The sequence below is a fragment of the Equus quagga genome, chromosome 1 (genome assembly GCF_021613505.1).
Source record: "Equus quagga isolate Etosha38 chromosome 1, UCLA_HA_Equagga_1.0, whole genome shotgun sequence".
NCBI classification, from domain to species: domain Eukaryota; kingdom Metazoa; phylum Chordata; class Mammalia; order Perissodactyla; family Equidae; genus Equus; species Equus quagga.
The window spans coordinates 51956862-52533577 of record NC_060267.1 but is presented as its reverse complement, the minus strand read 5'-3'; the positions used below and the strand labels follow the sequence as shown (position 1 = coordinate 52533577).

General features: G+C 45.8%; 3 protein-coding genes across 6 annotated transcripts in view; 1 reads left to right on the top strand and 2 right to left on the bottom strand.

Annotated features, from left to right (window-relative positions):
• The first annotated feature begins 58920 nt into the window (after positions 1 to 58920).
• Positions 58921 to 124065, top strand: NTF3 (neurotrophin 3). 4 transcript variants are annotated; one of them, XM_046679387.1, is made up of 2 exons: positions 58921 to 59127; positions 122995 to 124065. In XM_046679387.1, the coding sequence occupies exons 1-2, from the start codon at positions 59110 to 59112 to the stop codon at positions 123787 to 123789; spliced, it is 813 nt and encodes a 270-aa protein (XP_046535343.1). In that variant the 5' UTR covers positions 58921 to 59109; the 3' UTR covers positions 123790 to 124065. The 4 variants fall into 4 exon arrangements, with proteins under 4 accessions (XP_046535343.1, XP_046535370.1, XP_046535352.1 ...); XM_046679414.1 differs by lacking the exon at positions 58921 to 59127 and adding an exon at positions 100373 to 100437; XM_046679396.1 differs by lacking the exon at positions 58921 to 59127 and adding an exon at positions 103908 to 104376.
• A 62564-nt stretch (positions 124066 to 186629) lies between these two features.
• Positions 186630 to 511653, bottom strand: ANO2 (anoctamin 2). Its single transcript, XM_046676889.1, has 25 exons — positions 511568 to 511653; positions 501048 to 501232; positions 499461 to 499787; positions 443454 to 443552; positions 422376 to 422527; positions 419017 to 419071; positions 416417 to 416468; positions 405146 to 405201; positions 403954 to 403995; positions 394102 to 394166; positions 355913 to 356047; positions 350253 to 350413; positions 345514 to 345596; positions 339201 to 339311; positions 271560 to 271634; positions 261103 to 261298; positions 237419 to 237530; positions 234843 to 234900; positions 234577 to 234677; positions 220634 to 220779; positions 202851 to 203003; positions 202471 to 202523; positions 200332 to 200513; positions 189900 to 190005; positions 186630 to 187550 (listed from the first exon to the last, which is right to left on the bottom strand). Exons 1-25 carry the CDS (start codon positions 511644 to 511646, stop codon positions 187278 to 187280), a joined length of 3057 nt encoding a protein of 1018 aa, XP_046532845.1. The 5' UTR covers positions 511647 to 511653; the 3' UTR covers positions 186630 to 187277.
• Positions 511654 to 523749: 12096 nt separating this feature from the next.
• Positions 523750 to 576716, bottom strand: part of VWF (von Willebrand factor) — a 159186-nt gene continuing 106219 nt past the window's right edge. Inside the window, exons 35-52 of the mRNA XM_046661799.1 lie at positions 560550 to 560770; positions 559184 to 559376; positions 558647 to 558988; positions 556692 to 556891; positions 551392 to 551494; positions 550902 to 550976; positions 549560 to 549664; positions 548228 to 548433; positions 544795 to 544944; positions 540419 to 540529; positions 537919 to 538099; positions 537141 to 537181; positions 536464 to 536580; positions 527989 to 528087; positions 527186 to 527314; positions 526626 to 526665; positions 524587 to 524684; positions 523750 to 524077 (exon numbers count right to left, since the gene is read on the bottom strand). Of these exons, the coding sequence (XP_046517755.1) occupies positions 523889 to 524077; positions 524587 to 524684; positions 526626 to 526665; positions 527186 to 527314; positions 527989 to 528087; positions 536464 to 536580; positions 537141 to 537181; positions 537919 to 538099; positions 540419 to 540529; positions 544795 to 544944; positions 548228 to 548433; positions 549560 to 549664; positions 550902 to 550976; positions 551392 to 551494; positions 556692 to 556891; positions 558647 to 558988; positions 559184 to 559376; positions 560550 to 560770 (2600 nt within the window). The 3' untranslated portion in view covers positions 523750 to 523888. The remainder of the gene's footprint in view (positions 524078 to 524586; positions 524685 to 526625; positions 526666 to 527185; positions 527315 to 527988; positions 528088 to 536463; positions 536581 to 537140; positions 537182 to 537918; positions 538100 to 540418; positions 540530 to 544794; positions 544945 to 548227; positions 548434 to 549559; positions 549665 to 550901; positions 550977 to 551391; positions 551495 to 556691; positions 556892 to 558646; positions 558989 to 559183; positions 559377 to 560549; positions 560771 to 576716) is intronic.

Below are 576716 nucleotides of genomic sequence, written 5' to 3'. Positions count from 1 at the left end.
CCATCAAGGTCCAAATTGTGAGTGGATTTGACAATAATATCTCTTCCCAAGGTGGAGACAGAACTGGAACCCAGACCACCCAATTTTCCTTTTGCTCCTTCTCCTTTTGAGCATGAAGAGATTTTTAGGCATAATGCCGTGCGGTTGGTTGGGAAAACAAACTGGATCATTTGAGTGAAGATACTAGAAGAAGTTGGAAAGGACTACCTGAGGTGGGTTTTCTACCTGTCAAACTGACACTGAAGGGGCATTGCCATACAGCGGATAAAGTCTTTCCTACCATTTGTCCCTTGCAGGTAATCCTGAGACATGTAGCCCCATAACTTTAGGTGAGTTTTCTCAAATGTTTCCACAGATTTCCTCTTTCCGATTCCCCCCATAGTTCACCGTGGAGACAAGAATCCTTTCCCATAGGATTCTTTAGTCTTTTCTGCTAGGAAAGTGAGATGCTCACCTGCCATTTAGTCTGTTTTGTCTTCTCACTCCTTATTGACTTGTCACATTGTCACCAAGGAGACTGTCCTCTATAAGCTCCCACAAACACACCTCCATCCCATTTTGGAAGAGAAAGCAATTTTATCTACTTTTCTGCTTGGCTTAAAAAAAATCTTAAGAATCAGATATTGTGTCAAGTGACAGGCAACAACTTGAAATTTGAAACCCAGTAAAAGGTCCTTTGGATGAAAATTCTCTTCCACATGTTTGGAAAGCAAGCTCTCACATTAATTGAATATACTGAATACACATAAAGCAAAACAATTTTTTAAGATCTTCCTATTACAGATCTGGGTTCAAAAGTTTTGGTTTCCAAAATGTTTCTAACAAGGTTTTGATGGTTTTTCAGATATTTTGTGCTCCTCCTGCTCAAGCTGGCTCAACTTTTTAGTCAACCAATCCAATTCTCTGATTCCTGTAATGTCCTTTCACATTTCAAATGATTTCCACATCAGTCTGTCACAGAAAACTACAGAGTCACCCAGGAGGATGAATGACGTGCGGCTAAAATGTGAAATTAAGGTGGAATCACAGATTTGGTGGGCAGATGCCTGCACAGAAAGGCAGAAAACTGGGTCTTTCAACCAGCATGGCTACTGGGCTTCAATTTTGTGACTCTGGAAGATATAAAGTACGTGATTTTCAGGATTACTCTAAAGTTTTGCCACTCTGGGCCTTCTCTGTCAGTCTGCCTAAATAATGGGAAGCAAACGACCTGCATCCCATTTTCTGAAACAAAATAGATCAAAGGAGTTGAAGCATTCAAGAAGAAAAAAGTGTTCCACAAAGGTCTCACGTGCCAATAATCCGAGAAGTTCTAGAAGGTCAGGATGCTCTTCTTCCTCTGGCTCTCTCCACAGCCAGAAGGACAGATAAATAAGGCGGTACTACACAGGTGAAACTTAAGATTTACCTCCATAAGAAGCAAACATTTTGAAAATATGCACCCAGGAAAACCTAGGGAGCAATTAAACAATGAAGTGAGTGGTAATGAATACGAGTGCTTCTCAACCATCTTCCAGCCTTCCTAAATACTTTCCTCTCCAGCCATTCCCCACCGAAGAGCCCCATCTCCAGCCATGCCAAATTACTTGTTGTTGCAAGAACATGAGTCTTTGCACGCATGCTTCCCTTTCCTTGCTTGGAATGTGCACCTCTGTCTACTCCACCTGACATATTCCTCATTGTCTTTCTGGAGTCTATTTAAAATCATCTCCTCTGTGTGGCCTGCCTGATTACAACCATGAGTTAATGGCCTCATCTCCCTGGGCTCCCAGAATCCTTAGTACTCTAGTCATGCCTCCGTTACAGAACATATCTGTTGTCATTATCTGTTAACATATCTGTCGTCCCCATTGGATTGTGAGGTCCTTGAGGGCAAGGAGCGTTATGCATCTCTTCATCCCCAATGCTTCACATGGTGCCTAGAACTTAGTAGTTTTCTAAATATTAGAGTCAGATAATGGTGATAGAATCAACTTGTACTGAGAACTCAAACTGTCTTGCAAGACCTGATTGTTAAATTTTCAGGAATTTTGCCAGCCAATATTAAAAATTATATTATATAAACAAATAAACTTTATTCAAAACAACAGTTATAGATACTCAAAATTCATCACTTCCTGATATGTTGCAACTTTGTCCTGTTATCTATGCACTTGAGGTTATTCGTGTCTATTGCACCCGCATATGTACCTGTACCCTAGGCTGCGGTTGCACATCTCCCCACTTCAGTAGTGTTGCACTGGGAGCTTGAAATTGGCTACGGCAGGATTACTTACGCCACAGAAACTGGCAAACGCCAGAAATCAGTGGTCATTTTGTTAATTGTGTAGACTTAAGAAAGTGACAGAGAAAATGTTAATAACGCAAACTAAATTGGGAGTGTCTGTGTCGTTACATTGTGAATGACACACACACGCGCAAACCCTAAGTATTTGGAAACTATTACCCAGTTCAACAAAGAAGCCTCTGGTGTCAATGACAGGCAATGAAATTTTGACATATGTCTTTGTTGTTTCACTTTCATTTTATTCATTAAAGTGTCAACCAGCATGCGTGTCAGAACAACACTTGTTAGTTGCAATCATAGGTTGACTGCAGAGACAAGAGTGTGACAAACATCAACGAAAGCATTTTCTGAAAATCAATTTGCTACACAGGATTTACAGTAGAGTATTGTATATTTTCCTTGTAAACTGTGTATTACACATTCTTTACATCACTAAAGTGTATAATAAACACACGTACGTACATGAGCGCACTTATTCCCTCACCTCCACCCCCGGAAAGCCTGCTGTTAAATACCTGCCAGCACATCAGTTGATTCAGAGAAGACATATGACAGAGAGGAGTGGAGGGATCAGAGAGGCCTGCATTTACGGAGGAGATGGGACTTGACACAGGCCTAAGGATCAGAGGGAGACTGGATAGCAGGAAGTGGCACAATTTTCCAGTGGGAAAGTACAGCAGGAGCAAAAGCACAGAGTAGAAATGGCTCGATCTGTGCAGGAAGCAGTGAGGAGTCTGGTCTGGAACAGAGGTGGCGACTGGGAGCTGTGGGAGATCAAGCTGGACGGGCTGGGAGGGCTGAGCTCCGGAAGCCAGTGCAAGTGAGGCAGAGAAGCCTGGATTTGATTTAGCGGGCAATAGGGAGCCACCCCTGGCTCTTTAGAAGGGGAGTGATGAGAAGTGAGCAGTGATTTAGGGGGATTAATAGGGCCGCAGTGCTCAGAATAGATTGGAAGAGGGAGAGAAGGGCCTAGTCCCTCTGGAAAGCAGAACAGAGACTGCGAAGGAATTCAGGACTGAAGGGATGAGGTAACCAGTCCTTGGCCTCTGTTCTCCATCCACTTTCTCTCTTCCTTTCCCTCAGCCAGGCTCAGCCACATCCCCCTCCCTCTAGCTTCCTCCAGCAGCCCTTTCCTCTGGGGTCTATGATTAATCCTCCCTTAAAAGTATCTGGTGATAGATCCAAGGGGCATTTCATAAATTCTGCCTCATTATGTGAAGCCCAGTTTAAAAACTTCCTTTTGTCTCGATCAATTATGAAATAGTAAAATCTGACGTGAACCTAAGCCTGCATCTTTTCTTTCTCTGAAAAAAGGATTCAGCGATGATCAAAAAATCCTAATGAGAGAATTTGATTCTGTAGTTACGGGAGTCCAAGAACTAAGTAGCTAAATCAGCATGATTAAACGCTCTTGAAAATCAATTGTATAGATTTATTCTCTATTTATGCTCTGTATTTGTGTGCCCCCCCACATACATACACACACTCACACAGGCACACAGACTCCCAGGATTTAGCAATATGTCCCCTGGCTGTCTATTGCATTGCCATTCTTATTAGCCTGGACTACTGAGAGAGAGCTATGCTTGAAAAGGGATGATAAAACAAAAGAATCAAATGTCTGCCATTTACAATCTTTTCAAAGATGCTGGTTGCTTTTAGGGCACAATGTGGTCCCTAAATCCTAGCCCTCTTCAGAAATCATATTTGCTCTGCTTATTTAAATGGTCCAATTTAATCCATCATGCCATCTGAGATAAGAACAATGTCTGGCTAATAATTCCATGGCTCCCACATGGTGCCATATTGGGCCAAGCATTGATTTAATGGTCTTTTGATCGTGGGGTTGGAGTGGTGGTGGTAGTGTAGGTGAGGCATGCATGGCTCCTTCGACTTATTGGTCTCCTCTTTCAAAGTTGATCTGCCCCTGTTTGCACAGGGACATGGTTGGGCAAGTGCAGAAAAGACACTCTAACTGCTAAAAAAGAAAAAAATATGCAAAGTGAATAATATCCTCATATTGTTTCCTTTAAAAATATGATCTATTGCAAAAAATTATATGCCCCAGGTTGTTTTTTCTTCCCACATTTTCTTATCTTTCCAGAAGCTACCAGCACAAGCCCTTGAACACATTCTTATGAGCACACCTGTGCACATGTGCACACATGCAGTGTTTCTATCCTGCCTTCAAAATGCCAACTCTTCAAACTATCTACCCAAATTCCTCAGGCACTTGGAACTTTTCTGCCCCACTCCTCCTAATTCCCTGTTAACAACCCAATGGGCTTGGCTCCCTAATTTTTCTGCCTACCAAAGACAAAAATAAAAAATTATAAGTGCCAAAACTTTCTAGGGGTTAAGTCAGCTCCTTGTCATGGGCGCTTTTTATGCTAGACCCTGTCTGGCATCTGATACTAAGGCGCAGGCTAGGCCTAAGGCATGCTGTGCCCAAACCTAGTAAAGAAAATCTGTCAATCCATGGCAATGAAGAAGCCCTTCCTTTTTGCACTGAGCTGGGCACTTGAGAGATTCAAAGAGTATAAGCTGTGTTTCTTGCTTTTAAAGAAAAAGAAATTAATGTGCAAAAACATTACAGAATAATTCAGTGCTAAATTGGGTGACACTGGCTAGAGGAGACAGTGCAGTATTGTCAGCAAGGGCTAGATTCAGAGTCTCAAATGTAGGCTCTTTCCACCCACTTCCTGTGGCCTGAAACACACAGCCCCCCAGACACTCTTTCTCCCACAACACTAATCCAGTTCACTCCTTCGCCCATGGTAAGATTTCCCGAAATGGGTGTTCATTAAGGTTCAACGTTAGTGTGGGAGCAAAGGTACTAGAGTTGTATTTCACAAATAACAGAATACAAGCTGTTCTGGGCTTGCATATTCACAACTCCACCCATTAGGGTTGCACCTCTACTTGACCAGATGAACGAGCTGAGTATAGGATCCTGACAGACAACAGGAGCCTAAAACTGGAACATGGGATTTTGATTGGGTTGTCTTGCTTTGGGTTGAGTTGTTGGGTTGTTTTAATTTATTCTCAAAATGTCCTATCCCTGTTTCAATTTGTGACACAAATAGCTTTTGAAAGCACCCATCTGTAGTTCTTCAATATCAAAGATTTGCATCAATGAATTTTTAGAGTCCGAGGACTGCATGAGGTGTAAAGTTAGTTTATTTCTTCCCCTCACCTCGAGATCCATCCTATATTTTTAAGAAAAAGAGCTTATAGTCTCTAATTATCTGATAAACTGTCATTGCTCAGTGTTGTGAAGTCATCTCTTGTGGTTTGCCTATATTTTGTTTATACAGATCAAGTTCATTTTCTTTTAAGATATTTTTAAAAGGAGATTTGTTCATTCATTTGAATTCAATCAATAAATATTTAGTGAATGCCAACTCTGTGTCAGCACTGTTCTGCACACCTCTCCAGGTACCATACTGTAGATAATTCAACAAAATAGATTAAGTCCCTCCCGGTGCCCAGGCACCAGAGACAAAATCAAGAGGAGATACAGTCCCTAGTTTTCCCCTGCATAAACATCATGATCTCAAATTGAAAAGGATGATTACACAGCTTCTTAGTGTGTGTACATGCATCACATGAGCTCTGACTATTAACGAGTAAATGAACACAACTAGAAGAAAATGACATTAACGGATTTCCTTTACCAAGTGCCTACTTTTTACTGGGCAATATAGCAGGCACTCTACAAACCTTACTCCTAACAATAAAACTAATCTATGAGTACTGTCATTATCCCACCGCACAGACAAGGAAATGAGTCTTAGCGAGGTTGCAGAGATAGATGTTGATACCAGCCCTGATATCAGTTTCCCTACATTAAACCCAGCATATTTGGGGTTTAAACCAAAGCACTCTTTCCCTGCTTATTCCCTGGCTTCCTGGCTCCAGAATCCACTGTCTTCCATGGAGACAGATATAGCCAAGGACAACCACCTAGACTCGTTATCTCTTCCTCCTCCTCCTTCCCGCCAAGGAGCTACAGGCTGGTGGGAAAGCTGCTGACCAGCAAGGTCATGGGCTCCCTTCTCTCTGCAAGTAGTCTCGAGGCCAAACACAGGCTGGTGGGAAAGCTCTGACTGGCAAAGTCCATATGCTCCCCCTCCCCTATCTAAAACCCCAAATAAAAACCCTTACTTTTAGCTTTTTGGGGAGTTTGGGATTTCAGCATTAGCTGCCCTTTCTCCTTGCTTAGCACTGTGCAATAATAAAATTCTTACTTTCTTCCACTACAGCCCGTGTCAGAGATTAGCTGGCTGTGCAGTGGGTGAGAAAACTTACTTCAGGATCGACGCCAATGTGTGTCCATGTAAATTCTCTGCTTTCTTGCATTCTGTTCTGCTACCTCTGCTCTTAATTCTGTATTTTGCTGCAGTGGCTGTGGCAGGCCTGACACATGGCTGCCTCAGGAGTCTGAAAGATGTGATTTTTTTGTATCTAATATTTAAGAGATCATCCATGTTCCTCATGGAGGCCTTTGATCCACACACCACCTAGAGGCCACTGACTGTGCCAGAAGGGCCACCATGCTTCAGCCATGCTACAAACACTGCTCATTAATTGAGAGGAGCACCTGAGGAGAGCTGGCAGATTATCACAACTCCAAGTGCAGGCCCCTCCCTCAGCCAGGCTTGGTTTCAGCATTCGGGAGAGCCCAGTACTTGGAAAGTCCTACTGTCGACCACAAACTGGTCATGAGAAATGTGGGCAGTAAAACCAGTGGGCTCCTTATCTCCTAGCACTTTCATCATAGCTATCCAGAAACGGTAATATACTGTCCCTCTGCCACAGGTCACAGTTCTGCGTATAGTCATGGGTGAAGTTCACAAAAGGTTTAGTAGAAAAAAAGGTAAAGAAAACGTGGTGAACCAAGATAACTCCCTGATAAAGCCATCTGGTCCCTATGAAGACAGAGAGGACAAGTAGGTCAAGGGCCAGGTTGGTGCAAAGGCAAAGATGACATCCTGTCCCCAAATAGATACCAGCTCCACATCTTGCCAAGAGGTTTATAGACAGCCCAGGAAAGTGCACATAGTAACCCCCACTCCTCACCCCTCACACTCTGCACTGCTTCAGGAGGACCGCCCATCCTGCGTGACCTGGCACCAACCTTACACAGTAACATCACTGTACTGAACATGTATCGTGTGCCAAGCATTCTGCCTACAGCATCCCTAAGCCACATCCCCGTTCTGCAAGTTAAGTGTGACTGTTCTCACGACCAGAGAATAGATGGAATCTCAGAGAGACTCAGGGTCCCGTGGCTGGTCTGGCCGGCTGCAGAACCTTTGTTCTTTTGACGACGCCATGCTGCCTCTGCTGATGTCTCCCTCACTTAGATCCAGGGAGCAAATATATTAAGATTCAGCAAAAATATTAAATAACATAAAAATATTAAAAGTCAGCAAATCTTACTATCAACAGCTAAACAAGGAAAGAGACACAACCTCAAACTAAAAAATTCAAAACGTGGAACCCAAGGAAAGAAATGGAATTCTTGACATCCCCTCACCCCTGAAACAGAACTAGTGTGCTGAGAAATACTGAGGGATCTTGTTAACACTCTTGAATTTAGGAGAGGCAGAGGAAGTGGGTGTTTTTATCTTCCTCCACCTCTGGCTGGGTGGGAGTAGATGGGGATAAGAGACAAGGGTGAAACGGGAAATGAATACAGGTTGGCCCTCTCTGTTGGAAGCTGAGCTCCGTGGACCGGCTCTGAATGTGGGCATTTCCCCAGGACGGAAGGATCCACACCCACCAGGGGAGTCAATTCTGGTATAGGACGTTAACCAAAACGGCATAGCCCTGGCTGACGCTTCCTTTAAGATATCAGGGCCTCATACAAAGACGTGGATGAAATGCAGTTCTCATCCTCCCAGACTTAGGTGGTTGGAGAAGACACACAGCTCTCACATACAGGAGGGAAAGGAGCAGAGGCAAAATCACCTACAGGTATCGGAGCAGCTGGAAGCTGGACAAAACACTCACATCAGGCATGAGCGTAACGAAAAGAAACGACAATCATGTGCAATCTACAACAGCAAGAACAACCCAAACTCAGGGCCAAAACCTCAGCATGGAAGAAACATAATCCAGGGAAGAGAATCAAAGTGCGTATGCTTCATACTCTAAAACGATTTAATAAGAACTTGACTAAATTTTTCAAAATAGCTTAAAGGCCAGATGGTAAAACAATGAGATAAGATGTTTTAGATCTAAGGGAAAATTCTGAGTTAAAAACAATGCTATTACAGAACAAAAAAATTAATAAATAAGAAACAGTGAGCAAAAGGACAGTTTTAGTGGAAAATCAAAGTATTAACATAGAGGAAAGGCTCAAGATAATCCTAGCAAATGCAGAAGAAAAAGATAATGTGAGAAAATCGATTGGAATATAATGGACATGGAGGAGAAGAAAGACAATTCAACATATGGATAATTTATGTAACTGATTTCCTTGAAGCAGAGAACTCAACAAAGAGGCAGAAAAAGATGACATGGGTAACAGGGGAAAGTTCCCTTAAAATGAAAAAATTTAATATCTTCTTCATTTGAACATTCTGTGGAAGCTGGCACAGTACTGTAAGTATGAAAACAACCATAAAACCGGGTGAAGACGATGAGAAGCAGTGGTAGTAGCAGATAATTGCAGGCCAGGCTCCAGGGGTACCCCCAAACCCTCTAACCCGTCCTCACCTGAGGTTTTGTGCAAGGCTGTGCTTGAACACAGGTCAGATAAGAGGACAAAACCAGGGCTCAGCATTCATCCAACTTGAACTCGACCCTGAGAGGAGATGCCGAGGAAAGAGAGAAAACACAAGCTCTGACTATCCAGAGCTTCACAGTTTAATGGAATTTTATCACTCTTTCAGTTGCAAGTGATGCTAAACCAACCCAAAGTGGCTTAACTAAAAGTATGAATTTATTGGCTCACACAACTAAAACCCTGGGGGAGGTTTGGCTTCAGGCCCAGTTGACTCCAGGTGCTCAGACAAAGTCTTTATCTCTCAGCTCTGCTTTCTTCTGTGCAGTCTTCATTCTCAGGCAAATTTTCCCCTCATAGTGGAGGTAAGAATACTGTCTTCTGGTAGTACAGGCTTACATCTCACGGTTCTAAATCCAGAAGAAAGATAAAAACCTTTAGTCCCAGTGGGTCCCTCCAAAGTCCTAGAGACGAGGCTCTTTAGATCTGATCTGATCACATGCCCATCATGGGACAAAGCCCTGTGGCCAGGAGGGTTCAATGCTCTAATTATCTAGGGCTGAAGCAGGTCCAGCTCTACTCATGATAAATAACAGGGGAGGGGGGGCGAAATCTAAAGAAAATTGAGGTGTTAGAGGACGAAAGGAAACAGATATTAGGAATGTAAAGATAATAGAGGTTCACTACATTGAAGACTAGGACACACACACGCTCTTATGCATACATGCTTTCTCATGCCCTTAAAACAGTAATATATAAAGAAGTGCACATTAATGTGATACAAATGACCCAAGGCTTAAGAGAAAGGGTGAAAAAGGACCATCATTCAAGTGGAAAGAATTATAACACCTGAAGTTTCCACCTGCTCACCACCACCGCTGTCGCTGTCACTGTTAACAGAACAAGTCAAGCCTCTTGTTACAAGAGTGTTGCAGTGGTCACCACACTAATAGAATGGGCTAGAAATAGTTTTTCTCTTTTAAAAGCTCACCCTATAAAATAGGGAGAGTAAGGAAGATCACTTATAAACAAATGGAGAGCAGATTTAAAGATGTGGAGCTAATATGAGAATGGACATGCCCAGAATCATAGAGCATGGATTCGCTCATTCTATAGGCGTTCATGTTTCTCCCAGTGAGAGCCTGGCAGCACTCAGGGATACAGTCCCTGCCCTCAGGGCACTAGAGGTCAGCTTTTCCAAAACTGTATCTTACAGTGGAGGAAACTGAAGCCCAGAGAGGTTAAGTAACATGACCAAGATCATGAAATGAATTAGTGGCACAGTTAGAACCAGAATGACCACCACTTGAGTGTCTACACTCTGGGGCTGTGGAAAGAACAGGAACCTAGGGTTCACTAGACCTGAGTTCCAATCCTGGCTCTGTCACCATCTGGCTGTAGGAAGCCCACCCATCACCACCTTCTAGATCACATGCTTGAGGACTGCCTCAAGAAGCGAATCAGGGCAGCCGTGATGCCTCTGTGGACATCTGCTTTGCAAGCCCGGGAATATTTCACAGAGATGTTTCCCCCGACAGGTTTACGGCTGGTTTGGCTCAGTGCCTTGAAAACGCTCATCATGTGATGAAACAAAAATGTCATCCTGCCAACTATCAATAAACCACGTCGACATTCCCACCCCTTCCCCAACACCACCCTCCCCGCACAGTCCCCTCCCCTCCAGCCCTCTCTCTCCCCACATCCCAAAGAGACTCGAATCATCTCATCCAGAAGTGACATCCGACAGGATTCATTGCTCCTGATCAGAAGAGCAGCCAGAGCTTGCCTTACAGACAGTTTCACATTTTGTGTTAAAAGCTGGAGTTTGGAAATGAGCAAGAGCCGTGCCTAGAGGGAAAACAGGGAGCATGCTTGAGTTCAGGCTAGCAAACCCACCAAGTGGCCATCAGAGGATCATAACAGATCCTAGAACCACAAGGTCTCAGGTCTTGCCTGAAAAAGCATCAAACAGACTTTAAAGAGACCTGCCCTCCAGATTCCAACCCGGGTGATTCATCCTGCGCTTTCTCTACCTGGGAGAAGAGTGAGTTTCCCTAAAGAAACTGCATGTGGCCCTGAGTTCCTAGAACGGAAGGTGACATGGGTGCCACTATGCTGAATTCTAACCAAAACCCTGAGAGATACCGGGCAGGAACAAAAAGATTCCGTGAAGGCTTCGAGGACTGTATCATAGTACTCTCGTAGCAGCTCCATAAAAATCACATCAGCCTTTTCCCACCAACTTGTCCCTTCCCCTTGTCTAGGACACAGGCTCTTCCACAGATGCAGAGAAATATGATTCCTGAAGAAGCAGGGCAAGATATAAAGAGGGTAAAGCACATTCATGTCTGGAAGGAAAAAAATCCAACAGTATCTTGGGGGAGACAATGAATGTTAAGTTCAGCGGCTGAGAGAAGGATGAAGCCAGGAGATGCCAAGATCATTACATTACCAATACTATGCTGAACCAAGACTCTGAAGCAACACTCTCTCTCAGTCAAGCAAATGGGTATCACGTCCTCGACGACCCACCCTAAGAACAAGTTGACACAATGGCAGAGTCGTATGAAAAAGATTCTGAATTGGGAATCGAAGGAGGAAGTCTCAACGCCTGACTCCCACAGTCTGTTTCCTCTGAGACACTGGGCAACTTAGTCTACTTCTCAGTGTGTTGGTCTGTAACTTGGAGATAATAATACAACTTCACATGATTATGGTTTGAACCAAATAAAGTGATCCATTTGAGAGAATGCCGTATTCATTGTAAAACACTGTCCAAGTTTCAGCCATTGTTATTTCCTGTCTATTTCCCATCTATTTGCATTCTATTGATATAACTATGTAGTTACGGTCTATCTTCCATGTAGATTGCATGTTCTTTGAGGGAGGGACTTGTCACATTCATTTTTGTATAACTGGTGCTCAATAAATGTTTCCAAATGAGTGAGTGGAGAAGGAACCATGGGCAGTCACAGATTCCTGTCCTCTTTCTTCCATTCCCAGGACCTAGGAGCACTGTTCCAGGCACATGTCTGTGTCAGCTCAGACCTGGCTGCTGTCGATCAGCTCTAAGGCTGACCAATTGGACAGGGCCATGCCGGGCTAGAGTCCAGCAGAATGTCTTTGCTATGACTGCCCATCTGTTCTGCCACTGAAGCCAGCACTAAACTTAGCTGTGGTGACTCATGAACACAGGGCTGCCCCAGGCCTCCCAAGTCATCCCAAGAAGCCACCTGGCCACAGTCAATACCACCCTCCCTCTCTAGCCCCATCCTCACTTCACCAAGCTTGCTGGTCCGGTCCCTGGGATTCAGGGCTGGGAGGCAGAGCTGACAGGGGCAGAAGCCCCACGTGACACTCTCCTCTCCCAATTCATGGTGCCAAAAGCACATGCTCAGTGGCCCCCTCGGGGCATCATTCCTCACGGGAATGGCAGTGCTGATTCTGTCACAGTGAGATGAGGGGTGGCGACAGTGTCTGGAGCAGGACAGAAATACTTAATAAGCGCTTCCCACTTGTCTGTTCAGTGCTTCAGTCTTGCATTCAGTACATCTTCTCAGTGCTCCTCAGCCTCTGCAGGGTTCTAGGGGGAAATTTCAAATAAAGAGAGGCCACAATGACTTAAGTCGTCAACCAGAGACGTCTGGGCACTTTTACTCTGGTTTGACCCATTGTGCAGCGAATTGGAGCTTCACGACTTCATGCATCTGCATGGGGAGCACAAAGAGGGGCCGAGGGATGTTCTGCCCTGGGTGCAAGCAGTAAGGGGGTGCATTGTGGGCAGAGGATTTAAAAACAATAACAAAATGGATTAAAAGCTAGTCTGCATTTTATTATCACCATGGCATCACAAATCGAAGAATGCCAGTGACGGACTAGTCCGTCCTGCTGGGTAGACGACCTCCTGCGCTCCCTGCCTCATCGTGATGCACCACGGAACCACACTTTCATTCGTTCATTCTTTCATCAGTACATTCAGCCCGTCAGTTATTAATTCAAGAAGCATTTTTGGAGCATCCACCGTGAGAAAGACATTGTGCTTGCTGCTGGGGAAATAGAAATGGCTAAGACACAGCCCTGGGTCTCAACAGGCTCACATATGGAGGAGAAAGACAAGGCCACCAATGATCACTATAGGAAACAAGAATGTCCCTGAGCCTGCCAACCTCGGGAGGGGGGAGTCACTCTTCAATTAAATATTTAACTACTGCATTTCATCAATTCTGAGAGACACATTTATTCACACTTTAACATGTCTGAAACCAGGATTCATCTTACAACGGATGGTGTCTCACAACTATAACTGGCAGCGTTTCTTCTTTTTTAGTGGTGCATAAAGCTATGATGCATCTTATAGTCATCTGACATTTTAGATTCAATGTAGGAGGCAACACAGCCAAGCCCCCAGTCTGTGTGTCTGCAGGATCCAATCTTTGTCAGGTCTTCTTACTGAAGGCTTCTAGACCGCCTCAGGAATCGCAAGGCCAGCATGTATGTCCTGACTGTCACCTCTGTCTGGGTTCTCTCTGGCCATCCATTGACACTCAGTATTGCTTCACCAGGCTGCCACTACCCCTTCCTCTCACTGCTTTGCCCTCAATTCCTCAAGTGACAACTGACTGGGCTGTAACGTATTTGTCTGGAAGGTGGAGGAGAGCATAAGAGAATTAAAGCACAGAAATGGAAAACCCAGGACTGGTCACAACGAACACAACTGCTCAAGCACATCAGCCATGCCCCTTCCAGGGAGTCCCTTACCACTGTGACTTCCCACATGGCGCACCCTCTTTCCTGCCCTCACTCCCTGGGCCCTGGACCCAAACCCCCAAAGGGAGCAACACCATTGATAATTTCTGCTTCTCTGGGCAACCAGGTCCTCACTGTCATCCCTTTTCCATTTCAGAATAGGATTTGAGCTTTATCTTTTTTATAACCAAAGATGTATTAAAGAGTTTTTCTCAGTAGAACCAGTGTTCCCAGGACTTTACCAGACCCTTGCTCTGGGAGCTCTGCCGTGGTCCAGAGAGTAGGGGTTCCTAAAACTTGTTCGTGCCAGGGACCCCTTTAGCAGTCTGACGAAGTCTAAGAACTCAGAAAAAAAAAATTTTAAGTGCATAAAATAAAATACATGAGATTAAAAGCGATATCAGTTTTATTGAGATACAGTTGTCAAAATAATAAAAAACAAATTTGTGATACAATGATAGATATGCTTTTTTAATAACACATTAAATAACATGATCTACAGTTAGGTCCAATAATTACCGTGATTTTGAAATAGGAAAGAATGTAAAGCATATTTCCAGATATCTGCAAAAGCTGTAATATACATAAAAATATGTTATTGATGACAATGTCACCATTACTGCTAATTCTACCTTGGCTTTTTGCCTATTTCATAATTGAAGGAAATGCTAAGTTTCAGTTAGAGTTTAGTGAAAACAAAGATGTCATTTTTACCAATCCAAGTGCACTGATCCCCTGAATTATGTCAGAGAGGGTTATGAACTTATACCCTAGAGCAGCAGGCACTAAATCTTGGCCACTTTTAGGGTGCCACTGTTTAGTGAAAACTGGGTCAAGTATGAGTGCAGTGACGGAGGTAAGCGTGAGACGCCAGGCATGCTGGTCAGCCTCTATCTGCCTCTCCAGGTCCACAGTGCCCTTCTCTGCAGCACCACGCAGACTCTCTTGCCGCCCAGCTCCCAACTGGGTTCTGGCAATGGGGGTCCTTGGCTGGAGCCTGGAGTTCAGGACGACAGAGGTGGAGTATTCCTTCTCCAATAGCCAAGTCTCTTCAAAGTCGGGTGGACTCCCCTGGCTCGGATGAGACCATCCGCCAGAATCAATCAATGGATTTGGAGGCAGCAGACTCAAGTGGAGTTATAGCTCGAAATTTAGTAGCTCTGTGGACTGGGTAGGTCACCCCAAAACAAAGTTGCAGGTTCCTTATATGTAAAGTGGATGTAACAACTTCTGTCCCACCTACTTGCAGGGTTGTAGCGGGGACCAGTTTAAACAGCCAAGTTCTGCACCAACACAAATGTTGTTATAAGGATGTTTGGCAAATACAGGTGGCAGAAGCAGGGGTCAGCGCTGGTCCTTGTGCTGCAGAAGAACCAGGAAGCCCTGATAGAGGGGAGAGCTGTAACAGCAACAGACTAGCCATCCCACCTCCTCGCCCCTCATAGGGCTGCATGTGCAACTGAAAAATTGAGTTCACTGACAATCTGTGGTCCATCCTCCGTGCTGATGTGATTGGCCTGCTTCTGCAGATCACTTCGGCTGTTTGAGAACCAGAGGGCAAGACAGCAGGCCTCACTACCCCTGAGACCCCGTCCCGCAGCCATCCAGAAGAAGTTACGCTAAACTCTTTGGGGGACCAAGGAAAGCTACACCAGAAAGTCAGCCTTACCATTGATTTGGAATTCTGAGCAGTGGTGGGAGAGCACCACAGTGATAGATATATATATATATTTGGTCATTCAGATGAGTGAAATACATCTCTCAGATATATTTGGTCTTCATCCACAGTCCTGGCTCACAGCTCCCCAAACCTTTGGAGTTTCCTGAGTGGTAAGAGCAATGGAAGCATCTTTTGTAATATTATTTGGTCTCTTGTCCACAGTTCCTGAAAACGCTTCAGGGCCATAGAGGTGAAATGATGTCTTGCTTATGTTAATGAAGGTGACGTTTAGACCCCACCCAAGGATAGGGGCTGGTTGTCAGGAGAATCAACCATGTGATAGAGGATTGGAACTTTCAGCCCCACTCCTGATTTCCTGGGATGGGAGCGGGGCTTGAGGTTGAATCAATTATCAGCGGCCAATGATTAGTCAATCACAGCTATGTAATGAAGCCTCCATAAAAACGCAAAAGGACAGCTCACAGCCCTTTTCATTTCAGACTCTTTTTTTTCAGAGAGTTTCCACATTCGGGAACCAGGGCACCTCCACATGCCACTGTGCCAGGCCCCACACTCCACAAGAAGAGAAATCCCTTTGTTCAGGACCTTGCCCCATGTATCTCTTCACCTGGCTGTTGACTTGGATTCTTTGATATTCTTTGTAATAAATCAGTAATCTAGTGAGGAAAGGCATTTTCCTGAGTTCCGTGAGCTATTCTAGCAAATTCGTCGAAGCTGAGGAGGGCATGCGGGGACCTCAAGTTTGTAGCCTGTTGGTCAAAAGCAGAGGGAACAACCTGGGCTTGCACCTTGAACCTGAAGTAGAGGGCAGTCTTGTGGGGCTGAGCCCTATACCTGTGGAATCTGATTCTATCTCTGGGTGGACAGCATCAGGATTGAGTTGAATTCTCAGACCCCTAAAGGGGTCAAGAACTGCTTGTTGGTGTGTGGAGGCTTCACACACACACATACACACACACACACACACACACACACACGTCAGAACTGGGTCCAGGAACTGTTTGCAACTCTGTATTCCAGTTAGGCCATGCTCTTTATTGTCTCATGCACAACACAATGTCGTCCTGTATGTCTTCTATTTTTCATTCCCCTATAGCATGGCGAGTTGGATCAAAGTGCAGGCCCCTGGGTAGATATTTTTATGACGGGAATGGGGGAATCAGTGGCACTTGCCACCCCTGGAAATAGTTTGCCCAGCCTCTCCGTGTCATGGGAATGTCTCACCATGTTTTGTGTAAGAACACTGTCTGGGAGGAATTCACAATGATCTTAGGGAAGAAAATGTCAAAACAAGAGAGAAAAAAGTGCATCTGACCGAAGACCATAGGAAGTCACTTGGTAACAGCCAACAACAGGTGTGAGAACAAATATTTCCTTTCTGAGTCAAAGAGAACGTTTATGGGGTACCCGGGTTTAATAACAATGGTGTGTTTCAGCACGATGAGGTTGGGTTTCTTTACTTTCTTAATGTTCTCCAGATGTTATACACACACACAACACACACAGCTAACTGAAGCTATAGTTATGGTTCAGGGCTGACCCTTGGATATTAACGTGGGTCTGCAAATCTAGAGTAAGCACGCAACAAAAGGAGGTTCTGAAGATTCAAGACATTGCTCTCTGGGAGTTCACTGGCTGCAGCAGCAACAGAACTATCAACTTTCAAGCTTTATAGGGCCGATTGACAATAGGAGAGAGAACGAGTTTCTGTAATACTGTGACGCATTTACTGCTACCCTTGAAAAGCTTCCAATCTAGAACAGAAGCCAATTGAAAGAGTGAAATCCTGGATCCTATCTCTCCCAGGAAGAATTGGCCTTTGTGGCCTATGGAAGCTTGTATCCATGTCTACCATGCAGCCCTCAATTGCACGTATTTCTCCTACTCATCTCCCCTCTTTGCAGAGTGCCCCTGTCCTCCTTAAGAGCAGACGTGGGTCTTACTTGCCTTTGTATCCCATGCTTAGCACCATGCCCGATGTAGTAGGAACTTTAAAAATGCTGCTTAAATGAATGAATGAATGAATGAATGAGAATAAACCTCGGTAATTCTCTGGCTGATTATCCAAAACTATGGTCTTTCCTACCTCAGTTTTCTAACGATCTTAGTTACTATTTCTTTTCTTACTTGTCTCTTTGTAGGGGAAATAGGAACTAAGAAAGACTGTAACCAGTCTACTTCCGTCTGTTCACAGCTCTTATTAAAACTTATAAGAGGAAGTAAGTGCCCATGGTTCTATGGCCTCACGGTTATGAGATTATTGGTGAGTTCTAGGTTTACAATGTGTCTCTTCCTCAACTAGTAACAGACAATTGTGCATTGCCCATTGGGACAACACCTCACACTGCACATGTGCCAGATATTCCACTAGGTTGGGAACTCTTTCTGGTCAAAACTCTCTTTACCTAAAACTCCAGATTAAATAGAATGATCACATGACCAGATTTTTGCTTAGTCCTGTAAAATAAGAAGCGATATTCAGAAGAATGTCATTGAGTTATAATAGACCTTTTTAAATCATCAAAGAAACATTTAACCATTTTACTATAATTTTAAGTGTGATTTGCTCTCATGGCCCCTTAAGTAAACCATCTGTTAAATGATATAGATAGAGGGACCTGACACATGATATTTGAAGCAAACCATTTGAGATAGATGGTGGCATTTAAACCTATTGGTTAGTGGTTCTCAAATTTTAGGGAGCATGAGAATCACTGGAAGGACGTGTCAAAACAGCGACTACTGGGTCCTGCCCCCCAGTTTCTGATTCAGTAGGTCAAAGGTGGGGGGCCAAGATCTTGCATTTCTAACAAGTTCACAGGGGATGCTGGGGATGCTGGAGCTGCTGGTTTGGTGACCACACTTTTAACCCCACTGCTGTTGACTCTTCTTTCCTACATGAAACACTCTCCACCTTTGGCTTGGATGGTACAGCCTCCTGCTGACGGCTTATCCAATATTCGTTTCCCCTTTTACTTACTAATAAACTCTGATTTTATTCTGTGCAGCAATGCAAATATTACATTTCCCAGTCTCACTGATGCTAAATGCAACCATAATATGGGTGTAGAAGTTCTCTGACAGAACTTATGAGAAAGTTTCTTAAAGGTAGTGCAAAAAGGTGACACAAGCACTTTGGCTCTTCCCCTCTTCTTCCATTTATTGTAATGTGGACATGATGGTTGGAGCTCCAACAGCCATCTTGGACCATGAGGCAAACTTCAACAAGGAAGACATATATGAAACATCATTGAACAGAAGCATAGAATGAACCAGAGTCCTTGATGACAACATGGAGCAGCCATGACACTCTATCTATTATCTCAGATTGCTTCTGCATGAGACAAAAACAAATCTCTAAAATTTTAAACCATTGTTGTTTTAGTTTTCCATTTTATACAACAAATGTAATCATCTCTGATTCAACTTCTAATACACTGTAATGCTATTTTTGTCTTCCAGCTTCTCAAATTAACTCCTCTTGGTCACTCATTCTCCTTTTCTCCTCTTCCTCTTCCTCCTCTTCCTTTTTCTTATCTCGTTCAATTTCTTTTCTTTTTAACTTTTCTTCTTTTTTCTGCCTTTTAAACCACAGCTTATTCAAAGATCTGATCTCACCTCTCCTTTCTTCTGTATTCCATCCTTCTCTTCTTCTTTATCTGGTCTTGTTTTTGACAATCTCAGCCAGCTCCATTGCTCTAATTATAACCTCTATTCTGAAGACTCCTAATGAAACCAAAACCCTGCATTTGCAGAAAAAGAGCAGCTACACATCTCCATCTAGATATCCCGGCGGACTGACACATTCAATATTTCTAAAACTGAATTTCCGATCTTCCTTCAAAAATCAGTTACTTTTCATTTTGTTTCCCATTTCTCTTAATAGATCACCCTGATTTCTACTTCACAGTCTGGAAACCTCGAAGTCATCCTGAAATTCCCCTTCTCCCTTGGCTTGATAAATGATCAATTATAAACCCTATCAGTTCAACATCTGTAATTTAACATCCAGCCACACTCTCCTTTCTATCCCTGTTCGTGGTTACGGCTTGGGTCTTCATCATTTTTCTTCTAGGCCTCTGCAGTAGCCTTATAACTGTTCTTTCTGACTCACTTCCACTCAGCTGTCTGCGAGTGTGGGTGAAGAACCACTCATCATATTCCACTCCTAAGCTGCCATGGTAATCCACCAAATATGGTCCACCATCTGATACCAACATATCTTTCCAAACATAATTGCCACTACTTCCTATCATGCACTTTATCTAAACTTCATGCAATCTATATGATTGACCATCTTCAGTATGTAACCGATAATTCTCTGTTGTTACCACGTTGTTTATGCAGGTTCATTTGCCAGTAACCCCTACTATTTCCCACTCTCTCATGCCTGAATCCTACATACTCTTTAGGCCCAACAAAAATGCCATCTTAGGACTTAACCAAGCCTTCCATGATCTTTTGAGCTGGAAGTTCTCTCTCAAATTCTGTATTATTTTATATATATATATATATATCTTAAGGCATTGACTTTGCTCTTCATATTGTAGTAATCAGGATACATACTTTCCTTTGTTAACTAGATTTTTCTTATTCATCTTGCATATTCTTCAGAGTACCAACATAATAGTTGCTCAGTAAATATATGTTGAGTGAATAAACGATATTTTTAGTTGTTGAATGCATGAAGAAATACATGTGTTAAACAGTTGACTAGTACTTCTAGTCAATCCTTTCATCAAGATAATCACTGCCTCCTCCACATCCACCTTCCAGCCTCCTTTGAACAAAATTGGCAAAGAAAAGTGAGGAAAAGAAGAAGAAAAGGAAGGCCTATGCCAACATGTTCCCTTCTTGAAAATTCAAGAAAACAGAAAGAAAGAGGTTAAGTTTTCATTGAGCTGTGATAGATAAGGAGAGGATTGTGAACGTGTTTTTGCTGCAGAAAAGATATTTGTGCTCCTTTACAAATACGAAGGATTTCTCTGAAAGAAGTCCAGTGTGCATGTTCCACTGTCTATCGGACAATGGGGACTTTCTATCCACAGCACACGACACACTTGACACTGCTCTGTTGCCACCAACTGTCCTTCAGGGAGATAACCCACCCTGCTGAAATTACCAATGCCTTTCAAAGGCTCTCCTGAGGCTTTTTTGAGAGCAAAGCCTCTCTCAGTTTCACTGCAACACTGAGGGGAGAAATTAAGTGCTATGGGTCATGCATTGGGATTCATTAACCTTACGTGGTACACAGAGTGGGACATCACACCCACTCCCTTGGCTGTGTGGATGGCCATGTCCCCTGCTTGGCACCACCAGCCCCCAGAGACCATACAGGCGGTTCCCGCCTCTCCTCACAGGGGCACAGAGACAGTCAGGTATGGGGAAGAGCAGAGTTCTTGATGCCCTGGACTCACAACATGCTATTTTACCAGGACACTATTAACAGAGTCCTTTGGTTCTCTGTTTTATTTGAATATAACCCACACAAATGACCCTTGTTTACTGTCCCACAGACAGTGAAGCTAATTAAGGGGAATTTTATTTACCTTTTTCCAGCTCACTCACAGTCTGAGGGAAAATACTTCCTGTTACCCAATCATCCATAAAGTGGGTGTAGTTTATACCTGCTAGATGACCATAGGGATGAAATGTGGGTTTTCCTTCTTTTTCTGTCTCTTGCCTTTCTCCAACCGAACACACTCTGGGTCCCAATGAAGCAGCTTCCTACTGGAGCTCCCTATCTGATCACGCTCCTCCAGCATCAAGAGAAACAGTGGGAAGTGGGAATCAGATGTTAGCCCCTGGCTTCACTCCCCAGTCCTCGCACCTCATGAAGAGGAGAAGCTCACGTGCCCGTCTGTCTCCTCTTTCACTCTTCCACTTGCTGTGGCTCTCTTCCTTTAACACCTTCTCCCTTTGGTGTCTCCTCTCCCTCCCTTGCCCAGGATGCGCCATCCTCCTCATAGAGTAATGAAATCCCCATTTGTTCAGCTTTCTTATGCCCGAAACATCCACTTAATCCCAATGAGTTTTTCTAATCCCTCATCCCTATTGCTTTGATAAAAAGGGGACCATGTTCTATTCTCCAAGGAGCAAGAAGGGGTGGCATGGGGAGGGGTTTCTGGACAACACTCGGGGGCAGAGGAAGAGAAATGAGGGCAAAACGGCCTTACTCTGGACTAGCACATTATATCACCATAATTACGTCATTCTTAAGACTCTTGTCTGGTCTTCATGAGAAATTTGTATTCCTTTTACTTTAATTTTATTTCTTGCAAGATAATAATCCTCACCTTATTATGCTAAAGGAGTATTTGCCCCTTTCCTGCCCTATGCTTTATTGCACAGTTTCATCACATTCGCTGACAAGGAATAGTGCCTCGCCCAAATCAATCCCCTTCAGCACCACTAACTCCTTCCATGATCAAGTGGGGGAGGGGAGCCTCTCTTCGACCCCACATGTAAACATGACTCTGGGCTTCAGGAAGATGATGGATTTTAAACCTATAAAGTAGCCATCTGCGTTGTTAGCAAGCTCCCCAGATGACGCACAGGTGGCCCACATCTGGACTGCACTCTGAGAGTAATGACGGCAGGGCTCCTCCACCATCTGATGGGGAGCAGCCCCTGAGCCTCAGGAGATGCAAGAGAGGGTGGAGGTTCAGCCACCATTCCAAATTTCAAGAACAATGTATTTTCCTACAGTTCCGGACCAGTAATTCACACCCAGCATAATTCGCAGAAAACCATGTATTAAACTGATAATCATTCAGACATTTTCCAAGCATCGATTAAGGGCCTACCAGAACATATTTAATGAGCAGCGCAGGCAAGGAGCAGCATTTATGATGTGGACTGGAGTGTTTGGGGAAGTCTTCCTAACATAATTAGAGGAAGAGCAAGCTGCGTTTCCCCAATGTCATCAAGACCTTCGGCACCGAAGGCCCAGGCATATTTCTCTTTCATTGGCTCTTGGTGCTGAGACACCTCATTCGCTACTTTTCTGGATTTAGACTCTGGAGAAGAGGCAAGTGGGCAGGCATAATGACGGCACTGGACTACAAAGCTGTCCCAAAGCTGTGGCCCTGGCTCTGCCATAGCCAGCCATGTGACTCTTGGGCCAGGTCTCTACTCTCGGAACCTCAGCTATAACCAAGGTGCTTATACTTCTCCATCAGGTATCAGGAGTCAAACCCAAGGACCTACTGATTCCACTCCCAAGGTTTTTTTCCTATGGCTCAGATTCTCACTCTCACCACTATTGACATTTTGGACTGGATAGTTATTTGTGTGGAAAGATGTCCTGTGCATTGTAGGCGGCTTAGCAGCATCCCTGCCTCTACCCACTAGATGCCAGCAGCAACCCTCCCCAACAACTTGCCACAATCAAAGTCTCCGGACTTTGCCAAATGTCTCCAGGAGGACAAGAGCCACCCTGCTTGAGACCCACTGTCCCAGGATATCACAAGAAACATGGCTGCACGAGTAATGAGAACTGTAACAGCATTACACATTATAATAACAAATATGAAAGCAATTTGCATCAACAGTAAGAGCGGAGTTAGGGAATTATGATACGTTCTTTTTATGGCATGTTATGTAGCCATTAAAGATAAAAATATGAAATTGTATATAAACAAAATTCATATAAAATTATACTAAATATAAAAGCAGAACCTGAAATTATAAGTTCACAATGCAGTTGCTTAAAAATGCTTGGAATTATAAAACCTAAGGATTAGAAAGAACCTGCAAAGTCACCTGGCCACATGCCCTGTTTTCTGAGCCTCAGATTCCTTTGGAGGAGACGTCTTTACCAGGGGGGCGTGTATCCCCTGCTTGAACCCCTCCTTATCAGTTTCCTGTGGCTGCTGCAAGAAATCGCTGCTAACATGGGAGCTTACAACAAGATGAATTTCCTCTCTCCCAGCTCTGGAGGCCAGCCGTCTGAGCTCCATGTGTCTGCAGGCGGGCCCTCTCTCTCCCTCTGAGGACTCCAGAGAGAACTCCCCCTTGACTCTTCCAGCTTCGGGTGGCTCCTGGTATTCCCTGGCTTGTGGCAACATGAGTCCAGTCCCCGCTTTCTTTCTTGTGTCTGTGTCTCAAACCTCTCTCTCCTTTCTCTTATAAGGACACCAGTTACTGGATTTGGGGCCTTCCCTAAACCCGGGATGCTCTCATCTCAAGATCCTTAACTTGATTATATCTGCAAAGACCCTATTTCCAAGTGAGGCACATTCACAGGTACTAAAGGTTGGGATGTGGACTTATCTGTAGGTGACGGGGTGGGGATGCAATTGAAACCACAATACCCTTTATTGACAAGCTACTCACTTCTTCCTGAAGCTGGTTCTTCCATTCTTGGATGGCTTAGATTTGTAATACTCTTCTTCAGGTTGCGTAAACATCTTCACATGTGCTTAATTATTAGACATTCTGGAGAAATGTAAGTAGTTGGATGGTGAGACTGAATGATTTGGTTTTCTTTAGCTATATGTTTTCCAATTAAAAATAAAAACCTGCTGTATCTTTCTTCATAGGATCCGGTCATATAGTCTATGTGGAAAAGCTTTGTAAATTTTGAACTACCAAACAAATACAATGACTCTCACCAATAACGTCACCTTCACTTTGCAGATGTTTATCTGTTTGGTGTGCGTCACCTGGTAAGCCTAGCCTTAGGCCTATGCTTGGAGCATAAGCAAAGGAAGTCATCAAAAACAGTTTGGGGAAGAAATTAATATTTGACATTTTAAAATATCATTAAATTTTTATTTGCTATTATTAAAAAGTCCATGAAAAAATCAGAACTTCTATGAATTTGCTCATTATTATTATTAGATGACATGGCTAGGAGCATCCTACATTTTTCAGTGCTCAAGGCTTCAAAGAGCATCCTGTCAGTGGATGTGATGATCAAAGGCTGTCTGTTCTGATGAACAAATCAGTCAAGAGTCCCTTCAGTCTCCCACCACACAAGAACCAATAACTTTTTTCTCTCCTTTAATTTTTCTTTCCCTTGCTTTTATTCATCCTTCTCTGCCTTTCTGCAGTCCTTACTCCCCTACCAATCTCTCTTTCATCCTCTTCCTTTCCCTCCTCCTCCCTCTCCCCTCTTTCCCTTCTCTGCTCTACTTTCCCTCCTCCTGCCCTGACTTCCCAGCAAACACGTGTCAGACATATGAGTCCCAGTACAGAAAAGCAGCTCCCCCAAGTTATGAGGGGCAGGGCTGGCTTGACACCTCACTTGGATACTAGGGGGCATCTGAAACACTCCCCGAATCCCTCTCTTGACACATAAAACATATGCTAAAATATGTCTGCTTGTCCACTTCCCCAGGCCCACTCAGTGACCGCCGGCCAGGGCTTTCAGAACAGCTGCCCTGTGGCCATGTGGATGGAGGGAAGCACTGGAGGCTGGGGTTCAGGGCCTGCACAGTCATTCACAAATGTAAGACATTGTCACCCTTATGGATTGTTGGTAAGCCCTGAAGGTGGCCAGCAATGGGGAGCCCCATGCTTCAGCAGCTCAGCATCCACAGCCATTGCACCAGCCCGCCAGGAACACTTGAGATGAGAAAGAGCTTCCCCTGAGCTCTCTGAAAGCCAGGAACCCAAGTTTTCTTATTGGCCAAGGTTATTAAAAGTTTTCGTTCACTTGCAGACATATGATGGTGGCCATCTGCTAAGAGTCTTCTTAGCTAAGGGTCGCTTAGCACAGGGCACGGGGTCAAATTGTGGTGACAAGAAATGAGTCTTGACACACGGAGAGGGGATGCTGCTACTATTTCATGGAGTCTAGAACAAAGAGCTATTTCAGCTGGTAAGAAACAGGCACCCCCTCGCTCACCTTGCCACCAACTGGAAGTCTGCTTCTAGCCTGACTGGACCCACAGGGCAACTGTTCAGATTTTGGGCTTCATTTCCCCATCTATATAGAGGACAAACACCATCCCTTCCTTCTCTTCTCCTTGTGAGAAGAAAATAAGAACATGGACAGTAAAGCACTAGAGGATGCCACAGCCACGCAGCTACTGACTCTGTAAGTGAAAGGGGAGAGAGTGGATCTCAGAACCTCTGGTCTCTATTCTCTTTGCACCAAGCTCACTGGAGTGGGTTGAGTAGTGGCCTCCAGAAGATATGTCCACCCAGAACCTGTGAACATGACCTTATTGGGGGCAAGGGGTCTTTAGAGTTGTAATAAGGTTGAAGAGCTGAGGGCGAGATCATACTGGACTAGGATGGGCCCTAATTCCAATGACAAGAGTCCATATAGGAGAGGAAGGGGCAGAGACACAAAGATATGACCGTATGAAGATGGAGGCAGAAACTGGAGTGATGCCACCACAAGCGAAGGAATTCTGGGAGCCGCTAGACGCTAGAAGAGGCAATGAGAGACTCTCCCCGAAGCCTTCAGAGGAAACCTTGATTTCAGGCTTCTGGCCTCCAGAACTCTAAGAGAATAAACTTCTATTATTTAAAGCCCCTGAGCCTATGGTCATTCAGTATGGCAGCCCTAGAAAACTAATAACTCATTAAGGAAACATGGCGTATTGGTGGAAAACTTCCTTCTCACTAAAACACCTCAACATATTGTCACAAGATGGCACAGATTTGGGAGTCAGACAGACCTGGACTGAATCTCAGCTCTACTGCTTTTCAGTTGAACGTTCTCAGGCAAGTTGCAGAGCCTCTGAGGTCACAGGCTCCTCATCTGCAGAAGGCTGAGGATGGGACCTGCCTCCCCACGGTGTCGTGAAGAGCAAACAAGGTAAGGTCTGGGTGCTAGTTTTCTTCACTCTCCCTCTCAACCTCCTCTTCTCCCTGCTCAGAAAACTCTGGTGGTTCTTTCTGGTGATCTACAAAATTGGGTCCAAGCTCCACAGTGTATGTTTAAGATCCTTCACATTTTGCCTGCCACCCACTCACCTTCCTTCTGGAACCTCATTTCTATCAACTTCTCCCTAAGAACCTCTGCTTTTGGCACATACTAGTCCCCGAATCAGGTTTCCATCATCTCTTCCCAAATGTTTACACATGCTCTCCACCCATGCCCTCTACTCCCCGCCAGCTCGCCCCCATCCTCCACCTCCCTCGAGCATCCTTCCTGTATCACTTCCTCAGTGTTTCTGCATCAGGGCATTGAAGCATCCAGATTCAGCCATGGAGCACTAGGATCAGGGTGATAGGGAAGAAAAAATGATCTGTTTCTGGGATCCTGATCCCATTCACTCTCTTCATGCCTCCTCTCATACCTCCTAACTTGCTTTTTCCTGGTACTAATTTGCTCCTAACAACCTCCCCTCTGACCACCACCACCACACAGCTCGTTCACACCGTGGTGCAAAGTAATGGCAACAGCTTAAAATATTGCCTCTCGCAGGGACTCAAAATCCTAAACCCAAATACTGAATTTCATGCACCATCAAACAGAGAGATGAGAGGTGCAAAGGGGAGACAAGAAGGCCTTTTTTAAATCACACCCAGACCGCTGTGTCCGGGGGTGTGCCTGCTGTTAGGAACATGATGCAGTTTCCACCACCCTTCCCATCCATCTCCACCTTCATGGCCTGGTTTATCTGCCTTATTCTGATATTTGGACCCATTGGGTCTTGTCTCTGTGACTCCTTTTCTCTTTGCCTACTCAGGCTTTTCCCTCCTCTTCCTGCTACTTCATGTTCTAATTGCTCCTTAGGGGGGAATCATCCATCTTGTTCACTCGGTATTCAATTAGAGCGGACCACAGCCGCCCATCTCCTTCCTTCTCCCTCCCGCCTGCCCACCCCCAGATGTCACCCTTCAGGAAGCAATATATAACACCCTCCATCCATGGCAGTCTACTGGCCACCCGCCATTCCCAAGCTGAGTCCCCATTAACTACGCCAAGGCAAATGAATAAATAAATCTCTGAGAGGAGAAAGAAAGAGGAGGAAGTGCCGGTTCAGAGCTAATGAAGGTTACCTCCCAGCCAGGCCTCCCACTCCCACTTCTATGAAATGAGCCCAGGACTGGGGAGATAGCTTCCTCCTCAGACAAGAATCCTGTGTGTGTGTGTGTGTGTGTGTGTGTGTGTTGTGTGCCCTGGGTCAGTTTCACAGTGTATTACCGTAGTTTGCTGTTACTGCTTAGTTTGGTCTTCACATACTATGATGGCATAGGAGCAGAAAGGCACTAGAGATAGACAATCCCTGCTCAGGCGATCAGTAAAACGACCTGCCAAGTGCATGTGGCACTGTGAAGGCAATCGGTCACTGTAGGCTGAGGAGATAGACAGTATTTCATCACTTCAGGGATGGGAAAACCGTCTCGTCCAAGACTGAAGAGGATAGTGAAGCCAGACCTACTCATTCCTATTCCGATATTTATTCATTAACAACAATATTTCTCAGAAAGGGGCACATGTACCGCTAGGAATGTCTGGCTTATGCCGGGAGGTACATGAAACCACCGTGTAATAGGTACTTCTTCCTGAATGGTCAGTTTTACTTGATCATAAGTAATTTGAGACACAATTTAATGTTAATAATATTAATCTTACTACATTATATTTGTATATTGTAATATAAATATATATTATATATACATACACATTTATTCTGAAATAGAAGAAAGTTTTCCCATTAGCTTTTACAATAAAACAAAAGACAGAGTAATTTCAAGTTTGTTTTCTCAATGGCACTGTTTCCCCGGGGGTACACTATCGCTCTCCCCTGATTTAGGGATGGCCCTTGACAGGCACAATTTGAAAAGCTCTGCCCGCACCTCTGGATTGATCTGGTGAACTGATTCTAATCCCCAAAGAGCCCCTCATTTAGGAGTTATCAATGTGCATGTGTAACACGCATGTAGAATGTTCACCCAGAGCAGGCCTAACCTAATTTTGTTGTCCCTTAGTCGTTATACTCGTTTTAAAATCTTCACTAAGCCCGCCTTGCTTGTCACCTTAGTTCATCACCTTAAACTGTTCCTTCTATCTTTGCCATCTCAGTAGCAGGTACTGCCACCCACCAAGCCCCTCAACAAGAAACCTGGGAGAGTCAATCTTTCTTAACTCGGCTCAGGACCACATCACCTCCACCATATCCAGTACAATTCATCACTTGACCCAAAATAGATCCCAAATCCACGCCATTCTCTCCATCTCCACTATCCTCCCCTTAGTCCAAGCCACCACCATTTCTTACCTGAACTACTGCAATATCCCCTAACCTTTCTTCCTTTTCCACTCTTGCTTCTCCCCTATCCATTTTCCATACGTCAACAAGAGGGATCTTAGTAAAATATAAACCAATGCTTTTACCACTGAAAACATCTCATCAATGTGAGATAAAAATATAAACTCTTTAGCACAGCCTCCAAGGCCCTACATGGCCTGACCTGGGTCTTCTAGAATATCCTCATTTTCTACTGGCTCTTCCCCCACTCACCCAGCTCCAGCTATGCTGATCTCCTTCCCATGCCTTGACTATGCCATGTTCCCTCCTGCCTCATGGCCTTTGCACAGTCTGTTCCCTCTTTCTGGAGACCTCCTTTCACACTCTTGTTATGCCTCCTTTGCACGTTTCATAGCACTGCTAGGATGCTCTTTCTCCTGAGAGGTCTTCCCAGATCACTCAATCTAAAGGAAGTGCCTCCTCCCATTGTCTTCTCTCATGGCTTTTTCTTTATAGTACTTAGTACAATCTGTAGTTGTGGAATTACTAGTTGTTGTTGTTGTTTTATTGTTGCTGTCCCAGTTAATGTCCACATCCTTCTCTAGTTTGTAAGCTCCTTGAGGACAGACGCCATGTCTGTTTTGTTCAGCACTGAATAAGCAATGATGAGACCTGCTACCTAGAAGGTGCTCAGTATTGTTTCTCCTTCATGAATGAATGAACTGTTTGTGAATGCCCCCATGGATTGCCTTGCTTTAGTTGGTGGAACAGCAGTTCCAATACTTCTTTTACGTTAAGTATAATCAGCTGTTGAAGAAGAGTGGCGAGTGGATATTTTCTTTGTTTGACTGAATGTTTTAGATTGCCTAGGCCATCCTGCCAAACAGGAGTTCCCAGTTTTGAATTCAGACTATAAGGAGTAAGGAATTGTAGCATAAAAATTAAGATCATGGTCCTTTGAGGCAGCTAGATTTGAGTGTCAGTCTCGGGTCTGTCACTTACTAGCTGTGTGATCCCAGACTCAGTTTCCCTATGCAGAACATAGGACTAATAATAGTCCCTACGTTACATGGTTATTTTGAGTATTAAATAAGATAATATACATAAACTACTTAGCCCGGTCTTTGGCCTTCAGTACGTAGTCAGTACAGGTTCACTATTCTTATTTTCCCTATTATTAGTAAGGCTCAGAGAGGTACTTGGTTTCAGCCACTGTGCTAGAGACTGCTAACTGTCCCTGGTACCTCTTTTCTCTTCTTTCTTCTAATAACAGGACCACCACCACCACCACCACCACTCCTGACACACACACAAGTTAGCTAGACACACACCCACTCAGTTATAAACTACGTTTCTCAGGATTTTGCAGATAGAAGTAGAAGTTCTTACCAATAAGAAAAACTGACTTGCAAATTCCATGTCACTTGCTTAAAGGCTATTTCTTACCCTCACTTCCTTCCTTTCCCCTTCCCATAGTCTGGAAGAGACTTGGGCAAGACCGAGTTTCTATCACGCAGAAGACAACATCAAGGGAAGAGTAGAGCCACAATTTGAAGGGAACCTAGGTCCCTGTATGGCCTCAAGGAGAAGCTGCTCACCTCTGGACAGTTATGAAGTAGAGAAAAAAAACTTCTATCTTATTTAAGAGACTTAATATCTATCTTATTTCCGGGTTACCTTGTTATAGCAGATGCCCGAACTAATACAGCTTCTTATTAGGAGTCTTAGGAAGAAAACTAAAAACATCGGTATGGAGACTACAATTCTCTCAACCTAATTCTCTCTGTCAACCGGTGCCAAGGAATGTGATGTTGAAGGTAGTGGTTGTTTTCGTTGAGGTCAGCCTTGGAGACTAAAGAATATCCATCCACTTTAATAATTCATCCTAACTCCTTCAACCAGGCACCTGAGTCCTCACTCTGTCATAGCAACTGCAAGCCTTGGCCAAGTCATTCTAATTTCTGAGCCTCTATTTCCACATCTCTAAGAATAGTCATTATATTACCCCTACCAACCTCACAGATTTCTGGGAACCATATGAGAGAGCAATAAACTGGAGTGTGCCCTACAGGAGGAATGACGATGATGCTTGTCACCCCACTCCTTGGCCCCAATACTCAGACACTCTTGGGGAATGCCACTTTCCCAAGGGTGTCTCAGCTGGGCTGGGCAGATCCTTCAGGTCAGGTGGAAAAGCAGATGCTTATCTCTCAATACAGAGATTAGCCTGCTTTGCATGGTTGTCTTTATTCCAGCTATTTGGGCGTTTTTTTTTAATGAGGATACCATCCTGGAGGACACCTGTCATGAGCTCATAAAGAAGCTCCTGGACACGTTTTCTACTTGAGAGTCAAGATCTGAGACGTTCCTGCAGAGGACACCAGAACAGAAGGAATAGTGTGACAGGAAAATCTTAGCCTCTGGGCCAGGAATCACAAAGCTGGAATCCAATCCAGCCCTGGCATGAGTCACTCTGCGCCCCTTGACCAGACACTTGCTCTCTCTAAACCCCATTCTGGAAAGTGACTGGATCAGATCTGGAAATCTACAAGTTTCTTTTCTAGTTCTAAAAATCTGTGATTCTAGGCAGTGTGGAAAAAAGGACAAGAACACCAGGGAGTTAGGTAAAGAGAACGCAGTGGAAGTCCAACAGACGGGAATCAGGTCATTCATTTGCTTATTTATTCATTCCGTCTTTCTTTTAGCAAGATGTCACTGAGACCCCACTATATGGGAGACATTGTGAGGACAAGAAAGAAGGGACTGTCTGCTTTCCTAAGTTTTGGAGGGGAAGGGCCACTATCTGTCTGGCACCAAATGAAGCCAATAACTGCCCACTGTGCAGTGAATTTAGGCCAGTGCACGCTGGGAGTTGGATTCACTGACTCCATTCACTCATCCCTATTTTTCAATGTGACCTTCAAGCAATGGTAGCTGAAATACAAGTAGTGAGGAGAATCACCAATGTTTAAAAATAAACGATGAATACAAGCCTCAGCAAACTGGCTTCCAAAGGCCACAGAATTGCTATGCCAGAACCAAAAAGATAAGGCAGCAACATGAACTAGAAATCTGGGTTGTTGCCCGAAATCTGGGTTGTTGCCCGAGATCTGTCACCAACTGTAGCATCTGTGTCACTTTGAACAAGGCACTCTCCCTCTCTGGGCCTTAGCTTTCTGTTCCTTAAAGTCTAGGGCTGAACTGGATTGTCTCCAAGGACTCTTCTAGGTCTGATGTTACGCGAATCCGTCCCTGATATTCTTCCACGAGGTAGAACTCCCTTCTAACAACACAGCACAGTGAAAATTCCCCAAAGCCAAATGCAACCCCTCTGTTCCCTTTGCGTGGCTGATTAAATTAGTGGGAACCAAGCAGGCCTCGCTAGAGAGCCTGGGGAATGGCTGGATAGTGGGGGAGATTTCTGAGCTTAGTGCACAGTTGCCCTAGGCTGGATTAAGCAGGCCTCTGGAGTTTTCTGTGAGCTGTGATGAAGCATGAAGTAGAGAAGTTCAGCTACGTAGAGAACAGGCCTGACCTTTTCCTTAAGAAAATGCTTCTCACCTAAAGGATCTTTTACCACTGGATGCAACGGAGGTGTGTTTATTCTTTGACTCTTTTTTCATATCTCACAACCATTTTTTAATTACATAAGGCTATGGAAGCAAATTGGAGAAACATCTTGAGGGTCAGCTGACATTGCTCTGCTATTCACAGTGTATTAGAGCCTACCTAGGAGCATTTAGCAATTGCAGGTAAAGAGAGTGTGTGGGGAGGATGTGGGGGGGGGGTGTGCATGTGTGTGTGTGTGCAGTGCGTGTGTAGAGAGAAGGCATTGAGGTGGGAATTTCCTTCTATGAAGTCCTCTGAGGTGACAAGGGTGTCAAGTGGGCCATAGGATAGGCTCCGAGGACCCCCATAATTCTGCCTTAACTGCCCCTCAGGTCCATGTGGAGGAAAGAAGAAACTTCAGAGCTGAAGGGTCAGGCATGCTGTAAAGAAGGAGAGGTGAGTGTGGCCTCCTTCAATTCTCAGGACTGAAGCTCTGAAGACATGGGAGTTAAGAGCTATGAAAACCCACCATGTTCCACAACCTGTGAGAAACACCTCATAGGTATTTTCTCTTTTTGATCCAAAACACACATACATGCCCAGGACTCTTAGAGGTAGGTGTAATGATCCCTTTTTAATAGATGAAGGAAACAGAGCTTAGAGAGCTGAGCTAAGTTGCTCAAACTAGAAAACTGAAACCCAGGTCTTACCAATTCTGCAGCCTGAGCTTTTTCACAAAACCAATTGTTCCCGACTTGCCTGAGTGGGAGAGAGTCCTTTGATGATATCAAATCCTTTTCTTGGCATTTCTCTATGATGCTAGATTTTAAAAAATCATCCTACAACTTGTGCTTGGGACCCATATGAATTTGAAGGAAATGGAGGAATCGTCACATGAGCCATGCGGGAGAACAACAGGACTTCCTGGGCCCGTGTAAGACTGACGAGAAGTGGAAGTGGAGCCTAATACATATGCTATGTCACATGTAGCGTGCTCTGACCTCAGAAACTTCAAATTGGGAACCTAAATTTTGTTCTTGTTTCTCCAGCCCCTTATTTCTGGTAATAACAGATTTTGACTTCCTTATACTTTCAACGAGATGTTGGAGTCTCCTTGAGAAAATCAAAACAAAGCTGCTTTGTGAGCAAATATATGCTGAATGAATGAATTACCGTAAGCCATTCATTCTAGGTTCATTAACTAATGCTGCCTCATTCATCAGCTGCATTGTCCAATTTACTTTAGAGGACCAGCTGTCTTCACCTCTGGAGGGCTTACCCGGGTTGGGATCATTAGTCTCCACACCCAGAGAGAGAAGTGGAGACACAATCTTGCTCTCTTGTAGTACTGCACACCCAGAAACTGGGAACCAAAATCGAAATGAGTTATTGACTGAATATGAAATGATCACATTCATCTATATTTAAATGTTAGAATTGCATAGAGAATATGTTTTCTAAAGTAGATGAGATACTCCCTTTACGAGATTGATGACCTAAGTCTAACCAGGCTTCTCTCCAAGCTCTTATCAAGGTGGAAATTCCGCAACAGCCTGTCTATAGTCCCAACATGTCAAGTAAAGCCAGCTTAAAATACAGGAAACACTTGTGGTGTAATCTAAGGAAGCTCCTTCCCCTTAAAATAACCTCTTCCTCTGTGGCCTCCTGGCGATACTTGGCGTACCACCATTCACTTCTTTGTGCTGATAAATTTTTTTCTTGAATAGGTGCAATGGACATTACGAGAGCTGAAACTGGCAATTCTGATAGTAAGGATGAAGAACGAGCAGTCCAGAGGATGGTACCCTGCTTAAAGGCAAACTTGAATGAAGACACCCTGCCAAGCAGGTGAAAGTTCATCAGCACATTGAGGCTGGTGGGCTATCAAGGAAAGGCTGTAGAATGGAGAAGTATTTGCATGCAAGTGTGTATGTGTGCATGTGTGTGTGTGTGTTTACGTGTGTGCAGGGAAGAGAGTGTCTAAAAGAAGTTCCCCAACAGAGCTGGTAGGAGGGCCGGTCATTGTTGATATCTTCCCCCGGTCTACTCCATCTCTATATTCCCTCTTTCCCCAACTGTATGTAGAATTTCTTGAAAGCATATTAGATAGCTTTCAGAATCACTGGGCAAGCTGGTGAACTGGTGTCCCAAAACAGGCAGCTACAAGTGATAGCTGGGCAGCCACAGCCCAGAACAGATTTGGAAGTCTGGAGGACTTGTTTCCATTCTGGCTCTGCCAGTACTAGGTGAATGACCTTAGTGTCTCTGTGGCTCTATCATTCAGGATTTGCTTGATTCTCTAATTTACCTGGGAGCATCTCAGTTCACTGTTTTCCCCTGTGTCTTGGAGTTACACATTCAACCAGATCAGGGCTCTTCAGCAGCAGGCAACAGCCAGTCAACCAACACAATCTGTGTGTGTATGTGAGTGTGTGTGCACGTGTGTGTGTTTATGCATTGGGCAGGGCTGGGGAAGACAAGCTGATTAAGATTTCATCCACTCATTCCCATAGTAAACAAACATTTGTGGAGCACCCACTAGGTGTCGGACACAAAGCCAAGTAGTCACACCTTGAAACAAAAGCTTTGTGAACTTACTTTAGAAAAATATACTAGCAAGTATAAATTGGAGATGCTCACAAAACTATGCAAGTGAATGTGGTATGAGGATATGGGTAAAGGAACATTACAAGAGGTAGGGTGAAATGGGAAAGTTAATCCCAGAAGACAGTCTGGAAATGTTGTCATTTGAGGAGGAAGAGAGGGAAAAGGTCACTCTGGGTGTAACTTGGCTCCAACATTAATTTTCCCTCAAGTAGAAGTTGGCTCAGTAAAAAGCAGAGTCCTTACTATTCCCCTATAAATGGGCTGAGATCTTTCCCCAAAGCGCTATTATGCATTTGGACATTCTCTTACTATATTTATATGGGAAAGAAAGAAAGCAATTCACAGCCTCCCCAGTTCTTTTTCTTGCTGCTCTCCATTTGTCTTTATCGCTGGCATGTTATTTCACTAAAGAGGAATGTCCTATTTTTAAGGTAGAAGGCAGTATGTGGGGTGGAGGTTATGCTAATAAAGGATGACGTGGAAAAAGGAGACCTTCTCTTCATAGCACTTTGGGATGACAGTGAGTTTCAAGATTCGTGGCTTGGCTTTCCTTACATCCTACTCTCCTTGGATGATGTCAATCCCAGAGTCTTCTTGTCTTTTGCTTTACGTTTATTGATGGCCTTCTATATTCCAAGAGGCTCTAAGTACTAAGAATTTAAAGAATTCAAAAATGAATAAGAAAATTTTGCCTGTTACAAGTATAATAGTCTATCAGGGCTGCCATGACAAAATACCATAGATTGGTGGCTTAAACAATGGAAATTTATTTTCCCACAATTCTGGAGGCTGGAAATCCAAGATGAAGGTGTTGGCAGGGTTGCTTTCTCCTGAGGCCTCTCTCCTGGGCTTGCAGATGACCTCCTCCTTGCCGCGTCCTCAAATGGCCTTTCCTCTGTGTGCATCACCCCAGGTGTCTCTGTGTCCAAATTGCTGCTTCTTCTAAGGACACCAATCAGATTGGATTAGGGCCCAACAGCCTCGTTTTACCTTAATCACCTCTTTAAGGGCCTGTCTCCAAATACAGTCACATTCTGAGGTGTGAGAGTTGGGGATTCAACACATGAATTTGAGGGGGACACAATTCAGTCCTCAACAACAAGGCAGCTGCCTATACTCACGATAAAACAGATACGTTAAGGCAACACACATAAAAAAAAAAAAAAAAAAAGCTTCCATTTTTGTAAAGTACCAAAAGACTGAATGAATCTTATGGCCAGAGTGGGTCCTTCACACAAGTTTGCCAAATTGAGCTCCCCTGAGGTGTCTGGGTAAATCCCCACAACTGTTTCTTACTCTAATAGAGATTGAATACGCCAAGGGAATGGCGGGCAGAGGGGACAGGTGATGCAAAACCACCATCACGGCAAGGTCCTAGTGGAAAAGCTGAGAGTATAGGTGGCGTCTTATGCGGGACGGTTAGGAGATAAGACTGAAAAGGTCGATGGGGCCTAGAGGGTAAAGGGCTGGGCTTGTGCGCTGAGAATCCTGATCTCATCCTGTAGGCACAAGAGTAGGGTTGGGGCTTGGAAAAGGGAGAACATTTTGACTTGATGACCTGAGTTTTTTAGGCATGTTACTGAAGTGGCAGATGGAGAATGGACTAGAGTGATGAGAGACGCAGACAGGGATCCCACTTAGACAGTGATTGCTGTGCCCCGGGCCATTTTCAAATAGTGAGGAAGCCACACCGGTGGAGGTTGAGGGTGCCCTAAATGCAAAGATATGGGATCTGGGCAATGCTCTCTTAGTCTCAGAACAAATGCCAAAGAGGTCAGATTTGAGGGAAGGTCATTGGCCAAAGAAGGTAAGCACCTTCTTTGTAAAGGCCTACAGGCACAATGCCATTGGTTCCCCCTTGTATTTGAACCTAAGCCATGCTAAGGGAAGAAATGAATGAAATCAGAGGCTCCCAAATGCTACGTGGGGAGTCTCTATGGTCACGTTAGCTGTTGAATAATTGAATTCCTTCTTGGAAAAGTGAAATATAGTTCCTCTTTCCCGTTATAGTATTCTTGGAAGAGAAATGTGTGCCTTCTGTTGGCTGCCTGGCGTGTCCAATTCTGAATGTCAAGGCCAAATCTTGAAAATAGTGCTGGAGGCTTTTCGTCTGAGAGGCGAGTCAAGGTGGGTCTCACTTGCTGGACCAGATGAGGCTTCTCCACCACTGCAAACAAAAACCTGCCTTCTGCAGATGCAAGAGCAGAGCGTTTTCCTGTTTCAGGAGGGCCATATGATTTGATTTTCTTCTTATGGCTTTCATTCCTTCACTCAGCATCTGTCAAGCACCTGTGTTACGCTAATGATAGACTTCAGTGGTACAAAGATGCATACGACCCGGTCCAGAGAAATCTCCTGCTGTCTGATAGGAACAAGATAGAAATGTATGAATTAAAGCACCATATAATCATACGTTATTGGAAGTATGAACCAGGGGGATCACAGAGGAAGAGCCACACCTGAGTGATTGGCATCCTCAGGCAGAGCATATCACAATGTACGTGATGTAACAATTTACCGAGCTGCTGGGGCCAGATATATGGTTCATTGGCCTGTCGGGACACCTGGAATTCCTACATTAATTATTCCTTGGCTTAAGGTCTATTTAAATTTGAGAATGTTTTATTCTAATCATATTCTAATACTTCAGCTCAATCACTCAAAATAAACATTCACTCAAACAATACGAAAAGACATAGAACTGACAGACAACCCATTAATCACTCAAACATTCATTAAGCATCTCTTATCTAAAATGTCCTGGATTTGGGCACTGTAGGGGGATAGAAAGGCACATAAAGAGGAGAGAGGGAAAAGGAGTAAGGAAGTTAGCATCTGTTGACTGTCAGATATTCTGTTGGGTGTCTGATATACATGACATTCTTTCTTTCTAACAGGAAGATTTTGCTATTATCTCTGTTGCATAGGTCAAGAAACAGGTGACATAAGTTGCCCAAGTTCACACAGACAGCAAGGGGAAGGTCACTGCCATTCCAAAGTCCATGTCCAATTTATCACTCTCTAGTATTCTGGCAAAAGTGCTGGGGGTGTGTTTTGTAAGGAAAGGAAGGGGCGAGAGAAAAGCCCTGATATAAAGTGAAGCAATAGCCTGAGTAGCCGAGTGGGAGGGGAGACCCATTGCAGAGGCCACCACGTCCTCATTTTTCCAGAGGTTCAGGGGAGAGCACACCCCTGTGGCACCAAGCACACAGGGAAGCATGCCCACACACTGCAGCTTTTGTGGTCTTACTGCCGCAGCCTGAAGGGCTGTTGTAGACAGGTGTTTTGTACATGTAGGTGCTACTATTTTTGAGGTGGACGTACATGTTAGGATTATCAAATAAACATCCATTTAAAAGAATTGTTAAACTTTTATCTTTTGTCTTCATGAATATTCTCATTGAATGGATATTAGAAGGGCAGTCATTAGTCTGTTTAAGATATGATGGCATTCCTGTTTCTTGGCATCAAACCAGGGTCGTCATTTTGGAATAGATTTTGTGTCAAAGGACTAGAGATTGTATGCTTCCCTCTGGTTAATATCCATCAAGCTCCTAAAGGTGCCAGACACTGTGATAAGAACTTTGTACACTGTCTTACTTGAGCGTCACAGCAGCTCTGTAAGAGGTCAATATTATCGTCCTCATTTACAGATGAGAAAAGTAATGCTTAGAAACATCCAGTGACTGCCCAAGGTCGCCCAGCTGTTTCTAAGCTCATTTAGCTCATTTAACACTCATTACACCCCTATGAGGTATGTGCTGTTATGGACATCCTTCTCTCCATTTTATAGGCAAGAAAACAGAGGCATGGAAAAGCTCAGTGACTTGCCCAAGGCCTTGTAGCTGGTAAGGTCTTGAGTTGGGGTTTGGCCCCATCCCTGGATTTGACCTGCAGACCCCAGTTCTTAACCACTAGCCTCCCTTCTCTACTGATAGGCTGAGCTTCTGCCTGCCTTCTCACTGCTCCCTCAGACTCCAGACTATGACTTCCTGCCAGAATCCAGCTTCATCCTGTGGGTGTGAAAAAGGCCCTCAAGCATATTCTCTGGGTGATAAAGCACTTTGCCTCCAAAAGCTCTTTTGAGCTGCTGCTAGAATGCTTTTAAAAGGAACTCTTCAATATATCGGGGGGAAACTTCAGAGGAGTTTATCTGTCATCCTAATGGGCTGGTGCTCTGGACATAATCATGTAAAGATAAACTATCCAGTGGAGAGAAAAGGAAATTTCTTGTACTCAGAGCCAGAAGACTCCATGATGAAACTCTGCCCTGGGACTCACAGGGACACTTCTACTAATCAATCATGAGGGACTTTGGGCCCTGAGGACCTCTGCCAACCTGACCACCCCCGCACCGCTTACCTCCAGGATGTCTAACCAGTTTTCCTGGGATTAACTCCCTTAAAATGGAATCTAAAGTTCATTTGATGCAGCCTAAGGTTGAACCACCATCTCAGTTCTGTCTGTGGTCTCTGGAACCTCCTCTCTACTCACAGTCAAGTCGGATCTCTGAACCCCTACCCTGGCAGAATTGCCTTTGCATCCACATGCAGGACTTGGATTTTTTGTCCTTTTCTTTCATTTTTAATTTGACATTGCTAGTTTTCACCTGGCATTACAAATCTGAAAATTCTTTTGACTGTTATTTCAGTCATTTGTCAAATATTTCCAAGATTGGAAAAATCCACAAATTTGGAAAGCTTGAACACTTATCTTCTTCCAAGTCATTGATGAAAAATATTGAACATGGACACAGCTCTCCATTTACGTCTCTGAGACCCGACTACAGGTTGACCTCAACTCCCTCACACAGCCTAATTCCCTGGTGAGCAGTCCAGCTTCCGCAACACATTTTCAGTGAAACTTCCTCCATGCCAGAGACCACCAGCTTCCAGTCTAAGAACTCAAAGCCATCTATTTAATAATCAATTCTAGAATGCTCAGTTTAATCTATAGTGTCCTACAGTCATCTTTCTCTCCTGTTTGAAAATAAAAATCACTTGCCCGTTTCTAGTATCTAGTCCATTTTTCATGATATCTCAAAGATTATGAACTATCGTCTAAGATCATAAATTGTGATTCAGTTGGTATGTTGATATGTAGTTTAGTGGAGCCAGAAGATTTGCATTTCAAAAGCGACTGGGCATCCTCTTGTTGTCTCTTTGCCTATTCTCCTGTGGAGGCTGCAAATAGATTTGGAATCTATTTACTGCCTCATACACACACACATGAACACCTTCCCCGTTATGACTTTACTGAGGGCAACAGAAAGCTCTGGTCATCCACCCAAGACCAGAGGATGAGGAGTGGAAAGATGTCTCATGAGGTCAGCTGGCAACATCATCTAGTCGTGGTATGTCCCAAACACATTCATCATCTCAGAACCTAAAACTGATTGGCAAAGTAAAAAGGATTGTAAAATTTTAGAACTGGGGGGAATTTAGAGATTTTCTAAAGCCCCTCATTTTGCAGACAAGAAGTGAAACTCACAGGAGAAAAGTGGCTTAACGAGTATTAAGTGGTGTGTCCATGATGTAGACAAACTTAAAACCTCTATCTTCTGACTCCTAATCCAGTGCTCTTTCCATCATATTGGATAACTTTTCCAAACCCTAATTGGCATGTCAGAAGAACCAGTTATCAATGATGGAACCGATTTGGGCGAAACAGTGAAACCTGTAAGTAATTTTGTGAAAGGGCACTATAAATAAGGAAATTGAAATAGAAGCAATCACAGCTCTTGTAGAAATTCCTCGGAATGGTCCTCATCTCTTACTCCCTGTCATTCCCTGCACCCACCCATCGTCTCCATTTTATAGATGTGGAAAGTGAGGCACAAGAAATTTAGTAATTTTTCTAAACTTAAAGAGTTACTAAGGGATTTTAATCCAAACAATATGGCTCCAGAATTTGTGTTCTTAACCATCAGGCAAAACTCTATCTCCTGTTCACATATGGCTCCCAGGGGTACATCGACTAGGCTGGCCCCTAACAGGGGTAACTGGTTCTTTCCAACAAAACATGCCTTCCATATCTGACCCAGCTGATCTGATAAACTGGTATGTGCTAATGAGCACAAAAGAGCTCTACTTCTCAACTTATACTTTTCAACAAGGCTTTCTGGAGACAGTGTCTTTGCATGAACTGAAGTCAACAAACGTTTTTCGAGTATAGGCCCCATGAACAATCTATTAAAATTTTTTTCAAGAGAGTTAACCTTGCCTTTCCCCTTATATGACAAAGCCATCTGCCTGGTAAGGTAAATAATAACACCCTATGCCCGGGACGCAAATACCTTGAGATCACTTCTTCCTTCTTAATCCCTCGACGGAAGCAATTGAATGCTGAGGCAATGCGGAACCCATAATTTTGTGGTGCCTCTCTTCTAGGCACTGTACCAAAGACCTCACATATGTTATCCCATTCAATCATCACAACAATTTATTTTACAGATGAGGGACATTGGCTCAGAGGAACAATTACATGTTAATGATCTTGTCCAATTCTTCAGCTAGAAAGTGGCTAGGAAAGTTGGGATTCAAAAAAGTTTGTTGGTTCTAAAGCTCTTGTTTGCCTTCTTTTTCTTTCTTTCTTTTAAATTACCCTACGCTCTCTCACATATATTAGCCCATTTTAGGAAAGAGGTCATCCAAGAGGGACTGCTGAAAGTATTTCACAGAAGCTTGATGGAGGTGTATGTTAAATTCACCAAATTTTGTTGGACTATGAATGGAATGAAGGCTGGGCTTAGAGACCAGAGACATGTCACATCCTTTGAAACTTCCCCTGTTGCATAGTACCTTTGTTCATAAAATCAGAGGGTTTAGACAAGATGCTGTCTCAAGTGTAATAAGGTCCCACAGGCAGCAGAAGAGTGAGGGGTAGGAAATTCCTAAAGAGTCAGGGCAGACTGCCTCTGTCCTTAGCCTAATAAGACACAAAAAGATACAGGAAAAAGATGAGAAACGCAGAACATGAGCTCAATATTTCCCAAACTCTGTCTTTTGCAAACCACATAATGATTTTCCCATATATGCATATTAGCAAAGCTATTATAAACTTAATATTTTCTTTAAATTGATTAATTAATTGATCTGTTTTACTTAATTAAAGGGGTACTTTCTTGCTTTACAAAGAATTATTGAAGTATAATATTCATCCAGAGAAGCACCCCTATTGTAAATACATAACTTGATAAATTTTTGAAACATAAATACTCCTGCATGACTATCATCCAAATCAGGAAATGATCACCAATTCGCCAGAAGCCCTGCTTCTGCCTCTCTCTAAACACTACGCTTTTCTTCTCAATGGCAATCACTATCCTAACTTCAAAAACCACAAATTAGCTTGTCTTCTTTTAGAAACATTAAAAATGAAATTATGATATTATATAACCTTTTGTCTGCTTTTTTTGTTCAACATGTTGATAGACTGATTTATCTATGCTTGTTGAATGCAGCAATAATTGATTAATTTTTTTTGGCTGTAGAGTATTCCATTGTATGAATGCACTGCAATGTAGTTATTCATTCTACAGTTGAGGGGCATTTAGATTGTTCCTCAAATATTGCTGCTACCAACATTTTTGCACATGGTTTTTGGTGCAGAAGTGTAACAAGCTTCTGTTGAGTATATATTTTGGAGTGAAATTGCTGGGCCAAAGATAAGTGTAGGTTCACCTTTAAGAAATACTGATAAAAGTTTTCTAAAATGATTGTACCATTTCATATGCACACCAGCAACACATGACAGTTCCTCTTGCCCCACATCTTTACCAGTCCTTGCTAGGGACAGTCTTTCTACTCTCAGCCATTCTGGTTTGGATGCAGTGGCACTGCATCGTGGTTCTAAGATGAAGGTACCACGTCTTTTTTCTGATACTTTCATTTCTTTCTTTTTGTCTTGTTTTCAGCAGATTTATCACCATTTTGACTGATGAGGTTGAACACCTTTGCATTTAGATATTCTATTTAATGAAGTGCTTTCAAGTTCAAGCTTTTCACCTATTTTCCTGGTGGTAGAAATTGTCTTACTTTTCAAAATTTACTTGTAGTTGTTATTTACATGCTCTGGACACAAGTCCTTTGCTGATAATATGTATTGCAAATATCTTCTCTCACTCTATGACTTACCCTTTCACTTTTTAATAGTACCTTCAGGTAAACATTCTTAAGTTTAATATAGTCTAATTTGTCAATCTTTTCCTTTATGATTAGTGCTTTCTTTATGTCTTAAGAAATCTTCTCCTATCTTAGGCTCATGAATAAATTCTCATGCTATATTCTATATGCTTTATTATTTTACCTTTCTCATTTAGATTTAAAATTCACCTGTAGTTGATTTTTGTATATAGTGTGAAGTGGAGGCAAGATTCATATTTTTCCATATGAATATCTAATTGACCCAATACAATTTATTTTTTTAAAATTATCCTTTCCCCATGCTTTTCAGTGCGATGAGTGCCCATATAGTATGGGTCTGCTTCTGGACTCCTTGTACTGGTCCATTAACGTATTAGTCTGTTATTGGGCAAATACCACACAGGTAGTATAAGTGATGTAACTTTGCTGTTCTTCAAGACTGGCCTGGCTCAACTTGGTGGTTTTCAGAATAAATTTGAGAATATAAATTTGAGAATCAGCTCATCAATTTCCATACACACACACACACACACACACACACATATACACAAACTTTCCTGTGATTTTGTTTGGCATTATATTAAACAAATATATCAGTTTGTGAAGAACCAACATCTTTACAATATGGAGTCTTCTAGTCCTTGAACATGGCATATACCTCTTTATGTAAATATTTTTAATTTCTCTCAATAATATTTTGTACTTTTCTATGTAAAGGTGTTGTACATCTTTTGCCAGACTTATCCTTATATACAAATGTTTTTATTCAATTGAAATGGTATTTTCTGGATTTCATTTTCTAATTATTTGCTGCTAATAAATAAAACTGATTTTTGTTCAAATACCTGATATAGCCGGGTTCACTTCCCTACGATTTGACTATTAGTTCTGTCTCACCTGCACCATGTTCCTCTTTTTCTCTTTTCTGGTCTTTTTTGGAGTTAATATTTTTCCCAACCCCACATTAGCATCTTAAATAAACCTTCTTTTATTATTCATTCTGTGGTTATCATAGAGACCATAACATGTAACTTTGAAGCATTAAAGTCTAATATACATCAGTAGTCATATCACTTCCCAAAGAATGCACAGACCTTAGAACCCACTACCCATTTACAATTACTGCCTTTCGTGTTTTTGTTGTCAGGAATTTAATTCTATAAAATAGTTTGTGGTTCCATACAGTTAGTATCCATTCACACTTACCACATATTTAACCTTTCTGTGACTTTCCATTATTTTCTTTTCCATATTTCCTTACTTTTATATGAAAACATCTGTGCCCATCTTCCTCTACTTTATATGTGGGACGCCTACCACAGCACAGCTTGCTAAGCGGTGCCATGTACATACTTGGGATCTGAACTGATGAACCCCGGGCCACCAAAGCAGAATGTGCAAACTTAACCATTGAGCCACTGGGCTGGCCCCTCAAATTTTAATTTTCTGAAAATAACTATTTTACATATTTTTGAAGGATATTTTTACTGGAAAAGCAATTCAAGATTGACTGTTATTTTCTTCTATACTTTGATATAGTCTTCTGGCTCCCATAGTTTCTATTGAAAAGTCATCAAGATGCCTTATTGCAACTGAAGGTACCACATCTTTTTTCTGATACTTTCACTTTTTTCTTTTTGTCTTGTTTTCAGCAGATTTATTGTGAAGCACCAACTGCAATTTTCTCTCTATTTATCTTGTTCCAGGTATGTTGAACTTCTTGAACATGTAGGTTGGTGTCTTTCATGAATTTTTGAAAATTCTTGACTATTGTGTCTTCAGATATTGCTACTGCACCATTCTCTATTTCTTCTCCTTACTGGGACACCAGTTATATGTGTGTTAGATCTTTTCTCTCTATATTATATGTTCTTACATGCTTTTGTGTATTTTTCATTATCTTTTCACTCCATGCTTCTGCCTGAATAATTTCCACTGACCTCTCTTTTGGTTCACTAATTCTCTCTTCAGTTGTATCTAACCTGCATTCTTAATTTTTTGTTGTAATATTTCAGTTCCAGCTTTATGTTTGATTCTTTTAAACAGATTCATGAAATTTTCCAACTTACTATAAATTTTTTGAACATAATAATCACAGTTATTTTAAAGTCTGTGTCTAATAACTTCAATATATGGATATCTTTGGGTTTTCTTTCTATTTCTTTTTCTTTCTATTATCTATCTATTATCAGATTTTTTTCTGTTTCTTAATCGTTTGTTTTCTGGTATGTGTAAGGAAAGCCATACAAATAATTGAAGCATGGCATATTCTTTCTCCAGTAGGCTAAGGAAAGACCATCTTAATCCTATTTTGGATTAAGCTGATGGAAACTTGGGCTTCAGTCATTGCAAAAGTCCTTCAATTTTTGATTCCCTCTTACTCCTAAGAAGCAGCCTTTCAAGAACCAAAATCGAGAGCACTTCTTCCATGATCAATCTTAAACTCCAACTTTTGTCTCTGAAGTCTGGCGAAATTACTGAAATTTGACTTCAGTTTTTAATTCTCTCAGTTGCTACTTACAAATCAGCATATGCCTCAAGAGGAAAAGGAGCTGAAGATAAGTTTCACTTCTCTGTGCTTCCCTTTTCTCTGAGCTCTTGTCCCTTCACGTCCATGCTCCCACAGTAGCTCTCCAATTACTTCGAACACGTTTTTTTCTCAACATTTTATTATTGACATTTTTAGACATAAAGAAAAGTATTTTACAGTGAACAGCTAAATGCCTACAGAACAAATTCTGTAACTTACTCTTTTTTGTAATTGGCTTGTTCTCTGTCTCTCCATCCATTTATCCCTCTGTCCATCCCTCAATCCATCTTATCTCCCCCTTTAAATATGTCAGCATGCATTTCATTAACTGCAGTTCAATATTGTTTTACAGATATTTTTCTTTAGACACAAAATTTACATAAAATGAATTGCATAAATTTTAAGTGATCATGGACTGAGTTTTGACAAATGTATACAGGATACAATCCAAGCCTCTATAATTCCAGAAACCTCTATCACTCCATGTATCACGGTATAACCCAAGCCTCTATCCCCCTATCTTGTGTTCAGTGACAGGGTATCACTATATAACCCAAACCTCCATCATTCATGCCTCTTTCTAGTCATTTCCCACTCTCACTACTCCAGAGGCAATGGCTATTATAATTTTTTTGCACAATAGATCATTTTTGCCTGTTGTAAAACTTCGTAAGTTTGGAATCACATAAAACACATGATTTTGTGTAAGTCTTCTTTAATTCATACAATATTTTTGAAGTTCATCTATGTTGTTGTGTGTATTCATAATTTGCTCTTATTTATTGTGGAATAGTAGTCTATTATATGAATATACAACAGCTTGTTTATCCATTCTCCCATTGAGAGATACCTGAGATATTTGTATCTTTAGCTGTGTTCCTGATCTTAGGAAAATGCATTCAAAAGTTCAGCAGTAAGGGGCCGGCCCGGTGGCATAGTGATTAAGTTCGCACATTCCGCTTCTCAGCAGCCCCGGGTTTGCCAGTTCAGATCCCAGGTGCAGACATGGGACCACTTGGCAAAAGCCATGCTGTGGTAGGCGTCCCACATATAAAGTAGAGGATGATGGGCACAGATGTTAGCTCAGGGCCAGTCTTCCTCAGCAAAAAGAGGAGGATTGACAGTAGTTAGCTCAGGGCTAATCTTCCTGGAAAAAAAAAAGTTCACCAGTAAGTATTATGTCAGTTGTAGGTATTTTGTAGATTCACTTTATCAGATTGAGAAAGTTCCCTTTTACTCTTAGTTTTCTCTATGTGTGTTGTGTTGTGTTGTGTGTGTTGCTCTATTCAGTATCATGAATAGATATTGAATTTAATATTGTCAAATGCTTTTCCTGAATCTATTGAAAATATCCTATAATTTTTCTTCTTTATTCCATCAGTAGGGTGAATTATATTGACTGGTATAAAATTTAACTGCCCTTGCATTAGTGGGATAAAACCTGCTTGATGATAATATATACTGCTGGATTCTGTTTGTCAACATTTTGTTAAGAATTTTTGCATTTATGTTTATAAGAGATATTGGTCTGTAATTTTCATTATTTCTTTAATTTTTTTCTTTTGTTTTTCTTTTCTTCCTTCTTTTAAAATAATGTCTTTGTCAGACTTTGGTATTAGCATTATACTGGCCACACATAATAATTTGTGAATAATTTGTGAAGTGTTTTAAGTCTGATGCTATTTCTCCCTTAAATTTTCATAGAATTTATCAGTAAAAGCATCTTTTACTATTGTTTTAATGCTAGGAAGGTTTATGATAACAAATTCAATTTTTCTAATAGATAAAAGATTATTCAGATATTCTATTTGACCATTTCATCTAAGTTATCAAACTCATTGCATGAAATTGTTCATGATAGTCCTCTGTTTTCCTTTTAAAATTGGAAGATCTAAGTGATAATCCTGCTTTCATTCCTGATCTTGGTAATTTTTTCCTCTTTCATTTTTCTAGGAAAGTCTAGCTAGAAGGTAACCAATTTTGTTGATCTTTTCAAAGAACAAATTTCAGCACTATTAATTTCTATTTCATTGATTTCTTCTCTTTATTATTTCCTTCTTCCTACTTGCTTTTGGTTTGCTTTGCTCTTTGCAGATTTCTAAGGTGGACCCTTATATCATTGATTTTTAGACCATTCTTCTTTTCAATATATGCATTTAAAGTTATGATATTCCCTCTAAGTGCTGTTTTATCTGCATCCCACAGCTTTTGATATGTTGTATTTTTATGATCATAGAGGTCAGAATATTTTCTAATTTCCCAGGTGATTTCTTCTTTGACCTTTGGAATAGCTAAAAGTGTGCCGTGTAATTTCTAATTACTTAAGGGTTTCTAGACCTCTTATTGTTTTTGACTTCTGGTTTTACTCCATTGTAGTCAGAGAATACACTATCTACGATTTCATTCTTTAAATTTAATGGGCTTGTTTTCTGATCCAGCAAATGATCCACCTTTGTAAGCATACCACGTGCACTTGTTAAGAAGGTATATCCTGCATTTATCAGGTGTAGTGCTCCACAAATAGTAATTAAGTCAAAGAGACTGACAGTGTAATCTGTGTCTTTACTGGTATTTTGATTATTTATTCTACTAATTGCTTAGACAGGGGTATTAAAATCTCAAGTTATCACCAGGAATTGTCTATTTCTCCCTCTATATCTGTAAGTTTTTGCTACCTAATGTGGTCCCAACTGTGGCCTGCCCTCAAGCTAAAAGCTGTAAAAAACAGCAAAGTCATCCCACCTTGTTTTCTTCTTTGAAATTTCAACTTTCCTCCAGAATCTTTCTGCTTTTGTTCATTCTCAGGTCCCTGGTATATAGTTGTTACCTGTGGGAGGGTTGGTCTGGAAGGGCTTATGCAGTCTCACCGTAAGTGGAATCTTCAGATAGCTTTAAAAATATCATTTCCAGCTTTTCTAGGTAAATTTGGTGGAAAGACTGTCATGTTACAATTTGTTCTGCCATAATCAGAAGAGAAAGTCCCCAATAAATATGTTTTTAAAGGAAGTTTTGTATCACCATAAATAGAATTGATACACTAAAACAAATTAAATATAACTATTAAAATTTAAAATGTTTACCCATGTACCAGCAAAAGAATCTTAATATATTGGTGGTACAAACATTATGCTTTGGGAAAGTACGTACTTGCTCAAGTTTGGAAGGGATCTTAACTGTTCAACCACCCATCTAAATCTGAAACCCCTCCACAACATTCTTTTTTTTTTTTTTAAAGATTGGCACCTGAGCTAACAACTGTTGCCAATCTTCTTCTTCTTTTTTTTTTTTTTTCTGCTTTATCTTCCCAAACTCCCCTGTACACAGTTGTATATCTTAGTTGCAGGTCCTTCTAGTTGTGGGATGCGGGACGCCGCCTCAACGTAGCCTGACGAGCGGTGCCATGTCCGAGCCCAGGATCCGAACCCTGGGCCGCCGCAGCGGAGCACGTGAACTCAACCACTCGACCACGGAGCGGGCCCCTCACAACATTCTTTCAAGGTGATCCTATGCCTGAGCTCATCCACTGACAGAGAGCAACTCATTAGTTATGGAGGCAATTGATTCTATTTTTGAAAATTCTCTATGTCAGAACCATCACCCTTGCCTTGACTTGAAATTTGCACCCCTGCAAATTCTACTCATTAATCGTAGTTCTACCCCTTGGAACAATCACGTTTCATTTCCATCATGACCCACTACATATGCAGGTCTTTTCAACCCCTATTTATCAGATGCTCTTAGGCTCCTGAGATCCACAGTGCCAAGGACAGGTATTGGTGTCAATTCTTTCACAAGGAAGAAATTAGGAGGTAAATAGGAGAGTAAAGAATTTGACCTTGGGTTTTATTGATAGCTTTATTACAAGAAAAATAGAATAAAAAATTCTACAAAAGAAACATTAGCAAAATAGTTCCTTTTGCCATCTTTAACGTAATGGAAAAAAAGATGAAAAGGCAAGAAGAATGATACGGGGGAAAAGATTCATTCAGGTGAGAATCTTAAAGGTTTATTTATTTATACCATTATTGAAAAACAGATAGAGTTCATCTTATTAATACTGTCTCCTCAGAAAGGACCAACTCTTTGTCATCAAAAATAGGAAAGTATCCATTTTACTTTTAAAATTGTCCTTTAATCTCTCCTGTGATTAAAACTCTTTTTCCAGTTCCTACTGAAACCTTGCCTCCTGCATGTTAAGTTAATTTTCTCATGTTTTGCCAGTAGTGCACAATGGGAACAAAATAAAGGAAATGAAAGTAACAAAATAGAGGAAAGAAGAAAAGATAGAGAAGGAATTAGAGGGAAATGGAACAACATTTCCAGAAGGAAAGCAGAAGATGTGTCTATGTCCTGGGGGTTGTATAGGCAAAGTGGACAAAGAACAGCATCTTGGGAGTTGGGAGTTTGGGTTCCACATTCTCACTGATGAGTCTCATGATCTGTGTCATCTCTGGCTGGTCCCTTCATTTTCCTGGGTCTTAATAACATCCTCTGTAAAATAAGGGATTTCACTGGGGGAATCTTCCAACTCTGAAAGAACACAAGTCATTCATTCACTCGTTCTACACTGCAAACAGTCTGTTTTCCAATTTGAGATATGGAGTGTGGACCAGTCATTCATACTGTGAATCTCCTGCCAATTACAATTCCATTCTCATCTTAACCATGAACTCCCTGCGAACTCTGTGATAAATGCATAGTTTGGGGCATATTAGTTTCTATGTATAGAAAGCTATTCCCAACTTTGTGATGCACTTCTTTTATTTACTTTATTTTTGAGATGTCTATAAGGTCAGTTGGGGGAGCTTGATACAGGTGGAAAGATAATCACTGTCATCATTTGCAAAGTTATTCTTTCTATTCACTCTAAAGGAGCTAATTTCCAACTTTTGGACTCGTTGAAAACTTTTGGCAAAAGACATTTGAAGCAATGGAATTCTCTTCTCCTTGTTTGGAGGCAGAGAGCCTGGACATGGTAAGAGCAGTGAAACACAAGTCTGATGCCTCATGATTACTATCTCGGCAGCAGCTCCAGATTTTAAAGCTCATTCACAGGCAGGTTTTGAACACTGACTTGCCTGCTGAGTCTGAGCTCTAAGTGGCATGTAAGTCTATGCCAGTGTTAGAGGAAGAGACATTTGCATGAACATACATTTGTGACTGGACGGGATTCAAATGAAACATATGAAACAAAACATCAATTGCCCATAATGTTCTAATCAAGTGTTCTATAGTTTCTGAGCGGGCATTCACAGACTTACGACATACTTGAGATTCAAGACTCAGCTTTTTGCCTGTATATCTTGATGCTGCAAACACTAGTAGTTTTGACTAGAGGCCTTTTAATCTTTGGAGCCAAGCCAATGGCCTGCCCCCTTGGAAGAAATTCCTAGGAACCTGGCACCGAGTGGCTTTGTCTGCCGCTTGTGGGAGCTCCCTTACCCAAGGCTGTCATGTGTCAGGACAAAGGAAGTTGCTGAGGAGAGGAGTAGGTGCTGAAATCAGTCCTTCTTCCATGTACCAAGTCACTGCCTGGTGCAAGTCACATTCACCTAGAAAGGCAGACAAATGGCCCACAGATGGACCTGACCCTACTCTGCCGCATCCTCCATTTCCTTCCTTCTTTCACCACCCTAGGACAACCCTGAGTCCAGGAGAATTGACTCTATGGATATTCAATCAGTCACTGCTGGATTAGCAGTGGCCTAGAGAGGAGACTTGGCTCACATCTGAGCTCCTCTGAGTGATCTTAGGCAGGTTACTTGCCCCCTCCAAGGCGTCAGTTTCCTCACTTGCAAACATGTCACCACCCCATTGTGGATGGTGTAGAGGTAACAGGCAGTTGGAATTCAAACCTCTGTTTTGCTGCTCATTCACCACCTATGCATACTTGGGCAAGTTATATATAAACTCTTTATGCCTCAATTTTTAAGCCTGCAAGGTGGAGTACTTGCCTATATATCATTTAATCCTTAGAAAAACCCCCTCAAAGTATGTATTATTATTATCTACACTTTATAGACTTAAAAAATTGAAGTCTAGGAGGGGACAGGTAACTTGCCTAAGATAACACAGCAGCTCAGATAGGAACTCTGTCTCCTAGTCCAGTGCTAAGACCAGCATATATATACATGGTGGTATACACACACACACACACCCCCTGTGTCTGCATACATATATACATACACACAGTGCTTAAAACAGTGCCTGGCATATGATGCTAATATTGTTAACAGTACTGGCACTCAGTAAGCACTCAATAAATGTAACCTATTGTTGTGATGATGAGATGATAATCTATAAAGAAAGTTCCCCCTGCTAACATTCCTTCCAGCACTGGATGTCTATGGTGCTATGAGATCCCAGCTTGGGTACCTTTTTTGCTTGAGCATTATTTGCATTCTGAACAGGGCCTGAGGACAGCCTGCTCTCTGGGTGGCAACGGCCAGAACTGTCAGTGAATTGACCGGTAAATATAGCACACCATCAGATGGATTGGCTGCGTGGGTGTGTCTGTTCATGTTTGTGTGTGTTGGGGATAGTAGGAGTATGTCAGCTTATTTTAACTTGAACTCAGCTTTCCCTGGCCCGTAAGAGCTGTTAACATCTCTTATTAGTGTTTTTTGGGAATTCTGGGTGTGAGGTCTTCAAGGTAAAAGTCTCAGTGATTAATCCGCTTTCCTTAGTTTTCCTAGACCACTGAGGTGGAAAGAAGAGTGTTTTCAAGGAGATATGGATAATAGAATGAACCTTCCTTGCACCTGACTCCACCCCACACACTTCATACCTATCTGCTTAGTGGTAAGTGAGAATTGATCTTGGCGGCAAGATGACGGATGAAATGACCTTTGCCAGGTCAGCCAGCCTTGAATTCTGAGGAGAGACGTGTAGGAGGAACGTACTCATAGGACACATTGTTATATGTCGTGGTCATGCCCATGGCTAGATGGGACTGGGCTCCGAGTTAGGGGTAAGAAGACCTGGGTTCCTGTCCTGTTCAGCCTTCAATCTTGCGAAAAACTGCACCTTTGGATCGCTGTATATTTACTTCCCAGACTTTCCCCACCCCTTTCTACCAGTAAAGATAGTAAATGGAGGGTGGTGCGGCCAGAAAACTTTCCTAATCTTTAATCCCACCCCAAGTCCCCAACCAGAGGTAAATCCCAAAATGACTTCAATACCCAATGGAAGGAAGTGTGTGATGGAAACAGCACTGGTTTTCCAGCCAGGAGCCTGCCTCTTGCGCCCTTTCTTCAGGAGGCCTTGGAAAGTGAGAAAGGCAGGCTTCCTTCAACACTGACTGCCCAGTAGTGGTGCGTAGGAACCATTCAGGCATGGGAATGAGCAGGAAAACTCGCGATGCTTTGCTGAAGGACGTCACCCAGTGTGGAGCTGTGGCTGGTAATCAGTCGGAATTTTCACTCAGAGACGTCGCTCTGGGACTACTGAAGGCAGAGAAGAACAGATAACACAAAACTCCCAACTGTCTTCAGATCAGTATGCTTCTTTGTTTTCTTTTGTATATTCCCTGTTAACACAAGAAAATGAGGTGAAGTCCCCTTTACACATGGTAAAACCAACGAACTGAAGAGTTCTGGGATTTCCCCCAGCTCACAAGGCAGTGCAGCGTTCGCGCTCCGTGTTCTCCCAGTCTCCAGCTCGCTGATGATTCTCTGGATCCCATTGCCTTTGGGGATTACTCAGTGTTCTCACAGCATAAACTGAAGCTTCAGCCCCACACACAATCTTCCATTTCCTCCTAAGCATAAGAGTGTTCTTCAGCAGCCAGACCCTTCCCCAGATGAAGGAAGCCACGGTGAAAAGACCACCAGGCTGGGGGTTTGGAAATCGCACCTGGACTCTATCAGTTCAACCCTGGGGCCCCAGCCCTCCCCTGGGGCTAACAGACCTGCTCCAAGGTTCTCAGAATTTATAAAATCAAAAACATTTGCATATTTTGAAACCTTCACTGGACCCTGTTTTTCACGTTCATCTCAACATTTGTTTACGTCTAAATACGTGGAGGGCTTGAGAAACAGCTGGCTCGTGAGTGGACACAGCTCAGAGGACAAATGGAAGGGACTGCTGATTACTCCATTTGTAAATCTGAACCTGAAATATGAAATGCTGGCATACATGCTGAGAGGGACGGCCTATCGAGTGTTTTCTTGTCCGAAGACGGAATTAATGGCAGTGCCATATCTACGTCTAACCCAGGTAATAAAACTTTATGAGTCTTTCCCCATGAAATACTTTGTTTATGTCACATAGGTCTAATCTAATGTTTTTTTTTCTCTTTTTCTTGACTTCCCAACCCCCACCCTTTCCCCTGCCCTCTTTGTCTCTTGGGGCCTATTCCCTTTGGAAATGCATTAGTTACCTAGGAAACCTTAATGCCATTTTTTTATGAGTGGAGTTTGGTGCGGCATAAAGTTAATTTATAGGGTGGTTAAGAATTCATGTCATGACTGGAGAAATAGGAGACTTTATTATGATTTCCATATCCACCTGTGTGGTAGAAATACATACCTTCCCTCTATCATTATGGGTAATTTCTTAAAACACAATTATGAATATTTATGTTATTTCACAAAATAAGTTGATCCATTGTTGCTCAATGTAATTCATTATATTGTTCGATGTAAGCCCTAAAACATAATTAGCAACAACAACAAACCAATCATATAGTAGGCAATCTGTTAAGAGTTGAAGGACATGGTGGAATTTCCTTTTCAATGATGAGGTGGTTCTGCCTTAGAGGCAAAGAATGAATAAGATGAGATTTTGAAATCCTTCAACTAAATCTTTCATGTTCTTTGAGGCCCTTGTTAAAAAGCTATATGAATTCTAAATATGTCTACTACTTCATTCTGCTAATTTCTTTCTGTCTTTGTCCAAAAGGGAAAATATACACCCATGAAGTTACGTTAATGAAATGTTTAAAGAGGGCTTACAAATAACAAACAGGACATTCCAGAGTCAAGCTTCTTTCCAGAAGCTGACATGCCCCACCAGTGGGGTGGCAGTGTTTCAGTGCAAGGACTATTAGATTGGGAGTTGGTGCGTACATTGTACCAGGGCCTGTGCTGTGCATTTTAAATAAATTGGTTCATTCGGTCCTCATAATACTCCTGTGAGTTTGGCGCTGTTTCTGTCAATTACAGATGGCTTCTGAGAAGTTCAGGAACCTGTCCAAGGACACACAGCCGTCAGGTGAAGAAGGCAGCGTGGAGCTCAGGTTTATACGACTCCAAAATCCACTCTTTCAAAGAGTTCGAGTTTCTGATCTGTGGCTGCCCTTTTTCTGTTTCCCTGGGAAAAGTCATTGAGAGGCTGGTGCCTCCCTTTCTTCATGAAATGCAAGGTGGGGCCTCAGAAGCTGATGGAATTTGATCTCTAATAGTCCTGCTCTTTTTAACTATCAATGCTGGTAACAGCAGAGCTGTGCTTTCTCAAGACAACAGAAACTTTAGGGACGACCCGGGCTTGCTGAATGCACACAGACAAGCACTCAACTTCTGTGGACAACTGCACCCACTTTGAAAAAAGAAGAACGTCTCACACGATGCCTCTTGGGGCACTGGGGTGGAGTTGCCAATTGGCGTGATAGCTCGTGTGACTCGGTTAATGATGCTGTCGTTAGTATGTGTGTGTGGTAATGGGCGGGCAGGTAGGTATCTCTGGAGTGCCAGGGGCCAAGGCAGCACACAGCCTGTCCGGACCCTTGGACCCTCGGGTTCCCAGTTCCTATGCAAACACCTTTTGCACTCACTTTAATTGTTTCAGAAACATAGACTTTCCAGTTCCAGCAGCGCAAGCAGCCTTCAGGGTGAGGGGGGCGGGGTGGATGGGGTATTCTGCCAAACTTCTCCACAGTGCCCTCCAGCAGCAGAAGATGCAACTTGCAAAAATTTTAGGATCAGCTAAGGTGTGGAGCACAGTTGAGCAACCTCGAAGGCAGAAAAACAACGAGAAAGGACATTCAAGGCTAGTTATATGATCAGGAGGAAAATAACCAGGCTTCTCTTTGCCACGTATGGTCACAGAGGAAAGTGTCCTTAGAGGCCATTCGGCCCAATTCTCTCATTTCCTGGCTCAACATGTCACAATGAATTAAGCACATGCAGCTTCTACACAAGACCTCCCCGCTGGCCACATGCTGAGTGCCCCCCACTCAGCACACAATCCACTTAACTGAAGCCCTGAAATGCTGCTTTTCACAAGGTAAAGGCGCAATTCATTCCAACGTTTCCATTTTGTTTCTGTTCAATGTTTCAACCACAGAGTGGTGCTATTGCAAAAGGTAAGGGTGGGCAGAAGGCAAGCTCTAGAAATTTGCTTTAGGAGAGAGATTTAAAGGGGGCTTTCAAACACTAGATCTGGTTCCTGCTCTCACAAACACTTTAGGAGTAAAGGCCTTACCCTCAGATGCAGCAGGGAGAAAAAGAAAGTTCAGCAACCTAAAAATACAGTCAACAGATGGACGGCCAACTCCGTGACCACGAAGTCAACCTGGAGAGAGGTGATAACCTAGCTAGTCAAAAGAGACCTGCTTCTGGGTGGATTTCCACACTCAGCACTCTCGATTACAAACTCACCAGCTTACTTCCCAGTTCTGTTCTTTCCTTTAGCTATCTATCCACTAAGATCTTTCTCTATTTAGAGAAACAGATTTTCTTAGAAGTCACAATGTTCTGCAGTTCCAAAATGACTCTCAGTTATATACAATAATCTTTCACTATATTAAAACAAAATGCACCTTTCGACTCCTTTTTCTGGCCACCCTCTTCTTTGATCACCTTGCCACTCTCTTGGAAGCCAAAAGGAAGACCTGGTGTCAGTCCCTTGACTTAAGAGAGGAGCAGACAACTTTAGCTCTGGACTAGAAAGGAAGACAGTAAAGGGAAAGGCAGCTTGCCTGCTCCAGGGAGATTGTCTGAAAAGGTCTTCCGCACAGGAAAGGGCCGGTGGCTCTGCGTTTGGGAAAAGCAGGAAAAGTGCATCTCTCACCCTCTGCTTCAGTCTGGTTCGCTCCCTGTTCCTCTCTCCTCCCCCCAGCCCCTCCCGCCTTCCCCTCCCCCCTGCAAAGGCGCACCACACATATTTGGCAAGATTAAGGTGTCACCTCTCATATTACAAGGAGTGTTGATTGCAGGCAAAGACAGACCCACCAGCTCAGGACAAAGCCCCCTGAGTTGAGAAACAACACAAACTCTTCCTGCCATCGCCTAGGTCGTGGCAGAGTGAGGTGGCCGGTCAGTGCACGGCATCGACACAACAAATCCGGGTCTTAAAGTCACTGCTGCCTTTTTTTCTTCTTTTTTTCTTCTGATTTTTCAAATAAGATCCCCCCCCCCCTTCCCCTCCTGCCTCCAGACTGCCAGTGACCGAGGAGCTGCAGGCAGATCAGCCGACACATGTTTTTAACCCATTCCTCGCTGCAGCAAGAGCCAACCGTCTCTCTCCCGGCAACCTTCAGGGTCCCGGAGGAGCTGGAGCTCCAGAAAAGAGCCCCTAGAACTCGGCCAGTGGAGCTGAAACTGAGGCCTGAGTCCCTCCTTTGACAGGGGAAGGGGGGCAAGTGCGGGAAGTGGGGGAGGGCAGGGAGGCGGGCCAGAGCAGAGGGAGAAAACCAGAACCCAACAGATCACGCCCCATCCAGACCTTCATGGTGCTGTGTGCCGGGTGGAAGGAACGACTCGGCAGCTTAATCTGGCCAGGAGGAGGACTTGGACATTTTGGCGCTAGGGAGGCACTGAAGGAGTTCCCTATTCTTCCCAGGAATCGCGGGAGGTGCTGCCCCTGGGCCTCCGTGGGCGCTGCCAGCCGTTTTCGATGTGGCAGCCTCCATCAGCCACGATAATGATGAGGCAGGTACAATCTACCTAGTAAGCAGCCCCCAGCCTCCCCATCCCTTCCTACCTCCCCTCGGACCCGCAGCCTCTTTCTGCCTCGGGTTCGGCCCGATCTCAGGGGCCGGTGTTCTCGGTTTTTAACCAAATTCTCAAACCAGTCTAAGGAATTTGGATTTTCTGAACCTGGGCCTTAGCTGAAACACAGAGAGGGTTGCTTATTAGACACCTGGGATGGCAGGCCAGGGAGGAGATGGGATACTTACTCCCCTCCCCCAATCGCGCTAGAGTCAGAAGGTCCGGGCCAGAGACGGAGAGAGGAGTGGCTGAGACCGCAAGGAGGAAGCGGTGGCGGGCTCGGAGATAAGGTCTGCGACGCCACCACCTGGGCAACCGGGTAGGAGGAGGGCAAGAGCGCAAACCTCCGCTGCTCCGAGGTTCTGGATTTCTCCTTGACCCCTAAGCGACAGCCGCCCTCCCCCACCCCCGCCCCCTGCTTCTCTCGAGGGCAAATGGGCGAAAGCAAGATGACTGCACTCAGTAAATTTAGAGACAACGATCTCAGAACAAGTGGGGTCTAATGGGCTGCTAAAATTATCTCCAAATATGAGATTTTGCTCCCCGTTCCTTCCCCCCAGCCTTTCCTCGAGTAAGCTACCGGTGGGGAAGGGAGCGTCACTATTTTCGGAGCGCTCCGAAGAGGTTTGCGTGCGGCTTGCCTTTTCTGCTTCGCGCGCTGTCCCCGCTTGCAGACTGTGGGCGCTGGGCGGGTGCTGAGCTGCAGGGCCCATCCTGGTTTGGAAGGAAGGGGATTAGGGGAAGTTGGAGGCTGGGTGAAATAGGAGGCTCTGATCCAACCCCTTCTCCCTTCACGCTTGCGCTCGCGGAAACACACACACACACACACACACACACCGGCCCCTCCCTTGGTCCCCAGACCCCCGCCCGGCTATACCTCTCTACCTTGAACTCCCTTGACCGCCTGCACAGCGCCCCGGTACTGGTCCCTGGGAGCAGCGAGCTCACTAGGGAGCGATTGTCCCTGGGCGTGTTCGTGTTGCCGTGGGGGAAGGAAGGACGGGTGGGCTTCAGAGAGGGTGGGGAGAGATCTGGAGCTGGAAGAATGAGGTTTGGAGGAGGAGTTTGCACTTTAGACCCAAGACGCCTGAGGGAAGGGGCAAGGAAGGCCCTTCTGTCTCGTAAAGAAAATCTTAAATAATAAAAAAATACAAGGAGATCAAAAAGAAATTTTTCAAGAAAAAGAACAAATAAGACAGGCTGAAGACATTAACATGTAAAACGTCGTGAAAAGTTGTCTATTTCGTTTTTTCCTGGATCTCTAAAAGAGAAATCAGGGGGGATACTGAAACATACTATTAATTTGGAAGTTTTGGTGTTTTTCTTCGAGAGAGGCTAGGAGAAATGATTCCGTGCCCCCGTGGCCCCCAGACCGAAGCCGGAGGGCCGCCGGGCCGCAGGCCTGCAAGGCGCGGCGGGCCGGCGCGGGGGCGGGCCCGCGGCGCGCAAGGGGTTAAGGCGCTGAGCGCCGAGCCATCTGGCCGGGTTGGCTGGTTATAACCGCGCAGATTATGTTCACGGGACTCAGAGTTGAAGGCTCCTCTCCCTACCGAACAGCTCCGCGCGCGGTCCCGCGAGAGAGCCCGGCGCAACTACTTTCTTCCCTTTTCTTTCTTTCTTTCTTCTTCTCTTTTTATCCCCTGCTGGGTTGTGGCGGCGGCGGGGTGGGGGAGACTTTGAATGACCGAGCTCGCGTCCACCTTTCTCTTCATGTCGACGTCCCTGGAAACAGTCACACGGATGCCATGGTTACTTCTGCCACGGTAAGGGGAGGCGGGCACGTCGGGTTGGCAGGTTCTGGGGTGGGGGGATTTTCCCGCGGACTAGCGCGCTGGCCCCCAACGCCGCCCCCGCCCCCACTCCCATCGCGCCGCACTCGCTCACTTTCCCCGGCTTGTGCCTTCCCCGAAGTTTGCGCTGGGATTTGCCCAGGCCGAGGCGCAACCACAACCACCCCTTACACACACACATACACACACACACTCACGGACACTCCTCTCTCTCGTCCCTCGGCTACCCGAGAAACCGCCCAATATCTGGGAAAATGATCAGGTTTAAGGGACCTGGATTGGAAATGGGGGGCGGAGGCGAGGGGAAATGGGGACCACGGAAGGGCAGGAAAGGGAGTCAGCAGAACCGCCATCCCCCCACCAACACACCCGTCCGCTCCTGCAGAGTAGGGTCCCCGCGCATCCTGTAACAAAAGCGGGTGGCAGAGAGATCCCGGGCAGGAAAGGGGCGAGGGTGCCGCCGCCGCTCCCCGGCAGGCGCCCCGCGCCCCGCCGCGCCGGGTTCTCCGCACGCCTCCCCTTCCCAGAGCCCGGGCGTAGGCTGGGGGAGTCGATTCCGAGCTCTAGACCTGGAGGGTCGCTTCCCACTTTGGGGAGTTGAGACTCCTCGCCCGGCGTGGCGTACCTGCTCTCGAGTCCCCTTGCCTCCGCCGAAAGCTTTTCTAAGAAACGACCTCGTACCCCGGGCTGGTCTCGGCCAGCGCCCACCCCGCGGCTACTCCACCCTGGGTCTCTGTGCAGATGCTGGAGCTCCCCGCGTGGCCCGTGCACCTGGGACCCTGCGGGGGAGCGGCGGGCACGGGGGCCAGGCCATCCCTGGGGACTTCCTCGCGGTTTCTCGTAGCCGGCTCTAGGAACAAGGCGGAGGGGTAGGAAGGCTAGGAGACCTGGGGACCGGCGGAGCTAGGTCGGAGTTAAAAGGACCCACAACGGACCACATTGCTCCTCTGCCCCAGAGCTTTACTCATACTCCTAATGAAATTTGGGACGCTTAAGTGTTGAAGGTAGGGGAAAGGAGGGGCTGGGTGGGGGAGGGGACTCTGCTTGTTGCTTTGGGGCGCTAGCGGGTACGCGGCGAGGAGGCGCTCCTTCTTTGGGGGAGTTAGATTGCTGCGTCCCTCATCTGCGCTTCCAATGCGCGGAACTGAGACCCCTGCGCCGAACTAGGTGGGGGCTGCTGACTAGTAAGGATCCCTCTCATTGGATCCGTGGCTGGGGGGGCATTTCACGTGGAGAAAACACCGAACCAGACGGCCTCGTCTCGACCTCTGGCGGCGGGCGGCAGGTTCCCAGTCTGCGTGCAGGCAGCTGCCCGGACGCGGCGGGAGCGCTGGGCTCAGAGCTGGAGAGCTCGGAGGCTGCGCGCGGGTGGACTTGTTTATGTGTGTGAAGAGCAGGGGGCGGGAACTGGGGGGGGGGGGGGGGGGGGGGAAGGGGGGGGGGGGGACACTAAAGGGGTGGGTGTCACTCCTGGAATCTGACGTTTGTAACTCAGCCGCTTACAAAATATGGTGGGCCGCCTGCTTTTTCATAAAGAGATGCCCTCTCCCACCCTCCAGAACAGCTAACGAGAAAACCGTCGAAGCCCTTGGCTCTAGACGTCAGGATGGGAGAGAGTTGTAACAGAGGGAACTTTGCAATAGGTTCTGTTTTCACAACGCTCAGAAATTCTCCAGCATACTCAGCCTGCCCTCTCCCGCTCCCAATTCCTTCCTGACATGTTGCACAAAGAACGTTGAGAGGTAGGATTCAGGGGATAAAATCTAACCGCCTCCGCCTTAGGCTCCAACAGTTAGACCTGGGTCTGGCTTTGGGAGTGAGGGGGAGATGAAGGGAAACCAGGCTCCGTGAACAGCGTCCGAGGAAAGTAGAAAGTCTGCGGGGGTCTGCAGGAGGGAGAGTGTGCAGGGTTTTGTGTTGGTGAGGACAGTATCACTGTATCGTAGCTGGAAGTGAAAGATTGGGTTGTGTGTGAATGAGCTGTGTTTTCCTTTGGAGGGAGATCGGGACCCTTGGGTGCTCTCTTTGGTCCCGGAAGGAGGTTTTTGGACAGTCTCTGCATAAGGGCATGTATGGGGGTGGCCAGAGGGCGGGAGCTTCACCCTGCTCTGTGCGCGGTGGAGGTGTGTGTTTCTGAGCAGACTGTTGAATGGGCATACGCGTGACTAGCAGGAGATGAGAGCATGTGGGAACATAGGTGTAACTAATGAGAAATCTGTGCCTGTGAAGGGTGTCAGAGCAGGAGGAGAGGTACAGTGTGTTGAAGACAGATGGCTTGTGCATGCCTGCACAGACAAATGGAGTGGGTGTGGTGTGGGAGGGCGGCTCTGTGTGGGAGGGAAAGGTGGAGTGTGTGGAAGGTGGGGCCCTGAGGATTACCCAAGGGATGTGTGTAGGGGGCGGGAAAGATTATCTGCGAGAGCAGAGTGTGAACTTCATGGGCTGGGATGGCGTTGGGATATCTGGAGGATAGAAGAGTGTGGGCTTAGAAGCTCATTGCGGAGAGACAGGATGTTTGCGGGGAAGGGTACTGGGTTGGTCTTTGCCTTCTGCCCTCCTAGCCCCCCAGGGAGCAGGGAATTGGAGAAGGCTTAGAATGAAGGACTGTACTTGTAAGGGAAGAGTCCTGTGTGTCAGCACTGGGTGGGGACCAGGGAGGATGCCTGCCTGAGACTGAAGCAAGTGGAGGAATCTATTTTGCATGTCTAGTGGCAGAGATGCATGTTGTATTATGTTATATAATGGGTTTCTTATTTAATAGAGGAATTCACTCACTAATTAATATTGATTATCAATTAAAATTTATGGAATGCCTACTGGATACTCAGCCCGTTGCTGGCTACTGGGGCATGGCACAGTGCCCTGGAAAAATTCCTTCTCGGGCCTCAGCTGACTGCCGCAATTTTTCCAGGAGGAATGAAGAGAGGTTGATGCTTGTTGAGGTTTCTTCAAGAACTATAATTCAGTTTCTAGAGCTGCTTATGGATCTTGGGGGCCAATGGGAAGCTGACTTGAAATGTATCTGTGGTTTTTGTGGAAAGGGAGGGTAAAGATAGGGATGATGCATGGTTTTGTGTGTGGGGAGGGAGCTGAGGGGTGTCCCTATTTTTTGTAGGGGGTGTGTGCTGGGAACTGGGGGGGTCTGCAATCCAGATCAGAATGCGGGTCCCAATACATTGAGGACTGAGTTTCTGAGAGTGTGTAGTGCCTACTTACCAGCAGGCATAAGACATGCTGTGTGGAGCTGGAGGAGGGGGATGCAGTGACCAGGAGGACGCGTTTGTTAATCTTTGATGTATTCTGGGCTATGAGTATAAAGCTAACCTGGGGTGTGGGAGTGTGGGCGTGTGTGCACACACACTGCGGGGCAGGAGTTCAGTAACTGGGAGAAAGCTAGCCTGGAGGATAGGAGGGGTGTATATTCTGGCTCTTGTGAGGGGGTGGGGTGTATTTCTTTGCAGGAATTGTGTGTGTCTGAGGGAGGATGAAAATGGTCCTGGATGCTCAGATGTGTATCTTAAGCAAAAAAGGTGTAGATGAAAGAGGGCTGTAGGCTTCCGGCAGCATTTGGGGAATGAGGGAAATGGAAAGTCGGTTGAGTTCATTCCCTGTGAGAGCCGGTGAGGTAACGGATCAGAGCAGGGAGCCCATGTGCTTTCGGCTGCACATACCTGCTTGCCTGGATCAGGTGCTGGGGAACGTCATTCATTAGGTTCTAATTGTGTAAGCCCATATGTTTGGGGGTACTTTATTTGATTCACGACTTTTTTGAACTCAGGAAATTGTAGCAGTGCCGTTTGGAGGTTCTACCTTATTTTTCAGGGAAATTCATCTGTGTAAGATAGAGTTGATATAGGGTTTGACCATTGGTCAGAAGATCTGGGCAGATATTTCTGAGCGTCGTGCGGTGGGAGTGGAAGACTCTCCATTGAGAATGCCTCGATTTTAGTCCAGTTCTGCCACTCTGGAGCAGTGTGACTTTGGGAACGTTTTCTAATCTCTCTGATCCTTTATGTAAAATGGCAGTGTCTATAATGACATGATGAGGAGGAAAGTTCACTCTGCTTTTCCCCCAATCAAAGCTTGGTGTGTTTAGGAGTACAAAGCTTTACTCAGGTGAAGTCTGATCAAATCCAGGCACTAGCATGTGTGTGAGCCATTGTAAAAATGGGATTTGTACCTCTTCCCCTTTACAGTGCAAGCTGGTAAAATAGTCTTAATGCCCACTGCATGTCTACTGCTCACCCAATGTGTAAAGAGAACTTTCTAGAACTGCCTCAGTTTACTCATCCATAAAACAGAGGCAGTCAAACCTAGGTTATAGTTGATGAAAATGTGTATTCATAAAAGATCTTTGAACTATTCAGAAGAATGGTGGTCCAAAAATCAACGTTATTAATTATCAGACAGACATTTTTCTATTCTTTAACACGAGCTATGCAGACCATGATGCCAAAACAAATATGACTTTGAGAACAGAGAAAATAGTAATTGTCCTTGGCATATCTGAATAAAAGAGGAACAAAGTTCAGCCACCCTGGGTTACTGTGAAAGTCTGTTTTCCTCCAGACTGTGGGTCCTTAGCAGGCGAGAGCCTGCCTGTTAGAAGGGCATGGGCTTTGGCTTGTGAAATGGCGTGCGCCCAATGCAGCAAGTGGGTACAGCCACTTTCCCCAGAGACAAAAATGGAGGCACAGGGGGGCAAGGAAACCCACTGAACCTCCGAGTCTGCCCAGAAGTCAGCACATGCTGTCAACTCCTGGCTCAGAGTCAGGCTCCCATCCTTGAGTTCAGTGGCCATAAATAGGCAGGAGCTAAGCTGTTTCCATGAGGCACTAAACCAATTCTGTTGCTTTTCTTGGCGAGATTGGGCCAATTAAGTTGATTGGAAGAGGTCACTGCTGATGGGTCTCACATTCCCCAGGCGGGACAGGCCAGCAGAGTTTAATTACATAACATTTCCCATCTCCACAGTTCCACTCCCAGATGTGTCAGATGTCCAGGGCTCTCCTCTTCCCTCCATTCAGGATGACTAATTGAGCAGGCGGCTTCTGCTCCAGGCTCCTCCAGACCTTTTCCTGAGCCTTTCCAGCTCTCCCATCCCAATTGGAGGGAATGTAAATCCACGTGTTGGCTGCAGTGAGAGAGGGGAGTCAGGCCGACACAGAAGACCTTTAAAACCCACCTCCCTGCTTTAAGACCTCCCCAGCTGCTGTTTTACTCTTTAATGAGGCAGGCAGTTTCTGGTGGTGGCGATGTTGAACTAATGACCGTTGCTAGGGTTTTAGATTTTGTTTTGCTTAAAATTGAGTTTTTTGGAGAAGGACCAAATCTTCTACTGGAGACAAGCTTAAGCCCCGCGTGGTGCTGCTGATAAGGTCTGTGGATGCGCTTTGTGTGTGGACAGGCGTGTGCAGAGTGAGAGGAGAGCACGGGATGGGTGTGTGTGCTGGGGGACATGTGAGCACAGAAGTGGCTCTGAGGGGACAAGAGGCATCATTCATAGAGCTTATGTGATGGGTGGCAGGTACTTGGGCGTCTGGCTCAGACTGGACTGTCATCCTGTTGTTTCTTGCAGAAGGGTCAGCTTGTGGGAAATGTTGGGAGCAGCTTCTTTCAGACCATCTGTACATGAAGATAGAGGATGTGTGAGCTTTTAAGAAGTATGAGGCCGGTGTAGATAGTACCTTACTCTTGTCTGGACAGATTTCCCTTAAGATCAAGGCTGGACAAAGGAAGCCTTTCAGAGGACTCGCTTCATAACCTGTGACAGCACATATAGATGGCGCAAGATCTTTAAAGTATTTTTTGTTGTTGATAGTTTGCCATGACTCAGCCTTTCTTCTACTTAAAAATACCAAGGGGATAGAGACTACACACACCCCTGGGTGGTCAGATGGATTGGCTGTTCTGTATCCTCATCTGCGCGTGGTCCTTTCAAAGCAATCTTAACTAGGAACCACTAGAGGCTGTCTGTGGCTCTGGGCATCCTTACAGGACAAACCTCTGACTATCACTGTGGTTTAGCTGGAGAGGAACAGATTTTGAAGTGAAATTTGCTGTGGTCTGTTGTGATTGCTCACTTTTAGCAGCATCTCCAGAGAAATTTATTGAGCCCCAAATCTTTTATGAATTTGTTCCATCAGGGATTTTTGAAAGGATTAAGGTTCTTGTTCATTCAAAGCCAGAGCTGTAGGAGTGGACAGCAGCTTACTGATCTGAAAAGATCCCCAGCCAAGGTGATCTCCAGCAGCATGGAGCAGCAGAAAGCCTGCTGACTTGGAGGTGGGGAGCCAAGCTCTGTCATTATTCAGCTGCTGTTGTGTGACCCTGGACATTGTCTCCAGGCCTTGATTTACCCATCTGTAAACAAACAGCTTGAATCAGAAGATCGCCAAGTCCCACTGCAGCTCCACCATCCTAGGATTCTACAGTAGCCCCATCCTCCTACTCGATCAGTGCTTGCATGTCTTGCTTAGAGTGCGTCTTGGCATACCCTAAATGAGCTCCCATTTTTGTCTTTGGGGAATGCCGGAGTCAAAGGCAGAAAGGCATGCAAAGAATTTACCATAGTGTTTTGTTTTGGCCAAGAATGCTCACAGAGTTGGCTCAGCCAGCGCAGTGTGTGCAGAGCTGGACGGGGTTGGTTTTGGCTTTCTGGTAGGCCTGATGCTAATCATCCAGCTTCTACATGAATGCCTTTCAGTGTCAGTGTTTCTGAGTAAGATAAGTACCCCCCTTTAAGGTGATCGATGATGATGATAGTTAATAGTTGAGTACTTACTTGGTGCCAGGCATTATTACAAATATTGTGTGGTATTGTCTCAATGCCCCAAATAATCTCATTTACAGATAGAGAGGCTAAGGTTACCTGAGGTTAAGGGATATGCTTATGGTTGCACAGCTAGATGTCAATGTGCTGGCTTTCTATCCTGAAGCCACGGCTGTCCCAAGTCGGTCACCTGCTAGTCAGAGTCTGTATTCTGCGTTCTGTGATGTCATCCAGATGGGAGACTGTTGGACAGCCCTTTGATAGCAAAGTCTGTCACCCCACAGGGTAACCTGCTCCACTGGAAGGTTCATTTTCATGTGCAAGACAAATGTTGAAGCTTTCTAGCCACCTGCTGGCAAGCATGTGTCAGATCTGTCTTAGCTCCCACCAGCCCACCCCCTTTACTTCCCGTTCTGTTGACAAGGGAATCTGCCCTTCCAGAGTGGGGGTATTGATTTAAGCCACAATTGCCTCCTTGTAAACTCTTCAAGATCGGAGCTGGACATCTGGTTTTGATCCACACGCCCACGAGAGGTGGTAGGTCCCAGCATTCTTGAGTCCTGCGATGAGGGTTTCACAGAATCAGAGTAAAAGAGAATCTGAATGGAGAACATGAGAGCTCTTCAGATTTGGAAAACACCTTTCCTTGATAGGCTAGGGAACTCCCTCGATCTAGACTGGGGCCAAAGTGAAGATGGATTTCTCGCTGAGAGGTTGGAGGCAGGCGTTGCTGCTCAGGACGGGTCCCAGGCTCTGTCGGACGCGGAGCAGAGCTGCTCTAGGCGCCTGCTTTGCCTGCCTCCTGCTGTTCTCTGGGCAGCAGCAGAAGCAGGGGGGCCAGAGGGGTGCTTGGGGTACATGTTGCCCTCTGAAGGGTGAAGCAAGGGCTCTTGTTCTTCCCTCTTCTTCCACTGACTTCCCCACCACCGCTACCACACACACATCTTCAAAGCGATTAATGAGAGTAACCTTGTTCTGTTGCTTAAAGGTATTTTCAATGTGCAAATAAATGTAGATCACTAACTTAGTGCCTATGAGATTGCGGGTGCTCAGAAAATATGTACTTTACATAAAACAACTTTGCACATGTTGGGTGATGCTTTATCCTGTTTATAGGAGGATATAGCCGTGTTATTGTTATTATGATTATTATTTATGATAGCCAGGTCCTTGCAATTTACTGCTCCCCCCCTCCCCCGTTTCTATGTCTAAGCCCCTAGCATTTAAAACTATCTTCCCCACCTGGCTTCAAATTATCCCTTCGGGAATATGCTTCAGATTCTTAGTCTGGGATAATTTCCATCCTGTGTCAGCAGACCTACAGCTAATTGTTCCTAGGGCATATTCCCGGCTTCCACTGGGTTCAGGGGGAAAATGCAGCTCTGGAAATCATCTGATGCCCAATAAGTGTGTCCCCTGATTGGGAAGGAGCCTGGCTCTCCTGACACCCAGCTTGCTACCTTGAACAGCTTGCCACATTTCTCCCTGCAAAGAATTCAAACTAGCTGTGTGACTTTGAGAGTCACTCTCCCTCCATAGGCCTTGTGTCCTCTTCTGGAAAAAGAGAATCAGAGTCACTAGAAGGTCAAAAGGACCCTGCCAGTTGTGACATTTCACATACTCTGTGATTCTGCCGCTCCCGAGGCCTCCCTGTGGCCCAGGCCTGGGATTTCCAGGTATTCCTGCTGGAGGACTTATGTGCAGAAATGTGAAGGGGGTGGAGGAGGAAATTAAGTTATGTGATGCCAGATAAGTTATTGAACATATGGATGAGTGCATGTTTATAAAGTGCTGAAGAAGCAAGCTTGCCAGATTTGTGGCAGATCTTGGATTGGAAGTTGGGAACATAGGGGGAGGTTTATGTGGGATCAAATTGTCTGTGGGTAGCTGCATTTGGTAAGCTAAATCAAAAAGATCCCGAACTACGAGCTGGGAGACCAGACTCCACCCGTAACTCTACCAGAGATGAACCGTGCAATTTTGGGGAACCCCTGAATCACACCAGGTTTCACTTTCCTCTTGTGTTAAAAAATGAGAGAGTTAAGGGCTCCTGGCTCTGGTGAGCCCTAAGTCTCTCCTGCTCATCATTTATGTGGGAGTTGGGGATTAGTAGAAAAAGCTGGATGGATGGATCGGTAAGGGGCCTAAACATAGAGGGAAATGTCCTCTGATTGCAAAACAATACGAGTGGCAGGAATATATGTCTGCTCTTGAATTCGAGATGGCCTTGGAGGATCTATTCTGTGTATATATTGTTTTTAGGACACTCTCCCTTTCATCTTCACTGAGGATACTGGAATCATCCTTCACGTCTTTGCCTCACCATTACCTTCTCTGGGAGGCCTCCCTGCAGCCCCCGAGAGCCTGGGGCTCCCTCCCCAGCCTCCCTGTGTTATACCACTTAGCAGCCTTAGTTTTATTTGCATTCCTATCTTCTCACTAGAATATGAGGCCTGCGAAGAAAGGGGTCTGGTCTTTTCATCTTTGTGTCCCCCAGCACCTCGCACTGTGTCTGCCACAGGGCTGTGTTGGGCGGACGAACGCATGACAGGTCATCAGGGAGTCCAGACTGGACAGCAGTAAGAGGCCAGGCTCGGAGAGGTGATGTGCCTTGCCAAGGGTCCAGAGCCGTGTTCTCTGTGTCTCCCTTTGGTTTGTCCCAGGGCTGAGGTCATGAAGCTCACTGCCTGCTCACTCGGAAAAGCTGTTCTTGCTCCCTTTAGAAACCCCTCTCCCCTAGGTCCCAGCCTGCCTAGCTCTTCTGTGAATGTGGGCTCTTGGTCACAGGGAAATTGTGTGTCCTTGCACATGAATCAGGGCAGTCCCTCTCTAGATGCTCAGAAAGCACATGGTTAGAGATTTTTCATTAGGCATCCTGTTGGTGGCTGCTAAGTATCAGGCCCTGTGCTCGCTGTTGGAGAAGATGCGGAGATGAATGCTGTGGCTCTGACCTCGAGGGTCTAGGAGCTGGTAAGGGAGATGGACAGGTTACATCATTGTGCTCCATGGAGGGGCAGTGTGGGCACAGAAGGGTTCCGGATTGGAGTGTTGTTTTTTTAGGGTGAATGATAGTGGAGAAGCTTCTTGGTCAGGAGCAGGCTGAAGGGTCCATGAACAGTCTTCACTTCTGCAGAACATTGGTTTCCTCGTCCCCGAGGTTCCCAATACCAGACTGAGGCTCTGGCTGGGGATGCTCAGAGCCCTTTGTGAGGCGAGCCCTTGGTTCTTCATGGGGAGAGTTCGGGGAAGGTGCGTGTTGTCCAGGTGTCGGGGCTTGGTGGATGTGTAGGATGTGTGTGCTGACGGGTGTGCTTCTCAGAAGCCTCCCTGCTCACGACTGCGGTTGGCACAGACCGGGGAGTTGCGCCCGTCTGCCTGAGGAGCTTAAGCACAGCTTCTCCCCATGCCTCCCTGCACGGTGCATTGTCTCTGTGACCACTTCTGACACAGGGACAGACTGCCATCTGCTGTCCATTTCTGTCCTCTGAGTCCCTCCTGTTCACTGAGTGCCTCGGCATTTTTTTTTCCACATCCTGTTTTTAATTGGTCCAGATACCAGAAGAAATAGAATAGACATCAGGTCCTTATTTAGTAACTTTTTTGGAACTCAGAAGGGGACCTTTAGTAAATATATCGCGTCTATTAGATGCTTTTCTTATCTTCTTAAAAGAAGTGTTATTTTAAGGGGGCCTCCTGCCTTTCCTGATTCTTCTTGACCACCTTGCCGGGCACCGTGTGGAACACCAGGAGGTGAAAGGCGAGGCCCCACCTTCAAGAGCCTTGCAGTCTCATTGAGGGCCCAGGACAGACGTGCAGAGAAATGACAATAGGGTGGGGCAGGACGTGTTTGGTAAGTGGCACATGAGTGGCAGGGACCACAGAGGCTTTGGGAGTTTGGAGGAAGGAAGAGTCTTGGAGGCTGGGGTGACTGGGAGAGACGAGTGAGGGCACCTTGACCCAGGTCTGCTCTTAGCAAGCCCGGGTTTGGGGAGAGCCTCCTGGGGGAGCGGCAGGAGCTGTGGAGCAGGCTCTGAACTGGCAGTGGGAGTCCGGGGAGCTGGAAGGCCTGAGGTCTGCTCCCTCCCTGTGACCCAGGGCTCTTGGTCCTGTTGACTGAGGGCTCTCCCTTCCCTGTACCACCCTTGCATGCAGTGGGGGAAGGCTCCTGGGGTCCAGCTTGTCAAGGAGCATTGGAGCCAGAGTCCAAAGTATCCCACTTGAATCCTTTGCAGGGAGGGGCACCTGCAGGTGTGGTCTGTCCTGACAACCCCCTACACAGCGGGAGAGAGACTTTCCCCGGAGAAATGTTGGGCGCTGCGCAAATATGAGGCGGTGAACGGCTGCATGAGGCCTCTGCTGGGCCACCTCTCTCCGTGTCTCTCTTAGACTTTCCTTCCAAAGATGTATCTCATAGCGCTTGCGTCAAAGGTAGCTTCCCAAGAGAAACCGTGCTGCTGCCCAGTATTGGTCGCAGCTCAGGCCTAAGATCCCTTCATGTTGGAATTCATCCTACTGTTGCTTTTACGGAAGATTTTTAAGTATCTGAGACTTTTTGGTGACTGTGGATTAAAATGGGAAAAAACGTTGTTTTTCATCAGTCACTCTCCTTCCCTCCTTTTCTCTCTTTCTTAGAACTTAAATGATCATCAAGGACATCTTCAGTGTGCTTCTGTCATGTTCTTGTCTTTTGGTGTGTTTGCGTGTGTGTGAGAGAGAGGGAGAGCGGCGGGGAGAGAAGGAACAAGAGAGAAGGTATTTTAGATTGTGGCCTATTAGCAAGTCTAGGAAATCAAGTTGAATTTGGGTTGAGTTACGGGTGGAGAGCTTGTCACCGTAATCCTCTGCCATTTCCCTTTACTTTTTGGCTCTCGCGTGAATCGGGAACGCCTCTGCCCAGGCCCGCTCGGAGTCCACGTCTCCTTTTGGGGCTGCCGTGTAGAGTTACCGTCTGTCTGCTGCAGGTCTCCTGAGCTCTTGGGGGCTCACTCGACAGAGGCACAGTCAAGGATAGAGCCTTTAGAGAAGAGCCAATTTTTGACTAAGAGGGAAAAAAATGTTAGGGGGTTAGAGAAGGATTCCGGTTGCTTCTCATGTGTCTTCTTGAGGTACAGTGATGTCTGTGACTCATCCAGAGAGACGGTGAGCAGGTGCTAGGCTAGAGACAGACAGGGAAAGTCTTCCGAGAGCAGCCAGCGTCGGGGGGGAGTCATCAGTTCCCAGCCATGTTTGAGGAGCCACACAACCCCAGGAACCACATGGGAAATTTTCTGACCGACTGCGACGTGACTTGTAATCCTGAGTGAAAGGAGGAGGAGGCGGGGAAGAAGAGATCCAGGTGAGGAAGCAGGTGGAAAGAGGCCCCGAGATGAGAAAAACGGGCTGAACGCACTGCAAGAAGTTCAGGTAGATGGTGCGCAGAGAGCTGCGTGGGAGGATGTGCCTGGTGAGGGGGGGCAGGCAGGAGCCAGCAGCGCGCTCCCTCTTTGCCCCAAGGGCGGCAAGGAGCTTTGGAGTCCCACGGAGGAGGGCACAATCAGGCTTTTGTTTTAAAAAAGATCACTCTGGCTGCAGTGTGGAAGATGGCTCTAAATAAATAGTTGAAATAATAAATAAATGAAAGGAGGACAGTTGGTTGAATTGGTGGAAGAATGAATGAGTGGACAAACGAATGCAATGCAGAGGGGAGCATCGAGCCTGAGTGGATCTCTGGGTACCCCAACCAGTGCTGCGTACCCCAGCTTGGGCGGGTAGAACGCAGTGCTCTGCGCAGAGTGGGTCTGGCTGTGGAGAAACAGGGACTGACATAGTAACTTAGGGGCTGGCCCTGTAGCCTAGTGGTTAAGTCCAGTGCACTCAGCTTCGGACGCCAGGGTTTGTGGGTTTGGATCCTGGGAGTGGACCTACACCACTCATCAGTCATGCTGTGGCAGCGACCCACATATAAAGTGGAGGAAGATTGGCACGGATGTTAGCTCAGGGCTAATCTTCCTCAACAAAAATAATAATAATAATAATAATGATAAAATAAAATAGCAACTTTAACGCTGAGAGTGTAGGGTGGTTGGGTGGGGGGGATCTCCCAATCTTTTTCCTTCTTCTATGCATTCTGATCCTAATTCAGTTTCATTCAGGGTCAAAAAAGGGTGGAGCTGTGTCCCAGAAAATCTGAAACCATGGCAGTGCCTTGCTCCAGAGGCGCTGCTTGCCTTGTAGACCTTTTCATAGGCTCAACATTGAATGTAGACAGATGCTAAGGTTTTGGGAGTGTCCGAGGGGTCCCATATAGCCAGACATCAGAGTCACCTATAGATGATTCCTATGGATTAGTGTGTGGGTGTGGGTGTGTTTCAAAGTCTCCTGAAAATTAGCAGACTCCACAGAGCGTCTTCTGCCAGCAGTGGATCTGTCTAGGTCCAAGGTCACATTGTTTAGCATATGTAAGGAGAGTGAGTGTGACAGTGATCCTGACAGACATCTAGCATGCCATCCAGCAAGTTGGAATGCGGGAACACCACAATTCTCTTTGGTAAAGACGCAGGGAGCCAGAGTCGTCTGAAAGGTCGTTGCTCCACAAAGACTCGCCTGTGTTGCTCCTGCTCTGATCTCACCTTGCCCTCTGAGATCTTTTGACTTTGGCTGACGGTGGTGGCTCAGGATATTATTCAAGTCAACTAAAGTTGAGTGTCTAGGGTTGAGGCAGAAGCATCTGTTTCTTTAATGCTTATCATGTGATTCCAATGAGCAGCCAAGGTTGAGGACCGCTAGCTTACAGTGTGACTCTCTCCACCCCGTCCCTGCCCTCTGCAGCTCTGCCATGGCATTTGTCCCATTCTCACCCTGGGAGAGCTTGTGAGAACTCCTCATCAGTTTCAGATGTCCAGCTGATTTGGGCTGAGCTCGCCCATTGCCTACCCATCCTGCATTTGCCTCAGAAGCTAGAGACCAGAGGGCAGATCACAGGTGCTCAGCAGCTTCTCAAGTGCCTCACCACCCCCTCTACCCCTCGAGGAGGTATTGAGGGGGAGGGTGGGGAGCAGGGGAGAGAGAGGAACACAGACCAGCGTTCCCAGCACGTTAACACTGTGCAGGTACCTTTATATAAGTCATCTCATTAGTACCCCCAACAGCCCTCAGAGGCAGATATTATACCACGGTGGAGGGCACAGTTTCCACAGTGAATTCCAAATGCAAAATGGTCCGTGGTCTCTGAATGATCAGATTTCCTGCACTGGTTCTCCTGGGAATTTGCACACCAGTCAGAGTTCCTCCTCTAGGCATAGCAATGGATCAGGGCTGCTGAGGTTAGCACTGATGCCCAGTAGGAAAGAGAGCATCTCTCCTCCTTCTTGAGTCTGTGGTCCAAGCCAAGCGCTAGTCTCGGGATGGTGCTTCCAAGAGGCCGTGCCTGAGGACGTGCTTTAACTGATGGGCCTCTGCATCAAGACAGGAGTTGTTCTCCTCCTTGTCATTTTCCTGTTAGGAAGCCAGGGCTTGCAGGAGGGCCGGGAAGAGGAGGGCCAGGAAGTGGAGGGTCAGAGAAGGAAGCAAAAAATCAAGATCTGAAAAAATTAAGAAGACCTGAAAAAGGTCTGTTTCCAACAATATATTCATGAATTGTAAAGTGGACCGTATGGCATCGTTGCAATCCCTGGGTGCTCATTTATACAAAGATATTACTGTGTAAGCCATCAGGCATGCTGGGGCCGGATGTCTAGCACCCATTGCTAATGCGTGCTTCTATAAGCATTTTGGATGTGGGATTCTCCGGACTGCCGAGTGGCCTAAGTGTAGTTTAAGGACTATAATGTGGTGGAGAGAGCCACGCTGACCACACGTGGGGCCTGGGATGGTGGTTCAAGGGAGGAGGCCGGACGGTGGTGCTCCCGTGATCTGCAGTGGTGGATGATGGGGTGGGGACAGTCTGTTTCTGCAGAAGGGACCATGAGAGGATTGCACACCACGGACAGAGACGAGCCCTGCAAAGAGCAGTGGAAGCAGAAAACTACACAGCCCTCTCTGTGTATATCATGTGGATGGAGCTCAAGTCATTCGTGGCAATGTGGAGCTGCCAGCATCCCCCTGCTCTAAATACACACAGCAATCACCTTCTGCAATGACCTTTTTTCGTTTTAATCAGGAGACGGTAATGTTTCGAGGAAGGAGAGAGATGAGCCAAAGCATTTCTATCTGGAATCTAGGCAATTTATTTTGTCTTACAAAGTCTAATCTAGAACATGGTTATAAGGGACCACAAACTGAGTAGAAAGTTGACTGTGGTATTTAGGAACATTTGATACATTGACTGTAAGGGGAGTTAAGAGTGGCCCTCCGATAATTCTCCTATAGGATTACGCACAGGAGTTTAAGGAGAAAGTTCTCCTCAGGCTATTTCTGCTTAAAAGCTAACAGTGAAGGAATATAAACCTCATTACAGTGACCTATACAGAGAACTGACATTTAAGGGAAGAGGACTCAGCTTCTGTTTCCACTCCGTCAATCACTGATAGTCACAACTTCTTGGAGCCTTAGTTTCCTGTTTTGTAAATGGGGATAACAAACCCTACCTACTTAACATAATTGATGTGGAGTTTCAGATGAGATAAGGCATAGGAAAGTGTTTTGCAAGCTATAAATTACATTACAAATATGTTTGATGGTTTGGACTGGTATATTCTTATGCTAACAGCACAGTGTTCTGTTTGGAAGGCGGCCCTCCAAGTCGGGCTGGGAAAATGCTCCTTAACAAGACCCTGCAGCAACTGGGTGCTCCTGCAACATTGAGAGTTTGGAGGTAGCCTTCCGGTGGCAGCATAAGAAATGGGGAGAAGTGTGACAGCTGCGGCTTGTCAGAATCGATGTATTCCCTTACCTCTTTCTGATGATGTCGTCTGGGGTGTAGGCTCAGGGTACTGCCATTTGTGAGGGGCTGCTCGCGGGCAGAGTGGACATGTTGAGAGTGGGCCAGTAAAAATGTGCAGGAAATTTGAGTTTTTTTAAGTATGTGTTGCCCACCCCTCTGCGAGGCCAGTCACCCAGTGTGCCTCCAGCTGCTTTTTCTTGTTGTACTCTCTCTGCACAGTTGTATCTGTGTCTGGGAAACAGAACTTGCCTTCCAGCAGCATCTGGGATCCGGCTGCGGATGTCATAGATGACCTCCCCTACTGCAATAGCCCCACCTTTTTTGTTTCTTTTCTTATCATTATGAAAATCCCCTTGAAACCTCCCTGTTCTCGTTTTGTGGATGTAGCGCCTTATATATTTGAGATCATGAAAGGTTCAAAGTCCTCTTCTGATTGCTATTTTAACTGCTTCCCTGAGTTTGAGTTTTTCTGGTAGTAGAGTTTGCTGTTTCTTTTCGTGACGCTGGCCTTCCTCAGATGGGTGGGGGGCTATTCTTATTGCCAGGTTATCTTCTGTGGCAGGTGCTCCTGCAGACTTGCATGTGGCTTCTGTGCTTGGCTTCAGCTTCTTAAACTGTCTGTGGCTTCCTGAATGTTCACCTGCTTTTAGGGACTCCTTATAGTTCTGGCCAGTGAAAGTCTCCCGTCTGATTTGCAAGCCGAGGCAGTTATAAATTTGTTTTTAGCGTATTTTCTGTTCTATATGTATGGGTTGGATACAGGAGGAAGAGCTTGCAGTTGGTACTCAGTCTGCATCTTGAAATGGGAATCCCTTCAAAGTTCTTCAGAACGCCCTGGCGAGGGAAACGTTGAAGCAGACTGCCACAGTGGAGACGATGGTCATAAAAGCTGGACCATTTAGCCTGCCCCACAGCAGGGGCTTGTTGTAGATAGACAAAACGGTTTTGGTAGCTGTATATTACTGTAATTAAAAATAGAGTATTAGGGGCTGGCCCCGTGGCCGAGTGGTTAAGTTCGCGCGCTCCGCTGCAGGCGGCCCAGTGTTTCGTTGGTTCGAGTCCTGGGCGTGGACATGGCAGTGCTCATCAGACCACGCTGAGGCAGCGTCCCACATGCCACAACTAGAAGGACCCACAACAAAGAATATACAACTATGCACCGGGGGGCTTTGGGGAGAAAAAGGAAAAAAAATAAAATCTTTAAAAAAAAAAAATAGAGTATTAGCCTAATTTGAAATCCCATCTCCACCTCTTTTTCTCTAAGATTCAGTCCGTTTCCTTAAATCTAAAAGGATAACATCACATTGTCGGAAGGAGTGAATAAGACATAGTCTGTAACTCTCTGAGTCTGGGACGTAGTCAAGATTCAGTAAATGTTAGCCGTTATTATTACGATATCATTATTTTTAATATTATTAATTAACCCAAGAGAAAAAATAAAAACAGATACAGTGCCATCATAGGGAGTCCAAGGAAGGTGAAGGCATGTGGCTCGGCTCTCTCTGTATCTGTACCCCTCTCACTCCCTCTCTCTCCCTCATTCTAGGCCTACCAACTGACTGTCCCAGGGCCCCACTTCCAAATTCCTTAAAGAGAGATTCTGATTGGCCCAACTTGAGTCGGAGGTCCGTGCTAGTTCATCAGCTGCGGACCAGGGAGGGGGGTCAGGCCATGGCATACATAAATAACTTCCGAGGCCCAACCTTGCAACAAAGGTGCGGCTGTTCTCAGAGGACAGGCCTGTGGACTGAGCATTTACCCCCAAATTATCCCATAAGATGATCAATGAATCACTTCAGAACTGATAACAGCTGTGGGGCATGTGGATTTTCTCAGGTGAGTTTACACAGGGCAGTTTGAAGAGGCCAGTCTCTTCTGGGCTGCACCCGGCCCCTGTGCTGAATTGCAGAGCAGAACCTCCTGAGGAGCTTCTGCACCAGGGAGGAGAGAAGCAGTCAACAAAATGTGGACTAATAGGAGTGACAAATAAGCAGACCACACGGAGCATCCAATTAGGAAAAGGACACGTTCCCGTGTCCCTGAAAGACTATTCTTTGGAGCCACAGGCACGCTCAGGACCAGCCCTCGTCTTTATCTTTGGGCAACAATTCAGTCAGAGCCTTTGCTGGAGAGGATAGCATAAAAGGAGTTGTGCAGAATGGTTTAGGGAGGCTAGGCGAGGTTTTCTAGGATGGGTCCTCTCATCTCCCTCCCTCGCGCTGTGATGGCACTTGGAGCCCGGAACTCACCTTCTCCGTGAAAGGCTGGAGGCCATGGCTCAGCTTCCTGTCGCAAGTGCAGATCTTAGGCTCTTCTCTACAAAGCTCCCCTGGGCTCTACTTCTTTAAATTCAAAAGGTGTAGATCCTCACTGTATACGTGCAGTTCCCAATTCGTGTGAGCTTTTTTCCTTCTTATTCCCTGCTTTTTTCAAGCTGAACACAGGATTATACAATGAAGGCTTTAAGAATATCCAAAATGGCAAAGATTCAGATACTTAAATCCTAGGAAATTAGGTAACCAGTTTCTGATCCAGGAGGAAGGTTTTTAATGCAATAATCGGTTTGTTTCTTTTTGTTTTTGAGGAAGATCAGCCCTGAGCTAACTGCTACCAATTCTCCTCTTTTTGCTGAGGAAGACTGGCCCTGAGCTAACATCCATGGCCATTTTCCTTTACTTTATATGTGGGACGCCTGCCACAGCATGGTGTGCCAAGCGATGCCATGTCTGCACCCGGGATCCGAACCAGCAAACCCCGGGCTGCCGAAGCGGAACGTGCACACTTAACCGCTGCACCACTGGGCCGACCCCTAATGCAATAATTTTTTTAGATTTGTTGGCTTATATATTTGCTTCCGGGTCATGACATCAGGCCTCACCCTGTGCTTGGTGCTTTGTGTGCACAATCCCCATCTCCACAGCAACTCGACATGGCAGATATAATTCCCCCATTTTGCAGATGAGGAGGCTGAGGCTCAGAGAAGGTCAGCAGCTTGCCCAGCAGGGCCTTGATCGGAAGCTAGGTCTCTCTGGCTCCAAAACTCACGTGACAGTGCGTCTCCTCCGCTCAGGATTAGATTTGTTGTCTGCCAGCTTCCATTCATCCATTTTTTAAATAAAGCTACATACCTTTCTGTAAGAAATACACCATTTCATTAGTTAAATTCTTCTCTTATCATAGGCTTTTATCTAATTGTTGGGTTAAGTTTTGAGCTAACTTCCAGTGGTCTCAAGCTATCGTCTTGCCTTTCACTCCTCTCTTTGTTTCCTTCATTAGCTGGGATTTTTGTGGATGACACTTTTGTTGCTTTTGGAAGAGTGAATACACCCAATACTACCTGACACTTGCGTGTTTGAACAGACGAGGTGAGGTAGAAGACTCTCCCCGTCACGCGCCAAGTACAGTCCAAGCTCCTCGAACGTGTGCCGCTTGTCCCTCCATGACACACTGGGCCGGCCTCATAGTTTCTGCTGGAGTTTCCTTCCTCCGTGGGCTTTCTCGCAGACATACGTTTGTTCCTGTTGTTCCCAAAGCTTAAGATCTCTTTCCCCACGTTGTTTGCCCGGCTGACTGCCACAGGTGCTCGTGCAGGAAGCCTCCCTAAAGCACAAATATGTCTCTGGTTTACCATTTACTAATTACAGATGCTGTATGCTCGTGTGTCTCTCTCCCCCGTGAGTCTGTCCACTCCGCGCAGGAAAGGGCCCTGTTCTCATGATCTTTATATCTACCAGGACCTAATGCAGTGCTCAAGAAATCTTGGTTACACTGATCTGAACTCCAGGCAAACCGACAGCAGCACGAGGGGTCCCAAAATTTGGCAAGACTTCTCAGCACTGATGGATCTATCTTTGTCGAGTTCTCTTCGTGGTTATCTTTCAAAGCCTTGCTTTTTTTCTCCATGGGAATTTTCTGCTAGGTAACTTTAAAAAGCAGATGATTGATTGCTGGCTGGGGCTATAATGTCTTGGCTTTCAGTTTCTGATCTCTAAGAATTTCTCTTGGCATTAATATTGACATTAGGGAGAACTCTGCTGGCAGGTAATTCTTACGGCAGTATCCGGAAAGATTCTTCTGTCCAGAAATATTTAGTAAGCTCCTGCTGTGTGCTACGCACTGTTCCCAGTGCAGTAGATAAGGCACCGAATGAGGAAGATTAACTCTGTCCTCGTGGAGACATTCCAGTGGAGACAATCCATAAACTCAGAAACGAGCGAGGTATGTAAATAGATAAATAAATGAAATTTTCCTATGCGGATTAATGCCATGATAGCAAAGAGAGTGATGCGATAGACAGTGGGATTGTCGACTGGTATGTTCAGGACACCGGAGGAAGGCTTGTGTGGCTGGGATGGAGAATGAGAGAGGCTACCTAGATGGTGTAAGGCCTCATAGCCAGTTTACGTGGTTTATTTGTGTGATGAGGCTGTGATGAGAAGCCAGTACTTCCCCGTAGCCCCTCCAAATATGTTGGGAAGCCAGAATTTTTTTCCCTCAAGAGTGATGGGAAGCCATTGGAGGGTTTGGAGCAGGGAATAATGCCATCCAGTTAACAGTTTTTAAAGGGCGCTCTGCCTACTTTGTGGGGGACAGGCTGTGGAGGCAGATGAAACAGATGCTGTACAGTCCTCAAGAGAGAAGGAATGGTGACCTGGACTTGGGTGGTCATGAGGGAGGTGTTAAGAAGCCAGAAGATTTGGAACCCGTTTTGGGAGTACGGGTGGAAGGACTTGCTCATGGACCAGCGGTGGAGTGAGAGAGAAAGACAGCTGTGACCCCAGAAGAAAGACACACCACTGTTCTTGATGAGTTCCAAAGGCCCACCAAAAAGAGCTTAGTTTCCATGCCTGAGCACTGTGTGTGTCATTGCCAAGAGCACAAGAGAAAGAAAAATAGTCAGAATGTTCAGTATGTTTCAGTTATCTAATCTGAAAAATGAACTCTGCTCAGTGAGTTTATGCTCGGGCATAAACTCTGGTTCCAAAAAGCCATTCATTCAGCAGCTAGCGACTGAGTCCTGATAAGGTGAGATATGGTGTCCTGTGCTCGTGGGGAATACAGAAATGCAGGGTTCCTCACCTCCTGGGACTTACAGCACACCCAGGAAGTAAGATGTTCCCAACTACATAAAACTCAGGATAGAAAGGATTAGGGCCTTGGGAATGCTACACAGAGGGCAGCTGGATTTCCAAAGACTTCTGGTGGGTGACTGAGGAGATCCCTGGGTCAGGCAAGAGCATTTTAGGGATAGATCTGACAGCACGGACAGAGGCCCAGGGGAGGGAAGACGCATGGAGTGTTTGGGGCTTGACCAACCTGCCTGAAAGGGAGAGTTCATGCAGAGCAGTCGCAGAGGCTGTGTCTCAGAGTGGGTACCCCTACTCCCAGGGCATTGCGGTTCGGGGGAAAGGACCTATTGCATTCCCTCATGGCTTCTCTTCTCTTTTCCTGTTTTTGGTTTGCATTATTTCCCACTAAGAGCGTTCTTTGAACTTTCTGGAAGCTCCTCTTGGGGTCTTCTCATCTGTTCCTAGTTTAACACTATGCTCCACCTCACGAGGTTCTGCTTTGTGGGTTGCAGCGTTTGGGATTCTGCCCTCCTGAAGCATTTCGGAATTGGCACTGGGTGCGTGTTTTGCTGCCTTGTGGCCGTCCCGTTGCCCAGGAGGGGAAGGCCTCCCCTTGAGTGCAGCAGCAGGACCTCAGAGAAAACCTAACGCTTCGCACACCCGAGTTTACAGAGTTGGGCCAAACCTGGCTTTACAGAGAAAAGGAAAAGCACTAGCAAGTTATCCTCTTTGGTGTCAAGTGCAAACAAATCATTTAGCCCCTCTGAGGCCCGCCAAAAATAAGCTACTGGTTTGTGAAACCCCAGGATAATCCATCTGATTTAAGCCCAGCATTTAGTTACTTAAAACATTCTTGCACATGCATTTGCTGGCGCACGCATATACACATACACACATCTACCTCTTTGTGGCCTTCCCTAGCCCCTGATGGTTTCTCTCCTCTCCAGGAGGCTGGAAGCCAAGGCTTGTAAGATGTGACTTCTGGAAAGCTTTTTCTTCTGCTGAGCCAGGGTGTCATTTCTTTCCTTCTTCACCTGGAGAATCATTGGCCATTGCCCCATTGATCAGAAACACCCTTGTATTCTGGGGGTCCGTCCCTGAAGCCCAGGTGGGAGTCCACATTGTGGTCTGTAATCTGGCTCCAGCAGACTTTGGGAGAACCCCGTTTGAGTCTTTAACCAATCTCGCGACTCCCAAATGGACCCAGAAATGTGCGGCCTCAGAGGAGCAACAGATGGCTTTTCCTCTCGGCCTTTGCAAGAGCAGTTTGATATCCAACCATCCGCAGACAAGGAGGGCAAGAAACTATGGTAGAGCAGCGTGGAAGCAGGTGAAACTCCCCAGATCTTGTGCCTTTTGTTAAACTCCATTCCAGAGTGGCAGAAACCAAAGGAGCAGATACTACCATTATTAAATGATGGTAGAAGTGATCAGGGAATCCTCTGAGTGTTTATGGGGTTGGATAAACCCCAGAGTGAGGGAAATGTTGCTCTTTGTTTTAGCCATTAGGAAACTCAATACCCTATGACAGTGTTGTTGGTTTAAATTTTCCTCTTCGCTTGGGGTTGAATCCCCTCTGCCTCTGTAATTTCTGAATGGCTGTGGCCATTTCTTATAATTTCCCAGTGTCATCACTCAGACAAGAAGAGTAGATTTGGCTCTTTCAATCTCAAAGGAATGCTGATAGTTAATGCTTATTGAACTGGGAACCATGCACAGTGCTTTATATGTGATCTCGTGAGTCCTCACAGCTCCTCGTTGAAATAACTGTTTTATTACCTCTGTTCCATTTTGCAGACAAGGGAACTGAGGCTTCAGCAGATTTTTCTACATTGCTCCTATGATCATTGGAGAAACTACATATTTCACTTGTCTGTTTCTCCCTATTATAAGTAAATTCCATGGGAGGGGGTGCTGTCTTTGTCTCTGCGTCAGTGGTGTATCTCTAGCACCTGGACTACCACATGGCACATGATAGTTTCTCAATGAGTGTCTGTGGGATGACCACGTAACTTGCCCAAGGTTCAGTGTCTAGGAAGTGGTGGCACCAACCTTGGACTCATTCTTTTCTGATTCCTGAGTCTGTGTGCCTAACCATGACCTCACACCGCCTTCCTGTTTGTTTATAAATAATTTCCCTCCTTTCTCCCCCTCCTCCTCTCCCTCCAGTGCCCTTCCCCCTTCTTGCTGTAATTGAATAGCACAGCTGTCATTTCCTAGACGCAGCAAGTGACAGTACCCCCCCACATGGTATCCTCATTCCACTCTGTCTCCTGAACAAGAGTTTTTGTTGATTCTCTATTTAATCAGCAGGTATAGTTAACATTTTTAGTTGTTTTATCTAATCAGAAACACAAAACATTAGCCTCCTTAATTCAAGAGTCTTGGCTTTTCCTAAATTAACAGTAGGACCACAGAAATACCATAAAGCTGATTGGGGCTGCTCAAAATTCCTCTTTCTTGCACCTGGTCAGTGGAAAGTGGAAAAGATGACAGCTAAAACTTTAGAGGTCCTTTGAGAAGTAGTTATAACATATAACATTGTTTTCTAATTATGAAATAAATGTTTTTGCGCATGTTCATTATAGAGAATTAGGCAAATGTTAGAAAGAATAAAGAAGAATACAGCCCCCAGAAATCCCATCTACGTTTCAGTATGTATGCCTTGAAGTTCTTTTTCTGTGTGTGTTTGTGTCTATGCATGTGGATGTGTCTCTGTATGTGTGTTTCCTTTTTTAAATAAAGGGGTTCGTCATACTTTATAAACAATTTTTAACTGACATTTTCCACTTAATGTTACATTGCGTGCATTTCCCCATGTCTGTAACTATTCTTGTATAAGATGGTTCTCACTGTGTAATACTCCATCGTGTACCGCACTTCAACCCCTTCATTACTGTGGCACATTTTCCTTTTGGCCACTGTTTTTATACTACAGTTAACTGACCTTTTACATAATTTTTTATACACATATCTGGTTATTTTCTTAGAGTAGACTTCCAGAAGTCACCTTTCTGGAAACGTTCTAAGGAGAAGCGGTGATTTTTGAAAGCCTTGAGAGCTCTGATGGGGAACTTGAGCTGACAGTTATCACAGAACAGCAGAACAGCTCGCTGGCCAGCTCCAGTGTCCCTACCTCCCCCCGCCCCAGGGCGCAGGCCCAGTGAAGAACACTGGGGTAGGAGAAAGACTGTCGCCGCCTCTTTGCGTAATTGGTGTATCTTCCAGGTGTAAGTGCCTTCATGATGTAATTTCTGGATTGTTCTTTTGTCTTCTCTACTCCCCTGCCTTTCAGCTCAGTGCACATCTTTCATAGTGTGGTGGAAAAGAGCTGGGGTGAAGGACCCGGGCTGGCTCGGCTTTGAATCCCAGCTCCGTCACTTGCTAGTGGGGTAACCTTGAGTGAGTTGCCGTACACACCTGTCATCCTCAATTTCCTTGTCTGTAAAATGGGGCTAATAACCTAACTACCCCATGGGTTCGTGTGAGGATTAAATGATTGAATCCGTGGAGAAAGCTTAAAATAGTGCCTGGTGTGTGTGAAACATCGAATAAATAGCAGTTTAGTACATAAATGTAAAAATGGATAAATCACCAGATTATTATTAATATCTATATTTACATTATTTGGCCTTCCAAAGTCTGCTCCAAAAGTAGTTAACACTCCAATGTGTATGTGACTTACTGACAAGACCTTTTCTCCAGTCCGCACTACCAGCTCTCTCCTCCCTTTCCGTGTCTTCCTATCCTTCTCTCTCTCCTCCCCTGACACACTGGCTGTTTTACAGAGTGTGGGCTCCTCTCTGGCTTCCCAGTCTGCCCACATGTGCACGCTTCTCTTCCCCATCCTTCTTGGGCGCTCCCTCCTCATCAGTTTATGGATTCCTTTTCGGAAGAACTGGAGCCTGGCCGGCAGCTTTTCCACTTGGCTTTATCTGCGTGCTGCGTTGTAAAACCATTCTCTCTGTTACTCAGAAATCTCTTTGATCCGTGTTGAGCTGTATTTGTTTTCCCAACAGATGTGTTGGGTAGTTGGAGGATTTCCTCCTCCCGTTTGCCATCCTCATGCCCCCTCAAGCTCCTGCACTTGTCTGGGATCTTTTCCCAGCTGACCACAGACTGGAGACATCTGTCCTGAAGGTCTCTCTGCCCAGCAGCACCAAGAGTGGCAAGCGACCAAGACTTTCCCGAGAGCCTGCTTAGGGGGAGGAGGGCGGGGTCGTTGGGGACCGTGCAGGGTACAGTTTGAGGTTTCTAGACACGTTCTAGGAGTTCTCTTGAAGCACAACATACATGATGCAGCTTGTTCTCTGTGGCACGTTAACAGAAAGTCAACCTTATATCGTTGGCTGTGGACAACAGAGGGAGGCCCTGGGTACGGCCGGTGCCTAGGAAGACCATGGAGGGTGGGCAAGCGTCTGAGTCTCCGAGGGCTGCCGGAACAAAGCATCACCACCTGAGTGGCTGAAAACGACAGGAATTTATTGTCTCACGTTCAGGAGGCCAGAAGTCTGAAATCAAGGTGTTGGCAGGGCCGTGCTCCATCTGAAGGTGCCCGGGAAGGAACTGATGTGTGCCTTTCTCCTGGCTTCTGGTAGCTTGAGGTGTTCCTTAGTGTGCAGAGGCATCACGCAAATCCCCCACCTTCACGTGGCATTCTCCCACGTGTCTTCACACTGTCTTCCCTCTGGGCACCTCTGTCTTTGCCCAAATTTCCCCTTTTTGTAAGGACACCAGTCATACTGGATTAGAGCCAACTGTAATGACCTCATTCTAACTTGATCACCTCTGTAAAGACCCTATTTCCAAATAAGGTCACGTTCTGAGGTACGAGGGGGTTAGGACTTAAACTTGTCTTTTGGGGGACACAGTTCAGCCCATAATAGGAAGGAAGGAAGTAAGACTTTGTGGATCTGTGTCTTCTCCACACACTCGCCACGTGCAGGGCAGGCTGTGTGCAAATATGTAGTCACTTCTTTTCAGGATTAAAATGAGTAGGGGCCAGAGCTTTGAGTGGGGTCTGTCTGTCTCAGCAATGGGGATGGCCAAGGAGGAAGCTGCCTCGCCTGCCTCGTCTCCCTCCAATCATTTTTTATTTTCAACACAACTTCTGCCTTTCTCTTCAACAATTTGGGAATTTCTGGGAGCCTCTGGAGAAACCAGCACAGCAGGAGGCCAGCTGGTAGGGAGCAGAGGGAAACACTGGAGAGTCTGGGAAAGCAGAGGGTGGGAGACCAGGAAGGTGCAGGGAGCAGAGCAGCAGGTTGGTGGGGAGGCTCAGAAGGCTGTTCCACAGCCAGGAGTTCTTGTCCCAGCCCTGCTGCTAGGCTGTGTGCCTTTGGCCTAGGCGTTTGACTTCTCTGCGCCTCAGTTTCTCCGTGGGTGAGACTGGGAAGCAGATGGTGCTCTCTGAGACCCCTTCCTGGCCAGAACAGAATTCTCCCTTAGAGCCTAATGTGTGGAGCAAATGGGAGCTCTTGGGCGCGCCCCCTGCGGAGAGCGCAGCCCTTCTTCCTGTGGAAACATCTTCGGAGCAGGGCTGGCCTGCCCACAGGCTCGCCCAGCGCGCATCTGGTACCCCGCCTGCACCTCTTTAAACTGCTCCCGCTTCTCCCCCTCCTGACTCCTGTCTCTTTCCACATGTAAGCTTGCTACTCCTTTTCATGATTCCCATTATTCTCTGACTGCACGCATCTGTCTTCAATCCACGGCGGTGCTGGGAGGCTGTGCTGAACTTCTTGAACACAGCGCCCGGCTGCCTGGGCTGTGTGCTGTGAGTTAGCTGGGAGGTGAGAGGAAGAGGCCTGCAGATCTGGGCGGGGCAGAAGCTCTGGGGCCTGGCCTCCAGCTCTGACTCCAGAAGTGCCGCCCTAACTGATTACACCAACCTTTGGGCTGTGGTCACCCATCCATCTCACCTCAGTACCACGCACACAAACATGCAAAACGCACATACACACTGCCGCCATATTCACAGGAGCCCAAGCCTGCCTCACGCCATCCTGTTCAGGCTGCCTGCACCCTGGGTAATGCAAGGCCAAGGTCGCACCCTGTTTTTATGGATGATGGGGAAGGGGAGGGTAGGTGTGGCTCTGAGAGGTGAATTCTTGCTTAGGGCCACTCAGCGGCTCAACTGAGAACACGCTGCTGTCTCAAAGATGCTCACGTGCAAGAAGCTGATTCTGTCCATCCTTTTACCGAAGCTCTTTTCATGACTGACAGGGACAGTGAAGGATAAGCAGGGAGGAGGGTCAGGAATGAAGGTGAGTGGTTAGAATCAGATAGTTCAGAGTCTAGGAAAACAGGACCAACTCTGGCGCGCTGTGGGGAACAATGCCCCCCGCCCCAGACGGGGTAAGTCTCGGTGCTGCGGGGCCAGGAGAGAAAAGGAGGGGCGTGAGCCCGTTGTAGGGCAGGCAAGCTATTTGCCTGTGGACGCTTTCTCCTTCACACATCCTAGCAGTTCCACAGTCCACAGTGGGCCCTCAGTCTTCAGGGACAGTGACATGTCCCCAGCAGCGATACACAGTCAGTTTGCATGTGACGGTTCTTGGTGCAGGATGCGCTGCAAGCATTAAATGCCAGTAGCATCTTCCCTTTCCAGTCACCATGACAACCAGGAACACCTCCACACATGTCCAAATGCCCCTTAGTAGGAGCAGTACCAGCCCTTTTTGGGAATCACGTTGATCAATATGAACTAGATAAGTGAAAAACCAGTGAATGAGATCCTACTTTTGTGATTTTGCAACATACTTGAACTTCCTTTTCTCAACTCTAAAAATGTCCTGAGCGCTGGGAGCACTGGCCTCTCAGCCCCAGGTGGAACCCTGCCAACATTGTTTAATTCTTCCCCCTGCTGCTGGGGCTGATTGCACCTAACTGCCTCAGGCAGTCCTGACACTTGCTCTTCAGAAAGCGCTCTAGGTCCAGGTGGTCCTCATTCTGTTTCTGTCCAGCTGTGAGCTCTGGGAGCCCACCTCCACTCCACCTCTCCCCGCTTGGAGCGGTGACTCGGGGTCGGAGCTCTGGCATTAGTCTGTTAAGTGTCTGACTGTTGGAGGGGAGGTTTGTGTAAGGTTACCTCTCAGCAGCTCAGCACAGATGGGATGACGAGGACCAGATTCCGTTTCTGAGCTCTGAAATTTGCCAAGATTGTTACCAGGCTTCCTGGAATAGACAGAGAAACAGAGCAAGCTCCCTTAGGTCAAGTGATTTGGGCCCCAGTTCATCAGAGTCCCTGAATTACTGCTCTGTTGGTAGCGCAAGTGTGCCGAGCATCCCGCAGCTGCTGGTCCAGGAGAGATGAGGAAGGGAGGACGAGGGGGACCGCCGAGCTGCCTTCCCATCTCCACCACCCACCCCAGGGTCACAGGGCCGAGGCCGTCTCTGCCTGGGTTTGCAAAACGGGGAAAATGATCATCTCACTACTTTTGCTACACAGGTATGGAATCAGAACAAAGAGGAAATATTTATGAAGTGCTTTGAATTCCAGAGAGAACAGGAACTATATAAATTCACGGCGTATTAGGACTTGAGTTATGCATGGTCAGAAGTTAGAAATTAATATAATCCAGCCATGAATGTCATTGCCAGGAAGTTCTGGGGGTCTGTGAACCTAGAGGCCACGGGTGTCCCTCTCACCATCCTGGTCCACTTCCATTCCGGTTCCTACCTTGACTCTCTCCTGCTCTTCACAGCCAGGCTTCTTTAATGGAGATTCCATTTCTGCGACTTTTGTTCAGTGCTCAAACCCACTGCAGTCTGGCTTCTGCCATGGAGAAGCTGCAGGGCCCTCTCTGGCCCATGGCCTCTGTGTTGCTAAACCCCCTGAAGAGGGCCAACCTCGTCTTGCTTGGCCTTTGAACACCCTTCTCATGTTATCTTCTTTCCTGACGTTGTCTCTTCCCTTGATCTAGCACACGGTCCTGGCTTTTCATCCTATGTCTGTGGCAGTTTCTCAGCAGACTTTTGCTCCTCTGCCTGACCTGGGCTCTTCTCTCGCCACACACTCTCCATAGCCAATTTCAAGCTCCCCAGTGGTCTCTTATATCGGTATGAGGCTGACTCCAGAACATGCAGGTATGTTCTCTTAAGCCACAGACCCGTATGTCCAGCTGCCCAATAGATACTCCACCCAAATGTCTCATGGGAACCTAAAACTCAGTGCGTCCCAAACTCAGCAGGAGCTCCCTCTGTGCCGCAAACCTGCCCCACCTCCAGTGAACATTCTCTGTTGTTACCTGGCTTAGTAAATGGAACCACCTGCCACTGCTTTTGGTCAAGTCAGAAGCTGGGAGTCATCCTTGGCTGGTCCACTCTTGTTTCCCATGATGCCTGATTTGTCCAGATCTCCTCCTCTCCACTGCCACTACCCTAAGCAAAACCGCCTTCCTCTCTGGCCGTTCTCCACACCTTGCAAAGCCAGCTGGGTCGTTTTACTACTTGAAATCTTATCATGGTTCCGCAGAGCTTCTGAGTCCTTAACACGACTTTCAAGGCTGTTCACGATCTCCCTCCTCTTTATACTTTCTTCTCTCTCTCTCTCCTCTCCGCCCCCTTCCCTGCCTCTCTTTCAGCCATATTGGGCTTTGTTGTTGTTTCTCAGAATACACAATGCACTTCTTTGTCTCTGAGCCTCAGTACCCGGGTGTTTGTTCCTACTACCTGAAACAATCTCTGCCCCCATGCCCCATGCCTGACTCTCGTCACCTTTCAGGTGTCAGCTTGAGCATCACTTCCATTGGGAGATTGTCCATAATCCCCTGTCTTACGCCAGGGCTTCCTGGCACCCTACACTTTCCCTAACACCCAACATTTCTTATCCTAACTGCCGGTCCAACACCTCTCTTACTAGACTATAGGCTTCTTGAGGGCAGGAACTATTCCTGCTTGTTCAGAGCATCATTTCCAACCACACCTAACACAGTGCCTGGCTTATCATAAACAGCCGATAAATAGTTGTCGAATGAATGGATGAGTGAATGAAAGGTGTTTGCCCAGCAGAAACCTGGAGTAAGATCAAGGATTGGGTCTGGGATTAAGGAACAAACTTCCTCAGGGTGGCATTATGAGTTCCCACAGAGTGTCTAACCCTCGTTCACTTTGGCAAACATTTACTCCCCGCCACACAGCAGGCAAGAAGTCAGACGGGGTTTAATCCCTTCCCACAAGGAGCTTATTCCTTCTTTGAAAGTCTCTTAAAACAACTCTGAAATGATTTTGGCAGGTAGATGAAATGGTCCTTCTTTCCCTGTGAGCAGTGATGTAGAGAAGGGGGCATGCATGCACATGCATGCGTACACACAACACACACACACATGCATACACACTCAGACTCACAGACAGCATGCTCACACACGTGGACATGCCCAAACTCTTCTTCTCTTTGACAGACTGGTAACTCTTTTCAGTTTGCGCTCTGGGCATGCGAGGGAAAATCCCATCAGCTTTAGGCCTGAGGAAGCAGGTGTGACCGTAACAGTGACGTTCCTGGTCATCTTTGCTCCATCTTTCCCATATGTCCCCATTTCTCATTTGGTGAGCACTGCTGTCGCACTCTCCTTCCTCCCAAAGCTGACACCTGATTTGGCTCCCCCGAAACTGGCTTTTTCCCTTCTGTGCTTAGAGTTCATCGTCTCTTCCTCTTATGGATTCTCAGATGGGATGAAGTCAGAGGACGGAGACTGACCACACCCTTCCTCCTTGACCCCCATAAAGTTTCTTGGAAGCTCCCCGGAGGCAGCGGGTTCTTGCCGGTGGAGACGCATCTGAGCAGAGGCCTTGGGAACCTCGAGGCTCCATGCCTGTCCCCAGGCCATTCAGTTAAGGAGTCTGACCTTTGCTCTCAAAGATGTGGCTGTTATTCCCCTGCTAGAGTGACATACGGTGCTGGCTGCTGCCCTTCACACCCCAGCAAGATGCTCTTTTCCGGCGGTCTTAGAAGTGACTCCATCCTCTTTGGGGCTGTTTTCATTTTCAATTATCTTCAAGGAGGAACGTGCGTATTGGATCTTTGCCTGGCTGTGAAATTTCATTTCCATCTCTTTACACCTATGGTTGCAACATGAGAAAGGAAAGACCGTAGCCCAGCTGACGTCCCAGACCCAGGTTATCAAGGTGCTTCGGCTGATGTTTCCCAGAGGGGCTGTGGTCGTACAGCAGACTTCAGCAGCCGGCCTTCGAGGGGCCGTGTTGCATCAGCTGCCTTCTCTTTCGGGTCTCTGGCCTCTAGTTCTTCCCAGGCGTGTGAGCTCCGTCTGTGCACTCGGTTCACGTCTTGAAGTCTGACGCTGAAAAGATATTTGGTTAGCCATTCCAGATGCTCATTCCAATTTGCAGTTTGTCCTAAGGGGCCAGCATATCCTCTCGCTTTTTCCTTTTTCCTGATCCCACCTGTCAGCTCCCCGTTGGGACCTCTCGGAAGCAGAACTGGTCTCCGTTTTGTTCTTTTGTCACCACAAGGCCAGTCATCCGAGGTGTTTCTTCATCTTTACGTGTTTCTTTCTACCTCTCCATAGGCCAGTGCTTGGCATGTAATGGATGCACATTTAGTGATCATTCTGTCCCAAGACCCGGGACACCTTCCCAGGGACAACAGAAGAGGGCAAGGTCAATTCCACTGCCCCCACCCCAGGTTTAACCTCATTCTCCCTCCTTTCGACAGTAAACTGGATCAGAACCAGCAGCCCTGTAGGAGTACATTTCTTTGCCTCAAAACCAAGCCCTGGAGAGCATTTGATTCCTTGGCAGAGATGTGTAGGCTTAATTAATTTTTCTCTTTTCTCCTTTGAACCTCTTGGAATACACACGCGTACTTACATTCGTGCACATTGGGGTGTATAAGAATTTTAATGGCAGGTGGTGTTAGCAGTTCTTTCCCTCCTGATACAGACCAGGGTTTTTCCATCTGGACTTTTCGCAGGACCTAAGAATATTGACTTTCTAACCGCTTGGATTTGGGTGGAGTGAGCAGAATGGGAATGGGGGAGAGGGTTCAAGGGGGAAATATGCTCATATATAAATCACATGCGAAGGGAGTTTTGAAGTCATTATTGCTTCAGGATGTGTGAACTGTAATTATTTTTTAAGGTCTTGATTTGCCCAATGAGCATTTCCCAGCGTTGCTGCTCCAAGCATGACGTCTTTGCTGTCAGGGGGTCCAGCCTGGTCTGATAGGAGTTTAATCACTTTAAAGGGGACCCAGGGTAGGATCCGGTTTCTCCAGATTCTCAGCTGCGGTCAGTCCTGCCTGCAGAACAACGTCCCGATGACTTGGATGATTAAGACAATGGGTTACCATGAGGAAGAGATGTTTTCCTCCACTCTTTTCCTTTTTATTCTTTTTTAATGGTTGGCTGCACAAGGCAGTTAATCACTTTTAGGCTGAATGGCGATTGGTCATTAAACTTGTGCTGTGCTCTGCTCAGCTCCCTGCTCAAAGCAGGCGGTGCTGTTTTGCCTGAACTCTGAAACTGACTTCTCAGCTACCCACGTTCTGCCTTTGACTGCCAAGCCTGGTCCTGCCTTCTCGCGACCCTCCTTCCATGTCCTCTACACGCTACTCTCCTTGACGCCGTTCCTCATGCTCCATCAGCTGCAGCTCTGGGTCAGTAAAGTTTGTTCCAGAGGGCAATTGTCAAGGGTTATGTACAACATGCCCCGTCTGTGTTTTGAGAATGTTTTCCATCCCCAAAGGGCCTTTCTGGATAATGAAGAAGGTCAAACTGGGGTGGCCTACAAGAAGAAGCCCTTAGAAGGGAAATCAGTGTCCATAAGCCACGCTGATCCAAGACTTATTTTTGGGCTAGCTGCTTAGAGAGAAATGTGGAGAACTTGGAAAATTTGGGAAAAGAAAATGGAGAGAATGTTGCAAAGGTTTGAGAGGTATGTGTATGGGTAAATTCTAAAAGGACATAGTAGAGAATTGGATCTGCGGTAAAACTTTGTAATGGGGTAACCTGTTCTTTCACTGAAGTGTGCTTCCCTGCAGGGATGACAAATAAATTCAGCACATGTGCTATCCTTCTCCACTTTTGCTCATAGCAGACATCACTAATCAATCATAGCACTCTTTCCCACTGAGCTTCACAAGGTCTTTTAGTCCTTAACACTGGTCTCCAGGTAGCCACATATCAATGAACTGAATTTAGAACTTAGATTGAAACCCATTGGCTGCCTGTAGTTTAATAGAAAGAACTGAGTGCAGCTTAGAGTCAGAGTACCTGAATTCTAATCCCCAGCCTACTACTTATTAATAATTAATTCTTAATAATGATTATCTAACCTCAGTTTCTTCCTCTATATTAAGAAAATAATGCTGATCACAGAGGTCCGAGGGAAGGATTAAGTAAGATAACGTATAACCTGTACGATAACGTATGTGGTGGTGCCTAGAACAGCGCCGGGCACATGGGAAGCCCTCAGCCAATGATGGCCAAGTGAGAGTCTGAAAGTGGTGCCGGCAAGTCATGCTGCCCGCAACGTGTAGAACAGTAGGTGGTCCATCTTTTGCCCTCACTGCTTCTTTTAATGTCCTCAGTGAAGGCAGGTGAAGAACAGCTGGGCCCTCTAAATCTCCCTCACTTTAACTTTCCTGGGAGGACAGAGTCAGCACCTGTGTGTTAGGACCTGAAGTGTGTGTGCAGCCATGTGCCAACGCCGGGCCTGCTCGAGTACTTGGCTCTGCAGAGCATCTTCACTGTGGCTGAGGAAAAACCTGAAAGAGATCCCAGCAGTGATCTGCGTCTAACTCATTTTCGTAGTGTTCCCACGGGTGGTGATGACAGAACTGGGGTGACATGGAGGATTTTTTGGAAGAGGTTTCACTATAGTTCACCTCATTCGAACGTCAAAAGACTGGAGAGTGGTGCGTAGGGCATCCCTCGGGATGCCTTCTCCAAGACGGTATCAGACCAGCCTTGGATGCTGCCTCCAGACTGGGAAGGTGTTGTTTTCAGAGCAGCAACCTCAGGGAACATTCTTTGAGCAAATCAAACCCTTAACATCATAAATTCACGTATCCTGAGATAGCAATAACTTCAAAATGCCTTTCTCAAGTTACATATGTAAAATATATATATATTACTTCCTGTCCTGCTGATACGCAGTGAAAAGAGCAGCTGAGTAGATCTCTTCCAGGTGGCTTCAAATTCTCTTTGGACTTTGCTTTGTTTATCCAAATGTGGGTACTTCATACCCAAGGTTACTCAAGGATCTTGTGTCCTTTCTTCTGGAGTGAAAGGGACAGGATCTGGAACATTGCATCAGGTCAAGATTCAGTTTAATTGAATAAATACATATTGATCACCTAAGTGTGTGCTAGGCAATATGGGGATAGTGAAAGGTGTGAAATGTGGTCCCTGCCCTTATACAGCTTAACAACTGTCATGAGGGATAAAGAAATACACAAAGGACAGGCAAAACAGAAGATCATCCAAATGCCCTGGGAGTTGGAAGGAGGCAGGTCCCAAAAGGCTTCGTGGAGGCGGCAGGAAAGGCAGCATTCGAGGTCTGTCTTGCCCCAGGACTCGAGAGGGCCAGGCAGGGATGGTTTTGGGTGAAGCAGCAGGACTGACAGGTGGAAGGAACCGCCAGAGTGAGGCTGTGGAGATAAAGAGCCCTGAAGGGTATGAGTTGTTATGAGGATAGATTTCTATAAGGGACATCTCCTAAGAGACAGGACTCTTTCTTTTGCTGAGGTTAGGTTTTAGAAGCAGAAGTCTGGTGCATATAGGTTCTAGAATGAATCCAGTGTGGGATCTTACAGGTCTGTGGAACGCCTGGATAGCTGCATGCTGACTCAGTTCTCTTTCCATTATGCAACGCCTCTTGGGTACCAACTTGCTGTGAAAACTTGGTCAAGCTACTGCCTCTCTCTGGACCTCAGTTTTCACACTTGTAAAATGAATAGGTTGAATTAGCCCATGCTAAGTCTGACACCTATGATTTTGTGATGATAATGAAAGATGATAGAAGCACATTATTTGTTTATTTATTTGTCTGTCATGTCTCTTTGTCATGGGAATGGGAACAACGCGGTGTCCATTTCCGCATGAAAGTAGAAGTCAGGGGTCCAGTTCTGGGCTTGGCCTGAGCTGTCCTTGTCTGTTTTTTGCACAGGCACAGGTGGACAGCACAGCTACTCCTCCTCATCTGGGAGGCCCCAACGGATTCTGTATTTCAGGGCCACCAACTTGGAACTTCAGCTCAATTCAGCAAATGCATGTTGACCAGCTCCTGTGCTGGGGTCGTGTGGGGTAGAGATTCCTGGCCATCTCCAGGCAGACAGACATAGAGGAAGCAGTGCTTCCCAGACCTGGGGCTTATTAGACTCCTCGTGGAGGATTTTTTTTTATATCAATTCCTGGGCCCCATCCCTTGATGATGTTGATTCAGTGAGGCTGGGATAGAGCCTGAGAATCTGTACCATTAACTGCTCCCAGATGATTGCGATGCTGGGCCAAGTTTAGCGAGCTCTGATCTAAGGATGGTTTTCAACCATCGCTACTCAGAAAGACCACATTCTACCGTATTTGTGTTTATTTGAATTTATTGAATATTTTTGGTTTTTGTCCTATGTGCTGGATATAGACATCTGTGTCCCAGGGTAGGGGTTGGAGATGGAGAATATACGCTAGAATATGGCAAGACCTCCACTTCCGTCTGCCTGCACAGCTTACAGCCTCCTTAGGAAGGCAGGTCATTCCCATGTGAAATGATGTCATCGTTATTATCGTCACCATTCTCTTTAGTATTCATTTAAGGCTCACGTTCTATCACTTGAAATTGAAAAGAGCCCCCTAAGGTGGACAGGTCAGGTGTTATTATCTCTTTTCTCCAGATGTGAAGACTGAGGCTCAGAGAGATGAAGCCATATGTCCAAGTCCATAGAAGTAGCAAGTGTAAGAGCCGGGGCTCCAAACTAGACTCTTGCCCTCAGTTCGGTGTGCCCCCTGCTCCATGCTAAATGAGAAGAGTCCCTTCCCCCCAGGCGGTGAATTCTGGAGCTGGGAGAGGCCTGTGTGGGCGGGGGTCCCTGGGGACAGCTTAATGGAGAGCTGGATTCAAGGTGGCGGAGAACGCTGGCTGGAGCCTGTTCCCGGGAGCAGGACAGCTGACACATCGTTGATCTGGAATGAGCCTGCTGCCGAGAATGACAGCTTTTCATGTCTGCACGCTCAGGTAGTAACGCCATGACAACGTGTGTTTATGTTATTTCATCTGCACAGAATTCACGTGAGGCAGAAAGAAGACAGTTTATTACCCAGAGTTTACCACGTAGGAAAATTAGGGTCGAAGGTAGGACTATTCCAACATGAATGGAACTAGTGCTTATTGAATGCCTTCTGTGTGCCAGGCAGTACGCACAGTGGGCATATATCATGAAGTGCCTCGTTCATTCCCCATAACTGCTCTGTGAGGTAGGCATCACTAGCCTGATCTTACAGTTGGGAAAACTGTGGCTTACAGAAATTACGATTTACTTACAGTCAGACCGCTCGGAGATGGCAGAGCAAGGCTTCGAGTGCAGATCTGTCTGACTTCCCAGTCCAGCCCCTTTCTTCAAAGCCCTTACTACACAGCTCCCCTAGAGGAACTGGATCTCCTGTGTCCCAGGCCAGTGACCCTACAAACTGCTCCATCAAAGGAAGCACGCAGTGGCAGCCCTGGCAAAGGCTTGGCATTTATCTGACACCAGCTTCCGTGTTTAACTAATAGGAACCACGCACCAGGAGTGGCTACTCAAGAAACATTTCCACAAGAAACTTCTCTTCTTAACCCCCTCTGGAGTCTCAGAGAGGTGACAGGAGTTGCTCAAGACCATCCAACTTGTAAGTGGTAGAGCCAGGACTAAAAGGCCACTCTCGTGACTCAGCTGTCCTTGTACCATACATGGCTCAATGTCTCTGAAGAACGGTGAGCATTCAGATGCGTCCCGAGGCCAAGCTAGACAGAAGCGGGGCTGGAGGAGATGTGTGCGCATCATCGGGCTGTGCCGCTGTCTGCAGGCCGAGCTGCCTCCAGCCTATCCCAGGGCCGTTGATACTGGAGCTTTGCACATGGATTGTGTCTCAGTATCACACGCAGTGTGCTCTTCCCAAAAGGCTGGCCCGGCTCTGTTCAGCTGTGGCCCAGGGTGACATGCGCCATGGTGAGGGCAGCTCTTGGCGTTCTACTTCAGTGCTGCCCCCGGTGTCTCCACGGAACGAGGGCCTGTCCCATTTTGTGCAGTGGAGCTCTAAAGCCAGCCTGCAAGGATAATGCCAGAAGAATGTACTGCCAGCCCCAAGGGTGTCTTTTATGACAACTTCTTTTTCCCTCATAATTCTTCTGACAAACTCTCCTTTTGATCCAGACTTTCCTAGGCATGGATTCATTCCAGAAGTGACGTGTGTGTGCACACAGACATGCTTGAGGGGGATCCAGGGAACGGGATAAGAGGGGAAATGGGAACTATGAATCTGCTCAAATGTGGTAGAGAAATCGATCCAGAAAGCAGTGACTACTCACCTAAATGCTTTCTTTTTTTTTCCTTGGGTAGAGTCTCCTGTTCAAACTTGAACATGAAAATTCCTCCACTTCAGAATGAACAGGCGAGAAAAGCCGCAGGTTGGGATTTCCCAGGAGGACTGGCAGCCGTCGGCCCTGGGACCAACTCGGGGACCTGAACTCTCTGTACTTGTGATTTTTGTTCATGGGAAGAGTGGGAGAAGGGAGAGAGCACCAGGAATCTACACTTCTAGAAGTCGTCCCCGTGACTGTGTAGGGTGGAGACTTACCGAGCCCCTTTGGGAGCATTGGGGAGAAAATTAGGAAGAGCTGGTCCTGACATTTGGGTTCTTTGGTCTTCATCAGACCTTTCGCTCTATCCTTCATAACTTCAGGATGAGCGTGACAGCATTGCTTTCAAAGAGAAGAGTTTGCTCTCCCAGATGTAGACATCCTAGCGCCTGGGAGAAAGAGGTCTTCCATGTGGGGTGGGCCTTCCTCCATCTGTAACTGACCTATTCTTATGCCATATTCCCTTGAGCGTCTTCTATGATTTAGTTGACCTATTGAGGGCTACAAAGTTGTCACAGAAGCAGCACAAAATTTATATGTAACTGGGTGCATAAAAGCCAGTTTCTGCTCAACCATTAACTGGCTGTATGACATTGGGTAGCTCACCTTAGCTCCCTGGGCCTTCGTTTCTTCATCTGCAAAATGACAGTTGAGGGGTTAGAGGATTTCCAAGGCCCTCAGAATGCTCAAATCCTGCTCTTCTCTGATTGCTGTTTTTGAAATGTGCCATCATGTTAAAGCATGTACTCGCAGAGGTCCCCCAGGTGAGCATTGGCCTTGTGTTTATCTGAGAGGTCTGGTCATTTGGTCAGGCCCTGGTCACCTGCAGCTGCTAGTGGCTTTGACTCACTCAGAAGGGCGGAATTCTGAATTGGCCATTTTCTTCTCCAAGGGATTCTGGCCAAATGCCAGATTCTTCCCTCTCTGGCCTCCCACCCCTCCTCAAATGGTTGCATCTAAAAAGATTCTTTTGATGCATCCTGCTAGACCTGTCCATTAATCTTGCTTCTTTCAAACCTGCACATGATGAACGTCCATCCCTGAATTCAGACAGTTAGAGATGAGGTATGTTTCACTGTTCAATTACCAAATCGGAGAGAATTTATTTCCCAGCACGCGGGAGCAGAGGGATAAACAGGCTGGTCCTTATTCCCAGCCTCTCCTGTTCTCTTCTCTCCCTGCCTAGAATTCCCTTTGTCCCACCATCCTCTCCGCTGGATTTATCGTGCTGTATACCTCCTACACTCTTGAAGGTGGAGAGATGAATCATTTCCATTCCACTTTCCCAAGCTCCGCCGTAAAGCCACTGCGCCTGCTCCACTCCCCACCTCCCCGCGCCTGCCCCTCCACCCCCATGGTTTTCCCTCTGATGAGATTTCCTCTCTAAGGGAATATTTTGGTCCTGTTCTCTGTTCCCAAACGAATTCCCCTGGTCCTTTCAATCTGGTTTCAATCAACATAATCACAGTCTGTTCAGTGATATCAACTTTGCCTTGATTTGTTCCTGTAACTCGCGCTGTGTCCTCCACCTCTCAGGCTGTTTTACATATACACTCAAATACATATATGTGTGCGTATACTACATGTAATGCATGTATGTCCTATATTGAAACAGAGATACATTTTCCATCACGCCTGTAATTCTTTTCCTCTTTCTCCAAATCAGTATCTTAATGCATATCACCTAAACTGGATTCATTTTGAGAACCCTAAGAGTTCTTTTTACCTTTTAAGAACAGCTATCTAAATCTGCGTTTAAAACTAGTGATAAACTGAGAGCAGACTTCTTGTATCCCGTCATAAATCTCGTCCACGTGATGGAGGAGTGAAGAGTGAGATGAGCAGTTTGCTTCTCCACACCTCGCCAATGCCACAAAGTGTGTTCACATCCTGTTACAAGTCCTTTCCTTTATCTGGAAGAGAAGATAGGAGGGAAGCTCTGACACATGGAGGCCACAGAAGACAAATGAATATGAGTTCAGAAATGGCAACTGAGTGGTAGAATCTCCATATACTCACCACGTGCTGAATTCCACTAGCCCAGTAAACACGCTGCCCTGGTTGTGCCAGGATATAGGGAAGCAGGACACTATTCTGAGTGGTAGTGAAGGCCCCCACAGCCTGTTGGGTCATTAAAATGCATCCCCTCAGTGCAAAGTTGGATACCACCTAGAACACAGAAGTCAATTGAATTGCTGAATGGATTTGTATCATTACATACAAATCTGTAACAGACAAGTCACGGCTTTTAATTAATCGCCAGAATCAGACACTTAAGAGAGAAGAGTTTTTTGTGAATTCTGAAAATTTAGCTTTACATATTCAGAGCCACAGTCTGGAGGAATCAGAGCCACTTTCCCAAAACAGCAGGCTAGGAAGGGAGGGTTTGGAGGGAAAGCAACAGAGCTCAGACCTGCTCCATGGATGGGGACCGGATGTGTGGAGTCCTAGAGAAAGAGAGGACTGCCTTGGAGGGATCACTGTGGGGGGTCGTGACTGTCAGGTAGCGTGCAGCGTGTGGGGAAACCGCACATCTTCACTCAGCTCCAGGCTGTGGGTGAGCACAGCATTGGGTGAGATTTTATGAGTCTAGAACTAACCCTGACCAGTAAGGCAAAATGTGGAAACATCGGCCGCGCCTTCCTTGAAGATCACAAATCTTGTTGAATATAATGTCTCTTCCACATTTAAAAATATAGAAAAATACTTTTTGAACCATGCATTTTTCAACACTTCATTTTTTTTTTAATTTGAGATAATTTTTGACTCATGGTATCCATGTTTTTTTAGTCAGCCATGTCTTTGGTTTAGTGAGAGTCCCTCTGTTTAAAAATATAACAGCAGAACGAGAGGGACCCCATTTCCTTTTCATACTCTTACTGTTTCACCAGTTCATGCTAAGAGAGACTTTTGGCGTAGAGGTTTTCACCCATACGGTTGGGATTCCTCCCCTTTTCTGCCGTGGGGACAAGATCCCTTTCTTACCTCCCCTGAGAGCAGGAAGCTGGGTTCAGCCACAGGCTCCAGGTGGGAGCGGCTAGTACCTCCCAGCATTGCAGCAGGCAAATGCCCCACCCTGAAGAACGCCTGAGTCCTGTGTCAGGGTCCAGTCCGGGCACCGAGGCGGAAGCGGTGGCCATGTTCCTGGGGCATTCCACCTGGAGCCCCACTGACCTGAGCGAACCGTCTGTGCGGTTCCTGTTGATAAATCTCTCTGCCTCCTCAGCTTCCTTTGGCTGCAGGACAGGGGCCATGCCCTCCTCGTTACTTCTTGACCCCGGACGACAGGGGTGTCCTGCCTTCTCCAGGTCCCGGGTGCAGCGGCTGGAGAAGGGGTACCGGGGGTCCATAAATGGCTTTCGACACTGTCCTTCCTTCCCCTGCCGCTGCCTCCCTGTACCTGCCCAGCAGTGCTGAGACCAGAGGACCTAGGATTTTATTCCCTCAGCTACAAAGTCCGAATGCACTCTCTGGGCCACCACCCAGCCTGCAGCTTTCTCCACAATAAAATACTGATCGTCGGAGGAGTATGCAGCCCAGATGACTTCTGATAAAGTCTATTATTTTGAAACACAAAACGTGTGTCTCTCAAATGCTGGTGTTCACAGAAGCTGGACATGCTGTCAGCACCTGCTCTGAGTGCCTTCCTTTCCCCACCCTTTCTTCTGGCAATACAAGTTGCCTTTCGCTTCCTCCATTACTGGTCTGCTCTTGTTTCCCCTAATACTAGATCTTGCAATTGACGTTTTACGTAGTTTATTCATCCACAGTATGGTTGTTTTGAGAAACATGGACTCGCTTACCTTAAGGTCTTTTTTGGCACTAAAAATTCCTCTGGCTTTTATAGACTGTTTCACGGGCTATTAACGTGGAGCAGACTGCCTTTGGAAACAGCAATCCACAAGAGTTCGGGACACCTGGATCCATACTCCGCCTTGTGTTGTCGACCAGAGAGTCACCTTAGATACATCACTTTCCTTGTTGGGCCTCAGTTTCCTCACGTCACACGGAAGCACTGTGTGAGTTCGGCAAACTCTAATATAATAATCTATTGAAATGGATAAAGTAATACTAAAACACAGACACATGATCAGGGAAGTCTCTGCTTCCTGGAGGAAGGTAGAAAGTGGGCTTTAGGCATCCTTGGTCAGTGATAGGAGGCCTGGGAGAGACAGGGAAATCGACTCGCCAGCGCACTGCAGAGTCCCAGCATTCTGATGTTCCCACCAAGAACATACCAGAGGAAAAGGGACTGATGCAGCAGGAAGAAGGTTGGGTGGCCAGCAGGAGGCACACCAGTGCAGAGGGCGTGGACTGCTGGGGGCACCGGGCCCTTCCCAGAGGCCGTTCAGGAGGCAGCTTCAGCGTCGGCTGTTCGTGTGTGCATCTTCTTCTGTGGCCATGCTTTCAGGGCACTCTTCTGTGGGGACAAGGAAAGGGGTCTGGGTGGGGGCGGTGAATACAGTCAGAACTCTCCATGAAGAGGCAGTGAGGAGAGGGGAGGCCTCAGCACGGAGACTGGAATTTGTTCCCTGGGGATATATTTCTGAATCTCTGTAGAATGCAAGGATTGCTCTCTTGGCAGGGAAGTCTCTGCTTCCTGGAGGAACGTAGAAAGTGGGCTTTAGGGATCCTTGGTCAGTGATAGGAGACCTGGGAGAGACAGGGAAATCGACTCGCCGGGGCACTGCAGAATCCCAGCATTCTGATGCGGAAACGTCTGCTGTCCCAGACAGAAGACAGGCCTGGGGCCCTGGGAACATTGTCTGCATGCTGTCAATTTTTACCTGCTTTCATTTTGGTAATGTGCTGTCTGGGATCCTGTCGAGGAAGCATATTTGATAAGAGGTATATTATTTGGCTAATGGTAAGTTTGCCCTCTATACATAATCAGGCCCTAAAGAAGATTTGGGTTTTTTTTTTTTTATTTATTAATGGGAATAATTTGAAATTTCTGCACACAGACTTTCCCTACATGGAATGAGTAAGAATCCCAGGACAGTGTTGGTGAAGAGGGAGTTGGGAGTCAGTGTGGTGGGAAGGGAACGCACGATGGGGCCTGTGTGTACATCAGTACTCAGGAGAAAGAACAGGAGTCAGGATGGGGACCCTGCGCCATCTCTGCTGCTCACTGGTGTTTGCCACTGGCCACATCATTTAACCTTCCTAAGGTTCAGTTTTCTTCAATTTAAAATGAAGAATAGGTTGGTCCTTATATCTCATTGTGCTGCTGTAATGATCAATTCAAAAATATACAGAACAGTGTAAACATTAGCGTGTCAAACCTTCACCCCCTGGATGAAGGGGGTCAAAAGTGAAAAGAAAAGAAAAGAATAAAGGAAAAATAAAGTGAGGAAAGTTTACACAGGTAGAATCAGTTAAAAAAATGCTAGGAATAATTATGCTGAGATATGGGACCCACCACTGCCGCCATCCTCCCTTTTCCCCTCCAGTGTTACTTACTCTCTGTCTCTCTTTCTGGATCGGTTCTTCTGTCACTGCCTTTTGAACCTGCCTGGGGTCGGGGGGAGGGAAGCACTGATGTCCCATGATGCCGAGGGACTGGGCAGTTTTCAAGGCTGGCTTGACCACCATGGCTGGCCTCTTTTCCCATTTGCTCCTGCCTTTTCCTCCCTGGGCCCAGGGTTCCTCAGAGGCTGATGCTAAGGGAGAAAGCCACGGCGGTGGGAAGTGGCAGGATTGGGGGCCGTAGACTGCCAGGAATTGGTCTCAGAGTTTGCCTGTTGCTTTCTGTTCTGGAGAATCAGGGCCCTCAGATTTCTATGTTGATGCTTGTTTTAATTTACCCCCAGAGCTGTTATTCAATGACCTTCTTAAGGGCAAAAAATAATTTCTCAAGTCTTAGTTTTCTTTGGGCCAGGAGAGCACCCTCCCTGAGGTTTACTTGCAAGATATATATATTCTTAGGAGGTTCCAGCAGAATTCCTATTATTTAGTTCAAAAACAGCCCCCTCTCCCCTAAGTGGTCTTGTTAAAGACATGAGCCTAAACTTAAGCCTCAGACTCACATGCTTCTTTTTGTCACTGTGAGGGAGTTAAGCCTTCTTTCTCATACCTTTTGGCTGCCCAACTCTTCCCATATCCTTGTACATCTCCTGGGAGTAAATTCTTTTTGATCCATGCACATAACTCTGCAACTCACATGCTAGGCACTGGGCTACAGAGATGGATGAGATGTGGGTCTGCCCTCAGGAACAGTGAGATCCGGCAGTCACCTGGAGCTGCACAAGCCCCTGAGCTAGTTGGAGGCCCTCCCTGGGCCTTACCAGCCTGGACGTGGCCTTCACAGCAACGGCTCAGGGGCATTCGGCCCAGCCCTAGTCTCACCTTCACACGTCCTGTCGGGTGCTGGCTCCCGCTGGCTTTTATTTGCAGGTTCTCTAGTCTTGCGCATTCTCTCCTATCCTAAGAATTCCTAGTCTAATCCTGATTCCACCAGAGCCGTAGGGCCAGGAGGCCTTGTTGGGGGCTTGATGGTCTACTATGGGTGGAGTGTGAAAGAGAGGAGGCTCAGGTCGTGAGGAGCCTCTGACTTCTGCGCAAGTCCCTTCCCATCGTAGTGCAGGTGTCCTTCTCTACGCACCAGAGAGCTGCCTTCCTCTCCCAGCTCCTTCCAGGGAGACAACTGTGCCACTTCTGGGCAGCGGACTGGCGCTGCTGGCATGAAATTTTTTTATTTTCCTCTTCGGTGTCTGAATCCTTTCTTTGCAGTTGCTAACACTGTTCTGTTTGAGAGATCACCCATGTCTTCCCTCATCTCCCAGGACATCCAGAAACTTCTTCCCTCCACCCTCACATAAGCATCCTCAACTAGTTCACCAGAGTCACTTCAGCCACTGTATTGCTTTTGACTCTGAGTGAGTATCTTTAAAGGGCGCAGGTCCAGCAGGGGCCTGTGGAGAAGAGTGAGCAGGAAAGGGAAAACTAACAATAAGGCCACCAGGACACAGTCCTAAGTGGTCATGCTTCTTAAGACATTCATCCCTTTGACCCAGCGGCTTTGTTTATTGAGTACCTACTAGGAGCCAGGCACCATTGCAAGTGCTAGGGACCCCAAAACATAGAAAGCACTTACAGTCTGGGGAGGGGGACAGACAAGTAAAAGGATGGTTATGAAAGAATCAGGATCGCGACAAAGAGAAGTCAGCCAGGTGGGAGCAGAGGTGGGGTGTTGCTGGCCAAAGGGGTAGCTGGGAATCGTCTCAGAGGCGAGAGAGCACACAGTGTGTCTGCAGAACTGCAGCCCCTCCCTGTGCTGGCGAGCATGATGTGAGAGGAGAAGTGGTGAGAGATGAGGCTGGCAAGAGAGACGCCCAAGAGTCAGACGGTGAAGGGCCTCGTGCCAGGCTGAGGAATGTTGCCTTTATCTTGAAGGTTAAAGAAAAGAACAGAAAGTTCTCCAGCTGGGGAGTGACCCAGCTAGGCTTAACTTTAGAAAGATCATTTTATGCCAGCCTGGAGGAGAAACGGTAGGGAGGCTGGGAGAGAGAAAGAGCAGGATTTCAGAAGGCATCTAAGAGTCTGTTGAAGTGATCCAGGAAGAGAGGCAGCCTGGGCCATAGGAGAAGGGGTGGACGGTGAGAGGTCTGAGGAGGCAGAATCTTGGTGGAATTAAAGATGACTCTAATACAGGACAGGGAAGCATGGGGGCACACTCTGTGAACCCTGGTGCCCTTTCCTGGAAGCAGGCATGGGAGGCAGAGGAGGAGCAGGGTTTGGGGGAATTGGTGATTCAGTTTTGGATATTTTGGCCTTAAGGTGGCCTTAAAATAGTGAAGGGGAGATGTCCAGTCGGCAGTGGGATCTCCATTCAGGACTGAGGTCTGTGTGGAGACGTGGATGTGGAAGTTATCCACATAGACCTGGTGCATGAGATCGCACCATCATCAGCACAGATGGGAAGAGAAAAACAGGATTTTCACTGAAAGAGTGAAAAGGTAAGTCCTGGTGGTGCTTAGACGAAACTGGGAGAGAGGACTGTCACAGAGGCTGGAGGAGGGAGACCCGGGAGGGGAAGGAAGGAAGGGCTGCCATGCACCTGTCTGATTTTAAAATGAGGAACTCAGGGTAGTCCTAGGGGGGCTGCTTCATGAGGGACCTGGTGCTGGTGCTGAGGAGGGGAGGAGAGAATTCTGTCTGTTGTGAGCGATTCAGGAAATGGAGGTAATGCATGCGGATGCCCTTCTCCGAAGCTGGTCTGGGACCAGGTAGTCATCCTCTGAGGAGGACAACTATTTTCTTTTCTGTTTTTAAGGTTGGCAACACCTGAGCACTATATACCGAGGGGAGGAAACCTATCAAGAGGGGCGGGTTGGAGATAGGGCTGGGATGGGGCCCTTAGGAAACAGGAGGGAGGGAGTGGGACCAGTGTGTCAGTGTAGGGCCTGTTAGAGAGGGGTGTGACAAGGATGACCCACCCACTGGGAGGAAACCACAGCTGTTCTCAGGGTGAGCACTCGTCCTGGTTGCCCCAGGGCAGTGTGCTGTGCCACCGTCATCCCCAACAGATGGTAAATGGTGCTCCCTTCACTTTCTGAAGTGTACTGGTTTGAGTGATAAAGGCTCTGGTCACTTCGGTTTATGCATTTAAGTAGATTTATGGGGGGTAGAGAGGTGAGGAGTTCCTACCTGAGGGACTCTTGTGTTGCTTTTTTTCTGTGAATTAGGAGGCAAGATTTTCTGTGTTCTAAGAGACTTCAGGAGATAAGTGCACTTTTGAAAGAGCTGTTGTGAGGAATGTAAGAAAGACCTGACATGGGAATAAAAGCAACAAATTGTTGATCTACAGCAAGGGCTGGGCTGAACCTGGGAACATAAATTCGCTTGGCACCAAAGAGCGTGTATGCGTGTTTCCTCCTTCTCAGCAGTCTGAGTGTCAGCCAGGAGAAATGGATGCTTGAATGGATCTGAGGTTGGGGACGTGCAGGGCAGATGTGACCAGAGGGTAGGAGAGTGGCTGCAGTGAGGGACCATGGGAATAACTCACACCAATTGTCAGCTTTGTGCAGGAAGACATTTATTGCAGCATTATTTATGAGAGTGGAGAATTGGAAATAATAAATTTCCTACAGATGGGGTATAACCCAGTAAATTATAGCACATTCCTATGATGGAATATTATGTAGCCATCAAAATTTTGTTTATGTAGAATTTTAATATGATGGGAGAAGGCTTAGGTTATAAGATTAAGTAAGAAAGTCACAGAATGATGTATATTAAACAACCTCAGCTATGTAATGCATAGAAAAACTTTGCATGTGTTTAAAAAAAGGCTGGACATAAATATTCCATAATGATACTTGTGGGAGCTGGTAGATTTCTTTATATATTTTTGTATTTTTAGATGTTCTTCAGTGTGCTCTTCTTACTTTGATGATAAGGAAAAGAACCTCTCTACAGAGATTTATTTAAGGAAAATGTTCTTTAAATGTAAAAAAAAGGGTGCATGCGACCACGGTTTAATTTGGTCTCCTCAGAAAGCCATTGTAAATGAAAACCAGTGGTCTCCTTCTCCCGTGCACAGGACTCCACCAGCATGGCCTGGGGTTTGAGAACAGGGCTTCTGGTGTCAGACATGCCTGGGTTTGAATCCCAGCTCTGCCACTAATCTTAGCTGTACTGTGCAATGTGGCCATTGTGTGGTCCAGGGTGCTACTTGCTCTTGGGCTTGGCCTCTTTGTTTACGAAATAGAGAGAATAATACACACCCTCAGGCTCTTTAAATCCCCAAACCCAAAAAGCTCTGAAAACCCAGAGTCATTTCTTAAGGTTACAGCTGATTCATTTGGCTGCAAAATATGGCCTGAATTGACATAATCTTTGTCTCACTTAAGTGAGTATTGATAATTTTGCAGCAGAAATATTAACTCGTTTAATGACAGGGTGCTGCCCCAGGCCCTTTGAGAGTATTCGTTAATGTTCAGTAGTACACAGGACTCAGATGAGAGACTGAACTGCGGGACCTGCCTCGGAGGCTATTGCAGTGTTCAATCAGATGGTGATTGCAGAGTTCTCAGGGACGTTAGCGATCCTCGTTATTGATACTGTAATTGTTCTTGAGCCTTCTTTAAGTACAGAGTGCATGATTTCTGTGCGTCCTCTCTTTCTTCCAATCCCTTCCTTATTGGGATCTTTGAGAAGAAGACTCAAGTGTCATTCCCTGTGGGAACCTGGGTTGACATTATCTAGGACGCGGGAATGGAAAAATGGGAACTTCCAGCCTCTTTGCTTCTTCCACATTTCTAGCTTCCTGAAGAATAAGCCACAGCGAATAATGTACGTTAACACGGGTACCCAGACAGTTGAAGAGCTAATTGAAGAATAAGTCTTACTCCCTTGGTGAAGAATTTAACCTCAAAGCACATGTGTTCATTGTGGAATTGTAATATATTTACAGCACAGTTGCTCTGCATTAAAGATGTACTTTGCTTTAAGCTAAACTAGTCCACAAAATAAATGTTTTAAATTGAAGAGTGATTATTTACTGCTTTTCATAGGAATTCACCATAAGATATTTTATTGCAAATCCTCCTAGTATCTTTAAAATATAATTCAATTCACAAAAATTTGATTTGCACTCAACCTTTTCAGAAGCCTAAGTAGAGTACAAACTGAGGTCATTACTTCTTTTTCTTGGATGAGTAGGCACTTTATAAATTCTGTTAGTGTGGCATTAGCCAACTACATTATTAATACCATCAAGGGGAATTAAAATGCATCATGTTATAGGATCAAAAGTTCCACATTCTGAATCAAAGCCAGTATATTTCCAGACCCTTCAGTCTGACCACAGTCGGCAGCAGTCCCCGCCCCTCAGCCATGGGACTCACCCACCTTGGGGTGGGAGTCACTCTCTGCTCCCACGGATCTCTGCAGTCCCATCACTCTGCGGGAGTGGTTTTCCTTCAGGACATCAACGTAGAATCACAGAGCCCCAGGTCTGGAAGAAAGCTTTTTGCAATCCTCTCTATTAGATCCAGTTAATCTGGTCATTTAGACTGCATGCCTGGAAACTTACTACAGCGTTCTTTCTAGTAAGCCGAAATAGATCTCCCTTTAAATAGACGGCTCTAATGCTTTGCAGATTGGTCCAGGGGCAGAAGAGCTAATGTGTTGGCCAGAAATGACTGCCTATTATAAAGTCTCCAACCTTTTCCACTTCAGTTCATCAGGCCCTTCTTGGCCCCCCTGCTGCACGCCCAGCACAGTGTTAGGACACATTCCTGCACATTCTTGGGTTCCGACTTATCCTCCGTATTAATCCATTCATTAGTACCAAATTGCAGGGTTCCTTGCCAAGCCCATCAAGCATAATTGGAGCTTCTGAAGTCCTCAGTCGCATTAGTTCAGTGGTCTCATTAGTCCCCACGCATCATCCAAACCCATCATCAAACGTGTTTCCTTCATTATTGTTCTCATTTTCTTAATACGGGTATTGTTGAGAAAGATTGCTTTTAACACTCACTTTTGCTTAACCTGTTGTTTGATCTCCAGGAAACAATAAATCTTCAGACTAAATAGAACCAAAATCGGGGGAGGGGAGGAAAAGAAGGGCTTAGAAAACAGTAGGTACATAACTTGGGCCAATGACAGGTCCCATCTCATCTCCAAGAGAACGCTCTTGCAACCAGAGGTGGCCCAGCTTTGGAAGCGATCCCCTTTCTATGGTGCATCACAGATACGGTGAGCCTAGGGGGAAGCGCAGGCTGCAGGGGGCAGCCATTGAGGCTCTCCCAAAGTTCACAGATGGATGAAAGATCCCCACTTCCTGGGCGATCGCAGCATGTGGTCCTTCCCCTGGACGCGGTAAGACTTTGGTAACAGAGTGGGTAATCTTTGAGAAAGAGTGTAGGGTCAGCAGTCGGGGAGCAGGGGTTCTGGTTCTCGTTTGACCTCTAGTTGTGACAGCGTTGAGCCCATCACTCACCTACTCTATGCCCTAAATTTCTCAGCTTGGATAGCAATGCTCTCTCCTTATAATTTTCCTAACTCCCTCTCCACCAGAAAATCTAGAGCCAGTGGGATGTAAGTTTTAAATGGCAGACTTTGGCATATTGTAGGTGCTCAATGTATCACCCCTCCTTCCTTTGAGAGAATTCATGGTTCTGCCACGTCCCCGGATGTGTTTCTCTGCCTGAGACCCTCGTGTCTGTTTTGGAAAGCCTTGAGCCCTTGATCTGGCCCCAGGGTCTCCTGTTTTCCCCACTTGGTCCTGCTGGCACTTGTTAAATTAAGGGGTTGCCTTGCTGCCTGTTTTGGGGGGCCTCGGCTTGCTCTCCAGACCGCCCACAGGGGCGTGAAGCCTTTAATTACGGTTATGCTTTTGAGGAAGGGGAGCTACACGCGGTTTTCAGGCTCCCTTGACCAATTTGAAGTCATCTTCAGCCCTTTCAGCTCAACTTCTCCAAGCTGCAGAAACTCACCTTTTCTCTGTCTTTTTGGAACCCACAAAAACTAGAGTGAAGCTGCACAATGCGTTTTTTAAGAGTCAAGCTCAATCATCCGAAGATGCATCAGAGGGGGCTGGATGCAGGGGGGTGCGTGGGGTGGAGAGCAGGCAGGGAGCGATGGAAGGTCTGTTTGCATCTGCAGAAGGAGCATTGGAAGTTATGTTGGAATAATCTCTTCCGCCTTTATTTACCACGGTGGGTAGCCACGGGAGGAGGGGGTGGGAAAGGAAGACAATAGAAGCTGTGTTGCCTTGCCGTGGAAGCATGCTCCAAGCAAATAATGTGGCAAGCTCAGTGAGAGCACTGCTCAGTTAGGCCCAGCTCATAAGGAGGGTCTCCCTGCAGCTGTCCGCGACGGCGGGCGGCCGGCTGGAGCGAAGGCAAGCCCACTCTGGGGCACCCAGGAGGCAAATCTGCAGGAATCCTAAGTGGGAATTGACCTGGGAGGGAAAGCACAGCGTGTGCCAGCCTGATCCAAAGCCACGCTTCTGGACTCGAGGGCTCAGGAGGGGCTTGGTGGGCCGCTCTGGGGAGAAGCAGTGTGCAGAGACCACGGAGGAGGTGACCAGAAAAGGGAGTGCAGACATTTCGTGCAGAGTGACCGACATATGGAACGTGTTAGCCGGCAGGGTTACAGGCTGGAGGAGCTCCTAGACTTTTTCAGGGTGGGATGGGGGAGGGGGAAGCCTTCAGAAATGCAAGGAGGTTTCTAAACAAAAGGAATTTGAGAAGGGTTGGAAAAATAATGAGAAATGCAAACTTGACCCAGAGTTTCTCCTTCTATTTCCCAGGCCTCTCCCTGGCTTGTCCTTACATGTTTCCAATTCATAGGGACCCATGAAGGCCACTGGAGCCGTGTGCCTGACTTCAAATGAGCAGAGCTGGTGGGGCGTGTGTGTGAGGGGGTGGTACGTAGGACCCCCAGAGCCATCTGTCTGTCACTCCTCCGTGTCCAAGAGGACCAGAGAGAGAGCATCAAGCCAGAGCCTCGTTTTAGACGCCCTGTGGGCAGGCAGACTGCTAGCACTGGAGTGATGCGGGATGATTCACTCTGATTCCCTCACTTTATAGAAGAGCAAACTGATGCCCGGGAGGACGGAAGAAAAGCTTGTCCAAGGTCTCCCTGTGACTAACGGGGACAGCTGGCAGGAGCAGCCAGCCTCTGGACCCTGCTGAACCTTGGGTTTTCTCCCCTTCTCAGCATCCCTCTCCTGACATACCACACAGATGTGCACATACACGCACACACAGACACACTCACACACAATCACACACATACAGACACACTCACACACAGTCTGGCGCACACACTACCTGGCCTACTTCCCCATGGCACTTGTGTTGGTTGGAATTGCTCCTTTTCCCGGCCTCTCATGGCAGAGTGCTGCTGGCCATTGCCCCCGACCACTCCTGGGACAAGGTACAAATGGCCTGTGCATCATGGCCTGTTTCGTGGACCTCTGCGTCGCTGCCAGGAATCACTTTCTGAAACCGAATGCTCATGCCTCATGCTTTCCCACGGTGCCTGGCCCGTGGCTGTCCACGCTGTCTGCAGAGCCAGCACATCCATCTCCCTGGCCGGCAGGAAGGAAATGGAAGCTGGCAGCGGGATTTCGCTAGCTCCGGGGAGAGTGGTAGAGGGGAGTGGGTTCTAACATGGGTCTAAGTGCAGACCCTTCTGGGGCTACAGTAGTGGTGGCTTTGGGGGAGGGCATTCTCCCCCACTCCCTCTGTTTTTCCCCAGAAGGTCAAAAAGCCACCTGTCCAGGGGCCTTTAACTCAGCTGAAACCCTCTGTTCAAGAAAGACGTGCCTGCCTCTCCTCCTCCGTCCCTCCCTGTCTCTCTCTCTCTCTCTCTCTCTCTCTCTCTCTCTCTCACACACACACACACACACACACACACACACACACACAGTCACTCACCATGAAGTCTTAAAGAGTAGAGAGTGGCTTCATGCCTCTGCTTTGCCCCTTGGCAGCCGGCCCGCTGGCACCGCAGCTCCTTACCAAGAGCACCTTCAGGTGGTTGACGCCTCCAGGGGACTTTCCCACTCCTTGTGCTCCAGCCTCAAGAAGTTAGTACACCTCAGCAATTATCCTGGAGCTTCATCTTAGATCCACCCTCCAGGAATTTACCCAGACTCTTCTGAGCAAATTTAATGCCCTGTCATCATTGACACTTAAAGATGACACCCCTAACCCGAACTCTCTGTAGGGTTTCCAGCCCTAGGTGTTTGCTTAGCTTTTGCTGTGTAACAAATCTCCCCAAACTTGGTGGCATAAAACTATAGCTATTTTTTCATTTCTTTATGATTTTGTGGGTCAGGAATTTGGGTGGAGCTGTGTTGGGTGATTCTTTGGTGCCGTGCGGCTTAACAGAGGTCACTTGGTGGTATTTAATTGACTGATGGGCTTGCATGGATTAACCAGGCCAGCTTCACTTGCCAGCCTTGGCAGGGCTGACGGGAAGACCTGGGGAGCCCCTCCAGCGTGGTGGCCTCGGGACTGTCAGACAACTCGCACGGCCGCTCGGGGCTCCAATAGGCGGAAACTGCATGGCCTCTTATAGCCTAGCCTTGGAGGTCACAGTATTGCTTCCACTATACTGGATGGGTCAAAATAACCACAAACTCCCCAAAACAAGGGGAGGGCACGTAGACACCACCTCCAGATGGGAGGAGCATCAAAAATCGGCAGCCCTGTTCTAAACTAGCAACGTGCTTGTGCGCAAAATCTTGCCCCAGTGTATTTTCTGGATAGACCCTCTTGTAGAGTAATGAATTTATCCACCTGTGCTGTCTGAGATATCGAGAGAGACTCGATTTCTCTTAAATGTCCTCTCTCAGGCGTCCAGGGGAGTCTCCCTAGGACAGTGGCCTGTGACTGCCCTGCAGTCCTGCCACCTCCAGCTTTTCCTCCTGAGAGAATGTGCAGCCACACTCAGTGCTCAGCATCCTTAGAGTCACAATGGCAGTTGGCTGGAATGGAGAGAAGCTCTTCTGAAACAGATGAGTGTTCAAACATAATGGAAAGCACTGGTCTTGAGGGCACTGAGGAACAGGGAGCAAAGGAATGAGAAAGCCATCAGGTTGGAGGCAAAGTCATCCAGAGTGGTGGCAGGATGAAAGATAGAAAGGAAAATGTATGAAATTCCAAAGCCCTTGAGGGATGTGGATGTTACAGATGACGGTGCTGATGCTACACAGATATTTGTAAAAGGAAGAAGAGAAGGATTCTGCCTCCATGGGCTACCTCTTAGGCTAGCTCAGGCTGCAAGCGCCCCAGCTGTCTCATAGTGTATTGGTAAACATGCCATGTTGGTCAGGCTCACGTGGGATCCCTATGTCTTCTAGAGAAGCCCTGCAGGCAGATGAGCTCTGTGGGCAGGTTCCCCTCCTGTTCTTAAATGTACTGCTCTGTAGCTGAGGGCTGGTCCTCTGGGGAGCTGGGTTCTAGTTCTGGCTCTTCCACTAATTTCTTGCTTCATTCCAGGCAGGTCACATTCCCACCATAGCCTTCCCATTACAGGAGAATCCTAGTATGTTAGGATGTCGGTGCCCGCCTCTGCGTAGCTTCAAAGGGACACAGAGAAACAGGGAGGCCCATAAAATGAGACTGGTAATGAGAATGATTTGGTCTAGTGAAGAAATAACTCAAGGATGGCAGAGAGTAATAGAAGCATAGAGTATTCTAGCTAGAAAGCACCTTTGGGATTCTTTAGTTCAAGAATTCTTCTCCTAGAATCACTGGGCTTTAGGGAGTCTGTGAACTGCCTTGAGATTTTTTTGCAAAAGTTTTCTCTTATGTGAGTATGTGTGTTTTTTAGGGGAAAGGTTCTTCAGCTTTTATCACATGTTAAAAAGGGTCGAAGATCCAAAAATGGTTCAGAACCACTGCCTTAGTCCATGAGCATTATGAGCATTATGTGATTCTTAACCAGGAGGGATCAGGTCCCCCAGATGGTATGTGGAAAAGTGTGAGTGCCTTTTTTCGGTTGTCACAATGACTGGGGGACACGATTGATATTTAGTAGATGGGAGCCAGAGCTTCATGTGTGCGGGACAAAACTGAACAATGAGGGGCAGTCCTGTCCCGAGTCGCAGTAGCACGGAGAAACAGCGTTAGGGGTGGAGACCCCTAGAGCAGCAGCGATCCTCCCGTGGCCACAAAGCTGGCTGGTGGCAGAGTTGGTTTTTATTCACAAATTGGAGCAGGAGGTGTTCTGAGAGTCCACGTCATTTTGTCTCTCCTTACCAACCGCGAATCAACTCAAATCTATGAAAACCACGTAATCAGAAATCTGTCTCACCTCCGAAAATCTCTCCGTTTTCAAAAAGGATCCCAGCATTCTTGGTCTTCTTTGCCATCCAATAAGGAAAGAGGAGAGGAATGGTTTACATTTGGAGGAACTAAAGCGTAGATAAATGAGCCCATTAGCCCCATGTTACGTAGACATGCTTTCTAGCCACTTGAATTGGTGACGCCAGCTGTACACTGTGAAATGTCCTCTTTCCACTTCAGAGCACCAGTCTTGGTTGTCTCTTTCCGTCAAAAAGGAAAGCAGCATTAACACATCAGCATGGTGCTTGCTGCTAGTTCACTGCAGGCAGGTGGCAGGTGCCTTAGACTCTCTGGAGTGTAATGGGAGGTATTACTGGTAAGACCTGTGGGACCACACAGACAGGGGTTTGAATCGTGGCTCTGCCTCTCAGTTGATGTATGATCTCAGACAAAATGACTTAATCCCTCTGAGCCTCAGTTTCCTCAGCTGAAAAGTGGGGAGAATATCGTCTCTGTGAGGATTCACTGAGGTAATCCACGTGAAGTGTCCCACAAAATCTCTAGCATATGGCACAGCTCAGTAAGTGCTAGCTGTTATTAGAAACGATGATTATTACTGTGTCTGTGATTAAACATAGTTTTGGGCTCAGAGTGTTGGTGCCAAAATTTCTTCCAGAGGACAAGCTTCTGGTTGCTTTTTCGTCTCTCTCAGCTGCCCAGAACGAGAGTCAGTAGACTGTTTGGGACTGGAATCATGACGTTTATGAAGTGCCTACCACATACTCCAGTTTGGGTGGAAGATTGATTTTCTTTTTGTGTGCACATCCCAGCATCCCTTCACGTGTTGGGGAGAGGAGGCTCAGAAAAGCACACATAGACGTCTCTCCTGCCTCAGTTTCCTGGTCTGTGAGAGTGTTCAGGTGAATGATGGTGGCCAGGGTGAGCAGAAGGGAGAGACGCCCAGCAGCGTGGCAGGAAGCCTTGGCCCTTGGAGTCTTCAGACATCGTGGTTTCCTGGAAAGGAGATCCAGACCAAATACAGCCATGGCCCGTTTGCCAATCCCTTGTCCTCATGAAAGAAGGTTGGCTGTATCTGACTCAGGCCTGATCGCCAAGCCTGGAGGAGGAAGGCTGCCATCTGACCACACTTACCGCAGCCATGTCTCTGAGGGCCAAACCATTATGGTTTGAGCTGATCCCGGCCTTGCTGCTGCTGCTCTGGTTGATGCACAGTCAAGGTTTGGGCGTTGCCAAGCCAGCTGTGGTCTTGGTTTGGAAGAGGCATGAAAGTGGATGGAAGTCATGCTTTGGGATTCCCCTTAGCCTCCAGTTCTCAAGATAAAACCAACTGCTTTATTCTGCCACTTTGAGACCCATTCTTAGCTGGGTAAACAAGATACATATCATCATCACCATTACTTATTATAGTTATTAAACATCAATTACTCAGCAGTCCCTACTTTGTAATAATATTAACTTACAGCTATATAGCACTTCGCAGGTAATGTGTATGCTTGACACATAAACCCAATGCAAACATGAGGCATAAATCCAAAACAGAAAAGTTGACTTGGGGCAGTTATTCCGATGCTGAGAGTTTAACACCAGCTGTACCCCCAACCCTCTGTGTAACTGTAGCAGCCCTCCCTTGTGTGATTTCACATTTGGAAAGTGGAGTTAACCTAGCTGCAGAAAATAAACCGAAATCACGTCTTAGAATATTAAATGATACAATAATTTGGAAGTGAGCTGACTGCCACCCGTCCTCGTCTTGGGGGCTATAGGGTGTGTGCATGTGTGTGCACCCGAGCACAAGTCCATGCCTGCACACCTTCATGCACAGTGGTGGATGAGCATTAGAGCCCCGAACAAAGAAATCTAAATTTACTAGATAAATACCATAATGGCCAGTAGCTGTATTGACAAATTTTCTCCGCAGGTGCTTCCTTGTCTACCCTCTGGCCATGAAATGAGAGTTTGCAGTATGCAAAGGATGAAGTAAATCTGAGTTTCCTGGGGCTTGTGTCAGCATACCAAGCTCCTTTCAGATCTCTTTGCCAAGACGGGGCCAAGACAGAGGGTTCCTTGGCCTGGGGCATCGCTGTACCACCTTCCTCCTGGAGCTGCTGGTTCACGTTGTTTTGACATGCGCCATACCTTCGTCTTTCACTGCCTCGGGCCACGGGAGGGTGTGCTTTGAACAATGTAAAGTTGCTGTCCCAACAGCTATGCAAAGCCAACTCACAGCTTTCGACTTCCCTCTCAGCGCACTGAGCTTGTTTCTGGACAGAGACTCCTTGTCGGTTCAGAGGTCTCTATTTCTCATTGTCTGGCCTCTAAAAGAGACCCATTTCAGAAATGCCTTTCTGAAGGAGGCGAGTCAACCTTCTGAGTTTCTCTATTTCATTTTGTTTCATCCTGGAATACACCTCCCCTGTTGACGGTGTGCCTTGTTTCTGCTGGGAGGCCGGCATCTCCTGAAAATTGAGGACCTGGTCCTTCTCCAGATCTGGGGCCAAGGGTTGTCCATGTCAGTCAGTCTCAGAACCCTGAGTTACTTAAGCTCTAAAGAGGAACTATGCAGAATGAGGAATTTTTAAAGAAGATAGGAATCATCTGCCTGCCTCTGCTCTTGCCGGTTTGGACTGCGTAGATGCAGACCTGCCCAGGGGCTAGGGGTCCTCCAAGGAGGTGCCACCAAATCTGGCACAGAGAGGGCGGCCCTCCCTGCTCGAGATCACTCCTCACTTTTGGTTTGGAGGAATTTCAAGCATGCTCATCAGCATCTTTTGGTGACTCGCTCCCTGCCCCCAGATCTATTGCTTGCCCTCTCTAAAGCTCAATTTATGTATTTGTGTGCTTCCTAAGACAGGGACTGTGATAGTTGCCACCACTCCAGAGGTGTGCTAAGAGTGAACGAGGCGGGTTTTAGAAAAGCGCATAGGGGAGACGGTGCCGTGGAAACGCGCACAGCCCTGTTCATGTGAGTTCATTTCTCATTTACTCCTTGTAGCCATTCCAAGTCACTCCTTCCCTTCATCCTTTTACAAGCATTTCCCTCCCGTGTTGGTTTTGGATTCATCTTGCCCCCAGTGAGTTAACCTACATGTTTCCAGTTTGAATCTCACATGCTGTTTCCAGGTTGCCCCCCCGCCCCGGGCGCTGGGGAATAATTGGTCTGTCCTCAGCGCCGTTTGCAGCACCTTCCCTTTGAACGTCATCTGTGCCTTTTAATTAATCTGCCGCTTTTTCCTCTCTCCTGCTTCCGGATCATTAATAAAGAGATTAACCAAAACCAGACCAATCCCCAGTGCAGGCTCCGCCAGGATCTCTCTCTCCCAGCTCCCAGCCGTGTTATGGGTCAGAACATCTTCATGTGGCCCCACAGACTAATTTTAAGGCCTCAGGACCTGTGTTCAGAACAAAGCCAGTTTGCATTAATTTTGCAATTAAGATACGGGGAACAAGTTTCGCCAGTCTTTATGGCCTTCCTTTAATATTTCCACCACGTTCCTTCCCCTTGTGTCATTCTACTTTACATCTGTTGCTTTCCCAACTCTCTCCCTTTCCATTCCCTGAACAAGATATTAGCGTTATCTGGCAGGATGTGGTCTTCTGAGCCCTTAGCACTAGTCAGAGACCATGTCATAGCTGCAGAAATTCTCCAAAGAATTAGGCCCGTCTGGATACAGCTGGACTGTGTCCTCGTTAACCCCAGCCAGAGAATGCATTTGCCTCCAGAGGATGTGGCTGGACCAGAAATAACAAAATCTCTTGAATTTGCATATTTAAAACTTGGCAAATTAAAAAATGGCTCCACATTGGATCTGATGCCTTCTCCCTGAGGAAAGCTAGAACAGAGGCTTTATGCCTCCTCTGTAAGTCCCCCTGGTTTCCAGGGCTGGTGCCAAACCCAGGGCTTGAGGAGGTATGTCCGGTGCTGTGTCCACTACAACACATGGCCTCTGCAGGGACGGCTGACCTGCAGAGGGCCTGACCTCGGAGAACAGCAGGCCCAGGAGGGACAGGAGTCAGCTGAATTTTGTTTCTTTTCATGGGGACAGTTCCCGAGGGCATATGGGGAGGAGGGGACAGGAGTGGTGGCTGCAAGTCCCTGGAGATGCTGCCTGGATCTGAGGCTTCGTGGAGGGGGTGGTGCTTAACCTGCAGGGTGGCAGCTGTTCTGGCTCCAGGCTTGGAACTGGAGCTTCCTCTGGGCTCTTTGAGAGCAGGGACAGACAGAGAGACAGCACAGTATAATTGTTAAGAGCATCAACTCTGGAGCCAGACTGGTCAAACCCTGGCTCTGCTTCTTGTTAGCCAGTTCCTAAACCATGTGGTGCCTCGTCTGAAATGGGAAATGGAAGCAGCTACCTCAGAGGAGTCGTCATCAAGATTAAAGATTTAATGTATGTCAGTCCCTGGCACATAGCGTTTTTGTTCTTGGTGCTCCCCCTCTCACCAGCCTAAAAATTTACCCCGCACATGTGCAGTAAGTGATGGTACATGGTCTGGAGGAGGTGCTCCTGTGTCAGGGAGCCAGGCCTGGAGAGCTCAGTTGGAACTCGGGGTACAGCCCCCATCTCTTTATGTGACAGGACAGGCACGGGTGCCTGCTAGGGGCTCAGGTCCTGTGCCACTCTCCAGCCCAGCTTCCTTTTCCATTTCAGCTGCTTCCCGAATACCCGAAAACGCTATGTGTGTATTGTAAACTGAGCCAAAAAGGAGGAATCAGAAATTGCTCTCTTTTGAGTATTTTGAGGGATGGTGAAACCTTGTAGGAATGTTGCTCCAGGGACTGAGAAAACACCATATGTGGGAAAGCATTTCTAAGTGAGGGAAATAGCATATGCAAGTTGATCAGGATCTGGAAAACTCTGAGCAGGGGAAACGGGCACTGGGGAGAGGGTAGGAAGGGGTTTTACTGAGGTCTTTAACAGGTCTTTTTCCAATTATAGCCAAGAAGAGCCTGGGGACCATGGCCTACTTCAGAGCCAGGGCCTGTATTTTCTTTGGGAAAAGAAGGCAGAGTTGATTGGCTTCCAAACCAGGCTTGGCAGGAGGCCATACAGGACCTCAGGCCAGTGTCTTGGGTGGGTCTTGATCGTAGTAGGCACTCATTCAACAAATAGACATTGAGACTCTGCAACAGTCCGGCCTTGTGCTAGGCATCAGGCACGTGTGGATGAAAAAGACATGGCCCCATCATCAAAGAGGGGACATAGTGACAATGAGAACACAATAGGTCAGTTGCTTAAATGAGAGTCTTTATAAACTACAGTGACCACCAGAGAAGGAGCATGAAAGTCTCTCTCAACTGGAGAATTCACTGGTGTGCCTTGCCTGGGTCGAGCTGGCACTGCCTATCCTTTTTCACCACCGCACTCCAGGAAACCAGTTCTCTGGTACCTTCCATGTGTTCACAGAGGGCAGGCGTGCAGCATCTCTGCTGTCACAGATAATTCAGGTTCACGTTCACTGAACATTTCCAGTGTATCACTATGTGCCAAATACTGTGCTAAGTGCTTTCGTATAGATTTCATTATTTACACCCACAATAATCATGATTACGCACAAGCCACATGGTTTTTGTTGCACTTAAGAACTGAGCGTCCTCCATCACCCTCAGCCGAGATTTAGCAGTCTGACCTTACACAACTCACCTTGCCACCACTCCAGGCCTCGGTTTCCTTATTTCTAAAAAGGAAGAGGTCTTGTAGAGTCTTTTGCAGCTTTAAACGTCTGTGTTTTGGCAAGTTCTACTAGCAACATTCTTGGGCTCGCTCTCTATGAAAAAGCTAAAACAGACTATCAAAGTGGAGTTCACAGGAAGCCTGCTGGGTTTTAATGCAGCCTTCAAATAGTTTGGAAACCAACCTGCAGATGATTTACTCACATTACTTATTCCAAAGTATCGTGGCAGGTTTTTGGATTTGTTGATAAGAAACAGTACAGATCCAGAAATGGGTAGGACCTACGCTAAGGGGCATTTTGGGAACTTTTTATATTATCGATTTTTTTCCATTTGTGCCACACCACCTGCAGCAGTGGTGGCCTGATTTCTTTGTGCTGAGTTTGCGTGCTTGGGACCCGGGGGGGGGGGGGGGGGGGGGGGGGGGGTTTTTTCAAAGAATCAGGAGATCCGCATTATAATCAACCAAATGCGCACACCCGGGTGGGGTGGTAGGAACAGTCCACCCACGTACAAGCAGTCGTATTGTCTGTAGAGAATTTAAAAACAATAATAAAATCAAGTGAAAGTCAGTCTACTTTTTAGGATCAGTGCTTGGCAGTTCTTAGCAACATCAGTGATAAAATATTCCTCCCTATTGATCCTGACCCCTCCCATGGCCCCGGTTTAATTCACCGCTCCTTGGTCGCAGCTTCCCGGAAGGGGAGAGCAGGCAGTCTCAAGGGCTCTTTCATGTTCCATAACCCCAGGCTCTCCCCGCCAGATTGTCGCTGACGTCACAGCTCCTGTCCACAGCTCTCAACAGGACCCCCTGCCACACAGTGCTCTCTGGGCTTTGCGCATCCCTCCTGACCAAAAATGGATTTCTACTCTTACCTTCAAACCGTTTCACTGAGATGGAATGTCTTAATCCCTGCATCCAGGGCTGGCTCCATGAACTTGCAATTGCTGCCTTTGCACAGGGTCCTGCACTCAGAAAGGGACCCCCACACTTAGGGTTTAATGCTATCTGGTCACCCTCCTGAAATTCTTAAGAATTTTATCTTTGAATATGTGTTCTGTAAGTGAGGTCCAATGGGACAATGGAGCATGTGCCTGGGGGCTCAAAGCATTGGCTGAAACACGTTCACGCTTCCTGCCACTATCCCGCCTCTGAATAATTTTTGCACTGTGCCCTGCAAATTTTGTGGCTGGTTCTGCCTTCAGCCACCCTTACTTCTCTCTCTGACTCACTGCACCCAGACCTCACCTCCACCTGTGTGCACTGCGGCGTGGACACAAGGGAGAGGCACAGACACACACAGGAAGGAAGGGGTTTGTGGCCTCCGAGAAGAGAGAATCTAGTGAAGAAGCCATGTAATGCCATAAGGGATGTGATACCTACCACCCCAGCCATTCTGGAAACATGGTGCAGGAATGCAGAGGAAGCAGTGGTCGCTGCTCTCGGAGAGCATCGTGGAAAAGTTAGCGTTTGAAGCAGCACTGAAGACTGGGCCAGTGTCAGCAGGAGAGGTGTTGAAAGGGTGAAGGTGCATGCGCGGGGGTCGTAAAGCTTATTCAAGCAGCTTTTGAATGGTGAACGGGGCTGAACATGGGGCGTGTGAGCCTGATCTTAATAAGCTGAAAGGAGAGGTTGGGCCTGGAGTGCAAAGGACCCCTCCCTACCCAGGTGTGTCTCTCCTCTTCTTTAAACTGCGGATGAGGTTTTCATCATCTAGAAAATGAAGGAGTTGGATTGAACGCTCTCCTCCTTCTAATACCTTTTGGTTCCATATGCAGGCCACCGCCCGTAAAGTGATTTCCTTTTGCATCCCCAGTCCATCAGCATCATCCATCATCCTTCCTATCAACTCACCCTTGTCGGTACCTTACGCATCTATACATCGACTCTGCTTCTACCTGGGACCTCTCCGCTGACCACACCTGATCTGTTTCCCTGGGAGCAGACAGCCTGTATATTCTTAGCTTACGAAGGCTGGACTTTGGGGTGATTTAATAAATTGTTTTTTGATAGACTCTCAGTCCCAAATTATTTTATTGCAGCTCTATTCTATTTTGATGGGGAGAGGGAGGTATAATTCTAGTTGCGTGTATGCCGTACTTCTGGGGTTGTTCAAGTTTTGTTTTGTTGGTCCCGCAGGATGAAGGAAATGTCACTCATATCCAGAATGGGAGGGAGATGAGTTAGCCTGTGGGAACCATCTTCCTAGGATCATACAGTTCCTAGGGCAATCTCTAGGGCTGGTCAGCAAAGCTAGGCTCCCCTCATCTTTGACTTTAAAGGACTCAGTGGTCCAGAGAGGGGTTCCCATGGAAGGAAGATGATCCCTTGTCAGAGAGACAAGCCAGGAGGTGGGAGGAGGAAGTTGGAGCAAAGTGCCTGCGCCACTGTTGGCCCCTGGGGACAGGAGAGCAGTTCTTCAGACAAGATAGGAAGCGGCCACAGCTGTGACTCCTGGGAGCAGGTTGGCAGGGCAGGCTCGGACGTGGGTACTTGGTAAGCTGGACTGCTTTTCTATCTCTTGTGTCACCTTTGTTTATTTCCCTTCTTTTTTCCCCCTAGGTTTAGCAAAGTCTGGAAATACCAAAGGTGAACCGAGGGAAGGGTTTTTATTTTCCATTTTAGACAGAGCTTTAAAGAGGAAACGATGTTCCCCTGCCGGCCAGTGAGGTGGTAGCAATGGTCATTAAAGAGTGAATTCCTCCAGGCAGGTGACGTGAATCACAGGGGACAGGTCATGTCGCTAGCGTAGCCACCACTCCGCACCCCCCCCACCCCCCGGAGAGGTTGGAGAGCGCCAAGCTTTGGAAAATCTGGGCTTTGCTCTAGTGAGGGAGAGACCAGCAAGGAAGCTGTCTCAAGATCAGCCGTGTAATTCCACCAGGACTCAACAGAAACCCTGTGCTGAGGTTCCACTATGGCAACGGGATGAGAGCGTTGATCAGTTAAAATGCCACTTACGCTAGATAAGAGAATTAGAAATAGAACCACTAAAAGAAACAGTTTGTAATGGAAACTTTAAAAAACCAAGCAAGAAAAAAATAATCAATGAGGAATCTTGCTATTCAGGGCAAGTCCAGCCCATTAATCTGAGCTGATTGTTGCTGCATCTCCATCTTCGCAAGTAGAGCTTTGGCAGGGCTGCTGCCTTGTGAGGGAGGTGTCCAGGAAGCAGCTGGGTGCCCTGGGGAAGCATGTCCATTGGGGAGCTTGGCAGAGCACCCCGAAACTCAGGCCCCTTGCACAGAGTGGGCTGTGGCCCCATATGTTCATTTACAGGGGTAGGAGAATGATTCCACCGGGCCTGGCCCGGCCAGGGATGCGCCACAGTATAGAGGCAGCTGACCCAGCCCCCAGCCTCAGGGTGTTCATTCCTTTGAGAGACCCCAGGGGCTGCATTGGCCGGGGGCGGGAGATAGTAGAGCTATACTTCTTGAGACAATTGCAAGGCTACTGCTGATGATAAAAGACTGTAAAGACGTGTTTATAATTTTCAGGTTCAATTTCTTCATAATTTGCCAAGGTGAAGTGGGCGATGGTCTTTCCAGGCTCAAGTGATATTTAAAGAAGCAGAAGGACATCGTCCACACACAACAGAAGGCTGCAGATATAGTTGACTTCAGATGCAGATGCAGTAGGTGCTGTCTGTCCAGGAGAGAAAGCAGAGACCAGACCGGAGCGGCCTCCTCATCCTGCCTCAGCCTCTCATGCTCCTTGTGGCCTGGTCCTAGAAAGAGATTTAAACGCCCTATACCATATTCTCTCCATTAACGTTTTTGGTACTTTGTTAAACAATGATTTTGTCCTCTCTCTCTCACTTACACAACACACATGCAGACACAGAGAACATCTCTTGCCCTGTCACACAACCACAATGCAAGAAGAAAGATTGTTGAGTGAAGGCATGTGGAAGTCGAGGAGAGAAGGTGCCTTAGAGATTCAGAGGGCTTGTATTAAAGCAGTGTTTCCCAGGGTCGGGGAAGAAACAGACAACCTTGTCTGGACATCCAGAGTTCGGGTGCTCGCCGAGGGTGGTGATGCCTGGCTCTCCCGCCCTCACAGGTGGCTGGTCCCCGAATGATGTGGACTCAGCTGCCACAGCCTGCTAGTAACACCTGTGTTTCCTTTTCAGCTCTTACAGGTGAACAAGGTGATGTCCATCTTGTTTTATGTGATATTTCTCGCTTATCTCCGTGGCATCCAAGGGAACAACATGGATCAGAGGAGTTTGCCAGAAGACTCACTCAATTCCCTGATTATTAAGCTGATCCAGGCAGATATTTTGAAAAACAAGCTCTCCAAGCAGATGGTGGACGTTAAGGAAAACTACCAGAGCACCCTGCCCAAAGCAGACGCCCCCCGGGAGCCGGCGCGGGGAGAGCCCGCCAGGGCGGAATTCCAGCCAATGATTGCCATGGACACCGAGCTGCTGCGGCAACAGAGACGCTACAACTCACCCCGGGTCCTGCTGAGTGACAGCACGCCCTTGGAGCCCCCGCCCTTGTATCTCATGGAGGATTACGTGGGCAACCCCGTGGCGGCCAACAGAACATCGCGGCGGAAGAGGTACGCGGAGCACAAGAGCCACCGAGGGGAGTACTCCGTGTGTGACAGCGAGAGTCTGTGGGTGACCGACAAGTCATCGGCCATCGACATTCGGGGACACCAGGTCACGGTGCTGGGGGAGATTAAAACCGGCAACTCTCCTGTCAAACAATATTTTTATGAGACGAGATGTAAAGAAGCCAGGCCTGTCAAGAACGGTTGCAGGGGGATCGACGACAAACACTGGAACTCTCAGTGCAAAACGTCCCAAACGTACGTCCGAGCACTGACGTCAGAAAACAATAAACTCGTAGGCTGGCGATGGATACGGATAGACACTTCCTGTGTGTGTGCCTTGTCGAGAAAAATCGGAAGAACATGAATTGGCATCTCTCCCCATATATAAATTATTACTTTAAATTATATGATATGCATGTAGCATATAAATGTTTATATTGTTTTTATATATTATAAGTTGACCTTTATTTATTAAACTTCAGCAACCCTACAGTATATAAGCTTTTTTCTCAATAAAATCAGTGTGCTTGCCTTCCCTCAGGCCTCTCCCATCTGTTAAACCTTCTTCTGTGACCCGGCTCTCAGGAGCCGTCTGTAAAATCTGTGTACACCAGTATTTTGCATTCAGTATTGTCAAGGCCATGACTGTCGTTTTAGTAAACTTGTTAAAATCAGATGATGTCAGAGTTGTGTGTAGACGCAGTGATACCCCCGCTTCTGGTATACTTCACGTTTGATGAGTTAATTAAAAGAACTGTTACCACCTGCATTGAAAATGATAGCCGGCAGCTTCGAGCTCCCTCTTAATCCCGGCCAGCGAGCTCGAGGTCCAGAACTTGTGCCCCTCTCTCTGCCGTCAGTTTTGCCAATTAGAACGATGACTTGCTCCAGTGTCGTGGTCCTGGAACAATAACAAGGAACCTACAATTTGAGTGTTGGAAGTTTCTTTTCAGCACATTTGTTGTTTTGGGGTTTGGTGGTGTTTAAGGATTGGAATTTTTTTTTTGGCTTTAGTTTTTGTTTTGCTTTTTGCAAGCGGTTTTTATCCTTTTTAGGCACATAGGAAAAAATTTTTAACTATTTGTGACAGAGTAATTGTATGGTTACCCAGAAGTAAACTGAAATAGGTCGTGAATAATCTACACACACAAGAGCGTTTACTGATAGGAGATCCTCATGGTATGGCCTGTGCCCTCCCCTGGCAGCCCCTCCTACAGCTGCATGAGGAATTGGAAAATGCTCATGTTTCGGAGTCAGTTCTAGGTTCAAATTCCAGTTTCTTCCCTGTGACTTGGGGCAAGATTTTGAAGGCTCTCTGAGCCTAGGTTTACTCAGGTCAGAAAGTCAGATGGGGATTGTTCCCTACCTCACAGGGCTGTCCTGAGGATTCAGCGGAAGATGCACCGTCCACTTCCCAGCCTAGGGCAGGCATGCGAGAATGATAGCTCCTTGTCTGTTCCCTCCCGCTCCTTTCTTAGGTATTGTGTTCCTCTGCATTGTTGTGGGTTGATTCATCCCCTTGGATGTAAAAAGCCCAAATGGAAGGAAGCTTCCCGGTGCCTACTGAGTTCCAGAAGGGGTCTGCAACAGCCGAGGCAGCACTGTGGCGATGGCCACCCCTGTCCTGCCTTGAGGAGGACACTAGTTGTGTGCCCCAAGGGGTTCGTTGATTCCTTTTTCCACTGAAAATTAGTTCATCCTCTTGGGGCTGGAGCCTAAGGACTTTCATCTCCCATCTTGTCAGAGGCACAATGTGCCCACTGTCCCACTATGGAAGCTGCCCTTCTGCCCTGAAACCCTGTCCTGTGCCTTCTCTGCATCCCCTGCCTTCAAGGCCTGCGTGTGCTCTCTCCATGTAGGGCCGGCCACGCCCCAAGATCTCTCTAACACACGCCTAATAGCACATGTCCTTTATGTGACATGAACCTCTTGAAACGGGCTCAGCAAATAGCAGTGGCTTCAGTTAAGAGCATCATTACACTGCACCCGATTCTGGATGCCCAAAATACGAGGGCAGGAAATGAGGAGTTTGCCGTGTGCCCACTATGTGCTGGGCACTTTCAGACACTGCCACCATTAGTTGTCACAAATCTTCGAGGTAGCCATGATCATCTCCATTTACAAGTGAGGAAACAGGCTCGAGAATTTAACATGCCTGTGATCACTGAGGAGGAAAGTGGCAGAGTGAAGACTTAATCGCTGGTTAAGTGATGGCGCAGGCCCGTTTCCTCCCGCTCGTCCCTCCCCACCCCTTCTGCATGGCAGCACTGCACTTCAGAATGAACATTACCATCCTAGAGAAATGAAAAGCAGAGTTCTCTGCGTGGAAACGTTTTGTAGCTCTTGCTTCATGAGCTACGTCAGGAGCACAATAAAGCCACTGCTAGGATAACAGGAGTCTTATGTCTTCAGTTCTCAGGCTGGAGTTGAGGAGGCCTTATGCTCCTCTTCTGGAACTTCTATTCCGAGTGGGCACAGAGCCTGTCTAGAGGGTCCGGCTGCCTGGGAAGATGCGCTTGGATGATGGAGGTCCCAGACCGCAGCCTGGGAAGGCACAGCCCCTAAACAGCAGGGCGAGTCCTGGGCTTTGCCTTGAACGGAAGGAGTTTGCCTGCACGTCAAGGGCGAGTCTGGAGCAGCAGGCATCTCCGGTACGTGCAACTTTGTGGAGGAAATGAACCTGGGGATGAGACAAAAACTATCCTTGAAGGAACTCTGGGCTTCAGGCCATGTGACAGCTCTGCACCTCCCATGCTGGGGAGCAGGGCAATGAAGTGTTACCCAGTTCTGTTTTAGTAACTTTATTGGCATAAGAGGGCATTCGAGCTCTGCCAAGGTCAACATGTTGGCTTACGGGCCCCGGGCAGAGCCTTCCTCAAGGTTCATAGGAGGCCTGTTTCTGGCCAATGTGCACATTGGCCACTGCGATAGGTTGGAAGTAAACTCATCTCTGAGACAGCAGGGCCTTGGAGGGCTGGTATCTAGGTCCTGGACAACTCCACCCTCGCCTTCATCTTCCCGTGTTGCTTGGTTTCTTGTCGGAGCTTCATTGAACAGAGAGCCCGGCTGTAGCGTGAAGAACTTGACCAGATGGAGAAGACCCGTTCTGGCCCAGCTTTGTTGCCAGTAGCTGCATGACCTTGGGTAACTCGCCTGTCTTAATGCGGACTTTCAGCATCATGAGACTCTCCTGCAGAGAGGGCCAGTATCCAGACTGGACAGTCCTCGCTTCCTTAATGAATGCGACAATGAGAAGCTCTGTGGGCCATTGGTGGGGGCTTCTCTCTGCCCTCTCATAAGTCTCCAAGGTTCCCCCATTTACAGGCTGTGTGAACCTAAGTTGCTTAACCTCTCTGAGCCTTTGTTTTCTCATCTGTAAAACAAGGATAGTGCCTACTTCATAGGATTATTTTGTAATGTAGGGAAAAAAATCCAGTTCCTGGCACATGAGAAGCCCCCTTGAGTGTTAGTGATGATGAGGATGATGATTAGCTTTGGGGGATTTGCAGGCGTCCTCATTCTGGAATTCTGGTAGGAAGGGTGAAGGATTAGTCCTAATTACAGTGTATCAATCAGCTATCCCACGGAAGGCAGACCCCAGGGTAGCATTTACCCAGTGCTCTTCTACAGGTTTCTCCATCAAACCGCTGGTCCAGTGTCACCAACAGGGTTTTCGTCCTCCTCAGCTGACACTGCAGGGCAGGTATTTCTAATGTTTCTCTGCAGCACTGCTAGCACCCTGCATGATTTTCTGAAGAGTGTGTCTGTGTGTGTGTGCGTGCCTTCTTGCAAAGCTCCCAGACAGCTTTGTTCTTGTACTCTCTCTCTTTCACTCTGCCACTTGTGTCCAACCATGCCTTCTCCCGGCTGGTGTATTAGGATTTGGCATTTTTGAGCATTCCTTTGTGGTTCCCTTTCCTGTGTATGTGTGTTTATGTGTGCTTTTTAGTTCATTTAGTCCAGTAGAAACCCTCCGCTGAGGCTTGGAGAAACTGTCTGCATTTACTTGATCACCTTTGAACACGTGTTCAGGAAAGAGTCTGTGTAGTCAGTTTACGGCCACCTAGAGAGCTGACTTCCCCAGGAAGACGCAGCTCCCAGGCTTCAAGCTCCGACGGCCCTGGGTGTGCAGAGGCAGCACTGGGTCCTCGGTTAGGCCCGGCGTTGCCTCACCAAGCTCCAGCTCTGCTCGGCCTCGGCCAGGGCACTCTGCAGCCCAGAGAACAGCCACCTGTCTACACCACCACCTACCCCACCCCCTGGCCCAAGGGCCTCGCGTGAGCTCTGATCCACAAACCCAGGAAGAGCCGCGGCCACCGAAGGCTGCTTGTGTCCCTTGGAGCCTTCTTCAGGCTAATGCTCTTCCTCAGCAATGTCCCCACACCCAAATCAAAGGAGACTCAAACTCTTCACATATGCCTTCTCCAGTTTCGGTGGCCGGGGGGTCTTCTCACAAGGCACATGTGTTTCACAAGAAGCTGAAATGCAGGCGCCTCTGAGTTGACTGGAGCCCCTGGGTTCTTGTTTGGTTCCAGCTGAAGGTTGGCTCAGCTTGGAAGAGCAGAACCACAGAGCAGGTCGGAAGCATTTGGGAGGACCGTGGGTTTGTGTCCTTCAGTCCTTGGCCTGTATACCGTCATAGTACATGGAAGGCCAATGATACAAGCACAGCTGTACCTGGGGTTGGGGCCTGGGGTGGGGAGGAGCAAGGGGGTGGGGAAGGCAAAGGCCCAGAGATATCAAAAGCCTTTTCTAGAAACTGGCTACTGCTGATGAGTTTGGCTGAGTTGAACTGTTAGAGAGTTCAGTAATGACATTGCCAATTCAATTACAGAAGCCTCTGTGGCAAGAAAATATAAAAGTTTACTGGGAAATTATGAAACACAGCTTAATGAGTTAGACGGCTTTTCACACAGAGACGTATGGAGGTGGGTGGGCGCTCATGCATGCGATTGCATGTGTGTGTATGTGTGTGTGTGTGTAGCTCCTTTGATATCCTAACCGTTGATGTATTGCATTTTTTTAAAGAAAGGTAATGCTTGAAAGGAATGTTCTGGAACACGAGTTTAACCTTTAGGAGACTGAGCTGGTAGCCAGCTGGGGAGCATATGGAAAATGAACATTCCTAGGGCCAGAAAACAGGCTGATCAGGGTTGAGGATTTAAGACAGAAGAGGCATCAGGCAGACTCCACCAGGCAAAACGGAAGGCGATGGAGCTGCGGGCCTTATGATTTGGTACGAAAGCATCAGAAGCTGGCGCTGGGGTTAGGGAGTGGAAGATAAGGTCACATGGAAGAATAAATAATAATAATAATAATGGTCATCATTTCCTGGCTACCTCCTCCATGTAAGGCACTGTGTACACCCTGGTAGTTTTAACCCTTTTGTGCAGTTGAGGACACTGGGTAAGAAAAGTTAACTTGCCTGAGGTCGTACAGCTGGTTAGGGGGAGTGCCCAGATAGGAACCCAGGGGGTCTGTGTGGTTAGGAAGCACGTGCTCTTAACTGCATGAGTAAGACTGTGATGGAGAAGATGCCGAGTGTTTCAGAGGACCCTGACTGCTGAATTTCAGCGGGATGGGGGGTGAGGAGGGTGGCATGCACCTGGCACACAGGGAGAGAGTCAAGGGTCGACACCTCAGGGCTTCCCACAATTGTTCTCCCTGCGTGGACGCCGGAGTCATCCTTGCTCACTGCAGCCGGGGTTTCCAGTAGGTGGGGGAGGGGAGTGCAGCCCCCGCCCGCACCCTCCATCCCTCGCCTGCAGTTTAACAATCACGCACTGAGGCGCAGGGGGCTGTGGCTGCTCCCTGAAGGATAAAGATCAGCAGGGCTATAATAAATATCTCTTTGGGGCTTTAGTGGAGGTAAAAGACAGGAATTTCAAATTTGGACAGAAACTTTCATTCTCCCTTCAAGGCTCTATCATTTCTTCATTCAGTACTTTTTTTTAAAATTTGTTGAGTGCCTACTAGATGTCAGACACCCTGCTCTACTGTATGGACTCAGCAGAAAAGATGTCATCTCTCCTGGCAGAGCAGAGGGTCGAAAGGATGGGACCTTAAGGGATCGCAGCTTAGAGTAGCCTGGATGGCTTCCACATCTGCTCTGTAAGCACCTCCTCACAAGGAGCTGTCTTTACTTTAAAACAGCTCTAATTATCTGATAGAAAGTACTTCTCTATGTTGACGCCAAATCCACAGATAAAACAGTTAGAACTAGATGGTCAACAAAAGGGGCTGCGGGAACCCAGAAAACGATCTCCTAAATGCTGTTTGGGACAGTCAAGCAAGGCTTCGCTGAGGAGGTGACCTCTGAGCTGACTCTTAAGGATGAGTAGGAGCTTGACAGGGAAGAACGAGGAGAAGGATGTTCCAGATGGAGAAACAACGTACAAAAGTGCATAATGATGAAAGGGTCTGACATCCGTAGAAAAGAATAAAAGGTTTGGGGTAACTAGAAGTTCTTAACTGTGGGAAGCTAGAGAGAGAAGTTGGATCGTGTGTGAAAGGTTATGAATTTTGGATTTGATTTCTGGGCACCCCCGACTTAAGCATCAGAATCACCCAGAAGGCTTGTTAACACTGACGTCTGGGCCCCATACACCTGAGTTTCTGGTTCCTTAGTTCTGGGGTGGAGCTTGAGAATTTGCATTTCTAACAAGTTCCCAGGTGATGCTGCTGCACACTTTGAGAATCACTGGTTTACTAAGCAATGAGGAATCAACGAGGGTTTTTTCAGCAGATGATTTTGGTGGCGGTATCACTGACAGATGGACTGGAGAGATACTGATGGAGTGACAGCTGGAAGAGCAGTAGTCAACATGACAAGGGAGGGTCAAGGCTGAGGAGAAGGCAGTGGGAGCAGGCAGAAACATCAGATCAGGGAAACATTTTTGAGATGTAATCAGTAAGATGTGGTAACCAATTGGATGTGAGAGAGTAAGGCATTAAGGCAGATGACCACAACATTCTCAAGGCATCATGGTTCTAGATCAAATTCCGCAAGACAGCAAGATAACTAGGTCTGAAGGCAGGGATGGTAATGAGTTTGAGGTGCCCATGGGACATCAAGGTAGAGATATCCAATAGACAATTAATTATCAAGATAGAAGTATGCTTGAAATTATGAAAGCACAGCTCTTACTTATTTAGAAATAATGCAGCATAGATAAGACTCTCCATTTACAAATGGATCAGTGGAAGCCAAAATGGGTGGAAGCTCATCAGCAAATCAGGGTGTGGGATCAGGACTCCCTCTAGGGCCTACAGTCAGGCCTCCGTGGCTGACGGCCTGTCCTGTCCACCTGCGTCATCGCTTTGCAAGCTGCACAAACTGCTTGGGGATGACAGAGGAGAAGGAATGAATACGCTGAGGCCCAGAGCATCTGTGTCTTCCGCCAGTGTCCCTCCACAGAGGTGTGCCTCAGGGCAGCTTAAGGAGTCTATTCTCAGAGACAATTCAGGTTACATTTTAAAGGAAAAAGTCAGATGTTGGGAAGCCAAAATCTAAAGATTCTGGTCAAAAAAAGGACTTGTTGTGGTTCTATTTTCTGGGCTAGGACCTTTCCCAGCTGTTACAGTGGTTCCTTGAAAGCCTCTTGGTCAACCAGGAAAATGAAAGATTCGTCTCTCTTAGGAAGTCCTGGACGGAGCCAGTCACCCTTCTGCTCGGAGGTGCAGACAGACGGGCCATTCCCTCTGCCTTGAATGTTCTTCCTTTGTCCTTGGCTCCCTTGTCCGACTCACTCCTGCTCAGTCTTCAGTTCTCAGTGTGTAGATTCCGTTTCCTTGTGGCGGTGGGGGGGGGGGGGGGCCTTTCCTGACACCTCCTCCTGAGTTCGTTGTCATCTAGCCTTCCCCACCATTTTATATTCTCATAGCACCCAGCATTTTATTTCATATCATATAATACCTCTGAAATGATGGCTGGATGCTTCTTTGTGTAATGACTTGTTGGAGTTGTTGCCCCATTTGCTGTAATTTCTGTAAGTAGCTATCATGCAGATTTTAGTCAGGACTGTAACCCAAAGGCTGGGTGCTAAGTTCTCACTCAATCAATATTTGTTGTGCAAATGGTGACTGAATCCCCCGAATAAACTTGGACTACAACAGGAAGAAGTGTTCGGGTCAAACCCAAGGGAGAACGAGTGAGTTAGTATGGAAGTCCGTATTGCTCTTTGGTTATTTAAATGTCCCTGATGAGTCAGGGGAATATATCTCAGAGGCAAGAAGCTCAATAATATAGAATCATAATGTCCTTTTTGGTCCAAAGATTTGAGACTCCTTTATTACATGGGTGAAATGTTGAGAAGAGCACTCAAATTGAAAGAAAACAACTTTTAAATATAAGTAAAGAAAAACAAAATGCAAGGTCATGAACCAGGGCCATGTTCATGTTTCTGAGATAAAGAACATCCTGTATTGGTTGAGCAGTCATTCGGTCATTCAATCCATCCATTCAATTCATTCAGTGAATTTTGGTGGTGTTGTTTTTGTTGTTGCTGAGGAAGATTCACCCTGAGCTAACATCTGCTGCCAATCTTCCTTTTTTTCTGTGTGAGCCACTGCCACAGCATGGTCACTGACAGACGAGTGGTGTAGGTCTGTGCCTGGGAATCGAACCCAGGCCACCAAAGTGGAGCATGCTGAGCTTAACAACTAGGCCACTGGGGCTGGCCCTCAACAAATTTTTATAGACTTACTGTGTGCCAACTCTCCTCCTAGGCATTGATTAGTATAGTAACAAACAGGCAGATGACACTCACACCTTATGGAACATCCCATCTAGAGAGAGTGGCAGGAAAAACAAATAAAGAAATAAGCAAATATGCATGTAAAATAATTTCAGGTGGTGGTAAACAATAAGAGGAAATATATAACCATAAAAGGATAGAGAATGCACATAGTGTAGACAAGCGGTTTGGGGCAGGGTGATGGTGGTATTATATACTATATATTTTCATGATTAAAATGCTTGCTGCAGGCTGGCGCAGTGGCATAGTGATTAAGCTCATGCCGTCTGCTTCAGCAGTCCAGGGTTCACCGGTTCAGATCCCTGGTATGGACATACACACAGCTCATCCAGCCGTTCTGTGGTGACATCCCACATGAAAAATAGAGGAAGATGGGCATGGATGTTAGCTCAGGGCCAGTCTTCTTCACCAAAAAGAAGAGAAAAAGCTTGCTGCTATGAAATTCGAAACATGAAATGTTAGTCTGCCTAAAGGAAGCCAAACAGATTTTCATGTACTCTGAGTAATTAATGACCCTAATTAAGCATACAATCTTTTAACCAAAAAGCAAAATCAAGCTTGGGCAATGGAAGTGTAAACGGGGCCCAATTTATGAACCATCTCTGGGTGAAGGTTTTTATCAGAGACCTTAGGCACCCAGTCCCCTCCCCGCCCCCTGCCACCCCGGTAACAGCCTTATGCACAGTGTTGATTTCCCCAGAGGGTCTTCAGCCTTCCCCCACTCTGAGGGCCTTTCTACCCTGTCAAACCTGTTCCATTCCAGAGAAACAAGACTCAGTCACCCCCTCCTGCTGTTGGGCGGGCTCAGGTCCCCTGAAAGGCTTGGGGGCAGGCGGAGGGCAGGCCACTCCCTCTGAATTCCTGTGCCTCCAGCTCCTGCTGGCAGTTCCTCCACCAGGGGAGGTGGGGAGCTTTGCCCAACCCAAGGCTGGGCTTCTGGCTTTGGTCCCCAAGGGAAGTTTCTTCTAATCTAAGACATGCTTCAAGAAAACTGTTCTTGGGGTCACATCACACTGACTTTTCTTGGGACTGTAGTTGAGTCATTTGTACTCCTCACCCCTCAGTTTTCCTTCCTGAGGAGTGAGTATAAAAACATTCCTAATTTGATAACAAAGTGTCCTGAGAGCTAGCCCAGCCTACTTAAGAATGAGTGGCAGGGGCGACAGCTTTGAGATGGTACAGAGAAGCCAGCGGAGTGGTCTCTGAGAAGCTCCAGAAAAACTGTTAGAAGCGCTTCCCACCCCAACCTACTAAGCCAGCTAGTCCCCAGAGAAGTTAGGCAACTCAGGCAAAGTCACACAGCTAATATATAGGACAGGGCAGGGATAAAAATGAGATCCTCTGTTATCCAGTCCAGAATACCCTCCATTACTCCACACTGCCTTAAGAGGCACCTTCTTGACCCAACTACAGGAGTGAGCCACATGAGGGGTGTAAACGCTTCTACTGGGCCAGCAGAAGAGGTTTTGCAAAGGCCTTGCAGATGCCACCCCAGCATCTGCCCTGCCTTCAAGGGCTTCTGCTGTTCCCAGGGACTTCTCAGAGACCCGGCCTTTCTGCATGAAGTCCGCACGTCTGTGGCTATCAGACCCTCCAGAGGTTGCCCCTCTGGTTTGTGTTGTGGTGGGGTGACCCATGTCCAGGAGGCCTAGACTGGACCCCTGATCCCACCATTCATGTTCATGTGACCTTGGGCATTTCCCCAATTTCCTTCGGTCTCAAGTTTCCTATAAAACAGAGATGATGATAGGACCTACCTCTCAAGGTGATAATGAAAATGTCTGTAGCTGGAACAGGCAGCGTGGACCAGTGGACAGCTGTCAGCTGGAGCAGGGTCCTGGGGTCTCCCCAGGCCTTCGTTAAGTGATAGAGAACAGGGAATTCCTGTCTGCGGACCCCAAGGGAAGGGAATGGTAAGGAGAGATCCTTTGGGGAGCTTGAGACAGCAGTTATTACTGTTATTACTAATGGGCATTTTAACAACTGGCCAGCTGTACCAGCATCTTCCAGCCTGACATCCACTCTGCCTACCTCACAGGAATGTTGTCCGGATGGAAGGCAAGCACGTAAGTCTTTGCAAGTTTGGCAGCTTGCTTGGCATCCAGGAAGCCCTCAGTAACATCAGCTCTCTCTCCCTGAGAGCTGGGACCTGCGCCTGCTGCCTCCAGACGAGGAAATCCAGCTGGCCAGTGGCCCCACCGCACAGACCCACACATTATCTTGCTGTTCACTGCCACCCTCGTTCTAGGGAGGGGTCTCTCTTTCTTGCTCAAATCCCTCACGCTGTAGCCAAGTCAGTTCTTTTCATGCTTTTGATTTTTAATTCCAGACCAACTCTTTCTAAAGAAAGGGCTTTCGAAAGCCCTTGTAAAAATACCCTAGGCTCCAAAAGCAGAGTACCAGTTGGATGGGAAAGGGGATCACAAAACAGAAGATGCCCGATCTCTACGGGTTTCTTTTGCAGCATCTGCCTTTCCTCCTCCTCGTGTTCCAGCAGACAGTAGCTCTGCCAGAGTTCAGGCCTGTCTCTGCTGCTGGATGGGGCACTGCCCCTCCTGATTTTAACAGCTTAGCTCCATTTTAGCAAGATGTGGTAGAGATATAGTGTAGACCACTGAGAGCCCAGTGTGCCCATCAAGAGCTGCACATGTGAACCTGGAATCCTGGTCCCCCTGAACGACCTCAGATGAGTAAGAGGTCCCTACACCACAGCCGTTCCCTCCTCCCTCAACACTGGCTCTGTGTCAGAGCCCTGCTTGGGGATACAGAGTGCATGGAGAGGGAGACACAGACAGCTGTGATGCAATGCGATCAGTGTTTCATGAAGTAGCTTCATGACAGCTTGTTAGGGCACAGATAAGGGGCTCTTTGCCTCAGGCAAACTAAGAGGTTTGTGTTGTTGGAACATAAAGAGTGAGGACAGCAAGGGCCAGACAGTGGAGGCCCACTGTGCCATGCTAAGGAGCGTGGACCTCATCTTACAGGAAAGTGGGAGCCTGTGTCCTGTGGAATTAAACAGGAGAATGGCCTTCACAGCTAGGTCACCATGGGCCTATGTATCTCATTGGTCAAGAAGGGCTCTGAACTTCATCGCTGCAGCCCCTGGACCACCAACATTGGCTGCTCCGTTGTATCTGTGCAGACCTAGGCCTACCTGGAGGCAGAGGAGCGGATGTGGCCAGTCATATGGTGGCCCCACTATAGACCTCAAGGTGCACTGTAGACATTCTTTCTGGAGGATGGACGTACTCAAGGTCATGTTGAAGGAAGCGACTTGGAGGGGCGTTCTGGCAGATGGAAAGCCATGTTTGGAAAAGGCAGAGGCAAGACTCAGGAGGTAGTAGGACCGCTTCATCACTCATCCCCTCATCCAGGCTTGATGCTTCACTCGGCACCATTCTGCACATTCCCGGGTCCCCCCGAGGGCCAGCTCCCATCACTGCCTTTTCTGGCCTCCTGCACCTGGAAGTCCAGATGTTGGGGCTCGGTCCCGGAATAATTGCACTGTCCACATTGCTTCCTCTCCCTCTAACCTCGTCATGCTTCCTCTTGAACTTTGGGCACAAACCATGTTTCATGTCAGCGTGACTGTCAGCCCATTGGAGTCAGCCTCCTCGGGGTGAGTCTTGCAGCCTCGCTCAGCCTCTGGAACCTACAAGCCCTGTCCAGGCTGGCAACCCACACTTCCCTTCTCACCACAGGGGCCACGAGGCTGCAATTCCAGAGGAGGGTCTGAAGATAGAGAGCACAGTCCCAGTGGCCTTAGGGGCGCTAGGCTCTTTGCCGGCCCGTGGATTCCTCTGCATTGCTGACCAAAGGAGACGAGATCTCTCCCCAATCTGCAGGAGCCCTCAGCAGAGCTGGCTTACCTTTCTCTGGGCCAGGCTTTAAAGGGGCTGAATGAGAATATTCCTAGACATGAATTTTCATCAAACGCTGCTTTCATCAGGTCCCACCCAAATGCTTTCAGTAGTCTCCCATTGTCTGGAGTCCAAGCTCTTGGTTGGGCACTTGAGGTAATTGTCAGTGTAGCCCCAACCTCTTTTCCGGCTATTTCTCTCTCTCACGAACACTGAGAATGGCCCGACAGATTGAATCCCTGTTTCCCAGCCCTGCCTTGAACATGTCCCCCTCCAAGCCTTTGCGGAGGCGGTTCGTGACCGCCAGCCCTCCCCAGGGTCCTTTCCCTGCCGCAACTTCCATCACACACAAAGCTCTCCCCCTGCTCTGACTCGAGAGTGAGGCCAGAAGAGAAGAGGGAGCGCATGTACGAAGTCCTGACTCCTGAATTCATTCCCCCTTTGACAGATGAGGATGCTGAACCGCAGGCAAGTCAGGACCTCGCCCACAGTCGTGGCCGTAAACGAGAGCGCTGGCCCTCGAGCCCGTGTCCTCCAGCTCCAGAGCTCAAGCCTCAAAATGCTCTCCAGACGGAACTCGTGTCCTCTGATTCAAGAGGAGGGGGAGTTCTAGATTACAGCCTCAGTGATTCCCGACCCTGTGCCCATATGTCTTGGCATACGACGCACCTTCCTTCTTCCTGGAGGGCTCATCCTCCACTTTTCCTGAAGGGAAAACCTAGCCAGCCTTTAGAGCAAACTGAGCCGTCACCAGAAGCTGCGTAAATTCCCCTCCTCAGGACTGGCTCCAGAATCTGGGGGGCCTGTGTAGAAGGGAAACACGGGTCTCTTGGTCAGAAATGGTTAAGAATTTCGAAATGGGGACAGTACAACATTAAACCCCAAGCGCAGAGCCCTTCTCCATCAGGGGCCCTGTGTGACTGCCTAGGTTGCACGCCCTTGAAGCCGGCCTGCTCCCAGTCTGGTCTCCAGAGCACCTGGTGCCGCTCCTGCAGCACTCACTGCCCCTGGGCACTGGGGAAGCAAGACCCATGGCCGTCTTGCTGAAGCCCCACTGTGAGCAGAGTCTGGCACACAGTAGGGCCTCAAGAATATTTGTTGAATTGGAAAGACTTCTTATATGCAAGAGGTTACAACCCTCAGAAGAGGGGATTCTAAGAGCAGAAGAAACACCCACATGTCTAGGTCCAGATTTTCTGGTGCTTGAAACTTAAAAAAAAATATGGATCTGTCTTAAAAAACAATACAAGACTGGGTACTATTATGGGCTTAATTGTGTCTTCCCAAAATCCAAGTGTTGAAGTCTAACTGCCAGGACCTCAGAATGTGACTGTATTTGGAGACAGAGTCTTTAAAGTGGTAACAAGTTAAAATGAGGTTATTAGTGTGGGCCCTAAGCCAATCTGACTGGTGTATTTATAAGAAGAGGAGATGAGGACACAGACACACGGGTGGAAGAGGACCCTGTGAAGACACAGGGAGAGGGCAGCCACGTGTGTGCCCAGGAACGAGGCACGGAGCAGATCCCTCCCTCACGGCCCTTGGAGGAAACCAACCTGGCCAGCGCCTTGGTCTCCGACCGACAGCCTCCAGAGCTGGGAGACATACATTCCTGCTGCGGAAGCCACCCAGTCGGTCGTCCTTTGATGTGGCTGCTGTAGCTAAGACAGGTGCTTACAGAAGAAAAATCACAGCAAGTGACAAATACTAAGGCTGACAGTTACTGCAAAAAAATCAGAAAATATAGAAAACCTAATCCTAATAGCTTCATTAACCACCTGGCATACCTTGATGATAGTTTATTGCTCATATTTCTTGTCTATATTCTTTATCTCTAACAATAATTTTATAATATTATTTTCTATAAAGAGAATAGAAAGATAATTTAGCTTCTCTTGTAATATGGTTGATCAAATTTTGTTTTTGAATATTGATATTTCAGAAAAGTTTCTTTTGGGCTCACAACTTATTCTTGGGAATGTCATGTGCATTTTCAGAATTGTTACCAAATTTAGGAAAACCTCTGTTAAGGTTCTTTCACATGTCAGCCGAAATATGTCAAGGCATTTCCATTTTTTTAAATGCAGTGGTTAATCTTAAATGCTCTTTGAATTGCCGACACTCATCAACCATCTGTCATCATGGGTCCCACTGTGGGGTCACGTTATCTTTGTCAGTGTTAGCAGTTTATGTTGAATCAGCAAAAGAAGGAAAATCTTATTTCCACTGTGAACACATGATTTATCCCTTTTCTTTAATTAGATTGTATAGCCATCCAAAGTCTACTCATTACTTCTATTGGAAATGTATCATTTGTACTGGAAATTTATCTCTTCCTCTTAATGAATTATTACTTGAGTGTGATCTGAGATTTTTTTGTTATAGTTTGTTTCTTGATATCAGAATAATTTTAATCTTACTTTCACAAGATTTTTAAAACCATAGAACGTGTGAATACATTGCTAGGGCACCTCCCAGCCTTTGGCAGGACCTGGAGCTAGTGTGGGAACCTGACGCTCAAGCTTCAGCAGCTTCCTGCTTGGAGCCGAGACAGAGGACCCGACGCGGCACACACTTGCGGCTCCCCCTCCAGCACCACTGCTTGCCCCGGCCGGCTGCACCCATCCTCAGACCCGTGGTCCCAGGCTGCAGCAAATTGCTGTGAAGTTAGGATGAAATTATGCATATTTTTTGTGTTTGTGTGTAGAAAAAGAGAAACGATTTCCTGAACCCAAAATAAATTTGGCTCTGGGGGCACCGCCTACTCTATTCATCTGGTCTACCGAAATAAGATTTTCTCTGGTTTCATGTATGAGCTTTTTCTGTTTGTCTTTTCCAGCAGTCTTAAAGGGTTTCTTTTTTGCTATCCCTTCCACATAGAGCCTCTGTCCTCTCTCGGGATGTGAGAGTTGTTACAGATGGGTGAGGGGAGTCCCGTTGGGTCCCCCAGCGTGGCCCGTGGCCTCTGTGGCCTTCTTGGTGGTTGTCAGGGTGGGCTCTGGAGCCAGACAGCTGGGACTCTGACGTGAACTCCATCCTATACCAGCCATGCAACTAGCGCAAACTGACCCCTCCGATCCTGCCTTTCCTCGTCTGTAAGGTGGAGGGAAGAGCGCCTGATAACACAGCATGGTTGTCAAGGTGAGAAGTGAGCTATTGTTGCCTGCCAGTAAAGCACTTAGTACCGGATGGAGCACCTCCCAAGTGCTCACAATGGGAAACTTAGTGTTTTATGGACGGTGTGATGCAGAGAATCCTGGGAAACTGTCCTTGCTCCAGGGCTCCGGCCACCCCATCCCCTCAAGGCTTCCTTGCGAGCTGCACCCACTGCTCCTCCAGCCCGGGGAGCAGCCGCACGTCCTGTCTCCAGTCCGCTTCCCGTCAGACAGGGGTTCCTCCCAGGGAGACTCAGGTCTTCAGCTCCCCCTGGCTGAGTGCACTAGGTGGCTGCTCCCACCTCAAAGGCCCGCCAGCAAACACCTGGGAGTGTTCCAGACAGACCCAGGCTGCAGTGCCCAGCCACCCCTGTTTGGCAAAGACCTGCTGCAAAACCTGACCCAGGGTGTGCCAGGCATCAACCACTAGAAGAGCAGTTCACACCACTTCTTTCCAGAAGCCTGTCTGGATTTCACTCTCCTGCCTCGGACTCTGCCCATGACCTGTATCCGCTATAACTCTGGGCTGAGCTGGTTCAAGAGCCATCCCCTACTGTCATGTATAGTGTGTTTCTAAAATTGTGCACTAAAATAAGACATTCAAAAGCATAATCTTAGACTGACATGGCACAGGGGTGTATTTTCCCAAGGATCTAAAAGAAACTATGACATCAAAATTACACTTTATCTTTTTTTGCACAATTTTTACAATATCCTACCCATATTTGGTACATATTTGTTCATTTATTTCCTTTACAATTCAACATTCATCGATATTAATGAAATGTCACTATTATAAAACAAAAGGATGTCCTAGGTACCAGACACTAGTCAAGGTGTTTGGGATGGATCTTTCATGGTCGAACAATGGAAGGAGATGGACAATAAAAATGACACATAGTAAGCAAGTCAGGCTGTTAGATGGTGATTAAGTGCTGGGAGCTAGGGGGAGAGAGAAAGCAGAACAGAGTAAACAGGACCCAGGATGGAGATGGAGGGCCGGAGAGCAGGCTGCAACTGAAAATAGGAGGGTCGGGGAAGCCCCATTGATACGCTGTGCCTTGAGCATGGCTTGGAAAGGAGGCAGGAGGTGAGGGAGTAAGCCACATGGAAAAGAGCGTTCTGCGCAGAGAGCCTACAGCAGACATGTCTGCATCCATTGGAACACTGTCAGTCAGCTTAATTCCAGTGGGCATCTGTTGGTGGCTTCTTTGCTCTTCCTTGGGCATGCCTACAGATGCTCATCTTCGTCTCATTTATGTTACCTTGATAAGACCTATGCTTTCTACCCCTGCTTTCCACTGCTTTAAAGCAGTGGGGCAAAATTAAGTTAAATGTGCAAAATAACTGAGCGAACTGCCTGAACAGAGGGTGACAGCTGATGTGACTTGTTGGCTGGCACACTGCGCCCCCACGTGGGAGCTTGCAAGGTTTGGCCCCCAGGTATGGAAGTTCCAGTCTGGCACTTGGAAGGAAGTCCGAGGTATCAGTGTGCAACGTCCAAAGGCGCGTGCTGAGAGCAAGGGAAATTCATGAAAGTCAAGGACTTCTTGCTCTGTTAAAGAAGAGCCTGGGGCCAAGGCAGGCAGTGGGGCAGGGGGGCGGTGCTGGTGGAATGTGGCCACACCCGCTTTCCTCAGAGCCAGGGAGGGCTTTCCTGTCCTTGAACCAGAGAGCAGACAGTCTCTTGGAGGCAGCTGTGTGTGTGGGGCTGGGTGGTGGGGCTTCTGGGGGAGGTGCGCTGCCAGGGAGGGTGCCCTGCTCCATGGTCTGGGACACAAAAGTGCACTTCTTCCTTGGCAAGGGCCCTTCTGTTTGCTGGACATGCAGGCCTTTTCTCTCCACCAGCCTGCTCTGGGCCAGGACCTTCTGAAGCACCCAAGCCGCAGTTCCCAAAGGCTGAAGGACAGGCTGTGGGACATGTGGGCGTCTGGGCTGGTGAGCCTGGGAATCAGGGAGGGGGTGTCTGTGCAGGGAAGCTGGCCCACCCCAGTCATAAATGCCATCCTCTTAGGGACACGCAGGAGTATTTTATTGTTTCATTGAAAACTGAGCCCCCAGCGCAGCTGTTCTGCCCAAGAATTCTGGGGGGCAGGGACGGTGCGGGCAGCGGGGAGAGGGCCCGGTTGTCGAGTATCTGAGATCTTGTTACTGCGGTTGGGGGGAAATTGGATGCGGTTCCAGGGCTCCAGCCTTTCTTGCCGCACACACCAGGGCACTGGCTGCGCTCAAGTCCATCAAGACACAAGGGCCGTGTGTTCATTCCTCCACCAGCCCAGCAAATGGTCTCTGAGCCAACTCGGACAGAGTCTGTTTTCAAATAGGAACGAGTTTTTTAAAAAAAAAAAACTCTTTGTTTGGAGAGCAAAATCTGCAACATGTTAGAGGTGACAGGTTAGGCCGTGCTGCAGACAGGACCTTCCTTGCTCGACTTGCTTACAGAGCCTCTTGCTCTAGCTGGTCTGTCTGCCTGGAATTTCCACTTGGCCGTCTCCTTCTTGTCTGTCAGAATGCAACTTTGAAGGCCACCTCCCTGCGGATGCTTCCAGGACCGCAGTGTAAAGCGGGCACTCTGTCGCGGTCCTGCTTTGTCCTCTCCTGGCAGTCCTCTCCGCCTGACATTTCTGTGCTCGCGAGAATGCAAACACCTTGAGAGCAGGGACCGGTCCGTTCTTGGTGCTGCATTATTCCCAGCACCTGTAACAGGACCCAGCATAGAGCAGTTCAATAAATACTTTTTATTATGCTGAATAAATGAATGATATGCAAGATCTAGCTTGTGCATTTTCTTTGATGAAGGAATGGAGAAATAGAACATGGTGGAGTGATTAAGGAGAGGGATCTCAATCAGGAAAGAAAAACAATGCCAATTTTTTTTTTCTTCAAGGATAATCTGCTTTAACAAACAAGCTCCTTGAGCTCAGATCCCATTGTGGTTCCTGCCAGGCAGCTTGGACACCCAGGGTTGGCCTCCCAACACCCTTGACCTCAGTTTTCTCTCCCTTGTAAATCACGTCTGTACCATTTCTGGTCCTGAAATCCCTCTCTATTTCTAAAATGGTTTCCTACAACCTCATGAGTCTGGCTTCCTCCCCCAGTTTGGAACAGGTTGTCATTTCACCATTTAAAAGTCAAAAAGAAAACACTTCCTATCCCTTCAGATATCTCTAGCTTCTCCTGCCGTCAACAGGAGCTGTGTGAACTTGATCAAGGCACTTCGTTCTCTGGAACTCAGTTTTTTATAAAGGGAGGAGATGCAGCTGGCTGAGGTCTATCCAGGGTCCATCTGGAAAGCTGTGAGCTTCTGATGCCCACGCCCAGGTAACATCCACAAAGAGGGCTGCTCCCCCAAAGAGAAGCCTCATGCCCTAGCATCCCTGGGAATTACAGGAAGCAGAAGGCCTCCTTCCTGGGGCCCTCTGGTACACCCATGGGCGCCTGCTTGCACCCTTGGAATATGCCACTACAATGCATCTCGAGGACCCTATTTGACAAGAGGAGAAAAGCAGAGTTGCTCCCCAGGCTGGATTGACTGCAAAAATGGCCCCAGTTCTTCACCCCATCCTGTATCTGAGACCCCTGCAGTGTGAGTTCACACTCCTCCCATCAAGAAGTAGAGCCCATCCTTAAAATTGGCCAAAAGAATGTACTAGAAGTATCAATGGGTAAATTTGGAGCCCAGGTTTCAGGAGGGCTTGCACAAGTCCTTGCTCCTCCTTGGACACCTGTGACTGCCACGAAGGCAGGCCTCGGCTAGCCTGTTGGAGGATGGCACACGTGGAGCAGTGCCAGCCGGCCCAGCCAAGGCCACTCTAGATTAGCGGATAGTCAACTGACACCAGACACATGAATGAGCCCCAGCCAAGACCAGAAGTGCCAGCCAAACCTGGTCAAGATCAGCCAAGCCTGGCTCGGATCAGCACAACCGAGCAGCTGACTGGCGGCCTTGTGAGTGATGATAAATGGCTGTTTCAGGCTGGTTTGTTATGCAGCAACAACTGATTGATGAAACGAAACTCCCCAGATCTTCCCGCATGGTGTCCCAGCCCTCCCTTATTCTGTGCCCTGGAGCATCCTTGCCCGTGGCCTGTCCTTTCTGCCTCTGCACTGCCTAATTTATTTCCTACAAGTGCAATTTCCCTCCTGTAAATTCAACTTTACATATAAAGGCATACAGACGACTGTCTATACGATATAATTTTATTTTTCAAGGTCTCTGAAAAATTGGATGGCACAAAGTATCAGTGACTTGGGCCAGCCATGGTATCTGAAGTTGTAGCCCAAAAAATTAGTCTTTTGAATTATGAGACAGACCGTACACATCATGTGGATGAACACACCCCCTACCTCAGTCTCAGCGGCATGAGCCATCAGGTGAAGTGGAAATCGATGCAGGAACCATCACTGTAATGGTTGGGAAGGGACCCCTGTGGGATGCAGATCTGGCAGAGGACTCCACAGAGGCCTCAGTGAGGTCACTGCAATAAGCAGGCCCAGGACATAGGGTCCCTCTCACACGTTTATACCCACAGTGTTGCTAAGAATCAACCCTGTTCTCTGGTGCAAGCATTCATTTCCCTCATGTATTCAATTAGCGTCTGTTAGAAGTCTATTGTAAAGCAGGCAGGCACTGGGCTAAGCCCTAAAGATGACAAAGAAGAGGAAGACAGAGCCCATGCCCTCAAGGAATTTACTAGTTTATAACCCCAAGGGTGCTGAAAACCACTGGCAGCATTCGCTAACAAATCTAACAAATCATTAGGTTCAAGTTTAGTTATTTCTTCTAAAAGTCTAGAGATAAAGCCGGATTAATCAATGATCAGCAATTAGAAAGATCAATTAGAAAGATACTTATATTATTTATGAAGGTATAGTTCTTCAAATTTTACTCAAACCTCATTTCTCTTTGCAAAGATGATTCGTATTCAAAGGTGGACCCTTGCTTTCCAGCTCTCTCCCGGAACGCGTCTCCCACAGTCTTACCCACCTCTGTAAACGATCCCTCTGTCCACTTCATTGCTCAGGCCAGAAATAGAGAGGCATCACAGAAAAAGAAAGCAAAACTATACATATTTATATAACACCTATTTTTCTTTTATGCTATAGCTTATCCATTATAAATGTTGTAACTCTACCCTCACAGTATATACAGAATTCACCCAATTCTTACCACCTCCACTACCACCATCCTCATACAAGTCATCCACACCTCTCACCTGGATTTTTGCAAAAATCTCATAAGCTGATCTTCCTGCTTCCATCCTTCTCCCCTGCATACCTCTCTAACCGGCAGACAGAAAGATCCTGTTTAAACATAAATCTGATTATGTTAATCCTCAGCTCAAAACCTGCTAATAGCTTCCCAACCTGCTTACAATAAACTCCAAACTTCTCATCAGAGCCTCCCAGGCCCCAGGTGACCCGGCCCTGACCACCTCTCCACCTTGCCAATCCTGCTTTAGCCACATGGGTGGTATTGCTTTTCCTAAGATCTGCTAAACATTCTCAGCTCAGGGCCTTTGCACTTGCTGTTCCCTCTGCCTGTGACCCTCCCAATCCAGATCTTCTCATGGATCACTTTTCATGACATTTTGGTCTCTACTCAAATTCTACATCTTGAAAGAACTTCCTTGACCACCAGAGCTAACATAACTACCGTCACCTCTACTCCACTCCTCTTCCACAATGTCTTCTACTCTCTATCCCTTTACCCTGCTCACCACTACCGTACGTTATGTTTTTATTTACTGACTTGCTGCATATGAGCTGCCTGCGTGCAGAGGTCCCAGCTATCTGTGTGCCACCATGTATCTAGCACCTTGAACAGTACCATGCTCTTCCCAACCGCATAATAGATGTTTGTGGAATAAATGCCTAAATGTTCACATTAGTTCTCCTAATGTTTCTAAATTTCTTTGTAGAATGATCATTAAGAGAATGAGGAAGTCTATAGTATAGCTCAAACGTGACTCTTGGAATTCAGGTGTGAATTCAGTCCCATTGCTTCTCTAGATTAAAAAAAAGCATTTGCTTGTCCTTCTTTAGGTCACACCTTCCCCCCTCCCAACCTATGAGGTAGTATAGTTACTCCCATTTTACCAATGAGGAAACGGAAGCCCAGACACAGTGAGGCAGCCTCAGTCTGTGCTGTCTCAACAAGAGGGTCAACCTTTAGGAGGCAAATGCTATCCAGCAATTGGGGTCTGAGAAAGGCATTCTGTGGACCACTTTGGAGGCAAAACCGCTGCACCTCATGGTCTCAGCTCCTGCAACCAGGAGAGCACGCCCCTTCCTGGGCGCCTCCTCTGTCCCGCTGTCCCTTCGCCTAGGCAGGCAGGCTGGACTGCTTCTGTCTGTGCACAGGCACTGTGCATGTGGGCTGCTAGGAGCACTGCCAGCCTTCAGGAACCCCAAGGCTGCACTCCCTAGTGCCTTCTTGTCAGGCGCAAATGAACAGTTGTTAATGTCTTCCTGGGCGTGCGTGCCTGATGTCATCAAAACGAGGATCTCTGAAATTGGCACAGGCTGGGGTGCAGACACCCGAGGCCTCCAGGCTGACAGCTGCATGGGGTCATTTTCAATTACAGGATGATTTGGAAAACAAAAAGAAAAATCCAGCCTCACAGCCTCTCCTGAAGCCTGCCTGCCTGTGGCGTGGGGACTCCCAGGTGGGGCTGGGCCCTGCCACCCTTCTGCTTGCAGGGGGGACCAGCCAGCAGTGTCCCCAGCCAGGTGGCAGCTGGTAAAGCCCTGCCCTTCCAGAAGGGAGGAGAAAGCACAGGCCCTCAGGAGGCTAGCTGGCTCCTGGAAGTCTCAAGTTTTCAAGGCCTTGTTCTCATGAGGGCGGCCACACAGCACAGAGCGTGGGCAAGAACTCTGGAGGCAGAGAGAATCGGATGTGAACCCGGGTTTGCTACCTGCTAACTGTGTGGCCTTGAGCAAGTTCCTTGACCTTGTTGCATTAGTCAGGTCTCCAGTACCAAGCAGAGATACAGTCACGTTGGGTAATTGGAAGATAAGTGTATTAGGACACCATCTAAAGGCACAAGGGCAGTGCAGCACCCGGGACTAGAACACAGGCCAGGACTTGGGCGCGAAATTAAAGGGGATCCCAAAAACTCAGTAATCAAGATAAAGATATTTTAAAGCAATATTTTTCAATTTAAAATTAATATAAAAAAATCCATGGTAGGGACTAGTCCGGTGGTATAATGGTTAAGTTCGCACACTCCGCTTCGACTGCCCAGGGTTCACAGGTTCGGATCCTGGGCATGGACATACAGTGTCCCACACAAAATAGAAGATTGGCATGCATGTTAGCTCAGGGCCAATCCTCCTCACACAAAAACAAAATCCGTGGGGAACAAAATATCAAAATCTTAAATAAAAATAGGCTCCAGCAATGCCACGCTGAGGCATGTTGGAGCCTGAGGCAAAGGGGGAAAACGCGCTTCATCACATCTCTATATATATATGTTCCTGTGCATTTTTTTTTATTTTATTTTTTTCCTTTTTCTCCCCAAAGCCCCCCAGTACATAGTTGTGTATTCTTCGTTGTGGGTCCTTCTAGTTGTGGCATGTGGGACGCTGCCTCAGCGTGGTTTGATGAGCAGTGCCATGTCCTCACCCAGGATTTGAACCAATGAAACACTGGGCCACCTGCAGCAGAGCGCGCGAACTTAACCACTCGGCCACGGGGCCAGCCCTGTTCCTGTGCATTTTTAATGGTTAACTTTTTCCCAGAACATGCAAGGAGTTTTTAATAATTTGAAAATTTTAAAAGTGTATAAAACACAGCATTATTTTAAGTTTGAATATTTTATTTACATCAAAACATCAAAACAGCAGATTGTATTATAATTTTACTTTCCTGACTTAAAATGAAGGCAACTCATCAGTACCATTTTCAGAATCCACGTGGTTTACGTCGTTTTCGATTGAGACAATTGCCGCGTTCAACGATGTCTCTTGACCGAGTGACTGTCTTAAATAATTTTGAATCAAATCCAGCTTACCAAAACTTCCTTCTCAGGGCAATGCTAACTAGCATTGTTAAAAAAAATTCTTGGGCCGTTTCCAAATTTGGAAAAGATTGTACTAAGCCAAATGTATGACTCAGTTTTAGAGGGTCCAAATACAATACTGATTTTACAGCATAAGCGATTGTTATTGCACGTTAGTTAAAACTATTTTCGAGGAAATCTCTACAGTGCTTATACCATCAGTAAATTTAAGAACTAAATCCATGACTTCTTTTTGTAAACCAGATCTATTCGTGGAAAATAACTTTTACAGTTAAAAACTCAAAATCCAAAGATAGTTTTCTTAGTTTTCCTATCTCCACTTCGAATGTGAAATAAGACATCTAAAATCTTAATTTCTATCTATCTGATATGTGCTGGTCTCATCCGAACTGATACTCTTATCCATGATTCATACATTTCCAGTTCCCTTACTTTTTCCTTCATTTCTTTCTAAATTCAGAAAATTTATTCATATCTCTTGATCAAGTGTTACACTCATTAAACATATTTTGAAAGTTATTTCCTCTTATTTGTTGTAAATCACAACTCTCAGTTGAAAAGAAGATAAGCCAAGAAGTAGATTTTGGAAGTATTAATGATGAGTTTGTTTCCTTTAAAGCCAGGAAAATAAAATTATGATACATTCAGTTTGGAGTATAAATAAAATATTTAAACTTAAAATAAGGTGATTTTTGATACACCTACTTTTCAATTTTTCAATATGTTTTCAGCTGATGTTCTAGAGAAAATAACATTAAAAATAATTTAAAAGCATACATATAGGGGCAGTCAGTTTTCCTCTTGCCTCAGGCTCCAATATGGCCCTGCAGAACACGGCCTTGACCACCCCTAGGCGGAAGGGGATGGTTAGAGTGCTTGCTGGAGCCCGCAGACAGAGAGTGTAGTGTGGAGAGGGCTGACTGACAGCAACTGGGACCTACGCATCCTCACCTCACTCTCCTCCCTCTCTCATATCTCCCACAGGGATGTTGCATGGGCTGGACCAAAGTACATGCCAGTGGGCAAAGGAGTCCATTGGTGTGGTCCATGTGAGTTCATGCAGGTCAGCCCTGTAGCATGGAGCGGGATGGAGAAGGGTAGAGAGAGGATCTGGAGGAGCAAATGGAAACTCTACAGGACATTCTCTCAGTCTCAGTGCATTTACTCAAAACTGCAAGGTTTTCATATGGAGAAATAGGGCAAGGTATGTAAACCGCCCAATATATAGCAGGCATGCCCAAAACTGGAGCCAACATTAGAGCTACAATGGAAGTAACCACTGCTGGCAGCAGAGCAAGGGACTTACAGATCAGGGAGGAGCCTCAGGGTCCTGAGACCACAGGGGACCTCCATTGCAGGACTAATGCCAGAAGGGCCGGATCTGGCCTCGGAGAAGCACAGTGGTGGGATGGAAGGAAATTTAACTCCCCGGCCTCAGTTTCCTTGTCTGCACAGAGAGCCTGAAGGTGACAGAACACTGCCTATTTTGCTGAGAGAGCTAATGCATGAGGAAGCGTTTTGTAAACTATGAAACATGTTCATTTTTCACTCGGGGTAGGAGGGCTGGTGCTTGTTTCATCTTCAAAACAGAAAACCACATAAAAGCTATGGGGACACATTATCTTCTTTACTAAGCAATCAGATGCGAAAAATATTTTCCTTGCTTTAGGATGCCATGTGAATTGTCCTTGTTTGACAGGATATTACCATACAGAACTAAGGAACTGAGAAATTCTAATACCAACTTTCTCCTGTTTTGTTGAGATATTTTAAATTGATGTCCTCCCGTTGTCTCTCAACCTCCCTGCATACAAAGCATGGACTGTGATACTCAATAAAGGCCTTTATGCTTTGGAGAAAAGAAAGGAGAGTCCCCCTGACAATTCAAGGCTTTATCTGCCTGCGTGACTGGTCCCAAGAGGACTATGTGTTCTATGGTGGAGTTCAGAAACATAGAAGAACGTAGACACATCTAAAATGTTTGAAAAATTAGAATGGCACAGAGGATGGTTTTCAATAACATGCTCTCCTGGAGGCAAAATCAGTTGGAAAGATCCCATAACTGGATCCCATGGGCAGAGCACATACCCAGGTCCTCTGCGGAGGATCAGAGAAAAGCAGAAACCTCATGGTGGCTCCAGTTTACAGATGAAAGATGGGATTTAGAGCTACGGTGTGACCTCAGAGCCCCAGCACTGGTTGTCCCAATCCCAACGCAGGGCAACAGAGATGGGATCTTGTGGCAGCCAGGGTACCCCTCTGGGGGTCCATCCAGTCCTGCTGTGCTTGGCTCTGCCCTGACCCTGAGCCAGCCACCTCGCCCCTCGGCCTCCGTGCCTCATCTGGGTGATGAGGGGATTAGGCTAGGCCAGAAGTTCCACTGTCTGGGTGTTCGGGAGAAAAACCTGGGAGTTTTAAAAAATCCAGTTTCCTGGGCTTTTCCCCCCACAGAGTCTGAGTCAGTGGACTTGGAGCACAGCCCAGGAGTCTGTGTTTTTCACAGGCCCCTGCAGTGATTTTGAGGAGCAGCCACACCTGGGAACCATGAGTCTGGGCAGTCTCTTGATCCTACCAGCCCTGGCTCTGGCACCCTCTTAGGCTGTGGGTAGAGGCTCCAGAGATAGCAGGTTTGGAGCAGGATTCTACGGAAGGACAAGGAGGGATGGAGCTCTGCGGGCACAGGGACCGTGCGGGAACTGTGGCGGTAGGGGCGAAAGCCTGGACTTTTTTTAGCTTATTCTGAGTCCTGGTTGGTTTTTATTGTTATCATCATATGAAATTATTACAATGTCTTGACTTTTCCAGGCTTCAGATACCATAATTTCCTCATCTAACCCCAGTAAAATCCAATGGTAATTGATCTAAAAATGTTGTAATAATATCAACACCGAAATATTGTGTGTACACAATCACTCGATCTGCTGACAGTTCCTCTGCAGCCTTAAAACAACTTGTCAGGTGCTTGTGTCCAGCTCTAGGTTCTTCCTCAGATCAGCAGCTTTCTAGACAAGCAAGTGTCCCCATGGGCTGCATCTTTACAGGAGGATGGTCAACCGGCCGAGGCGGGTCTGTAAAAGCTGGGCGTGGGAGGAACCACAGGAGATGGGGAGAGTGACAAGCATGAAGTGGGAGGCCGAGCCCAGGGAGTGGATCTGGACGTTGGCGGCATGGCGCAGCCCTACCGCGCAGGGCAGATCCCAGGCCTGAAGCCGGATGGAACTGGATGCTGCAGAGCTGGCCCTGCGGAGGCATTAGGACAACTCAAATACGAGGCCCGAGGCACACGTTAGCCAGACTCCATCCTGGAGGAGTCGGGGACAGGGCCTTCAGGCAGCAGGCGGTACTAGGGGCTCAGCGGTCCCAGGAGTCCTACTCAGAGCCTCAGGCAAAGGCTGGAGACCAGGGTGCAGCCCCAGGCACAAGGACCAGGGCTCCTCAGGCGTCAGTCTGGGGCGGGAAGATGGGGCGGCCAGTGAGAGGAGCTGTCCCTGACCAGTCCTCCCTTATGCCGGCTACTATGCTGTGCTCCTTTATTTCTCACCACACCCTGAATTCATATGATCCCCATCTTACAGGGGAGGAAACTGAGGCTTCGCGAGGTTCAAGGACATGACTCCTGGGTAGCAGAGCTGGTTTAAACCCCAGTCTGTGTGACTACCAAGCCTGTGCTCTTTGCCAGGGGACAAATCAGAAATGAGTCCATGGAATGTGCCCCAAGACTGGAGTTGGTGTGGGAGGCGAGGACCACACGGGTACTTATTGGATGTCCCCAGCCTTCCAGACCCTGGGCGGTGCTGGTTACACAGAAGGCTGGGAAGCTGGGGCGAGGGGCAGAGGCTGACGCTGGCTCTCTCTTCTCTCTCCAGCAGGCTTGGTGGGTAAGTCTGGGAGGGCTGGAAGGGGTCAGCAGTGCTGAGGACAGCAGGACAATAGTGAGGTTGGTGGGGTCCAACCCCACCAGCCTGCAAGTGAGAAAAATAAAGTCCAAGACCTGCCCAGGACTCCACCTGGCATCAGTCAGCATGAACCCGGTGTCCACAGGGAATTTTACACTAAAGATACGTGCAGTCTGGAACGAACCTAGGTATAAGGAGGCTGTTGGAAAAGAGAGATCATGATTATGTTGGTGATAGGTGATCAAGGCTCGAAAGTGGAGAAGGACATCCCTGGCAAGGAGACCGAGGGGAGACACTTCGGGTTGGGGCAAGAATGGTGTGTGGGATGGCTCAGAGACGGAGGCAGTGAGGGCTCCGTGCTGGAGTCAGGCCAAAGTAGGTTCAAATCCCAGGCTGCCACTTGATGAGCTGGGTGACCATGGGCCAATCCATGACTTAGCTGAGTCTCTGTTTCTTAGCACCTGGTTTTGAGGAGTAAGCTACATCTCATGTGCAGAGCATTTGCCTTAGTACTTGGCATGTGCTAGGGCTTCAGAAAGAGAGCTCTGATTGGATGGCTGCTGATGGTGCCAAGATTCCTGGGAGCCACGCTGGGAGGAGAGAAGAGACACAGGATGCTGAAGGGGCGCTGACGCAAGGTCACCTCGCAGCGCGGAGCCCGAGGACGACATCAGAGATGAGGTGCTTGGGGGCTGCCTGGCAGGAGCGCAGAGGGAACAGAGCCCAGGGCTTGCAGCCAGCTTGGCAGAGGTTTTGAGAATCAGAGAGGACAGGGCTGACAGCGCTGCCCGGGGTTGCTGCTGCTCCATGCTGCGGGCCTTGGGACACCCACCTGCCTAGGCTCCTTGGACGGTCTCCAGAATGCCAGGCAGCCAGACATGAGGTCATGTTTTTACTACAGGCAGCCTTGCAGCTGGAGGGGAGGGGAGTGGGTAGGGACAGGGGCAGGGGCTGTGCCCACCCCCCAGTGTCCTGTGGAGACCCAGGCTGCTCAGAGGGGCTCATCAAAGCCCTTAAGTGAAGCTGGTGCTAGGTGCAGGGGTGGGAGGAAAGGGTCCTGCCTCTCGGCCTCCCCAGCTCTGCCCTTGTTTCCTTCTCACTGTCCTGGGCCCAGTGGCCCCTCTTAGGCGAAGCTCCTGAGCTTGGTGGCAGGTGTTGGCGCAGATGCAGGTGACAGGTTTGACAGGCACCAGGTCTAACAGGCACCAGGTCTGACAGGCACCAGGTGAGACCACAGGCTGCTCACGTCGCCTTTCAGTCACTGCCCCAACACCTCAGGCAATTGAAACTCCCCAGGAAATGGGCCTGCTGGGGAGCAGACGGTGCCCCCCATCCTTACCCGTGGACACAGCCTCCAGGGCTGAGAGGAGAGGCAGGCTCTCCTGACATGGGAAGGGGCCCAGGGAAAGGCTACCCCAGTGGATAGGGTTATGGGGGAAGGGTGAAGGAAGTCATGACATTGGGAATGGCTCAGAGGCCATCTCAGCTAGGTCTGCTATTCACAAATGGGAAAACTGAGGCCCAGAGAGGAAAAGTAAACTTCTCAAGAAACTTGAGGAGTTAGTGGTTGTAGAAGGCTGAAAAGTGGCCCCCCAAAGGTAACCCATCCTAATAGCTGGAATGTGTGAATGTTACCTTAAGGTGCGGGGGGGGCCGGGGGGTGCTGTCTTTGTAGATCTGATCAAATTAAGGATTTTGAGATGGAGAGATTATTCTGGATTTTCTGGATGGGCCCTAAGTACAATCACGTGTATCCTTATAAGAAGGAGGCAGAGAGAGACTTGATGACATGCAGAGAAGGCGATGTGAAGATAAGCAGATGCTGACCTCGAAGCAGCCACAAATCACTGGGTCCTGGAAGAGGCAAGAACAGACTCTCCCTCAGGGCCCCGGAGGAAGTGTGGCTCTGCTGACACCTTGACTGTGGCCCTGGGAGACTGATTTCAGACTCCTGGCCACGGAACTGGGAGAGGATACCTTTCTGTTGTGATAAGCTGCCCAGGTTGTGGTGGTAAGCTACAGCAGCCACAGGAGATGAATACGACTGTGTACAAGGACCTGGCCCTACCCGGAGCTGTGCTGCTCCCACCACCGCCCCTGGGTGATGAGAGGGCGGGCTGGAGGCTGAGAAGGCACAGACCTGGGTTTTCATCACATGCTCTCCCCAGCAGCCCTGCCGTGTCCCGAGGGATGAGGAGAGAGGTGCCCTCTGCGGGGGAAATGGAGCAGGCCTGCGAGGGAGGCGAGGGAGAAACCACAGGCAATGGAGGGCATGGACTCTGTCCTGTGTGGATGAGGACATGGCCAGCACACCAGGGTGGAGGCAGGGCCCTACCCCACGTCCTGCTACCCACCAACCCCTAACGCTACCTAGACACCGGTGGGGTATTTGTGGTTGAAGCTGCTGCGGCACACGGAGCATTTGGAGGATCTCAGTCCGCATCTCCCTGCAGCCCACAGCGGAGCCCCTGGGATTGATGAGGAGAAAAGCCATTTGGGAAAAGAATTGTTAGAGCTGTTTAGCATTTCCTCCCTCCTGGCTGAGGTGGCCCCGAAAGAGTCCTGCTTCTGCCAGTCCAGAGGCCTGGGCCCAGACTCCAGGGCACAGGCACGTGAGTTCCACTCACGAGAGCAAGGCCTCAGTTGCTCAGCCTCAGCTTATCTGAAAGAATCCTGAAGGTGGATGCAGACTGGGACTCCCAACCTGCCCCGGCAGCCGACAGCCATGTGGCTCCGGGTAGGGTACTGACCCATGGCCGTGTGGCTCCGGGTGAGGCGCTGGGCCTCCTGGAGGTTGTACCAGTTAAATGTCAAAGTGTGTGCAAAAGGGCTTTTGTAAGCTGCGGGGGACCAGCCTCACAGGGGTTACTGTTTCCACCCCCATTAGCTTCGTCGGTTTTCTTAATCAGGTCCTACTGCCGCCTCGTCAAGTAGGTTTGATGGGAGGGGGCAGCTGTGACGCCAAGGTATGCCTAACTCAGAGCCAGTCCATCCCACCACTGAAAAATAGCAGGTCGAACATCCTAGGGCACACACATACACGTTTCCAAGGAATTAGGGGGTGGGACAGCCTTGTCCCTTGAGAGCCATCAGTCTAGCAGCGGACACTAAATGCATACATGGGAAATGAACTTATTAGAAGGCAAAACATCTACAAGTGCCAAGTGACACAAGCCATACAGACATGGAAATGCTGAAAGCCCACACAGCTGGAGCTCAAGGGCAAACCTAGACGAAGGTCCGCTTGGCACTCTCCTGAAGTCTGACCCTGAGAACGACCAGGTCCAAGGCCAGGCCTGTGTGTACACCAAGGGATGGGAGCAGGGTGGGGCTGTCTGGGAGAAGTGTCACTTGGGGCAAGGAGCAGGAAGGTCGCTTCCCTTTGTGTTATTGGGGTGGCAGATGAGAAGGGAGGTTCTGAGTCAGGGACACTGGGGTCCCTTGAGCCTGGCAGAGGCCAGCAGGAGCAGAGGTAGGCATCCTGCTAGGAGGACCTCCTGCACTTAGCACTAGGTGGGTGGGTTGGAGGAGAGGTGGCCTTGACGAGGAGGAGCCGTGCTCCCCTGAAGCGCCACCCTGGCTGGGACAGAGTTCCAGTCAGTGCTGACCACTGAGCGTCAGACGCCCAGCCTCAGGCACGAGGCCTTGAACGTGACCAAAATTCCGTGTTCTAGGAATTACACAGCAGAGGGAAGCCGTGGTCTCACAGAGGCAAGTCTGAGTTCCGGCCACAGCAGCCAGGCAGAGCCACAGGGCTGGCTCTTCAGGGGCTCAGGCGGGGGGCGGTACAACCTTCAGTGGGGAAGAGAGTTAATCCCCTCCTCAGACTGGCAGGCTGTGCCCATGGGGAACTCTGACTGGTCTTTTTCCTCTTCATCCTTGATCCCCAGTCCTCTCACCCACCCCTAATTGTTTGGTGTAAATCCTTGAATAGGAATACATTTTCTAAAATACGTTTTAAATAAAATGTGTATGTGTGTGTGTTCCATCTACATAAATGACATTGTGCTATGCACTTTCTGGGGTTCCTTCTTCTTCTTTTTAACTTAAAACTATGTTTCTAAGATCTGCCTGTGGTGCTGGCTGTCCCTCTCAGCCTTGGCTTTGACAGCCACTGTCTGGTGTCCATGGTGTCCCCACCCCCTTCTAACCTACCCAGGCCCTGGGGCTGTGGACCGAGTCTCCATCAAGCTCTGTTCCTGTCCTCTCGGGACCAGGGCCTGAGCCGTCAGGTAAAGGCATACGGAACTGTACTCGCTGATCCCAGATGTCTCTCCTGAACCTCTGCACCACTCTCTCTTCCTGCCAGCGGCGCGCGAAGCTCTCTGCTTCCCTTGTCCCCACCAACATCCTTGATAATCTGATGAAAACTAAATTTTGGGTTTTGTGCTAGTTAAGAGGGTAGGTTCAAATCTTCACTGCATCACTTACTAGCTATATGACCGTGGGTAAGCCACTTCTCTGTGCCTCAGTCTTCACATCTATAAAATGGGGATAGCAATAGAATGACCTCATGGAGTTGTCATGAGGAGTAAATGAGTTAATGAGAAGCGTGCTGCATATTTGAGTGTTCAGTAATTACTACTACTTCTCGTATTACTTGCTGCTGCCACTAGTACTACCACTTCTAGTGAGGTTTAGCATCTCTTCGTATACTTGTTGGCCATTTGGGTTTCCCCCACTGTGGATTGCTTACTCATGTCTTCTCCCCATTATTCCATTAAGTACCCATGGTTTTGTTGCTGATTTGTGTTTGTTGAACATCCTACATGTTAATCCCATGCTTATTTTTTATCGTTGTAAATATTTTCTCTCAATCTGTTACTGGTTGATGGTCTTTGACAGCGATGTTTTTTGTTAAACAAAAATTCTGGTAAAGTCAAATCTATCTTCTTTTATTTCCTGGTGGTTTGTGCTCTTGGAGTGTTATTTAATAAATCCTTCCCCACGCCAAAATTACAAGTATATTATCAGTTTATTTTATGACGTTATAATTTTACTTTTCCTATATAGATCATTAGTCTTTCAAAAGTTCACACTTACTTTTGGTGAGGTAGGTATGCAATTTTTTTTCCTCCAATATAATAATTCTTTTCTCTATGATTTTGTAGTGATTCATACATATGTATTTAGGAAAGAAATATATAACATGAATATAATCAGGTTTTTTTAGCACTGAATTCTATTGCATTCCTCTCTTTGCCTATCCTTGCACCAAAATCGCATTGCTTTTATTACTATGTTACTATGGGTTTGTAGCATTTTCCTATTGAGTAAGATGACTATCCTGAGTTATTTTTCCTTTACAAAATTTAATGAGCTATTTATGGATCTATATTCTTTGATACACATTTGAAACAAGTTGATGATCCTCAAAAAATCCTTGTGAAATTTAAATTGGAATTGCAATGAATTTATAGATTACTTAGGAGAGAATTGACATGTTTACAAAGTTAAGTTGATCATTCATGAATAAGACACATTGCTTCATTTATCTCAATATTCTCTTATTTACTTTGAGTTTTTATCTTATCTACATAAAGATCTTATACATCTTTTTAAAACTAATTCTAGTTTTTTGCTATTCTGATAAGGCCTTATTTATTTTTACATATTTCTAATATGTAAAAATATATATAATATAAAAAAAAATTTTCCAGGAATAGTGTAATGGTACTGATTTTTACAAATTGATCTTACATCTGTCATGTTGGCGAATTCATGTTAGTTCTGATAGATTGGCTGATGGTTCTACTGGTTTCTCTATATGGATAATTCTATCATCTGCCAACGATATAGTTCATCTCTTCCTTTTCTGTCATTCTTTCTTTTTTTGTTTTTTAAAGATTGGCCCTGAACTAACATCTGTTGCCAATCTTTATTTTTTCCTCTTTGCCCCAAAGCCCCCCAGTACACAGTTGTATGCTCTAGTTGTCCTTCTGGTTCTGCTATGTGGGACGCTGCCTCAGCATGGCTTGATGAGCAGTGCTGGGTCATGCCTGGGATCCGAACCGATGAAACCCTGGGCCAGCAAAATCCTGGGCCACTGATGTGGAGCACGTGAACCCAAATGTTTGGCCACAGGGTCAGCCCCTCTACCATTCTTTCTAATGTTTACTTGTCTTGCCTTATTGCATTGGCCAGTACTGCATTAAAGAGTAATGGCTATAGTGAGCATTCCTTGTACTGAGCCCCAGCTTAAAGAGAATATATCTAAAATTTCTTTCTTGAGAGTAGTGTTCACTATGGGATTTTGGTGTATATTCTTGATCAAGTAAACAGAGTTCTATTCCTGGTTTTGTGAGAATGATTACTATTTTTACCATTATTCTAAAAAGATGCTTAGATTTTTTTAATGCCTTTTCTGCATCTATCAAGATAATCATATAATTTTATTCTCCTTTACTCAATTATGTTAGTGAATTCCTTTGAAAGAATTTTCATTTGTTACTCCTTCCTGAAAAATTCACTTTGATCATGACGTATTATTTTAAATACATAGTTGGATTCAGTTAACAAATACTCTTTTTTTGTTTGAATAGTCATGTACATGTTCAGAAATGAAGTGAGTCTTTTGAATTGTCATTTGCCAGCTTTGGAATCAAGGCTATATTAGTCTCATGAAAAGTTGGGCAGCCTTCTCTCTCTCTCTCTCTCTCTTTCTTTTCACTGGAAAAATTTGCACAACACAGATTATTTATATATAGCTTGAAAGCTTAATAGTGTTCTCCTATTAAACTTTTTGGGTTCTGAACTTTGTTGGCACAAGTATGAATTTTGGGAAGACATTTAATTTTTTAAAAAACTATTTTATTGAGGTCATATTGGCTTATAACTGTGTAAATTTCAAGTGTACATGATCATATATCAGTTTCTGTATAGACTGCATCATGTTCACCACCTGTTGTCTAGTTTTTATCCATCACCGTACATATGCACCCCTTTACCCACTTCATCCTACCCCCACCCACTTCCCCTCTGGTAACCACTAATCTGTTCTCCTCATCCATGTGTTAGTTTATCTTCCACATATGAGTGAAATCATATGGTGTTTGTCTTTCTCTGTCTGGCTTATTTTGCCCTCAAGGTCCATCTATGTTGCACACAAATGGCACAATTTTGTCTTTTTTATGGCTGAATAGTATTCCATTCTATATATATACCACAACTTCTTTACCTCTTCATCTGTTGGCAGGCACTTGGGTTGCTTCCACATCTGGGCTATTGTGAATAACGTTGCGATAAATGTAGGGATGTTCAAATCTCTTTGAATTATTGATTTCATGTTCTTTGGATAAATACCCTGTAGTGGGATAGCTGGATCATATGATATTTCTATTTTTAATTTTTTTGAGAAAACTCCATGCTGTTTTCCATAGTGGCTGCACCAATTTGCATTCCCACCAGCAGCGAGCGTATGAGGGTTCCCTTTTTTCCACATCCTCTCCAACATTTGTTATTTCTTGTCTTGTTAATTATACCCATTCTTACCAGTGTAAGGTGATATCTCATTGTAGTTTTTATTTGCGTTTCCCTAGTGATTGGTGATGGTGAACATCTTTTCATGTGCCTGTTGGCCATCTGTATATCTTCTTTGTAAAAATATCTGTTTGTATCCTCTGCCCATCTTTTGATCAAGCTGTTTGTTTTCTTATTGTTGAGTTGTATGAGTTCTTTATAATTTTGGAAATTAACCCCTTGTCAGATATACGATTTGCAAATATTTTCTCCCAGTTGGTGGGTTGTCTTTTCATTTTGTTCACGGTTTCTTTTGCCTTGCAGAAGCTTTTAGTCTGGTGTAGTTCCATTTGTTATCTTTTTTTGTGTTTCCCTTGCCAGAGTAGATATGGTATTTGAAGAGAGACGTCTAAGACTGATGTCAAAGAGTGTGCTGCCTATATTTTCTTCCAGGCGTTTTATGGTTTCAGGTCTTACATTCAAGTCTGTAATGCATTTTGAATTAATTTTTGTGTATGGTGTAAGATAATGGTCTACTTTCATTCTTTTGCACATGCAACACTATTTATTGAAGAAACTTCCCTTTCTCTGATGTAAGGGGAAAGCATTTAATATTTAGATTTTTAAAAGAATGATTGATTTATTCAACTTTTCTGATTTTTTTCTTCTACTAGTTTGCTTTGTTCAGAATTTTATTCATTATACCTAAGTTTTCAAATATTTTTCTAAAATAATCCATGGTATTTCTTTTATTGTTTTAAATTTTCTGTCGTGTCTATAGTTATTTTGTCATTTATTCTGTAGTTTTTAATTTCTATCTTGTCTTTTTTCTTAAAATTTTAATGTCTTGTCAAAGACCTATCAAAAGTATAAACTTTTACACAAAACTAGCCTTAAGTTTTTTAATTTTTCTACTTTTTTTAGTTCATCATTTTGATTTCTATCTTCATTTTTATTTTCTATTTCCTTCTTAGTTCTTTGTGTTTACTCAACTGTTCTTTTCCTAACTTCTTGAGTTGAAAGCTTAGCTCATTTGTTTTTGTTCTTTCTTGCTTTGTGATAAATGTTTTTAAGCTGTAAATTTCTCTCAGAGAAGTGATTTAGTTGTGTCCCATGTATTTTCACAAATGGTGGTTTCATTTTATTCAGTTTTAAGTACTTCATACTTGTCCCTGGGATCTCTTTAACCAAAGAGTTATTCGATAGTATGCTTTTTAGTTTCAAAGCATATGGGATTTTTAAAAACTATCCTTTGCTATCAAGTCCTAATTGTATAGCATTATGGTCAGAATGTAGTTGTGCAATGTTGGTTCTTCGGAATTTATTGAGGCTTCCTTTGTCACCCAGGTTTAATGTTGACTTTTGTGAATGTTCCATGTGCTCTTGAAAAGAATATGCATTCCATACTTATTAGGTGTGAAATATATATGTATTTGTTCAGGCTTATTAGTTGCATAGTTGTATAATTCAAATCTACTATGTTTTTTCTTTCTTTCTTTCTTTTTGTCAGCTTGATTCATTTCATTGAGGAATGTGTTAAAATCACCAGCTACCATAAATGACTTATCTATTTATTTCAATAGTTATATCTCAGTTTTTTAATTTGTGTACTTCAAGGCTTTATTATTAGGTACCTATGTGTTAGTGATCATTGTATTATCTTTGTCTGTTTATTTTACTGATGTATATAGTATTTCTCTTTGTTCCTTTGGATGAAGTTTAACTCAAAATCCATTTTGCCCGAAAAAAATTGACACCCCGGCTATGTTTTAGGTCCTTTTTTCTTGATATCTATCTTTCCATACCTTTATTTTTATATATTGAGTATATACAAAGGACCTTTCTAACACAAAGAGAAGAGTGTCAAAATCAATAAATATGCTCATGAAGCCACTACTCAGCTCAAGCAGTAGGAACATTAGCCCCCGTGTGCTTCTCCCTGATCCCATCATGCTCCCTCACACTCAAAGGTAACCTGAATTTTTGTTTATTATTTCTTCAGTTTTCTTTATATTTTCACATATTTGTATATCCCTACACGGTAAATCATTTAATTCTTCATGCTTTCAAACTTTGTATAAATGAAATAATATTGTGTATATCTTTCTATGACTTTTTTTATTCAACATTATTTATTTTCATGACTCATCTATGACGATGTGCACAATGATAGTTCATTAATTTCCACTTTTGGATAATATTCCGCAATCACAATATGACTTACATACAATAATATATGCATAAACAATATACATCACAATTTATCTATTTTCTTATTGCTTTCTAGTTTTTGGTTTTTGCTTGCTATATCAAACATTGCTGCCATGAATAATCTTATCTGTGTCTTTCCTGATACACAAATGCAAGAGTTCTTCTGTCTTGGTTGGGAATTGTTGGGCTGGTTAAGATTTGGACTGGAATTGCTGGGTATGCAATTCCTCAAAGGTATGAATAGCCTCAAAATAATATAAATATTAGAATTTCTCACTCTAATATCCACACATTTAGACATATCTTTCCCAAATCTTTTTTGTCTCTCTATGCTTTATTTTGGAAAATTTCTTTGAATATATCTTCTGAGCCATTAGATCTCTCCTCTGCTGTTTAATTTGCTGTTTAATCCATCCATTGAGTTTTATTTTAATTATTATATTTTTAAGTTTCTAGAAGTTCTATTTGATTTATTTTTAAATCTAATTGGCTTTTTTGATAGTCCTGGGTCCTTAGTAATTTTTTAAAGCCCCAATTTTATCTCTTTAAGTATAGCAAATATATTTATTTTTTAATCTGTATCTGATGATGCCAATATCTAAAGCATCTGCAGCTATGGCTTTGATGTCTTTTCTCTGAGCCTAGAGATTAATAAAGGGAGAGGTAGCAGGTTGATGTGTGAGGTTACGTCAGAGGAATAGGCTCACTGCTAGAATAGGGTTCTAGCTGCGGAGCTGGAAGGGCTAATCCCAGGAGGCAAGCTTGAACAGAACCTCCAAGGCCCCAAGTCAGAGCTTCCTCCTTCTCTGCTCCTATCTACTCCCCCTCCATGATCTACTTTGAAAAGCACAAAATAGGCAGGTCGCTGGCCTTGGCTCGCTGATCCTCTGAAGGATAACCCAGGAAGAAATGAGATTAATACGGTGTAGGATTAATATCTTTTTGTATCTGTAGAGTCACACGTGGAAGAAGTTTGTCACCTTCATACTGACTGTATTCTACCAGTGTCCTTGGAGTTATATAGAGAAATACCACATTCCTTGCCTATACTAGGTAGGTGGCAGAAAGAATCAGGACTGGGAAAAAAGGGAATTCTCGAGGGGAGCCAATTCTAAATGGGAATTGTAAGCAAACCTTGTTTATTCCCTATCCAACAGTTACTTCTTTGTCCTTTCTGAAAGAACTCTGACATTTCTCAGTTATCCACCTCCAGAAGGCCTGTTTTTCAGGGGAGACTGAGTTGGTTTCTTTATTCTTAATGAGAGATAGAAGAAAGAGCTGGCCAGTGTTCTCCATTGGACATTGTCATGTCTGGAGGAGATGCCTGGAACTGCTGTGGCTAATTTGTGACCATGAGGGGAATCGGCCTGAATTGAAGCCAGCCTGCTCAAGTTAAAGTAGCCCACCAAGCACTGTATCTCATCATACTGCTTTATTATCTTCATGATTTTTATCAAGATCATCTTTTTGCTTGTTTCCATGAAAGCAGGGACCTTGTTTGTATTGTTCACTGCTGTACCTCCAGTGCCTAGAAAAGTGGCTGGCACAAAATAGATGCTCAATAAACGTTAATTGTGATAGATGGCAGTATTCTCCAAAATATTTGCTGCCCTTCAGTCCTGGGCCCTTTCCTACAGGTCGCTCCAGAAGCTCTTTCCTGTAGGAGGAGTACATGTCCCATCACCCCTGATAACAGATTTGACCTTGTGACTATTTTGGCCAATAGAAACCATTGTGGGTATTTGACCAATGCAAGCTGAAATGATATATGCTGCTACTGAGCAGAAACTTGAAGAACTAGTGCATGGTTTCACTACTGCTTTTTTCTTCTTTCACAAGACTGACCAAGAAGGAGGCTACTCTCTCTACCTAGTCCTGGAATGAAGTCTGGGTCCCTCTTACCCTACAAAAGACATACACAGGTAAGAAATAAATCTTTGTAAATGTAGGACACAGATTTGGGGAGTGGTTGTTACTGCAGCAAACTCTAGAGAAAGCTGACTAATTCATTAGCTAAGTTAATTAATAAGTCAATAAATTATTTTTTCCTTGAACTAGTTTGAACTGGGTTCCTGTCGTTTGAAACTAAAGAGGTTATCAGGAATATACCCTCTTATGTTGTTCTCTTTTCATTTGTTTGTGTCATCTTCTCCAGAGTGTAAGGAGAGACATCATCTTATTCCCCACTGCATCTTCAGGGCCAAGAATAGTATCTGCTCATTACATGTCTGTGTGTTTATTATTTGGTCCCTGCCTCTACAGTCAAGCCACTTAAGACAGAGACAAGGGAGGGAACTTTCTGACCTTTAGTAGCTCCAAATTAGGGGTATTCTTGGTCAGTTCTGAATATTTCACTCTGCCATCTTTCTCTTTTATCTCCACTGACCTAACCTATCTCATTAAAACAAAGAAACAGCAAAGGTAGCTGCTCAGGTGGTTTCAGGCCAAGGAGTCTTGCCAAAAAAAGACATAGGAGTCTTGGCTAGAGAAGTAGGTGTGAAGAGAGATAACCTGGTCACTGACATCAGTGAGGTTTCCTGGGCTCTTCTGAAGCTCCTATCTCTTTAGATGGGGACCTGACAATTTACTAATTTGCAGCTGAAGATACTGTATTATGTTTTTCTTAGTAAAGTGAAGGTTTTGGATCTAAAAAGAAGCTCAAACCTTCTGTGACTAACAGATGGGGAGAGATGAGAAAGCTCAGGAAGATGATCAGTGACAGTGTGGTCCTGGGTGGATAGATGACGACAGGGCTGGGAATTAGGCCCAGGAATAAGGAGACCATTGACCCAGCCAGTCGCCTGTGAGAGGAGATGGCCCCAGGTGACCTGATTGTGGTGTGGGGAAGACTAGTACGTGACTGGTAGCTATTCTCCAGGCCTGCTGACATCAGGCAACCTGGTTTATGAAGGGAAGAAAGGATCAAGGAAGACTAAAGGAGAGTGTCCCTGAAATTAGACGGATGATTTATTTCTGAGTCAGGAATACAAACGCATCTATATGTGCATGTGGTGTGTGCGTGCACACACATACACACAAGACACAGCACAACATACATCTGTTTCTTCCTAATAGTTTAGAGAAGGGTTTGAGCCATAGGTCACTCTGGAAGTCTGATGAAGCCCATAGACACTTCTCAGAATAATCTTTCTGGAAAACATAGAATATAAGGAAGCACATAGGTTTACAAATGAAACCAATGATATTGAAACACAGTTATCAAAATGTGATGGAAAAATATGATAAAAATGTCTTTAGTAATGCATTAAATAACAAGATATTGCAGGAATTCTGAAAAGTACCATTATTTCAAAGTAGTGATGAGTATGGCATTTTGTGACATCTGCAACAACTAGAACGTGATATGAAATTATCTGTGAATTCTGCTGGCGACAAAGTCACTGGTACCACTAATAGTTTTGTGATTTGTTGCCTATACTCAAAATAGAAGGATGTACTAGAATTCAGTTGGAGGTTAGTAAAATAAGGATGTATTTTTTCTCCTCCAGGTTCTTGGGTGAATTCTCTCCAAACATGCCTTGGGAGTCATGGAATCTTGGATAAGAACCCTTCGTTTAGAGATAGTCCATCTGAATTCAAAGAAAAGTATGTAGTATTTTCTTGGGATCCCATCTTGCCCTATCAATTCAGACCTAAACAACCCAGTTACTCAGTGTTTGACTCAAGGAGGCAAGCTGTTACCTGCTTTGTTGTTCTGGCCCATTGTGCCAGGGAACCAGACTGGGCCTTGAATATGCATGATCTGGGTTAGTGCTTGTCACTTCTCCCAGATCATCACAGAAGGCCTGGTGGCACAGATGGGACCTGCTCTGTGCCCTCCAACTCAGCAGGTCTGGGAGCCATCCCAGCAGCAGCAATGGCACCAATATCCCTGTATCGACCCCCATCTCCAGCCCCTGCCTGAACTGTTGTCCCTTATCTCTGCTTGCATCCTTGAAGCTATATGCCCATCCAAGGACCACCACGCCCCTGCAGGGATAAGAGAAGGAAGGGAGGGGGAACCAATCCTATATACTCAATATGTGTGGGGCATTATGATAAGCACTTTGCCTACCCTGTCACCACAACCCTGTCACACGGACTATATTACCCCATTTGCATCTGAGGACACAGAGGCCCTGAGATGTTAAGTAAGCTGGATCAGTTGAAGCGAAGGCTGGTGGAGCCCAGATTTCCCAACATAATGTCCCAAAATTGAGAGCACACCATCTCTTTGAAACAGCTCATTCCTCCTGTGGGTAACTCTGCCTCTCAGAAAGTTCTTCCTTATTCTGAGCTTTAGCCCAGCAAGAGGGATGGTTGGTACAATTATCAGTTTTATTTAATAACAGAGTGTTCATTTATTCACTCAGTCAGCAATTTCATTGAGCGCCTACTGGCAGAGGAGCTGCCACAGAGAGAGAAACAAAGCCCCTTCCCTCTTGAAATTGACATTCCAATGGAGAAGACAGACAATAAACAATAATCAAAGAAATACAGGGTACATCACATTGTTGAGGAAACTCTGGAGAGCGATACCGGACAAGGGAGATACAGTGTCGGGTGCTCTGGTAGTCATGATGGGCTTCTAGGAGAAGGTGGCGTTTGAGCAGAGGCCTGCAAGAGCGGGGGGGTGAACCAGCGGAGAAGAGCATCCCACACAGGGGTGCTTGGCACGTGGCAGTAAAGAGGGCAGCGTGGCTGAAGCAGAGTGAACGGGAGGAAAATGGTAGGAGCAACGCTGATGCTCAGCCAATATGCATCTAGATGGGAGTACAGATCATTAACATATTGAAAACCTTCCACACTGGTTGGTAAATAGCCACTCTTCCAAACTCTCAAGTGCCACCCCACCTCTACCCTGGCCACATAGCCCTCCTCCTCCCACTTGGAACTCCTCATATCCAGCAACTATGGGGTCATGCCTGGCAAAGCAGGACGCCTTCGGGCCCTTCCTCCAGCCCTGTGGTGGGTACCCGTTCAGATTGGTCACTGCCCATGTGGTACCTTTTTGTGCCATTTCACATTTCGGATATCACCCTGTATAGCAGATGAAGTCAGAGAAGGAGCAGGATCCAGCTCAGGTGGTAATAACTTTGTCTCTTACTTTGAACGAGAAGAGAGGCCCCTTGGTAGTTCTGAGCAGAGGAAAGTCATGGACAGTCTACAGATCAAAACGCCTAACCTGGCTGCGAGGTGGAGAATGCAGAAAACAGACTGTCCGAAAGCAAAGTCTGGAGCAGGGAGCCCAGGAGGCTGCTGCCATAATCCTGCAGAGGTGGCAGTGCTTTGGGAGTGGTAGAGCTGGCAAGAAGTGGCCAGATTCTGGATATATTTTGAAAGGAGAGCTGACAGTATTTGCTGATGCCACAAATGTGGGTCAAGAAAGAAAGAGACAAAGTAAAGAGGAGGCCAGAGTTTTTGATCTGAGCAACTGGAAGGATGGAGTTTCCATCAACAGAAGTGAGGAAGACTGTGGGTGGCCTGTCGTCTTTGCCTGGCGTTTGGATGAAAGACTGACTCTCTGGACTGAGTAAGGCCCTAGAGGTTTGGGACGATGGAAGGATTTTAATCTAAGCAATTGGGAAGCAGAGGTGCTATACGCTGTGATGGGAAGCCCAGAAGAGGAATTTGGTTTGGGTGATATTAATTTTGAGATAAAATTAGATATTCATATAATGTCCAATAGGCAGTTAGAGACAAATGTTTGGAGTTTGTATTTAAAATCCTGATACTGGATGAGAAATAATGGATTAAGGGGAGGGGGAGAAAAGAAAAGATGCAAGGAATAAGCCCTGGGGTAGATGTGGGAAAAAAAAAAAAAAAAAAAAAAAAACAAGGAAAGGAGATAGAGTAGAGCGAGAGCCATGGATGAAGAAGGAGTAAAATCAAGATGCCCCGCAGTCAGAGGAAGAATGTGAGTCCAGGAGGTCGAGGGTGCAACAACTGTAGCAAATGCTGCTGGTATCCAACCGAGATGAAGACCGAGAGAGCCACCACCGAACGAGCAACACGGAGGTCTTTGGTGACCTTGGCAGGCAGTGTGGACAAAAGCCAGGCAAAGAGTTTTCCAGGGAGAACAGGAGAACATTCTTCTCAGTCGAGACAATTAAGATTTAAAACTCTTTTGAGGAATTTTGTTCCAAAGGGGAGCAGATAAAGGAGACAATGACTGGAGGGAGAAGTTCTATTTTTATTTTAAGATAGGAGATCTCACAGCTTGTTTTCATGCTGATAGGGATGATCCAAAAGAGGAAAATTTGTGATGCAGGAGGGGCTGGCTGCCTACCTGAGAAGACGGGAGGGCAGGGTCTACAATGGAGGCAGCGGCCCAGACATGAGAGCGCTGGGCTCAGGGGCCACGGGCCGGAGGATGTGGGGGCAGGAGCAAGGAAAGTTGTCCCCTATTGGCTCCTGCCTTCTCAGTGAAAGAGAGTGCGGATGAAGGAGGAGCCACTGAAGTTTTGCAGGGAGACAAGAGACAATAGTTACCCAGCAACGTGGGAGAGTGAATGGACCAGGCAAACAGCACAGTCACTCTCACAGGGGCGGGTGGTCCACGCTCTTTACATTTCTGGTTCCTTTGGAGACACCCTCCAGTTCTCACACGGAAGGGACAGAGGGGAAAGCAAAGAGCTTTTCACGTGGTGTCTAAAGCTCCTTGAAGACAGGGATGGATCCAACGTTACCATCTCCACAGGCCCAGAGCACAATGAGCACCAGTGCTCGCTGCTCCATTGATGACACCCAACACTAAGTACCTCAGCTACCAGTTGTCACAACGTCTGCAATCCTACTCTTAAATCTTCCTTTCTATCTTAACATTTTAAAATTATAGGGGCCAACCCCAGGGCTGAGTGGTTAAGTTCACGCGCTCCACTTCAGTGGCCCAGGGTTTCAGTGGTTCGGATCCTGGGTGTGGACCTAGCACTGCTCGTCAGGCCATGCTGAAGTGGCGTCCCATATACCACAACCAGAGGCACCTACAACTAGAATATACAACTATGCACTGGGGGGCTTTGGGGAGAAGAAGAAAAAAAAATGGAAGATTGGCAACAGATGTTAGCTCAGGTACCATTCTTTAAAAAAAATAAAATAAAATTATGGTATGACATACATCCAATAAGGTACATAAATCTGAAACACATGAAACCACCACCCAAGTCAAGGCTATGGAACATTCTGGGCACCAAGAAGACTCTTTCATACCCTCAGAAGATTCCCTCCTGCCCTCCCAGCCAGAGACCTCCAAAAGTAACCAATACTCTTTTTTATAAAACAAAAAACGATTGCCTGTTTTTGAAGTTTACATTAATGGAATTATTCTGTAAATATCTTTTGTCTGCTTGTTTTGCTGAATATCATGTCTGAGAGATTCATTCACGTTGTTGCAGGTAGCAGAGCTTGCATTTTTCTTTGCTGTATAGTATTCCATTGTATAAATTTACCACAATTTATTTATCCATGTATTGTTGATGGACATGAAGTTTGTTTCCAGTTTGGGGATATTACAAATAATGCTGGTCTGAACATTCTTTTATGTCTTTTTTGCACAAATGTATGCATATCTGTTGGGTATATAGTATTCTTAGGAGTGGACTCTGATGGCTCCTAGGGAATAAGCATGTTAGCTGTTGGACAGACAGCACACAATTTTCTAAAGTGGTTACACCTGTTTGTGTTTACAGCTATAAGAATTCCTTCTTTTGAGCCTTAAATATTTTTCAGTCTTTGGAAGGCCCTTCTTAGACTACTTTTTTCTTTTTGAGAATAGAAATAATCTAAGCCTGGAGCAGTTAACATTGTGACCCTGCTTACCTGGGACCAGGACTAGAATATTAGGGGCTCCAGGTGACAGTGGAGCAAAGCTGGATGAGGATGTCAGGAGGGGCCTGGTTGGGATGGAGAAGAAGGAGGCACCAGAGACCAGCTGCTCTGTTTCACCAAGGCTGGCCCAGCACAGAGGAAGCAGACCCTCTTCTGGTCTGGAGGGCCTTCAACATCAGAGGACACCAAACCCGAGCACACGCATCCCCTCGTTCTCTCACTCGCTCACTCGCTTTCTTTATTTCCCTTCTCCTTAGGATCCACTTCTCATTCATAGACAATGTTAAGCCTTTTTTGGGAAATGGCTCAAAGGGTTTTTGGAGGGCTGCATGATGCAAACAATGTCTTAAATTATGAAACTGTTAAGTTTATACGTAATCAAGGATCTTCTAATAGTGACCTGGCAGAAAAACAAAAGATTATAGAATCTCCTTCAGCGGTGGGCCAGGATCCCCTAGGACAGGTCTGGGGGAAGCGGGAGAATGAACACATGCTCTCTCTAGGTTATTCTGAGTTCTAAGGGAAAAGAGAGTGGGCAGGAAGTGCGGCTATTTCCCTCCCGGGCACATGGAAGGAAGCAGGAAAGAGTCAGAACACTCAGAAAACAATCCAGCCACTTGAAGCTAAGCTCCAGCTCTCTCTCTCCAGAGCCCTCGCATAAGTCCAGCGGTGTGTCCTCAGCTCTAGGATGGAGGCCCAGGAATGCGACTAAGGGCATCTGACTGACCCCCTTACAGGGAACACTTAAGGAAGTGAGCTGAGAAAGCACTCGCTGCTGCGATAAACAAACCCTGATGCTCGAGGATCTTGACACAACAGAGCACCTTTCTGACCCTCTTCATAGCCCAGTGTATGGGCTCTTGGGGGGCAAGCTTCCAACACAGGGACTCGGGCTCCTTCTGTTTGTGGCTCTGTATTCAGCTTATAGGTGGGGAGAGCAGTGGAGAAAGCACGCTCTCCTTTGAAGGAGAATGTGAGTGACCAGGAAGACACTGGTATTAATCCATTGATGAGAATGGGTTACCTAGCCTCACCTAAGCGCAAGGAGGGACCCGGGGCCTGGTCTACCGCAGCCGTCTCCGCAACAAGACCCATAGCTTCCTGTTGGATTCAGGGGGTTCACCTTATGCTGAAGGTCTTCTTCTCTGGCTACACTGTTGTAGGGTCAGGGCCCAGACAATGTCTTACACACCTGAACCACCAGACCCCGCACATCGTGGGAATTCCGTAAACGCTGATTGGCTGATTGACTCATAGCCTTTTCTCAGAGATTTCTTTCCTAGAGTTTTACAAAGGACCAAGGCCCAATTCATATTGTATTCAGCGTCTGCCTACACCTCTCTCTCTACTCCTGCAATCACAGCCCCATCTAGCCCAGCCGTCAACTGCCAGAGCAACTGTAACCTCCCCGTTCATTTTTCCATCTGTAGAAAACCCAATCATCCTCCTTGGCTCAGTTCAAATGGCACCTTGACAGCAAACCCTCCCCTGGCCACCAAAAAAGTTTTTGTTCACAAACTTGACACTTGGTTGCTTCATGAGAAGGTTGTCTTCTCGAGGGCGTCTATCTAATTGCCCTTCTAAATCCCAAGACCTCTGTGCCTTTGCACCTCTCTTAACACTTTGTTCTGAACCAGGCAAAGAGGAAATGCTCAGGAGAGGCTTGTCAGCTAATGGATTAGCAAGATGAGATTCTAACACTCACAAAAAAATATCCCCTGGACCAACTGTCTTCTACTCCGTGCATCAGCATGTAACTAAATAAAAGTCAAACTCTTCTGACACTTTTAGGCAGGAGGACAACAAGATTAGAGAGAAGTTTTACCTCCACCCTACTCCCCTTGTCTCCTCTGTCATCGCATGTAAAGCTCACAAAAGAATATCTGAGCAGAGAGAAAATTTGGAAGAAGTGAATCTATAATCCCCGTGTCATGAGCTCCAGTGTTTGTGTATGTGTATGTTTGTGCATGTGTGTGTGTGTGTGGTGGGGAAAAGGGGAGAGGCCTGAGGAAAGAGCATTTCACACCCAATCTGCTGAGTGTCAGAGAGAATCAGCTGGCTCCAGGCTCAGCGGTCTCTGAGACTGAGGAGAGGGCAAAGAGCACACATCAGACCTGAACCCCCTCTCCAGGGATCTCTAGGCAGCAGGAACCCTTTGCTGGGTGCTACAGTCTCCTGATGAAGACCAGGAGCCAATGCGCTGTAAGGGAGGGAACACCGGGTGTGGTGGTCTAGGAGGCCAGCTCCCCACTTACGATAATGAGGAAGTCCTGCACCTTGTCTGTGAAATGGAGATGACACCTCCCTGCTACCAGCAGATCCACGGAAGCACGCGGGGCAGCCTCCATGATCCAGGGCTCATGTGTGCCAACAAGGGACTTTATATTAAGTATATTCCAACGAAATACCTGAGAGTATTGTAGTCAGCTCTCCCGAGACTTCAGCGTTCTGAAGCCACAGATTATGAACACTGGAAGGGACATGAAAAGTCAGTCTGTGACCAACTTCTCATTTTTTAGATGAGACGTGTTTCATTTCTGAGCACTCAGTCATGTCTCAGGGCACCAGAGGGCCACTCTGCCTCTCCGCCTGTGGAACCCTGGGCTATCAGGAAAGGCCTCAAGGAGACAAGCTTACATCAGGACACCCAGACCACCTGGGAGAAATGGCAAAGCCTGAGGACCATATGCCAGCTTCCTGAGGGCCAGGTTGAACCCTTCTGTGACCAGACCTGACTAACATAGCAAATCATGCCCATGGCCACCAGCAGTGGCCCAGGGTAGACTCGCAACCCAATCAGAGCTTTTCCCTGGTCTTTTATGTATAGATGCCAGGGGAGTGGACTCTTCCTTCTGCAGTCACAAAATAGGGATGATTAAACCTTGAGCTATCTTCAGCCATACCCTCCTGACCTCATCCCACAGAAGTGGAGATAATGGAGGAGAGGTGAGAGAACGGGAAGCAGGGAGGGAGGGAGGCTGGCTGAGCGTCCATGGTTCCTAAGGGCAACTTTATCCCCGAACTCCCCGGGTACACGAGGAAGTTTTCTGTCACTTGCAACGTTGAGTAAAGTATTCTGTGTAAGACTTTATACTTAGTAAAGCCCTGATAAACTTGACTCTTGACTTTCTGGTCTTAGAGCCTTACGGGACGAATCTCTGTCTGTGCAGGAGCAGTGATGGCTGCAGCTCAGGGGAAGGTAGACCAGTGATGGTGAGAGGCAACCTGCCAAGGAGTAGATGACATTCGGAGCCGAGCCGCTGGCTAAGGGGCATGCAGCAGTTGAGACACACAGATGCACAAGCAAGGATGCCCTGGGGGATCACCAGAAATTCCTGGGGAAGAACCTGGTGAGGTGGAGCTGGAGGCTGACTTAAGCATTAAAGTGACGTGTGACCTGCAGGCTGCAGAAGTCTGAGTCAAGCTCACTCTTTCTCTCCCTCCCTCCTTTCCTTCTTTCTTCCCTTCCTCCCTTTCTCTCCTACAGAAGCAGCCTTCTCCCATGGGGTGAGATCAGGAGGGGTATGGCTGAAGATTTTGTGACTACAGAGGGAAGGCAGAGTCAGTCTTCTGGTATCTATACTTATTTACTAAGTCCTTATCACTTTAGACATTTCCTTTCTTGCTGGGTCTTAGAAACACCCACCAAATGAAGGATTTTGCTGGAAGTTTGCAATGTAACTTCATCCCATCAGGTCCTTGGAAGCACTCATGTGACCAGTTGGCCCCAGCTACACTCATGGCAGGAAGCTAAGCCTTGCTGTCCTCTCCCTCTCGTTGACATTTGGGGTCCCCAGCATGCTTCCTGGCAGGACTATGCCATCTGACTGGGCCGGAGAATGGAGACAGCCTCCAACCTGACTTCTAGGCTCCAGGGTCTGCTGCTGATAGAAGGAGCAGGAGGGCTTCTGTAAGGAACCCGGGAAAGGAAAAGGCTGCTGGGGAAGGAACGGGAGGGCAGTGATGGAGGAGGTGCCAGACCAGGGTGGGGACTGAAGGATCTAGGGAACTGGCTGTGGAGCCCATCCACTGGACACTGAGCCAGAGGCTATTGCGTGGTGGATAAGAGCCTAAGCTTTAGAATCAGACAAGATAGGAAGGAAGCCAGGCTTCACTACTTATAACTTTGACCAGACACCTGACAGCCTCCAGTTCTTCATCTGTAAGAGGGAATCCATAAAATCCACCTCATGGCCTTGATATTAGGATCCAATGAAACCATGCATATAAAAGCACCTGACTTTGTGCCTGGCACAAAGCAAGCCCACAACAAAGGAAACCATCCCACCTGAGGCTCAGGAACCTTGGCCAGAGTCTCCCCATCGCTCTTCCTCTGGCATTCAAGGCCAGTGATGTTCTGGCCCCTTTCTGTACAAGGAGCCTCACCTACCCCTAGTGCTTCTGTTTCACGCACCTTCAACTTCAAGCTAGACCTTGTCTCTCCTTATTTAAAAGTCCAGGAGAAGTAAGTGGAGGGATAGGGGCAGAGAGGACTAATCGCCTCTGCAAAATCTAGTTTCCTCTGTTCCCTCAACAATAGAACCTTGACTTTGTTGGGACATGGGGCAATGTGGCCAGCAAAGAAAACTGCATTTCCCAGGCTCCCTTTCAAATAGGGTGGCCATGTGACTAAGTCCTGGAAAATAATGCATAAACAGAAGTGACAGGGTGGGGCTTCCAGAAAGCTCTAAATAAAAGGAGGCTGACTTAGCTGGCTGTCTTTTTTTACCTCCCTCGTTTCTCCTTTTTCCCTCGAATAAAGTGATGGCTGGAGCAGAGGCCGTCTTGCACCTCTGAGGTGGCCTTGAGGAGAGAAGCCTGCCTTGAGCCTCTGGATCCTGCGAGGGAGCCTTGCGTTTGTTCTGGCTGTCTGCCAGCCACACCCATCCCCACGCAGCGAGGAGTACCCCTTCTAGACCACTATTCTCACCCTTACCATGGCTATGATCTGGCCCTGGGACTGGCCACCCCTGGCCGTGGACAATATGGTGTCAGAAGGCTAGTGTGCATTTTCTGTTCCAGTTGCCATTCTCTCATTCTTGGAACATGGTTTCCTTTCACTGGACTGATTTATTCTCAGATCCAGGCTCGTTTGCCGGGTTGATCTTTGGCGTACTCGTCTGCGATGAGTTTGATATGGTTCTTAGCCTGAGGGCGGGGGATGAATGAGGTGACCTCCAGAGGAATCTACAAGCCCCAGGAATTATCAGTGTGTCTCTGACTCATGCCACCACCAACCAGGCCTGAGTTTGGCATGTTTTAGCATCTTGGAGTCCTTTCTCAGCAGGAGGGAGAAAGGGGATGGAAACGAATTAAGTATAGGCAAGGAAAACAGTGTGAGCACTGTCTTCTCTCTCCTGGAGAAGATTTATTGCACAGAGAAGATAGCAGGTGTTCATTAAAATGGGCTTCTTGGTATTTAAATACATTGTACAGTGTTGAGAAAACATCAGTTGCCATGAGTGCAGATGCATCTTAGCCACTTAATCGCCTTTGGAAGGACCCCGAGGGGCTCAGAGGATAGTCACCAGGACATAAGAAAGCCAGGGGATCTCCAGGGCTTTGGGGGTGTGGTGAAGGGCCAGCTGTGATTAATACATTTCCTCGGGACTAGATTAGGAATGATAATCACCTCTTCCTTTAGGAAGACACTAGGATTTGGGGAGACAGGGGAGGCAGAGAAGGGGGGCCTTGAGGAAATGGAGACACACAAACCATTGCCTTTGCTACACTCTCATCAGGAAATCTGGAAGACTTTTTGATAAGATTTCCACAGAGAAGCCAACTTGACAGACGCCCAAGCCTTTCCCATCTTGGATCTCACTTGTGTTCTGGAATCAGGCAAAGGTGGGCAGCACCCGCTTGTTTCCTTTGGAATGAACTCAGGCAAAGTCCTCCCGGGTTTGTTTACATTGGCCACCTGCAGTGACAAGAGCCTTGAGGCAAATGGGAGCAGCCTCCATTCAGAGGTTCTGAGTAAATTCCAAGGATTTTGAGCCACAGAAGGGGAGTTTCTGGGCAGGGTGGGATGGAGGGCAAGTGGGAACTGAAGAGATTGCCAGAATTAGGCATCCAGGAGCTGGTCCTTTTATGCAGAGATATTTAAATATTTTCACTTTGTGTAGCCTGGACAGATACCAATTATAGTGTCTTGAGGTTTCCTGCTGTGACAAGGATCACACTTTTCTTTAGCTCCAGGATCATAGGGAGGACCAGGGGGCCTCAAGGGAGTAGCTGGGGTGGCCTAGGAATACACTTGGGGAATTTGGAGGGGCAGTGGTTATTTATAATTTAACACAAAATTATTTCAATGTTTTAGTCCTCCCTGCAGCGCTGCTGGTGTGTCAGTGAAAAGTCAGCTCTGATTCTCTATGATGTAACTGTGGAGAGAGAGGCAATGAAGTATGGGAAGGGAAAGGCAGTGGCTGGTCTTTGGTCTTTTCCAATGAAAGCCTCCTCCTGAATACAGCAGCGGTGCTCCAGCCCCACGATGCTGCTTACTTCCCTCCCTCCGTTCCTGCCTGCCTTCCTTGCAGCAACCAACCTTTATCGAGTGCAGACCATGTTCCAGGAACTGTGCTAGGCTTTCGATCCTCAAAATAATTAACATGTGCCCATTTTCCTTTAGGGAAGTCAAGCCCGTGTGTAAGGCATACATGCATTTCCAGACGGTGATGCTCTAACACTGAGCCTGCAGGTGCACAAGCAAAGTTGCAGCAGTTTGAGGATAGAAGAGCAAGGAGCTGGGGGTGGGAGAGAGAAGAGTGTCTATGAAATACAGTATAAAGAAAAGGCTGGCTATTCAGTGTGTGTAGCCTTGAGTAGGAATCAAAGGTCAGGAGTAAGACCATGGATTTTCTGGCAGTAAACCAGAAATGAGCATTCCAGATGTAGCAAAAGCCCGGGAAAGGAACACGGGAACATATAAGAGATGATAACAGATGGGTCTGGCCAAAGTTGAGAGTTTATATAATTAAATAATGGGAAAAAAGGCTGGGGAAAAAATTGATGGCAGTCTGGCATAGAGGAAAAGGCATGGCCTTCAAGACAGATCTAGGTTTGACTTCTGGCTCATGAACGTATTATCTAGGTGTCCTTGAGTGAATTAGAGAATGTCTTAGAGCACCAGGTTTTTATCCATAAAATGGTGTTATTGTTATGGGTCGTTGTAAGGATTACATATAATGACTATGAAGTGCTTGGTCCAAAACAGATCCCAGTGAGTGGCTGTCACATATGTACATATCCATGCCCCTCACTTTCCCTATACCCCTTCAAATCACAGATCTACAATTTGTAAGTAATTCTCCTTGAGGAAGGAAAGAGGTAACTAGGAAGGTGTTTATGGAGGGAGTTAGTGGAACTCTAGGCCGACTGCCAAGTGGGCATGACCACAGTGGACCAGGAGTCTCGCCACATGTCTTAAGAAGCACCATGGAAGAGCATGCCCAGGAACAACGGATGAGGCTGACGCAAGCTTATAGAAGGAGCCCTGGGCATGAGAATGGAGGGAAGGGCGTAGATCTCAGCTGACCAAGGTTGTGCAGGTGAGGAGACAAGTCAGGCCAGGGCTGGGCACCACATGAGACATGAGTGTGGAAGTCAGGCAGCTGGGAGCCACAGCGAGTGTGGAGCAGCGCTCCTACTCAAAGAGGACGGCTCATGTAACTCAAGGGGTCCAGTTAGATGTTAAGTGAAACTCTGCAGCTTCTGTTGTTTTACTAATTTAATGAGCTGATAATTCTTTTCTTGTCCGTTACCTGACACATTCTGCATATAGTTTCTGATCTCTCTCTCCCTCTCTAGTTTAACTATCTTGTATATTATAATAGCAACTTCGAATCTCTTTTGAAAGTGGGTGATAGATAAAGAAACAGAAATATCTTCTGTTCTTAAAAATTTCTTTACCAGGGCTTTTCTCTGAGCCCTTGCTTTCCAAACCACATTCCACTGCCTACATCCCCACCAATGAGGGGCAGAGAAGAGCCTACATAATATTCTTCCAATATACATTCTCATCTGCGTTGGTGCTTTTCAACGCGCCTCTTATTCTTCATTTCTACCCTTCCAAAATAGATTTGGACTTCCACCGATAGATGAAGACACTTTTCAGAAAGTCTATGCTTGGTTGCCAGCTCCCTAAATGTCCTTTGGCATTTTCTGACTTAGTGATCTTAGAATATAATTGTTTCCATGTGGCATTCGGAACAGGCAGTAGTACAACCAGAGCTGCCATCTTGGATTCTAGATGTGCTGCGAGGCCATGAAGAAACCATCCAAAGATCAATAGAGAAGCCAACTTTCTTCTGAGAGGATTTCAGTCTTGACATTGAAGCATTTCAATCCAGAAGTCTACCCTGCTCCCACAATAAACTCTCCTTTCTTTGGTAGACATTTATAAGGAATCCTTCAAGGAAACCACAAAAACCATGAAAAATTAGTTGAGATTAATGCATTTTCTGAAAATCATGGTCTGGCGACTGAAACTTATACTTGGGCATCACTTGATATGTTTTTAATGGAATTGGTACAATGTTTTTTTAAAAACCACTACATACTTATTCGATGTCAAAGCAAGGCATTTGTTTTAAAAGCCAAGGCACGTTAACAGAAGTGGGGGAAAAGACAATCATTCTTTAGTGAATCCTGGGCAGTGACACAGCGTTTGAGGTCTTCCACAATAGTTTACTCATCTGGAAACCCAGCCCGAGACAGAGTTTAGCAAACATGCTGATGTCAAGAATACTAACCAGGCAGTGCTGGGTAATCTGCAGAGATTGTTCTGGCACATAAACCTCCATTTCCTGGCATCTGTGCCAGCTTCTTAGAATAGCCCCACCTGGACTTCAGGTTTACTGTTGGCTACAACAGTATCTACCAATGGATCTCATACTAGACATCCACTTCTTTCAGGCACAGATGATAATGTTTGTCTTCTTAAAAATGTATGCGTTATTTGTAATACTGCTCCCTGATATTGATCTCATGCTCTGTGGCTTACTGAGGACAACTGTGAGAAGGAGGCAGGGCAGGTAGCATTTCCACGCTCGGATGGACAAAGCAGCTCAGAGAAGTTATGAAGCTGGCCCCACGGGGAGAGTGGGCACTAGAGCCTAAGTCTGGCTCCAAAATGGAGTGCATTTCCCATTAGAGTACCCTCCCTCAGCATCACACGAAAGACGTTCTCCCCACGAAGTCTTCACCCAAACGCAGACAGCTGAGAACGTGCCTTCTCCCTTTTCTCCACTGAGTGGTTAAGAGCACAGGCTCTGGGGTGAGGCAGCTCGACTCCAGCTTGGCCACCAGATTGCTTTGGACCCTTGAGCAGAGGCAAAGCTTCGCTGAGCCTCCAGTTCGATCTCTGTGTGACACAGGGTTAGCATCCTCTGCCATCACCCCACACACCATCTCTACCAGGTCAGATTAGAGGCCCTGGATTCAGTGAAGGCTGACACAGAGGCTGCCTTTTACGTAACAGAGAACCGCCCTGAGCAGAGGGAGAATGGAAGCTTCTCATGCTGAGGGAGGCCCTCTTCCATTCAGCTTGGTTTGGAGGGAAGAAAACGGGCTGATGCCTTTGGACACTCTGAGGCCCCCAGTCATCATCCAGAATCGGCATTTAACAGAGTGGATCAATGTGGCTGGAAAGACCATCAGGGCCTCCGGGACGATGTCCCTGCATGGAAGGGAAGGCCAGGCTGGTGAGCCTGGCTTAGACAAAGCAATGGGAGTTCCTCGGGAGGGGCTTAATTGGGCACAGACGCAGCGAGGCTGAAAGCCCTTGGGGACGCAGCCCCTGTGGCGCAGTGGGGTGATCATCTTGGAGCCCAAGAGTGGGACACGACTTTGTTGGGATCTGAAGCTTGGTCAGCAAGGTGTCGATGTGGAGTGGCAAATATCTCCAGTAGCATCAAGGTCTCTATGGGACTGGACAGGGGCCCTCCTGTTGGTCACCTGGGGTCTCCACTCCCGTTTCGATTCAGCAGCTTTGTTTTGACCTGTTTGAGTTTCAACTGGGCATAGAGTTCTGTTGCTATCAAGCAAACACTTGAAAATCTCCAATTTGGCTGAACCCAGTAGCTGACGTTTAAGGAAACCTTAGCCAAGGAGGACTGAACACTCCCAGGCTGTTTCTTCAGGGGGTCTCTGAAAGCCCCTTTGGGTAAAGCAAGCCCTGGAGAACTTGGAGGAATCAAAGATGGAAGGCGTCCAGAAGGAGATAGCGATTACTATAGATTCTGTGGGCGCTCCAGGGGTTAACAGGGAAAAGAGGGACCTGCAGTCCAAGTCGGTGGGGTGGCTCACACTGGTTACGTGTAAAAGGAAGAGTGAAAACACCTCACAGGAGGTTGTGAGGACTAAGCAAGGTGATGAGCATACAGGTCTTAGCACAGAATCCTGCTCCTCGCGAGTGCTCCGTGGGTGTGATTACCATTACTGTTGTTGCTATTATTGGCCTCTGTCGCTCGCGTTACCCCATGGGCCTCAGGCAGAGCGCCCAGGACAGTGGGCTTCTGAGGGAGGTGTCATGATTTCAAAGAAACACAGGCTGGAGTCTGCACCCCAGTGTTGCAGTCCTGGTAGTTGTGTGAACTCCAGGCCTCAGTTTTGGCGACTATTAAAGCTGGGCTAATGCAGAGAGGTCCCTGGACAGGGAAGCTGATGCAGTTTAAGCTTCAAGGCCCCTTCCAAGGGGCCCAGGACCATCAGGATACACGGAGAGTGGATTGAATGTATGGAAAGTTCTTTCAAATCTTAGAGCTTACATATGAGAGAAATTTGATAGCAGCTTTCTCAAATTTGATAATAATCTTAAAACTCACATGAAATCATCAAGAATAAGTTGTGGAGCTGAAAGAAACTTCTAAGTCTCTATTTCCTATCAGAAATAAAAAGCAAATGTTGACCACACTCTTCTCTTCTCTTTATTGAAAACATTGTTATGAAAAGGCAGTCAGAGAGCATGCAGCCAAAGACATGGAGGGAATGGTATTATAATATGATAAAAGTGAGTGAGTCAGTTCATTACTCCAAAATGAAGCTATTTCTTATGGATTTCATGATGTTTCTGATGTTAGGCCAAAAGATGTATTTTGTTGTGATTTCTCTTTTCACGCTAAATAAATATTCACATTTGTACCTAATTTTATTTCACAATTTGGGGTACTTTTTCTTAAAGAGAGTCCCTAAAATTGTAGAAGCTTCTGGCCCACCAAACCAGGGTCTGCTTGTTCATGATACTACTTTTGCTAGAATGCTGCTGGAGAGTGCCCCACATATGCTGCCCACCGACATGGAGAGGAGCTTCAGAGGGGCTTCTGGAAGGAGACGGGGGCCACTGAGAAGACAGATAAAGAGTAAAAAGCCAGCCTTACGAAAACACAGCGGGCGATAAATTGAGGCAAAGGAAAAAGAATCAAAAGAGACAGGTGAAGAGCAGCAAAGTCGAGGGTTGGCAGGTAAGAAATCCATGTTTGAAGTTGATGAGGCAGACACCAAGAAAAGTTTCTGAGAGTGTAGCGGGAGTGAGGCCCACGGAAAAGGGTTGAAGAGGCCTATTTTAGGGGCCTCATCTGTTTCTCAACTAGCAGCTTCACTCAGACCAAGTAGATGTGGTTCTTGATAGAAGTTGACACAGACTCTCTGAAGAATTAGATGCAGGCCAAGCAGAGTCCACCGCGCCGGGAGAAAACTAGGAGCAGGTTATGATGTGGGATCCACGTCAAAAGACTGCCTCTTTCCCTTAGGGCCTATGGCTTCATTTCCCTAATTGAGGAAGACATCCTGGCTTGGAAGCCTCAGTCCTCTGCTCCTTGCTCTGTTAGGCAGACAGGAAGTGAGAGAAAAGTGAGGCAATAAAACATGAAGGTTCCTGAACTCATATGTAGAGCTGTCTTTTTGAATTCCCATCTGGCTTTTGCCTTGCACTTCCTCTCTGCAGAGAAAGCGGCGGGAGCCGTGGGAAGGTCGGAAGAATAAATGGGTTCCCCTGCGTCTGGGTGAGAGTCCTGGGGAGCGCGTCTTCTAGCCTGGTTCCAAAGGGATGTGGTTCTGGGGGCACTGCCATTCACTGCTGTGCAGGAGAACAGAGAAGAAGAGGAAGGGGTGCAGGAGGCTAGCCCGCTGCGCAAAGAGGGCTGCACTCTGAACAAACGTCTGCTGTGTTTTCCAGGATGTGCGGCTAAGCCTTGAAGGGTGGGTTCTGCCCTCTGGCGCCCTCTACTGTGGCAGAGCAGATCAGATCCTACTGCGGGCCCAGACAATAGTGGAAATTCGGGCTACACTTACCTGGGCTGAATTGGGTTAGGATATCTGGGAAACAGCTGCCCAGGGCCTGGGTTGCGAAAAATGAGTAGAATGGTACCGTGGAAGATAAGACTGAGTCATCCAACACTGATCCATACTCTTCATTTCTGCCATGCTGTGGTGTACGCGTCAGGATGGGAATGGATGTGAGCGCTTGACCAGTCCAACCTCTTCATTTACTAGCAGGGAATGTATCATGGAAAATACACACTACGAGTCAAGGTGAGGCCATCAGAGGCACAGGAAGTTCAGAAGAGTAGGATTACAAGGAGTTAGAAAGAATCTTCACCTCTCTTCCAGATTATCCATGAAGGATTCATATAAGTGAGAGCTTAGAAGCTGCAGGAATAATCTGTTGGAGAGTACAGATGGATTGATTCTAGGGGGAAGGGGCAGAGAAAAGAGGAACATGGTCTTCTGGGAAGGGCATGCTCCTGAAGTGACAGGATCAGGACAAGGACTTAAAATGTTGAGAAAAAAGATGATGGACATGAAGATAAGAAACCGGAAAACCACGCTAAAACTCAAGTGTTTTTCTAAAGTCACCAAAACAGCTAGAATGGATATGTTGGAATCCATTCCTGTGCTGAGAGAACACCTTTCAGAACTGAGAAAGAAGTGAATGCGCAGACTGAATGTGACCATCTTATTTCAGGCACGTTGAATAAAAGACACTCATATCAAGACTAAATTATGGTAAAATTTCTTAATTGCAAGAACAAATTTTAAAATCTTATTGGCACCAAGGCAGGAGGGGAAAAAAAAACTTACAGAAGAATATCAATCAGGCTTATTGCAAAGGTTTTTCCCCTGAAACCAGGAAGAACACGGATTAATTGCCATAGCCACAGTGTTTTGAGAGAAAGGATGGCGACCTGAGAATGGCAAATCCAGCCAAGTCATTATTCCAACACAACAGAAATGCCCTGCGTCTGAGGTCAGGTTCTCCAGGAAGCAGACTCTGAGACCGGGACCTGCATACTTGGCACGCAGGAGGTTTACTGGGAAGCGTGCTCCAGAACAATGCTGGAGGGGACTGAGGAAGGCAGAATCGGGCAAAGGGAGGAGGTGAGCTGCAGTGAGTTGCAGGGGAGACCTCAGCCATCCCATATGACAAATAGAAACGGTCAGCAATAGGATATATTGGAGAATATGAGGAAGCCATTTGGTGTAAACCTAATCCAGCCTAGCTTTGTTTTTTCCCAAAGAGCCTGACATGGCCATCGAGCATGCGTTGTATGTCTGCTTTAAACATTTCCTATGGCAAGAACAAATGCCCTTAAGACAAAGGTGCAACTTCCCACCACATTGGCATTTCCTTAGGGATAAGCATCTTCCTTAGGCTAGGAACTGATTGCTGTGCTCACCTTTGACCATCCAGCTCACCTGTGACCACCCAGCTTGAGACAGCAGACCTGCCACCCTGCTGTGCCCACCAAGACCGCAGACCTACCTGCTGTGTCCATCAATCGCTGTGCCGACAGAGCAGTCTCGGGACTATTGTAAAAGGGACATTTCAATCATATGTGAAACATCCTCTTTGAGGGTATATAACCACTCTGTGTGCCCCACTTCTTTGGTGCCCTTTCTTCCTTCAGGAAGAAAGCCCCAAGGCCACGGTCCTCACATTTTAGCTCAGGATAAACTCACCCAAATTTTCATTTATAGAATGGTTATGGATTAATTTCATCGACACATAGGAAGCTCCAGAACTGAGGTAGCCCTTTAGTGTTGTCCCAAATTGGGGCAAGGTGGGCCTCTTCCCCCCGCAGAGAGGAGCTGCTGGATGGGGGCTGCCCCAGAGTAGAGGAGTGGCCATGGCCCAGGCAGCTCCCTTATGCTTAAGGCAATTCCAAGAGGGACTCAACTCTGAGAGGCAGCAGCTGGGGAATGAGCACCTCAGTCCTGAAGGGACCTGGGTGGCACCTGTAACACCACCTTGTTAAAAACGTTTCACCTGAAGGAGCACTCTGGCCAACTAAGGGAAGACTATGGCAATATGAAAAGACAGAGCGTTTTTCCTAGTTCATTTTTAACACCAAGCCCTGTTGGCCTGTATATTTCAAGCAGCCATGGAGCAAAGATTGGTCCCTGGGTTTCCCCGTCTCATTCTTGTCCTTGCTTCTAGAAATGCCTTCCACAGCCTGGTGGAATCTCCTGGTACAACTTATGGCCACTTGGAAGAGCACCTGGTAAGTTTCCCTCCCATTTTTTCTTAACAACAGCTAATCTATTTACACGGTTAGGATACTGCGCTGGGAGGATTAGCAAACCAAAAGACTTGTGTTTCTCTCACAGAAAAGCAAAGTTAGGTATGGCAAAGTGATGGCCATTTTATTGAGGAGAAGTCTAGTGATGATTTTCTGCATCTTTAAAACCCTTGCTGAGGATAGCATAATTCCATTTCACAAGGGGGATCTTACTAGACCATGCTGCAGGAGGAGGGAGTGAAGGAAAGGCTTGCCTTTTATTTCATATTCTTCCTTTTACAAAGAGCACACGCCACGCAAAAAATAACCATCAAGATTATTTATTTACATCAACCATCAAGTTGATTCCATTTCTTTTTGTTCTTTTTAATTTTTTTGCTGAGGAAGATTCGCCCTGAGCTAACATCTGTGCCAATTTTCTCTACTTTGTATGTGGGTCACCGCCACAGCATGGCTGCCAAGAAGTCCATGGCCAGGAACCAAACCTGGGCCACTGAAGTGGAGCATGCCGAACTTAACCACTAGGACACGGGGCTGGCCCCTCTTTTTGTTCAGAGAGATTGATGGACTGAGTGGCAGACACTTCACCAAGCCCTTCATGATGCCCTCCAGCAAGGGCTGGGGCTGAATCTCTATTAACTAAGTGTGAAGATTAGTGCACGCAGCGTGACCTGAGCTGTGCATGAAAATCAGTGAACAGAAAAAAAGACTGATTGCAAAGCATCTCTTGGAGGTGAAAATTTAAGTGATTTAAACTTTTTCACTTACGTTTTACTTTTTTGGCATTCTCTAAATCTTCAATGAGTAGGTGTTACTTTTAGAATTAAACAAAACAGACACTATTACAAATCAATGTAAGTGACTGCATATATACCATAGGAATGCAAATAAACTTAAAATAAACCAAAATATTAACTTTTATTATTTGTGGAGAACAGAAATAACTTTTATTATTTGTGGGTAGTGTTTTTTTTCTTTTCAGTGTTTCAGACATTTGGTTGCAATTTTTGTTGTATTTCATAATAAAAGTTATTATTTTCTTAAAGAGCTCAGAGGAGGAGGCTTTGTTTTTAAATTAGGACTGCATTTTCCATTCCTCTTCCCAGCTTAACCAAGGTGTTGGAAAGTTCTCCTTCTTACTCGGCCTGAATCCCTATTGCTGCTGTGTATAGCAGGCAAGTGTGGAGGTCATGCTAGTCACATGGATGCTACTGAGATGATTCGGGCCTGGGGCTGGGGGCAAATCACAAAATTCCTGGTTCACCTGGAGTGGGAGAGAGGGAGAGATCTGGGTCCTTTCAGAGCGGAAACCTGTAGATGGTCAGATTAAACCTCCCTTCCTCATGCCGTCTAGACCTCCCCAGGCGGCTCTGTCTGACCTGGTCCCTAGGACGTGAGCTGTGGCCACCACGGTCTTCCACACCCACTCTGCACTCCGTAGCATGGTGTGCGGCAAGATGGAAACAAAGCGAAGACCCATCTCTACAAGGGAAATAAGTGGCGGTCTACCCCACTCCTAATCCCCATCACCTCGCTTTACTCTTTCTGTTCTCCAAAGCACTTATCGCCTTCTAACACACTAACAGCTTATTGGCGGGTTCCGTGTTCGCAGATTCAAGCAACTGCGGATTTAAAAGCCTGCGATGGTTGTGTCTGTGCTGAACATGTACAGACTTCTTTTTCTTGTCATTATTCCCTCAACAATACAGTATAATGGGTATTTATGCGGTATTTACATTATATTAGGTATTATAAGTAATCTAAAGATGATTTAAAGTACATGGGAGGATGTGCACAGGTTATATGCAGTACGACTCCACTTTATACATGGGACTTGAGCATCCCCAGATTTGGTATCTGTGGGGGTCCTGGAACCAATCCCCCCTGGATATCGAGGGATGACTGTATATAGTTTACTTGTGTTGTTTATCACCTGTCTCTCTGCCCACCCACCAGAATGTAAGTTCCATGAGGGCAGGAGTCTTTGTTGTGTTGAGTGATGTATACCAAGTGCCCACTACAGAGCCTGACACACAGTAGGTGTTTAGTATGTACTTTTGACCGAATGAACCTATGTTTATGAGATAAAAGGATTGATCAGATACATGAAGTGAAAAAAGGTAAGAAGACAGCATAAATAGCATAGTTGTAATAAAACATATGGATATGCTTGAGAGGGAATGAGGGTCTTGAAGAAAACACAGCCATTGTCGATTTTGATTGTAGATTTGGGGATTGTGGGTGATTTTACTTTCTTCTTCATTGTTCTGAATCTTTCTTGGTGTGCAAGTTTCACCTCTGGATCATATAAAAATGTTTAATTTAAAAAAGAAAAAGGAAAAAAGGTGGGGTCTTGAACCAGCCATGGGCAGCCCTGGACTTGGGTGTGGCTCGGTCAGTGCAAAGTGGGTGTCTTGGTGATGGAGACAACCTCTGGCTGTGGACCATACTACTTCCTGGAAATATCAATGCCACCCACACGGGAGGAGTCACTGAGGATATTCTCCTTTTTATGGGCCTGGAATCTCCATGTCATTAATGCCCCTTGAAGTGAAATTTTCCTCCCATTGGCCACTTCGGCCAAATTAGCTGAAGCCCATCATAAGATGATGAAATGTTTTTGTACCACTATCGTTTGAATCTAGGCTCAAATGGTAAGTTTGAATATTAAGATGTATGTAATTAAAATTAATTGTAGGGTTGCATGAGTGGCCTGGGACATGGCTGCCTGCTGCTCTTCCTAAAAGCTGAATCCATGTCCCGGTATTCCCTTAAAAGAAGGGGATCACCTTCCAGAGCAAGGGCTGATAGGCAGTGCAATCCTGCATGTGCCCAGGAGGAAACAAGAAGCCATGGCGAACAGCACCAGTGACCAGCCCAGAACCTATGGGCCCTGGCATTACCACGTGTGCTGAAACATCAGAACGATAACTCTCATTTCTCCCCTGGAGTATGGCCCTCCTTGCAGCTTCCATTCAGGCAGGGAACAGGGGACAAGTCCAGATCAAGGGGATTGTGCAACTGGTTTCTGGGAAGCAGCGGCAGTTGAGGGATGTGAAAGACAATGATAAATGATGTTTGACCCTTCCTTCCAACTATACTTGAAGATTTCACTGTAGGGCTCTGGGAGGCTGCTACCAATTGATGATGTTAGCATCGCAAGACATAACTTCTGAGCCATGTTCAGTTTGTCATTAGCTTGTGTATAATATGGTAAACCCCTCACTTCCTGTGCCCTCACACTTCCTGTCTCCTTTATCCTACTATACATTTCTCCATAGTACTATCACTATCTGATATACATATCAGCTTATTGTCTGTCTCTCCCAGATTGTAAGGGATTTTGTCTCTTGCACTCTGCTCCATCTCTAGTCTGAGAACAATGCCTGGCACTTAGAAGGCATTCAATAAATGTCAGTAGGAAGAGAAAGAGAACAAAAGACGAGGAGAAGCGTTTTTATAAAGAATGTTTCAATTTATTTTATTATTTTAAATCTGAACCTGCATAAAATGATGGTTAGTTCCCTTTAGCTCAAAGCATCCTGGTGACATGAACTGGAGACCAGGCCAGGTTTAGACATTTGTTACTCACCATCAGGTCCAGTGGCCACAGCAATCAGCCCTGTGACTTAAGGTGCATCCACTGAGGCTGTGACAGCCCCAGCAGCAGGTGACACAGAGGGTTTTCTTGGGGTGATGGTGGGAAGCGGGCGGTGATCACTTACAATGGGTGCTAGAACAGGGCCCTCTCATAGCCTGTGGCCATCTGATGAGAGGGTACCTGAAGGGACACAGGGAAGGGTCCTGGCGCCTGGGAACTCTGGGCTAGAGAGACCCAGTTCTTTCACTGATGGACTCAAAAAAGGGTACCAAACTCCCAAAAGGATACAGCTCAAAAGAGGACCTACAAGAAACTTAAGCTTCGAGTTTCTGAGAAGCAGCATCATTTCTCTTCCTTCCTGTGCTCATTCTCTCGCTTGCTCTCTCTAATTCCTCTGTCTCTCTCTTCACACACACCCGCTTCAAGACCCCCTCAGGTCAGATCCAAGCAGACTGGCGGATGGACACCACACCAGTGTGGGTGCACTGACGTGCTTGTGCATGGTCTCTCACTGCTGCAGCGCCCCCTCGGCAGCGAGGCAGGCTCGCTCACACGTTGGTGTGCTGAGAACCAGACGACGCGAGGCTGCCCGGCTGGCTCCAGCCTGAGGGTGCCGAGCTGGCGGCCCGGCTCCTCCTGCTGTGCTGCCCCCCTCCCTGGCTCCTCTGGGCCAGCTCATCCATCACCTTGAGCTTCTCATGCTCCTCTTTCAGGAAGAAGTCCACCAACAAGCTCTTCTCTTTCTTGATCTGGTCGCTGATGTCCGTGGGGATATCCGGGATCATCCAGTCCACGAGGACGCTCAGGAACATCACAAGGTTCTGCCGAAAGCAAGGGAGGGGAGTTGAGAGGAGAGGCCTGGCCCAGTGGGACACTAGCGCGCCACTGTCCACCCTTGTCCCATCAGAGTGACCGCCTCAACAGTGGAGCTGGTGGTATGGCACAGGGGTGAAGAGCACAGACCCAGGAGTGGAACGCCTCCCTGCTCTTCTGGCTCCACTACTTACCAGCAGGTGATCTCAGCCAATGAGCACAATTATATCGTACACGGGTGTCCCTTGTGGTAAGTGGAATAGTTACAGTACCTACCTCCTGGCGTGGTGAGGATTAAATGAGTCAATGTCTCCCACATAGTGGAGCTTGGTCAGTGTTAGCTATTTCTTCTTCCCTTCTTCAAGTCCATCTCACATGTCCTCTTTTTGCTTCCTGGCCTCTAAGCCTCCAGACATGCCCTTCAGAGATCCAAGGGAAGAGGCACCGAGGCCCGGTGGCCTCTCCAGGGCTTGCTCTGGGCCATCTGCTCCTCTCTTCCTTCCAGCTGACCCTCTGTCCTCTATATCACAAATGGACCTTTGATTTCTGCCCTGACTTCTGGCCTCAGCCAACCTCACAGCCCCCTTACCCTTCCGTTCCACCACTCTAGTCACATCGGCTTGTCTGGGACCCCAGCCTCCAGCCTTCCTTCAGCAGTTTTAAGCTTTTGTGCACACTTAAAATTGGCTTTCTTCTCCCATCTGCTGAGCCCCATCCCCTCCCTTGTAAACACAGGACACCTTGTGTCATTGCGCTTCATTTTATTGTGCTTCACAGATACAGCATTTTTTGCAAGACCCTCCACCAGCAAAAAGATTACGACTTGCTGAAGGCTCAGATGATGGTTAGCATTTTTTAGCAATAAAATATTTTTAATTAAGGTACATTGTTTTTTTAGACATAATGCTATTGCACATTTAAGAGGCTACACTATAGTGTAAATATAACTTTTATAAGCACTGGGAAACCAAAAAATTCTTGTGACTTGCTTTATAGCGATATTCGCTTTATTGTGGTGGTCTGCAATGGGACCTGCACTATCTCCGAGTTATGGTGGCACAGGCAAGGTGAGGCCACCTTTCCCAGGGAGCATTTTCTGTCTGAGTGAGGGAATATATCACAACAGTGCCAGCACGACCCAGTAAATGCTAGCTACTTTTATAGTCTGATTCCCATTCCCTTCCCCTTCCCCCACGCTCTACCCAGCATTCCCCTGGGTGTGGCATTCTTCTCTACCTGCCGACTATATGCTCACTGTCTTCTCCCCTTTGAGATCCAGAGGACAGTGACTGAGCCCAGAGGGGATAGTCAGAGCACTGCTGTCTTCCATGCTGTAAACCTATTCCCAACTTGCCCTTGAACAGTCCATGCTCCTAGGGGACCCAGGGAAGACCTTGGGAACACCCTGCTGCTTCCAGAGGCTCCCAGGTGCCCTAGAGCGGCTTCATCAAGCCATGCACTCTTCTTTTAAAGCAACTCCTTCCTGTGTGCATGAATGTTACACGCGATGTACGGTAAAGTGAGGAGACTCCTCTGGGCGGGGCAGCAGGGGGATGTCTGAGCGATTTTTCAGATTTATCGTCCCATCTCTCCAGAGGAAGAATGGCTGTCTCCTTTAGGTGAAAGACTAGCCGATGGGCTTCTCCACTTCCTGGGCTGGGGTCCGGGGGCTGGATATTTTAGAGCCCTCCAGAGATTTGCCTTCGGGGAATACAAAAGCCTGAGGGAGACGGAGAGAAAAGGATCTGGGCTCATGCTGCAGCCCCACTGGAAGGCCGGCAGGACCCCGAGTGGGAGCAGGGCCTCGCGCAGAGAATCTCGGCAATGCAACTGGAGCTGCAGTGATTGTGGGAGATAGGAATCGCTGAGCTCAAGTTTGCTATTCATCCAGGGATGGAGGGATGGCTCTGGGGGCCCTTCCCACCAGATGTCTCAGGGGGTCAAACAGCACTAACAAAGGAAGGAGCCAGGCGGAGCGCTAGAAGAAAGGTTCAGAACTCAGCTGGGGTTATTTGTCTGCTCAGGGTCGAGACTCTGGTTTCCACAGCTCTTCCCACTTTGTTCTCTTGTCTTAGGTTTAAATGGGAGTCTATCTTCCAGCCTGCAACTTACTCCACATCTGTCCTGTAACCTTACTCTGTGCTTTATTCTACTTCTTGCAAATCCATCCGTTAATGGAAGCCCTCTCAAGACGGCTTCCCGCCTCAGCCAGGGAAGGGAGCACTCACTTCTGCCTGCCCCATGCGAACGCCCCTCATGTCACGGAGTGCCATGGAAACTGGAGATGCGGGGCCGGCAACAAGATGTCCCACACCCACATCCTGGCTTCTGGTTGACTCTTCCTTATCTGAACTCACCTGGAAGATTATGACAAATGCCAAACGGGCAGACAGAACGGACCAGTACTGTTTGGAAAACTCATATGGGTTCGGGGCCCATGGCGGCTCTCGGTAATCCTTAAACCTGCCCAAAGAGAAATGTGGTGTTAAACTTGGGCGGAGATGGAGGGAAGGGGGCTCCTCTGGGCGAGCTCTCAGGGGCAAAGCAGCAGCAAGCCCTTGGCTCTCAGACTTGGGAAATAGGGGAGGAGGGGAGGAATCCACGGCCCAACCAACATGTGTCCGTGGAATAAAAGGACCAACGTCCGAAAAAGCCACTGTCAGCCTAGAAATGTCTTTTTCTTACTCTCTCTCCAACATCCCCCAAAGCTAGCTCTGGTGTCTGGATTCTCCTTCCAGAGAAGCCCAGGACCCATGAGAGGAACCTAGGACAGTGGCTCCCTCCTGGCTCCCCCTAGCCTGTGGGCTGTGGAGGGGAGAGGGATCCAGACCTCATAAAGTGCTCTGCAGTCTGTGGGCTCAGTGAAGACGCAGGTACTAGCAGACAATCCTGGGCGTCGTCCCTGGTCAGCTGCTTTGGGATTACAGCCACAAGAGGGGCCAGCCTTGCTCGAATGCTGCATTCTTACACCGAAAGGAGGGCTAGTTCAGACCCAGCTGAAGGCTGAGTGAATTTGGAGGAGGGGGTCGGTAGAGGCAATAGTCACGGTTGGGCAGAATCCTCCTTTACTAACCATCTTTATAATCTGTCCATGTGGTTTAAGAAACAAAATGTCAGTGCCTGACGTGAGCTCATGCCTCCCTCTCAGACCCACGGAGAGGTCTAGGACTTTTCCTCATAGCTGGCTTTTCACTCCCATCGTGGGATGACTCATGTTAAAAATGGCTCTTTTTCTCAGACTCACTTTTTTCTAAGCCTCGAAAAATGACAAGAGTTGGTACCAGAATAATCATGACCCCACGTGGAACTGTTTCCTCCGTGGAAGTCAACGAATCTTTGATGCTCAGTAAAAGCAAAACAAGCCCTGGGCTGGGGGGGGAGGTGGTGGGGTGGCATCAGGCCACCCAGCAGGGTACATGGCTGTCAAGGAGGGCAGGGTGGGGACTCTGTCCGAAAACCGGCCAAGGAAGAAAATGAATGCATACTGAACACACAGTAGGCGTTAATCCCTGAGCAAGAAGCTTTTCTGGAGGCTTTCTCATTTTATCTTCACAACAACATCATCAGGCAGGCATTGATATCCCCATATAACACAGGGGGAAACTGAGGCTCAGAGAAGTTCAATTATCTGGCCAAGTCCTCATGGCCAGCAAGAGGTGGGGTCAAGGTGAGAATCCAAGTCTGGCTGAATTCAGGCTTTTCAGTCCTAGAGCACCTCACCAATAGCTGCAGTTTGGGGTGGGGGACTCAGAAATGGATGCTCTCTGCCCTGAAGGGACCAGCTGCTCTAAAAGACCCATGTTAAAGTCCAGTGGTTCCCAATTTCCCAAGGAGAGACAAGAGAAGAAGAGAAAAAAAAAAACGAGGAAGCTGAAAAGAGATGCACACAAACAGATAGAAAAAGACATCGCTACAGAGTCAGCAGCAGAAAGAGACAAACTGAGAACTGGATGCTAAGCATTTGACTAAGGCTGGGCAAGAGGCCAGGAGCTGCCCCCTCCCCACCCAACTCCCCCTGTTCCAACAGCTGATCACAGCTGTTGCAAGCTTGGTTTGACATCCGGATGAAAAGCAAAGCTAACTGCAGCCCAGCAAAATACCACGGGATTCATCAGATCCATCCGTGGCTGAGGACAGAAACATGGCCAGCTCCAGATTACGCTTGCTAATGGGAGAGAGGGAGAGCGTGGCTAAAGGAATAAGGACATCTTGGGGTGGGAAAAACTCAGACTCACCCACCCTCCTGCTGCCCCACAAAGGACCCCATGGCAGAAGGGAATTCATCCTAATCCTCTCAGGACCCTGGGAGGAGGGGCGCGACACACACGCCCACTCCTTCCATGGGGAAATCCTTGCCCGGTGTAGCCCAACGGCTCCTGCCGAAGCAGAGTGCGTCTCTCTTGTCCTCGAGCTTCATCTTTGAAGGAACAGCTGCTCACTGACCTCGGTATGACAGCCATCGCTCACCCCTCTTTTCCAGTCAGAAAAGAATCCATAAATAATCTAGTTCTGCCCACCTCTGCAACGAACTCGCCACAGTTTTTGGAAATGTCACTTTTCACCTTTCCCTTCCTGAGTGTCCAAAACATGTTTTGAATCTAACAGGCACATCCGTCTAATCAAGGATGTGGGGAGAGATTAACACAGAGATACGTCCAGAAAGCTCTATTTGAAAACACCTCTGTGCGACAGACTTCGGGTGGTGCTATTAGGAACTACGTGGCTCTGTTTGGAACTGGAGGGCAAGCTGTCCACAGAAAAAAGCAATGAGCAATTTAACGAATGATGCATCTGTTCATGATTCTCTTTCCAAAGCGCACATTTTAAAAACTGTGACCTACGGTAGTAAGAAATACATTTTGCATTAATGCACACATAATCTATATCACTAAGACAAAAATTATACTTGTTTTAAAAAAAAAAACCCTTATCCTTGCTGTGTGCAATGCACTGATGCTCTCCTGTTCTGGTCTATCCTGTCTTATCCTATTCTACTCCTTAAAATGCTGATCGTGACCCGCCAAAGGGATTTCATAGCCCACTGACGAACACTGACTCACAGTTGGAAAAACATTAAGTCCATAAGCCCCCGCCACCAGGTCAATAGTTGGTTGTTTACATTCCAATGTAAGTTAACTTTCATAATTTTTAAAAAATTTCCTCCTAAGAAGTCAAGCCTATCAAATGTCTTCACTGAGTACCTAGAAGATACTAATTTAGACAAAGAGAGAATTAGCTTTAAGACTAGAGATGTCTGCAGAAGAAAGAGTAGTTAATAGATTTAATTGCGTCCCCCAGGGTGACAGTTGTCTGTTTCGCACCTGAGCCCAGTGCATGGCATTGGTGACAGCCCAGGCTTTGGAGTCAGCAGGTGACGGTTTGATGCCACCTCTATCTCTTTGGTTCTATGTTCTCCAGCAAGTTTCCTAACTTGCTAGGTTCTGATGGCCAAGGTCCTCGTCTCCGGAATGGGCCTTAACTTCCCATCTCACGGAGTTGTAACGGAGATGAAATGCCAGTGAAGGGTGCTTCAGATACATACCCAGTAAACGCTAGGTGTTCTTTCTCCTCTGACTGAAGGTGAACTATGAAATACAGCTCTGCTCTTAAAGAGGACAGACCACATGTGCCCCTGCTCCCAGTTCCTCCTGGCTTTCCAGGAAGACTTCTGAGCACTCAAGCACAGACGCCCCAAGTTTCCCATGATGCTGATACGAAACGAAAAGAGTCAGCCAATGCCCCAACCGTAAGGGGCTTCTCTCAGGATCTAAGCCCAGGCAAACAGCACAAATTAGGCAAGTATCAGGGGAGCGGCAAGTAGAACTTCTGCTCCATTACCCTCAGCTCAAATGCTTTCCAGAACCAGACCGCTTCCCCTGGTGAGGGGGCTGGCACCTCCCAAAGTCCTCCTGAGTGGCCAAGCACCAGGTGAACCCCCACATCTGGTCACCTTCTGCAGCTGCTGGCTGGGACTTAAGCTTGGGGATGTAATTGCAGGAACCATTCCTGGTTCTCCCCCTCACCCCTCCAAGTCCTCCTTTATCTTCTTTGAGCCATAACATTAATTTTGAGAGTTTCCTTGACCTTCTAATAAGGAGAGTCTTTCAATAATAAAACAACTGGAGGGTCTGAAAAGCAAGTGCACACTTGAGCAGCTGTGTCACTTACCAACCATAAGACCCTGGGGAACCTCAACATTCTCATCTATAAAGTAGAAATAATAGAACGTGTATCTCAGTGCTGAGTACACAGAAGGTGCGCACTCCGGCTCTCTATCCCAACCATGAGTGAGACAATATGCACGTGCATGCGTGTGTGTGTGTGTGTGTACATCGAATGTTAAAGGAAAAGACAGTGATAATTAAATAAGACAACACACGTGAATGTGATTTCTGGAAGCTTCCACAGAAAATGGACATAACGGTTTCTTCTAAGAGAGAACGACTGGGGTGTGGGCTGAGAAAAGAGTCTTTTCTTTTCCTTTTATATACATATCTAGATATACAGAATTACTTTTATAATAATAAAGGTTAATAATTTCTAAAGAAGAGTGTAATTAGTAGCAATATTCAGTTGACTCAAATATTTTGTTTTTGCTGAGGAAGATTCACCCTGAGTCAACATATGTTGCCAATCTTCTTCTTTTTGCCTCAGGAACATTAGCCCTGAGCTAACATCTGTGCCAATCTTCCTCTATTTTTTGTGTGTAGGACGCCACCACAGTGTGGCTTGATGAGCAGTGTAGGTCCACGCCCAGGATCCGAACCTGCAAACCTGGGCCGCCAAAGCAGAGTGCACCAAACTTAACCATTACACCACCAGGCCAGCCTCCAAATACATTTTTATACTAGGCTTTCAGGAAAAAAATTATGGTGTTAACTGAGACAGACTCACATTGAATAAGTGAAACTGGTACAAAAGTCAATGTTACATTGTAGCTTTAAAATCACATTAACATTTTATCTAGACTTCTCTGACACCAAAAAATCACTCTGATTGAGTTGAATTTACACATGATCTAAAGAAATAAGGTTCCCACTAACTCAAAATATATTTCGTTGTTATAAAACACACCAGGAAACAGTGCCTTAAAGAGTCTACAAGTTCATTTTACGTTAATGCACGAAATACTGCATTTTCTTAGGAAAAACATCTAAGAAAGAGTCACATAAACATATCATTGTGGTTATTGTTGGGAAGATGCTCAGGACTGTGCAGCTGGAGGCGGGGCAGAGCTGGAGAGTCTGCCTGTAATATTTATAATTTTTATAGGAATAGATTAATATATTATGTGTCATTAAATATTAATTTTTTAAAAAAATCTTTGGAGATGATTTATTCCAAGTTCTAATTTTTCCAGATGGGGAAACTGAGGTGCGGAGACAGAAGAGAGACTCCTGGCTCAGATGTTTTCCTCCCAACCTCACTTGCAGGGGTGACCAGTGACAGCGACATTTGCCACAATTCACCACAATACAAAATCATGGTGGGCACGCGGGTGCCAAAATAACAAACTGAGGAGCTGATCAGCAATAGTCAGTAAAGGTTTTGTTAAAAAATGAGATTTTAGTTACATTTAGTTACAGTTAGTAAATGAATTTCTCAGCTTCAAAAAGGGCTATGAAAATAATTTTTTTTGTAATAATCCCAATGGAAATTAATGTCATATTAAGGCTGAACACAATTACATACAATATTTTCATACTGTCTGAGCTACTTAAAACTGCCTTCTGAAATTGGCCTTTAACAAGGGAAAACAGTACAACAATGAGGAACTAATGAGAACCATGTTAGTTCAGTGCTTGATAAAAATCAGGAAAGGCAACAGCCAGAAAACCCGACTCTCCCTTGGGTTTCAGCTCGGAGCAGATGAGAAGCAGCCATGGACTGGAAGGAAACTCACCTCTTCAAAGACCTTTCACAGGACCTTGGGATGGGAAAGAACTTAGGCTTTGCAGAAAGACCCAACAGGAGCTCCCCAAGGACGCTTTCTGGATGCTCAACACCTCCAAACAGACCCAGTGGGTTGACCATGCCCAGTAGGCTCTTCCAGCTCTGGGACCCAGATCCCCGGCCAGGCCCTGCCCTGCTGATGCCTCTGGTCCCATCCAGCTGAGCCAAGAGCCTGAGCCGCCATCCATCCTCCAGGATGCAGTGGCCCTTCAACCCCGGCAAACAGTCACTAATCGTGCCTACAGACTGACGTCACGGGACTGTTTATGGAGCGGCCCTGCCGGAGCAGTGAGATGGCTGAGGCGAACGCTGCTCCAAAAATGCTTGGAATGCATCTCGAACAGGCAGCCAGAGGCCTGGCCTAACTTTTATGGCTATTTTTAAGATACCTCTATCCCTGGCAAGGCTGGGTCGGAGCCTGAGACCTCAGTTTTATTTGACCACATTTATCTCCGGAGGTCACTGAAAGCTAAGAATAAGAAGGGTCATCGAATTCCCAACACTATTTGCCAGCAAATCAGGGTAAACTGCTCATTTCCCACCACAGAAGTGGTTTTAAAAGCTGGCTTTGGGGCTAGCTACAGAGCTGTGTCTGTTTCTCACAATCCCTCTCCTTCATAGTCCCTTCCCCATTCCCGATTTCTCTCTCTCTCCTTCATTTCTATTTCTCACACTCACTGATAGTTCCTGGCTTAGAAAGACATAAGTGGATCATAGTTCCATTTCCTAAATCTCCAGAGAATTTCGTGATGCCGACATGCCTGCACAGCATGCAGTGAGTAGGACCCACCTGAGCTAGGGACTCCCGTCGACAACTCTTCTCTTCTAGGAAAGGTCACCCCGAAGTACACTTCTTTTATTGTTACATCTAGGTGATATGCTGGCCCTGTTCTCTAGACACCTGCTTACACTGCAGAGTAAGGCATCTCACAATTTAAAATGTAACCCACTGGTCTTCACACTGCAGTCAGTGATACCACCAATGAAAACTTCAACTTCATCCCTGCTCCCTTACACCCCTTTGGGGGCTCCCCACTTCCCTAAGAGGGAGCCCGCACTCCTCCCTATGACCAACATGCTCTTCTTGGTCTGGCTCCTGTTTTTTCTCGCAGCCTCATCTCTCATAGCTTCCCCTCTCACTGCAGCTCTAAGCACTGAGCATGAACTAGCTCCTCTACCTGGAAAACACTGCTCTCCCTGGACCTCCTTCATGCCTTGACGCCCCCCTTACCCTCCACCACCGTTCCTTCCAGCCCGCTCACCACCCAGGCTGGCTTGGTCATGTGAATGAGGAATATCATCAAGATTATCTCTCTGGCCACCCTGCTGATTCTTCAGGTTTCTCGTCCCTTGAAGCTTCCCCTGAACACTGAAGTCTGGTTTTGGTGCATGGCCTCCTTCCTCAGGGCTCCCAGAGCTCCCTGCCTTTACCCTATTGTAAATTATTAAAGCTATTTTTAGTTGCTTGTTTACTTACTCATCTCCTCCATCTGGACTCCTTGAAGGAGGCGCTGGGTCTTGTTCCCTTATATAACCAATGCCAAGCCTATAGTAAGGTCTCAAAAATAGTTGCATAACGAACCCATAATTCTCACTGGTACTAAGGAAAAAAAAGTTTGATGTTCCAAGAGTCATTTTTTTTTTTTTGATCCTGGAATGATCTATTTTCTGCAGATAACTTTTCTTGGCAGAAATATAGAATGTACTTCCTATGCAGGCACCCAGTGATAATTCAATTCTGCCACTCAGTGGCAGAATTTTTTTTTAATGGGCCAAACATAAGCCATGATCCCATCTACTTAAATGGAAACAATGAAGAGAAGAGTTACTGAGCTTTGTATCTGGCTGGAAGATCCACTGACTTTGAAGGCAGGTACGAGAAAGCCTGATCTGAGCCATGTGTGCTAACAGTACCTGGGCATGAGTTGTTTCAGCTGAGTTGTACGCATTCATCTTGACTTCTCACGAGGGAACTATCTCTTACTCCAAGATCACATGCTTCAGATAGAGGTGATTTCACTCCAACCCCCAACCCCAAGGGCCCCAACGGCCATTAAAAGCACCACATTCCTCCGGCTACAATGATTGGTTCTGGGTAGGTCGTGCATACTGATCCTAATCAGTGATCTTCAGTAAGACTTTTGCTGGCGTCATTGGTAAAGAGGTATGGGTCTTTCCTCACTGGACTTGGATCCAGTGTGATACTGGCCTGTAACTGCTGGTCTCCATATGGAGCTTGAAACTATAGTCAACATTGACTGGAGTAGAGTTGGGAGAGGGAAAAAGATTTGAGAAGACCTTGACTGAATCAAGTGAGGCCTAAAATTAGGATTATCCTCAACTTTCAATATGGAAGCCATTAAAGTCCGTTTGTGGTTAGGGCCGTTTAAGCCACTGATATATCTGGAAAGCATATTCATTGTGTTACTGGAAGATCTGATGGTCAAGCGCAAGGTCAGAGAACCTCGGTGCTCTGGATAGACATGTGCTTCTAGACCAACTAAAGAAACAGTGTGAGCCTTGTTTCATCACAAGACAAGTCACACTGGTGTTGCTCCCCACTGCACATGGGGTAGAGCCTTGTGTTCTTGGATAGATGTGAGTTTCACTTCAGAATCTGTCACTAGAAATCTCTATAATCTTGGAGAACTCTTCAACTTTCCAAACCTCGGTTTCTTTCATGTAGAATGAGGAGTTTCAACATGATGATTTCTATGCTTTCCAGTTATAAAAATGATTGTAAAATTCTCATATTTCAGTGTCTGCTTGTTTAATGTAGACCTGTTGCCTAATTTCATGGGCCCTGCTGGAGCAGATCTAGATGCTACAAGGAAAGGCTTCAAGCTGGTACAGACCCTCTGTACAATGGAACTATATCTTTTGGATCTAGCAGACCCAAATCCAGAATCATGGACAGACAGTCTGGCATGCCAGCCACACAGAGAAGTGACCCCCGGGCAGTGCATAATCCAGCAGCAAGTCTGCCTGGAGATGACAAGTCCAAGAGCCAGACTCTTTATAGCCCCCAGATACGAAAATACTTGAAACATACAAGCTGATATCAATTGACATCTATGAATAAATTTACTCATTTATTCTTGAGTCTGGCCCCTGATTTTGAGTCTTTTCTCAGTTGGTTAGAGTTGAACCCCAAAGTTATTGATCTTGGGGCCAGAATACCCTTCTATTTAAATCACAAATTGGCAAAGTTGTTTAACTCAGTAATCTGGGTTGGGAAGACCAATTAGGTTTCTCTCTTTTGTGGTCTCAGCCTGTGAATCTGAACCTAAGCAACTGTCTCACAAATGGCTGACCTTGGGTACCAAGGTCTCCCAGGTGGGCAAGCATGACAGACAAGCCCAAGGTCATCAGTGCTGCGAACACAACTGAAACATTGCTTCTTCAATGGAGGCATCGACAGCGTTGACATCTGACACTATCGGGGATAGTCTAAGGAAGCCCTACATTTTCCTAGCAGTACCTTTTCCTAGGTTTTTGTTATTGTTGTAGTTATTGTTCTGTTTTTAAAATATATAAGGTGTGAACTTTGATCAAGTCCTTCATGGGGATTATCATTTAACCAGGGTACAAAAGGGTTAAAGAATTGATTTCCCTCTGCTTGTCTTCTCTTTATTTGCTCTTATTGGGTACATAGTGAAGTTTTATGTTTCTTGGCTTCAATGATCCCTGTGCTGATGTCTTTCAATCATGACTGTAGTCTGGATCTCTCTAGAATTCCAGCTTAGTGTGACTAGGAGTTAGGTGAAAATTACTCCTTAGATTTCCTACTGTCATTTTAAATACAATATGATTGAAATCAAATTCATCATATGTACTATAAAATTAGATTCTCTTAGCATCTTCTCAATCCCTGTCAATGGACCCACAATTTCCCAGTCCTCTGACTTCAGCCCTAACTTTGGAGATCCTTGACTCAGACTCTCTCCAATGTCTGTTGTCACGAACTTTGCAATATATTATATGATATAGCTCATCTTCTCCCTTTCTCTTAATTCCTTCCACCACCCCTGTCTATGCCCACCATGGCTCATGTCTGAACACTGCAGCACCTCAGTTCCCCTCCCTGAGTTCCCCTAATTCTAGTCCATCTTTCTCTCTGAGACCAGATTAATTTTCCTAAGCCAACGTTTCCCTGGCACTAAAAATGTCAGTAACTTCCTATTGCATCACTTTAAAATTGCTGTAAGATTTCCCATTATCTACTTCATCCTACCTATTCAAATTCAGCAATGTGTTGTCTTATATGATCCTAGGAATTTCTACATATATTGTATCTCTGATATTATTCCCTATTAGTACCTCTCGAGCACTCTCCTTGCTAACTACCAAGCCCCTAAGTGTTATCTAACATCCCAAGTTCATGCTCACCCCCATGACTTTGCCTATGCTGACTCCCCATTTAGGATACTCTCTCTTTCTGTCGTACAACTCCTCGTGGCCCCTCCAGGAAGCCTATCCTTTCTATTCTAGCCCCCACCAACCTCCCTCTCCTCTGAACACCCACAATATTCATGGTCCATACTAGATATAATCACTGAATAACCTGCTATGCCTATCTGTTCTGCTTCTTTTCTTCCCAACCAGACCATAAACCCCTTAATAGCAAGGACGAAGCTATATACTTCTTTGTTCCATAGTGTCTAGCAAAAGGCACTCAATAAATATTTGCTGATTCATCAAGATTGATTTATAGCAATGAGGAGGGGAATAGGAGACAGAGGGAAAGGAGAATGACATCATTCTAGGTCATCCAGATAATTCCTTGGATCCACTGCTTCTGGTCCTCCGCTGCCCACCCCCTCCTGATTACTTTACCTGCAGAACTGAACTTCCCGGTCAAACTGTGAGTTTTCTGGCTGCGTTCCCTCCTTCAGCTGGCTGACATTGAAGAAGGAGAGGGTGTGGTTGACGAAGCCATGCAGAGTCCCGTTGTGACTGTAGGTGTACTGGTACACAAGGCGGGGGATAAAGTCGGAGGTGACGGCAATGACAAAAGCCTGAAGGACAGAACCACAAGCCCTTGAGTAGTGGTCAGGAGGGATGCTATCCAGGTGGCACAGAGTCCATCTGGCTGAGACTGTCCCCTTTTGGGCTCCCCATCCAGTGGTGCTACTCTGACTGACATGGATGTTTTTATCCCTGAGCTCATGCAGCTGACTTGCATGGCTCTTCCATCCTTGATACGTGTAAATAAATCTACCAGACAGTAGCTGTCATGAGAGTGAATTACAACCACTGCGGCAAAGGACGCTACGTCAGTGTGAACCGTTCCGTGCTCCGGGGATTAAATCACCTCTGAGATATGTGAATTGACACCGGCGTTGGCCAAGCCAAAACGGAGTGGAAGATTTTCTGAGAAAATTACTGACAGGATGAGAATGCCACTTCAGTGCAATGGGAAAGGACACTGAATGACCATGTACAGCTGCCCTGAGTGACACCAGAAAGCCGGGAAGACCAAAGACATGGTTCCACAGTTCCCTCAACTTGACCATCGTATCTCAGCACTTTTTAGCACATCGTGTAACGAAAGTTGTTCTTTCATCCATTTTACTGAGGAAAAGGGAGACACGGGGGGAAGGAGTGGATCCTGCTGGATGGAACCACACATACCCAACATTGCGTCTGGCATATCTAAGCACTCTATAAATGTCTGTGGAGCAAACCAAATGACAAATGTATGATTGCATGTTTGAATGTGGAGGTACTTTCTGGAAAGAGAATCTTAAATCTTTTTGGCAGGTGTTTATACTGTATTCTGCACCAACAATTAAAGCCCTTTAAAAAACGTAGTTTAGGTAGTGTTTTCTAAATGTATATACGAGTGTGGATGGCCCTAACCATATTTGAGAATGAGTAACAACCTTATAATAATCATAGCTACCACTTACAAAGCACTTACTATATGTCCTTTCATCATCCCATTTAATTTCCAGCATGATCCTATCTGGTGGATACTCTTATTCTCTCCCACTTTTACAGATAAGTAAAGAGGTCTCAGAGAGGCCAGGGAAGTCAGCCTTCATGTCTTTCTGCCATGTAGATGGAAGTGCTTGGTGCTCAGGGCCTCTCTTCCAGTAGACATAACTCCAAAGTAGCTACGGATCTATTTTCCAAATTGCACCTTATTTCTCAGCCTCAAGATGTGTGCTTCCTACATCAAACATCCAAAATGCGATGGGCTGATTCTCTCTGCCTCTCCTCACCCCTCTCCAGCCATTTGATGTGTTTAGGGAACCAGGTCACAGCCAGAACCAGGGTTCTCTCCCAAAGGAGAATGGGCTGTGGCTTTCTTTGCGTGCACTGAGCTGGCTGATATTTTCTTAGGAGGTGGAAGAAGAGCCTCTGCTTGGCCACCACGCACACAGAATGCAGAAGCAAAAGGAGATATTGGCTTGGGCCCAGCAGGATTTCCTCTGAAATGTGGACATGTCTGGCAAGGCAGTTAAGGAAGTCACAACAGGTAGGACCGCTCTTCTTCCATGTCCTATCTTAACCTACGCAGTGCCAGAGTCCATGGGGATAATGAAGACTTTGCATTGACAACTTGGAGGAACCGTAATTAGGAATTGCAGCCTGGGCAACACTCCAGGTATTGTTTAGCTTAGGACTAGAAAAAGAAAGGAAAGAGATGGGTAGATATGTGGAATTCTTTCCTCATTATTCTTGGCTCTGAGGAAAGATGTGATTTTGACTTTTAAGGCCAAGGTATGCATTCTAGTAGATAATTACCTTTCTCTCTCTCAGTGAAATTAACGATAAAGTTGCACAGCCCTGGTGACAAGGTGATGAGTTAGAAGGCATGTATGAGCTATTAACCAGGCGACTGTCTTAAATAGAGCTCCAAATGGAAAAGGCCAGGAGGTAACAGGGGCTGTTTCCTGCTTTGAAGCCCTCAGCTCCGTTGGAAAGCCCTTCCCACAGAGCTAGGGTGTCGTGAACGTGAGCACTTACATTGATGATAACAGAGAACTTGCCAATTCCGGAGAGAATGTCAAACCAGATCCCTGGAAGACAGAAAGGAGAGCATCTGGCTCACTCCGCCCTCCGCGCAGTGATGACAACACTGCAGCTCAGGGTGAAGCTGTGCAGGCAAGTTACCAGTGGAAGTTTGCCGGGCCCCCCAGGAATGGGCTTGTCTGGAAAGGCTTAGGTGCCCCTCTGTCTGGAAACCAGGGGGACTAGGAGGGGTGGATAATGTGGCCTCATAGGCCTCCCAGCACCTGAAGATATGAGGGTGAGGGGCTCAAAGGGCTGGGGGCGGGGAGAGACAGAGGGAGGGCGGGGGGAGGGCGGGGTCTGGGCCTGTCACAGTCCTTCAGCAGGGAACATACCAATGTCTTTGGTTCTCACAGCATCTGGCCGTCTCAGCTCGGTAACAAACTTCTTTGCGTCAAGTCTCACTTCAATGACGTTGTTGAGTAGGGCAAAGACAGGTGCCAGAGGAAAGGAGGCCACAAAGAGGGTGACGAAACCAAACTGGATGACTAGGAGAGAGAACAGCAGAAGCTTCACCAGGAAGCAGCAGGATTTAGATGAATTTTGCCTGGCAGCTATGGCGCCTTGTCTCTTCTTTTCTTTTTAGATTTTTTTATTTATATTTTTTTAAAAATCCCAGTACCTGAGCTAACATCTGTTGCCATTTTTTTTTTTCTTCTTCCCCCAAAGGCCCTAGAACATAGCTGTATATTCTAGCTGTGAGTGCCTCTAGTTGTGGCATGTGGGACACCGCCCCAGCACGGCCTGATGAGCTGTGCCCATGTCCGCATCCAGGATACCAGCGAAACCTGGGCCGCTGAAGTAGAGCCTGTGAACTTAACCACTCAGCCATGGGGCTGGCCCCCTTTGTCTCTTCGAACCAGGGTCTCTTTTCCACCTTGGCCTCTTAGCTCCTTTTTCCTCCTGCCCCACCATCATGGGTCTTTCTTTCTCAATCCTTGCAGGCCTAGTGCTCAATGCCAATACTGGGGAGCAAAGCTCTATATTAGGCACAGTGAGGAGATACGAGAAAAGGAAGTCTTGACTTTCCTTCCTATCACCCTGTAGCTCCAGTCACCACTCCTGGTCATCTAACTCAGAGGGTGACAAACGTTTTCAGTAAAGGGCAGATGGTAAATATTTTTTATGTGCAGGCCATATGATCTTGTCACAGTGACTTAACTCTGCCATCATAGAATGAAAGCAGCTATAGACAAAACGTAGACAACTGGGCTCGGTTGTGTTGCAGTAAAACTTTATTTACAAAAGTGGTAAAGAAAGTGGGCTGGGTTGGGCCTGTGGGCCGTAGTTGGTCAACCCCTGATGTAGCTTTAAAAAGATCTCCCAAATTTGGCCTCTTCTTTCCATATCCATAGTCACTGCCTTTATTTAGAAAGTTTATTCATTCATCACACATTTATTGAATGTCAGGCACTGTGCCAGGTGTTTCAGGAGGCAAAGGTCTGTTCCTGCCTTCAAGGAGCTGGGTGTAAAGTAGGAGACAGAAATATACACAAAGAAGCACAGCAAGGTTTGATGTGTGCCAAGAGAGAAAGAAGAATGCACCGGAGATAGCAGAGACCGAAAGGAGGGAGAGCTCAAGCCTGTCCAGGGTGGAGACTAAGAAAAGTCTCCATTTCAAACACCTAAGCTTAGTCTTGAAAGATGGGCCTGTCATTCCAGGAAGACTGGATTAAAGAGAGCCTTCCAAGCCACAGAGGCAGTGTGAGCAAAGGAGCGTTGGCAGCCTGTGCCCAACGGAGGGCTGTAAGGAGTCCAGGCCCTCATCATTTCTACCTGAACAATCACAGCAACCTCCTGACAGGCTTCCTTGTCACCAGAATCCTATGCTTCCAGAGTCCATTCACCCCAAAGCCCCCAGTAACCTGATCCTGTCACTTACCCACTCATGCAAATTTCTGTGGGCTCCCCTCTGTTTACTGGATATAATCCAAATCCTTACCTTGGGATGCAAGTACTTTACAATCGGCTCCCAACCTGCCTCTCTAGCCCCGTCTCCCAACATCTCCCCCTCAACCATCACGCTTCTGCCCCCAGCACTCCGAACTTCTCACCCTCTTGATTTTCCCTGAACACGTCAGATCCTTCCATTCATTTGTGCACAAGCACTCATTCTCCAGCTAGCAAACGTCTATGCATCCCCCACACCATCCAGAAGCCATCTCGCTGGGAAAGCCCGTTCCCCCTCCTGGGCCTCCCCCAACTTTGTGCACGCCTCTGTTACACCCATCACCACGTGCTGCTGTGACTGATCTGCTCACCTGTCTTTCTTTCCCACTAGAAAGGCAGGGGGTCCATTCTTTCTAGGGGTTCAGTCCATATTTCCTGATGCCAACACAGTCCTTGAGTCCCAGGAAAGTCACAGTTGAATAGGACTAAGGGCAAGTTATTTAACTGCTCTATGTCTCAGCTACTTCAACTATAAACTGAAGATAATAATACCCACCTCATAGGGTTGTTATAAGGGTAAATGATATTGCATATATAAAGTGCTTAAAACAATGTCTGCCTCTTAATAACTGTTCAATAATATTACCTGTTACATGTAAGTTTAATTTTTTTGGAATAAATATAAACATGTGGTGACGGCTGCAATATATACCAAATACTTTTATGCTAAACAGACACAAATTTAAGGTGTAAGCACTGAACGAGGATCAGCCAGCCTGACTGCTAGCCTGGGTGTTTCTCACTAGCCGCATGTCCTTGGGCAATTCTCTCTGTTCCAGTGGGTTTCAGCATCCTCATTGATAAACTGAAGAAACCAGTTTAAACTCCCTTCAGGTCTGATTTGCTGTGATCCTATGATTCTCTTGGACAAGCTTCAAGATTCTAGGATATTCAAATAAAGAATGAAAAACCAGGATCCAAACTAAAAAAGAAAAATTAAAAAAATATATTCACAGAGGGATAAGCCTAACCACAGTAGAAGTTTCAAGAAACAGAACACTCATGGAACTTTACCCAGCACAACTGCTTTTGACGTGGCAGTTTGCTGGGGCCCACAGTTGTGGATTATGCTCTTGCTGATACAACTCTGTCATGGCTGTGGTTCTGGATGCCCGATGGATGCTCAGCAGGCCCTACGAGACTAGCAGGTGACAGTTGGTGGCACAACATACCAGAAGGCACAGATTTGCCAAGGCTGGGCCCTTGGAATGGCCGCCTTGCTAGCTGGCTGGCCAAAAAAGATTGGGGTGAGAGGTGGGGAGGAGAAATCTTCAAATACAAGCTCTGGGAGCCAGGTAAAAATGCAGGGTCTGTCGCATCTTTTAAATGAGGCATTGCAAATGAGGAATTCTCATTGGAGTTGGGGGAGGGGGGGCGTTGGGAGGGCAGAGGGGGTGGAGGGGAATGGAATTAACAAGGAAAGCAAAACAGATGTTAGACTAGTTTTCTAAAACCTGTAAAAGGCATGTCTCTATTTAAGTATATATATATATATATATATGACCGTGTCGTTATTTACGGAGTTCTAAGTTGGTCTTCTCGATTCTAACGAGCTCAGTTCTACAGGGCAAATGTTCTTCTCATAAGTGACTTCCTCCAGCAAGGCTGTGCAAACTCTGCAAAGCCTCAGCAAGAGCATGGCAAGGAGACTGACGGGGGTGCGAAGGGGCAGGTTCCTTCTGAGTGACTATAAACATGTACAGCAGGCCCTCACCACGCTCTTGCAAGTGGCGCTCAGAAATCCCATGTCCTTCCAGGATTATAAGAAAAATGGGACTCTCCACTTGCTCTCCTTTTTTCACAGGAACTCCAGAGGCAGCCATGAACCTCTCCTCTGGGGCTGCCCTGACGGTTTGCTTTTTTACCTTCACAAACTCTCCAGACACAGGCTTTCCTATATCCCTCTTCTCTTGACACAAAAAATTTCCAGTAGTGGCTCTCGAATAGTGCTCTCTACCAGTGTTCATAAATTATGCCGACTCCATAACACAAGTTCTCTTTCTCCTTGCCATGTAAGTCTATGTGTTCAGCACTGGACAACCTCAAGGGAGCGGGCTCAGCCAAGGTCAGTGGTGCTGGGCCTGGAGTGAGAGGACACTCCTGTCCCCTCCTCTGATGTCCCTCCAGGGTTTCCTGGGCCAAGAAAAGCCACTCTCTGCAGATGTCCCATCACTGCAGGTGCTGCCTGCTTGGCCTGGGTACCCTGTGCATTTCCAGGAATCAACCCAGAGGCAGAAACAAATAGGAAGCTTTTTTTTTATCTTGGGGAAAAAGTATAAAACCATAACCCTCTAGCATACAGATGCCAAACCCAAGACTTGCTCTTTTTAGTCAAGGGTTTGAATGCTGTATCAGATGGGCGTCCTTCTGGGTTCACTTCAGAGGACAGAATGATACTGGCCTTCCCCAACACCAAGATTTGCTTCTAAAACCAGCCAGCAATGCCAGAAATCCTCAGGGCACTGCATAATAGAAGCCAGCTTGCCTTGACCAATAACAGGTTAGACCTGCCCAAGCCAATTAGGGAGGAATCTATAAGTTGATTTTCAACTAAATCTTTACAAAGCCTGCTGTAAATTGCTCCAGAAAGGCTGAGCTGGAAGCACAAAGACTGGAAATACTCCTAGGCACAAACCCCATTAGTTTCCTCTTCTCACCACCGGCTCTGTACTGCCCGATGCTGGAGACAATTAAAATCTGGGCCTTGATTACCTGGGCTTAGGTTAAAATAACAAGAAGGAGTAGATTAAACTAAATAGGATGGCATCCAGCAAGGACATTCCAGGACAATCTGCTCAAAGAAGAAAAATAGTGTATTAGGTAGAATAGAGTGGATCAGCCAGGACTGGCGGAAAAGCTCTTGATGGAACACAACTCTGATTATTTATTTAAAATTCTTCAGTGAAAACATCTACCCTCCTAACACACACACACACACACACAGCCTGGCATTCAAGACCCTTTGTGATATGACCCTAATTTACTTTTCCCCACCGTTGCTCTGTGCTTGGGGCTGACATTGAGCTGGTATGCTCAGAGATCAACTCTGCCTGCTTTCTAACCATGTCAAAACCATTTGTACTTCCCCAAGCTCACCATGTTTTCCACATTTCTGAGCCTTTCTACAAAGCACTGCTGTCTGTAACTTCCCTTCTCTTCTTGTCTGCTGGATGAATTACTACTTGTCTTTCAGGGTTACCTCAAACTTAACCTTCTCTACAAAGACTCTCCTCCACCCCATTCCCCACTGGGTCACCCAGGCAGAACTGGGCACTGTGGGTATCTCGCCTCCTCACACCCATAATGCCTTGCACATGTTGCTCTATTTGTTTGTTTGACTTGCTCCCTGGAGGGGAAGCCCCGTAAGACCACAGACATATTTGATTCTCTTCTGAGTCCTCACAATTTTGTGTGTGCCTATTCCATAGCAGATGGTCAGATCTGTTTCATAAATACAAACTTATTTTCACCAGCTGTAAACACAAAACAGAAAAAGAGGCAGAAAACTAAAATGCGTGAACTGAAAGCATTGTACTTAGTGATGGTGAGGCGAGGCGGAGGCGTGAAGTACTCACACCTACCCATCACAGTTCTCCGTGCACAGAAGATTTTAAGAAAGTTGGAGCAAAAACAGTCAGTTAGGAGAGTCCAATTCTAATGAAAATAATTATAGCTTCTTTTTAAACTTTCTATAGTGTAGTAAAAGCAACACAGTTAGCTTAAGAAGAATTGAAAACTGGGGGCTTAACAATCCCCCGCTTCATGAGCCGCTAATAAGCAACGCAAGGAAACAACTGAGGGACACGCTGGTGTGAGTTTGTCTCCTCACTGAGGAGGCAGTTACTGAAAAGACTGAGTTAGAAACAGCCCATTAATGTAAACCCTTATGTAAAACACAGCAAAGAACGGTCATCCCTGTTCATTTCATCAGTTCGTATTTCAAGGCTGTGCCCAGTGATCTCCTCCTGCTAAGGGCAGGGGAGGCCAACTGTGCTCAACACGGAGAGTGTCCGATGGAAGAAAGAATTGCAAGTGTTGATTGACCCTATAAAGAGGAAGAGATAATGAGAAGAAAGGGCATGAGCTGGTTCCTCAGCCTGAGCCTCTATTGCTTAGGAAAACTGTAGAAGTCTTGAAAGAAATGTAAGAAGATTCTCAATGCCCATCACTCACCATTCATTCATTCATTCATTTATTCACCCAACAAGCATTTATTGAACATAGGTTATATATTGGGCACCATGCTTGTTGCTGGAAACAGAGATGAATGGATAACTGTGTCATCCTTCCAAAAGCTCAGAGTATGCCCTGGGGAAGGTGGACATGTAAATGGGCGTTATGGAGTTAGAACTCCAATGGCAGCACTGACAGAATACAGTGCAGCACCAGGTAGGAGTAACTCACTCTCACCAGCAGATCTGTGGAGGCTTCACAAATTCACAACCCCTGGGTTTGACATGAAGGACAAGTAGAAGTGGCATCTGAAGGTTGGCTATATGGTTGGGGGTTAAGATCTTTCTTGCAAATCCACTGATCCAAATTCAGAAACAAACCACTTAGGAAATAAAGACAATAAGTGGAATTCCCTTTCAATCTGCATGGAGTCACCTGGGGTTTATACAATGGATGAGGCTCAAATTCAGAAACCCTGGAAGTCATAACAGGAAGAAACAGGCTTGAAGTTAACAGCTAAGTATTAAGAGTTTACTGCACACGTATCAGCACAACTTTGAGACAGATCAGCAAGGCACATTTGGCTCTGGCTTTTCTTCATTTCTTTATGATTAAGGGGACTCAGTCTCCACCTTTTCCTCACCCCACATGAATGGTGAAATATTAGCTTCTTCAGATGTAGAGAGACGGACCAATGACTTCTTGAGAGTCCTGCTACGCAAGAATTCAAAGTCTACTTATAACAGTGGATCTCAGGTCGATCCTGTGATATAGCCAGTCCAAAAGCAGCCCTCTTCTCTGTCTTGGGAACAGAGGCCAGGGTCATGGTTGCCTTCAGAGGTGGACCCTGCCAATGGTCACAGAAAAGGACAGGAGGATGTGGCTCTCAGCCGCAGGAGGCTTTAAAGGCCTGGACACTATGGATTTCTGGAAAAATCTGCCCATTGCTCCCTTTCCATAGCCTCTGCTCAAAACTCCAACCCCTCAGAGGTCATGGTGCTTCAACCAACATTTCCTAAACATCTCCCATGTGCAGGCAGCATGTTCTCTGGTTCATAAAATCATCTCAGTGTCAAGTATTATTATCTCCATTTTACAAGCGAGAAAACTGAGTCTCAGAGAGGTGAAATAATTTTTCCAGGGCCACACACCTAGCAACTGAAGATGGTTTCTGATGCCAGTCAAATTCAATGTCCTCTCACCACACAAAAATGTAAATACTCAACCCAGGGCAACATGGTCCCTCCCCCCACCCCAGTTACTCTCACGCATCTTAGGTTTCCTTTATTTGATCCTCCAATCTTATTTCTAATCTTCTTGTCAAAGAATGAACTTTTACTGATACCAACATCACCATCAATATGAACAGATATTTTCACTCTTCAAAGTACCTTCATTCACCTATACCTATGTTCTACAGCTGGCACATTGCAGCTGTCCCTGCTGTTTTCTGTGTTATTGCTCCTGTCTGGCCTGCATTTGAGCCACCTCAAACATCTTACATCAATGGACCTATTTTAGCTTTTTAAAACTAGAAAGAATCAAGTTGGTGAGATGTACTGATTCATTTCCAATTTTCAGAGGACAGCTTGGTGAATTTCCAGTAAATGTTTATTGAGTGAACAAATGGATGACCTGGCTTACTCACTCTTGCTTACTTTATCCACCTGCAAAATGGGAATGTGAAGGCCAGTTATTCATTCATCCTTCTTCCCATCCATCCATCATCCCATCCACCCATTTGAGCTGTGGTAATGCAGGCAGTGAGGTGGAAGGGCAATGACACTAGTCATGATTGTAAAGAAGTTCCCAAGAAACAAAGCATCACTGAGGACCTTTGCTTTATTCCTTTGCCCTTACATCTTCCCAAAAGGCTGTGAAAAAGTCAAACAAAGAACACACAATTAGGTTTATGGAGTTTTAGAAAAAAGGTAATAAAGAACAGAGAAAGGAAGGAGAAAGGAATATGCAAACTTAAGGACCCATAATGGGTCTATGGTTGAGCGATGGAGTTCACTCTGAGCTTCCTGGTCGTTAGAGCAAGAAGAGAAATGGGAAAGTGATAGAGTTCTCGGTAAGTTTTAACCTAAAAGATGGCCTTCAATTCATTCATTCGCTCATTCATTTCTCAAGCACTGACTGGACATATGCTGTACGCTGTATGTCAGGAGACTCTGTAGTACACTGAGGGGTGTAGTATCCAGACATTCCATTGCCTTTTTTCTTAATTACTTATGGGGGGTGGGAGTCCGAGCACAGATGATGCAAACAGCGTATGCTTCAGAAGCAAAAGGAGAGGAATGACCTGTGACTCACCCTACTTCCCAGAAATACTGGGATGAGACCCTGGATGCTGCCTAAACTGTGTTTAAATGCCATTTGGCAAAGATGGCAGGTGCGTGATTATCCAGTGGGATGACTCAGTTTGTATAAACAGGATGGCTCAGGGAAAGTCATTTCCTGGTCCTTTGAGCCATTGACTTATAGCATAGACACTTGGAGTTCTGTGACAGAATATGCAGGCTTCAGTGCTGATGGCTGTGTGGCTATTCTGGAACATTTCATCACTTACAGCTAAGACACCCTTGGGACTAGTTGTATACATCCAGTCTCTGTTGAAAACTTGGAATTACCCAGTGTGGGCTCTACCATCCATGACCAAAGAACATCACAGTTGGAAGGAATCTTGGGTGTCACAAAGGCATCACTTATCTGAAGCCTCAGTCCCTTTACTCTTTCTTTAATACGTGGCTGCTTTTACTTGCTCATTTCCAGGGTGGAATATCCAGTGATGTCTGGGGCCAGCTGTTTCCATTGCTCTTTTTTCTCTGTCTCAGTTGTAAGTCACTGAGACATTGAGGTGCTTGTTATAAAGCATTCTCATAGCAGTAGTTGACTAATACGTGGGGTATTTTGCCTGAACTGCATAGATAATTTTATAAGTCCATCAATTTGTGTTGCTGTAGGAGACCTGCCCTTAGGAGGAGAGCATTGCCTGATTATGAGCACTTCAAAATAAGGGATCTTGCCCCCCCCCAAAGGAGGGGGTCAGAGGTGGACTGTCCCAGTTAAATCAATACAGCCAGGGTGTCTGGAGAGCTTTGATAGTGATGATGTCTGTAGAGTCCAATTGTCACTTTGTCTTTAAGGTCCTCACTATAGGATCATCCCTTTCATTCTTTACTCTTCTTCCTTCTTTATCAAACATTTATTGAGCACTTACTATACGTCAGACCTTGTGGTTAGATGCTCTGAATGAATAAGACACAAATCTTGACCTCCAGAAGCTCCTATCATGAATAACATGAACCTAGGCCATCGGTCTTCAATCGAATCACTTATTTACCTGATAAAATGGTGATAAAACTTTATGAAGTGATTTTTTGGGAACTTGCACTAAACTCCTCTTATAGGATTAAATTCAGGCCTACGTTTTAATGGCAAATTCCAATCTGTAAAGGTCAAATGGCTGCAAGTGTCCAGAGAACTTAGCTTGCAGCTCTTAAAGCAACTGAAGAACTTCCTTTCCTCAGGCCCTGAGGAAAACTCCACAACTGGGCTGGGAGGGGCCTGCGGCAAAGCAGCCTTGAAGCCCAATTTTGAGGTTCGAGACAATGATGATTAATGTCATGGTCTGCTCCTGGGCCAGCATTCTTTCCTCCCCTCAGAGATGGGGGTGGCGGACTCCCCTTGAAGTCCTTCCTAGTAAGCTCCTCGGGAGAAGGGTTTGATATTGGAGATTCCCTCGAAAGCTTGCTGCTCCCCTCACAGGTTTTTCCAACTTAATCCCTCACTCTCAGGTTTCTCTTTGTCTGGAGCCAGCCCATCCCCACCACCAATCCTGCCCAGAGGTAGCTCCCTACCCCCAACACCCCTTCCTCAGGCTGACTTCCAGCCTTCCCCCCGACCCCCAGCTTCCCCTTCACTTCACGGCCCCTCCCCCGTGCCGGCTGGGCCCTGGGCCCTGCTTCCAGCTCAATTTAGAAAAATGTAAATATAATACATCTCTCCCCGCTGCCTCCCTCAAGTGATGACCCGCCTCGCCATTACAACTGACAGGCTGGGAGTGGGCTCAGTGCACTTCCTGTCTGCATGGGTGGTCCCGGGGATCACAGGGAAGGAAGCTGACAGCTGAGTGCAGGGCCAGGGGTCACCATGTCAGGCACACCAGAGGGAGCGGGCAGCTTTGGTTTCACTGCTCTCATTTTTGTTCAAAGCCCAAGACAGGGGCCTTTCTGGAATTGGGGAAGTCTAGCCTATTGGGAAGGAAAGAGGAAACCCCACTCCACCCCATCCCTCCACCAAAGTCCAAGTTCCTATAGGTCCTGACGAAATTCTCTCGTGGAATGCTCTGGAAAGGGGCTCTAGCCTCAGCTCCACTAAGAGGTCTCTGGAGTGACCTTGGTTTCAAGGTGCATTGCTCAAGCTGGTAGGTATGAACTGGGAAGCCAGAATGGGAAGGAAGCTTGGAGGTTACCTGGTCCACTGGTTTGAAACTCTTTATTCTTGTCAAGACACTCAACAAAAAATGATTGTGTACACCACTCACTTCTGTTGGTGTAGCCAGTTCTGTGCATATTGAAACCTCCCTTGCTCTTTCATTCAAAAAAAATCTAGGAATACAAGAAAGTGAGGGTGCCATTGACTCTGTTTTACCTTACATTTTTAATATATATTAGTAGTAGTAATGCATTATCTGTGACCCATTACAGTTGATTATGACCACAGATCAGTGGGTTGTAACTCTGCAAAGAAAAACTCATCATCTGGTCTAATTCTCTATAATGATCAAGGAAGAAAGTGAAGCCCAGAGAGATGCTATGACATGCCCAAGGTCACACTGCTAGATAAAGGCAGAGCTGGATTCGTACCCGAGTCTCACCTGAGACCCTGGGAAGATGGGAAGGAGAGAGATTGCTTGCTCTGCCCTACAGTGAACATCTGAAGATAAAACAGCCTTTCACTTTGAAGACAGGGGTGCAAAGAAATCAGTGGTATGTAGTAAGTAGTGGTATGATTACTATCTCCAAGTCTTCGCTATCCATGGGGATGGCAGAAACTATGGCTTCCAGCAAGGTTTTGACATTGGTGGACTTCAGTCTTCTCTCCCACCAAGCTGTTTCCCAGAGCTGCTACCTATGAGCAGCACGGACCGCTTCATATTACGCCTTCTCTCATTTCACTGGCTTACTCACTGGAAAGGAGTACATAATAGGCCTGGGATGGGGGAGGGGAGAAGGCAGAAGGGGAGGAGGGAGAAGGAGAGATATGAGAGGAGGAGGTGGCAGAGAAAGAGAAACAGGGATAACCACTATTCTTGATAATCCGCTCCCCGGATTATCAGCCCATTAATAAATGAGAATTGACGGCAGCATTACTAGAGTGAGATTGTTTCAGCCGAGATAAGACAAAAGTGAAGCCAGAGAAATGACACCCTCACTTACTCAGTCACTCCTTTCCAGGTTTATCCAGTATGTCTTCAGTGCCATGTGTGTCAGGCACTGCACGAGGCCCTGCAGTTGGGGAAACTGCCCTTGAGGTTTCTCAGCTAGGCGCCTGGAGGGTGATGGGGCCACAAATGCAGCATAGAACTCAGAAAATAGTCATGGGAATTAAGTCGCCAGGCAGAAGAGCTGAGAAATGGCTCTCCTGAGATGGATTCTCCACCCAGCCTTGTCCGAAGTCTCAAAACAAGGCTGAGGTGGCGGCTGGGAGACCGGCCTCTTGTTTCCAGTCCAGACTTGGTTCTGCCTCAGTAGGTGGGTACTCAAACCCAAAGAAGTTGGGAAGAGCGGGTAAGTAGAGGCCAAAACAAACAAGAGGAGGGACAGTTCTCTATAACACACCTGTGCTTGGTCCACGGGAAGCTGCGGAGACCTGACTGCTCTGAAGCAAACACAGCTGTATTTTTTCCAGGACAATGAGGCCTTTTCTTGTAACCGTTTGCACACCTTTCTCTGGCCATAGACCCTAAGGTCCTGGAGGGCCCAGGCCCCATTTTTTCCCTCTGTGCCCCCAAGGCCTGGCTCAGGTCCTACACAGCACTGCCCCCAAGGACGGCCAGGAAGCGGGCGCTGCAGAGGGAAAGACGTGAAATTGGAGTTGAGCTTAAACCCCAGGCTGAGGGAGCGCATTCCATTCTGTCCACTTCCACGACAACTCCATCTCTGAAGGCAGAGAAGCAACGGAAACCAGAAGTGACTTTTTCTTTGACTTTTTTTCATAACAAACATGGTTCACTTTTGTTTTGGGAATGAAAATTGTTGCATATAAAAAAATTCTATGAACATGTCCATGGTGAAAAGGGAGGCCGGCCCAAATAAAAAGGGATAAAGGGAAGTGAGGCGTCTAGTTCTCTGTCACTCAAGAAATACTTTACTGAGCAGTTACTATGTTCTGGGAACTGTGCTGAGTGCTATGACTGGAGAGTGATAAGACTCCGTCTCTGCCCCCACAGTGCCCCCGTTTTCTTCTACACCAAAGCAGGTACAGAAGAGGGGAGAGGACCTGAGGATGGGAGAGCTAACACGGGCTTCCAAGAGATGTATGTGATCCTGAACCTCTCAGCGGGAACTGGCTGCAGGCAGAGAGGCCGGCACAGGCAGGTGCAGACTGGTAGTTGGAGACAAGCAGGTGCACAGGAGCAGAACTGTGAAGGGAGGGCGGAGCAGGAGCAGCTCATGATACCCTGGGATGCTACGCTAGGGATTTGGAGGATTTTAAATAGAAAAGCGAATGTGCTCTGGTTTGCCTTTTTAAAAAGCCATTCTAAAAAGTGAGAAGGAAAAAGAGGGAGTGAAAAAGGACGCAGGAAGTATTTGCAATAATTCAAAGGAGGAATGGTAAGGGCTTAATGGGAATCCGAAATTCTTAGTAGAGGCAAACTCATAAGGAGCCACGAATAAAAACGACTCAGAATCATCTTGAGCAGAGCTCTCCCCAGCTAGAGTTGACTCAAAGTCAGGGAGGCATCATGGAGAAGACAGGGTCTATGCCAATTCGTGGATGCTCCCCCTGAGCACAGGAGTTCAAATTCGCAATTTCATGGGACAACTTGGATGCAGCTGCAAGGGTGCTGATGCCCTGGTCTCTGAGGGGGCCGCGTCACAAGCATTTCCATCAGCTGAGTGATTCTTACGGGTCTTAGTGGACATAGCCAGAGATTAGCGGAGACTGACGGCCCTTGGCTCTTCAAAATAACTATCCAGCTTTCACTCCAAATAAATGAATAAGTAACTATAATCACCAATGCACCTCCCTTTCTATGAGAGTTTGGCAAGATGCAAGCTCATTACTAAGAAAAATGAGATTTCCTCTAATGACTATGTGAAGGACAGAGGAAATTCATCTCATCCCCCACGTTAATGGCCCCAGGACCTCAACGCTGGGGAAGCATTTAAGAAGCTGGAAGAAGGTTCTACAGCGATAATTGAATTCCCAAGTCAGGAAGATAATAGTGCTTATTTTCTGGATGACTAAAGGAACAAAAGTTTGTGGGTTTTAGATGAACAGATGACAAGAAGAGCCCATTTGAGATGCCAGACTTGCCAAGGAGAGCCCCAGGGCGTAGATGTCTCCGAAAGGGCAAACATCTTGGAGTGTTTATGTCTCAGGCTTCTGAGTGTGATTCTTAGATTTGCCTTGGAGTCTGGTGCCCTCAGTTTTTAAACATTACTGCCCAACCCTGCACTAATGGGGCGAGAAGATCCTCCAGGGCTCACTACATTCAAGGGCTTCAAGCTGTTTTTAGTCACTGCCCAGATTAAAGAGAAAGAAATTGGAGTCTTGACAATAACGATGGTGGCCATTATTCACAGAAAGCCTATGCACACTGAGCACCATTACGTGACTACTCTATATTCATCGCTTATTGCTTCTCAGAACCATCCTATAAGGCCGGTGCTATGATCACCAAACCCACTTTTTAGAGGAGGAAGCTGGGCCTGGCTGACTTTAAGTGTCAAGCCCAGAATCACGTAACTAGCTGCAGCAGGCTTAGGACTGGAAGCCCGGGGGTTTGACTCGAAGGCCCAACTCTAACCACACTTAGCCTGCACTGCTGGATGAAGAAATCATTCGGTAAAGTTTATTCTGCCGCCCAGTCTTTGATTGTACACAGGAGCAAATACTCCCTTAAAGAGTGAAGAGGATAATCTAGCGATAAAAGGAATGAAAGGAACCTGATTCAGAAACATCATGCTTGCATGTATGCAAAATATGAGATAAAACAGTCATGTCTCTGAAATGATTGACAGCTTGGCAAAATGGCCTAAAGAATTCTGTGAGTGAGTTTCTGTGGAACCCAGCTTAGAAAACCCATGTATGAGCCAGGCTTCCTCCTTCAGACAAGACTGAATCAATATCAATTGAATTGTTGACTGAATTAATATCAACCTGAAATGTTGAAGAGATGGTCCTGGTCTCTAAACTTGTTCTTCCCTCTAGTGCTTAATAAATGTTTGGTGAACGAAAGAATGAATGAATAAATGAATGAGTCCACCTGTGTTTCCCTTAGTCTCACTATCCCCCTTCTGCACTTTCTCCCGATTTCCTCAAGGAAAACAGAGTTCACACGTGGTCACAGTATTGGCCAAGATTTTAAAACTGCTCCCTACGACCTGGTGTGAAATGCAAACTTGTCTGATCTTCAGGGTTCTCCATTAATCCCAGATCTTTATAAGACCCCCCCCCACCCAAAAACCACCATTTGCTTTGTCAACAGTTACTCATGGCCATGACACTCTTTGCATTTGTCAGTCCTTTTCCTTGGAACACTCTCCCTTACTCTCATTTTAATCTGTAGACACCCAGAACCGGAAGGGACTTTGGGGATCAAGTCCAGCCTCTTACCTAGAGCTGGAAACCTCTTCAGAACATCCTTGACCCACCATAAACCAAATCCTGCTTTGAAATGATCCTTCATTTGCCGCTTAAAATTATTAAAAACATCTCTATTAAGAAACCTTCCCTCATTAGTTAGTAAACTCATTCATTCACTCATTTTTGTTTATCAGACACGTTGAGTGCCTGTTACATGCCAGGAAATGTGCTGGGCTCTGAAGGATATGAAGATGAATAAGCCATGGTCCCTACTCATTGATCTTTAGCATCTAATAGACTGGGTCTGCAGAAGAACAGATATGTCAGCCATATTACCATAATTCTGTAAAATACACCAGCAGTGTGTGTAGCAAATGCAACGCTGGACCAGAAAAGCAAATAATGATTCCTCTCAGGAGGAATGGGGCTTGGTCTAGGAAGACTGCACAGAGGAAGCACGGAAAAGCCAGGTCTTAAAGGATCAGCTGGAATATTCATGTCAACAAGGTAGAATGAGGCTGGCGTAGGCGGCTGGGAATCTCAAGCTTATGGTACACGGATAATTCTTCATATCATGTAACTTCAGGATACTGAGTCATTTGTACTCACTAGAAGAGTATTTCATATATTGCCTGTGGCCAGGTGAATTGATCTAATCCTCTCAGAAAGCAATTTGGTAAAATAAATCAAGAACCATACAATAGCCATACCTCAGATCTAGTAATCACATCTTTGGGAATCTATCTGGAAATAATTACTAAATATGGAAAAGATTATATACATGAAGATAATATATATTCATTCACTAAAATAGGGGAGATTTTGGAAAATGGGCCTCCAATACGCTTCATTGGAAGTCAGGCAGATAAAAGGTACATTTATTAGAGGGATTATTTATTATGCAGCTGTTTTGAATACTATAAGACAACTTGGAAATAATTATTCACATAACACTGATAACAGAGAAACAAATGTGTGCATATGATCACAACTTCATTTTAAAGATCATATACATAACAAAAAGGGTGCAAGAAATGGCACCAAAATGCTAATAAAAGTTGGGCTTGAATGAAGGAAGTTTTGGGAGACTTGTTCCCTTCTTTTCTCTATTTTCAAACTTTCTTTTATATGGTTGTTTTGCTCCCTTATAATCTGTGAGTAGTTTTTGTTTGTTTTTCTGACCTACAGTATGAATTTCACTCTCCACAATCTTGTTGGATGAACTTCTTCCAGAAGTCACCAAGTCTTCTGGCTCTTGTTTTTTTCCTCTTTTCATTACTTTGTAGGTGCCCACATTTGAACACATAGCGGGTGTCTATTCAGTGACACGGTGGCAGACAAACTGCATGTTCCCTGCACTCTGCTTTCCTCAGGCCTCAAGACTGTTGAGAGAAACAACACTTGACACTTAACACAGATTTTATATGTGCTAGACACTCTTCTAAGCACTTCATAGGTATTAATTTATTAAATACAACAATCCCTTGAGGCAGATATTATTTTTATTGTACAGCTAAAGCAGATTGAGACACACAAGGTTAGCCACTCACCCAAAGCTGTACAGCTAGATGGTAATAGAGCCTGAATTTGAACCCAGGCAGGGAGCATGGCTCAAGGGTCACTGCTCTTAATCACTCAGAAGAGGAAGCTTGGAAATAGCCAACTATCTGGACAGACAGGCAGACAGGTGTGTAACACCTACACAGATAATTGAGAGGTGGGTGGGGGACTGGAGTTGGAGGGCCGAGGATGAGAGACAGAGCTTAAGGATTTCTAGTGTAAGCTGCTTCCCAATGGAGCCTCAGTCTCTGGCAGCAATTTCTTTGTAAGAGGATGGCAGACATAGAATGGCATCTGAAATATGAGCAATCATCTCTGTGTAAATGTCTGGTTCAGTGTTGGAGAGGGACTGGAGGCAGCACTTAGCTAAAGACGAGAAGCACGAAGGAGCTATGGGTTTACATAAGCTGGGCTTTGATATTTTCTTTGCCTATTGTTCCAGAAGCAGACATAATGATGGTTTCTTCTCTGGTGAGTTTATTTAGACTACAGAGCTCAGGCTTTGCCTGGAATTTTAGACACTCCAGGGCTAGAAGAGACATTTTGTGGCCATCTAACCTAGACCCTGTCCATCCCTCTACTCAACGTACATGCACACATTCTCAGAAGCAGAAGAGATATAATATCCATTAGAAATAATGAGTGAGGTACCTGGTGTACAGGTGGCCCCCTACTGAAAGTGACTAACCCAAGGAGGCAGGAGCCATTATGCAAACACAATGACAAGTCCAATGATATTAAGTATTGAGTGATTCTTTTGTTGGATTTGATTGATGTTTCTCCAAACACTCTAGATTGAGTAGATGTTTAAATGATATGTCTGACTTCTTGGTCCTACGTTTTTAATTCATTAGTTCCAAGCCTTGGAGAGAGGCTTCTCAAATATCCACTCCAGCAAAAAATCAGGATTATTCACAAATACCCAAGAGTTTGAAGGCAGCTGTTCTAACTTAGGACACTTCTCATAATGGAGAACTCATGGCTTCCAAATCACAGCTGAAATGATTGTGTTCTATCAGCCTGTACTGCACGCACTCCTGCTCTCAAGCCTTATCCAAGAACAACCAGAGGCTCTGTACCTAGAAATCTACCCCCGACACAGAACATCCTCAACTATTTTAAAGAAAACCTGCCATTTTACCCAGACCCACCTAATCAGAGTGGGGGACTCTCCTGTATTCTCCATATCAAAGATGTACATATCCTTCTCCCAAGTGTCATAAATCTACTTTACTCTTCCTTAATGGAAACTATATTCTTCAATTGCAGGCTTTATTATTTCCACTTCAGCTTTATTAATGATGGAAACCATGCGAAGGGACTCGAGAGAACAAACTTTTCATTTCCCCACAGATGAGGTTAGGAGGCCCAAGGAGAAGAGGGCATCATCCTCGTAACAAGTTGGTGATAGAGTTGCTCCTGGTTCTCATTCCAGGGTTCTTTCTGCCTCACCCTTCTCAACTTTCATGTGGCACTGAAGGTGCATTGTGTAGCCATGAAGTCCGAGAAGGAGCTGAGGCTCCCCCGGTCATTTCCCTAACCCCCTCCCCTTGCCCTTCTCCCAGACCCCTTGTCTGATCCTGCCCCAGTGGAAGGAAAGGTCATGGGATCTTACTCATTTCCATGTACTCTGGAGTCAGTCCAGTGTATGGTTCTAAGCTGTAGTCTAGGTCCCACTGCTCTGGATGCTTTGAATGGGCAGAATCAGTTTCTCCAGGTTCTGTCTCATCTTTCAGCTTCCGAAATAGTTTCTTTAGCTTCCTGGAATAGAAAGGGACCAGTCACCAAAAACCTGGGGAGGATAGAGTTAGTTCTATAGACAGAAAGAAATAAAACACTAAATTTTGACATTGAAGCCATTTCTGATCCAAACACAGATAGAAGAACACTAGGAGACTACGTTTCTCTTAAAGACACCTGAGGGTTCTTTATCAGGATAATGAAAGGCTCCCCTGACAAAGGATCAGGTTTCTTCAAACCCAAAGAAACTGAATTCTTCCTGCTGTTGGATAAGCAACAAGAGAGTTGGCCTTTCCTGTCAAATACTGAGACCACCCTATCATCTAACAGATGATTTATTCACTCTCTGCATGAGAAATAAGGGATGTCCAGAAAGTAGTAGAAAGATGCTCTACTCCCAGCTCAAACATTTTCAGGTCTTAATAACATAAACAGCATCATATTTCCATGAAAGCCAAGCTAAACGCTGTCCACTACTGCTGTGGATTTAATTGTACCCCCTCAAAATTCATATGTTGAAGCTCCAACCCCCAACGTGACTGTATTTGGAGATAGGACTTTTAAGAGGTAATATAGGTTAAATCATAAAGGTGAGGTACTAATCCAGTAGGATTGGTAGGCTTAGAAGAAAAGTAAGAGACAGTGATCGATCTCTCTCTCTACCATGTGAAGACACAGTGAGGAGGTGGTCATCTGCAAGCCAGGAAGAGGACCCTCACTAGGAATGAAACTCTTCCGGTTCTTGATCTTGGACTTTCCAGCCTCCCAAACTGTGAGAAAATAAATTGCTACTGTTTAAGCCACCCAGTCTATGGCATTTTGTAATAAAAGCCCAAGTAGACTAAGTTAACCATATTCAGGATTTATTTTGGTCTAGAATGATAACAAGATAATAGTGGCCCAGCCTCTCAGGGTGAGGATGAGGATTAAGTGAAACAATGTTTATACAATCCTTAGCACAATATCTGGACATAGTAAGCATTCAATAGGTGATAGCTATTATTATTTTTAATATTTAATGCTAAAATATGCTTGGGGATATAGTCTTTTCATACTTCTCATTGATACACAATACATAGAGAATGAAACTAGGTGAAGGAGCAAGGTGCCAATTCTGCTGATCAATCTAAGAGAAAGCTTCTAGGAGATAGGAAGAGAACTAATAGAAGAAGAGTCAGAATCATAGACTTAAAGATGTTAAAGGAATTCTGAAATCCTTGCTCCATCCACGTGTAGGAATCCACACACACGGTTCTCACATGAGATCATCCAACCCCTGTTAGCTATTTCCAAAGGAGCACTCTTGATATCATTAAACATCTCAATCTATTCTTAGACAGTGTTTCTGACGGTTAGTGGAAATCTAAGGGTTCAAAATAATGTTTTGATCAGTGTCTTCTCTAATATCATTTGCCATCAAAAAAGATGTAGTATAGTGTAGGGGGTAAAATTCTGATTTTTTATGCCATAAAATAGTTGTTTAAAACCCAGTTTGACAACTCACCAGGTATATTTTCTTGGGAAAGTTATTGAAACTCCATAAGCTTTAATTTTCTTATCTATAAGGTGATAAAATAAATATTAACTAGCTCATAGAGTCAGTTAAAGGAGACAATCTATGTAACATGCTCAATTTTGGACTTGTTACATGCTAAGAGCTCAATAAATGTATCTACCAATATCCTTATCATCATAAATAAATATATCTATCATTATGCCTATCATTATCATCATCATCATCATCAACATCATAGAGGATTTAAAGAATGAGTTGAGATCCATAGAAGCAGCAGTAAAATAAAATATTTCATAATAAAATAGCAAGCAATAATTCTGTGATAAGAAACTGAGAAAAACCTAGATGGAGACTAAAGATTCTGAAGCCAAATAGTGTGGACTGGCTGAGACCTTGTCTGTAAGTGAGGACAGAAGGAGAGGATGAAGAACAAAACTAAAGAAGAGAGAGAGAAGAAAAGAAGGAAAGAAAAGAAGGAGAAGAAGGGCGGGAAAAAGGAAGGAGAGGTCTAGAACCAGAAGTAAAATTGAGACTTTTCCTCAAGTACCAATAATTGTAAAACTTGGCCAAATCTTTAGTGAAGAATAATGAGTAGTTTTAAGTAAACATGGAAAATTGAACACATGTGTCTATCCCTATCCACTTCTGAAATGCTACTAAAATGACAGTGAATGAATTAAAAAATGTATAAAACCACAAGGTTAAAGAAAATAGTCATGAATACAGTAGTGTATGAGAGATGTTAATAAATATCTTGGAAGATGGACAGTGGATGAAGGAGTTAGTAAAGCTGTGTAGCTGAAAGCAAGCCAAATCATGCTGTGAAATTTCAAAAAGGCTCAGGACTTGCAGGTGCCAAGTGTCATCAAAGGCAGGGGAGAGTGACTGATCAATGCACTGTTTAAGGAACAGTAGACCCTACTGTCTCTGTCCACCTATATTGCCCAGGTGGCTATCACTTCCCAACATGAGCAGGAGCAAAAAGTTTATTCAAAGGAGAAAACGAACTGGGGAAATTCTAGATCTGAAATAAATCCAATAAAATGACAGGAAGTTAAAAATTCATAAACTCTCAGGAAAAAAAATAGAACAAAAGACAAATAAATGGAAAATAGGAAAGAAAAGATAAGAAAACCAATCTAGGAACTCCAACATTTAATCAGAAAGAAAAGAAACAGAAAACGGTGGAGAAGAAAATACAAAAAAATATATAGTAAAATGTCCCAGAGGTGAAGGACATGCATTTTCTGATTAGAAGAACGTAGTGAGCATAATGATGAAAAAAAAGAACCTCCACCAAAGCACATCACCATGAGATTTCAGAACTCCAGGAAGAAGGAAAAGGATTCTGGTCCACGGAGACAAACATAGATTCCTTAAAATTTATTTGGAATCAAAAAGATATTAGAATTCTCAACACCAGCCCTTGACACTAGAAAACTCTGGGGAAATGTGTTAACCTTGAGAAGCCAAATGATTCTTAGCATAGAATTCTATACCCAGCCAAAGTATACATTAAGGGCAAAGGCAAAATAAACACATTTTCAAACAAACAAAGTTTCAAAAAAGATATCCTTCCATGCATCCATTCTCATGAAGTTCCTGAAGGATGAATTTCACCAACCAAAGATATACAGCAAGAAAGAAAACAATATGGAATGCAGCAAACAAAGAATCCATCAGAAAAACGCGTTGTTGGATTTAACTGGGATTGGTAGTTGTCTAGAAGGTTTAGTGAAGACACAGTTCTGCTTTGAACAGGAGAATGGAGGGCTCCTAGAGGAAGGTCTCCAGGAAAAAATAAGACACCTGATGTCTTATCTAATGACCAAGAAGGCACCTGATGTGTTTAATGAGGTGATCTAGCTGGAACAATGGACACTTAAACAAGTGTTACTGACAATGTGTAATGAGTATTATGAGGGGAGAATTTAGGCTAATTATGAAAATATAAAACAAAGAAACCTAACCCGGCCTAGGGCAGAAGTTTTCCCCAAGGAAGAGATGTGTAAACCAATCGAATGATGTAAGATGATAGAATAAGCCTGAGAAAGAGAGAGAGTGAACTGATGGGTAAAGGTATGTTCTAGGCAGAGGGAATTATTTATGCAACAGCCAAAGGCAAATATGAGAATGGCTCACAGAAGAGACTGAAAAGAGTTCAAAATGCTTGGAGCACAGAGTAAGAGAGAAGAAGTGACGAAAGATAAGACTTAAAAGGCAGTGCAAGTTCCTGGCATCGAAGGCCTTGTAAGCCATTTCATGCAGTGGTTCAGGTGACAGAATATGGCAGCAGAGTCTAGGGGGATTGCAATGGACATCAAGAGAAGTAGACAGATTGAGACAGGCTTAGGAGGTTGAGTTGAGAAGCTGGTGGTGCATTGTACGTGGGGAGAGGAGAATGAGGAACCAAGGATGATCCCCAGGGTCTTTGGGCGTGTGTGTCCATGGTGGTACAGCTTGCTAAAATAGGGAACACTACAGAAGATGAGAGAGAGGAGGAGTTGTTGAGGTGGAAGATCCCATGGGACAACTAAGTAGGGATGTATAGTAAGCAATTTTATATATGGGTCTAGAGCTTTGAAAACAGGTCTGGGTTGGAGTCAGAGATCTGAGAATCATCATGGAAAGAGCAAGTGAAACCCTAACAATGACTTTACCTGTGGCTGGAGCAGAAGGGAAGGCCTATCAGGCTGGGAAGAGGGAAAGGGGACTTCAAAGGGCCGGGAAGGAGCAGTCAGAGGAACAGAAGGCCACTATGAGGCCACGTGGCAAAGAAGGCAAAGGCAGAAGGGCAGCTTCAGGGAGGACTCTGCGGTCAGCATGCAATCCACTGTGGGGAGGTCAAAAATGATGAGGGGAAAAAAAGCCACAAATAATTCTTATGAACTCCTCCTTCCCAGAAGTTTCCCTCCTGGAGACCTCAGTGACCATTAAAAAAAATTAATAAAGAAAGTCCCTCGAGAGCAGGATTTAACAGGAATCCTCCAAGTTGTATAACATACAGATGGGCCGTTTGGAAAACTTCAGATTATGATTCCGACCGTATGATGCACTCGCTCGTTAAAATAACTCCTTTGATGTTACTCCCTTATCCTTTTCGTCTGCTATTTTTCCATCCTTTTTTAATGACAAGTCTGAGAAACTCTGTCTGGAAGGCCCAGGTCCTTTCCTCTGCTTGCATCCCATGGGGTCACCACAAGCCCGTGGTGACTGTCACACTGTGGGCCTCCCTGCTGAGGGAATCTGGGCCCCAGGCAGCTCTTCACAGATGCTGGCTCTACTTGCCTTGAGCCCCATCAAAGAAGGCAGAGCCAAGCCCTAAATGGGCCAAAGAAGAGAAACACATCAAGCTCTGAGCTGTGTATTCCCTTTCTTGACACCTGACAAGGTTCAAATTTGTTCCTTAAACCATTGATTCATGGCCGGATTCCACTGTATTTGAGAATACAGACTTCTGCCCAAGATGGCTTTAAAGAGAGACTGTTTTATGTCTTGAAATGTAATATTTATCACATTTACCAAAAAAAGAAGAAAGTTTATAAAATCTTACTGGCTGAGTCCAGGGGTATCTCACAGCTATTTTGGGATGTGATTTGGTGCATTTAGCAAGAATAGCGATGGGGGAACATTTTGTCAGTGGAAATATTCATCCGTCTATCTGCTCTGTCCATTTCAGACTTTGCCCAGGAGAGAATCTGGCACTTGAAAAAGATAGCATTTACCTTTTTATACACACGAAAATCCATCTCTGAATAATAGAAGGCCCATTTCCAATTTTGCTTCAAGGAATACTGAAGCTAGTTTGAGATAAATGACGGCGAGGATTTGGGTTGTGGTGAGGCATGTTTAAGGGGCACCATGCAGTTTGGATCCAAAGTCTACAGGGAAAGGCAGTGGCGGCGGGCAGGGGAGACGAGGGCAACCCCACTAGCGGACTCGGGTAATAAATAGCACGAGATCAGATTCCATCATGCTGCTCGCCATGTCCGAAGTCATCTCAGAAGAAGCTTTCGATGAGCATTATTCTGGGGCCTGCAATGTTTAAAACATCCTCTCCAGAAAGCATCTGCCACCACTGTGTCAGCCCCAGGAGCCTGGGGTTGCGTGAGTGGGGACAGTTCAAGGCCAGACCACACAACACAGATTTATCTATTATCCTGTTCTCATTAGTCTCAGAGCTGCCTTTAAAGTGCCCAGTGCCCCAGTTTTACTGCCTCCCTTGGAAGCATTTTGTTTTTCCAACTCCAGGGCCTCTGAACCAGGCCTAGCAAAGGTGGGACATGTGGCTGCCTGGTAGAAGGTGCCTGGACAGAGTTGGGCTTCTGCAGTGGCCCTGTCTGGAGCACCTGCCAGATTTAGGGGTAGGAAAGGGACAGGTCTGAGAGAGCTGGTGAAGCTTATTCAAGGTCCCAAAGGGCAGCTGTACAGAATTCCTGGACATGTCTGCCATCTGTGTCAGCTTCGTGGAGACCTGTGGGATTAAGAGGTGATAACAATGCTCTAAACCAATGTTTCCCAAGCAAAGTACACAGTCCACTGGCAGTCCATGTGAGCCCTTTGGAAGGCCTCTGCGCTTGGCCTTACATCTCATTTGAGCACCTGGGAGAGTTATTTCCTTTCCTGTTCTCATTTCGTCCCTCTGATGGCAGTCAGGAAGAAAATCCCAGTCTGCTGCTGGGATGCCGTTGACAACTCCCCAGAGCTTGTATGTCTTCCTTTTTAATAAAGAGAACGCAGATTTAGGCTAATGTCATTGGGTAATAATGTTTTGTTTTCATTTTATTTCTTTCTACTGTTATTTGCTATTCATGGTAACTGATAGTGTTAGTTTTCCATTTTCAGAAATGTTGTGGATTTAAATAAGAAGTGAATTGGTTTAAAGGAAATTAGTATGTAAATAGCTCTTTAGGTAGATGTGGGGAAAGAATTTAAATATGGGCTCACAAATGACTGAAGACGGGGAAACAATCTGATTCAAGAAGCCTCCTGGACTGTAAGATTCTCAAAGCCATCAGAATTGTAGTTGTGGTACTTTCTGCAACACACACACACACACACACACATACATGCACACAGAATCTAATGAGAATGTTGCACTGGCAGGGAGCTAGATAAATTATAGCTGACTACCTGACGTACTGAAAAGGTCAACTCAATGGTCTCTAACATTTTAAACTTTTCTTTGGAAGAATCTTAGAAAATTGCTGTCAGAAGTAGATGATAACTCTAAAGATGGTCAATCTTATAACCGTATTACATTATCCTATTTTTTTTACCCCAAATATTCTTATCTAGTATGATCACCTACATAACTCCTCAGTCTTGCTTCAATTTTTAAAAATCAAGTCTTGCCTTTAAGGTTAATATTTATCTCCTTGAGGAAAAACTTTAATGCAGGCTCTGAAGGACATAAGAGCTACACTGTGAACCGAAAGCCATTAGGCCCAGAACAGAAGAGAAAGCAGTGTTCTTGAGGTGGTCTTTACTGTCTCAGTCCTTGGACTTGAAACACTTGGAAAGCCCCATTTGTAAACACAAAAGCCAATGACACTCAGTAACACCTTGGCTACCTGTAGCGCCCAAGAATGGCTCTTCTTTTCTCAGATGTCCATATTTTCTATTTTCTAGATGGCTGGGCATAGACCCAAACTGCACTTTTACATAACCATGTTGGATGAAAATCCTTCTAGAACAACTTTCCCAAGGTCACACAGTAAGTATATCATAATGCCTGGATTGAAACCCAGATGTGTTGACAATCTCTGCCGTACACAGATGTGCTACCCCCACCACTCCAGTGAGTCTAATTTTTATAATTTATACTACTCTTTCCTCACTGTCAGGCTCAACTGTCATTTCTTATTTGACTATGAAAGACTTCTTTTTTTTCTTGCTTCTTTTATGTTTCTCAGCTGTGTCCTACACAAGGATATTACCAGGTGGTTGAACTCTGGATTGGACTGGTCTAATCTATTGAGAGTGGGCTCTGAGTAGGGAGTGAAAGATCCAATAATCATAATCATAGTAATTTCATGTGACCAAACTCCAAACCCAACCTGTAGAATGACAGAGAACGTTGGGGATGAAAGGCCTTGGTCTTGAAGGTGGATGAACTTTAGCTCTACATCCCTGAATTTAACTACACAACTATGTGTCCTTGAGCAGACTAGAAACTAAAATGAGAAAAAAGTCTTTTGAAATAGAAATGACCTGTATTTGACATCAGCAGTGACTAGTTTAATTGAATAGAAGAGAGATTCATAGAACACTAGCACTAAAACGAGAGCACCATAGAGATGATGACAATGCCATCGTGTTCATCAAGAGATGAGGACAGTGAGCCTTAAAAAAGTGACGGGCTCACAGATTTATGAGTTAACATGTAATTGCCATCAGTTAAAATGTGGCATATTAAACACACATCAGGCATAAGCAAGAAAATTCAGCCTTCAAGGCAAACAGCCATGTGAATCTGTTATGGAAGCGATGGAGTTGATGGGTGAGGAACATGCCAACACACTGTCCAAACATATGCCTGAGTTCTTGCCTCTCTCACACTCCATAAAAGGCTTCTGGGTCCAGAGTAGATGGGCTAAGTGGTAGAGCAGATGTCCACGAATGAAAAAAGGGCATCTCACGCCCACAAGCCGTATACAATTCCGTCCAGAGCAGAACAGCAATGTACTGGAAGGACAAGTGTCTTCTCCAGATGTTTGAAAGGGAATGGAGACTTTCCTTTGTAGCAGCAGTGGAAGGGCTGGTGTCACAGCTTCAAAGGGGCCAGATGTGGCTTTGGTGCATCTTTTTTGGTCTGTATATTTCCTGGATGTTTGTCCATAACAAATGTGATCTCTCTGAGATGGTAAGCTCCTAGAGAAGAGCGACCATGTGCTTCACCAGCTTTGTTTGGTGACTATCACTGAGCGACTTTCAGTCATAAAGTTGGGAACAGGGCACAGTTTCAGAGGGTTGAGTTTCTCAAGATTGGTGATTTGCTGAGTGATGACTAGAGGCTAACTTACATAGAGTGGTGGAATGAGTCGCCCAGACACCAATGTCCTCACCAATCCTCTTCCAAGAAAAGCGTATGCCCAAGTGTCACCTGAGATTGTCCCAGTGTGGGGGCAGAAAAACACCCTAAGCATTCAGTCTAATTAACATTTGGTATTGATGAGACCCATTCTGAGGATGGGGATGGCAAAGTGTTATGAGCGAATACTAAGGATTCTCCTTCCTTGAAGTAGGGCTCTCATTAAAAAGGGTTTTTCCTTCTAGGTAAACTAAATTTTCTCCACTATAACTTTAGCTCTGTAAGTGTGTTTCTGAGGAAGACCAAACAATAGCTTTTTCTGGGGACCTTTCAGACAGTTACAGCCCCCCATGGAAGCAGTGAGTCTGGTATAGATTTCCATGGAGAAAGGAGTTGGATCATATATCCTCCAATGGTTCCATTCAACCCAAGGAGCTTAGGACTCAGCAACCTTTAAATAGATTGAGAGAGATTGTGGGCTCTTGCCTTTGCCATGACCCTGGAATGCCCTAAGATTTTGGGCAGGGAGCCGCCATCTCTCTGGGCCTTGCTTTCTCCATCTGTAGCCCACTTGGGTCAGGAAGTGTTTTGATAAGCTCGACTCAGTCTGTTGTTTGTTTAGAAAATATATCCACACCCAAGGGAAATTGCTTCTTTAAACAAAATAATGGTAGATCAACTTGTTACATATGATGGTGGCAGTCTTCTTTCAAGACACAGACAGAGCCTGGAGGAAACCCTTCTGCTTACAAAACCTTCTTTAACTGCTCGTGGCCTGACCTTTGCTTACTCTGAATTCTGAGTTTGTACCACATAGAGAGAATGCAGTCACATGTAGTCTATTTTGTCTCCCAAACTAAAAAACTAAGCTCTGAGAAGATAAGGGCTGCTTCTTATATATAATTCTTTATTTAATTGAATATAAATCTTACATATAAGTTAAAGAAAACAGAGAGGCTGGTGGTATGGACTGGACATTTGTGTTCCCTCCAGAATTCATACGTCAAGCCCTAACTCCTAAAGTTAGGAGTTGGGGCCTTTGGTAGGTAATGGGGTTTAGAAGAGCTCAGGAGGATGGGACCCCCCATGATGAGATTAGTGTCTTTAAAGGAGAGGAAGAGATGCCAGAGCTCGCTCTCTCCATGCACACACAAAGAGGCCACATGAGCACACAGTGAGACGGCGGCCCTTAACAAGAACCAAATCTGCTGGCACCTTGATCTTGGACTTCATAGCTTCCAGAATTATGAAAAGTAAATGTCTGCTGCTTAAGCCACCTCATCTGTGTTATTTTGTTATAGCAGCCCAAGCTGATGCAGACAGCTGGTTAGGCTCAGACTGCAGTTTTTGTGGATGTGGCTCTTTGGTATGCAATTCTCATCTTTGAATATATGAGCCATATGAGCCAAGATATGGAGGCAGTGGTATTCCCTGCAAGCCCTCCTGCAGTGTGGATCGTATTATTCCTGATTATTGTAGCTCAGAGTCTGGCCTTCTGGCCCTTAAAGAATATTCTGTTAGCCACTTATTATTCTTAAATCCCTTTGCTGCTTAAACTAGCCAGCGTGAATTCCGATGTCTGCAGCTAAGAACCGTGGCCAATAGCATGAACAAATACAATTGGAAAGAAAGAAATTATATAAATGTCTTTATTGCAGAACTTCTCAGAACCATTAATATAATGTGAATAATAAATCTCCAAGAGGGATATAGAGTGTGTAGCAGTATCTTCACCTACTCCTATGGGGACTGTCTGATGATTGCATCCGAGAAGAATTAGCCTTGCAAGGGATTTGCAAACAACCCTGGGCCTGGTATACATTGTCCATCCTACCCTCCTAAACAGAAGTGGCCCAGCCTATAAGAGTTACCCCCAATCATCTGTGTTCTTCCCTGGCTCGCTAATGCCAGGCTGGCTGAAAATATCCCCTGAAACAGACTCTTTTTAACACCAAAAAGCAATATAAATGAAAGGCAGCGGGGGTTACATTTTCCTTTGACCTGAGGGTAGATTTTCATTTGTTGTATCCTCTTTTCTTTTAGGTTCAATGCCTGTGAGTCAGTGTTCATTTTCATGACTATCTCAATGCGAAACTTAATTGAAAGAAGTTCTTCTATAAAATTTGTAAAACTACATGGGAGGGAAGGAAGAGAGAATCCACATGAAAATCCATTCTGTTTTATCAACTAGGTATCCTTCCCCTCCTAAGATCATATATTCCACAATTTCTTAGAGATTTTTCTAAATGATTACATTATGTTTCGAGCTTTCATATTCATCTGTCTACCACACTGAAAGATTCCTTTACTTATTCACTGAGAGGACAGACAGCACATAAAATTTTATGGATGGATAGTAAGAGACTACTATGAACAATCATGCATGACAAATTGAACAACCTAGAAGAAATGGATAAATTCCTAAAAACATACAATCTTCTAAGACTGAATCAGGAAGAAATAAAAATCTGAACAGACTATTACTAGTAATGAAATTGAATCAATGATCATAACTCTTTCAACAAATGAAAGTCCCAGACCAGACAGCTTCACAGGTGAATCCTAACAAACATTTAAATAAGAGTTAATACCTATCCTTCTCAAACTATTCTAAAAAATTATAGAGGGAGTAATACTTCCAAATTCATTTTATTAGACCAGCATTACCTTGATACCAAAACCAGACAAAGATACTATAAAAAAAGAAAATTATAGGCCAATATCTTTGATGAATACAAATGCAAAAATCCTCAATAAATATTAGCAAATTGAATTCAACATTACACATTAAAAGGATCATAGGCCATGATCAAGTGGGATTTATTCCAGGGATGTAAGTATGATTCAACACTCACAAATCAATCAACATGATATACCACATTAATAAAACATTGTATAAAAATCATAGGATCATCTCAATAGATGCAGGAAAAGCATTTGACAAAATTTGACACCCATTTATGATAAAAAAAAAAAAGGCTCTCAACAAAGTGGGTATGGAGGGAAAATACCTCAACATAATAAAGGCCATATATGACAAACCTGTAGCTAACATCATAGTCAACTAAGAATAGCTGAAAGCTTTTCCTCTAGGATCACAAACAAGACAAGAATGCCCACTTTTATTCAACATAGTATTGGAAGTCCTAGCCACAGAAATCAGACAAGAAAAAGAAATAAAATGCATCCAAATTAGAAAGGAAAAAGTAAAACTGTTACTATTTGCAGATGACATGATACTATAAATAGAAAGCCCTAAAGACATCACAAAAAAACTATTAGAACTAATAAATGAATTCAGTAAAGTCGCAAGATATAAAATTAATATACAAAAATCTGTTGTGTTTCTATATGCTAATAATGAAATATCAGAAAGAGAAATTAAGAAAACAATCCCAGGGCTGGCCCAGTGGTGTAGTGATTAAGTTCCAGTTCTCCACTTCTGCAGCCCAGGTTTCACAGGTTCAGATCCAGGGCGTGGACTTCCACACCATTCATCAAGCCATGCTGTGGCAATGTCCCACAGACAAAACAGAGGAGGACTGGCATGCATGCTAGCTCAGCAACAATCTTCCTCAAGCAAAAAGAGGAAGATTGGCAACAGATGTTAACTCAGGGCCAATCTTCCTCACCAAAAAAGAAGGGGGGGAGGAAGAGGAAGGAAGGAAGGAAAGAGGGAAAGAAGGAAAGGAGGGAAGGAAGGAAGGAAGGAAGGAACGAAGGAACGAAGGAACGAAGGAAGGAAGAAAGAAAAAGAAAAAAAACAATCTCATTTACAATTACATCAAAAAGAATAAAATATCTAGGAATAATTTAACCAAAGAGGTGAAAGACCTGTATTCTGAAAGCTATAAGACATTGATGAAAGAAATTGAAGATGACACAAATGAAAGGTATACCATGCTCATGGATTGGAAGAATTAATATTGTTAAAATGTCCATAACTCTCCAAAGCAATCTACAGATTCAAGCCAATCCTTATTAAAATACCAATGGTATTTCTCACAGAACTAGAATACATAATCCTAAAATTTGTGTGGAACTACAAAAGACTTTGAATAGCCAAAGCAATCTTGTGAAAGAAGAACAAAGCTGAAAATAATAATGTTCCTGATTTCAAACTGTAGTACAAAGCTGTAGTAATCAAAACAGTATGGTACTGGCACAAAAATATTCACATAGATCAATGGAACAGAATAGAGAGTGCAGAAATAAACTCACACTTATATGGTCAATTAATCTATGACAAAGGAAAGAATATATAACAAGGAAAAGACAGTCTCTTCAATAAATGGTGCTGGGAAAACTTGACAGTTAAGTGAGAAAATTAAAAATAGAACTACCATACAATCCAGGATTCCACTTCTGTATATTTATCTGAAGAAAATGAAAACACTAATTTGAAAAGATATGCACCCCTATGTTCACTGCAGCATTATTTACAATAGCCAAGATACGGAAGCAACCTAAGTGCCCACTGATAGATGAATGGATAAAGAAGTTGTGGCATATACATACAATGGAATACTACTCAGTCATAAAAGTGAATAAAGTCTTGCCATTTTGGACAACATGAATGGACCTACAGGGTCTTATTCTAAGTGAAATAAGTCAGACAGAGAAAGACAAATACCTTATGATTTCACTTATGTGTGGAATCTAAAAAAACAAAATAAACAAACAAAACAAGACAGAAACAGACTCATAGAGAACAAACTGGTGGTTGCCAGAGGGGAGTGAGTGGGGAGGCAGGCAAAACAAGTGAAGGGGACTAAGACGTACAAACTTCCAGTTGTAAAATAAATAAATCATAGGGATGTAATGTACAGCATGGGGTATATAGTCAATAACATTGTATTAATTTTGTATGGTGACAGATGGTAACTAGACTTATTGTGGTGATCATTTCATAATGTATGTAAATGTTGAATCTCTATATTGTACACCTGAAACTAATATAATATCGTATGTCAACTATACTTACAACAATGCTATGCACCTTGAGGTCAGAGATACATGATTCTTTGCTCTGCCACTTACTTGCTATGTGTAATTAAGCAAGTAAGCCTGAAACAGCCCAAACCAGATTGGCAAACAAGGCTTGTGGGAGGAGCCCTGCATCATGGGAAAGTTACTGGCAAGTGGACAGAGGAGTAAATAGCCAAGCTATCTTAGAAGAGGAGAAGCCATAAAAATCCTGCTGAAAGTCTGGCACTGCTGGGCTAGGCCCTGACAGCAAGGAGGAGAATGAGAAGTGTTCATTACATACGGGACTCCGATCTCGAAGATGTTGTTCTGGATCAATTGCTTTCCCAACATGATGATGCTGAGCTGAATGCAGAGCTCCATGAGGCAGCCCCCTGGAGCACACTGCAGGGAGGAGAAGATAAAGGAATAAGCAGTTAGATCAAGTGGAGCTCAGAGAAGCAAGGATGTGAACTAAACCATGCTGCAGTGGGGATAAGGATGGGACTGGGGGAGCAGGCGCACCTACAAACCACTAGCCATGCATGAAACACCAGTGGCTGTACTTGCCTCTTCCATGCGGTAACCATCAAACACATAAACATAGCTTCCAGGTCTGCCCACAAACCTGAAATCGAGAAGTGGGGGAAGAGTTAGGGAAAGAGAAAGTCAGGACTGCTTGAGGGTATGTATATCTTCTGAGTGGAATAGCCATCGCCCAACGTCCTCTAGGAAAGTACTGCCAGGGCGGGTGCTAAATCACCCAGGGACAGGAATTCATACCCTGTCATCAGCTAACAATCACCTATAACATCTAGGGCTCACCTCTTAACCAAGTCAAATTCCAAGGGATAGGGGCTGAGGATGGGGCTACTGTGGGGCTGGAAAGGTCACAAATGTCTGTGTGTGCGTGCATGTGTGTGAGTGTGTGTGTGATAACTTCTGAGCCTAAAGACAATGGAGTTTGGATTATCTCTAAGTATACTGTCTGTGTACCTTTTTCCCTTAACTGGTGTCAAGAATTGAGTCCTGATTGCAACGCCTCGGTGAGGGCATCTGATTTCCCAGGAAATGAAGGATAAGATGGTCTAAAGTTGCAATTGGAGATTCCTGGGGTCAGAAAAGAAAAATCTAGACTTCTTACTGAAAATACTCAAAGGAATGGAAGAAGCCTACCTCGTTCCTCTTCTAAGACCTAAGTGTCTATTTTATTGGGGGATAAGAAGACTGGGCAGGAGGGGGAAGGAGAAAGGTAAGAGACAGGTAATCAGATGAATCCTACTGAATTCAAATGTCATCCCTTGTCCACCTGTTGAAATACTGCTCATCTATTTGAGGCTCAGCTTAAATCTTTCCTTCTCTGCAAAGTCTTCTTGTCTTTGTTCATAATTAAGTGTCCCCCTAACACTTTTTCCACGCGTCTTATTACAACAGTTACTGCAGACTGCAGTGTGCTGTTGATAAGACTTTCAACATATGACAAGTTTATCTAAGGGTCAGGACTCTATTTTTTTTTTTTGGCCTGGAATATCATACCTATGCAGTTTGCTACTGATGTTAAATCCTGGAAAACAACAAAGAAGTATATAATCATTAATACGGACAGTTTCTCTGCTACTATAATTTCATGAGCGTCAAGGGCAGAGGTCCTAGGAAGGGGACTATGTTTTGGGTCACAAACACATTGATGAGAAATTATCAAATGTAGATGATGACAGTTCTTGCTATCAGTGCCTGGTTGATGAGCTTTTAGTTCTGGCGAAGCTTTCCTAACATAGTTGATGCCTATGGGGAAATCTCCTTATAGGTAGCCAACTGACCTGACCATGAAAAATATTTATCAGAAGGGATTTTACTTCCAGATCTATTGTAGAATAAAGAATTTGAATGGCCCTTGTCCCTGGTTCCTGGAGGAGCCTCTAAATCGTTAGAGTTTCCCAAGAGGAGTGTCTTTGTTATTCATGGTTGGTCCCTGGAACTATACCTAAGTTTATGCTAATGAGATCATTCAAGATGGGGGACGCCATGCCGGAAAAACCAACCATGTGATTAGAGAGTTGGGGCTTTGAGTTAAGCAAAAGCAGCCTGACCTCAAGGGAGGGGTGGAGGACTGGAGATGGAGTTCAATCACATGACCAATGATTCAATCAATCATGCCTACATAACGGAACCCAATAAAAACTCCAGACACTGAAGCTTGGATGAGCTTCCTGCTTGGTGGTATACATTGATCATTGATGAGCCAGGAAGCTGACACACCCTGAGGACATGGAAGCCTCTTTTTAAGACCCTACCAGACCTTGCCCTATGTGCCTCTCCTATTTGCTGGTTTGGATTTGTATCCCTTTGCTATAGCAAAACTATAATTTTTTTTTGAGGAAGATTAGTCCTGAGCTAACACCTACAGCCAATCCTCCTCTTTTTGCTAAGGAAGACTGGCCCTGAGCTAACATCTATGCCCATCTTCCTCTACTTTATATGTGTGACACTTGCTACAGCACGGCTTGACAAGCAGTGCGTAGGTTTGCACCTGGGATCCGAACTGGTGAACCCCGGGCCACCAGAGTGGAACATGTGAACTTAACCACTGGGCCGGCCCCAAAACTGTAATTTTAAGCATAGCACATTCCTGAGTTCTGTAAGTTGTTCTAGTGAATTATCAAACCTAAAGGGTTACTGGTTGTAGCCAGTTGGTCAGAATCATTAGTGGCCTGGGAACCCCAGAGCTTGCAGCCAATGTCTGAAGTGAGGGCAGCCTTATGGAAGACTGTGCCCTTAATCGGTGAAGCCTGCACTAACTCTAGGCAGTTAGCATCAGAATTGCATTGCAAGACCTAAGAGTCACTGGCTATACGTGAAATTCCCTCTCCCCTCATCCTCAAAGATGGGAGACACAAATTATTCTAAGACTAGCCCTGCAGAGCCCAAAACCAAATCCCTTTAAAGGCTCCATGTTTATCAGAATCTGAAGCCACTAATCCAAAACGATTTAGTGCTAATGCCACTGCTTCATGAACAGCCAGGTGGGGATGGGAGTGGGGAATGGGGCTGCGGATGTGAATTAACAATGGGGACAGGCTGACTGTAATGGAGGACTCAGTATTAGTGACCAATTGCTCTTCCATGTATGACACTAATATACTCACCTCCCCTTGAAAAAGGCCACGTAGAAGATGGGCGAGTAGGCATTGACAAACTTTAGCAAGAAAGCTTTGAGTATCAGACGCTCTTCAAAAGTCTGTTCTGTTTTTGGAACCTCTGAAAGAGAAGAGCAAAGTTGATAACACTGAAAGACAAATTTCTTACTTCTCCAGAGTTTTGACCCCGTGACATGAGCCATTGTCTCTCAGCTTACTCCTTCAGAGTAGAAACCAAGAGATCCATCTTCCTGGCACATTACAATTGAACTCATCTAGAAGGTCCCAAATGGCTTACCAGGCTACAGAAGGCCAACGGTACATATGATCATCACCTTTCTCCTTTCACTTCCTTTCTCTTATCCACTCAAGCCATGGTTTCACACTGTGCGCCTCAAAGAGGAGTCTGAGCAAGCAGAACTTCCTCCCACCCCGGCTGCTTCATCAAGGGGAATTCACTTTTACTGTATAATTGCCAGTTCTATAAGATTTTACTTGAACAAAGGTCCCTGATTGAAAAGGCTTGTTCACCACTGAACTAGAGTCAAGAAGCAGTAAAGACTTGTCTTGGGCACCATGGCATTGTTCCTCATTCTCTTCTCCTTCATTTTTAGCTGGCAAGTACTCATCTGCATGTGCTCTGGATAGTTCATTGACTCAAATGATGAAGGATCATCAGATGAGTGAAATAAATGCAGCCTGAGCCTAATGTCTCAAACTGGGGCTCATAGAGCTGGTGTGTTCCATCAGGTCCAAGCAGAGGAGTCAGTCAATGCTCTCTAAAAGGACTCTGAGAAACAATGAGCAGAAACTTCAGCAGTGCCTTCAGAAGACTCGAGATCCAGGGCATGCTCCAGTGGACAGATGTGCAGAGTGCTTAGTGGTGTCTCCATGGACCATAAAAAATAGCTTGGCAAAGATAAGACATTACTGGGCCACACTCTTCAGTGGTAGAAGGAAAATACTGATCTTGCATCACGTGCACTGATAAATATAGCTTGAAAGCGTGCTGAGCACAGGGCCAAAGAGCTGGGCTCATACCAGCCAGCGAGTTGTGTGTCCAGATGAGACCAGTGTGTAGACCCGCCTGACTTGTGTGCCCACCTGAATCACAGACAGTTTTGTAGGAATTATTAGAAAAGTGGCCATAAGGCCCTGTGGCCTCCTCTTGAATGCCCTTCCTTGACCCATCTCTTCATACACAAATCCTTCACATCCTTTAACATCCAGATCAAATGTTACCCATAATCTCCTTCCTGAAGCCTCCCCAGATGCCTTCAGCTGGTAATCTCTCTGTGTTTTCTTCTACAGTATTTTATATTTCTGTACATTAATTACCTATATCCATGCCCTTTAAAAATCACAATAGAGATCTCATCAAGATGGCAGCATAAGCAGCCTCTAAACTCATCTCCTCCCAAGAACACAACCAGGTTACAACTATTTTTGGAAAAATTACCCTGGATAGAAAACTGAAAACTGGATAAACAGAACCCCCACAACAAGGGACAGTCCTGACTAAGGTGGAAGAGGCAGAAATTCCTGCTGGAGAGAAAAAAGTCACCTTCAGGAGCAGCAGAGTTTCTCAGCGGGCCAAGCAGGAGCCACCCTAAGGCACGAAGCCCTCCCTGGAGGACTGAGGTCTGGAGCAGGGGCCAATATGGCTATAAGCATCCTTCAGACTCAGCACAACTGAGACGAAGGTCTTACTATCTGGCTTCATTGGCTATTAACTGCAGCAGGGATACCCCTAGAAAAGCTATTGGATGAAAGACGAAAAGACCCAGGTCTTAAAGGGCTCACACACAAACTCACCATCTCAGCAACCTAAAATCACTGGAGAGAAGGCTGACAGTCCTTTGGTGAAAAGACACTCACCTGGTGGGCTCTGGGTGCATCTCAGTGAGAGGAGAGACTGGGAGGTGGCCATTGTTGTGACCTGGTCCAGGCGTGCTGACACAAACCCCGGCAGACACCATTGAAATTCTCCCCCTGGCCTTTTAGCCCAGGGGGTCTACTAGAGCATAGATTTAATCCAGTTCAGCCAGGGCAAGCAGCCAGCCCTAGGGACCAGTGCTACCCAACAGCAAGCCCTCAGGCTACTTGTTGGCCTGCATTGACTGGGTATCTTGATCCTCTACAGGCAGGCAAGTGTGTCCGCCTCTGTGGCCTGTGTGAGGACCAGGTGAACTGTGGGGGACATTGGTGGAGAGGTGGGGGCTTCTGCAAAGGGGTGTCAGGGTATGCTCCAGGGGGTTTGGAAGTGTGCACAGACCAGGACTGTGTTGACAGTGTGTGTGGTCCTGTGAGGAGTGAGGCTTATCAGTGGCAGAACAGCTGTGCTTCACAAATAGCTATAAAAAGGATGAGCCCCACCTTCCAAAACCTGAAACAATTGAGTGCTCCCATGCCTAGGGCCAGCCCCACTCGGCTGCACTCCTAAGAGAACTGACAATAGCCTTGTAGGCTTGAGACCTATAGCAACTGTAAGCCCCTGAGCCTAGCAACAAGCTACACTGGGTACCTACCCAATTAGAAGGAAAACTGCAACAGAAGTGTGCTGTTAGACCTTGTAGCCAATGGTGCTGAGGCTCCCCAAACTGGATTTACAAACAGCTGGCCAGGGAAGGAAAGACTAGACTCCCTGGGTATCCACATTAAGAGCAACCCTGCCACAGCAGAAGGACACAAGCAGCCCACAAAGGGGTCACTTCTGGATCATTTAGACTGGTGATGAGAGGGAAGCACACTGCTGGGCCTCAAAAGGCATCTCTTACATAAGGCCACTTCCCCAAGATCAGGAGACATAGCCGACTCACCTAATACATAGATATAAGCACAGAGAAAGAGGCATAATGAAGAGACAAAGGAATACATTCCAACCAAGGGAACAGGACAAAACCTCAGAAAAAGGACTAAATGAAACAGAAATAAGCAACCTATCCAACAAAGAGTTCAAACAGAAACTCATTAGGATGCTCACAGATATTGGGAGAAGACTGGATGAACACAGGGAGCTCATCAACAAAGAACTGGAAAACATAAAAAAGAACCAATCAGAAATGAAGAATACAATACTGGAAATGAAAAATTCACTAGAAGAACTCAATAGCAGAGTAGAAGATACAGAAGAATGGATCAGCGAGCTAGATGAAAGACTGGAGGAAATCACCCAAGCTGAACAGAAAAAAGAAAAAAGGATTAGACAGAATGAGAACAGTCTAAGGGAACTCTGGAACAATATAAAGTGCACTAATATTCGTATTATAGGTATCCCAGAAGGAGAAGAGAGAGATAAAGGGGCAGAAAATTTATTTGAAGAAATAATAGCTGAAAATTTTCCTAACCTAAGGAAGGAAACAAACATCCAAGTACAGGAAGCACAGAGAGCTCCAAACAAGATAAGCCCAAAGAGGCCCACACCAAGACACATGAATTAAAATGTCCAAAATTAAAGATAAAGAGAGAATCCTGAAAATGGCAAGAGAAAGGCAACAAGTGACATACAAAGGAAAGCCTATAAGGCTATCAGCAAATTTCTCAGCTGAAACCCTACAGGCAGGAAGAGAATGGCATGACATATTTAAAGTGCTAAAAAGAAAAAACTTACAGCCAAGAATACTCTATCCCTCAAGGTTGTCATTGGGAATGGAAAGAGAAATAAAGAGCTTCAAAGACAAGCAAAAATTAAAGGAGTTTATCATCAAGAAACCAGTTCTACAAGAAATGCTGAAGGGATTTATTTAAGCAGGAAAGCAATGACCACAAATAGGGATAAAAAAGTTATCAAGAAAATCTCCCAAAAAACCAGGCAATAAAATCACTGATATATGTAAAAATATAGTAAAGGTAACAGATCAACCACCTGTGAAGATAATATGAAGGTTAAAAGACAAAAGTACTAAAATTACCTATTTCAATGATAAGAGGGTAATGGATAGACACACAAAACAAGAGATTAGATATGATTTCAAAAACATAAAATGTGGGAGGAGGGGAGTGAAAAAGTAAAGCTTTTAGAAAGAGGTCAAGCTAAAGAGTCTATCAACTCAATATAGACTGTTATATACATAGAATATTATATAGGATCCTCATGGTAATCACAAATCAGAAACCTATAATAAATAAGTAAGATAAAAGAAATAAAACATTACTAAAGAAAGTCATGAAACCACAAGGAAGAGAGCAAGAGAAAAAGAAAGGAACAGAGAAGAACTACTAAAACATCCAGGAAAAAAAAAGTAACAAAATGGCAATAAATACACATTTATCAATAGCTACTTTAAATGTCAGTGGACTAAATGCTCCAATCAAAAGGGATAGGGTGGCAAATTAGAGAAAGAAACAAGACCCATATATATGCTGCATACAAGAGACACACTTCAGACCTAAAGACACTCACAAACTGAAAGTGAAAGGATGGAAAAAGATATCCCATGCAAATGGCAAAGAAAAGAAAGCAGGGGTAGCAATACTTATATCAGACAAAATAGACTTTAAAACAAAAACTGTAACAAGAGACAAAGATGGGCACTGCATAATGATAAAGGGAACAATCCAATAAGAGAATATTACACTTGCAAATATCTATGCACCCAACATAGGAGCACCTAAATATATAAAGCAATTACTAACAGACATAAAAGGAGAAATAGACAGTAACACAATAATAGTAGGAGACTTTAACACTCCACTTACACCAATGGATAGATCATCCAAACAGAAGATCAATAAGGAAACACTGGCCTTAAATGACACATTTGACCAGATGGACTTAGTGGATATATATAGAACATTCCATCCAAAAAACCCAGAATACACATTCTTTTCAAATGCACATGGAACAGTCTCCAGGACTGACCACATATTAGGCCACAAAACAAATCTCAATAAATTTAAGAAAATCAAAATAATACCATGCATCTTTTCTGACCACAAAGGTATGAAACTAGAAATAAACTACAGGAAGAAAATCAGAAAAGCCAAAAAAATGTGGAGATTAAACAAAGTGCTACTGAACAATGATTGGGTCAATGAAGAAATCAAGGGAGAAATAAAAAAATTCCTAGAGACAAATGAAAATGAAAACGTGACATGCCAAAATCTATGGGATACACCACAAGCTGTTCTACGGGGGAAGTTTATAGCAATTCAGGCCAACCTCAACAAAGACGAAAAAATCCCCAATAAACAATCTAACAGCACATCTAAAGGTACTGGAAAAAGAAGAACAAACAAAGCCCAAAATCAGGAGAAGAAAGGAAATAAAAAAATCAGAGCAGAAATAAATGAAATAGAGACTAAAAAACAATAGAAAAAATTAATGAAACCAAGAGCTGGTTCTTTGAAAAGATAAAGAAAATTGACAAACCCTTAGCTAGACTCACCAAGAAAAAAAGAGAGAAGGCTCAAATAAACAAAATCAGAAATGAAAGAGGAGAAATTACAATGTAAACCTCAGAAATACAAAAGATAATAAGAGATACTATGAAAAGCTATATACCAGCAAATTGGATAATCTAGAAGAAACGGCTAAATTCTTAGAAACATACAACCTTCCAAAACTGGACCACGAAGAAGTAGAGAATTTGAATAGACCAATGACCAGTAAGGAGATCAAAACAGTAGTCAAAAACCTCCCAAAAAATAAAAGTCCAGGACCAGATAGCTTTCCTGGTGAATTCTATCAAACATTCAAAGAAGACTTAATACCTATCCTTCTCAAACTCTTCCAAAATATTGAAGAGGAGGAGAGGTTTCCTTACTCATTCTATGAAGCCAACATTATCCTGATACCAAAAACCAGACAAGGACAACACAAAAAAAGAAAATTACAGGCCAATATCACTGATGAACATCGATGCAAAAATCCTCAACAAAACACTAGAAAATTGAATACAACAATACATTAAAAAGATCATACATCAGGGGCTGGCCCCGTGGCTGAGTGGTTAAGTTCGTGCGCTCCGCTGCAGGCAGCCCAGTGTTTCGTTGGTTCAAATCCTGGGCGCGGACATGGCATTGCTCATCAAACCACGCTGAGGCAGCGTCCCACATGGCACAACTAGAAGGACCCACAACGAAGAATATACAACTATGTACTGGGGGGCTTTGGGGAGAAAAAGGAAAAAATAAAATCTTAAAAAAAAATCATACATCATGATCAAGTGGGTTTCATTCCAGGGATGTAAGGATAGTTCAACATCCACAAACCTATCAACATGATACATCACATTAACAAAATGAAGAATAAAAACCACATGATCATCTCAATAGATGCAGAGAAAGCATTTGACAAGATACAACATCCATTTATGATAAAAACTCTAAATAAAATGGGTATAGAAGGAAAATATCTCAACATAATAAAGGCCATATATGACACACCCACAGCAAATATCATTCTCAACGGAGAAAAACTGAAAACCATCCCTCTAAGAACAGGAACCAGATAAAGATGCCCACTTTCACCACTCTTATTTAACACAGTAGTGGAAGTCTGAGCCAGAACAATCAGGCTATCCCTCTAAGAACAGGAACCAGACAAGGATGCCCACTGTCACCACTCTTATTTAACATAGTAGTGGAAGTCCTAGCCAGAGCAATCAGGCAAGAAAAAGAAATAAAAGGAATCCATATTGGAAAAGAAGAAGTGAAACTGTCACTCTTTGCAGATGACATGATTTTATATATTGAAAACCGTAAAGAATCCACTAAAAAACTTTTAGAAATAATAAATGAATACAGTCAAGTTGCAGGATACAAAATCAACATACAAAATCACTTGTGTTTCTAAACACTAACAACAAAGTAGCAGAAAGAGAAATTAAGAATGCAATCCCATCTACAGTTGCAACAAAAAGAATAACATACTTAGGAATAAACTTAACCAAAGAGGTGAAAGATCTGTACACTGAAAACTATAAAACATTATTGAAAAAAATCAAAGAAGACACAAAGAAATGGAAAGATATTCTGTGCTCCTGGATTGGAAGAATTAACATAGTTAAAGTGTCCATACTTCCTAAAGCAAAAACAAATCTTCAACCCATAAAATTGTGAAGCAGGGGGGCCGGCCCCGTGAGGTGAGAGGTGAAGTTCATGTGCTCCACTTTGGCGGCCAAGGGTTTCGCAGGTTCAAATCCTGGGTGTGGACATTGCACCGCTCATCAGGCCATGCTGAGGCGGCGTCCCACATACCACAACCAGAGGCACTCACAACCAGAATATACAACTATGTACTGTGGGGCTTTGGGGAGAAAAAGAAGAAGAAGAAAAAGAAGATTGGCAAGATATATTAGCTCAGGGGTCAGTCTTTAAAAAAAAATTGTGAAGAAGGAAAAAGAAATTTGTTTTAGTTTTGCTGTCACACCTTAAACAAGTTTGTATAGGGAAAAAACATAGCATATATAGGGTTTGGTACTGTCCACAGTTTCAGGCACCCACTGGAAGTTTTGGAATGTATGGCCCCTGGATAAGGGGAAATACTGTATTATGTCTCACTTTCACTGATAAAGGGAACTAAGGCCCAGAGATGTTAGAGGCTTGCTCAAGATCACACAGTCAGTAAGTGACAGAGGTAAGATCTGAACCCAGATCTGTGGGTCTCCAAAAACAGTTTCCACTACACCACACTGTGAAATCAGGATCTTTGATGGATTAATGTTTACACCGCACATCCTCTTTCACCTCCCCACCCTCCACCCCCCGCCTAACATGATGCACCTAAGAAAGATCTGTCACTGTTCTATTCATTGAGCACCAGCTGTGTGCCAGGTGCCATGACTGGATGAATGAAGAATTCACCACTTCCTTCAAGGAGCTGCGTTTAGCAAGTCTCTGTGAAAGTCTTTTTCAAACATCCAAGTCTCTTCCAGATTTACGCTGAGCAGCAAGGTGTCATCTCCCTCTCATGGCCGAAGAAGCTCCCGGGGAGAAGAATACTGCATTTCTATGGTCTGCTTCCCCACCCAGCACGGTGAGCTCCTCACTCATTTGCTTGAGTATTAGGAGATGATGCCCAACAGCATCAGCGGTGGCCCAAGCAGGAGCAGAGGGCTACTAAGGCCACTGCAAGAGGAAGACGTGAGCCCCTGGTGCCCCATGGCCCTGGGAGGGGACATGAGAATGGGAACACTTAGAGACCCTATAGGGCTACTATCACAATGGTGATCCTGGCCTTGATTTCTCCCTGAGGCTGGAAGGACCTGGGGAAATGAGAGGTACTCACTTGTCCTGGTCCCCATGAGCCCTGAGAAACATGGCAACACTCCTACAGAGCCAGTAACACTGAATACTGGCTCACTCTCCATGCGCCCCTTCATCCTGAAACCCACGTTAGGGCACATATGTAGGTAAACAGCCCTGGAGGCCATGGCAGGCCATGCTGAACAGACAGAGCACCCCGTCACCCTATTTGTGGCTCAGCAGTGTGTTGAGGGGAGGCATTACTTGCTTGCTTTGTTTTGCTACAGAGATGGTTGTAAGGTGTAGATTTTAACATCAGACATATTTGAGCTCAAATGCAGAAAGTAATTAGAGGAGAGAAGTTATATAAAAATGAAAATGACACTGGCCTCATAGGGTTGCCCTGAAGACACAATGGTAGTGCTTTTAAAGCACTCAGCCTAGAGCGTGGTACACGGTGGCCCTCAGAAAACAATAGCTCCTCCTGTCCCGAACATCATCATCCTCACCATCATACAGGTCCAGCACCCTTGCTTTCAACAACACAGTTGGGTCGTCCATGCCCAGATGTCTGTTCCCATGTCTAGCCCCCTGAGGCTCTGGGCATCATTTCCATGTCGATTACTGATCACTTTCTACCTATCAATGGAGGGCATGGCTGGTGGTTGACACTGCTAGCACAGAGCTGGGAAAGTTTAATCAACAGGGCCCCTGTCCCCATCCGCACAGAACCACAGCCCAAGCTTCCTGAGGTCCTCCAGGCAACTCTAGCAAATCATTGCCTGCTAAGGAATCTGGAGACAACCTCATAATTCTATAGGAGACAAAGCTGGAAAAGTCTACCACAGTATCTCTCAGTTGGTAGACAGCCTTGTGGTTTTCTCCTTGCTGCCACGCCTGGGTGGACACACACACAGCCCATGAGCCCATGCACAGTCCTGGGCAATCCCACACTGCCTCGCCCAATAAGCACTGGATAAGGATTTGTGCTTACTATTTACAGTTAACACTGCCCCTTGTTAGTTCTTCCTTCATCTACATATGTTAGCAACACCCCTCAGAACTTCACCTTGAAGGCCTTTCCATCCCCTCTACAAATCCTGCCCCTACAAAGAGGGCAGCGTCTCCCTGTTGATTTGTGCTTATCAGGTCCTCCCTGAGCTCAAGATCCACATCCCTTCTTCAGTCTGATTCTTATTCCCCCCGACTAAAGGAAACAGTTCCGCGGCCCAGGTGGAGATGCCTGCCATTGATTTCTAAGGTCACCTTCAGTTTTAAGATCTCATAACTCCGAACCCCCATGTGGCTGCTAACCCTATTACCTCCCTGACCCGCATCCCACCCCGGCCCCACCACGTGCAGTTTGGATGGCTTTTTATACAGTGAGCAAGGTCAGAGAGAGACATCTTCTGGGAGGACCACAGCTGTCGTCAGATATACTCTACTATGCGCACTTATCGAAGGAATGAATGACGTGAAAAAAACACTGTTTGAAATACTGACAAAATATTTGTCATCTACTAAAAATTCCCTGTCACATTCCAAGGAGGGCAAATCCTAAGGAGGAAACTTTGCCTGTTGAGCAGAATAATGGGTATGAAGATACTAGAGGGGAGATCCCAAAGCAGAGTTAAATTTCCCTTCTTAAGACAAGAGATGCGGGTGTTCGAGTTAGATGCAGGACCCAGAAAAGGCTAGAGCCAGTGCGATGGGAGGGGAAGGGCAGAGAGGGAGACGAGGTGGCTGCCGCCAAAGAAGAAGAAACATAAGTAAGCGGGTGACAGCCCCAAAATGCCCCGTGGAAATTTTCATTAACTTCGGCTGTGTAATTTGTGGTGTGACTCCCTCATTTGCCTCTCCACAGAATCTTCAGTAAAGAGTCGTTCAAACCCGCTTTCCTTACGAGTGCGCAGGGAATCCTGGATTTGTTCTTGGGGAGGCATGTGCTGAAGGACCGAGTCCTGCTTCAAGATGGGCACAGGGGCATGGACAGAGACTGCCCATGGTGTCCTGTCGTATCTGGGTTACAAAGGACAGAGACTGAGGGGAGAGAGAGAGAGAGAAGGAGGAGGGAGGGGGAAGAGGAGGGGAAGAAAGGAAGGAAAGAAAGGAGGGAGGGAGGGAAATTTTTCAATAGGAATTTGAGCTCTGCTCAGTATGCCTGAGGCAGCCGATTCAATCGTAACTTAACTGCATCTTGCCTCTCACTTTTAAATATTTTGGGGATAAGGAAATTAAAACTGATGTCATCTGAAAAATAAGTAATCAGGTCTGAGGATCTGAAAATTTGGAAAACTTAGCTTGTAAATGTGGCCGGAAGGGGATTAAGGATAAGGCACGGAGAGGCACGTGTCTTTGATTTTCTTTTATAATCTCCTTTGAACTCTTTGTACACAGATCCCCCAATCCCTACAGGAACTTCCTCCAACTTCTCTGGAAAGAGAATCCAGTCCCTTCAGAGCTCTTTGCTTCAACTGGAAGTGAGTGGCTCCCTTCCTCCATACTGATAAATCATGGGCCAGATTATTATTTATTAGTCTTATTCCTAAAAACAGCCTGTGCCAATGCTTTTAGGGCCATGAGCCACCATAAATAATGGGTATTTCCAATAAACAATCCAAATCCACTCGATAGGCCACTAAATCATCTAGGGGGTCCCACCTCAGAGAAGCTCCGTGGCAATGTTCTGGGCTTTGCTGAGCTTTCTGGGGAAGGAGGGCCTCAAGAACACCTCACGGGCTGTGAGAGAACAGGAGGCGGTGGGGGGTGTGGCGGGGAAGGGCAGAATGTCAAAGCCCTGGAGATCCAGTTGGACTTTTGGATCCCTTTCAACAGCCAGCACAAGGAGTCTCACCCGCCTACGACAGAGACTATGTGACTGAGAAATGGAAGAAGTTTTCGCAGCATCCACTTGGTATGTGATGATGCCTATAGGATGGGTGGGGCAATTTGCACTTCAAGCCACCTGGCAAGATCCCCTCACAAGACATAGACCTCTCAAGTGGTCTGGATCTGAGCCCCATGGGAAAATGGCCTAGCCTGTGCTCCGTGAAACTCCAAACAAAGTGCCTTTGGTATCAATCGCTACAGGGATATAAAGGAGGAGAGTCAACATGGAGAGAGAGTGAGCACGTAGAAGCAGCCATCACTCACATGCTCCTAAGACCCCGCCTCCCCCAGAAAGCCACCCCAGGGCCATTAGAGGCCATCTGAGGTTTCACCTGCTCCCGACCCACTGGAGCAGATTTCCAACAGAGGGCAGCCTCCAGGACCAGGGAGGACAACCAGATAGGATTCCTGTGCAGAGCCATTCCCCACCCCCTTTTCCTTTAAGTGTTAACCCTCTGGTGCATTGTGTCATGAAAAAATATGTGTACAAATGACCCAGCTGTAAACTGCCTTGGAAAATAATTAGTATGAAAGCCCAAGGTGGTCCCAGGCGGCAGCTCAGAGCTCAAAGTCCCCAGAGCTCCATCCTAATCATATGGAAACAGCATGGCCAGCAAGAGGATGCCAGCAGCAGAATCTGAATTTTGGAAAAGCAGCTCCTCCTACCTGATGTCCCCGACAATCCAGCCATCAGATACATAATGATGGTGACAAGACAAAATGAGAAGATGTCCAAGTATATATTTCAACCTGTACCAGTCTTGGCCCCGCTCTGGGCAGAGGGATGGAGGGCCTGAACCTGTGCGGCCAAGTCAGAAAGCAAAGGTGCATGCTCCTCTCCCTGCCTCTCCCCCAGGGCAGATCAAGCTTTTGCAAATAGCAGTGTTTTCTGACAGCCCAACCATCTGGCATTCCTTCCATTTGTGTATGTGCGTGTGTGTGCGCGCACAGGGCCGGGGGGTGGGGGGTGCGGTGTGGTCACAGCCTCCTGTGCGATGTTGTGGCCTTGTTTGCACCATGAGGAGGGAATCACCCTAGGAGAAGCCAGCCAGCTGGGTAATTAGGCAGCCAGTGCATTGCCTAGGGGAGCTGAGAACCCAGAACTGGAGATTAAGGATGGGTGTTCCTGAGATACTCCTGTAGCCCTAGAGAGTTTCTTAGCACAAGGGACCCCTCCCACAGAGTCAGGAAGGTGACTCTTTCTCCCAGACAAGGGACATGAGACCTACTGTGCTGTCTAGCAGCCTAGCCCAAGGTGACAGCACCCTAGGGCATCTCATTTTAAGGGAAAAGGAGGCTACGTAGGAAGGGAGTCCCGGAAGAGAGAGAGAGGAGCTAGCAGCGGTGCGAGCGGTGTTCTGTTACGGGTCAGTCATGAGAACTCCATGCCCCGTGCCCACTGTGTGCCAGGCACTGGCATCGAATGGGATTCCTCATTTGATTCTTACAACTGCCCTGGGGATTTTCTCCCCAAGGCAATGACAAGAGCAGGGAGAGAGCAAGTAGGCACTCCCAGCTTCAACTGCAGACACAAGACCAGTGAGTCATCTTGCAAATGTGCACGTGGGTCTGGAAACCAAGCCCCCAGTGAGTAGGAATGGAGTAATTCCATCCTCTGTCCATCCCCTCATGTCTTCCCAGGGGAAGGCCACTCAAAGAGAATGTTTTTACCTTTTCCATCATTATCTTTTTTCACTCAACAATTATCTATCAAGTACTATTATGTGCCAAGCTTTGGGCACTGGAAATACAGTGATGGGCCAAACCAGTAAGCTCCCTGCCACGTGGAGTTTACAGTCTAGAAGAGAGAGGTAGACAAATAGGACCATTTCAGAGAGCACTGAGTATTGAAGGAACAGGCAAGGACATGAGAAGGAGAAGGAAAAGGTGACAGGAAGACTGCGTTAGTCAGAATGGTCAGGAAAGGCTCTGAGGAGGTCACCTCTCAGCTGTGACCTGAAGGATAAGGAAGAACCAGCATGAAGGAGATGGGGAGGGTTCTAGGAGGTGGCAACAGCAAGGGAAAGGCCTGGGGACAGAAGAGACCTAAGGATGTACAAGGAAGAGATAGGGCCAAGTGACTGGAGCATTCGGAGCAAGGAGGAAGTGTCAGGCAGTGGAGCTGGAGGGAGGGCAGGGGCTCGTGAACAGGGCTCTGCGGGCCACGGGACGGACTTCAGATTCACTGGAAGCACAATGAGAAGTCACCTTAAGGCTTTGCATAGGGGAGACGTATAGTGACAGTAAATTTTAAAAAGATCACAGAAAATGAACTGTGTATGTGTGGTGAGGGTTGCAGGGGCGGGCAGAAGTGGAAGCAGAGAGAAAAAAACCAAGTGTAGAATTGTCCAGGCAAAAGATGACCAATATGAGGATGGAACCTGGGAAAAGTGATCCGATCTGGGATATGTTGGAAGGTGGAGTAGACAATATTTAACAGACTGGATTCTAGGGGTGAAAAAGAGAGAGAGAGCTCCAGGATGACGCTTGGATTTTGATGAGCGCATTTGAGTGGCTGGCAGTGCCATCGCCTGAGATGGGAAGAATGATGCAAAATAAGAACAGAAGAATGATGAACAGCAACAGGCTTAGAGGAAAAATTAAGAGCTCAGAGTTAGACACACTGAGTCCTTGGACCTCTGTGCTTTGGTCCCCCCTCCCCCACTGAGTCACGCCACAGGGCTGGTGGAGCATTGTATAAATTGAGAACTATCCTTCAAAGCACCTGGCCAGCTTTAAGGACTCAGAACCTCGAGCAAGTCTGGGCCTTGATGTGGAGGTTGGACTGGGTGATTTCCCAAGTCCCTCCTGCTTCTGCTCTTCTATGTTCTACGATACAATTCACAAGGCTATTATAGAAGAATACAGGAAGACTAGGCTGGAACTCAGAAGCCCTTTCTGTCCCAGTGTCCCCAGGTAAGTGACTTACCTTTCTGAGCCCTGTCATTCTAATTACTAAAATGGCACCTTCTTTAAATATTTATTGTGAAGACCAAGTGAAAGAAAGTATGGGAAGCACCGAGCATAGTATAAGGTCTCAAACATTTGCTTTCGTTATTATAGTTTAGCAAGGCACTCTATCAGACATTTCATCTGAACAGCTGTTTCCTCTTCTTTAGTGAGACAAATGGCACAAGGTACCTAAAAATCTCTGACAGAGCCCTCTGAGAAGGTCAGGGTGGGCACTTTGGCATCACTTGGGGTGCTGAGGGCCCCTGGAGTCACTGGGAACCACCTCCCTCAGAGAGAGGTGAAATGGGGTATCATCAGATCTATTGTCTTTTGAAAGTTTAAGAAGACAAGCTGTGGCTGGCACGGTGGTGCAGCGGTTAAGTTCGCACGTTCCACTTCTCAGTTGCCCAAGGTTCGCTGGTTTGGATCCCGGGTGGGGACATGGCATTGCTTGGCACACCATGCTGTGGTAGGCGTCCCACATAGAAAGTAGAGGAAGATGGGCACTGATGTTAGCTCAGGGCCAGGCTTCCTCAGCAAAAAAGAGGAGGACTGGAGTAGCTAGGTCAGGGCTAATCTTCCTCAAAAAAAAAAAAAAGAAGAAGACAAGCTGTATGCAGTTAGGGTGGATTTCCAAGGAGAGAAGGGTGTCCTTGGTTCTGGGTCTCTGTGGAGGATGATATCCTGGAAATGAGGGTGGAGGTGTTTATGTGTCCTGAGAGCTGCAGTCCCTAGACTGAGCTTACCCTGAAGGAGAGGACCAGGACCATCCTCCCTTGAAGAGCCTGGTGGCCTCTCCGGGACCTGCGGTATGCAGGGACTATCTCAGCAGCCTCCTCTGTCTGATGGGACAGGGCCAGCACCCAATAGCAATGTCGTGTAGCAATGAGATCTGAAGGAGTGAGGGCTGGTCATACTTCAGGCATTTGCTTGTTTAAGTGTGGATGTTGGCCTGACCTCCTCTATTAGTCAGGGTGCCAGCAGGAAATAGAATTCACCTCAGATGGTTCAAAGGAAACAATTCTAATGAAGGCACTACTTATAGCAATGACGGGACAAGGAGAAGAAATGGTGTTACTGGAGCCCAAGAAGGACCATGAGGGAGGCCGCATCCTGTAGAAGCTGTAGTTGAGAAAGGATGGAGTTTTGCCAGAGGTGAAGGAGAATCAGGAAAGAAATAGCCCCAATTCCTTCTCCTGTCCCCTAAGCTCCTTCCATTACTTCCTGCGGGCTGAACCCAACCAGAAGTCAGAGTCGGGGAGCTCAGGTGGCACGATCTGCTGGGGTTCGGGGGCAGAGAACCTGGTGAAGAAGAGATCTGGAGAGAATGTGGCAAACACAGAACGAGCACCACAACTCCTTTCCTTTGTCCTGGTTTGCGTCCCTGGGTTCTCAGAAAACTCAAAGAAAGGGAGAGGAACATATTGGACTTCTTGCTAATAGGAGAGAGAAGTGCTTTCATGACTAACTGGAAAAATGAAAGAGAGTTGTTCATAGTTACAGCTCAAATTTGGAAAGGAATTCTTGCCAGTTATATTCAACTATTATAAGTAGCACTCTTACTAATATTAGCTTCATATAACTGGAATGAATTGTTCCACAAACTTGGGCTACAACCATGAGTACATCTTTTTCATTATTAGTAGCAGCCTCCCACCTCCTCTCTCCTTCCCAGACAGCATTTACAGTACTTTATCCAGCATCACTGAGGCGCCCTCAGACAGTGGTAGAACGCTCTTGCCCCACCCTCCCCTGGCCCCCAGATGGGCAGGCAGGCGACGCTTCCTCCCCAGCTGCCCAAGGCCACCCAGGGAGTAGGAGCTGGTGGCAGAGCAGGAACACAACCCGGCGACCTGACTCTCAGGCCAGATTTCAAATTACCACCACTATGGTCTCCCCCCCAGGAAGGCATAGGTCCCAGCCTGGCCCACACGCACTCACACACACCCACACGCATCCACACGTATCCTTGCTCTGGATGTAGGTTCCTGAGCAGCCTCAGGCTGCAGTGAAGCCGATGGCTCATCCCCATATTCTGAGCTAGTACAGCCGGCACTTCGCCCTGCGCTCTAAAAACACACCGCCCACATCTGATGGAAATTAGATCCATCCATATATACCCAAAGTGTTCTTCTTTAAGGAATTTTTGACGTTCCGGCAGCCTTTGGTGCAGAGTTTTCCCCTCCTTTTCCCTTTCTTCCTTCTCTTCTCTCCTTAGTGGTAAGGTATTGACTTTTGCTGAGGATAGCTTAGAACTAGACACAAAGTTTTAGACTCAGGACTTCCTGGTGGCATTTCAGTTCTTTTAAAAATTTTTATTTTTTTTTAATTTAATAAAGCAGTGGGACCCCAAAGTCTGTGAAGCTATGGAGGCCTCCTCATGTACACGGGCCTGGGAGGCAGGTGACAGTGCACTCAGAGCTTGCTCCCGCTGAGTGTCCCTGACTGTCCCCGGAGACCCCTACCACCTGACATTCATAGGGTGGGTGTACTGCATATGCAATCTTCTGGCTCCTCTGGAGTGTCTTATTTCGCTTTCCCAACACATTGAAAATTTTCTCAGGAACAAGGACAGCTACATATTACCAGGCAGTAGAGAGCCACGGTCTTAGCAAGAATGCTGAGGATAGACTCACTTACTAGCCACGTGACCTTGAGCCTATTATTACCTCTTGCATCTCAGTCTTCTCATCTCTAAAATGGAGGTGTTAAGACTACCTGCGCCATTGGGGCCGTTTTAAGGATTAAATATACTGATATACATACATAAAGTGCTTAAAGCAGTGCTTGGCACAGAGTGTGTGTGTGTGTGTGTGCGTGCACGCACGTGCATGCTTACACTACCTCTATTAACCATGTGCCTTGGTCAAGTTTCTAAACCCTTTCAGCTTCTCATAAGTAAAATGAAAGAAATGACCAACTGCCAGCACCTATGGTGAAAATCACGTGGGACACTGTATGTACAAGGCCTACCAGTGTCTCATACATGGCGGGTGCTCAGGAAAAATCAGGCTCTTTCCCCCATCTCTCCTTTTATTCACTTCCCTGCCCCCACTTCAGTAGCATCTGGGGCAGCCACACTCAAGAGCAGGATATCAACAATATTCAAACGACTCACAAATACAGCCATTTCCATAAGAATCAGAGACTTTGATTAGCTACAATAATCATTTTTTGAGTACCTACAGTAAGCCCAACCCTGTAAGTAGGAAAGGCTCTATGGAGAGCAAAGGATGAGGTGTACAGCTTCACACACAGCCCAGTTGTTTGCACGCAGTTTTGAACAGAAGAAGAGAGGGCTGTGGCTGCAGAGCTGGAGTTAGGGAATGATACTGATAAAGACAAGCTGATGGCATCTTGATTATTTGGCTTAGAAGCCTAATGTCAGCCCTCGTTCCTCCACTCTGCCTCTAGCTAGAATTCCCGGAAGCTAGTGTGCACACAAGCCCCTTTCCAGGCCAAGCCTGACCTAGGCCTGTGTCACTGTGTTAAGAACCTACAGTTTTCAGGAGCACTAGAGAAGCTGCTTTCCAGCGTGTGGGCTCAGAAGCTCACTGCCTCAAAGGCACAGTATATCTCTGTGCCCAACTCAAGGAAGAAGCTGCTATGGTCTGAATGTTTGTGTCCTCCCAAAATTCACATGTTGAAAACCTAATGCCCAGTGTATTCGGAGGCGGGGCCTTTGGGAGGTGCTGAGGTCATGTGGGTGAGCCCTCATGAATGGATTAGTGTCCTTGTAAAAGAGGCTCGAGAGCTCCCTCGCCCCTGCTACCAAATGAGGACACAGTGAGAAGTCTGTGACCCGGAAGAGGGCCTTCACCCAACCCCGCTGGCGCCCTGATCTCGGACTTCCAGCCTCCAGAGCTATGAGAAATAAATTTCTGTCATTTATAAGCCACCCAGTCTGTGGTATTTTGGTATAGCAGCCCTAACCAACTAGGACAGAAGCATGCCTTGCATTGGTCTGCCCGGTGGCCACTGTTGACTTGCCTCATACCCTGGCCTCCGGCATATCTGAGCCCTCTCCTTTTCCCTGAGTATCTGGGGTCCTGACGTCTGCCCAGCTCTTGCTTCCTACCCCAGGAACTGGATCCTTCCCCTATAACCACCACCAGTGACCCCTTCAGGAATGAACAGGTCATGGGGTTGAAGACAGTCCTTGCCCTACCCATTCACTGGGATCCTCACTAACTTCAATTACTGATGTTTGCTGAACTGGGCTACACATGGGGTCCAGTGTGCCCTGGCCGAGAAGGCTCCAAAGCTTCCTTCACTTCCCTTCCCTAGCACCCCCAACCCACCAGCGCAGGTTTCAGCCCAGCCCCTGCTCCACCAGTGCTGCGTAGCCTCCAGATTATGTCGTCTTGCGCTCAAGCCCATGACTATTGTTATGATGGCAGCCAGGGAGACAATTACTGTCTTTATCTACCGCTGCTCAGCCCAACACTCTCGAGGCATTTAACCAATTCTGCCTTTGGTCCTAAATATTTGTGGCAAGAATGAACCTCAGCTAGGCCTGACACCCAGGCTTCTGGAGGGATGCTCCGAGGAAATCGGTCTCCCATCACCCAGCCTTGCGGGAAACACTTGGGAACTTGTTGGGCTGTTTACACCAGCTGTTTGCACCTGGTGAGCCAAGCATGCAGTCCCAGCCTCTTCATCAATCAGGAGATCTGGGGCAGGAAGCCAGACGGGCATTAAAACCCAGTGTGAGAATGGTGAAGGAAGGGCCCTGAGCCTGGCAGAATCCTCATTCCATTAGGTGGCATTACCACAGCTTTATGTCTCTGTGGAGGCCTGGGGGACTCTGAAATCACACCTCTGCCTGCAGGTACGCTGGCCACCCCCTGCTGTGTATGACCAACTCTGCTCATGTGTGTACTCTTTGCCATGAAGGAAAATTCAAGTCTTCTCTTATCTTTGTTGTGTCTTTCAGTCACTGTCCCATTGTGACAAGTCTGCATTTGCGTTATTCATCTCAGTATTTCCTCAAATCCTTTTGCAAGCAGGCAGAGTTGAAATAATGAATACATATATACTCACTGTAGCCTCTGCCGTGGCTAACAGGATGCCTAGTCTATGAACACTCTGAAAAAAAATTTTTGAAAGCATGAATGACAAGAGAGATGTATTTCACCAATAATGGCATCTTGCAATTGCAAACTTGTGCTAAGATCCGTCATGGGGCAGGCACTGTGTAGGAGATAAAAAGACACATGAGACAGAGGAGCTGTTCTCCAGGGCTTTGCAGCCTGGTCGGAGCAAGTGGCAGAGACCTTTCCTGCTCAGGGAACGTCTGTGCACTTCCACATATTTTCCAACCTCTTCATGATTAGGCTGGTTCTAGCCAGCACGCTTTGACAGAAGTGATGGATGACACTTCCAGACGGAAGCATTTCAGAGCCTCTATGTGACCCTCCAGCTCTCTCTTCCCTTGACATGGCATCCATGTGGCCTCCATCAGTCTGGGTCCTTGAACAACTGCATGAAGCAAGGACCCCTGCTCCATCACATTAGACATGTAACGTGAGCAAGAACAAGGAAACAACTTCACGTTATGCAATTGAGATTTTAAGATCACTCTAGTACCTTAGCATAGCCCCGTCTATTCTGATGCTGGGAAACACGCACACAAATACAGGAACGATATAAGACAGGACATGATAAACTTCCAGTGGGCTGAGTAGATAATCCTCCCCAACCTTACTCCCCCTTGCTGCTTTATAAGCCACCCTGCCTGTGGTATTGGGTCCTCTCTGCTTTTCCCTTGCTGTTGCCTCTTCCTGGAGTCCTCCATCCCGATCTCGGTGGGGCTGGTGCCCTCCTATCATTCAGGTTTCACTGTAGTGTTACCACCTCCATGGGCTTTTCCTGACCACCTGATCCAAAGTGGGCTCCCCATAGCCACTATCACACCACCCTGTTTTGCTTTCTCACCCTCTGTGGAATGCTGTTATTTACGCTCCATCTTGCCCTTACTACAGCGTAAATACAAGGAGAGCAGGGACCGTGTCTTTCCTATTTACGGCTATGTTCCCTGAACTGTGTCTGGTGCAAAGCAGGCGCTCAACCCACATCTGAGGGATGAGCAAATGAATGACCTGTGCCCAAGGAGTTCAGAAGTGGTGGGAGGAAACCCACTGAGGGCTGAGCGTCCCGAAAAGGATTCATGGAGGAGGCAGGCCTCCAGAGGCCCTTTAAAGGGAGGGTCCCTGGGGGTGGTTCCAGCAGTCACGCAGCCTGAGTGAGGTACAGGGGTGGGGACACACAGGATGATGTGGGGTGACCATGAGTTGGGTGAGTCAGCTGGGATGCAGGACAGTGAAAAGATGGTTGAGAGCCTCAAGAGCTAATTTATATCTGATCTCAGGGCAAAAGGAAGCTTTCTGCAGGGGCTGAATGGGCGTGATGCCTCCCCCCTAATCCAGCCTTGAGAAAGGCTTCCCGGGTGGGGATTTCCAAGATAGAGGCCCATTGAAAGAGGCTGAAGACAAGAGCATAGTCTTTAGGCTGTGACAATAGTCCAGATAGGAGTGATGATCCATGGACAGGAAGCAGGAAATAGTGAAGGAAAAATTAATAAAACTTGGTTCAGAGAAGTTCCATTTGTCCAATGCCACACAGCTGGGGGCAGGAGGGAGAAAGGAGCCAAGTCTAGAATTCAAAGTTTCTTTCCACTGAAAATTGAATTCAGTGTCCTACTCTACAAAGGCAACTCTCCGAGCCCTGTGGGAACACCTAGTCTAAAGATAGACACGAGCAACAACCCAGGACAATTCCCACAGGGGTTCCTGTGTGGGTTCCCGAATGGAGACCCAATACACCACTTCAGTCCAGACAGTAAGAAACTTTCAGCAAAACAGCGTGGAAGATATTTGCACCATAGAGGTAGAATTTAAGTTTGAACCTTAGTAAAATGAGAATATAATGCTTCCCCTGCTGACCACACATTAGTTTTTGTGAAGACAAAATGAGACAGAATTTGTTTTCAATTTAAAAATGCTCTATGAGCATCGCTACCACAAAGAACAAAATGTGCTTGTTAGAATTTCGCCTCCTCTCCAGTGCGCAATTTCTTCTAGTGTCTTGGTTTAACAGCACGAAGGGGCCTGAACTTTTTGGGTGAGGGAGGGTGTGCCATCAGGAAGAGTGGATGAAGCCTCAAAGTGTAGAAACTGCTTTATGGCCCAATGCAAGGAAACCTTGCCCAGCCTTGTACTTGAGACGTGTCCACTAACTAACCTACGTGTTAATGAGTTTTGGACTGTTGACCACTGTATTTATCTTCCATCTTTACCACTATGGAGCTGTGCAAGAAAAGTGAAATCAAGTAGTACAAACAAACAAGAGGACATTTCCACAGCATCGCTGATTCCCCGTGCCTCTTCCCCACCTCCTGCCCACACCCTCACTAATCTGCTTTATGTTGGGGACCCCTGCCTCTCTCTGCTCTGTGGCTTCCTATATCCCTACCAGAACAGTTGCGCAAACATGCAGCTCCCATCACGTCACACTCTTCAAAAAACCCCCAGTGGTGTCGCGTCCGGAGCCGTTGGGGAGATGGGGGACATTCCACCCTTGATGTTTCCCCATGTGGACCAAGTGAGATTAGCTGTAACGCCCTGCCTTGTTTCCCCACCTCACTCATTGCTCCTCTTGGGTGAGAGAAGGGACCATAGCTTATCCCACTGGTGGATCTGGAAGGTGACACTGGCATCCTTGTCTACCTACTTCCTCTGCCCTTCCTTTGTGGCACAAAGGGCCTGCAGCAAGCATGTGTTCTTCTGTGCCCCTTCCCCGTGTCCTCAACTTGCAGGGCTGTCCTATCCCCTGTTGTCTGCCACTGGGAGGGTAAGTCTGTATGGAAGCCCGTATGAGGAAGCCGATTTGGCTTTCTTGCAAAGCTGCTTCCTCCATTGAAGCCTTTTTCAGCTATAAAAATGAAATCTTGGTTTTTATCTATGTCTGCCTCTGCCTTATTTCTCAGCTGGTTCAAGAATCAGGCCAGGAAGGTGGGTACCTTTTGTTTGATGCCCCTTTGAACTCTGGTCAACAATTTTCCATTGTCTATGAAAATAAGCAGAGTCCTCAGCCTGGCATTCAAGGTCTTCCACCAAAAAAAGAGGTATTGTCAACTCTCTGGGCCTAGTCTCCCACTGCACTGTGGCCTGCCTGTGTTGTGGACCCTCGAGCAACCACGGCACTGAGCTCTCTTGTGTCCTGGACACGCTTCGTGGTTTCTTTCTTCCGTATGCTGGGCTCTGTTCCTTCGACTCCCCTGGCATTTAGACCCACCGAATCCCACCATTGTACAAACCCAGCCCACATGCCATTTCTCTGTCTGCCTTTCCTGCCCCGGACGGAGCAAATTCCTCCCTTCATTGCCTTATTTCTCATTCCATTTCCTCTGCCAGGAAGCTGCTTCTCGTCCTGCCCACTCCCTCCTCCCTCCACACAGGTCTGTCTGGCTACCACTTACCTCTGAGCTCTCCAACTGGACGCCTTCACCTCAGAAGCCTGCCCTGGGCCCCTGGACTGTTGGCTGCCCCTCCTAAGTGCATCCAGAGAATCCTGTACACCACTGAATGCACTGATGTGAAAGTCTCTGCTTACTTTTCTTAAGAAACTTACGAAGGAACATAGACAACACTTATAAATATGTACACGCCTAAAGAGAGCAGAACTGCCACTCTCCATGGTCAATTGCCTACATCCACATAGAAACCCAAAGTAGACACCCACTGTGAGCAGAGGCCACGCCAGGAGAGGCACTGAAGGAGCAACTGGAACCAGTGAAACCCTTCTGGAATTCTCTGATCCTTCAGGGAAAGCTCTCTTGAAGAGGGGGTTATCCTATCAACCGTCTAGCTTCTAACTGGTCAGTGGATTAAAGACATCATATCACAAATTCAGCTTCCCTGAGGTCAGAGAGGCTGAGACTCCTAGTGCCCAGACCCACGAGGGAAAGGGGTGCCTCGGCCACCCAGCACAAGCACAAAGAGGAGAGGGTCTTGGCTCTCAGCCTCCCCCCAGCTAATAAGCACAAATGCGGAAAAGTGCTGCTCAGGGAACAGCAGGTTGCGGCTCAAATGACGGGTCTGAATGGGTCTGAATATGAGGCCACTGCATTTTTCTCACTGGCTTGAAGCTTAGGAAGTCTGATACGCCTCTTTGAAGTCTGCTCAGTGCATGGGGAGTGTGTGGATTTTCTGGGCCTCTGACAATATGGGCATAGATAAGACCCTCAGGCTCAAGTGTCGAGAGGCTTTCCCAACTTGATAAACACTGCTGGGAAAATGAGGGGAGCTAACACTCTGCAGTTTTTAACAGGAAATGCTGAACCTGTCTTGCTTCTAGGTTTGGCTACAAAGAATAGACCCTGTGGATTATCCTCAAGGGAAAGTGAGGCAAAGGACCTGGGCCGGAGGACTATTGACAGAGAATGTCACAGGAAGGATTTCTGCCTTGAGGGGAGGCCCTTGGTAGGCCCTACAAGCAGAGAACTACTGTACTTACTCATTTATCCAACTAAAACGCACTGCACGAAACGTCTCCTTCCTGTCCTTTTATTCACTTTGGGTCTTTACCACCCAAACCCTTGCACACAGTGAATTGACCACATTCACAGGAGCCTAGGGCAAACGTGGGGTTTGGTGACACAGTACCGATTTTGGTGAGCCACTTGGCCACGGCACCATAGATCTCGTCCAGGATGAGGATGACCACGAGGTTGATGATAACCGCCGTTGCTGTCACTGTCACCCGGACATTGGAGCGAGTGGCCTTGTTGAGAGACAGAGCAGCTGCAGTGGTGATCCGATACACAATGACCCCAAAGACAATCGAGAACGTCAGGGCAATCTGTTCAGGACAAATAGGGAGAGTCACACCTCAGCGGACAATTATTGAGCACCTGTTATTTGCTCAGCCAACAGTACTATCTGCTGTGTCAAGTGTATTAATCTGGAGGCCATGGGTGCGCAACAAAGGAACTGCAGACTCTCTGAACTCCCACGCAAATTCTCAGTGTGGGTGCGTTTTCCAGGAGAGAGCGGCTGCCATTTTCTATCAGATTCTAAATGGCCGATGACACACCACGAAAACTAAGGATGGAAACGCTGGAGACTGTGGCATGTACAACACACACATGATTTCTTTAATTAGGGAGCTTTCAGTCTACTACGAAGATAAAGTGAACTCCTATTAAACCACAGTAAATAATAACCGAGAATGAATTAAGTGGTAAATGAAGACTGTAGCCGTTAAAGGAAGTGAGAGTACAGTGGGGCAAGTAGATGCGGGTGGTCAGGGAACAGCTGAACTGGCAAAGAGTTAGCCATTGATGATTAAGTAGCTAGGAACTAAAGGTTTGTTTCCTTTTTGCAATTACTGATTGTAGCTTTTAGCTGTTTAACCCGCCCACTGTTAACTGTGCTGCTTAGGCACTATGCTGTCTGCCTCCCACTAGGCTCCTATAGACAACATCTCCCTGGAGCCTGGGTCACCATGGTAATGGGTGTCTGAGCTGTTTTTCAGGAATTAGAACTCCTTGTCCACCCCAGGCCGGTCGAGACCACCAACCCATCAACTAGGCTCACGCAGATGTCCAATAGGCGACCTTTTGACGTCAAGAGGCTAAAAACTCCACCCTCAGATCATGCTCACGCCGCCATTTTGCGAACATGGGTCCCATGAAGAGACATGAAGTCTGACTATGCTTGCGTAGATCATCAATTCCCTCACCTGTCCTCACCTCCAACCACCTCTCTCCACACTTCAGACCACCTTGCCCCCCATCCCATAAATATCCCTGAGTCCCTATTTTTGGGGAAGTAGATTTGAGACTCGTGCTCTGGCTTCCTCACATGGCTGCCTTGTGAGTAAACCCTCTCGCTGCTTCAATCTCATCGTCTCAGTGTCTGGCCTTCTGGGCAGCAGGCAAAAGTGAACCCGGTTCTGTAACACGTGTGGAGCAAGTGGAATTTAAAGCGAGCCTTCAAAGAAAGGAAATAGGGAGCCATTGAAGGGGTATGAGCTGAGAAAGGGTGAGTTCGAGCTTAATGGGGTGGGTGTGGGAAGACTGCCCAGAGGAGAAAACGGGGAGAAATCAGAAATAAGAGATTTAGACTCTTAGTCCTCAGGGCGAATAAAATATCACTCTAAATTTCTCTACCAAGCAATTTGAAATGGAGGACTCACATTTCTCATTTGGTGCAGAAATCTCTGGCTGCTGTGTTTAAAAGGAAAGTTTACCAGGCACTTGACCTCAAAGGGACCCCCCATTTCCTCTTTCTAGAACCTAAGAGTAATGAGGCGCTCTCCCAGGCAGCTCCCTCTCCTCTCCCATCACAGCCAAGGAAGGGCCATCTGCACAAAGCACAAGGATGTCAGGAGAAGAAAGTGCCCTGAGTGAGCCTTCGAGAGGGCAGAGGGAGGAGAAGGAACTGCGAGGGGTGGAATCTACTCAGAGCAAAATTCGAATTTGTCTCCATCAAGTGAAGTCTCTTTCTTAGAATTCTTTCTGCAAAGGACACTGTTCAGGTCCTGTTGCTTCTGGGGTCTGGGAATGGGGGCAGCACTGGCTGTGAAGGGCTAAGTGGAGAACATGGGGAGAAAATAGGGCAGGCAAAAGGTTCCCTCTGATGAAACAAACTGCCCCTGACCCCACATCCCCTCCCTAGACAGCAGGGGAGGGGAGAGGAGGAGAGGAGAGAGGAGGGGAGGGGAGGGAAAGGGAGGGGAGGGAACTCTGTCTTGGGCAGTGCTTTGCAAGCAGTGTGAGTGACACTGTGGGCTGCAAATGGTGCATGGGTTGCAGACATGTCAAGGTATGGACGTCTTCAGGGTGCCCGGGGGTGCTGATGCCTGGGGAGTACTGGTGGCAGCCTCAGCTGTTCCTCCCGTGTGCTTTACGAATAGTAGTGTTTGCCCTGTGGGCCATGGGGTGAAAAAAGAAGCCCTTGGTAAGAAGGCAGGAAGGCAGTTCTCTGGGTGGCAGGAGGGTGTGTGTGTGTGTGTGCACACATGTGTGTGCATGTATACGTGCATGCATGCATGTATGTCAGGGTGGAGGAGAGGTTAGATGGGAAAAACACCCTGTGGGAGGCCCCTCTTCTGGTGCAGTGTCAGGCCGGAGCAGCAGAAGGCCCAGCCTCCAGGCCGAGGGAGGAATGACTCCCATGTAAGTGGGAAAACCTGGACATGACATCACCCTCTCCAACAATGTAGACATTTTCACTTCCTGGTCCTCTGGGATTGTCACTGCCAGACACTAAGGGCCTGGAAAATGTGGTGTGAGATTCTTTTCCCCCAAAATCACTTTTGCAGTGAAGGCCAGCGATGGAAGTATCGATGAGGCGGGGGACGCCAGGGCACCGAAGAGTGAGCGAGCGTATGTGTGCCTTTGGGATTGTGATGGGGGAATGACTTGGGAAAAGCAACAATGGCAAAAACATCCTTTGCTTTAGGGTCCCGGGGGTGGGGCATGGAGGGATGAGTAGGGAGGAGATCAGCTCTATTCTCTTTCTCTGAGAGGCCCAGCTGCTCAAATGGGGAAGAAACACTCTTCTTGCCACTCAGAGTATGATCCGGAGACCTGCCGCGTCAGCTGGGAGCTTGATCAGAGTCTCAAGCACAACTCCAGACCTACTGACTCACAACCAGCCTTTTAACGAGATGCCTATTCAAGCTGCAGAGGCACTGCTCCACTCACTTAAGAAAGCCCTTTGCCCATCCTGCCTTCCGCCTGGCCCCGCCTCCAACATGCTCCTCCCCAGCCCTCCAGAGCCATTCTGTGCCATCTGAACTTCTCTGGTCTTGATTTTCTATCCTGCTATATAGAAATCAGGATTTGAACCTCTCCCTCAGTGTTTCTCACAAGCACCTCAAGATTCACAATTTTAAAACTGGAAAAGCATGGAGAGTACCAACCCAGTCCCATGATCATTTTGCAGATGAAGGAAGAGGTGTGGAAAATGAAGTGATTTGTTCAAGGTCACAAAGCCACGACTACAACCCTAGTCTCCTGAGTCACGGTAGGAATTAAGGAATTTTAGCATTTAGGGATCGTCCATGTCTAGCCTTTGCTCTCATATAGCATAAGGAAACGGAGACCCAAGAAGCAGCAAGTGGACTGGTCCAAGGTCTGGAGGGCACACGGCAAAGCTGAGATGCTAATGGTGGTAACAACATCATCAACAACAGGTAACCTATTTGTGCCGTCTCAATGTCATTGTTCAATGCACATCTTAGCTAGCACTAATCCTTGCAACAATCATGCAAGCTATGCCTTTTGTAGATGCGATTTAGTGACACCCAGGAATTGAACGATGCTGCATGGCTCCACTCTATAACCTCATCTGAGTCATTAGAACTCAGTCTTTTGGCATTAAGTCCTGTACTATTTTCACCACTTGCGGCTGCATTATTGAAATTTTTAATTAAATTCAACAAATATTTTCCAATCACTTACTGTGCAAACCACGCGCTGGGTATATTTCATGTTTGTGATCAGTCTCCCCCAATTAGGCCAAAAGCAGGGATTAGTCTTGTGCTGCATTCTGTGTCTCACGCCATTTTAAAGAGGTGCCTCACATGTGGAACCAGTTTGGTAAAGATTTGCTGATCCGTGTACATGGTCACAGTTTCATTGTCTCTGTTACTTATGGTGTTTTAATCCCATAGCTTTACTTTTGGGTGTAGCCAAATTGCAATGGAAGCAAGTCCAGACTCCTATTTCACACTACGAGACAGACAGGAAGGAGAGCTGGCCAGGTCCCTACCCTCCAGGATGTGCATTCTGAAGCAGAGTTGAGAAAACCATTGCATGCACACAAGGATGAGGCTGGTAGAAGCTGCACAGAGTCACAGGCCTCAGCTGACCAGCTGCTGCTATGCTCTGAGCAGAGGGCACGGGGATTAGACAGAGAAACTCCACAGAAGCAGCTTTTTGACAGTTTCCTTTGGAAAAGGCTTGGAGGAAAGAATAAGGAGGAGAAAGTAGAAATGCACAAGGCAGAAGCCACCTCTACTGAACCAGGGGACAGTGCCCAGTCTAGGCCGTGGCACATGACAGCAGCTCCAGTCAAAAAAATGCACACACTAATGATTTTATCATTGGCATATTAAGCTGTCTCTGGCATCTCTTTAATTAATTTATTTTCTCATTCAGTCATTCAGAAAATATGTCTTGAGTGCCTTCTAGGTGCTAGTCACGGTTCTAGGTGTCAAGGATATAAAAGTGAACAAAACAGATGGAAATTTCTGCCCTCATGAAGTTGATCTTCTAGCAGAGAAAGATAGACAGTAAACTATGTAGTATATCTGGTGTGATAAATGCTATAGAAACAAATGAAGCACAACACAGGGGCACAGGGACAGGCTGCAATTTAACACAGGCTCGTCAGGAAAGGCCTGGGTGAGAAGGCGACATTTCAGCAAGGACCTAAAGGAGGAAACAGGAGAGAAAGCTTCAGGCAGAGGGAGCTGAAGTAGACGGAGCAAGGGGCAGAGATGCAGCTGGAGCAGGAGATGGGGGCGGGGTGGACAAGGAGGAAGGTCAGCCCTGTAGCACAAGGATGACGGTTTCTACACCTCAGGAGATGGGAAGCCTCTAGAGAGTTTTGAGCAGAGGGGTGACATGATTTGACCTAGACTGTGAAAAGGTCAGTAGCCTGCTGAGCTGTAGGGCACAGTGTAAAAGCAGGGAGAGCGGTTAGCAGGCTAGGAGGCTAATAACCCAAGTGACAGAGGAGGGTTTCTGATGGCTGGTTCCCAAGAAGTAAGCACAAGTAAATGACTGTCATGGGCATAGGAAGAAAGCTCAGGCACCTAGCTCTAGAGAAAGGACATTGCCTCTGAGAATCCTTTCCCGCATAAAAAGAAAACAAAAAGAGGGTTAATTCAAAAAGGAAAGAAACTTTAGCTCAATACACTGAGTTGGAGAAGAAAGAGTAAATTCACCTTTGTCCATGCTGGTCTGTACCACAGGTGGGAAGATGAACACAGCCCCAGGGCATTTCTTTGCCCTCATCAGCCCATGAAAAATACCCGCAACTGATCTGCCAGACTGGCATCTGAAGAACCTTCCTCATGGCCATGGTCTCGGCATCTTCTGCCAAGGTTGAGTCACAGGGCGTGGAGGAGGGACAATATTCGACAGTAGATGCCTTTGGCTTACTCTGATTCCATAACAAAAACAATCTTTTATAAACACCATCCTGACCTCTTTATCTCACACCCCACACCTTATTCTAGGGAAACGCCAAGTCCTTTTCTTTAGACGGTTGCGGTTTTTGAAAAAAATGAGAATAGTGCAAAACAAGGACTTTTTAAAATTAATAGGTGCAGACTATATAATTTGTTGTCTGAACTGGAATATTTTTGAAAGTAAAAATGAGCGCTGTTAGTGATTCTCTCAGTCAATGAGCCTAACCCAGGACTAGCCGAGAGCACCTGATGGACAGCTGTGAACTTTGAACGGGGCTCTGCCCTATTCCCACCGTTCTACTCCCAGCTCCTGCTCCCACATGCCAGTTCTCACCACTTGCTGGTTACAGCTGGAGGACCCCAGGCATAGTGCGATTTTCAATTAGTTCTTGGTTCTGATACAGAATCTTATTTGCATCAAGACTTGGAGTTGGGTGGGGTTGGGAAAGGGGAGATAAAATAAGAGATAATTATATATTATTTCTAAACAACACAGAAAGTTTTCCCACCTTCCAATCTAGGTTTAGGAAGTCTCCATGGAATTAAAAACAAAACTAGACTCTGGGGGAGATGACTCATCACTGACCCAGTTGTCAGTATTTGTCAATGGGGATGCAGTCATCTATCTGCTGTTGACAGTGCTAACGATGACGATACAAGTTCTTCCCTCATACAGCAGAGAAGCTTCTCTTTTCAGTCCTCTCATCCCCTGACCTAGCAGTAGCATCTGACACAATAGATAGCCCTCCCCTCTTGCCATCCTTCCTTGGCTTCCAGGAATCCCCACTCTTCCCTGGCTTTCCTTTTCAATCTTCTTTTTGGCTCCTCCTCATGCTCCCAAACTTTAACATTGCAGTGTCTTGGGGGCTCAGTCCTTGGGCCTTTTCTCTCTCTGCTCTCATTTCCCTGGTGATCTCATACAAACTCATGGCCTTAAACACCATCTCTACCATCTGATTACACGATTAGGTCCCCAGCTTGGATGTCTCCTCTGAACTCCAGATTTATATCTATCAAGAAAGCAACTCCAGAATTCTTCCCTCTCTAAGTCAAGAATAACTCCAGCTTTTTCATGGCTCAGGATAAAAACCTTAGAGTCATTCTTGGCTTCTCTCTGTTTTACACCCCATGATGAAATTCTTTCAGGTCTCCTTTCTCTCCACTCATATGCAGTGCCACTTGCATGGATCTAACTCTTGATCTTCTGTTTTGTTGCCTTAATCGAATTATCTCTTCCCACAATAACACCACATTGTCATACTTACCGTTGTTTTCTAATGTTTCTATTTGATAGAGCAGCACATCCCTCCTTATTCCTCTTCAAGAGTGTCTTGACTACGCTTAGTCTTTGCACTTCCATATAAATAGTCAAGGAGATGATATAAGAAACTTAGAATGTTATTGTTCCATTTATTGCCCACCCAAATTATATATTATTGTTGTGTATATTTTAATTCTACTCTATTTTTAACCTCATGAGACGTCATCATTGTCCTCACAGTCAAGGTTCATATTGGTTTTCCCACATATTGACCACTTTGATTACTCCTCATTCTTCTTAAAACTATGGTTTTCCATATGGGATCACATCTGAAATACATTCTTAGAATTTCCTTTCATGAAAGATGCAGTTGGTGGAAAACTTTCAGTTTTTGTTTGTCTATAAATATCTTCATTTTATCCTCATGATATTTCTACATGATATTTCTCCTGGGGACACAATTCTGGGTTAGCAATTTTTTCTTTTCAGCACATCTAGAGAGTGTGTCACTGCATTCTGGCTTCCAATTGCTCTGAGAAATCAACAGTCAGTCTAATAGTCTCTTCATTGAAGGTAGTTTGTCTTTTGATTTCTGACCTTGTTTGAGCTTTTTCTAGTGTCTTATATATTCTATGTTTTCACTGTGATGAATCTAGATGTAGATTTCCTTTTTTCTGCTTGAGTTTCATTGGTCTTCTTTGACCTGTGGGTTGGAATTCTGTAGAAGATTGGGAAACCATCAGTCATTATATCTCATTCACTAACTATTCTCTTTCCTCTTTTTCTAGTAGTGCAATTAAATATATGTTAAATCTTCTCACTCTATTTTGATTTCTCTTCTGTATTTCCATCTTTTGCCTTTCTATACTGCATTATGGATAATGTCTTCTAACCTGTGTTGCAGTTTACAAATTATCTCTTCAGCTGTGTCTAATTTGCTATTAAGCCTATCCATGGTCATATATATATTTATCATAATATATGTTAGATATATTCATTATTATATGTATTATAATATTCACTTCTAGCAGATTTAGTGGTGTTTTCAAATCTTTCAAATAGTTTCTTATTCTTTGCAGATATTTTCAAGATTAATGTTTTAACCTGTGACTAATATTTCAATATCTTTAGTCTTTGCTGTCTATTTCCACTGGTTCTTTCTTATGGTGCTTTAGCTTCTTGTGTAATTGGTTATTGCTGACTCTATTCTCTTCATTGCCCTTGAAAAATTCTTCTGGAGGACTTTTTGAAGCCTAGCATAAATATGGCTCCCCACAGGGAGAACTCGTATTTGCTTCTGCTGGGCACGTGGAAGCACTCCTAGTCCTGGACCAGGTTCACACCCTGAGGCTCCCTGGCCCTCTCATGTGATGAGCCAGGCTGCAAATCCACAATGGGCATTTCCCATGCCCACTTCTCAGGGACAGGGTTTTGTTTCCTTTTTCCTCCCTGTTCTACTTAGAACATAATTTTCTCTGCAGTCCCATAAGTAGGGAGGAGGTGGGTTTAGTTCTATTTCATCTTTATTCTGAGAGCACAGCCCTTTAAATTTCCAATTAAATTTGGTGAGGACTTCCTCTTAGAATCTCTACTTTGAGCCAGCCATACCTCATGACTTCTATCCTCGTTGCCCCATAAAACCACCAAAACCAAAGCTCAAGCTCGCCTAGATGGGAAGACGTCCTCGAGGTAGAAGCAGCATTAGTGCCCGGGTCTGTGGTTCCTCGGTTCCCATTTCCCTTAGCGTTTAGCCTAGTTCCCTACTATCCTGTCGGCCCTCGGAGGCTTTCAGAAGATTGAAAAATATATTATCCAAATTGTTTTGTTATTTTCAGCAAGATGAGATGTTACAAATATCCTACCCTACCACTACTGGAGATAGACGTCTATGTTACTATCTACTTTCTTATTTAAGGGCATATTTGTTATCTATAAACTCCTTAAGGGAGGGATTATTTTATTTTCTGCTCTATCCCCAATGCCTAAGAATAGTGACAAGTACATAGTTGGCACCCATTAAATATTTCTTTTTTGTTTTTTTTAAGAGAATCATTCCACTTACAAACTTTTTTTTAAAAAAGATTGGTCCTGACCTAACATCTGTTGCCAATCCTTTTTTTTTTTTTCTTCTCCCCATAGCCCACCATTACATACTTGTATATTCTAGTTGTAGGTCCTTCTGGCTCTGCTATGTGGGATGCCGCCTCAGCATGGCTTGATGAGCGGTGCTAGGTCCACACCCAGGGCCCGAACAGGGGAAACCCTGGGCCACTGAAGCACAGCGTGAGAACTTAACCACTCAGCCACAGGGCTGGCCCCTAAATATTTCTTGAATAAATGAATAAACTCTTTGACATCAATATGTACATTGTGGGAGGCTTCAAAGTGCTAAATTAAAGTTTATATCATTCCAGGTTAACACATTGCAATTACCCACGTATTCTTGAATAAACTCTACATGCCTTGCTTTTGTTAAGCAGTGAGAAGATAACAAACATAGCCTTCTAAGTTTTGGCAGGGCACCCATCACCTCTGCACTTCGTCTGCAAAATGAGGAGTTGAATTAGGTGCTTCCCTCACTTTTAAATTTCTGAGACTAGGACACAGTTCTTGTCCTCAATGAAGGACAATAATAACGGCAATAATAACCTCGGGCTGGGGTCAGAGTTACCTCTGGCCAGTAAGTCCAGAAAATTATTATGCTTTCAGCCTCAATTTTTGGAGTAAGCAATCCCTCCCCCAGCCACAACTAACGTGTGGTCCTGTTTAAAGATGCTGTAAGGACACAAGTCTCCTTTGTAAGACAGAAGCTCCAGTCTTGAACACCAGAAGGAGTCTACCCGTAAAAGGGGGCAGATGACTTAGTGACCCAAGGTGAGCCCTCCGAGAGGACTGCATCTTCAGTTACAGTCAGGACCTCCGTCTTCAGTAACTGTTAGCTCACGCATCCTGGGTCCCAAGAACAATCTGCTACCAGTTTACGGATCTGACTTAAAAACGAATCACAGACTCCGTCCTCACCTTCCCTGACACGGCTGAGACCAGCTGGGTCTTTCCAAAAGGCCTTCCCCAACTCTAAGGAAAATAAACACAGTAGCTACAGGGAAGCTGAATAACCAGGCCTACAGAGCCCAGGCTGGCTGTCTCCTATGGCTTCCAGACTCTGTTCTATTCCACAAACCATTAGAGAGAGCCAGCTCGCACCCCGGACAGGCTTCACAATTCTGCAGCCATCTTACCTGGTTACTTCTTCCAAGGTTATGGTCTGTCTCAGTGTGGAAGGCACCATCTCACAACCCACCCCCTGGAAGTTCCAACTTCAAACATCTGTGGTCAAGGCTGGGAGGATAGAACCCCCTTCTACCCTCTTTTTTCTGGAAATCTAGAAGCCCCTCCTATAACCAGTGAAGACCACTAACCCCTCCCAGTTCTGGTTTTCTGTCTGGGGGAATCACCTTCCCCTCTTCAGGTAACTGATACCAGCCGTGGACTCACTATCAGATAAGATCCTACCCCTGTATGTAGGACTGCGGCTTCCTCTTTACTAACCCCTCACTATGCCCATAGTGTAATACAATGACACACCACAGCGTTCACAGAACAGGATCTAACATGCGTAAGTCATAGGCAGGCATAGTTCCTCAAGGAAATTACCATGAACAAGATGGAGGCAAAGTTCATCAAGTAACCTGGGAAACGATCTTTCCAGGTCAGCTTATCTTCATCATCCTGGGGAGAAACAGGAGGGTAGAGATAATCAGAAGGTACAAATAAGAGATATTAATTTTCTCTCAATTTTGCATAAATTTGCATATTATTTATCATTCGAAATATTATTATATTTAATTTGCATATTATTTATCTATCTCTAAATGGGCATTTTTCTAGTCTCTGATGCCTTACTGTCCATATCAATAATACCCTTCCTAATTTTGTGATTTCTAGACGAGCTGGTATAGCCTGGAAAAACTATGGTGAAAAGAGGACAAATTTGATTTCAGCTTCCTTTTGGGCTGAAGTTTTAATTCGAGATCAGCTGTGTGATCTTGGACATGTCTCTTAACATTTCTGATCCTCTGTTTCTTCATCAGTAAAATGGGCACAGTCATGACACCTATCCTGCCTACTGCACAGGATGGTTTTCTTTGTTTTGTTGTAATGAGCAACATGTGAACTTGATAAAGCAACGGCCAAATGACAGATACAACCCAACTACAGGGAAGCATCTTATAAATAGATTATCCTTTAAATAAAACATCAACCACTGATCTTAGATCCTAATAATTGTGCAAACGACCCACAATTTTTATTCTTCAAAGAACCTTTATGTGGTATTACTTATTTCCTCTACAATGGCTGTGTTCTTCTGTGGTCACAGATGCAGACACTGCAAGGTACAGCTCAATCTGATGCTTTGCAGTCAGTCTGGCTGCGAATCTGAACTTTCCCCCCTCAGACTGGATCTGGTTCACCCAGGCCGCTAACCCGGGACAGTCATATCACTGACCACACTCCTTCTTCTCTGCAGACCCTCATTTGGTGGGGTGACGCCCACAAGGTATGAATGCTGAAAATTTTTGCCAATTAATTGCCGTATAACTTTAGTCTAGGTGCTCGATCTCTCTGGGTTGCGGTTCTACAAACTTACAATTGATACAGTATTCTGCCTACTGCCAAGGTTGTTGTGAAGCCCATCTGAAGCCATGTTTGTGAAGATGCCGTGAAGATGGCCAAGCCCTCTGCTGGTAAGGTGGGAGTCCCTCTGCATTTCTGCAGTGAGTCTGAACCAAACTCAGCAAGTGAATGTGCAGGCCCGGCTCTATTTTCGCTTCCCTCCTCACCACTATTTCAGAACATCCCTGATTTGGCGCTAGCAACAGTGCCATCTAGCCTTGAAAGCTTGTACTGTAGACTAAGGGCCTTCTTGGCCTAAAAGACTTCTTTCCAAAAACCTCTGTGTGCCCACTGTGTGCAGACTTTGGTACTAGGCTCGGTGGGGAGACAGAAGAAAGTGTATATAATCACTGCCCCTGGGGGCTCACAGTTTAATGAAACACAGGGAGCACCCACACACTCCAAGGATTCGAGAATCACTAGCTGGTTTGGGAGTGAGGGTTACCTTGGGAGTGAGCCTGTGGGGACCTTGAGGAAAGGAATGATGCATCTATCTCATTGCATGTCTGGAACTGAGCACAGGGCTGAGCTGGCTTAATAAATGGGGGTGGAAATGAGTGTTAAGGCTGAAGTCATTTAGTTATCAGCGCCTTCATTTACAGATGATGTAAACAGGGATACTTACTTTTTCATAGACTTAGTGATAGAATCAGGTCTCTAGACTGCTAGCCCAGCAGACTTTCCATTGCACAATGAGAATAATACATGTTGTGACCGTTCTGACTGGCAGGAGCACATAAACTTATTTCTATTGGGACTAGAACAAGACTCATTCATATTCTTCTAAATTAGGCCAAACATTAAGAGAGAGCAGCATTTCTTTCTTTTTTCTTTCATATTAATTCTTAGTTTCATTCACACTAGTGGTATTTTCCTCTACGATTTTGATGCAGAAAACTGAAGATGGGCAGGTGGGTAATAACACTCAATAGAGACTCTGAAAAGAAATATGGAGATGCATGGTGGGGCTCTTCCCGAGGCCTCCCTAATTACAGTGAAGGATTTGAGGATTCTCTGACTCTTTTTCTGCCCTCTGGTCTAGAGATAAGAAGTTCTGCCTTAAACTCCAGCAAACCAGGTACATTCTGAAATATCAGCGGTGAGTAGGGAAGAGAATAGTCCGGTTAATAGGTTCCATGTTACCCGTTTCTCCCCAGTGGGGCTCCCTGGTAAAAGAGCAGAGCAAAGAGAGGGAGAAAAAACTTATGCTTGGTCCATGAGATGAGGGCGAGAAACACCAGTGAATAAGGTGAGACTGGGTTCAGAGTGGCCCTAAGAGTAGAGTTATACAGTCCTGGGAGAAATGGGGTAAAGAGAAGTAAGTACAAGCAGAGAAGCAGGAAATATGGCCCCAAATGAAGTGGGCGCAAAGGAAAAAGGACAATTGTGTGAGATGCCTAACAAACCCCTGGGGGTAGTATGGCTCTGCGATGGTTTTGGCTAAGGTTTCTTGCCAGGTAGTTGTCAACCTCTTTCAGGCCAAGGGCCAAGGACGATGAGATGTTTTTAGACCAGCCTCTACCCTGAAGTGACAACTCTGTCCTGGAGAATGAGTTTTGGTTTGGTTCCCCTCAACAAACACAGTCTGGAGCACCTTGGATGGACTGGGCTTTGTGTCTGGATCCTGGGGACACAGTGAGGAGCAGGCCCAGCCCTGCCCAGAGGGAGCTCAGAGACCACTAAGGAAACAGGGAAGGGATTTCAGACCCAACTTTGGTAAGGATGGTGGTATTACTATTTTACACAAAAACGAGACATAACTAAAAAGCAATTGAATTGGATGTCTCTTAAAGCAGCTATCTTACAGAAAAATACTCATTTTGATATAGATGTTTTGGCGTTTGTTGAAAAATCTCCCCCTCTCATGTTTATACCGATGAGCCCTTTTTTCTGGAAGTCATAGCTTCCAACACACACACACTTCTCATCCATCCAGACACTATCCAAACACAAGAGGCCTGGAGAAACACAAAGATCACAGCCTGCCTTCCAAGCTCCCAAAGTCACTAATAAAGATGACAGGGAGCAAAGAAGCCTACGGATAATCACTGGCTCTGATGATGGAGGCTAATTAAGACTCTCCACTCACTGGCACGTCAAAGATGTGAAGATTCATGGCAAAACACCATTAATAACCACATCTGCATAAAAGCCATGGAAGAATAGCAAGAGGAGTAGACCTGGAACCAGAACATCTGAGCTGAATTCTTGGCTCTAATACTTACTGGCCAAGCAACCTTGCGAAATTCCCAGAACCTCAGTTTCCTTATCTATAAAGTAATTATATTCCTGATCTGTAAAATGGTAACATCTATCACGCCAAATTACCATGCATTTTGTATTAATTAGGCAACCTGTGGAGAGGGCCCAGCCAGTACACCTGCACAGAGAGGTGAGAAGTCTTGGCGCCTCCCTCTCCTTTTAAACAGAGATGACAACACTTGTCCCACCTAAGTGGCAGAGGGATTGTGCGGACCACAGGAGTTCCTGCTGCGAGAGAGCTCCGTCAACTATAAGATGTCATACAAAGTAAGGTCTAACCAGCTCGTGATTATATCAAAGCACACAGCTGACGTCACCATTGTCAGGACACGGCCCCAGCTGTGGTCTGTGCCTGTTTCTTTGTCTCTACTGTCTGGAGTCTGTCCCTGGACTACGGCCACCACTTCCAAGTCTTCAAACAGCAAGTCACCCAGTGACGTTCACGTAAAACCACAGGTGGCAAACTGAACGCTTCGCAATGAGATCACTGAAAATTCAATAGGTGAGAATACTATTCAACAAATCCCTTGGAGAGCAATTCTAAAAGTGGGCAGTCACCCTCGAGTTGGGGTCTTTTTTTCATTTTTAAATTAAGATATAATTTACATATAGTAACATTCACCTTTATTAACGCGCAGTTCTGCGCATTTTGCTAAACATGTACGTTGTGCAACCACAACCACAATCAGGAGGTAGAACAATTCCATCACATTCAGTTTCCCCCCATGTCCCTTTGTAGTCCGTCTCCTCCCCCAATCCCCAGCTCCCGGCAAGATCTGCTGTCTGCCCCTTTAGTTTTGCCTTTTCCAAAATGTCATAGAAGTAAATTCGCACAGTGTGAAGCCTTTTGAGCTGACTGCTCTCACTTAGCGCAACGCATTTGAGACTCATCCATGCTGCATCCCCAGGGGTTTGCTCCCTTCCGTTGCTCGTAGTGTCTCACTGGATGGATGCACCACAGTTCACGCACCGGTCACGAGCTGAGAGACGTTTGCATTGTTTCCGGTGTTTGGAGATTCTGAATAAAGCTGTTATAAGTATTTGTGTACAGGTTTGGTGTGAGCATAGGTTTTCATTTCACTTAGGTAAACACGAATCGCTGAGTCATAGGGTAAGTGTATGTTTGATTTTATAAGCAGCTGAGGGACTGTTTCCCAAAATGGCTGAGCCACTTTGCATTTTCACCAGTAACATGCGAATTCCTTCCTCTACTTCCTTTCTTCTCTTTAAATAAACTTTTTATTTTAGGATAGTTTTAGATTTACAGAAAAGCTTCCAAGATGGTAGAGAGAATATACATATATATCTCATTTATATATGTGTATATATACTCTGCATCCAGTTTTCCCTATTAGATTAGCATGGGTACATTTTGCACAACCAATGAATCAATATTGTACATTATTATTAACTAAATAGTTTACTTTATTTGGATTTTCTTAGTTTTCACCTAATATTCTTTTTCTGTTCCAGGGCCCCATCCGAAATCCCACAGTATATTTCGTCATCATGTTTCCTTAGCTCCTCTAGACTGACAGTTTCTCAGACTTGCCTTGTTGTTGATGACCTTGCCAGCTTTAAGGAGTACTTGTCAAGTAATTTTAGAATGTTCCTCAATATGGGCTAGTCTGAAGTTTTTTCAAAGTTAGACTGAAGTTATGGGGTTTTGGGGAGGAAGACCACAGAGGTAAAGTGCCATTGTCATCACATCTTATCAAGGGTACAGTCTGTAATATGACCTGTCACGGATGATGTCAACCTGGATGGCTTGGTGGAGGTAGTGTTCGTCAGGTTGCCTTACTGTAAAGTCACTCTTTTTCCCCTTATGTGCTTTACTCTTTAGACAGAAGTCACTATGTGCAGCCCACATTTAAGGGGTGGGGAGTTACACTCCACCTCCTGAGAAGGTAGTTATCTACAGATTCCCCCTTGGATTTAATCCAGATTGTTATATTCTGGATATACTTAAAGCAAGGCTCTGGAGAAGAGATGCTCAGTCATACCAATGTTAAACAATGCAGATTAATCTGAACCAAAAAAAGAAGAACAAAGATGAAAAATGCCTGGTGATCAGTAAGCATCATGCTTGGGGAACAACTGGATTGGGCCTCCGTGGGAGCAGGCTGTGGTCCTCTTTCTTTAGAGAGGCCTACAGGGGCAGGAAACTAAACAGCAGCAGCAGCAGCAGCTTCATCATCATCATCTGCCCCACCACCTCCAGCTGATAACAAGTGATTAGGAATACACAAGGTCAGACCTGTTTCTATTAGACTGTTCATACAACGAGCCTATGTTCCTGCAAATATTTCAGGGGCAGTGTCAAGGAGAGGAAAAAACAGTGGATTTGGAAATGCAAGACCTGGGCTTCATTCCCCGTCTCTACCTCTTTATTAGCTAAGCAAGCTTGGGCATATTATCTAATTTCTCTGTGCCCCCATCCTCATCTCTTATGGGAAGACTGGTAAACTTGCCCTACTGAGCATTCAATGAGTATACCACATATGTGATAGTTCTTGGAAAATTTTAAGTTCTGTATAATTGTGAGTTGTTAGTACTCCTGTTTCTATACAGGAAGCATTCACTGAACATCAGCTGTGTGCTCAGCATTGTTCTTGCACTAGGCACTAGTGATATGCACAAAAATAGCTCATATTCTTTGCCTTTAAGGAATTCCCTATCTAGTGGAAGAAACTGAGAAAGATGAACATAAATTGCAACATGATATGACACATGTCAGGGAACACGGAGGAGGGAGTGACTACCTGCCTAGGGGAATAAGGAAAGACTTCAAAGATGAGCAGACATTTTACTTGTGATTAAAGGATGATAAGAGTTTTCCAGGATGAAAAGAGAGATGAAGGTATTCCAGAGAAAGAGCCATGTGCAAAAGCACTGAGCTGTCACAACATAGCCCTAACAAGTGGTTCAGTGTAACAAGAGAGGAGTGTGGACAGAGCAGGGTTTTAGGCAGGGAGAAGATTGACTCATCTGAGCTTCCTGTCTGTTCGGAGAGATGTCTTCCCCCTCCTGTTGACTGCCTGTCTCGACCTTTGCGAATCTCACCGTCTCCTCAAGGAGTTTGCTCTTCTTTATTTTAAACCAGTGTTCTCAGACTTTAGCATGCATTTTCAAACTCACCTATAGGACTTGTTAGAATAGATTCTGGGTGCCACCAAAGATATGGATTCAGCAGGTTTGGAGTCGGCCTGAGAATTTGCATTTCTAACATGTTTCCAGGTAATACTGGTGCTGATGGTGCTGATACTGTTGGTTAAGGGACCACATTTAGGTAACCATAATTAAACAATTTCCTTTCCGCTGGTTTTTGCCATCTAGCCTACAAACACACCAAACAACAAACACCACTTTTAAATTGCTTACAATGTGACTGACAATCAGCTAAGTGCCTGAGACATCTCCCATTCAATTCTTCTTGCAATAACCCTTGAAGTCATGATTATTGTCTCCATTTTATAGCTGGGGGAAGCGAGCTCAGAAGGCTGAGGAACTTGGTCCGTTGTTGCAGCCTGGAATCCCCTTGTCTGAGTCCAGCACCCTGCACTTTAAATAATGCTGCCTCTGCAGGGCTCCGTCATCTAAAAAATAAGTAGACCAAAAAGTAGCCACAGCATAGGAAGGAAACTAGAAGAGAGTAGTGCCACCAAAGCCCAGGGAGGGAAGTTTCAAGAAGAGAATGCAGGTCTTCTTGACAGAAATCAAGTAAGCCAAGAGCAGCAAAGCATCCATTTGAAATCGCCATTAAGATCATCTGCGACCTGTCAAAATTTTCAGGTGAATGGTGGAGAAAAACCAGGACTGCAGACCATGAGAAAGTGGATGGGAGGTAAGAGGAGTGAGAGCTGCTACAGTCTGCTTGCTCAAGAAGTTGGAGGCAACACTGGGTTGAAGCAGAGTTTAATACTAGCCTCCTTCATGAAATTATCCCTTCGCGGGTAAAATCATGGCTTTACTGACCACCCACCTGTTGAGGACTCTCAAATCTTTATCACCAGCTCAGATTTCTCAGCTGAGCTCCAAACACATTTGTCCAGCTGTCTAGTGGACATCTTTAGTGGAATGTCCCAAGCTCAAAATGCCCCAGAAGAATGGATCATCTTGCCCCTTAAACCTTTCTCCTCTTCTTTTATATCCCCTAACTCAGTGAACTGAACCATGACCCTTTGAGCAGGGAAAGCCTGCAACTGAAGTATTTACTTAGGCTATTTCCTCCCACATACTCACCTCAATCAGTCCCAAGTCTGACAGAGTCCACTTCCTTAAACATTCTACTGAATTGCCCCTCCTCTCTTTTCGACAGCCAATGCCATAGTTCAGGCCCTACGCATCTCCAGTCTCATACCTTCTGCTATAACTATTGACTTTTTTGTCTTTCCTCCTCATGGACTGCCACCTCCAGAGAGCAGAGGCCATGCTTTATTCATCTTCATGTACCTGGTGTTTAAGCACAGTGTCAGGTACCAGTGTAAGCTCGAAAAATGTTTGCGCAATCAACGTTCACGGACGTCAACTCTGAAAACAAATCTTGGTGACCTTTAACCAGCCTCATCAAGTCCCTCTCTGGGCAAAGAGGCAAGCAGGGCATGACCTACATATTATTAGAACTCCTGAGGGCAATGCTAGGTCAGAATAAGATTGACAGTTCCTCATCTCTGTCTTAAGGGACACTTGGTCTGCCTTGATTTTCTGAGACAAGGAATCCAACTATTACAGCATATGGAGGTCTTCTCTCGGCCTGGAGTTAACTGAAACCAAACCCCTTTCTGTCACAGGCAACACCATGGAGGACTGAAAATGGGGAGGGTCTGCAGTGCCTAGGTGGGGTTTCTTAAGGAAATCATTTGGAGAAACTACCTGTTTCCCATAATGACTTGGGTAAACCAGGGCTAGTTAAATTGTGTGACGCATGGGAGCTGGTCCCAGACAGGGGCCTCGTGGAGGAGGAGGACTGAGAGACTGACTTAAACCAGGGATTAGGCAGAAGATTAAAGTCTTGCTCCAGGTTCAACTGTGTCTGAATAAGGGTCAAATGGCAGTAGTTTGTTCCAGTATCGTCACCAAGAATACAAGCTCTCAAAGTTGAGCAAGCGCCGCTCCTGAGGTTCCTGTGCTGGATGCCTCCATGATGTATCATTATCTGACATGGCTGGCTGGAGGAGACACGAATACACAGAAAACCTGGAGCATGGTGGGTTGAGGGGGCGGAAAACTGGGGATAGAGGGACAATGAGAAGAAGGGCAAGGTACTTTTCCATTGGAGGGTCCTTGGGACACTGTCAAAGACAAGAGTCCAGGAAAACCCAGGGACTCCTCGGCTCTGGGAGAAGGAGAGGGGACACAGCCTGATCGCGTGTAGCTGCAGATCTCAGGGTGAAGGAGTTTTATGCGTTTTCCTGAGCTGGCCCATTGTGTGTATCAATTGCCCTGGGTGTGGGGAACACCTCAGTGCAGTTTCATGTGGAAATTAGTAACTGAGGCAGCCAATGTCATACATTCAGCCACTCACAGGACAGCATGTGTTAGAGGGCAGAGATGGAATTTGGGTAACTTTCACTAAATGAATGAAAGCCATAAACTGATAGGAGTTATGTTGTGAATTTCCAGAGTCCTCCGGATATATGTTGAAGAAAACAAAGAAAAAGATAGTGAGGCTCAGGGTTGGGGCCAGCAATCTGTGAAACGGGGCCATGAAATTGCATTGGAGAAAAAACATTCTTTGCTCATTTATCTTCTTTCTCTCCCTCTCTCATCTCCTTTTTCTTTTTCCCTGCTAGAGCTGAGCATCCCGGCATCCTGGCTGGGGGAGCCAGTGGTACCCCAGGAAATTTGCAGTGTAGTCTAGCCTGGAGGTAGCTGCCTGGGTTGGACTCTCAGCTTGAATACTTATTGACCACATGTTACCAACTTCTCTATACTTCAATTTTCTCATCCTTAAAAATGAGATTGAAAATAGTGCCAACTATTAAACAATAATAAACAACTATTTAAACAATAAACCAACTATTAATAGTTAAGATTGCTGCTGTGAAGGTGAACTGAGTTAACACATAGGAACATGCACAGAGCCATGTCTGGCATATAGTTAGAACCCAGTGCTTGTTACCTAATATTATTATCATCATCATTATTATTGTCTCATCCGCCAGAGACCCTGGCCCTAAGTGGGACACATCGGGTGAAGTTTCCTTGTCAAAGTGACAAGGAAACCCCCACTTCAAGTTGGGCAATGCTACCCACAGAACAGATCCAGGAGCCACTGTTCCTGTTCCAAAGCCACACAGCCATCCTGTATGACCTCATTCTGCCATTCTGGTCCCACTCTGCCCTCAGACACAGCTGCTCAATGCTCTGTCTCCAGAGGGAGCCTTCAAGACCTCTCACAAACAACACCTACTCCAGGAACAGAGATCCCCACCAACTTCACCATCTTCTCTCTCTCTTTAGTTCTCTCTTCTAAAGTAGCTCCTCTTCCAGGAAGCCTTCATGGCCTGACCAGAGGAGTGAGGCCAGCTTGTGACCACATACCCCTCCCTTCACTGAGCTTGAGTCCCCCATAGCTCCTGTCACCTTGATGTCAGCCCCCAGAATGGTCCTGGTCCCCACAGCCCAAGCACAAACGGCCTCTCAGGCTGAGCCTCCAAGTCTTGCCCCTCAGACCTGTAGGCTTGCCCAGGACTGACTCCCAGAGCCATGTAGAGAGTCTAGAGACAGATAAATACATTTAGGGACAGGGCCTCAATCTAGGAGGGGAATCTTGGCAAAGGGGCATGAGGCAGTCATATGGCACAGCACCTAAGTCTACAGGCATGCCTGAAGCCCAGGACAGAATGCAGTGTAATTTGTGGCTAAAATGGAAAATATTCTTTATTCCTCCCACTGCTTGGTTTTCCCAGAAGACACAGAAAAACAGATTCCATCTCCCACTCTCCCCCACTGAGGTCCAGGCTTCTTACTCTTCTCCACCTGGCAACCCAGACAGCTTGCTGCTTCCCTTCTGTTTGCCGGCTAGCTGCCTTGGCCTTCCTGGGTCCCAGTTCTGGACTGAGCATCTCTGCTTCCTTTACCCCAATCCCAAACATTCTAATGCGTGCCCTGCCTGGATTCAGATTTCAGACAATCCCTCCTCACCCTCCCAAAGTGAGACCCTTCTATATTGTGGTAGTGGTAAAATGAGTCTTAGATGGGCTACTCCCAAGAATGTATAAGAGCCTGGGGCAGGTAAGTCACTGTCCCTCTCCAGGCCTCCTTGCCTGTAAAGGAGGAGGCTGGCTAAACCCGTCAGTGCCCTCCACCAGTACTAAATGCATGGATCCTTAAGATATAACCTTAGTGAGAACATCACACAAAGACCTAAGCTGAATGACCATGGACATGGAATACATCTAAACTCGGTGTCATGGCCTCCAAAACTTGACAAGCCTTGGACTCTGGCTTCTCTCAAACCTCATTTCCTACCATTCAATCCCTTGCTTATTTCATTTCAGCCACACTGGCTTCCTTCCTCTTCACCAAACACTCCACACTGGTTTCTACCCCAAGACCTTTGTAAGACCCATCTCCTACCTCTTTACCCAGCTAGATCCTCTCTCACCTTCTGTTCCTCAATCTAGCATCACCTCCAGTAAAGTCCTTCCCAACACCCCAGTCCACCTCCCAGCCCTTATTATTCTCTATCACAACATCCGTCACTCTCTGAAATTATCTCACTTATTTATTTATCTCCTCTCTGTCTCCTTTAGGAAAACATAAGCTCCACGGGCGCAGGCAGCCTCTGAGTCTAGCTTACCATCAGCCCTCGCGTGCTGTAATCAGCCAGGTCTGAGGAATTCACTTGCATGTATGACTCAGTGGGTGACTATCAATTTGGAAACAATAGATGAGCTCATTTTGGTAGCACTCAGTGCTCATAAGGTTGAGAGTGAGTATTTACTCTCTGGGTGGGTCAAATCTAGTTTCATACAGGAAGAACCCACCAAACAACTCTGTGCCATTGCCTCAGGTTACACACCAGTGCCAAAACCTAAAGGGAAAAGGCATACATTTCAAGGTAACCTTTCAACACTTTATGAGAACTAGTCAAGTGTGTGTCCCACAGGCATGTGCCAATAATAGCTTTTCAAATGGAAAACAATACAAGGAAGACTTTTAGCCTGTGAGTGATACCCAGCTGTGTTCTGATCTACCCTCCTGCCTCTGGGCAAGGAGGCCATAAGCCACCCTGTGCTAAGCATGAAAACCTCTGTGACAGAGGACACTCAGTCATCACCTCCTAGTGTGTCTTGTCCCTTTAGGTCACATATGATTTCTTAGTCTAACCTACAAGCCTCTAGCTTCAATTTGGGGCCTTTTCCTTATGTTCTAGCTCACAAAATGGAGAATTGACGTGTAGAACATTGTTTATAAACTTGAAGTTTCATGAAATCCTCCCTTATTCTTGCTTTCTTCAGGCTCAGTACTCATAATTCCTTTTTTTTCCTACGAAACAAATACAGAAGGAAATCAGTGGCTCTACGCTTCTCTCTGTGTCTACTCTCTCTGTGCCAGGCTTACACTCTAAGGAGAATCCACACCTAACTGTGCTGGGGCAAGTGGGGGGACCAGAAAGCAGGTCCTCAGCCCTGGAGAACGGAAAGAAGTGAGTTGGTGGCTCAGCCCCTCATCGATGCTTGGGACAGAGGAGACAGGTTGCCACAGTGCAAAGGTGATGTTGAAATGGGGCACTGAGGGCAACGTCACTGGCTCCCACATTAGCTAAGTGTCAGAATCACTTAGGGGACTTGTCAAAATATGCCGATTCCCAGCTCTGCCCCAAATCTACTAAATCAGAATCTTGGGGGTAAAAGAATCTGGTTTTGAAAATGCTTCATGGGTGATGCTGTAGATCAGCCTAATTTGGGATACCGTTCTTCAAGGCTCCTCCCTCCCTTGCTGCTTTTGCTCCAGGGTCTATATTTTTGTGGCTTGTCCCTTTGTGAACAGATTCTCTGAGAGGAGCTCACAGAGTGGAAACAAGCTTGGAGACAATTCCCTCATGCACAGTGTCCACACAGAATTCATCACGTCAGCTGCACTGCTGGTCCCGCCAACTTTCCAACTGGCTCCCATCCATGCCTCCTCTCCCGCCACCCGCAAGCTGATTGTAGGGCCAGAGCAGGCACTGATCAGACTTGAGTCCAGGAATAAATTTCAGGTCCACTGTGCTGTCTCAGTAGCTCATGGATAAGAAGGGCAAGAACTGAAGGGGAGACGGCTGCCGGGTCCTCGCCGTGCGGCGAGACCAGCACCGAGGCATGGTTTGACTTTCAAACATTTGTTTGACATGTCATAGAAGGCCTGACAGCATCTGATTATCTAACTTAACTTATGTAGTTACCTTGCTTTTCATGAACTTACTGGGCTTTAAAATCCCCCACTTTGCACAGAGCACTGTAACAAGCACTATATTAAGACACAGTCACTGCCCTCCATTCAAAAGCAGAGGTGGCAGGCTTCTCAGTGTGAAAAAAATGACATTTGGAAACATGTTGGTAACTTTTATTTAAAGACTGTGCCCTTTGAAAGATTTCACATGCAAATGAATAAATAATAAATCTTTCCAGTACCCATGTGTTCTGGTCAGAAGAGGAAAGGCACTGTGTTCATTGTTTTGTTGACATCAGTCACTCTGGCTTCAACCTGCTGACGGAGCCGTCCCTGTCATATCATGGTTAGACAACCTACATCTAAAATAGTGTTTGTTTTCAACTAGGACTGCATGAGAAACAATTTTCAGCAACTTGCAGCGACACTCTACTGGCAAAAAGACTATGCAATTAACTCTCATCATGGTATTTGGTGACACTGGCTCCTTTAGCAGGCAATGTTTGCTGGTTGGTTTGATTTCAGATTTTGTTAACTAATAGAGAATAGTGGTTAGTTGCTCCTCCTCTTCACTAAAAACAAGGGCCAGAACAAATGGGAAGAGACGCCAGTAAGAAAAATAAGGTAAGACATGCAGAAGCACTTCCTAGATCTTCCTCAAACCTGGGGCCACTGGTGACAGAGGCATCCTCCACTTCGCTTCAGGAGAATGGAGTGTTCTCCACAGCTGGGCCCTGGCACTTCCTGTAGACACGCCCAGGCCACTATGACACATAATGTCCAGTAACCTGATCTGAAATTAGTAAGTGACATCATCCATAAAAGGGATTGCTCCTTCCATTCAGACTGTAGGGGAGCTGAGATCCTGCCCCCGACACTCATGCCTTGTCTTTGGGTTCAGTGCTCTCCATCACCAGGAGTCGGCTCTGTCTTTCTAGATTGAGTTCATCCTGGACAGAGCCACAGCCACAGTGACAGAAGTCAGTGTCTTCTGCATGCTCAGGTTTAGCTGGGCATGGGCCTCAACTCACTAGACTCTGGGACAGAGAGAGACGTGGAGCCAACAAGAGGAGGAAACATCCAGAAAGTGGTGGAAATAGAGGAGGAAGGGAGGGGATGGTTGCTCTGTGGTTGAATGTATAGGTGGTCTCTGCCCAGCTTCCTCCTTTCTTGCTATCACCCCACAGAGCCCAGGAAGAGGCTCTGCACACAGAGGGCTACTGAGTAGACTCAGCGTGTGCAGGCCCCAGCATGGGAGGGTGGACTGGGCCGACTCCACAATCCAGCTCAGACCCATAGCAACTGCTGCATGTGACTAACCACCTCGCCAGGCAGGGAAGGGAAGGGCCTGGGCCCAGCCAGGAGTCCAAACTCCTGCCCTGTGGTGCTGATGGCAGAACCCACTGCCCTGTGCAGCGCATCCCACACTACATACACAGACCTTGTCATCAGCCCCTCCAGCTGCCTAGTCATCCCTGAGCTCAAAGGATTTATTGTTGATGCTCAAAGAGCGGTAAAGATACATTAATAGGCTGGTGGGGTCAGGCCTTTCAGATGCCCCTGGTGTGGTAGCCCTACCTGCCCAGACAATTGAGAAGGGGCGCTGACAAGTTCTTTTACAATGATTTTATAAGCAGCGACTGTGTTCCAGGGACTGTGCTGTGGCCTTTGTGCTTCAAGACTCAGTGCTGTGACAGAGACAGATGGGTAAATAGTTACAGTGCAGTGAAGAAGCTCCTAACTTTTATATCTTTGGAAAAGATTCAGAAAAATTCATGTATGAGTGCTCACACACACATGAGCACGTATGAAGGTGTATAAGCAGGCACATTCACACACACACGAACTCACGCTTGGTGGTCTAGGTGTGTCCCAGAACAATGACTCTGCATAGCTAAAGTCTGGTTGTTCTATCTATCCACTCATCTATCCATCCCTCCACACATCCATCCATCATTTTCTGTGTGCTCACTATGTTACAGACTTTCTTTTCAGGATTCTTTACATATATCATCACATTTATTCCTCACAATAATTTATAAGACAGGAATTATTAGTCTTATTTTATTCACAAGGAAATTAAGACCCAAGAAGGTTAGTTACTTGAGCAGAGTTACACTAGGACACTAGTAAGTGGCTGAGTTGGGATTTTATCCAGATCTGAATAATTCCAAACCTATGTTCTTTTTATCTCTTCCACATTCCCCTCACTGTGTTCTTCAGAAAGCTGGATTTTCTAGGTACTGACAGATGCTCCACACGCACAATCTCTTCTCTTTTAGGAAATTAAATATGCCAGTGCACATCAGAGGTTCCGAGAAGACCTGCAGTGTCTCGGTTTAATCCAGCATTCACTGACTCAATCATGGAACCTCTTTGATGACAAACTACCCAGTTCCATGGAAGTTTGAGAAAAGTTGCTTTATTCCCTTACCTGATCTAGGATCACAACCCACGACTTCTGCCCCCCCCACCAGGGTATTTTCTTTCTTCAGCCAGGAAATAATGATTTGACCTTGAGCCAATCAATAATCCATCCTGTTGCATCTCAATGATGTCCTCCTTCCACAGATTCTTCACCTATATTCTTTCCCCAAGCTTCAGCATAGCTCCACAAAACACAGAGGGTAAAGAGGCATTAGATCCAACAGAAGTGATAGGTTTGGTCTGCAAGTTAGTGCTGAGCATACACTGGAAACTTATCATCCTGCTTCCCAGCTCTGAGTCTTAAACTGCTACTGGCCCACGGCAAGGACCCATCTTCATGGTTATTCTAGCTTCTTACCATCCACCTCAGACTCTACCATTGGGCTGTTAAGACAACAGCCTTGCTTTCTACAATTGGTCTCCCAATCCCCAGCTTCTGCGTTAAGGAGAATGTACTTATTTCTCAACATTCTCTTTCTATCCCTTTCACAGTTCTATTCCTGAAAAATGAGACAGACTGGCAGGATCAACCCAGACACGAGCAACCCATGTCCAGAAGGGATTTTACCCACTGCCCCAGAAAGAGAGACCGGGCCCGATCTCTTCCCACCTGGAGCCAGGAACCAGGAACCAAGGGTAGCACAGTGGTACATCCTCCTGGGGGAACCGCCTCCATTCTGCAGCCTGCCCCACATCCCTGTTCTCCCCGCCCCCACCCACAGAGCAAACACACATCATCTCCTTGCACTCAAGGCCCTGACTCACTGCATTGTTGAGAAGTGACTGCCAGGAAATCTGCAGCCTCAGCTGCTCCAGTCAGGCTCACTGCTCTGAACCATAGGGTACAGCCACTTCCCTGTGTCGCCGGCTGGGGGATTTTTTTTCCAATGAGCTCAAGTCATCCCAAATGCTTAACCTCCAGGAGTGGCTGGAGTTGGCCCCCAGAACATGCACAAGACATCTTTTACTTACTGAACAAAATGCACAGCTTAACATTAGAGCTTGCCTTCTCCTTGGTCTCACCGCCATTTATTATCTCCAGGCCAAGAGGCTAAGCACCCAGGGTTCTCTGGGATCCCACACAAGCCAGATCAGAATTTCTGAATGACGCATTACATTTTGATTGTTTCTGCTGCTGAAACAGAATAGTGAATATTGAGGCTGAGAAGGAGAAGGGAAATCTACCTCCCAGAAAATAGTAGGCAGCCTGGAAGAAAGCTCCCGGGACAACAAATGCCTGAGAGAAACAAGGAGACTCTCCTCCTTCCTCTCTCTCTCCCTTCTTTCCATTCTTATTCACCATGTAGTCAATAAATACTGATGGGAGAGAAGGAGGGAAGATGAGAGGGAAGGAAAGAGAGTTTCAAAATCTCCTGTTTGGCAGCATCCCCGCTGTTCTCTTCTCTCACTCCTTCTTGAGTCTGGGGAGAAAAACATCAGGCGGTTACGCTGGGGGTGCCCAGGAGTCGAGGGAGTTGAGGGCTCGTCGCCATCAATGATTTGTGTTGATGACGACTCTTAAAGTGGGGTTCTAGCCTCAGTTCTGCAATGTGTTTGCTGTGTGGCTATTCATGAGCCAGAAAGAAAAAAATTGTTTAAATTCCTCACTACCACATTTTACCTTGAAAAAGTAAAATGATTTTCAGAACTATGATCAGTATTATGTCCACCTCCTTCCCTCCTCAAAAGGTCCAGCTCCCCCCGAATCTGGCCATTGATATGCTCTCAAATGGGGACTCTTTGGTGGTTGTGTAGCAAGGAATTAACCTTAACCAAAGAGACCTCTGGCCTTTCCCTCGGCTGCTTAGAATGCCATGCCTGATGGGAAGGTCTTTGTTTGCCTGGGGGATTTGGCCACCAGGGAGTCTAATCACGTGATTCAGGGTGGGGTCTTTAGGCCATACGGTATCAGTTTTACCCCCAGAAGGGCTGGAGACTAAAGGGCAGCCATGCAGGTGGTATGCGATCAAGCCCCAATACAAACTCTAGACACTAAATTTCAGGGGAGTTTTCCTGGTTGGCGATACATTGTGAGCATTTTCACACATTGATGCTGAGAAAGTGACACTGTCCTGACTCCACGAGGAGAGGACACCAGAAGCTCTGTGTTTCGTCCTTTCTTGGACTCCACACTATACACTTCTTCCTTTGGCTGATTTCAACCTGTATCCTTTGGCTGTAATAAACTGTGACGTAAGTATAACAGCTTTCAGTGAGATCTGTGAGTCCTTCCAGCAAGCTACTAAATCTAAGGGTGCCCTTGGAGACCCCCAGACTTGCAATTGGTGTCAGAAGTGAGAGTGGTCTTGTGCAGACTGGTCCTTCTAGCTTTTCAGTTGGCTAACTCTTCAGCGTTGGCCTAAATTTTCATGGTAAATAATATTGATTAATAGATTAGTAGATGGTAGTTCCACTGGTGGAGCTAATCTTAATCTAGTGGTCTATTAAACTGATCTAATGAGGACTCTTAGTTCATGAAAAGATTACACGAATATCCTTAAATCTAGCAGTCAACTTTTACAATCGTGTAAGTGAAAGCACAGATTGCCACAGTGCCAGGGTTGCAATTTTTGGAAGTATTGATAATCCTTAGTGGAGACAACAGCCAGGCATTCCACACCCTTCGTCCACGCACCCTCAGCGCTTGGCTCATCCTGTCGACATGCACCCATCATTTTCTGCTCTGTTTGGTTAGCTATGTGGTTTGGTGCGTATGAGACTGTGAGCTTCCTGAGAGCAGCAATTATATCTTACTTATCCTCTGCTTTCTGGAGATCAAGGCCAAAAGGAACGCACTAAGTGTTTGATAAATTGAGCTGGATTTGCTGATCCTTCAAAGACAGTAAGCAGTTTTGTCCATGGATATGTAGCTATTATAGTCCCATAAACAGGTTCTCTTTAAACTGTGACCCACATAAAATTTTACAAGTCTCCTGCTCCTCCCTAAGAAGGTAGCCAAAAGGAAAAATCAACACAGAGGCAGCAGAGCCTGGAGCCAAGAGTGCATGTGTGGAATTTAAGAGACCCAGGTCCTGATCATAGCCTCATATTCCTTGGTGGCTGCATGACCTTAGAGAAGTCACTTGACCTAAGAAGACTAGGTCTTCTCATCTATAAGACACAAAGTAATATTGTGTCCTCTGGCCACCACAGATGCGCCAAGAGGTAATAATTATAAAGCTCGTTCTATTACAAGCTCAGATTCCAAAGACATTTTCTAAGTACCTGCTACCTGTTAGGCACTCTAGAAGGCAACTCCCTGCCATTGGTTCATTCCATTAAGTCCTCATATTCTGGCACTGGGGGGTAATAACGGGCAGGGAGTCATGGGTGGGGGTATCGATGACACAAGATTTGTCATGAGTTGATAATTACTGAAACTGGCTGAGGAAATATGAAGGTTCACTCTACTATTTCCTCCATTCTTTGCATGTTTAAATGTTCCAATAAGATATGTATTTAAAACGATCCTCTTGGCAACAATGTGAGGCGGGTCTTACTAGACCCACTTTACCCATGGGGAACCGAGGCTCAGAGCTAAGGACATGTGAGGGTTCCACGGGATGCTGGTGGCAGAGTGGAGTCTAGGAACTGGCTTCCTATCTCCATGGAATTTCCCACACCTCCAGCTCCCCACCACTGAGGAGATAACCGTCCCGTGTGGCTGCAACCCACTCACGCAGAACCACACTTGCCCTCAGAAAGGGGCTCTCTGAAGGCCTAGGTTTGCTTCCAGGGAGGTGAAGCGATGAGGGAAAACAACTTCCACCTTCCTTTCCTGTGCCAGGGACCCCTTGAGAAATTCAAGGAATGTAGGGACTCCCCAAAGTCACAGTCATCATCTGCAAACTTGTGCTGAGTCCCCAAGGGCACTGGGCATGTGTCACTGGAGGCTCCAAAAGTGTCTAACACACAGGCCTGCCCCTCGGTGACTTGCTGCAATCCGCTCACAATGACATTTTAAAATTTACTAGCAAACGGCACAAAGAGACTAAAAATATCATCACAATAATCTTCAGCTTCCCAAGGATTTGCTCTAGCATGAGGAGAGAGAGGCTGCCCATCTCTTCTGCAAAGGAAGAAACAATGCATGTATGTGTGTGTTTGTGCATGTGCACGTGTGTGTGCGTGTGTGTGTCAGGGCAGAGGAGGCAGATGAAGCTGAACAAAAAGAAACATGTATCTGCAAGGTCATCCTAAGGACATGCCAATCAAAGCTGCTGGGCCGGCTGCAGCTCAATTTGTTTGGAAGTTCAAGCCTGGGATGTATGCAATTCTCCCCAAATAACCCCCTGAAGGGAAAAATGACAGAGTGCAAGTGACACCAACAATATTCAAAAGCATGGAGACATACTCAACCATTTTCTTTACTATGACCCTATTTTGCCAAAGCTCATGCCTAGAAATCTTTCCCCCTCTATTAAAGGAAAGTCACAAATAACCATGTTTTCTCATCCTATGTTTTAACTTTTTCTCAAATTCTTGCAGCAACACACGGGTTGGCCAAACCAGAGTACACCAGGGAGCTTGGAAAACATTGCCCAGTCACCTCTCCAACCTCAGAAGCTCCCACTGATGCCTGTGGTGTCACATGCCACTTCCACACACATCACTGTGCATGGCACTCCCAAGTGTCTCATCCTGGCTGGGGGCTGGAAGCGACAGCCCCTAAACGTTTCCTCCACGCGTCCACTATAAGCTCTATCTTGTTCTCTAAGTCAATTAACTCTTCAAGCCTAGCCTGGATTCCCCATGCACCAGATTCTCCATGGCGTCTCCAGGGCTGTCACGGAACCGAGAGATAACCAGCGAAGCGACAGCTAATCCCATGACCCCGCCCTCTGCCCCCGTGCCAATCCAAGGGCTTGTAAAAATGTATCAACTGTAAAACACTGGGGAAAAAAATCAAACCCGAGCTCTAGAATTGTGGTCCATTTACTAGGCATGTTGTGTTGTCAGTGCATTCTCGGAGAGGCTGTTCATGCCTCACAAAAGCAGAGACTGTGGACCATAACAGAGACCTTGTAATGGTCTGCAATCTGTGCCCTTCTGAACACTCTTGATTTGAAAAGCAGAGTCCTTGGGGTGAAGAATCAAGCTCTTTGAATAAATGCTGCCTTAGGCTCATTTTCCTTCAGGTTAAGTTCAGGCCCAGTGTGGAGGACCCCTGGATGCCATTTAAGGGAGTTTTGGTTTAAGGGACTCACCTTTCATACGTGGTGGGGAAGGGGGCGGAGGTGACGACATGCACAAGTGTGCGTGTGTGTGTGTGCACACGCGTGTACGTGTGTGTGTGGGCACACCCACACATCAACACACACGTTTGTAGGAATAAGGAAGTAGAGAAAGCAGCAGAAACCCAATACATCAAAAATCTCCGCCAAGGAAGCTGGCCTTGAGGAATAACACCCACCTTGGGCGAGAGTCTAGAAATGAACCAGTTAAAACATAGTGTGAGAGCATTTCAGAAAGAGAAACAATGATCAGAAACAGCCAACGTCACCATCTTAGAGCCAAGGCAACTTCTTTTTGGTTTGAAAGTTCTACATAATGTTATATCTGGATTTCAGGAAGGCTTTTTTCTTGACTCTAATTTTTAAATCGGTAATGGATTTCCGCGGTTCCTGGTGAAGATGTCTCCACGGTGAAGCTCTTCCTCCCGCCCAGGTCCACCTCCGTCCCGTTCTCCCTCTCTCTCTCTGTCCCTCAGAGGCAGCCACCATTGTTCACTTCTTGACTAATCTGACAGAATGTCTTATGACTAGAGAAGCGAGTACAAATGAGCGTGTGCATCTGTTCATAGTTTCTCCCTTTTCCACACAAATGGAGGCCCACTACACACCTCGTTTAGTGCCTCGGCTTTGGGGAGGGCTGTGCTATCTCCACGGACAAGTTGGAGAAACGGGGACTGGATGGCGCCGTGCAGTGGCCGGGATGTGGCACAGAACCAGCACTGGAGTCTAGTTCTGTTGCCTTTCTGTCCCGGGTCCTTCCCACTGCATGGCCCTGTCTCCTGGATCTGCTGTCTGTGCACGTAAGCAAGCGCTTCTGAAGCACTGGCAGGCGTCTGTCCTCTTCAGCAGGTTAAATCAGCCCTGGCAGTCTTGCGCACACCACTCATCTGCTTAGTAAACCTTTTTCTCATAGATCATGCAAGGGTAAACTTTGAGCCCTGTGTTTTTAAATGACTACATGACCTAACTCTGTGAAAGCCCCAACTTAGTACTTGGCACAGAGAAGCCACTTCATAAAATAAATATTAGGGGACTCTGAATAATCACTAAATTCCAGTTTAATGGAACGTGGGTTAGGGAGATGAATCATGAAGAAGGAACTGACAGAAGCCAGTTGAGGCCCACGCAGCGATGGCTGACTTTGAGCCTTTCCTGAGCCAGTGGTCCCTTCCTAGTCTCCTGCTGGAGAAGCAGAAATAACAGTTTTCTTTGAATTCAATGTTCATTTGGGGACCCCATGGATCCTAATGGTTACCTGCTGGCAGTCCTCAGGCCACCCACTGATAGAGCTGACTGAAGAGTAAGTGGGTAAGTAAGGGTCAGGGACAGAGCGAGGTTTGGGGAAGGAATGGGAAGTGCTCTCCCAGGGCCGCCTCTCCTCCCCTCCACGTGGTCCAGGGATGACCAGCCTCTCCTCTCTGCCTGTGAGGGACCCTCCCGAGGTCCTCATTCTCTGATCAGATTGATCTGGGCACGTGACCCTTCTTTAGGGCTTGCTTCAGCCACGTGCAACAGAGGCTGGAGAAAAAAATATTCACGCCCAGATCCCAAAAGTGAAAGAGAGTTCCCTGGGCAGTAGTGGTTGCTTCAGTTGTAGAGCGTGACCTCTCCCCACTCACCGCTGCAGACGATGGCAAATCTGCCGAAGAAGCTCGGGCAGAGGAAAGGAGAGGAGGCAGGACTGCCGTGGGCCGGGGACTTCTTTAACTAGCCCGCAAGGTACCATCTTTTCCAGGCCCCAGAGAACCTCAACTCAAGTGCCCAGACAGTGAACTGGGCTCTCACCCTCGCCTTTCCTTAGGGACCCAACACAGTCCCCAGGCACAGTCAGCCCTCCCCACACAGCCCTGGGGAGTCTCCCCCAGCCGGAAGGAGGCACTCACAGCTCTGGCAAGCACTGTCTCCAGAACAGAAAAGGGCTGGCACGAGGCTCCCTCCAGGGTCCCAGCTTCTGTCAGCCGTGGCGGCTGCCTCTTCCTAGAAGCCCTCCCTGGCAAGAGTGCGGAGCTCTGCTCAGACACGGCATCCCCTCAGCTGCCGGCTGCCAGCCACTCCAGCACACCCCGGGTGGACCACCTTGCATGTAGAGGTCATGAGTGCTGGGTTTGAATCCTGGCTTTACTGCTTGATTCTGGGTCATCGTTTAGTTGCCTGAGCCTCAGTTCCCTCATCTGTAACCCTCTGCCTCCCAGGGGAGATGGAGAAATCAATGAAATTATCCTTGCAGACTGTTTAGCAGAGGACCCAGGAGGGTGCTGGTGCTGGATAAAATCACTTATTTTATCGTCATTATGGCTCTTAGGAACCCATAGCCTTTGTCCAGAACAGGACACCACTACCACCCCTCCACCACCCACCCCACTGCCTACTGCACCAGCTTGGACCCCGCTCACTGGCTTTAATTCTCTCCCCACAGGCCTTTCTCCAGATACCAGGGGAGTGCCTACCTTCCAGCTCTGGTTCTCTAATAATAATAATAATAACATCATCACAAAAATGACAGTAATAGTGACAGCCTGTGGGTGACATTCACATGTGCTGGGTGCCGTGAAGGGCTTTACACACGCCTTCTCACTAATCTTCATCACACTTATCTGGCTCACTCAGAACGACCCTGTGAGGTGGGACTCAGCACTCCCGTTTTGAAACTGAGGGAAGAAAGGTTGAGCTGCCCAAGGTCACTCTGCCACTTCACTGGAATGTAAGCTCCATGAGAACAGGGGCCGCTGTCATATCCCCAAACCTAGAACAGTTCCGTAAGTATTAGTTGAGTGAGTGAAAGAATGAATGGATGGATGAATGAAACTGAGAAGCTGGAATTTGAGCGGCGGTCCGTGTGACTCCGTGGGCTGGTGCAACACTCCTCCTGCTACTATGTGTATGTAAATCCTATTCATCCTTGTAAGACCAGCTCCTTCCGAAAGCTTTCCACCAGCTGCAGCTCAGTAGCACCCGTCTTTTTCTGCTGTGCTTCCATAGCATGCAAAACCTCCACCACACAACGTAGCACGTCATTAAACTCTCTGAAGGCAGGGACCACTTCTTAGTCACTGGGCTTCTTAATCTCAGTCTCAGTTTAAATCACTTCCTGGTTGACCGGTTTGTTTTAGGGGAAGGGATGCCAATCATCACTTTCTCTGGGCCCCCACATCCCCAAACCCTACTCTTACAGAAAACAGGAAGTGAACTGAGCCTTATTCTTGCTGTTTTTCAAGGAGGGGCCACACTTGCCCTTGGTCACCTGTCCCAGTGCCCCACCAGCAGTCAGGACAGTTCTTAGATCTGCTCTGACACTGGGCTGCAGCAATAACTCTGTGCTGGGAGCCAGGAGTCTGTTCCCAAGCCCGAGCTCCACTGTTACTTGCTATAAGAACTTTGCCATTCTGGGACTCAGTTTCCTGTCTGTAAAATAAAGGTTCCATGAGCTCTGCCTTCTCATCTGCCTCAGCCATTCGTGCAGCGTCTGTACTCACCCATCCTCAGGGCCATGGAGAGCAGGACACATCTCCCTCTGGCTGAACAGCCCTTCGAAGGCTGGGAGGTCTGTCTTGTCCCACCCCAGGCTCTTTCGTTTCTGTAGCTGCCACAGAGATTTCTCTCCAGACTTCTCCTGGACCTGGAGCCATATCACTCCTCCCAGCATGGTGCTTCTGTGACCCATCCCTCTCCCCCTCCTCATCCGGGCCTCTGCCTCCTCACCAGGGAGCAGACGGGCTGCTTTTCCCGGTCACAGGGGCGACAGGGGGCGCAAGGACAGCAGGGCCCTTAGCAAGAGCCACCAATGACCTCTCCAGAAGGGCAAGAAGCTCTCTGAGCACCAAGATACAATGATGAGAAATACATCTTGGAAAGGAATCAGCCACTGAAAGATCTTACAGATATAAAGAGAGAAAGGAAAAAAACACTCAGTCACGGCTTGGCCAAGAGACAAACACACCAGGCCGTCATCTTGTACAGATGGGGGATGAACGACAAGCGCGGCCACTCTGTTTGGTTTTAGAAGCCCCATACCAAAAAGCAAGAGACAGAACGGCTCCCTGTCCACAATAATTATCGGGTGAAAACTCAGGTCACAAAGTGTACAGTACAGCCCATTTGATTTGCATTCACAGACACACACATGCACACAAAGAGTAAAAGGAAATATACCAAAATGCTAACAGTGGTCACATTAAGAGTGATCATTCTTTGCTTTTTTAAAAAACTTATCTGTAGTTTCAAATTTTCCTGCAGTAAACAAGCATTGTTTTATAAAGAGAAAAGATACAATAAGTTATTTTTAAATGCCCCTCATCCTAAGATTTTGAAAATAAAGATGCTAAAAATAAAAGATTTATCCCTTTACAAATGTACTGCAGGGGCCGTCCCGGTGGCATAGTGGGTAAGTTCACTTGCTCCGCTTCAGCAGCCTGGGGTTCGCAGATTCAGATCCCAGGAGTGGACCTGGCGCCAATCATCAAGCCAGGCTGAGGCAGCATCCCACATAAAATAGAGGAAGATTGGCACAGATGTTAGCTCAGGGACAGTCTTCCTCACAAAAAAAAAGAAGAAAATGTACTGCAAAGTTGACACCATATTGGAAAGATGCAAACATAATCTGCTGGCATGAGAGAAGAGATAGCTTCTCAGGACTGAGGGGGGACACGACGCAGGAAAAGGAAGGAGCTCCAGGAGACATTTAGAGAAAGTGAGGTGGTTCTGGGAAGGCCCCTGCCACCAAGTGCAAAGGAGAATAAGGTGTGGAGAGCCAATTCTGTTCATACAGAAATCAGATCCACAGGAGACAAATGGGAAACGCAAACCAACACCCCCTGGAAGGCAACAGGGTCAAGCCACTCACCGCTTCAGAATATAAGCAAAGAGAACATGATTCCACCCGTTAAAGTCTGGAGGTGCAAGAAGGTATTATCCTTTTATTATTTATTTACTATCCTGTCAGTATTCATGGGGATCTGAGGTCCTCCTCTGAGGAAGGAGAAAGCTCACAGCATCCATTATCCCCCTCCACCCCTCCTCTTCTCCCCTTAGCAACGGGCGACTTTGCAGAAAGGAGAACAATAGATATTCTAGTTCTGCCAAGGTCCCTGGTGAAGTGTCCCAGTGCTGCTGTGCCCTCCTCTGAAGTGCAGAGGTCACGGGAGTCCCACCCAGCTGCACCCCTTGCCTCACCACTGCACTACCCACATGATCTACCCAGGGTCCTCTCCAAGCACTGGGAGCAGCGGAAGGCTGGGCCACCCTAACCAATGGCAATGACCACCCGTGAGGACTCACATCTTTCTAGAGGCACTTTGTTCCTAGGAAAGAAAGAAGGAACACTTGTCTCATCTTTTCTTCAATGGAAAATATGGTGCTCTTGCCTGGGGCAGCAACATCCCTAGATGGCCTCTCCTCCACAGTCCACACTCTCTTGGAACGTTGTGGAGGAAGCACAATGTACAGAAAGCAGAGTCACGTTTCAGAATGAAAGACTGTGAAAACAAATGAGCAGCGTTTGCATCAGATAAGCAGGAGGGAAGATCAGATAGAGGTAGGGGAGAAACCCACCCCAGGGAAAGAGTGAGAATGCAGACCCATTGCTTTCCTTCCCAAAGCCGTCAAACCCCTGGGCCCTGACTGAACCCGGCTCCTTGCTGAGAAGCTCCACTTTTCAGTCTCAGTTCAGAGGTAGTGGTCCCTGGATAATGGAAGCTGGCAGATTTCGACATGTATTTCCTAGGGGTGGCCTTGAGGATGTTCTGATGCTAATTGAGAAAGACTCTCAGTTGGAACACTAGCTGCATAGCTTGATCCCTATACCTCCACCGTCCACCAGATTTGACAGGATCATTTATGTTAGGAATTCTGAAGGGCTGTCCAACCAGACCCCTGGACTGGTGCCTAGAGGCTGGCTCCAAGCCCGCTCACACTTGAGCCAAAATCCTCAGGGCACCAACTAGGCATCTCTGGGCTCTGGATTAGGAAGCCGAATCATCAGCAGCCCCCCGCCACAGGAAAGGCTGGCATGTCTGGAACCACAGTCTCCACGTAACCAGATGTATCAAGGCAAGCACTGAGGACTGAGGCTAAAATTTTCCAAAGCATTTACTGGAACACATGGCTGAGGTGGGCGGAACACCATCTTCTATGTAGGAATCTTCTGTACTACGAGGAATCAGATGAATTTGTAATTGGTTGAGTAAAAATACCCAAGGAGTATTGATTAGTGAAATAATGAAGGAGGGTCCTTGATTGTGTGCCACAGTCCTTTGCTTTTTCTTGGTCAATATTTTTATCAATGATTTGGATAAAGACAGAAACAGCAAGCTTAAAATGTGCAAATATCACTAGGTTGGGAAGAGTAGATAACACACTGCTTGGCAGGAGGAGTGTCCGTAAAGACATCAGCTGCCTAGTAAGATTGGCTGAAGTCAACAAGTTGCATTTGAATCAGACAGCTGACTCATTTACTGCCTCCAAAAAGCACGTGGGTTTGTACAGGCCATGCCAATGACAGCTCACATGAACAAGACTTAGAAGGTCTGTTGAATCTGAGCTCAATATAAGCCGAAAGCGTAATGTGGCCTCTAAAACTTACATTATGCTGACAGATGTGTCATATTTGGAACTAATCGGAATCTAATTGTACACACTTTTGGAGTTTTCTCTGGCACCCTCTTATTAAAAGGGACATTGACAAATAGGAAAGAGTGACCAGAATAGGAAAGGATCTGGAAACACTGTCAAGTAAAGAATGGGTGAAATAAATAGAGATGCTTTGCTGGGAATGGAACACTCAAGGGAGGCGGGACAGCCGCCTTCCAACATCTGAAGAACTGCCTTGTGAAGACAGCTTTGCCTCTGCTGTGCGGGCTCAGAGAACAGCACACAAGAGCACTGTGTACAAATCGTGTGATTCCTGGTCAAAAGGGGGAGCAGGATGCATTATAAAGTAGTAAATTCTCCATCTCTAAATGAGCACCTGTCAGAGATATGGTAGAAATCCTACTGGAACCCCTAAGTTGTCACTTTCAGCTCTGGGGCTCTATCAACTCAGGGCCATGTAATGATGAAAGGAAAGATCCCAGGGAACAATAAAGCAGAGAGGGGATAGTGGTGGCTAGCCACCTGCTGGAATTCTGATCAGGTGGGTTAATGGGAGGTGGTCTCAGGGTAAAGGAGAGAGACAAGGTTAATCTTCTAGAAGCACTAGCCTCTGGGTGACAGACATGCTCTTCAGTGAAGAGTGGAAAAGCTTTTCACTCCAGGCTCAAGCTGACACACCCAGCATGGAGGGGACATGTGTTACTTGTCTAAGGACCTGGTGCCACTGGCACCTGTCACAGAACCTGTGCAAAGGGCTTTGCACAAGGGCACTACTTGTGCTCCGTCTGGAAAGGTGATCCCTCAACAGGAAAGAGACCTCAGATAAATCAGAGCAACAGGCAGCATTCCCATCAACAGACCTGGGATGGAGTCAGCTCGGCAGCCACGTGACATCAAGGAAGTGACTTCCCCCTTCTGCCCTTGGCGTTCTCTTCTGCAAAGGGAATGGGGGCTGGTGATGTCTAAGGCTGCTCCCTTCCCCCTCTCACACTTGCTATGAATTTTATGGATTTTGTGACTTTTGTTTCAGTGACATCAAGGACAGAAGAATCAGGGTGAGGTATAGTGTCCAAGGTGTAATCAATTTCCCACAAGCACAAAGCCAAAGCAGTGTGTCCCTGGAGAACCGCTCCTTGAGGACAGCTTTCGGAGTTGGGGCCAGGCACAGAGGAGACTCAGTGGCTGAGAGACTCGACCCTGTTCATCTTCCCAATCACAAGCCTGGGAATAACGCTAAAAGTGCAAATCCCACTGCAAGTTCATGAACAAATTCCCTACTCCTCTTGGGGTCACTTCCACCCAGGAGGAAATTTACTCTCCTCCTCTAACCTTTTCCTTCCTTATTCAGTCTCATATCCTCTTCTTACTCCCTGGAGCCCATTACTACGTATAGGCCCCTGTGGCTATTTTTCGCATTGACAGGCTATTTATTAAGCTCTTACATCTCTTCCTTGACAGTTCTCCTTTTCCATCATTTCTCTGTTCAACCCACAAACCTACACTTCCTTTGACCAACCCCCAGGAAAGCAGAACAGTCAGTCTTGCAAAGTTTCCTTCATGGGTCTGGAAGATAAGAATAGACTGTGTTGGAAAACAGCAGGGTGGGAAACATAATTAGAGAAAATTATGGAAGAAGGGGCCCATTGCTTTACTTTGTAGATTATTTTAAAATGGTATCAGTTCCTTGTCTTTAATGGAGTTTCCTTTTTCCAAGGAAGAAGGGAGGAAACAGATGGGTAGAGCTAAATTTAGATCAATGGTTCTTGATTTCTTTATACTAAGACCTGGGCCTCTCTTTCTAGGCTTCCTAGTCCACCATTTTAGATTCTTAAATTTTCCCAATTCTTGTATTTATCAAAACGAAAAGATAGGCTGGGGATTCTGGTCTTTTGAGATTTTAAGAGATAACCCAGTATTTCTACTAGAGAAATATTTAGGCTCTTGACTGAATTATAGGCTGTATTCTCTCTTCCCTCCCCTCGCCCCCTCTCCTCTCCCCTCCCCTCCTCTTCCCTCCCCTCTTCTTCCCTGCCCCTCCTCCCCTCTTATCTCTTCCTTTCCTCTTTCCTCCTCTCCTCTCCTCTCTGCTCTCCCTCTCTCTCTCTGTCTCTGTCTCTGCAGGGCTAGGCAAAGGGGAGGAATGTGGAAGGTCCACGATGACAATGGAAGATGGAGGCCTGGGCAGTGGTAGGTCTGGGGTGAAGAGAACATGCTCACAGCAGCCACAGGCAGCGGCTGGAGGCTAGGCTAAGAGGTCTTGCAGCCCAAGCTGTTCAGTTCCAATCTCCCGGGAACTTTCTGTCCCCAGCTCAGGTCACGTCTTGCAGGCCAAGAAATACTGTGTTAGGCACTAGAAGAGTCCTGTTTTTGTAAAGGTAGCTAAGCACAGGAGCAGATGACAGAGAAAGACTGGCCATCTCTTTCCCTGTGTATTAAGGATTTATTGAATTGCTGCCACATATCTACTGCCGTGACAGGGATGGTGAGAAATGAACTGATAAACTATTGTTCTCCATCTTCAAGGAGCTAACCGTCTGGTTGATACCATCTCTGGGCACTCAAGAAAGATACTCACTTGAGTAGAATGGGTGGAGTTTGCTCTTATTTGGAGGCAGATGGAGGGAGAAGAAGACACTGAGTTTTTCTTTTCCACACCGAGATGTCTATACTTACCAGAAGAAGCAGAGAGGAATGGTGACCTATAGGACCCTGTGAGCATCGGAGCTGTGATGATGTCACCAGTATCCCCCAGGGCTGTCTCCTCTCCGCTGAGCTCTTGGACCCGTCTCTACCCTGTGTGTTCTAACACATGTCCGATCCTGGACCGTGAGACACACTATCTCCAGCTCTCACCCTATGATCATTGTGAGCCTTCTCGTGCCCTCTCTCTTCATAACCCCACAATTAAAGACGGAAAACACAGCTCAGGCAAGATCTTGAATTATCTTACTTAGGGGGAAAAAAAACAAGAAACAGAGGAAAGACTCAGATGTCTCTCTCCCACTCTCAAAAGCGTGGATGAACCGGCAGAGATCTGCAAGAGATTCAAACCATAAAGGGAGTGCAATGACACCCTCTTCCCTGCAAGATTCTAACCCAGTGCAGCAGACAAGGCTCAGACAAGTGAGGACTTTGAAAACAAACAGACATCAACAGATTTAAATGGGTAAATCAGCATCGGAGGGGGGCCGTAGAGTCATCTCTGTTTGACCACATCTAGAGCATTTTTCTGGACCACCTCAATTTTAACTTTCAGTTTCATCATTCAATCACATGTCCTGATTTTCGGGTCATCAAATGACCACCATAATTGTATGCCAAAGAGTCAAACAGATGAGATGTGTAAGAGAACTTCAGAGGAGGGAGGAAGGAGCACCCAGCGTGGCCAGGGGAGGTCAGAGAGGGCTTCATGAGGAGGCCACGACAGGACCTTGTAGGATGGTGCCCGTCCTTCAGTGAATACACTGGCTAGTCTCACTCTTCAAGGCTCGGTCTCCCATCTGTCTTGCCTCCACTCCTACTTTCATCTCTCTTGAGTACACTCCACTTGGGTCCTCCCTCTGCCCCTTGTGGCATAGTGTCCCCACATGTATAATTCACTGTGGCAGACATGTGCAGGCACAGGAGGAAGTAGAGAGAGGAGACTGTAAACAACCCTCCCCATCCCCACCCCAGTACACTCAAAGCATGGGCAGGCGCAGCATGAGCCCTGGGGCCCTTCATGCCAGGTGTCCCTCCTACACCCCCGCCAGACCCTGGGGCTCCTCGGCTTACAATGTGGTACCAAGATCTAGCAGCAAGCAGCCCCGCCAGAAATGCCAGCTGATCTCGGGTTTTCAGCATCTGGGTCATTGCCAACAGTGGGACCACTGTTCCTCTGAGGGATCAGAGCACTAATTCACAAACATTCCCCGGGTTCCCACCATGGGCTAGTCACAGACAATATAGTACTGAGCCGGAGAAGGGATCTGCCATTGAGGATTGATAATCCAGTGGGGGAACAGTTGAATAACAAGAAATTGGTGTATAGAGCCTGGGCACTGTGCACGGAGCTGTCCCTCTCTGCAGGCCGTGGGAGGGCTGGGGGTCTTGGCTGACAGCTAGCCAGCTCCCTCCTGGGAATATCACTCATCGTTGGAGCACAACTTCTTCCCAACAACTCTAATTGCCTTTGAGCTAGCCTTCAGTCTTGCTCAAAAACATGACTTCTTTTAGGAAACCTATCCTACTAACCACATTCCATGCTAAACCTCTATGCCCCTCTGAGCATGCAGAACATGGCATGCCACACCCATCTGCAGATATTTCTGGTGCCTCCTTCCCATGTGATTACACTGGCTCCCATCCCAACCATTAATCACTTGAGAATAAAGTCCATATTCTTCACTCATTTTCATCCTCCCTCTGGAGGTCCTAGAGAGGCTGCTGCTGAAACAATGGTTCGAAGCACAGGCTTTGGAGTCATGGGCCCTTGGTAGAAATTCTGGCCCCACTACTTATTAGCCTAGGAGATGTTGGCACATTACTTATTCTGGTGAGCCCCCATTTTCTCCTCCATACAACGTATATAGTTAATCTACCCTGGAGATGATGTAAGAGGGATTAAGTGAGAAATATAGGGAAAAGCTGTAGTTCTGCGTCAGGCACACAGTAGGTTATCAAGAAGCCAGGGTTCTTTTGGGACCAGATCTGTATACAGTAGAGACTCAGTGCGGCCTGGAGACCGTGGTGCTCACCTTGGCTTGGTTATGAGGAACAAGCCTTCTCTACTCCTGGGATGGCTAGTGGGAGGAAAGGCAAAGAAGGCTCCAAAGATTTGCTAAGCCGCCCTGGAAAAGGGCCTGGATTTCAGAGTAGTGAGGCACAGGGGCTGTCTCTGAACTTAGCCACTTAGCAAAAGACTGGGGAAGAGCCATAGGAAAGCTGGGGGCTTACAGGGGACCAACAAGATTCTTAGCATGTCCCCAAGAGTCTCCGTGAAAATGAGAAAATATGGGAGGAGTAAAGTCAAGTGACAGCCCACCCGTCCTGGTCAGATCAAGTTCTTTCCTTCTCCATCATTCCCTTCCTCACCATTCCAGCTCCACCTATACCGAATAGAGGAGGGAACCCCAAGGGAGAGCCAAGGGCTGGACAGGACAACTGCCTGCGGCAACCGTCTAAAGCCAGCCTGGCTTCTGGAAATAGCTGCTCTGCCCACAGAGAAGCTGGCCATTTCTCTGAAGCTTCAGCTAGTGCAGCACTCCCCTCAAGTGGCAGAAGAGATAATTCTACTCAAACTGGCTTCTTCTCTTCTGGAAAACGGACAGTTTTGATATTAGGCATAGAGACAGGCAACGCCCCCAGACGAGGTGGGACAACCTCTACAAAGCCAGCAGGTGGGCAGATTTCCCCTCTCCTTACAGAGCCCTTCACACCTGCCCACTGCACCCCCAAGAAATGAAAAGCATACTTGAGTTTTCATAGACCATCAGCCAAATTTGTCAACCCCTGCAGAACTACTATCTACATCATCTGCTTAAAAAATGCTTCTTGGGGGCTGGCCCCATGGCCTAGTGGTTAAGCTCAGCACGCTCTGCTTTGGCCCATGTTCAATTTCTGGGTGCAGACCTACACCACTTATCGGTGGCTGTGTTGTGGCCACGACCCACATACAAAACAGAGGAAGATTGGCACAGATGTTAGCTCAGGGACAATCTCCTTCAAGCAAAAAGAGGAAGACTGGCAACAGATGTTAGTTCAGGGTGAAACTTCCTCAGCAAAAAAAATCTTTCTTAAACACTCATCCCCTTGTGATGCTAACTAGGTACCATGGACAGGAATTTCCAGAGCTCCTCTTATGGGCTTCGATATATAAAATTTCTATATTTCTTCTTTCCTTCCCAAATATTCATTCAGCATTTACTATGTGCTGGATTAAGGAGAGACAAAGACAAATTAGATGTGGTTCCACCCTCAAGGAGCATGTGTTCTAGAAGGAGAAATAGACTTATCCTAATAAACAGTGCCACAAATGCAGTCAATTGTTACTAGCAATAAAACAGAAGTACATTTAAGTACTGCGGAAGCACAAAGTGAGAGCATTTAACTCTACTGAAGGCCTAGGGACATCTGAAAGGAAGGCTGGGGCCTTCCTCCCTTGGGCCCTCTGCGAAGCCAGCATGCGGCACTGACTTCCAGTAGGCTTGGTCCCCATCAGTGGTGGGAACACTGTTTTCCTGAGGGTTTGTAATACCATTCAATGAATATCCTTTAGTCCCTTCCTTGTGCATACGATGGAAATACAGTGATTCTACCCTGCTTCCTTGGCCTCATTTGCATCCACCAAGTCCCACTTAATGTTTACGGAAATCTGGGTGTTTTGCAAGACAGTCTTGACAGCAAGGGTGAAAGAACCAAATTCAAGTGGAGGAGGCTCAGGAATGTGCGCGTGCGTGTGCGTTCACTCTAACAGAGATGGAGGGAAAGGGGATGGATATAAACACCGTATGGAGGAGAAAGTGAAGAAAAATAAGGAGGCCATCTAAAAAAGTTTAAAAACATTTTAACCAATGGAGTTAAGCCCTTGGCATGTCTTTGACTGAGAATAGTTAAGAAACATTGTTTTACCGACTGAGTTAAGCTGGGTTATAAATGATTGGACAGGGCACGGTCTCCGCCTATTGGAATTATGCACAGTTCGTGTTATGCACTCTTTAATTATTTGCCTTTTCCACTCTTCCTCAGCTCAGAGGGTGTGTCCTGTTCACCACCTAATCCTTCGCCTGGTTAAGAATAGCTGCTAAACAAATATGAATGAATGACCTTCAGCTATGTCCCATTGACGATGGAACGAAAGGAAGTGAGAGTTCGTGTAGCCCCACACTGGGAAGATTGCCCTAAGCAAGGACTTCTGGAACCCTGGGATAGGCTTCCAATGAAACGCGTGCGATTTCCTTGCTTAAGAAACGCTGTGGATGGGATTGGCACTCATCAGTCTGGGCCGGTCAGCCGGGGCCCAGCATGGAGGCTGGGGGACACCCAGTTCCCCTTGAATGTTATGGATGCTCTGGCTTGATGCCGAATGTCAGCAGCACGCAAGGTGTCCTCTGCACGAGGCTGTGCTTCCAAGAACTTGGAGTCCTGCGCAAATACCCAACATCTGTGAATTTCCTCAGTACCTTTCTCCAAGGAATTCCACACACTTACAGACATGATCTCATTCATCCTCTCATTCCCTCTGAGGCAGGGAGGGGACCAGCGTGATTACCTCTATTAAACATGTGGGGGACAGGCACAGAGTAGGAGAGAAACTTTCCCAAGGTTACACAGCAAATACAGGACTGCTGAAAAGGAAACTAGGAGGTCTGGCCCAATGCCCACACTGGTTCCCTCTTACGTCTTTACCTTGACGTTGTGCTGAGAGGTAAAAACATTGAGGAAATGTCCATATTATGAGGATTGTTGTATTATCATCATGAATGTCCGGTAAAATCTGACAAGACTGATGCGGGGTTGGTGAGCCGAGGAGTCGAAAGAAAGATTTCTTAGACTCTTAAGATCTGGCAGTAGTGCTCTTTTATTTAGAGAATAGAATAGCATGGGGACAGGACCCATGGGCAGTCAGAGCTTCTGCTGCTGCCGCTTCTGCTGCCCCCGCTGGCATGGGGACAGGACCCATGGGCAGGCAGAGCCGCTGCTGCTGCCCCAAGTTGAGGGTTAGGGCTAATTTTATAAGGCCTGGGTATGTGAGTCATCTCTTCACAAGACAAAGGAAAGAACAGGAAAAAATAGTTAAAATGGTATCAGTGCAGGTGGGGTCTGGTCATTGGGTGATCCCATGACTTTTAGACAAGAATCAAATCGGATTAAGTAAAGGTCAGAAGCCACCACCCTAAATCAGTTACAGGAGATTGCCAGACAGCAACCAACTTAAGTTCTTGCCTTCCCCATTAAGAGTTTCTCGGGACAAGGTCATCTCTCTTCTTATTCCTGGTACAGAGAGGGAGGCACCTTTTACAGATAGAGATTTACCTTACAAATGTAAATGTGACCTAACAAAGGGCAAGTTCCATTCCTCAGAGCCTCCTTCCCTGTCCCAGTTTATCGAAAGCAATCAGCCCAAAACAATCCCGATGCCAAAGAGACATATCCTGGGGTGGCCAATTTCAGGTACCTACAAGGTTCATCCCCCCTTCCTTCACAAATGCAAATATTTCTCAAAGAGCAAGCAAATTCCAGTCCTCAGAGCCTGCTTCTCATCTGCAGTTTTTTAAAATTAACCAGCCTAAAATCCTCATCAAAGACCACTAAAAAGTAGCATTAATCATTGCTCCTAGCTCTCTTCTTCTTCCAGTTTCCTACTTCAATGATTAGGACTTTGTGGGGGAACAGAAATGAAGAGTAAAATGCAACTCAGGAACAAGAACTGTGGTGGGGAAGATGCCAAAACTCTACCCCTGAATCGGGGCCTGAGCAGTGGGGCTGAACCCATTATTTCCCTGGGGAGCGGGGATGGCTTTGGAACATGCAAAGCTCTGGGAAATTAGCAAAGGGAAGGAAGTCTGGCCAAGAGGAAAGACCAGCTGAGCGCTACAAGAGGCGTGGGGAAGGACAATCCTTCACAAGGAGGACCAGTCACCCCTCTCTGCTTTAATCAGAAGACTCTCTTAATTAACCCAAAGCCCGGGCTTTCACTATCAGCACGGATTTTCTTCCAGTCAATCCTTAAAGCCCCAGCTGCCTCCAGACAAAGGCTCGACTCCCACACTCCCTTTGGAGGCAGGTTTAAAGTATCGACTAATCTAATCCTGTCCGTATCTACTCAAATCCTTGGGAACCTGGATAAAAAGGGCTGAGACCCAAAAGGCGAGAATCTCAATTAGGCATGCTGCTTCATCCAAACCCAAGGGACAAGGACACATAGTTTAATCCAGATTTGCCTACTACTCTGCAAACAGGTCAAAGTATAACAGAGCCTGGGTGGCGCCCGGCTTATCCGAGTCTGGCATTCTTCTACTCAGTCCTTCTCATTAAAGAGAAAACTCTGACCCGTGCCAGCGCCCCTCCCTTGTCAGAGCTGTTCATGTGCCAGGAAGACTCCTGCCTAACATATTTTTGGGTGACCGGCACACCAGTCTCCGAAGTCCTTATCCTGCCATCCCACACAAAAAGTGCAAGTCTTCAGGGGCCAAGGCCACAAATCCATGATTCGATCTCTCAAAACCTGAAAGGGAGAGGCAGCGAGGAACAAGGAGGAAAGAGAAAGTGGAGGCCACAGGGCGTATTGATTAGGAAGGTGACCAATGATCGCTAGAGAGCCAGTTTCAGAAGACTTTGGGAGGGAAACAAATTGTAAAGCTATTAAAGGGCAGACGGGATGGAAGGAAGCAAAGGTGGGAACGTGGAGAAGAACAGCAGAAGGAAAAAGGGAGAGAGCGGTACTGAGGGCAAGGTAGCCTGAGGGAGGTAGATATTTGAGGGAGAGTTTGATTAGGAGAGAAGACGCTTTGACCTGATTCTGGGGATAGGACAGGAGATATTGAGAAGTTAGAGATCATAAATGTGAAAGAAAAGGGATCGTTTTTGAGCAAAAGTCCAGGAGCAGACAGGGAGAGAGGGGGTCATGAGCACAGAGACAGGCCTTCAGCAGGAGGTGGGGGTTGAATCATTTCAGTACCTTCTTGGTGGAACCTGGGCTCTGCTGTTCTAATGTGGGCCTGGCCCCTCGGCTCCTCACCAGGTACGACCTCCAGGGCCAGGCTCCTCAGCTTGCCGATGGCGACCGAGATTCTGCTGCTATGATTCTGGCCCCCTCCCATGACTGGCTCTTACTTTCCTCAAACCCACCTGGCATTTCTGAGTTTGGCTGTCCCACACCTCTGCGACCTGTTCCCCTTCAATCCCAGTGCAACACACGAGCAGGCGAACGTAGACTCCTGCAGGGGTCCCGTGGTGATAAGCAGGTCTAAGAGATGCTTGCCCTGCCGTGGACATGGTCTTCCCTGTGACCTACCTGGGATATGACCTTGTCCAGTCACCAGCCCAGTGCCTGGCACATAGTAAACAGTCAAGAAGTAATTGTTGAACTTAAGCCTATAAGCATTCTTCCTCCCTTCTTCGAGTCTTTTAATGGGAAGTGATGCTTCCCAAGCAGGGCCACTAAAATGTCGGTTGCTAAGATGCTGACATAAGACAGACTCCCAGTGCGGGCAGTGCGTGAGTCTAGTTGTGACATGTTTACGTCTCAGACCACTTGCAGAAACCAGCTCTCCACAGGCCCTGCCCAACCAGACACGACAGGGCAAAGCCAATTCTAAAACTACTCAAGCGGATTTTCTCTCTGACAATCAATTGACCAGTTGGACCCAATGATGAAGTCACTCCTTAACACAGGCACTCATAACAGAACTAACTTACGGGACTGACAGAGACACCGAGGGGAAGGTGACAAGGGTCTCCAACCACTCTGAATCTAGTCCAAAGTCAGGATCCAAACCTGTGGCTTTGGAACTGTCCACCTCTAAGCCTCACTATATCCTCACTCAAGATTCCCCTGAAACAATAAACTCTTAAAAAAAAAAAAAAGAAAAGAAAAGAAAGCCAAAATAAGAGTAGCGAGTGCTCTGAAATTAGGGAATCCACAGTTGCTACTGACTTTGGATCTCCAGGAGGAAAATGAGGCAGCCAAGGCTCTTGGCCAGCTTTGTGCTAACATAACTTGGCCAGCTGTGTGGATTCCTGAAAGTCTGCATCCTGCACAGGGTGAAACTCTCCTTTGCTCTGTGCCTGGCCTCTTCTAGCTCAAGCTGGGGCATCAGCCAATTCATCCTGGGGCAGGAGTTCCAAAGAGTGGCTGCCCGAGGTTTCGTCCTCTTTCAGGAACACTTTAAGCACCCCAGGTATCACCTCACCTTGTGGCATTGCTTGGTGGGAACCCATGGGCTGGGAGGTGAAGTGAGTGTACCCCACGACTCCTACCTTGGGAAAGAATGTCCCTCACACTAGGCCTCAACTGGCTCAAATGTTCAGGCAGAATCACCAACTTTTATTATACTTGGAACAAGTTACCCCATCCTGAGCACAAAAATAAAGCTGGAAACCTAATGAAAATCAGAAATCAGACCTAAAACTAATTTTGTCAGTTCAGATTGTCAATCAGTCAGCAGTCATTTTTTGAACACCTACTTAATGCTCTGCACTGCTCCAGACATGGAGCATATGGCAGCGACAAGTCTGACAGACTCCCCTCTTCAAGGAGCTTACATATAGAGGCGACAGGCAGTCAGCACAGAAGGAGGCAATTAATGAGATCATCTCGGGTCCTGATAGGTGCTATGAGGGAAATCACAAAGGCTAAGGCAGGAGGGCCACTATAGCTAGGGATGGGAAGATCTCTTTGGGAGAGTAATGAGCTGGCAGCAGAATGAAGACAGCAGGCAGCCAAAGCGAACACTTAGAAAGAACTTTCCAGAAGAAGGAACAGCAAGTCAAAGACCCTGGGATGGATATGAACCGTTGTACTCAAGGGACAGATAAAAGAGCGAATGCAGCTCAAGAGTGATGAATACGGCAAAGCACCGTGGGAGAGGCAGAGATGGGGGTCAGACCTCGTAGAGTCTGATAGGCCATGACGGGGGAAGCCTCTGACGGGTTTTATGTGGGTGAGTGACTTGATCTGATCTATCCATCAGAAAGCTCACACCAGCTAATGTGTGGTGACTGGACTACAAAGGAATGAGGCCCCAGACAGAGCAGGCAGGTGGTTCTTGTAATAACCCGGGCAAGATGTGAGGAGGGTCCGGGCTGGGTTTGCACAAGTGAGGAGGGTACTTATCTTCCTTAAACCACTAACTTGTTAGTTGGTTGACATCAGTTTAATAGGGAACATTAAACTCAAGAATATTTATAGACTCCTGAATTTATGTTGCCACTATGGGTTCACTGAAGCCCCTCCTCAATGACATGGGTTCAAGATCCTAGGTCCAGGCCTGGGTCAATTATTTGAGCCAGGCCAAATCAGGCTCAAATAATCACAGTAATGTAAGTTCAGGTACTGGCAGCGATTCACAGTGCTTCCGTGTAGGGTGCCATGTTCCTGTTGTGCAATCTTAGTGTGAAACCAAAGCATCCAGAGCTGGCCTGGTGTTGTAGTAAGATGTCAATAGCCTTGGTGGTCTGCGAGTGATGACAAGAGGTCATTCCCTGTGCCCAGTCCCAGACCAGAAGGTCGTGAGGCAAACAGTGCAAGGGAACAGCTCCACCAGGGAAAGGAGAAGACAGACTGAGAAAGGAGGAGAATGACAACTGACATTTTTGAGCACCAATCACACTGTAAAGTCCTGTCTAACAGCAACAATGGATGCAGTCAATGGCCCCTTCCTTCCTGAGACATCTTCACCTGACCCTCCAGGACTCCACTCTTTCTTGGTTCTCTTCCCACTTCACTTGCCACTTCTCACTTAACTTTGATTGTCCTTCATCCTCTCGGTCTCTAAACGTTAGACAGATCCAGGCTTCGTTCTTGGGCATCTCTCTTCTCTAGCTTTATTTACCCATTTGGTGAGCTCAGAGAATCTCATGGCTGAAAAATCATCTAAATGCTGACGACTCGCCAGGCAGAACATTGCCCTGAACACATCCAAGTGCCTCTCTTCATCTCTGCATGGATGGCAGCAGCTGTCACAATGCAGCATGTTCACACTAGGATTTCCTCCCTAACCAATAGTCTTCCAATTGTCCAGGCCCAAACCGTGGCATCGTCCTTGATTTCTTTCATTCTCTTACACCTCACACTCGCTCTGTCAACAAATATTGAGGGATTTGCCTTGTAAATATAGCCAGAATATGGCCACTTGTTGCCATCTCCATAGCTCGTCCTCTAGTTCAGGCCACTATCTTCTCCTCTTGGACCACTGCAGTAGCTTCCTATCAGTTTCTTCACCCGCCCCTTGCCCCCCATAGTCTAGTCTCCACAAAACAACCAGGGCGAACATTAAAAAATGCTAGTCTGATCAAGGGGGCCAGTCCCATGGCCGAGTGGTTAAGGTTCTGCCCATTTCGCTTTGGTGGCCCAGGTTCACAGGTTTGGTTCCTGGGTGTAGACCTACTCCACTCATCAGGCATGCTGTGGAGGCATCCCACATCCAAAGTAGAGGATGACTGGCACAGGTGTTAGCTCAGGGCTAATCTTCCTCAAGCAAAAAAAGAGGAGGATTAGCAATGGATGTTAGCTCGAGGTCAATCTTCCTCACATACAAAAAAAAACAAGAAAATGTTAGTCTGTTCATACCAGTCCTTGCTCAGAGTCCCAGTGACTTCTCACCTAATTTAGAGTAAATCCAGTGTTCTCAAAAGGTCTAGAGGCCCCCCATGATCTGACCCCAGCTACCTCCCTGCCTTCACCTCCAGCCACTTCCTCTCTCAAGGACTCTCTGGTCCGGCCACACTGGCCTCCTTGCTGTTCCTTGAGCACAGCAAGCTTGCCCCACACCAGGGCCTTTGCACTTGCTGCTCCCTCTGCTTGGAATCTCTCCACCCACTGCCACCGGGTTTGTTCCTTCACTTGCATTGTTTCTGCTCAACTGTCAGTGTGCCAGAGAGGTCACTCCTGACCACTCCATCTGCGTCTTCACTGTCCACACCTTACTCTGCTTTGTTTTTCTTCATAGTACATATTTCCACCGAACATATGATATGTTTGTTTGTTTACCCATTTATTGTCTGTCTCTCACTATTAGACTGCAAACCCCTTGAAGGCAGGGATTTTGTCTCTTTTTGTCACTGCTGTATTCCTAGAGCCTGGATCTGTGCCTGGCATAAGCGGGGCCTCCATCAACATGTGTCATTGTTGTCGTCGTTGTTGCCATGAATCAGCAGGCACTTTACAAGTGTGCTTTCATTTAGTCCTTGCAAGATTCTACAAGGTCGGTATGATTGTGCCCCCCTTTACAGATGAGACAAATGAGAGGATAATCAGTCACACAGTCCAATATGAGAAAACCAGAGCGTGGCAGCTCTGGGGCTTGGACCAGACCCATTTAATTCTAAGACTCTCTCCACTACAAAAGAATGTGCCCCATAGCCCACACCAACCCCCAAAGTTTCCAGGATCTCTGCTTCAACTCCTTAATGTTAGACTTTACTTAGGAGACAGAGAGACAGACGAACAGAGAGAGACAGAGATAAAGGGACAGAAGGATAGAAAGTCAATAGAGGCAGTCTCCGTGGATTCTGTTTGGGGAAGGACGAGCTGTTCAGAGCCACACACAGAGGGGTGGGCCAGCTTCCTATGGCGACGCCAGGACTGCGGAACTCTACCGCACCCTCACACAGAGCGACAGCGGGGCAGGGCTCAGGGAACCAGAGTTTTTCTTTATATGCCATTAACTAGTGAACAAATCTCTTACCCTCTCTGGCCTCAGTTCCTCCATCTGTAAAATGAAAGGAATGGCCTCACACTGGTTCCAAAACTCGGCTACACACCAGAATCAACCTGGAGACATGCGACCACTATGGTTTTCAATGTTCTGTCGCTGGAGGGATTTTGAAACTGGAATTCTGTGGTGGGGCGAAGGAATAATTATTTTTAGCAAGAGTTTAACGTCAGATCTGTGTGGCAGGCAGCATCGTGGAACCACTGAGAGTGTGGTCCCTGGGATCAGAGGCTGCCTAGAGTCAATCCTGACTCTGCCACTGTTTCTGAAACCTTAGGATTTCATCTCTCCGTGGTCCAGTTTCCTCATCGGAGAAATGGGGACAATAATGATAATTCTGTCAAGGGCTGGTGTGAAGATCAAGTGCATTGGTATTTTTAAAACACTCAGAATGGTGCCTGGTACATACTTAAGTGCTACATAAGTGTCTGTTGAAGAATTACCCAAGCAGCTAGGTTGCTTCCGGCTGTGGACAACCTCTAACGGATTCTTCTGGTTTTGATATTCCAGAATTGTCTGCCACTACTCTCTAGAAGAAAAAGGGGACTGGCACTCATTAAACCTGTCTTACAGTGGAGAGCTCCTAAGAACCACTTCACTCACCACTGAATCAGCCACAATGTGAATTAAGCCCTTTTAACTGCGACTTCGAACAACATGTCAGATCAGGCAGGGTTATTGACATGGACATGGAACCACTGAATCGCCAAGTTGAAAAGGGTCCTAAGATCATTGGTCAGGATTCTTTTCAAGCACACATGGAACTTCTACAAAAAAAAATAAAAAACACATTCCAGATCACAAAGCAAATCTCAAAAGTACCCCAAAAATCAATATCATACACACCACATTTTCTGAACAAAAGGCAAGTAAATTAGAAATAGCCAAGATATCAACCTCCCCATCCTACATCAATGGAAATAGAAAGCATACTTCTACCAAATTCATGGAAGAAAGAATTGAAATAGAATTTTAAAATGTGAGGGCCAGGCTATTTGGTTGTATTGTCCACTGATGAATTCATAGAACCTAGAACAGTGCCTGGCATGTAAATATTTGTTGAATTAAGGAATGAATGAATAAATGAACAAGTTAAATGTTGAGAAATTTATATGCTTTTATTAGAAAAGAAATAAGATCAGACATTAGTGAGTTAAACATCCAGAGATAAAGAACAACAGAGTAAGCCCAAAGAAAGAAGGAGGAAGGAAGCAATAAATAGTAGAAGAGCAGGAATAAATGAAATAGAAGACAAACACTAGAAAGGACAAATTAAACCAAAATCTGGTTTTTTTAAAGATTAATTAAACTGATCAGATTTTAAAAAAAGAAAGATGACACAAACCATGTTTGGAACCACAATGGCAATGCAACTGCAAACACAGCAGAGAGAAGTAACTTCAGAAGGCAAATCCATGAAGAATGTCGTACCCCTAAATTTGAAAAGACATAAGAAATGGACAATTTCCTAGGAAAATATAATTTAACAACATGGAATCAAGAAGAAAATAAAAACCTGAATAGAACAAAACCACTAAAAAAAAGAGTCCAAAATTAAAAATCTACCCATAAAAACCCAGCAAATGGCCCAGACATTTTTTAAATGAGTTTTATCAGACTTTGGAGAAACAAATAATCCTGCCGTTCTATAATGAATTGCAGAGAATGAAAAAGAAGGAACAACCGACACCCATGACATGCAGGTTTTACAGTCTTGGTACCAACACCAGAAACACAGTACAAGAAAGGAAAACTCTAGTCCAGCCTCACTAGTAAACATAGATGCAAAAATCCTAAATAAAGTATAAGCAAACCAAATTCAGCAACATACTAAAATAAGTACCAAATAATGACCAAGTTAGTTTTTGTTGGGAATACATGTATAGTTTAACTTAAGAGCTATATTAATGAAGTTCAGTAAACTCAAAGGTTAGAGAAGAAAAGTCACACGATTATTTGAAATTATATAGACAATGCATTTGGTCATTTAAATTATTCCAGCAAAACAGGAACAGAAGGAAACTTCCTTTAATCTAATAAATGGTAACAAAAAAACATAGCAAATATCCTGTTTATGGGTAAAATATTAAAAGTATTCCATTTAAAATCGGGAATAAAATAATAAAATGAAAAATCATATGTTTATTCAACACTGTGCGAAAGACACTGGTCATACAGTAGGACAAGAAAACAGAAATAAACTGTAAGAAGTAGAAAGGAAAAAAACAAAATTGTCATTATTTGCAGAAAACGTGACTGTCTACAGAGAAATGGTAAGAGGCCCTTCCATTTCTGGCAGTGCGGCAAACTCCATGTGAAGGAGACCCTTCCGAGTGCAGAGAACATACTAATGCTGCTTAGAATACATTGAACAGCATTTTCTTCAAGCATGCCCGAACAGTGCTACAATAAGGAAAGAACCAGCTGTAAACGAACGTGCCAGTCTACCAGTTCTAAATGACTAGGCAACTAACAACAATCAAAAATTGGTAGAACGACATGAAAAATTGACAAATTCAATATTTGACTATTACTGTTTTTTTTTTTTTTTTTGAGGAAGATTATCCCTGAGCTAACATCTGCCGCCAATCCTCCTGCTTTTGCTGAGGAAGACTGGCCCTGAGCTAACATCCGTGGCCATCTTCCTCCACTTTATATGTGGGACGCCTACCATAGCATGGCTTGACAAGCAGTGCTGTGTCCGCACCCGGGATCCGAACCAGTGAACCCCGGGCCACCGAAGCGGAACACGCAACTTAACTGCTACGCCACTTAACCACTGCGCCACCGGGCCAGCCCTGACTGTTACTGTTTAACTCCAATTGCTTTCTCATTTTCTTTTTTGACCCATGAGTTTTTTGGAAGAAATTTTTTTAGTTTCAAACATAAGGGGGTAATTTTGGCAATATTTAAAAATGTATTTCTAAATTAATTGCATTGTGGCCAGAGAATGTGATTTTCGTAATACAAATTTTGTAAAACATATTCAGATCTGCTTCCTTCTTGGTATGGTCAATTTTGGTAAATTTCCACCATAGAGGAGGTTTCAACATAACACGCTCAGTAATTGATAATGCAAACAGGCAAAAATTCAGCAGGTTATAGAAACTTTGAAAAACACAATTAGCAAACTGGATCTAATCAATCAATAAAGAACACTGCACCACTGCTACGGAATGCATACCCGACCCATGTTTTACAAGGAAAGTCTATCAAACAATCAACACAATGCCAATATTCATCATACGATGTCATAATCCTAGTAAAAACAAGCCCCAGACTGGAGAAGATATTTGCAATGCATATGACTAACAAGGATAGTATCCATAATACATAAAGATCCTTATAAATCAATACACAAACAATTCACCAACAAAATGAGCAACCTAGAAACATGGCCAATAAACATAAGATGTTCATTCTTACCAGGAACCCAGAAAATGTAAAATAAAACCATCATATAGAAAATCATGAAAATTGGTCCCTACTGCACTCTATACACAAAAATAAATTCCAGGTAGTTTCAAGATTCATGTGGAAAAGCAATCTCTTAAAACTTTTAGGAATAGGGGCTGGCCCCACGGCCAAGTGGTTAAGTTTTCGCGTTCCACTTCGGTGGCACAGGATTTGCTGGTTCAGATCCTGGGCATGGACCTACACACTGCTCATCAGGCCATGCTGTGGTGGCATCCCACATAGAAGAACTAGAAGGACTTACAACCAGGATATACAACTACGTACTGGGGCTTTGGGGAGGAAAAAAAAGAGGAAGATTGGCAACAGATGTTAGCTCAGGGCCAATCTTCCTCACCAAACAAGTATACTTTAAAAAAAAATTAGCAATAAAATAGAATATTTTTATGATCTTGTCGGGTAGAGAAGGATTTCTTAAACAAAACACAAAGGGGGCACAAATCAAAAGAAGATACTTTTGATTAAACTTCAATTTAAAACTACGAGGAAACGCCATTTCACAATCATCAATTGACAAAAGTTAAAATCTGCTATCAGCAGGAGCTGGTGGGGATATAAAAATTAGCGGAAGTATAAATTAGTTCAGCTATTTTGGAGAACACTTTGACTATATCCTGTAAAGATGTGTATCCTTTAAGAGCAAGCAATTCCATTCCTAGAGAAATTGTCACACAAACGCTCCCAAACACACATGTAAGAGGATTCCTAACCGCATCATTGGTGGCAGAAAATAAGGAGCCAACAGCGCCATTAAGCAGAAAAATGGACACACAGTGATGGAGCCTCATCTAAGGAATATGGTAATTCCATTCAAATGAATGCACTAGAGCTACACATCTCAAAATAATCTATCTAAAAAACAATGCTGAGCAAAAAAGCAAGCCACAAAATTATATGTATACCACGACACCATTTAGATAAAGTTCACAAACATGCAAAAATACCGTATAGTATTTATGTGCCTGTATGTTCAGTAAAAGCACAAAAATATCCTTGGAAATGGTAAACACAAAGTTCAGAATATTGGGAACCTCTAGAAGGGAAAGCGCAGGGTGTGGAGGGAAGGGTACACAGACGCTTCAGTTATATTTGTAATGACATTTAAAAAAAAAAGATCTGAAGCAAATATGACAAAACGTTCTTTATGACAAAACTGTGTCACAGTTACATGGGTATTCATTAGCTTATTCTTTAGACTTTTCTGTGTGCTCAAAATATTTCACAACTTTAAAAGCCTATTACCAGTTTCCTCTATCCACTCGAAACAGAAATCCCTCATTTAATGTTTCTGGCATATCTGTTTGCCTTCTATTTGATCCCTTACAGAAGCGGGGAGCTCACTGCAATAGATCACCTGTTCAGAACGCCCAGGCCTGACCTGACAAGGATGAATGCTGTTTTTAGAATTTTTCAGCCTTAGATCTAAAAGACCAAAAAGGTTTTTTTTTTTTTTTTAAAAAAAAAAAAAGAGGGATTCATTGCATACAACACATTTGCAGAATTGCAATTAAATATTTCAAAGTATTAGTTACTTGCCAGAATATATAGACATCTGAAACCCCTGGTGGCCCCTGCATTATCAAGATTGCTGTCATCATCGATCACAATCTGCAGCCACCCCAGCAATGTGGCTCCTGCGACATCACCACCAGTCACTCCCAGCTCAGCAGGTCACGCTTGCCATGTGCCATGACAGCAGCTCCTTCTTTCCTTTTTTTTAATAGTTTTTAAATGGGCAGGCATGAAATAATGCTCTTTTTATAACAATCCTGTCATTGGAAGCTTCTGGTATTTACAAAGTCCTCAAAAAAAACAGCCTTTTACTGAACTTTGTGATGCAGCCAATTCTGTTGGTGGACAGATTTGACTGTTAAAAAAGCTCTTCCCTAAGGAATCTGAAATCTGTCTGCCCGGAAACTTCCACCACTTGGGCCTGATTCTGCCCTTGGAATCCCCAGAGTGAGCTGCTCTAGCAAGAATAAGTGTGTGTGTGCGCGTGCGTGTGCGTGTTTTATATACACTCTATATGGATTTCCTACATATTTTCAATTGTACCCCTTGTTTTCTGTGCTTTTAGAGGAGATCTTCTCATTTCTGAGTCTGCCAAGATTCAGATATGAGCGAACTGCTGGCAAAGAAACCTTGGAGGAGAACAAGAATTATTTGAAAAATACGTAAGCCTTAAGGTGGTTATGTTTTCAAAACCTACCTACTTAAAGTAATTGAAATTGGAATATCAATTGCCTGTCACTTCTGGGAAAATCGTACCTGTGATTAAGAAACATGATTTCACTAGCAGATTGTACATCATTATAGTTTTTATACAGTTGGAATCCAACAAAGTTTCATTAAAAAAAACTATGACACTTTATTTTCTTAAGAGCTGGTGATTTACAAGGACCGCTTAGTAGGTATATAGGGTGTATTTTATGGGGAATGGAGATTCTGTGATGATATTTTCACTTAGGGCATAGACTCTGGGGGTGTGAAATGTAGGTAGTTATCTTATGAACAATTATAATTTTAATAGAGGGTAAATCAAACGTTGGTTACGGTCCTCTGCTCATGGCAAGAGAGAACAAGGGAGGGAAAAAAGAACAGAGAAAGAAGAAAAGAGGAGGGCAGAGAGAAGAGAAAGGAAAAGAGGAACCTCAACCCATCGTAGACAAACAGTGAAGATCCTGGCTCCACAGCCAAGAACTAGAGCGTGCTCCCCTCCTCATCCTACAGGATCACACGAGCCGGTCCACATGGAGGAGAGCCAGGCAGAGCCCTCGGCCAGATGGAATCATCTACAGGACCAGCTGGTCCTCCGGAAGGGTATGCAACGCAAGGTCACATCTGGGTACCCCAATTCACGCACAGTTATAGGCTTAATCCATGCCTAATACTACACAAACAACCAGGAATTCTTACAAATTCTGCCTCTATTGCTTTTGGCCACTCTGTGGCTCCTTAAACAGATATTAAAGGAATTCTACAAAACCTATCATAACTCTTGGTTTTTCCTCTGAAGTCCTGATGTTTTAGCTTCTCTAGTCCAGCCCCGAGCAGAGATCTGTGTTTAATTTAAGACAATGTCTGCTGCCCAGGCTCAAACTGCTTTGGATGTTTGCAGTTCCCTTCTTTCTACCCGTTTGAGATGGCAAGCCCTCGGAGCTCCTACCAAAGTCAAACGCTGGCAGGTCAGTGAGGTCCACAAAGCTCTTCGGCTTGAGAAGGAGAGAGTGTCCTTGACCTCGCTCAAGGGTCCAACCTGGTCCTAGATTGACACTGCGCCCCGTGCTTTCTGAGGGAGAGTCAGGATGCCGTGGAAAGATGGCGGCCTGGGGACACTGTGTTCTATTCTGGCTCTGCGGCTGCCCAGTCAGTTATACGACATGGAAATATTCTTGACCCTAACTTTCCGGTTCATAAAGCAATTTCGTGTGTATTACCTCATTTGCTTCTCACAGAAACTCTACCAATAGGACAAAGATTGTCACTTATGTCCCTGTTTAAAACCCTGCAGTGGCTGCTCACCCCACTCAAAACAAACGCCACAGTCCTTGCCGTGGCTAACGAGGTTCTACGTCACCTCTCAGACCTCATCTCTTCCCACTCTCCCTTTTGTCTTTTCTATTCCTGTCACACTGGCCTTAGCCTCCTGACTTCCTCAAACACATCAAGAAGGTTCCTGCCCCAGGGCCTTTGCACTTACTTTTCTCTGCCTATATGCTCTTTCCACAGATATCCATACTGTTTGCATTCTTACTTCGTGATGATGTCTGCTCAAATGTTACCTTACCAGAGAGATCTTCTGTGGCCACCCTATTAAGACATGGTACCTTTCCCTCCACCCGCTGTGCCATTTCTCTCTGTTCCCTTACTCTGCTTCATTCTTCTTCATGACACTTATCACTCTCTGATACATTATGCATTTACTTCTTTATCTCTGCCATCCCCTGTCCTCCTTAAGAACAGGCCCTTCGCTCTGCTTACCACTGTAACTCCGTGGTCTAGAGCAGTGTCTAGCACACAGCAAACATTCAAGGAATAGTTCATACTGGAGTTAATGGTGTTACCTCCTAACTTCTGTGTGGGGAAAGGGAGAGTCAGAGAGGTCAAACACCTTGCCCAAGGACATGCAGCCGATGGCCGCAGCAATGCACATCCATCTCACTGAAAGTTGTAAGACCAGGGTCTTCCCAACTCCTGCACCCACCAGCCGGGCGACCTGGGAAAAATGACTTATCCATTCAGGATCTTGAATTTTATTTAACAATATAGCTGTTTAAATTTGCATAGCTTTGCAATTTCCATAATTCGTTTAGGTCTATGTCTTGTTTGTTCTTTGCAGTCACACCCCCTGCGAGTTAAATGGGACAGCTGTCCATCCTAGTCTTTCAGAGATGTCAAATGCCCTTCCAAGGTGACTCAGTTAGGAAGTGGCAGATCAGTGTGATCTGACTGTGAGGAACTCTGGGGGTGCCCAAACCTCAAGAGAAAGATGGCGGTGCAGCTCCAATGCCTTTGGCTGGTAGACAGAACTCATGCCCCTGCCCAAATGTTGTGTAAGGCAGAAAGCATCTTGGACCAGAGGGGATGAGCCATGTATGAAACTGCAGAAGAAAAGGCATGGGGTGGGTGAGGGTCCGGGGGCCTGGGACAGTGGTGGGAATTGGAAAAATTACAAAATGAGAGTGAGAATGAAGCCAGAGGGCAGGGCCTTGAACACCTGTTATGCTGAGTGAGCTGAGTGGGGTAGCTGGGGGTGAGGATTCAGTAGTGGAGGACAAATAATGACCAGGAGGCTGATGGCAAGGGAGAAAACAGAGAAAGGTGTTAAGAAGAAGAAGTTGAAAGAGAGATTAGTGTGATCACAAGTTTTCCATGTGAAGCCCAAGATCCTAAGGCTTTGATTCCAGAATGCTGGCCAGTTGGTAACAGCTGATTGCCCTGGAAAGCGAGGACAGGTTGTGTCTGCTGCAAGAGCTCCTCAGAGATACCAATGATTCAGTCAGCTCTACAAAGAGAAAGAGGCCTGGCACTCAGGACCCTTCTCTGTCGGTGACATAGGGCAGACGTGAGTTGGAACACTTAAGCCTTTGTAAATAGTTCACCCAGCATTAAGAATTAGTTGCATCTTCCCTTTTCTAAAACAGCTTGATTCTATAGGTTATCTCATATAAACGGTCTTGTTAATGTGGGTCGGGACAGGAGGTCTCAAAGAGGGAAGGCAATGGTTAAACAGGAGCTAGAAGTCACCTGCCAAATTCTTTTCACATTCGCCTTCTGTAAGCAAAGATGAAAACCCTCTGGATGATGTAAGCTTCATATTTCCAAAGGGTTATGAGATATTCACACGACTGCTTTATTTATCCAGGCCTGTGGATAAGTATGTGGCACATAGTAAGGCCACGTTAATTATTTGTAGACTGATTGGTAGATGGGATTTTGGACTCCTAGGGCAAATTCTAACCACAAGAAAATCAGGAAGTCAGAAGTTATGTTCTTATCAATTCAAGAAAAGAATCAACAGAAGCCCAGAGAATAAAAGTTGCAGGTCTCATGAATGCAGAACACATTAATTTACTGACCAATTCCTCAAGGCCTGCTCCGCCCTTGAAAGCCAAGCCCTCATCTGAAATATGGGGAATGCGGGCAATGTCTGAATGTGCTCAAAAGTGTGAAACTGCTCCCTTTCAACCATTTGGTAACTTTACAAACATGTGCATGTAATCATCATACGCTAGACCGTGCACATTAGAATGTAGATGAACTAGTTTGGGTTCCTCCCTATGATTTGTAATATCCAAGGTCTTCCTTTGAATATTCTTTGAAATCAGTTAGTCTAAAAATGTGCTTCTGACCCAAACAAAACTGCAGGAACAGGTTTCTGGAGCTAGATAGGCTTCCCAGAGTGATGTCGTCCAAGTTCCTGCCTCCAAGCCTGCCTATATGGGCCCAAGCTAATGAGAAGAACGTCCTGATAGCCCATAGCTAGTTATTTTTTAAATGTAATGAAAATGTCATGCTGAGATGCAGCCAGATCCTGTGCTAGAAGCCAAAGATACAAAGTCAGAGAGCTGCCCTCCAAGAGATTTCATCCTGGAAGAGAGACAGGCATTTCAATTAATGCTTGAAAACGTCCACAGAAAACGCCCTCTTAAAAGGAATACACAGCGTGCTACAGGGCTACACCAGCTTGAATTGTGGCTCCCAAAATGATATGTCCAAATCCTAACCCCTGGAACCTGTGAAGGTGACTTTATTTGGAAAAAAGGTCTTGGCAGATATAAAGAAGTTAAGGATCTCGAGACGAGATCGTCCTGGATTTAGCATAGGGGCCTAAATCCAATAACCAGTGTCCTTATTAGAGACGGGGGAGGAGAAGACGCAGACACAGGAGAGGAAGTCACGTGAAGACAGAGGCAGAGATTGGAGTGATGCTGCCACAAGCAGGAAATGCCTGGAACCACCAGAAGCTGGAAGAGACAACGAAGGATTCTCCCTTAGAGCCTTCAGCGGGAGTATGGCCCTGCTGACACCTTGCTTTTGGATTGCTGGCCAATGAGAGAAGAGATTTCTGTTGTTTTACGCCACTCAGTTTGTGGTTATGTATTACAACAGCCCTAGGATACAAATGCAAGGGCCAACAGCTGAGTGTGATAGATGACCTCCCAGCAGAGATGACATTAGCCCTAAGTTTTCTAGGACAAGAAGGAGTACCCTGAATAAAAAGAGGCAAAACATATTCCCAGGAAGAGACTTGCATGTACAAAAGCCACTGAGGCATGATTCAGCAAGATGTGCTCAGAGAATTGCAAGTAGTTTGGAAACGTCTGGCAGAGAGGTTCATGGGGGACAGTGGGAAGTGAAGTTGGAGAGCCGGGTCATGCAAGGCCTTGTGGGTAAGGCCAAGAAGCTTGAAAATAATCCTGAATGCTCTGGAAAGCATTAGAGGATCTTAAGCAAAGGAGTGTCATAATCAGATTTGTATTCTGGATGGATCCCTCCAACACAGTTGGAAGGGGAGCTGACAAGGAGTGGGAGACTAGTTAGAGGGTCACTGAAGTTGTCCAGGCAAGATGTGATGAGGGCCTGAACTCAGGGGATGCAGAGGAAGGGGTAAATACAGGAGGCATTGAGCAGGTAGACCCTGCGGACACTGGGTTCACTAGATAAGGGAGGTGATGAGCAGGGAGCAACTGAGGCCGGCTCCAAAGTTTCTAGATTAGACAACTGAGTCTTTCAAGATTTGTGTCACTTAACAAGAATAAAACACATACATTTATTCTTGTTTTACCTTTTTACTTATTTTTTAACCCAACAATATATATATTAGATAAACATTTGTGTTTTAAGGTCTCTTTGTGTCTCAAAGTTTTCTAAACATTTCCTTCCAGAAAGCAGACGGTCAAGTCATGGTTCCCATTTGGGGAAACCTTGGCAGGTAGCAAAGGGGAACACTAAATCCCCTTGACCCCAGGTGCCAACATTGTAATCAGCATTGCGACAACACATGAATTAAATAGCCAGCAGGGGTCAGCGCAAAGAGGGAAGTTCATGGAGCTTCCTGGAAGAAAGATGGAAGATGACACATGGTGGGCTCCAAGGAATTGGGAACGCCTGGCTTGTGTATAGAGCTGTTGTTACCAGGTCCCCTGTGGCGTGACTCACACTGGCAGCCACTATCTTCCAGATTTCAAGTGGTCAAACTCCTCTGCCAGCCCTCAAACAAGGAAAACTCAGACTGAATGCTTCTTCGACCACCTAGCATCCAAAATATAGGCTAAGAAAGCCTGGGGCCGGGGGCATCCCCAGCTCTACACTTCCTCCCGGGGCTCAGCTGACCCAGAGACACTAATCTCATTTTCTTGGGGACCCACCTCAGGCACACCTTCTGACTGCCAGCTCCTCACCTCTGCCAGAGAAAGGAGACAGAGGGAGAGATGCTAAAGCGGAAGAAACAAGATCCAATATCAGGACCTGGCTCAGAGCCTGCTGACTTTGAGTAACCTCCCTGCTTCTCTTAGGCCTGCCAAAGTTCTAGCCCGTTCTTTCCACTTTCCCACGTGTGGATTATCTGCCACTCTACCAGATCACTGTAGAATGACCTCTGTTCGGCAAAGGTTCAAAGGACACAGAATCATTTTAGCCAAATTCACACTCGTCCTCAATCTCTGCTTATGTGTCCAAGTCACTGAGTCCAAAGGAAGGTCAAGAAGGAACTTCAGATAAAGACTCACTCCACTTTCTGCCAACCACACACGGATTAAACAAGAACAGAGAAGGCAGGGAGACTGGCTCTCAGACCTCCAGCTGGGTTTGAGGCCATGGCTGGCTGTACACCACACCCAAGAAACATCAGCCAACCATTAGGCCTGACGAGCTTGGTGTTACTGCCAGCCTTTTGTCCTGCCTGGGCCTCCAGAGAGCTTGAAATAGCCCCAAACAGTCCATTTATGGGATAAAGGCTCAAAACCATGGAGAATGATGTTATATTATGGTGCTCATTGTCATCCCTGAGTAGTAACAGCCATTGTCCTTCCTACTGCTCCCCTCTTCCTCTTCTTTCTCTTTATTCTTCTCCTCGTCCTTCCTCCCGCCTCTCCTTACTCATATTCTTCTTTTCTGATGAGGTCTACTTGTTTTAACACTGATTAACCATTTACATTTTTTAGAATTTCAAAGGTTCCCAGTTTAGAATAGCAGCATGAACTAGTTAGAAGCCACTATCTTAAATTACATATGATTGGAAAAGCACAAAATGCATTCCAAATTCAAAGAGACCTAGTAGATCAGTTTGGGGGCTAATATTGCATTTTCATGATTCATCAAAAGGGTGTGAAGGTGCACCATTGGTACCACAGGGAGATAAAGTAAGTATCAGTGGAAAGTTCACAGTCAAATGAAAAAGGTACTAAAGCAAAGAACATCATATTAAAGTATTTATCAAGTACTCTTCTGTGGATTAATAATATTTTCCATAGGTCAACATTGTTTGTGTGTACATGTTGCAAAGCTGAAAAAAAAAAGCATCTCAACAATGAGAAAAACTTTCCCTTTCTTGGAAGTTGGAGTGACCCTACTTGCCCTCTAAATTGTTTCCAGAAGTTTAAGTTATCAAAGGAAGTTTCATACTTTCTTGGTTGATCATTCACCAACCAGAACACATTTCCTCTCGGAGCTAAAACCATAGCTCACAATTTGTCCCACTGATTCCCCTGCCAAAACCTGGCTTTAGTTCAACAGATGAAATATCTTCATTGGAGAAGCAGTCATGATCCATCCATTGTCCCAGAATCATTTTTCCACATTAGTAACAGGGTTGAAAGATGGGGACAATTCCAGGATTTTATACAAGTAACCCACCCATTCCCAAGAGGTGACAAACAGATCCCTGGCCAGAACTGGACCCCAGAGTGCAAGATAATGACCCATCTATGCTCCAGAACATCTGCACTCCGATCTCACACACTAGACGAACAAAGGCCTTCTGCTCTCCCAGAAGGGGCACCCAAGTCAATGGGAGAATTCCAGGACATGGATTAAGTGACCTGACTGAGCCACACTCATAGTGAATGACTGAGCAGCAGCAAGAGAGGCAATTACTCTGCCTCTACATACTGGTCATGTGTCAAGTGCTGTGTCTATGTAGTTCCTTCACTAAGCACAAAATCCTGTGCAGCTAGGAACCCAGTAAGTGAATAAAGAGCTTCTAGTAATCTCCCCCATGAATATAACCCTCCTGAAATAACCCAAACCCTCTTCCTCTTGAGACAATAACTACAAGTATGTTCGTCATATGTTCAACCATAGGATAAGGACTAAGAAAACTATAATACGTTCATATTATGTATTAATGCAAATAATACAAAATTCAGGAAAAAAATTGTAAGTACAAGTGTGTTCATCACATGTTACCTATAGCATAAGGACGAAGAAAACTGTCATACATCTATATGATGAAATATTAGGCAATTATAGAAATGATGTTCACAAATGAAATTTAATAAGATTGGGAACTTCTTATGCTCTAAGACTAAGTAAAAGAATCACGATACAAAATTAAATACATGGTATGATTTTTTTCAACCATGTGACAATATATATTAAAAAGTGGTTTACAATAGTTTTTCTGGGAGATAAAATAATGGATGATTTATCTTTCTTCGTTATACTTCCCTTTTTAGATTTTCTACACTTAGCGCATATTACTTTTACATGTAGAAAAAATAAAGTTAGTTAATTTGACTCATTGATGGTTTTAGGGGGCTGATGATGAAGACACTGAACAAGGATGTACTGAGCTGGAAGGTGGCCGGCCAACCCCAGAGTTGTTGTGATCATCACTGACCCCCCATCCTGACACTCCAAACACTGGAGATAGAAGGGTCTGGCGTGGCCCCGGTTCCACTCAGGGCTCTACAGTCCAAACTCTCTGGTTGTGAGCAAGCTCTCTATGACTCAGTATAGGCCCCTGGGCTGGTCACTTCCCTTAAAATAATCCAGCTGGCAAAGAGCTCACAGTGGTGTTGGGAGGATTCATTCATTCATGTTTACAGACAAGCTCACTGAGATTCTTGGATGGTAGTCGCTCCAAGCTAAGTAGTGCGAATATTCGGCTAAGCATATTTCCAGGGAAACTTTTTGCCACGAATTCTCTAAACTTGATGCAGATGCCCAAATTCAGAATACAATTTATGTAAGTTGGCTGGTAGACTGTGCACCATTGTAATAAAAATGAATTGGATGTCAAAAGTCTACAGCCAGCTGAATACCACCACGTCTGGCCTTCCTGAGGAATCATAAGGTTGGGTCCAATAAGCCCAGAGGTGGGCAGAATTTGAGCCAGTGATGAGCAGGACTGCTTGACCCTGGTTGGATATTGACTGTTCCAAAGTTATGTGCATCTCCCGCAACAAGGATATAAATGGCCCAGGGTTCCATGGAAAGCAGCACAGGCCAACTGGCCCTAGACTAAGCATAAATAAAATTATGATGCAGAAAAGCACAGAAGTGGCATCAGAATGCTGGGAAAGCTTGAGTACTGTTGAAGAAAAGCCGCAGCAGCAGCTCCCCAGATGAAGAATTGACTTTGGACAATCTGTGGATGAAGAATGGCTCGTGGAGTGAGCTGCCCTTTTTCAAAGGCCGGCACTCAGTTCAGGCAGTGCTGCAGCCAGCTTCTGACAGTGGGAAGCAGCAATGTGAGGCACGTGTGGGAACTGCGCAGCGGCCTCGGGCACTCCTCAAGACTTGGAATACTGTTTTTCCTTCTCCATTCTCCTATCAGTTGGAGGACAAGCAAGTGCTCATTTGTCAGAGAAAATGGAATGCCCAAGTTAGCACAGAAGATATGGAATTGCGTTTCAGAACTTCTCTTCCAACCACACCTCAGAGATTTCAGCTGAAAGCCGAGATAACAGAAATAAGAAAGGCCCATAGAGAATTGTTTTGGACAGCTTCTTTCAAAGAAGTCTGATTTACAGAAATGACAGGTATAGAAGGCTAATTAAATCATGGCTTGTCTCCCTCTCTGCATCCCTCTGCGCCAGTCCCCTAAACGTGGAGACGACGTAAGACACTGAATTAAGTTAACATCCTCTGCTCGCCTCTCCCATGAAAGGACCACTTTCTTTTGCCTCTGGGCTTGGCACATCTACTGATACCATTTTGGTGCATATTTCACCTTGAACTTCAGATTTGGCCTGCTGGGGATAGCAGAACGTCATTGTCATAGCAGGTAGTAGTCTACGAACATTAAATACACCTATTAATATGATCATAGATGTTCAAAAAAATAGGAATATGGATCACTGTGTCCTCGGACATGTTATGAACTAAGTCTGCTATTAACTGAAGCCAACTCAGAAGTGGTAACCAAGGGACATGGGGACTGCCATCAGCTTTACTCTGGACTTTGTACACGTTAGCCATGAAAATCTCCCTTGGGCTGCCCCATCTGAAAGAACAGGGGACTGCACAGACGTCCTTCTTTCCAGGAAGGTTGGGAGATTAAATGGCATAACCACTAACAGCACGGGGACGGCTGGGGCGTGGGGGGGAAGGTTAGCATGGGTTCAGACTGCTATTTCCAGCAAATAGAATACTGACATTTGGTTTTATTGACCAGATAAAAGCCAACATGTCTAAACGGCAATAACTCGAGAGAGAGAGAAAGAACACAGCATGCTCCAGGTTCTGAAATGTATTCTTCAAAATGTAAGGAAAGCTACCTCACTGAAACAGCAAAAACCAAACCTTGGCAAGAGTAAGGAAGGAGGACACAGACAAAAGGGTGTATTTAAGATGTGCGGCTTCCTCAACAACCCCAGTGACGAAGGCAGAGGACCTAAGGTCTTCCACCACTAAATAGAAGAAAAACAAAAGACACAGGGACGGCCCCCGGAGACTTCAGGTCGGGGTGAACAAGGGTGCAGAATATGTCCTCCCTCCTATCACCTATCCCTTCCCAAAATGGAGTCCTTGCAAATTCCTCAGAAATTCCCAGGGTCTGCTTTGGGGAACGACAAACCCAATACAGTCGTGCGGCAGAAAGAGCTGTGAGTCGGAGGGGAAAGACATGATTACGTCAGGTGAAGGGTTATGACTAGTGCCAATCCTTTTCCTGTTCCCTCTCAGATCTGCCCTTTCTTTGCACTAATATATAAGGTAGGGAAAGTGATTCCTGAAGACACATTTCCCAGACTCCCTTGCTAACTGGCTTCTTAGATTCAGCCAATGGGAGGTACTGGTGGGAGACAGGCAGGCGGCTGGAGGGGAGAATCCAGGGTATTTCTCCCCTCTCTCTATCTGCTTCATGCAGTGACTGCCACTCCTCCATATTTCCAGCACCTGCCGGCCCGCCCTTTCCTTGGTGGCCCCATCTCCTACCATGCAGCGTCTACCATTGTTCCAGTTCCCACCAGATAGCCCTGGACTCTGGTAACACCACCTCTCATCTTGGTTTCCCTGCTCTTGCTGCCGCTTCTCTCTGGGCTGCTTCACCACCCTGTTTAGCTTGTCAGCTCTTCCGACACCTTTCTAATTAACTCCCTGTGCGGATTCCCCCTACTGAACTCCTGGGCTTCTGATTCTCTGACTGGACACACTTTAAGACTTAGGACCCCACACTCTTGGTGTCTACCCTAAACCTCCATGGGCCTTACCGTATAGGATAGAAGTCTGACTTCCAACTGCCAGCATCTCTATCTCTGCCTGAAGACTTTTTTGTTAGTGGCCTGAGCCTTCTTCTCTGCTCATGCATGTCAAGGCAGGCCAGAAGTGCAGGAGAATTACCACACACACATATGGAACCTCTCTCAGTGGTGACTGTTGGGAGCTAGTGTATACCCAGCTCTCTCACCCCTCAGGCAGTAAAACTGTGAAGTGCTTGTTCTAGATCAGCTCCAGAATTTCCCAGCGGAATGAAGCTCCAGTAGCCGACTGCTACAGTGACTTGACTGACAACGTGTCCTTATCAGCCACCTTCCCTTCTCTGTCTCACTTTCCCACTCCACTGCTGGGGTTTCCGCCTCCCAAATAAATTCTGTGCTTGAATCACTGGCTCGGGGTCTGCATCTGGGTGAGGGAAGGATGCTTTTTTCTTTTCCTCTTAGTTCTTTATTCTTTGTGAGAGTTAAGAAAGTAATGTCTGGGGAGAAGACAGTGATGGGGCTGCAGATGCTCCGGGTGAGAAGCCCTTGCTCGCTAGCAGGAGCACGGTGCCGAGTGGAGAGGGCGCATCCTGCACCCTCTTCCAGCTGGGGTAACAACTGTTAGAAGGGCACAATTCTGAGGCCTCTGTTTTCTCAGTCCGCGAAAGAGCAATTCCACCCATTTTTTTTGAAAGCTCCTTTTGACCATCGTATCACAAGAATCACAGGGAGCCAGAACACCTTTTGACCCTGGAGGAATTTTTCTAACCAACACTTTTGATTTTCTGGTACTTGAAGGGAAAGAGAGCAAGGGAACTTGAAGGGCTCGTGTGTGCTTCCAGTGAATTCTATGGAAGTGAAATAATGACCTTGGCCCAGACAGCAAAAGACAAATTTAATTTACATGCTTTAGACCGTATTTGGAAAAATCATTTAGACCGAAAAAAGAAAAGTTCAAACTGCAAGTCAATAGTGGCAAACATCACACATCCCAGTGGTATGTGCTGGCCCCCATTAGCAACTCCGCTGTTCCAACACCCCAGTCATTGCACATATTTAGGCCTTGTGTTTTCCATGAAGGTCTGGTCTAAAATACCATCCTGAATTCACCCGGCCTTAGCTCCAGGCTTGATCCGCTGCTTCTCCTTCCCCACCGCGCTCTCATTTCACGGCTGCCCGTTCTCCTAGCTTCTCCTCCATAGCCCAGGCCTCAGGGCTCTCCTTATTTGTAACTTCTTAATTTAGATCCAGGCCAGTGGAAATGTATACAACGAGCAGAGGAAAAGGTCTTATTTTAGCCAGAACTTCTGATGCCGAGAATGGGCTGTCAGATGAAGAGGGCCAGAGCCCCCAATCTGATGGCCTGGGCCACCCGAGGAGTCTCTCCTTGGGATGAATAATTCACAGGGCCCACAAAGGGAGATGTTTATGGACACAGTCTATGCTTCTCTAGCATCCTTCTCTATTGAGTCCAAGCCACCCTGGAGACCATAAGTAAAGCAAAATCTTCTGGATAAGAAGCTATCAAGTTTATTTTTTAAATACCAAGGATTTAAAAGAATGTCCATAATCAGAAACCCTCAGTCCACTCCTAACACACATACACACGCACAAATGTATATACACACATGTAGCGAGACAGAGAGACAGAGACAGAGAGATAAAAAGAGAGAGAGAGAAAGTCAGAGGCAGAGAGAGAATACCCCGGGGCAGATCTACTTTACAGCCCAAGGACGGAGTCGGTGGGGGCCCGAGAGCAACTGCAGAAGAAAGCAGCCCACATGGTGCCTCCTGGCACATACTTCCTCATCTCCAAATAAATTCCTGCAACTTTGAAACTCACTGTTGATCTGTGTCAACTTTTCCGCTCTTGGCTATCTGCGTTACTCCTACAGCTCTAGAGAACTTAGGAAGGCTTTTACGCAGCAGTTCCCGAACTTTCTCGGTCCACAGTACCCTTAATGTCTCAGCAGTGTTCACACAACACCCCTAGGCTAAAAGAAATACTTAACAGGTCCATTTACTGAGTAGTTAAGTTTAAATAATAAGTACTTATCTCCTAACAACTGAGTGGCCATCTGGGGGAAAAATACATATAAATCGAAAGAAAAACTAGTATTTTATTTCATTCTCAACCCTCATTGCTTATTAAAAGGATGTGTTCATCTGCTGGACACTGTCCAGCTCCTCCGAACTGGGACCCAGATTGGATGTGACCGCTCTCACTGCCTGTTCCACGATGACTGCGTGCAAGTTGTACGGCAACCAGTGAAAGCCCAGCTTCACCACGATACGGTGACATTGAAAAGCACACCCACCGTGTGACCTAACGCTGACACTACTGAGTGGTTAGTTCACGTGCTGCTGACAGATGTGTGGACCCAGGTTCAAACCTCACCTGAGCTCCTCACTATGTGGCTGTTTGGCAAATCAAGTCCTTTCTGTTCTCCGTGTTTCCCTTTGCCAGTAAGGAACCTTCTTAATCCCTAAGAAGAGTCTGAGAGAATTACTTCGATGTATTATTTTTTTTGACTCTGAAATGGTCATTAAGTCATTTATAGACCTCAAAAGAGGACTGAGGGCCCTTTAGTCTGTTCCACAGAACATTCTGATAACCTGCTGAGGGCCTCTGGGGAAAGCTGGGCCATACCCCCTTGGTCCAGAGTGAGAGCCCAGACAGAACCATGCACCCCCGCTCTGGGCCCCCTCCTCCCCTGCACCCTGACAGTGCTGAGCCGCCTGCTGCTGTTGTCCCAGCCTCCTTCTCATCAAAGGCCCTACAATTATGCATAATTTATGCCAAATGTTTATTTGTTGCGCCTGCCAGAGGCATCTCTTGTAAATGTTTCAATGCTTTAACTTTAGATGAGTTTTCTTTTGAAATAATTGTCCCCAGGGTGGTGCACTGAACAGTGAATTAACACCCATCTATCCACCGGCCTCCTCTTGGCACACGCTCCAGCTTCAATGCTCCACATCAAGCATTCATCGAGTATGGCATTGCAGGCAGCACCGGTCCGTGATGGGAGGCCAGGTGGCTGCATCCACACTGGATAAACACTTGGGTGACAAGTCCCATGAGCGAAACTCCTGGGACCAGTTAAACAGGATTTTGTATTAAAGTCCTTCTACTGATGTGTTTTATAGGAGAAGATTCTTTTTAGACTCACATTTGCCATTTCCCCAGCTTGCTACATGCTCTTTGTTCCTTGACACAAAAAAAATGTTTTTCCCTCCTCGTTGAAGCCTTCAGATATCCGGTCTCACTTGTGTCACTCCAATAACACCATCACACACACTCACGTGTGCTCACACCACTAGCGCACATCCCCTCACTCACACAAACATCCTCAACAGCTCAGGAATGGTCTAAACAACTGGTCATTCACGTATTCATTCATTACATCAGTGGTCAGCATTCTTATGCTTTTCACCAAATTTGTATTTCTGTTCCCCAATAGCCTCTCAATTCCCCGATACAAGGACCCGGCTTAAGTGATCTGTGCCTTGTAGGTCCTGAAGTTATGCTGACTTACTGGCTGGACTTTTGCGCCAGTCCTTTGCCACTTGCTCTCAGATCCACTCTCTGCCATTCCCTTTCTCTACTCGGTGTTGCAGGACACTGACCCCTGAAAACACTATTTCCCAGAATAACTTATCAACTGACTTTTGGTTAGATTGGACCAGTGGGGACACAGATATGAGACTGGAGGGCAGGAGGGGGAATTTCAGGGTGTTTCTCCTCCACTCTCCCTATCTGCTTCAGATGGCATCTCCAGAAATGGCTGTCCCTCCTGCAGGACTCCAGCACCCATTCGTGGTCCCAGATCCTGGGTTCTGTTCATACTGCCTCCCTCCTTGTGCTTCCAGTCTTAAGAACGATAGCAATTCCTTGCAGCTGCTAATCTCTGGGCTGTCTCACCATCCCCTGTTTGCCTCAATTTCCCCAATTCTAACACCTTTATAATCAGTTCCTTGTATTATTTTCCCTCTATTGAACTATATGGGACGAGCTCTGTTTTCTGACTGTACACTAACTAATACAAAAGTTATTGAAGGAAAAGGAGTTATGGGCTGGAATTAGAAGGGGCTGAGTGGAAGGAGAGAGGGACAAGAGGCAGAGATCAGGACTGATCCCCAACCCTGCCATCTACAAACACCCTGCCGTCTATACTCAGAGTTTTATCATCTTGTAGAAACAGAAAAATCATGCCCTTGAGGGAAACTTGAGAAAACCTCCAAATCTGTCCAGAACAGACTATTTCAGAAAAGATTCACACTGATCTAGCAAAAAGAAAAAAAGAGTCTACTCTTTTCTTAAAAGTTCCAGACCCTATATTCGTCATTGGAATCATAATCCATGTTTGTGTTGATATTCCTGAATTCTCCCTACTGTCTGTTGAACGTCTTGCTATAAACTGAGTTAACTCTACTCACTGTTGTCCTCACTGGAAATAGAGCATCACTCCACCAAAATTTATACAAAACCACTAAAGAAAAAGTGGGGTAGCAAATTTGTCTTGTACTCATCTTTCCAATGAATACCATAGTCCTTCCTGCCTTTAGTATAAGAAAGAGAACTAAGCATGACTTTCTAGGAGTGTTTGAGAGTCTGTGGGAAGAGAGCATCTGAGAGACAGAGGACCACATGGTGAGAAGCGTTCATCAAGTGAATAGCGGTGCACAGAGGAGCTAGTGGTGAAGACCATTGTTCTCAAGTCAGATCGCCTGGTTCATGCTCCAGCTCTGCCACATATTAGCATTGAGCAAGTTACTTATTTCTCTAAGCCTGAGTTTTCTCATCTATAAAGTGGAGATAATAATGGTTTTGAGACTTAAATGAAATAAAGCATTGAACACAGTGAACACTCCATAAATACTTCTTATAATTTTATCGTTATTACCATCCTCACGATGCCCACATCCTTAAAAATCATAAGCATAGATTTAAGAATAGCCAAATTACCACCATCTAAGATAAATAAGGGACAGTCTACCTGCCAAAGTTGTGGGCTAACAACAAACATCATCTCTCACACCAGCAGAGAAAATCACTGACTCTCAGAACCACAACGGCTATAATCCAATCTCCCCATTGATAGCTGAAGCAGAAGAGACCCAGAGATGGGCTCAGTTACCTGGTGAAAGCACCACAAGCCTGCCAAACTTTGGGCCCATTGCCCCTCCCCCATATGCTCATGTGGTTATCACCTCATTACAGTAGAGAACATTTCATTTCAGATCAGTATCATGTTGATGTGGTGAACTGTTCTCAAGGAAGCTTAATAGAGAGAGTTAAAAAGCAATGGGCCACAGCTAACATCATACTTAATAGTGAAAGATTAAATTTTTTTCTCCTAAGATCAAGAACAATACAAGGATGTCTGTTCTCATCACTTCTATTCAACATTGTACAAGAGACTCTAGTCAGACCAATTAGGCCAAAAGAGAGAGAGAGAAATAAAATACATCCAGAGCAGAAAAGGAAGGAGTAAAACTATCTCTAGTCACAAATGACATATCTTGTAAATAGAAAATCTCAGGGAATCCATTAAAAACTATTAGAATTAATAAATGAGTTCAGTAAAGTTGTGAAATACAAAATCAATATACAAAATTCAATTGTATTTCCATATACTAGCAATGAACAATCCAAAATTGAAGTTAAGAAAACAATTACACTGGCAATAGCATCAAAAAGAATAAAATAGTTATAAACAAATTTAGCAAAAGATATGTAAGACTTGTACACTAAAAATATAAAACATTGTTGAAAGATATTAAAGAAGATCTAAATGAATAGAAAGCTAGACGATGTTCATAGATTAGTAGACTTAATATTGTTAAGATGGCAATACTTTCTGAATTAATCTACAAATTCAACTCAATCTCTATCAAAAACCCAACTTGCTTTTTTTTCTTTTTGCAGAAATTGACAAGCTGATCAGGAAATTTATACAGAAATGCATGGCATCCAGAATTGTCAAAAGAATTTTGAAAAAGAAGAACAAAGTCAGAGTCACAGTCCCAATGTCAAAACTTACTACACAGGTGGGTGCAGTAATCAAGACAATGTGGTACCGGCATAAGGACAGTGATCCAGATTAGTGGAATAGAATTGAGTGTCCAGAAAGGAACTCTTACATTCATGGTAAATTGATTTTTGATGATGGTCTCAAGATAATTCAATGGGGAAAATAGTCTTTTCAACAAATGGTGCTGGCACAACTGAATATGCACATGCAAAAAGTGAATTTGACTTTAACTTACATCAAACATAAAAATTAACTCCAAATGAATCATAGACCTACATGTAAGAGCTAACACTATAAAATTTTAGAAGAATACCTAGGAATATATCTCTAAACACTGAATTAGGCAATGGTTTCTTAGATATGACACAAAGCACAAGCAACAAAACGAAAAATAGATCTATTGAACTACATCAAAATCTTTTGTGCTTCAAATTGTATCATCAATTAAATGAAAAGACAATCCATAGGATGGAAGAAAATATCCGCAAATCATTTCATCTGATAGGGGATTGGTGCCCAGATTGTGTAAATAAATCTTACAGCACAATAAGAAAAATACAACCCAATTTTAAAAATGAGCAAAGGATTTGAATAGACATTTTTCCAAAGAAGACATACAAATGGCCAATAAGCACATGAAAAGATGCTCAACAAAATTAGTCATTAAGGAAATACTGATTAAAATCACAATTAAATACCACTTCACACAACTAGGATGGATAAAATAAGAAAGATAGATAATAACAAGTGTTGGGAAGGATGTGGAGAAACTGGAGTTCTCATACATTGCTGGCTGGAATGTAAAATGGTGCACTCACTTTGGAAAATAGTAGAGCAGTTCTTCAAAATGTTAAACATACAGTTGCCACATGACCCAATAATTCCACTCTTAGCTATATATTCAAGAGAAACGAAAACATACATCCACACGAAACCTTATACCCAAATGTTAAGAGCAGCATTATTCATAATAGCCAAGATATGGAAAGCATTCAAATGTTCATCAACTGACAGATGGATAAATAAAATGAGGTACATCCAAAAAAGTGGAATATTATTTTGGCAATAGAAAAGAATGAGGTGCTGATAAAGCTACAATACGGATGAATCATAAAAACATTTTGCTAAGTGAAGGAAGCTAAAGGCCACATTTTACATGATTGCATTTACATGAAACTCTAGAATAGGCAAATCTATAGAGACAGAAAGTAGATTAGTTGTTTCCCAGAGCTTGGTAACTATTGGGTACAGAGTTTTTTGGAGGAGTGAAAAAAAATACTTTAAACTTAGATTGTGAGAATGCACAAATCTGTGAATATACTAAAATTCATTCAATTGTATACTTGAATTTTTTGGTATGAGAATGAAATCTCAATAAAGATGTTAAAAATGGACTTGATATCTTTTTAAATTTAAAAAAATCAATGGGCCTTGAGGATCAGGCAGAGTTGAGTTTGATTACCAGCTCCCCCACAACTAGCTCCCTGGTCTTTAGCAAGTTCCTACAGCATTCTAGACCTCAATAAATGGTAGCTGTTTTCATTCAAAAGGAAAGAAAGTAAGAAGAGGTGAGGATATGCACCCTCAGGGTCACAATGAAGGCAGAGCCAAGGTGATCCTCTGGAATGAAAGAAGCATATCCAAGACCCTCAGCTAGACTTAGATTCCTATTCCCTGTCTATTCCTCAAAAGAAGGTGCCTTTCCTAAATATGCCACACATGATGGTGCCCCCGGGCCATGGTATGCAGTGGGTATTGACCTCAACTCCTCCTGCAGGCGAGAGCAGCGTCCCTCCCACCGCACAGCAGCCTGCACTCCTCCTTCCTCTCCGACCTTTGGCTAGATGTACTGCAAGAACAGAAGCATTTACGATCCTAACAGAACCAAGGGAACACAAGAAGGATGCTGACAATCAAATTTGGGCCCATTTTTATCTTGCACTGCTCATTTGTGAGGGTCATTTTCCCCCCGAGTGCCCATGAGGTATTAGATGCTTTGAGCTTTGCATTCTCGACAGCGTAACGAAAATAGATGTTGAACATAAACATATGTATCATTCATAATGCATTCAGATGTTTTTCAATTATTCATGGTTCCTGAAAGTTATCTGACCCATCACGCATATATATTCAGGCAATGTTTATATCAGAACCACAGCCTCAATGTACGCAATTCCAGCTCCTTGGCATTCCCGTCTATGGAATTAAAATTAAATGAGTCAGCGGTCAATAAAAGTTACATGTGATTTCCATAAAATTATCCATTGTGTATTGCTCTAGGGTGGAGAAAGAAAGTTGCATGGAGTTGCCGAAGCTGAGAGAACACAGACGCTCACTCTCTGACGAGGGTGGTGGTGGTGATTAGTCTTTCCTAAGAATGAATTCATTGTTTCCCCGAATAATTGGTGGTCTTGGACTTAAATTTTCATCTAGGAAAAAAATAACTCAGAGGGCCACCCTCTTTCTCTTCTGTTTAAGTCATGTTTTCCTAAAAAAAAAAAAAAAAAAAGCCAGTGTTCTGGGCTCAAAAACACCACTTCATTCTGTTTTGGTGCTTGAATAAATTTGCATGTTAATGTGAATGGTTCCAACTTAAAGAATGTAAAATTAAATGAAATTTGAATTCAAATCCAAGATGGGGAAAAGACACATGTAAAAACAACAGATTTTCAATCATGTTGACTTTTTTTCAGGAATCAGATTAGGAAAGACACAAACACACATACACACTCTCTTGGTTTCAAAGAAGGGTGGCACTCGGAGGAGACAGGCGCTGCCAAGGAGAAGCCCCCCACACACCCCGACTCACACTCTCACTGAGGATTTATGGATCACAGCACAGATTCTGAAGCTCTATTTCAATGTCTGAATGCCACCATCAAACTCAGAAATATGACTCAGAAGACATGTTCACCATCACGTTCCTGCTTTTGGAGGCCCACCCAGATAAGATGAAATGTAAGGAACATTGGATGAGGATCTCAGGCAAAGGCAGGCGTGGATTTGCCTCTGCTGGCCCTGAGAACCACTTCTTGCTTTATCCTTTGACATCCCCATTGCTCTTGAAGGCCAGCATCGCATAGAGGTTAGGTGCACAGACTGTCAGAGACAGACCTGGGTTGGAATCCCAGATCCACCCACCATTGACTAGCTGGGTGACCTCTGGCAAATGACTTAATCTAGGGACATAACTTTTTTCATTAGTTTTAATTTACATAACAATAGTGCCAGCCTCATAAATTTATTGTGAGAATAAAATAACATAATGCATCTAGAACAGTGCCTCGCCCAGAGCAGGCATTCCATAGGGTCAGCTGCCATTGTGCAGGCTGGTCTGGTGGTGGTGGTTATTATTATTAGATATTCGGGTAACAGAGTCTGGAGGAACCAGGCCTGAAACTGTTTTCTTCTTCTCCAATCTTCTCTCCCATTTTGTCCAGACACTACTACCCATGAAAAAGACACAAATTGAGTCATGGCAAAAGCCTGCTACCCATGAGCCCTTCTTGCAGAACAATGACAGATGTCATGCTCTCATTCCATCCTGTCCCACCCGTGTCAACCTCTTCTGACAACCCAGGCTCTGCCCACAAAGGCGTTTCAAACGAAATGGCGACAGGATCTTAAGAAATAAACAGACAGTGAGCAACAAGCACCAGCATCTTACCTCATCCTCACTCTCAGTCGTATTGGCTCCCAGTTTCTGGACAACTGACTTGTCACTTTCCTTTAGCATTTTCTCTCGAACTTTGGTTTCATACTCAGGCCGGGAGTGTTCCTAAAACCCAAGCGTCAAAGAGTGGTTGGTAAATAGACAGAAGAGGGACCTTGGCCTGTGGGTTATGACCAGACACCACAAGTACAGTAAAGTCAGGACTTAGGATCAGATGCTACTGGATGTGAACAGCCACACCACACACAATCACAAGGAGTCTAGACCAAGAACACCATCTAAGGGAGAGAGGGGGGGACTCTCAACAATTGTTACCACACTGAAAACCAAACCTGGGCACGTTCCTGGGGATGGCGCCAGTGTTGAGAAAGGAAAGAGGACATGTTAACTGGGCAGCTGATACAAAGAGAAGCCACACACTTTGCATAGCAGTTTGATCAAAGGCAGAGGGATGCATCTGGTCATCCCACCAACTATCCTCATACCTCAAACTTTAAGTTTCAATGAGCCAAATCCCAGCTGGAGAAACAGATGTGCCCCACAGCTGGGAGTTAAGGCAATGACAAAACTTCTTCCCTGCTCCACTATTCTGCAAGCTAAAATGGTGACCAATAAACATCAAAGTTAAAGGTGGCCATAGGGAATCTTAAAACTCACTTGCCTGGACCTGTTTCCTATACCGTCTAGGTGAATAACTTATTGGCACGTCCACCAATGCTCAAGAGACGTCACTGGGCCATTCAGGAATACAGACCTGAACAGTGAGTCACCAGGCATGGAAAAGAGCACCTAACTAATCAAGAAGACCACAGCCAAATCCATGCAGATGCCGACCGGGAAGACGCATGACTTACTTCAAAGAGAATTTAACAACGTACACCTGGCCTTATTGGCAGGTCTTCCCCGTAGTTTCCAAGGACGAATACCTACAGATGTAAGGACTTCACGGCCCTGCATAGTTTACTGATAACTCTGAGGCAGGGATTCAGGTGCCGGCTCACAGTGGACTCAGGGAACACACATTTCCTAATTGCTGCTCATAAGCCAGAGATTCCAAAAGCCACTAGGCTCCTGACCTGTCTCTGGCTTTCCCAAAACACACCGTGATTTTGGAGAGAAGAAACTATGCACTTGACTAATAAACACAACCAGTGTGACAGGAGGTGATGCTATTCCAGCGTTTTTACGGCCCCCCCTCATCCCCCAGTCTCCAAGGATGCAGCAGTCCCACTCCTTCCAGGAAGCCTTCTCACTGCGGCAAACCACCTGGTGGGGTCTCCTCCTTCTCGGATATCTGAGAGTTTTGTAGCTTACACCATGCGTAGTTCCTGATTGCATATTTTTCTTTTATTATTTCTTAGCTGTTTTGCATGTGAGAGTCTTTTTATCCTCATACGAAGATTTGCTACCTGGTCTGTATTATTTTGTGTTTCTCACAGTAATTAGCACCATATGGAGCGTCCAGAAATCTTTAAAAGCTTGTGAAGTTCATTTGATTTTGTCTCTCACCTTCATCCACTCTCCAGTACAGCATTTCCTAATGTGTGTGCCAAGCGAGTTTTAGCTAAAAAAGGATTCCACGGTCTAAAGATTGGAAAATACCACATAATGTATCACCTGAGAGCCACAATAAAAAAGTGTAAAGACACTTGCTTAATTTTCTTAACCCATCATTTCCCACAAAACTCCTTTTGCCTCCAACAGTTAATGTCCGGCAGGAATCCTTTGAGAAATGTGGTTTGAAATTTTCCTCCATGGCCTCAGAAATTTGGTTGCTTTTCTTCTATAGTATTCCAAAGGAAGATTTTAATTAAAAAACAATAATCGTACCTTTTGGGTGAGTACCATAATGTGGGTTCTAAACCACTTCCAGCTGGAGGAGCTTCTACCCTTTCATACGCTGCAAAGGGGCTGAAGAACCTTCCCAGCTGAGTGGCAGGATGCTCCTGACCCACCTCTGGCTTTCCAAAGACACACCACGACATCACACAGAGGAGTGTCTTCACACCCTTCTAGTTGTGGCTGAGGCCGACCGCACCTACACTGGGCCCCAGTTCCGACCCTCATCATCTGTTTAGAACCCGCAGAGCATTCTTGACACAGAGACAGGAGTCCAGACTCTCAAAGTAGAGTCTTAGGCTGCTCTAACATTCCAGCTGAAGCAGGGCAGACAAAGATCTCCCTGTCTGCCGCCAGGAAGGTCGGGTGAGGTTACAGAATTCCCCAAAGGCAGGGAACTAGACAACTAAGCTCCTGGCCAAAGCAGAATCTAGACGCTGTGAGGGTTGCTCCAACACACTCACCCGACTCAGCCATGGGCAGGTCATCCTTATTCCTGATGCTCCCCAAACATGGCTTCCCTGGCTGAGAGGTCTGATGCCAAATCATCACAAATACATAACCCCTCCCACCAAGACTCCGGGAAATATTTCCCAAAGCCACTTCCACCAGGTTGGTTGCCTCAGGAGCTGGGCTGAAAGAAGGACCGTGGCCTGCTCAGGACCAGCCTTCACTGATCTAAAGAGGTAAATCCAGAGATCCATTCGACAGACTTATCAAGCACCTGCTGGACTCTGAGCTCTTTTCCAGGCTCTGAGGCTACAGCACAAGGTCCCTCTTCTCATGGAGCTTACCTTCAAGTGGAGGAAGGTGACAGTAAGCAAACAAAGACACAAGAAGCTAGCAGATGGGGATAAGAACAACAGAAGATATAAATCAGGACGGCTGCTCCAGAATAAAGATTCAGGGAAGGCCAATCTGAGGAGGGTAGTGTTTTGGTTGGGATGAAAAAGCCAAGAAAGAAAAGGCCATGTAGAGATTGGAGCATCCTAAGCAGAGGGAAAAGCCAATGCAAAGACTGGAATGAGCTTGGGAGAGAAGGAAGGCCTATGTGGCTGGAAGGTCCGGGCAAGGCGGAGAATGACACGTGCAGAGGTCAGATAGGTATGCCGAGGATTTTGGTTCTTATGTGATGGGAAGCCATTAAGGATATCTAAAGCTTGATGTGTTAGACGAGGGGTGGCAGAGAGATGGAGGGAAGGGCATCTGTGTTCAAATAAGGCCACACTCTCTAAGAGCTCCCAGGAACACCTGGGGCCTGATAGAAGCTAATCAGGCAAGAGAGGCCCACTTCAGAGGAAAAGGCTTGAGGTTTGGCATGCCTTCCTTCAACATGCACAAACAGGATCCAAGGCGTCTTTCACTGAGTCCCTCTGCAGTGTCCCAGCTGGTTCCACTCGGAGGGCCAGCAGGCAGGGGCACTGACCCCGGAGCCTGGCTCTCAGGTTTGGTTCTTCACTCCTGTCCTTGCCCTGGTAAGAAGGCAGTCTCCTGTCTCCTTGCACTTCTCCTTGGTTTGCAACCTGGACTTGGACCACGCTGCTTGTTCCACCCCTCCTGGACTGCATGTTAGGGGCACCACAGGTGGGAGGAACAGAGGGTGAATGGGCTTCAGTCTCTGTGTGAGCCAGTGCTCTCCTTCCCCCTAAGGAAGTAAGTGTTTCCTAGTGAAGACCACAGGGAGGAAAAATGTCTTAGGGTTACAGACAGCTGGCCACAGGAGTATTCCTGACATTCCTGATACCCGGAGATGGTGTCCGGTCAAAACAGAAAAACTTCTAATCGTAGACTTCAAGCACTCCTGCCCGCCTCTTCCCAGCACCCAAGTAGTATCTGCCATCCTCTCGCTCCTCAATGGAATGTAGGTTGAACCTGCCCACGACACCGCATGTAAGTCCTGGGACGCTTGTACAAGTCAGGAATACATTCATTCCCGTCTTGCCCTCCACGCCTTCCCGTGACCAACAGGAGACACAGACCGGCAATCAGCAGCCCCCTGACCTGGCCACCAGCCTGTGTTTGCTGTTTTGTTCCCCACTGCATCCCAACCCATCCCCTGCAGCCAACTAGACTTTCCAGACATCTCAGCGGTTCTGACCCACACCCCCAGCTTCTCCGGATCAAGGTTTCTGCTTGCTGTTTCCTCCCTGCGGGTGCCCATTCTTCCCCCTGCTGCCATTTTAAAAGCCATTTCTTCTTCCTGCATTAGCCAGAAGGAATTTCTCTCACATGCTCACTATTGTATTCTAAATATTTAGAAGCCAGACAGCACCCTAGAGGTGCGTGACCCTTTGGAGATCAGAGACTACACCTGAGGTGGTTCCATATTCCATACTGAAACCAGGCACATAGTAGGTGCTTAATGCATATGTTCAGATTGAACTGAATTTTAAGAGTTTGATATCCTGGTCCAAAATATAAATACGTTAAAGGAAAGAACAAGGCTGTCCTCCCTTCCTCTCAACCACACCTGGCCCTGGGCTTGCACACACAAGGCACACCAACCACACTGTAGAACTGACCAGCCTTGCAGGAACCTCACACAGAGAGCCTATCAGGAACGTCTCCTTGCGCCATGGGTAAGCCCAGTCTCGGCCAGACCTCTCTCAGCCTGCACATGAGTTCCTCAAATCAAGTACCTCCCATGAAGTTACCACAGCTCGTTGAGTTAAACAGAAAACAGGAAACGTGGCTACAGAAAGAAAATGGATTATAATCCCCCTCCTGCCAGGGGCCTGAGACTGAGATTTCAAGGCATCATGGACGCTTTTCTCTGTGAGAGCGTGTTTATACTTCCTCTGTAACAGAGAGATTTGCTGGCTTCCTCAACTCTGCTTAGCAGATGCACTTAGCTTCTCTCTGGCCCCATGCAGGCTTGGATGCCAGGAGCTTTCTTATTCTCTTCTCTGGAGTCAATCTGGCCCTGCATTAGGAGAGTAGGAGCTGTACCCCCACCCACCTCACCATACCCAGCCACGACTCTCTTCCCTTTCCCTCCCTTCCTTTCCCTTCTCTTCTTCCTCCTTCCTTCTTCCCCTTGGCTCCTTCCTCCTTCCTCTTTCTCTCTCTCTCTTGAATCAAATGGAGCCAACAGGACAAAAATGTCTTAACCAGATCATCCACACAGTCCAGTTTCTACAGCTCTTTCTGCTGGAAGCACTAGTTTGGGCATTTTTCCTCAAGAAATGTGATTGCCTTTATTATTCTGTTGCTTATCTTCCTAACTAATTTGTATCCCCTACGAAGGCAGAATCCATATGTACATTCACTCATTTGCCACAGAATCCATGATGCTGTTAGTCTCTGGGCACATACTCAATGCAGATGACTAGAGTAGAGTGAGGGCCGGTACTCAAGACATGGTGATGGAATGCCCATCTGCTCAAGGCAAGCTGACTAACTAGGGCATTCAGGAGAAGAAATGATGTCACACCAGAGACACAGGCAGTCACATAGGCTTGAGAACAAGACTAAATTGGGAATCTCACTTGCTTGGTCATAAAACACCAGGGCCATAACACCCTGGCAAGGCACAACGATTACTGTAGGAGTACAGAAAAGGTCTGCTCTCCATGTAGCCACCATAATGCCTGTGGCCAGCCTTTGCAAATGGGTGCTCAGGCAACTGGAAGTGCCTCCTGGTCCTTCCAGATACTACCCCCAGCACCTCATCGATGATGTCCACAATACTGGAGTACCTATTGATATTCACATTTGCTGTTCAGTCAATGGTAGCACGTAGGAAGAGACATCTGTGAGCAACCAGGCACACACTACTCATTGTCAACTTGCCGACATTGAGACTGGAGCCCTAGTTCTCAAAAGAGCACAGGGGGGAGGCTGATTTGCTTTCATCTTTTGAACATCGTCTGTCCATAAAACTAGACTCTAGAAGAACCTACCCTCTGCCCTTAGCTCATGCTCCAGTTTCACACATGCTGTACTGGCTTACACTGTAGTGCTTTAGTGGTTCTTTCTTCTTCTGTCGGCATCAAAGGCAACCGGCATCTGGCACCCATGCCTCTCCCTTGACCCTCAGTAGGCTCAGAGAAGCATTCTGACATATCCATGCTCTGGGTCACATGGGAGTGATTCCTATTCTCTGGCTTCATGTCCACTAGTACCAGTGCGGCAGGAAATAGAAGAATATTGAGTTAAATCTCAAGGCTACCACAAAACTTGCCTCTGATGCCATCTCTTTTTTAAGAAAGCGTCACTAGGACATCTGGCCACTGATCAGGTCTAATATCTTACAACTCAAGAGAAGAGAGGGGAATTGAACTCTTGGCTTTGGTGCACATCAACCATGACTCAGCCCATGGAGCCAAGCTAGAAAAGCAGCCACAGTGAGACTCAGCCAATGACTGGCTGATGTGATAGCAAATGTATTTGGTTATCTCACTCAAGACAATCTATTTCCAGGGTCAAAGCAAAGCAAGGACCCAGAGAAGTATGCAAGAGAACTCACTTGTTCCTCTTCTATACCAGTCAGGTCCCAGAAGTAGCCCAGTCGCATCTGTAATCTCTTCCAGTTTTCGAGAAACATGGTAGCTTAAAAAGAAAGAAAAATTACTATTAATTTTGAAGACTAGATTTTGAGTACCCTTTGGGTTCACCAATGGAGGTGGAGGGTAAACTTATAGATTTCAAATTTTAAGGACTTTCCTTAAAGCATTTATTCCCTTCCTCCTTTCTCCTACTTCTAGCTGGAATTGCTCAAAATATTCCACATCCATGAGAGCCCAACAGATATATTTAAAGAGAGAGAGAGAAACACACACACACACACACACATACACACACACACTTTTCCCCACTTCTAGGTTTTGAGAAGAGAGTAAACCCTGATCTCAAGAAATGAAGGAAGGATGAAGAAAATAAGAATGGAAGGGTTTGTAGTCTTTTTTGACAAACCTCATCTTCCCTATACATACATTCTTTCTTCTCGCACCTTCCTTAGCACTCCCACTTTTTTCCCATCTTTCTTTCTGTCCCCTGCACCACTTCCCTTTTCTGGGCACTAATCATCTTTCTGAGGTTAGGTAGCAGTCTCCGAGTAGTCTTCCTGAGTCTGGAGTCTCAGCCTTCCAACCCAGCCTGCATGCAGCTGATAGACTAATCTCTCTTAAGTGGCATTCATTCTTTCTTGCATTTGTTTAGCAAATACTGGTTGAATGCCTACCATATCTACACATTGGTTAGTTTGCTTGCTCCAACCACAGCCCCTTGAAGGACCAGCCCAACATGCTCCAGAAAGAACTGACACCCTCTACTCTATAGCCATGGCTTGCTATACCAGGATTGACCATCTAATCCACAACCTGCTGATGGACCAGTCAGACACTCTCTTTTGAAAATTGAAACTAAGAGATACAAAGAGAAGCAGAAATGGGACAAACCATGCAGCCCTTGAAAGAAGAAAAGGATATGATTTCTCTGACAGCTTCTCCAGCTCCAGTTCCCCAGAGGCCTGGCTATATTTCATTTCTTGTATCCATGAGCTTGCTTCTTTCTTTCTTACAATAAATATCTTGTTATTTGAGCAAGCTTGAATGAATTTCTAATCCTGCAACAACACTAGGCCTGACTAAGGTATCTGCAATATACAAAACTCTGTTCTAGACATCATGAAAGAGATTAGGTGACTCTGATGTGGATTCTGCTCTCAAGTTGTTTATAGTCCATGAGGAGAGATAGCAAACAACTACAATCCAAGGCATAAAGTGACGGGGGCCTTAAGAAGGACACAGCTAAAAAGCTGTGGCCATGCAGAAGAGGGAGTGCTAGCTGCTAGAGAAGACGTCTGAGCTGAGTCTTGAAGAACAATGAGATCTGGGCAGTGAAGAAGCTGTGGGGACAGGAGGATACCAATACCCCCCCGCCTAAACTTTCAGTGGCTTCTTATGGTCTAAGTTCTCTCTGGCTATTGGGACTTTGCATATCTAGCCAGACCCATCTGTCTAAATCTATTCTCACCATCTGTCAACACACACCTCACACTGGCATTGCTGCTGACTTCATCTCCTCACTGTCCTCTTCATCCCCAACTTGTGCAAATTGTCCCCCTCTCTTATGCTACCCTCATCTGTTCCTGACCAGCTCAAGTCCCATCTCTTTCATAAGCTCAGGCTCACGGGCACCCTCTCCTCCACACTCCTTTGTGGCCTGGTGCCCTGGAAAGGGAAGAGATGTGACACACCCAGAGGCCACCCCTATACCTCTACACCACACCTGGTGAGGGCCAGGCTGTCCTTCACTGCATGCTGCACTGGACTGTTGGCTGCCAGCGTGGTAGAAACAGGAAGACAAACTCCTCCTCCACTCTTAGCTGTCTCTGTCTACCTCGGACACAGCACAGAACTGAGCTTAACAAATACCTACAGACCGGCTGAATATGCAGTTACTTAAAACTACATCTCTTTTATTTGACACTACATTAAAGTGCACTAATTTGTGCGCTTGCTCCCTTCGGTTTAAAGCTTTTCCATATGAGGGCGTGCTGACCTCCCAACACCAGCATTGGCCTAGGGATGCTCTGAGAACAAGGGGGCCGTCCCTCCTCTTCCTATGCTCCTCTCAGAGCCTGAGGAGGGCTCTGCATACAGCAGGGCTTGGAGTGCTTCCCAACCGTGGTCTCCATGAAGGAGAGAAGTCAGACTGTGGGAACAGATGAGACACCCAAGAGTCACTGAAGAGGAGTCATGAGGACAAGGGAGGACCACCATAACGGTGAAGAGCAGCTCACAGTTCCTCGTGCGTATTACGTGCCAGGCACTATGCTAAGTGCTTTGCACACATATCTCATTCACTTGTCACAGGAACACTATGGGGTAGGTATTGCTTCACCCTTTTTACATATGAGGACAGTGACGCTCAAAGGTTAAGAACCATGCCCCAGGTTATATGGCACCTTGGTTAAGAGTATTGACTTTAGTGACACTGAGCTAGATTCATACTGACTTGTTGGTATCCACAGCTGGTAAGGGCAGAACTGAGACACACCTTTAGGACTACCTGCCCCCTAGTCAGTGTCCTTAACCTCTGTTCAGAAAAGAGCCCAGAAACCCGGCCTTGCACTTCCCTTTTCAATAGGGCTTTACTCTTCTTCCAAAGTTCCCTGGGGTCTGAGGCCAGAACCACAGGGGAGCTGGGCCTCAAGACTCCAACAGACCAGGTCCTGCTGACCAGTGCCCTCCACGCGGTGCCTGTCTCGGCCACCCCCACTCCCACTCCACCAACAGCCTGAATCTCTCTGAGGACCACTTCTTCTTCCCAGCCTTACGCCTGACAGGCTTGGGCCCTGGCCCAGGCCCACCCAGCACAGCACCACTGATCATAACAATCATGGTAATGAGAGGCATTGCTATCATTTTTAATTGTAATTTGTAGGCAATCATGCCCAGGGGCTCTTGGCTGCTGTAACTGAATACATGATCACATAAAACACAGCAAGGCTGTTAAAAAAACAAAACCAAACCCTACCCTAAGCCAGGAAGCTCTGACATAATCCCACCCTCTTTCTTTTCTTGCAGGACTACAAGAGGAAGAGAGAGGAGCCAGAGGTGGGGGGAGTTAATCATTGCTATCTCAGAAGGGGTGGGAAGCATCTGCCCATCACAGCTCTTGAGGAAAGAGAAGAGGCAGTTGTTGGGGCTTGAAAGTGGGAAAGTACAATTGAAAACCAAGTTTCTCTGCAACAAGGAATTATTCATCCCAGGAAAGTTCTTAAGGGATCAAGGACCCACTGTTATTAAGCTTCAGCTACTCAATTATGGTAATATCTGCAAGACAAATTAATGGGAATTATGGTTGCAATATATCAAACAATGAATGCGTATTCCAGGTTCCAGATCAGTTCAACTGGATTTGGGGGTAATTACAAGATTCCCCTGCTTGACCAGGAGACAGAGCTGCCCATGACTTCCCAGGCAACAAGCTTCAACTGCAGTCTGTTCTCCTGACCCTTCCTGAGAACAATTCCAGAGCTATATGTGTATGGTCACAAGTGCCATTTCTTCCTACTCCCTGACCCTACTTTTTTGGGCTGACCACTGTTCATGTGTCCCCTGGTAGTGACTATTCTCCCTAAGAATAGAGAATAGAGTGTCCCCTGGCAATTTTCCTTGGTAGCCTAGTCATATGGAAATCTTTCCAGCCTGGTTCTATCTCCACCCAAGCAGAGGTCCCCACAGGGAAGGGAGGAAGGCTGCATTCAGTTCTCCCAGCACTGTTGAGAACAGACCTCTCCTCCTCTCCTCCTCAGACTTTCGGGGGTGTGTGACTCACAGTCCCATCCTGACGTCCTCCAGGCCCCACGGAGTCAGTGATAAATGAAGAAGCTTCTGCAGCAAGATTGTGGCCCTGCTGCTCTGTGATCCAATCAGAAAGCTAAGAGCCTGCACATCCAGCGATAAGTAAAAAGCAGGTGGCTATTCAAGATGAGTTGAAATATGTTGGCTTGGTCCTTTTTTTTTAATACACGTGGGTGTGTCTTCTTGGAAATCTTCAGTTACCATGGGGTTGTTATTCCAGTTTGTGAGAATAGAAGGGTGTGTGTGTGTGTCTGTGTGTGTGTCTGTGTGTGGTGTGTGTGGTCAGATGGCTATGGCCCAGAGAAAGTTTATTACCCTGATACTCTGGGGGTAAGGGAGGAGGAGGAAAATGAAGGAACTATTTGTTCTTTCCTTCACAAATCCCTGTAGTGGGAATATTGAGAACACCACTCTGGCATTAAGTAAAATGTCTATAGTCTACACTCATGATGTCCTGGAAATTGCACTGAACCTGGAGTCATGAGACCAGGTTTGGACCCACCTTTACCACCAGCTAAGTCTGTGACCATGGCAGTCACCCCACCACTCTGAGCATTATACTGGATGATATCAATGACTTTACCTGTCGTATGGCTGTGCTATGGGTTTTCAAAACATGCACTGGTTCAAATTCTGAATAAATCATACACAATATTAATACAAGATTAACTTCACTATATCTTTTTAAAAAATACATAAAGCCATGGAGGATACTCCTAGTTCTATTCACAGATATGAGAGTAAAGGGAGAAATCTACTATCCCTAAAATACTTCTTGAGACAGAAGGACTAAATACTAAAGGAAGGAAACCAAAGGATATTGGCTTTAGAGCTTGGTCACTAAACTCACTTAAAGGTACCACCCATATAAGCAAGCCTCATGATGACCACTTACCCCACAGAGCCATGAAGATGGAGAAGAAGACAGTGGCAGGGTTGTCAAACAGGTGGCTGGCTCGTGCCGTACCACAGGCTGAGCTGAGGTTCCAGTAATCACAGGACTTGTCACAAAGGGGACACATGGTAAAGGCATTCTGCTGGTCACACATCTCTTTGCTGCAGTAGACAGAGACTTCTGGGTCAGGTGGAGCTCAAGCAAGACCCATCCTAAGCACATCACTCCCAAAACATCTCCCACTTCTGAATCTATGGCTGAGCTTATCAACTCTGTAAGTGAGGTGTGTTAAAGAAGTTGGAATAGGGTTCTTCACCGTGAGAGGGTGATTCTTGTATTTTGTCCAAAAAAATGGAAAGGCTGCCTTCTGAGGTATGGAGCCCATTGTCACTAGAAGTGTCCCAATAGAAAGTTAGTGACCATATGTCAGAGATGTTGTACATTGAATGACACCTTATAAAGTCCCTTCAAAATGTGTTGAGTCTGTGAGGTTGATGAGGAGCATCAATAATTATGACTAGATCACTCATCTGAAGTTAGATTTTGTCATCATCATTCAAGTATAGGCTGTCTTCTTAAACTCTACTGGCTATCTCACAAATGTGTGAGACTGGCCACAAGGAGAAACAAACACGAGTGTGTGACTGGACCAACACAAGCTCTTACTTCCAAAAGGAGAAGCCATGTGAAGAATAGAGTCAAGTCTGGGTTAGAAGCCCCTTTCTAAGTGCATCAGCTGCATGACCAGTTGTAGAATAGGATTAATAGCCTTAACCTAATAAGAATTATCATAACCATGAAATGGGATTAGGGAGAATGAAAAAATAAGGTGAATTCTTCCAAAGCCTAGATTTTATGATTCTTGGAGAAAGAAGCATGAGTCACATAAACATCCCTATATTCTAATCTATTCTCAATATATTTCTATTTAATGGACTGATGAATATATTTGAAATTCCATTCATTCCTTAGGTTATTAGCTGGGTCCCAAAATATGAGTGCTTACAAATAAGAACCAAGGAATTACCAGCCCTAACTGGCTTCCCCAATATCTCTCCACACTATATATTGGTAGGAAAAATTAATGAACTCATCATTCTGGTGTGTAACATCCCCCCAGGGGAATGGGTAGATGGTTAAGCTCATGGTTTGGGGGAAAAGGGTGGAGAACTCAAGGTTTCCTGAAAATGAAGAATTGGCTGTTCTCACAGACCAGCTGAAGACAGAGTGATGGGGAGGCAAGGGATCCTACGCTGAAAAGCACAGCTGTGTCTTCTCCAGAAAGAAGCAGCAGAGGGTGCTACAGAGCATGGCCGACCCGGGTGAGCACGCTGGCACCCTGTGTGCAAAAGCAAGCGCTTAGAAGAAACCCGGAAGTTAAAGGGATGCCTGGGTCTAGGTCCCCTTCATAAAGAAGTTGAAGGGTTTGACCGAGGGCCGTCACTGTGTGTCAAGTCCCAGCTTTCAGGCTTGCATTTAACAAGCTATTAAGTCCACGGCAGGGAAAGGCCTTCTGTGTGAGAGAATGGAAACTCTCGGTCTCCGAGGATAAACCCCAGTTCCTCCACCGCCTCGCTGCTAAGCTCTCCATTGGCAAGTGTCAATAGCAGTGACTCATTCACATCGACAACATTAAATGGTAATACTTAATAATACGTTCAGCCGTGCTAGTCTCACCTGAGCATGTTCTCACTGGTAACCAGAGAGCAAGGTTTATTTTAAGCCTTCTGGGTCAGACAAGTATTCACTGTGCAGTGGAAAAGGAGTTGCTACTTTCAGGGAAGAGAGTCCCCTCTCAGAAAACAGATTCTCACAGAAAATTATTGATCTGTATAATGCTAGGAAAGAACTGTGCGTTTCTCTCCAAGAACATACAAGTTCTCAGTGCTGCCCTTCAAGTGTGTGCGTGGGGGACGTCGCTTTGTCGGTCAGGGTCTTTTTACACATGGACCGGGGGGAGGGACAATCCTGTCAACTCCATCCTAATCAAACCTAGTCAATGCTAACAGGTCAAGAATGAAAAAAGTATCAGCAACCAGGTTGGTACGACACACTTTGAAACACTTGTGCTGCGTAAATTATTAGTTTCTAAATTAGAGTACAGTTACTATCAATCATTTGTGCAAAATGGCAGCCATTGTAACATGGATACTCCCAAATTATTTAAATTTTAACTCAGAATGCTTTATATGTATTGTGCTTTTTGTTTTGTTGGTTGGTTTTTTTGTTAGTTTTGTCGACGCTAGCAATTTGAACAGAATTCTGGAGAAATTTTGCCTCAGAATGGCATTAAAATGACTTTGTATTCTCTGAGAGAGGCTGCCTCCAGACAAGCTGAAAGATGAAAGAGGCTCTCCTAGAACTGAAATCATTCCTGGGTATTCACCAGCTGCATAACCCACAGATTTCTAGCTAGAAGTAACTGTGGCTACAAATCCAACGGCGTATTTCTTCAATCTATCACTTTTTCTAGAAAGCATAAAAAGGCTGATAAATGGCCTGACAATCAGTTGAATCAAGACCCCAAAACAAGTGGTGTTCTTAACGAGTGACTCATTGGTCAAAAGTTAGTTGACACAGGGTTGGGCTAGCACAAAGGGAGAAAGTGCAACGAGGCGATTATTCAGGAAATTCAGACGTAACATCTATTAAGGTATCAGACTTAAAGTAAGGATTTTTTTTTCAATATGGTTTAAATTAATCAGCTTTATTGTTTTTAATGCTCTGGTCTTTCCTACCCATGTAAGCCAATGCCTAACAAATGGAACCAATCCCTTGGTAAGGAGAGGAAAGTTCTATAGATGTATCATGCACATATGGAATTACTACTTACAAGTAATACGTGTAGCTCACATATCAAAGTTATTGGCAATAAAAGGTACCATTTAAAGTTCCACATAATGTAAATGTTCTGGTTTTGATGTTGTGCTATCGTTGCATAAGACATACCCAGTGTGGGAAATTGCATGACGGGTACATGGGGCCCCTCTGTACTATCCTGGCAACTTGCTGTGAATCTATAGTGTTTTCAAAAGAAAAAGTTTTTAAAAAGTGATACATAGATTGTAAATTCTGGGCTCACTGCCAAAATTGGAAACCTCTGAAATAATCCCAGGAATAGTACGAGTTTTTAATCATGCTTAGGGGTGGCTGCTAGACACAGATCCTGAAAGGGTATGAATTTGTTTAGATTCAGTATTAGAATTCAGAGACTAGTAAATTGATTCCATAATCTGCTGATGGGTTGCTATCCACAGTTTGTAAAACATCACACACTCTGAGAGGCAATATGATCCATCTGCAATGATAGTGATTGCCTTTTACATGCATACATGCCTGTACATATGAGTGTGCGTGCGTGTGCATAGATATTTATCACTGAAGCATGTGTAGACCATAGTCATTTCCAGCTGCAGTGGCCACTGTCACATGTATTCCCATGTGGGGAACCAGGGCACAAATTCTAAGTCCTGACGTCCACCAGCACACTGATGCCCCACCCACTATACTGGCTTCAGTTCTCTGTGCACAGCGTGGAGTTTTCCACTTTTGATCAACCTGAGGCCCAGCTCTCTAGGAATCCCAACTGGCCATGGAAAACATAGGAGGCGTGTTTCCTGAGAACGCAGCACGCAGGGCCAGTTGAAGCTACTGGGCTGCTGAGGAAGATATGAACACCTTGGAAGATTTCACAGCTTATTGGAAAAAGCAAAGCCTTTGGAGCAGAAAGCAACAGAAATCAAATCCCAACCCTGACAAGAATTAGTTGTTGAAGTTGTTGGACAAGTTATGTGACCTCACTTAGCATCAATTTCTCCATCTCTGTTAGGTGAAAATAATAACACTTATCTTATGGAGTTTATAACGTCAATCTCTATAAGATCAAAGAAACTAATATATAAAAACCACCTAGCACCATGCCTGGCACAGGTAGGTATTTGGTAAGTATTAGTTCTTCCCTCATGCTAGATGGCCTGGGGAAGGAAGAACCCCAACAACGTATCTACTGTGATAAAGGTCCCAGAACTCCCAGTCAAGAACACTGGACAGATAATACCGGAGTTCTATATACAAAAACATCTACTCGCTTGTCTCTTATACCAAGTTATTTAGCTTTATTCTAATTACTGGCAATGCCATCTCCAGTTTCTCTAATTTGCAAGACCATTTCTGTAGACTGACATAGTGCCAAGAAAAGCCACCTGGATTCTAACACTGGTAGATACACTTTCCTCAAAAGAGCCCAGCTCCTGGCCCTTCCTTCAGGATGGCCTTTACTTTTCCCATTACTATCCCCAACTCTAGCGGACACCCATAGTCTGACCAGTGTCCTCATCTACCGGGCTATTGAGGGAACATCCTCAGTGTTACAGTGTGTTAAGAGTACAATGGTACAGTGTGATCCTGCCCCACGGCCTCAACTGGTTGGCCCAGGGCCTGAGCCAAAACGAGCCAACAGGACTTTTTCACTTGGGACTAATCAAGTATGAAGCGCTAAGATGTAACACCCATGAGCTATTAGCAGCAATGTTTATATCTAGGTGGAAATCTTTGGTGAAACAAATAAATAACAGAAAGAATCAGAGACAAGAGATAAATAGGAGTCCCCATTTCCATTGTTACTTAGGCTGGCCACATGGTCGCCATGGGGTTCTCTGAGATACCACAGAATCCTTATAATAAATTCCCTTTTTTTGCTTAAGCTAGTTCAAGTTGCATTTCTATCACTTGCAATCAACAGAATATTAAAATAGACTAATCAGGCTTCAGTTTGCAAGGACAGTTCTGAAAATGGCGAGAGATTTACATCTATATATTGGCTGAGTGTCTCTTTTGTCTCTTGTACTCTATTTCCACATACGTTAATTCATTCAACAATCATTTATTACTACTCTGCTATGTGCCAAACAATGTCTCCTTTAATTCTCATGACACCACCATGAGGTAGATGTTACTATTACCATCTTACAGCCAAGGAAGGTTAGACTCAGGGAGTGAACTATCCAGTCGCATAGCTCATATATAATGCTGTCAGTCCTAAAGGATGCTATTTTTAAGTGCTTATTTTCTTTGTGGGCTCTCTTCCCCATCAGGACCAGCCTTTGTTCCATCCCTTGCTCTCCAAGAGCCCCACCATGGGGCCTGTTACTTCCTGCAGATTCTGACTTCCTGAACCAGAGGCTGAGCTTTCCTCAGTTCCACAGCTGCCTGCTTCTGCAGACAGCTTCACAGTATTTTATCCCAAAAGCCTTTGACCATATGGAAACGTGATCTCTACCGGATGCCACTCAACACTTTCTGCCTTGGGTCTTACGGGAAACCAGAGAAAAAAGTCACGAAGTTGAGGGAAAAAAGCATTTCTCAGGCATTATTTTTGTCATCAGGTATTATCTACCTGCCCACATCGACCCTGGTCCCGGAGAAGAGCTTGACTGGGGAAGGAAGTGGGCCACACCCAGCATGGCTCTGAAGCCCTTCCCAGAATCTGTAGCTCCCAGATCTGTCTCTGGAGGGAAGTTATGTGCGTGGTAAGGGAAGGAGAAAGAGAGTGAGGAGTTTGGAAGGAGGCATGTGAAACGTACTTGTAACTGGGATGAAACTCCGTATGCAAACTGATGCAGCATATGGAAATTGAGCCTTTTTCTTTCAAACCATCTTACCTGGGAATATCTTCTTCAATTGTTGCACATCCATAAAGAAACACAATCACCCCAATCACAGAAGACGGGATGAGGAATGACGTATATAACCCCAGCCAGGCAAAATACAGTCCAATTTTTTCTCCAAAATACTTTCTGGAAAAGAAAGAAAATAAAACACGTATTAAAAACATTATATACTTTGTTCATTTCTATTTGTTCTAAACCTGACAATGGGCCAGCATAATTGAAAAGGAATGGAAGCTACGTAAGGAAAGAGGGACCTCAGAACAAGGAATCTACAACTGGTTTTTTCTGAAATGAATTACATTCCACTGGAATCACATATACACACCTGTCCTGGCTGCTCATGTGAAATAGCTGTGAGAAGGAATCCAGCCCTAACAGCAAACTAAAATTATGCCATAAATTTTGGCATCTTTACCAGAGAAACATGCATAACACATCATCATTTCATGAGTGCCGGAGTACTCAACCCACAGAAAAACACACCTTTTTGGAACTAGCTTATATAAACAAAACACACAAATTATATACTTCATGAAAAAGTTTCCAAAATTAATCAAAAATAGCAAAACACATATCTAAGAACTCCAGAGAACCCCAAACAGAATAAATACAAAAACAAAAGTAAACTTCCACATACCTAGACACATCAAAAACTTCTGTAAAATGAACATAGAAAAAGAAAATCTTTAATTAAGCTGGGGTGGTGTGGATGGGGGAGGGGAAGATGAAGAAGGAAAGATATTACATACAAAGGAACAAAGGTAAGATTTACAGCCAATTTCTTGAAAGCCAGAAGATAATGGAATGACAACCTTAAAGTATGGAAAGAAAAAGAACCAGTCAATCCAGAATACTATATGCAATATTGCCCCTAAAGGAGATAAAACTGATTCTTTGGAAGCCAAAAACTATCTTAGTTATGACAGTGATTTTTAGACCGCCAAAGGGCCACAGAACATAAATTCAACTCAAAAGAAGTAGAAGGAAAGAAATAACAAAGAAGAGAGAAGAAAATCAATGAAATTGAAAGCCAAAAAACAGAGAAAGTCAATGGAACCAAAAGCTGATTGTTTGAAAGGATGAGTAAAACTGATAAATATTTAGTCAGATTGATCAAGAAAAAGATAAAACACAAATTACCAATATTGGGAATGAAAGAAGGGGCATCACCATAGTTCTTATTTTCCATTACCATGTAATAATGTTAGTCCTCTTTTCATGGGCACTCACTTTACCCTCTCCACCAGTCCACATTACCCATCTCTGGAAGAAGACGGAGAAGAAAGAATGCAGGAGAGAGAGAGAAGGTGTAATAAACACAAACTGATCTATTGCTTTCATCTGGATTGTTTTGTTTAAGCTCACTTTTAACTCTCACAACATCTTTTCCAGGTGAGAAAACTTCCTGGATAAACAGACTTGTCTAAGGTCACAAGGCTAGTGCACGGCAGAGCCAGAGTTCTATCACTTGCCATCCGACCCCATGATGTCTAGTGCTCTTGCCAGTATAACCACAGTCGCAGTAGAAACTGACGTTTATTGAGGACTAATTATTTGCCAAGTTCCACTCTAAGATTATGAATATTATTTTATTTTTCAGTCCTCACGACTCCAAGGGGTAGTATGTTACTATCCTCAAATTATAGATAAAGAAACTGATATACAAAAAGATTAACACCCAAGGTCACACAGGTAGTAAGAAGCAGAGACAAGATTCAAATCCAGTGCTTCTAAGTTGAGAGTCCAGTTCTTAACCTGCACATCATACTGACTCCCAGGAGGGATTCAGAGAAGGAAAGAAAATGGTTGGGCAGAGGATACGCCTGGGGAAATTTGCTGAGTTGGAGAGGGACCACACATAACCATACCCATCCATCCCCCATCCCCTGCCATGTTCCCGTGCTTTTTCCAGCTCTGAAGCTGTATCACCACAGTGGCCAATCTGAGGCATTCAGCCAGTCAGAGACACAAGACTTCCCCAACCACTCTCTCAACCCATACAATCTATAAATCTTTTCTCCCATAGCCTCCTAGGCTTATGCTTAAGGAACCTATCTGATAAATTAAACCTTACTGGAGTACTTTGTCACTTCTTCCAGGAAAACATTTGCATTCCAACAGAAGCTTTACGGAGATACAATGCCGTCACCTCTTAAAGGACGGGGTAGGATATTTTGAAGAACTCTTCTAACTGCCCCACATAAACAGTTGATTTCTCTGTTTACCCATAAAAATGCTGCTGGCAAGAGAGGTGGACAGGGAGCCTGACCACAGAGCCTAGATACCTGGAAAAGGGAGGGAAGGAGGGCAGAATGCATTAAGGTAGGAACAGATGGAGTAAAGAAGGAAACATAGTCAATTATGTCATTTAAGGAAAAGAATACAGCAGAGTTGAAAATTCAGATGCCCACAGGAACCGGGCGGGAAACATAAATGACAGAAGCAGGCCACGCATGACCAACCATAGGATCTCCTGTGGAAAACCAGAGGGCTCAGGTCACATTCAAGTGATGTGAGAAAATGGGGCCAGTGTTGCCAGACCCGACAACTTCCCCCCCAAAAAGCTGGAAATCTGTATTTCTCCTAATTTTTAAATGTTGGCAACCAATTCAACTGAAAGAAAAATGTACAACACAAACAAAAGACATCTGAGGACTGGACAAGGTCCATGGTATGTTAGCTGGCACCTTCTGTGGTATAACAGACATCACAGAACATGGGTTCTGGAGTGAGAAGAGCTGGGCATGAATCTGGCCTCTGCTGGTCTGCAATTTGGGAAAGTCTCTCAGCTTCTCTAAGCTTCATTTTTGCCATTTAAAATTATGTTAATGTGCAAGTTAAACGAGTAATGTCTGTGAAGACTTAGTAAGCAAGCAATAAATGTTAACTGTTGTAGACATTATTCCGAAAATTGACGCGACCTGCGACATTAAAATGAAGAACTTCTGTTCATCAAAAGACACTAACGAAAAGATAGGCTACAGAATGGGAAAAATATTTGCACACACGTCTTCAACAATGGACTTGTAGCTGGAATACATAAAGAACTTTTACAGATCAATAAGAATTAGGCAGACAAACCAATAGGAAAATAAGCAAAAGATTTGAGGGGACACTTCACAAGAAAAGATACCCAAGTGACCAATAAGCATATGAAAAAGTGCTCAGCTTCCCTAATCATCAAATCATCAGGAAAATGCAAATGAAGTTACAATGCAATACCTGTCACACTCATGAGAATGGCAAAAATGAAAAAGAGGGAAAACACCACGTGCTGGAATTTCTCCACATTTTTCCAAATGTGGAGAAACCAGATGCTCACGTGGTCCCGGTAGGATGTGTATAGATAGAGCCACTTTGGAAAAACTGCTTGGCAGTATCTGCCAGAGCTGAGTACGGGCATCCTCTGGGACTCAACCACTCTACTCCCAACTATATGCCCAACAGAGATGCGTATCTGTGCACCAAAAGACCAAAAGACACATACAGGAATGTTCACAGCAGCACTCTTTATAATAGCCCCAAGCTGGAAACTATCCAAATGAGTATAAGCAATAGAATGGATAAATATGTTTTGATATATTTGCTGAATATCATACAGCAACAAGAATGAAAAATTACAAGAACACACAATAATATGGACAAATCTCACAACACAATGTTGAACAAAGGAAGCCGGACACAAAAGAATATATACTGCATTATTCTATTTATATAAAGCTCAAAAGCAAAATAACTGTGCTAGAAGTGCAGATGGCAGTTAGCCTCAAGGAGGTAGTGACTAGGAGGGGGCAGGATGGGGGGGGACTTCTGGAGTGCTAATAATGTTTTCCTTGATCTCCTGCTGTTTGTATGTGTGTGTTCAGTTTGCAAAAATTCAGTGAGCTGTATATTTATTGTATATACACCTTTCTATATGTATATTATCCTTTGATTTTAAAATAGGTTTAAAGAAACACCACATGTCCTATAACCTGCAGGCCAATGGATTCCCTGGAGGTCGTCTTATCCTTCCCCTTATCTTCAAGCCAGGCGGCATTCAATCCATGTCAGGCATACATATCATTCAGGCTCAGATGTCACCAGATCTGAAAGGGGAGTTTCCACCTGTAGGAGGCACAGAAGGAAGAAGCCAAGCTAACAATAGACAAGGCTTCCGGAATGGGGCAGCCAGCCCTTAGATGCAAGGTCGGTGTTTGGCACGGCAGCCCGAGGCAGTGATGGAGGCTGAGTGATGCCCGTGCCATTCTCAGGCGATCAGAAGTAGGACAGGAGATGGTTATTGTGGAGCAGAGGTGCCAGCAGGGTGTGTTCCAGGGAAGCCGGCCCTGTCAGCCGAAGGGGCAACCCCTGCTCTCAACTCCTGCCAAGCCCACATCGGCCTGGCAGGATGGCAGGCATGGCACCTTCCTTCCTGGTCTTACAAAAAGCTGCCAGGCTTTCCTGGTCCCTCGGGAGACAGATTAAAGGCAAACAGATTCTGATGCTTTTAGCAGCATTGTGAGCAGGTGCAGGGATGCTAAAGAAAAGTTCTGAGCCTTTAATTAAAGTTCATGATAGTCGGTTTTCTGGAAGACAGCCTAGAAATTCCCAGCTACAGAAGAAGCCAGGCAAGCCAGCAAAGGCCTCTCCTTGGTGAAACCATGAGATGGAGCCAACATGGGTTTTGCCTTCTAAATCACCAATGATCCCTCCCTGGCCCCTCAGCCCTTGGAAATAATGTAAGCGGACTATGGTTGATAAGGTCTCAGCAGTGGAGAGCAAGGGGAGAAATGCATTATTCAGCATGTACCACATGCAAAGTTCCGAGTTCAATGCTTTATACACAGTATCTCATTTAATGCTTACGAAACATTCCAAGGCAAGTTAAAAATTAAGTTTTAGGATTAAGGTTACATTCAGATGTGCAAAACAGTTAAAGGTGACTTGGTCTCTTCAGATTTTTAACAATAGTCTCTTTGGGATGATTAGTCAATTCAAGGTTCAAGCTCACTGTCAGAACGGTCTCTCCCAGCTCAAAGAGTCTCCCCACCAAAGGCCATCCCCTGGGAATTTCCTGGTCTAAAGCTTGGACCTCTGCACTGCCCTCTGCTGCTCAGCTGCTGAGCTGGGCTGGGCTGGGTTGGCCCCCAATATCGTGTGGGCATCCACCAAGGGGTGCCAGGCCAGCAGGGTCCTACTGGGGCATCCAGCTGGCACCTACAGCATGCACTGCCTCTTTTTGTCCCAGCTCCAGCCTCTTCAGGTCTGCTGGCTCATGAGAATCTCTGGATGCTCCAGACGCTATCTCTGGGCTGTGGGCTGGAGGGGGCGCTATTTCAAGCTCATGTACCTAGACACCTCCTTCAGCAGTTCCTAATCAGCTGCCTGGGCATCGTGACGCTCTGGCATCATGCTCGATGCTGGGCTTCTCCAAAAGACTTGTAATTTCCTAAGGCTGCACTCTGATTTGTGAGACACAAACCCTGGGCACCAGGATTCACCCCCAAATCTCTAAGTGGTTCTACTCCTCTTGCTTCCACCTCCCGCTTCTATTCGAGAAAAGTTTGACTGCAAGATAGGAGGGGCCAGAATAATGACCTCTCAACCCCTACCCTTCTATACCCCTCTGTTCCTCTCCTTATAACAACCTTCCCTCTTTGGGAAAGCTTATTCTCCCTTCCTGGCTATTCGGAATTTCCCCATGTCTTATCTCCTCCGCCCCTCACTTCCCACCCCACTCCTAGGGAGTATTTGCCTTCCTTTTACCTTCCCTGGGGCGGGGAGGGGAGGGGAGGGGGTGGCAGAAAGGTTGTGGAGGGGGGGAACCTAAGAAGAGAATCCACGTTAAAAGGGATTTCAAACATTCTCTATACAGATATACTTTATATTCATTAAAGAATGGTGCTAATCAGTTTCTTTTCTCAGGACCCACAATCCCAGGACCTGAAACCCATGGTCCTTCTCTCCAGTGAGTACAGAATGCCTGTGAGGAAGGACCCACGGTCACAGGATGTCAGGTTCTCCAGGCCTCTCCCTTATCCCACCCCCCAGGTTCTGCTTTCTGATCATCAGCCTGGCAATCCGGGACCTGAATCCATCCCTGTGGGTGGGTCCCACTGGTTGGGGAACAACAGGTGGATTGTCACCCCTCTGCCAAAGGTGACACCAAGAGCCAGGCTGCCTCCCTTCTGCCAGGCACAGGCCAGCAGACACCGTAGCTGACTCCTCTGATCAACAGTAGGAGGGCCAGGAGGCTCTGAGTTCTTAGTTTTCCCAGGGAGGCCAACAGAAGGTCCCCTTCTGAAACGAAAATTTTGCTTCTATGTGGCAAGTTCAGAAAGGACAGTAAAGAAAGGCCTAGGTTCAGGAAGGCAGGGCTTTGAAAGTAGGCTCGCCTCAAGTCCTGACATTAGGAGACAACACAGATGCCACGCAAAGGATGGGAACCATTCAGAAGTTCCAGAGGGGAAAAAATACTACTTGGAATCAGAGAACCCTAAGTCTATGACACTCTCCTGGGCCACTTCTGTCAAGTGTCTCCTTCTCGCCGACCAAGTCCTCTTGTTTAAAAGGTTTCCAGATAAAGAGCTGTTGGATAAAGCATGGGAAACAACAGGGCTAGGCTGACGGGAGGCAGGGCCAGGCCCAGGAGCCAGAACTGGCTGGGCCGATGTGGTCCATCACAGGCCCTGCAAGCAGCAGGTGTGTTCAGAGGAGCAAACAAGCCTGAAGACCAGGGAGGGCCAGGGAGCAGATGAGGAAGACACTGAGTGCAGGGTCAACCAGAGAAGGAAGATACAGGTGACAGGTGGATAGGTTAGGCAGAGAAGAAGTCAGAGCTAGGAAAGGAAGGTAAAGCAAAAAAGCAAGGCAGGAAGAAACCAAGCTCCAGAAGCCAGAGCGTTGGCAGGATGCTCTTCGCAATCCAGGAGGAATACTAAAGGTAAGTTCTGATCCTAGTCTTTCTGCCCCTTTGTATATTCCCTTCAGTGGGGGGACTGCGGTTAACACCCATGCCTCCCCAGCCCAAAGGAGACACAGAACTAAAAATATAAAATAGCTCTATTTCCGAGTGCCCACTTCATTCCAGGGACCCTGTCGAATGCTTTGCCTGCATCGTCTCTTACGATCCTCACAAGAATCCTATGAGAGGATACAGGGCGTGGCAAGCAAATGGTGTCCCTGTGTGAATGAAAAGATTCCTTCCTTTAGGAATACACAGCCCCCCATCACGGTACAAGGCTTGGAGAGCAGAGCGTGGTCTGGATTTCAGCCTCTGCTCGCCCCTCAGCCAGGGACCTATGGGCGAGGCACAAAATTCATAAGCCTGAGTGGCCGTCCTAGAAGAAGCCACAGAGCAGGGGCTTCATAAGCACGTGTTTAATGGATGACTAAATCCTCACAATAACCCCACAAGGTGGGTACTAGGCCTGTCTCTCTGCTATGCACGAGGTGAGCATGGCTCAGAGAAACTGAGTAACTTGTGAAAGGTTGCGCAGCTAACAAGAGAAGAATCCGGACCCAACTCAGGGCTGCCTGATTAGAAACCTATACTTTACCCATGACATGTATCTCTTAAGTAACAGGGTAGAGGATAATGCAGATGGAAGCCTCCCAGTTTACAAAGTTTTAGGATTTATTTTCTATTTTAATGAAAAACTGGAGGGAATCCGAAAGATCATCTAAAATGGAGTTCTCCACTCAATGGTTTATAAAACCCTATGCCTCCCAGAAGCACATTCACACAAGAAAAGGCAATGACGGCATCCGTCCCAATTTCTATTTGTAAAAAAGCAATAAATAAAATGATTATTTAAACATTTCTGTTTCTTAGTGAGCAGCGTGAGAGCTGCCAGACACACATCAGGTGGTGATTAGAGACACATGCTCATGCCTAGTCCCCCACCATTTATCACCTAGGGGTTTGGCCATTTTACACTGTTTTTATTTTTATTCTTAAATATTGTTTACTTTTTACCCACAGCCAATCTTTAAATAAAGATAGAAACATAAGGAGCAATGCTGGTGAAATATCACACGTTAATGCAGAGCCTAACAATGGGGAGAAAGAATGCAACAGATTTGCCTCCAGATCCATAAATTGCACACAACTGATGAAAATTATTATACAACATAGAAAGATGTTCTCCTTACCGAATCCAGTGTTAAAAGGGAGGAGAGCTATTGTCTCCAAATATATCCAATTGGCTTTTCATTTACTGGGAGTTAAGCATTGTCCCCAACTACTGTGTATAAGCTACTGAGAAGTCCCTGCAAAAGTAGCCCAAAACTTTCTCTTTTAGCTCATCATTTGGAAATTAAAGACAAATATTAGATAATAAACCAGTTAAATTTTTAACTCGAAGCACAAACATACCAAATTTCAGGTCATGAAAATGTTTTGTTGTCTGTTTTGAAGCTGGAATATGATGATAAATATTAATCAAAGATTTTATATACATCATTACTGAAACCAAAGATGACATACTCTGCTATTTAAAAATATATTTGTTGTCCATGTCCATTCAAAAGCAGGAAAATACACATTCTTCTTAAGGACACATGGAACATTCTCCAGGATAGACCATATGTTAGACCACAAAACAAGTCTTAATAAACTTAAGAGTGAAATCATATCAAACATATTTTCTGACCAGAATAGTGTGAAATTAGACATCAATTACAAGAAGAAAACCTGAAAATTCACAAATGTGTGGACATTAAACAACATGCTACTGAAAAACCAATGGGCCAAAAGAGAAATCAAAGAAAAATCTTAAGACAGATGAAAATGGAAACACAGCATACCAAAACTTATGGGATACAGCTAACGAGTTCTAAGAGGGAAGTTCTTAGTGATAAATACCTACATTAAGAAATGAGAGAGATCTCAAATAGACAACCTAACTTTATACCTCAAGGAACTAGAAAAAAGAACAACAAATTAAGCCCAAAGTTAGTAGAAGGAAGGAAATAAAAATAAGAGCGGAAATAAATGAAATAGAGACTAAATAGACAATAGAAAAGATCGATGAAACTAAGAGCTTGTTGTTGAAAAGACAAACAAAATAGACAAACCTTTAGCTAGAATCACCAAGAAAAAAAAGAGGATATAAATAAAACCAGAAATGAAAAAGGAGATAAGACAACTGATACCAGAGAAATACAAAGGATCATAAGAGACTACTATAAGTAATTATATAACAACAAATTGAACAACCTAAAAGAAATGGATAAATTCCTAGAGATATACAAAGACTGAATGATGCAGAAACAGAAAATCTGAACACACCAGTTACTAGTAAGGAGATTGACTGAGTAATCAAAAACCTCCCAACAAACAAAAAGTCCAGGGCCAGATGGCTTCACCGGTGAATTCTACCAAAAATTCAAAGAAGATTTAATACCAATCTTTCTCAAATTCTTCCAAAAAATAGAAAAAGAGGAAGCACTTCCACACTCATTTTATGCAGCCATCATTACCCTGATACCAAAACCAGACAAGGGCACAATAAGAAAAGAAAATTATAGGCCATAATCCCTGAAGAACATAGATGCTAAAATCCTCAACAAAACAAGAGATAAAAAAGGGATCCAAGTTGGAACAGAAGAGGTTAAACTGTCTCCGTTTGCAGATGACACAGTGTTATATACAGAAAATCCCAAAGCCTCCACCAAAAACTGATAGAACTAATAAATGAATTCAGTAAAGCTGCAGGATATAAAATCAGTACACAAAAATCAGTTGCAGGGGCTGACCCCATGGCCGAGTGATTAAGTTCGCGCACTCCGCTGTGGCGGCCCAGGGTTTTGCTGGTTCAGATCCTGGGCGCGGACGTGGCACCCCTCGTCAGGCCACGTTGAGGCGGCGTCCCACATGCCACAACTAGAAGGACCTGCAACTAAGATATACAACTACATACCAGGGAGGATTTGGGGAGATAAAGCATAAAAAAAAAAAAAAATTGGCAACAGTTGTTAGCTCAGGTGCCAATCTTAAAAAAAAAAAAAAAGTCAGTTGCATTTCTATACAGTAATAGCAAACTATGAGAATGAGAAATTAAGAAAACAATCCCGTTTACAATTGCATCAAAAAGAATAAAATGCCTAGGAATAAATTTAACCAAGAAAGTGAAAGATCTGTACACTGAAAACTATAGGACGTTGATGAAAGAAATTGAAGAGGACACAAATATATGGGAAATATTCCATGGTCACAGACTAGAAGAATTAATAGTGCTAAAATGCCCATACTACTCAGAGCAGTCTACAGATTCAATGCAATCCCTATCAAAATTTCAATGGCATTTTTCGTAGAAATAGAAAAACCAATCCTAAAATTTGTAAGGAATCACAAAAGACCCCAAACAGCCAAAGCAATCTTTAGAAAGAAAAGAAAACAGGCCATCACACTTTCTGATTTCAAAGTATATTACAAAGCTATGGTAATCAAAACAGTATGGAATTGGCATAAAAACAGACACATGGATCAATGGAACAGAATAGAGAGCCCAGAAATAAACCCATGCATAAACTGTCAATTAGTTCACAACAAAGGAGCCAAGAATATACAATGAGGAAAGATACTCTCTTTAATAAATGGTGTTGGGGGAAAAAATAAAACAAAATAAAAATGTATTTGTTGGAACATGTTGGTTTTCTCTTGCATAATTTAATGTGATAATACAAACAGTGTGTGCCACCTCTCTTAAAAGGAAAAAAGACAGACTTGTCTTTATGTACCATGAATTGTATGTAATGAATTTTATAGTATGACATCCATTAACATATATTTAAAATAAAATATTTATACTTAGAACCATCTCTTCATCACATGCCACATAATATTGACTTAAAAACAATTGCTAAGGATGTTCAACAGATTAAACGTGTTCTGCCATGAAGGTGGTTTGTGTGGAGCTGCAGACCCCCTCTCTACCCTGCTCCACCTGGTCTGTACCCCAGGAAGCTGACCTGTGTGGATTGCATCAACGAGGCCCCCTGGCTCTCTGGCTGATGGGTTGGCCAATGGGGGGCACCTGCAGGAAATTGAAGGGTGGGAGAATAAAGATAATGGGGCATTGATACCCTCCGCTGTCTTGTTGTAAAGCCCAAGGTAGGCAGTTGGTGCCACCACTCCTGTCAGAGGTCTCCCCTGTATGGTAGCTTCAGCCACAGCTCTCTCTGGGTTCTGCAACCACAACTTCCTCTTGCCATTTTGGGTCTAGAATTGCTAACAATGCCCCGCTATTCCCATACCTGGAGTGCTTCCCCATCCCTTGTGGATTTCCCATAATCCTCAATTATCCATTAAAGTGTGTCACCTCTTTCCCAAATAATACAAGGTTCAAAACTCAAAAAAGGGAGTGAGGGGAGTGAGAAGTTACTGATCTGTTATAATCCTCTCACTTTACCATTTAGGGAACTGAGGCTGATGGACATTACCAGATTTGTCCAAAATCACCACCAATAACAAGGTGGAGCCACAATTAGACACCAGACCTAACATGGGAATAATAGAGACCATCCATCGTCAGGGTTAGAAGAGCGTGTGAGTTAATATCCATGAAGTGCCTGAAACAGGACCTGGCACACAGTAAACACTCAGAAATGTTAGCTAGCAGCAGCAGCATGATCATTGTCATCGCCATCATCCTGTGCTAATTCCCAATGCAGGTGAGAAAAAAGGGGAAATGGACTTAAAAACACACAGAATTTCTAGGATAGAAATTCTAAAATTAATTCTATTTGGTAGATGGAGGAACCAAAGCCCAAAAAGGTTCTGTGCAAGGAAAGGCCACGGCCCCTTCAGTATGAATGAGAAAGAGGCGCCAGAGCGCAGCACTCGCTGAGAGCTCCCTTGTACCCCCTCGGCCAGGGGCCTGTTCAGTAAGCAACCTGCACAGCTGTCAAACAAGGGCCCCCAGAAGATTGTTGTCACTGTTAAAGGAAAATGACCTTCATCTCATCGAGTTGTTACAAATTTCCACTGAGACAGCATACAAAAAGTCCTTTAAAAATTGAAAAGCAGAGTATTCCACCACAAATTACCATGGCCTCCTTACTCCACATTCTTCCAAAAAGAAAGCAGCCCAGAGACAAGAATAATAGGAGGTTGAAGAACTGTTTTGACTTCGCTATTCCATAATGTGTGCGGGTGGCAGAAAAAAATAAACTTGTTTTCCCTTGCAACAAAAATATGTTCTTTGGTGTTCTTCAATATTCTCAAGGAGAAAGAAAGACCAGCACTATGAGATGTAACAATCACACCAAAGAAACAGTTATATTTTACACAGAAAGGTTGATAAAGAAATGTCTTGATATAAAGCACAGTTTTTACCAAAAGCTCACGGGCAATGTTGGTGTTGATGTTTTCGGGGAACGCCTGATGCCGTGCTGGAACCTCTGTGAAAGCTGTGGGAGAGCCCACCCCTCCCAGAGCGGGGGCTGCTCTTCACCGAGACACAGGCCAGGGCTATCTTGAGCTTCTGCAGCCCACATTCCCACCTCAGTGTGCATCCATGTGAAATCTCAACTGGGCTCTGGTTGTTTTTCTTTGAAATTCAAGATGCATTTCTCACCTTTAAAATAACCCTGTTTCTTCTGTTGCTGGGCATTATACCTCTTCTTGATGACTTCTCTTTTACCAAATTTGTTCCTCTTTCATCCATCAAAGAAGGAAAGCAAAAAACATTTACTGAGCACCTACTCCTGATTTTACAAACATAGATGCTTTAATCTCTACCCTATGAGTTAGGAATTACTCCCCCAATTTGCAGATAAGGAAAACAAGCCTCAGAGAAGTTAAGTCTCATGTCCAAGGTCCACATGCAGTTACCTACACATCTGAATGTTCAACCAAAGTCTACCTATCTTGAAAATCTTTGATCCCTTCCACTGCCCCATTTTTCACTAATTCTAAACCTTTTCTTTCCACTGCTAATTGTACATCCCTCCTCCAGCACAAGAATATCATTAGTGGATAAGAGAACAGGAATGATCATTTATCACGCACACACACACACAGAGAAAAATAAATCCTACAAAACAGCAACAGTCTCCATCATCTCATCTTGGCCCAGAAGATCACCATGTGCCCATATGAGTCACGTTAAAAATTATGGAAGAATAACAATGAAAAACTTCCAAATTGTTTTTCCAACTATTAAGATGCATTACCCTGAGCACCATAAATCTTTCTTCAGGAGTTTGTCAGAAAAGTTTTCTCCCTCGGATCTCTCCATGATGGACTCTCTTTGCCCCCGAGAAAGTACACTCCCTCAGCTCAGAGAGCCTTCCCAGCCAATGTCCTGCCCGGCCCCGACTGCAGCCTGGTGTGGTGAGCAGTAAATAATCGTAACGAACTGAGGAGCATAAGCTCAACATTTTCACATAGAAGTAGCTTTAAAATTTGTCAAAACCAGGGCCGGCCCCGTGGCCGAGTGGTTAAGTTCATGCACTCCACTTCGGCAGCCCAGGCTTCGCTGGTTTGGATCTTTGGCGTGGACCTACACACTGCTCATCAGGCCATGCTGTGGCAGCGTCCCACGTAGAAGAACTAGAATGACTTACAACTAAGATATACAACTACGTACTGGGGCTTTGGGGAGAAAAAAGAAAAAAAAGCTGTGAAAACTAACACCATCTGAACCCCATCCTCACATATCTGGATTGAGGTTAAAGAAGCTTGGGCATGCCAAGGCCACATGAGACTCAACTAAAAACTCCTCTCCAAGCCCACCTCAGCTCTCCAGTCCAGGCTCTCCCTCCTCAGACCCCACACCAGCAACGGGCACTGTTGGCAGACACGTGTCTTCAGACCTTATCTGCTATGCTCTAGAACTTCCTTCCTCTGCGTTGTACTTCTGCTTTGGTATTAAGATCAGCAATACTGAAAATCTGCACAGCACTTTACAGTGTATAAAGTACCGTCACGCACTCTATCATATGCAATCCTCCCAACCACTCTTTGGAGAATAAAGTGAAGGTGATGGGGGTTAAACAACTGCCCTAAAGCCAAACAGCGATGGCAGGGATGCTGGGACTGATACTGTGTCTTCTGCCCCCACCGCCCGAGCACTTTCAGCTCTACTGCTTTCTTGTTACTTAAGCGATTGTGTCTTGTCTCCCTAGACTTACTGCAAGCACCTCCAGAGTTTATACAACTTTCCTCCCCATGTGGGCCTTGTACAAGGATCTGCCCTTGCCCAGCACTTAAGTCCCTGTTGAATGCAAGAATGAATGAACAGGGGAGGTGAGCACCTTCTCTGTGTCAAGTAATGGCAAGTAGAAGAAAGAAAGCTTCAGGTGATCACATGGGAGCCATTTAGGAACAAAGCCACTCAGGGGCAGCACCAGTCTCTGTGACCAGGCTCCTGATTCCTTAGAATAATCTTCACATGGGTAGGCTTGCCCCCCACGGCCTTTCTCCCAGCATCTTTTAACTTAAGGACTAGAGGATAAGGAGCTCCTTGGAGCTTAGATGCAATCCTGGCTCCAGCGCCTTCTTCTCATTGGCATACAAATGTAGAATCCTAGCAGAGCTTGAGCTGAAGCTAAAGGTTGCATGCTTTCAGATCCTTGGCAGGGCTCCTGAGGTGTCTGAGTGTAGAACAATGTCACAACCTAGAGGACCACTCCAAGGTTTGAGGAGAAGAACACCTGAATGTGGCAAGCCCCAAAGAACTCAGCTTCCAGATCTTAGGGAAAGGTCGTGAATCCCTTATGCAAACCTCCCCAGAGTTCTTTCAGAACCCAGGACACAAGACAGCAAACGCATGAAGGATAAATATCTCTTCAAAGTATATACAAAAGGAATGAAGTGAATGAAAGGAAATGAGCTTAAAAATAATCAGATGTGGAAACTGGCATGAACTTGGAGGAAATAAAAAAGCCATCGGAGTTAAGGAGTTCACAGGGGGCAATTAGCTGTAGCTTGAGGCACCAGCATTAACCGAGAATCCTCAGTGTTGCAGATGATAAAAGGAACGGTCTCTATAAAGAATCCTAAAATTCATATGGGGCAACCAAAGACCCCAAATTGCTAAGACAATCCTGAAGAAAAAGAACAAAGCTGGAGGTATCACAATCCCTGACTTCAAAATGTACTACAAAGCCATAGTGATCAAAACGGCATGGTACTGGTATAAAAACAGGCACACAGATCAATGGAACAGAACAGAAAGCCCAGAAATAAAACCGCGCATCTACAGACAGCTAATCTTCGACAAAGGTGCCAAGAACATACAATGGAGAAAAGACAGTCTCTTCAATAAATGGTGTTGGGAAAACTGAACAGCAACATGCAAAAGAATGAAAGTAGGCCATTATCTCACACCATACACAAAAATAAACTTAAAATGGATCAAAGACTTGAAGATATGTCCTGAAACTATAAAATTCCTAGAAGATAATATCGGTAGTACACTCTTTGACCTCAAACTAAAAAGGATCTTTTCAAATACCATGTCTTGTCAGACAGGGGAAACAAAAGAAAAAATAAACACGTGGGAGTTCATCAGACTAAAGAGCTTCAGCAAGGCAAAAGAAACTAGAATCAAAACAAAGAGACAACCCACTAATTGGGAGAAAACATTTGCAAATCATGTATCTGACAAGGGGTTAATCTCCATAATGTATAAGGAACTCACACAACTGAACAACAAAAAAACAAACAGCCCCATCAAAAAATGGGCAGAGGATATGAACAGACATTTTTCCAAAGAAGATATACAGATGGCCAATAAACACATGAAAAGATGTTCAATATCACTAATCATCAGGGAAATGCAAGTCAAAACTACACTAAGTTACCACCTGATGCCTGTTAAAATGGCTATGATCACTAAGACTAAAAATAACAAATGTTGGAGAGGGTGTGGAGAGAAGGGAACCCTCATACACTGCTGGTGGGAATGCAAACTGGTGCAGCCACCGTGGAAAACAGTATGGAGATTCCTCAAAAAAACTAAAAATAGAACAATCATATGACCCAGCTATCCCACTACTGGGTATCTACCGAAACAACTTGAAATCAACAATCCAAAGTAGCATATGCACCCCTACGTTTGTTGCAGCACTATTCACAATAGCCAAGACATGGAAACAGTCCAGGTGCCCATGGACTGATGATTGGATAAAGAAGATGTGGTACATATACACAATGGAATACTACTCAGCGATAAAAAAGACAAATTCATCTCATTTGCAAATAACATGGAAGGACCTGGAGGGAATTATGCTCACTGAAATAAGCTAGTCTGAGAAAGACAAACACCAGATGATTTCACTCATATGTGGAATGTAAACAAATACATGAACAAAGAAAACAGTTGAGTGGTTATCAGGGGCGGGGGGTGGGGGGTGGGCACAGAGGGTGAAGGGGAGCACTTATGTGGTGACGGTCAAGGAATAATGTACAACTGAAATCTCACATTGATGTAAACCACTATGAACTCAACAAAAAAATAAATAAAACAGACACTTTCACACCTTATAGGAAAAAAGAAGAATGGTCTCTAGATGAGGTGGAGATAATCAGCTATGGCCTCATCGAGGCTTCAGAGAGAAGGGAAAAGTCAGTCGTTTGTCCTTTACTTCATGCTGATGATACAGAGAAGACAAGGTCTTAGGGAGAAAAGCAACATGAAAGAGGACAAGAGAAGAGAGCAGTGTCCCCTTGTGAACTTGATCCTCTCAAAACCTGGCAAGTGGCAGCACGGCCTGAAGAGACGAGGCGTTCAATATGGGGCTTGTAAAAGTGGCTCCTAAGTCATCCAGAGGCTCTTTCTCAACAATGCTGTCTTATTATTTCAGGGCAAGTGCATCGCAAACATATGGGTTTGATTGTACCTCCCCACCCCTATCTTCCTCTCCCCATGCTGGAAAAACACACACAGATTTCAAAATGAAAAGGAAAAAAACAAAAGAACAGCCAGGGACCAAAATGCATAGTATGGTTTTAAGCAAGCTTGGCGCATGCTAGGAAAACAATTGTAGCTGGTCAACAAATCCAAATGGCAGTGGCACTCAGCCCTGTCATTAACACTGACAGCCAGGAATGTAACTGCAATTAGGTGGGGGCAGACATGTGGTCTACCAGAGAGGACTAGAAAGAAATGGCCCCCAAAAGTCTAACACTTAGTTGGGTAAGGTAACGCATCAGTTCCCCACAGTTTCAAGACAAATGTGCAAGGGTGACTCCACTTCTGTCCTCAGACGTTATCAAAGGGTTAGTGTCCAGCTGTTCTCCATCTCCACTGGAAATGGAACAAAACAGCTTCCACCAGAGCCAAGGACATGCAATTTAGACATCAAAAGGAACGACCAGTTGTAACACATTCTCATGACAAAGCATACTAATTGCGTGCCTATAAATTAATCTATTTACAAATATTTATTGAGTGCCTACTCTAATAAAGATTGCATTATCTGTCAGACACTAAGCTAGATGATTTTCAAATGTTACTACCGATCCTCACAACAGTACTACAAGACGGGAATTATTAACTGCATTTTGTAGATGAGGGAGACACAGAGACATTAAATGAGTTTCCTGAGATCATATAGCTAGGAAATGGTGGAACCAGGACCAAATTCAAATTTACTCTATTCTAATTTTTATTCTTTACTTCCTTTAACTTCAGCTAAGTGCAGAAGGGGATTCTTTGTACCTCCCTAAAAAAACTAGTACACCATTTTATGTTGAATAATTGCTGAATGAATGAATAAATGAACAAGCACAAATGACGGGTTCTACTACCCTTGTTCTTGTACCATATTTCATCATTTGAAATAGTCACTCGTTTCCACACCTTAACATCTCTGAAATTATAATGCAATTATAATAGGTGGCATAGCATAATTTAATTGACAACGTTCTCTTTTTTTATTACATGAAATAAATGTGCATCTTACAATCAGCAGACTCTTAGAATCAATGAAATATGACCATCTCAAACCAAGACCAGTTCCACATGAAAGCATAATGAACAATATGGGACTATGTTAAGTGCCAAATAAAATAAGTGTCATAGCCCAGACAGAGCAGTCCAAAAACAGTGGGATCAATTTTAGATTTAGAGGCTGACAGAATGTTGATGAGGTTAGGCAATGGTCATTTGAGGCAGCTCTCTCAGAAGTGCATCGGTTTCTTAAAGGTAGGAATCTCTTCTGAATTTTTTTTTTGCTCCGCAAGTTCCCACTTCTGCATTGTAAAAGAAAGAATGGTGGTATCTCCCCTCTGGAAGTATTGTAAAGGGAAAGAAAGCCCAATCCTTCTGACACCTAGTAATTCCTGTCCAGAGGCAGAAGGTTGAATCAGATGGACTCTGGAGAACCCTCCCAGATCCAGGATTCTCTGCCTAAAACGGGAAATCTGATTGGTTGCCCATTTGATAAACTACAGAAACTTACTAAGCATTGACAGCATCAAATCAAGAGCTCACCCAACAGGAGATTTTGTTTATGCCTTTCTCTCCAGCCAAGTTTTTTCTCCCATTTCCACATTTCTGCTCACTTCCTGTCTCCCCAAACACACACATACACACAGTCATTTAAAAGTAAATTAATCTCCCTTCTCTATTCTCAATTTAAATAATCTTAAAAAGCCTACTTTCTTCAGGAGGTACTCCATGGTTTTAGGGGACAGGGACGCAGAACAATCACATACCAAGCAGAGCCTTTAATAAGAAGTGTCTCCAATCCTTCTTCCTTCAAAATGGTGTCCCAATAGATACGAAACAATTCCTGCAGGCTAACAGTTATGGGTGAAAACTCGCTGAGGAACAAGATATTTATACAATCTCAAAGACTCTCCTCATAAATTTCTTAATAATTACAAAGGAAAACCTGTAACCTCACAGTGGTGGCATCTGGTAGACGGCCCCATAACCCAGTGGTCAAAGCTAACATCACCACAAAAGGGATACACTGACAGCATGGGCCTCCTGTTGTGATTTATTGAAAAGGATTCCTACGAAATACACATTATCTGAATCCAGTCATGAGAAAACATCAGACAAACTCAAACTGAGAGACCCTCAACAAAATGATCCCTCATTCTTAAAAATGTCAGTGTCATGAAAGACAAAGAAAAGACTCCAAATTAAAAGAAATTAAGGAAATAATACCAATTATAAATTGTAATACAGGACATTATTGGGACAATTCAAATTTTAATACGGAGTGTGGAATAGAGAATGATATTGCAGCAATGCTAAATTTCCTGATTTTGAAAATTACACTGTAAGAAAAAAAACCCTGTTTTTAGAAAATACACACTGCAGTATTTAGAGATAAAGAGGCGTGATGTCTGCCATATTCTCTTAACTGGTTTAATAATAACAATATATTCATACATAGAAAGAAAGAGGAAATGGTAGAGCAAATGTGGCAAAATGTAAACAACTTGCTAATCTGAGTGTTAACAACAGGGATTTCTTTGGATTATTTTTGAAATTTTTCTGTAAATTTGAAATTATTTCAAAATAAAAAGTAAAAAGCAAATAAAACCAATTTCTCCTCATTTTACAGGAGTTATTTAGCCCATGTCTGGCCTCTAAGTAGCAATGTCTGATTTCTTAGACTCCAAAAGCCTTCACAGAAGAAAATGGAGAAATTTCCATTAGCATGTCAACACGTCCAGGCCTCCTTTGATTTTAGTGGAGACTACAAGTAACAAAGTGAGAGTTGGAAATAATCATCTGAGCATAAAACAATTAGCGCAACAACCACAGAGAGAAAGTTAATAGCCACTTACGTGGCTGCAGGAGGATCCTTCGCTTGTAAACACACCAGCAGTGAAACTCGGCCAAACCCAGTCTCTGCCCTCAGGAACTGCAAGTCTTAAATCAAAGTTACAAGGCCAGGCAGGCAGTTGGGGCTGCACACATTTTGAAGGAGGCTCTGAAAACAGGAATAAAGATGTTCCTGGAAGCAGTCTTGGAAGAGGAAAAGGAAACCTTGATGACTTCTCGAGATATTGGAATAGGTTGAAAGGGGAGGCCAACAGGCATCCTTTCCTGGACAGCTTTAAAATAAGGGGAAGCCATCTAGGAAAATGTTACAATGTGTAGAATTTACTTTAAATACCTCATCATATGAAGTGTGAGAGTATGTGTCTTACATGACTGAAGCCACAACACAGGTAGCAGCCAAGATAGCCCAGGTGTTCAGCTGGCGCTCTATTCAGAAAAAGGAGATGGTGCTCATGCTCACAGGTGGCATTTCTGCTCTCCCTGCCTCTATCAACAAGCACAGCTTGGTTAATTAGCATAAAGTGTCAGAATTGGATTTTCGTGGGTAAAAATAATGGCCTGTTGACTAGCGTAACAAATGTTAGAAAAGGGCTCTCATTTGGTGAAATTAGAGGTATTCAAATAATGTGGACTGACTAGACATATTTCAGATGTACTCCCTTGCTTATAAAACCCTTGATTATAGACATCGATGGAGGCCTGTATCCACATCCTGGAGATGATGCCTTAGGCCAAACCCCTGAATGGCCCTGTGTCTAGCTGAGTCTCTGGATTCTGTTCCCCTGGCACTAGTTACAAGGGTGACACAATTCTGTGTCTAGAATTGAGGTGTTTGCCTGGAGTGAATCATTCAGGCAAGGAGATGGTCAGAAAATATAAAAGAGTGGTAAACCGGGACATCCTAAACAGGTTGTATGAGCTATTTCTTTTTTTATGCTTGTTAATATATGTATAGTTAATAAATGTCACATTTCAAAACTTCTTTAGAGGCTACCATCAAAAAAGAGTTGTGTATGACTGAATTGGATTAGATCATCTTGCAACAGATGAATGAGGTGTGCTTCTGCATAAATGGAGGGGCAGGAGGCACCATGAGCTGTGGGTAGGCCTTTTTGTTAATGATTTCTAACAATTCCATTGAGGTCTGAGGATATATGTCATATGACTTCAATCTTTAAAAATCATTGGAACTTGTTTCATGGGCTAAAATATCATCTATCTTGGTAAACAATCCACGTGCACATGAAAATAATGTGTTTGCTGCAGTGTGAGTGCTGGGCTCTATAAGCAGCAATTAGAACAAGTCCATTCCGAACACTGCTCAAGACACTATATCTTTAGTGGTTATCTACTTGTCTATCAATTACTGAGAGAGTTGAAATCACCAAATATAATCGTGGATTTGTCTATTTCTCCTTTCTGCTTTGTCAATTTTTGCTCCATGTATTTTGAAGCTCTGTTATTAGGTACACACAAATTTAGGACTGTTACATCTTCTTAATGAGTTGACCCCTTTATCAATATAAATATTATCCATGTCTCTGATAATATTCCTTGCCCTAAAGCCTACTTTGTCTGGTATTACCATAGCCACTTCAGCTCCCTTTTGATTAGTATTTACATGGTGTATCTTTTTTTATCCTTTTACTTTTAATCTAACTGTGCCTTTATGTTTAAAGTGTGTTTCTAGTAGACAGCATATAGTTGGGTGTTGCTTTTTTATTCAATCTAACAATTTCTACCTCTTAATTTTGCTATTTAGGCCATTTATACTTAATGTAATTACCAGTATGGATGGGTTTAAGTCAACTATCTCGCTATTTCATTTTGTACTTGTTCAGAGAAACTATAGGGCTAGCCTTATCCTTTCAGAAATTACCTGCCTGTTGTCTAATGTGTGAAAACAGTTATCACATATATTTTAACTAGATTTCTCACTGTTTACAGCAGAAAAACTAGCCCTATACTAGATACTCCCTCATGGCCAGATGTAGAAGCAGGGAATCTGTATTTAAAAGTTTCTCAGGTGATTCTGGTGTGCTGCTAGAATTGGGAACCACTGCTCTAAGTCAATGGTCACAAGTTGAAATGAGTAGGAGAAAGGCAAATAGTGGAAATGTGAGCTGCTGGATATAAGATGATAGGGAGTATTGGGAGCTGTGGGAAACCAGACAGCATAGTTTACAACTGAAAATACGCACAGTGAATGTTTTTAAAACATCTTTTGCACGAAATAAAATGTGGCTGAAATCTCCCCTGGTGTCACCAATTTGCAACATTCGTGTATCTTCTCTAGTGTCAATGTACCTCTTAAACTAGGGTGCCCAGAATTGAGCACCATCCTCACAGTGGACTGACAGCTCAAGGTTGGTGGTGACACCAGAATTACTCACAACTCATACCCCTGGAGTTCACTACTTCAGTGTAAAACAAGTTCACGCTTTGGCAACAAACTGAGAGTTCACATGTAGCTGCAGTCAACTCACCACTACTCTTCATTTCTCTCACACAAATGCCTGCCAAACCAGGTTCTTTCTCTCAGTCCCGCACTATTTTAACTGACTTTACATTTACCACTATTAAATTTCACCTTGTTGATTTTGGTTCAGGGTTCCTTCTTGTTGAAACATTTTCCATCTTGATTCTGTTATTCATCAAGGTAACTACTTTACCCAGTTATGTACCAGTGGGAATCTGATAAGCATGCCTCCCATTCTCACGGACCCAGAGCTAGTGACTAGGTACCATGACACAGCCCCCTTGACTGATGCTGGCCAATCAGTGCTGCCTTTGTTCTTCATAATCTCTATCCCCAGGGGATCATGCAACAGAAGGAGATGAAGCACAAATAAGTAAAACCAGCTCTCAGAAAGTATCATGGCAAAATGCCAGGGTGATGGTGAATTTGCAGTCTGCATGCAGATTCTGTATAAATGTTCCCATGAATACTCCTGCCGCTCATTTCCACAGGTAACGGGCAATGTTGAAAATAGAGCAGATAGTGCACCCTAGGGTGAGGTTGTGAGGTCATGACTCCCTCACTCAGAAGCTCCAGTTCTGACACTAACTAGCTGGGTGGGCTTGAGCTAGTGAGCTGTCTTCTCTGAGCCTCAGTTTCCTCAGCTGAGGCCTCCCCCTCCATGAAGCTTTGCTTCTCTCACCCTGGCATCCTTTCTCCACTGGAGACCCAGCCTACACCCCATTTCCATGAGGCCTTGCTTTGCCTTGGCTATGACAGACTTCCGGGTGAAGTGGTTCAGGGAACTTTCTCCATCCTTCCAACAACACTCTTCAAGTCTGATCTTGCCAGTATCCTACTTAAAACCCTTCCACAGCACTCGAGCTAAGCATTTAAGGCTGGCTTTATGGTCTGATGCCTATCTACCTCCCCTGCCGCACATCCCGGCCCACCCTCACGTCTATTCTTCATCCCAGCCATACAGCTCCCTGCAGACCCCTGAATCACTGCTTCACCACTTCATGCCTTAATTCATGCTGCTCTCCCTGCCTGGAGTGCCCATCCCCCTCTTCCACACCCAACTTACATCAAGTCATTATTCAAAACTCAGCTCCGTCATTGTATCTTCCAGGAAGCCACCTCTGACAGATTCAGGAGCCCCTCCTTTGTACCTCCTAGGGCCCACTGCACATATTCTGTCTGAGCATTTGTCACACATTGGTAGACATCAGCTGACTTATCTTTTCTCCAAGTTAACCATAAGCTCCTTGAGGGCCAGGGTTTTTCATTACCACTGCCTAGGACAGTGCCTGCCACAGCATGGGTGCTTGCTGAATCACTGAATGATGAGTGAATCAATGAATGAGCAAGTTACCTTGCACAGGTGGCTGCCCACCTCCCCATGGCAGCTCGTGCTCAGGCTCCTGGGACTCCGCATCACAGCACAAATCTAAATACAAGACACCTCGATGTGACTCCCCAGGCCACTCACTCAGCTCTCCACCCTCTTTCCAAACCTCCTCTCAGAACAGGACAAGTTAAATGGAAGAACGACTAGGAAATCCTCTCTTCTCTCACAACCAAGGAGGAGCCACACTCCCAGATGTGCTGCCCAAGAGAGATGCTCCGGTGCCTGGAATCCAAGAAGTCGGGAAACCTCCTGGAAAAACATCAGTCAGAAAATCCATCCCCGGCCAGCCCTCACCAGGCCTGTCTCCTGCTGAGTTTGCTCGCTCTTGAAGTCTACAACCCACTAGTTGTTTACGTTCCTAACCCTGAGCTCAGGGGCAGCTGCAACTTAATTTGTGCCATGAGTTGACAGGGCTGTTCTCTGTTAGAGTTGCAAGAGCATAAACAACCTTCCAGGCTGAACTCTGTGTGGTGTTCCCCAGGACCACCCCTACCCTGGGCCTATAAATACCCTCTATCACTTTCCAAGGTCACTCGCAGCAGGCCTGGATGAGAATAACTTGTCCCCTAGTCTGGAAGACGTCACTAGGAGTGAACAGGTATAGAGTAGGTGGGATGGACTGGTAAGGAAAGGAGATGAAAGGGAAAAGGATAAAGCCTGAGGGTTCTTGGAGGAGGGACAAGGAGAAAGTTCAAGGGGACCAGAGAGGCTTAGAGGGAGATGGACACAGCTGTGAAGCCTGCAGATAAATGCTTCAGTCCCTGGGAGGGTGTGAGAAGTGCTGAGGAGCAGCCTCTGGGGCGCCATGGTGAGCTCTGAAACACCTAACCAGGAGTCCAGCTCTGAATGAATGGTAAACAGAGTTGGCTGGGCACATCCACCCTTCCCCTCCACCTACAAAAAGGAGAAAGAGGAGGGGAGCAAGCGTGACCTCAGTCCTTCAGAATCCCTCTTGCACAGTCTGTCTGCTTCTACCACCACCATTCTTCCCGCCAAAAGGATCTTCACCTATGCAGAATCATGCCAACACCCTCCTGCCCATGCCCGGGATTCCGGGGATTAAAGGCCAACACCGAGGGAGGGGGAATGGACCGCAAAGAGAATTCTGGGCATGTTCTCAGCCCACTCACTTGGGAAGACCACTTTGTATCTTATCCATCCTCATTGCTCACTGGTCCTGCCGGGCAGCTCACTGGAAATTATTGTCACCTTTCACAGACAGAGCACCACTTTGCCTTTCTGCGCCATGTCACATTCATCGCCCATTGTCTACCTATAGGGGACATACCATTGGTTTGTTACCAGACATGCAGATAAGAGCCCAAGTTCTTGGGGAGCAAAGCCCTGAAGGCAGCATCCCGCAGCAACAAGGCCAAGGGGCACTTTCAGTCCTCTCACACACACACACGCATGCACACATATGCATGCATGCGCACACACGCACATAATTCCAACACACCAACCCACTGGGACAACTCAAAGCCATTTGGAGCAGTAGTCCCCAGGCTGGGCCTCTGGGTCTTCCCAGAGAGTCAGCCCTCATGCCAGGTCCCCTGCCGTGCAGCTGCCACCCACCCTCCAAGGCCAGCAGCTCCTGAGATGCCACGCAGACTTTTCCACTTGTCCAAAGCTTCTTAAGTGCCTCTGATATACAACATGTGTCCCAACAGGAAAACACACACTCATCAACTCTACAAAATGCTCCAGATGTGATCAAAGCCGAGAAGCAAAAGCAAAGAGAGGTGGGGGTGTTCAGGAACGGGAAGAGGTCAGGGGAGAGGAGAGAGATATCCTGGGATATGCGGTGGGGGTGCCCCAGGCAGAGGTGAGTTCAGTGGACAGAGGCCAGAACTGGGGTCCAGGCTCCTGGGTGCTAAGCCCTAGTTCAACTTGCCTCCTTATGAGACCTTGGGTCTTGCTCCTAGACCAGCTTCAAGATTCCATCCTGTGGAGCCTAGAAAGTTGCCCCTGGGAGGGATGTTATAGATCACCTGGACTAACCCCTTACTGTTAAGTGAGGACAGTAACAGGTAAGCCAGCCTGCCTGGAGCATCATCCACCACCTCTAATCCACACATCCTCTAGCTTCCAGCTCTGTCTGCATCAAATGTCAGTAGGTTATAGGGCACAGATTAAAGATTCCTTATTTAGAAGTGGCCTCAAACATGACACCTCTGTCTCTCTGCCTCGTTAGTTCTGTTGGAGGGTTTTCGTTCCTTTTTTAATAAAATGAGAGGATGGCTTTCAAGGACTCCCAAATCTAAAATTCTTAAGTCCCTACTATCTATGACAACACCCCCTTAAGGAACCAGATCTGTTTTATTCTAAAAAATCCCAGAGTCCCTTCACCATCCCATGTGCACGTCTGACCTCGCTCGTCCACTATGCCCCACCATCGCCATGGGGCCCCTTCAGGAAGCAGTGCGTGTGTCTCACCAACACGGTTTTCAGCCCCTAAAGTGTACAAAGGCAGTTAAGATCATGAGCTCTGGAGCCATACAGCCTGTGACTTGGAACAAGTGACTTATTGACTCTGTGCTTCGGTGACCTCAACTTGAAAATGGAACAAAGATTGTGCCAACCTCACAGGGTTACCTTGAAGATTCGACCAGATCCTACACAAAAAAGGGCATGTGAGACTGGGACACGGTGAGTGAGGGGCAAGTGCCATGTTAGTGATGCTCATCAGCATGCCCACTGAGACATCCGCCACTGGTGAACAGCGAGAGACAGTTCCCATCCACTGTTACAATCTAGCGCAATCTGTGGGCTAGTTAGGATGTGGAGGGTGAGGATAAGAAGAGAAAAAGAGACTCTGGGCTCAGAGTCATACGCCCAGAATGCCCACAAGTCCTCTCGGAAGAACAGGGGACATCCAGGAGGACATGCTGTTCTTCTCCCCAGACTCCCCACCTCTCCCTTCCATCCTGTTTGGCATAAAACGTACAATCTCGGGTCCTATCTAGTGCCCCATGCAGAAGAGCCTCAGGTCCTTCAAAAGTAAAAGCCAACCATGTCAGTTCAGGGATGCCCACACATGTCCAGCCACACAACCAAACCCTCCAAGGACATACTCTTCTCCTTAGAATAAAGCCCCAAATCCTCAACTGACCTATAAGACCCCTCCAGGACATGGCCCCTGCTTTCCCCCAGCCTAGTCCCCTGTAACTACCCCCACAACAGACCTAATGGTCCAGCACCCCGGCCCCCTCTTCCAGCAGTAGGGCAGTGTACACAGCGGCGAAAATAACTGACTCTAGAGCCAGACTTAGGAGTTCAAATCTTACCTCTTATTTACTAGCTGTGTGACTTTGGCTGACTTAAAAACCTTTTTGTGTGTCAATTCTTCATCCGGAAAATGAGGATAACAGCATCTATTTCAAAGAGCTGTTGTGAGTTAGCAAACGCAGATGCACCCAGGAAGTGCCTGGCACCCAGGAAGTACCATGGAATGTTAGCTACTGTCATTATCCCGTTGATCTTTGCCTGGCTCATCTTTGCTTTCTGTCATGCACCAAATCTTAGCTCCTCAGGGAGGCCTTCTCCAAATAGGTAGATTGTCCTCCATCTGTATTCCCATTATACCCCATACTTCCCATGTCACACTTACAATTAACTACACATTATCTGACTTCCCCACTAGGTCATAAGCTCTATGAGATCAGACTAGGGTGGGCCACAGGTCCAGATGGTCCTGGAACAGTCCTGGTTTACCCCTGTTGTCTCAGTGGAGTAGGTTAGATTGGAGTCCAGCAAATATTAACTCCTCTCCCCTTAAGAAAAACTGTCCTGCCCAACAACATGGATTTGTGCTTGTCCATGTGACTTCTTTGGCCAATGGAATACTAGCAGATGTGATGGTAGCAATGCCTTAAGAGGGACTGTGTGTTTCCATTTCTTTCATGCGCTCTTGTGATTGACCATGAAAGGAACATGCCCCAGTTCGCTTCTGATCATAGGAGAATGTGCAGACCTGTGGAGACCTACACACAATCTGAAGCCTGGAGCCAAGCCCAGCCACCCCTCAGCCTGAAGCAGAGCTTTTCCACTCAACCTACAGACACATGAGCAAGAAAAATACATGACTGCCCTTGTAAGCTGCGGACTTCAGGGGGTTGTTATGCGGCATTATTGTGACAATAGCCAACTAATATACTCAGCATAATTATTAACAGTGTCATTTTTCACTCTCAAAAGTGCCCTGGTTAGATGGTAAATTGCCTAATTACCCAAGGTCAGTCCATGCTATCTTTTTCATCACTTTAACTTTAGCACCTAAAATAGTGCCTGGCACAGAGAAGGTGCTCAATAAATATGCCGGGTGAAATTGAACTGAATTATGTTTTCTTAGATCTCTTTCCCAAAACATTGAGTTTTCTTGCCAACTGGATGGTAAAAGGTCTGAGTTTGGGGGCTCTGCCTTCTATTTCTTTCACATTGTCCCCATAGGGATGCTTCTGGCAGGCCGCTGGACCATCAGAGTGCTTAACCTCACCATTCACAGATGTTACACCTTCAGAGAAGGGCTAGTATGTCCAAAGGGGGATACAGTCCCCCAGGACTTGACAGAAAGGAGAAATAGAACGTGGGGTGAGCATGGATAATGAGCAAGTGTGAAAGGGAATGAACCCCAGCAAGAGGAATCTACCTGAGGCATCGGGTGGAGCCTCCAGGGTGTGGAGGTCCCTACCCGGGGCGAAGAGACATCGTTAGTGTCTGGTAATTCACTTCTCTCCAGTGAGCAGCTGCCGTCCTGCCCAAAGGCTGAGAACTGGGTAGAACATCAGCCTAAGGAAATACTGCCATTTTGTTAGAATTGATAACAGCTGGAAACCAAGCCATCGCCCTTACCCTCCTCCAGAGCAAAATGCCCAAATAAGTTCAAAATGCCAGTCCTCCATTCCCTCTCTGTCTCCCTTGACTGTGTTCAGCTGAATATGGATTCTATGAAAGAAACCGACAAGGTCGAGCCAACAACCCTGAGGCCTGAGCCCTCAAGGAGGGTTCCCTGAGTCCCTTCAATGGGCTGGGTGACTTAGGCTGAGTGCCACAACCTCTCCGCATCTGAGTCAATCACTCTGCCAGGGGCAGACAGCAATCCTTGGCAGTTACCCGACATCTTTGAATACCTCGAGATAATCCGGAGAAGGTACTGGAGGATGGCAGTCTCCCAGGGAGGGATCTTCAAGTTTTTTGTTTTGGTTTTTTTCTTGCTTATGTCTGTGACTTCCAGACCTACAAAACGCTGTAGTTTTCCGTTTCTAAAACAGAGGCATGTGCCTGTGCGAAAAGCCTGCGTGTGCCGGGCTGATTAAATTTAGCTATCCTGCGGTTGTTGTAACGTGTGTTCCCATGTTACTCAATGTGTTAAGAGGTTTTCTGTTTATGTTGGTTACATACCCATGTCGGGTAGGTGGAGAACATCACTCAGAGGAACATCATTAGCAGGAACGGGGAGCTCATGAGCTCCAGAGAAAAGTGGTGAAACAGCGGCTCACGGGACCAAACAGTCAGGCCGTGTCCATGGAAATTCATCCACGTGCTAGCCCTCCTTCTAGGACTAGATCAGTCCCGCAGATCTACCTGAGGTCCTCAGCTCCCACAGACAGGATTGCACCTGCTATCGCTAACCCAGAGATTTTGTGGAGGAGATGCAAAGATCCCTCTGTCAGGGAGAAGAACTGCACAAGGTCCACATGGGCTCAATGACTTGCCCAAAGTTTCCCAAGAGAGAGAGTGAGTGAAAACGGAACCTCCAGGTGTCCACTCTCACCTCACAGCTAGGGGAAGTCCTCAGACCCTCACAGGCTCTGTTTTGCTGCCTGCCTGGATTCCAGAGAAACCACCTGACAGCATCTCCTCTCGGTCCCCATTGTCATGATCATTTCTTCTGGACTTTCTTCCCCTGCCCTGTCTCAAATATTGTCTCCAAGCACTTCCTGAAGCCCACTGCTTTCTTCTCAGCCCTTCAGCCACAGCCCATTCTTGAGTCTCTCCTTCTTTCAGCATCTCCTGACCAAGAACGCTTCGATCTGAATCTTGTGAATCTCCCAACCATATTTCTCCTCTCCTTCAAATCTCTGCTTTCTATTCAAAACTCACCTGCCCCACAAGTCTCCTTTTCTCTCATCAACCACACTAAAGCTTCAAAACCTTTCACTGGCCTTCCCCCAGCACTTCTCTGTACAGCTCTGTGCATCGGTTACCCACTGGGCACTGTCCACAGCTCCGTGACCACCTTCAGAAGGGTTCTATTGTGCACACCTATACCCCATCCTTACACTTCAACCTTCCTGTTTCCCCCCTTCTTTTGGCTTTGACACCACACCCACGACAGAGCTCTGCATCCAGTGGACCCTTGATGTAGGAACTGACTCTTGTGTTGTTAACAGACTCTTAGCTCTATTTTAAGAAAAATCTTTGATGGTATGGATTTCTCATGACCTCCCAAAACAAGCAAGGAGAACAAAATGCAGCTCTTGACGACAAAGGCACCTGCTGTACCACATTCTGGTCCAGTCTCTGGGGTCACCCGAGCCTCAGAAACACTATTTCACTCTCACTGGGAAATGAAAAGAAGATATTTCCATGACAAAGACAGACCTTCCAGGAAATCCCACACCTACAGGAGGCAGACTCCGGGACAGGCTGCGGAAGGGTCTCACCTGGTGCACAACGCTAACCTGCACAGGTGTCTGCTTGCTAAACCTGTGACTGAGACAGAGCAGCGAACTGGAGTCTCAGCTGACAAAAGCAAGAAGTGACAGCTGACCACCTGACAACATGGAAGAAGTCAGAAAAAAAGGACTATAAAAAATAGAAACGAGAAGTCAAAAACGTGGCATTCTTGGGTCGCTTAACAGAGGCACTAATAACTCCATCCAGCTCAACAGGCCCTGAGCGCGACGTGTCACTCCTGCTAAGTACAGAGAAGTGTTCAGAAGGGTGGCCCCATCATAAAGCAGGGGCTGACCACGGTCGGTCGGTGAGCTCCACTTACCAGCAGACCACACCAGTGCTCCCTCAGAGATGGCTAATTGAAAGGATTAACACTAGAGAGCCGGAAACCTAGCCCGCCTGACATCCAGCTGGGTGGAGCTCTGCCACCTTCAGCCACAAAGTACAAGGGAAAAAACACAGTTTCTGGAGTCGGACAGGCCTGGGTTCAGATCCCAGATGGACTGGCTTCATGGCTTTTGGGAAGCTTCTTATCTCACTGAGTTCAGTGTCCCCATTCGTAAAATGGAGGTAAGAGCAGCCACTTTGCAGGGTTGCTGGGAGGCACAGAGCGCACACATACAGAGCCCATAGTTACAGTGCATTGATTTATAATAAAAAGCAGAGTCTTATGATTAAACAATATTTGTCAAAATTCACTAGCTAAAGAACTTCACAAAATCTTGCTAGTTTAGGGGATATTATAATCTTCCCCCAGGGAGCAGATAAGTAATAGCTTTACTCAGCCCAACCTAAGTCCATCGCCACACTCTCTGTGCAACACTTTATCAGAATCCTCGCAGTCATATTGTGGGGCAGGTAGGACAGTGCTATGATCCCTATTTCACAGCTGAGGAAACTGAGGCTCAAGAAGGAACCGCTTGCCCAAATATTACATCAACTAGAAACAAAGCTGGAGCTAAAAGTGAGTTCTTTCCATTCTTAGCCCTCCGCTCCCACTCTAAAGGAATGTCCCTAGATCCCTAGGCAAGTGCCTCCGGCTCTAATAAACACGCGCACGTCACTCTACCCATCTTTGAATTTAAGAAGCGCCGGCCCCACTCCTCCATTTTCTTCCTGGAGAAGGGGGCTCTTATTTGTTTAAGTCTGTCTTCCTATGGATGCCTCTCCAAATCTTTGATCACATTACTTTTCCTTTCCTAAAATATTTCCTGCCTGGCAGAGTTTTTCTTTGTGCATGATGACCTGAGTTGGACATGTGAGGTTTTGCCATGATTCAGTAAATCCCTAAGTGATGTGATTCCAGAATGTTTTCTGAGAATTTCTGGGGTCTGTGGATGCTGCAACATATCACATGGATGTTTCTAGAAGGAGTTATAGTCACCCCCAACAATCTTTGCCTGAGGCATAGCTGCTACCCATGAACCCAACATCACATCTGACTGGTTTGAGGGTCAGTTTCCCCCATCGTCTCTTCCATATGCTGTTTTTCTTCAGCCTCACAGTTACATGTTGAAAATTCTCTCCATGAGTTTGTCCCTTCATTTCCCAGAAAAGCCCAGTGGTCATATAGGAGCTTCGAGATTTGACTTTGAACTTCAGCTCCTTGAGAATGAGGTCATGCTTAATTCATCTCCAAACCTCCAGCACCAGTGTCTGACATACGGTCAGCACAAAATAAAATGTGTTGGCTTAGCTACACCACGTGAGGTGTGCGGAAGGACCCTGCTCTGAGTTTCCCAGGCCAGTGTGTCCCAAAGAAGACAATCATGATGATGAGGCTGTTTGAAGACCCTGCGTCACATGAGGACACGCAGAAAGGTCCAGGAGTGTTTTGTGTGAAGGAAAGCAAGCTGAGGTCTGTGAGAATTATCATGGACACAATAGGTGTTTTCAAATACTCAGAAAACTGACGTACACCACAGGATACTCTTGTTCTGTGGAGCTCCAGCCAGCAGAACTGGAATCAAAGGGAGGGAAATCAGCGGAGTTCCGGCTCCAGCTCCATGACCACTTATAGTGGCTAAAAATGTCCAACAAATGAGCTGCCCCCGAGGCAAAGCACTCCGAGGGCAGGAAAAGTCAAGCAGGGGCTGGGCATTCGCTAAACAAATGTGCTGTGAGAGGAAGTCTGCATCCCTTTGCTCCAGGCCCGGCACTGAGGGGATTCACCTCTACGCTCAGTCCGCCTCTGTGACGCCAGGGTTTGGTCTCAGGGATTCTAGATAACTGAGAATTTACTGCACACAAGGGCCAAGGAGACATGAAATATATAGCTTGTTATATAGTTTTAACTAAAATCACCTTCTCTTCCTCCTTGAGAAATAGGACATGACATAAGGAGTCAAGGAGGCAATGAGCTGGGGAGCCAAACAGCTCATACCTTCCCAACTCTGCCCATGGAATTCTGGGCGGCCATGGGGAGCATTTGCAGCCTCCTGGTGCCTTAGGATCTGCCATCTGTACCATATGGCTGATGCTACAGGAAGGAAAATTAAAAGTTGGATCTAAAACAGGCGCCACCATCTATGGAGGGCTGTTCTGAGGCTTGGGAGGCCTCCCTCAGAAGACCAGGTCAGCCTTTGGGTGCAGCCTTGGGCTGGAGCTGAGAGCACCATACTCCAGCTCCCGGCCCACTGGCCAGCCCCAGGCCAACTGCCTTCCCTCCAGAAGGGGACAAACCAGAGGAAAGTGGCACTCAGCGGGGGAAGCAAGACAAAGGAGAGTGGGATGGAGCCTTTCCAGAGCTAGATTTAACAAACAGCCTGACTTATTTCCTGATCTGTAAGATGGGCCAGAATATAACAGCACAGAACATTAGTATCCTTATTTCTGCCTTGCTTCAACCAGCTCCTGCCTGCTTTTCTCTGTCCACTCTGCTCCCACACTCTCAGAGGTAAAAGAATAATATTCTCAGGCTCGTGAGATATTATTTATTTCCAGCCTGCAATACGTTTCCCAGTTAAATCAAAAGCTTCAAATGCTGAGATCTGTGCAAATACCACAGGTATTTGCAAGTCCCAAACTTCATCTCTCCTTAGCCTCCTCTCCTGGACGCAGCCTCACCTCCTTCCAACCCTGGATTCTCTGCTAACTTGCAGGGCAGAGCAAGGGGCATGGGCCAGGCTGGCACAGAATCCGTACAGATGATCTGACAACTCCCAATCAACAGTCAGGAAGGATGTGGCTTTGGGTCCATGTGATCTCTGGCCGTCAATATCAGGCTAAACAATAAATCCATATATGGGGCAGCCCAGGCTGGTGATGAAGACACATATAGGACCTTTAACCTCAGTCCTTCAGAAAACAACATTTCTAATTCAAGTGCCACCTCTTCCAGGAAGCCCTCCCTCATTCTGCTAGTAGCAATAACTTTTCATCTGTTCTGGACTATCACGTCTGTACTTACATCATAGTCCTTATGAGCCCTCACTTCTTCCTGCCTTGCACATGTCAGTCTCCCTACATAACTGCTGGGTCCTTAAGGGCACAAACTCCACCTTACTCATTGCTGCACCTCCCCATGCTGCCGAGCACAGAGTCTTGCTCACTGTACGCATCAGTAAATGTTTATTGTGTTGAGCTGAATTGCTTTTATAAATCCCAGGGAAGGATCAAGGAGGAGGCAGCAGGACGCAGGAAATAATTAATCACAGGTTGATCAACATTTTTTCCTCTCCATTCCCTCCCCCAAACCAGCTGTGGCCAGTCCTTCTCGAGCCTGGCCTGCTAAGAAGCCTCCTGAGAAAGAATGTGGCTCCCTCTGTCTCCCTTCTGGAGGCATTTGGATGAGCCACCTTTCAGGAGGGTAGAAGTGGGGCCCAGGGATGGATCAAATCACACAGCCTTCTAGCAGCCATCCTGGAGAACTCTGACAAGGACTGGGGCCTCTGCCTTGCAGTAGGAGGCGGGACAGCCATTTCTGGGAGGCCAGGGTCTGGATGAACTCTGCACAGATGGGGCTGGAAAGGTTGGGAGTCTAAGATGGTAGAGATGTGTAGCAACTTGGGGACCACTCTTGCTGGCCACAGATGATGTCCAAAGGCCATTCGGATGGTAGGACCCTATGGACATCATTCTCCGGTCATTGTGGAGGTATTCATATCTCAAAGCGGGGCATTCCAAGGGGACTCCAGAGCTGCCACATGGGTTTCATGCCCAGCTCCTGAATTTAAGGAAGCCTCACCCATGATGTGGGCATTCCTGAAAGAGGTGGGAATGAGTAATCGCCATTTACCCATCTCTAGGCTGTAATTCCTATGTGATGTAGTGAATGCTACCCATATACTATGCCCTTGGTGAATTCCCCAAAGTCAACCGGCTGCAATGCCCCTGAGCCTAGTAGACTTCTGGACCCCTCTCTTCCTCATGCCGTCATAGGTAGGCAGTGGCAGATGCTAAAACATAAAATTTGTGTACATCAACTTCAGCAAAGTATAGTTAGGAGCTAAATCAAACTCACATGTTTAAACCCTATTGTTTTGTCTCATCCATATCAAAACCTCCAAGCTAAGAAAATCCGCCTGTGAGCAGACATTAATTTTAGTGAAAAGACAGGCCACGGCCCTGACTAACACTTGATCGCATCTGCACGGATCCAAAGGCCCCAAGCCCCTGCTTCCCAGAAACGAAAGGCTGTTTCCGCCCGGGAGGTTGGGGAGTTACCCAGAGCAGGGCAGGCAGAAATCTGCTCTACTGGCTGCAGGGACCCTTGTACGGCTCCCAAGGGACTAGAAGAGCCATTTCCCTTCAACTAAGACATCATCTCCCCCACTGTCCTAATCACAACCCTTTCTGCCAGGGCACAAGTGCTGCTGGCTGGAAGTTCCGGGAAGAATCTACTGGAAGTGGGGTCCCTGCTGGATACCTCTGCGGGAACTTTCCAGGCAACACAAACACTCACACACACACACACACACACAGAGCTCAGGCTTGCAGGCCCGAGGTTTCTAGAGCAAAGGCAGGATCCAGGGTGGAGAGCCTGTGGGCTGGGAGAGAGCCATCGGCAGTCTCACAGTGCAGCCTGCTGGGCAGGAACGCTGGTGCAGTGCAGAAGGCGGGAGGGGGGGGGGGGGGGGCAGAGAGAGCCCAGCCTCCCTCTGTCCACTTGCAACACCTGGGGAAGCAGGCTGGCACACCAAATCTCGAGTTTAGGCTCGAAGCCTGCAGAAGGAGAAGAATAGCTAGTCCCAGAGCTTCAGAAACGCACACAGGTACCTCCCCACCCCCACCCCGGCTGAGCTCTCAACTGCTCAGTGCTTTAAGAATGATCCAAATGATGGGCACAGGAAGGAGCAGCAGGGATTCATGGGAGGATCAGAGGCTCAGCGCTAAACACTAGAAGCTGAAAGCCTAAGGAAATAGATTGGAAAGACCTCTGCCAGGCCTCTGTGTGAATTCTTCTCTCCTTGTATAAGACTCCCCTGCTTCTGTCAATCTTTCCACACAGACCATATGGTTGCGACTTCTACATAAAGGCACCAAGAGGGTACAGTGCACATTAGTAAGTAGTAACGAATGACACTCTCACAGTGGGAGGCCAGTGACGGTTCAGGGAAGGTGGCCACAGGCTAGGTTGTGTGGGCCAAGTCGTCCTGACAGGTGGTGGCAGGAAAGATGGAGAAGAAATGGTGGAAGAGAGAAATGGTGCTGAAGAAGCGGGCCTGGACCTGGTGTCAGACTAGAGGCTGGCAGAGCGGGCAGATGGTGAAGGAGAGGAAGAAGGTGACTTTGACCGCAGCAGGAAAAGCAAGATGGGCCCTTTGGAAGGCAGCGTGAAGCGAGTTTAGGGGGAGCTGCTGAGTTGGGCGGTTCCCCACACCCTCCCCCGGCCCCCGCCCCGGGTTTCTCTACCAGCCCTCCAGGTGCCTTTCCTTGCCTTCCCTGTCTCTGTCCCCTACCTGTGCTCATAATGCCCCTACCCCTTCCCTCTCCCCACTACTGCCACTTTCTCTCTTTCCAGCAGCTCCTTGAGGTCAGAGAGCTCCTTGTACCCCTGTTAGACAACAGCCCCCAACTCCGCACACGCACACTAGCCAGTGTCCCTTCCCTCCAGCCAATATGTGAGAGATGCTGGAGGCTGCAGCCTTCCCCACTCCCAGCCCAGCTGCTGGCCTCGCCCAGGGGCTGTGGAGGCTCCCTAGCCGCCTGATCTGGGAGGAATAGTGGACAGCCTCCAGCTCCGCAGCACACTGTGCCCCGTCTAGACAGATCTGAGCTCTCTGTGCTCAGGAACCGCCAGGCCCCAGAGCAGGGCTCTGCTCCAAAGGCAATTCTTCCCCTGCAGGTGAGGCTGCTTTGGTGGCCAAAACTGAGAACATATTGGAGCCATTTCCCACTTAGCTGGCAGCCAGTCACCTGAAGTCTCTGGGGAAAAGACAGGGCTCTCTGGAAGGGAGATTTTTTATTTTTTAATCACATTTTTTTAAAACGAATGAGTAGTTGAAGAAAACAGGCGACAGAGTGGGTGGCCACTTGAGATGCAGAGAAGAAGATCAAAGCCCACCAAGCATGGAGGAAGCAGCCTTGGTGTGGCCCAGAGAACAGTCTAGGTGGCCTGTCCCTCGTAAAAGGCAGGCAGAGAACGGGAGGTGCTGGGTCAGGGAGCCTCCGTCACAGGCACCCATGGCCCTGCTCCCTGACCCGAGCGCTTCAGTTAACAGTCTTCAGCTGGAACAAACACCTGCTGTCAAGAAACATCCAACCGAGCTCCCAGTTCCCTGGGAGGGCTGTCGCATCTCCGTGTGGGCGGCGAACCTGCCCTGACTGTGGCCCCCAAGCTGCTTTCTTCTTCCAAGAAGAAGCTGGAACTCCTCCCTCTGCACTCAATCCTTCTGGCTGCCACCCCTCTCACGATCCCAGCCCAGGGCAATCAGCCAGGAGCACTCTCTGTGTTTGCTGGCTGATTAATGAGCTCATTAGAAGAGCCACAAGTGACTGTGTGGCAGTGTGCCCCTTATGCCAGTCACGGGGCTGAAAATACCCATCTTTTCCAAATGAGCATGCTCTACCCAATTTCCTCTCAGAGCCCTCAGTTCAGCCTTCCAATTTAGGACTGCAGGATCCTGAAGACCAAAGAGGGAATGTGACTTGCCCAAAGAAATAACAGCCCGCAGTGGCCAGGCCTGGATGAGAACCCAGTCTCCAGACTCTCAGCCCAGTGCTTTTCCACTTCACGGTTAGCCTCCGACATTCTAGCTGGGAAAGAGGCTGGGCTCTAAGAGCCCATTGAGTTTCTAGAGCCATCAACCCCCTTTAGACTAATCAGACCTACTGCATTCTAGTAAGTTCTTTTAAAAGGACTTTTCACCCAAGTTCTGTAGAAGCTGGGGAAATTCTCAAGGTAACAGGACATCATTTTAGGGGCAGTACTGAAAGAAGGGATTTTAGGATCCAGTCTCTCCTCTGTTCTAATTTGGAGAAGCCATGAAAAGTTCACAGTCCCTCTCAGACCAGCCAGTTTATTCCTCACGTGATTTCTCAGGTGTTCCCTTCTCTTGGTCAACACTTGGCCACTTGGACATAACCCAAGCATCTGCTTCACCCAGATCCTACTCTAGGACAAATTTGAAGGGCAGTATAAGAGAGAGAACTCCATTCACCCCTTTCCCTACAAAAGGGCAGGCAAGAGAAGAGAGACCATAGTGCTGAAGACCCCAAGATGGAAGTCACGGCACATCACTCTACATTATCTGCTGCCCCACAGCCTCCATCCCCCTAGCCTGTCCCTGAGCTGCTTCCCCATCCATCAGACATGGAACAGAGGAATCCTACAACTTAGAAAAGCAGATCCCTCTGCCTAGCCAACAGACTGCCAGTGGCTGAGAGGGTCAACACATATCTTTCAGGATTTGCATCTCTAGGGTCCTCCCAAGAGTCCCCTCCCATGTCTTACCTGATGAGGTCTATAGGTTGAAACTTATAAAACACTCCATAGCGTGCCCATTCTTGATACAGCAGCTAAACAGAAAAAATAGGGAAATAGATTAGAGGTAGAGGGGAGCCACTGTTCACCTTCCTTTGTCCATCCTAGCAAGTCAAAGTTGAATCCTCAAAGCCCAGCGTCTAGGAAAATTCTCGTGAGACATCCACAGGAAAGATGTCCAAAGGCAGGAGAACTGACTTCTCCTCCCCCAAATAATAAAGCTGACCTTTATCAAACTCCAAGGCAGTGCTACAGCTAGTAATCATAATTCCTCCTTTATTCCCTTCTCTTGCTTAATCCAGCTTAATTCAGCAAAATGAGCCCAGGGATTCATTTGTTCACTCATTTAACAAGAATTTATTGAACATCTACTATGTGCCATGCACTGTCCAGACACTGGATACAGCAGTAAACCAAACAAATTCACTGCTGTCATGGAGCTTGCACCCTAGTGTGTGGAGACAAATACAAACACATGAACATATAAGACATATAAATGCTATGAAGAAAAATAAATCAAGGTAAGGGAGTAGAATATGAAGGAGGGGACAGCAGGGCACTACTTTAGATGGGAAGGCTTCTCTGAGGAGGTGACATTTGAGCTAAGACTTGAAGGAAGTAGGAGAGTGTTCCAGGCAGAAGAACACTCTTCCTGCGCAAAGGTCCTGAGGAAAGTACATGTGGTATCTCCTGGGAAGGACAGGGAAGCAGTATGGCTGGGACAGAGCAGGGGGAGAGTAATGGGAGATGATGCCAGAAAGTACTGGGGTGGCCAGAACATTCAGGGGCTGCTAGGCCATGCTAAAATTTTTGGACCTTGAAGGAAGCCATTAGGAGATTTGTGGCAGTGGGGGAGAAATGATTTTAACTGCAGATAGCTCACCTGGCTGCTGTGTGGAGAATACATTGAAAGCTAGCATAGGAGCAAGGATATTACTGTAATGGTCCAGGGAGGAGTTGATGGTGGCTTGAACCATGAAAGTAGTGGGAGAAGTAAAGAGAAGTGTTTGATTCTGCTTATATTTTAAAGGTAGAGCCAGTAAGATTCACTGTTGCATTGGATGTAGGGTGAGAGAAAATGAGAATGTGGCCTGAGCAATTGAGTAAATGGTGATTCCATTTACTGAAATGGGGAAGACAGTGGGAAGAGTAGGCTAAGAAAGACGGAAGCAAGAGTTCAGTTTGGGATGCATTGGTTTACGATGCCCTTTAGGTATCCACATGGGGATACTGAGTAAGCAGCTGGATGTAAAAGTCTGGAGTTCAAGGGAAAGTCCAGACTGGAGATGCAAATTGGAGAGTTATCAGAGAAAAGATTATTTGTGAAGTCATTAAACCATGGATGCAATTGCCAAGGAAGAGAGAGTAGGAAGAGAAGATGTCTGCCATCTGGGCCCAGGGTGCTCCAACATCTAGAGGTCAAGAGGGTGATGAACAACAGCAAAGGAGGCAGAGGAGCAGCTGGTGATGTGGAGGAGAACCAGCAGTGTGTGGTGTCCTGGAAGCCAAGGAGCGATGGGTTTCTCAGAGGAGAAAATGACCAGCTGCGTCAAATACTGCTGATGGGTCAAGTCAGATGAGAACGGAGAAGTGACCATCAGATTCAGTGACTTAAAGGTCACTGACGACCTTGACAAGAGTGGTTTCAGTGGGAGGGTGGGGGTAAAACCTGAGTGGAACACGTTCTAGAGGTTAAGGGAGGAAACGACGCACCAAACACATCAGGCCATGCCATCCTGTGATGTTTTCACACTACCTTTATCAGAACGAACATGTGGATAAAACCTGAGCATCAATCCCAGGGGCAAGCCAAATTTGAGTTCCAAACACCTGGCCAGCAAGCTTCACAGATCTTCCACAAGTAAATTAAGTAATTTGGTAATGAACCATCATTAGACATGATCTAGACATTCATGTTGAATAGATATAAGCACATAATCAAATCGTCTATCTAGAATTGACAGACTTAGAATACAGTTGCTATCTTGTTATGTTCTTTCTTCTCCTTACACATCACATCTCCTTACACTTCACACAGAAGTCACATGGAATTCTGTCTAAGAGAAGCTACTCTAATCAGATATGTTGGATATCCAGCTGAACATCAGCCCCACAGGAAGCCATCCTTTTCACCTAAGACCCTGTAAAGACATGATATTAAAACTGAAGTAAGAACTGGCATTCCTAGTTAATGGCTATAGACTTTTATTGTCATCATATCTCCCATCAACCACAAAATAGAACCAGAAATTATGTGGACCCTGATAGAGCAAACCGCATTCACAGTTACCACCATTTGCAAAGGAGGAAACCCAGACAAAACAAAAAGTGGTCGCACAGTGCACAGTGGGCAGAGGAAGGTCTCAGATCCTGAGTTTTGATGCTGCTCATTCCAGGCAGGTGACTGCTAATCTAATCTTGTTATTACATCTCCTCCTCCCCCTCATCTTGGGTGCTTCCACTGTCTTGGGTTTTTATTCCCTCTCCCCAGTGCAAACCCTGGACTCAAGAGCACCTGGTTGTCACAGTGACATCATTTGTGGCCCAAAGGGAGGCCAACTTGCATCAAGAGATACAAGCAAAGACTCCTTTGAGGGCTATATGACATCACCACCTGCCTCATAGGCTCTGACCTCTAGAGAAAATTACTCTCCAAGTCACAGGTCCAGGAAAACCTGAGCCTGAGGAACACCTATCTGCCACGGCCCTGGAGGGAAAAACTAAAAATGCTCCAAGAAGCCAGTGCGGCCCAGTTGGCTTGGGCCCAGACTGAGAGCCGAGCTTACAAGCCTTAACCCTGGTTAGATCCCGAACCTGCTGTAAGAAACCTCCAGAAAATCCCCTTCTCAGAGTGGCACCTCTAAGCACAAAGCCACAAGCATAGTTTGTGGATACAGATGAGGATGAGCCAAGAGAGCTGTCTGAGCTCAGTGCAGATGGGCTAGATGGACAGAGAGGAGGAAATCATTAGGCAGCCCCTGCATGAGAGCTGGAGTTACAGAGCCCCAGATCTGGGAACGATGCAACAATTGTGCCTGGACGCCCAGGCCAGCTCACATATCTTTGCCAGGGAGGCAGAGAGAGTGCCACAGACCGTTTTCTATCTCTACAAATGTTTAATCACACATAGTTCAAGACCAAGTGAATCACGCTACACTCCAGGTTACAGGGCTCCAGAACAGACCAGCAGTCAGGGTGAGGGAAGGCATGTTCTGGAGTCTCTGCCCCATGGGGTTTAGCACGGTGTGAGTGAAGTGCAGGACTGCCACAGTAACCCATAACAATCCCCTTAAACTTGCAGAGTCTAGAACCTTCTAATGCAGCTCTTAGCAAATCCATTTTCTCCCTTAAAGCTACGTTATGTTCTCTTCACCGACTGGCCAAGCCTGCAAATCGAGCAGGGTGGGTCTGCAGCTTCTTCCCAAACGACAGTGCCTTATTTCAGAGGCCCCGGATATAATTCCAGGCATGTCAGTTTGACCCCAAACCTTTGTGGCAGGAAGCAACAACCCACAGGGACCACCCCATCTAATGGCTCAGAACATACAAGCGGCCAGTTCTGCTGGCTAGGGATCACATTTGACAATGGGTCTGTTGATTTAAGTATTTCATGAGACTATAAAGGAACTCAACTGTTATAACCATTTGCGATGCCAGAGAATGGCAAGATATCTGAGACCCATGGCCCTCTGTGAGGCCACAAGCTCCTCAGCGAGCAGCTGGACCTGTGACAGGCAGAAAGATGCCAGCAGTAGCCAGCTGCGAGGCCTTGACAGGACAGGGAGGATCTGAATGCGAGAGGATGGAATTCCACTCCCAGATCCTGCAATGACCTATGACTTTCTGGCAAGTCACTTCAACCATCCAGGTCTCCTCCGTCAGTAAAATGGGAGCTGTGCAGGATGGGAAAATTAATCCTCAAGGGAAACCAAGAAGAAAAGTACCCTTCTTGTCAGAAAGACAGGACTGACTCTCTTCCCTCACCTTTTGGTGGGTCACTGTATAAACGTCCACTAGAGCAGACAAACATCTGCAAAACCCAGGACCAAGGGCGTAAAAGCTACTACAGAAAAGCACATTCTAGTGTTGTGCCGGGTTCCCCGTGTAGGAGGGCGGGGGAGCCGGAGGGAGCTAATGGGTCAGGCAGGCCTCAGAAGATGGCAATAGTCATCTCTCTGGGACACTTGAGAAAACCAGGCAGCTCCGGCTAACGTGGAATTAGGTAGCTGCTGGCAGCCAGGAGGGACCCATCCACACCCACACTGCTCCCTCTTCCTGCTGCCCTGCTTTCTGGAAAGGCGGGAAACCCCTGTTCTCCAGAGGGAGGGAGCCTCTTCTTAGTTACCCTCCAGGAGGAGGGAGAGAGACCTGCAGCCCTTGGCGGGCCTGAGTCATCACGACTGCACAGCTGCACCAGGCAAGCTGGAGGGAAGGAGATGGCATTGCAGTGGCCTCTGGGCCTACCTGGGGTCTGCCTATGAGGAGCCGGGCCTCAGGGAGATCGTGGGAGCAGCCACAAACTGCAGGGAGTGAAGAGTGAAGAAGATCCAGGGAGTGGCAGGGTAGGCAGCTTGGGATGCTCCTGCAAATCACCCTTAAAGGCCCCAGAGAGGCGATCCCGCACTGCAGCGCCCAACTCTTCTCCACGTGCTCCAGCAACAAAGGCAGGAGTTCTCCCTCGCATCCAGCCAAAACCCTTCTTGCAGCCCTCTCCAAGAACACTAGACTGTTATAAGGTAATAAAAATGAAGAGAGTACATATTCAGAGGTTTGGGCTCTTTCTTCTTTAGGATACCCTTTAGGTCCCACCCATATACCACTGAAACTACAGGAACGAATCCAAGTGTCATGTGAAGTCCCCCTGCCGTACACGAGAAGCTGTGTCCACATGGCTGCAGAAAGCTGGCGGCACTTGGACACTGGGGTTTTGGTCCTGACTGCACAGTCATTTACAGACATCAGAACCAGTTTCCTCACCTTGCTAGGTGTCAGTTTACCAACCCAAATGGACAGAAAAAAGCTTCCACTCTCACTCATGGTTTCTCTCATCCCCCATCACAGCAAACTTATTTCCCTAACCATGGTTCTAGAAGAGAAAAATAAGGACACCAGGACTGGCCAGCAAAACCAAGAAAAAGCTACAAAAACAGGGTCTCTTGTCTTACGAAGACACTTGTCCACCCCCACTGAGCATCCTTTGCACATCAGCTTTGGGAATTATCTACCAAGATGCAGCTCTGGCCTGGCCGTCTCTTCCTGCCTCCTAGACTTGACCCATTTCACCAGCTGGGATGCACGCTGGGAATAACCATGGGCCTAAGCAAAACATTTCCTGGGAGGAAAATTTATTGTTAAAAGGTTTTGTTGTTAATAACAGTATAACATCATTCCAAAGACAAGTACACACGTAATTTGAACAGTCTACACTTTGCTTCTCTCTGCCTCTGTGCATATAACAGAAGGCTGGCTGTGAGTTTCTGTGTGTTCCTTATCTCTGGAATGTTCCTGTAAAGCGCTCTACCTTGAGAGGCTGGGGTCACCACCCACCAAGCAGGAGGTTTCTTACTGGGCAGTGGTGGTGATCACTCTTTAAAGGGGAGGAATGTGAAATTAGAGAGCCGGAGGACAGAAAATGGTCTGGGTGAGGGAGGTGAAATGTGGGGAGAAATGCTTCCTCCTTTTCCTTTAAATCTGATCCGGGACTTTTCAGGAAATTAAACACCGAGACTATTAGCATCAGATAGAAAACAGATGAGGTTAAGACATCGCAATACTACAGCAGATTCCCTGGGCAGGCAGAGTGGGACATGTGTAAGCAATCATAGCAGTATTTCTGGAAAAGACCTTTTATGTTTTTAATACTTAACACTTCATAACAGCGACTAATAGGCAGGATAAAAGAAGGCTGCTCAAAAGGCAGCTTGGGGGATGAACGATTTTCCAGACAACAGAGCTTGGGGGAGGCAAACTTCCTGGGCTTCAATTCCTCACCCTCCCACCCCTGCCCACCCTCCTCTGCTTGGCAGAGTTGCTGAAGGCTGGGGGAAGCCAGGCAGTAGGATGGCATGAGGGGCTGACGGCCAGACAGGACAGTCCCCACTAAAGAGACTATACCCCACTTGTCTGCCTAGAGAATAAGAAGAATAGCTTAAAGATGACCCCTCAAAAAAGCCATAATGGCATGGATAATAATACATTTTTAGCAGGGACACTGGATTTGAGAGTGAGAGGTGTTCCAAACCCCATCTCTGTTTATTATGGCAGTGTTATTGTGGGCAAGCTGCTCAGTCTTTTGGTGTCTCAGTTTCCCTGCCTATCAGTTAAGGAATCTGGACTCAGCGTTTCTCAGAGGAGGCCCTCTTGTCATCAGGGGGTGGGATAATGCTTTTGTGTGGGACTGTCGGATATATTTCAGGATGGTTAGCATTGCGGATCCACCAGGCACTAAATGCCAGTAGCACCCCCATACACACAGTCGTGTCAATGACCAGAAATGGCCCTCAGATTTCCAAATGTCTGGAGGGCTGGGAGCAGTGGAAGAAGTGCTGAAAGTATACAAGCAGGTAAACACCCAGAAGCGGAGTAGCTGGACCGTATGGTAGTTCTATTCGCAATTTTTTGAGGAATCTCCATTCTGTTTTCCATAATGGTTGCACCAGTTTGCATTCCCAGCAGCAGTGTATGAGGGTTCCCTTGTCTCCACAACCTCTCCAACAGTAGTTATTTCTTGTCTTGTTAATTACAGTCATTCTGACGGGCATAAGATGATATCTCACTGTAGTCTTGATTTGCATTTCCCTAATAACTGGCGATGTTGAACATCCTTCCATGTGCCTTTTGGTCATCTGTGCATCTTCTTTGGCAAATTGTGTGTTTAAATCTTTTGCCCATTTTTTAATTGAGTTGTTTGGGTTTTTGCTGTTGAGATGTATGAGTTCTTTATATATTTTGGATACTAACCCCTTATCAGATGTATAATATCTTCTCCCAATTGTTAGGTTGTCTTTTTATTTTGTTGACGGTTTCCTTTTACCTTCCTGAGCAAAACCTTTTTAGTTTGATGTAGCCCCTTTTGTTTATTTTTCCTTTTGTTTCCCTTGCCTGGTGAGACACGGTATACAAAAAGATACTGCAAAGACTGATGTCAAAGAGTGTACTGCCTATGTTTTCTTCTAGAAGTTTTATGGTTTCAAGTCTTATATTCAAGTCTTCAGTCCATATTGAGTTAATTTTTGTGTATGGCATGAGATAATGGTCTACTTTCATTCTTTTGCATGTGGCTGTCTAGTTTTCCCAGCACCATTTATTGAAAAGACTTTCCTTTCTCCACTGTATGTTCTTGGCTCCCTAGTTGAAAATTAGCTATCCATAGATGTGTGGTTTTATTTCCAGGCTCCTTATTCTGTTCCATTGATCTGTGTGTCTGTTTTTGTGCCAGTACCATGCTGTTTTGATTACTATAGCTTTGTAATATATTTTGAAATCAAGGAGTGTGATACTTCCAGCTTGTTCTTTTTTCTTAGGATTCCTCTGGCTATTCGGGGTCTTTCATTGCTCCATATAAATTTTAGGATTCCTTGTTCTATTTCTATGAAAAACGTCTTGAGACTTTGATACAGATTGCATTGAATCTGTAGATTGCTTTAGGAAGTATGGACATTTTAACTATGTTAATTCTTCCAATCCATGAGCACAGGATATCTTTCCATTTCTTTGTGTCTTCTTCAAATTCTTTCAACAATGTTTTATACTTTTCTGTGTACAGGTCTTTCACCTCTTTGGTTAAATTTATTCCTAGGTATTTTATTATTTTTGATGCAATTGTAAATGGGATTGTATTCTTAATTTCTCTTTCTTTTATTATTTTGTTAGTGTATAGAAATGTTATTTTGTATAAAAGTTATTTTGTTAGTGTATAGAGATGCAACTGATTTTTTATGTTGATTTTGTGTCCTGCAACTTCACTGTATTCATTTTATTATTTCCTTTTTTTTTAAAAGCATTATTTTTAAAGTTATGCTTTGGTGAGGAAGATTGGCCCTGAGCTAACATCTGTTGCCAATCTTCCTCTTTTTTTTTCTCCCCAAAGTCCCTGTACATAGTTGTATATTCTAGTTGTAAGTCCTTCTAGTTCTTCTATGTGGGATGCCACCACAGCATGGCTGGATGAGTGGTGTGTAGGTCTGCACCCAGGATCTGAACTGGCGAACCCCAGGCCGCCAAAGCAGGGCATGCAAAATTAACCACTACACCATTGGGCTGGCCCCATTTATTATTTCTAATAGTTTTTTTGGTGGATTCTTTAGGGTTTTCTAAATATAAACTCATGTCACCTGCAAATAGTGACAGTTTCACTTCTTCCTTTCCAATTTTGATCCCTTTTTATTTCCTTTTCTCGCCTGATTGCTCTGGCTAGGACTTCCAATACTATGTTAAATAACAGTGGTGAAAGCAGGCATCCTTGTCTGGTTCTCATTCTTAAAGGGACAGCTTTCAGTTTTTCACCATTGAGTATGATATTAGCTGTTGGTTTGTCACATATGGCCTTTATTGTATTGGCGTACTTTCCTTCTATACTCATCATATTCAGAGTTTTTATCATAAATGGATTTGTATTTTGTTGAATGCTTTCTCTGCATCTATTGAGATGATCATGTGATTTTTATGCTTCATTTTGTTAATGTGGAGTATCATGTTGATTGATCTGTGGATGTTAAACCAGCCCTGCATCCCTGGAATAAATCCCACTTGATTTAATGTATTATTATATTCAATTTGCTAGTATTTTGTTGAGGATTTTTGCGTCTATGTTCACCAGTGATACTGGCCTATAATTTTCTTTTTTTGTGTTGTCCTTATCTGGTTTTGGTATCAGGATAATGTCAGCCTCATAGAAGGAGTCAGGAAGCTTCCTCTCCTCTTCAACTTTTTGGAAGAGTTTGAGAAGAGTAGGTTTTAAGTCTTCTTTGAATGTTTGATAGTATTCACTGGGGAAGCTGTCTGGTCCTGGACTTTTGTTTTGGGGGAGGTTTTTGATTACTGTTTCGATCTCCTTACTGGTCATTGGTCCATTCAAATTCTCTACTTCTTCTTGATTCAATTTTGGAACACTGTATGATTCTAAGAACTTATCCATCTGATCCAGCTATTCCACTTCTGGGTATTTATCCAAAGAGCATGAAAATTTGAGTGCATAAAGATATGCATCCCTATGTTCACTGCAGCATAATTCACAATAGCCAAGGCTTGGAAACAACCTAAGTGTCCATCAGTGGATGAATGGATAAAGATGATGTGGTATATATACACAATGGAATCCTACTCAGCTATAAAAAAAGATGAAATCTTGCCATTTGAGACAACATGGATGGACCTCGAGGGTATCATGCTAAGCAAAATAAGTCAGATGGAGAAAGTCAAATACTATATGATTTCACTCCTAAGTAGAAGATAAAAACAACAATAAACAAACAAACACAGATACAGAGGAGAAAGGGGGGAGAGAGGAGGGTGAAAGGAGTGATAGGGCACATGTGAACAGTGATGCATAGTAATTAGTCTTTGGGCGGTGAACATGATGCAGTCTACACAGAAATCGAAATATAATGATGTACACTTGAAATGTATACAATGTTATAAACCAATATTACCTCAATAACAATAATAAAAAAATGAAAGCTAACTAAATTAGAAATAATATATCTATTCATATATGTATATGTAAGCAGATAAACAGAACATTTAGGACACTTCTATCTAGTTCCACACTCATCCATGGTCTTCTGTACCCCAGGCACTCAGTGCAGCATGAGGCCAGCTTACCTTTCTGTCATTCATGTCATCACCTGGACTATCATATTCACCCTGTAGGAGAGAGAGAGATGCTGGATAAAGCCAGTAGACACATCAAAAGCAGAGAAAGCATTTTCTTCTTTATTTTATAATGTCATCCCTTTTTTCATTTCCATTTGAGGAAGGTCAAAAGCATGACACAGTAAGAAGCCAATGTTCCACTTTCTTAGCCATCAGCACTTGCAATGTTTCCTGTGGAGAGCTGCTCACACAAAGATGCCCGATGTGTATGCTCCAGAGATCAGCCCGTGCCTCCTAGAGAAAGTGCAATGGCAGGGCCTGTGCCTGTCAATGGGCTAGCATATCACATGAAATCACCCTATGCCGTGTCACGCTCACCCCGTCCATAACTGACAGAACCTCATAGATGCCCACAGTGAAGATGTCAGTGAGGAGAAGACTGCCATTTGAAAAATTCCTCAGGCACTCAGGGATCCGCCCGCAGTAGCCTCAGTTGGCATTACTAGTGTGACAGATGCCAAAGACCGATCAAATGAACAGAGCAGCTGTGGGGGCAGGTGGTTCATGGGCCAGTTAAGTTCTTTGTGAATCGTCTTGAAGAATATCATTGGATTGTATTACGGGGTGTTTATAGCCAAGGAAAGCTTTAATCACAGTCTCTCTCTTTTCTTTACTTAACCAAACAATACTTTAAGGAATTTTGAGAGATTTCCTTCAAAATGTTAAAGTAAAAAAAACCCTACACTTAATATGTACTTGCATGTTAAGAACAAGGAGTTCCACATCTGCACAAAACTATCACATAAAAATATGCCCTTCAGTCACTGAAGGGTGTGGCAGTCCAGGTTGTATATTTCCAGGCCGTCAACTCTCCTTCTCCACCACCTCCTCCTGTTAACCACTTGCACGCCAGATCTGTCTTCTCACACCCTCCGCCCAAAAAAGGCAGGGAGTGTAGGGAAAGCTCAAACAAAAACCAGTGCATTTTGCCACTGGGGAAATAATTAGACAGACAGTTTGGGACAATTAGCTAAAACCAAATTGGGGATTTTTGTCAGTCGTGAGCAGTCCAGAGTCGGTCAAGGCATTTTAATGTCATGCTCACTCCTGCCTCGCCTTGCACACACTCACCCACTGTGTCGCCTGTGGTTTTCAACTTTTTGAAGACAAGAGGGAGCATGACGACAGAAATGGTACTTACGTCATGAAGAGGGTAGGCAGCCTCATAGATGTTGTTTGCTATCAGCGAGTTAATGCCTGGAAGAAAGGAGGATGAAAATAGTAACTCTAGGGCAGGGGTTTCTCAACTTAACCTTTGTCTTTTGATAAATATTAAGCCCCCACCCACCCCTCAGCTGGGAAGCACTGCATCCTCCTCTACAGCCTCCCGGTCTGAAAGTTTTTGTCAAGTTTTAGTTCTTAGTATAAGAGCAATATTTCTTTGTTCCCCAAATACAAAGTTATGTTTTAATAGCAAATATGCTCTCTCAGACTTCACACTCTTCCTGTCCTCACACATTCAGATCGCTCCAGTCCAAGCACTTCCACCTCCACCACCACCTCCACAGCCACAACTGTCAGTTGAGAATATCTGCTCGGTGACAGCATGAGAACGATGACAGGGGTTACTGCAATTGTGATCAACAAAAGTAGACATCACAGCATCCCACAGCACTTGATCTGAACTGGCTTCTGGCGCCTTCTTGTTCCTCCACAGGGGCGTGCTTATAACTGTCCATGACCCATCTGCCTGGGCCGTCGGATCCCTGAGGTAGGGACAGTAGGGCAGGAGTTCTCAGAGTGCAGTCTGGGGAAGCTGGGGGTCCTCAGGACCCTCTCAGGGCGTTTATAAGGTCAAACCATTTCTATAATAGTACTAAGCCATGATTTGCTTTTTCACTCCTGCTTTCCCACGAGTATACAGTGGAGTTTTGTGACGTGATGACATCATCCCCCTGACAGAAATGGAGTGTGTGCTTGTGTATCTTTGTGCTTTAAAATCTCCTCAGCTTGAACTTCTAGTCCAATAAATATTGATCGATATAACCCACCTAGACCAAAGCCCTTTGGGTGCTCTCAATAATTTTTTAAAGTATAGAGTGGTCCTAAGACCACAAAGTTTGAAAACCACACAAGGGATTCATTTTTTAAATCCCAACAGTACTTCACACCACTTGCTCACAGCAGACCCTACGAAATACATGTTAACTGAATGAACGGCTCTGTTCCTATAATTCCAATATACTCACAACGGAGGACCTTCTGCTCAGCACAGAGTCATTGCTGTTTTCTTGTTTCATTCATGGTTTTATTCAAAGACTATAAAGTGGTCTGTATGTTCTGTCTGACTCAGGAGAGTCTGTCCTGGCTCCCAGATGGGAGGGACTATATCCCACCAGTTTGCAGTACGGAGGATCCTGCCGTGTGAGGACGCACAGTGAATCACGGAGAGGGAGGAGGAGGGAAAGTCTCTGGTACTCAGTGATTTCCACTGCCTCAAACACACTTTCTGCCCTGAGAGACTTTCTTTCCAGGGAGACTGTAGACAGTAGTGAGATGATGAGAAAATTGGTTTTGGAGGGAAATACGTATGATGTCCGAATGCTAAGTAATCCACATCTGCACCGCTCCGGATAAGACAACGAGGTTGGATAACAAATCTAGCCAAGGGTTACTCATTTAAATTCATGGTTTTCCACCCCCGTTCCCACTCAGTGCCCTACCCACAGACTCAGAGACTGCAGAGGCTCTCAGACAATCCTCTCTCCTCCATCAGCCTCCCCTTCCTCAAACTTGCCCGTATTCACCTCAGTTCTAGGAGGCTGGATACCAGAAAGACCCACCATGGGCCCCACCGTGGGAGCAGAGGCCCTTGGATGCTGCAGGGGGCGCTCAGCAGAAAGAGCCACTCTTCCAATGAGTTGAGAGCTGAGTGTTTTGGTGCTGGGGTGTCACCAAAGGGCCAGCCCTTTCCTGATTTTAAGTTTCCTCCTCGGCATGAACAGAAAACATCAGAAACAACTTCGGGGGGAGCAGAGGGTGTGTGAAGGGAGTGGGGACACGGGGAAGGATGCCCAGAGGCTGAACGAGCTGCAGATTTGTCTTACTCATATGACTACAATTTCACTCTGAGCATCATTAATCAGTTCAAGAGCCATAACCACAGCAATGCGAAGCCACCCTACAATAATCAAGGGGAGGAGCCCCAAGTCGGGACAGGGGGTAGTAGTTCAAAGGTACAGAAGAGTAGCTGACATGGATAGAGACTGAATCATCACTGGCAGATAGAGCTCCAGCAGGACTGCACCCAACTCGCTACCCCACCCCATCCCTGCAGTCATGCCTGTGGTTGCCACGCCAGCAGCACCTACCTGAAGACAAGCCCAAAACTGATGGAAGAAGTTAAGCAGAACTCTTCTGCTAATCCTCAGCTTTGCTTATTAAAGCACAGTAGCCGAGTATGTAAGAGCATTAGGCTGACAACCTGAACTCCTAGCTCCTGCTGCCAGATCCTCAAAATGACCTCAAATGGTTGGAGGTCTAAAGCTACGCACACTCCCGCCCATCCCAAGTAAAGCTTCCTTTGTGCCACACACCTAAAGCGGGTAGCTCACTTCACTTCTACGACATTGTCTGCCCATTGTTTTGTGTCCCCCAAAGGCCTACACGGTATCTGAAGTCAGAGGCACCCCCCCCCCCACTTGTGTCTCTCTGGCACCTAGTTCACTGCTGGGAACACAGACGGGATAACGGTCGTTACGAGCAACCAGCTCTGTGGCTACAGTTATCTCAGTATCTCTTCCCATTTACCCTGGGCACCCACCCTCCTTGCTGCTTCAGTCTTTTTTGGCAATCTATGCTGATTCAGAAACTTTAAACTCTGGTTGATTAGTCTGCTTGCTTAGAGAGGAAGCCCAGACAAATGGTTCTTTGCCTTGAAGCCAATACAACTCAGGTCACCAAATCTGAGTCGTCCTAACCCAAACAACCGGAGCCCCAAAATGCTGTAACTGAACGTGTCTCTGTCACTCAGGGTTGTGTACCTCCTCTTTTTCAGGGAGTATCATATGTGTCACCCCATCAGTGGCCGCTGGATGGAGGGAGCGGATAGTCCGTAAAAGGAGGAAGAATGGGGAAAGGGGAGGCAAGTGGAAAAGTAACTATTCTCTCCCCACTTCACCCAACAACGAGAATTTCTCTGGCCTCTTGGTTCACCCACAGACTTCACAAACCAAGATTCTACCCCGACACAAGCATGGAAATCAGTTTGAAAGAAGAAGAAAATAATCAAACGTTTTTTAAAAAAAGTCTTCACTTTGAAAATTGAAATTCTGAATTTTTTCCTTTCTTTTAAGCAAAAATGGGCTAATTAGTTCCATCATGCACCATCCACGTGGCCACCATGGCAAAGCTTTCTTCTTCAGGATCACATCCGTAGTCTTTCCTCTCTGCTCTAGACCCAGGGAGAGAAAGAGACCCAACCTCTCATCCTATTACTCCAGGAGCGGGGCTGGGGAGGAGGAGACAGCTGGAAGGACATTTGCCTTTCCCTGTCCCTATGAAGGGAAGCGGTGCCTCAGCTCGAACAAAGCAGAGCTCACTGAGGACCCCTCACTGGTCCCTAAGGCCCTTCAAACCACCAGGTACATCATCCCTGTTGCTGTTAGGACTATAATCCCCAAAGGAAAAGGCTCAGACTTCCTCTCTGCCCAGCAGTGACCACATTCGCTACACGGCCTGATCCAGCCAGGCCTAGCAACACTGGTCCTCTGCATCGATAGTGTCAGGCCACGGACAGAGCAGGGCAGGCTCAGGCCCCAGGACAAATACCTGAAAACACACACTCACAGCGCAAAACCTGGGGCCTAGCATTCAGCTCCAGAGACATCTCTGGTTTCCTGGGTACAAAGGATCAACCAAAGCACAGTTTATGGCCTGCCTCCCGAAGGGAGTCTCATCAAATCTCCAAGGGCCACTGGGGACAGGGACCAGGGCTCTATTCCCTCCAGGCCAAATTCAAAGGGAACTTTTATCCATTGGGACAGGTACTTAGAGAAATGGTGCTGAATTCCTGAAAACCCATTTGGTTTTGATTCCCCGCAGAACAGGGCCCAGTCCGCCCGGCGTGCTGCTTTCATCCCCGTATTCCAGCCGGACATAAATCTAAACCAGAGCCCCCAGACACTGCATTTCACAGAGACTATATTTACCCATCACCAAATTGTCTCGACGTGTGCTTAATTACCTAAAGGCCTTTAATCCCAAGGCTTTTCTTCTAACAAAATATAAACCAGTTCAGCTGGATGAATGATAAACCAGATGTTTACAACGCACGACATGGTCTGGCTTCGGTCAAAATAATTAAGACATCGTCTCCTGAGAGGGGAGGGGAGATGCCCAAAACATACGTTTGTTTAAATGATGCTCTGACACAAAAATGTCTATGAAAATGTAGCTCCATCAATCTATAGCCGTCCGTGAAAAGGCAACAATAAGTTGCATAGGAAGGAGCAGGGGAGGTGTCTGTCCTTCTCTGATGTGCTCAAGGAGGCTTGGGTTTCTTTCCGCGGTAAAGTGCCCTTTAAAGGCATTCCTTGATGGGGTAAACTGGCAGGGCCCTGCCCACTGACCTTATGTTATGTTGAATAAGGAGACACTGTGGGGCTGGGCCAAGTTTGTGATCATTCATATGCTACTACCACCATGAGGAATGCAAACTCATAAATAAATCTGTCTCTGAACATCGTGTGTACATTAGTCCGTAATGCCTCACTTCCAGCGGTAAATAAGAGGGAAAGGTTGAGTTAGAGAAAGTTACTGAAGAAAGTTAGGGAAGAAACCCCCAAAATTAAAAAAATGAGACCAAATGCCAATCCACCCACACTTTTTCAAGGTCAGTTCCCCTTTCTTTGCCTTCTGATGCTAATTCTCACCCTCCTGCCTCTCCTTCCATGAAAGGAAAAAGAAGAAAAGAAAACAGTGACTGAAAGTCCAAGAGATCCTACTGCTGGCTAGGACATTAAAAGGGACTGAAAATCCATATAACAAATGTTAGAAAAATAACAAGAAAAATTAGGCCCTTTACAGAGATGACTTCATCATCCCTCACTACTTGAGAAAGCCAAGGCTCAAATGCCTGCAAGGCAGAGCACTCCATGCCCTCCTCACATCCCCAGATGTAAGGAGGACAAGAAGCCTGTGACAGCCCGTCCTAAATTTATCTTCATCGAATGTTAGAGCTCCTAAGAATCACCTGGGTAGCTTGTTAAAAATGCAGATCTTGGAGCCTTGCCCCTACAGATTCTGATTCAACAAAGCTAGCGTGGGATCCCAATAGTGAGGTCTTGAACAAGTACGCCAGGTGATTCTGACACAGATGGAGTATGACCACACCTGAGCAACGGTGCCCGTGGTCACAGGGCAAAGGATCAATATAGAAGCACAACCTTTACTTCCACCCCTCCTGGCCAGCAGTCCTGAACCCTCCCTGTTCTCACTTTCCCTTTCGCTGTAATCGTCTACTCCCACGCTCTCTGAGGTCCACACACTCTGTGCAACCGCAAGTCTTGGCTATGGCCCCGGGCCTACTCTCTGTGAACTTATAGGAAAGCCAGTCCCCTCTCTGAGCCTGGTTGGCTCATATGGAGAAAAGACCATGTTGCTCCTGCCTATCAAAGTCTAGAAAATGCTGGACTTAGAAAGAAGCTTCAAGAACACTGAAGGTGCCGCCCCCTCCCCCCTTTATGTTAAAAGGAGAGAAACAGGCCCAGAGAGGGAATGTGACTTGACCTAAATTTCTCAACTTGTTTGTCCGAGAACTGAACTGACACCCACTTCTCCCCCCTTGCTGGTGTATCTATCTTCTTTTTGCCCCTTCTGGATATGTTCTCACCCCCTCTCTATCTGACGTGAGGGGGCTCCCTTGCTCTCTGGCTCTCTACTGGGCTCAGCAGGCCAGAGGGAGGCGGGACAGTGTATAGACTCCTGGCCTCCTCCCTGAATGGTCACCTGCTCCCCTCAATGCCACCTCCTCTACTGAATTCTGTCCATCCATTTTCCAGCAACCTCTCTCTCGCCTCGTGGATCTAGAGACAATAACAGCTGTACTGTCGCTAATTCTGGGTTGCTACACCATCCCCGACTCCCTGTCCACACCGTTGTAAAGGGTCTCTCTATTAACATTCCACCTTTGAATTATCCTAATTAGAGTGTCATTTGTTCCTGTTGGGGACCTAACTAATTCTCTGGAGTGGCTCCCACCATGTCTTTGTCTTATTTGCTTTCTTTCATGTATCTCTCTTATCAGACAGGACATGGTTTAGCCCCTCTTCTCCACAAATGTCACCTGAAATGGAAGCCGCATAAGGGCAGGGGTTGGTATCTGTTGTGCCTGTTTCATTGACTACTCTATTCCCAGTTCTAGAATATGAAGGACACAGAGTAGGTGCTCAATAAATATTTGTTGAATGAACGAACAGAAGTTACAGTGAGAAGCCCTCAGCTTTCAACTCTCTGGAAAACCTTTCTCAATAACTTCATCCACCTATCAGTTGATTAATTTAAAGAGCACTGAAGAAGACCCAAGAAACCTGAGTTCTAAATCTCTAACCTTGGGTACTCAGTTAATCACTGTTGTGAAATGAGTTAACATCTGTTGAAACTATTTTGTATGGCAGTTTAAAGGATCAAACAAGATAATGAGTGTGAAAGTGCTTTGAAAAGCACACAGCTACACACGTGCGAGGTGTCCTTATTATTTAGTTACAGTAATACCTTATGTGTATGGAGATCTCTCAGCTGGTCATCCCAGTTCTCACCACAGAGGATCCAGAAGATGGAGAAAGTATCTAGATCTCATAAAACCCGTTCCCTAGTGTTATGTACCTTAACCACAGCAGAATCCATCAGGCCCTCTTTCAACACATTTTCACTCTCTCTTTACCCAAAATTTTAATAAGCTTGTCTTCCTGTCTTCCAAACAATAAAGCAACACTGAAATAGCAACACTCAAGGAGGGAGGTTATCAGAGTCAAAATTCAAGAAATCAGAGAATTTGGGGCAAACAACTCTAAAAATACTTTGAAGAAATATAAAAAAAAGCTTATGTTCTTTATGACGAACCTGATTCAGAAAACGTTACATACGCATCTATGTGGAGAATATGTGTTGATTCTATTCTATGTAAGAAGGCAGAGAACAGTACGAGAGACTTTAGAAAAATTTCCATACAAAAAGATGTTGCTGAGGACATCAAGAACTAAACCGCTAACCATATTCCCCTCTCACTCTGGTTCAAGGTCAGATGTGCCGCCCAACTGCAGAAGCCAGAGGGCTCTATGGTTTGAACATTTGTATGCTATTTTTTTCTCCTAGTTTTGACATTCTATTTTAATTTGTGTTTTTCCTGGTTCTTATTTAATTTATTATTTATATTTTGCTGCTTTATTGTTTTTCTTGTAAGCCAACTCAGAAATTTTGTGGAACAAGAGAGGAACATAAATAATTCAATACATACAACTTATATACAGCTTAATGCTTTGCAAAAGTAGGCACTGAAAAATATAGATACTTTCTACAAAGAAAAAAGGTGGTATTACTAAATAAACTGGAGTATTTCTGGATTACTATTATTTTTAGTTTATTTTCCATCTTCTGATTTCCATTGTAATTGGGTACAACGGGAAAGGGAATAAAGCTTTGTAAGTTGGTCACAAAAGTAATGACCATATAAAAGGCAATTCTAAGGGTGAAGGATCAGTAAAAATACCTTGAAAGATATGCCAAGCACTCTCTTGTTGTCCCTTTTTCTCTTCTTTTTACGAGGCAACAATCCTTGGGAGGAATTTAAGTCACTTCTAGCCACTTGTGCTTCTCTATAAACCAGAGAGAAGGGCAATAAAATCAAAAGTGACCCCATGGCTGCAGGTCCATATTGTCTTGAGGCTTCACACTGTTATCACGTTCCTCAGTCTCTCTGATTTCCTGAGTAAGATGGTAAGTTGGCCAAGGAGCTTAGTGGGTACTTGATTCTCCCAGGCCAAAGTCAAACAACTTGAAAATTGGCCTTCAGGACTCTCGTCTGCTGGGAGGCAGAGTTCAGTCATATGTCCCTTGTCACAAAGCTACGAAGGAAATCAGCAGCTAACATGGAACTAACAGACATCGAAGACTCAGCATAATTCTACTGCTAGTTTGTAGCATCCCAAAGGCAGTGGAAGTAGGACTGGAATAAGGGAACCCAAGCTCTAGATCCGATTCTGACAGTGACCCAGCATGTGACCCTGGACAAGTCACTTATCCTCTTTGTACCCATTTGGAATTGAAGACGATAATTACTGACATATCTACTTTCCCTCAGAACCATGAAACTAATATTAGATCATTTATGTTGATACATAGACACATACAAGAAAGTTAACTGCTTCCTCCTCTGTGTCCTTTTGCACTCTGTCCCTGTCCCTCTTATTGTACCACCAGATTACTTCTTATCTGTTTACATGTCTGTCTATATGACTAAACCGAGAGCCCTTCAAAGGTATCAACTGGGCCAAATTCATCTCGGGATCTCTTGGTTTCTATCATATCATTTGACTTATAGAGGTGCTCAATAAATGTTTTCTGAACGTCAAAAGAGAAAGAAATTTGGGGCCAGCCTGGTGGCACACTGGCTAAGTTCACACATTCCACTTTGGCCCGGGGTTTGCCAGTTCAGATTCCAGGTGTGGACCTATGCACCCCTTGGCAAGCCATGCTGTGGCAGGCATCCCACATATAAAACAGAGGAAGATGGGCATGGATGATAGCTCAAGGCCAGTCTTCCTCAGCAAAAACAAAAGGAGGAGGATTGGCAGCAGATGTCAGTTCAAGGCTAATCTCCCTCAAAAAAAAGAGAAAGAAGTTTTTGGAAACTACTCAACAACAACAAAATCCTTATGATGTTTGACTTTGAGACATCACAAAAAAAATGCAGATGCTCAAAGAAAAAGAAAACTTCAGTGTTAAAGCAGAGGGTCTCTAATAACTTTCCAACAATCTGGAGACTGTCCCCCACAATAAACTTTAGTTTTTAAGGACTTTCCAGTTTACAAAACAAACTAACAGCTTCCTATTTAATCTTTACAAAAACCTCTGGAAGATAGATATTATCATCCCCACCTTACATAAAAGGAAAACTGAATCACAGAGAAATTAAGCCACTTGTCCACAGACACATGTAGTCAGGAACTCACCAGCAACCGCTGTGGGCCTAGCAGGCCAAGCATGTCTAATTAATTCACTAAACCAAGTCAACTGACTAGAACGTGCAAGGCAGACAGCTCAGTGCATTGGGGCATAAAACATGATTCAGACACATCTCAAGGACTGTTTTGGGAGTCTGAGCCGTGGACACAGATAATCAGCAAGAAAGAGACTGGGTTCAATGGAAGCTCCGAGGAGAGGGGATTAAGGGCAAACCTGAGGGACAGTGACGTTTGGTCTGGAGATGGGCATGTGTGAGATTAGGGGACAGAAAGTCAGGGAAAGGGAACAATATGAAAAAAACAGAGAGGATGGTAGCTACATTAACAGGAAGAGAAGCAGGAGAGAGAAGAAGAGAGAGAGAGAAAGGGAATGAGATAGAAATGGACACGTTGATATACTGATTTGAAGGTTCCGGTGAACAGCTCAGTGGAGGTATCCATCCAGCAGTTGGAAATGCTGGGCTGGAATCGGTGAGAGAAGCAGGAAATAGAAATGCATGATTGCAAGTCATCTATAGAGAGAGAATAAGGTGGCCAAGGGGACACAGAGAAGACAACATCTAAAATGTGGGAGAGGGAAGAGGAACCAGAGAAAGTGTGGTCCGTGAGGTAGAAACAGGACAAGAGCAGATCAGTAGAGCGGCAGCACCATCCTGGATACCAGCTGCAGAAGATGGAGGTTCGTAAAGAAGGTGTGGAAGGATGCAGGGAGCTAAGGAAGATGAAGACTGAGAAAAAGGCCATGAAACGTGGGAAATAAGAAGTCACCTACAATATCTGAGGGAACACTTTTGGTCAAATTGGGGAGGGTGTGAGAGAATAAAAGGCAGGTTAGTGGAATTGAGGAGTGAACTGGTCAAGAAGTGAGGGTAAATTCAAGAACTTTGACAGAGGTCATGAGAAATTACAAAACACACTCTAAATCTCTCGACTCCTCTGGTTGTCCTCGTAACCAGGGACAAAGAGCCACTCAGAGGGAGGGCTTTAGTCTGTTCCATGGAATTGAGCTGGGCTGATCAGTTACCTCGCTCGCTCACGTGCTCACCTCATCAGCCCCATGCTCCAGACAAACAACATCACATAGAAGATTTGATTTTTAACAATAGGAGGGTTATTTGGGATTGCGCAGCAAGATGGATGCATCAAAGCAAACGGAGCCATACATAATTGCCCCCTTGGGAGGTCCTGCGCTATTCTAAAAACACTATCACCACCCAAGACCTGTTCTGACTCCTTCTTCAGGACCATTCCCTTGGTACTGAGGCAGCTTATGAGCCCCACAATAACGCTCCAAGATTAGCTATTATTACTGTCATCACTGTTGTTATTTCTCAGCTTGATGGCCTACTCTGTTCATTAGACTTGCCTCTAATGACTTTGGACTCTTTTCAACTCAAAGCTGCCTCAAACTTATTTGCCACCAAGAGCATATTCTGACGGAAGTTCTCTCAAAGGTTTCAAAAGCCGTTCTGAGCGATGGAAAGAGTTCAACCTGCAGAGTGAGTCCCCCAGGAAGGACACGTGGTCTTGGAGGTAAGCTCACATCGGTACCTCTGCCATTGTGTGTGTCTTCTAAACAATCTGTCAGCATCTGGACTGCCTGCCTTACACTGCAAGCTCCCAAATGCTGAGGTTCCTGCTTCAAAGACAAATACCCTCAGATGTAAAAACCAAACCACAAGGCAAACAGATTCAGCCGGATTTGGTGATGAGAGTGTTGAACTGAGGAGAGGCACATTCAGACTGCTGTGTGGCCTTAGATAACTCATTCACCCTCTCTCAGGGGCAGTTTCCTCACACATAATGTGACGGAGTTGGACTAAAGGACCTCTAAGATCCTTTCTTCTTAAAAAACAAATAAATAAATAATTTGCCATATTTTGGGTGATTATCAAAAACTTTTGGAGATTCTGTAAAGACAGAGGCAGCAGAACTACCAGGACAAGGTGAAAGATGCAGGCACTTCAGGGAAAGGAGAGGACAGACGAGAGACCTAGGAGGCAGGTCTGGGAGAAGTTACCGCAGCCTGGGGAGCAGCCCCAGCCTCCCCCCAAGGAAATGGGGCGCCCGCTGCTACTGGGGGGAGCCTCCGTGGAAGCAGCCTCCTCCCCTCCGTGTGGGGCGTCTGTTTTGTTCTTTGCTGCCCACCAAGCGAGCTGTTGAAAGGACAGCCCCAGCCCCCTGGGGGCCCCGTCAGCACCCGGCTCTCAGGAGGGGGAAGAGGCTCTTACCCATTGTGTTGTTGGCTCGAGAACAGGCTGTGCGCTTCAGAATCTCGTGCACCTAAAACAGACGACAGCAGGGCTGTGAGCGCCTTGACCACATGTGTCACCACCCTGGGGGGCAGGCGGTGGACCAGGCGGTTTGACCCACTTCGAGGGAGGAGGAAGCCAAGCATGTGCTGAGCTCATGGAGTGCACGTTAAACCCATTCAAACTTGAGTGCTTTGAGGAAACAAAGAATCTAACCCCCTCACACACACTGCCCCCCTCACTACGCCCTGAAAAAATAAAGAAAGGAAAGGCTACCCACTGACTGCAGTTGCAGGAGGTAAGGAGAACACGCCACGGAGCCCAGATCCTCATCGCCTCTAGAGGGCCAGGGAGGAGGCGTCTGGTCTGGGCCAAGGACGTCAGGGGGGCCAGGAGAGGGCGCCCTCTCCACCAGCCCTGATTAGTGCCCTTCTGGGGAAAGCGCAGGATGTGGAGGCAGACAAGCTGGTTCTAGTCCTGGCTCCTAGCCACAGGGTCCTGCGCAAGCTCTCCGAGGGACCTGGGGGTCCGCTGCCTCCTAGGTAACGGCACTATCTCACAGACCTGCTTTGAAGAACCATAAACGCACTTGGTAAACTGGAAAAGGCTCCCCCACATCTTGGCCATTGGTACTGTTCTGTCTCTGCTTTTCCCTGAGTCCTCATCTTATCTCCCCATCAGAGCATGCCAGATGCTTCCTCGAGTCTCCCTGTCTCAGAGCACAACCTGGGCACGTGCAGGCTGCCTGTTCAACGTCTGCTGTGCGCCTAAATAGGCCGACAGACCACTGGATTCTGGGGCTGCAGGCGGCTCTGTCTCTTGTGTGGGAGGGAGGGGTGCTGAGAGTACTCCCTGCCGAGGAGACAGGGATGCAAGTGGGCCACGGCAAACCTGATGGCCAACTAGTGCCCTTCAATGGGGCTCAGGATGGTGCCAGGCTATAAAGAGATGCCCAACAAGGCAGGCTGCTCTGGGACAAACAGCTGGGCTGCGCAGATGCCCACAAAGAAGGGGGTACAGGGAAGATGTTTACATATGTGGGCAAGGTCCTCAAACAAAAGTCCAGGGCAGAGTAGACCCCAAGACAAAACTCAAGGCTCTTTTCTTCCCCTTTTCACAGTGTGGAGTGGACTGGGGAAAGCGCAGGAGGGGAAAAAAGAAGCTTCCAGAACAGAGAGATGAATGAGAGAAGATGTATTGTTCCATCATCATTCACAGTCCCATATTCCAGCTACAGACCTAGAGGGAGTGGTATATAAATAACTTCCACCAGAATGGGGCCCAAGAATGTGTAATTAGCTTACAATACAATGCAGCAATTCAACAGCAATAATAATTAGGACCAGCGTTTATATGGCATTGTATTATTTTACAAGCACTTTGAAATTATTGGGTAATCTCTATGACACCCTGTAACTCCCCCACAGATGGGGGACCCAAACCACAGGGAGATTTAAGTGGCTTGTAGTAGCACCAACCAAGAAAATGGGAAGTTTACACTTTTAAACATAAGAAGATAAAAGAAATCGTATGCCCATCTTAAACCTTCCTAAAACACTAGGCTAGGAGGCCTGAGGTGTTTTCTTGTCCATCTGGAAAGCAAACAGTTAAGGCTACGTTTGTAGCATGCCTCAGAATTGTTCTGTAGCTTCCTCTAGTCCTGTCTCTTCTTATCCTTCTTATCCCTTCTTATCACCCTATTGACTTGGAAGTCCTTCTAGATACCTAACCCTTATTCCTCCTGCTATTGAAACTTATGTTCTTTCCTAGGGGTCAGTGGAAACAAACTGCCAAGTTTCCACTGAGGCATGAGTAAGTGTCCAGCCTTCCTTGGGCCCTTTTCTCTCCTCTCTCCATAGACTGAATGATCTCTAGGTGGGTAGAGAATAAATTGATCAGTGCCTGGAGACACCCTGCAGCTCAGCCTGGGACCACAGGGGCACAGGCCATATACAGATTTTTACTGGAATCAATCATCTGCAAAACTCAAAACCTATACGTCAAAAGGTGAAAAGACTGCAGAAGAACACTATGGTCAGGACTGTTGGCTTTCTATAGAATGGGCTGGAAAGTTTATTCTTGGCCAAACTGGCTAGCTGTAGCATTCCCTGCGATACAAATGCACAGGACTCTTTAGGGGTAAAAGAAAGACACACAGTGGCCCAGCAATGAGTCCACATTCAGACACTGACAATTGTATAAATTTTTTTTTCAATTTGTTGTTTCTCAGAGCCTCAGCTTCCTCAACTGTAAAGCAAGGGGTCACCTGACTAGCTGAAGTCCCTACCAGCTCTGACATTCCCCGTTTTCATGATCCAAGAAGGGCCTGGGTGGAGAACCTAAAGAGAAGACCCTGCTCTCAACCGTGAATGAGAGCAGTTGTTCGCTGTTTCCTCTGCTACCAGGATTGGGAAGCTCCTGGATACCCCTCTCTGTTGCTAGGCAACTCCAAGCAAACGAAGATGGGGGGTAGCAGGGAGTGCAAGGGAAAGCCCCACCAAACTGGGTACTCAGCCTTTCCCCACCCCTCCCCGAGCCCACCACACCCGGCTAAGCGCCAGATTCGCCTGTTTACTTACAATGCGGCTACGAGTGGCATTATCAAAGAAGGTGTCCTTATCCTGGATGTTGTACCTGGAGACACCAAGAAAGCAGAATGTCAACCCATTTCATTACCCTCGTCCTAAGACCACTGTCACTCCCAGCCCAGAGCAGTCATAGCAAGTGTGTAAGACACACTCATTCACATACACACGTGTATACTCCTTTTGACCCAGTAATTCTGAAAACTTCTCATAGAAATGTATCATAGGGACATAAATTCAACAGAAGAAAAAAGTTCCATAAATAAAAACGTTCATTACAAACTCACTTATAATAAAGATTATAGAGATGATACAATTCCAAAATCTGTATGATATGATAGATTATCATGCAGCCATTGAAAATTGTAATTATGAAACTTTATAAATAGAAAAATTTTGGACAATGATAGCTAACTATTATACTGTGATGAGTTTACAAAATGAAAGGATGTAAAAAGGATTCTTGTGCATGGACCAAGACAGTAAAAACACAATAACAACAAAAAAGAGTATAGTTTCAGGGTGTTGAGATTATCATAACTCTTCGTTTTTCAAAATTTCATTTAATGTTTTCATTTCAGTTTGATACCAAACTCCTAATTATGCAAAACCTGTGTCTGAAGACATGGAAGCAACCTAGGTGCCCATCAAGGGACGAATGGATAAAGAAGATGTGGTATTCATACACAATGCAATACTACTCAGCCATAAGAAATGATGAAATCCGGCCATTTGTGACAACATGGATGCACCTTGAGGGTACTATGCTGAGTGAAATAAGTCAGAGGGAGAAAGTCAAATACCATATGATCTCACTCATAAGAAGATAAAAACGATGACAAACAAACACATAGCATTGGAGATTGGATTGGTGGTTACCATAGGGGAAGGGGGGGCCGGGCAAAAGGGGCGATTAGGCTCACATGTGAGGGGATGCAGTATAATTAGTTTTCGGGTGGTGAACACGATGTACTCTACACAGAATTCCAAACATGATGTACCTCTGAAAATTAATTAATTAATTTAAAAAATTACCTTTAATAATCATATTTTAAAAAAACCTGTGTCTGTTCTAAATTTTAAATATTGACCATTCACTCAAAAATACACGTGTTATTAGCTATACTTGGGGCACTGTGCTAGTGGACACACAGATCCAGGAAACATGCTCCCAGCCAGCCCGGAGCCCAGTCACTGGGGGGTGTGCGTTTCCTAATAGCCGAGGCAGACTAACACCTGCTGCTGTGTAGACCATTGCTATGAAGACTCAGAGGATGGAGCACAGTTTGGCTGGGAGAACGGAAGGTTCTTCAAGGAGAAGGCGTTTGGGAACTGGCCTTGGAGGATCACAGAAAATGAATGAATGGAGATGTTTTGGGAGGTGGCAGTTCAGATGTCAGCACTGGCATGAAGGAAAACCCAGAGAAGGGGAAGCGTGGAAGAAGCACAGGGGAAAACAGAACAGCAGGCCCGGAGGTCAACATGCCAGCTGCAGCCCAGACACTTAAGGCTGTGTGATCTTGGGCAGACCCTGGACCGTGGTTTCCTCTCTATAATAAAGAGATGCTTATATCTTACAAGGGGTGTGATACTGTGATTTATAATAAATATATATTTTGGTCTTCATCCACTGTTCCTGGCACACAACTCCCAAAACCCTTGGAATTTCCAGAGTAATAAGAGCAATGGGGGCATATTTGTTATAATATTTGGTCTCTTGTCCTCAGTTCCTGAAGTCACCTCAGAGCTATAAAGGTGAAATGAGCATCTTGTTATTCATAACAAGCCCCTTTCTACCACAACTAGGTTTATGCTGATAAGGTGACTTTTGGAAATCCCCTAAAGATGAGGGGGCTGGTTATCAGGGGAACCAACCATGAACAAAGGGTTGGAAGTTTTAATCCCACCCTATGATTTCTGGGGAGGGGAGATGGGCTGGAGTTTGAATCCATCACCAATGGCCAGTGATTTGACTAACCACGCTACATAATGAAGCCTCCATAGAAAACCCAAATGGAGAGGGTTCGGAGAGCTTCCAGGTTAGTGAACCAGACTGCTTCCACATGTCACTGTGCTGGGCCCCAGACTCCAGGAGAACAGAAGCTCCTTTGTTTGGGACCTTGCCCTGTGTATGTCTTCATCTGGCTGTTGATTCATATCCTTTGCAATAAGCTGGTAATCTAGCGAGTAAACTGGTTACCTGAGTTCTGTCAGCCACTTTAGCAAATTAATCCAACCCAAGGAGGGAGTTGCAGGAACCTCCGGTTTACAACCAGTTGGTCAGAACACAGGTACCAACCTGGACTTACGACTGGCATCTCAAGAGGTGGGCAGTCTTGTGATGCTGAGCCCTCAACCTAGGAAATTTTATTCTACCTCAGGTAGACAGTGTCAGAATTCAGTTGAATTGTAGGACACTCAGCTGGTGTCAGAGAATTTCTTGGTAGCGTGGGAAACCCTCACACACATTGGAATTGGTGAGCAGAAGTGGTACCAGAATCATTACAGGGCTAAGGATCTAATGAGGGGATACATGCAAAGGCACATCATACACATGTGTATAGAATTATTATCTAACAGGGCAAAGATGAGCAGGAGATATTCTCCAAGGAACGGCAGAAACGCAGCTCCATGAATGCCATCTCTTCAAAGGGTCAGATCTTTGTATCTCCTCTGCCTTTCTACACCCCTTCCTTTCTCTTTCTCTTTTGATTCTCTTATCACTCCTGACAGTCTTATATTTTCTCATTAGCTCCTAAAACGGAATTAATGCTTGACTGCTGCATCTCCCACTTCTCAACCATGACTCCCCCTTCCAAACGTTTCCCAAATGGCCAACCCTGTAAAGAGCTCTGATTCCTTCAGCCTGGGTGAGGTGTGGGCAGGGGGGATCCCCTCAGAGTCAATGAGTGCATAAGTAGGCAGCTGAGAACATAGAAATCCAGAACTTCTCCTCTCTTCTCTCTAATTTATCAGAATCTGTTGAAACCCTATTAGACTGGGAACTGGGCAGAATAGTTTCCCCACAAAAGGTGAACAGGTATCTGACCATTTTTCTCAGAGTCCCAAAGTATATGGTTGTCTGCACCCTGGTTCTCCATCCATCATGCAAGATGACTGAAATGACGGGTTTCCCCATCAGCCACTGGACAAATATTCGCGGGCTGTTCGGGACAATCTCATTTAGGGAAGGAGATCAAGAAAGGAGACATAGACTATTTCACCATGAGAGCACACTTCCATCCCTTCTCTCCCAGGCACCGAGCACTTATTTTGTCAGCTGTTGCTCCAAGGTGCTTGATTTTCCCTCCCATCCTCTCTCACAGCCCTACCCCCACAGCTCCAATACTCACAGGTACATTTTCTCCCTGGAGAATGGGTAGGAGAGGTTTTTCATCTTGTTGTCACTGTGGTCTGGAACTCTGGGCTTCAGGGGCGAACTCAGCCTCTTCAGGATCTCGTTGAACTTCTTCGCAATGCTACCTTCTGATTTGATCTCGTACATCTATGAAAGGCAAACCCACAGGTCTGAAAAGGAGGCCACCTCCAACACTCAGAGCAGAATGACCTCACAGCCAAAGCTGCATGGGGCACAGATGCCCCAGAGGGGAATGCTCTGGGGAGAGGAGGAGACTGGAAGAAACAAGAAGTAGAGTCCTTCCCTTTCCCCATTGCTTTCAGAATGACGTGGGCTCTGGATCCCCTCTCAATTATTTGTGTAAAAGGAGGTGACCAACGTACAGAAACAAGTGAGGAGTCCAAACTTTCTATATGATTTTGTTATATCATCTTAAGAGAAATGGAAGACCTACTAGGTGACAGTCACTATACTAAGTACTTTACATAAGTTAGCTCCAATGCTCACGGCAACCTAGCTAGGTAGATAATATTATTCTTATATGATGATGGGGCAATTAAGGCTCAGAAAGGTGAGATGAGTCAATAAAGTTCACATAGATAGTAACTGGGTAACAGCTTGGGTTTAACTCATGTCAACCTAATCCACGCTCTATACTCTACAACTACACCATGCCCCTATGTGATCATCCAGCTTCACTTTCTTTGTATGTTCCCCTTAAGAAATATCTGATAAATAAGTCTACTTTCAAAATATTAAACATCTAATGAGTATCTGCCTTGAACAAGGCATGGAGCTAGTACCAAGATAATTATTGATATTTCTAGTACATATAGCTTTTTTGTAATGCACAGAGTGCTTTCGCATACATACAGCTTTTGGTCTTTCTAATTTGTAGATGTAGTCATTGAGACACAAAGGTCGTACTTCTCATAGCAAAGCTGTGATGGATTAATGATCGCCACAGATTTTTTTACACTAATTCTCCTTTCCAGAGGTGGCATCTCTGTTCCTACTCCCCTTGAGTCTGGGTGGGCTCTGTGGCTGCTTGACCTGTATAGCAGAAGGGACACTATGACTATTCCATCCTTTAAGAAGATGGGCAGCTTCTGCCTTGGTGTGCCTTGGTCTCTTGACTCCCTGAGCCACCTGTAAGAAGTCTGTAGAGAGGTGCTGAGAGGACTCAGAAAGGGAAAGGACTAGACTGAGCCCAGCCTTCCGGCTGCCCTGCCAGCATCAGGCATGTGAGGGAAGCCTTCCTGGACCCTCCTGTCCAGCTCAACCCCAAGCTAAATACCACCAAATGACCTCAGTCGACACCACATGGAGCAGAAGAGTCACCCAGCCCAGCTCTGCTCAAGTTCCTGACCGAAAAATTCATGAGAGAGAATAAAATGACTTATTTCAAGCTAATAAGTTTGGGCTAATTTGTCATGTCATAATAGAGAACCAGAACAAGAGCTGACATCCAGATCTTCTGCCCTGAAAGCCGGTTTTCTTCTCTATCATGATATCCGCAAATTGCTTAAATCTAGAGAGACCACAAAATGTGTGAAACACTTATAAAACAGACGGAGAAAAATGTCACTAAAGACATGCAAAGAGCTTTCAGGGTTCAAAGAAAGGAAATAGCACATCCAGTTTAGGAATCGGAAAAATGTTTCATAGAGGGAGCGGCATTTCTGTCAGACTTTAACAAAAGGTAACCTTCTTTGGTTATCATTTTTTTCTCTAATAAAATAATGCTTAGTTGGGGGCAGGGGAAGAATCTCCCCAATCCAGCAACTGAAACATAACCGCAGTTTATTTATTTCTTCTAATAAATTTTTCCATGCATTTTTATTTAATTTTGATTACAAAATTAACACAATTATACAAAAGAACCAAAACCATAAAAGTATATTAACTAAATGTTAACAGTTTCCTTTCATTTCCAACCGAATCCTACCCTCCTCTCTGGAGGAAATATCTATTAACACTTTGGAGTATATTTTATCCCTACTCCTTCCACACATGTGTGACCAAATCCCTCTCTAAACACAACTGTGATCGCACTGCACATATTGCTCTACAATTTGCTTTTTTCACTTAAAAATACATCATAGATATATATCTTTCCAAGTGAGTTCAGGCAGAGCTGCCTTAAGAAATGCATAATATTACACATGAGACATGAATCCTAATTTGTTCAGTTATTTCCCTAGTGATGGGCATTTGTTTGATTTTCTACACACGCTTTATCTTGTTTGATTATACTTCTATTAACATTACCTTATCAATAACTTGTGATGAATAAGGCTTGGATAGATATAGGCAAAGACATTCCAGGCGAAAAAAAACAAACAGAAAAGTTCAAGCTAGGTTTAAGAAGGGTTCAGTGGCCTGGTTCCTTTGGAACACAGGGTTCTGATGGCGAGATAGTGACAGTCATGGCAGAAAGGCAAACTGAGCCCAGTGCATGAAGATGCTGCTGCACAAGGCAATGGGAAGCCAGCGAGGGGTGTGAACAAGGAAACAACAGCTGTGAATTGAGCAGATGGTCAAGTATGGTTGTGTAAGAAGAAGAATGAGCCAGCTTTCTGAAACAAGGCAATTTCTTGGAGCACATACCATTTAGTAAGCATCTCTTCCGTGCCTGGCTCTTGATGGACATTAGCACTAATCTTAAAGACATGCTGCAAACTAAGAGAGGAGTTAAGTATCTCAATCAAGATCACACAGATAGTGGAATCAGATAGTAATTGCCAGAGCATTTAGCCCCCTGGGGAAGCCAGTGTCCTTGACTGCTTTACTGGACTGCTCCATTTGCTAAAGCATGAGTTATCGTGGGGGAGAAAACAGTGTGCAACTTACAATATTGCCTCTATCGTCAGGTGGTCTTGACCATTCTGCCAGATCTCTCCTTCACACATCCATTACTGCAACCCAAGGAGCTCACCTCCCAGGCATCTTTGGGCCTGGAGGGATGGGAGCAGAAAGATGAACCCCTCGCACTGTCCCCGCACACATCTCCTAGGTCATTCATGGCAGGTTCTGACCAGGCGCACGCCCTGCACTGAGACTGCAGTGTGTTAATCAGATCGATAACCACGTGTGTTTAAATGGCATGTGCGTGGAAGTTCAAGTTTCAGAGCAGGAGGGAAGCTGATGGACTCTGTCCTCCAGATGCCTTGGAATGACAGACATGGGCCAAGCAAGAGTATTTCTTCTTCATCCACTTCTCTCCATTTCCACCCCTGGTTTCCTAGTCTAAGGAGCCTTCAACTGCAGCAATAACTGGTCTCCCCACATCTTCTCTTGCTTAGGGTTGCCAAACTTAACAAATAAAAATACAAGGTGTCCAGTTAAATTTGAATTTCAGATAAACAATGAACAATTTTTAGTATGAATATGTCCTATGCAATATTTGGGACATATTCATACTAAAAAATTATATAAGAACAGCAATAATTTTTTAGTGTATGTCCCTTGCAGTATTTGCACACACTTACACTAGAAAAGTATTCATTATTTCTCTGAAATTTGAATTTAATTGAGCATCCTGTATTTTATCTGGCAACTCTGCCCTTGCCCACCTTTAATTCAGTCTCCAAACTGGATCCAGAGCATGTTTCTGAAGCAGAAGTCTGATCCTGTCACCTCCCTGCAAAAAAGCCTTCAACGGTCACTCACTGTTCAAATGATAAAGACCAAACTTCTTAACACAGCCCACGGGACCCTGTAGAACCTCCACACAGCGAGCCCCTGGCTCACCGCACCCAACCACTGGCCATCTTGCAGTTTTCCCAAAGTGCTGACACCGTGTGCTACACTCTTCATCTCCTACCTCCCCCTTCCCCAACTTCTGGTCACACTTGAGGTCTCACTCAATTGTAACTTCCTAGGGGAAGTCTTTCCTAGCTTCCAGATAGGGTCATATCCCACCTTCACAGTATTTCATGGGCCCAAATTCCTCTCCTTCATAACACTTATCACAGTTGTAATTTTAGATTTATTTGAGTTATTTGATTAATGTCCAGCTGCCCATCAAACCACAATCTCCATGAAGGCAGGATACTGTCCACACTGTTCCATATCTGTGAATGAATGAATGATAAATCTCTGGGGAATCAGCACAGATGACATCAGTTGCTGCCACTGGAGGAGCCCAGGCTGGGGACAGAACAGCCATAAGGTAACAGACCTTGGTAGAAATAAACCAAGCTGGAGAATGAAGCCAAATCCTAAAGCCGCTGGCTGGCTGAAAGGCTTCCCTCCCAACCCCCGAGCTGTGAAGGCACTCAGGAGCCAAGCCCCAGCAGAGACCAGGAAGGCCTGCATTCAGTTGGTGCACATTAATAACCCAGCGATTGTCTCAGGGTCTTGCTCTGGCAGAAGGGTAGCTGAGAACCTCCAAGTCATTCTTGACCCTCATCTTGGCAGTGGATCTGGTAGAGCTCACTTCGAGAAATAGGCTAAAGGGAGTAGGCGCCAGCAGTAGGTCTTAGAGGTGCCAGAAATGGGACCAGAACATATTTTGACTGTTTCTTGATAGGTGCTCCAAATCACTGAAAGTAATATCGTCTGCCTCCAGGAAAAATGTAAAAGGTGGAGAAGGCGAGAGTCCCACCAGAAACCCCAAGGAAACACCCACTCCACAGCCCTGACCAAGACCCCACATGAACACGCCCAGGCTGAAACACCACAGCCAACTTGTGTTGGAAACAGGGTTCCCAGACTTCACAGACTCTCTGAGGATGGACAGACACGTACTCACCATAAAACACTGGTGCGTGGCCCCGTCGCACAATACCATGGACACTAAGCTCAGGGAGCAAAGGACCTGCTTGCTACCCCCACGCCTTTGCACGTGTTGTACCCGTTCCTGGAACTTCTCCCCTCCTTTTTCACTTAAATTATTCCTCCTCCTTCTTCACCCGTAGGGTCAAGTATCAACTTTCTCAGGACATCTTCCTTGGCCTCTCACCTCCTGTCATGCTTCCTTAATACTCTGTGAACAAATACCTGTGTAACAGATCGTGGACTTCTGGAGAGCAGGGACCAGACCCTGCATGCCTGGCACCTGGTAGGAACACAATAATGTCTACTGAGTGAATGACCTGGGTCCCGGTCCTTGCTGACACTAACGAGCTGTATGACTTTGGGCAAGTCACTCCCCCTCTCTGTTTCTTCATCTCTAAAGAGAGAACTGGGGAACTTCCACTTCCCACTACAGTGGAGTAATAGGACCAGATTCACCCCATCTGAAACGACCAAAATACCCAGACAAAAAACATGAAATAATGGTGGTTGTGGTCTGAATGTTTGTGTTCCTCCAAAATTCAAAACTTGAAATCCTAACGCCCAATGAGGTGGTATTAAAAGGTGGGCCTTTGGGAGGTGATTAGGTCATGAGGGTGGCGTCCTCATAAATAGGATTAGTGCTCTTATAAAAGAGATCCCACAGAGCTCCCCAGCCCCTTCCACCAGGTGAGGACACAGCAAGAAAGTGCCAGCTATAAACCAGGACAAGGACCCTCACCCAATCATGCTGACACCCTGGTCTCAGACTCCCAGCCTCCAGAACTGTGAGAAATAAATTTCTACTGTTTTATAAGCCACCCAGTCTGTGATTTTTGTTATAGCAGCCTGAACTGACTAAGACAATGGCTTTCGAGGTAGTGGACTTCAGGCAACAAGAGTTCCTGAGAGATGGGCACAAGCAAACTGACTCCCATACTAGCTGAGGGTTGAGGCCACCGGAAGCAAGGAGAAAGAAGTGGAGCCCGGCCGCCTCCCTGAGCCGAGGAGACGGAGCTCTAAGTCTGGGGAGACCAAGGCAGCCAGAGTTCACGGGACAGAGCACCCAAGAGGAGAGATCTTACAACGAAGCCCAGAGTATTCAGCAGCACAGGTGTAAGGAAACCACCCAAGACTGGAGAAAGAACCTCTGAAAGGATTGGGAAGAGCACCTATTCCCACCAGCCAGAATGGAAAATCTCATCACTCACAGGGCACCAGGGAGAAGACTCAGGTCGACGGAGGAGTGGGGGATGGTCACCCTTGACTCAGCGCCGCTCCAGAACCGCTTAACAAATCATAAAAGAGAGAACTGGGTGGAATGGCTTTTCAAGCATTGTCCAAGTCTCACATTCTATGGCTTTAAACATTTAATGAAAGAGAAACATTCATTCGCAGCACAAACATTTCTAGGCACCTCCTAGATGCCAGGCGCTGAGCTTGGTGGTTGCCTGTGCCAAGTGCTGGAGAAGCGCAGAGATGGTGATGAGGCTTTCCGTACCCAGAATACACACATTCTGCACTGGATCCAGTCATTCCACAGCCCCGTTCATCAGGGTCTGTGACAACACTGTAAGGTGGGCCTGCCAAGTGGTATTAGCACCTCTATTCCACAGATGAGAAAACTGAGACTGGGAGGGGCAGGGACTGCCAGAGGCAGTGGTGAAACCAGGCCTGGAACCCAGGTTTCCCGACACTCCCATCCAGGGCTCTTTCCCTAAACCTTCCACCCTGGGCAGGGCGCCACACTCTGCCCTGAGAACGAAGCAGGCCAGAGCTCCCTTTCAGCCCCCACCAAACCCTCAGGCTGGGCTCTTCTCTTGTGTCCACAGGATCCAGGAAAGGTACCCCCATCCTCTTTATTATTATTATTAGTACAATCAGCAACGGCATCATTATTACTGTTATTCTTGGACATCAGAGAATTATGAACATCCTCAGAAACAGCAAGGCACATGTCACCCAGCTGTTCCCCATTATGCCCTCCTGGGTACATGATACGCCTTTCATGTGCTTAAAATCATAAATAATTTTTAAAGTATGTTGCTCTATTTTTTATTCCAGGGCTCAAATGTGGTTCTCATCAAAGCTCACTTTGGCCTCCTTGTCACAGTCTGAGAGGTTTACCGAGATTCCTCTTTTCTTACTTCTTTTCTCCCCGTGTCTCCCCCCGAGAGGGGCACAGCAGTGTGAGCTGAGGGCTGATTTCTTTCCTTTCTGCACTGAACTCACATTCCTTCCCGGGATGCCAGGAACTAAGGCTGCAGTGACATCTATCACAGACAGATACATGTTACCGTCTCCATTTTACAGATAAAGAAATCAAGGCACAGAGAGTTTTACTAACATGCCCAATGTCACACAGACGTTAGGAGATCCAGCGACCTCAAAGATCAGGGAATAGGTGTAACCAGATGAGATATAAGCAATATAAGCTTGATTATCCATGAGCCACTTATCTGCAGTGACCTAAAACGACGTCTCCTGGCAACTGGTAGGAAAAGTCAGCAGGAAGCACACAGACCAGGCACAAACATGGAGAACGAGCCCGCCTGTGAGCATGTGTGTCTGCTCACATCACCAGACACGGCCCCTAACCCCTTCTCTTATCCTGCCTAAACTCTGACCTTTGTGTTTGACCGAATCCTCTCGTCTTCCTGCAAGGTGCAGGTGTCCCTTTATCCAGCACCTCCGGGCCTTGAGCTTATGTGGTTTTCAGCTATGCTCCAGGAAGGAGTTCTAAGCAGCAACCGCCCTGGACCCAGCTTCTCTGAAACAGACCAAAACAGACCAGCCCAGACCGCAACCACGAGACTGGACCTGCATGGACAGGCAGAGAGTTGGACTAAAGTAACCTGCCCTCATTAACTTGGTAACTTCCCCTCCTCGGGGAGGGGCAAAACAGCCATTTTTAGGTCATGTGATGTACGTAAGAGCATGATTTCAAACCATGCTTGTGCAAGCTTTTGCCTACCTCTACATGTGATGATGAAACTCCCCCTGTGAATATCATCCCCTACTCCAAATACAGATACCCCTCTCCCCATGCTCGGGGAGGCATAGCTTTGTGAAATTATTCCCTATGGTCTCTTTCTTTGCTGCATGCCGCAAATAAAAATTCTGCTTTGTGAGACAATTACTTCTGGTGCAGTTTGATTTAACTCGCCAAGGAGGGGCCCACATTTGGTCTGGCAACACTCACACCCTACAGCCCAACAGACATTAATTCAGATTATTTGCCCCTTTTAATTTATTTGTGCTTTCCTCTGCTCCTTCAGTCGCTGAATAATTGAGAGTTCACTGTTCTTACTTACAGCGTCTTGCTCATCTAGAGAGGTGGGGCTAGGCTAAAGATTATCATCACACCTACCTACTCACTTTTAATTTCAAAAGGTTCAGACATCCAGAAGTGTCAAACAGTGTGGCAGGTGGCACCACATGCCTCCATCTGGACAAGGATAGAAGCCTCTGGACTCGAGAAGTTACAAGGAAGAGAAGCTAAGGATGTGGCAGAATTCATCCACTGTTCTCATCCTCTGTTGGTGCATGAGAGAAGAGAGGGAGGTACACACACACACACACACACACTGAACTGGACCTGAGGAGTTCCACACACAAGCACATTTACCCTGGCGAGTGAGTGTTAAGCCATTCACCAGTCAAAATGCACACAACACCGGGAGCCACTAAGATCAGCTGCATCCTAGAGCCCAGAGGGAGACTCTGCACGCCAAGAACAGGAGCTAATCAGTCTCTTCATTCCCTACCTGTGCCTACAGGTGAATTTCCTGCCCACAGCAATGCGGAATGTGGACAGTGATATATTTACAAAATGCATGTTCTCTGACGTCCAACTCTGTGTTCATTTACAGGTTTTAATTCTGTTTCAGTACATCCTCTACACATGAATGAATGGTTGCTGACTTTAAAAATGTGGGATAAAATCCAAACTACTTACAGGGCTGACAAGGCTCCTATGAGGCGTGCTTCTTGCCTCCCACCACAGCCTCAGCCCCCTCTGCCCACAGTCTCTGTGCTGCATGCACACTGGTGCATTGGCGTCCTCTCAGTTCCTTACACAGGCCCAGGCTCCCTTACCTTAAGGTTAGAGGACATGTCCTTCTCTCTTCTGGGAAGGTTCTCACCTGCCCTCCTCACCCAGAAAACTTCTATCCAGCCTTCAGGTATCAGCTCACATGGTACCTTTCCTCACCCCGCCCTGCATCTAAATTGGTTTCCTCTGGTCGGCTCTCTGTCCACTCCGCTCTTTTTCTTCTTTGGGTGCCTCCCAGCTCATAATCAGCAATCTAACTTCTGAATTCGCACCACACTGAAGCCACATAGGGCCAGGACCAGTTGTAGTCACCACCGAATCACCAGTCCTCAGCAGAGTATCTCATACATAGTCACACTCAATAAATATTCATTGGATGGATGGATGGATGGATAGATGGATGGATGGATGGATGGATGGATGGACAGATGAAAAATGTAAACTTCTAGAGGGCTAGGATCCCTTATACACAACCCAGCCCCATTCCAGGTACAATTAGACTCTTCATAAATGTTTTTCAGTAACTGAAAGGGTTATTGAGGACCCAGGTCAGGGATGGCTACTAGGGTACATGTACCACTGTGTTGCCACCCCCACCCTGTAGACAACCCTAAGAGATCACAGCATTCCTTCCTGTTGCCCTTGGATGGGGCCTCAGAACCCATCTCCACATCACTCTCCAGCAAGCCACCTCCAACGGATTAGGTCTGGTACATATGATCCATTCTTTCACTCACTAACAAATATTGATTTAGTGCTTGCTCTATACCAGGCACTTCTAGGTGTTGCTGATACAGCAAAACAAAATCCCCTCCCTTATGAAGCTTCCAACGTAGTGGGCATACAGACAGTAAAACAAAGACATGAACACGTGACTCGGTGTCAGGCAGTGCTGAGTGTTAGAGAAAACAAGAGAAGGGGATGGAGAGTGCCAGGGGACCTGCCTCGCACAGGGGGTCGGGGAGGTCCGTCTGAGGAGGGGACATTTGAGCAGAGATCCCAATGAAATAAGGGAGTGAGTTTATGAGTATCTGAAGACGGTCTCCGGGCAGAGGGAAAGGCAAGCAAAAAGGGCCTAAGAGGGAAACACGCCCAGCATTGTGGAGAAACAGCTAGAAGGCCAGTGTGGCTGGAGCAGAGGGAGCACGTGGCAGGGGGTGGGTTAATTTCTGTATCAGAGGTGACAGATACATCATCCATTTGGAGTCGCTGACATAGACATTGTCATTCCTGGCCCCTGGCTGACCAACAGCCCTTTAACGCACACAGGAGAATCACGTAACACACTCAGCTTCCACTTCCACCTTGCCCCCGCCATGGGACAGATCTGGTCAATGGTCACATTCTGCCTTTGTACCCAGTTCCCATTCTTGGGGTTGTCATCCATGGAGTTCTGGTAAATGCTTACCAGCCACCTTGGGGAAGGGGGGTCAGGGTTGCTGATTTGAAATGTTTGCTGATTTCTATGGTGTAAATATTCCCACGGTGGCCAATTTCAAGGCTATCAGTGGTGTAACAATCAGCTTTCAAAATTCCTGAACATGTAACAATCAGACCTCGAGAGCCATGATGAGCCAGCACACCACTGACCCCAGTTCACACTGGGTAAGAGGAGCTCTCCCCAGGATCCCCAGGTGCCAAAAGCTGACTACCCCTGCCTGCTTCTCTGCCTCTCCCTTCCTGCTAGCCCCTTCCCATACACCCACGGGGCAGCCATGGCCAAGCTGGGCCCCCTTCCTCCTCGTCTCCTATTGGGAGAGTGACCACATACCCCAGTTACTCAGAACAGTCCTGGGTCATAATTATCAATAGCTCTTTCACACTCAAAAGGGCCCCACTTTGGATGATGAATTCCATGGTCTGCCTATGCACTGCCTTCCACTCTCAGGGCCACAAGCACTGGGTCCAGCGTCCAGGACCCTGCCCGCCCATCTGGCATGTGCTACCCTCGTTCAGAAAGACATGACTTGAGGGTTTAAAAAAGAAAACCAGCACTTCTATTTCAATTTTTTTACTCATGAGTCTAAAAAAACTTAATTTAAAAAATTTAAATTCACTTCCCATTTTCATATTTTTAGCGTCACTGTTTTTGAGCCCTGAATCAGGCTTATCTTGTCGGCGAGGCCTGTAATCTTACCAAGCCCTACATCTAGGATATGGCCACGTGCCATCTCAGGTTCCTCACTGAAACCACAGCACTCAGGTGGCACCAATTATTTTTTCTGATTTTTGAAAATGAGAACATTACAGAAAACAAAAAAGAAAATAAGTCAAAGCATTCTGCACCCTTCCCAGCATATTTAAACAGCAATCAAAGAGCATGCACCAAAAAGCATAGAGATATCAAATACAAACCCCACCCTCTCAGCCGTGCCTCTATTAAAAACAAATGTTTGGGAACAGGCGACGACCACAAGATGGAAGGCCCCACCTACCGCCCCCCATGTGAACAGCAACGGTTCTGGCTCACTGAAAAGTTACTGACGATAATAATAAAAAGAATCTATCCTGAAAAGCATCTTGAAGGCCGAGTGGACAACGATGCTTCTCCCCATGACTGAGGATCCACAAGGACTTCATCCTTAAAAGCTCATGGAGTTTCTCCTGCTTCTTACTGTCTGGTCACCAGGGAGGAGTCACTAACCCATCAAAATAGCCCCAAAGAGGAATTAAATCACCACCTGATGAAGGAAGGCATCGGTCAGGGTGAGGAGGGAAAAGAGTGTGACTCCTGCTCCCGAATTTCGCGTGGACTGTGCACGGCCACGAGCTGAAATTCCTCCTGTTGGGCTGAGGATCACAGCCGCAGGAAGAGCCCAGTGCTGGCGGCGCAGGAATTATTTGGCATCAGTCCGTCAATCTAGCGTTCACTGAGCATCTATTATTTATGTAACACCTCACTAGAGTTTTCAGGGAGGACACAGGAAACATAAACTATAGTTCCGACTCTCAGGGGGCTTATGGTACATTTGGAGACACAAGAGGAAGGCACTCAAAGCAGTTAAAGAAAAACTAATGGGGAGGCTGGCCCCGTGGTGTGGTGGTTAAGTTTGGTGCACTCTGCTTCAGTGGCCCCGGTTTGCAGGTTCAGATTCTGGGCACAGACCTACACCACTCAGCCATGCTGTGGCAGCAACCCATGTACAAAATAGAGGAAGACTGGCATAGATGTTACCTCAGGGCAAATCTTCCTCAGCAAAAAGAAGAAGAAGAAGAAGAAGAAAAACTAATGGGTAAGAAAAATACCAACTGTAGGTTGACTAAGAATCCAGAAAAGGTGAGATCTGTTCAGCTTAAGGAATAGAAGGGGGTCCATGAGGGAACTGAGATATGGGCTTGAACACCAAAGATGAGTTCTTTATTGTTTGTTATTTAGGGAGGATGGGGAGATCATTCTAGGCCCAGAGGCTAACAGTTAAAACATTTGAAAAGGCTCCAGCCCTGGAAGAGGAAGCAAAGTTCTCTCCTTTGGACAAAAGTCTAAATTAGGGAGCTCAGTGTAGACTCCACAGAGAGGCCTGGTTTGGAGGAGAGCGGTCCAGCATGTGCAAGAGAACTCAGAGAAAACCCAGTGATGCTCTCAGGCTCAGGGACAAAGGGCAGCTCCAGATGAGGACGTGGCACCACAGGCTAAGTGTACTACCTCATTTAAACACAGCTTGAAGAGGCAGCAGATGCTAGACATTCTTACTTAGATATTTGGACACAATCAGAGCGTGAATGACTCCAAAGGGTATCTGTCCCCAGCTAACAGCAATAGCAGAGGGACAGAATTAGCAGATTCACAAGGTGTCATTCAGCTTACATGTGGACCACAGCATTTTAAAGTTATGACAGAGAATTTAGGGTCCAACCTCCTTACTTTACAGATAAGAAAGCTAAAATCCAGGACTGTGAAGTGACTCCCTGAGATAGTCCATAGCAATGACAAAATAAAAATCTTAATGCATTGCCTCTCTCAGTCCAGGAGCATTTCATCTAGGGTGGAACATTCCAGGATATTAGTAAGTATCCAGCAGGACAAAGGTTGAAGAAAATGGAACCACTTCCTTTACTGTGAGGCCTCTCAGAATTTTTAATTGGTCAGATAAATTATAATATGTAGTGTTTCTAGAGTGTGTTAGACCATGGGTTATCACTCTACAGTATACACTTTGAGAAATGCTCTTCCAAACCACGCCACCTCAGCCCAGTCATGGATTCTTCAATACAGCGAGAGGGTGGGAGTATGGCTTTGGAGTCAGGCAGAAATGAGTTCGAGTCCTGGATCTATCCTCTTGAAGCCGTGTGACCTTAGGCAAGTTTATTAACCTCTCTAAGCCTCAGTTTTCTCATCCATAAAATGGGGCTAAAGCTAATACCTACCTCACATTGTTGTGAAGATAAAACAAATAATGCACATGAGGCTCTTATCAAAGAGCCCATAGGAAGCACTACCTACATTTAAAACTTCATTAATTCAGTTACCCATTTATCAACATATCTGTGGTTACAAGTTTTTTATTTTGATTGACATTGTTGAGAATGGTTTTATGACCCTTCTCCTCAAAGTCAAATATAAGAATTATGAAACGTGGACAAGTTAATGTCTTTATTTAGATACCCCTTACCGAGGCAGAAGCTTTTACTTAATCAAACCAATGACAATCTTTGGAAACAGAAGTATAAATGGGAAAATAACTGTTGAATTGAATAAGCAGCTCCTCTTAGCCACTGGGTTCCCTTCCAGCATGCGTGCTAAGGTGAGCCTCCTCAGGACTCTCCAATCGCATCAAAGCAGGAAGGGACGTGAAGCAGATGCAGACAGGCCACGGTCGTGCTGCAGGAGGATGCTGCACAAAGGCTGCTCCAGACAACCCCAAAACCCAGTGTCAAAGACTGAACAAGGCCATTTCAAGCAATCCTGGAAGAGGCAAAGTGGATTCTTGGGATGCACAGCCAGCCAATACACCTACCAGAGACCCAGGTCGTGAACTGTTATTGCTCTCCGCCCAGAGGAAGAGGGTATTCATTTCCTAGAGCTGCCATAACAAATTACCACAAACTGGGGGCTTGAAACAACAGAAAATTACTCTCTCACAGTCGTGAAAGCCACAAGTCTGAAACGGAGGTGTCAGCAGGGCCGCGCCCCTCTGAAGGTCCTAAGGGAAAACCCTCCCTTGCCTCTTCCAGCTTCCAATGGAGTCCCTTGGCTTGGAGCTGCATCACTCCAATTTCTGCCTCCATCTTCTCATGGCCTTCTCCCCTATGTGTCTGTGTGCCTCAAATCTTGTTCTGCCTTTCTCTTAGGAGAATATCTGTCATTGGATTTGGGCCACCCTAGTCCAGGATGATCTCCTCTTGAAATCCTTAACTGATTATATCTGCAAAGACCCTTTTTCCAAATAAGGTCACCTTCACAAGTTGCAGGGTTTAGCGCTTGGACATAGCTTTTTGGACTCAACGACTCAACTCACTACAGAGAAGATTATGGACCCTAAAAGTACAAGCCTTGGGATGGTTAGTGTTACGTGTGCACTTGACTGGGCCAGGGGGTGCCCAGATATTTGGTCAAACATTACCCTGAGGGTGTCTGTGAGGGTGTTTTGTGATGAGACTAACATTTGAATTGGTAGACTGAACAAAGAGGATTGCCCTCCCTATGTGAGTGGGCCTCAGCCAATCAGTTGAAGGCCTAAATAGAACAAAAAGGCTGAGGAAGAGAGAACTCCTCCTGCCTGACTGTTCGAACTGGGACATTGGTCTTGTTCTGCCTTCAGACATCGGCTCTTCTTTGGTCTCAAGCCTGACGGGCATTTGGCCTGGAACTTACACCGTTAGCTCTCCCGAGACTCCAGGTCGCCAACTGCAGATCTCGGGACTTCTCAGCCTCCATGATCACCTGGGCCAATTCCTTATACAGACACACACACACACCCCCTGTTAGTTCTCTTTCTCCGGAGAACCCTGATAAAAGCCTCAGATCTGAATAACTGAGAAGCAAGAAGTGCGGTGCTCCAGGCCAGGCAGAGTCCCTGAAGCTGGGTGGGCACCAGGAGCCAGAGGGAGGGTCTTCCTGTGGAACTTTTGCAACAGCCCTGGTTACAAATCAGAGCCTCTGGAGAGGCAGCAGGCGTATCTGAGAACCACTTCCAACAGTTCACACAGCTCAGTGGAATTAATATCTTCCTCCTAAGGGGCCAGTCAGGCTAACCAAAATGTCAAGTTCCTTTGCTTTTTAACTGAAATTATATTAGTTCAGCATGGTAACACTGATTCTCTCACACTGATCAGAAAATTCTTCATGGCAGTTATGTATGTTTTCAGTTAATGAAAATGAAAAGATGAATTATTCTTTAATAAATGCAGTTTAGTAGGTAAAAAATATTTCAAGACGTGGATTCCATGGAGACAAAGTATGAATGACCTTTCTGCTCTAATTTTTGTCTTTGAATCCTTTGCTTACCAGAAATTTACACGCATTGCTTTGTAGTGCAACTTTATATGTGGGACGCCTGCCCCAGCATGGCTTGATAAGCGGTGCATAGGTCTGCACCCAGGATCCAAACCAGCAAACCCCGGGCCACCAACGTGGAGCACAAGAACCTGTAACTGCTATACCACCAGGCTGGCGTTTTTTTTTTTTTTTTTTTGGTGGGGTAGATTGGCCCTCAGCTAACATCTATGCCAATCTTCCTCTGTTTTGTGTGTGACATGCCACCACAGCATGGCTTGATGAGCAGTGTGTAGGTTGGCATGCGGGATCCAAACCCGTGAACCCCAAGCAGCTGAAGCAGAGCACATAAACCCAACCACTAAGCACCAGGCCGGCCCCCATAATTCTTTTAAAAAATGACCCATTTGTATTTCTGCTTTTGGTTGTAATCCATCTCAAGTCCTGTTTTGGAAAAGAGGCTAAGACATGAATCAAACCCAGGTTCACAGGGGCAGAGCCAGTAGCAGAACTCAAGTCTCCACTGCCACACCTGCCGTCTGTCCTTGAAGTGGGCCCGTCAAGCTCTGCCCGCCGCGCTGCGGCGCCTGAGCAGTCTTCCTACTGGCTTTCCCAGGGACTGCCTCGCAGACCTCGCACACGGAGACATTATGTTTACGGACACCCCAAGGACCCATGCTCTAGGAAACAGAAATCCCCCAGCACACAGTCCAAAGGCCATCTGTTCCCACCTCCCCACCAATTCCGTGTCTGGGCTTCCGGCTGCCTTGGCAGATTTCAAGGACTGGGCCCGTTTTCCCTCAACACTACAGATGCTGGCTGGGAAGGGCAATAGCAGGAAGGAGCAGCCCCGATCTGGTGCCAGCTGCGCTGCCCTACACACGGTTACCTATGTACAACAATACCAACAACAGTAGCAATGGCGGTTATCACATGTTGAGCACGCTTCTACGCTAGGCATCCTGCATACCTCGTCACTGCTCCACCACAGCCTCCACAACACTTATTACTCCTGTTTTGGGGATGAGGGGAGCTCTGAGCCTGCCTTTCTGAAAAGGTATGACTTGCTGGAAGTTAACAGCATCTACTTGCATGCAAAGGACTCATCAGCTGAAGTCCTTCCAGGCTCCTGGGAACAGCAAACGTGACCCCTGCCATGTCAGTCACTCTATTAAGAACAGCTACAAAAGCTGTGACTGAGTTGACAAAAGTGATTTTCACCCATCCCAGACATGTCACGTTTTCCAAATTTACTGGACTCTGGCTGGATCAGCACGATTTCATTGACAAGAACGGACTCAGTTTCCTCCCACTGGTCCATTTCCCGCCTTGTCTCTGCAGGAGGCAGCACTTGGAGAATAAGTGAATGTAACGGGTGAGAAAGAGGGGTGTTCATTCATAAATATAGAAAAGCGAAGGAGAAATAAATGTGGAAGTTGACCACAATCTAGAAGGGCCACCGTGGTAATGAGCAGAGGAGAGGAGGCATCCATTTCAAACTGTCCCAAGCTGCTCAGGGCCAAAGGCCCAGCCTTCCCGCCACTTCCAGTGCATGGATGTTGAGTGTCCCTCACAAAACACTGGCTCTTCTGTTGTTGTTTTTGGAAAACAAATGCTTCCTTCCAAGATTCCCCGTCCCAGTTAATATCTGTGCTCAGAACTCCGAGTCCCTGGACGCATTACTATGGATTTGTCCGGGTTTGAGCTCTCGATTTCGTGACTTCCTCCCCATCTTCCTGGTCTCTCCGGACCGGCTGAGCTATGATGCAAACTTCCACAGGCCCGGAGGATGCTTAGCTGATCCCATGCCGTGCCTCATCCTCCTCCACGGACCCCCTGCCGCCAGGATGTGGCTTTCTGCAAATATAGTCTATTCTCGCTGTAGTCATTCCCTACACCCACTAAAAAAGAGGAAAAATGCCACTGGACCTAGCACCAGCCCTCTGCAGGCTACGCTGGCTCATCCTCCCCCTCCATGCTCTTTTCTCATCTCAAGAACTGGGTTTAATGCCCACCCCCACCCCTGGGGTCAGGTTGTCAGGTTAATTTTTCCAAGCATATGCAACCCACGCAGCATACCAAGTTATATCTCCCTCTCCTGGTCATGACACCCTCTGTGAGCTCAACTACAAGCCACTGCATTCTATGGATACAAAAAAAGCCCAGGGCCATGCAGCTGGACTGCAGAAGGATGACAGAACAGGCCACCTGGGTTGAGTCTGGGGCCGAAAAGCTTTGGAGAAAAGATCTTTCTGTTATGTCTGAAGTCTTGTGGGAGCCACCACCCAGCTTTGCTCCCCTGGCCCACCATATTTACATACAGAATCTCCTCTGTGCTACCAGTTGCTATTTGACACAGCATTTAACTGGTGCTTTGATGTCTGAGCATGTGTATTTTTCCTATTGTGCCCTTTGACTGTAAGCTCTCTGAGGGCATGGATGGTTTCTGTGTCCTTCAGTGTCTCTCAAAAGACTCTCTTACAGAGGGAGCTCCAATGATGTTGGCTGCCTATTCCATCAAGAAGGAAGTTGATTGGAGGAACAGGAACAGAGAATACACATAAAAATATTTGAAAACACAGACATAATAATAAACTCCGGTATTTCCATACCACTGGTTAAGAATTGGATTCTTATAACAACATTCTAAGAAAAATAGGGCAAGTATTATTATGCCCATATCCTAGATGAGGAAACTGAGGCTCTCAAAGACAAAGTGACATCTCAAATGACACTGGAAAAAAGTGTAGAACCAAGGCTGGAAGTATGGTCTTCTGAGGACTCATCCGGTGTGGCGTCTACCACCCTATGCCACCAAAATGAAAGAGAAGGAAGTATGCAAACAACTTAAGTGCCCATTCACATGAGAATGAATAAAGAAGATGTGAGATATATACACAATGGAAGATTATTCAGCCATGAGAAAGGACATCCTGCATTTGCAACATGGATAGACTTTGAGCACATTATGCTAAATGAAATAAGTCAGACAGAGAAAGAAAAGTGCTGTATGATCTCAGATAGGCAGAATCTCAAAAGTCAAACTTCTCAAACCAGAGATTAAAATGCTGGTTACCAGGGAATGGGGGGGTAGCGAATAGAGAGAGATTGTTTAAGGGTACGAACTCGCAATGAGTAGTAAATAAGTCCTGAAGATCTAATGCACAGTATAGTGAATATAGACACAGTTTTGTATTATAATCATCAACCTCGCTAAGAGACTACAACTTAATTATCCCAAGCACTAAAAAGAAAGAATAATTATGTAACATGGTAGAGGTGTTAACTATCACTACAATGGCAATCATATTACAATACATAAACGTATCAAATTAACATGTTGTACATCTTAAATTTACACAAGTAATATGTCAAATATATCTGAATTATAAAAAAAATGCAAAGAAGAAAGAGGAGAGAGACTCAGAGATGGCCATGATACAGTGCGTCCTTGTCCTAATCATCTCATCTACAAATTCAAGAGCAGGTACTACCTAAACTACAGATGGTAAGCTCCAATAGGCTAAATGCCTAGGGGCACAGCAACTCTGAGGGCAGACCTGTCATTTAAGCAGAATGATGCTCTCAAAGATAAGAGCTTGTGAAAGGACAAGAGAAGACTAGAGGGCCTGGAGGTAGGCACTCCTTGAGGCTGAATCTGAATGAGGAGGAGAAGAAGGTGGTAGAGAAGTGAGAGGTGTGGTAAGATGTCCAAAGAACAGAGAGGGAGGCTAGGAGAAGGCATCAGGAGAGGGAGGTGGAAGGGAGAGGGAAGAAGTGAAGGAAACGCATGAAAGTGAAGGAAGAATGGGAAGGAAAGCAAAGAAGAAAAAGAGCCAAAGAGGGGAGAGTAGAAGAAGGATGCACACGTCTATGTTTCTAGAATTCTTGCTAAAAGGATCGTCCAGGGGTATAGTAGCAATAGCGTGGGCATTAGAGTTTTGCTTACCTTCTTTCCAGGGATCAGCCAGCAGAGATAAAAACATAGGAAGCAAGGTACAAATAGAATGAAATTAAGAGAACATTAGATATTCAAATAAACCAGAGAACGCAGAAGAAGTATATACTGAAGTTAGAAGGAAGACAGAAGAAAGAGAAATGAAATGGTTGGCCAAGTTAGGACACCCAGAGGGAAGCAGAGGCCTCCATTCAAGCCTGACTTGGGTCTTACGCTCAGCAGACTGGGAGACCATCAGTGGAGGAGGAGCGGAAGCTCAGAACAAAGAGGACACCTGCATTTGAGGACAGTGGCATTAGGAGTGAGAGGTCCAAAACCAGGAGACAAAGAACACAGCAGTACAATTGAAGGAGAAAAGAACACAGTGTGGCCCTTGTGAAACCAAGACACTCAGGCATGTGACCCCAATACATTTACCTTTTACTGGCAAAACGTTTGTAGGTATTATTCATGTCTCTGTTTTATCATTGTTTAATGATCATTTGTCAACTGCCATGGAGGCATTATCCATCTTAATAAACCTATAAGAACAGAACCCACAGACTTTACCCTTCCTGAATAGGGGATTCATGTTACAATGGTATTTGATGAGTGATTTCAGATGGGGACAGTAGATCTGTTGGTAGTGAAGATGGTGTGAGCATAGCCAATGATGTTAATCACGATGGTGTTGCTACTAATAGTGAAGATGGGGATGATAAGGCAGGTGAGAACAGTGGTGGTGCAGAAGGCAACAAATATGGAATTCTGTTAATAATGGGGAGGGTGGAAATTATGGTAACGGAAGCTGGAATAATGAAGATGATCTCCTCAAAGCTGCTCACCACTTGTGAAATGACACCACGGATGTGTGTCAGTGATGGGAGAGAGACAGAGACAGAGACAGAGAGATCACCCATAGATCACCCACGGTTAGACTAGAGTATCATCTGCCCCAGGACCCTGCCTAGAGGCATCTCAAATGATCAAAGCCCATAGCCACTCCTTTCTTCTACAATGCCTAACAACAAAAAAAAACGGTGAATCTGTAGACACCTTGCCTTTCTCTCTGGAGATGTTTGCTGGATTTTGTTTTACAAAGAGACTGTGACCTAGGAATTCCCTAGGGAGATTTTTAAATCATACCTAGACCATATTGGCTGAAAAGGACCTCAAAAATCATCTAAACTGTGTGGCTCTTAACCCAGATGTGCCACAGAACCTCCTGTGGAACTTTTTCACAGTACTGATGCCAGAACCTCGTTCCATACCCACCAACTGAATCAAAATCCCAGAGGTGAGCCATTGGCATGAAAATTTTGAAAACACTCCCCAGATTATTTTAACCAACTCGCCTGATTAAGAATCTTCTATTTTACAGAAGAGACAAGCAAAACCCACCATCACACAATACTTTGTGGCAGAGTCACAACCGGAATAGGTGTCTTCACGGCAAGTTTGGCGCTATTCTCCCTGCATGCTGCTGCCCGCATCAGCATGGCTTGCTGTCTGCTCTCCTTGCTACATTCACTCTAAAGAAATGCCTGGCAGTGTTAGGACCCCAAGAAGAGGGAGAAAGGAGGCATAACAGAGAAATCAAGAAGCTGGACCAGGGCAATGTTTGGGGTTTCTCGTGCAGCACATCCCAGGTGGAGCTCTGAGGTGAAAAGATCCTCCAAACCCCGCTCCTCTGCCCACCCCAAATCTCTTCCCCATCCCACCCACCTCAGTGCCCCATATTTAGGGTCTCTGGGGAGGCAAGAGGGATTTCAACTTCACAAAACAAACATCCCACCTTCCCCGTTCCCAAATTATTTACATCCATCCAGCCCTCGGGAGGCCCCCAAACCCAGAAGAAACATGCTCATACTTTCTTGGTGGGAACTTTGATCTTCAAGAATTCTGCCTCTCTGGCCAGCACCTGCCACGGGGCATGTATCCGGACAAAGATGGATCCCTGGTTTTTACTCTGCAAGATACAAAAGAAGAAGAAATGTAAACACTTAGAAGGACATAGTTTACCTTCCTGGCTCCCCAACGCTCCCAAGCTAGAAGCCCAGACCTGTTATTTCTTCGGTTTCTGTTGGTTTTTTCTCTTCAAACTTCACCGGGGCTAGTCCCCTCCCGCCTACACCCCATTCACCACTCTTATTCCAGAAATGCTCTCATTAAAAACCATAGGGTAGTGATCCCAAAGCGTGGTCCCCGGAGTTTAGTGGCTTCAGAGGAAAAGAAGAGTTAAAACCATTGTGCTCACAGATTTGAAATGTAAGCAATTGTGATTTTCAGAAATCCCATTAGACTCTCAATATCTGTCAGTTTACCTCCACTAGCATTCGGTGAACAGCCTACAACTTGTCTACATTCATGTATTTTCATTGTTTATCGTTAACTTTGTATTCTTGTTCTACCATTGTGCTGTCACAGCCCCAAATCACAAAAGGGGTTCACCTAAGCCTAAAAGTAAAGCTATAAATAATAATTTGAACAGGACAACTCAAAATAACACCATAAGCATAAATCTTGAAGAGGGCTCCCATATGAATATAGAATATGAATCTATGTCTCAGGACAAGTGATTCCGTGAGCGCATTAATTTCACCTGAAAAAGGAAAAGTAAGAAAAGGAAATGCAGTGATGAGCATTTAAAATTAAGTCTCATTGACTCAGCAATCCATTTGGCCCCAGTCGCAGTGTCTGTTACAAAAATTGGTCAGATTATGACGTGAAGCCATCAATTTCTTCTCATCTTCAAATAAAACCTCAAATTTTTTTCAGGACACGCGCGCACAGATAAAAAAATACTTTCTAACATCAATTCAATTAATTTTATCACTAAAGAATGAAAGGAGACCAAAACAAGTAGGAAAAACAGGCAAAAGCCCCCTTATAATAAAGTGAGAAGCTTCGAAACTACCTGCAAAATTAGTCACAAACACTGTTATCCACAGAGAAAGCAGAACAAACTGACAGCAAAATTCCCTCATCAACTGAGTATTGGAAATCCCAGGAAAGCCTGCCCCACAGTGGGGAGGTGCCGGGGTGCTGGCTAACACGCCGCCTCCATTAAGATAAAGCCACTAAGGAGTGTAGTGAGAATCGGCCCTAGCAAGTGTGCTCGCAGATTCTTGCTCTGTTCACCCCCTGACAACCCAAGCTACAGGAGAAAGGGGGCTTTTATTGCATTGCTGGGTATTTTGTGAAGCAGGATGCATGGACACCAGCACTGAGCAGAGGTGATACTGCTCACAGAAAAGCAGTCGTCCCTGGTGTTCAACAACCTGCCCTCTGGTCCTGAGTGAGGTTCAAGGTAGCAGTGGAAGCCAGCCACACACAGACTCTGACCGCCTGCCTTTCCCGAGTGCCAGGCAGAGAAATTGCGGCCAAGAGAAGACTGCTGTCCACACTGCAGTGCAGACTACGACGTGCGCACGTACGCATCTGAAATGTGAATAACGTAAGGTGTTTCACGATGCTCCTAATGCAAGTGGAGACTATTTCCATGACTGTGAACGGCAGCTCCACAATACCTTCAGTAATTCAAACACCCAGAAGCCACCTTCACTTAAGAGATGAAATGCTCTGATTTATGAATGAAAAGAGTGAAGAATAAACCAGGATTTAAGACTGAACTGTGGTAGAAAGTCTTGGATAGTCAAGAGTTTGCAAATACCTGAGAATAATAACAGTACGATGCCTAGATACTGAGTGTGTATCATGAGCCAGGACGGAGCTAGGTGGTTATCTGCTTCAGCTCATAGAATATTCACAGCCATGCTGTCACGTAGGTACTGTCACTATCCCTATTTTACAATTAAGGAAATTAGGGCAGGGAAAACTTAAATAATTTGTCCAAAGTTATACAAATAGTGTGATTTAAAAAAAAAAAGTATTTGAATCCAGGCAGTCTATGCTCTACCTGCAATTTCTCTTCTCTCATGGAGACAGACATGCCATGTTACTGAGCAATGTTGAAAACCACATCCAAGGGTTGCAACAGAACATAAAGACATGCCTCTCAGACTAAAGTTGGATCAAAAGATGGATAAGGAATCTTTGAGATCGTCCTAAGACTTTCGTCCCAGCTTCCAAGTGGACATAGTTCTGACAAAACGCTGGAAGTGGCCTTCAGCAAGAAATTGCCCCAATTTCTGCACCCATCCATGGTTGTGATATCCAGGACTACTAGACAGAGTCATCAATCACTTGCTGCCATTTCTAACTGTAATTCAAGCTTTTCTAATTTAGTGAAAATAAAAGGTAAGAAAAGAAACCATCTGTGAAGCTGACCTGCAACCCCAGCTCTCCATCACAGCCCCAGAAATGATGATTTTGGTGAAAGATGGCAAACAGTACCATCCCTCTCACTAAGATGAAATCATGACTATTACTGATTTTAATATATTATGTTTTGTCTTTATTTTTAAATTACGATGAACCCTTTTTTTCTAACTCTAGAATTGGTGGCTTAAGTGTGTACCAAATGTCCACTAAGTGGCTACAGATGTTCAAAGTTTGAGAAAGGTTTGGGAGGACCAGGGTCTAATCCCACGGCCTTGGTGGCAGACTGCTAGCTGCCACCTGACAGCCATTCTCATTTTTTCATTTTTTAACTAAGCATGTGGCCATCCAGGATGAACACTACAGCTCCCTGCAGTTAGGTGCAACCCTAACACAATTTCTGGCCAGTGTAGTGTAGGTGGAAGTGTTGGGAAGCAGCTTCTGGCAACTCTTTTCAAAGAGAGCAAGGAGGTGCCTTTGGCCCCTTCATCTTCTTCCCTGCCCTTAACCCACTGCCTGGAACATGGATATAAGCATCTGACACCTTGATGGCAAAGTCAAGGCCAGAAAGAGCAGAGAGAAGTGGGTCCTCACCTCACAGAGCGTCATAACAGCCCTGGCTGTCTCCGAGACTTTTATGTGAAAGATCTAATTCTACCTTGTTTAGCCACTATGGTTTTTAGAGGTTCTAGAGCTGCGGCGCAACCTCACAGTAACTAATGCAAAATTGTTTCCCGATGTGGAGACGTTAGTTCCCTCCAGCGAAGTATGCTTGTCCTCCATTCTCCTCAAACAGATTTGTTTTAAATGACAACAAAAGCTGGAATGCAATTTTGTGGTGCTAACATCCAGTCATGTTCCTTTCATGCCATGTAATATTGTCACCTTCTCATCAAAAGAAAATCGTGCAAGCTCATGTGAAATATTAGCTGGTGTGACTGGCTATGTCTTCTAAAGAAGAAACAAATACTTGAAAATCCCTAAGCAGAGCCATCACCAAATGCAGAAGCTCTTTTTACTAACCCAAAAATCTAAAATTGGAGGTAAACATAGATTGAGCTTAAAAAAATTTCCTTGTTCCATAGGCCCAACTGACTTCCACTCTACCCATTCAAATTCAAAGAATTTGAATTCTTTCAGGCAAAGTAGGGGAGTGGAAAGAGCTTAGGTTTCAGATAAAAACAGATTAAGATTTTAAATCTGGATTTTACAGCTGTGGGATGTTGAGCAAGTTACTTAACCAAACGAGCCTCAATTTCTTTATCTGAATAAGGAAGAAGAGAAACACTGCAGGACTAATGTGAGGATTCAAGATAAGGTATGGGAAGTCCCCGCTTTAGTGCCTGGAATACGGACATTATTCAATAGATGTCGGACATTACTTTGGGGATTAGCTCTACCCAACCAAAATGATGGCTTCGTGACTGCAGTGTCAAAATGCACATATGCCTAATTGGTTCTGTTTGGATCCTGTGACCAGTTCCTAAAAATCGGTAACCATAGCCCAGAAAGTAATTGGTTAACTTTGGCCAACAGAATTTAAATCTAGTTCAGTTTTGAGAGAATAATTCAATACCCTTAAGGGTCACTTACAAATCTTTTTCTCATGCCAACAACTAAACTTATTTGAGCTTCCACTTGATCAGGAACTTTATGAAGACCCTGCAGGAGAGCCTCCCCATTCCTATCAGTCATCCCTGATGCTCACTGCATTTGCAGATCACTGCTGCCTTTCCTAGGCACCTAATGCACCAGCACAAACTCATTCTGGTGCTCATACAACACAATGAAATTGAACCAGAACTGGATATATCTGGAATCTCTCTGCCTTCTGGCCTGATAAGGGTGTGGTAGCACTAAGGAGAAGAATCAGGGACACTCTGGAAAATAAGAGACTTCAATTGTTAGTCTTTGGTATCTTTACTCACCAAGCATTAGACTTCCTTGGTGCCATTCAGCATCCTCATGCTGACAGCTCAAAGCAGAGCCAGCTGATGGGTACAGTGAATTTCAGAAGACTGAGCTGATGTGATCAAAGGACTCTAGAGTTAGAAAGACCTCCAAGGATACCTACTTTCTTTCTCAAGTAGCAAATGAAGACCTGGAGCTCAAGAGACTAAGTTGCTTGAGTTTGGATATATAGCTAGTTAGTAGCAGAACCAGACACGGAATCCAGGTCTCCTGATGCCAGGGTCCATCACAAACTACCTGTGAGGGACAGCATCACATATCCCTGAGGGCTCCCAACCCATCTGAGGGCAACCCTGCAGCCCCTCCCTTCACAACAGATTAGGTAGATGAGGGATGGAGAAATGAGGGGGAGAGGGGGAGAAGTGCACTCCCAGCCACCTCTCACCGGTACTCCAGCCACTGTTCAAGGCCCTCAGCAGGGACCAGAGGCCCACGTACTCCTGGTGAGATTATCCGTATTGTTTATGTCCTCTTGTTGTTATCCAAAGATTGCATGTGGCTTCGCAAGACCACAAACTCCCTCTAGAGACAAGAGTGAATGGGAGGCAGCCCCAGCCAAACACTGGAAACCGATACTCCACAAGCCTCCTTCCCACACAGTCCTGCCAAGCCACTTCAACGCTGACCCCAGACGCCTGAGTGTACTCTGGTCCCGGGCCCTGCTGTGAGCTGAGAACATCAGCTGCAGTACATTGTGGCCCAGGAATGGGGCTGCCAGAGGAAGGGTGGGGAGATGTGCATGTGGACAATGGAGAGGAGCAGAGAGGGAACAGGTTCCTCTAAGATATCACCAACCTAGATCATCTTGGATCAGCAAGAAGCAAAGGCATGTGGTCCCACAGTGAGGGTAGGAGAAACCCCCAGGGACTCCTACATTCTCAGATCATCATGGTTGATGTCCACAAGCTAAAGGAGTTATGCCAGGTGGTGCTGAGACTGTGGTCCAGGCAGCCATCATCACAGACGAAGGAGGAGTGGGGAGCGTAGCCTTGAGGCTTTTTAAATTACAGCAGGAAATGAGATAGTCCTCACAACTCCTCCATTTGAGGAACACCATGGGCTATCCCTGTGTCATCATTAAGAACAAAGCCTTGACTTCCCTTCAGCTATCAGGAACTTCCAACCTATGACCAGGGAGCAGGCGCTGCCTGGACCTCCCAGAGACAGAGTGGCTTGGAATTAAGCACACGGAAGAACGTCCCAACTGGAGGAGGAAAGATGAAAACTCACTTTTCTGGGAGACCCCGGAAGAGAGCAAGGGAATCTCCTCTCCAAACCAACCCTCCCCAGGCCAAGGCCAGGATGGGTTAAGATCAGCAAAAGGAGATAGCCGGACTAAATGCCCATTGCACCCTGTCCCAGAGACCCAAAAGGTACCAGCAGCGTGACCCCTCTTATAGAAAAGGCTTAACCTAGTCCCCAGCCAAAGACTGGGGACAACCTACCCAGAATCCTACAGAAATGAAAACTCACCTCATCTTGTACTTTTTCCAAAGCAAACAGCCATTGCCAAAAGTCCCTGAAAGGGAAGGGCATTCTTGGCTGGGAGGATCCCTTGGGTTAACCACCAAAATGGACAGGCACCCAGAGGAGATGCTCTCTGGACCTGCTACCATAGTGTCTACTCTGTGCATTGCACCTCACTGCACGCCAGACAGGAGCCACCTAGAAAACATGCTCAAAGCCCATGTGAAGATGAAGTAGCGAGGGAGAACTCAATAAAACCAAGTCAGTGTCCCCTCCACACCAAAGGTAGAGAGAACCTGCTCCCCACCTAATAATCCCTGAGCCACAGAGGCCCCCAAGAGCAGCACAGCACCCTGGAAGGAGCACCATATAGGGAGTCAGCAATCGAGCAGGTTAAGTGTTCTCAGAGCTTTGTTCTACTTCAAAAATCCCACAGAAAGGGCTGCCTCATGGCCAAGTGGGCAGCCCGGGCTTTCACCAGTTCAGATCCTGGGCACAGACATGGCACTGCTCATCAGGCCGTGCTGAGGTGGCGTCCCGCATAGAAGGACCTACAACTAGAATATACAACTATGTACTGGGGGGCTTTGGGGAAAAGAAGAAGAAGAAAAGAAAAAAAAATGGCAACAGATGTTAGCTCAGGTGCCAATCTTTAACAAAAACCCAAAAAATCCCACAGAAGAAATGAGGAAGAATCTTCACCATGTAGGATAGGTCATGGGAAGGCCATGGGTAATAGGACCTGAGGACCCTGTCTTGGGGCCCAGCTCTGTCACTTACCAGCTGCACCATTGTTGACAACTCACCAAAGCTCTTGAAACTCAGAGGCAATGTTAAAATAATTATAATGATTAATAACAATACCATCTGGAGGAGAGAAAGATGGGCAGTACAAAGGGACAGGTGAAATTGTTGGGGGGAGTAGATATGTGCATTATCTTGATTATGATGATGGCTTCACAGTGGGTACATATGTCAAAACTCAACGGATCAGATACTTTAAATATGTACAGTTTATTATACATCAATTATACCTCAATAAGGCTAGGGAAAAAAGATTTGCAAAAATATAAAACAAAGCCACATTTCTCATAATTTATTTTTGTTTTGAAAATTATCACTATTTTTCATTAAAATATATTATTTGTCAAACATTTTATTTGTTTAATAATATGTTGTATATTGTTAGGTTTTAATTAAGAAATAAACAGTCAAAAGTTAATAATGATTCCATGCTATCCCAGAATCAAACAAGATTATATACACTAAAGTATTCTACAAACTATAAAGTATATATAAAAGTATTTTTTAAAGAGCAAGACCATGGGCAGCCAATGCCAAATCTCTGCCGTGGTACTCAAAATGCAGAGCACGCACCTGCCATTTGGATCACAGAACACACGCCCTTGACCTCTACAGGGATCCTACCATGCTTCTTGGATCCCACCTGAGAGAAATCATAGCTGAGCCCTCCTTGGCAAAAGCTCCTGGCATGTACCTGCAAACACCGAGTGAGGTTAAAGATAAAAGAGAATGCTTCTCTTGGGAATTTACAATGCAGAAAGTAACAGGCTGAACAGAATCCAGAAGCCAGAGACCAAATTTCTACCATAAAAAGGATGAAAATTGGGGCTGGCCCCATGGCCGAGTGGTTAAGTTCGCGCGCTCCACTGCAGGCGGCCCAGTGTTTCGTTGGTTCAAATCCTGGGCGTGGACATGGCACTGCTCATCAAACCATGCTGAGGCAGCGTCCCACATGCCACAACTAGAAGGACCCACAACGAAGAATATACAACTATGTACCGAGGGGCTTTGGGGAGAAAAAGGAAAAAAATAAAATCTTTAAACAAAAAAGGATGAAAATCCATAAGCCCTGGAGATGTTGGCAGAAAGGACAGGGCCTCTTCAAAACTAAGAAAGGCTGGGAGGCTGATGACCAGGCTTCAGGCACACAGGCCCAGCCCCAAACAGAGGGGGAAAGGTCATAGATAAACCATGAGGAAAGACCAGAGGGAAATGCCGCCCTTTCCTATTCATCAGAGTATAACTATTTCAGACAGTTGACATCCTGCAAGTGGAATCAGATGCTGCAGAATGCTAACTCTCAGCAATGTGTGCTTCCCACTCACCCCCACCAGAAGACTGCGAGCATTTCATTGCCCAGAGGAATGGAAGGCAGAGGCAGAGTGGTAGGCAAAGGGTGGTTGAGAGTTGGATGGTTGATAGTTACTCAAAGCAAGGATAATCAATAGGTCCTGGTTGGACTAGGTCAGTCCCGGTTTATTTCCTTGACTCATCATCCCATCCAGTTTAGCAATTTAGGATTAACAAAAATGTCCCAGATTGGACAATAAGTCATAGGGTCACCCTACGGATCATCAAGAGTACCACTAAATTCAATAGCTCTCAAACCTTTGGACATGAATGCCCAGTATCTCCTTCCTGACCTTCATTCCTCTGGCCTATATGATAAATGTCCCAGGGAAAGAGAAAGAAGCATTTCCAGGCACATCAAAGCCCAACACATCATCTCTGAAAGTTTCCCTATTTCTGATATCCCTCCTAACTCAAAACTTATGTGATCCTTTGATTTTGATACTTTTCTTCCCTCCTCGAGACACTTCTACAAAACCTTCATACTATTGGTAATTAACTCCCCTCCCTCCCAAAGGTGTGCTGTTGTTTCGTCTTAGTGGTGACTTATCTCTCCCTTAAGGAATAATTGCACTATTTCCTAGGATTTAATCATCTCAACATATTTCAATTCAACATGTATTTATCAGGCAACAACCATGTGCTCAGCAATGTGCTAAGAGTTAAGGGCATACAGAAGAAATATAAGCCATCATACCATCATATGGCTTTCAGTCTCTTTGGAAACCAGATAAATGGTAGCTAATACACCAGACAGATGAATAACACCATGACTGGAATGACTAATGTCCAAATGGACAAGACAACTAGTGAATGCTCATTTGTTTGTTGTCTCCCTCTCACTCATCAACAATTGCCAGATTTTGCTCCTCCTGGATCTCAGCCACATGTTTTCAATAGACTTGACCTCACTACCAACTCCAAGGATAGGTCCACTTAGCCTGAGCCAATCAGCATATCCATCCCCCTGGCCACAACAATTGGTCTGGAATATGTTTGTAATGCAATCAGAACCAATAAGATGTGAGGAAATGTTGGCTAGAGTTGGAGAAAGCAGCTTTCCCTTTCTGCCAGAACTCAGGAGAATAGCGGCAGTCAATTTGTTCCATAAAGGGAAGGCCTGGGTCAGCCAAGGGACCACTGAGTAAATAGAGGATGAAGTAGAACGTGCAGAAGGTTGAGCAAAAAGATAGAGAAATAGGGGGTGTTTGGAGACATCATTTGACCTGCTGGATCAAGCCTCACCAGACCTACTTATGGGCTTCCTAATTACACGAGCTTATAAACTCCCTTTGTTGTTTAAGCTAGTTTGAGTTGGGCTTTCTATCAATGCAACCAAGAGTTCTCACTGAGATAAGAAACCAGTGGAAGAGCTGACTCTGGGCCAGAGGAACCAGAAAGGATGTCATGAAGGAGAATGAACTTGAGTTCTACTTTGAACATCGTATGACCATATTTACACACACAAAAAGGGTTGTAAGTGGCAAGGAAGGGAAGGAATGGGATAAGCAAAAGTGTAAGGAGAAGTGAGTACAGCATATGGAGACCAGCCTGCCTGAAGCAGGGCGGAAGCTGGGGAGCCGGAGGGCTGAGATGTGGCTTTTGCTGGCCAAACTGCCCACTATGTTGCTGTTGCCTATGAACTTCACAACAGGGATCTCGGTGGGTCAACCCTGTGTGTTCACTCAGGTTAATTATATCTTCAACAGGATAAAGAAGGACAAAAGTCCCCCTATCAGGGAGCCCTGAGAGAGTGCCTTCCTCTTTTCTCAATGGAGCTCAAGGTGGAAACTTCTTCCCATTCTCCAGTGAGACCAAGAAATGCAATAGATGGGCAGTGACTATCCATCTGCTCTGGGGTTGGTCTAGGCTGTGGTCAACCTAGAGAATAGAGGGGCAAGCCTCCCATGTGCCACTGTGACCATCCTCAGGTCAGAGGAGGCAGGTTCTTGAAGGCGGGGCTCTGGGTCTCCCTTCTAGGGGCCAATAATCCTTCATAACTGAGATCTTCTGTAGGGAGGCCAGGCACACTTTGAATATGTACAAAGAAGCCATGAAATCTTCTATAACACTAGCTACAAGCTTTCTTCAGCTACAGGACCCTGTCTTCAAACCAAATATTTCAAGGGGCTACCCTTTGGAGAACCAGGGCTCCACCTGCTCAGCCTCCTTTGGCCCTGAGGTGGGCTTTGTGTCACTTTATGCAAACCACAAGAGCTGCACCCTTCCCCTTGGAAAGGGATGGGAGCTTTTGACTGTCACAATGAGTGGGGAGCACCACTACCATTCAGCGGATGGAAGCAAGGATGCAAACATGCTTGTATGTACTGGAAAGTCCCGCACAAGGAAAAAATCATCCCTCCAGAAATGCGTAGCGCTCCATCGAGAACCACCACCCACGGCTCAGGGAGTGAAGCTGAAAACCACTGTGGGGCCCACAGAGGTATCAGACGGGACGTAAAAGCCGGTGTCAGCAATTATCACACCAGCCCCCGCTCCCACCACACCAGACTCAGACTTGAGACATATTAAGGTGGAGCTTAAAGAAATTGGTTTATGAATAAAGGTTATTAAATTAGCTCAAATCTAGATCTTGGATCTGATATTGATGAGCTCATCAGGGACACTCAGGAAAAGACCCATCACTGTGATGATAAAAAAGAATAGAGCAGTTGATTATTTTGTGGGCTTCCCAAAATATCCAGAATTAGCCCATCTGCCAAGGGTGCCACAAAAATAACCCATTAGCCTTGAGGTCCAGGGGCCAGGGTCTCTGAAGTAGATGGGGGTCTTTGAGGAGCAGGGTACATTAAAGGAAGAGCTCAGAGAAACTGAGCTTAACATCCCAGCTCTGCCATTTACCCCCTGTGTGACCATGGGTATGTTATATAGTCTCTGAGGCTCAGTTTCCTTTTTAGTAAAATAGAAAAATACTACTCCGGAAGCAACAGTGACCTCGCAGAGTGCTTGTGAAGATCAGCAATGACACCAAAAAGGCATCAGCACAATGTCTGGCACGTTATAGGTGCCCGATGCTAATAATAATTGGATTTTGCAGATGGTGTCTTCTGGCCAGAGGAATTTGAATTGAAGGGGTTTGTGCAATCCGGTTTCCAGGAGCCTCCCTTTTTTCCCAGAAAAACCTGGCTCTTGGGGCATTTTTTCCCCTATATGAGGCGAGAGCCCAGTTTGGAACACATCCCCTTTATGCAGCCAAAACAGGCTTTTCCACAGCCGTGACCCTGCACACATGCACGGCTGTCGAGCTGGCCCTGCCTGAGACCACCCATCCCTTCCCATGGCGTCCAGTCTAGAAGAAAAGGGGTCATCAACCATGCTAATTAAATCTGCAGATGATAACAAACTGGGCGGTGCTGCAAACAGCACCAGAGACGATGGGGAAATAAATGAGAAGGGACCTGGGGAGTTTAGAAAATATGGGACAGGAAATAACAAAATGAGATTCAATGCAGAAGAATGCAAGCAACACTAACTGGGGGGAATAATCAGAAACATAGACACTGGGGTGGGGGGAGAAGGAAGCTGGAAAAGGTTGAGGAGATGAGGGCTTGGGGTAGGGTGGATGACAGAGGGCAAGTGAGAGAATAGGGAGCAAGAGGTGAGCAAGAAGGAGGGGTGAGAAGCCTAGAGGTGAGACCAAATGGAGAATGTGCTGGCCACGGCTGAGCTGGCGCCCCAGGTCCACCCGCAAGGCCACGAGAATTCTCTAAGGCTCCCTTCCAAAGGTGGTCCTCCATGCATGCTCTGGCTCAAGCCACACCTTCTCCAAAAAGTCCTTCCAGACACCTAAAGTGAGTGCTCCCAGTCTCCTCACTTGTCAGTTGTCCGTGACATGCGGCTCCATGTTTGTCTATGGGCATCTTTCCATGTCTGACTCCCTTGTCTCCAGGGGGACAGAGATCCAGCTGTGCAGCTCACTGGGTTCCTCCCAGCATCACCACAGAGCTAAGCCCAGTAGGGTTTCAACAAAAAGGAGGGTCAACATCATCTCAAACAACACAACAAAGAGAAGAATTTCTCTCTCTAACCTCTCAGGGGTCAACACTATTTCTAAGGCTTCTCCATTTTTAACTCTAGTTCCTTGATGCTGGCGCAATGCCACGTGCATGGTGGCCCTGAAACAAGTGCATGTTGTCTATTTAACCTTTATTCAGGCCAGAACACAAGCCACAGTTGCTCAGGGTCCAGGGGGAAAAGAGATTAAATGAGTCTGGGGAACACAATGAGGTGTGTGCCCCCCTCGAGTGACGATGACCCTTCTGATTCAGCCGTGATGCAGGGAGTGGCTTGTCCAAGACAATGGTGGTCTCCCTGTGGCACCTGCTCCCTCTCAGCTGAAAACTTCACAATCAGTAATCATAATCAACAACAATCAGGAGAATAAGGTATAACTCATTCTCAGGGAACCTGAGTAAGGCTCACTGGCCCTGGAGAGAAACCTAGCTGCTGTTGGGGCCATTGTCAAGTCAAATTCCCGTGAGGAACAGCGGGAGCCCTCATAAATCCAAGATTCTCATAGTTCTCACTAAACGTGTGTGTTTGAAGGGATAAAAGAAGTAAATACCCAAAATTTATTTCAAAGTTCAGCCTACCCAGGCATCGAAGACAATAGGAAGGGAAAGTAAAAAGCCAAACGTGCTAAGAAATCCCCTTCAGAGAGGCAGACAGACGAAGGCATTTCCAGAGTGCCTTCTGCACGGAGCGGGTTCTTTATGTCCCAAGCGGACAGGATATCCCGGTATTCTGAGAGGCCTCTGGAGAAAGGTGGCCCTTTCTTGCTCATCTGGACCCACACTATTCCAGCATTGCTCAGCCCCCAGGGCAGTGGGAGAAACCAGGGACAAGTCGATGAGTCGTACAGACCCAGGTCGTGGGGCCAGCTCCGCACTTCCCATCTGCGGTACCTTAGGAATGTCACACCTGAGCCTCCCTGGGCCTCTGCTTCCTGCTTACCTGTAAAGTGACAAGGCTGAACTCAGAAGGTCCCCTCCCTCTGAAAGACCCTTTGACTTCATGAAGGGTGGGAATTCTCCTAGCACTTCAGCCTGAAGAAGTGGTCCTTCAATCATTCTACCGCAAATGTGATTCCATGGGCTATGAAGCTCCCAGCCTCCTGGGGAAGCCCAGGACTGAGCTACAGCGGAGTCACAGAGACTTCCGCCAACTGGATAGAACTGGGTTTCTTCTTGTCTTCCTTCCGCAAGGCTCCCATCCCTTCTTATATCCTAAAACTTGCAAAGAAAAAAGGTCCTACTCAGGGTGAGGCCCCTCTCCTGGACAAGAAATGCAGCAGATACCAGCCAGAAACGGTATTTCCTGAGCTATAGTGCTTATCCTAACCCAGGTGGCCTCATGCAATTGTGCAGGCCATGCACTGCACAAAGATGCTACATGAAGGGGGCACCAACCCTAGTGAACACGCTTTAGAGGTGTATATGTGTTATGACAGTCTTCTGATGAATGGCAGCAAAGCGTCTTGATCTAACAAAATCATCAAATTAAGATGACTTTCAAAAAATGGAAATAAATCACCTTGAGAAAAGGAGAGCTTTTTCTAATTGGCACAAAGATATGGTCTAAGCTAGCTGTGACACCAATCTTAACCCTGGATGCCGACCCCCAGGAAGTCGGCCAGAAAGAGGGACAACAGTACTTAGTTTCCTTTCCACTGCCCCAAAGCAAAACCTGCTCTCAAGAATATAATCCGAAAAAATCATCTGATGGGTTTTAAATAACTACTAGGTCAAAGCAGAACGCCTCTTGGGGATATCTATATTTTTTAAAGGATCAAAAAAAATCATGGTTTATTAAAGACTGGGTCCTTGTCTTGTTCATCAAGCACCTAGTCACCCAACACCGTGCCCAGAGTAGAGTAAGGACTACAAATGGTTCACTGGAGCAAGTGGAACCAAGGGGGGGTTCCAGAAACCCATCAATGGGTAGAGGAGGAATCCGGGTCTCCTAAAGTCTTAGCCCATGAGGAGACACACTCAGGCCCCAGCTGTAAAGCCCAGCATATCCCACTTAGAATCCTCCACAGGCCATGCACACATTCTCGGGAAGCTTCGTGAATGTTTCTGAGACCAGAGAAAGCTGGAGATGTACAATCTCCGAAGCTCGTTTTATTCATCAGAGAAGAAATCCAGAAACCAGGCCCAGGGTGGCAGCCAGCTTCAACCAGGTCCAGGTAAATGAGATAAGAGTAAACTATGCTTTCACTTCTCCCTCTGCTGGTAGCCATCTGTTTCTGAGATCTCTCCATGGGATCCTCCATCTGCCTCTGTCTTGCTCTGAAGGCTCTGTGGCCTGTACATTCCCTAATCCTGGCTTACCTGTCATATAACCCACATCCTTTCCAGCTAAGGGAGGTCCTGGAATGTCCTCAAGAAGCTCATAGTCTAAGTTCATGTTGCCTCACTCAGGAACTACCAAGTGACTTAGCTAGTCCATCTATGACAAGGCAACCCTTTTGGGGCTGAACGCCTCAGCCTGGTGAAGACCTGAGCCCACCCAGCCGAAGTGTGATGGGCTGTGAACGCTTTATCCCACCGGTCACTCACAGCAGACACCCAGGCACACTAGAGGGCTGGTGGGGAGAGGATAAGGGTCCCAGTGTCTTTCTAAAGAGGCTCAAAGCACGCTGCCTGGTGATGGCTGCACAACTTTGTGAATACACTAAAAACCACTGGGTTGTACACTCTAAAAGGGTGGATTTTATGGTATAAGAATTATACCTCAATTTTTTTAAAAATCATGCTACCTAGACCTTCACTTCTGCCCACAAAGAGGGCCAGCCCTGTCAAGGCTCTGGACAAGCTTCCTAATTAGTCCTTTTCCCAAGAAAATGATGTACCCATGGTCCTGGGAGGAGGCACGGTATAATGGAAAGACACAGGCTCCAGAACCTGAGAGCCCTGCAGCGCTCCGTCTGCACGGCCTTGGCGGTTACTCAACCACTCTGAGCCCTGGTCCACAGAAGGGAGCACACGACCTCCTGCACGGGGCTATTGTGGCGAGTCGGTGTGAAGAGTTGTGGGAAACACTGGCCATGGGCATGCACATGGCAGGTGCACATACTTATTATTTCCTTTGGTGATAGGGCAGTATTTGCACTGGGGGCTTTTTTTTCCCTGAATATTTGGTAATTTAACCTGGGCTGGACAGCAAGGTTACTATTAGTGACCGATTGCTATGCTGCTATAAATAAAAAGACCAGATAAAGCAAATGAAAGAGAAGGGTGAGGACTGAGGAGTTTATAGGCCCTGCCAGGGTCAGAATTGCATAATTTTTGCCTAAAAGTGCCTAAAGCAGCTCTCTTTTCTGTCTCTCTCTCTCTCTCTTTGTCCCATGACACCTGGTGTCCCGGGCTCCTGAATTTTGGCCCATGTTCTCTGGCCCTACCGCTGGGCCGGCTAAGCCGCTGACTCTGGACAACTTTTGGGTTGCTGTAGACGTGACCAGCAAGTCTGGGACTCCACGGGCAATACTGTCCAACTCACTGTGTACCACATGCCTGCTGCATTCTCCTGCCCATCCTCGTCCCTGACCCATCCCTGCCTCTCTGGAAGGATCGGGCTGGGGCCGTCCAGCATGCTGGGGGAAGCCAAGGAGAGACTGCTCAAAGACCGAAGGAGGCTGAGAGGAGCATGTCCTGTCGATTAGGGATGGGCTGAGCTGGAGCGACGTCTCTGGCTGCTCTTCTAGCCTTTCTGTCAGCACATCAGGACGAATGAGGTGTTTCTGTCAATCGCCGAAGATGCATGGCATCCCGGCTGAATCCTCCCTGAGCTGATGGGACTGCTTGGGAGACATCCAGCATTTGAAGAAGCTCCTTGTTCAGGGGTGGTGAAGCGTTTTGGAGGAAAGTCTCTGCAGGTGGCCGGAGTGTATGTGACAAACTTCATGGGGAGCTGCAAAGCCGGCTGGGCTCAGTGACAGCCTTGCAGCCTTCTGGAGGGGCCTTTCAGCCCCAGTGACACTAGCCATCACTGTTGAGAGGTAACATTGCCCTACTCACACTCCAGTCCAGGGACACCCACGGAAGCCCAGACCTCCCACCTGCATGCTCAGGAAGATAGGGACAGACGCCTCAATGCTCAGTGCTTTCACACATCCAGAGTCCTCACTATGAACAAGGAGGGACTCGGAGGGGAACCAGGCACAGACCCTGCCCTCAAGTAGCTTACAGACTGGGAAACCCTACAGGAGGTAGGAAAAAAGACTAAGAGCCTAAGGGCTGCAGAAAATTTAAAAGAGGGGAGCCGCTGGGGAGGAACGTGAGGCTCCCAGCCCCTTCCCCTAAACAGCTAGATCATACAGTCAGTGTCTCAGGGTTCAGTTCACAACTGGGGAAGGGAGACAGGACTTCCACCTGACCTGCCGTTCACTAGCTGCATAAGCTTAGACAAGTCACCTCTCTTCCCTCCCTTCTCTTCACTTATGCAGTGAAGGGTGGGGTGAGACGTCTGTGAGGACCCTTCCAACGCCAGAGTTGTGAGCTTCTTTGAAGCTTTGCATTGGATCCGCGCAGCCCCTGTTATCACAGTCTCCTGTCTTGCTTGGCCGCTGGCCTTGGATTCCTTCTCAGCCCTTTCATTCACCTGTGAATGTTCACTTCCGGGCACACAGCTCCCTCTGGTCCTCATGCCTCGTGCTCAGCTGCCACATTTTCTGACATCTCGCTTCCAGTCAAAACCTTACACACGTCTCCAAAGCGGTCCCCCAGCCAGCTCCTCCAGTTCACCTTTCTGGGAATTCTGTGTGTTAGTTGCACACACAAAAATCCAGAAAACCACTAAGAACAGGGTCTATGTCTATCTTTTATTCAGAACTCTCACCTGCTGGTCCATTGCCCAGGACAGGGGTCAGCAAACTTTTTCTATAAAAGGGCACATGGGAAATATTTTAAGCTTTGCTGGCCACATGGTCTCTGTCACAGCTCCTCAACTCTGCTACTGAAGCCCAAAAGCCATAGTAGACCAAACATAAATAAAGGAGTGTAGCTAAATTCCAGGTAAATTCTTTTACCAAAAGAGGTGTGGACCGCATTTGGCCTGCCAATCCTTGACCCAGAGCAGGCCTTACTATGGATGCATGTCTACCTGCCCTTCTCTCATTACTGTGACTGTTTACATGTCTATCTGCTATACTTGACTGCAAGCTTCCTGAAGGCTGCCTCTGTGCCTTTCAACTCTCGAAGCCCAGACTAATACTGTGCCTTCATGTAGTATGTCCAGTCAATGCTTGTCCTTTTACTGCTCTGATCTCAGGGTACATGTTTCACATCTCCTGACCTAGCGAGATCACCACTAGGACAGACTATAAGATTTCAAGAGGCAGACAAGTGCCAGTGGGAGGATGGCCCAGGGCCAAAACCCAGCCACACAAGTTTGTAACGCACCTACCAGAGAATACAGGGGAAGGCGAACTGGCCTGCTGGCCTCAACACTGCTCTGGGAGGAATTCCATTCTGGTACATCAAAGGGTACATCTCCGGATCAAAAGTTTGGACCAGACACTCTACCTCCTGGATCCATTCCGCTACCCCTCCCACGCTAACTATCCCCACTGACAGCCCTCCAGGGACTGGGATCAACCATGGAAGGCAGACATCTGCGAGAGCTTCCAGTCCTTTCATCTGAACCTGTAGCAGATGCCTAATATCTGCCACTAACACATTCTTATGCTGCGCAGGTAAGAGAGAGCATCCAAACACATCAGGCCACTTGACTCACGATACCCTGGTGATTACGGGTGATGATCCCCATTCTACAGAAGAGCAGGTGAGCTCAGAGAGGCAATGACTTGCTCAAAATCACTGTCTGGAGCAGTAGAACCAGGCCTAGGGCTTCGCATGATGTGGCTACCATAAAAAGCCAATGTGGCCTAGGCCACATCTAGAATGACAGAGAAGAAGACTCCGCTTACTCTCACTGATGCATTTTAAGGGGGCAGACAAATCAGAGCCCACGCAGAGCAGAGAAATGAGCAAAGTAAAATAACTCAAAGCCACATCAGATGACAAATGGATGAAGGTATCTGACTGATGAGATAGAAGTCCAAGGCAAGGGCATGGGGGAGGCATCATGGTGTCTGGTTTGGCCAAGGTCAGGGCTAGCTGAGGGGACGTAAGCGTCCATCTTAGTCCACTGTCTGGCCATGGTCCAAACCAGTCAGAATCATGTTCTAAAATATGATTAGATTCTCGGAGCATTATTTTAATTATTTCACCTGCCTTTTGGAATGACAGTAAATAAACATTCCTTCATCAATTTCCATTTTCAAGTAAAGAGCAAATGGTTGTTATAAGGTTGAATACAGTCTCTCCAAAATTCATGTCCATGTGGAACCTCCGAATGTGACCTCATTTGGAAATAGGAGTGCTGCAGATATAGTCAATTAAGAAGAAGTCATACTGGATTAGGGTTGGCCCTACATCCAACAACTGGTGTCCTTATAACAAGAGGAAAGGGTGCACAGAGAAGATGGCCATGTGAAGACAGAGACAGAGAATGGAGTGATGCAGCCACCAGCCAAGGAAGACCACAGATTGCTGGCAACCATCAGAAGCCGGGAGAGGGCCGTGGGACGGTTCTCCTTCAGAACCTCCGGAAGTTACCAACCCTGCCGACACCTAGATTGGAACTTCTGGCCTCTAACACTGTAAGAGAATAAATTTCTGTTGTTTTCAGCCAACACATTTGAGGTAATATTTTATGGCAGCCTTAGAAAACGAATGCAATTGTTAACTTAGAAACATTATTAGACTGAGCATTTTATGGAAAAGCAGTATAATACAGTGGGTAAGAGCATGTAACATGAAGTAAGACTGCCTGAGTTCAAATCCCCAGCCAAAACTTCACCAGTTGTGTGGCCTTGAGCAAGTTATTTAACTTTCTTATGCCTCAGTTTCCCCTTCTACAAAATATTAAAAGTATCTACCTCATTTGATTGTTGTAAGGATTAAGCGCATTAATACATGTAACGCACTAAGGACATAGTCTATACCAGGAAACATACACTATAAATTCTAGCTATTACTATAAGCTACAGCAGACCAGAGGGTTTGGGTTTTGTATTTTACTACAATCACTACTGTACTAGTGGACAGTTTTTATGACTCTCTGTTTACTACGTGTAAACCTATACCAACCGGATTATGTTTGATGTATTTGTAATTCTCACAGTAACACTGTAAAGGAAGTAGAATAACCCCCACTTTATAGATGAAGAAAGTGAGGCTCAGAAAGGTTGAGTAACTTGTTCAGTTACACAGTAAGCAAGAACACAGGACCACACAGTAAGAACTGAAGCAATCAAGATTCACACTCAGGTCTGTCTGACTTTCATGCTTTTCCATAGTATCATGCTGATCCCTTGGGCAGAGACCAACTCTGTTCCCCCACTGTATTACCAGCCCCAGTACAATGCCTGGATAATAGTGAGTGTGCCCCAAACACTGGATGAAGTTATCGATTCATTAACTATAATATGAATGCCCTGGATATTAGCCTTAGTGATTTTCTCTTAAGCTCAGTCCACGCAGCATAGAAACATGTACACAACACCAGCAAACCTAGATAGTGATCCCTCAAGGAGCCAACAGATTTATGGGAACATGACATTCCCGCACTGATTTATACAGCATCCTATGTGGACGCACAAACTTGCTGGAAAGGGTGTATTTTGTTACTTAGAGAAGCCAGAGAAGGTGGCACTGAGATTTAGCACTGCCCTGAAGGAACACGCTACCCAGCAACTTCATTAAGGGTTCAATTTTCCATGGAAAAGGAGCAGGCAACACAGGCATACCTTCTAAAATTTTATCGTGAAGCAGATTGCTAATCACGTTGTGCTCAGGCTTAACATTTGGCTGGAAGAAAGCAAGTGGAAATGGCCATTGGGAACATTAAAATTGGACAGTTGGTGCACCCACAAGCGGAGAGGGCCCTCAAGAACATAACAGTGTTTCTTCATCTTCTCCATGGAAAACACGGCCTGATACTAAAGCCATTTGCATTCCTGCTCCCAGGCAGGAGGATGGAGGCAAAGGGGAGGAAGAAGCACCAGGGTCAGGGCGACGGAGCCAAGTCATGCCACGTCCACATTAATAATTTTTCCTTCAAATAATGAAAACAGAAGATGAAGCTGCACGCAGACAAATAAGAGGCGACTGTACCCAAACACAAGAAACAAAGCTAATTTCGGAAGTCCTCATGTTTTCTGGTGGATTTCTGATACGGTAAGACAGATGACAAATCACTAAGTCTCTGCAGCTCAGATACAGACCAGAGAGGAGAAATGATCCTAGGGGGCTGCATAGCCATAAACACCTCCTGAGCCCTCTCGAGGTACAAGACCTATGTGAAGCGCTCAGCTTACAGGGATCACAGACCCCATCCCTGCCCTCCAGGAGCTCACTGTCCAGTGGGGAAACCAACGCGAAAGCAAAGTATTACAACATTTGCAGGGTGCCGTCGAAGTGGGGAGGTGGAAACCTAAGGGGCCAAGGAAGACCTCATAGGAGAGACCAAGCTTGAGCCAAGACCAATACATCAAAGGAAGAAAGAGCATTCCAGGCAGAGGGAAGAGCACAGGCAAAGGCCTGGAGGCAGAAAGCAGCATGACAAGTGGTTTGCTATGAACGGAGCCCAGGGTGTGCGTCAGAGATCAAGTCAGAGAGTGGAAAAACTTGACGGAGATAAAGCAAAGGCACAGACTTGCAACTAATCACAGAAACCTGCTACAATGTGCTTAAGGAGTGTGCACGTCATCTTAGCTGCTTAGAAGCCATTGAAAGATCTTAAATAAGGGATTGACTTGATCAGATTTGCATTTAGAGAGCCCACTCTGATACAGCATGAAGAAGGTTTGGAGGGGGCAATGCAGGGACCAGTTAAGAGATACTGCAATAATTCAAGGGGAGATCATGAGTGCTGGAACGAAGATGGTGGCAGTGGGTAAGGTGACATGGAAATAGACATGGGAAATGGGACTGACATGACTTGGTGTTCAACTGGACATGAGGAAAGGGAGAAATGTAGGGAGGCTTCCAGACTCTGGCATGGTTGAGAAGGAGAATGGTTAGGACAACCCCCAAGACAGGGAACCAGGAAGGAACTGAATTGAAGAGAAGTTGCTGAGTTCACTTATGAGTTTAAGATGTTTCTGAACATCCAGACACTGGAGCACACAAAATAAGTGTAGGTTAAATAAGAGTAAATGAGAGTCACCATGTGTAGGTAGATAATAACTTACACATGGCTGCAGGGGTGAAATTGCCCAGAAAGAGTGTTTAAAGAGAAGAGTAAAGGAAAGGGAAAAGAAGAAAAGACAGAGCTCTGAGAACGCTGATATTTCCACGGTAGATAAGGAGGAGGGAACACTTGAAAGAGAATTGAAGGATGCTCACAGAAGCAGAGGAAATGCAGGGGCCAATCATGTTATAGACTCTAGAAAACTTAGGAAGAGAAAATATCAAGCAGGAAGAAGTGGTCACCTGTGTCAAACACAAGAGAAAGATCAAGTAAAAACAGAATTGAAATGTTCTTCTATTATCACTGAATAGAACTACTAAAAGAAATTAAATAATAGAGAGCATAGTTTCTAGAATTTAGTAGGCATTTGATAAATGATGGATGGATGGATGGATGGATGGAAGCACTTCCATATTGACTACCCCAATTGAACTCACTATCTGCATCATGGATTCTATTTATGTTGGCTTTATCCAGAGCCAGAGAGTTGGACAAAGGTGATCTCAGGGCATCCCTTCTAGTCTAAGTTATATAGCATTCTACCTATATCTACAGGAAAAAAGGAAATGTACAGTCTGCAAAATAACAAGAAAATAACTCATAGCTATTTTACCAATAAGAGTCTTCCAAAGGTCATTCCATCTATCCCCCTGCCTCTGGCAGTAGGTCAAGAGCAATTTTTAACACACACCATCAGTAACATAAAGAAACCCACATATGCATGAATCCAAATCAGACTTTCCAGAAGGAAGGGAGGGGTAAGTGTGTGTCTACCCTACCACCTCTTGCATCTGGCGGGGGGAACGGAAAACTCGTCATCAGCATAGCTGCTGCCCCTGGAGCCAACAGCACAACGGCAGAGCCAAGTTTCTGCGAAATGCATCAAATCAAACTCAATGATCAATAATAAAATCAACAGCCTTCCCAATGCCAAAGGGGTTGAAATTCAGAAGGGGCAATCCTGTAATTTCTCCTGGGGCCACACAGCACACTCATTTTTGTGAGATTTACGGCTTTAACTAATTCTCTGACGCAAGACAATGTTACAGAAGTCAAACCTTTGGACTAGATAAGAGCCAGGGTCAGAGGAGAAGTGAAATAACCATTAGAGGAGCTTGTGAACCCCCAGATCCCCTTCTCCTGCCAGATCTAACAGAGAAATCCAAACCACTTATGAAGGGTAACCAATGAAACCAGAAAATCCAACAGCCATACAGCTCAGCTGGAAGACTGTTCCTTTATTAAACAAACAATGTGCCTGGAACACTTTTGGTCTCATTGTTCCATTCCAGGCTGGAGACTGAAGCTATAGAAATAAATTAGCCATTTCAATAATGCTCATCCCGGGCTGACTCTATTGGCAAATAGAGACTTCCTGGCTGGGGCTGAGAAGTGAATTAACTCTTTCAGGCTACAGTTGGAGGTGAGGGGTGGAGGTGGGGTGGATGGCTAGGGAGGCAGAGAAAGAGACTTCAAAATGTAAACAACTATTGAATGGCACCAAGAACAAACGTGGAGCCTTTCTCTTGAAGGGTCTTTAAGAATGGGACGGAAAGGAAGAGGCAAACATCTCTGGGTTCATACTGAGACTTTCCAACGGCAATCACCAGTAGGCCCTCACCTGCATTAACTCAGTCACTGCAATCCATCACTTCTGCTATGGTCTGAAAGAAATCATGCCCGTCTCCAACTCAAGCTTCCATCAGGGGTCCAGACACACCAGAAGGAGGTAGACGTACACCATTAGGCTTGGGGTCTGCACTTTACAAACGGGAAACTCAAGTTTGGAGTGATTTCCTGGGACTGCTTGACATCAGAACCTTCTACTCTGCTCTATCTTCTCCACTGCCAGGGGGAGGAAATTTGGAGAGCTGTGGCCCTTAGTGATACCTTCAAACGGAAAGGCTAGGAGCTGCACTCCTCCCCACAGGCATGAAGTAGGGACCGTGCCAGCTTCAGGTCCTGGCCCACCGGCTGGCCAGAGGACATTCACAGCTTGGTCTGACATCAGAGGGACTAGTGGCCAAAGGACTAGAGTCATGTGACAGGTCTTCTTTTCCAAGATTCAGAGGAAACCAAGATCAAAGATGGGCGAGGCATTAGCTGGGTGGTCTGAGAGAGCAACTAGGGAGGAGCAAAGAAATGGAGAGCCTCGGTCACTCATATTCCCAAACACGGCCCCAGACAGAGCTGTCTTTGTTTTCTTAACTCAAAGCCCAGCAGCAGATGAAGGCCAAGACTTTGACAGGACTAGGGTCGGGGCACGGTCTAGTCCTCTCTGGGGACATGATGGACAGGAGGGCAGAAGAGGAGACAAAAGTGAAATTCTCAAGAAGAGGATGAGGTCAGGAGCCGGATGGGGAGAGAGGAGAGCAAAGAAGTGCGCATGCGGGCAGAGATGCCTCCCCGTGGCTTCCCTGCTACCATTCCTCATGACCTTCCTTATCACTAGGAAGCGTTAAGTGCCTACCACACACCCTGCTGGAAACCCCAGGGCCACTAGCACACACAGCTTGTGCTGGCCTAAAATATCATGGCTCAGGTTTCCCTTCCCCGGCTTCCTGTCAGTCCCCAGCTAGGGTGCTGAGACTGAGATCCATTAAATAGCTGAGGCTCAGGTAAGAGCCTATGCTTCCTCCAGTAGAACTGAGGTTCACCCAAGGAAGAAGACACCCAGCCCCCAGGGGCAGGTCCACCTACTCTATAGCTGAACCAGACCTGGAGATGCTGTCTGCCCCAAATTTACACCCATTCTGTACAAACACTCATGGAAATGTCACTTAGCTGTTTGCTCAGTACGCATCCTGAGTCACTTCTCTTGCTCAGTCATTTACGCCCTTGAGTAGGAATAGCACAAACACTTGGGTGGGTTTGTACATGCATATGTGTTTCACGTCTGCTCAGCTGTCGGGTCTCTGGCTGTTCTGCAGGACTCTCCCCAGGCCTGGAGAAGAGGGCCCCGCGGGGAAGCAGTGTGAGTGCTGGGAACTCAGGTCTTCACTCCAAGTCCCTACTCTTCCACTGCCTGGAATTGGGGCCTTGGCAAGATATGCCTTTCCTGGCCTCGGTTTCTCTATGAAACCAGGAGTTTGGATGAGACGACTGATGTCATAGGTCATTTCTAGCTCTGACATTTTCTGGGTTTATTTAATGCACTTTAAATAGTGCCAGCTATTTATAGTTAATAATTATAATAGTTAACCTTGATTAACCATGGCCTTTTACCTAATTAAAAGGTTTGAGCTCTGTAACATTGTGCCTGCATGCAGAGAATTGGTTAAAGTCATAAATCTCACAAAGGTAAGAGGACTCTATAGCCCCAAGAGGAATTACAGGACTGATCCTTCTCAATTTCAACCACTGTGTGGTAGCCACTTCTCTAAACCTCCTCCTGCATTATCTAACTTAACCCTAACACCAGCTCCGACAAGCATATATCATAATCCCCATTTTACAGAGAAAGAAATTGAGGCACAGAAAAGTTTAAAATACCATCTAAGGTCACACAGCTAGTAAAAAATGGAGAGAGGAAACCCTAGTGGTCTACCTCCAGACACTGACCATTTAACTCTGACCTTATACAGCCCATCTGGCAGTACATAAAGGGAAGGGCATTTTGAATCTGGACCTCTCATCAGTCTAGGTACCAGGCAACCCTAGATCACAGCTAATACAGGCAGTGAGTCCAGCTGCTGCCACAGGACATGGTATAATTCATGAGAGAAGAGGATGAAATTACTAGCATCCATTCGGAGTGCAAGGGCAGCTTCAGTTTCAGAGGTGTCATTCTCACCCATCTACCTGCCCAGCTTCATATATAGACTGACACGAATGCCTGTACAGTACAGACCCGAAAGCCTGTTCTTCTGCCTTCCTCCCCACCACTCCTTTCTGCTGCTATCACTGCAACTATCTCCTGATGACAATCACTGTGTGATGGCAAGGTGGCCTGAAGGCAAGGTCAGATCGCTGGGACCCAGAGGCCATCTTTTTCCTCGCCCAGGACAGCCTGCACTTTCTGCACCCTTCCAGAGGTGGCAAGCAGGCAACGGGAACTCCAGTGCCAGGAAACTCTTCCTGGGGCCCACGTGAAGGTGTCCAGCCTGCTTCCAGAAGGTGCCTCCACCTTGCCTAATAGTATGCATTGGAAGGAAACAGCAATCACTTAGGTCCTTCTTTCTAACCCATGACCCGGGACAACACACTGGACCTGCAGATTGCTCTAGACCATCTGGACAGAAGATAGACAAAACAAAAATGAAAGGAAGCCAGCAGGCAGACCCACAAACCCACTTTCCTCCCCAGGCACGGTGAAGAAGGATGAACACAGCCCCAAAGCAGGGCTTCTAACAAAGAGGAGAGGAGATCCCAAAGCACGAACACCACCTTCCCTTCCACCACCATCAGAACCATGTTCAAAAATCTGGTTCCTATTTGCTGCAGTCTTCCATTGCCTGATTCCACCAGAAAGCACTGCATTCTTGCTCTGCTATTTCATCTCCCTCTGGTCCAGTCTGCTCTGGCCTCATGTCAGATTAATATTCCTATTCCGTGGAAGCCGGACGAAATTTTCTTTGGTGGGGATGACCTCTCCAGTTGGCCCCAGCTGCCTGGAAGCTTACAAAAGCCAGTGGCAGCCACCACCCCTTCCCCACCCCTGGGGTCCGGAAGTGTAAACACTCGGGGTGGCCCCTGACTCATATAGAAAGTTATTAGGAAGGAGTGAGGCTTTACAAGGTGTCAGAGCTTTCACCAAGCTTTCTGGTTGGGTAAGCTGATCTTGGGGTTTTACAGAAAGAGAGCAACTGACTGGAAGTACACCAAAGACACAGACCAGGCTATATCTGAGGTTCGTGCTTACTGAGTAATAATCAGGGTTCACAAAGAGAGGTGACTATAAGAATAAAAGCAGATGATAATAACAATAACTAATATTTAATGAGCAACCTACCATATGTTAGGCACTGTACTAAGGGCTCCAAATAGATCATCTCATTTAATTCTCTCAACAAACCCAGCAAGTAGATACTATTCTATTTCCTACTCTACAGATGAGAAAAAGTGAGCTTAAGAAACATTTGGCAATACGCCCAGAGAATCAGTAAGTGGCAGAGCCAAGACTTGAACCCAGACAGTCAAATCCAGAGACCAAGTTTTTTTTGCTTTTTTTTTAAAGATTTTATTTTTTTTCCTTTTTCTCCCCAAAGCCCCCCGGTACATAGTTGTGTATTCTTCGTTGTGGGTTCCTCTAGTTGTGGCATGTGGGACGCTGCCTCAGCGTGGTCTGACGAGCAGTGCCATGTCCGCGCCCAGGATTCAAACCGACGAAACACTGGGCCGCCTGCAGCGGAGCGCGCGAACTTAACCACTCGGCCACGGGGCCAGCCCCCAGAGACCAAGTTTTTAACCACTTGCCAACACTACCAGTATGCCTGAGTTCTTTGGAATGTCCCTCAGAGCCTTGCAATCCTTAATCAGTGACAATGGGAATGATTTTGAGGACTGTCCAGGGCTAGTTAGGACCCCTGACTAGTATAGTCCTGCCGCCTCCAACTGGCTTACAGACCCTGACCATGAATCAACACGTACTCAAGAAATGGAACACCAGTCCATCAAGGCTAACTCCATCCAAAGCCAATGCAAACTTTCCCTTGTTTCTCTTTCTGGAGATTTGTGCCACTGTCCCTCTCCATGAGCAGGGAAACCAGAAGTAAGCGCAGATCCCACCACCAATGGTGCCCAGCAGATGCCTGGAGTGGGCCAAGAGGGCTCCGAATAGAGTCCTGATCTGGGACTTAAAACCTGCAGTTTAGGAGGACAGGCCCTGGACAGACAGCCTCTCTCAGGCCCTTCCCAGCTTACAAATCTAAGCTGCCCTGCTCCTTCCAAGTAAGTCTAAAAGCGGAGAGGAAAAGTAAGGACTCAAATGGATATTTGCACATCCATGTTCATAGCAGCATTATTGACACTAGCCGAAAGATGGAAGCAACCCAAGGGTCCACTGACAGAAGAATGAATAAACAAAACGTGGTATATATATCCAATGGAATATTATTGAGCCTTAAAAAGTAAGGAAATTTACACGCTACAACATTAATGAACCATGATATTATGCTAAGTGAAATAAAAGGACAGTCACAAAGTCATATGACGAATGATTCCACTTCTATGAGATACCTAGAGTGGTCAAATCCATAGAGACAGAAAGTAGAATGGTGGTTGCCAGTAGGAGCAGAGGGAGTGAACAAGGAGTGAGTGTTTAATGTGCACAGAGTTTCAGTTTGGGGAAGATGGAAAACTCTTAAAGATGGATGGTGGTGATGGTCGCACAACAATGTGAATGTACTTTATGCCACAGAACTGTACGCTTAAAAATGGTTAGAATGAGCCAGCCCTGATGGCCTAGCGGTTAAAGTTTGGTGTGCTCTGCTTTGGTGGCCCAGGTTCGGTTCCTGGACGGAGAACCTCACCACCTGTCTGTCAGGAGCCATGCTGTGGTGGTTCACGTGGGAGAACTACAAGGAGCTACAACTAGAATATTCACCTATGTCCCAGGGCTTTGGGGAGGAAAAACAAAAAGGAGAGAGAGGAAGATTGGCAACAGATGTTAGCTCAGGGCAAATCTTTCCCAGCAAAAGAAAGAGAAAAAAAACCCAAGAATTTCTTATAAAGACTTTGGGGAAAAAATGGGTAAATGGTAAACTTTGTCATTTGAAATTGTATTTATAACGTTATGGTATGCATACGTTATCCAAAATATGTATATTTAACCACAATAAAAAAATTCACAGTAAATGTTATGTCTCTTGAATCTAATAATAATTAAGAATTAGGCTTGAGTCTGGAAAAAAGCAGAAAGGAATGAGAAATTAATAAAATCCACAGATGGAAAAGAGCTACCTTCACTAGCTTCAAATCCCAGTGCAATGGAATGATGGATTCACTGAAATATGGGAAAGTGAAAGTTAAATCTTCCAACATGAAATTATTTAAGTAACTCTACCTGACATAGCAGTGCTCTCAGTAAAAACACATGATTCAGGGCAGATCACACACACACAGGGACCCTGAGACCTACCCTGAGAATCCCCTGCTTCCACAGTGGGGATGTGGGTCCCCGGGGGCGGCCCCATTCCTCTACTCTACAACAGATCGTTGTCACCAGTGTCCAGGGAAAGGAGGGCAACTATCCCAAGAGACCCAACTACCCATGTCACTGGATCACAATCAGTTTTCTTTCTTCAGTCATTTTCTTAGTCACTCAACCAACGTTTTATGAGTGCCTTCTCTGTGCCAAGCACTGTGTGAAGCTCTGGAAGCAAGGAAGGAGGAAGAGAAGGAAGGGAGGAGAGGAGCCAACTTTCTTCAAGCACTTGCAATACGCCAAGCACAGTTCTAAGCTCTTTATAAGCATTATCTTCCGTAACCCTCAAAGAAATCCTGTGGGGCAGGGACCACTGACATGCCTTTTTTTCTTTTTTAATGAAAATGGAAAGTCTTAATCAGAGAGATAAAGAAAGCTTTGGGCAGATATATCAGGATTTGAATCTCCAGGCCTGTCTGGCCCCAAAGCATGAGTGCTTAACTACTCTTCTACACTGCTCGTGCCTAGAGATGCGGAGATTAACTCCACATGACCCCTGGCCTCAAAGAGCTTACACACAGCTGGGGACGGTAGGAGACGCAAGCAACCACACACCAAGAAGACACTTGCTAAAATATGGGCCAGGGTGCAGGTGCCCAGCATCCAGCGTCCTGTGGGGCATCAGGACAGCTCCACAAGGATGGAACTCCTAAACTGTAAGTATCTTATAAATGGCTTTATCTCCTTCCCCAGACTGTGGCTTTCTTGGGAGCCGTGTCTCTTCTTCTCTACACAGCGCCCTGTGCCACACTGAGAGGGCCAGACTTGGAGTGTGCTGCCACTTAACAGACAATCAACCCAGGAATGACAAAGTGGGGTTCCCAAGTAGAGGAAAAATAAAGCCTTTTAGGTCAGTGCCTGACTGAGAAGTTAAGCCTTCCTTAAAAGGGGCATTAACTCTTTATGGCTTGTAGGGTTTCACTTAGTTAAGCACCCATCCAAGGCTCTTTACTGCCTCCTGGTGGCCTGGAGGACTCATGTCAGTTGTGCAAATAATGCAGGCCCTTGGGGCTGAGTTCATGAAAGACAGTCAGAGACAATGCATCTGTGGATAAGCAAGAACGGGTACACAGATGGAAAAATAGGACTCACCAGGTCTGTGCCTTCTCTGGTCTGTGGCCTCTGGGGCTTAAAATTCCACTCTTTTTTTTTTACTTTTCAGCCCAGATCTGCATCTTGGGAAAACCAGTTCTGCCCAGAGGTGATAATTCCCACCAGTATTGAGTCCTTGGTAGCATGGAAAATTTTCCCCAGGGGTCTGGGGAAGGTGGCAAGGCCTCTTGTGGCTGCAGAGCTCGTTCCTCTAGTATGAAGCTGCTCTGAAATGCTGGAAGTTTCCATGCCAGGCCGCAGGCCAAAGTAGAATGTGCCTCAAGCTGGTCGCACTGGAACAGCACACTGGATCATGGAACAAGACCCTATCTTGAGCATTCTGGGGCCCCAGCAGAAGAGGGTCTGCCACACACAGTCCAAGGCAAAGGCGCACATGTCAAAATAGATCAACAGACCGCTCTGTCTTTATAAATAACAAAATCTGAGTTAATTATTCTTAAGCAGCTCTATCTTCTAGGATTTTCCTAAAGTCACACATCAAAGTGTGAGACAGAAAGAATTCAACCCAGCAATCGTTTACCAAGCACTGTGTTAGGGACTAGGGATTGGTACTGAAAAAGACAGAGTCCCCATCCTCAAGATGGAGAGGAACATGCAGTTTAATTACATGCAATTCAATCAGGTCCATAACAAAAGTGTGTATAGGAAAACATGGACATCACAGAGGCAGAAGGGAGAGGATTCACAAAGGTGCAACACCCGAATTGGCATACCATTGGTTCACAGTTAATGCTGGGTAAATACCTTGTGTGGCCTCATACACAAACCTGGGCTCATGTCCCTTTCCTCCAGCGACTGTGTTTCTCTCCAGCACAACAGAACATCCAGCTATTCACTCACAGGCCAAATCACCTGCTGTTTCCTTTTGCAGTGACACAGAAAACACTGTTTGCCTTTACCTCATTCACAAGCTGCATCTCACACAGGACACGGGCCTCCCTAACTTCCTTCATTGTGTTTGCCTTTTCATTTGCATTAAGACCTCATCATATTCTCCTCTTTCTATCTTTTTCATATGTCTATTTACAATCCAGATAATGTTGTATAGAGCACGTTTCTCTTCAAAGCCTTCTCTTTCTTTGCCACCTCAGGATTACTTACCATTATCTGAATTTCTTTTTTCTAAAATTCCTATTCCTATGATACACATTCAGGTAATAGCTACCTTTTCTTTGATTAAAAAGATATATATCTACATGAAATTCTGGTACGTATATTTGGCCAGCAAGATGGCATGGACAACCGGGGTTCCTCTTTTGCAGTCAGCTTTTCCTTGTTATTCAGAACTGAAATGAAAATTTAGGTCCTCTAATTTTCTCTCCTATATTCAAAGACATAGCCCACAAACTAAGAAATTCAAGAGTTACTAGATGTTCCACGATGTTCTGCTTTAAAAAAATTACATTTAAAGCAGATATCTTACTAATGGAAATTCCCCATCACAACATTTCCACAAGTTCAAGTTCAAGCTTGTAAAGCATCAGCCATAGTTCCTATCTGGCCAAGTGATCTCTCGTGTACTCCACAATCTTCTACTTCTTTTAATCTCTTCATCTGCTCAACCAAAGGATTTCCACTCTCCTTTCATCCTCATTTTATTAAATAGTAAACCATTAGGCACTTAATATTATTAAAATGAAGGAACTTGATTTATATTCTACTCTGAATGAAGTTTCCCTGTCTTTATTTAATGACAGACCATGTCAGTGGTTCTCAAAATGTGGCTCTGGGACAAGCAGCATCAGCATCATCTGGGAACTTGTGAGAAATACAAATTCTCAGGCCCTACCTGAGACTAACTGAATCAGAAACTGTCAGGTGGGGTCCAGAAAGTTGTTTTAAACAAGCCTCCCAGGAGTTCTAGTTCCAGGTAGATGAAGTAAGCACACTCTATGTGTCTTTTCCCCTGAATGCAGCTATAAAAGCTGAACAGAATTTTTGAAGCAGCTATTTGAGAATTCTGAAAAGTAAATAGTAGTAGGCAGATTGAGGAAGAACAATAGACTTTGAACTAATGCCAAACTGGTGTTTTTTTCCCTCCAATATCTTCCAATTCAGACTCAAGGCACTCCAAAACCCAAAAGTGGGCATCATTAGCATCAACAGAAAGAGCCCCAGGAGAAGTCCTCTAGTTCTGGCTTGAGAAATAAGAAAGGAGTCTCTTAACACAAGAGAGGGGAAGTAAGCACCCATTTTTGCCTTTTCTCCACTCTTCTGCACCCCAGCCCACAGGGCCCTAAAATTCTGAGGAAGAGGAAACTTCTTCTCTGAACAGAGGAGCTGTGCTCCCAAAACGGTGGAGCAAACCCCCCTTGCTTTTTCTCTCTCTGTCCTCCACCACTTGGCCACCAAAGAAGGTGCAATTGTAGGAAATATATGGCAGAGGAGGGTAAGTGAATTCCAAGGTTTCTGGCTGGAGGATGACAAAGGGCATCCTGGCAAACTGAAAGGTACTAGGAAGATCATGGGGAGGGAGGAGCTCAGCAAAGTGACCCCAGAAAGCCGTTCATGAACTCTTTGGCTTACCCCTGAGCTGTACATGCATGGTTCTGACCCTAAACAGCATAATGCATACGCTAAAGACTGAACTATCTGATAGATCCCTGCCCATGTCCACAGATGGCAACTCGAAGACAAAGATATTTGAAATATCTGACAAACACTTTAAAGCAGCTTTTATAAAAATGCCTCAAGAAGTAAGAGGCAAATTCTCTTAAAACAAATAGAGAGACAGCAATTTTCAACAAAGAAATAGAAGACATAAAAATAAACCAAACAGAAACTTTAGAAGTGAAAACAATACAATAACTGAAATAAAAAGCTCGCTGATGGACTCAATAGAATGAAAGTAAAAGAGGAAAGAGTAAGCGTACTTGAAGAAAACAGCAGAAATTATCCAATTATCTGAACAACAGAAAGCAAAAAGATTAACAACAATGAAAAGAATCTCAGAGACCTGTGGGACAATACTAAAAAAGATCTAACATTAATGCCACTGAACCTCCAAAAAGACAGAAGAATAAGTGCAGTGCAGAAAAAAAAAAAATATTGTAACTGAAAACTGCCTCCCAAATTCAGTGAAAGATATAAACTTACAGATTCAAGAAGCTCAGTAAATTACAAACAGAATAAATCCAAAGAAATCCACACCCAGGCACATCGTAATCGAACTGTTGAAAACTAAAGATAAGGGGGAAAAAAATCTGGAAAGTAGCCAGAGACAAATAATGCATTACTTATAGGGAAACAATGATTTGAATGAATACAGGTTTCTCATCAGTAATCACAGAGGCCAGAAGGTAGTGGAACAACATTTTGAAAATGCTAAAAGAAAAGAATTGTAACCCCAGAGAATTATACAGCCTGTGAAAATATCATTCAGGAATGAAGGTAAAATAAAGACCTCTCAGATGAAGGAAAACTAAGACAATTTATTGCCAACAGATTTGCTTTAAGTGAATTGCTAAAGGAAATTCTTCAGAGAGAACAAAAATGATATCAAAAGGAAACTTAGAACCTCAGGAATGAAGAAAGAGCCACAAAAATGGTAAATATCTGAGCAAATAAAATATATTATTCTTCTCATCTTGAGTTCTTTAAAATATATTTGACAGTGAAAAGCAAAAATTGTAATACTTTGTGGTGAGTTTTTCAATTTATGTAACTGTAACACACAAGAAAACCACAACAAAAGGCAGGAGGGTAAAGGGACTCATCAAACAGTAAGCTTACCACGCCACTTGAAGTGATAAATATTGATTCTAAGTAGACTGTGGAAAATTGTAATCCCCAGAGCAACCACTAATAAAACCATACAAAGAGATATAATCAAAAACAAGTTCTCCAGGTGATTTGATAATGCTCAAATTTGAGGACCAATGGACTACAGGAAAGAACTTTAAGTCTAATTGAAATCCTGATTAGGATTCACTTATGACACTGAAACGCCAGTTTTAAAAGATACAGGGGATGATTTGGGCCTAGAAAGGATCTACAGTGATTATGAGGAGCAGGGCCTGAGCAGCGAGCAAACAGACCTGCTCCTCATTCCTACTGTGGAGTGAAAGGGCGGCTCTTTCCCTCCTCTTTTCCTCCCCTGGACTAGTACTCAAGCTGGGAGATCAGACGTTTGTACCTTGATGTTTGGAGGATCACCTGCGTTCTCTGTGACGGGACTTTGATGGAAATAATTGAGGAGCCATAGTCTAGGTTTGACCAGCAAGTGTGGTGGGAGGAATTCACGTGGTGTTTCTGCGCCTTCATTTTCCCCTCCTTTTAAGCCTCACACTCTAGATGGTCAGAATGAAGATGAAAACAGTAACACTGAAGATGAGGGGAGCTTTAATAGAAAACTAAGTGGGATGACAACTAACATTTTCTAAGGATATTTTCTGTCTCTAAAGAGAGCAAAAAAAATTACAGAAATAATTCAGGTAATTCTCTCAACTTCCTTGTGAAAGAGAGAAATAATTCCTCTCAATTAATGACTTTTGGCAACTGAACCTCAGCTAGATGCAATCCCCTGTCTGAAGCCCCAGATGGCTTGGATCTAGGTGCATAGATAAGAGAAAGGAAGCTAAAGAATTCTGGATTCAAAAAATAATTTAGGAAGAGATCCTCTGAGGAAAAAAAATCTGATTGAGATAGTCTAGGATTTTGAGCTCTGAAAAAAATTCTAACTAAAGATATAAATTTGGGAGCTTCTCACCGTAAAGATGCCATCAGAAATGTTGGAAATAAAATAAATCATCTAGAGAGTAACTAGAAAATGAGGAAAGAAGAGAGCCCAGGAATGAGACTTGAAGAAGCCCAACATTTAAAAATCAGATAGAGCCAAATAACCCAGCCAAGAAGACTTAGAGGAAGTGGCCAGAGAAGTAGGAGGGAAATGAGAAACGTACGGCATCGGGAAGATAGTGTTTCAAACAAGAAGGAATTGTCAACTGTGCTGAATGTTGCTAAAAGTTTGGGAAGCTGAGAACTAAAATATTTCTGTCAGGTTTAGCACCAACTGGAGGACCCTGGTCATCTGTACAAGAGCCTCTGGGGCAGAGTGGAGGGTACGGAAGGCAGATGGAAGGAGCTTGACTAGGAGGTTAAGAAATGGAAATAATAAGTAAAAATAACTTTGATAGTTTGTGAGATACTTATTATAAAGTGCAGTTATTAAGATAATGAGGCATTAGCACAAGGATAGGGACACAGACCAATGGATACAATGGAGAGTCCAGAAGCAGCCCACACACTCGATTTATGACACAGGTAATGCTGCAGGGCAGTGAAGGCTGATTCTTTCCATGAATGAGGCTGGGTCAAGTGGATAGCCATGAGGGGAAAAAGTTAATCTTGACTCTCATCTCATGCCATGAGCACAAAAAATCAATTTTATGGGGACTGCAGATCTAAGTGTGAAGGGTTAACCAATAAAGGTTCTGGAAGATAGCATTAAAGAATATATTCATCATTTGGATAGGTGATGATTTCTTAGAATACAAAAAGCAGTAATCATAAAGAAAAAGATCAATAAATTGGACTAAAATAAAATTAAAAACCACTGTCCACCAAAAGGCACAATTAGAGAGTGAAAAGGAAAACCACAGAGTGGAAAGAAGATATTTGCCAAACGAATATTCAACACAAGACTTTTACCAAGACTACATGAAGAACTCCTTCAAATCAATGAGGAAAAGGCAGACAACTCATCTTTTAAAACGGTCAAAAGGCTGGAACAGCCACTTCACAAAAAAGGATATCCAAATGGCTGGGGAAAAAAATAGACGAAAAGGTTTTCATCTCATCCGTCATGAGAGAATGCAAATTAAAGCCACAGTGAGAGGCCACTACGCATGTACCAGAAACGGCTAAAATTAAAACGACTGACAATACCCGGTATTGCCGAGGATGTGGAGAAACTGGAGCTCTCATACCGCTGATGGGAAGTATAAAGGGTACAAACACTTTGGAAATTATTCAGCAATGTCTATTAAAGCGAAACAGACACATACCATATGAGCCAGCAGTTCCACTCCTCAGTATATACCCATCAGGAATGCATTCACCAACAGACTTCTAAGATAATAGTCATAGCAACACTATTCATAATGGCCTAAAACACAGAACAACCCTAACGTCCATCAACAAAATAGAGCGGATAAGTAAATTGTGCTACATTCAAACAACAAAATAAATACCATTACAGTAATGAATAAACCACCACTATACACAATAATATAGATGAATCTCACACACTTAATGTTGAGCAAAAAAAGCCAGACACAAACTATGTAGGGTATGATTCCATTTATGTAAAGTTCAAAAACTTTTGTGTGATGCTAGTCAGCAAAGTCATGACTTTTGATGGGGGCCTATGACAGGGTGGAGGCCCAAGGTGGGCTTCTGGAAGGCTGGAAACGTTCTATTTTTTCATCTGGGGGGCAGTTACACAAGTGTATCCACTTGGCGATAATCCATCAGGTTGTACAATTACAATTTGTGCACTTTTCTGATATATGTTATACTTCAATAAAAAGTTTATTTTTTTTTAAAGTCTGGCTATAAAGGGGAGGAGTGAGCAGGTCATAACTGGAGGGGTGATAGGGTTGAAAGAGGGATTTCTAAAGACAAAAAATAAGGTGAGCATGGAAAATCAAGCCGCAGCCAAGAAGCTCGCTATCTCTCGCTACAGTGACAGAGACTCCCCTGCCGTCTGCCCGAGCTGGGACTCTGCAGTTCCGCCCGGCACACAGCCATGCCCAGGAGGTGCATAGTAGACTCACGCACTCAAGTGACCCCTCAGATGACTCTTTCAGCTAAGAGGACCAGCCAAGATCTAACTGTCATTTCTGATCACATCTCAGGCAACTACATGCTTCACGTTATCAAGAATTCTCACAACTCAGCCAAATAACCAAATTGCATGATTTCCATCTTCAGAGAAAGAAACAGATGCACTTAGTGGGTTAATAGCTATCCCCCAAATCACACGGTCCATCAGAGACCATGGATTCTGAGATCCTCAGTCAGCTAAGTCCCCAGAACCCAGGGGAACAAGAAGGTAACACGATGTCATGGAAAGTGCACGCCTCTGAAATGGAGTCCCAGCTTAATCTCCGAAGCCTCCGTTCTATTAAACAGGAATAATAATTTCACAACTGCTACTTCATAATAATTTTGTTAAGAAAATGTAAGTCTGGCATGTACTCGGAGGACCATAAATGTTTGTTCCCTTTCTCCTCCCCCTTCCCTAGGGAAGCAGAAGGGCCTTGGAAGAGAGAAACAGTTCTGTCTTGCAAAGAGCTCCACAAACCGGGGATGCAAAGGTCCCCAGGATTCCAGACGTGCGTTCTTAAGACAGTGCCGTCACCTGGCGCGGGACCTGCCAGTCTGCAGGACAGCTAATCCCTTCTCCTTTGCACTGTGGTCGCTCAGGTCATTCGTAGGGGTCTCTGTGTTTCTACAAGGTTCGGGTGTGTGTGCTTCTCCCAGATCAGGGAAGGAGGGACGGACGGGGGGTGGGGGGACACGGCAGCACAGTGCGTGTGTTTGTGTTTCGATCTGCAGCTGTTTATTTCCCCAGATGAATTTTTAAATCACTCCAAATTCATCAGCATCTTCTGAGGAAGCCTCCTAACTAGCAACATGTCTGAATCTCAGAGCCAGGGTGGAGTCGGGAGGAAGAGAACTCGGAAGGGGGACAGGATGCATGACTTCCCTTTTTAACCAGTGCCCCCTGCCACTCAAGTTCTGACAATCTCTCAGGAGCAGCATCCAATTCACCTCAATTCACACCCTTGAATTTCCATTTAATTACGGTGAACCAAGAGCACCGGGAGGCTGGAGAGGTACCACCGCACCCAATTCCACCTTCTAGCTCTGGTTCAAGGTGAAGAGCGAGGGAAGATGCCGGCAAGTGGAAGACACGGTTATCTGGATAGGCATCCACTTCTGAGTCCTTCCTAGTCACCAGAGATTTAACTTTCCATGCCTGATACTTAGCACCCAGCTAGAGGGCAGCGGACCCTTTAAAATGCTTTTGTGAACTTGAGAAAGTTATTGAACTTCCATGGGCCTCCACCTGCAAACTGAGATGCACATTAAAGGCTCTCAAAGGTCTCTTCCAACGCTGACTTTGAGAGTCATCAAGGGCTTACAATAAAATAGAACAGAAAAAGCTAAAATAAAATAAATCTCTCTTTCAAAAAATTGGGGGAGCACTCACTCTCCCTCTGCATTTAGCTTGTGGCCCATGCCATCCTGGCCCAGCCCCCTCTCCGGACAGGAAACGGCCCCAACCCTCTCATCTGGCACTCAGTCCCTTCATCTGCTGAGTATTTAATAAGAACTGGTGATGGCTGTTTGGAAAGAGTCAAGGCCAAGAGGGCAGAAGGGCCTCTCCTTGTTCTCGGGCTCCGGAGACCAAGAGAAAGCCGGACAGCTGAGACAGGCCTCAGCCTAGGTCGTCCCCCTGCTGGCAGCATTTGACGGCTTTGCTTTCTGTGTTCATCAATTCAGATGTTCTCCTGGGGAAGGCCTTGACTTCAGATTGGGTGGAGCTCCCCTCAGCAGGGGACCTCGCTCTCCCCCGCCCACTCCCTGCACAGTTTGCTTCCCGAAGGCTGGAAATCCACATTTCCACCCTGAGCAGCCTGCAGCAGCGGCTGCAAAAGGGACCTGGAGATGTTAGCAAACCCAGGCAGGAAGTAACAAGGAGCAGATTCAACCTGGAAAAATGCAGCCGTTGCATCTGGGGATGAATAATCAGAAACACAAATACTCAGGTGGGAGGGAGATGCCTGGAACAGGAAGCAGCCAGACAGCATTTGGACAGGAGCTTGCAATGTGATCTAGTGACAAAGAAATTGCTGGGGGATTCACGAGCTGGATCCACGGAGGTGAGACCCCAACGAGAACCAGGAAGGAACAGGGTGGGCCCAACAGCTGTTCTTTACCTCCCTAGGGGCCAGGACTAAGGGGACCAAGGGGCTGCGATGGCAGCAAGAGAAGTTCAAGTCAGACTCCAGAAAGAAGCTTGTCACTATGAAGCACAGGGAGATGTTGTCCGAGGTGATGGAGAAGGCCCTGCCTGGGAAGACATTTGAAGGACTGGGACACAGGAAGCCTGTTCCAGGCAAGGTCATGGACAAGGTGACCTCCAGGCTCTCACGCAGCCCACCAAGGGACATGTAATTCTGCAGAAAACAGCGAGCTGACCTGCTTGTGGATGCCACGGGAGACAGGAGATGCAGGAACACTGAAAGGCCGAAACACTGAAATTCAAGATCGGAGACAGCACACAACCTGTCCTGAGCCTGAGAAAAAGCCAGGAAAAGTGCTCCGATCTGCAGACGGCCAGACTCCCTCCTCCTCAGGCGCACGAGGAAGAGATTCATCAGTCCTTTCAGCGGCTCCATTGCCTAGGTCATGGGAGCCTCAAAATGAGGCTTCCGAGACAAATCCCCATGCACTTTAGACCCAGCGGGGCCCACAGACGCCTGCCATCGCCCTGTTACTTCACCAATGCATGCTTGCTCTGGAGGGAGTTAGGCCAGAACTCAAGAAGCACTTCCTTTCTGAGTTTAGAGACACTGCACAAGCAAGCAAAAGAGGCCGTTTATACTCTCTCTTCCTCTAGTGGGTTCCAAGGCTGGACTGTGCTGAGAGTTGTAGGGTGTGTGGCATTTCTCCCTAAAGCGGAGTGAGAAAGGAACGGTGTGCCTCACTTCAAACTGACTTGAGGTGTGAAAGCCCAGCCTGAAAAAGCAGATAAATCAGGCTGAGTATTCACCTTAAGAAAGGACCCGCTGCAGCAAGCTGCCTTAATACACTTACAACTCGATGAGAATTTTAAAAATAGGTATCCCGTGTAGCAGACTAGACTTCCAGCTCAAACCAGGGCACAAAGATTGAGGACCTGTTCATGGGCGCTTTCATGAAATGCAAAGGTCTCCAGGATTCCAGATGAGTCTTCCTAGGACCATTCAGCCTTCCCATAAGGTATTTGATATGGGGTCTTAGCCCTTGGGAGAGCTTTCCAGAGACTCCAGAAAGAAGAAAAGTGCCTTTTGAAGGGAGCTCTCCAGGGTATGTGGACAACAGGCAGGTCTTGGAGTCTCACACTGGTCCATGACCCATGACACCAGGCCAGAAGGGGAATGGGACTCATTAGGATGGGGGAGCGCATCTGATTTATAGACGGGTCAGCCTAGAGGCCAGAAGAAGACAACCGTTTTGGGGATCCTTGGACCTGAGATTAAGGAACTAGAATAGCAAAAAACTGAGCTTCTGACATATGCCAGGCACTGCGCTAGGCACTTGATGCATGTTCCCTCATTTAATCATTCGTTTCCTTGAAAAACATTAAGGATCCACAATGCACCAGTCTTCTTTGAAACAACTCAAAGGATCAGATGAGAAAACCGAAGTGGGAGGAGACATCACGTGATTTGCCCAAGGTTATACACAGCTCTGTGGCTGAGCCGGGTTTCAGATTCAGTCCTGCATTCCAGCTTTGCTTTACGCCAGAACTTTCTCCTTCAAGAAACCTCCCAGCCCTGCCCAGTTCCAGTCACTATAGCAAGAGAGTTAGGATGTGTGCAGACGTATATATGCAGACGAGGTCTGTGCAGACCATTTGCAATCACCCAAACCAGTGAAGGGGAGTGGCGGCATGGCTGAACCACAGCCCTCCGGTCCTGGAGGGAACCGCACTCCGTGTCTGAGGGAGGAAGACCCCAGCATGTCTGCCTGACTCAGCTTGGCTGAGGCTCAGATTCATGACTGAATTAGCCTCCATTTCCCGAGCACCCTAACAGCAGGAGGGAATGACCCAGAATGCAAGAGGCTGTGAGCAGATTAACAACTCACCCTCCATAAGTAGCCCACACACGGAATAAACCTGCACATTTACAGGCATCATCCTGCACGACCCCGAGAAAGTCTGCCTTCTGTTTCCTTCATGAAACACCGACCTCTCACATGTGCTGACTGTATCCTCGTCCTCCTGCTTCATCCCAGACCAGCAGAGGGCTCTGCACATAAGGGGTGCTCCATCCCAAATGCTGCCCAGTTGTCACGGCATTAGGCTCTAATGTAAGCGGCTTAGGACAGCTGGGGTAAAGGAAGGAGGGAGGCCTGTCTGGGGCCATGGTCCTTGAAAAGAGCACAAACCAATGCGGTGTGATTCCAGAGCCCTGCTCCCGCTGCTGGTGCCCAGTACACCACCACTGGCTAAAGCTTTGATCCCCGTTGAAAGTACAGCTGCTGCAAAGCAGGGTCACACTGAAGGATCTGAAGAAAGCCCGAGAGTGGATGTGAAGGAGGCAGAGGAACCAGGTGGGGACACGCCACAGAAGAGGAAGGCCGAGCACACCCAGATGAACGCCTCCTGGGCCCACCATCTTCTGTCCTGGTGCCCTCCCAGTGCTGCTCCCAGGGGAGCTGACATCCTGCACTGGCTCAGTGTCCCTGCCAGGGCCTCCAGGTGGCTCTGGACATCACACCGGCCTGCGCTCCACAGCACCCCGTGCTCTTTCTAGTTCTTGCAGTGTCATCCCCCAGCCTCGTCCTCCCGGGAAGCCCTGCCGCCTCTCACCCTTGCTTGCTGGCTCCAGACCCATCCAACTGTCTCAGGGGTAGTCCTGAGCAGATTGATTCTTGCCACAAACACAGCCCATGGGTAATTAAAAGGAACCTGCGGGGACTGAGCTGTTCCCCAACCCAGGAGCTCCCACCCAGGCAGGTAGGAGGGAAGACAAGGGTGGGCAGATCAGAACAAAACAGCAAGTAGAGGATACTCTGAGTTCAGAGGCTCCTTCTCCTCTCCCGAACCTGCCTTAGCCGCTGACCATCCCCATGGTGAGAATAAGGACCCCCTTCCCCACACAAAGCTCAGATGGCAGAAGAATTATCCCTGGAGAGGCGGGACCCTGCAGTGTGTGAGAGCACACTGGCTGTGTGACCTTGACCAAGCTATGTAGCCTCAGTTTTCTTATCTGCAGAATAAGGGCAGTAACAGTAAATACTTTATAAGGTTGTTATAAGGATTAAATGAGTTACTTTATGTCCCTCTCACAGCAGAAGCGTTTGTCGTTGTCATCACTAGTAACTTCGAAAGCAGCAGGAAGATGCTCAGGGAAGGAAGGGTCCAGATTCCTGAGGCCCCACAGCAGGAGGGAGAGAAGACGTTCCTGGCCACACTGAGGAGACTCCTGGCCACTGGATGAAGGCAGATCCCAATGCCAGAGAGGCCTCAGGAAATAGCACGGGTCACGCAGACAGTTCTTGACACACTGTCCACAGGAAATTGTGTCTTTTTCTGAAGGATTTTCTATTTACATCGTGGAGACTAGCCTGGCATAAACAAACATCACCAAGTCCATAACAACAGTAATCATTTGGGCTGTGGAATTCACCAGACAGCACAGAGCAGAGGAGCTAAAAGAAAGGAGAGAGGGAGAAGACCAGAGGAAGGAAGGATGGAAAGACAGAAAAACAGGCTAACAACCCCCAGGGCTCAACCTCTTCCCCCAGCTCAGCAAAATCCCCTCAACACTGGACCAGAGGGCAGCCTGTAAGGGCTCAGCTTACCCCACAGGTCTCCTGGCCCCCAGCTGTCTCTCTGTCTCTCTCTCCCTCCCTTCCCTCCTTCCTCTTCCCCTCCCCACTTCCCTCCCCTTTCTCTCTTCCTCTCCCTCCCACTCTCTCCCTCCCTCCCACTCCCCCTTGCAGTTTTTGCTCCCCTCAGCACTCTCCTCAGAGTGGGTGGCACTGAGGGGGCTGCAGATTGCTATGGTGCCTTCTTCCCTGGTTGGGGAAGGAGATGGGAGAAACAAAGGCAAAGCTGCTGCGGGAGAAGAAGTAGGCATGTGAGAGGGCTCAAGTGGAGAGAAGGGCGAGGAACTGCCGGGGGAGGCTCCAGGCTGCTGGGAGAGGGGGTGAGGCTGGGAGAAGGGGAGAGGGCTCCACCTTCTCTGGAAAGCCTTCCCTGCCAACCCCAGCTCTCGGGGATGTCTCCCTCCCCTGAACAACTCTACAGGCTATTGCCTTTGCTACACATCATGCTTTGAATCAGTTCAACGAACATTGTTGAGTATCTACTGTGTGTCAGGCACCATATGAACCAACAAGAAAAAAAGAACAAAACACAATCCCTGTTCTCAAAGTCTGCAGTCTGTCTGGGGACAAGTGAAGCTCTGGGTGGTGTGCTAAGCATTTTGGTAATGCTGCCAAGCACCGAACAAGGAGCGTTAGATTATGGACAGATACAACAGAACATCAAATAACATTTTTAAATAATAAGAAAGTCCTTTGTCAATTATCTTGCAAAGATAAAGTCTCAGTCTGATGCTATGTCTTTAACCTCTCTGACACTAGCTAAGCTTCCTTCTCATGAAGAGAGAGCAGGCCCCCAGCCTCAGACCTTCTGCAGCCAACTGCATCCAGCCAGAAATTAATGATGTTAATTTGTTTCTGCTGTAGTGTACTCTTGTACTTATTGTCTACTTATTGGCCAGTGAAATTGGTTCTCCATTTATGATGATGATATAATATTTCATTTTAAAATAAATTTAAGTTAAAAAAGTAAGCCAATTTAGCAAAAATACTCAGTAAATAGCAACAGAGATAGTAAATGGCTATGACTAAAAGCATTAAACTGGTAAGCAGTGGTATTCAAAATCATGATCATTTATTCAAATGACTGACATCGTGAGACCTTTTGCAAGGGGAATCCAGAAAAGAAGCAATCAGCCTACGTGCCTTGAATTGTAGGCTGTCTGTTCAGGAGCATCTCTCTCGTTCCCAACTAGACAGTAAACTCCCCGCACCTCGTCCCTTTGGGGACGCCTCATCCACACATTAGGCACGTGCATTCACTCAGAAAATGGGAAGGAAATTCAACTCGGTTCAAAAGGAAGGTAAAAATTTGGAACATTAAGGCAAAAAGTGGACAGGTGGGAGAGCCAGCTTGGGCCCACTGGCCAAGCAGAAAACCCCAGGCAGGAGGAAGCCCCATTCCATTCTGACAAAGAGCTGTGAAGACAGTGACCCTTCTTCATTTGATGACATTCTACAACCTGTGAAGCATTTTCACCCAGGAACGTGTTGTCCAGATCTCAGATAAGAAAACAGACCCAGCCTGGCTAAGAAACTTGCACAAAGGCACACGACAGTGAACTCTGCTCATTGCCTGCACACAAAGTTCTTCCCGCGGCACCGGGCTGCTGGAGAGGTCGGGAGGATGGGCAGGAGAGCACTCCTACCCATAGCCACTCGTTTCAAAATGTTCTGTTAACAGAGCTTGGACCCCCAGGTCAAGGCTGGAGTGGGTCTGAACGCATTCTCTGGAGCTCCACAGTGCACAGTGAGAACAGTACATAGCAACACACACACCATGGTAACCACGGAGGGGTAGTGTGTACAGGGAGCCAGCAGCAAACCCACACAAACTCCGAGGGCCCCAGGGCTTCAACTCCAAAGCCTTTGAGGGTTCCTGTGCCTGCACTTGACAAAGAAAACACAGCAGAACAGCACACCCATCAAATTCCATTCCTCCTGACTTCCTGCTCCTAAAAAGGTGTTAAAACCCCACAGGCCATCTCTGAGGCCTGGGAAGCCTCGACCCTCCAAAAGCCTGTGGATGAGCTAAGCGTAAGTTCCCTGGGCTGGAAGGGCTCCGAGAGAAGGGAGAAACACAGCTTCGGTTAAAACATCTTCAGCCAGACATACCTATCCCTCAACACCTGACAGCAGTGGATCCCCACGAGGAAACTCAACAAGACAGTTCCAAGAATACCAGCACTTACCCAGGCCAGGCCCACACTCCAACCCCTTGGACTGCCGAGCTGGACAGAGAGTCCAGCTGCTGGCCATGGTGGGGTGCTATGCAGCAGATGAGACCCCAAAACCAGCAACGCTCGAGAGATCGTAAACACGTTCTGGAAGACGTCAGAATGGACCCAGGATTCTCCAGGAGCCATCAGGCCATAAATGGCAATTTCCATGAATCTTGCCTTGGCTGAGCTCCCAGGCAAGTTGAGAGGGATGGGGGGACGAGGGAAGGTGGGGTCTCCACTGTGCACTGTCCAGTACACAGTGCCACGGCTAACAGCCCTGCCGGCTCCTCCTCCTTTCACTTCCCCTCTACTGTTAGCCTGTCCTCCTTATGGTCACTGTGCACAGAACAGGGCAGCTGGAAACACCTAGGGGGCACCACTGGTTTGTTTGAGGACTGGATGTAAACAGGAGCATTTTCTCCTAGAAGATAGGAGGAGAAAGGCCATCGCCCCCTCAGACTCACCAACCTACTGCCCCCTGCTCATCCAGAACAAAGGTCAGCCTTCCTAGCAGAATGTATGGAGAGGCGCTAAATGTTCATGATTGTCCGAGCAGGCAGGGGCCTTGGAGACCCACAGGAGCTGGGATTACCCACCCAGGTCACAGTGCTCTTTGCAGAACCCTTTACAATGGTCCTTAAAATACCGACGTGCTTAACGCCAACATTCAAACTAGGAAGGATTTCAGTGGAAGACAGAAAATCACAACCAAAACTAAGTTGTGAAATTAAACATGATTGGCCAATTCTAGGTTTTCCCATTAACATTCTTTTACTTTTCATCCACTTCTTTCGCCCTCAACAAGTACTTACTGGCAGACAAGGAGTAACAGCTTCCACAGGTTTAAGGAAAAGATACATAAGAACAATTTTTAATTGAGAAAATTATCTTTAGCAGTGCAATTTTTCAGTAAATTGAGAAAACACTATCAATTTTTATTTTAGCACAGACTACCTCAGTCTAAGTCAGAAAGCCAGTACTTTCGGGTACCTAGTTTGAGAATCCCTGATTATGCCCAACCTTCTCCTTTTCCAAATGAGGAAGCTGAGGTACAGGAAGACGCCAGTTGGTGGCAGAATGAGACCCGGAACCCAGGTCTTCTGGCACTTGGCGCAATCCCTTTCTGCTCCATTTCCTTCTGGGATCCCAGCATACCATGGGCTGACCCCCAGGCTTCCAAATACAGCTAGCCACGCAGGCCCCGAGCGCATCAGCCACAGCACAGGAGGCTCAGCTGATGTGAGGGGTGCTCCTGACATGCCCCACAATCGTGCCCTGCATCAGGACTCCCCGGGAAACTTCCCTGAGCCAGGCAGTCTCAGCGAGCAGGGTGGGTGTCCACATCTGGTCTCCCTTCACGCAGCAGCCGGGTAGGACTGCCACTCACTGCCTGAGGCTTCTTCTAGGTTTGGGGGTTATGTTGAGGTCTCCTCATCTTTTTTGGGCCATGGAGCCCTAGGAAAGTCAGATGAAATCTAAGGACCTCTTCTCAGAATATGTGAGATTTACACCTTTATTTTAAATGTGTAAAATAAAAATACAGAATAACAAGGAGACTAAGCATATAGAAATATACTTACCAAAATATTTACATATAAATTTGTGATATAGTAATAATAATACACTTGCTTCTTTGTCAACACATTAAACAGCAAGACCTAGCAGCACATCTAAAAGCTGTCATAATTTCAAGGGAGTGGTGAGTGTCAATGCTTTTGGAGATTGTGCAACAACTATCATGTAACAGGAAACCACGTGTGATTTTTACAGGTGACAAACTCGCACGAACTCCTAGTAAGGCAGATTTGTGCTTCCACCCTTAATTGAAGTGAACGGTAAGTTTCAGTCAAATTTTGGTGAAAATAAAATGCAATCTTCTACCATTCAAGTTCACGAATTCTACCCCTGAATTCCATTCACAAACCCCAAGGTTTAAGAACCCCTGATGCTGCCACAAGCCCCAGGGGTCATCAGACACAAGGTACCGCGGCACCCTATTGAGCTGGCCAGTGGTAGCGGGGAGATTCATCTGCAGTGAAAACAAGGGGCTGCTCAGGGCTGCAGCAGCCCTAGAACCATCCTCACCATCTATCCAGCACCAGGTATAACCTCTGGGTGTCTCCAGACCTCAAAAGCTCAAGGAAAGACCCTGTCACATACAACACCCGCTTCAGCTAATCCTTCTAAACTTGCACAGGCCCGGCCAGCATCTCAGCCTGCAGAGGGTGACGCTTCCTGGAGACCTGATAAGAGTAGGAGCGACAGCAGCTCACTAGTGCTGGGACCAAGCCTCTGGGGGCGAGGAGAGGGAAGATGATTTAGCCAAGAGCTTCAAGGTGGAAACAAGACTTCTCCGAGCTGCCCAGACCATGGCTCACTCTCCCAGCCCTCTCTGCCCACCACCGTTACTGCACTTTTAGACTCACTATGTGATTCTCCGTGGTCAGGTCTGTTTCTCTAATGGACTACGAGGTCCTCGAAGGCAGGGACCACATCTTATTCACCTCCGTGTTGTTGGGTCCCAGCCAGGATGTGGCACTCAGTGGGTGCTCAGGAGAGGTCTATAATGAGAGGCAGGAGTCCGGCAGGTCTCCCTGGCAGCTGCTTCCCTTTGGAGTGTCTTTACAGCTGAAGGGACTGCTCAAGCAGCCACTGGCTGACAAAGACCTTGAACTTATTAAATGACAAGTGGAGAAGGTTGTTTTTTCCTCCATGTTTGTCTCAGGACCCAAAACATCTAGCACTGCCATGGAAGGACGATTAGCAGGACAGTTCCCTAAATCCCTCTTCACCAAACACAGAGATCGATGTAAATGACAGTAGGAAGCACACGCGATACTCAGAATGTTTAACCACCAGCACAGCATATTGTTTGACAGTCATACCAGGAGCACCAGCCAGACCTCAGCGTCACAGGAAGATGACAGCAGAGCCACAAGGAAGATGGACATAATAGAAGGGAGTGAGCCCCCCGTGACTTATTCGTTTGCGCAAACTCTCTAGAATCAACGCTTCATTACACTAAGGCATTAACTAGCAGAGCGGCCTCGTCCCAGTCACATGCCCTCTCAACCAGTTCCTGCTCTCTGACAGAGCTAGAAGAAGCGACCTCAAGCCCTCCCACTCTACTATCCTACGACCCCATTTTCTCGTACCTCACAGATGGCTCCTGGGAACACAAAGCCAGCAAAACACCAGCAGCTAAAGCAGTACCCAGGCCAGATCAATCACTGATCCCTGCCCTCAGCTACTGTAGCGTGGGATACGGCACATCAAAGCCCAGAGACCTCCTTCCAGCCCCTTTGGAGGAACCCTGGAGACCACTAGAAGCCCTTGTCCATAGAAGCAAGACCCCAGACACAGAGGTCTTGAGAAAGAGCCACAGCCCAGCTCCCTTCCACCTCTGATTAAACCCACAGCCCGCCTGTCACTGGACCCTGGACAGTGCTTATCTCCACGGCTGGGTGACCGTGTAGGCTAAACGCCACCCCTGGAGAGTCACTTGAAGAGAACAGCGGGAGCAGGAGTTAGAAGACCTAGTTTCAAGGCACAGCCGTGCTCCTTACCAGCTTGACAAGGCACTCTCTAGTTCCCATGAGAAGGGGAGAAGAGCCACCTCAGTGGGGTTGCCACGAGCATGGAGTGAGAAAATGGAACATTAATTTGTTTTTAATTTTTTTAAGATTTTTTTTCCTTTTTCTCCCCAAAGTCCCCTGGTACCTAGTTGTATATTTTTAGTTGTGGGTCCTTCTAGTTGTGGCATGTGGGATGCCGCCTCAGTATGGCTTGATGAGCGGTGCCATGTCTGCGCCCAGGATCCGAACCAGTGAGACGCTGGGCCGCCGAAGCGGAGAGCGCAAACTTAACCACTCAGCCACGGGGCCCGCCCCTGAACGTTAATTCTTTAATTATAAACTGTTTGAAAAAGGAAACAGATGTTGGCCCAGATTAGGGCACTCGGCTTGCCCTCCTTTGCTTCTCTCTGCACCCCACGCCAGGCCGCTGAGAGGCTGCCCCTGGGAGACCAGATCCAACCAGCCACGGGGCCTCTGCTCCACTCAGCTGTGCCATCCCAGGGGAGGTGCTGCTGGGCTGCCTTTGTTGTTCCCTGAACATCCCATGGGGTGGGAAAGAGAGGCAGGTGAGGAGCGCCAGGCTCCAGCGTGCTGCTTCAGGGTGCAGCAAGTGGGACAGGAACACATCCAAAGCCAGGGGGAAACCACCGCATTTTCCCCAGTGGTTAGTGCAAGCCAACAGCAGTGTGACTCTACCCACACTCATGAGAGCAGAGCAGCCATCACCAAGAAACAGTGTGGCCTTGGCATCACTGACTTCCACATTCGTATTCCCCACATTCGCTATAGTCTTTCCTAAGAATGCAAACCGCTTTCCGGTTCCTGAGGAGGAAATAAGCTAATCTTACAACCGGGTCAACAGGAGTCTGGGGACCACTACTCCACAGAAGTATGGCACTCCCCTCACTCCAGCACCCAACAACCTGCTCGATGCCTGAGGCAGAGCGGTGGACAGGAAGACCTTCAGGGACACTGTCACCCTAGAAAACCAAACAGCAAGGTTTTCCCAAGGACTCAGAGATTTCCTAAGTCCCAGTTTTCCCAGCAAAGCAGGATGTGAGAGTTATAAGAACACAAGCTCTATAAGCTCAACACCAGCTCTGTCCAGGTAACAGAGAAAACAGCAGCAGGGCCGTGTTTCATCTGTGGGGCTGCAGATAGATACCGTGTAAGGAAGAACAGCCACCCAGGGCTGGCCTGGTGCTTCAGGAAGCCAGAGCAGCCTCCAGGAGAGCAAAAAGCCCAGACTGGTGGTGCTCTCTGCTCTGACACCCACATGCTCCTATAAAGGACGATGAGTGACCCTTAAGTCAGCCCCCTTTTGGATAAATAACTCCTGGTCCCTGCAGAGAACTCTGTGGATATTGGGGAAGGCAGAATAGGACACTGCTATCAAGGGCTTGGCAGTTCTCCCTGGGAGGACCAAGACCTCAGAAGGCAAGAGCTCAGATGGGGTTCAAATCCCAGCTGCACCACTTGGCAGATGTCACTATAGCTGAGTCACTGGCCTCTCTGAGCCTGTTTCCTCATCTTAAAAAGATGGGAACAGTGCCTGCCTTGCAGGATATTAATGAAGACTGAATGAGGGAGCACAAGGGAAGGAAAGATCCCATATTATGAGACACACCCAAGGCACTTAGGAAAGTCAGCTTCCTTCCCTAAAACCATAGATTAAATCAAACTCCAAAGATAGAGCAATTTCCCAAAGTCACCTGACCTCCGTCCAACAGCCTAAGAGGACAGATGGTCCTATCAGATGTATAGAAACTCTTCCCGAAGAGGAGATGGGGAAAGGGGGTGATGACAAAGGTCAGGAAACAGTGGCCTCCAGTTTTAAGAAAGTGAGGAGATGTTCTGATATTCCTGGCCCACAATCTTCTCCTCTAAATGAGCCCTAGTAGGAGGTCATGATGTCCCACATCCCAGATGTCCCCTAAACTATTCCTTTGACTCAGTGTGTAATTCAGGTTGAGACGTCAGATGTCCAGGCCTACAGGGTGAGCAGTCAGGTGTCAGGGACACCCTATGGCTTGGGGGGGGCGGGGCGGTCTCCTCTCTGCAGAGACACAAGGCATTTGGTCATTCCTGGGTTCCCACCTGATACCAAGTCAGAGTGGTGAGCACTGCCTTCTGAAAGAAGCTGTGGGTCTCTGGGGCCTCCCAGCTGGCACTCTGTCCCTTCCATGCCTGACTCTGTCAAAAGCAGCACATAGATCTGCTGGAGATGCCAGACCATGCCGAATAAATGCAGCTGCTGCTATCCATTCTCTGGTGCCCTAATCCCTGGAAATCTAGCACCGAGCATGGGGACACCTGGCCTCCTTGTCAACGCCCTCTCTTCTATTTCCAGTTCAGAAGATCCAGCTGCCCACAAAGATGAAGTTTGGGGCCATGCTTCCTGGAATTTCAGGGCCTGAATGGTAGGATAGGTCTTTACCCCCAAGTCCACAAATATGCCCTCCATACCCATTCAGTACGTTGCACTGCACTTGGCTGTGGGGCTCACCCTTCCCCTAGATCCCCCTAGTGCCACCTGTATACCTGAGTCTCTGCCTCTGTCCTTCCAGCTCTCTGGGTCAGGCAGGAGGTTTGGGAGAGAGTGGGAGGAGGTGTGTCACAGGAGGTGTGTTATAGGAGACCTGTTCAGCCCACCTACTCTACAGCTCCATCTGGAGGCTCAAGGCTGGGCAAGACCCTCAATTGTTTGCACTGGCCTCCCATTCGGCATTGATGCCCGTCTTCAAACAGGTTGTCCTCTTTAAATGAAATTTTAACCAAATGGCCAAATGTAAGAAAACACACAGGCAGACTGTGATTTAATCATGCAATAAATACTGCATAGTCTTTAAAATATGAACATAGATATGGAAATATGCACACAAAATGAAAAAGTCAAACACTAAATGGAAGGTATGCACCAACTACCATCCTGTCTAAAGCATGCCCAGCTATCAGCTAGGGTCAGAAATGAATTCTACGATATTGTGTCAATTAGAGTTTGGTGGATGCAAAGTTTTTTTGATCTGTAAGGCTAAGTGAATAATTTTTAATAGGTCTCTGATAGAAACCCATTTCCTCTCCATTTATCTCAAAATCAAAGTGAAACCAGAGCCTAAAAGACAGCCTAGCCCAAAAGGATGGGGACAACTAGGCTGGCGGGGCCACTGCACCTGCTTTCTAAACTGCCACCAGGTGCAGTCAAGCAACACCCTGCTCCTGTGAGGTGCCAGTTCCAGGCTGCCAGAGCATGAGCATCCTGATGCAGAGAAGAGTTGTTCAGAGCCCAACAGACCCCTAGAAGAGTTGTTGAGACTCTCATAGGCTCCGGGTGATGAATCTCCAACCAGCATTTAGCACCAACATGGTATGGGGGGGTGGGGACCAGGGAGAGAGATGGAAAAGATCAAGGACTGCTGGCCCTGAAGGAGGTTAAAATTCATTCTCAGTCTTGTTGGGGTGCACACAGGTGGAGACGACCTGGGTGCCCATTATCATTAGGAGGGTGACTAGGGAAACTCTGGTGACTGCACACTGCTCATCCATTAGAGAAAAGGGATTAATGCACTTGCAGAATGTGAATGGTCTCAAAAATATAGTGCTGAGGGAAAAAACTAAGAAACAGAACAGGCTATAACATAGGGTGCCTCTTAAGTAAATTAAAAACGGATACAGTTTTGAGAGACTGTCATAGCCAAAAGGAGCCCAAGAAGGCACAACAACAAAGGTAATGGGGATCGTGGATGGGATCCAGGAAGAGAAAAAGACCAGTAGGGAAAAACTAAGGAAATCTGAATAATGTAAGGATTTCAGTTAGTGATAGTAAATCAATATTGGTTCATTAATTGTAAGAAGCGTACCATATTAATGTAGATGTTAATAATGAAAGAAACTGGGTATGGGGTATATGGGAACTGTTTGCCCAATTTTTCTGTAAATCTAAAACTATTGTAAACAATGAAGTCTATTTTTTAAATGAAACAAACGTATAAAGCAAAGCCACACTATACATTTCCCAGAAACACCACGCATTGGAATGACTCCTTGAGGAGGAAGCAGACAGTGAAGAGCAAGGGGATATTTACATAAATAACGAGAGGGCTTTGTGCAGACCAATGATTACAATGCGCGATGACCGAGAAGCACAATTAGCTCAACTCTTTGCATCAGGTCCCAGAACTAACAATAATGATTAATTTTTAGAAAAATGAGAGAGAACACTGCAAGACGGCAGGTCATGACGGCTCCGTGAGTGGTGGAGGCTCCAGTGAAGGTTGGCTTGAGGGAGGCTGACCAATCTGGAAAAGCCCCATGAAGGAAAGAGTTAAGCAAGCCTTGAAGCCAGGGATGGGGGCTGGGAGGGAGGAGGTTTTGGTGTTTATACAATAGGGACAACAATCCAGGACACTCTCCATGTCCCCATCTAACACTGATCAGCCCCAAGAGCTATCTCTGGGTCTTCCTCATTCCCAACCAAAGCCAGGAAAATCCAAAAGCAATCAAAATAAAACATGTTGGAGAGCAGCAAAGATGGGCAGGGATACCAGTAGTACCAGTAAGAGTTTCCAGGACAGTGACATTTGAATTTTAAATCAGCAACAAATAGTTTTTTTAGTATAAGTATGTCCCCAATATTGCATGGGGCACTTGTGCCAAAAAAATTATTTGTTGTTGATCTGAAATTCAAATTTAACTAGGCATCTTGAATTTACTAAATCTGGCAACTCTAAATAATAATAATAGCAGTGACATTTACTCATTGTTACTGTTCTAAGTACTTTGTTTAGTTGTCTTGCTTCTTCTTCATAACAACTGAATGAAGAATGTTTTGTTAATCCCTTTTTAGAGACATGGAAATTTCTATGAAAAAGAAGTCACAGAGCTGCACCCAACAGCAGGGATAGGCACCAAGCTCATCTATCCTTACACCACAGTCATGACCCCACCACAACAAGAGGATGCACACAGTCCACACAGGGGACACCCCTTGAGCACCAGGCTCTGGTGGCCAGAGGGGATTGTGCCTCTGGGCCCCACAAGACATCTCCTACCTAAGGCCACTCATTCAAGACTGAGAGAGGTAGCTGATTTACCTAATATGTAGAAACAAACACAGAGAGTTAGGCAAAATGAGGAGATAAAGAAATATATTTCAAACAAAAGAACAAGACAAATACTCATAAAAAGAACTAAGTGAAATGGAGAGAAGCAATCTACCTGATAAGGAGTTTAAAGTAATGGTCATAAAGATGCTCACTGAACTCAGGAGGAGAATGGATGAACACAGTGAGAACTCCAACAAAGAGACATAAAATACAATAAAGTACCAAACAGAATCATAACTGAACTGAAAAATACCTTAAGGGGTTTAACTGAAGACTGGATGAAGTAGAAGAACGAATCAGCGAGCAGGAAGACCACCATGGGTTTCACTCAGACAGAGCAGCAAAATGAAAAAAGAATTTAAAAAAGCAAAAACACTTTGAGGATCTCTGGGACAACATCAAGCAGAATAACATTCACATTATAGAGAGGGTCTCAAAAGGAGAAGAGAGAGAGAAAGAGCCAGAAAATTTATTTGAAGAAATAATGGCTGAAAACTTCCCTAATCTGGGGAAGGAAAAAGACATCCAGGTCCAGGAAGCAAAGAGAATTCCAAACAAGATGAACCCAAGGAAACCCACACCAAGACACATAATAATTAAAACAGCAAAAGTTAAGGACAAAGAGAGAATCCTGAAAGCAGTAAGAGAAAAACAACCAGTTACATACAAGGTAAATCCCCTAAGGCTATCGGTCAATTTCTCAGCAGAAACCTTACAGGCCAGAAGAGGGTGGCATGACATACTCAAAGCCCTGAAAGGGAAAAACTTCCAACCAAGAATTCTCTAGCCAGCAAGGGTTTCATTCAAAATTGAAGGAGAGAGAAAGAGTTTTCCTGACAAGCAAAAGCTAAAGGAGTTCATCACCAAAAGCAGCCTTACAGGAAATGTTGAAGGGACTCATTTAGGCTGAAAAGCAATGGCGCTAATCAATCAGAAGAAAAAACACGAAAGTAAAAATCTCACTGGAAAAGATAAATATATACTAAACGTAGTGGACCAATCTCATATAAAGCAAGCACCAAGGTTAAAAGACAAAAGCAGTAAAAATTAACTAAAATTACAACAAATAGTTAATGCTGCATAAAAGAAAAAGAGGTAAAATGTGATGCCAAAAATGTAAATAGTGGGCTGGGGAGCGTAAAAAGGTAAAGCTTTGGGATGAGTTCAAATTTAAGTTTCTACCAACTTAAAACAGACTGTTATTTACGTAGGAAGTTATATGTGAACCACACGGTAATCACAAGGGAAGATCTTATAGTAAACATACAAAAGAAAATGAGAAAGAAATCTAAACATAACACTAAAGAAAGCCATCAGATCACAAGGAAAGAGAGAAAGTGGCAGTTCCACCCACAGTGGTAGTGCCGAGAGCTCCTTGTACAGCCCCCAAAACGTGCCACTACCTTGAGAAACCTTCCCACCAGACCCCAGTGAGAGGCCCCAAGTGAGCTTTGGGTTTCAAAAAGTTAAAAGCAGCACTCCCACAGCAAGGGAGCCCCAACTAGCCCTAAAAGAACATGCTGTCCTTACACTGGTGGAGAGAATAATGAGAGGAGTGACCTGACTAAGGGTCTAGACAGGCAGCATAGGTCAGCACAACAAGGGTCTGAGCCAGGCCACGGGCCATCCTGCCTGGGGACAGAGATATGGATGAATAACCTCTGGAGGTCCCTCCCAGTTTGGGGACAGTATTACAAAACAGGTTTCTGATGAGAATGGAGCCCCATCCGTCAGCATTAAAATAATCATAGTGAGCACTTATAGGGCACCTACTGTGTACCAGACATTGTGCTGGATGTTTTCCTTGCCCCGTCTGATGATGGCGCATATAAAAGTACAATCTAACAGGGCATTTATTATTTTGCAGATGAGAAACCTGAGACTCAGGGATGTCATGAGTTTATTCAACTAACACTTGTTAAGGTACCTACTACTTTATTGTTTAAACTCTGTCCTAGGTGCTGGGAACACAGTGGTGAACCAAACAAGACCCCTGCCTTCATGGAACTGGTGAGGGCACAGATCAAATCAAATCAATCAATCATGCTATTTCAGGCAGCAGTGCTAAGAGTGATGAAGAAAAGCAAAGTGGGGTCAAGGAATAGAGTGATAGAGGAGGGGATATTTTAGCTAGGATGGTTGGGAAGATGTCCGGAAGAGGGTAACACTTGAGCAGAGGTCTGAAGTGAGAGACTGAGCATGCACAAGAAGGGTGCCTGAGGCAGAGGGACAACCAGTGCAAAGGCCCTGAAGTGAAGGTGACCAACCACAACCAAGATAAGGCCAGTGGGCTGGAGCAGATGCAGGAGGGTAGAGGGGTAGAAGATGAGTTTGGAGGGGACGGTGAGGGTGGGTCATTTTTAAAGGATCACTGTGGTATGGAGATATGGGTGCATAGCTGAATGAATAAATGGATGGATGGATGGATGGATGGATATACAGATAAATGGATTTCCTTAGGCTGGCTACTGACTAGAGGTGAGACTATATATAGCTCACAAGTTGATAAAATATGTCCGGTGTTCAGTTCCGAAACAATCATCTGCCTCAGGGAGCCCCAGGCAAGCACATTCCTTAGTGAAGTAGATCCCCTACAGAGGAATTTTGATCCCAAGTTCAACGGGCAAACCAGGTCTTCATCCCAAGGAAACCATCAAGGAGAAGGCCACAGGATGGGGAGCCAGGAAGAAACGTCTTGCCTTCAGGTTCTAACTAGGCCAACTCCCCTAGAACAGATTGGGGCACCCATCCCCCACTACCTGAGATCACCTAGACGGAGACTCTAGCTATACCAAGACTCTGCCTCAATTCCTCAGGCAAGAAAATCTGGTTTGCCCCCCAGAAAAAAACATGCCACCTGCCAGAACAAAGCCGAGGCTCCCTGCTGGTGATGCCGATCACCAGGAGCCCAGCCTTCAGGGCCATCCCAACCTGCAGCCCTTGGCGCCTGCCCAACCTCACCTCCAAGTCCTTCTCCAGCTCCAGCCCGGCCTCCATCAGATTGTGCTCAAACTCCTCCCGCTGCTCCTTCCTCTCCTCCTCCAGGGCATCGAGCGGGCCCAGCTCAATGTCGCCAGGGCCCCCAGCATGGGGCTCCTTGCCTGTCTCCCCATTGGAGACGATAGCCAGTGAGTGGCCGGGGGAGCCGTGGCTGGGGTGCGCACCACGTTTCCGGTAATGGTAGGCGAGCACGTAGTCGACCTTCCTCTGGTTGTCATGGAAGTGCATGCGGCTCAGGCGGGCCTCCGAGGACACTGGCTCATTGGCATCCAGGTAGTTGTTGATGACCTGGCCAGAAAGAAGAGGTCAGGGATGGTGAGGTCTGGGAGGAATGGGTGAGAGACAGAGGGGGCTGACCTTGTGCTCTGAGCCCAAGTAGATGGACTAGGAAGCAAGCCCCTCAGGGCCAGAGGTCCCAGCCCAAGGCCATCTGCCGCCCCCCACCCACACAGCCCTCCACCCACCCACCCATGGACTGGGCATCCCACTCCAGCATCCATGTACACACGTATGCTGATACACACAGACTGCACACACAGCAGCAAACCCCTGCACATCCACACTGCCTGGCTCCACACACAGAGCCCCATGCCCACTCCTACACAGGCACACACAGTCACCTACCAAGACTCTGTACCAGCACTCCTGCACACACACCCATCTGTGCACACATACACCAAGTGCACTCAGACACACACACGCAGCCCTCCGCATGCACTGTGGCACACCCACACACATCCACCTCCTTGCAGATCTGCAGGCCTGCCTGAAAACACATGCATATTTACACACACAGAATACTCACTGGCAGGTGCTCTGGATCCATTGGAACAAAGGCCAATTCTTGTCACCTGGCTCACCCCCACCTCCCACCCCACCAGGATTCACTACACACTACACCCCTCAGAGCCCCACATCCTCCTCCTCCACCTCCTCTCCAGTCACTGGTGAGGAAACTGCCAGAGCCTCCTGCTCTCATCCACTCCCAGAGACGGAAGGGTGAGAGAAGAGGAGGAGACAGAATGAGGCTGAGCAGGGGAGGGACCTGCCTCCCCCTTTGGGTGTTTCCCTGTTTATTACTGGTTTGATACCCAGCTGCCTCTGCAGCCACCTGAGAGGTCACCTGGGCAACCAGCTGACACACCAGGCACAGGGGAGAGCCTCAGAGCCACCACAGCAGAGGTTTGGTTCCTCAGACCTGTGGGAGGGGAGCCAGGCGGTCTGCAGACCAACAGGTGGGATCACCTGGCCTGGCGCACCTCCTCCTTCCCTGAGCTTCCTCTGCCCAGAAGGCTCCAGTGATGCAGAGACACTGTGCTGTCACAACTTGGAGAGAAAGGAGAGGAAAAGGCCCTAACAAAAACCCTGGGCCTCTCTCTCTCTCTCTCTCTCTCTCTCTCTCTCTTCCTCTCTCTCTCTCTCTTACACACACACACACACACACACACACACACACACACACCTGCTCCCCAAGTGAAGGGTCCCCATTGGAGAGGCTCCCTTGGGGGGCCCCCAACAGGGTGGGCCAACCCCCACCCTAGTACTCACAGAGCAGCTGTGGGAGCTCCCTCCACCGAAGAGCTGCTCAGAATCTTGGTTGGAACTGCCCGGCAGCCCCGGGGCTCGGGGACCCGGCACCTTGAGGTTTTGCTGTCCATGTTTGGGGCCCTGGCCCCCTCTGGCCACTGCCCGAGGGCTCAGCCGGCGTGGGGAGCCGGGCAGCAGGGGGATATCTGCAAGAGGGAAAGACAAAAGACAACGGAGGCAAAGCAGCTTCAGGTGATGGGAAACCGAGACGGGGAGACTGAGGCACTGAGGGACTGACACAGGGTGGCCCAGGAAAACGGCCACGTCTCCTCACAGCTGCCTCCTCTCAGTCGTCACAGCTGTAGTTAGCCAGGGTCACACTGGCCACAGGAGAGGGGAAAGTGTAGAAGGAAGTGGGAGACGGTGGGGGGCGGGAGGCCCTGCCCAGCTAAACACGTGTGCACTCGCTTGCGCATGCGCACACACACGGAGTCTGGAGCCACCAGCGGAGCTCCTTCGGACAATGGCTGTCATAATCTCTTATAATCTCCAGACAAGAGGAGGGGGTGGTGTCAGACGAGCCAGGATGGGTGGGGCAGTGCCTGAAGAGACACCTTGAATTAATGCCAAAGGCTTAGGCTTTGGGGCCTCTCCTGGGGCAGCCAGACCAGCTGGCCCCCACGCCGGCCCCCACGCCCCTCGAGGAGAAACCAAGGACAGACAGACGGTGGGAACGCTGACGGCAGGGGCATCCTCTGACAAAAGGGCTGCCTCCAGGGCCCTTGAGGGTCCCCGTGCACCTGCCACCTCCGCAACAACCCACAGCAGGAGCACAGTGCGATTTCGGAAAACTTCCAGCATCACCCCTGGAGGGAAAGGAACCCCGTGGGTGATGGAACTGCAGAACGTTCAACTGAAGGAGCCTGAGAGGTTGAACACTCCAACTCTGCTTTACACCAAAGCCCCAGACGGGTCTCAAGGCTGGTCAGACTCAATGTATTCCCACCTTGGAGAAACACTCTTTCAAGGAGAGCAGCCCAGCCCAGGGCACCTGGACTCAGACCTCAGCCCTGCCACTCGCCCGTCCTGAGACCTCCCTGAGCCTGTTTCTCCAACCACAAGTGAGGAGAATCCCAACCTTGCAAGATTGTAGTGGGAATGAGAACAAGAGATGTGCGTGCAAAGCACCCAGAACAGTCATTAGCCTATGGCCATGCAATAACAGGTGGTTATTATAATTATTCTTAGTATTTTCATTTTAAGCTCCCTGTGAGCAGAAATCACACCTTGTACATCCAGCTCAGCCCTTAGCCCCTGCTGAATGAAGGAATGAAGGAATGAACAAAAGGCAGCTCTTCTTGGTCTCTTGAAAAGCTTCTGGTCAGTTGCCAGGTCGTGGAGCCCCTTCTGCACCCAGCTCTCTGCTGAACAGTTTCAGTAAGCCGAGAACGTCTGATCCCTGCCTTGAGAGACTTAGCATCTCTTTACGAAGACAGAGCTGACATGCAAGAAACACGATTATGACCACCAGAGTAAAGCTTTCACAATTTATTTCTATATTGTGGTGGGTGGCTTCTGGAAGGCACTCCCTGGGGACAGAATGTAGAAGGCCAGGAGTGGGCATGCATGCTGGTGGTGCAACAGGGGGGCCTCCAGCTGGGGATATCAAGGAAGGGGCTTCCTTCCTTCATCCCTAGTCTTTCCTCATCCCTCTCCCCTTGTGCCTCATGCCTGAAAACAGGAAGGCCTGAAACTTCCAGATGCATGTCTAAAAAGGCCAAGACCATCCTGATACGTAAGTGGGCAGATGATAAAGTGATGCCCGCTCAAGGTCGGCCCTTCCTTGACAGCTATATTTGCTTTCACAATTGTGACTTGGGGTAGCCCCAATTCAGAGTTAGCCCAAAGCTTTAGTCAAACCACTATCCAGGAGCCACCAGCCCCCAAAGGTGCCACCTAGGGTTTGAGGCTGGCCTCCAGGGCCCCACTAGCCATCCTGGCTGCTCCCTCTGCTTGCCCTCTGACACATAGATCATGGCTGCCTGGGGCCCTGCTTTCATGCCCACTCTCTCCCCCAACCAATGATTAGAGCACAGCATATGGTTCATCCTTCGGCTGCAGAAAGACATACTAGGTACTAATGACACAGATGTGGAGCGACCCGAAAAATCTGGGTTAAGCCATGAGATGAAAGCTAAGGGGCAATATGGTAAAGCCTGGCCATCAAGAAGGATAGGGCAGGTGAACACGCTACAAGGGAATCCCCTAAGAAGCTGAGAAGAGGTGACTTGAGGTTGATCAGAAGTAAAGGCCTTCAGACACAGCCTACAGAATGTGTTATTTGGAAATCATGTTTCCTTCATTGACCATTCACTTGCCTCTTGGCACATGCTGCCTTGAACAACAGATGCCTAGTGTTCGTGAAATGGCTACCCTCGTGGGTTATGGCTGCCATGAGACAGTGGCATGGCTTACCTATCTCTGGATCCATTAGATGGATTTTCAGAAGCCTTGGAGCTGGAGCCTCTTCTCTACACTCTAACTCTTTCCCTGGGCACTCTCATCCACTCCCATGGCTTTAATTATCACCTACATGCTCATGGCTCTCAAAATCTTACCTTTAACCATGACTTTCCTCTAGCCACCAGGTCATACATTCGCCTGCCCACCTGGCATCCCCACCTGGATGCTTCAGAGCCCCTCAAAACCAGCATGTCCAAAACCAAACTTACAATCTTCTCCACAACATGATTCTTTTTCAGTGTTCCCCAGTGCTATGGACACTGCCACAGTACGCTCAGTCCACAAACCAGAAATCTACAGACAGCCTTCTTCCCTCAGACCGCATGTCCAATTTGTCACCAATCCCAAGAATTTTACCCCTGAATTATCTCCCAAATCCATCTCCCAAATTCACCACCTTCATGACTACCGCGCTAGTCCAAGCTGCCTCCTCACTCACCCGGATCACTCCAGTAGCCTCCCAAAGCCCCCTGTTCCCATCCCTGCTCCCCTTCACTGTTCTCCACAGTCAGGTGGTCCTTTCAAAATGTCAATCTGGCCATGACACCCTCATGTGCTTCCCACCGCCCTCGGGCTGTGAGACCCTGCATAATCTGGTCTGCCTACATCTCCGCCTCTTCTCTCTCATGTCCTGCTGGATCCCTGAGTTCCAGTCATACTGTTCTGCTTTCAGGGTCTTCAATGCCCCATACTCCCTCCCAGCCCAGGATCTTGTGTATGTTCTTCTTTCTGGCTAGAACACACTTCTTCATCTGGCTGTGGGCTCCTCCTATTTGGGTCATTAGACCCAGAAAATCAAATGTAGTTCATTCTTGTTTCAAAAACCTGCCAATCAAGGTGTGACAGGAACATTCAGATACTACTAGCAAAGCTAATTTCCTTCTATCCCAGATACGACTGAAGTTCCACAAGCTGAGGCGGTACATGGAGGGCTAGGTGGAGGTGTGGGGCCACAGGGACATATGTAAGGAGGTCATAGGAATGCCTTTGAGCTTCATCTAGTGTACTTCACTGGTCAGCCAGTAGCCAGAGAGAGTGGGGCTCAAGGAGCAGCATTTACTGTCTAGTGTCACTGAGTAAAGATAACCCATTGATGGCAGCCCATTGATTGTCTAGTCAAAGTGACTCCTTCTATGCCCCAAGCCTTTGTCTGGACTCCCAAATGACAACCCCACCTGACCATCCCATATATGACTAGACTATCTTCCAACTGTCCAGACCCTCATAGCCTTCTAGAGCAATAGGGTGGGGGGAAAGGCGAACCCTGCTCACCTAATCAAAGTGACCAGATGAGACAACCAGAGGCCTCCCACTGAGCATGGACAGAGGGCAGCCCCACCTTGGCGGCAGCACCTGTCCACATCCTCGTCTGCCCCCTAATCCATTCTCCTCCTCCACCCTCAGAGTGATTATTAGTATTCCACACATTATTCCATCCTCCCAATCAAAGCCCTTCAATGGCTCCCCACTGCTAGAATTTAAAATCTTTACCGCAAACTGATTGGTGGTCCATATAAGGTCCTCCAACCTTATTCTTGCCCTCGTCCCCATTGTGCATCTCTTTGAATCTAGAGACTTTCTGAATGTTCTTATTTGCTCCATTTGTGGGGACCTTGAGGCATAGTGGAGCCTTAGGGGCACTTGATGGGGAGGGAGGCTGCACTTTTTGAGGATGGGGAGCACATGAAGGGAGGAAGGGCATTCTGGTCTTGCTCAGCTGTTTGGAGGCACCTGCAGCCTGTCTGAGTGGTCCAAGGCCACAGTTGACAGTCTTTGTCAGGCTGCTAACAAGAGAATCAATAAAAGCCACGGGGTCATTTGGGACTACATGGGTGTGGCACAGGGTGGGGTCTACCCCCACCTGAGAAGCACTGGGGTCCACTGACTGATGTCTCCTCCCCACTCTGCACCCCCCAGGACTGGCCATAGGTACTCTGGGCCACAAGGCAAGCCCCAAACTGAGCCAGGAGTGAGCTCAGCCACACTGAGCCTTGGCGTCTAGTTTTAACATTGCCACGATTTGGGTAAAATAATATATTTTCTCTGAGCTTTGTTATGATTTCCATGATTCTGGGAAGGGTGTCATTATGGTAGTTTTTCCTCATAGGGTGAGAGTAATGATACGGTAAGGAAAAAGATTAAAAACCCGTGGAAGTACAAGAGCTATGGAAAATGCAAGAGATAATTATCAAATCCTGCCTCGGGGCCTCCTCGAAGTTTCCCTCATGGTTTTACTACCGTCTCATAAGTAACCACAGGCAGGTGAAGTGTGAAGTGCCCTGAATAATATGCTAGCCTCTGTCACCAGCTTTTCAAGGCCACCGCTTCTGGCAAAACCAAACAAGCCAGGACTGTCCTGCCAGAAGACAGAGCGCCCACACTCTCTGAAGCCAAGAACAGGACCCCAGGCATGGATGGGCCTACTGCCAGGCAGGCCCTCTTGGAAGCCTCAGAGAGACCTGGGCACTTAAGATTTTGAAGGTGCTCACTCTGGACCCTCCCCAAGCATCCTAGGATGGATGGATTACATTTCAGTTAGGGTCAACATTTATGCTGAGGTCTCATCTTACTTTCCTGCATGAATCTGACCCAGGACAACAGTCAAAATTTGAGGCACAAAACTTGAAATTTAGACCCAGTGGCCCTGCTCATCACCCCACCCCTTACCTACAGTCCTGCTGAACAGCACCTTTCTCAGCCTCTGCATGTGGCCAGAGTAACAGAAGGATGACCCTCCAGTTCCATCCACACAAAAAGGACTATTTGCAAACCTGCGTCCTCAGCTCTGCTCTTCTTGTAGCCTTGGCTCAAAAACAGCCTTCTCTCCCCTTAGGCTCAAACGTCCCCTTCCTGATGACGACACTGCCACAATTTGCACCCTCACCTTGTACCCGGATAAGAGCTAGCTGGCCTCCCTGCTGCCAGTCTTGCTCCCCTCCGATCCTGAGTTCACACTGCAGCCAGCGTTACCATTTTCAAACAATCTGACCAAGTTACTCCCACCCAGTGGCTTCCCACTCTTCTTAGGACGAAGACCAAATTGTCTAGTATAGCTTACAGGGCCTTTCACTATCTGGCCTCTGCCCACCTTTCTGAACTGCTTCATCTCCCAATACCCACATGGCCAGCCCTACCCCTCCTGGCCCCTCCCTCATTGCACACACCATCGTGCCGTGCTCCAAGCACAACTGGACATTCTTCGTGGGGAAGAGGGGAGTGTGTGTGTGTCTATATACATATATATAGATATAGATATAGATATATTCTTTCACATCTCCACTCATTCATGCCAGAGCCATTTACCTTCCCAGGCATTGTATAATACATTGGAAATATAAAGTTAAACAGAACTTGGTCCTTTCCACCAACCCCTGGGAGCTCGCAAGGAAGGTAGACTAATAAAGAAGGAAGAGGGACTAATAAGGAGATAATCTTAGGAATGAGAGGAGATAAAGTTGGAGTGTGAACAAAGACCTACAGAAGCAGAAGGCCTCATATCTGCTTAAAGATATCAGGAAAGGCCTCCCAGAGCACTTGAGTTTTGAGGTGCATCTAGAAAAGATAAGCATGCATCTTTCAATGGTCAAGAGAGGATAGGAGATTCCAGGAAGAAAGACAATCGTTTGCATTGTCCTTTGCAATCAGCTGCCAAGCTTGGCTGTTTCAGATTGTCAGCCTCCTGAGAGCAGGAACTGCCTCACTCCTTCTCCTCCTTTTCCATCCACATAGTCCCAATAAGTGAGGACTGTGTGGTGAGATTTGAGAGGTATAGAAAGGACTCTTCTGATTTACACCACTCACTTTTTAACATGACTTACAAGGCCCTTTACCATCTTTCCTATCCATCTTCCCAGTATCAATCATCTCCTGCTAGTCACTCTCCACTCACAGTCACACACAGACCCCCTCTAGAAAGACTCACCCACCTGCAGCTTCCAGAAGGAGACCTGATTTTTCTTGTCTTTTGTCTTTGGAATTGTTCTCCCTTTCGACCCTAAACATCTCTCCTCAATCCTATATCCACCCCCAATCCCACTCTGTTAACATGCAGGGTTCACAAGTTATAATAACAAAAAATTTTAAGTGGGAGAGCAACATGACTAGAATTACATTAGGAAGATCACCCCGGCTATAGTGAGGACAAATGGGGTGTCAGGGGAAGGAAGGATGGGTGGATGGATGGATGGATGGATGGGTGAATAGATGGATGGATGATTGGATGGATGGATGGATGGATGGATGGATCCCTAACTTCTTTGCTGCTACAGGTGACCTTTAATAAAACTTTTATTTCACTGGTCACCCTGCTACTCAAAAACCTCCACTGTCTTGAGGCTTACAAAAAACTTGGCATTCCAAGACTCCCATATCTGGCTGTTATATGTCTCGGCTGCCTAATCCCTCCATCAGATAAGAACATTTCTCTTTAACCAAACACGTCTCCAAATTTATTCTCACACCGTGCCTTTGTTCATGCAGTCACCCTGCTTGGAATGTTCTCTCCACTTGTCTAAGTTCCATCAGCTAAAGTCCTACCCCTACACCAGCCTTCCCTAACCACTTAGGGAAGTCCAGAAGATTTGCCTTTTATCTTTGTATTCCTAGCATAGGACTCTGGATGCAATAGAGGCTTAATAAACATTTTGAGGTAATGATGTAGAGAATTAGAAAACCCATTCTTATAAGGGAATTTTGAAACAGAAGAGATTCCCCTCTGAACTGAACACAGACTTGCCCTAATCATAACAACAACTACAACACTAATCGCTGACACCTTATATGTGCTAGGCATTGTTCTAAGCACTTTACCTGTATCAACCCACTTAATTTTCATGATAACCCTACGAGGTAGGTACTATTGTCTCCATTTTACTGACTGGAAGAAACTAAGGCATAGAGAGGTCAAGTAAGTTGCCCACGGTCACCAGCTAGTAAGTGGTGTACTCACAGTCCACACTTTTAACCACTAAGCTATCCTATGCAGAGGGAAGAGGGACAACCAAGACAGCTTGATAAGTCCCTTCCTGACTGGACATTCTTGACATCCTTCACCCCTTTAAAAAGGCCTTTTTACAAATAGTATTTATAGTCAATGCTCAGACCCAAGATCCTCAAAGTGAAGACCAAGGAAAAGAAAAGAATAAGAAATTCATTTCAGGAAGTGCCTCTCTCAAAGACAAAGTCCACGGATTGGGCCTTGAATGAGTGGCCCAAGTGAAACCTTCTCATCGGCAGCCCATTCCACACTGTGGTTTGGAGTACAGCTGGTGAGATTAAGGTACTATTGTCCCTGCCTCATATAAATACCACGAGAAAGTAGCCAGTCCACAATATAATTGGTCAAAACTGTTCCATTAGCTAGTTAATTATAACCTGTTTTGCAAGTACTTTGACACGAAAGAGAGTGATGATGCAATGGTGAGCAAAATGCAATCCTTCCCCCAGCCCTTCTATACAAAACACAACACAACACACACACACACACACTCACACACTTTAATGAGGTCGATTGACTCTTCTGTGAATTCTTAGTGGGTTCCCTCAATGTCCCTCATCCTCCTCCACCGCCCATAAACATCTTCCATCTCTGACCCTTCTCTTCCTCCCGGGTGTAAACAAGATTGATGATCTCTTTCTTATTCCCATCTCTCCAAAGAAGGTGAAAAAGATTTCTGTTGCCCAAAATGGACTGGGTCTGAGGTTAAAGCCTAAAACAGCTCTTCCACTCATAGCTCTCCATCTTAGGCTGTTGAGGTCTTCAGATCTGGATGAGATGCTGAGGATTATAGGATTCAGCCGATGTGATGGATATGGATGAACCTGAGAATTTTATGAAATATCTCAAACACATTTATAGTCTACAGGAAATTGCTCAGAAATCTTCTCCCTTACAGTGTTGTTAACTGATATGAGTAAATTCATATCATACAGACAGCAAGCTTCATCTGCTGGGCTGTGGTCTCCTCAAAGAACAGAATAGTGCCTATCTTGTTCACCACTATATCCTTAGCCCTGAGCATGGGGACTGGCACATACTCAGCCTTGGGAGTGGGGCAAGTGCCTTCCCACAGCTTGGAAAAAGGGAAGTCTCAACAGCAAGCATCAGCTGAGATGGTAACACCATGTAGAATCTTGGAGAACTGTTCATGAGCACACTTGAGACACCCCAAGGGACTCTGATAATTACTGAGTGGGACTCTAAGGGAGACTGGAGATCCCATAATAACTAGTTAGGGAAAAGCTTGACAGACACATGTTTTAATTTCTCATAACTTCACCTCTACCAGGCTGCTGTGGCCTAGCCAAACCCAGATTACTCTTACTTAAAACCAGATGTGTCCTCATTTGACTACCAGTGAAGTTTTGATCACCACTTTCCAAAGGACAGAACTAGAAGTAGTTCTGGAGAAGGAGAAACAGAAGCACACAAGAGCAACTCTGTGGGGAGGAGGAGATGAGAAGCCAGACTTAAAATATTAGGATTCAGCAATTGGGAAAGTGACCACAAATGGGGACACAGGGTGATTCTCAACCCCAGATGCACCCTGGAATCACCTAAGAAGCTTAAAATAGTGACATCTGGGCTCCACCTCGAGATTTGGACTTCGTTAGTCTGGGGTGCTCTACTGTGCCACCAGGGTTAAGATCACTGGTCTACAGCACCACTAACAGAATCAAAAACGTGATCTCAGACCTAGCACAAAGTCTTGAAATATTAGAAAGAAGAAGCACGACCTGAAAGTTGAACAAGGGAAGCTTAGGACAAACAAAACAAAGGGCTGCTTAGCACAGTGAAGGTAAATATTTAGAACTAGAGACCTGCCTTGCCCTGGATGTCAAAACCTTGGGTGCTGCATGACCCCAGAAGCCAGGGAAGTCTGTCACTGGAGAAGAAAGAACAGCTACCATGCTTGGCAATCCATGAGCACACTTTGGCCCACTGGCTACAGAAGTTGTGTGTGCCTCAACCCGGGGTAGGACCCTCCCCTTTCACAGCTTCAGTTTGGCTCCCTGACTTCTAAAGCATACTTTAGAGCCTTGATCATGGTACCAGCTTGAGAGTCAGATGGGATAGGAATGGGTTCTACACAATCCAAATAAATTCAAATGCCAAGTGTCATTAAATGGAGTTAACTTGTGCCTAAATGATGTGATACAGTTCACAGATGAGCTGGAGGCACGTCTACCTGCCACAGCAAAGAGGAAGGCAAACATCTTCCTCTAAATCGACAGCATAGACATGTGACACTCCAGGAGGAGCCTCAAGTTAAGTTTATAAGACCATCATAACACAGCACGCATTTAAAAAGCAGCTTTTTAAAAAGATGACCCTCAGGTAGGATTTCATCATTTCACCTAAATTCAGAGGATCATAGCCAACTCTCATAACTAAATACCTTGTTTAAATCTTTCATAATGAAATTTTTATTATAAGAAAGATTTTTTCAATGTGCAACTGTATCTTTAGTTCGTATATTATTTTTAAAATTTCTCTTTTTGTCTTTCCCTTAACCTAATATATTCATTTCATAAGGATATGTACTTAAATTCTGAAAAAGATTGAGTTCCCCTGAGGAGAAATCAAATTCATACCTAGTGTCCCAAAGAGACAAATTCCTTGGGTTTCAAGGACAGGTGAGGTATGACGTTCACAGTAAAAGGAAAACTCACAATGTCTTCACCTGCTTTCTCTAACTCATACTAGGCAGAAAATTTTAATAAAAATTTAAAGGAACAGTTTTTTAAAATATTTTCTTAAAAAGAAGCAACTGAATCTGTTAGCCAACTACTGTCACACCAGCTCACTATTAATTAATTCATTCATTCAAAACCATCTAATAAGTATTTACCACATACCCTGTCTTGTCCTGGGTGGTGAAACTTGAAGATCTCAGAACCTACTTGGGGAGACAAATGCATAAATCTGTAACTTTAATACTGTAAAATAAACATGAATATGCCACACCAAACTTACCATTTTTGATAGGCCCCTATGACAGAGACTACTAGCTGCTTACCAAAATCCATGTTCTCTTCTTCTTCCTGAACACACGCTAGATCAAATTTCCCAGCCTCCCTGCAGTTAGATACGGCCATGAGACGGAGTTCCAGCCAGAGGAATGTGAACAGAGTGATATGTGCTATTTCTAGGACTGACCCACAGAAACCTTTCACGCATGCTCCTGCGTGCTCCCCCATGCTCTTTTCTCCTTTCAGATAATTGGAATGGAAACTCTCAGGGCCACCTTGGAAGTCATAACTGAAATTGGCTGAACCTCCATCATCCTAGGTCCGGAAAAGCCACATGGAAAAGAGCCACCCCGCCAACTTGTTCACCCACCCAGGACTATTATTTTAGGAGGAAGTGAACTGTTGTTGTGTTTTGCTCATTATTTATTCTTTAGTCTATTCATTAGAGCAGCTAGCTGAGCATTACCCTAACCAATATAGTACCCTTCACTATCGATGTGGATGATAATAAATAATTCCGTTTACAAGTGGAGTAAGTCAGTCCACTGAGATACCATCCATGTCAAATACCCATACTTCAGAGCCTTGCTCAACACAGTCTTTCCCAAACTTTTCCCAACCTGAGATTTTAACAACCCCCTCACACTTCTGCACACCACGAGTGAGGAGAGACACTCAAAGGTAGAGACTGGACGCCACCTTTGACCCTTACTGCAGCCGGACACAAAGCAGGTGCTCAGTGAAAGAGGGGATGGGACATCGAGATGCTGAAAAGATAAGCAGAAAGGGCTTTCTGGGCAAAGTCTCCTCTTCTACGCTTTGTAGAATTCTGGAGCTTTGATTACATGGAGTCCAAGTATTTTTGAACAATAAGTAAGTTGTCTTTAAAGAAAAGTTTGGGGCTTGTCTGCAGGTAGTCCCGTAGTCTAACTCTCCATCAAGGCAAGATTAAGGTTTCTTAGCTTCCCATTAAAAGTAAATAAATAAAACAATTTCACTCTCTTCTAAATCGTGAGGATCACTTTTGAATTAACGTTAGAGGGTCCTGTCATTTCTGGCCCTTGCCAACGGCTCACATCTGGAACTGTTTGCTAACAAAATACTTTGTGATTAAAAGCCTGTGGACAAGGACTTCTGCTTCCAGTAATGTTAAAGTAACTGGTACTGGGGTAGATATTCTTCCACCAACAAATAAAAACAGGACAAAATATATGGATCAACCATTTTCAGGCACTGAACAACCATCAGCACGGATCTGCATCACCCTAGAGAACAGGAACTCACCAGCGTAGCCCCATCGGGACAAGTTATGGACTGGGGTTCAGGGAGCTGGGATCCAACTAAAGCAAGGAGATCCCACTGGATCGAGGAGGCAGAGATCAAGATCTGGAGTGGCTAAAACAGCTGGAAGTTATGGGGTGGAGCACAAGAGAGGAGAAATCTGCCCAAAGGAAGGGCCCCAGAGCTCTCTGGGGATTCTTCTTGAGTCCTTGGCTGAGAGCAAGTCTTCACGGGCATAGACTAAGATATACGAGGCCCACCAGAGAGAGGCTGCCACAACACTGAGATCTGAACAGAGATGCTGGGGTCGAACAGGACGGGGAAGTGTTGAATCTTCATCCCATCTGAGTGGCAAGACCTCGTGAACATGTCCTAACGCTGCAGACATCCAGCTGAGACACCGGGGGCCTCATTTCAGGAGTAAGAACCACACACTGGAGAAAAGTTTACTCCAGACTGTCCCTAAAAGTTCCGAAGGCCAACCCCTGAAAAGATCAATAGGGAAGACAGAGTTGAGAGGTTGAAGCTTGCCAAGTTAGAGAATCTTGGGAAATACCTTGGATTTTCCACAAATATACTCTAACAAAGGAGAAAATCAAACCTAGATAAGCCCAAAGTGATCAGCCAGTAATTGAACTGCCTGCTGGAATTTTTAAAAAATTTTTCTTAACCTTCTTGAGAGGAAGATAATGTTGCATCATGTACAACATCCATTTTGCCATCAAAACTTACTAGACATGCAAAGAAACAGGAACAAGTGACCCATAAAAGACAGAACAGAAGCAGTAAAAACTGACCTCAGCCCTCTGGCCTTTTGCACCTGGTCCAGAGGGATCGGAAGCCAATTCACCCCAGCCCCACCCTCATGGAAGATTCACACCCAGGCTGTCCTCACAGCAAGAGGCTGGTGAGGCTGCTGAGCTGGCCTTGATCACACACACAGACAGAGCCTGTGCTGGATCTGGCCCTGTCAACAGACTGGTATCTTGTTCTCATCACTCCTTCCTAGTTCTGTAGTCTATGCTCCTAAAATAAACAGGGCTTGATCACACACACACACAAACTTGATCTCAAGAGAGCCCAGATGTAGGGTTTAGCAAACAAAGACTTTAAAGAAGCTAACATAAATATGTTCTAATAAGCAAAGATAAGCACGATCTAATGTGTAAAAGATAGGGAAGCTGTGCAGAGAAATAGAAACTACAAATGTTACTATCCTCATCCTTCCTGATTCAAAACCTACTACAAAGCTCTTGTGGTACCGGCTTGTCTTGTGGACAGACATATAGACATATAGATCAATCGGTAGAATTGGGATTCCAGAAAGAAGCCCTTGAATTTCAACAAAGGTACCAAGAAATGGGGAAGGAAACGGGGAAGTGGTGCTGGGACAAATGGATATCCCATGCAGAATAATGCAGCTGGGCCCTTTCCTCATACCACACAAAATTAACTATTTCAAAACGGGTCATAGACCTAAATGCGACAGCTAAAACTGTGAAACTATTAGAAGACAACATAGGAGCAAATCTTTAGAGCCTTGGGTTAAGTGATGGTTTCTAAGCTTTTATACCAAAAACACAAGCAATCAAGGAAAAAATAGACAAATGGGCTTCCTCAAAATTGAAAAGTGATTCAAAAGACACCATTAATAAAATGAACATACAGAATGGGGGAAAATACTTGTAAGTCATATGCCAGATAAACAGAGTATATAAAGAACTTTTACAACTCAACAATAAAAAGACAAATAACCTAATTTAAAAATGAGCAAAGGATCTGAATAGACATTTCTCCAAAGAAGTTAGATAGATGGCCAACAAGCACGTGAAAAGATGTTCAAAATCATTAGTTGTGAGGAAAATGCAAATCAAAACCACAATGAGATCCATTTTACACCCACTAGGATGGTGAGGATGTAGAGAAATTAAAACCCTCATACACTGCTGGCAGAAATGTAAAATGGCACAGTCACTTTGGAAAATAGTCTGGCAGTTCCTGAAAAAGTTAAACACAGAGTTTCCGTATGACCCAACAATTCCACTCCTAGGTATATAACCAAGAGAAATGAAAACATATCTACTGTCATCATTGCTTAATGACAGGGATACATTCTGAGATACACACCATTAGGCAACGTCATCATTATGTGAATCTCATAGAGTGTACTTACACAAACCTGGAAGATATTAGCCTACTACACACCTAGGCTCCATTATAATCTTATGGGACCACCATCATATATGTGGTCCGTCATTGACCAAAACATTGTTATGCAGTGCGTGACCGTACACACAAAGACTTCTACTTGAAAGTTCATAGCAGCATTATTCAGAGTAGCCAACAAGTGGAAATCCAAATGTCCATCAACTTATAAATAGATAAGCCAAATGTGGTATATCCGTACAAGGGAATATTATTCAGCCATAAAAAGAAATGAAGTACCGACACATGTTACAATAGGGCCAAATGTTGAAAATATTATGCTAACTGAAAGAATTCAGACACAAATGCCACATAGTGTATGGTTCCACTTATATAAAGTATTCAGAATAGGCAAATCCATGGAGACAGAAAGTAGATTAGTAGTTGCCAGGAGTTAGAGAGAGGGAGGAAAGGTGAATGACAGCCAATGAGTATGAGATTTCTTTTTAGGATGATGAAAATATTCTAAAATTAGATAGTGGTGATGGTTTGCACAACTCTGAATACATTAAAAACCACTGAATTGTACACTTTTAAAGGGTGAATTTTATGGTACGTGATTGTATCTCCATAAAGCTGTTATTTTTTTAAAACAACAAAATTCCTTGAACTGAAAATTACAATAACTAACAAGAAAATTCACTGGATGAGCTTTACAGCAAACTGGAGAAGACAGAGAAAGGATCAGTGGAGTTAAAGACAGATGAATAGAAATTATCCAACCTAGAGATCAGAGGACCACAGATCGGAAAAAAGTGTTAACAGAGGCACAGGAGCCAGTGGGACAGCATCAAACAGCATGACATACACATGGTTGGAGTTCCAGAAAAAGAAGTGAATGAAAATACAGCAGAAAAATAATTGAAGAAATAGTGGCCATTTTCCTCCTTACATTTGATAAAATACAATAACTTCCAGGTTCAAGAAGGTCAGCAAACTTGAGTAAGAAAAATACAAAGAAAATCGCACCTAGACATATCATAGTCAAACTGCTGAAAGCCAAAATTAAAAATGAAATCTTGAAAGCTACCGGATTAAAAAGATATTATACACAAATAAAGTAATGAATAAAATACAAATATGAATTAAGGCTGACTTCTCATCAAAACAGTGGAGACCAACATAGTGACAGCTAGAGTGATGAAAGGAAACAAAACTCTCAACCCATTATTCTATATCCAGTGAAAGCATCCTTCAAAAATAAGGGTGAAATAAAGACATTTTCTGTAAAAACACAAGCTGAGAGAATCTGTCACCAGCAGAACTGCATTTCAAGAAATGCAAAAGGATGCTCTTCAGACTGGCGGGAAATGATAACAGATGGACACTCGGATAAGAACTGCTCCCGATGGAGGGTCTCATATCCATTTCTTACATAGTTGAGGTTGAGAGCCACTGGTCTAAATGGATGACTAACCATTGAGTTTTCTGCATGCTATATGCCACTACTTTCCCACTTAGAAGTTTAACCCAATAGTTAGTTACCTAACGGTTTGCAAATAGCATTTTTTTAATACAATAGGGTGGAATGGACTAGAAAAAAATAAAGCGGAAATATCTCTTTTTTAAAAAAAATCAGAAACAGTCTAATAAATGCCCATGTGATAAACAGTACTCTTTCTAAAAACCTACTAATGAAACTATAGCTCATTATGCTGGGCAATGTCTTATAAATATCACCAACATCACTGTGACTTTCTTCTTAAAGTTCAGTGTTGATAAATTAGTCCCCTTTTATTAGACAATGAGACAAGGTAACTTATTGTCTCTTCTCTGGACTGCCTGTCAAGATGCTCATAGGTAGGTTTTGCTCAATTACAGTAGCTATTCTTAGCCTAGGTTTTGCAATATGACAATATGCCCCAATCCTTCATTATTCGACATTTGTTAATTTATCCTTGCATTAAGTTTTATTTTATCTAGGTTTTCTTTTTTGTAAATTGTTTGATGATTAATAAATAATAAATAGAAATAGAAATATTTATCGGATACAGGCAAAAAGCAAAATGAGTTAAAAAGGAATTATGGCAAAGAATAATTACCAAAGTACTAAAAACAGGTAGCTTTTACTTTTATTATTTATTTATCATTAAATTTTTTTCACAATGGATGTGTATTATTACTTTTTTATTTTTTTTAAAAAAGCTATTTTTAATTAGCTTATGATGCATAACAACCATCAGTGACTGCCAGAAAGTAGGAATTACCCGTTTGTCAGTGAACAGTCAGAAGATGCGAGGGTAGTATGCTTTATACTTGTGTTTGCTAAACAAAGGGAGGATCTGACACCAGCTAATTGTGAGCATTGCAATTCTTTAGTAGTTTCAGCAGAAGTTAACCTAGAAGGAGAGTGGTCAGTCAGACAGACTTAAAAGTTATTTCCTTGAAGTTTTTGGAGAAAGAGCAGGATTGTCAAGAGAAACCAAAGACCTCTAGTACATCTTGAAATACCTGCAGTATGAATGGAGCTAATTTTATTGGTGTGGTCTGAACAAGACCATGCTTGACCCCGCCTCCTCTTTCCCACGTCCCACAACAGTGGCTGCGGCTGCTAAAGTATGAAGATCATCCTAGGCTACCAAGCGTCTAGAATGTAAGGTCTTGACAGGGAGGTGTGTGCCGTTGTACAGGGAGCTGGGGCTCTGTAACTCCAGCACAGTTACATGGCATACAGTCAGGCTCAATAGATGTCCTCTCAACCGACTGGAGCCGCGCTTAACAGGTGCGTAGTATCCAGATCAACAGAAATGATGATGAGCAAGGTTTGCTAGAGCCCATAAAGACACTGGGCAAGTCGTCTGCCCACTGTGGTCACTAAGTCAGTTTCCCAAGTGTCCCAATCCTAGATGTGGAACTGAGGTAATCTATGCACATTAGGGCATGTCCCCAGTGCAGATCACAGTGGCACATTTCCTTGGGAGCTTGGTGATGACAACCAGCCTTCTTGCACTTGATCCCACTAAATAAACTAACCATGATGACTCCAGATTGGGAATATTGTCAAGGCACAGCCTTGCCTGGACTCTGACCTCAGCATTTACCTAAGAGCCTTGCAAAATTAAGATCCCCCTTAAGGCCCCCATTGTCCCCACATTTCCCACCCCAATGTGCTGGCATCTACACTTCCTTCTAACGGCTTCTTGTGAACAGAGCAAAAGCAACAAGGTGAGGTGGTGGGTAAAACAAGTTTGAATTCTGACTTACTGCTTCTGTGACTATTCGGTGGTTAACACAACGTCACAGGCATATTTCTTAACCTCTCTGAACCTCAGGTTCCTCTCCAATGAAGTGGACTTAATACTGACCTCCAAAGTTGTTGTGAGCCAAAGCGCCCAGCACAGTGTCTGGTACACAGTAGATGCTTGATAAACACTAGTCTCCCCTTCCCCTTTGAATGCCAACGACACGTGCCGTGGCCTGAGATGCAAGACTCTGCGCCATCACCGCTCTCCTTGCTCACTCTACTCCAGGCCTTTGGCTTCCCCACTGTTTTTGGACAGCCCAAGCACATTCCTACCAGGGGTCTTTCACCTCTATTGGCTTTGCTAGATCATTCTGCAGATAGCGGCACGGTTTGTTCCTTCATTTAGTACAATCTCTGCCCCAACTCATCTCCTCAGAGAGGCCTTCCCTAATCACCTAATTACAAATAGAGACTGATTCTATTTTGTAACTAGAGGCAAGATGCTCATCTCTAGCAGTCAAATTTCTGTTCTACATGTGATCTAGGAACGCCATGCATAGGGTGGGACAAGCTTCTCTCAGCCAACAGAAGGGTCCACAGGATGGGTGGATTTCCAGAAAATCAGGTCCTCACTACAGAAAATGAAAGACAAGCTCCACTTTAGGCCCCAACGCCTCTGGCTGTCTAGCCTTGCCCCACAATGGAAAATGGCAGAGAAGGTACACATAGAAACTGGACCAGAACCTGAGGCTGGTGTTAGGAACTCACCCCACCCCTCACTCAGCCTCTTCAATCAGCCAGCACACTGGCCCAGGTTCCTACATAGAGGCAACTCAGAGAGCAGAAGAGGCTCCTGGGAAGGACCACATGGGGTCCTTCGCTCCCAGAATGATGGGTGCCTGGCAAGACACAGAGAGAGAAGCAAATGGGTCCTGGATGCCCGGCAGCTGGGGCAGGGTGACAGCAGACAGCTGGGCGAGGGTTCTTATGTCAAGTCTCAAGAATAAAGTCCAGGCAATTGGAGGGGCCAAGAGTCTCATAGTCCTCTGGGAGAGCCCCCACCATGTCTATGATTCTCCCTCCACTTGCCACTTGCCATTGGGCTTAGAGCCAACCTTGCTCAATGAAAGCTTCTGTCCTGGACCAGGGTCCACATGGTCCCTGGGCATATCTCTCCACACCTGCTCACAAGGTCTCAGGACTGTGACTGACACCTACCTTCCAGTCCCTTCAGCTCATTGCTCATGCCAATGGAGGGGGCACCTTCCCATTTCATGCCTCTCTCAAGAACCACCAGAAACAAAACACCCAACAAAATCCCTGTTCTGGGCAAGGTCTCTCCCTCCCAAACACACCTGTGTGCTCAGTATAATTTGGGAGGTGCAGCAGAATAACGTCCTCCTCCCCAAACTCCGCCACAATTGCTTTTCCTCAAGGAAGAGCCCCTGGGAAAGACGTGTCTGTGTTTCCCTGCGCCTGAGGTGCAACTGCTGCCATCCGCCCTTCTGGAGGGCAGGTGTGGGCAGGAGCCAGAGGTGACTTCCTAAAACTGAGCACAGCGCAGGGATGCCAAAGTCAAAGTTGCTGGGGGTGAATCTGAACCTCTGTCCTCAGCAGACTGTTTCTGAACTAAACTCCAGTTTGCTTGCCCTCAGACATGCTAAGCCAAACATCCAAGGACTTGTAACAAGGAGAGGCAAAATCGCAGAGGTAGGAAGCGGTAAGCCATCACCAACAAGCCGCCGCCCCAATGCTCTGCCTCCTGTCCTACCTTCTCTCCCCTTGATAAAAAACAAATGTGCCCGCAATTGCTCACGTGTCCTTCAGCTTCCCTGCTCTGGGGGAAAAGGGATCAGCTCTCAGCATCATCCCATCCAGGTTCACTGGGGGTCACCAATCCAAAGCACAGGAGTGAGGATGCCATCTCCTTCATCCCCAGGCCTTCTCCCTCCCACAACTTGCCAGATGCCTAGGACCTGGGACCCCAGCAGAGGAGACTCACCGCGCGGCCCCGGGGTGGCCATGGTGCGAGCACATAGGACACGAAACACGACTGCCCCGCGGCTGCGCTCGCCGGACAGGCTTATTCCGCTTATTCCATCGCGGCTCAGCTCCGTCCGGACGCGCCCGCCCCTTGCCTGCTGCCGCCTCCTCTTCTCCTGTCCCTCCCCAGGCCACCTGGCCCCACGCCAACAGAAGCCGAGTCGGGGCTCCCCGGCTGCACCCTGGGCGCACAGGCGCTGGCAGTGCACAGGGAGTAAGGAGCGCCTTCCCACGGTCGGGGTGAGTCCAGGACACGCTCGAGTTAACGAAGCTGAGGGGCGAGTGAGTAGGTGCTGCCCGCTCTCCTCGACCCGGGGAGGTGCCACATAACCTGGTTCCCTGGTTCGGGTGTGAACATTCAGCCGGATTATCTCGTGAACAGTCTGGCTGATTAGTTTCCAATGCCGCGCGCAAAGCCTGTCCAGGGATTAACCGGGCGGGGGAGGCTCCCTCCCACGGCTGCCTTCGCTCGACCTCGAGCCAGCTGTCCCACCCTTCTCTAGACTAAAAGGAGCAGGAGCGGAGGAATCCTACACAGGGACGGCTAGGGCAGGAGGAGGGGCAGCAAGGGGCAGGAGGAGGGGCAGGTTTTTCAGGAGCTTCCCGGGGAGACCCCAGGACTGGGTCGGGGAGCAAGACTGTGGAGGCTCCATCCCAGAGAACAGAGGCGAGCCTTGGATGGAAGAGAAGACCTCCGAAGGGCCGTCCTGGGGGACAGAATCTACAATTCTAAGACGCCCTGAAGCTAAACAAGTTCATTAATACCAAGGACCGAAAAAATGAAAGGTATTCTGTGCAGGTTAAGCAGGCTATCTATTCTTCAGTGTGAAGAATATCTCCAGCACCCATAAGGTAGGCTGGCCGTGACTGCTCCCCACTTTATAGATGAGGAGCCTGAGGCAGGAAAAGGGAGTAGACAACAGAATGAGTCAGGAGAAGGGCAGAAGGAAACCCGAAAGCAGTCTGTCCCAACCCAGGGCTTTATTCTGGCCACGAGGAGTAATCATGGCTTAGGTCTACACAGCACTCCCCCTCCCTCAGGCACCCTTCTCAGAGCGGGGCCCTGAGTGATTATTTATCTAACAACAATTCCACGAGGTAATTACTGCTAGTACGCCCATTTTACAGATGAGGAGACTGCAGCGTGAAAGGTCAAGCAACTTCCTCTAAGAGGAATGCCAGGATCTCAAAGCAGCGCCTGCTCTGAGTCTGTGCAGGAACAATCTTCCTTTGGACTCCTTTTTCTCCCAAACAGTGCTCCTCTCGCCACTCACTCCCAGGGACCCTCCTCCAAGTCTTTTCAGTGACAAGAGGGGCGGAAAACTTTCCACCATGGTGCCTTTATCCATTCCTTTTCTTCTCTCCCTCCAGCACTTTCTTAGTCCCTCAGTCCCTGTTGACTCCCTCCTTGAGACTCCCCCTAAAGCTCTCTCTTTGGGGGACCCTATCTCCACTGCTCTCAGGGTAGGCACGAAAGGGTCCTCAAGACCAGAGGCAGACCCTACCCTTGGAACACCTGCAGAGGAGGGAAAGCGGCTGAGACAAGCCCACCGTCCGTTTCTCCTTCTGCACCCTTTTTACCCTGCTCCCTGCCATTTTTTAAGTCAAAACAGGCAGTTTTTCTGATTCAAGTTTTTCTTGATAGTGAATTGTCATGTGAGTAAAGATGAGCAGAAATGCAGGCTGTGGAGGCCCAGGCAGTTGGAAATCGACACCTCATGCTGAAGAGGTCGGCTCCCTGCCTGCATCTCTCCGTGGCCGATGGCTCCCATAACACCTCGTCCCCAGACCCAGGGTTAGGCAATCTGTCAGGAGAGAGACAGGCAGTTCCCTGCCCCTGGATCTGCTTTCCCATAGGGACCTTAGAGGCCACTGAAAGTCGGACGCCGGGTGACGGATGGAGAGTTGACAGCCTTTGAATTATTGGGCAATTATCTAAAACTCCTATCCACTCTTCCTTCCCACTACCCTACTAAACTCCCCACCGAACCTACTCAACACCGTCCGTGCCGTTTGCCTGTAACATATCTTCCCTGGAGGTTAGTCCCCAGCAGTAAAAGAAGTGCTGGAGATCCAGAAAAGCAGGAGTCACGGGTTCCCATGACAGCAAGGACTGGATCTGCAGGCAAGAGGGAAGCGGTGGCTCTGGGAGAGCAGCCTGCGAGTTCTTCAGGTGCCTCTGTCAAGGCATCTAGGGTCTGAACCTGGCCCTGCCATCCAGCAGCTGTGTGACCTTTGAAAGTCACTCGAGTTCTCTGAGCTGCTTTCATCCTCTATAAAGGGGCAGGGGAGTGGCAGCGGGTCGGGTGATACCTAAATCCTTTCCAGCTCCATCATCCAGTGCTTTCAGTGAGTTGAGTCTCTCCTGTGTGAAAAGGATCTGGAATGAAAATCATTTCTCCGTCGAACTCCTGCTGCGCATCCAGGACACCCCCTTAATCCTCACGATGTTCTCTCCCCCACTAGAGTCTCCGCCATCTTGCCAGCATGTGCACGTGAACTTTTTTCAGAAAGTTTAAGGAAGGACAATCTCTCCTTGAGAGTGACAGCACCTGTTAGTGATTTGGGGACCAGAGGAAGTTTGGTGTTATCTCCACACTCCCCCTTCCACTAAAGGATGTCTGGAGGGGGCAGGGACTTGTCATCCAGCATCCAGCCCAAAAGCAGCTCATTTCTTCCACCCCTTTGAACAAAGGGAATCCCTAATGCTCTGCCACTGATGGTAGCGACACTTGTGCCCCTCTTTGAGCTTTGACTCCCCATTTTTATTCTTGTCACTTCTTATATTACTATAGAGCAATTTACAGCTGCCCCCGACGCTCAGGCTTACTTTTACTTCCCAACCCCATGAGTGAGACTAACATTCCTATTTTCCAGATGAGGAAACGAAGTCTGAGCACCACTAAGGGGCTTATTTGAGGCCACACAGGTGAGCAAGGGCCACGTGTGGAACCAGGCCTGCCCCCTAGTCTGGGACTCACCCTCCCATGGCTGAGCCTGTGTGGATGGGACCATGTTCCTGCACCTGTCAGCACCCCGTTTGCAGGCCCCTTAGTCCTCAGCACCTCTCCCTCCCACAGGGCACACTGAGGGTACACTGGAACTTGATCAGCCAAGGGCTCAGAGAACCCCTGCACACCTGGTCGAACTCCTTCTCCAGAACATCAGCCACACTGACGAGAGCCGTGTCTGTCCTGGCAGGAGCCTGGCTCCAGGGCTGCCCCTCTGCTCTGCTCAGAAGCCCATTGCTTCCGAGATTAGAGAACCCAGTGTTCCTGACCAAATCCCCTTTACTTCAGGCCACTGAGCTGAGTTTCTGAGGAGAAACACTGTCCCCTCCCCACCCTGGGGAGGCAAAGACATCACTTTTTCCCAGAGGTGTCAGCACCTCCCGCAGACACTGGGGCTGGAGTGTTTGCACATGGGGCCTGTGCTCTCTCTCTCAGAACAGTCTCAGAACCCAAGCCCAGCCTACAATTGTTGTCTAAGCCTGGAGGACGCAGTGAACCATCAGCCTTTTGCAAGATGAGACATTGACCTTTATTATGGGCCCAGGGGGGCACAAGAGCAGAGCATGCAGAGGACCAGGCAGCACCCTGGCCATCAGGCCGCAGGCGGGTAACAGTGGGCGTCCACAGCAGCACTGGCAGTGGCCTCACGTGCTGCACTTCCTGGGGTTGCACGTGCACTGCATGGCGTTGAGGACCTCATGGTAAATGACGGAGCCATTGGTGCAGCGCAGGGGCACATGCATGGGCTGCTTCCGCGTCGGCGAGCAGCAGGAGCACTGCTCCTCCACATCCTCCATGTCAATGGAGTACACGGCTTTGCTGGCACATTTACCCTGCAACGGAGCAGAGAGAGGAGAGGCATGGCGATGGTGGAGAATCTTGGGGTGTGGAGAACTCAGGCAGCCTGCTTCCGCCGCCTGCCCTCCTCCAAGCAAGGCAGCCCTCGCCTTGCCCAGAGAAACCCAGGACAGCTGGGCAATCTGTAAGGGGAGACCTCAGGGAGTGCCTCCATCCGATGGCACCGTCACACCCACACCCCCTCACTGCAGCTCCATGCCTGTTTGATTCTCCTTCAGGAAATGTAGCCCCCATCTTCCAGAAATCACTCTCCATTCTCTTACGGGACTTGTTATGTCTTTCCTCAGTGTTTTTTCTTCTGGGGTCAAAATTTCCCAGTTACTTCAATAACACAATTGCTTTAAAAAAAATTGCTTCCAGTTCCTTTCACTTCTCCTCTCTGTGACTTTTCCAGATCCTTCTAAAATATAACTAAAGAGATATCTCTAAACAAGGAGACTCAGCCCTCCCCACCCGGGCCTCAGTGAAGTCGGGAGCTCCTCACCTGGCAGTAATGAATGTCCACTTCCTCTTCGGACTGGCAGTCTCCCACTTTGACATACTGCAGCGTGGCAGTGATGTCCCTGCATTCGGGCGTCTCACCTACAGGACAGGGGAGAGGAGAGACCTGGGGCCTGGCTGGGTTCTGTAGAACATTGTCTACCCAGTTCCCTCACTGGGCTGGAAATAGGTCAATTTACTAACCAAATCACCAGACCCAGCAGCAGGGAGGGAATTCAGTTGTTCTAGTTCACCTCAGCTGCTCCCTGCCCCTCATATTCAGAGATATAGTTGTTGCTGGGTTTAACTCACTTAATGGGACAGCTTTAATTGCAAGAGGAGCCTAGAGTCACTGTGCTTTGAGGATGAAGATGGATGAGACTTGCTTTTATATAATTGTAGACTCTCAAAACCGTAATGACTGGAGCCATCCTTCATGCTTATAACATATCCAGAAGCTAATGGGCGATGAAGTAGCCAATAAATATGATAGCTATCCATCCCTGCCTTTGGGTCAAGGAAAGGCAAAGGTCCTGGCCATGTGAGGGCCCTCACTGCCTCTGTGGGGCCCCTTGTGGAGTTTCCCTTCAGGTATAGCTGTCTCCAGGTAACCGGCATGGGTTTCTTCACATACAGGGCTAGTGGCATTCAGATCTGAACCTCTACTTGGCCACCAGAGAACTCAGATTTAATGCCAGCTCACCATTCCTTATCCAAACCCTGGGAGCTTTCCATTCTTGGATGCCTCCAAGTCTAAATCACCCCTAACTACACATTAGCCTGCTTCCCAGCTTCCAAATAATTCCAGTTTAAAGTGAGAGCCTACCAACTCCATAAGAGGATGAATAAGGAAAACACATTTAGGCCAAGATACTCTCTTCTTTCGCTGTAGATTTAAATCTCTGAGCATGGCTTACTTTCCCTATGAGGAGTCGCAGCCTCCTGAATGAGCTGACCAACAAAGGGCCCTTGTTGCTAGTTTTGCAGGTAACAGTCTCCTAACCAAACTCCATGTGCAGCGCGCCTAGAGAGAATTCATCTTCTCTGACAGTTTCCTGACTCCACGTTCTTAACCCATTCATACAGGAATCACAGAAAGAGATGCTTTCAGAGTGCCTTTCCTCAGGCTGCAGCTTGGTCACAGCAATTACAGGGACTGTCAGAGTAAGCCATCAAGAAAAGAAGGAATGATGGAACACTGGAGGTAATTCATGTGTTCACTCATCCTTTCTCTACCCAAAAATGAACATGAGCCCATGAACCCAAAACCAAAAGAAAAACTAAACTAAAAACAAATATTAGTCCAGGAAAGTAATTCTATATTCTGAGAATACAGCGTTAACACTGGGATTCTGAAAGTTACTTGTGCTCACGAACACAAGAATGTGTGCTAAGAATGCCGTCTAATGTGCAGACGTCTTGAGCCCGTCTCCAAAGCTCCTGCTATGAGCTATTAAGACCAAACAGTGTAGCATCACTACAAGGTCAAGAGGAGCTGAGAGTGAAGAGAGGAGGTTAATGCACTGAGACCCGCCTTATGAATCCTCGAGAGGACTCTATGTTCCCTGCAGCCCCCACAGCTCACAGTGGGGGGCTAACGTTGGCCAACGGGTGGCTCCCCGTCTCTTCAACATAACTGTATGACACTCAGGGAATAGATGTGTATTGAGTGTCTGCTCTGTCACGATCAGGGACCAAGGGTGCCTGTCTTCAAGGAGCTCTGGTTGGAGAGAGAAGAGATTCTCTCATGATAGGACTATGGACAACCCAAGACTCTATGAGGGCAAAGGCAGATAAGAGGCTAGAGACAATAAGGAGTTTGGAGGAAAGAGAGGAGAGACTGTATGACAGGCATTGAAAGGGGACTGGAGCAAGCAGCAGCCTAACGCCACTCAGGGAGGGGTGGCACTTCCCTGCAGAACTGAACATAATGACTGGCCAGTGATCAAGAAGTATCTTTCTAGAATAAAGCTTACTCCACAGACCAGTCCCTGGACCTGGTCTCATGGGTTTCAAGGGACAAGCTATGGGTAATGTGCTTACATGTGTGACAGCAGGTTCCTGGGACGCTCATGATTTTCCCCTAAAAAACAGCAAAGTCCCACATTAGGCACAAATAGTGGTCAGATTACAAGTCCCTCTTCAGGCTGATTCTTAGCTCTGGACTTAAGCCCTGAGCCTAAGTTCCCAGACGTAACCTGTGTTTTCCCATCACAAACGTGAGCAGAATGACCACTCTACCTGACCAGGCTGACACAACTTTGATTATCCTGAATTCTCCTCCAACTGAGTCATCAGGGTCATCATTCCCACGGGAGACTGGAATTCAGTTTGATCTCTCACCTTCCCATTCAAGGGTCACAGATTCAGTCTCCCCCAAAGGAAAGGTATTTTTTAAAGCATCATATAGTGCAGAGAGTCTGTCTCTCCACTGGGCTTTGATTTTGTAATTTCGTGGATTCTTAAACCAGGTCAGGGACCTCCCTTGGACACTAGGAAATCATGTCAGAGCTGGCCTGCATGCTGTTCAGAAGGACTCTGTTCTTACAGTCAAAGATGGAGACAGTCAAGTGGAAAGCAGGACCTGAGCTCCGACTACTCACTCCCTCGGCCAGGCATTTGTGTTCATCGAAGGGCGGGCAGCTCATGATCCTCTTCTCCCAGACGTACTCTCCTCTCTCACTGACCTTGCAGAAGTGACTATCACAGCCATCCTGGAGCATCTCATCACGCTGAAAAGAAATAGGGGAAGTAGGTAGAGACAGTGTTTGGGTTACAAAGCCGCTTCAAACTGTGACCTTGACTCCTGGGAGTCGTTGAAACAATTTGGAGGACTATGGGACAAGAATGAGACAGTATGAAGTCTCCATACCCAGAACCCAGAATAGAGGTGGAGTCCCAGTTTTACGACTTATTTACTGTGAATAGGGCTGCATAAATGTGAAGAGTCCCCAAACTCTCCTGAAAGCTTAAAAGCTTAAAGAATTAAGATAGAAAGAGGGTAAACTGGTTAATCAATAACTGAACTAGAGGTGAACTAGGGTATCACCGCCCAGCCCTACCAGCTAATTCTGGCTTTCATAGGTCAGACTTTGTTTCGCCCTGATTGCCTGTCCAGTCTCATAGACAATCGAGGCTGGGGAAAACCTTAAAGATCAGCCAACTCCAAATCATGGGGCCATACACCACCAACTACACTCTTGTCAAGAAAAGTGACAAAGTAACTAAATCAAAGAGAAAATTCTGTACCTTCTATAGATTATCCATCTTCTTTATAAAATCAGAAATAGGTGGGAAAAGAAGCCAATATTGACCCAACCTTAGTCCCTCTCTCTTGAGGAACAGATCCCAAAATAGGAAACCAGATGGTGATATGAGGGAACTCCTAAGTTCAACTTGCTCCCACCTTCAGTGTCATGGTCTGTCCTCCTCTTAGCTGAATGGTGCAAGCTGTAGGCAGACATCTCCCACAGCATTCACCTTGAATCTTCTCTTCCTTGTATCCCTGTATCCAGGAGAAAAAGCAGCCTTAGTTAACCTCCCCACACATCCCAATTGTAAATAGGCTTTTTTTCCAGCTTCTTATCTCTCCTATTCAGCAGTTTCACCTAGAGTTCAGAAAGTCAACATCCAACTCTTAACCAACCTTTGTCAGTTCTAAATCCCCTAGAGAGCGTTCCTTGTCCCTACATATGTATCTTACTCAAGTTCTAGCAGCCAGACCTATTAAATTAGACCTCTCTCCTGAGCTCCAGGTTTATAAATTGTTTACTTGACAATTGTGTATCTTATTGTCATCTCAAGACAGATACAGAATGCAACTTGATTTTCGTCCCAAATCTCATCCTTCTCCTGCCTTACCTATCTTGGTAAATGGTTTCATTACTCAGTTGCTCAAACCAGAAATTTGGGAGTCATCCTTGACTTCTCTTTTTCTCATCCTGCCACTCATCACCAAATCTCGCCAAAAATGCATTCAAACTCATCCACTGCTTGTCATGACCAGTGTCATCTGTCATCGCCTAGTCCCAGCAATCATCATCTACCACTGGACTCTGGTAATAGTCTTAATTTGTCTTCCTACCTCCATTCTTGTCCCTGTACTGTAGGTCTCCACACAGCTGCTAGAATGACCTTCTTAAAATATAAATCTAGTCATGTCACTGTCCTGCTTAAAAACCATCAGTGGAGTTCAGCTTCTAGCAATGTCAGAGTAGCTTATATTGGACTGACCCTCTGCAGATAACAATTATAAATTCCTGAAAAAATATTTGAAACAATTGTTTAAAGGTATCAGATGGCAAAAATCAGAGATAAACAATACGTTATTTGATTCTTGAAAGAGGAAAGCATAATGGACAAGAATTATGCTTAAATGGCTTTTCCAGTGAGAGCAATCTGTACAGCACTGGACAGCTGGAACTTGGCCAGGAAATTATAGTTGTATTTGCCTGAGGAGTCAGAGGACAGAGCTTGAAACTGCTGAAATAGCTGGAAACTAAAGGGAGAAACCCCAGAAAAGAGGAAGTCAGGAAGGGAAAGCCCCCAAATCTGCATATAAATTCCCTTCAAATCCTTGGTTGGTCCCTGTATTATATATGCTCAGAAGAGCCTACAAAGAACCCAAGGACAAAATAGTCGGACAGCTGAAAGAGCTGGGCAGAAATTTCAGCTGCCACACACCACGGGGGAGCCAGAGTTTGGAGTGTGAATCCCACCAAGCAGAAGAGGCTAGATAAACACCTCAGGTTTCCATTGAAATTTCAGAAGGATCAAGCCTTTGGAGTAAAGACTATGTCTTAGGACTAAAATATTCACCCCTGGACTCAGAGAAATATTGAAATAGACCCTCCCTAAGGTAGTTTAAAATCTAGCCTTCTTTAGTTCAAGGTGAACCAGCACTAATCTAATCACCTGCTAGAAGCAAACTTAATGTTCATCAGAGGAAACAGCAGAACTGAGACTCTTCAACACATCTTCCACCAGTGTCTAATACACAGTAAAAATCTTCATTGAAAGGAATGGAAAAATTTGATCTTCACTCAAGAGAAAAATCACTCAAGAGAAATAGACACACAAGTAACCCTGATATTGCAATTAGCAGGCAGGAATTTTTAAATAATTATGATAAATATGTTACAGAGTCTAGAGGAAAAGATAGATATAATGGGAAAAGAGATGGGGAAGTTCAGGAGCAACTTGGAAACTTAAAAAAAAAAAATCAAATGGAAATTCTGGAACTAGAAACATGGTACCCTAAATCAAAAACTCAATGGATTAGATTAACTACAGAGAAAAAAGGATTGGTGATTTTAAGACTGATCGATAGAAACTGTCCAAACTGAAGCACAGGGAGGAAAAAAGATTGGAAAAAATATTCAGAGCCCCAGTGACCAAAAGAACAGTATCAAGTGGTCTGATATACATGTAATTAGAGTTGCAGAAAGAAAGACAGGAGAGAGAAAATGGGGCAGAAAAAAAATTAAAGAAATAGCTGAAATTTTTCCCAATTTGATCAGAAAATCAACTCTCAGGCCCAGGAAGTTCCACGAATTCAAAGTAGGAAAAGTGTAAAGAAAACTAAAACTTATGAAAACCAAAGATAAACTGTTAAAAGCATCAAATTGGAGGGAGTGTGAGGGGTGGATACAAACAACAATAAAAATGGCAGCTAACTTGTCATCAGAAACAATGCAAGCCAGAAGACAATGAAATAACATATTTAAGGTGGTAAAAAAAAATAAAATAAAATAAACCCTTCCACCTAAAATTCTATATTCAGTAAATAAAGGCAAAATAAAGATATTTCCGGCTAAATGAAATCTGAGAAATATAATGCCATTTGACCCACACTAAAAGAAGTGCTAAAAGAAGTTCTTCTTTAAGTTGGAGAGAAATGATATAACGTGGAAATTCAGATATACAGGAAGGAAGAGCACTGGAAATTATAAATATGTAGATAAATATGAAATACCATCTTTAGTTCTTTTCTTAAATTCTATGAAAGAAAATTTACTGGTCAAAGAAAAAATAATAGCAATGTCTTGTGAATTTATCTCATGTAGAAGTAAACCGTGTGACAACAAAAGCACAAAGTATAGGAGAAAGAGCACATTATGCGTGCAGTGGGATATTATTCAATCAAGGTAGACTACGATAAGTCCAGCATGCCTATCATAATCTCTAGAATAACTATCATTATCTCTAGATCAAAATATTCTCTATTTTCACTCGTGATTTCTTCTTTGACTCATGGATTATTTAAAAGTACTTTATTTAATTTCCAAATTTGGGGAGGGAAGTGTTTCTAAATACCTTATTGTTACTAATTTCAATCTAATTTAATTGTGGTCGTAGAATACACTCTATATGGTTTCAAAGTCTTGACATTTATTGACTTTTTTTATGGCTCAGATTTGGGTCAAGATAGGTGAAAATTCCACGTGTATTTGAGAAGAATGTGTGTCTGCAGCTTTGGAGTGTAGTAGTATATTATTCTCAATTAGGTCAAGTTGGTTGGTATAATTTTTCAAATCTTCTCTGACCTTTCTCTCTACTTATTTTATCAATTACTGAGAGAAAAACATTAAAATTACCAAATAAATATATGGATAAACCTATCTCTCCCTCTAGTTCTGTCGATTTTTGCTTCATGTACTAGAAACTCTGCTATTGGGTGCATACACATTTAGGATTCTCACGAAGGACCTACACTTTTATCATTATGAAACAACCTTCTGTATTTTTAGTAAGAGTCCTCATCTTAAAGTCTATTCTGTTTCGTATTAATATACCTATCTCGGCTTTCTTATTTTTAGTATTTGCCTGGTATATCTTTTTCCATCCTTTTATTTTCAACCTGTCTGTCTCTTCAAATTTAAAGAGCGTCTCTTGTAAACAGCAAACTAGTTGGCAATTTCCATTTTTAATTGGGATTTTGTTATGCACATTTATATTTAATGTAATTATCAATATGGTTGGGTTTAAACCTATCATTTTGCTGTTCATTTTATTTGTTGTCTTCTCTGCTATTTGTTCTATTGTTAATTCTTTTCTATATTCTTTTGGTTTAATCCAGTTTGTTTTGGTTTTTTGTTGTTGTTGTTTTTTGCTGAGGAAGTTTTGCCCTGAGCTAACATCCATTGCCAATCTTCCTCTTTTTTGTATGTGAGCCACCGCCACAGTACAGCCACTGACAGACAAGTGGTATAGGTCCGTGCCCAGGAACTGAACGCAGGTCACTGAAACAGCACGCCAGCCAAACTTAACCACTAGGCCACTGGGGCTGACGTTTTAATCAAATTTTTGTTTTTCTAGTATTTTATCTCCTCTATTGGCCTTTTAGCTGTATTTCTTTATGTTACTATTTTAGTGGTTACACGGGTTTATACATTTATTAAACCTCATCAAACTGTATACTTAATATCCATGCATTTTATTGCAGGTAAACTACACCTCATTTAAAAAAACAAATTTTACAAAAATTTAAAAAATAAGACCTTCTATGGCTTCCCATTGCATTTAAAATAAAATCCAATCTCCTTAGTATGTCCTATAAGGCCTGACATGGCTCTTTCCTAATTTTCTGACCTTATCTTATACCGTTATCCGCTTGCTCTCGACCATCCACCCCCGTGCATCTTCTAGGACCATAAACATGTCAACCTCCTCACCTGAGAGCCTTTGCATGAGCTGTTACCTCTGCCTCGAATGCTCTTCCCCATGCTCTCTACAAACAGCTCTTTCTTGTCCTTTAGTAATCATTTTAAATATCATTCCTCAGAGAGGTCTTCCAAGACACAACGCACACACACAACACTCTCTCTCTCTCTCTCTCTCCATAACACTTAACACAACTTGAATTTTTCATTTGTCTGTTTATGGGTTTTGTCCCCCCCGAGAGGCAGATAAATTCCAACTCCATCTATGCTGCTCATCACCCTATCCCCAGCGCCTGGCGCGTACCAGCCAGTCCTCCGTTCACAGAGGAGAGGGTGCAGCTAGGAACCCCTTGACAGTGGCTTAAAGTGAGAGTCCTTCATTTACATCCACATTGGAAAAAGCAGCAGCTTCCAGACAGCAGGATTCCACTGTCTTGCAAAAATGCCCCCAAATCTGGGAGCTGACATAGGGTAATCAACTTTTTATTTTGCAAAGTAACAGTATTTTAAACAAAGTTAATAAAATAAAAAACCAAAAAGCTATCAGCTGTCTCATCATTGCAGTAAAATTACAGCTCTTTTAACTCTCCCCAACACTCCAAAAACAAGAGGAAGACAAGAATCTCAAAAATTTTTTAAAGAATAAATTTAGTTATGTGGGAAACCTACTATGCTGTCATTCTTTTTCTAATTTTGCCACATTTAATAATAACCACTTAGAGACTCCTTCACTGGGGTCTTGAGAGTTCTATCACTCTCCCAGGTCAGCTGGGAGCCCCGGGCAGAAGACTTGGTCCTCTCCACATGGCTCCCTTGTTCACTGCGTCACATGGGCTGAACGCCCCCCACCAGCAGGCAAGGTTTGGAGGCAGTAAGCTTGCTTAGAGATGAATTTGAACAATTTGCTACTCCTAAGTCAACCTTCTGAACTTGTCTTCAGGGTGCAGGCAGTAAAGAAAGCAAGTGAGTACAGAGCTCAGACAAAAACTGGGCCCAGGCCACACATGCCCCTGGGAAAGATACCACTGGCAGTGTTTCACCCGTGAGCTTTAACTGTGTTTTCAAAAATGCACAATTCCCGGAAAGTATAGGACCGAGGTAAACGGCAGAGGAAGAAAAGAGTGAATATGAGTGGCCACAGCCAGAAGGAAATCAAATAAGGCTGAAATCAGGCAAGATTTCACGGGAGCTTGGATTTGGGGATTTTTTAGTGAGTGTTAGGAGAAGAGACCAGGAAATACCCTCCCTCCACTCAGCAGGCTCAGGAGAGAAAAATGCACAAAACCTTTACAGGAAAAATGAGGGGGTGGGGGACAAATGGAGGAGGGGGTTGCAAAGGAAGGGACAGGGGTGGTAGAGGCAAAATCCACCCTCCAGAGAGGCAGAGAGCAAGAATAGGAAAAGAGAGAGGGGGTCGTGGGAGGAGAAAGAAGAGGAAGAAGAGGAAGAGGGGAGGAGGGTAAGAGGAGAGGGCAATGACTTGGGAGGTGTGGTGCGGAGTTGGGAAGGAGGGACGACGGGAGAACGAGAGGGAGCAGGCAGAACCCACTCACAGGAGCAAACAAAGAACACAGACCCTCTGGCATGTCCGCTGCCCTGGAAGGTGACAGTGCAGCTGCACCAGGTGACAGGCTTTGCTGGAGCCCTGCTGGGCTTCCCGGCCACTGCTGACAGCGGTTTGTATTCCATGTCGCCGTACATACACACGGAGAAGGGCAGAGCCGAATGGGCTTTGGCTGGAACAGCCAGTCAAGAGCAACCACTTCCTCCACCTGCCAGCCAAGTTCCCAGCCAGCCAGGGTTCACTTGTTTAGGTCTGAGCAGACAATTTGTCCTGCTCCCCCGACCGGTCATGCCCTGAATATTCTGCCTCGCACAGGTCTCATGGCCCCCTTTCATAAATTGCATCGGCTGCTCAGGGCCCTTCAGTCTTCTCTCCCCTGCTGCTCTCCTTCTTTCTACTTCTTGCTTCTTTCTGCCAGTCTGTGCCCCATTCCCCTTCCTGGAAGGTCTTCTACTCTACATTCAACCCATTGCTCAAGGTCAGCGCGTGTCATGCCCTCCGGGATGCTTTCTCAATGTTCCATGTCAGGGTGACCACTCTTCCTCCTGCTTTCCTTGAGAGTTCATCTGTCATCCTGACCACCCACCAGCACAAACCACTTTCTGCTGGTCTCCTCTTAGGTATAAGCATCGTCTCCCCTGGCAGCAAATGAAGGACTCACATCTCCAGTGATGCTAACACTCCAGTCTGATGTAGGCAGTTCAAGCAGACCTACCTAAGCTGAATTCACTGAAGCTCCCACCTGCAGGAGCCCTCACTGAGGCCCTTCACGGCAGAGGAACATGTCAAGACCAGTTAAGGATGCTGAGCTAGAATGGGGGCAATTGAGGCAGTTTTCAGCAAAAGTTGAGAGATACAGAGAAGGAGGGCTAATCTAGAGGTTCTCAAGAAGAAGGAGTGGGTACACTGCCCTGGGGAGATATGAGAATTTTAGAGGAAAGAAGAAAGAGTACACAAACCAAAAGGGGCCATGTATTTTAAAATATTTAGAAACCTACATCTACATGGATCCTAAAGCCGGATTTCCATGGAACCAGAGCAGGTCACCATGCTGCCTCTGACCACCAGAGGGCGCTGGTAGAGTCTGCAGACCGCACCCCCCCCCCCCCCGCCCCGAGAAGCTCTGTTGCAGGACAGGTTGGTGTGGACCTCCCTGCGGTGATCCTGGTTCAACCGACCTCCAGGGTAAAAGGGATGCCACAGACTCCAGACAGCATTATTTCATCCCCTATGCGTGCCCAGATGCACTCAAGGGGAGTTGTTACACGCACACACACATGCACCTAAAACCCTAAAACATCAACTGGGATTTAACCAAAAAAAACCAAAAACACGTACTTAGTGGGCTTCTTTCTAATTGAGGCAGGAATGTTCTTTTTGGACCATTCTGTCAGCAGGAGTTGTCCCCTATAGACCCACTCACTCCACCCACATTTTATTAAGCCCCTACTTAGTGACAGTGTGCCCAGTGCCAGGAAGAACACAAGTGCAGAACACTCCCTTGTCTTCAAAGGCACAGAAAGCCCCTGAGCGAGTGTTCCTCGTCCCTGTCCCCACCCCCTCCTTTTGACCCCTCACCCCCGGCCCCCCCAGGACTCTGCCCCCGGCTCCAGCCCAGCCTCCCTGCCACCTCCCAGAGAGGAGGGGAGGAGCCTCCGACAGGGCCATCTGAAAGAGCTCCTGCTACACTCCATGCATCTTGCCCACAAGAGCCTCGTTCGACCAACTCCGTTCCCTAACACAGCAGGAGCCAGGCACAGGCGGCCGCCTGAGGTGTCCCCTCAGCCTTAGGTCCAGCTCTGCGAGTGGGCTAAGAGCCACACTTAAAACAGCGACATGCCAGGTTTTCTCCACCTAACTAGAAAGACCGATTCCGCTTCTCGGAATCCAGCCCCAGAAGGTATTCAGAACAAACATAATCACCGTGACCTGGCAAAAACAGAGTGAAATATTTTAAACCACCTAAATGTCCAATAATAAAAGCACACGTTGAGGCACATCCATTCCAAGGCATATTGGGTAGAACCTTGCCCATAGTAAGTGTCTCATAAACATCTGTTGACTAATAATTTTTTTCCTGAGGAAGATTAGCCCTGGGCTAACATCTGCCTCCAATCCTCTTCTTTTTGCTGAGGAAGATCGGCCCTGAGCTAACATCCGTGCCTATCTTCCTCTATTTTACATGTGGGACGCCTGCCACAGCATGGCTTGATGATCAGTGTGTATGTCCACGCCTGGGATCTGAATCTGTGAACCCCGGGCCACCAAAGCAGAGCACACAAACTTAACCACTACACCACCAGGCCAGCCCCTTGACTAATTAATTTTTAATGTTTTCAAAGAATAGTAGTGATGTTTCTTAAAATGTTGTATAAAAAAGAATATGGAACTGTAAATATGGTATCATAAGCCTTGCAAATAATGTTTATTTTAAAAACACCATAAAAAGGGTTTAAAATTTACAAAACTAAATTATAATTATTTCTGATAGACACAATTTGGGTGGGTGACTTTTAGTCTGTTCGTTACCATTGTCAAATATTGTCAATAACCAGAAAATCATGAAAGCTTTATTTGAAGACCCCAGTGAGGTCCTATTGCTTGGGTCCCACAAGTACCAGTCCATCCCCTGGGTGCCTGACAGACCCTCTCTTACCAGGGGGCACGCCTCACAGGTGATCTTCCTGCACTCCAGCTTGAAACCAGAGATGGCCCCCACCTGGACGGTGCAGCGGCAAGTGGTGCACGGGTCAATCATGAGGCTCCTGCCGGGCTGGAACCAGAGGCACGAGTGTCAGCCCCCCAGCACCCCGACCCCTGACCTTCCCACTTGCCTCAGCCCCAGAAGCTGTCTGCCTTACGAGTGGGGACCGGCCACCCGTGGCAGCCGTGAGCCACCACCGTGCCACTCCTCCTGTCTGCAGTGGCCGCTGCCTGCCCGCCCTGCCACCTCCAGTGTGGCAATGGGAAGAGTGAGGGCCTTCATTCACGCCAGAGAGGGGGCTGGAGCAGGAGGAGAAGGGGCAGATTGAAATGTGCACCATGACTGCAGAGCGTTACTCTGTACATAGAAGAAATGCTCACATGCCTGGGGTGAGAGCCGGGAGATGACTGACAGATAGCGGGGCCCCGCGCTAGAGAGTCAGGAAGACTGTGGGGGCCTGGGCTCCGGGATGCCTGGGAAGCCCAGGCGGCGGGGTAAAGTGCGGCTGCGGTAGGTCTCCCTGGCTCCTCTCATTTCCACTTTGGAACGAGCTGCCCACCCTTCCCACAGCATCCCCATTCCTGCTGCCCCTCCTCCCCCCTGCCCTGGAGAAGAAGGCAGCAGCTCACCCCAATGATGGTGCCGTTGAGCATGCAGGCCTGCACGGGCTCTGGGGGAGAGAGAAGGGGGGGCGTCAGCGTGCAGAACACATGCCAGCAAAACCCGGCACGCAGCCACTCCCTCCAAGGCCGTCTCCTCCCCGCTGGGCCCCTCTCCTACATCTGCCTGTGCTTCTCCCCACCCACCCCAGCGCGCGGGTCCCACTGCCAGAGCCCACGGCGGCCTCGCATCCCCCAGGCCTGCTGAGGAAGGGCAGGCTGCCTTTTCCTTCCACAGGATCCCTGTGCGCCTTTAGGGCTTGGCCCTTGTTGAAGTGATTTACACTTAAGGGGTGAGTGGGAGGATGTTTGGGCTCATGAAGGAATGAAATTCTCCTCTAAAAACGTTGAGGCCCAAGATAGAATCATGCAAAGAATCCAGAGCAGGGGGTGGTGCGTGTTTGCTCTTGTCTATTTGTTTGCTGGTGGGGTTGGGGTGGGAAGCTGGAATTCCTCCCCCAGCAGAGGGGACACAGCGCTGACCAAGAAGGTGTCTCTAGAATCAGAGGCCTGTGGTCAACCCCAGTTCCACCCTCACTAACTCACGTGAGCAATGGAGGTGCGAACAGAACCTGCCTCGCAGGGCTGTCATGAGGCCACACGAGACAATGGTATAAAACCATCACCAAGCACCGAGCTGACCTTCAGGAAGTCGCTGCATTTCTCGCATCGTATCTGCTTCCTCACAGAAGCATGAGTAATAGATGGGAAAGAGGCCTGAAGATGGGGCCGGGACGGCATGCCTTACCGCAGTGACAGCTCGGGCAACACTCTGAGGTCCTGCAGCTCAGCTGGAAGCCCGTGGGGCAGGTGGTGACGTCGAGCTCGGGGCAGGAGACGTTCCTCTGCTGCACGAAGACCTCCTCCTTCACTCGGACGCACTCGTTGATGAGGCAGGGGTTCTCAGGGGAGGCCCAGTGAGAGCCCACCTATGGTTAGAAAACCAGCGTTGGGCAGGGCTGGGACCTGAGGTCCCAAGGGGGATGCGTTGCTCTCTCAGGGAGCCAATGTGGGCCCTGGAGATGAGCCTGGGCTCAATGTCTAAGTCCCTCCCACAGGTAAGGCCCACAGAGGGAGTGAATGGTGCTCATCCCAGGTCCTTCAGTGAGTCTGGGCCAGTCGCCCTGACCAAGACCCTAGCTCAGAGTTATGTGTGCTCCTACAGACGTGGTCCTCAGCCACCCGAGGAAGCACCTGAGGGAAGCCTGGGGGCCTCCCTTCCATCCTCAGCATCAGCTGTGAGCTGAGCTCAGAGACTCTCAGGCCCTCTGACCAGGAAGCAGCAGCATGGGCTGGCATGGGGAGAGGAGGAAGGAAAACTCAACCACTGCCCAGCCTGGGGCCACTTCCCACTCATGTGGGGAGACAGCAGGAGACAGGGGATGCTGGTGTCTGACGCCGACAGCCCCACAATCTGCCCCTCCAGGGCTGCGGGTGGGTGGCCTGACCTCAAGGGTTGGCTCCACAGGCAAAGAGCACTGAGAGCGTCCAGAACATGGTTCAGAAAAGTCACTATGGAGGTTGTGCCTGGAGAACGTGTCCCAGTGAGTGCTGCCTGTGTGGGCCAGCTTCCCGATGCATAACTAGGTGCATGCTGCCCGCCCACTTCAGGACCTGCCCTACTGCTCTCAGCTCCTGCCCACATTCTTCTCTTTCTAGATGAGGAGCAGAAAATGCCAGACACCTGCAGCCACTCTCTGCACCCCCACTTCTGACTCACCCTGACCAAACCTTCTGACTGCAGGCCTGACCCCAACCTCCAGACCTCTCCCCGTTCTGATTATTTACCTGCCGAGCCTCAGCCACCCTACAGGCCCCTGACGTGGTCCCAGCAGCAGGGCCAGAGCCATTGCTGGGGCCCAAGTCTTGTAGGTAAGATGCAGACTTGGACTGAGGGAGAGAAACTCAGGCCCCCTTATGTTTTGTAAACGCTGAGGTGAGTCAGGGCTGTATGAGCCCTGGATGGAGATGAGAGATGGGGGGGGGGGGGGGGGGGGGGGGGGGGGGGGGGGGGCAGGGTGGCTGGAGTACTGAGCGTCAAAGGGACCAGGTGTCAGCTCCTCCCAGGATGGAGCCACCCCTCTGATCTGAGCTGGACTCTGGTCCAGGGGAGCAGGGGCAAAACCTGCCTTATTTCAGGATGGATGAGGAGCAGAAAAACTAAAAGGGTGGGAAGGATGGAGGACACGGGAATCCACAGGTAACCTGGAATAGAAGGGGAGGTGGGACCCCTGTGGAAAAACTCAGCGAGTCACTCTGTTATCACTGAGGAGGAGAAAGGCCATGAGCCTGGGTAGGAGATGGACAGGTTCAGGGCAAGACAGCCAACACTTTGCCTTCCCTTCTAAACACAGTGCACTGTGTTCTTACTGGAAGGATACAGAAGGGGAGGCCCATGGGGCACCTCAGACTCTTCCAGCACCGGCCTCCGCAGGCTTCCAGGGCTCAGCGCTACCCACTCCTCCTTATGGATCAGAGTAAAAGAACTGTTACTATCCTGGCATCTGGACTGAAATTCCCAAGGAGGGAATCCTTGCGTTTCAGAAAAAATCTTGATAAGCATCCAAAGCGAGAGCCTGAGGGCCACCAAGGAGACAGTTAAACTGCTCTGCTTTAGGAGAGGGAATGTGGCTGGCATGGGGGTCCAGGCAGGAGAAGACAAGAGTGGGGAAATGTGAGGCTAGCAACTCGGCGAGATGCTACAGCCCGAGCTGCAGAAATACCTCGGGGACTTTGGGGACAGAAACACAGCTTGCTTCTCTGAGTTATAAGTTTCTCCAATGGAAACCAGTGACAAGCTGAGAGGAGCCTGCCTGGGTTAATGTGCACAGAACAGTACTCGCAGTCCATGGGCTCTGGAGGGGTGGCGGGCCCACAGCACAGGCAGGATGGTGAGGCCAGCTCTACACCAACCCGAGAGGCAGCAGGACCTCAGATGCACAGGTAAACAGGAGAACATATATCCCCCAGGAGTGCACAGAACTTCTAGGCAGGGAACTGGGCTTCTCCCCAAATTCACAAAACGGGAAGTCTGAGGCAGTCTTAACTAGTTCCTCAGCGGCAAGGTACTCCCAGCTGACACCTGGATAACACCAGCAGCCGGATTAAAGTCCCTGCGGGGAAAGCACAGGGCAGGGAATGAGCTTCTACTGCACAGATGAGAGCGGGGCCAATGCTGGACCGCAGAATGGACTCCCAGGCTGGTAATCACTGCCCTCCTTCCTACCCCACCTGGGGTCCAGACTTACATTCTGCCAGTAAGACTGAGAGTCCCCCCGCGGTGAGCCAGTCACCACCTCACAGGCAGACGGCAGGCACCTTCCACAGCACTCGCCTTCGTGGAGCACATAAGTGAAGCCCTGCACAAACACAAAGAACAGAGAGTGAGGAAAGATAGGCCAGCGGCAAAGACATGGGTGTTCTGATCTACCCGACGTGTATACTGAGCCCTGGGGTCTTGCAGAGAGATGCATCTTCATCTTGGTCATCCACCAGCCTCAAGATCATGCTGAGAAGTGGCCAGGAAGCATCAACCATTGAGTGACTAAGCTAGTCTTACACCTGCTGAAGAGGCACAACCCTGCCCTCTCAAAGCTCCCACTGTGAGACCAACATCCAGTCCATAGGAGCATTAAAGACAGCCCAGAGGTCCCCCAGCAGCAGCCAAGCCAGCCGGACTGATCCTCAGCACGGCCAAATGAAGGGCACCTCATCGACTGGGGAGAACATTCAGGATGCCTGGGCTCTAGTCTCTGCTCTAACAGACCTAACTACCTATACAAGATGAGCACCTTGATCCCAAGGCCTCTCACCAATGTGCAGAGTTGGGCCTCTCCAGGTAGTTACTTGACACCTACCTAGGAGTTTATGGGGCACAGTGAGATGAGAGAGCACCACAGACCAACCTCCCCAAGAAAGCCTGCCAGGAAGACCAGCATCCTGCAAGTCTGCCAGCCCATCTTGCCTCCTGGAGGTCCTCCAATCTGGCCAAAGCATTAGGAACTTGGATTGCACCCCTCCACTGAAAACTCTGAAGCAACATATATGAATAGGCAAACATGGTTGTCCCGGGAGCCCAGGGGAGAAATTCCAGGACTGTGCTTCATCTTGGAGCTCTGTTCCTCAGAGAGAAGGAGTAACTGCAGCTGTTCAGGATGAGCGTGGATGCCAACCCTGCTCTGTGCCCCAAGCACGGCCACGAGCCCGGCCAAGTCCGAGGTGCACACGACACTCGCTGTCAGCCTAGCTGGTGCCTCTCTCTGGGGGAAGACAAGCGCTCCGGAGACTTGGCTCAGCTTCACACCATCCCCATGAGACCTGCTTACATCCCGACTCACGTCACAGCGGTGCCCAGTGAGCTGTCCCCAGTCTTTCATCAGCTGAGATTCTAATCCTTTATTGTGCATCTGTGACATACTAGGTAGTTTGGAGGAGCCAACAAGTTAAGATGATACACTCTAGACATCCTCCACTCTAAGGCAGAATATACAAGGTGCCATAAAAGAAACAAAGTCTTAAGGGAGCACAGAAGAGAGTCACCAACACCTTTCGGGATCTAGGGTCACTCTCGTGTGCCTCTCTGAGAGTGCTCAGGGATCTGGATTTGCGCATCGTTCATGTTTTCTGCTGCCCCCCACCATGGACAAACACACTGTCGAAGTTATGATTGCCTTGTTCCCAAAACCCCACCAACGTCTTGTGCTCAGGAACTCCTAGCCATGCCACCAAATCCCCCAGCTGCCATCTCTCTAAGAGTCCCTCCACACGTCCAGCATCCCCATCTTCTTGCTGCACAGCCAGGTTCATTCTATATTTTCATCTCTCTTTCTTTCCCCACACTCCTCCAAATCCTCTAGTTTATATCTGTTCAAAATATACATCTCAGACCATTCTCCTAACTCTCTTCTCCATCCTGTTTTCACCGGTTTTCCAATTAGGAGTGGAACTAAGTGGGTCTAATATCCACCCAATCCGAAAACAGATGCCACCAAAAAATAAATTCCTAGTTTATTTAGCAGCACAACCCTTTAAGCACCATTGCCATGGCTGAAATGGCCGTGGAAGGCACAGACCGCTGGTCCCTTGGGTCTCTCCTGGATCAAACTGGTCCTTGCAATGCTGGTGTTACCAGTTGTGCTAGCCTAACAGAATGGGCCGTGGGCCAGGAGTCAGGACATTCCCATGTCCCCTGGCTTCAAATGAGCCATAGAGCGATGGTCAACTTCCTTCCTGCGCTCATCCTCTGCTCTCTACCCCGACAGGTGTGAGGAACAGCCCCGCCTCATCTTCCTTCTGGAGGAGTAGCATGAGGATGAAGAAAATGTAAAGCACTACATGCAGTCCCTCAGAACAGAGTTCCTAAAGCCACAATTTGATGTGATTCTGGGGTCTAAGGGTTGGCGATCACGTGATCATAAGCCTTCAAAGATAAACTCCTCTAAGGTTTATACAAAGGAGCAAGAATTCCTCTTGCTGTCAACGTGGAAGCAAGGCCATGGGCATGTGGGCACGCCTATAGCATTCTCTGGGAAACCGGCAATGCTCTTGTTGCTTTACATTATCTTTCTGACATGAAGAACAGAGAACTATGCAGGTGGCGGGGGAAAGCGCACCTCTGCAGACTGTGGCTTTGGAAGGGAGGAATCAGGGGGTGATGATGACAATGTTGTTCTTTTTTTTTTTTTTTTTGGTCACAACCTAGACAACAAATGAATTCAGATAAGTGAGTCCAAATGTCCCTGGAGTCTGACCAGAGCTGACACTACCCTCTCTGAAGAATGAACTTTGAGGCCGCCTCAATTCACTGAAGCTCCTACCTCAACTTAACACACAGCACAGACCAGAGCCCAGCCTCCCCCATCCCCTCAGCTTTAACTAAATCACGAGGCGTCCTCCTCCTCCCTAGAAAGTGTGAACCTTCAGTCTCTAAGAGAAGCCACTCAAGTTCTTAAAGCAATCATACAGTCAAGAGTCTGGACATGGTGCCTCCCCAACTCATTCACCTGACCTCTCTACCCGTCTTCTTTTTGAAACTGCCTCCAGCACCACAGCCTCTAGACAGCTGGGTTTATACCACATGACCTGCACCCTCTCCAACAGCTAACTGGGCCAGAGTGGGGACTGGACAGAGGACCCAATCCATGGGCTGGGCTGAGCTCATCAATTTTCTTCTTGAGAAGTTAATCTATGGCACACAGAGATTGAATAAGTCAAATGGACAGGGATGACCCATGGATCTGAAAAGCCATGTTGAGTTGAAGCCAGATTCAATAAAGCCATGTGCAAATGAAATTTGTGAGAAAGCAAATCTTCCTTCCCAAGGAAGCTGGCCTGCCGTGAGGAGCTGGAACAGACAGGCAAAGAGAAGCAGAGACAGGGGGCTCATGCGACAAGTGGAGAGAAATGTATGACACAGTGCCTACCCACATATCCTGCACTTCAGTTCTGAGAGATTTCCCCCGTCTTTTCCATAAATCCCCTGTTTATTTTAGCTAACTTGAGTGCATTCTGTTCTTCACGATCAAAACTCCCTACTGAAACACGAAATACACTGGGTGTGACTTCCAAACAATAAAATGACCTCTGCGGTGCACTCTCTTTACTTGATAGCAAGTTATTTCCATGCCTCCCATGGCCTGTGGGAGGAGATGGAGACCAACAGGTTTCCAAAACTTAGTGTTCCCAAAGGGCACACCTGGATACCACAGCATCATCCTCTCCCACAGGTGCCCATCAGCTCCAATCCTCCTCCACGCCAGCGAAGCAGGTAGAGAGCGGATGAAGTGAACACACTCTCCCATTTCTGGATTCACATTCAGGACCTCCCTGCCATCATCAGACCACACACTTCCAAAACAGCATCAGGAGCGTTATCTTCACTGCTGTTAACATTTACAAAAGCAACCACGAGATGCATGGACTTGCCTGCCCTGACCACTCTTTTGTTATCATTATCTCCTGATAATATTGCAGTAATGATAATACTAGCATTAAGCCAGCAAGCAGAATTTGACCCACAATTCTCCCTGAACGCCATTGCTCCCCTTTTCTAGGGTCTGATCAGTCTTAAATGTGCAAGAATAGAGTGCCCCAGAACACAAAAGAGCTTTAGGGGCAGACCACCACAAGAAGAATTAAAAACTGAATTGGGATAACAGTGATCATGTTTTCTGTACCTCAAATTATAAACATGGTCTGAAAAATCATCAATCATCCACCTATGTGGAAACACTGAAGTACACTGAAACTGGGACAATCTCAGAAAATTTGGAACATGTATCTGTTCTAGAAAGAGACTAAGGTCATGTCTAAAGTGGGAGGAGATACGAAAGAAATCAAGTCTTCTCTTCTAGGCATTTGGTCCACATCTCTGCTCAAACCAACTCCACAGCCTTCTGGACTCAAGCCCATACAACAGACATGACCATTAGCTAAGGACCAAATCACAGAAAGGTGACAGAGCAATCCTTTTTTTTTACCCAGCCCCATTCCTCTCCCTTCCCCCTACCTTTAGCCTTGAACCAGAGTTTACCAGAGGGGCTGTGTTGCCCCTTCCTGGAATCCCCTCCCCTACTTCCTTACCCTGATTGCCCCATGTAGTACTCAGCCCCTCTGCCCTCCTTACCGACCGGCAGCTGTCTTCACAGGGCTTCTGAGAGCACTGGGCCACACGTAGGCCCATCACAGCGTCCTCCATGTCAGTGCAGGTGCACACGTCGCAGCCCTCCTCCCAGAACTGGCCCACAGGGTAGATGGTGCCTCGGTGGACACACACCTGTAAACACAAGGTTTCTGTGAGTGAACTCATTCAGTTCCTTTAAACAGGAGGTTAGTGAGCATCTGCTATATGTTGGAAGCTGCTCTAGGTGCTAAGGATACAGCAATAAACAAAACCAACATGGTCTCTGCCCAAACGGAGGGATGCTGATGAAGTAGATTTTTCCCTCTTCCCTTCCCTGCCCACCAACCCCAGAAAGGCCATCCCCGGTCTACCCTGAGAGTGGCCGCTTTTGAGTCCTTTGTGGCCCACAGGCTCAGACATAACATACTGGCTGCCTGGATCTGGTTCCATCGCTGCCTTAACTGCATTTAATTCCTTCTATGTCACACAGAAAGCTGTACCCTAGTTCTTAGACCTAGTAATGTCCTTGGACTTGGAACCCATTATGTATAGCCCTCTGTCCTATTAGGAGTGGGGTGAAGATGAGGGGAGATTGGGCAGGGGCTCTGAATAACTGCTCCCTTGAGAGCCACAGGGAACATATCCAGTGAAGACTCTGAGGCACAGAGTACAGACACGTTTGAGAGACAAGGGATCCCATTTGGAAGCAGTATAGGCTGTGGAAGGGCGGTGGGAATGAGATAACAAAGCATGGCTGGGATCAGAACCTGCAGAGCCCAGAATGCATGCCATATACTGTGATCAGACTTTAGTTTTTAGTAGTGAGGGACTCAGGAAGCTGTTTGATCTGGAGCCTTAAAGCCAGTTTTAAAATTATCCCAAGTCTGCCCTCCCCAGCTACCAACAGGTCTCTACCCTCATTCACATAATAGCACTACAAATACTCTTAAACCATCATCTTATACCTTCCCAGTCATCCAGCTTCTGTATAACAAACTCATTGAATGAGACCCCTTGTTCTTCTATTAAGAGGCTTGCTAGAAAACGTTACCACCCAGAATCTCACTTCTAGGAAGCTATCGCAAAAGATACAGTGGCAAAAATACAAAATGACAGATGTACAAGGCAATTCGTTACAGCATTATTAATAATAGCAAAAAATTGAAGCAACTCAAATGTCCATCAATAGAGGACATGCTGAATGAACTAAGGTGCATCTATGCAATGGAATAGTACACAGCTGTGAAAAGGAATAAGGCAGATCTCTACATACCAATATAGAATGATATCTAACATACACTGTTAGGCAAAAAAAGAAAAATTCAAAACAGAATTTGTAATATGCTACTCTTTCTGTCAGAAATGGGAAGAAATATATATAATTTGCTTATATTCTCAAATAGAAAAAAAATAAAAGGATATGCCAAAAACTCAAGAAAATTTTAAATTACCGAGGAGAGGGAAGGAACAAGGTAGAGGAAACAGCGATAGAAGTCAGACTTCTGGGAATGCATCTTGTTTTATAATTTCAGTTTCAGAATCATTTGTGTTACATAAGAAAAATATTAAATCAAAAAGGAAATAAAAAGCATTCCATTCTAAAAATGTAAAACAAATTGAAATATCTGATTAACTGGATATCAAGTCAGTGGCACAGGGAAAATAATTACTTCAAATGATTTTAAAACTCCTTATTTCTACCATATATCCCTAATGGGTTATATTTTTAGGACAAGGAGAACTGCAAAGAAATCTTAAACCTCTCTCAATGGTCTTAAATCATTAGTACTAATAGAAGCATTGTTATTTTTGAGACTATTACAGGTATATTGTAAGATAAAGCAAATAAGTACTTATGTTAGGAAACCAAAGTTTTCACCTGAGAAGAGAAGTGATACTAGTATAAATCAAAGAAGTGAAGACAACCCTGTAATCAAATTTGAATCAGAATATCACCATGAACATATGATATGTGTTTCCAAGCCCTGTTCACCAAAAAGGTGTAGAGGCAATGACAACCCACGAGCAGTAAACATCATTAATGCCAAGACTGCAGTGTCTAAATACTACTTTCATACAAAGGTACCAGGACTCTGGTGAAATGGCTGGTTCAAGGATTGGGGCAGGAAATGTCCAAGAGGAGCCTGGAACACCTTGTCGTTTCAGAAAGCAAGAAAGCAATCAAAGGCTAATGAGGCCATGCCAAAGGGCTCCAGAACCAACTTGAAGGGGCTCCCACTGATCCCAGATAAGAGAATTTGAGTATTAAATAAATGAGGACCACAAGTATCAAGACACATCAAATATATCAGCATCCGTGAGTTCATAATGATACTCAAAAACTCTTTGGTCACCATTGAAAGTTGCTAGGGCATCAGTTCATTACTCTGAAAATTGGTAAAGGAAAAGAATCAAGCGTTCATCCTCCTTTCCTAAAGTAATTCTATTTCAGGGTAACCAAAGGTGGTTGGGGGAAGTTCTTTCTCACAGAAGAAGCCCAACTAGTAAATGCATAAGAATGATAGAGTAGAGAAAAGTTGCCATTTTGCAACTCCTAATGATGTAATGAATCTTAGAAAGCAAAACATCCATGGGTATTAAAACTATAATTAAAATGTTCATGGGGGACCCTGCATAAGGGAGAAATGGTCTGATACCACCTGAACCCAGTAATGAGTCCTACCTTTAAGAGTGGGACAACGGAACATGACGTGCCTCACGGTACGAAGCAATCAGAAGCAACCAGTATCCTTTGTGCTGTATTCTAGTCTCTCCAAAATTGAACTTAAATGTAAGTAATTTCCTGGGTCTAACCTCTAGTTTACTGGAAATACAGGGGAAGGGGAACCCATTAAGCAATACCCTGAGGAAGCTATCAGGCAAATCCAGAATGCATGACCTTCTATAGAACAAATGACCCAGACTCTCCAAGAAATCAAAGGCATAAAAAATGGGGGTGGGGCTGCTACAGATCAGAAAGACATAAGAAACATTAATAGAAGAAGAGCAAGTAGGGGGAGGCAAAAGGAGAAAGAACAGAGACATAAGAAGCAGCAACCCCTGCCTCCTAGACCTGCTCCTGCCTCTCCAGAACCTGGGGGCTTAGGAACTTGGAGCTGGAAGAAACTCTAGAGGGGACCAGAGGTCTAGAGCATTCCAGGCAAATGAACGTGTTCTAGCTCTGACAAGCTCTGGGCAAGATAACTCTGGCTCATCCTTGGCATTCATTCCAGGGCTCACCCTCAATAATCCAGTAGCTGCAACTATGCTCAGGTCTTCCGGCTGCAATTCTGGCTCCAGATAGCTCATTCTGGTGGATCTCCCCAATATAAGACTGCTATTTGCATTTGATATCTGTACCATCCATTGACACTTTATTGTATTCAGTTTATAGACTATCATCTTGTCATCTCAGCCAGAGCTGAGCAGCCCCTACCTTGTCTGGGAGGCAGGTGGTGGTGGTGCATCCGCAGTCGTTGGTGACAGTCGAGGCCAGGTACCCCAGAGGGCAGCTCACCGTGGAGTTGACACAGCTGCAGGCGCACTCATACTCGTCACAACACTGAGTCTTCCGAAGGGTCGGCGTCCGGTGGGGGGGGCAGGCGGGCGGGGACTGCCTTGTGCACTCTTCCTTCCTGCAGGCTGAGGGGCAGCACGAGGTGATGCCCTAGTCCTGCCACACTGAGCACTGCACTCAGCCAGGGTTTGTAAGCACTCAGCTAGGATGTAAGGTCCCAGGAACTCTAGACCCCGAATATTACACCAGAAATGCACGTGAGCCCAGCCCAGGGGCTCCAGGATATTCAATCACACAGAAAAAGCAGTTAGTCTGCAGAAAAATAACAACATTTATCAAAAAGAGCTATGTGAAGCTTGGAAATCTAATAGAGGAGAAGTGAAGGCTGCTTTGCCCCCACTCTATCACCTTCCCGTGCACATCCGAAAGGAACAGGGCCCTTCCACCTACTGATGCTCAGAGACAGCAGATGTAGAATCTCTAAGACCCAGAGAGGCCTGGGCGCACCACGGTCTGGAAAGTGTTTTTACATGCTGACAGCTTCGATGATCCTATCCCACCTCAGTACCTAGGACAATACCCTACAATTTTAGGCCCTCTAATACTGTTGAGGGAAAGAATGACAGCAATCCTGTCAAATCCACGATGTCGTTTTATAAAGGCCAAGTCCCATCCCTGTGTCCTTCACCTGTCTCCACCTTCCTTCAAATCCAGCCTGGTCTCCTCTTACCCTCGAGGTCTTAAATCTAGGAACTCAAGAACACCACCGGACTTAAAGTGGGTAGGTCCCAATAGATAAATACAGAATTCATTTTCTTGACATGTCTTACTTTAGTCCAACCCTGTGCTTAAATTATAGTATTTAGAAATTAAAATATAAGCATACAAAGGGAAAATTATCTATAAATTTGGGAATAAGACTCAACGATGAGGATAAGCCAAAGTCACACTTCTTCTCCTCAATGGCATATGGGAGCATGGGAATAAACCAAGATTGGGTCGGGAGCCTTCATCTCAGACACAACTGCCTCTTGCAACAATCCAAGAGGGTGGGCCTGCAGCTGCACCCACACGGGCACACCTTCAGCAGCACGCAGCGGGGAGGGTTCCCAGAGAATTCAATCCAGGCAGGATTCTAACCCCCCCTTCCAGATGTACCCCAAACCTGGACTCAGGTAACTAGAATAGGATGCTTTCCCCAGGCCAGAGAGAGCGGCCACACCACCCCCTCCCCATCCACGGAGGCTTTACCGCAGGCGAAGTTGGGTCTGCACTCGCCGGGATTGGTCAGCGTTGGCTGGAGGCCACCTTCACAGTGAGGCACCAGGGGTGGGTCACAGTTCACCAGGTCACACACTGAGGGCCAGGAAAGAGAGACATCCACTCAGACTTCAGCAAGGTTATTCCTGTATTACCTGTAAGTGGGAACCCACATTCCTGTTCATGCAGACTTCTACTGTTCTAGGTAGATGCTGGTGATGAGATAGAGGCAGAGAGAGATGTGGTGGAGGGAAAGGTAGAGAAAGAAAAGAAGAAGTGAGGAGAGAAGAGAAAGAGGTAAATAGATGACACATAGATGGATGGATAGATAGATAGATAGATAGTTAGATAGATAGCTAGATAGAGATAGACTGATCCAACTCATGTGAGTAAGCTCATATTGATGACTCTTGTCATCTGCTACGACTTCCAGATCTCAGCCAAGTTACTTGAACCCCTCTCTGCCTCAGTTTCATCTTCTGTGAGGTGGGAACTCTACCTGATAGGGCAGTCTAAGGCTGTCATGAAGTCAAAGTGCCTGGCCCACTGAAGAAGCTTAATACTGTTTATAAGATGAGGGACTTGAATGAAATGACCCCTCCAGTTCTCTCTACTGTTAACATTTTAAGACCTATTCTACACAAATTGTTCTCAAGTCAGATGCGCCCCCCCACCGCCTCCAGGACTTCCATTCATCCCCATAAACTTCATCAGCATAAAGGAATTTCTCGGATGAGTGAATTCCTGGACTGCCCCTTGATCCATCTGCTCTCCCCCGAAGAGCTGCATCACTGCGAAGTTCACAAGCCTGTGCTTTCCGTCTCCATCTGCACAATTAATAAACGCAGTGGACAGGGATGGAGCACCGGCATTTCCCGTCATGTTAACCATAATTCCATCAGCCCTGGATTCATCTAATTATACCATTATTCCACCCATTACTCACTACGTAGTTTGCAGTCTATGATGAAACCTTCTGACAAATAATTCGCTGAAACCAGGGTGCCCTGTGCGTGGCATTCTCCACATCTAGTGTCCTCAGACTCTTACTGGCATAGCTTTTCCTTCAGTAAGTCCCTGTGCACCCTCCCTACCAGTGATTACCCTATGCTTTTTTTAATGCTTTCAAACTTTACATTTAATAATTCACTGCAGGATTTTTCTAGGAAGCAAATCCTATTTTCTAGAGATTACTCTTTCCACTTTTGGGCAATCCAGTTAGCCTGTACCCGCTCCTTTCGCACTCCCGGTGCCTGAGGCCCTATGCCCCCTTCAGCACCCACCCCTCGCCCCCGGCCACCTGGGCAGGGACCCGAGGAGGTGGGACACATACCGCACTCGTACTCCGGGCAGCACTGGCCTGCGTTCTGGCGGAGGCGGGTCACTTCACATGGGCCGCATGTGGGAGCTGGAGGAGGAGAAGGCCATGGAAGTCAGGGAAGAGAGGAGCATAACGGTGCAGCCTGGAGACTCTCGTCTCCTGAACCAGCACGGGCCCCGCAGGGGAGGCCCACGAGGAGTCAGGCCATGGGACTCTGACAAATGGGTCTCCTCAGTGCATCCTGTGGACCCCTCAAATGTGCCCTCAGGAGACTCTGAGTCTGAGGGCCAAAGCAGGGCCAGGAGGGTGGTCAACCTCTGAGATGTCCACCCCCGGGGCAGCAAGGGGACCGGAGCCCAGCACAGTAAAGGAGGGAGGGGCTGACAGGGGAATGCAGCTGGCTGGAGGAAACCCACGTTCAGACAGTCCACGGGTCTGAAGGTGGCGGTTGCAGGGCCTGTGGGGGTCCCTTTGCCCCCAGGAGCGCAGGCAGCGGGCTCACCTCTGGCCGTGGGACAGGGCTGCAACGTGCAGTTGACCCTCCGCCCGCTGAGGCACGTGCAGATCTGGCAGGGCTGGTGGGCCGGGACCCAGGTTTCCAGGAACTGAAGGAGAACGAGGTTCAGGGAGGGCCCAGGACGCTCAATACACAAAGCGCCGGAGTTCTCGTGGGTCAGTTCCCCCCACCTGGGGAGACTAGGTCTCCCTCTAGACTCAACCACCAAGTTAAATGCAAAGTTACAATTAAATTCAAGTTAAACTGCTCCTTTCGTCAAAGGAGAAGGCTGGGGCGTCTGCTCAGGGTCCCACTGTTGCAGCGGCAAAGCTAGGGTTTGGACCCGGAATCCATCTTTGTAAGACTGTGCTCTGCCGCCGCCCAGTAATAACGAGTATTAAGCATGTTCAGGATGTTTGTCTAAGGGCTTTACATTAATTCACTTTACATTCCTTATAATAACCCTATCAGGTAGGTACTGTTATTATCTACACTTATGAATGAAGCAGAAGGTCCACAGAGAAGGACCTTGACCAGGTGGTGCATCCAGGACTTCAGCCTGGCGTTCTGGCCCCAGACACCATGAGCCCTCCATACTTCAACTGCCTCTTGTCAGTAGTCACAGTGCCTGCCACAGCGGGTCACACCGTGGGGGTGACAGGCCCTGAACACAGTCCCAGTCCTGAAATGGCTGACAGCCAAGTCGAGGAAATAAGACTCACTCATGAAAAGTTGAATGAGATAAATAAGTTGTGATGCATCCACACCCTGGAATACCACTCAGCCACAAAATAAACCATCGAAACACACAGTGACATGGATGGGTCTCAAACGCATTATGCTGAGTGGAAGAAGCCAGGCAAAAAGGGAGCACATACTGCATGATTCTGCTCACGTAACATTCCAGAAAAGGTAAACGAAGCTATAGTGACAGAAAGCAGACCAGTGGCTGCCTGGGGATGGAAGATGGGGCTGGGGGATGCCCACATGCCAAAACTAGAAGGACCCACAATGAAGAATATACAACTATGTACCAGGGGGCTTTGGGGACAAAAAGGAAAAAAATAAAATCTTTAAAAAAAAAAAAGGGGGCGTGAGGAAACTCTTGGGGGTGATGGAAATGTTCCTTATCTGGACTGCGATGATGGTTTTTCAGGTGGGTGCACATGTCAGAACTCATCGAACTTTAAATAAGCGCTGTTTGTTGTCTACTATATCTTGACAAAGCAGTTTTTTAAAAATGAAAAATAAAAGAGCCCCAGGAACGCAAAAGAAGAGTTCACTCTGGCTGGGGTGCTCCAGAGAGGCTCTCGAAGGGGCACCTGTGAAGGTGGGAAGGACGCGGCAGAGAGGAAAGGAGAAGGAACTCCAGGTGGGGAACAGGGCGAACAAAGGCCCAGAGGACGGAGCATCCTTGTGGGCAGGTGGGCTGTGGCAGAGGCACTTCAGGAAGTTGTGCTTCACCTGGTAGGCAAGGTCAGCAGGACCCTGCCTCAAAGAGACGAGTGGGAAACAAGGACACGCCTGGTGACAGCGAGCAGGATGGAGAAGGGAGGGCCTCCGAGGCTGGCAGCGGGAGGCTGGGCCCAGCAGACAGGGTTGGGGGAGAACATCTCACATTCCCGCAGCCCGCTCTGCCCGGCCTCATCCCTGCTTCTTTACACTAACAGTAACGCCAAGAACACGGCAAATCGGGGCATCTGTGTTTAGACTTTTAAATGGCAAAAGTGATGAGATGAAAAAGGAGAGGGTTATAATTTTGTTGTATGTTTTGAGGGTTTTTTTCTCTTTTTAAAGAAACTAAAGAGTCTCTCTGGGCCAGCCCCGTAGCCGAGTGGTTAAGTTCGTGCACTCCACTTTGGTGGCCCAGGGTTTAGCTAGATCAGATCCTGGACGCGGACATGGCACTGCTCGTCAGGCCACGCTGAGCCGGCGTCCCACATGACACAACTAGAAAGCCCCACAGCTGAAATATACAGCTATGTACTGGGGGGACTAGGAGAGAAAAAGCAGGGGAAAAAAAAGAAGACTGGCAACAGTTGTTAGCTCAGGTACCAATCTTAAAGAAAAAAAAGGAGTCTCTTTTCTGTGGACTTCAGATGTCTAAATTCAAGCACAAATAATAGAACTTTCTAACTGTCCCAAGAGCGGGCAAAACCACAATAGATGACCAAAAGCAGGTGTTAAACGTCTTTTCCAGGAATTTTCATTTTCCCAGGAAGTTTTAATTGATCCGCCGTAAACAGACAACAGGATCCACGGCCCCTGATAAAGCCGTTTCTGGCCCAGGCTAAGCTGGTAAAAGTGCCAGCAGCCCCTCCGCAGCCCTGGTCCGGTCGGGTCGGGCAGCAAACAGCCAGCAGATGGCACTGCTGCAGCAGCACAGACCAACTCCGGCGGGCCTGGCTCACTCCCTAGGTTCCCTGTCAGGCGTCACTATTACCAGGGCAGGAGAACAGGTGAGAGTGCTAGCTGGAGTTAAAGATTAAATAAAGATGACATAAGGATGGCCTACAGAGAATATAGCAAGGGAAAAGTGACGTCTTCAAAGCCCAAGGTCAGAGAAGGCACACAAGCAAGTCATCGCGCACCACCCACCACAGCCGAGGAATTGATGGAAGACGCAAATGAAACGGAAGGGCTGAGCCCACCACAGAACACTAGAGACCAGAGAGGAAATGGAGGCTCGAGGAGCTCCATCCTGAGTGATGGAGGCAGTTCAGGCTGAGCTGCAGCCTGCTTGCCCAGCACAGCCCCCAGCCCCACCCGCCCCCAACACTGAGAGGGAGACAGCCAGTGCACACGGCTCTGGATCCCTTCTGAGCCGGCTGCAGAGAGAGGCTCACATCTTTAGAGTGCGTATTGTAAAGTAACGAGAGCTATGGAAACTGGTAAATATTTTGCCCTTCAAGTTACCACAAGAGATTTATACCCTGGTTTATTTCCCCGAAGAAAAGTGTTCTAGGCTTTATTTTTCAGTTAAAAAAAATTTCATTTAACAGAAATGTTCTTCATGCTAGATTTTTATTCTTTCTCTGCTTTGAAAGTTGAAATTGCAGGTGGCTGGATAGGATACTTGTTTTCATCCATTTAAACTGTATTTTCTCAAATAACTACAACTGACTGTAGTCCCTTCATAGTTTTTGATTAATTTTATGTCACTTGATTTTAAAACATATATAAGACTGTTTCTAAGTCAAAAATATTGCACTATTTGGAAGCAATGTGTTGGACTGAAGGTGAGGGGAGCAGCAAAAAGGGGAAATAGAATCAGAGAGGAGGAGTGTGGGGGGAGTGGAGAAACTAAGATAACACACACAAGCTCCCTGCTTTCAGCACCCTGCGGACCTCTGATGCTCCTGGAGCCAGAAACACTTTGCAAAGGAGCTTCCTTCTCATCACAGAATGCCAAGGAAGAGGGTAGAGACCATTTCTGCCTCCCTCTGAGAGTACCTTACCACTCCCAGCAAAACCAGTCTGAAATTGTCCCTGGGTGCCAGCACCACATGTAAGTGGTCCCTATCATCCGAGCCCAGCAGGAGGCCAGAGCTGTGCAAATCTGGGAGAGCAAAGTCAGGTTTGGTCAACTTGTTTGGAGAATATCGTGGTTCAGGCAGTTACTAAATTTGGCAAGTTGAAGCATGGCAGTAGAGTGTGACTGGGCTTCCCTCCTAGTTTATCCATTATACTGTGAGAACAAAGCGGATCCACTAGGGTAAAGCCCAACAATAAAACAGAGCAGGTGGAACCATCCAAGTATAGCCTAATGGAGGCCATGCTTACATGGACACCTGGCTAGTGCAGAGTTTAGCTCACAGTTCCAGAGAGATCGGTGGCGGGGCTAGGACACTATGGGATGAACTGCTGTGGTGAATAGGAAGCCTAGTTTTATCAGCTCATGCCATCTGAGCCTCAGTTTCCTCATCCATTCGATGGGACCTGTAAAAATTACCCTGTGAGGCTTTGGGGAGAATCAAATGAAATGGTCCATTTCTTGGCTTACAATGTCAGGGTCAAAATAGTATAGTTACTGGAATTATTGTTTTCATCATCCTCCAGATTGGTTAGCTAGCTTTATCATGAGTTCACCTAGTTGTGATTAAATATAGTTTTAAGTCCACTTGTCCACCTAGTGAGAAAGGTCCTCCTTGGGGATGATGGAGATGTTAGGTCTTGGGTGGAGCCCATGATCCTAGAACACACTCTCCTTTGTTGGAAGCCAAACGTGCTCCTCCTTCTACCATGCTCTGTAATATCACTGTCAAGGATGAAGGACAGGACCACTGCACACATTCACAGGGGCACAGACCCACACTGCCCAGATCCTACAAATATATGTGTTGCCAGCTATGAAGAGACATGACTGCCATCTTAGGCCTGGATGGAGGAATATCCTTTTGAACTTCTAAAGGGCTAAAAGAATTGATGATTCAATGACTTGCAAGCAAATCAACCCAAAGAAGACCTAGCAAAAGGGAAATTTCATATTATTGAAAAGAGCAAGCTCTTTGGGGTCAGATAGAACTTAAAATTCTGAGTCTAACTCCCAACTCCATCACTTACGAATGGTGTCCACGGGCAGGGTGCTAAGCTCTGTGAGCCTTAGCTCGCTCATAGAGGCTTTGTGAGTATTTATGAGATGACGTAAGATATCCCAGTGTGTTCTGTGGAACCCTAGTCCAAGGCGATGCTGCACACACACACACACACACACACACACACTCACTCACTCCACCACACATACAAGTTCCATGGTCAAATAAGTTTAAGCAGCAAAAACCCTCTTAAATATTTACAATGTCCATTAAAATCTCTAAAAGTTCCTGCAATAAATAAATTGTGTTTAGCTAGTGTTCTTTAAACTCTCTTGACTACAGGTAATTGCAAAACACACCTTTGAAAAACATTGAGATAATGAATATATAGTGCTTAGTACAATGCGAGGTAAGTAATATATCCTAATAATGGTAGACATCACCATATAAAATACTCTTTTCCCATTCCCTTCTGGGTTCCTATAGCATTCTTCTTGCATGAATATAATGATGAAACAGTAGTAGTAGTAGTAATGTGTTGTTAACACTTTGGTATCTGGTCACACAGCTAACACATGACAGGCCTGGGATTTGAACCAAGATCTGTCTGACTCCAAAACCATTATGCCATGCTGCTTCCCTATCCCTCAATGATCCTGTGAAGCGTCCACGCCTGCTGCCAAAGTTGGAAGGGGCCAATCACTGGGGAACATCGTCCTACTGACCCCAGAGGGAAGCAGCTCCTGAGGAAGTGAGAAGCCAGGCTCCTACCTGGTGCCGGACCCCATCCTCACTGACACACTGGGTGCAGGCATCTTCGGGCACACAGCTGCCTTCCAGCATGACTTGGTGTTGGGGACAGAAGCAGCCTTCCGAGGGATGGTCCACACAGGAGCTCGTATTGCCCTCACAGTGCCGGGGACAGCCGAGCTCACAGTGGTTGTACACCAGGGATGGTGGGCATGACATAGCTGCAGATAGAGAAGGAAGTCACTCTCATGGGTCCACACCAACCAGAGGGAAACAGGCACAGCTAATTCAAGGTGGCAAACCATCTGACACACTTGCTGGGGCAGAGAAGGCTAGTTTCCAACAATTTTTATTCTCCCCGTTTTCCCTAGAACTAGAACTTTTAGCTGGGCACATGATCACCCAGAATAAAGACTACATTTCCCAACCTCCCTTGCAACTAAGTGTAGTCATGTGACTAATTTCTGACCAATGAACTGTAAGAGGAAGTTTGGAAACCTACAGCAGCCTCCGGGAATCTTTGTTAAAAGACAGCTGTGCATGCCCTTTGTCCCTCTTCCTTTCTTCCCTCATCCTGCCTCTTGGCACATGGATGCGATAGTTTAAACCATGAGGAACAACCACACCCAAGTGAGGGCAGAGCGAAAACGGAGAATCCAGTTTAAGGCCCAGAAACAGCTGGAGTCGCCTCTCTGATCAGCTGTGAGACTGAATCTTACTTCTCTGTCACTTGTAGCCAAATTTAATCCTGATTATGCGAACCTGTGTGTCCTTAGGAAGTCTGGTGGTTTTTGTCTTTTGAATACAGGCATATTTAATGCTTTTAAAATCCTCTTAAAATTAAATAAGGAATCCACAGCTATGAAGAGTTGCCTTAGGAGAGAAGCTAGAAGGCCACTCACTTCCCCAGCTCTGGCCCTGCTCAACCCCTGCCTCATGTTCTCACGGTGCCAAGGCAGGTGGCAGAGGAGGTTTCCAAGGATTTAGAGCGCCACGGGTTTTCCTGTATATGCACAATAAATAGCCAGGAGGTAGAAAAAGAAATTAGAAAGCAGAGAAGTTGCTATTGGTAACTCAAAAACTAACATTTGCCCCTTGATCTGCGGGCAGATTAAAAGGATGCAGTATCATACACATAAACTCAGAAAAGCAGAGCTGGAAGGAACCTCCGGGTATCTAGTCTAACTCATTCTAAGATGCAGAAACAGAGGTCCAGAAAGACTAAGAGAATAGCCGATCACCAGCTGAGCAGGGACTGGGAGGCCCAAGGCCTCCAGCCCCAGGTTAGAACTGCTGACAGCTCTGTGATAGACGACTATAAGACTCCAAGATGCTGGTACATATTGACTTCCCGCAAAAAAAAAAAAAAATTCAGGGGTTATATTCCATAATTGAGGATGTTGACATTCAGTATTCTTTTCACTCCAGCATCCCCTGAGGGTAGAAGCCATAGCTGATTCATTCTGGTGTCCCCCACATGTTAAATGATCAATAAATGCCAACTCCAAGTAGGGAAGCTGACCTTGAAGGAGACATTTGTACCCTAGCAATCCTGTGGTATTTGTAATTAAGAAGCTTTTTGGTATTCAAATGGAAAAATTCCACTCACCCTACAAAATCCTGCTCAGGCATGGCCTACTCTGGGAGCCTCTGCCAAAGCTTGGTGGAATTTCCAATTCAATGTGATTGGTTATTCTGTATTTTGATGATGCCTATATGTGTCTAATACATGAAAATCACATTTGAACTATAGAAATACTAATAGAAAGGATCGTGTTTTCCTTTACCTAGAAATTCTACATTCAAGTTACTTATATATCTACCATCTTATTTGATCCTAACTGGAATCCTAGGTAATGGGAAATAAGGGATTTTGATCTTCATTACCCAGATAAAGAATTTGAGGCCCAGAGAGGTTGAGCAGGCCCATAATTAATTGGTCTTCGCAACTTTTGGGAGTCCATATGGAGACTCACCACAGAAATCAGCTGTTCTCCAGTCAACACAGACACCATTGGTCCGACAGAGGTGGGCATAAGAAGCAACTGCCTCACACACTTGCTCCTGGTGGCAACTGTCCTGCTGGCAGATGGCGTAAAATGTGGCTGGAGCAAGAATCTTGTGGCATTCAGCAAACAGTGCTGAGAGGAGGACCTGGCAGTGGGAGCTGCTGGAGACAGGACACTGCTCCTCAGGAACAGGCTGGCATGTCTGCCCTGGCTGCTGCACAGTCCATTCCTGGATGAGCCTTTTCCAGTCGGTGGTGATCGTGCCATCCCTCAGCATGAAGTCATTGGCCCCATTCTCATCACAGATCCCTAGAGAAACAAAGAAAGACAAGAATGGTAGCCCTGGGTGCTAACTTATAGATGCCAAAGACCCGGCCATTCTGCATCCCCACCAGAGTCTGAACCTTGCTACTGGACCAGAAATATAAGCACCCAAGAGTCTTGAGAGTAGAGTAAGGAAGGTTTATTACTATAAAAGGGGGAGAGCAAAGAAGATGTTCTTACCACAGAGACCAAACATCTGTGAAGCAAAAGTCTTGGGGCTGAGCTGCAGCTGGAACTCATTGTTTACTGGAGTGAACGTGAAGATGTGGCCAAGATGGTTGAATCTGATCTCAAACATGATGGCACCATAGACGCTGACTTCCATGTTCCCACCCACGTAAGGGACAGGGACCAGTCTCCCATTCACTGACACCTGCCCGAAGAAGAAATGACTCATCAATAGTCAGAGCAATAAGAAACCCTAGAATTTCACTCTTAGCTTCTTCCCAAAGTTACTGGCAGTCCCTACACACTCCCCACACTCAACTCCAGTGTTACCCACAAACCCTAACATTGGGCAGCAGCTCTTCTAAGATAAAGGGGCTTTGCAGAGGAGACTTGACAGGAGAAACGACGATTACAATACTGTACAGACGGCCGTGCACCTGGAACCTGAAAGCCTGGAGTTAGAGCGAACCTTGAGTCTGTGTGCACACAACAGGGAAGGCTGATCCCTCCAGGCAGGCTGGGAAAGCGCCATTTTGCCGACTCATCAGGGTAGTGTCTCCAGGAGCACCTGACAGGACTATTCTAAGTCTTTTTGGTTTATTTATTTATTCACATATATATACTTTTTGGTCACTAGCTCTTTGGAGGCCCTACCATACATCATATCAAACATATTAAAATGCCCTCATATCCCATGAGGAATATAATATTTGCTGTAAAAATTTTGGAAAGCTTCTTATCCCTTTGATTTTAAAATTTTTGGCTAGGTGTTACTCATTTAATATATGACTAACTGCGATTTTTCAGCAATTACTCTACATATTCAAGAATTCTTACAAAATGAGAACATGTAACCTATAAGTCATTTTCAGGTAATGAAATATTTATGATTTCTAAATGAGCAAGTAAAGAAGTTGGCATAATGTAACCTTTTATAAACTTTTAATCAAACATTTCTTTATATCAGTTTTGTAGTTTTCTTCTTGAATTTTGGATCCATACATTTTGTTTAGGCCCTAAATATTTTCCTTTGGAAAGCTCACAGGGCCTAGGCATTGGGCTTATAACTCCTGCTGGGTAAACAGTCCTGGTGTCAACCCCAATTTTCTACCAGTGCAAGAAACTGACACAAAATTCACAATTTAATGCTACCTAAAATTGACCCTTTCTTCCAAATCTGGGCCCAGAACAACTTGGAATCATGCCAAAACAAGGGAGAGGGCAAGAAGCCCCTCCTAAGAAGGTGGTGCTCTCCCCATTAGGCAGAAGGTTGAGACCTAACAAGAGCACCAACTCAAACCAATTGCCACCAGGTCCACGTGTTTCCCCAAAGTCCTGCTGCTGCCTTGCCACTGGACCCGCAGAAAGCACCTCTCACCTCCATGTCGCTGTGGAGCTCAACCGAGAGGCCATTATGCTTCACCTCGATGGACTTCATGCAGGCCTGCCTCGCCCCAGGGCCGCAGGCACCATTGTGGAGAATCACCTCCAGGTCCTGCTCCTTATTTTGAAGTAGAACGTATGAACAGTCTCCAGTCAGCTTGAAATTCTGCCCATCAAAGGTCACGATGTGCCGGGTAGAGCTGCCCATGCACGCACCTGGACAGGGAGAGCAAAGGATGGGTGGGACATTATCCAAACTCCCATAATGCAAGGAGGCAGACATTACCAAGTTGCACACCAATAAAAGGAGCTGAGAGCTGAATGGGCCCTTTGAGTTCTTATAGTCTAATTTCCTCCATTTTACAGATTCAGACACTGAAATTCTAAGAGGTAGAGGGGCTCAGGTAAGTAACACTTGGCCATTAAATAGTTTCCTAGAGAATGTTTGGAGGAACAAGCATTACATAAAAATGTGGCAAATTATAGAACCATACTTCCAAAAACTTTAAATGTGCAAAGTGAATGATCTACTCCACAGGGATCCCTTGGCACAGGACACAAAGTTAAGTTCCAGGGGTGTCCAGAACTGTTGAAATCACAAGGAGCTACACAAACCATGAGCTCATAATCTCATTGTAAAGAAAGTTCACCTAAAGACACACGTGTCCTTTCAGCTGCCAAGTGACTAATGGTACAAGTGGCCATGTGTCTCCATCCTTTAAGATGTCACACAAGAGAAATATTTCTGAAGCCAAAACAAATGGCTGGGTCTCAGCACTGCCTCATTTGCCACTCATTCATTCACATAATCAGCAAATTCTCAAGGTTCCCATTAAACATCTTTTGGGAATGCTAATCATCTCACAGCTACATAAGATGCTTATGTAAAAATCCCCCATGGAAGGCACCACTGCCATATATGATTTGAAAGCTAATCTCGGACCTAATGAAGTTGGAGATGAGCTTTCCAGACAAACCATGAGCACATCTACGGTGGTGGGTAAATGCAAGCACAAGAACTGAGAGGCAGATTCAGCGGGTCAGTAAGGCCACACTAATGCCCGCACTCACAGCCAGGCCTGGGCAATCTCTATCTGCACGTGTGACCTATATATCACGGCAGCGTGGTCACTGACAAACGATGAGTCTGGATACACCATTTGTCAGAGCTAAGCAGCCTCCCCAGGAGTTCTCTCACTTGGAATCTCCTAAGGCCCTGAGCAGTCAATCACTTCCAGTGGCAGTACTCAATACGACTGGCCTAGTGACATCCATGCTTATGCTGCAAATTACCCCAATACTCCAGCCTTAAATATTGTCAAATCTTAAGGAGTCCAGCCCAAATGCTCTGAGAAAGTAGTAAGTCACCATGCAAAGAAATGGTTCTAGCTCACACTTGGCAAGTTAATGGGAAGGGTTTGCCCACCATAAGATAAACTATTACAGTGAAACGGATACTTCAGAGCCAAAGGAACTCAGGATTGAATTCTGTCCCACTACTTATTTGCACTGTGACCTTGGAAAAATTACCTAACTTCCGTAATCCTCTCCTATGTCCTCTGCATAATAGGATCATAATAGCTACCTTTTAGGATTATTCTAAGAATTAACTGCAATATAGATCCAATGCCTGCCTAATAATGCATGACACACATGTGCGTGTTTGACAAAAAAACCCCTACAAATCTTATGAACAAGTCAATGCCACAAAGGAAATCCAATAATTCATAGAAATAAGAAGGTTTCTGGATTGTAGATGTATGGAACCGGAGGTCCCCCTGCCCCAGAATACTGAACAAAATCACCTCCCAACAAACCATCACTTTGTACTCCAGTTCATTGATCAGTGTTAACGAAACATATTCCTGAACACATTCTAGTGTTCAGGACACAGAGAAAGTTAGGCTGAACCAATTAAAATTAATCTCTGAGAGGAAAACAGTTCACTACAGAATAAAGTATATCACTTATAAATATCTCCTGAAGTCATTTATCTCCTCTCTCTCCTTTTCTTCAACGTCTTCCTACTCATCCTCTTTCTGAGTAACAACAGATCCATCTGTGACAGAATATTACATTAAAACTTTCAGCTAAAGTGTCAAAATAGGATGGATACCAGATACTGAAGCAAATTTTTAGACAGACAAAAATGCAAATGTTCAAAAAGACATCCAACCAGCCAAAGACAAAGGCAACTGCCCAGGTCCCCACGACCTTGTCAACCAAACCAGTACAGAGCAACAAGAGGAACAAACTTAACTTCATAGAAACCACGCCTCCAGCACAACTAGAAAACACAGAGGGCCCAAACTTTAATGTAACTGTAAATAAAATAGGAAGAAAATAAACACCAATCCCAGCAAACAATGTCTCATTCTCCTGCCACCAGCATTCGTCATGAGCAAGGGCAACTGAGGGAAGTTGTAGAGAAGAGAGAAGAGAGGAGCTAGCAACAGGCCCAAAGTTTCTCTAATACCAGCCCTAGAAAGAGAGTCCTCAGTGCAGAAAGACTTAAGAAGCAGCTTAAAACAAACCCAGGGTTAAGAGACCATCTGACAGGCTCAGCTTCTGGGGGGAAGAGCAAAAAGGCATGGGAAGGCGCTATTTGGCAGTTGAATGGTGATGTTAAAAAAAAGAAGCAAAAGGGGGAGAGAAGCCCTGAGGGCGGGGCGACCCCCAGCTGCCGTTGCCCGCCCCGTGGGTCTAGGGATTGCCGGAGATCTCGGAGAGGACCAGGGCGGGGGGAACTTTCAAAGGCTGGTTCTGCGACCCGGAGGGGAAGCGCCGGAGCTCCGCCCGGGCAGCAGACAAAACTCTCTGCCTGCCGTTAGCAGAGGGGCCACGCTGAACATTCACGGCTCCGGGAGAGGCCCGGAGAGAATCCCAGAGGGCGGGGCGACCCCCAGCTGCCGTTGCCCACCCCGTGAGGCTAGGGATTGCTGGAGATCTCAGAGAGGACTGGGGCTGGAGAGAGTTCCAGAGACCCAGCTTAGTAGCCTAGGGGGAAACCCTACAGGCTCACAGCAGCCTTAGGGAAAGCCTCTGCACAGCACCAGTAGAAGGCACCCAGCCGCCAGCCACAAGGCTGGAAGACCCCAGGGCAAAAGCAGCATAGCTAGGTGTACTAACCACAGACTGTAGAAGATGCCAATAGCTCTCCTGCGACCCATAGAGGACAAGTGAGATTTGGTGGGTGCCGACAGCAACGGAGCGACAAATATAAGTGATCCCACCCCTGGCCGCTGGAAAAGCCCATAACACCGTTGCAGACCCCAAGGAGAGAGCACATCTAGGTGGGCTGCAACAGTAGGCACCTGCAGCCTGAAGCCCCCCTGTGACGGCCCCCACGGCAGAGGAGGGAATCCAAAGGGCCACTGTGGCTACGAAGAGGGGCCCAGGCCCAGTTAGCAACTACGGACAGGGTTCCTGGTTGGTGAAATATAAACAGCTGCTCCTCCCACCGCAGCAGCTGAAACAAGTGAAAGGAGCAACTAAACTCTATCTCCATGCGGAGGCACAAATCAACAACATCAAGCAATATGAAAAAATACATTAAATCTCCAGAACAGAAAGAAAGCAACAAATATACAGAAAACAATCCCAAAGAAAATGAGATGTATAACCTAAATGACGATGACTTCAAAACAGCCATCATTAAGATTCTCAATGAGTTAAGAGAGAATTCTGACCGACAACTCAACGAGTTCAGGAGCTATGTCACAAAAGAGTTTGATACGATAAAGAAGAACCAAACAGAAATATTGGAAATGAAGAACACAATAGAGGAGATTAAGAAAAATCTAGATGCTCTGAACAGTAGGGCCGATAATATGGAGGAAAGAATTAGCAATTTGGAAGATGGCAATATAGAATTGTTGCAGGCAGAGGAGGAGAGAGAAGCAAGACTTAAAAGAAATGAAGAAACTCTCCGAGAATTATCAGACACAATTAGGAGATGCAACGTAAGGATTATAGGTATACCAGAGGGAGAAGAGAAGGAGAAAGGGGCAGAAAACCTATTCAAAGAAATAATGGCTGAGAACTTCCCAAATCTGGTGAGGGAGATGGATCTTCAGGTGACAGAAGCCAATAGATCTCCAAACTTTATCAATGCAAGAAGACCAACTCCACGGCATATAGTAGTGAAGCTAGCAAAAGTCAACGACAAGGAGAAAATATTAAGGACAGCCAGGCAAAAGAAACTAACCTACAAAGGAACCCCCATCAGGCTATCAGCAGATTTCTCAGCAGAAACTTTACAGGCTAGAAGAGAGTGGAATGATATATTCAAAAATCTGAAGGACAAAAATCTACAGCCGAGAATTCTCTACCCAGCGAAAATATCCTTCAAATACGATGGAGAAATAAAAACTTTCCCAGATAAACAAAAATTAAGGGAGTTCATTGCCACAAAACCTCCTCTTCAGGAAATCCTCAGGAAAACCCTCATTCCTGAAAAATCCAAAAAAGGAAAGGGGCTACAAAACCAAGAGCAGAGGAGATAAGTAGAAGGACAACAACAGAGAGTAGCAGCTCTACATCAGAACAGATTAAACCATGGGACGAGAAACAAAGGAAACTGAAGAAAACCGGAAAACAAGACACAAAATGGGAGTGGTAGGCCCCCACGTCTCAATAATCACTCTAAATGTAAATGGATTGAACTCCCCAATCAAAAGACACAGAGTGGCAGGATGGATCAAAGAACAAGATCCAACAATATGCTGCCTCCAGGAAACACACCTCAGCCCCAAAGACAAACACAGACTCAGAGTGAAGGGATGGAGAACAATACTCCAAGCTAATAATGAACAAAAGAAAGCAGGTGTCGCTATACTAATATCAGACAAGGTAGATTTCAAAGCAAAACAGATAAAGAAAGATAAAGAGGGACAGTATATAATGATAAAAGGGACTCTCCACCAAGAAGACATAACACTTATAAATATATACGCACCCAACACAGGAGCACCAAAATTTGTAAAGCAACTCTTAATAGAACTAAAAGAAGACATCAACAACAATACAATAATAGTAGGGGACCTCAACACACCATTAACACCAATGGACAGAACATCCAGACAGAAAATCAACAAGGAAATAATAGAATTAAATGAAAAATTAGACCAGATGGACTTAATAGATATATATAGAACACTTCATCCAAAAACAGCAGGTTACACATTCTTCTCAAGTGCACATGGAACATTCTCAAGGATTGACCATATTTTGGGAACCAAAGCAAACATCAATAAATACAAGAGAGTTGAAATAATATCAAGCATCTTTTCTGATCATAACGCTATTAAACTAGAAATCAACTACAAGAAAAAAGCAGAGAAAGGTGCAAAAATGTGGAGACTAAACAACACGCTTCTCAACAAACAATGGATCATTGAAGAAATTAAAGAAGAAATCAAATATTATCTGGAGACAAATGAAAATGAGAACACGACATACCAAATCATTTGGGATGCAGCAAAAGCAGTCCTAAGAGGGAAATTCATCGCAATACAGGCTCACCTCACTAAACAAGAAAAAGCTCACGTAAGCAACCTCAAATGACACCTAACGGAACTAGAAAAAGAAGAACAAACAAAGCCCAGAGTCAGTAGAAGGAGGGAAATAATAAAAATAAGAGCAGAAATAAACGATATTGAAACAAAAAAGACAATAGAAAGGATCAATGAAACAAAGAGTTGGTTCTTCGAAAGAATTAACAAAATTGACAAACCCCTAGCCAGACTCACCAAGAAAAGAAGAGAGAAAGCGCAAATTAATAAAATCAGGAATGACAGAGGAGAAATCACAACAGATACCAATGAAATACAAGAGATCATAAGAGAATACTATGAAAAACTATATGCCAACAAATTGAACAACTTGGAAGAAATGGACAAATTCCTAGACTCCTACAATCTCCCCAAACTGAATCAGGAAGAAATGGAGAATCTGAATAGACCAATCACAAGTAAGGAAATAGAAACGGTAATCAAAAACCTCCCCAAAAACAAGAGTCCAGGACCAGACGGCTTCTCTGGAGAATTCTACCAAACATTCAAAGAAGACTTAATACCTATTCTCCTCAAACTGTTCCAGAAAATTGAGAAAGATGGAGAACTCCCTAACACATTCTATGAAGCCAACATCACTCTGATCCCCAAACCTGACAAGGACAACACAAAGAAGGAGAACTACAGGCCGATATCACTGATGAACATAGATGCAAAAATCCTCAACAAAATTTTGGCAAACCGATTACAGCAATACATCAAAAAGATTATACACCATGATCAAGTGGGATTTATACCAGGGACACAGGGATGGTTCAACATCCGCAAGTCAATCAACGTGATACACTACATCAACAAAATGAAAAACAAAAACCACATGATCATCTCAATAGACGCAGAGAAAGCATTCGACAAGATCCAACACCCATTTATGATAAAAACCCTCAGTAAAATGGGTATAGAAGGAAAGTACCTCAACATAATAAAGGCCATATATGATAGACCCACAGCCAACATCATACTCAATGGACAAAAGCTGAAAGCCATCCCTCTGAGGACAGGAACAAGACAAGGGTGCCCACTTTCACCACTCCTATTCAACATAGTACTGGAGGTGCTGGCCAGAGCAATTCGGCAGGAAAAAAAAATAAAAGGAATCCAAATAGGTAACGAAGAAGTAAAACTCGCGCTGTTTGCAGACGACATGATCTTATACATAGAAAACCCCAAAGAATCCACAGAAAAACTATTAGAAATAATCAACAACTACAGCAAAGTAGCAGGGTATAAAATTAACGTGCATAAATCAGTAGCATTTCTATACACTAACAATAAACTAACAGAAAAAGAACTCAAGAACTCTATCCCATTCACAATCGCAACAAAAAGAATAAAATACCTTGGGATAAACTTAACCAAGGAAGTGAAGGATCTATACAATGAAAACTACAAGACTTTCTTGAAAGAAATAGGCGATGACATAAAGAGATGGAAAAACATTCCTTGCACATGGATTGGAAGAATAAACATAGTTAAAATGTCCATACTACCTAAAGCAATATACAGATTCAATGCTATCCCAATCAGAATCCCAAGAACATTCTTCACAGAAATTGAACAAACAATCCTAAAATTCATATGGGGGAACAAAAGACCACGAATTGCTAAAGCAATCTTGAGCAAGAAAAACAAAGCCGGCGGAATCACAATCCCCGATTTCAAAACATACTACAAAGCTACAGTGATCAAAACAGCATGGTACTGGTACAAAAACAGGTCCACAGATCAATGGAACAGAATTGAAAGCCCAGAGATAAAACTACACATCTATGGACAGCTAATCTTCGACAAAGGAGCACAGGGCCTACAATGGAGAAAAGAAAGTCTCTTCAACAAATGGTGCTGGGAAAACTGGACAGCCACATGCAAAAGATTGAAAATCGACCATTCTTTTTCACCACACACCAAAATAAACTCAAAATGGATCAAAGACCTAAAGATTAGGCCTGAGACAATAAGTCTTTTGGAAGAGAATATAGGCAGTACACTCTTTGACATCAGTTTCAAAAGAATCTTTTCGGACACTGTAACTCCTCAGTTGAGGGAAACAATAGAAAGAATAAACAAATGGGACTTCATCAGACTAAAGAGCTTCTTCAAGGCAAGGGAAAACAGAATTGAAACAAAAAAACAGCTCACTAATTGGGAAAAAATATTTACAAGCCACTTATCCGACAAAGGGTTAATCTCCATAATATACAAAGAACTCACACTGCTTAACAACAAAAAAACAAACAACCCGATCAAAAAATGGGCAGAGGACATGAACAGACATTTCTCAAAAGAAGATATGAATATGGCCAATAGACACATGAAAAGATGTTCATCATCGCTAATCATCAGGGAAATGCAAATCAAAACTACACTAAGATATCACCTTACCCCCGTTAGATTGGCAAAAACATCCAAAACCAAGAACGACAAATGTTGGAGAGGTTGTGGAGAAAGAGGAACCCTCGTACACTGTTGGTGGGAATGCAAACTGGTACAGCCACTATGGAAAACAGTATGGAGATTTCTCAAAAAGTTAAAAATAGAAATACCCTATGACCCAGCCATCCCATTACTGGGTATCTATCCTAAGAACCTGATATCAGATATCTCAAGAGTCCGTTGCACCCCTATGTTCATCGCAGCATTATTTACAATAGCCAAGACGTGGAACCAGCCTACATGCCCAGAAACTGATGATTGGATAAAGAAGATGTGGTATATATACACAATGGAATACTACTCAGCCATAAAAAAAGACGAAATTGGCCCATTCACAACAATGTGGATGGACCTCGAGGGCATTATGTTAAGCGAAATAAGTCAGTCAGAGAAAGACGAACTCTATATGACTCCACTCATAGGTGGAAATTAGTATATTGAGAAGGAGATCTGATTGGTGGTTACCAGGGAAAAGGGGGGGTGGGGGGAGGGTACGGAGGGGGAAGTGGTGTACCCACAACATGACTAACAAAAATGTACAACTGAAATTTCACAAGCTTGTAATCCATCATAACATTAATAAAAAAAAAAAAAAGAAGCAAAAGGGGAATTCTAGGAAGAAAAAGGACTAAAAGTCAGAGGACACACAACCCCTCAGCACATGTGTGCACGCACACACACACATCACTAAGGAAACAATTTTTCTACACTGACAGAAGAGCACGTCAGTGAACCAGAAATCTTGTAAAACCTCAAGTACATAAAATGAACAGAAGAAAATTAAGAAAGTCTATATAAAGTTACTTCAAAAAATCAGAAAATGAGAATCAATACTCCTCAGCTAAGAAAATTCCACCAAAACAAACAAACCATGAAACAGAAGAAACCTGTAAGACAGCACTCGAGCTAACTTAAATATACTCAAACATTTGCAAAAATGAAAACCGCCTTGAATGAGAATTTTTAAAACTAAGAAATATACAAAAATAAGAATCAATAAAAATTGAGCTGCTTGAACTCAGAGAAAAAAATGGAAGCAAAAGGCAAAATCATCTCAGAAATAAAGACTAAATTATAAGGGCCCAAGGGAGAAGAGACCAAAAAAGAAATTTAGTGAGGCATAATTGAAGAAAAGCAAGAAACAACAAAGAGAATGAGAATGAGTTAATGACAGGAGTAAAAGAGCCAGAAAGAAAGTAATGAAAATGTAACACAGACAAAAAAAAAATCAAAAACAGAGTCCTTGAAAAACAAAAACAAAACAACGGAACAGAACTAATATTTAAAGGCTACAATCCATGAAAAGTTTCTTGAAATCAAAGAACTAAATCTACATATTGAAAGCACATGCCAGATGTCCGGAAAAATTAACCGAGAACAGTCAACTCTGAGACATATTATGGTAAAATTGTTAGATTTCAAGGATAAAGAAAAAATTCTCTAAATCGCCATACAAAAAAATCAAATAACTTACAAAGGCAAATAATTAGATTGTATCAGAATTCTCAAAAACAATATATAAAGCAAAGCAACAATGAAGTAGCATTTTCCAAAAACTCAATGAAATAAAGTGCGAATCAAGAATTTTAAAGTGGGTGGTCCTGTAGCCTAGTTGTTAAGTTTGGTATCCTCCAGTTCAGTTCCCGGGTGAGGACCTACACCTCTCGTTGGCAGCCATGCTGTGGTGGCAACCCACATACAAAATAGAGGAAGAGTGGTACAGATGTTAGCTCAGGGAGAATCTTCCTCAGCAAAAAATAAAAAGAAAAGGAAAAAAAAGAATTTTATAACCAGCCAAGGTGTTCTTCCAGTATCAAGTCTATAGAAAAAGAGTTTTAAACGGACAAAAACTTTTGGCAATCTGAACCCATAAGCCCTTCTTGAGAAATCTACTAGAAGACAAGGTTCCTCCAACTGAAAGATGACTAAGACATGTTATCAAAACAACGGAAGATTTTATTTATGTCATCACAGATTTAAAACTAAAGCAAAGGAAGAGTGGAAGACTAATGTGCAAATGTTACGTGCTGTAACAAAGTAGAAATAATGCAACTAAAAAATGGGAGGAGAGGGAGAGAGAATGCTGCAAGCAGAATAATCTCATTGATGACGTATAAGCAACAGGTAGAAGTTAACGGATGCTATTAAAAGTTAACAAACCTGTTAATGAATGATTAAATAAGAAAACAAGGGACTGGGATCATTAAAAGAGGTAAAAGTACAAAGGTAGAGACTAGAACAAAAATATAAGCCTTCCTAAACACCAAAAAAAGGAAAAATTAAAAGACAAAGAATACACACCATGTAGAGAGAGTAATAAAATAAAATATAACATAACAAACATATTTATAAAATATAACAGAGTAAGACTAAATATAATTGGCAATAAATGAAAATATGCTTAACTTGTCCATCAAAAGAAAAAGATTTTCAATTTGGCTCAAAATCAAGATCCAACTCCGCGCATACAAAGGACATACGTAAAATTCAGAACAGCTAAAGAAAAGGGATGGACAAAGGATACCAGGCAATCAGCAACTAGGAATAGAGATTCTGATATCAGACAAAGGAGAATTCTAGCCAAAAAAAGTTGAAACATGACTAATGACAGCATTTGTGAATGCCAGAATTCACAATGAAGACATAACAGTTGTGAATATCTATGCATTGCAACCATCCTTATGAAGCAAAAACTACAGGAGATGCAAAGAGACATTGATAGACAAACTAATAAAAGGAGACTTTTACATACCACTCTCAGTATAAGACAGATGAAGTGGGCAAAAAAAAGTAAAGATATAGAAGACCTAAGAAACAAAATTTGAAAAGGTGTATCTTATGGATTATTATGGACTGAATGCTTGTGTCACCCCAAAATTTATGCTGAAATCTCAACCCACAATGTGATGGTTTTAGGAGGTAGGGCCTTTTGGAGTTAATTAGGCCATGAAGGTGGAGTCCCCATGAATGGGATTAGCACCCTTACGGGACTGTGAGAAAAAATTTCTGTTGTTAATAAGCCACCTATGTGTGTATATATGTATGGATGGATGCATATATCAAACTCTACACCCTGATAATAGAAAATACACCTTCACAAAAATTGATCATATATTAGGTCACAAAGAAAATAACAGTAACATACCTAAAGTAGAACTATTACAAACAACACTTGATCACAGTGCAGTAAAACTAGAAATTATTTTAAAATTTAAAAGCATCAAAAACCATTACATTTGGAAATTTTAAATTCTATTATATAAATCTTGGATGAAAGGGGCAATACAAACTGAAATTACAGAATTTTTTTTAAAAGTAATAATAATGCTGGTGCCAGCCTGGTGGTGTAGTGGTTAAATTTACATGCTTCTCTTTAGCAGACTGGGGTTCAAGTGTTCAGATCCCAGGTGCAGACCTACACACCGCTCATCAAGCCATGCTGTGATGGTGTCCCACATACAAAACAGAAGAAGACTGGCACAGATGCTAACTCAGAGATAATCTTCCTCAAGCAAAATGAGGAAGATCGGCAACAGATGTTAGCTCAGAGCCAATATTTCTCATCAAAAAAAAAAAAAAGTAATGATAATGAAAACACTACATATCAGACTCATTGGGATTCAATTAAAGTGATCATAGAAAAATTCATAGCAGTAAACACATCAATAAAAAAAATAAAAAAAATTCCAAGTTCTCAAAAACAGAAAACCACAAAAATAATAAACTAAAAGAAAATTCTAGAAAGGAAATAAAATAAAAAACATAAAAGCATAAATTAATGAGTTAGAGGATAGGAAATAGACATAATAAATTGAAAACTTGACTGTTAAAAACATTCACAACGACAAACAATGAGTTACCTTGAGCAAGAAAAAAGAATGAACAAATACACAAAATAAGAAATCACAAAATAAAATAATTATTAAAAGAAAATTCTTAAAAATATATTATAAAAGAGTACTTTCCAGACCTCTACGCAAGCAACTCAAAAATCTAGATGAAATGGATAAATTTTTAGGGAAATACAGATTACAATAGTCCCTCCATCCACAGAGAATATGTTCCAAAATCCCCAGTGGACTCCTGATATGACAGATAGTACCCAATTCTTTTATACTATGTTTTTCCACATACATACATACTTACGATAAAGTAATTTATAAATTAGGCACAGTAAGAGATTAACAACAATAGCTTCTCTTTGGTGTATCTGAATTGCCAGCATCACTACTCTTGAGCTTTGGGGCAGTTATTAAGTAGAATAAGGGTGACTTGAACACAAGCGCTGCGATGCTGTGACAGTTGATCTGATAACTGAGGTGGCTACTAAGTGATTAATGGGCGGGTTGCATGTACATTGTGGATCTGTTGAACAAAGGGATGGTTGATGTCCCAGGCAGGACATGGGACAGTGTGAGATTTCATCATGCTATTCAGAACAGTATTCAAATTAAAACGTATGAATTGTTTATTTCTGGAATTTTCCATTTAATTCTTTCAGATCATAGTTGACTGAGGGTAACTGAAACTGCAGAAAGCTAACGCATGGATAAAGGGCAACTACTGTACCAAAATTGACTTCATTAGAGATAAAAATCTTAAGTAAACAAATTTCCATGAAATATTAGAAAAAACTAGCAAGGAACTACTATCTCCACAAAAAGTAAATAAGACAAAAATAAATAAAGTAAAATCCCTCTAGATCCAAACGTTTTCACAAGAAAAGTTTACTAAACTTTCAAAGACTTGATAGTCACAATGCTCTATAAATTGTTACAGATAATTGAAAATGAGCAGAAACTTCTTAAGGCTTTTTATGAAACAAGTCACAACATTGCTAACTAAACCAGGTAAAGATACTACTAGGAAAAAAAAAAAACTACAGGTAGGAAGCACCAGGAATGTGTTTCCCCACCCAGACAACAACTGCAGTAGCAGAATCTGTCTGATGCAATAAATCAACAGAAACTGTCCCTGAGAGGGACCAGATGGTAGACTTACCAGACAAAGACTTTAAAACAACTGCCCCAAAGATGCTCAAAGAGCTAAGAGGAAGTGGACAGAGTTGAGTAAATGACAGAGGAACAAAATGAAAATATCAATAAAGAGAGAGAAAACATAAAAAGAAATGAAAATGAAATTCTGGAGATTATTGTAATTTTAGTTTGTAACTCCAGTTTTTGTTTTCTATGTGATTTAAGAGACTAACTCATTAAAAAATAATTATTAGTCTATGTTTTTGGATACGTAACATATAAATATGCAATTCTGTGATATCAATAATTGAAGGAGGGTGGGGATGAAGCTATATAGGAGCAGAGTTTTTGTATGTTATTGAAGTTAAGCTGGTATAAATTCAAAGCAGAGTGTTATAACTGTAGGATGTTAAATGTAATCCCCATGATAACCACAATGAAAATAGCTATAGAACACACACAAAAGAAATGAGAAAGGAATTAAAACATTTCACTACAAAAAAAATCAACTAAACACAAAAGAAGACAACATGGATGAACCTCGAAAAGATTATGCTAAGTGCAATAAGCTAGTCAAAATAGGAAAAACACTGTATGACTTACATGAGGTACTTAGAGTCATCAAATTCATAGAGACAGAAAGTAGAATGGTGGTGGCCAGGGGCTGGACAGAGAGGGAAAGAGGAGTTATTGTTTAACGGGTACAGACTTTCAGTATTGAAAGATGAAAAAATTCTGGAGATGGATGGTGGTGATGGCTGCACAACGATGTGAATGTACTTAATACCACTGAACTATACACTGAAAATGGTTAAAACCGTAAATTTCATTATGTATATTTTACCACAAGCTTTTAAAAATAAGTAATTTTAAGATTACACACAATATTGTTTATGAATATCAAAGCCAATGTACTAAATAAAATATTACCAGTTTCCAACACCACATTAAGAAAATAATATACTAAACCAAGTGTGATCAACATTAGGAAATTCCTTCAAATACTATACTGTATTAATATACCTAAGGGAAAAAAATCATATGATTAGCTCCACAGATGCTGAAAAAGCCTTCAACAAAATTCCACAATCACTCCTGATAAAAACACTCAAGAAAATGAGAACTGAGGGATACTTTCTTAACATATAACAAAATATATGACTCTGTGTGTGTTTGTGTGTGTGTGAGCACACACATGTGTGTGTACACTTAGCCCTAAAGTGAGTATCTTAGTGGGGAAATATTAGAGACATTTCCACTAAAATCAGAAACAGGCAAGGATATCTACAATCTCTACTACTATTCAATATTGTACTAAAAAATTTGTCAATGCATCAGAGAAGAAAAATTAATTGCAGACACAACACTGATAAAGAAGAAGTAAAACAATTCTGTTTGCAGATGTTACAACACTCCACCTGGAAAACCATAGAGAATCCATGATAAAACAAACTCGATAATTAAAAAATTCAGACAGTAGGATATGAAATCAATACCCTTCATATATGCAAACAATAACTAGTTAAATAACATAATGAAGAAGAAAATAATTTTAAGTAGCAACAAATAAATTTAAATATTTGGAATAAACTTAACAAAGAATGTGCAAATCCTACATGAGAAAACTTTAAAACACTCCTAAAAGACAGCAAAGTCAACTTGAATAAGTGGAAAGATGCCCTCTGTTCATGGATAGGACGATTCAACATCATAAAGGTGTCAGTTCTCTCCAAGTTAAAGTATAAGTTTAACGTAATCTCAATAAAAATACCAACAAACTTTTTATGGAGCTAAACAAGTTGATATTAAAGGTCATGTGAAAAAAACAAACATGAAAGAATAGCCAGGACACGCTATACAAGAAAACTATGTGAGGTACTAGTCCTACTACACATTGAAACATACTATTGAGCTTCTGTGATTAAGACAGCATGGCACTGGTACATGAACAGCTCACAACCAGAGGAAGCAAATAAAAAGTCCCAAAATAAACCCACACACAGAAATTTAGTACATGATGAACGTGTCATCTCAGATCACCAGGGAAAAGATGGATATATCAATAAACGGTGCTAGGACAACTGGGTAGCTATTTGGAAAAGATGAAATTAGATCCATACTTCACACCATACACAAGAACAAACTCCAAATGGACCAAGAATTTAAATGGAAAAATGAAACTATGCATGTACTAGAAGAAAATATGGGTGAATTCCTCTTTAACCTCACAGTAAGGAAAGGTTTTCTATCTATAACTCAAATTCCAGAGACAATAAAAGAAAAGATCGATAAAATATTGACTACATAAAAATAAAAAATTGTATGGCAAAAGAATCATCATCAACAAAGTCAAGACAAGTGACAAAAATGGGAGAAAATATTTGTAACACATATATCACAGACAATAGGCTAATATCTCCATATAAAAAATGAAGAATAAGGATTAAAATCCAACAGAAAAGAAATAACATCCAAAAATGTCCCAAATCTAGGGAAGGAAATGGACGTCCAGATTCAAGAAGACCAAAAGATTCCAACTAGGATGAATTCAAAGAAATCCACACTGAGACATATTATAAACAAATTGTCAAATGTCAAACACAGAGAGAGACTTTGAAAACAGCAAGAGAAAAGCAACTCTTCGCACACAAAAGAGCCCCCACAAGATTATGAGCAGATTTCTCAGAAGACACCTTGCAGGTCAGAAGGGAGTGGGATGATACATTTAAAGTGCCACAAGGAAAAAACCTGCCACCCAAGAATACTATATCCAGCAAAACTGCCCTTCAAAAATGAAGGAGAAATAAAAACATTCCCAGATAAACAAAAGCTGAGGGAGTTCATCATCACTAAATCCATCTTACAAGAAATATTAAAAGGAGTCCTTCAAATTAAAATGAAAGAATGCTAGACAGCAACACAAAAGTATATGAAAATATAAAGCTTGCTGGTAAAGGTAAATATATAGACAAATACGGAATACTGTACTACTGTAATGGTGGTGCATAAAGCACTTTTAATTCTGGCATGCAACTTAAAGACAAAAGTATACAAAATAACTATAAAAATATATTCATGGATGAAAATATAAAAAGATGTTATTTGTGACTGATAACAAAGTGTGGGAGGAGAAGTAAGACTAGAGTTTTTGTATGTGACCAAAGTTGTTGTTATCAGCTT

Coding starts and splice junctions, on each gene's coding strand:
- ANO2 (XM_046676889.1), bottom strand. CDS start 511,646: ATGGCCGTATCTAACTGCAGGGAGGCTGGGAAATTTGATCTAGCGTGT. Junction 261,299..271,559: donor TTGCCTCCATCTTGTTCATG/GTAATTTCCTTG, acceptor TGTCCTGAACAG/ATTGCCCTGACGTTCTCGAT. Junction 220,780..234,576: donor ATCTTCGAGATCGGAGTCCC/GTATGTAATGAA, acceptor TTTCTATTCCAG/GAAGCTAAAGAAACTATTTC.